The sequence below is a fragment of the Dermochelys coriacea genome, chromosome 1 (genome assembly GCF_009764565.3).
Source record: "Dermochelys coriacea isolate rDerCor1 chromosome 1, rDerCor1.pri.v4, whole genome shotgun sequence".
NCBI lineage: Eukaryota > Metazoa > Chordata > Testudines > Dermochelyidae > Dermochelys > Dermochelys coriacea.
The window spans coordinates 222,742,015-223,287,737 of record NC_050068.2 but is presented as its reverse complement, the minus strand read 5'-3'; the positions used below and the strand labels follow the sequence as shown (position 1 = coordinate 223,287,737).

At 41.0% G+C, this 545,723-nt stretch overlaps 2 protein-coding genes across 10 annotated transcripts; both read left to right on the top strand.

The window, feature by feature from the left end:
- The first annotated feature begins 63,083 nt into the window (after nt 1-63,083).
- On the top strand, nt 63,084-382,311 carry CCDC91 (coiled-coil domain containing 91). Of its 9 annotated transcripts, none has more exons than XM_043514931.1 (14): nt 63,084-63,157; nt 109,643-109,686; nt 110,543-110,621; nt 150,074-150,243; nt 151,214-151,414; nt 152,646-152,750; nt 216,884-216,961; nt 265,656-265,763; nt 291,671-291,763; nt 291,933-292,001; nt 299,596-299,772; nt 326,179-326,292; nt 327,671-327,782; nt 327,891-330,450. In XM_043514931.1, the coding sequence occupies exons 2-14, from the start codon at nt 109,657-109,659 to the stop codon at nt 327,968-327,970; spliced, it is 1,416 nt and encodes a 471-aa protein (XP_043370866.1). In that variant the 5' UTR covers nt 63,084-63,157; nt 109,643-109,656; the 3' UTR covers nt 327,971-330,450. The 9 variants fall into 9 exon arrangements, with proteins under 9 accessions (XP_043370866.1, XP_043370856.1, XP_038229226.1 ...); XM_043514921.1 differs by having other exon boundaries at nt 63,090-63,190; XM_043514923.1 differs by lacking the exon at nt 63,084-63,157 and adding an exon at nt 63,195-63,314.
- Nucleotides 382,312-394,469: 12,158 nt separating this feature from the next.
- LOC119855587 (claudin-4-like) lies at nt 394,470-411,508 on the top strand. Its single transcript, XM_038401948.1, is given in 6 exon segments — nt 394,470-394,515; nt 395,291-395,500; nt 410,755-410,871; nt 410,874-411,110; nt 411,113-411,251; nt 411,382-411,508. Coding segments are annotated over 6 exon segments (876 nt in total).
- Nucleotides 411,509-545,723: the final 134,215 nt, after the last annotated feature.

Below are 545,723 nucleotides of genomic sequence, written 5' to 3'. Positions count from 1 at the left end.
TTGGAAGTTGCTTGGATCAGGGACTATATATGTTTGGACAATGCTTCACAGAAAGGGACCTATCCTGACTGAGCCCTCTGGCAGCTACTATAATAGAAATATTCAAAAATAATAATAAATAATGCCCATTCCCGTATCTTTCAACTTCTTGCAAACAAAATCTGAGTGACCTTTAGCCCCATAGGAGGTTCAGTCTGGAAGGAGGTGTCATCCTATCTCAGTCCTGTTCAAAGGCAGTTGGGAAATCAAAACCAAAGCTCCTACCCTGAGTGGAGTTTTGACTCTGAAAAGAGAGAATTGCAAGAGACTCCATGAAGTCTACTTGGGACTTTGCTAACACTACTGATTTTTCTTGAAAGCACGCAGATACTATAGTGCTGGCTGACAGTGTAAAACCCTAAGATTGATAGAAAGGAAATTATTATGGGCTAGACACAGCCAAAACCACCTTTTAAATCCTACATTCAAAATAAGGTCTGCAGCATTCCTTCTTTAAATAACTTACTATGTCCACTTTGGTTTTGGTCCTCTTTCCCTTATCACTTCCTATATATTTTTTCCATTATGCTTGTTTTCCTTCAGACTAATTTTTCGATCAGATTACATCATTTTTTAAAATGTTCCCATGTAGTTTATTTTAAAGTCCTCCTCTTTATTTTAGATATTTTTCTGTTCCGATACAGCTTTTCTCCCCCATCTGTTTTAACCTCCAAAGTTCTCACCGTTTTACTACTTTGTCAGAGCTTTTCTCCTCCATTCTTTCTCTCCCCTCATCATCTATGGTACTTATTCATTTCTCACCACCATCTAGGTCTTTTTGGGTTAGAGTCCGAGGGGCATTTCCTGTTCGCTTGCTAACTGCAGGTGGTGATGAGCATCATGGAGGGAGAATAGCTACCAAGTGAAATTGAAGGTGCCATCTATAACAATAGATGCTGTCCCCTGTTGTGGCAGAAGTGGTGGGTAGGGTCAGATAAGGGTAGGGTCAGGAAATAAAGCTGAGTTTCTCACCAGCAGGCCTGTGCATCACACCATTATTACAGAAAAGTCTACAATGTAGTTCTTGGGCAGAAACTGAGCCTATAAAACCCCTAGAATCACTGGGTCTGGAAGGGAACCTAGCAGACTATTGGAGGAGGTGGGTACAGCTCCACTTTTGTGTGAATCCCACCTGTGCCTAGGGAGAAACCATGACCTAGGAAGGCAGGGAAGATCCTGCTACTGTGATTCCATTGGAGCCATGCTGATGTGGAGCAGGGAGGGTTGCTCAGGACTGGAGCTGAAGCAGGGATATGGCTAATGCATGTGGATAGCTCTATCTAACTTGGGTTTCCACTGGGTGGCATTTCTCTCTCCCCTGAAAGGGTGATGTGGTATGACCTGCACAAGGAAATCCTCACAGAGACTTCCTCCCAAAAAGCCCCTCACACAGCTGTTCATGTGGCAGAGAATAATCTGGTCCATTATGCTGAGTTGCATTCATGAGCATATGTAGTGTCAAACGGTGATTTCATTTGGAATGTGCCCTTATACCTCCCCCTTTGTGATGATGAGTCAGCCCTCTACAGGGAGGCAGACTGTCTGCTGTTTTTTCCTCACATAGGGAAATGATTGAATCTAAAGCTTCTTAAAATGTGGAGTGGGCTGAGTTTTTCCCTTTCTTCCTCACATTGTTTAAAAAAAAAACCAAAGTGAGAATCGGGATAAGTTTTAGCTCAATATGGATTTTTGGTTTTATTATTATGATTATTATTTATTTAAAATAATGATATTTTAGAATGTATGGTAGGCCAACCAACCTCCTTCCTAGTTATAGGAATAAGCCCCACACCTTTTGGTGGCATGTGAAAAAATGCACACCCTCCCACCCTGCATAGAAAAGGCAGTGGGTGACACACTAATTTATGTGGTTGTAGAGGAAGAGAGAAGTAATAAGTGGCTATCAAGTGACATACTAATGGAGTCCAGAGCCAATAAAACCTGATGGCAACAGTGAGTTGATCCCAGACTCCAAACATGTAAGAATCCTATAATGGACACCTGACTTGCATTATTTTGTAAATCTCTATGATAGGATTTGTTCGAAACACGTTAACCTATGTATTATTAACCTACTCTGAGTGACTTACTCCTGTGACATATGCAACACCAATCTGTCCTGTGCTATTGAGGGGATGTATGAACAAAATACAACAAATGGTAACATTCCTGGAAAACAGACTTACTGTTCAAAATACCTCATCCTCAAGAGATGGATAATGAAATGTTCTAGTGGCTGGACTCACTCCAGTTTACGGCTTCCTTTGGAGTAAAACAGGGTGCAAATGGTCTGTTAGTTGAAAACCTGGCAAAGGCAGAGGTTCCCATGGACAAAAGCAGCCACCGTGTCCCTTATGATGAAGGGACCTGCTAGAAGTTTTCAAGCCTGAGTGACACTAGAGAGATTGGCCAAGGCCATTGACATAGTTTATCCTCTCCGTAGCCTCCATTGTGAGAACTTCTGTAGATCCCCAATAGAAACTAAAGGTACTCTCCCCAACATCATGCCCTGAAGGAAGTGGGCAGTGGAAATACCATTTGCTCTTCTCTAGAGTAAATCCCTCAAAAATGCAGCTAGCCTCCTTGATAGAGTGAGGTACCATTTATATTCCTCTCAGCTAGGTAGGGTGAATGTAGCCTATTGATTAACTTGTTGCAAAGTAAAAGATGTAACTTCCTGGTCATTCAAATTTGTTAAAGTTTTGGCTGACAATTTCCATCTTATTTGATCATACTTTTGGGAAATCTAAAATACCTTTTTTTTGATGCAAGTGTCAATTTCTTTCTTTACAAACTAGTTAGGAAAAAATAATGACAACTTTCCTGTAACTGTTTCAGAATAATCTGACAAAGTGTAATATGTATATTTTGGATGAGCAATGGACTATTTCTTCCCAAATAAATGTAATGTACAATAATTATAGATATGCCACACCATTCTCGTTCATGAGGATATTTCCAGGTACAAAATTAAGTAGTAAAGATGTAATATGCCAGTTTCCTATAGTGTGGACAAATTTGTTGTGCAGTATTTTGCAGCTATGAGGAAAAGAGTTTTAAAACTGTATTAAAGCATTTTCTGGAGAAAACAAAATGTATGCGTTTATCAGAAAAGGGGGCAGAAATGCAGAATAAGATAAAGATCTAGCAACTCAGAATCCAATTTCACTGGGAAAAAAGTCAAGTGCTTGGAACATCTTGACTTGATTTATAAATACCATATTAGGTAATTAGCTTGTCTTCTTGCTGATAGACATTTGTAATGTGGATGGAGGGGATATATCTCTAACCAAGCTGGTTACATGAGAATATGAATAGTCTTGTACTGGAGAGGATCCTGATTCACCACTAATAGGAATAGAAATGATATTCCTTCCTTACAATGTAGAAGCTACTTTCATGCTAAAATAGCAAGCTTTTATTAAGTGATAGAATTAATTTCATTACATTCAATTACTAAAACAGATAAATCTCTTCTGGGCCACTCAGATTACGGAAAGTACTTTATTGCTTTTTTAATATTACCCTATTTGTTTGGGGGGGGAGAAGAGGGTAACTAGCAGGCAGTGGCTAGTTTTCCAAGATATTGCAGATATTTTATATGCTTCACAGTGATATATTTTATTAAATGACCTCTTTATAAATAAAATCAACTACAGCATAATTACAAAATGTTAAGGAAAGACCGGGATAACACTAGTGTCTACCTTTTGTTAAATCCCTAATATCCCATTAAGTCTCTACAGTTCTGCAAATGCAAAAAAGATATAACATAAGTAATAATACTTCTGTAACACCTTCTATGTGAGGATCTCAAAATGCTTTAAAAGACTGACAAATTAAGCCTTATAAAACTGCTATAAGATGGGTATGCATTATCCCCTTTTCAACAATGGAGAAACTATTATTCCTGTCCTGCAAACACCTATGTATGTGCTTAACTTTAAGCCTATCGGTAGCTCCATTGACATAAATAAATCAACCCACATGCTTAAAGTTAAGCACATGCATAAGTGCTTGCAAGGTCATGGCCTAAAAAACTAAGGGCTAGATTTTTACAGGGATTTACCTAAGGGTATAAATAAGCATCTAGTGGGATCTGAAAAGTATCTAAGTGCATAACTTCCTCTGAAATTGAGTGCATAAATACCTTTATAAAGTTGACCCTAAGAGACAGCTTCTGAATTCTTATTCACACGGAGTAGTACCTTAGTCTGCAAGAAGCTGTCCTGACTACGCAACATAAGGGCTTTATAATCTGGCCCAGAGAGGTATATGAGCTGCCCAATATCATGTAGGAAGAGTCAGGAATAGAATCCAGATCTCCTGATCCCAGTCCTGTGCCTTAGCCACAAAACTTCATATCCCAAAGCTGAATTTCTGTCCTGTATTATGATGGATAAATATCAAGTCTGGATACTTAGGCCGGATCCACAAAGGTACTGAGGTGCCTAAACTCCAGACCAAGGTGCTAAATCCCCATTTTAGGATCCACTGCAATCCAAAAAACTCCCGCTCAGCTGCTGCCTAACACTGTAGGCACCTAAACTTACTCAGTGCTTACGTTTTCAGGGTAAATGTTCCCTCAGCATCTAAATTTCTAGACATATGCACTGCTGCCTCCCTCTAGATATCTGAACGTCTATCTCCCACCTAAGCCCCCAAGCGATCCATGAACTGGGAGATGATGGACAGAAGACTGCCTATATTGTAGGCATACTCTGAGGCCAATAACTGGATCAGGCCCCATTCAAAATCTAGCTGGAGATGGAAGTGGCACCTGCCTTATAACTAAGGCCCTACCAAATTCATGGTCCATTTTGGTAAATTTCACAGTCATAAGATTTTAAGTATCTTAAATTTCATGGTTTCAGATATTTAAATCTGAAATTTCATGGTTTTGTAACCATGGGGATCCCGATCCAAAAGGAGGTTATGGTGGGGGGGGGTCGCAAGACTATTGTGGTTGCAGTATTGCCATCCTTACTTCTGTGCTGCTGCAGGCAGTGGTTCTGCCTTCAGAGCTGGGCAGCTGGAGGGGGCAGCTGCTGGCTGGAAGCCCAGCTCTGAAGGCAGCACCACTGCCAGCAGCAGCGCAGAAGTGAGGGTGGCATGGTCTGGGCACAGTGCTCGGGAGTGAAAGGCCTTGGACTGGGGGTGTGTGTGTAAGAGGAGGGGGTGACCCCAGTGTCCCTCTGACCATAGCGCCTCCCAACTCCGGTGCTGCCCTGGGCAGTCGCCCACATTGCACACCCATAAATTCGGCTGTACCCTACCAAAAATGATGATGCCCCCCATACCAGGCCATCTCACTTCTGCAGTGCAGCTGGCAGCCGTGCTGCCTTCAGAGCTTGGCACCTAGCCAGCAGCCATCGCTCTCCAGCTCTGACACCACAGAGCCTTTTCTCAGTGTCCTAATTCCCGCTTCTTTAGCAGGCATAATTATACCTGGAGTGCATGCCCTTGGTCCCACCCCTTGTAATTTATCATCATGTTCCATTTTGGAGGGTCTTTGGTCTGGGGGCTTTGGTACCACCTCTTTGATATCCCATGGGAAGGCTAAGGAGTGAGGTTGTGCTTTGGTCAGGAACAGGCCTTTCTTTGGCCTTTTAGTGTTTCTTATACCTTCCTCCCCTCACCCCTCCCAACTGACTGCTTGACCTTATCTTGGGAGAGGAATTGAAGCAGGCTTGTCCTTCAAGTGTGTGCTTGTATATTACACTCCCACTCTGACCAGCAACACTTTAGGTCTATCTCTTATCTCTTTCTCCCACCCCCCCATCTGCTTGTGGGCAGATGTAACACACAGTGTCTATTCTTTGTTCACCCATATTAGTAAGAATATAAAAATATCAAAAATCCAATGAGCCAACAAGACCCAGAATTCTATCTCAGGCAAATATACCATCCTGAATACTACATTCTCATCGCTAACACTTAGAGTCATGGGGCTAGAGAGAGAGAACGTGAGAATGGGTCTGCAGCCTCATGTTTAGGGCACCCACCTTGGAGATGGGAGACCCAGTGTCCAGTCCCTCTGCTTCAATAACTCTTTAATTATTTATCCAAAGTGGAAATAGCTTGAACAGGAGTGATTGAGGCCGACACACATTAGAATATCCCATAACTCAGTGATTAGAAACTCTTCTGTGAGGGGTAGGAAACCTCTAATACTTTCTCTCCCTTGGGAATAGGGGTAATTGAATCTGAGTCTCTCACATCCCAGGTGAGTTCTCTAACCACTGGGCTAACAAGTTACAGGGTGGGTGCCAGTACCACCATCACCTCCCCCTGCTCCAGCTGGATTGACAAGCACCTAACACCTTCTCATAAGAAATGATTCACATGTCTAAGCCACCTGACTTCAGGAGAGGGGCTCCTAGTTGTGGATTGTTAACAGAGATTGATGCTTCCCTGCAACCTGGACTTATGCACCTATCCACAGGCGCCAGCTTCCTCCGGGCCCCTGGGGTGCTCAACCCCCTGCTCTACCCTAAATCCCACCCCCACTGTACTCCTTTCCCAAGCCCCCACCCTGCCCTGCCCCTTCCCACCCCTGCTCTGCCCCAGGCCCCACTCCGTTACATCCCACCCCTTCTCCGAAGGCCCCACCCCACCTTTTCCCACCCCATCCCTGCTATTCTCCTCCCTCCAGTGCCTCCTGCACACTGCGGAACAGCTGATCACAGCGGCTGGGAGGTGCTGGGATGAAGGGTGGGGGTAATTGATTGGCAGGGCCACCAGTGGACAGGAGACGCTGGTTGGGGTGTGGGAGAATTGGCTGCCAGTGGGTGCTAAGAACCCACTAATTTTTTTCCATGGGTGCTTCAGCCCTGGAGCACCCACGGATTTGGCGCCTATGCACCTATCTCTGTGAGAGTGGTGGGCCTTAGGACAGCTTCTTCTTGTTGGCAGCTCCCAACCTAGTGTGTTGGCTTTTGTGGATCACATTCTAAGGTTCCTATCTCTCCCCATTCATTGTACAGGCTAGGCAACTAACTCAAGATTTGTGGATCCTAGTGTTATTCCTGTGATTTTCTAGGTTCCTAAAAGTTAGGCATTGCAATGCTCAGTGTCACAATGCCTAAGTCCCTTTGTGAATTTAGGCCTGAGTTCTGATAAATTCCTGAGCAATTAAAATGTTTTCCAAATCTCTTTGGCCTGCAAAAGCAGGCTAGGTATTTCATGAGAAAGTATTCTAGTGATATTTTCATACAGGCCTGAAAATGGCTTTCTTTACTAAGTTTTTCATTTCTGCTTCTGGTACTGGACACAACCAGGAAAATGGAAAGCAACAAGAAAAATGTTTAATTGAGTTCTTTGATGGTTAGAACATTTTTGGTATAAATTGCAAGCCAGGGTTCAGGTTGGTATTTATTTTACCCATTCTCAATCCAATAAATTACTTTCTCTACCTGCAGTCTGACATGATGTGCTTGTGTATGTGGTGATGTCCTTTAGTGGCTGTGCCATGCATTACATTATGGACCTTCTACTACTTATAGCTAAAAGAGATTTTTCCCCCATGCAAGTGGTAGAGGCTTGTGAATTGGAGCTCAAGTGAAGTCCTGGCTCCTTTAGGTGTGTGTAGTGGATGTCTGCAGCATATAGACTTGCTCAAGGTGGCACCCACCTGTTGGATTTGAACTCCTATGAGCCTCAGGATGTTCTTTGGTCTAAGTTGGGGAGGACGTAGGTAATGTACTGAATTTTGAGTGTGTGATGTCACCTTCTAGTGGTTGACCCACAAATTAGATGAGGAACCTCTAACTGTATGTGTTTTCTGCAGCACATAAGTTTGGTACAATATTATTTATTGTGCTTTTTATCTGAAATCCATCTGTGGAAAGCTGTGGGTTCAATAAATATGTAGTAAATATGTCATGAGTAAGACCCCCAAATATTGGTTCTGCAACTTATCTATTCTCAAAATCATTTTAAAAACACATTGAGTCTACTTCAGTAGGTAACTTCAGTTTCACTATACAATATTATATTTTTAATTTTTCTGCTGTTTTAATAAAATGACCCCAGAAGTTTGAGTACAGTGCATTTCCAATTAGAATGCAAAATGTCCCATCTATACATTGACACTAACAATATATTAAGGTTCTCATTTGCAATGTCTTCCTGATATATATGTGTATTAAGTTATAACTGTAATTTGGTACATACTGCAAATGTTACTAATTTGACTACAAGTATTAGGGAAAGAAGTATTCAAATAGATCTCTCACTTGTGACACAGAATGGTACAAAGAGGTTACAGATCCATGCCTTCTACCATAATACAAGTACGTTTAGAGAATGTACATGGCTTCGAGCAGGAAAATAGATTATTTCTGGAGGAAATCTAGTATATATGGAAGGTGCTGGATTTATAGCTCTAGAGAATAAAGTCTTCAGTTTTTCCATAGAACAGACGCAGCCTGGACAGCAACAGTGCAAGCTTCCCAACCTTGTTCTCCTCTCTCCTCCAATGCACTTCATGTCTGCCTTAGATAATCCACCAGAAGGAGTAGTTCATTCTTTTTGTTCATTCAGTCCTGAGGCTCTCTGCTGAGACTCCCATCAAGAAAACTCTTTAGTGGGAGGGTACATACAGTTGTGAGGGTAGCAGGCTGTGTTCGGGGCACTAATCCACCTCTCAGGGACTGATATCAGTAGCTCATTTCATATATACTCACTGAATGCTATAAACTTCATTAAAGAGTGAAGCCATTTTGGTTTTCTTACACTGAGTGAGAATAATTATTCTATGAAGTGGAGTAGCAAGAGGAGTCTTGCATTATCATTAAATACACACACAGCCTCTTTATTTTTATTATTTATTTATATTATAGAAGAGTTTAGAGGCTCTAGTCAAACCTGCAGCTCCACTGGGCTAGGCACTGTACAATCAGAAAATTTCAGACAGTCCCTGCCTCAAAGAGCTTACAACCTAAAGAGATAAAACCTCCAAACAGAGGAAGAGAATCAGGCTCAGGTGGGTTAAATGACATGGCCAACACCATCAACAGGTTAAAAGTAGAACCAGAATTAATCTAATCCCATTCTGAAGTCACAATACTTACATTACAGTTTGAACTGCAAGATACTTGTGAGTTAGAGTGCTTTTCTTTCCCTTTGACTCTACATTCAGGCATATTCTGAGACATTTTTAAACCGGGTGCCATATTTCTGAACAGATTTCAACCTAAATACATTTAATTTTTATTTTTGCATAAACAGTACTCAAAAATCATGCAGCTTGCACCCGCTGTGTAATTTACATAAAATTTACATTCATCACCACGACTTTCTTCACAGACATGCATCTAGTGTTTAGTCAGTTATGATTATGCCAGGTAGGAGAGGCATTGGTGAGCAGAGGCTGACATGGCCATGGGGAATGAAGGGAAAGAGACAATGCATGTCATAAGGGGAAAAAAGTAATGTTGAAATTTTATTAGAAACGTATTGAAGGGTGTGCAAGTTACAACAGACAGATCTAGGAAGATCTAACCTGCATGATTGACTCTTCCATGACAGATAACCCAAATAGACACTTAGCTTGCCATTTTTATTAAAAGGATATTACTTTCATGCTTGACTGCTTCTCGAATTTATTTGGTGCAAACATTCTTTCTTTCTACACCAGACACCTCTTATAGCCATCCATTTACTATTATAAAAAACAAATATGTTATGGCCAATGCAAACAATCCTATTCTCCACTTGAGATTGAGCCCCTGTGATGGGGTAAGATCCCCATACTAGCCCTGCACAGAGCAGAATTGGGCCCTGTAGGCCCAATCAACTAATTAGGCTGCAAACAGGGAGCTTGTGGCTGGAGGCAGCTAATTAGAGAGTGGCTCACCTGTGCAGGAACAGGCAGGGCCTATAAATCCAGAAAGCTGGCTGCAGACTGGGGCTACTGAGTGAAGGCAGTCACTGCCTGGGAAGCCAGAGGAGGGTTCTCAGAGCTAGTATACCCAGCAAAAGAAGGGGAAGCAGAGTGTAGGAAGCAGTCCAGGGAAGGAGCAATGCGTGCAGAGAGAGGATCCCAGAACGGCTTAACTGAGGGTCCCTGGACTGGAACCCAGACTAGAGTGCAGGCCTGGGTTCCCTTACCAGCAACTGAGGGTGGGGTTCCAGGGGAGTGAATAGGAAGACTGCTTAGGACTGTTCATGGACTGAACCCCAGAAGGGGGAACACTGAGTGACCTAGTCGGCAGGTAAGTCATGAAGAGGACATTGTGGGTCCTGGAGTGAGAGGAGCTGCAGATCAGAGTGATGGTGTGCAAACCACGGATGGGATCATTGGCCTCAAGAGCTAATCCCCAGAGTGACCCAGGAGGAGGCACCTGATGGGCAGTGAATGGTACACCCCATGACAGTCCCCTATGTCCCTCAGACAGTGCATGAGCGCATTTAATGATGAAGTGCACGATCTAGTTCCAAACCTATGTCTTATGTTGGTTTTGGATTCTTCCTTCAAAATTAACTTGTCAATGAGCAACTGCTAGTGTTCAGCAACTTCCTGCCACAATAGCTCTCTCCTTCTTGGTTTTTTAAGAGAAAAATCAATTTAACACATAAGAAGCCTGAGTGTGCAGGCTCCACCTCCTTATCATTGTTTGACTGTATTAATATCTGAATCCTGTTTGCTGTACTCTGTGAATAAGTTGAGTAGTCTCAGTTCCATTTCTAAAGGCCAGGTGTCCACATCACAGTTGGTTTTCTATCATCCTTGTTGGTATTGTCAGTAGAAAGACCAAACACTGAGCTGTGAACTGAACTACCTTTTATCACTAGAGAGAGTCGTCTCTCCCCAACCTCCCATTCTCACCCTGAACTGGTGGAGGTGTGTTGCAAATGGCAGGGAGCAATAAAGACAGATGCAGAATCTGGATTTTTGGCCAAATAGCAGCCACTTCATTAATCCCATAACAGGATAACATCTGTGGTGGAGGGCAAAGCTGGAAGGTGCCCTCTTTTGCCTTGCTTGCTACTGTCAACTGCTCTATGCTCCAGCAAGCCAAGTCAAGAACCTGTTTGGGGGACCATAGCTACTGCCCTCTTAGAGGAATGTCTCATTTGTTGACAATGTCTCGTTTGTTGCAATGGGGTAACATGGAGGGTGTGAACTGCTATGTAGGTCTTGAGCCATAATCCTATGCTGGCTGAGAAGGCAAGCACACCTTAGCAGGAGAGTGAGGGGAATTCTGTTCTTCCGCTGCCTGTGCTGCACCTTTCTGAAGATCAAGAGAGAATTTTTGTCCAGGACTGCCAATCTGCCATTTTCCACTAGTGCTAATCTTTCTTGAAAAGAAAATGCAACGTATATTATACATAAAAACTTGCAGTTATCTGATGCAATCTAAAGGAAAAATTCCCTTCACACTCCTTTATATGCTTAAATTAATGCTCTAGAGCAACTACAGGTTTCATGCTGGGATGCTAGACCAGAGAGAGAAGGGGAAGCAGAGTGTAGAAAGAGTCCAGGGAAGGAGCAATGTGTGCAGAGAGAGGATCCCTCTTTGATACTGGCTACCGTTCATTACATTCACTTGTCTGACTCCAGTTGAAAATCAGTCCAAAAACCCCCTCATTTTTAAAAATGAAGTATTTACTACATAGGGGCCTTAATATATTGTGATTTTGTAAAGATTTAGGGGCGGGTATCCACTAAAGCATCAGTCTGGCATTGCAAAGGAACCTTACAGTAGATGTAAATTCCCCACCTTTATGCCTCTTTTGCACTTCACAAGTGATATAAAGGGGATTTAGTGTAAATAAGAATCAATCCCTTAGTTTGGAGGCCAGATGAGAAGAATACAAAGACTTTGGTAAGTTAAAATAAAAATAAACCAATATGTTTAAGTATTTTAGTTTTTCTCTTTGAGATTTATTTTGTTTTAAATAGGAGACCGGATAAGGCAGGGTCTAAAATATGTGCAATGATGCATGGCTGTGCAGTGAAATATTTAAACATTCACTGACCTTCTTTGAATATGCTTATTAACAAGCTGAATTTCCCAGTGTTTCTGTCTGGAACCAGTACTTCAGTCTCTATTACATACAGCGACTTTAAAAAAAAAAAAAAAAAAAAAAAAAAAAAGGCAGCACTGAGTCAGGGAGACACAAAGAGGTAAAAAGTGTGTGTATGTGTGTTCATTACAATTATATTATCAAGCTCTTCTGTAATATTATTACAGGCTGCTCCAAGTTATCATGTATAAAAACAAACCACTCTGGTTTCAAGCCCAAAGAGTTAGAGAAGTAAGAGAAATATAATCAGTGCAGCTGTAGCAACAATGCTATTGTTAAAGAACAGGGAAATTTCATAAACAGTGAGTAAGAAAGTTCAGAAGGAAATAGTTGTAGAAGAAATCATTGCTCAAAAACTTGAAAGCAAATGTCCCCTTCCCTCCCCACCCTATGAAGACATTATCCATGCAAGGGGAAAAAAAGGATGAGGCTATGGGGTGGTGTCCTACATAAGGTCATAACACAAAACCATTCGTACTTGTGTATTTTTTTTCTCTTGGAAGTAGATGAGAAAAAGTAAGTCTGGAATCCATCTTGGAGCAGATACTGTATTTTATGTGCCATCTGTAGGCCATGCATGCTATGAAATGTCTACGCTAGCAGAGATTTGAGAGATGGAAGTCTAAGGCTATGTCTATACTACCACTTTTGTTGGTAAAACTTTTGTTGCTCAGGGGTGTGAAAAACACACACCCCTGACCAATATAAGTTTCACTGACAAAAGTGCTGGTATGGACATCGCTATTTGGGAAGGAGAGGCTCTCCTGCCAACACAGCTAGTGCCGCTTATGGGGGTGGTTTAATTATAGAGAGCTCTCTCCTGCCAGAAAGAGGAGCTACACGGGAGGCCTTAAAGTTGTGCCACTGTAAGGTCTGTAGTGTACACATAGCCTTAGTTTAAAAAGGAAGTGCCATCTCTGGCTCAACTGTGCTTTGAAGTGGTGTTATGCTGAGCACAGTGGATCTGATTAGTCTTTCAATTACATTGCAGTGTAACTCCGTGGAATTACTCCTGGTTTATATCAGTTTTAATGAGCTATGAATCAAGGGCTGCACTCCTTCTTAGGTAATATGTTTAACTATGCAAGTCCAAAGTTTTAATATGTAATGTAGTTGATATGCATTCAGCAGTGCAAAGGTGATATTTCAATGTATCTTGTAGGATTAAGCTATTAAATTTTTTAAAGCATTTTCAGTTGCCTGATCACTTTATGCAATGGACATAACTCTCCATAACACTTATTGCAATTGCTTGTCCATCCACAATTAACCACACTTTCTGCAGAAACAGGAAACAATTTTACACAAATATAGATTTCCATAAAATCTGAAATTTACAGTAGTTTGAACCACACACCCCTAAACTGAAGATTTGGGCCAATATATTGAAAACTAAAATTGGACTCATAAATCCATCAATAGAAACTGCTAGTATTTGAGCACTTTTGAAAACCAAGCCACTTATTATGATGTCTGTCTATAGATTTAGGCAGAGCTAATCAAAAAAGCTAAGTATACATTTTTTAAAGAAATATTTGTTTCCAATAAAAAAATTGGTGTAATTTTTTTCAGTTTTTCACCAAAAAATATTTCTGAACCAAAACTTAGGTTTAATTTCCATGGGGGAAAAAACACTTTCTCTCTCTCTCTTTTTTTTCTATGAAACATTTCTACTAAAATGAATTTTTAAATGGAAAATTCTCCATTTTGGTCAAACATTTTTAGTTAAAAATAACATTTGATTAGATTTTTTTAACAAGGTCTAAATTTAGGATTCTAACTTTAGGGTCTTGTTTTGAAAGGAAAATCTTGGCCTTGATTTCCAGTATCTTAAGGACACAACATTTAGACCAGATTTCTTTTCAGCTGGATTCTTGAAAGGTAACTTTTAAAGAAAAGCCTTTTGCATTGAAAGCTTTGCACCTTGTGTATACCATTTATACCTGTGCAAAGTGAGTGTCAAATGGGTGTCAGAGTAGCAGCCGTGTTAGTCTATATCCGCAAAAAGAACAGGAGTACTTGTGGTACCTTAGAGACTAACAAATCTATTGGAGCATAAGCTTTCGTGGGCTACAGCCCACTTCATCGGATGCACTGAATGGAACATATAGTAAGAAGATTATATATATATTTACACATACAGAGAAAGTGGAATTTGCCATACAAACTGTAAGAGGCTAATTAATTAAGATGAGCTATTATCAGCAGGAGGAAAAAAAACTTCTGTAGTGATAATCAAGATGGCCCATTTAGACAGTTGACAAGAAGGTGTGAGGATACTTAACTTTAGGGAAATAGATTCAATATGTGTAATGACCCAGCCACTCCCAGTCTCTATTCAAACCCAGGTTAATGGTATCTTGTTTGCATATTAATTCAAGCTCAGCAGTTTCTCATTGGAGTCTGTTTTTGAAGCTTTTCTGTTGCAGAACTGCCACCCTTAAGGTTTTTACTGAGTGGCCAGAGAGGTTGAAGTGTTCTCCTACCAGTTTTTGAATGTTATGATTCCTGATGTCAGATTTGTGTCCATTTATTCTTTTGCATGGAGACTGTCCGGTTTGGCCAATGTACATGGCATGTACTCAGCACTCGCTTTACACAGATGTAAATGACTATGGAGAGCATGAGGCAGTGGAGAATTAGATGCTATGGATAAAATCTAAAGTCCATTAAAGTCAATGGCAAAACTCTCCTGACATAATTGTACACAGGCTTTCACCCATATGTATATAATTACTTTCCTGACTCATTCATAGATAGTGAAGTTTTAGGTTAAAAAATAGAACTGGGTGCTCACCATTTCTTGACTGCAAGAAAACAAAATGTATTCTTTCACTAATGACCTATTCAAATACTGTTGTAATAGGTGATAAAAATTTAGGAATCCAAACTGAACAACTTGTTGAAATAAAAGATAATATATTAATACCATTTGAGGGGAGTTTGTTTGAGAATATGTGAGTAAATTTTGGTATCCATAAAAAGTTCCAGATAGTCTGGAAGTGTACACTCCTCTTGGAAGAGCATGCAATGCAAACTTTCTCATACTGTCCTGCCAGCTTGGTCCATGCTGCTCTAGAGGGACCATCTCTAAGGCTATGTCTACACTAGAGAGCTTATAGCGGCACAGCTGTACTGATGCAGCTGTCTTTCTGTAAGATCTCCCGTCAACATAATTAAACCTACCCCAACAAGTGGCGGTAGCTGTGTGGGTGGGAGAAGCTATCCTGCCAACGTAGTGCTGTACATACTACTGCTTATGCCAGTGAAAGTCTGTCACTCGGGGGGTGTTTTTTCAAACCCTGAAGCAACATACATTTTGCTAACATAAGTGCTAGTGTAGACAAGGCCTAAGAGTTGAGCTAGTTTAGTTACCATGGCCCAGTTAATGCTTGACCTTTCTTCTGTGACTGCCAACAAGGATCTCAGTTATTGCAAGGGCACCAGTTATGTTAAGGATTTCTGTCATGTGGTCACGTGTCCACATAAAATAGTGTTGAGATTTCCCATTTCTTTTTCATAGATTAGCCAACATCTGAAATCAGCTTCTTCTGTCAGTAAATACCTTTCTCTAAGCTTACAAGATAAAACTTTACCTGCGACACATGGACGGCATAGGGCAAATGTACTGTAGATGGATCTTTCTGACCTGTAATTACCTCAGATCATCATCTACTTATAATACAATAGAAAATAGCCACCATGGAAATGAGATGGAATCCAAAAGAACAAAGACTTGGCCGAGCAATGTAGATAATACCTATGAAATAAAGGATTACGATCCTTATTTAATGAAATACTTGATGTAAATTGCAAACCTCAAATGTTAGGAGAAGGCATATCTTTTTACATACCTCTGTGTTTGGTGACCTCTGGACATGCCCCATGTACTTATTGCATTTACATGTGTTTATTGTAACTCAGAAATATAGCATTGTTGATCTGAGACACAGCCAAGATAAAGATCCACTACTTTAACACTATCATGTCCTTCTACGATGAAAACTTTCTTAAGGAGAAATATAACACTCAAAGTTTGAAAATACTTGTGTATTAGCAGAAAGTATGACCTCCCTTAACTTGGACTGTTGCCGTTTACATTAATTTGTCCTCTTTCCAGGATTTGCTAAACCAAGTATAATCTGTGTAGCTAGGAATGTTGTTAAGCAAATGCAAGTATGTGTGTGCTGAAAATGTAGAATGACCGACTGAAATTCTGAAAGATACAAATAATAACCATTTGTGCAGATCACCTTGCTACTGATATTGCTGCTGCAGACATAGTTTTTAGTAGATGCCACAGTGAAGTGCAATGTCAATTAAAGATGAAAGGCTAAAGAGTAAATGAAAGTCAACTTAAACCTACCTCTCAGAAAATAAGATTCTGAAAACTGCATAATGCGCATATCGTACTCTCCCTTAATATCTAATCACTCCCCATAAACTTCCTCTTAACTGTGGTTCCATTTCTCCACAACACAGGAGACTTAACCTTTGCGTAGACCCTGTTTAGCAAAGCACTTAAGCATGTACTTAAAAGTTTTGCTAAATCAGGTCCATAGTTTTCTAATCCACTTCCAAATCCCAGCTATAGAGTTTCAGCCTCTTCTGTTGATGGTTCCTTTCTATTACTCTCAATATATTCACTGCCTTCCCACTGCCAAAAATATTCCAGGTCCCACAGACATACAGGAACTGGCAGTGGAGGGGTTGAGTCAGCTGTGAGAGTATGTACATGTGATCAATGAGATTTTTCTGACAAAGGGAAGGTAGGGGGGATGGGACAGGACAGGACTTTCTTCCCAAAGAGTTGACACCTCTTCCAATGGCCAGAAATGCCCTCTGACCAGTAGTCCAGCACTTCATATGTTACTATATTCCAAAACTTTTGAACACCCAGTTTCCAGACAGGCCAGGTGTGCAAAGAGCAATTTTTAACTTTCCTCAGACACACCATGTACTGGAAACCATTCAGTGTTACAACACTTGCAACACTTAATACTACTGATTTTACTGACATAAATGCCAGACATAGCATCAATTCTGTTTTTGCCAAACTACTAAAAACAAATAAATCAAATATAGTTTACTACTTTTCTTGACTTTTTCTCTGAATTAGATGAAGTGGGAATTCAGCTGGACTATAAAGGAAACAGGTTGGCATAATTTATTTGTACTTTCCATAAGCTTTTGACAACATAGAAGCTAGTAAGGAAACTAAGAAATCATTGGGTGAGCAGTAAAGTCATGTCTGGGATCACAAATTGGAAAGAGAGAGAGAGAGAACAGTGCATAGGAATTAAAAAAAAAAGTCTATTTTCAACATGGTAAAAGGTTAATAGTGGCGTGCTCTAAGGTTGTGTGCCAAGAGTGGGTGTTTGTGAGTGTATTCATTAATGATTTGAAAAAGAGGTTAAACAGCAAGGTGACAAAATTTGCTGCTGATACAATTATTTAGGTTAGTTGAGACTACTGAAGACTGAGGAACTCAAGGGGATGGTGGGGCCTCGGACAAACCTAAGTGATTACATAGTACAATGCAGATGAAATTCAGAGTTGGCTATTTCAGAATAAGAGTTGGAAGGAATATTACAAATATACTTTGCTGGGTCCTAAATTAACAGTAAACACTCAATAAAAAGACCCGGGTGTCATTATGGAAAGCTGAGTGACAACGTACAGGCATTCAAAAAGGCAAACAAAATGTTAGGATGAGTAAGGAATGCGGTAGGGATCTGAGGAACCCCACTAGTACAGGCTGCCTAGGGCAGGGAATCAGCACCTATTCTTAGCCAACAATGTACTGCACGCTTCTTGGGGCATGGTGGCTGTCTGGATCTCCACCCATCTGGAGAAGGGAAAGTACAGCTGTTTAACAATGCACAGCAAAACTACACAGCAATTCAGGACAAGAGTTGAATAACACCATATTCAGTTGAAACTGCATAGGGAATATAGGTAGATAGAATTAATTATTTTGTTTAGCTGAGTTGAAATTAGGCCATGATATAGAAGCTAACACTTCCTAATGACAAAAAAGATCCAAATTTTCTTATGTTTGAATTCTCTATTGAAGCTATAATTAAACACTATATAGGATCAAGAGCTAGGATGACTTCTTTTAATGATAGAGAAAGATCACTTTCCACAACAAGGAGGCGAGCTGCAGAGGGAGAGATTTCCCAGTTTCTCAAAGCCTTGGTTAAAATCATGCACACACAATATCCAATTAATCACTACAATTAATTAATTAATCACAATCACTATAATCACTGGATAATATAAAAATGGGAAGTGTAACATGATAGGAAAGTAATAATGGAATGTAAAAATAAAACTAAAGTTCTCTGTTAAATCTCTCATAGGAAAGGAAAATTAATGGCCAGATTCTCTGGGCTTGCTTTATGGCACAAAGCAGATCTGAACTGAGCTTTCCTAGTCACTTAAGGATTCCCCATGCATATTGGAATCCTTGGTTATGAGCCCCATTTCCCCAACCCTGGCCTATGGCCAGAAATTCTTGGCTCCTGGAACTACTTAAAGCCCTAAGACTTTTCTAATCTACATTGTGAACCAGGCAGGTGCTAAACCAGCCCTAGAACCTAGGAGAGCCAAATATGACTTATAGTCAACTTTACTTCTCTACTCCCCAAAGTCTCAGGACAAGCACAGATCAGCTACTCTAGAGAACTTGGCCCTAAACATATTTTCAAAGTTCAGAAAGGCTCAGTCAAGGTTCAGTTTGATTGATATGCTATGGTTTTGAATTGGATGTTTATCTAATCTAATTTGCCCAGTCCTAATTACTACCAACTTGTGCTAAACTTCAATCTGTCACACATTATAAAAGATTCCTCACTGCATTACCAGTTGCCTGGGCCATAAAATTGTCATACTATATTTTCTCTTAGAAATTCAGAATGAAAAAATTAATGTCACCACTAAAATAAAAACATACAAATAAAATATGAGAAGAATGGGCACACATGCTATTTCAATGAAACTGAATTAACAAGAAAATAAATTTAAAAAGCCGTCTTCAGATGAAGTCAACATAATAAAACACTTTAACTATAGAAAAAAAAACTCAAGAAAGAATAAAATAAAAGATGAATGCCAAGTAATGTGCATCTGAAGAACAAAATTAAAATACTCCTATACCTTATAGGGTTCTAAATGAACTGTATATCAGTTCAAGAAGGAACAGAGTGTCTGTGATGGGGCTTACTCAGATCACCTTTTAGACAAAGGTTGGTGAGCCAATGAGTGCAATTGTGACTGATTGTGATTGCCTCCTGGCCAGAGACGGTTAGAACTAGTTACATAAGAATGGCCATACTGGGTTAGACCGATGGTCCACCTCGCCCAATATCCTGTCTTCCAATAGGGGCCAATGCCAGGTGTTTCAGACGGAATGAACAGAACAGGTAATCATCAAGTGATCCATCCCTTATTGTCCATTCCCAGCTTCTGGCAAACAGGCTAAAGACATTATCCCTGCCCATCTTGGCTAATAGCCATCGATGGACCTATCCTCCATGAATTTATCGAGGTCTTTTTTGAACCCTGTTATAGTCTTGGCCTTCACAACATCCTCTGGCAAGGAGTTCCACAGGTTGATTGTGCGTTGTGTGAAGAAATACTTCATTTTGTTTGTTTTAGACTTGCTGCCTATTTTCATTTGGTGGCCCCTAGTTCTTGTGTTTATGGGAAGGAGTAAATAACACTTTATTTACTTTCTCCATACCAGTCACTCTATAATATCTTAGTTGTAGTAGTTATCTTAGTTATAATATCTCAACTAACCCTTAGTTGTCTCTTTTCCAAGCTGACAAGTCCCAGTCTTATTATTTCTCCTCATATGGAAGCTGTTCCATACCCTTAATCATTTTTGTTGCCCTTTTCTGAACCTTTTCCAAGTTCAATATATCATCTTTGAGATGGGGTGACCACATCTGCATGCAGAATTCAAGATGTGGAAGTACCATGGATTTATATAGAAACAATATATTTTCTGTTTTATTATCTATCCCTTTCCTAATGATTCTCAACATTCTGTTTACTTTTTTGACTGCTGCTGCACATTGAGTGGATGTTTTCAGAGAACTATCCACGACTCCAAGATCCCTTTCTTGAGAAGTAACAGCTAAATTAGACCCCATCATTTTATATGTATAGTTTGCATTAAATTTTCCAATGTTTATTATTTTGCATTTATCAACATTGAATTTAATCTGCCATTTTGTTGCCCAGTCACCCAGTTTTGTCTGCTTTGGAACTAACTATATTGAGTTCTTTTCTATCATCTACAAATTTTGCCACCTCACTGTTTACCCCTTTTTCCAGATCATTTATGAATATGTTGAATAAGACTGGTCCCAGTACAGATCCCTGGGCGGCAATACTATTTACCTCTCTCCATTTTGAAAACTGACCATTTATTCCTACCCTTTGTTTCCTATCTTTTATCCAGTTACCAGTCCATGAGAGGACCTTCCCTTTTATTCCAAGACAGCTTACTTTGCTTTAGTTAAGGATCATTAGGCACTTGGGCCTTATAAGAAAAAGCTGAGGGACTTGAGTAGGTGAGAGATTGTAGAAAGGGTGTGTGGCTTTGTTGTAGAGTACGACCCACAGAAAGCAGGTGAGGCTGCTGGGAGGGAGTGAAGCCCTGAGATATAGTGTAAACAGGTAAGAAGCCAGGTAGGAGGATTCATAGGTTAGGCTCCTGTGGAGGAGGTCCTGAGGTAGGGTCAGTAAAAACACTTCATGAGAGTCTAAGAGGGGTGGAAGAGTGGCTAGTACAGCACAGAAAAGGAGAAGCTATGAAGAGGCTTCTGAGAACTGAAGGGAACTTGTGTTAAGCACAGGCTGTAGGAAAGCAGTATAAGGGTGTGTAGATGTAGGAAGTGGCCCAGGGAAAGTACAGCATGTCTGAGAAGCAGACTTGGTTGCATGATACTCTTGAACCCAGAGTAGAGGGTGAGCCTGGGTTCTGCTACCAGCCCCTGAGGAAGGGGTATGCAAGCCCAATGGAGGGAATACTGAGTCCTGGATGTGGCTGAAGACTGACCCCATAGGATGAGCCATGGAATAACTTAGGGGGAGAAGGTTCTTTTGTGCTGGGATATCTTATGAATTTTCAGTTGTACTTTTTTGTTGCCCTGGAAGGGGACTGAACTTTATGTGACTTGCTAGAGGGCTGAGCCATGGAACACCTGGAACGCTTGTTTACATACTGTGGAATGCATTGTCTCATGAAGCTGTAGAGACAAAGAATTTAGCAAGATTGAACCAAGGATTGGATGTGTATATATAGAAAAAGCATATCCAGAGTTATCCTAATTAATAACAATTTCTGGATGGGATATTTGACCTTGTGCTTCAGGGCTTAAATTAATCTCTCACTATTAGAGAGTAGTATGAGATCTAATGTGAAGGGCAGATTGCCCTCCACCTGCCTACTGTGTGTTCTTTCATCTTCCTCTGTAGCAGCTGACAGTGGTCACTGTCAGGGATAGAATGCTGGACTAGATAGATCCCAGGTCTGCTCAAATATCACAGTACCTTTAATAGGAGACTGATAAGGGACAAAAATATTTGGGAGCTGTCTGATTTCCAAATGCAAACTACAAAGGAAGAGAAATAATTGCAACTTTTTTTTATAATTGTGGTATAAATGCTAGGCCAAATTCTGCAAATGGACAAAAAGGGCAACCAAACAGGGGCACACATACTCTGCTACAGCTGTGCTAATAAGTGCCTTTATAAATGTTTCTGAGGTCTGTAGAACTGCCTGCTATTCAGGTTTCCTGATATTGCCCATTTTAAGACCCTGCTTTCATTTGCTTATAACTTTGCCAAAATGTTGGTGGGGCACAGAAGTGAGACTAGGACTGGCTAAGCAAGGAGCCAGGGTCTGGGAGCCAGGAACGAACTGGGAGCCAGCACGTGGGGGAGGAAACTGAGATTGAATGAGAGGTGAGTGAGGGAGACTGGGTCTGGCTGAGCAAGGAGTCTGGGAGAGAATGATTGGGGAAGGAGGTGGGGATGGGGAAGGGGAACCAGAATGACAAGGAGCAAAGGTGCAGGGGGAAAAAACTGAGACTGGGTTGGCAAAGAGACTGGGACAAGGAGCTGAGGTCTGGGATTGGACACTGAGATTGGATGAGAAGGCTGGGGATGGAGATTGAGACTGGGAGCCAGTGGTGATGTGGACATGGAAGATGACTGTAGGCTATGGGGTGGGGGACTAATCAGATAAGGAGACTGAAGGTGGGGTGAGTGGGACTAGCTGGTCAAAGAAATGGGGTGGGGTGGAATTGGGAATGGCTGGGCAAGAAGACTAGGACTGGGAGTGAAGGGTGCCTGGGATTGAGAGTCCAGAGGGATGAGACTAGGATAAGGGACTTGGGATAAGGAGTCTGCGGAGTAGAGAGTGGAACTGGCTAAGTGAGCATAATGGAACTGAGATCAGGAGCTAGGGGTGTGGAAGAGGCAGGAATGGGACACGGAGGGGACTGGACAGAAGAATCTGTGCCTACTAGAGAACATTCCCCTCCAGAGCTCAGAATGGAACTCTAGATTCCCAAGTCTCACCACTTCTCTGCTGTCAGGAAATATTTGTGGAACCAACTGTCAAAGTGTATTTTATCCCCTCTGGTGCTGGTCCACAGAGAAGATGAGAACATACTATTGCCATCAATTACACCATTAGTTCAAGGAGCAGAGATATATTTCATGTCCACCTAAAGATTCTGTGATGAGATGGCCTGGCCTTTCAACCAGCTGGCTATGGCTACAAAGATGTGAAGGTAGTCTAAAGTGTTTGGTTCTGTCAAAGAAATAGGACAAGGCTCTGGAAATGTCCAAGGAATGTAGCTTCTTCTCTCCTGGTATTGTGTGTCTTTGGGGGAAAAGACTGATAGGTTAATTAACTGATTCAGGTGCAACTCTAAGACTGCTTTACAGATGAACTTTGGGTGTAGTCTCAAAACAACCTTGGTCCTGTGAAAGGAAGTGTAGGGAGGTCCAGCCATGTGGGCTTGGAGCTTGCTGAATCCTCCCCCAAAGTCATACCATTCAGACAGTCTTTCTGGTGGCTAAGCTGATGTATCAGAGTCCAACAGTGGCTCAGATTGAGAGTTCATGAGCTTTAGGAGGACCATATTGAGAATCCACATAGTAAGGTTCTTTAATAGGTGAGTGAGTGTGCAGGAGAACTTTGAAGATGTGATACCATTGGATGCGAGAAGACAAAGTATGACTGTATCAGAGCATGGCTTGCTGATATTACTACAAGGTACGTTTTGAGAGCTCTAAAGGTTAATTCAGTTGTTTAAGGTGCAGCATGTAGTTGTGGATCTGCAGTTTTGGATCATGCTGAGCTGTCCATACAGAGAATCATTCCCATTTGGAGGAGTCAGTCTTCCTAGTAGATAGGCTCCTGATCTGTATGAGGATTTCTGAACTCATTGAGAATAATCTGTCAGTGATACTCAACCAACTGGCACTCAAGACATCAGGTGCAATTGGCATCCAAGACATCAGGTGGGTCTGGGTGCAGTATCTGACTCTGGTTCTGGGATATCATGTCCGGGAAGACTGGGAGATGAATGGGGGTGCAGAATGGAGGCGTGCAAAAGATATGACAGCCAAAATTGCCTTGGCCACTACAGAGTTGTCAGGATCTGTGTATCCTAGTCTTGTCTGACTCTTTATCACTCTGGGGATTAGTAGAAAGGTGAATAGGAGCCCTGGAGACCTCTGTAGCAGAAAGACATCTAGGAAAGAACCTAGTCTCATACCCTCTCTGAAGCAAAGCAGAAGTTCAGGCACTTGATGGTGTCCTCTGTGGTGAACAGATCTATTGTGTGAGTCCCCCAGTGGTAAAATACTGGCTCTAGAATGGATGTCTGCAGTGACCATTTGTGGCTGAGTATCACATGTATGCTTAGGAAGTCTGCGAGGTTGCTGTTGATGCTTGGAAAGTGCAGAGCCAGTGGGGTTACCTGTGGTGATGACATTAAGTTCATAGCCTGATGGCTTCTTGGCAGAGAGGGATGCCTTTTTTGTTGCTTGCTTGCTATTGAGGGCATGTTGTCCATCACAGACTGCACTATGGAGCCCAGCAGGAATGCCATGCAAGGCCAGCTGGATGGCCCTCAGCTCCAGGACCTTTGTATGCAGCTTCAAATTGTCCTGGGACCAGGTGCCTTGCATCTGCAGATGGCCCTGGTGTGCACACCTACCTGTCCCTGAAGCATCAGTGATGAGGCCTCATTGAAAGCGGGGGGTTGAGAAGAGAACTCCCTTTTGTAAACCACCAGGTGAGTTCTTGCAGAACATGGGTGGAACGCTGACTTTTGGTCATGTGGCTATTTGGACAGGGAGTACAGAGATCTCAGCCACAGCTGAAAAGGCCTCAAGTTAAATCTGGCAAGCAGAGTCACCTAATGCAAGCAGATGTGTGTCCCAGCAGCCCCAGACGTGTGCACTGTTATCAGGTTTGATCTTAGGTCCCTTGTCAGTGAATGAAGGGGTGGAACCTGTCCTCTGGCAAATAAGCTCTCGCTGACTGAGAGTTGATCATTGCTCCTGTGAACTGCATTGTCTGATGGTCTGAGACACTATTTCTCATAGTTTACAAGGAGTCCTCGTTGGGAGAACAAAGAGAAGACATACTCCAGGGCCTTTGCAATCTCTTGCTGGAACCTGCCCCCGATCAGCCAAGTGTCCAGGCAGAGTAGACAGATTTCCTGCTTTCCTAAATGTGCTGCCAACCCTCCCATCCATTTTCTGAATACTCTTGGTGCCATGGAAAGTCCAAAGGGCAGCATTCTTTATTGGTAATGGCCAGGCTTCACTGTGAATCTTATGTCCTATGGGCTGGATGGATAGCTATATGGAAGTATATATCTGCCATGAACTGGTCTTGAGCTTGAAGAGATTGCATGATGGAGGCACCTGTTACCATCCTGAACCTGAGAGAGTGTATATAGCTGAGTCTTCTCAGGCCTAGGATGGGATGTAGGCTCCCCTTCTTTGGAATAAGGAAATAGAAGCCCCTTCTCTGGAAGTCTTGTGGCACTTCCTCTATGGCTCCTAGATGAAGTAATGAGGCCATTTCTGCCTGTAATAGGCTCTTGTGAGAAGAACCCCTGAAGTGGGATGGGGAATGGGGGTTAAGAGTGGAATTGGATAGTGTAGTCATGAGCAATGGCTCTCTACCATCCCTCTGATTATTTTGGCAGACCACAATTGGCAGAATGGGTGAGATGGCTTCCAAAGATCATGGTCTCTGGATTGGATCTTATGCAGCTCCTGACAGTCCTGTCAAATTTGCTGACCTGTCAAAGGAGTACTGTGTGTTGCTGTGGAGGAGGACAAACTTCTTTCTTGCTTGCTTGCTTTCTCAATCTCCCCACCCCACCCCGGGATGGTAGGACAGCATTGTGATCTGGACTGGGGTTGGGTATGGTATATTGCTAAGATGTAAATCCCTAAGAATCATGTGTTGGCCTTGGCCTCTCAAGGTGTGCACATTGCTGTCAGGTGGCTTGCTAAATTATTCCATGTCATGAAAAGGCAAGTCCTCAATCATGGCCTCTAGCTCCCTAGAATTGCTGAGAATCAAGACATTATATGCATTGTAACCACTGTAGCTTTGGTGTCACAGGTGTCCATAGCCACTTGCAAGGCTGCCTTGGCCACCAGTTGGCTTTCATTAATTATTTCTCTAAGCACATCTCTGTTGTGTTGGTGCTTTGAAAGAAAGGACTTCACCCTATCCCAGAGTAGGCCAGTAAGGCCAGGTCTTTTGCCACTTGCAGTTGTAGGGGGACAGAGGGATAAGACTTTATCCCAAAGAAGCGGAGCCTTTTGGAGTGGCCTTATTCAATTTGGATTTTTCTTGTACTGTTGACACACCCAAAGACCCCAGATGAGAGTATGCATAGAAGTACTAAAACCCTGTTTGAGACACCTGATATTCATTCCCTACCTGTTCCACCATGGTTGGCATACTGGCTTGGATCTGCCACAGGGCTTTAGCTGAATTGAGCAGTTCTTCAGAGCATGCTGAAAGGCACAGCTATTTAAGTTAGCTGCTGTTGAAATGGGCCTTGAAGGGAATCGGCTTGAGGGATGAGAAGTAGGGATTTCTGCTTACTGGCACTACTTGAGATTCCTACAGCAGTTGAAAATCCAAAAGCATCCCCAAGCTGCAAATCTTTTTAACAAAGGCTGAACCCCAGTGTGTCCACCTGGAGAGAACCTTGCAGTGTGTCCGACTGGAGAGAACCTGCACTTGAGAGTTAGCCATGCAAAAGCAATGCAAATCACTCCAAACTTATGCCAATTAAAACCTTTTACACCCCTTCATGCATTCCTTGTACATATGAAATGCAATCAACGGATTGGCATTTTTGCCAGTATTAAAATCCTTGTTTGAATATAAGATTTAGAATCTGTGGTAAAAGTTTGTACTATTCCAGTTATGTTTATCTGAGAATGTTGCCTCATTCTCAGAGGTGAGGAGGATCCATGAGTGTTTTTTTCTCCAGATTCATTAAAAAAACTTTTAATTGATGTACTTTCCATCTGCTACTTTTTCATGGCTCCCTTCTCTCTCACCTCCCTCCACCCTATTCCATCCCACCCCCATATCAGTATCACAAGATAAATTCTCTGTAGTTACAGCTCATATAAAACTATGAATAAGCTATGTCTGATTCCAAGTTAAACTAGTATGAAGATATAAGCAGATTTGTCACCTCTTGTAGAATTTTCACTGTAAACAATATGTTGCAGAAATAACTCCAAGCTGAATGATAGAAGGTAAATAGAACAGCTCTAGTCATGAAATTTTACTCAACTAAAAATATGCTGGCAGAATTTGAAAATAAAACTGAGTTTTACTTGTAACTTAAAAAATATTTTAAAAAATATAACTCGCATTAATAGAACCAGAGCTAATCTTGTCCAAGGAAAGCTCCTTCCTTCCTTCCTTCTTTCTGAGAGAAGCCTTCAGATGGCTTTTTATTGGCCAACAATTTCTTCTGTGATTATGCATGAGTGACATTTTGGTATTCACCCAGGCCTTGTAACTCTGGGTGTCTTCTGGCTGTGCAGCTATGGCCCAGAGCTCTGACCAGAACAGCCTGCCAGCGGCCCATAAGCCCCATCCTGGCATTGCCTAACCTGATTACTCTTTGCAGGTTGAACTTAGTGTCCTTCCAGCCCTGAATTTGCCCCCAAATCATCCTTCTGCAGGGACAAATCTCTCTCACTGGACTCTCAGAGAGAAACTGTTAGGTTTGCTGTCTTTGCAGAGACAGTAAAACACTCCAACCTGTTAGCTTTCCAGAAGGATACACTTTTACTGAACTTACACAGCACTGCTATTTAGAATGAAAGCAAAACAAGCTTATTAAAAAAAAAAGCATGGATCAAGTGATACCAAGTAAAAGAGATAATGGCAGAGATGGTCTCAAGCAAATAAGTGAAAACATCCATCTAAAAGTCTAGAACTTAATTGAGCAAGATACAGTCTTTGTTCAAGGTGGTTTCTCTCACCCCAGTCTCCTTTCTGGCCTCTATTGGCCAGGATCGATCACAGGGATCAAATTGTTTGGTTTCTTTGTCTCCTAAGGTGAAGGATAAAGATGGAGTCTTTCTGTTCCTTATTATCCCTAAAGAGATATTTTTGTCTTTGAAGTCGGGAAGGCCTCCTGGGGATTCTGTCTCTCTCTGGGGTGCAGGAGCCATGTTAATTCTGTCTCCCAAGTTCAAGATCTGGATAACCCCTGCCAGTTTAGCTTGATGGCTTTGTTTACTGCTAATATGTAAACTGAGATAAAACCAACATTCTTTTGTCTAGAACAGACCTGTTTAGCACTTTTACCTTGGCTAGGCTGTCTGGTCTTAAACATGTTGTAGTAACATCATACAACAGGAATTCATAACTTCACATAACAGTAACACATGCATTTTACAATATTAATATGAAAGCTAACATGCTGGTTATGATGCCTCACAAGGAATATTTTGTACAAATATTATTGCAATAGTGCATGAATACAGGGGTGCCTCGAGTCACGCTGTGTTCAGCATGTTAGCTGGGCTTGTGATATCAATAGAAGAAATAAGTAAAAGGAAAACAAAAGAAAGCAGGCCTTATCCTGCAGTCTCTGCTTCATTTGGAATTTTGCCTGAGACAGCAAGTTTAGGTCTCAGATAGATAAGGTAAGTTAAAACTTTATTGCAAAAATATTAATGGATGATGGCAGCACAAGAGAAAAGTAGAGAATTAATAAAAAAGGGGTAAGGCCTGTGTTGAATTCAAGATACTGATATGGTTACTGCTACATATGAGACAAACCCTAATGTCCTTACTTAGCTTTTACTCGTTTCTTACCAAGCAAAACTCCCACTGACCTCAATGCGAGTTTTCTCTGACTAAGGATTAAGTAAGTTTTCAGGATCTAGACATGTATGAATAGCACAGAATAACTCGTATTACTCATTTAACACAAGGCGACATTATGCTTGGTGTTTAAAATAAGGCCTTGGGGCTCCTGTGTTATATTCCAGTTTTGTGTGGCTGTGATTTGGCTAAAAGGGAAACTACATCTTCCTGCAGAAAAACCTGTGACAGGAATACAAGGAGGAAGTTTCCCTCCAATTGCTTCATTGGGATGTGTGTGTGGAATGAACAGGGGATTTGACCCTCAAAGTACAGGACCATCATTGAGGAGGCCCTTTGCTTGTGCGTTATTTCCAGTCCCCTGCCATCCTGTTACAAATTTCTGACAGAGCTGTTCCAGTCAAAATTTGAATTTAGATAAAAATCTGGTTCCATGCTCAGTGAGTCAGTACTTCCCTACTGTCCACATTGCACCCTCTTACCTTACAATATTCCTCTTTATGTGATATGCTGGTTTACTGAGACCATCCTGATATACAAAAACTATTTGTGATGGCAGCGCCATTCTCAATTAAACCTAAAGACTCTCACATACCCCGTATTGAAGATGTCTATGGAAGTAAACTGAGAATTACCTGAAGTCAGACTTCTGGAGCTCAATAATTTCAGTATGGTTATTGCAAGGTTCAAACTGAGGCTTCTACACAATTTGACTAAAAGCATTTTTAACAGTTACGTATAATTCTTAATATAAAGACTCCCTGGACATTTTTCTTGGCTATCTTTTCCTCATGAACAAAGAATACCACTTCTAACATCTAATCATTTAGTATCAAAATTCTTCCCTCATAGCTGTGTGGCAGTTCCCAGTGACTTCTGTGAGAATTATGCATGTGCCGTAGGAAGCAGAATTGTTCCTTAAATATTAGATGTACCTCATTCCGTACAGCACACGAGCTAGTTTCACAGAAAGTGTTACTACTTTCTTACCCTGCCAACTGAACCAGTGTACAAAAGTGTACAGTGTTAAAGCTTAAGAGATATTAGATGGGAAAACATACTGGAAATATTAACAGGAGACTTTACCGCCACCTCTTCTCTGAAATGTTTCTCATAGTAGATAAAGGTGGAAATCATAGTATGCACCAGAATGGATGGGGGTTGTGCGAACCTATACTGTGCATGGCTCAAGGCTTAAACGTAATCATGGACTTCCTGTACAACAGACACAGTCTTGCAAATGTAACAACATCCACCCAGATTTAAGTGTCTTTTATAGCTCCTCTCTGAAGGTTAAGTTAGAAAACTAATGCATTGCATATAAAACAACAACTACTTATCATTACATGAAGCAAGATTTTTTTTTTTTTTTGCTCAACTTACTAAATACTTCAGAGCTTCTGAAATAGCAGCAAGCTCTTTAGGATGGGTAGGGGATTTTTAGATTGAGTAAGCAAAGATAGTATTGATCTTCCCTGGGCAGCTAGAGAGCCAGCGGGAAGGCTTTTCTCTTACCTATTTGAAACTGACATACTGAAATTAGAGCCACAGCAGGACTTTTTGCCAGAAGTTTAGTGTTCAATATCTCGGTTGAATGAATCTGGATTCTTGTGTAGTAAAGGGAACAGTGCTGAAGTAAATAAGGGGAATAGACATGTCTCTAACTTCACACAGGCTATTTAATATTTCTAGGTTGAATTCAAAGAAGGGAGTCCAGCATCTAAAACTAGTGAAGGTTCCACCTAGTCTTAGAAGCACATCCATTTACATATGGTCTCAATGGCCCAAATTTAGAGAAAGGAGCTGATGTAGATCCTAAATTGAGAGGACAAATGCAAGTAATATAGCAAGGAAAACAACCAACAAGTAGCACCTACCCTACTTATCTTACCTTTGTACACATTCCTCCAAGTATTGTCTGCAAATTATACACACCAGAAAGTAGGTTTAAGGGAATGTAACAGTCTAATGAAATCTATCCAATTGCAAAGGAGCCAGTTTACACCACTTATACCTCACTTCTGGATTTGGTCCTCTAAGTGAAGGGTTAGACAAAGACTATCTTCTGACCTTACCAGCTAAGCCAACATTTTATACATGAGACAAACTATACTTTCACCTGGTTTGATTTCTGGTTATTGGAAACAGGCGTTTTAAAATCAATAGATTAAAAAGTCTGATCACAATTTCTTTCCCAAGGAGCCTAATCATATGTCTTAAGAAATAGCCTGGCATTAATTATTTTGGTATTGTGTATGAGACTGATAAAGACTAGATTGAAGGCATGTGAGGAAGGACAAGTGTCAGTTCATTCTGTTGCAAGTAGAATGTGAGCTGAGAGAAATCAGACACAACCTTTCTAAAGAATAGGGATTTTCACATCAGCTGGGGGTTGTGCTGACATTATCTGCTTTTATGACCATGAAACAATGCTTTCTTGATGAGCAGAACATAAAGCCTTAGAGGAAAACCTTGTGGTTTATTAGATTAAAAAACACTGCTGTGTCTGGTTTTTGACACACTTGCTGTTACGTACTTATCAGCCAATGAACATGGAGTGCATATTAATGCCAAAGGTTGTATGGCAATTGACCAAAGGACTTACTCAACTAAATGAATAAAGTTAAAATACTGAGGTTTTCTTGAAAAGAGAACAGAACTGGGTTTTATATTGTACCCTTCACATTCAAAGTATTTTTAAGCATTTTACAAAGTACGGTCTTAAGTATTGCTTGTGATGTGAATCTATAAGCAAACAGAGCATCCTTTATATTCAACAAGATTTCATGCACTGGCCTATACATTAAAAAGTGTCTGTCCTGGGCTCTATTATTTTCTCAGAGAATCAGTCTCTAAAGAGAAATGTGAAGTCTTTTTTTTAAACTTCTATTTAGATGTCCATAGCAGAATGGGCTTCACTCAGTTTAACCTCTTGTCCAAGTAAAGGTCCCTCTAAGGCCTCATCAACTCTCCAGTAATGCACTGGAGTAGCATCAACATGCCAGAGTCCTTGTTTTCATATTTCTCTGTAAAGCACCTTACACTGTGTATGAAATACAAATAATAAGTTGAGTTGTTTGACTTCAACTTGCAGACTCGAAGATCAAAAAGTCTACCAGCTGAGCCTTACAAGCATAAAATAAATACCCTTAAATGATAAATGATCCAGTGATTAAAGCACTAGAACATGACTCAGGAGCAATCTAGGTTCAATTCCCAGCTTTGCTAAAGACTACATGAGTGGCCTTAGATCAATCACTTATTTCTGTGCCTTGGTTTTCTATCTGGGAAAATATGGATTAATACTTTAACTGATCTTCTGAGGATAATTCCTTTACATGTGGGAAGTGCTCAGATGCTCTGGTGGTGATCTCACTAGAAATCTCTCTCCCGCTCTCTCTAAACAATTTCCTCCTATTGTTGTAGTCCCAATTTATTCACATGCCAAAGCCACCAGATAATTGGCATGAATGCCTGTCCGCTCAAGTAGCGTACTGGATAATGTTGTGGGTCAGAGTCAAATAAACTGGTAGAGTTGGTGGGTGCGGAACTTGACAGTGCTCACAATGTCTGGTTTTAGCCAATGCTGTTTCTCTCTGTAAGTACTTCTACATTCATTCTTTTTTTTTTTTTTTTAAAGCAAACCACCAACACCTCTCCACTCACCTTTGCTAACTATCCATTCAAAAATAGTGGACCTGATCCAGAGCCCATTAGAGTAAATGGAAAGACTCCCATTGGTTTCAGTGGGCTTTGGATCAGGCCCTATATGAAAGAGGTATAGATTTAAAAAGCCTCTTCTGGTATTGTCAGAACTAATGTGTCTGACGATGTGTATCTTTATTTTACCTGGGTGCTACCAAACTTTTATTTCCATCTGTAGTACGAGTTATTTTGTGCTTCCATTGTGTTCAAAGCCTTTCCTTTTGGTCTTGCCTTTCTTTCATTAGCATACGGCTATTAATTTTCACCATTTACCTCATAACTCCTTTGGAAATAACATTAATTCAAACAGTATTTCTTTGCATGAATTCTTTGATGGCTTACAGGTGATCAAACAGATACAAGATATCAGCCTGTCACTTTCTAGGTTAGAAGTAAAAGAATGATAGGCTTGTCAAGTTACAGCGTGAGTGCAATGACCTTGCCTCTACTTGCATATCTATAATCCTATATTACTTAGCAATAGTGCATCCACACAAGCCTCCATATAAAAACTCTCATCTGAATAATATTTTTAATGGATTTAATGCAAGTGAGAGGTGTTGGGTTGTCAGGGAGGCGTTAGCTCTCCAGGACTATCTATTGAACAGGTATACCATGGGCAGTGGCTGTACAACTTACACCTTATTGCAGAGATAGTTTTTTGGGGTGAGTAGTTTAGGCTACGTGCATATTAATTCTTGGTCTGGCCTGAGACTGCCAACAAGGCTGTTCATTAGTGTCCACTGATAAGGTGGGTTTTGTTTTAATAAGGAAACTTGAGCACTAGAAACTGGCTTGAGATCACTAAGTGGCTTTTACAGGCTACCAGATATCACAGTCACAACTTTCAATCACTTCTTCCCTGAACTGGATTTGAAGTATGGAGGCGAAAGATTCTGTAACTCGTTACCTTTGGGCTTCTCTAACTTAAACCTTGAGCACTTGACTAGTGTATGGATGGCCCAGGATCAGCAAAGCACAAGGATGGCTTCAAGCCACCTTTTCAGAACTTTCATCTTGAGTTGTGTGGTTTGCTACTCAGCTGGCCAATACTGTCCTCAATAAATAAGAAACCGAGAAAGCCAAGAAGTCTCTGGAAAACTTTTCCACAGACAATATCCTTTTCCTTTATCAGTGATTTCATCATCTTGTGCCAGTTCTTGTAGTCTTTCCTCAAGCAAAACACTTACATCCACAAGTCTTTTGCCTGAACACTGAATTTGACTATGTATTTTCATAAAAAGCTAAAGAAAAAAATATTTGCATATGAATGCTGTATTCCAAAAAATGTGGAAGAAGTAATATCCAGTATCTATGCAAATAACAAGATGAGGTGGGTAGGCTATTGTATAGCAACTATACTGCTTTCTCCTTTCAGAAAGAATGTCAGGCTTGTTTTTACACATACATTGTGAAACTGTAATGTGCTAACATACCCACTAAAAATATAAAACAGGCCCAAGAAAAGAAACTACAAATCAATGTTTAATTTTAAAATAATGAACTAATACCACAGGAGGAATTAGGAGCTACAAAAGAATGTATTAAAAATCTAATGGAGCGGATTATGCTACTAAAAGTCAATTTTAAGTCTTAGTCATTTAACATAAAGTGTTTTAAAAGAAGTTTGAGGTCTTATACAGGCCTTTTAGGGCCCTCACCAATTTTTGAATCTTAACAATATATTTCCTTGACAATTTTCTCTCCTATTGCTGTGTGAAAGACTGCACAATCAATAAAGGAAACTGTTATATACAAAGAATTTTAAATGCATTGAGTGAAATTCCATGCCTATCCACCTCTGAAGAAGGGTGGGCCAGAAAACATGAATTTTGTTTCACAAAGTTTGACATTTTTACATTTGTTCCATTATGGTTTGGAAATCAAGTCCTTTCAAAGTCTTGATAAGAAGCAACCTCCACCACCCTAGAATAACCAATAAGTTAGTGGCTGGGACACTCATCTGCGATGTGGGAGACTGAGGTTCAAATTCCTGGTCTGAATCAGAAAGAACAGGGTCTCTAATCTGGGTCTTCCACATCTTTGAATGTCTTAACCTATAGCCTGTTGGATATTCTGAAGTAAAATACACTCAGACCTATGGAAGTTGTGAAAACTGATACAATTCCACTATATCTTCTTGGTTCAACAATTAGGCATATTCTGTTGAAGTTTCTGACCTCTAGAGCAAAATTCAGTAAAATTCCATTTTAAGAAAGCAATAGTTTCTTGGGTAAGTTTACCAGAGAGATGAATTGTGGCATGGGTTTATGATTAGAAGAGAAAGCCAAAGCACCTAAAGGGGAAATGGTTCTCTCTCCATTTGGATGCACAATTTGTATCACAATGTTGAATTTTTAAGTATTGAAGTAATGAGTGAGAACATTAGACCAGAGAAATGCTCTCTCTATTAACTTCCTGTTCATTTTGACCTTAATACCTGTGCACAAAATGATCAAAATATCACAGTATTTGATTGTGTATCAAACTGTGGATAGTTTTCAATAGACAATTCAAAATCAAATCCATCCAACTTTTAACACTTTACTGATTTAACTCTGACAGTCAATGAGAGAATATCTGCATTGTAAACAGAAACTCATCTTTCAACTTTTGCACGAACACTATAAAGCCGATTGCAAAACTCCCCATATACACTGAATCAAGACTAATGTCATAGATGTATGAGGCCAGATCTGCAGCTGCTGTAAATTAATATAACTTCATGGAATTCAGCAGCACATGCTAATTTATATCTGGTGAGGATCTGTCCCATAGGCTGCAAAATAAAAGAAGTTAACTTAAAATAGCGTTATGCAACTGTGAATTGTAAAATAGGTAATCTTAAATGCTTAAAAATAAACATCTATATTACCTGCAGAAATTAAATAAAAATTGAATTTGCCAAATACTATATTAAAGCATAAAGCTAAAGGAATCTGAAGTTGTTGGTAATCTAATTCACAGAAAAGTATTTATGTAATTTTTTAATAAAATATTATTAAAGTTGAACAATGTACAGTCATGCTAATTAATCTGTTACATTTACCAGCATGGTATATATGAGGATGTAGAGTTTTCAGGAAGGGGATTTCTGCTCCTTTGTCAAGGAAAATAATAATGAATGACTAAACTTATGTAGAATGAGTTTGCAAACATTATCTGCAAATGAATGTTAAGAAATATGATACCCAAACACTGCTCAGTCTTGCCCTCAGTTGTTTGCATGTAGCTTACAAAATCAGCAAGTGTAGCAATGGATTTTGCAAGACAGATGACACACATCCATGTGTCTATGGGGCGGACACAACTATGAACTTGGTTGGCAGTCCTGGATATAATTCTATCACAGAGATGGTTTGAGCTCACTGATCAGTCTTCTTTCTTCATGGATACCATACCCGTTAAAAAAAAAAAAACAAACCAAAACCAAAAAAACCCAAACAGGTGACAGAGAGAAGTAACGACTGGTACTGAGAATACAGAACGAGTGTCAATAAGCTAAAGAGTCCTTCTAAATATGAGGTACTGAAGCAGCACTCAAAAAAAAAAAATCCAAAGCACTACCAAAATATGCCATAATATTTAACTGGAACATAGGGATATAGTTGTATGAAGTGCAATGTGAGGACACAGAGCCATGCTTTAAGCAGCAACTAGAGAATTCCCTAACCATGAAGTTCCTATGTTTAAGCTCCCCACTGCAACACATCTTGGTTCGTATGATAACTGTGGATGACCAGGAATTCCATAGCCACTCCACATTTCCCTTTCTTTATTATAAAGGATTAAAACTTTAATAAAACAACAATATATACACAATTCTAAAACCTCAAATTCCTATAAATTATTTACTATTTCCTCTTACCAATTGCTTTTAAATAGTTCTGAACAGTATTCTAAACATCAAGTCTTTTGGGGGTGAGGGGTGTCTGATCAATCTTCCCAATTGTATTCTCATTCATGTTTGTGCATGGAGTTTCCTGTGGAGGGAGCTCACTTCCCAACAGAATACCTGTAGGTCCCAGATCCTCTTTGTTGCGTTGGAAAATACTGAAGATGAATCTGATTCCTCTGGGGAAGTCCATAATGTAGGATCTGGGAGTTTCTGCCAAGTTCTGAACAGTTCCTAGTGTCTGGGAGCTTTTGAGCCAAACTTTGTTCTCTGGTCTCAGTTCAGGTAGTGCTTTTGTTCTGTGCTGCACAGTGAATTTTTGTTGCTGCTGAATTTTTATTTCAGCATCCTATTTTTCAAATTCCTCCAGGTTGGGTAACTTAGGTTTTAGCTGTATCAGCGCTGCAGATAAAAGTCTCTAGTCATCTTCCCATCAGAAGTTCTGCTAGAGATAATCCAGATGCAAGGGGTGTTGACCAATATACAGGAGTGCTCTATATGGGTCAGTGGTGTAACAGAGTTGTCAGTTTCTGACAAGTCTCACCCATTAGTTGTTCATTTCTAATTTGCTTGTCAGCTGGCTGATTCTGGAATTACTGCCAGAACAAGGTCAATGTAGACATTGACATCTTTCTTGAATGTCTTTTTTCTTTTTCCATTGGTGGCTGCTGAACTGGGGCTCTAGATAGTGTCTGTGGCTGAGTGCTTTCTCTACTGTGTGTTGAAAGAAAACTGCATCAGCTGTAGTCTTACTACACACTCTGTGGGTTAAGACAAAGAATTTGATACTGGTGGTCAATACTTCAAAAATATGTGCTATGCATGATTTTTGGAAAAATCTTTGGTACAGACTAGGAGTGGTAACAAGAAAGTCCTATGAGAATACTGCTTCTCAATTAGTGCCTGTAAACAGGCTTAGAGCTTAGCACAGCAGAGAAAGCATCTAGACTGCTGTGTGGAAGGGGAAACTGAGGCACACCACCTCATTGCATTGATGGCAAAATGCCAAAACACCTACACTTTAAAAGATATTGATATCTGCATTATGTTCGCAATGCTACACTCCAAAATGTTTTCAGGCAACCTGGAAATGGAAACCCAGAACTTTGCAAAACCACCTATGGATAACTTTACAGTGTTTGATAACACGTGGAGGCTGCATAACTAAAGCCAAAAAGGGATTTTAGGTATATTGCCTCTGCACTGGTCAGTGACCACCCCTCTGGCAGTAATCTCAGGGGGGAGGTATGACATTTCACTCCATATTCTTTATGAAAATATACTTATGATATGAATGACATAACTGAGATGTACTTTATGCAAGATAGGTCTTGTAAGGTATCATTGGAAAGATTATTATTTATTGAATGTGATTATCCAATTTGTATTCCTGTATCATTTCTGTAACTAAAGTTAGGAATATGGACTATTTAACAATTACAACTGGGTGTGTATTGGGAAGATACTCACCAGACGACAGGCCATCACATTTGATGAGCCATCAGGAAGAAACAACAAGACTGTGAAGATACTAATCTCTCTACCTCCTGGGAGGTATCCTGGGACATAACTGTAACACAGCTAGGTCAGGTGGTCTTGTCACCTGATACTAAACATTATCTTGGACTTCTTGTAACTTTCCACTGAAAGGGAAGGAGAGTCAAATTTGGGAAAGAGAGGATACGCACCTTACGTAAATCTTATTTAAGGATGGGGAGGAAGGCAAACGAGACTCTCCTCTTTGGCCTACCCAAGAAGAAAGATTGCTGAAAGTACCTGAAGGGACAAAGAAACCAACCTGAAATAAAAGGCAGGGATGAGTCCAGACTGAGACAGGGGTCCAGTCTGTAAGAAAATAACTGGAACTCTGAGCTACAGAAACTCTGCATCCTGCCTAAATTCAATATTTAGGGTGAGAAATTACATTTTGTATCCTGTTTCTTAAGTACATTGAGCTTAGCTTGCGTATTTTGTTTTATTTTCTTAGTAATCTGCTTTGTTCTGTTATCTCTTATATTATCTCATGGAGCAGGTCCTCAACGTCATGGAGTGGGTTCTCAAGGAATCAATTCTGAAGCACTTAGAGGAGAGGAAAGTGATCAGGAACAGTCAGCATGGATTCACCAAGGGCAAGTTAGTCATGCCTGACTAACCTAATTGCCTTCTATGATGGATAACAGCTCTGTGGATGAGGGGAAAGCAGTGGACGTGTTATTCCTTGATTTTAGCAAAGCTTTTGATATGGTCTCCCACAGTATTCTTGTCAGCAAGTTAAAGTAGTATGGGCTGGATGAATGGACTATAAGGTGGATAGAAACCTGGCTAGATCGCTGGGCTCAACGGGTACTGATCAATGGCTCCATGTCTATTTGGCAGCTAGTATCAAGCGGAGTACCCCAAGAGTCCGTCCTGGGGCCGGTTTTGTTCAATATCTTCATTCATGATCTGGAGGATGGTGTGGACTGCACCCTCTGCAAGTTTGTAGATGACACTAAACTGGGAGGAGTGGTACATATGCTGGAGGGTAGGAATAGGATATAGAGGGACCTAGACAAATTAGAGGATTGGGCCAAAAGAAATCTGATGAGGTTCAACAAGGACAAATGCAGAGTCCTGCACTTAGGATGGAAGAATCCCATGCACTGCTACAGACTAGGGACCAAATGGGTAGGGAGCAGTTCTGCAGAAAAGGACCTAGGGGTTACAAAGGACGAGAAGCTGGATATAAGTCAATAGTGTGCCGTTGTTGCCAAGAAGGCTAACGACATTTTGGGCTGTATTAGTAGGGGCATTGCCAGCAGATCGAGGGATGTGATCATTCTTCCTTATAAGATCTCCTTCCTTATAAGTTTTTAAGGTCAGGCTTGACAAAGCCCTGGCTGGGATGATTTAGTCGGGGATTGGCCCTGCTTTGAGCAGGGGGTTGGACTAGATGACCTCCTGAGGTCCCTTCCAATCCTGATATTCTATGATTCTATATTCACTTTTAATTCACCTTTTGTAGTTAATAAATATTTTTTTTATAATATAACCCAGTTTGTACAATTCATGATTGAAGGGAAGGGGATGGGGGGTGGAAATAAGAAGCTGTGAATACCTTCCTCCACACTGAGGGAGGAGGCAGATTTCATAATAGACCCTTGGGCCTCCACCCCAAGGGAGGTGGACACCTGAGTGCCGGGGCAAGTCCCTTAAGCTGAATCTTCCCAGAGCTGATCTCAGTGCCTGTGTCGTTCTGCAGTTGGGTATGGCTTTGCCTGTGTGTGTGTGCTGGAGGAGGCTTAATAACCTGGCTCAGCAAGACAGGTCAAAAGGGTGCCCAGGCTGGCAGAACAGGCGGGCTCAGTGGTATCCCAGTACATCAGGTGGCATTCTAAGGTGGGCAACCCATCACAATATCCGTGGCTATTGTTGTCAGATAGCTTACTGAATATTGTGCTGAAACAGGTGGAGATGTCAGTTGTTTTGTTGTGGGCTGCCCCAACTCCACACATTGTTACCCATTAAGGAGATCTCTAGAGAGCTTTGTTAAATGAGCTAAATTTGGTAAGAATTTCCCAGATTTGTTGTGCCCAGGAATCTTCTTATAACAGAAATATCTTTGGGTAATGCCTTCAGTTTGTCTGAATCTGGCTGAAATTACCTGTTTGCTAATAGTGTCCTATAAATTGTATTTGCTCTCTTCCAAATTCACATTTCTCACCTAGAGTGAAGCCAGCTTTTTGGAAGTGTGTCTCAGCTTCTTGTAGTTGCTCATGATGATCATTTTATATCTGCCATATCCCAACACATCATCCGCATAGCAAAAGATGCCAGGCAAACTTGACATGGTGAAGAGATTCTCTTTTTGGAAACATTCTGGTGCTGACGATATGCTAAATGGAAGACAAATTAAACAATAACTTCCAAATGGGGTGTTAAAGTTAATGGCATAGATTGCTAGCATAGCATAGCATTTATTTGGGCATAGATTTGCCGGGAGCATGCTGTAACTTTGAAAAGATTTGATAACTGAGCTAATGTCTGGTCAACTATGGGAAGCATGTGTCTTTCTCTGCACACACTTTCATTAGCTTGGGTAAGGTCTACACATCTGGATTTTGTCATTGGGCTTTGGTACTACAACCATCCCCCAACACCAGTCAGTGTGTTCTATCTAGAAAATAACTCCCATATCTTCCATTTTCTTTAATTCTCCTTTGATTTTTCCCTAGCAAGCACAGGCGCTGGCTTCCTCCTTGACCTGGGGGTGGTCAGTCCCTAGTACATCCCTTCCCCTAAGCCCCACTGCCGCCCCACTGCCACCCCACTTCTTACATCTGCCCTGCCTCTTCCTGCCCAGTTCTGCCCCCTATTCCAAGTACCCTGTCCCCACTCCTTCCCCTCTCTCCCAGTGCCTCCTGCATACTGTGGAACAGCTGATCGCAGTTTGTGGGAGGCTCTGGGAGAGAGGGGGAGGAGTTGATTGGCAGGCCACTGGCAGGTGCTTGTGGGGAGGGGGAAGAGCTGGTTGCCAGTGGGTGCTAAGCAGCCACAATTTTTTCTATGGGTGCTCCAGTTCTGAAGCACCTACAGAGTCAGCATCTAAGCTAGCAAGAATATACAGGGGTGGCACAGGCCTGACAGCGCAAAGGAAGTCACTGATAGCACCAAATAGTTTGTATTCTCCTGACAGCTTTCCTGGACCTGTGAAAATATATGGATACATCTCCTGTATAGTTTGCTTTTTTCCATTAACACATTCCAGTTTCTCTTCTAGGTATTGTCTTTGTATTCTGGCAACCCTAGTAAGGGAGTTGTCAGTACTTGTATTATGTATATTATTTGTTGAAGGACTTTCCCGTCTTTCTCCACTTTCCCAAGGAACTGGTGACAAACATCAAATGGATTCACAAAAAGAAAAGGAGTACTTGTGGCACCTTAGAGACTAACAAATTTATTTGAGCATAAGCTTTCGTGAGCTACACTGTAACCACAAGTACTCTTTCTTTTTGCGAATACAGACTAACATGGCTGCTACTCTGAAACCTGTCAAATGGATTGTTAGTAGCTTCTCATAAAATTGTATTTGGAGATCTCCGCCCCAGGGCTGATTTTTTTTCTAGTGACTGCTACCACAGTATCAATTTTTAATATAAGGTTTTGACTGTTTAGATTCATGCTTGTGTACCAAGGAGTTGCCTGTTCTATTGAGGATATAGTCCCTAGAAGTATGGACTCATTGTTATCTGATGACAACCCTCCCTCTTGGATTATTTGTACTAATCTTGATGACCTGCATACTATTGCAAAGTTTCCCATTTTTTGGCATCGCCCTCATTCTGCCTCTTTGCTGGACACTGTTACCAGCTCTGACTTGCTATTTTGCCATATTTTCCACAGCTTTTTCAAAATTCCCTCCTGTTAAGGTTCTTGAATCACCCATTTACTAGTCCTGTACTGTTCTTATGTTGTAAATTTGGTCTAATTGCTTCTTTCACGTTTGTATCTTTTTAATGTGTCAGTCTCCCCTATGCTGCTAGCATGCAAGTCACAATGCTGTTTTTCTTTTTATGGTTTTTTGCATTCTCACATTTGCTATTGTTTTTGCTGGTGTGAGAGCTGGGTCTCACTGAAGCTATACTGATAAACTGGTGTCTCTTCTGACAATAATTATCCTGTCTCATTAGTTCTCCTTTTCACATTCCATATCTGTAATGTACAGCAAGACTGAACTGCAATAAGTCTCACTTTGTCCCCTTGTTTCTAGGACCTCCTATTAAATTTGGCCCTCTTACATATTGTCTGTCTATGAAATGGGTATTAAGAACCTCTTTCACTTTAGATTTCAGAGTGGTAGCCATGTTAGTCAGTATCAGTAAAACAACGAGGAGTCCTCGTGAGACTAACAAATTTATTTGGGCATAATCTTTGTTGGGCTAAAACCCACTTCATCAGATGCATGGAGTGAAAAATACAGTAAGCAAAATATATATTATAGCACATATATTTATGTATATTTAGGTTTTAGTCCACGAAAGCTTATGGCCAAATACGTTTGTTAGTCTCTAAGATGCCACAAGGACTCCTCGTTGTTTTCACTTTAGAGTATTCTTTCTTTTCCTCATTGAGGGGTAATATGGTTTTCAAGTTCCTCGTCCTCCACGGTTACCAGAGAGAACCGGGATGTGTTACAGCAGGGAACTTGATAACTGCAGTAACTTCCTAGTTAGGGAATTCTCTAGTTGCTGCTTAAAGCACAGCTCTTTGTGTTTGTGATATATAGGAGATCATCATCACCACCACAGGCATATACCTGGTATACTTGTGCTTTCTTTGCTAAACTAGAAGCCATACAGAATTGTTCAAATCCACAGATTCAGCAAGGGTAGCTACCTGAGTTGCCAAAAATCACACTTCTCTAACACAACCACTTGTACTATTGGTCCCATTGCTGTGCTGAGACAAGGTTCTGCTTCTTCCCTGATGGTACTTTCACAGGACTTTTCCCTTATTTTACACTTTCCGCACTCACTGCTCTGACAGTCTGGGGCTCTCTTTCTCTCCTTTCCCTTTCTCTAAAGGAGGAGCACTCACTCACTTCTGACACCATGTAGTGTGAGGACACAAACATAATGAGCTGTGCTTTAAGCAGCAACCAGAGAACTCCCTAACCAGGAAGTTCCTATACTTATTAAGCTCCCTGTTGTAACACATCCTGGTTCTCACTGGTAACCCTGGAAGATGAGGAACTTTAAAACCATTTCATGTAAACGATGCCCAAAGTTCATATTGAGAGATAGCAATAGAGTTCTTTCATGAGCCATGGTCAAGCCAAACTGACTGGAATGTTCAGAGAGCAATATTTATCCCCAGCAGAGAATGGCATATAAAGGCTAGTAGGGTGTTCGGCTCATGCTTTTTCATTACTGCTGCCTTTAGGGGTCAAAATTATTTACCAGCGGAAGGAATTCTACTTTAAGGAACTAAAACCCAGGATTGAGAAAGCTGATAGATGGTATTTTTGGAGACCAAAATCAAAAAGTTAAACAGCAGCTACAATTTGTACATATATTTTTCCATTTTGTTCACTAACCACTTCATTTAATGGTTAGTCACATAAACTAATTAAATAACATGTGTGGCTTTTTAAAAAAAACTAAATATAAATTTAATGGACATTTTAAAAGATATATTAGAAGTGATGTGGTCTTGCTTAAGCCTAAAAAAACATGTAGGACCATAGACTCAATTAGCATGCACAAACCAACTGGCATTACTACAAATTGCACATGTAGATTAAGGGCAATATATGTTCTTTTAGAATTATGACTGCAACCGTCATCTTTAACAAATACCGTTGTGCCTAGATATTAGAGAGCTCTCAAAGTAGTGGGTGATCTTATACATGGTACTATACTCCTATAATATAAAACAAGATGGTAGGGACAGCAGTCAGATTAAGAACAATTTCAGCCTCCTCCACTCCTTACTTTTATGAGTTTAGGTCAGACACACTATGAAAACTATATAACAATTTATTTGTTGCTTAATCTCCTTTGTGATAAGTCATTTTATTAATGGTAGCATCAATAAAAGTTTCTGTTGCAATGACATAAAAATAGTGAAAGTAGCATTGTAGTTATTCAAAACATTTATAACAAAACCTAAATATCACCTGGTTAGGAACTTTGTTTCAAAAGATTATTTGAAATTTACAAATTTTTGGTGAGCCTGACTTAAATTTTGATCAGAGCTGTGCTGGTTTATAGTGTCATGTGGACAGTGTGTGAAGTTTTAATGTCTCTACCTGAATCTAGACCAAACTTCACGGTTTCAGCTAAGGTTCACCTTGATTTCTGGGTGCTTCATTTAAACCCCAAAGTAAAAAAAAACAAAACTGAGCAGTGCATGTTGGTTAATTATATTGCTTGTATTGCAGTAGCTCCTGGAACACCAGTTCCATCATGCTAAAGAAATACAACAAAAATAAAGTCCCTATCCTGAAAACCTTACTAATTTAACTATAAAATGAGACAGGTAAATACAAGAAACAAAAGTGGGGGTCGCACAAGGTAACACTGATGTATTTTACCATGACACTTCTTTTAAGCATTGCTGTATGTGTCATTGGCATTATCTAGTGAAACACCTTTTGGTAGAGCCATTCTTTCAGATCCTATGGCCCAGCCAAGGAACACTCATAAAAAGACTGGAGTGGAGCAAAGTTGACTTCAAGCCACCTTTATGTTTTTGCCTGATCCAGAAATTGATCCAATCTCCAGCATAAATTAAGGCATCTTGAAGGATATTCTGACTTAAATTGTGGTGTAAACTGTTATAGCCCAAGGATTCCCAGATCTTCCAGCTTTACAGCCACTTTACACTGATGGAGCCGCACAAAAGACCTGGAGCAGGACTAATCACTGGTCCATATTATATTAGCTCAATAACTAAAGAGGACTATCAAAATAAATATTAAAATAAGCTGCCATATATATATTTGACAAATTGTTTATTTTAAGTGTTAATAATCTTAATTTAAGTAATATATATATATATATATTATATATTATATATATATATATATATATATATATATACTTAAAGTTTATTTAAAACAGTTTTAAATAAACAATTTGTCACTACATGCTTTTATTTTTCTCTTCACTTAGTGTAGACCGTGGGACAATAGTGGTCTGTTTCTAGTCAATTTCATGTTCTTTCTCATTTAGCACAGTATTGTAGTGTTTGTATTACAAACTTTATAAGCAAGTGTATACTTTCAAAAGCCAGTTTCTACTGAAATTTTGTTTAAAATAATTTTCATATTTTAATTTATAAAATGTACCAGTTCCAAGATTTCTGGGCATGCAACTACAACCAACCCATTACACACATTTACCAAACTGTTTAAAAAAAAAAAATCCATACTGCCAATTTAAAAGAAGCCATGCTACTCCATAAGGAAGTGTTAATAATCTCAGGCAATCCCACTTCTCCAACACATCTACATTTTTAGAGATGGAATTTAACCAACGATTTTTGGTTTATTCCTTCCTGATATGACTCTATTGACATAAAGGCATCCAGTACTGATTTGATAGATCTTGTCCAAGAAGTAGATAGAAAACTCTTTAAAGCAAGAATTTATGGAGTGATTTCATTTCAATAACTTTTTTTTAAAGCAGGCAAGCAAATTTTGGATCTAAAGTACTTGACACTGTTCTCTTAAATGGACCTGTGTTACAGATTATCATATCATCTCCATGTGTTTAGATATACACATGGGAATATGCTGTGTAAAGTATCCCAGTCCAGGGCCTGTTCCGGTTTGCACTGAAGTCAACAGAAAGACACTAGTTGACTTTAAGTGAAGTTGCATAAGCATCAAGCAATATTTTCTTAACATCTACTCCATTTGATACACAAAGGACATAAAAAAAACCTAACACCTTAGAGAATGGAAGGCAAGGCAAACCCAACAGAAGGGTCTATTTGCTTTTCAGACAGAAAGTGAACTATGATTCAGTGATAGCTATCTTACAAGAACACAGCGAGTTTGAAATTAGTCCACTTTTTAAAAACGAATAAAAAAGTTCCATGTTCTGTACTTGCCAATGTTTATGGTCTTACAACAATGTTTCCGTATTTAAAAAGATCTTTCACCTGATGTATGAAAGACCTATGCAAATCAAAGGAGAAATTGATTATATTCAAGGAACAGTGAAACCAACCATATGCAAACTGAATACCCAGAAATTATTTCCCCCCTAATAATTTTCCCTCTTAATGATTGGCCTTCAGCTTCTGTTGCCGCTCTGCCTAAAGATTTTCCAAAATAATACCTTGAAAGAATACCTGTTCATAAATTAACAATATATGGAACATTAAGTTTTGGAAAAGAAGTTAACTTTAAAGTTTACTTACCATTTGAAACAATGAAAGTGTCCCTTCAAAAGCACTGGTTGCAGCAAGGAATCTAGAAGAGAAAAGTAAGCAAACTCTTTGGAAGAACACATATAGCCTCAATCACTTCATTTTAGAATGTACATTTTTGTGAAATTATCTAAAGGGTAAAATCTATAATTATTATATAAGCAGCCTATATAAAACAGGTTTCAGAGTAGCAGCCATGTTAGTCTGTATTCAAAAAGAACACGAGTACTTGTGGCACCTTAGAGACGAACACATTTATTTGAGCATAAGCTTTCGTGAGCTACAACTCACTTCATCAGATGCAAATAAATTTGTTAGTCTCTAAGGTGCCACAAGTACTCCTTTTCTTTTTGCTTATATAAACAGCATCTTTTCTCACTTTTTATATGTAATTCTGTTTTTTCTGCTCTTCATCCAAGAAGATAACTGTAGAGATTCTCTATGGTATGTAGTCTGTGTACAGCTAGTTTGTGTTTACAGTACATACAATATTCCAATGTACAGATCAGATTCAATTCAAAATTCTCATGAATGACCCTGCCAATTAATCTCATTTTTCCCATGTAGACTTTCCTTATTATATTTTCATAAGACAGATGTTCCACTACTTTAAAGGTTTGGTAAGAGTTTATGCAAATGAAAACTGTAAGTTTTCCATACATGCATAAGTTGTTCCAAACATCTAGTAACTAAAGTCTTAGAATTTGTTAGATGCCAAGCCAAACCAGGTGTTCAGTATAGTTTCTCTTGAATGCCATGATTACCTACAGTAATTCTCTGCAACTAATATTGGCATTTTAATGGTTATGATGATGCAAAAGGTCATGACATAACTTTCTGATGTTATGAATGTATACAGTGTGAAAGTTCCATCAGTGAGTGTTTAATAAAACTTGCCACATTGGTGGCCATCAAATTTGCCAACTGAAAATCTGACTAAACCTAAAAGGTGCACTTTTAAATACATGTTTTGGTAAAATTATTGCAAAACTTAAAGAATTTTGGGGGACAAGTGTTTTTATAAATTGCTTAATATATACTTACCATTTATTCCATATTACAAATACCATCTTTGAGGTGGGGATAGGACCTTGATTTGAGGGACATCCTATTACTGAACCAAACAACGAAAAAACAAACAAAAAACCCCACTGAGAAACAGGCTAAGCCCATATCCTGATGTCCTTACTTAGCCAGAACACTCCTTGAAATCAATAATTTGTGTATGCTTAGTATGTGCTCATCACCTTCCGACATTTGGTCCAATGAGAGTTTTGGAGTGGAGATATTAGGGTCTAACCTTATACAAATGGGAGGTTTGTTTATTGTGATTATTTCCACATTAGTAACTTTAAGATTGATTTTTTTATGAATGTGTAAAAAAAAAAAAATCTCCTTCACTGATGTGTGTTTTTATGCCTGGCAGCAGCAAATTCTACTAAACTGTCTATCATGTTAGCAAACATATAGGACTATAATTGTTTTCCCTAAAAATAATGAGCCATACGAATACTTAATATTTTAATGAAATTTGTGTACAGTAGTTGGACTGATATTTAAATGCATCTAATTAGAAAACAGGCTTCCCCACATGGATATGGAGTTTTCGCTATTTGTAAAAACAATAATTGAACAATTATTTTTAGCCATTCACAGCTACCAGGACTCATCACATGTTCATTGAGTGCATAAACATAATAATGCAATATTTGTGCTATGCAACAATAAATGTCATGATTTTTTCTGTCTTAAATGGTAATGTGGACATTTCAACTGTTCCTTTCCCTCTTCCATCAAATACAACCACCCACTTATAAAAAAAATACTCTTCACTAAACCACTTTAACCAGAAGCACCAAATGCACCCAAATCAATAAAAAATGGATTAACTTACCTCGGATTTGAGAGACATGGCTGACTATTACTACTTTTAGCTACTTATTTCTGGAAATAAATCTTACTGAACGCTAACATGGGATGAACTTTATTTTAACTCGATGTAGAGCTTTCTTTTCCAAATTATTTGTCACCAACAATGATTGCTCCCTTCTAGGTTATGAAGTGGGCAGGTCGCCTTGACTGCTAGCCCACTCCCAAGCTGCTGTGAGGGACTGGAGCAGTGTAGATCTCCATCCAAGACAGTGGGGTAGAGTGGGGTTCCCCGTTTCCTTCCAGTACTGGCTAGAGGGGTTTGCTGCAATGGTTGCAGGACTCCCACTTGGTGCAGCAGTGTAAGGCTGCTACTGTCTCTGCTGTTTGTGTGCTGCTGAAGAAATGAACAGTTGGCACTGTGTGCACCTAGAAGTGTTGGTGGGGGTACAGGAATGGAGTTCCTTTCTAGTAGTTGTCATGGCAATATTGAGCACACCCACAAGGCTCCAACATTCTCTATGAGCAGTGGCTGCCTTAGCCCCTGTCTCAGGAAAGGATGAAATTTGTAACAAGCAGAGTTACTCTTGGCATTTTTGATCAGGCCTACAAAACAAATGTTTTCTAATGTCCCCTTTCATAAACAATTCTTGTCTAATATTATTCCACTATTATATACAGTCTGGCCCAAAGATTATGGGAAGTGTTGGCAAAAAGATTCTTCAGATAGACACAAACTCACTTGTTAGGTCATCCGCTCAATCTTCTGCTGCAAATAGATCCCTATTGCAAGTTACTTTCAACAGTAGTCATTATATCATTTCCAACTTTCAAGACAATTTTTGCAAGGAAAAGGGCTAGAAAAGTTTTAATTAAAGAGCTGAAATTCCCTTGTGTAGAATCTGAACTCTAACCTCTAAGAAGGCTAATTGGTTGGTGCAACAAAACTTGTATTCGCAAAAAGAAAAGGAGTACTTGTGGCACCTTAGAGACTAACAAATTTATTAGAGCATAAGCTTTCGTGAGCTACAGCTCACTTCATCGGATGCATTTGGTGGAAAAAAAATTTTTTTTTTTTTTTTCACGAAAGCTTATGCTCTAATAAATTTGTTAGTCTCTAAGGTGCCACAAGTACTCCTTTTCTTTTTGCGAATACAGACTAACACGGCTGCTACTCTAAAACTTGTATTGTCTAGAAGAGTAGTCCGACTGATATGCATAAATGAAAATAGTTAATCCATTTTATTTGTTGTGCTGAGGTAATTTCTTAATGTTTTAAATTTAAGATTTATGGAATCAAAGGAGAAAAGTCACTGTCTTCTGACTGTATAGAATAAAAAAACAGTTAGCTGGCCAAAACTGTTCCATCCATAGCCCTTCTTGGCAAGACACATAATTTCTGTCAAGTCATGCCCCTTTCCACGTACAGGGTTGAACCTAAAAATGCTTCTGAGCTCTATCCCATACACTTCTCTTAACTGCTAGCAGAGGGCAGCAAGAGGCCAAATCTGGCCAATCTAAACCCAGCCAACGAAAACTAGGTGAATGGTAGCTTCTTGTAAGGTTTCTGTGGACAGGAAAGAATAAACATACAAAAATAAATAAATTCGTAAGTCCTCAAAGTCTCTGTATCTTAATCACTATTTCTGCCATGTGACGTGTGTGGTTTTCAAAATTGTATTTTCTATGCTTTTCACTACTGGAGACCAGAGTTCAAACCATGACTCCAATCACTAGTGAAACTGAGTTTGGCAGTCTTGTCATAGTATCTGAAGCCTTATCAGGTCTCCCCTCAGTTTTCTTTTCTCAAGACTAAAACATTCCTAGTTTTTTTTTAACTGTTCTTCAAAGGTCAGATTTTCTATTTTTTTTTTAATTTATCATTTTTGTTGCTCTTCTCTCGACTCTCTCCAATTTGTCCAAATCCTTCCTAATGTAGCATCCAGAACTGGACACACTACTCCAAAAGAGGTTTCACCAGTGCCAGTTAGAACAGCATATTTACCCCGCATATCTTATATATGACACTCCTGTTAACGTTCCCCAGAATTATATTATCCTTTTTTATAATGACATCACATTATTGACTCATTCTATTTCTGATCCACTATAACCCACAGCTCCTGTTCACCAGTACTACTACCACATAGTCAGTTATTCCCCATTTTATAGTTGTGCCTTTGATTTTTCCTTCCTAAGTGTAGTACTTTGCACTTATCTTTATTGAATTTCTTCTTGTATTCAGATCAATTCTCCAATTTTTCAAGGTTGTTTTGAATTTTAATCTTGTCCTCCAAAGTGCTTGCAGTCCTCCCAGATTGGTATCATCTGCAAATTCTATAAACATACGCGCCAGTCCATATCCAAGAGGATGAAAATATTGAATAGTACTGTACCCAGGACTGACCCCTTTGGCATGCCACCAGATGCACCCTCTCTGACAGCAAACCATTGATAACTACTCTTTGGGTGTGGTCTTTTAACTAGTTCTGCAACTGTTTTACAGTAATTTCATCTAGACCAGTGGTTCTCAAAGCCGGTCTTCCGCTTGTTCAGGGAAAGCCCCTGGCGCGCCGGACCAGTTTGTTTACGTGCAGCGTCCGCAGGTTCGGCCCATCGCAGCTCCCACTGGCTGCAGTTCGCCGCTGCAAACTGGGAAGTGGTGCGGGCCAAGGGACGTGCTGGCCACCCTTCCCGCAGCCCCCATTGGCCTGGAATGGCAAACTGCGGCCAGTGGGAGCCGTGATCGGCTGAACCTGCGGACGCGGCAGGTAAACAAACTGGTTCGGTGTGCCATGGGCTTTCCCTGAACAAACGGCGGACCGGCTTTGAGAACCACTGATCTAGACCACATTTCCCTGGTTTGCTTATGAGAATGACACAGTCCCACATGACAAAGCCTTACTAAAAATGTGATAAATCACATCTACTGCTTTCCCCTATCCATTAGGCCAATAACCCTGTCAAAGAAGGAAATTAGGTTTGGTTTGGCATGAATTGTTCTTGATTAAGCCGTACTGGGTATTCTCTCTTATACTCCAGGTACTTACAAATTGATTGTTTAATAATTTCTTCAAGTAAGGCTGACTGGTCTATAATTTTCCAGGTCCTCTTTGTCCCTTTTTTAAAGATAGGTACTATGTTTACCCTTCTCCAGTCTTCTGGGACCTCACCCATCCTAAAGGAGTTCTGAAAGATAATTATTAATGGTTTTAAGATTGCTTTAGCTACTTCCTTAAATGCCCTAGGATGAATTTAATCAGACCCTGCCAAATTGAATACATCTAACTTATTGAAGTTAATCTGTTCTTATCCTGTTTTGGCTTCCATTCCTTACTCCTTGTTGTTAATATAAATTGTGTTGAGTATCTGGTCACTATTCATCTTTTTCATAGAATATCAGGGTTGGAAGGGACCTCAGGAGATCATCTAGTCCAACCCCCTGCTCAAAGCGGGACCAATCCCCAATTTTTGCCCCAGATTCCTAAATGGCCCCCTCAAGGATTGAACTCACAACCCTGGGTTTCGCAGGCCAATGCTCAAATCACTGAGCTATCCCTCCCCAGGATATCCCTCCCATCCCTTTTTAGAGAAGACTGAAGCAAAATAGGCACAAACTCCTTAGCTTTCTTAATTAGTTCTTACCTTTCCTTCCCCGCTAAGTAGAGGACCTACATTTTCTTTCTCTCTTTTGCTCCTAATGTATTTAACGAATCTATGCCCCTTGCTAGGCGTAACTCATTTTGTGCCTTATTCTTTCTGATTTTGTTCATACATGCTCATTGCTATTCTTTTGTACTCCTCCTTAGTAATTAGTCGATGTTTTCACTTTTCATGGGATTCCTTTCTGATTTTCAGGTCATGAAAGAGCTCCTGATGGAGCCATATTTGCCTCTCACTATTCTTCATGTCAGGATATTTTGCAGTTGTGCCTTTCAATTCTGAATTTGTTAAAGTCTGCTCCCCCATCCCCCGATACAGCCGTAGTTCTTGTTGACTGGATTTGATTGATTTAAAGTACTTCAAGTATGCTTGTAATGGCTATAAACTGGAATAATTGTACATTTCCTTCACAGCTCAACCCAAGTCTCAGCATTTGTGCAGTTTTCCATGATTAACTAGGTGATTTCTTTGTACAATATTGTTTTTTCTAGAATTTCTATGAACTCAAGGATTTATTTATTTTAACATTAAATAAGGGAAACTAAAATACCGTAGGAAAATCAGTTTAACTACTATGAGCCATGTCCATAAATTGCTTCTGGAGATGCATGCAAAAGTTCATTTAAAAAGAATTGGTCTTGCAAATCAAAAAACTCTAAGCCTTAAACTTTTGATTTTCATCATGTTTTCACAAAGAAGCCTCCTGTACAGCATTACTGCTTACATGGATATTTACCAACATGCAGATTAATTGAAACTAAGAATAAACCCTTAGCTGACACACACAATATTTACAAATCCACGAATACTTTTTGTATTATTATACAGAAGTTTTACACCAAAGTCACCAAGTTGGTTTATCAGCAAGCTTAGTCCAGATAGAGGCATGAGAGCTCTAATGTCCACAGCAGTGTAACAAGAATTATTACTAATTTTTCATGGGTATGCAAGGGAATCCATGACACTCAATACCATGTACAGTATATCATTTAGAAGAATACCTACTTGATGAGCCGAGAGGCAACTTCATAGTTTGCCAACAGCTCCAAATGGAAAAATGTGACTCACACTTTGGCCTCTGGGTGTTGTGACTGCCATCCTAAAGGGGAAGAAAACATTACAATGTGTTGGAATAAATGGCACTCCAAGCAGTTTTTGGTTAACAAAAAGTTTAAAAGTTGGTTTATTTTTAATTAAAACTTTCCTGTAGTATTTCTAAATAATGAAATGCTTTTTTCTCATGAGAGAGGGAAAATGTCAATTAGTATGCTATTTAGAGCAATGGTTTGATCATGCGTGTGTAATTTTTTTTTTCTTTTCTGGTGTGTTCAGGGGAAAGGAAAGGGTTGTTTGGTTGTTTTTTTGCTAAGCAAGAAAATTGCAATTTGGCAACAGGTATGCATTTTGCACTATTGCAACCACAGCAAAGTGAAAAATGGGGGCTTCATAGGCGAGAAAAACAGAGGGTCCATAGAAATTTCTTAGAGGCCATAATTATTGCACTGCAGCATGGTTGCTTATACCCCAATAATAAAAGTGGGGGGAGATGGAGATGGCAGGACCAGTGCTCTAGTGAAGAGAAAAATGGTGGAGTAATGCTCTAAATATTAGCATGTACAAGCCAACTTCTATCCCAAAAAGCCCTCTTAGGGGAAGAAAAGAAGACTGAACAGAAACCACTTAAAACTAGGAAGTGCTCCTAATTCTATTTTGAAATCTTAAGACTCTAGAGGCTTTTACTTCACTTAATGTAATCTAAAGACCTTCTAGATCAGAGGTGGGCAACCTGCAGCTGCAGGTGGCCCATCAGGGTAATCTGATTAGGGCCGCGAGACATTTTGCTGACGTTGACTGTCCACAGGCACAGTCCCCTGCAGCTCCCAGTAGGCCGCAGTTCGTCGTTCCTGGCCAATGGGAAGAGGTTGGCATGTCCCTGCGGCCCGCCGCTTCCCGCAGCTCCCATTGGCCGGGAATGGTGAACCGCAGTCACTGGGAGCTGTTGGGGAAATGTCTCGTGGCGCACAATCAGATTATCCTGATGTGCTGCATGTGGCCCACGGGTTGCCCACCGCTGTTCTAGATCAATGGAATGATCCATGGACAGCATGGGGGACGGGGAGAGGCTTTTTAACTTAGTCGTTTTGGGCCAGGTTTTCAAAAGCAGCCTCTAAATTTTTGCCTTCAGTAAAAAAAAAAAAAAAAAAAAAGTTTTCAAACAAGAACCCTTCATGCTTTCTCTCATGCTGCCCCTTATACTTAGGAAGAGCTCCTCCCTGTAAACATCTGCAAAGCCACTTTATTGTTTTACACATTCCTCCTTAAAACTCTCCTTTGTTGTGATGTCTACAAAAAAACTAGACAACAGTAAAGCTGCTGGTATGCTGAGACCATAGTCTATTATGCTAATACTGTTTCATTGTTTCCTTATTCTATCCATGTCTGTGTCCATGTCACCACCCCTTGGGTGCTCTCTGAGAGGGTCTCAGCTTCTCCTGATTGACTCTCCTGAGTTTGCTCTCAGTCAAGTCAGTGCCTGGATCTTCACCTTCAATTAAGCCTGTCAGCCCTTCTCTTTTGGGCTTGCAGTCTCTTTTCAGTTTCCTGGCTGTTTCTTGGAGGCAGTCTGGTACACGGCTGTTACCACCTTGCTATTCCAGGTCTTTCTGCCTCCACTCTGTACTCGTTCCCTTAATAGCAAGTCTTGATTCCTCTCTTGGTTGCAGCTATGGGTTGCCTACCTCCATGCTTGGCAGCTCTAGGCATCTACATGGGGATGTGATCAAGCTGCTTTCTTGTAAACAGGAGAAACTTCCTCCCTCCATGTTCAGTATGGGGTTTGTAGACCCCATTATACCATCTGTTGTCTCTCTTCTGATAGATTGTAAGCTCTTTGGGACAGGGACTTTTTTAAGTCTCTGTTGGTTGAAGATACACACCCACAATTAGTCACTCTTCAGTCTGTATTCTAGAAATACTCTTGGATTCCTCCAGATACTAAGCATTACATAACAGCATCCATGAGTAATGCTTTCTCTCATCGTCCACTTGTCTAGGGGAATGCGTCCCATCCTGGCAGACAAAGGACCTAGCCTCAGTTATTCACACCATTGTCTACCCTTCAGATGGATTACAACAATGCAATATACCTGGGCATGAACTTTCCGCACTTAGAAAACTTCAAGAGCAGAATGATATAGCACATCTCCTCAGCAACACAGGCTACCAATTCTCAACAGAAAGAGTGAGGCTTGTCAGAGCAGAAACAGAACTTTCTCCTGGTGTAGTCAGAGACTGTGGAATAAACTCTCCCAGGAACTCAGGACCTCATAATCCTCACCACTTTTCCACATCAAGTACAAGGTTGCATTTCTTTGGACTGTGCCTTTATTAATATAGATACATAGCAATGTAGTATCCACTGCAGATACTTCTCCCTCTAAGGAAAGGATGAGAGAACAATCTATTAGAGATGTGAAGTAACATTGCTAATGCATTACTGGAAGGCACTTAGATATTAGGGTGATGAGTTTGGTATAAGACCCTATATAGAATATAATAGAACCAACTTTGTTCTGTGCTTTTACATTGTCTCACACAATGGGATTCTAGTGACTGACTAGGGCTCCTAGACGATATATATTTAAATAATTAAGTCTGAAGTCTGTGCTGTTAGTTTAGATGGGAACATAAGATCAGCCTAACTGAAGGGTATGAGGTAATAGACAAGCTATTTGTCAACCTAATTAAAAGGCTCTGAGGTGACAGACAGGCTATTTGTTGGCATGCTACCTCCTTGTCCTGAAGTGGCTTTTGAAATGGATTTAGATATTGCTGTGGATCTATAAAAGATTATTTTCTGGTCTCATCCCCAAAGACAGTACAAACTTACTAAAGTACTCTGAATATTGTTCTTTGTGCTTAATCGGGGTGCTGGAACTAGGCGTGTGGCAGCACCCTCTATCTTGAAGTGGTTTCCATCAGATTCAGGGTTTACAGTTTTGTCCAATGGCTTTCAGTACCCCCACTATAAATTTTTTTCCAATGCCACTGTGCTTAATAAAAGTGTACAAGAAGGAGATAACTAACATTTATTCAGAGAATATCTTGGCTCCCCTCCTCTAATTTTTCTCCTGTGGACCAGTTAAAATTCCATACCATTTATTTCTATACACCAACCCTGCAAATTCCTGCGAGGTTTTCAGGGGTGAGATGGTATTTCAGTCTTTGTCCATTAAATCTATATCTACTCATCTCTGCCTTGAAACTGACCTCAAGAGTACAAGATAATTCCAGTTATGTTTTTTGTGACACAGACACTTGCCTACCACAAAGTGGACTGTGTCCATCAATTTATTTCACATTGGTCACTGAAAAGAAATCATATAGTTAAACTTTCCATTGTTTTTGACCTGGACTGGTTTCAGAGATATTATGCGGAAGCAAAATGATCTGATCTTACATCTACTAAAAGTGTAGTAACCTTTAATAAAGAGGATTACCCTCATATCTCCCATTGTTTCCAGATACTTCAAAATATGGAATGGAAATACTTTCCACCTTATCAGTACAGCCACTTCTTTGTCAGTCTTAGGGAAATGATACTCTTTATTATGTTAGCATTTAGATGTGCTGAATTAACCTATAACAACATAAGCAAGTCATTGCTGATATTTATTCCATGGAGCATTCTCAATAATCTTAAAAAAGTCAAAACCCAAATATCAAGCAATCGCATAACATTAGAAGTACAGTTTTATTTGGAAGACCTGCATGTATGAGTGGCTACATACCTCACAAACAGTTATATTGCTGGGTGACATTACCCACATTCATAACCACCTGACTTAATACCATCTGTGGCTGAATCAGTAAAATGTAAAGTGCCAGAGCAGACATGGTCTGTAAATTTCGCTTCCTGAGAGAGACAGCAATAGCATTCAGATAAATTAAGTTCATTTGTTTCTACAATTAAATATCATTGACAAATACCTTTTTTGGGTAATTATTGGATGGTCTAGTTTTCATAAACCATGCATTATAAAAGTTACACTTTCATTTTTGTTGCTAAAATTCTACTTGAAGCACAAGTAATTTGCACCTGCAATATTGATGCCAAACAATAAAATTCATCCTTTACTAATTGTTTTGCCCAATCTTATTCCAAAAGGTATTTCTCTTAACATAAATTTCTTATCATAGTCAGCAAATAAGTTGTACAGTGCTTTCTTCGGCTGCTGCATTTCACAAATGGGCCTGATGTGGCCTTAGTGAGCCAGTCTAAGGAGAGGCAAATGAATTTTCATATTTCCTTTCTTTCCTCTAGTAACCCAGAATTGAGGCAGCAGCTAAGTACTGATGATTTCTGCTGATGGTCCATTAAGGATAGATGTAAGACATCCAGTAAAACCGCAATGGTGGAAATATTTGGGGGTGAATTTTTGTTCCCTCGTCTTTGCTTGGAATTCATTCTAATTGAAAATATTCTGAACATTATTGGGGATATTCCCAATGAAATTTTCAAGATTATTTAATCAGTATTTTGTGACAGGATTGCTAAACGAACTTTAAAGAAAAATTGCAATAGAAATGTCGTAGCAGAGTATTTTCAGATGAAGTAGAGCAAGTCAGCAAGGAAGAGAGGTGTCAAAGCAACACCACCTCATATACCAGATGGACTATCAACTACAGATCTTTTAAAAGGCATCAGATATAGAGACTTGACTTGACTTAATCAGAAGTAAAGGTTTGTATTACTAAAATCTAAATTTTGAAGGATTGATGTCGAAACTGAAACTTTCTGCCCAGCCAGGCTCTCAGGGTCATTCATGAAATGGTGAAGTATTAGATTTAAGTTAATAGCTTTTGGTTGCTGGAGTGAGACAATCCTTCTCTTCAGTATGTAGATATACAAAAATATCTTCAATTTCTAAAGAGGATGGTTGCTAAATATTGTATCTAAGAAGGTATTTGGGGGCACTTCAAGTTAAAGAAATATGGATTGCATGGTTTATGAAGTTGTTTTCTAGGTTAATCTATCATAGTTTAATGTACATAGAATGAATTTGCATGTCTTTGATTTCTTTGTACAGTCTACATTAGTCAATATAAAGTGACTATTTAGAATGTAATCTTTCATGACACTCCATTAATTACCAAGGTCTTAGTCTATCTAAAACTACCTATCAAATATTTTCTTCTACTTCCAGGGATGCTGCAACAATTTTTGTAGTGGGGGTGCTGAGAGACATTTAATCAAGCTGTAAAACCCTGTAAATAATGGAAACCACTTCAAGCCAGAGAGTGCGGCACCACCCTCAGCACCCCTAGTTCCAGCACCTGTGTCTACTTCTGTCAGGTATTTATCCCTGGTGTTAACTCTCTTTACATTCGGAATACAGAAGAATTGTACGCTGGCTTTTATTTGCATGTGTAAATTGTTTATGTTCTCAATATTCAACAAGGATTGACATACCCAAAATTTCCTATACCAACATGAATGGAATATTTCTAGCTCCGATAATGATGTAATATATAAAACAAAAATGATTGCATTATTCTCTGCTGTACCAAGTTCTGACATAGCCCCCTTCCCATAACATACAGCCTAAAACATCTTCACAATAAAAAGAAAAGGAGTACCTGTGACACCTTAGAGACTAACACAGCTGCTACTCTGAAACTTCACAATAAAGTTTTCATTTAGGTCTTGAACAGTCTGGAAAGTGTTTTTAAATTGTAATGAGCAGGACTTTTTTTTCAGATCTTCAAAATGATACAAATAGATTAAAGAAACAGAGTTCTGTAAAGTTTTCAGGTATGAAAAAAATAAATTTTTGAACTTGTTTATTCCATCTGCAAAAATAACATGGTAACTTCTAAAGAAATAAAACAACACATTTGTAAAGATGCAAAACTCAACACACTTTATACTTTTAAGTTTACTGTACTAACCTGAAACATTACTGCCTATCAGCCAATAATAGAACTTTACTTTTAATACCCCTGAAAATGTAGTTTCCAACATTAACCCAAACACTTTTTAAAGTGAATTTTTGATCCTTACAAAGAGGCCAGCTCGACAGTCCTAATTAATGTCTTCTTCAGTTTACCTAGAGAATAGTAACTGTGACACACCCAGGGTAAGATCCGGATTTATGAGTTAGTTGTATCTCCCGGCCCTCTAACCTGGATGCCTATTCACTGCTTTGCTGCTGTAGCCACCACTCCTGATCTGCTCACTCAGAGCCTGCAGGATGCAGTCACTCTCAGCTATATTATGAAAGTGCTGCAGCCAACCATTCTTGAATTACGCTGCAGGGTCACCCCAACACTCCCAGTCCCAGATTTCCCCCCAGAAATGTGTATCTTTTACTGCCCAGCCCTTCCATGCACAATACATGGTTATATAAAGTTTGTCATTTGATTAATAAAAATGATATGCAACCCTTGCTGATCCAAAATGGAGTTTCCCAAACACTTCAATTCAAACACACTGGATTAGATAAAACAATGAAACAAGTTTATTAACTACACAGATTTTAAGTGAACACAAGTAACGAGGCATACAAGTCAGAATTGGTTACAAGAAAAATAAAAGTAAAATGCAACTAATGCCCAACTTAACCAACTAGGGTAGCTTCAAAGCAAAGTTTCTCTCACCACATGTTTTAGCACTACTACTGGCTGAACTTCTTTCAGTGAGACTCCTTCCCCCAGTCCAACACTGCTTCTTTTGGCAGGTGTTGTGAATGCCATAAAGAGAAAGAAAAGAGAATATTTGGGGTATCTGCCCTTCCTTTTTAGAGTCCTTTTCCTCCTTTTGAGAGGTATCTTCAGACAGGCAACATGGTGACAGGCAGACTGTGTGGATGGGAACCCTGTGGTGTTTCCTTGCTAAAATGTAGATTTTTTTTTTTTTGCTTCTTTCCCTTTTATGCTGAATGGCCACATAGCAGGTGATGGCTCATTTGACCTTGTTTACACCTGGCTGAGGCTTCAGTTTGCCCTCTTTCTCTGAGGAACTGGTCTGGCAACTCCCCAGACTTGGAATATATCTTAATAACACCATACACTGGAATCTTATACTTTACACACAATGTTGGCACACGTGTTTTACCAGGACAATAATGATCAGCTAATTATGAGTTTTCAAATAATACCTCACAAGGCATACTTTGTAAAAAAGTTTATTATAATAGTGTGCAAGGGGTGAACACAGTTACAGGTGTTACTGTGCTGACCTGGAAGGGACCACCTTAAGGTCTCCATGTTGCAAAGTACTTATGGACAGAAAATACAGCTCACTTCCGAGGCCACATCACAACCATTATCTAGTAACTATTTTTGCTTATTACCATTCTGGGCCAGAGTTGAACTGGTCACCCAGGAGTGAATGGTTCTGTAAGTGGGATGGCTTCATTTAAATCATAGATTTTAATTTTGTTTTGCATTTGTACTTCAGTTAGTTTTCTAAAGAAGAGTTAATACTCATTGGCTGGTAAACATTAAAATATGTTGAATGGCAACTAAACAGTCTTTACCCTGAACTTGGTACTTTTGGGTTTCTAGAAGGATAGACTTGTACACAATGTTTTAAGCAATTATAGAGCTTAACATACATTTATTAAGGTTATAAAATTCTGAGTGATTCTGTGACAGGATGTACTAGGCTGTTCTTGCTTATGAGGCATTGCAACCCTGACACACCCAACTGAAAGAAGTGTCGTTTGGGAAGGGGGGAAGTGAATTTTGACCTCCAAGCACTGCCTAGAGAAGGCATCCAGGGCACATCTGCACTACACTGTAAATTTGGACTCAGACTCAGGTTTGAACCCAACACACCCTACCATCTACACACAAATATGACTTGGGTTAACAAGCCCTCAGGAATTGGGTTCTAGGACCCAACTTGGATGGGGGTGGGGGTAAGCCGAGTCCCCCTGGGACTTGGGTCAAGCCCTGTCATTTTGCAGTGTGCATGTGGCTCAAGCCTGGGTCCCCAGACTTGTATCTGAAGATTCCGCCAACATTACCCCAAAATCCCTTAGGCATGTGTTTCTTGGCCCCTCTACCCCAAAACTTCCCAATCAATTCTCAGAAACCAGATGCAACCTCACTTTTTTCAAATACAGCTCAAATGCAACTGCTTGGCATTTGCTTTCCACATTGACTGCTCATCTGGAAGCATATTTAACATTCTGTGTCAGCTATGGCCACCTATAGGAAGAACCCTTGCATCAAGCATTCTGGTAGCTGGCCAAAGGAACACAACTGAATTCTGATAAATATCTGGTGCAAGGTGAACAAGACATCCAACTTCAGTAAGAGTGCAAGAAATGATCATGTGTACAAAGACATTTTAAATAACACTGAGATGCCTAGGATCTTCCAGACTGCCTATCAGTGCAGAGAGCAAGTCAAATGGTTTAAAATTGACTACAAAGTGGTCAGGGGTAGTAATGGCACCTCTGGGAACTTATCTGCTACTTGCCACTTTTACTAGCAATTTGACTGGGTGCTGAGGGTTTCAGTGAGCACTGAGCGATGCATGACAATTTGCTAAGCAGGAACAGCACCCTCATAAATCTGGAGCAGAAAAGACTGAGGGGGGACTTGATAACAGTTTTCAAGTACGTAAAAGGTTGTTTCAACGAGGAGGGAGAAAAAACGTTCTCTTTAACCTCTGAGGCTAGGACGAGAAGCAATTGTCCTAAATTGCAGCAAGGGCAGTTTAGGTTGGACATCAGGAAAAACTGCCTAATTGCCAGGGCAGTTAAGCACTGGAATAAATTATCCAGGGAGGTTGTGGACTCTCTGTCATAGGAGATTTTTAAAAGCAGGTTAGACAAACACCTGTCAGGGATTGTCTAGATAATACTTAATCCTGTCTTGAGTGTAGGGGACTGAATTAGAAGACCTCTCAAGGTCCCTTCTTGTCATATGATAAGAAGAATTGCTTGCTTTTTCTAAAGGGGAGTGCTGAGTGAAGCTGGGGAAGGAGCGTCTCTCCCTTGTCTCAACCACAAATGCTCAGCTCTGGGTCAGAGCCTAACAATCCCATTTCACCTTCAGTTAAAGTGTGTGATATGAACTGTTTATTTTTGTTGTGGAGGGTAAAAGCACAGGTGGCCATTTTGAGATGAATTTCAATTAATTAACAAGGAGCTTGACGTATGAGACGCTTTGCTTCTTGGTGAGCTCGAACAAAGTCATTTCTTATTTGCTAGATCAATTTTCTACTTTTGATTTATGTCCAGATGTATCTGGACAGTAATTGGGATTAAATTAGAAACACACAAAACAGCATTTTAAAATAGGGGTTTTTGTTAGTTTGGTGCAATAAGGGAGAGGTCTCTGGGTCTAATGTGAGGGAGAGAGCACTGGGGTTCAGTGGGAGAGGTGGAATATTTAAGGCAGTAAGGAAGGGGTCTCTGGGACTAACGAGGGCTTTGGGGGGTGAAATACATCAGGACAGATGGGGGATCTTTGGGCTATAGAGGGGGGCTGGAGGGTAAAGGGGGAAGCTGGAAAAGGAAGCCCCATAGGGGTTGGGCACAGCTGGGATGTCCCATGGGATTTGTGTAACTAAGGGGGATGGAGAAGTGGGAGTTATTTGAGGGATGCAATATTGGGTTAATTTCAAGGGGAGAACCCTAAGGTACTGGTTGGGGTCTTCTGGGATGGTTCACTGTGGCAGGGAGTGGTAACTATCTCATGGAAAAATGAATAATGCTTAAGAAAACGTGGTGATAAAGTGGGATTTATACTTTTTTATTCATTTATTGTCAGCTGCTGTAATGTATTAAAGAAAATGTAATATAATGAAAGAAAACAATTTAAAAGGATAAAACAGTAAGAAGTTAATGGAGCTACATCTACGCCTCGCTTACCCCGAGGGCATCTCCGCTCCTCACGGCCACTATGTAAACTACATTGGCATGAGTCTTTAGATCATCCCTCTTCCAGGGTGGGGTGGTCCCCACCGTCTGTTGGCTCCTTGACCCCTTTCCTGCAACTGCCTACAGGCTTCCTGCCAAGAGTGCTGCTTGGCCGAGCTCAGGAGAGGCAGAAATGTGGACAACTTTGACTGCTACCTGAAGCCCCAGCCCTTGTTGTATCCCCAGCCAGTGGCCCCCTGCACCTCAGAACCAGGCCCTGCAAGAGAAGCTTGGTGCATCCTTGCTGCCCCCCTCTCCCCAGTTTCACTTTACTCACACCGCCATGACAGACGTTCCCAGGTACCCACTACAACTGTCCTGTGTCCCACAGCCCGGGCTGGGGGTGAAGGGACGTGTCAGGGGTGTTCATCCCAGCCACCTACCACGGCTGCGGGGGGCCCGGGTGACACGAGTGGCGCGGGCCTCACCCCAGCGCCCGCATCCCACCGACCTCGTGGGCGCCTCCTCGGAGGCGCCGAGGCGTCGCCTCAACCCCGCCTTCGCGGGCCCCGCAGGCGGCGCCTGGGGAAACCGGCGGGGAGGGGCTGTCCGCGCGCTCCAGGTACGGCCCGCCAGCTCCAACCGGCCGCAGAACGCGCGCGGGACCCCCAAGCCTCGCTCCCCACGCCACGTGACCGGCAGGAGGCGGAGCAACGTGAAAGCCACATCCGGGTGAGAGGCTGCTCTCCCTGAGCGTGCCTAAGGGTGAGAGCGGGTCGCCCGCGTGAGCGGGAGGGGAGGCATTTCCCGGGAAGGTGGCCGCTGCCGCTGCAGTAGCGTCACCTGGGGCAGCTGGACTGGGTAGTGACGCAGGCACGCACGCACGCAGGCAGACAGACACGTATGCCCGGCTCAGGACGGGGGAGGGAGGGGGAGGGCATCTGGAGTGAACCGTCCTCGGCGACAGGTAATAGAACGTTCGGAGCGTTCTAAATACCAACGGTTCCAGCGGCTCCGAAGGTGCGGGGGAGGGTGAGGCCAGTCCCTGCGCCTTGGCTGGGAACCTGTTCGCCCCTGGGCTGGCTCTGGTGAGTTCAGTTTGCCAGGCGCTTCGGTGGGGGAGTTCAACAGCTTCCCTGAGCAGCCTGGCTGAGCCTGAAGGGGGGTGTGAGATACCCCAGCTCACTGGCCCCCTCCCTCTCCCACAGCTGGGGCAGGGGTTGGGGAGGCACCTGCAGGGCACGAGCCTAGCTGCTGTTGCAGGTGATGGCTTCATAAGGGCTGCTCTCCTGTTCCTGTCCATTTCTACAAGAGGGTGCTGCACTCCCGCCTACTAGTGCTGCCAAGGACCCCACGCCAGGGCAGGCATGCCCCTGGTTCTCACAGACCACCTGGAGGAAGGGAGGTTACCCAATGAGGTTGACAGTATTTCACTGGAACTGCACAATCCTTCATCCCCCTGTGCCTTAAAATTAATATTCCTCAATGTGGTCGAGTGGTTACAGTGTTAGCCTGGGAGTCTGGAGACCTGGGTTTAATTTCCTGCTCTGCCACAGACTTCCCTGCGTGACCCGGTTTGTCTTTCTGTGCCTGTGTTCCCTCTCTGTAAAGTGCAGATAATTGTATGTACTTCACAGAGGTGTTGTGAGGATACTCATTAAAGGCTGTGAGGTGCTCAGACACTGTGGTAATTGGCCCTTCTTCTTCCCCACTCAGATTACTGATAGCTGGCAGTGTGTCTGTTTCCTTGAAATATTATTTTAGTGCAGAAGGTGATGATGGCCTTGAGGCATCATTTTCCCTGTTGGTGGAATGGGTGGGGCTAAAATGAGTGAAACATCTACTTTGGCAAATAGGGAACTTCCCCGCCATGTGGTGGGTAGGATGGTAGGTGCTAAATCCATCAATTTATGAAGACTTCGTGTGTGTTTAAAGAAGTAGATTTCTAGAACTTAAGGTAGAGAGCCATTACTCGCCAACGTGTCTGCTGACAGATGTTTATAATACCCCAGTCCATAGCAGCAAAGTGAAGCTATCAAGATCCTGGTCAGTTTTGCTCCTGTTCACAGTAGCTGTGAAACTGCCAATGATCATGTTAATTTCACTTTGTTGCTAGTTAGCACTGCTACCAGTAGCAGAGACCTTCCCTAAAACTTGCAAGCAGTGGCAAACGGGGCCTATGGGAGTGGCAGAATAATCAGGAGGTTCTGGTTGAGGAAGATGAAGTCAATTCTGTAATGCTTCAGCCAACCAGTATTGAGTGTTGGCTTCCTAGTGAAGTGAATCTCAACAGACTGGTGATGATTTTTGGTCTCTAAAAGCAGAATTTTCCAGTCCTTTACTTACATTTACATATCAATATCTGACCTTAACTGCTGCCCTTGGAACTTCCCTCTCACTTCTTTTTGACTCTGTCTTCAGTCATGGCTCTTCTCTCTGGACTACTTTGCTTGCCTTGTGGGTATTCTTTCCAATGTCTGTCTTCCAGTCTAGATTAGTAATATATTGTTTGGCAGTTTGCCTCAATGCTTCAGTGTGGTTTTGGTCGGCACCCGTATTTCAGTGCTTCTATGACCAGTTTTCAGCACTTCAGTTCTTGTCTTTGTGCTTCAGTGCCTGTTTTTGAGCACTTTGTTGTCTGTCTCCATGGTTATTTCAGAATATTTTGATGCCAATTTTTCCCCAGATGTTTTGCACTCAGGTGCCTGTATTGTTGATGTTTCCATGGTTGGCTTTATCACATCACTGCCTATGGGTAAGTACTTAAGCACCAGTTGGCACAAGTGGCTTTGGTATTTGGTTGCATTGTTTTTACTCAGTTTTCTCAACTATTAAGGCAGAAAGATGACTGTTTAGACACTTTAGCGGCTTCAAAGGCTATCTGAATGATAGAACCAGATCAGTAGTGTATAAGTATCTCTGCTGTGCTGCATTTACAGTCTAACAAGCAAGTACAGAGGTGTCCAGTGTGCAAGCATTTGCCACTTTGGTAATGAGGAAACATGGGGAACATCTTCTTTTCAAGGCATCCTAGGGAAACGCCCCAAAGTCTCGCACAAAGTCATCCTAGACTGCTTCAAAAGGGAAGCTGCTAAGTACAGTGTTTTTGTACCATCTGCATCAACACAAACCTAGCTTCCTCCTGATATGTCCTTGAGAGTAGGTTCACCAACAAAAAGCCCTGTGCTGTCACTCTGATAAGGGTATGTCTTCACTACCCACCGGATCGGCGGGCAGAGATCAATCCAGCAGGGATAGATTTATCGTAGTCTAGATGCGATAAATCGACCCCCGACCACTCTCCCGTCAACTCCTGTACTTCAGCGCCGTGAGTGGTGCAGGCGGAGTCGACAGGGGAGTGGCAGCAGTTGACTCACCGTGGTGAAGACACCACGGTAAGTTGATTTAAGTACATTGACCTAAGTACGTCGACTTCAGCTATGTTATTCAAGTAGCTGAAGTTGCGTAACTTAGATTGATCCCTCCCACAGTGTAGACCAGGGTTATATGCCAGAACTTTGAGACTTCAGGTCTCAATGTTGAAATCTTTGATGCCGAGTTCTCATGTACCTGATGAGGTGGATCCTTGACACAAGAGATTGAGGTAGGGGATATTGAGAGAGAATCCACTACTTTCTTTCCTTACACACTGCAGTCATATTCCAGTAATCCAGTCAGCTCTGCTTCTGGAATTCCTACTGATGCGTATTCCCACCTTGGGGCTAAAAACAGTGATTCATGATATTACTATATGCTACAAGGCTGATATTTTTCCAATAACAGCTTTGAGGCATTTCTCTTGTCCTTCACTTGTCTAGAGCTCTCAGATCTGTTTGAATCCTTTTTATATGAAAGTTGATACCTGGAGTTTCCTCCTTTGCACATAAAGCTCCGGCTTTGATGCCAGCCCCTTCGTGCCTCTTGTGTTGGGATTCCGGCACAATGACTGCTAGAACTTCATGAAACCTTTGTGATGTTCCAGGTCCTTCCATTGAGTAGACAATTTCAGATGCTTGTGTGGTGTAAGTTGAGGTTCAGGAGGAAAAATATAACTAGATGGAGTCATAAGTGCCAGAGGATTCCTCTGATGCTAAATGTAAACCAAGGCAGAAAAGCAACTGGATAACAACTTTCCGGGCAGGATCCAGCATTCTCCCAATTTTTACAGAAGCTGCTAAGGCATCTAAGTTTGATGTCTCTGAGGAGTTGGCTGATTCCTACAGCCTTTGTTAAAGTCATCTACCAGAAGGACTTAAAACAGCAACTGGAAAAAGTTTGTGGTGTGGTGCAGACCAACCCCCATTAACATCCAAACTTATATTGCATAAATATTTCTTGTCACATTCTTCAACTGAGTCTATCCAAATTTATTTGACAGCTATATCAGCATATTGTGCACTGGTAGATTAGTGTTTCTGTAGACCTTGATCGTCAGATTCATTCAGGACTTGATCCTTTTAAAATGCCTATATTAAAAAGCTACTTCCATCTTTGAGTATTAATGTGGTGCCGATGAAACTCATTTTGAACTTGTTTCTTACTTGAAGGGTCTTATTTCTGGTGCATGACCTCCATTTTATATAGTGAATGAGTTTAATCCACTTTGTCATTCATTTATTTCTTTTAGAATAGCAAAATTTATGGATGTTTTGTATTTGCTCGCATCTTTCAGGCATCCTGCATAACATCTAGAATTGTGAAGGAAGTATCTTCTCCCTCCACTGTGTTTGCAAAATAAATACAGAAAATCTTATTGGCATTGGCCCTATTATTTCTACCTGTCGGAGTTTTATTTTCATTTGGTTTTTCTCTTGGACATCACTCGAGCCACACACCTGATTCCCAGAATTGGAATTGGAGGGATGCTATTCTTATATTCTCTTAAGATATCATTCCAATAGGCTTTCTATTCACCTGCTCACTCCCCTCAGAATTTGGGAATAATTGCTCTAGAAAATTTTTTTTTTGTTTTTGTGTTCTTGTTTTTTTTAAATTTTAAGCAGTAGGGTTTTTTTTTGTTCCCCCTCCCCCCCTCCCCCAATGTTTTTAATTTAGTGGTTTATTAAGAGAGACACTGCCTCCAGCTCATTAAGAAAGTGACTTGGAAGATTTCAGAGTAGCAGCCGTGTTAGTCTGTATTCGCAAAAAGAAAAGGAGTACTTGTGGCACCTTAGAGACTAACAAATTTATTAGAGCATAAGCTTTCGTGAGCTACAGCTCACTTCATCGGATGAAGTGAGCTGTAGCTCACGAAAGCTTATGCTCTAATAAATTTGTTAGTCTCTAAGGTGCCACAAGTACTCCTTTTCTTTTGACTTGGAAGAGAAAAGGTTAAATTCGGAGAGTTGTGTGGGCAGGAGAGTTATCAGAAGTTGGGGGCTGGCTTAGATTCCATCCTGCTACTGCTTGTCTTAGGGACCAAAAGTTAAGATCTTGAGGCGTTCTGCTTGTCTCAGCCTAGGGAATTAAGATTTAGGAGTGTGAATCTTATTGGAATGGTATCTTCAGAGAAGCTGATTTAAATATCTGTAAGCTTCCCTTTCAGCAACCAGAGTGGGCATTTTGAATTTTGACTTCATAATTTATGTCTACTTGTTAGAAGCTTATTAAACAGATGATGTTCCTAGGCAATGTTTAGGGAAAGCCCCCTGGTAGAATTTCTAGCACTCTACACTTTCCCCTCAGCTGGGTGTGGGAGCTGTTTACCAGGACCTTGCCTGTAGATCTGAGAATAATCTGTCGTATTGGCCTCAGGCTAGTAGGTGTCATTTAGTAAATTTTTCAAGCCATGGAAACAGGGTTAATAACAATGACTTATGGAACTGATGAGCCCTAATATTAATAAATCTCTTTGGGAGAAAGTGGTATATAAAAATGAGAAGTATTATTTCGATTACTATTATCTATTTTTTTAGATGGGCTTTCAAATCATCATAATGGCACTATATATGCTAAGTGATATAAGTACCAACTTAATTCTAAAAGTCAGGCTGACATTACCTCAGAAAAAAGTCACGCCAAGCTTAAGAAACTATTTTTGTTCTTAGTCTATGAAAGTGATTAAAACCTATGAGGAAAATCAGCACAGGAAGGATAACATGCTTTCTTTCCTCCGGATGATTCAGTTGTCTCTATTGAGGGAGACAGCCTGGAAAAAATGGCTAATAGCAGTTAATTTCTTGACAGTACAAATACAGCTAACAGAAAACACATTGTAGATCTCCATTTTCAGGTCATATGTGACTTTTTTTTTTAAATATGAAAATCTTTTTTGTTTTAATCTGAGGTATCTTCAAGCATACCCACATTATTGTGACAATTGGGAATCTAAAATCCAAAATGTTATGACAGTCATGCAATACTAACTTTCCACTGATACTACACAACCTTTGATTTCTCAGTCTAGAAGGATTAAAAATCTGATTTTGAGGTCCTAAATAAAATCCAGAGGTTTTAAAACTATCGTTATAGAATGCTGATGATGTGTTTAGTGCTGAACAAGGAGATGGGGTTTGAGACCTTTTAGTCCACTGGCTCTCAACCAGGAGTACCCCCGAGTGTACTCGGAGGTCTTCCTGGGGATACTATCAACTCATCTAGATATTTGCCTGGTTTTACAACAAGCTACAAAAGCACCAACAAAGTCAGTACAAATTAAAATTTCATACAGACGATTACTTGTTCACAGGGTAGATTTAGTGTAAATCAAATTGATTTAAATCACTAGTCAGGAAGACTTGATTTAATCATGGATTTCTACATAAAAGTGCATTCTTGTTGGTTGTTATAACTGTAAAACATATTCTTCACAACTCAGATTGATGTAGGTTTCATATTTAGAAGGTACAAACTACATTTTTTAAGTGATTTATTTTGAAAACTTTTCTGATTAGTTTTACAGCTATATCAGAAAATGAATGATTTGTTTAGTTATTTCATTTACCAAAGGTAATTGAAGCAGATATTTATGAAGTCACTGGGAGGTGAACTATCTCCAATTCAACATGTTAGTCATTAATATTTGGAGGATTTTCTTGACATGCTGTATTAGGAGGAGAACATCACCAGACAGACATTTAAATTGTTTTATTTAACTAAAATAACAATGTTATGTATTCTGGATATTTTTCTTCAACAGCAAACATATAATATTATAACAAAACAAGCATTTGAATTTAGTTAAACATTCAAGTTTTTTTAAATCATGTTTTTGTTAAAATTGTTAACTAAAATAGTTAAACAAAATATTTAAAAAAAAATCGATCATCGATGTGAGCCAGGTCAACATGAGAAACTTTAAATATTGGCTTCTGCAGTTAACTCAGTCGTCTTCACCTTCATTTTCCTGTGTGTTCATAATCTGGAAAAGAAAAACAAGTTTTCCTGCTTTTTCAGGACCCAAACGACTTCTCAATTTGGAATGAATTAGTCCAAAGGTAGAAAATATTATTCTTTCTACACTGGCAGAAGAAACTACTGCTGTTAATAGTGAGATGATCACTTCAACAGTCTCTGAATCCAAGTGCTTAAGTGACTTCCATCAGTTCACTGGTGTGACTTTCTTCAAAACATCATCAACAAACATGTATTTCTTGAATGGTTCTTATTCCCAAACTGGGTCTCTCTTATGGCCTGCTGCCATTTTTGGTTTTCCCTTCTAGTGACAGAACGGTATGGTAGATCTCAAATCAATGAAGGCTTCACTCGAACCTCAAGACTTTTGGAATATGTTGCTCAAATAGTTTCACTTTTGTTTCTACTGCCTGTCCCTCCATTCTCACATTTATCTCCAGATTTCTCCTTGTCCAGATCTAATCTGCCCCCAACAATCTTCTATTCATTGAACTTTTTGAAACTTCTCACTTTTAGAGAGAGGTAAGGGATTGACTCTGTGTACACAAATTTGCAGAGGGACAATAGGGTTGAGGTCTGTTATTTTTCACCTCTATATATTATTTATTTAAAAACATTTTTGCTGTTAACAAGAATGTTATCTCTGGAGACAGATCCACAGATTGAGAACTGCAAAATTTAGTGTCTCTGATGGCATCTTTTAGACTGAGCACTGAGTCCCATTGGGTATATATAGATTATTTAAATTAATCTTTCTACAGGTGCCTCTGGAACCCATAAGATTGGGTCCGTGATCCATGAACTACTGGAACTCATTTACAAAACTTTTCTTAAACATTACATGAATGTATCATTTCATACTATAGAATTAGAATGTATAATCCCTAGTCCATGATGAGATGTCTTTGAGCTACAAGGTATCTTAATTAAAATTATCTTTTTAGATGGGTTTTTTCCTCAAAGCATTTTATCAAAAAAATCTGATTTAAATAAAAAAATCATTGATTTTTATCCACTCTGCTTGTTTATACAGCTCTATATACTGCATACTGAAATGTAAGTACAATATTAATATTCCAATTGATTTATTGTATAATTATATGGTAAAAAATGAGAAAGTAAGCAATTTTTCAGTAATAGTGACACTTTTTTGTATTTTTATAAGCATTTTGTAAGCAAGTAGCTTTTAAGTCAGGTGAAACTTGGTACACAAGACAAATCAGACTCCTGAAAATAGTCTGGAAAGGTTGATAGACACTGTTTTAGCCTATCCTTGTAAAAGTCGCTTTACACAGATATGTGGCTTGATGACCCTTAAATTACTAATAATGTAGTGTGATTTTTTAGGGCTAATCCATTCAGACTTTCAGGTGTAGTCAAATATAAGACAACACATCCATGTTGCAGCCCACATCTTAGTAGAGAACTTGTCACTAAGAACACTACCTTTCTGAATTGCAATTCCATAATGTCCCTGTGGCATAATATCAGCTGCTTATACATGAAAGTAATATTAGGAAATTATTTTTAGGTGTCTTTAATGCAATATTGTGTTGTCCTTTATGAGAGAATTAATCACATTGTGTACTCTTGCTCTTAATTTTGTTTCTTTCTGTCCCAAAATCTGTTTCTTCTTTCCTCTTCTCCCCTGCCCATTCCTTCTGCCACCTGGACTTCTCCCTCTGTATGTACTTCTCTGTTGCTCACCTTCTGTGACCATGCCTGGTTGCCTTGTTTCTTTTCCCCATGGCCCATGGATACTCTTTTACTGCTAGCTGGCATTTCCAGTTCCATAGGTGGCAATGGCTGCTATGGTGGCTTCTGTTTCCTCTCTTTTCCTTTTATACAACAGTAGCCCCAGTAGAAATGGAAAAGAGCCAGCATCATGTGATCAGCCAGTGAACGGCAGACCCTTAGTGGTCCATAAATCACAGTTTAGACAAAGGCAACAATATTAACAGCTTAATTCTCTTCTTTGGAAACAAAGCATGTGTGTATATTGAGGTGGGAAAGGATACCCTAAAAGCAAACTCTTAGGAAAAGCAGCAGGTCAGAAAAATACTATTTTTTGAGAGCTGTGACCTTTTACTGGGACCATTGCCTGTGCTTCCATTAGGCAGCCGTGGATTTATGTAGGGACTTCTCTTAATGTGTTGGGTGTGTTCATTTTGGGAAGCTGGACCTCTACCACATTGCAATAGGGAACATCTGTTTGAACATATTTATCCAAAGTTTAAAATACTGTATTTTACACTGATGCATCACATCTCTCATGGCCCACTTTTGTCATGATGTCTACAGGACGTTACCCAACTAATTTTGGCTAGGGTGAGAGTCTCTTAAGGATTATTTTCCTTATTTTTAAAAAATATATGTGATTGTATGTTTTATTCCTCTCTTTCTCCCTTTTGTATATTGCTTCTTTTCTTAGATTATGAACCGTACAGGTTAGATTGTGTAGATGGCACTTAATTCAAGGTGGATACTACTAGAATAGTAATGATTATGTCACCAGGACTGAAGATGGCGCTGTTGAGTTTATAGCTTCAACAACTATTCCACATTAAGCCCCTGAAAACACTTACGGGCATGGTAAAGTGTAACCAGGTAACCCCTTTGCCTTCAGTTAAGCAAGTCCGTAAGTATTTGTAGGTTCTGGACTAAACCCCCTTTTTTGGGGGCGGGGGGGGTTACTGGTCCATGGCAGTTTCTTCTGTCTGTTGCTTTCTATACTGGCTTAGCTTAATTTTTGTCACCATTAAATGACATTTACTGGTCTGGTCCTTTAAAATGCCCCAAATGCCTTTGAAATAGTCATCTTGGTTATATGTCCAATTTTTTGTATTTGATACCATTGTTTTTGTATTCTGATTAGAAAACAATGTATTCCAGAAAGCATTTATTCAGCTCTTCTAGTATTTAATAGCCAAGTCGTAACAAGCTGTTCACTCAGTAAAGTAGGTAAAAGGAGAATACTTAAATTTTCTGTCCTCCTCTATGCCTTCATGTATAGATAAATGTATGGAAAGTAATGCAATCAAACCTTCAGACAGTTAGGATATTTCATTTTGCTTTGTGGTCTCATTAACTCAACACTGTACGTTTTTTGAAATACACACATAGGGTTTATACATTTTCAAGTTTGTTTGTAGTTAAATATCTTTTAAGAAGTTTTGATCCTGCCTTTTACACAGTACTGTGTTACTTATATACTGACATGAACTGCTGTTCTTGAGGCTTGTCATCATTGCATTGTTAACTCAGCTATAAAGTTGAGTTTTGCTCCTAACCTGACTCCTGTCCCCACGCACGTTGCTAGCTCAAATTAAGTGGCATTGTAATCTTGAACTAGATAGGGGGATATGTAGTGCTGCTGATGCTAGAGCTAATAATGCAGTGGGGATATAGTAGCTTAAGTTGTGACTAGAGCTCAGTAATTAACTGGTTTTTCAGTTTGGTGGCCTAACTGAAAAATCAAAATCTTCAGTTTAAGATCGAACCAAAACCAGAAACTTTTCAGATTTCTCATTGAAACAAAAGTTGAAAAATTTGTTTAGGGTCGAACAAAATGTTTTATGGTGGTTTTAAAAAAACAAACAAACTACCTCCCCCTTTTTTTAAAGTAAAGGAATTCCAAAATGAAACTTCTTTCCAAAACAAAAAAAAATAAAAATGAACCATTTTGACGTTTTCAATTTTTTTTATTTGATGGAAATGATTTGCCAAAATCGACCTGAATTTGCAAATTGTTTGGTTGCCCAGAATCTGCATTTTTTTCGTGAAAAAACTATTTGCACTAAAAAATTCACCCGACTTTAGTTACATAGCCCCATTGTCTGCTAATCCAATCACTCTGTGCTGCTAATCCAATCATTCTGGGTAGCTCCAATGTTGTTTCACAATGTGGTCACTCTCACTTGAGCTAGGCTCAAGTGGAATAATTTGAGTGTACTAACTTGAGGTAACTGTTGCAGTGAAGATAAGTCCTTAGACATAAGTTTTTCATTTGTTGTATTAGGACTAATGGTTTTGTTACAGAGACTTCCTGCTCAGTAGGAGTCCAATTCTTGCACCAGTGTTATAGCACATATGGTCCTTAGGGATTTTATTTTTTTTGTTTCCTATCGTGCTGTTATTACCAGCATGGAAATGAAAGCTAATCTTAAAATTTTAGTTGGTGGTCTCAGAATCGGAAGCAGTCACTGTTGAATGATTCTACATATTATGTAGATGAACAGTTGGATAAAATGTGAATGCAATTACTTCTGTTGTTTGATTCAATGTCACTCTAGTAAAATTACCAAATTTTATAAATATGCCAAGTATGAACTATTAAAACAAAAAAGCAGCACTCAATCCAAAATAAAATAGATGAATCCTTTATATTTAAAACAGAACAGACAAATCCACAGTGATATTGTCAAAGGTATTGTTGACTGTAATCAGATGCTCTTAGATGTGGATCCTGCAAACATGTCTACATTTGTTTAAACTTACTATCATGAGTGGTCTCATTGAAGCCAGTGGACAGCTCATGGTGGTAAAGTGAAACATGCATACAAGTTTGTGTAGGATTCAGGCCTTGGTTTACATTTCACAAAATGGGGGGGAGTGAGAAGTCACCTGGTGCAGTTTCTATGTATGGGCAGGTCCTCTTGAATACAATAGTAATTTTTTTCTGTAAAAGAATGATCAGGCTCATAAGCCTTCATGTGCCATGTAAATATATTTTCTAAATTTTGTATTTTTTAGATTTAAAATATTAAGTGTTTGTTATTTGATATCAAAAACTGTATGAACATTGTTATAAAAGGTGTAAATATATAAAGGAATAGCTCTCTGAAGTTTTCAAATAATAACTTAACTGATTGATGTTCTAAAATGAAAACTACACAAAGCGATAGTCCTGTTACCTCCTGAAAAATTAAGAAACGATAAGTTGTTCAAGGATTGTGTGGAAGGATGAGGTCAGCTTAATAAAATATGGTGTATGTAATATGACAAACAACACATAGAACTGAAGAATCGTACTGGGTTATAAAGGATGTTGCACACGTTTTTGACTGTGTCTTAAAACAGCTGGATCATTAGGATAACATTGTAGAATTAAATACAACAGAACTGGCCCAGAGTGTAAAGCCTAGAAAAAGCCTAATTGAGCTATATATTAAAGGAAATAAACAGATGCATTTTATCCTGGATATTAGAATCTGGTATGGCATTTAGTTCAAAGGTTTTTCAAGGCATAGTGTATGGTCCCAAAAGGGTAGACCAGATCTGTATTACCAAGTTTTGCTAGCATAATTATGTCGGTCAGGGGTGTGATGAAGTTGATTTGTGACTAATATAGCTGTGCTGGCAAAAGCCCGTAGAGTAGATGCAGTTATGCTGGCAAAATTGCTCGTTGGTTGGTCTAGTTTATTTTGTTTGGGGGGACTAGAGTAAGCTATTGTAAGCTATCCCAGCAAAAGCCAAGTTTTGCCAGTATAATCTTTTCTGCACTAGGAATCCTTTGCCCATGCAATCTAGCTATGCTGTCAAAGCCTTCAAAGTGTAGGTATGGCTTTAGTGAAGATTCTCTTTAAGAGGAGGAGTCCACAAAGTGCATGGATTATTCCTGGTATGAATGTAAATACATTTTTTTGATTTTTTTAATATAAAAAATTTTCTGCCTCAGAAAATTTTGAGAGCTACAGGTCTCGATTATTTTTCAGAAAGCTTGTTTATAAGTGGGGGTTACCCAAAAAAACCCCTCATATAATAAAAGAAATTTTCAGTTTTTCAAGGAACATGGTGGATAATTCAATGTTCTTGTCTGTGTTTGCTTTCTTGCTTGGAGTTCTGTACATTAGTCCACATTACAGGTACAAGAGAGGAACAGATTCTAATGTTGTTTTTCTAACTGGTTTTCCTGATTTGGTTAGAACCTGTCTACAATTCAAATGTGTCATGCGTCTTTATGTAGATTTTTTTTTTTTCTTCAACAGTAGAGTGTCTGTCTATTTTGGAGTGCCAGGATTCCATTTGATTTTCAATTGTCCATAGATCTCATTGAAAAAGTTTATTTTGTCCCTTCTCCCATTAGATTTGTGTTTACGGTGCATGTAGTATTGATATTGTGGGAAGGATTTGAGCTCTGTCATAATAGAAACTTGTGTCAGTGCTGTGAATATATTGGTAGCAAAAGAGTAGCTTTGCTATAGAGGAAGAAGAAACTCTGCTTCATTGCTAGAGAAAATGAAGAACTATCATTTCTGCAGAAAGAAGTACTTGACATAATGACATCTCTGAGTCTACTTATCAAAGTTGTGATGGTTCCTGTTTTTAAGGCAAAAAATACTGAGAAATCGTAAATAGTTGAAATATAGCTAGGACAATGAAATAAAAATGACAAAGAATGGAGACCTGTTGCTTCTTACCATCTGTTTTTTATATGGTATCTCTGGCTAACATTTTCTAACTAGCAGTGATAGTGTTTGTAATTTTTTCATCGCAAATATTTTTAGTGAAAGTTTTTAAGGAGGGGACTTAAGTTATATAGATACAAAATCTTTCACTTCAAGGTCACTGACCTGAATTCAGCTCAGTTTGTTAGTGACCACGCGCTCATGTAAAATGAGTTGATGGTGAGATGACAGTATCACAGATATCACTACTATAATTGTCATTTGTGCTGACGTTCACATGAGGTAAGCCAGGGGGTTCAATGGCATGGCAAGTGAAAGTGGTCCTTCCTCACACTATTTCAGTGTTGACCTGGAAGCTAGTCCTACCACTTCCCACTCTGCACCGGTTCTGTGGATACAAGAAGAACTTCAGTCTTCAGGGCTGTCAGTCAAGCATCTTTCACCATCTACACAATTCCTTTTTAGGCAAAAAAAGTTCTTAATGTTGCTTAATAAAATAACTTTATTATTTAAATTAGATGATTTATTTACTGGTCTACTATCATATTTGAGCATGCTACTTGATAATACAGAAATATCTGCCCCAAAGAGTTTACTATCTAAGCCCTCTATTCTGAAGATAGATTGTGTGTGGTAGTTAGTGTGCCTGTATGAATTCCCTTTGCTAAACTGGACTTCTATTAGAACGAGAACAACTGAAGAAGGTTATAATACAGGAAGGGGAAGGGAGAGGACTCTCTGAGGATTTTTTTTTCAGTAAACTAGTACTCTTGTAAATATGGAATCATAGAAATGTAGTGCTGGATGGGCTTCAATAAGTCATCAAGTCCAGCCTGCTGTGCTGTGACAGGACTAAGTAAACATCCCAGGTAGGTATTTGTCCACCTTGTTTTTTAAAAGCTTCCAAAGATGGGGACTCCACACCCTGCCTTTAAAGCCAGAGCTTAACTAGCCTTATCGTTAGAAAATTTTTTCCTGATATCTAACCTAAATCTTCTTTACTGCAGAGTAAGCCCAATTACTTCTTGTCCTACCTTCAGTGGACATGGAGAACAATTAATCACCATCCTTTTTATAACAACCCTTAACATATTGGAAGACATATTAGTCCTCTCTGTCATCTTTATTCAGAATTAAACAGGAACTGTTTGGTTTTTTAAATCTTTCTTTAAAGGTCAAATTTTCTAATTTTTTTATCACTTTTGTTGCTCTGCTCTGGACTCCATCCCATTTGTGCACATCCTTCCTAAATTGTGGTGCCCAGAATTGGACACAGTACTCCAGTTGGGGCCTCACCAATTGTCCTTGTGCCTCAGTGAGTCACAGCTGAGAAGGCTAGATTCAAGACAAACTGCTGAGAAATAGGGCAGACTCACTGGTAATTATTCTATTTGTAAGATTATACCAAGCCAGTAACAAAAGTAAACTTCTGTTTCACCAAACTGGTTAACAAGAAGTCGGAAAAGCAGTCTCCTTAGGCATCCCAGCCCTTATCTCAGCACCCAGACACTGGACTCTATGATGAGTGGTTACTGACAACCAATTTAATCAAATATAAGGTCCTTCTAATATCAAGAGATCAGCCATTTAGCCAGGTCAATATATAACTCGGACCTTACCCAATAATCATGCTGCTGCCAATCCTTTAGTAACTAAAATTTAAAGGTTTATTAATAAAAGAAAAGAAGAGTTAAAAACGGTTAATAGATCATATATATACAATAATGGCAATGTTCTTATATCAGGTTTGTAGCAGTGATGTTATAGAGAATTCTGGCTTGTAAAGTCTTTTGTAACTTCCAAAAGATTGGAAGGTCTTTAGTCCAGTATTCTCCTTATAGTTGTAAATCCACAGTCCAGAGAATCGGATGAGGAAAGAGGCAAAGTGTAGTTATTCCAGGGGTCTTTTATGCCCTTTGCCATGTGCTTGGACATTTTTTGTTTCAAACAAACCTCACAGCCAAGTCTGTGATAAGTTACAAGCACAAGATGGAGTCCAGAGTCACATGAGCATATCGCGTGTCCTAACATGTCTTGATGCCTCACAGGGGGGTGGGGGGGCAGGTTAACCATTGTCCCCTTGGAGGCTGAGGCATCAGCAGGAAGAGATATCTGGGGGAAACGACTTGTCAAGCTCAAAGTCCATTCACAATGTGTGGCTAGACTGGATATAAACTAACTTGTGGCTGTTACCCAAGGAACAAACACAGTGGTGATACTGGTATATAGCCAATGAATATTTATAACTTCAGACACACAAAAATGATGCATGCATATAAACAGGGCAATCTTATTTAGCAAGTCAAAACTTTTCCATTAACACCTTACATTACATACTTTATACAAGATTTGTTGCAATTGTCTAATAGTGCAGTATCATTGCTATAAATGGTCATATTTCAATCCTACAGCATCACACCAGTACTGAGAAGAGCAGGACAACTATCTCCTGTCTTGCATACAACACTCCTGTTGTTAACCCAGAGTCATATTAGCCTTCCTTTGCAGCTGCATCACATTGATGACTCATATTCATAAGAATGGCCATACTGGGTGTGATACAGCATGGCCAGAGGGCAGCAGGAGAGTGTTAGAAGGGAGCCTTATTCCCTGTAGAGGGAAGAAAGTTTGCTGTAGATTAATTAGAGCACCTGAAGCCAGTCACCTGATAAAAACCCCCCTGCTTCAATCAGACAAGAGAAGGAGTTGAAGCAGAGTGGATTGGTGTTGGAGCAGAGAGCAGTTTGGAGGGAAGCAGAGGAGAGTTTGGAGAAGTGCTGCAGTGGGCTAAGAAGACCAAGACCCTAGGTAAAGGGACACCTGGTTTGTGCAGAGGGAGGACAGAAGCCCCACAAGCTGAAGGGCGGGAGAGAGTAGTAGCCCAGGGGAAGGAACTGCTAGTTCTAGTGGTTTAGCGCTATCCCTAGGGCCCCTGGGCTGGGACCCAGAGTAGAGGGCAGACCCGGGTCCCTCCCTCTCCACTCCACTCCTCTAGGACACTAGTGGGGCAATTAATACCCCAGTTCAGGGGCAAGAAACGGTGCCCTGAAAATCCACCCCCCAGCTAAGAAGAGAAAGCGCGAGACCCATCATAGTAGTGCCGGCAATTTGCCACATGGGTCGGACCAAAGGTCCATCAAGCCCAGTATCCTGTCCTCTGACAGCGGCCAATAGCAGATGCCCTAAAGGGAGTGATCAGACAGGTTATCATCAAGTGATTCATGCCCTGTCACCCAATCCTGGCTTCTGGCAAACAGAGGCTAATAGCCATTGATGGACCTATTTTCCATGAATCTGTTTAGCTCCCTTTTGAACCCCGTTATAGTACTGGCCTTCGCAACTCACTCCAGCAAGGAGTTCCGGAGGTTGAAGTGCATTGCTTGAAAAAATACTTTCTTGTGTTTGTTTTAAACCTGCTACCTATTCAATTTGTGGTCCACTGTAATGCACAGATCCTTTTTAGCAGTACTACCACCTAGCCAGTTATTTCTCATTTCCTAGTTTTGCTTTTGAATTTTTCCTTCCTAAGTGAAGTGTACTTTGCACTTGTCTTTACTGAATTTCATCTTGTAGAATTCACACTAATTTTCTCATTTGTCATTGTCATTTTGATTTTAAACCTGTCCTCCAAAGTGCTTGTGACCCCTCTCAGCTTGGTGTCATCTGAAGATTTTATAAGCATACTCTCTACTCCATTACCCAAGTCAGTAATGAAAATATTGAATAGTATCAGACCGAGAATTAATCCTGTGGGGCCCCTTTAGATAGATCCTCCCAATTTGACAGCAAACTATTGATAGCTACTATTTGAGGATGGTCCTTCAACCAGTTGTGCACTCACTTTTATAATTTCATCTAGACCACACTTCCCTTGTTTGCTTATGAAAGTGTCATGCAGAACTGTGTCAAAAGCCTTACTAAAACCAAGGTATATCACATCTACTACTTTCCCTCACATCCACTAGGTCAGTAATCCTATCAAAGAAGGAAATTAAGTTGGTTTGGCATGACTTATTCTTGACAAATTCATGCTGGTTATGCGTTATAACTGTATTTTCTTCCAGGTGCTTACAAATTGATTTTGTTAATTTTCTCAGGTATCTTTCCATGTATTGAAGTTAGGCTGATTGGTCTATAATTTCCCATGTCTGTCTTGTTTCCCTTTTTAAAGATAGGTACTATGATTGTCCTTCTCCAGTCTTCTGGGACCTCTCCTGTCCTCCAGGTGTTCTCAGATAATTACTAATTATTCTGAGATTGCTTCAGCTAGCTCTTTAAGTACCCTAGGATGAATTTCATCAGGCCCTGTTGTCTTGAATACATCTAATTTACCTAAATCTTCTTTAACCTGTTCTTTCCCTTTTTGGCTTGCATTCCTTTCCCCATTTGTCCATATTAATTGTGTTGAGTATCTATCTGTCATCATTAACCCTTTTAGTGAAGACTGAAGCGATATAGGCATTAATCAACTCAGCTTTTTTGGTGTCATCAGTGTTAGCTCTCCTTCCCTGCTAAATAGAGGACCTACACTTTTCTTCATCTTTTTTTCTTGCTCCGAATGTATTTAAAGAACCTCTTCTTATTCCCTTTATGTCACTTGCAAGGTGTAACTCATTTTGTGCCTTAGAATTTCTGATTTTGTCCCTACATACTTGTGCTGTTCTTTTTGTACTCCTCCTTAACAGTTGTCTGTTTTCACTTTTTGTAGGATTCCTTTCTGGTTTTCACGTAACTAAAAAGCTCCTGATGGTGGCCATATTGGTTTCTTATTATTCTTACTGTCTTGCGTTTGCATTGGAGCGGTTTACATTTTCCTTTTAATATTGTCTCCTTGAGGAACTGCCAGCTGTCGTGAACTCTTTTCCCTTAGATGTAACTGGATGTTTAAAATAAAAGGTAAGGCTGAAAGATATAACTTAGTTGCCCTTTTTAAATTTGAAAAATGAAAATGCCTTGTATGATGAATGAAAATTAAATGGACAGTGTTCCATTTTAATGTTTTCTAAGTCTTTTTAGCTTTTCATTGTGTAATCTTCTATTAGAAACTAAAAATAGTGAAAAGAACAAGGACTACTTGTGACATACTGGTATTGTGTTTCTGGAGGCTTTATCCAGACAAAATTATAGATGGTTTTGTGGATTCTGCAAAGCCTCATGTATACTACCAGACTTCATAGACCTAATTCTCCACTGGTGTAGAGCCACTTTTGTTACTATGGTGTGGATGACCCTTAGGATTAGGTGTCATGATGGTAAGAACACCCAAGTCTTATCTATGCTACAGCTTCCAGTATTACCACCACCAGTGGAGAACACTGATTATGAATTATACCTTTGGAAGTTGAGCAGAAGCTTGAAGATCAGCTGTATAATGGAGGGAGACATGAAATCTAGACTTATTTGGCTTGTGTGTATATATAAACAAAATATTTTTTGTAAATCTCAGTTGTTATTCTCCTTCCCTAACCTCTGTCTGTCCCAAACTGTGAGAACTTGGGACAGTCTCTCCTTAAACTGCCTAGCCCATCATAGATGTTACCATAATCAAATAGCAAATCTGATAGAGGATAATCTGTCAAAAGCTAAAGAAGATAAAGTTCAACCCTTTCTTTCCTCAGATAAGTTATCCAGACTTCCATCTTATCTAGGCAAGGGAAAAGCGCCTGCAAAGAAGCTAGCCTACACTTCTGTGTCTGTTTTCAGGAGTGCTCAATATAACATAAGGATTGGATCCAACTTGCATTTACTTCAGTTGGAGGTGATTGGGACTTGAGACTGCAGTCTAGTACTTCCTTCAAACAGAAATCCAATGGTTCTAAACCTGCTAGTGGCTATGCACCTGGCAGGAGAGGAAAATTATGATCATGGACAGCCAGAAATAAGCGAATGGTTCCTGGCACAGGGGATAATGGATTAAAGCTTCTAAGTAGTTACAAAATATTGAACTGAGTTTATGCTTCTGAACAGCAAGGTGTTGATGGCCTATGCAGGGAATTTTGAAGAACTTTCTCCACAAAGGAAGCTCATTTGTGCCTTTCCAGCAAAATTTCTGAACAACCTAAGAGAGTTTGTCCTAATAGCCATCTACTGAAGGAGGCTGATAAGGTTCTCAACTTTACTAGTACTTTGCTAGCTGGTGGTGGCAGTTTCTATCTGACTGAGAGAGACGCCTGATAGCTCCAGGTTGTGATGTAGATACGGGCCCTGGTTCTGGGTTATCTTCCTGTCAACATGATAAAAATCTAAAAGTTTAGTGTGTTTTAGAAGTTAGCTGAAGTCTGTTTTGTCTCAAAGTTTGCTGTAGTGCCCATTACTAACTGTTTCACCATACTATTTAGAAGTCACTAAAAGAGCATATAAACTTGTTTGGTTTTAAATAAGCAAACGTGTGTGTGGATGTGATGTGATGTATAGATGCCATTGCCGAGTCAGGGTTCAGAAAGCATTTGGGGCACTGTGAAGGCACGCCTCCGTGGTTCTGTTGCAGAGGGCCTGTAGTGTGGCTTATTTGTAGGTGTTTGAGCCAGAAAAACAGTAGATCATTAGAACATAAGAATGGCCATACTGGGTCAGACCAAAGGTCCATCTATCTCAGTATCCTGTCTTCCCACAGTGTCCAATGCCAGGTACCCCAGAGGGTATGAACAGAACAGGTAATCATCAAGTGATCCATTCCCAGCTTCTGGCAAACAGAGGCTAGGGATACCATCCTTGCCCAACCTGGCAAAGAGACATTGATGGACCTATCCTCCATGAATTTATCTAGTTCTTTTTTGTATCCTCTGCTTCCCTGTTGGCTTGGGATTTTTGTGCTTTGGCAGTGCTTTGCCACAATTTAGTCTCTTGTAAAGAATGTAAGTATAGTCTATTAAAGTCAGTTTAGGGATAGGAGAGTAATATGAGAATAACTAGGGAAAATACACCTCAAAACCTTAATTATAATTATGCTGATTTTGTTTTAAAATCTACCGTTTGATATAGTGAAGATTTTTTTCTGTAAAACTCTCTTAATTATCTGAAAAATCACACCTTTTTAACTATTCTTTGGTTTATCACAGAATTGTGATATTCAGATATTTTTAGATATTACTGGGAAAAAAGACAAAAATACTCCCATTGATTTGAACGGGCTCTGAATCACTGATTCTGAAGTGTAGCTGTGCTAGTAAATAAGTACTACATAATGGTAGATGACCATAAACCCAGTTCTTATTTTTTCCTTAGAATGTCTGAAAACAGAACAAACAAAGAAATATATCATCACATTCCAGGAAACAATACAAAATTCCATCTACTGTTCTTGAAACTTAGCCTCAGCATAATATTTTGTGGTGTTGAATTTTTCTCATGAAATATAGTACTAGTGATTGTTCCATTCAAAGGTTGGATACATTGCTAGAACTGATTTCATTCATTTTGGAAAAGAAAATTAGAATAGTATTACCTGTGGATTTGTTTTAATATAGATTAACTTTATATGGTAAATACTTAACTTCTGAGTTAAAATATCTGGTATTTACTGTAGGTTGCTGAACTGTGGGGGTTTTTAACTTATCAGGAACAGAGTGCGACATTAAATTTCTTTGCTCTAGGTTTACTTTGCTGCAAAACTTTTTAACAACGCTTTCCTGTGTTATAATTTTGGGTTTAGTACATTTGGTAGAGAAATAAATTGGAAATCCTGTCTCTGTGGGTTGGAATCTGGTGTAGTTTTTGAAGGAAAACAAAATATTTTAGTGTATACTTGCCAGTTAAGCTTTTAAATGGACTTTCCATAGGATGCAACTTCTAAAATGAAAATAATGCAGAGCTTCTAAAGTGGTTTCTGTGCTGATATACAGACCATGGTCTACTTGCATTTGGCTTTATAAGCTGCTGGTGATTAAAATAAGGATCCTGGCCCAGGATGTCCAACCCCCCCCCCCCAACAAAAAACCTAGTTTCTGGGCACTTCTGACAAATTGGTGCAGAAAGCACTGAATTTTAGTCTCAGCTATTGGTTTCTGTGAAGTCTCATGCTTTGTCAAATGTATTGCCAATCTATTTACGGTTTTCTCAGGTTTCTAACTGTTGTAGTGGAAACTTATTTTTTCTTTAGACAGTATGTTACGCTACTTTACAAGTATATTTTTGTTCTTTTTGGTTAAGATCAGGAATGTTACCCTGAATCAGAATTTAGAAGCACTTAGGCAGATTTAATTACCATTAATTTGCAGTAAGGCTACTCAGTTAATATGGACATGTTTTCAAAAGCTGTAAGAGTTGGTAAAGATCTTCATTTATGGGATATAATCACCTTAAGAATCAGTTATTGTTTTACCTACTTTCTTTCAGTGACACCCAAGACCCCACTCCTGCAAATGCTTATAAATCAATTGATTTCAGTGTAGTTTCAGGCAGGATCAAGGTTTAAGATTACTGTTAGAGGAAAAATATATATCTTTTGTGATGTTTGGCTTCTTGACAGCACTTTGTGTGTATTCATTGTCCCTGAATAGTTGCTTAGCCCCTGATGCTACAAAATCATGTAATCTTACTTATCTCAGAAGTCTCATAGTATTCGTTTGGGCTACTCGCATAAGTAAAACTCCACATATGCTTCAGGAACTGCAGGACTGGGCTTCATTTTCCTCTGTTGTTCATGTGAGTCTTTCAAGTAGCAATGGGGAAAGGGGTGAGGGGAGTCATAGCTCAGTGGTTTGAGCATTGGCCTGCTAAATCCAAGGCTGTGAGTTCAATCTTTTGATGGGGCCGTATAGGGATCTGGGGCAGACATTGGGGATTGGTCCTGCTTTGAGCAGGGGATTGGACTAGATGACCTCCTGAGGTCCCTTCCAACCCTGATATTCTATGAAAGAGAGACTTTTTAAAATGGGTTAATATGATTGTAAAATTAAATAGGTAGGTGTGCAGATTCATAGGCAAGTGAAGGAGCTGAATATTTTTAAAATTACTTTCAAGCTGACTGTTTCCCTTTTAGATTTTAGAATATGTAGATCACCTTTCTTTTACTATCTTACCATATCTATGCTATAAGACTTGTTTGTTGATTTTGCTGTAATAAGTTTTGTTTCCATGCTATAAAAAAACAGGTAAACAAAGAAAATAATCTTTTCATAATTAGCAACACTTACTAATGTCAGAATACAGAAAGTTCATGTAATGTACATGGTGAAATCTTGTTCAAATATATTTTTGAAAAAAAGAAATGCAGCTGAAAGATACCAGGTAGCGGGCAAAAGAAAATGAAATATTTTAATAGTTAAGAAGGGGTACAACATGTTCTACAGGCATCAAGATACTGCTATGCCTATATGTTTTAAAATATTCTGGAGGTACTAAATCTAGGGAGGATTTAGAAGGTTAATTCAGACTTTTGCCTCCCTTTTGAGATTGGCAAAGAGTTTGTGGATTGCAATTGTAGTTTTTGTTATGAGGATGTATTTTTATAATGTGAATACCTATTAGAGGAACTGAAAGGACAACACCAGCTTCATATTCAGAAGCCTGAGTGGTCAAAAAATAGGAAGTATTTTGATCACTACTGATCTACATGGGATATAAAACAGTGACCTAGAAATAAAGCATAATTTGTCCCATGCCTAATCTCCTTTTCTTAAAATTTTTTTTTAAAAAAAGCAAGAAATCTAAAAGATTGTGTTAGAAGTAAAACTCCATTTTTATATTCAAGACCTTTATCGTGTAATAGCAATCCAACAATCTACTTGACTTTTTCATAAACAGTAAGTTTGTTCATACCACAAAGTGAAATTACAGTTCCTGGTTCTAATTTCTTAGATAATTAATGACAGTTTTTATTTTAAAAAGCTTGAAAATATTTTTGATCTATGGAAGAACATTAGATCCTATGGAAGAACACACAAATCTATATTTAATCAGGTTAAACGGTAAATGATTATGAAACATCTAGAGTTAGTAAAACTGATGAAGGATAAAATGCTGGCATAACTTTATTGCAGTAGAGGTTACTGTGTAGTTCTTATTAATCAAATTCTTGTTCCCTCATTAGGTTTGAGTTACAGAACCACAATAATAATAAATAATAATAATTAATAGAGAGAAACCCAGTAATATGTATAGTTGAATTTAGCTTTAATCTTTTGATAGACAGCTCCCATTCAGTACCCTGGTGACAGATATCCAGACTACAGTATGAGCTGGTCTTTTTAAATGGGCTGTGCTTGAATTCCTTTTTCAAAAAGGGCAACATCTTAAAAAGAATTAACATACTTTGGGTATGGGGGAGAAGTGGTGTGTGTGTGTGTGTGTGTGTGTGTGTGTGGTTTTTTTGTTTTTGTTTGTTTGTTTTAATTCAGCAAGATGTTAATGACTTAGGTTATTTTTGCATGTAAGTTGTGTAGTCAGCAATATTTGTCCATGGAAAGTAGTGGTTTGCTTATGGAAACAGCTCATAATATTACATATGATGATTGAAGGAAAGCAGTTGCAATCTGTTCAAAAAGTTAATATAAATTCTGGTATTTTAGCAAATGAATGGATGTGTCAGTGCTGTCACTTTTAAAAATACATTTGTTGTTTAAACCCTGTACAGAAGAATCATATATTTCATTTATATATGGTAATTGTGTGCAACTGATGATTGTTGTGTGTAATGGCTTTTATTATTAGTATCAAGTGTAAATGAAGGGATATTAGTGCTTATTGTTGAAGAATTTAGGCTTTAATCTTGCAGTCTTTATTCAAGCAAAGCTTTCTTTGACTTCAGTGGGAAGTTTGCCGAGTAAAGCCTACAGAATTGCCGTACAATTAACTTAGTGAGGTTAGAAGATGTTGCTCTACTTGTAGTTATTCCCTGGACATTGAATGTTCTATCCGTTTTTCACTATTGCCAAGAGGGATTGCTTTCGCTCTATAATTTTAGTGTAATTTCCAGTGGTTCTCTTTAAACAAAGTCTGGCGGTTTCAAATCTGTAAAACCCTGTTAAAGGGAATGACTTGTTAATTTACTTGTGAATTTCTGTGTTGTTACATAACGTATATAAATCAACTTTTTTATATTACTGTTCATGCATTTTTTTTTCTGTGTGTATGAAGTTGGCTGCTGCCCCAAAATTCACCAGTGCCCACTGTGGAGGAATTCAGTACCACTTCTCTGGGATACCGAGGCAGATCCAGATCTGGGAGAATGTCTCAGTGAGGAGTGGGGCAGGGGCTTTACCTCGGCACTCATCCAGGCTAACCCCCTCTACCAACCTGGGTATGGTCCTTTCCCAAATTGGGTTGTGCTGGAGTTTGTCATTCTGAAGTTCATGATAGGCAACTGGCGACAGCATGGCTGGATCCTCCACAGTAGAGATAAGCTGTGCTCCTTTTCCTCAGTGGTGACGTTGTAGCAGGTATATCAATTGCATGGGTTTGTGTTCTGGGTCGGAGATGGGTACCTAAGACCAGTGGTCAGGTGGTGGCACAGCCCCCTTCCTTTCCTCATGTCGCCGTTGGAGCCTGTTGCTGAGGTTGACAAAAGCATCTAGGTTGGTTGGGGCCTCCACGTGAGCTATGTTGTTCTTAATGTCCTTGTGTAGGTCCCACTGGAACGGGTAGAGCTGGGCCGCTTCATTCCACTGGATGTCAGAGACTAGTTGCTGAAAGTGGGCAGCGGCAGAGAAGGCCATTCCCTGCCCCTACTGGAGTTTGCACAGGGCTGCCTCCACCGAGTGGGCATGGTGGGGGCCAATGAATATGGCGGAAAATGCCTGGATGAAGGTATTCCAATTAGATAGATAGTGTTGGGCTTCTCACTTGAGTGGGGAAGAGGTCCAATCCAACGTGTCTCCTGTCAGGAGACTAATAACGAGTATTACTTTTGCTTGATTGGTCAGATAGGACTGGGGACAGAGCAGAAACAGCAGGTGACACAGGTTAAGAAACTCCCTGAATTTTTGGTGGTCCCCATTAAAACATTCTGGAAGGTGGACTGGTGACCATGGGTTTGGGTTTGTGGCTTCAGTGCGTGCCCGGAGCACAGTGTTGTCATCTCATAGCCATGCCACTTGCTCTGGTTATCTGTGGTGTGCTATGCCAGTTGAGACAGCAGTGCCACATTTTAACCATGGAGCTGTGTGGATTGCCTCTGCAGAGCTTGGTTCTCTGTTGTGAGCTGCGATGCTTGAGCTCGCAGTGTAGGGAGCTCCTCATAGGACCTGTCAGCCCATTAAGTACTCTTTGGGGCATGCTGTTAGGGAGTGGCCTGCTGTCTCCTTGCTTCTACAGGGTAGGCCTTCCCCCTGGGCTAGGGTGGTCCAGGCAAACTGTCAGTTTACTGCCGAGTCAGAACCAGTGATCAGAGCAGGGTCAAACCTGAAACAGTGAGTAGCAGAGGAGTTTGTAGTAAACTTCCAGGCAGAGGTTGACACCAAGAATTGGAGTCCAAGTCAGGTTTTAGGGTTGAGGTAAGTCCAAATCGACATGAAGTCGAAGTCAGGAGCTCATGAGCAGAAAGTAGGAATGGCTCTGGCAACTACAGAAGATCAATGATGATGTCTGGATGCTTTTTGGAATACCCTTCATTTATGTAGGACAGGGAACCAATCAGGAGCCATGAAGCTACTGCCTGTTGAACCTTGTTGAGTGGCAGAGCATGGAGGTGTTAGCTGTCTAGCAGCTCTGCAGGACCCGGGTTTGAGACCTGCAGGGCCTTGCAGTTGAGGGCTATGTTGGCTAGAAATACTTTGTCTCTTATGAAAGAAATTTATAGTGATGGGATCTGGAGAAACCCTGTCTTCTAGACTCTGGAAGGTGTTTATTACTAAAGGTTTGGCAAGCCCCTATTAAATATATCAGTAGGATTTTGCAATTGCAACCCCCTCCTCTGCTGAGGGCAGTAAAGGGATCCTCTCCTTTCCAGCAAGGAGGCTCTGCAGACACCGTTCCTCACCCCCTCATACTCATCTGTCCACAAGATGGTGCTCTTGTGCCTGGAAATCCCAAGTGCAAGTTGACTCTGGACAGATGCTGGGAAGTACTAACAGTTTAAAGTGGAAGATCATCTCTCTTGTTCCGAATCCCCCAAAATAGATTTTGCTGTTGCAGCCTTGATAAAGTCTGCTTCCATTCTTCTGGAAGTCAGCATTTGTTATAAATAATGTCCTTTTGCAGAAAATTTAGGGGGCTGATTACTCTGATTTTATGAGCTTTAGACCACAAACTTCAATATGTCCACTTACAGCTTCAACATTTCTAGCTGAAGTCTGGATATTGGACCATAATAAACAGATGACAAGACACTGCATCCTCCAAAAAATTAGAAGAAACATACCCAAATGCTTCCTGGTCCCCTACACTAGCAATGACCTGCATCAGAACTTCATAAAACTGCAAACCAGTGCTGAATGTTGTTGAGACCAGGGGAGTGCAATCTGGTTATGCTTTGGAAGCAGAAATATTCCTTGAAGAATTGTATAATGCTTATTTTTAAGATGTGTAAGGTATTTGTACTATTTCATCCTCCTCATAGAACTTCGAGTAAATTGTTTGGGCCTTGATTTTAAAGTCCCCGTTTGACTTTAAAATCAGTTTTACCTTGGACTAGGGCAGGGGTTCTCAAACTGGTGGTCTTGACCCCGGAGGAAGTCAGGAGGCTATTATGTGGGGGTCACGAGCTGTCGGCCTCCACCCCCAAACCCCTCTTTGCCTCCAGCATTTATAATAGGGTTTAATACGAATTAAAAACACTTTTTTTATGGGGGGGGGTCACACTCAGAAGCTTGCTGTGTGAAAGGGGTCACCAATACAAAAGTTTGAGAACCACTAGACTAGGATGACTTTTTTTAAAAGCAACACTTGACCTCGGGGATGTGTGTCTCCATGTTTCAGTCACAAGCAACATATTGGTGATTCTATTGCTCTAAGTGGAAAAATTTAGCTTATCCTTCACTTTGGAACGGTGAGCAATGCTTCCAGAATATTGAGAAGTATTTCTAATTCATTGTTTCATCCATAGATGATTTTATCGGTATGATGGTGAGGACTGAGACACTTTGGAGAGAAGTTAACCCATGTCTACACTGGCTCATTCAGGTTCCTTTAGAGCAGAACACAGTGAGAGTTGTCTATAGATGTATGTAGACTGTTTAAGAACTGGGTCTAGTGATATTGTAGAAATGAACTCTCTACTGGAATAATGGATTCTCTCATTTTGGATCCTTTTATAGGTATAGAAAATAACAAAGTTACTGCCTTCTGAGAAGTGAATCTCTAAGAATGGACAGGCTGATGAGATCCAGGGGCAGGTGAAGGAAGTGCATGACTTTTGTGCTGTCATGTCAAGATGTAATCTTCTGGATTTAAATCCATCTCCACCCTTTTACAGTTGTTACTCCTGGCAACAGATATTCCAGCAATCTGAAAACTTGGCACTTCTCAAACCAATACAGACCTTTTTCTCTTCATGGCTGAACAGATGAAACGTTCATAAAACTGCCACTGTGGTAGCTCCAGAAGCTACTTTTATGCAGGATGTCAGCCTTTGAGTGTTAATGGTTACATGTGGAGTCCCACGTTGGCCAAGGTGTGTGGTCTACCATGGGGAGAAAAGTGATATGTGGTTGAGCTGAAGGTTGAGCAGGGGTTCTCAACCTTTTTCTTTCTGTCTCCCCTCCCCCCAAACATTCTATTAAAAACTTCACAGCTCACCTGTGCCATAACTGTTTTTCTGCATATCAAAGTTAGGGGTTAGCAAGCAGGGCAATTACTTGGGTCCCCATGAAGCTAAGTTGCTCGGGCTTTGGCTTCAGCGTTGGGTGGTGGGATTTGGGGCCCCGGACTACAGTTCTTCACAGCTGGGCTTCGGCTTTCTGCCCTGGGCCCTAGCAAATTTAATGCCAGCCATCCTTGGTGTACCCCCTGAAACCTGCTCGTGGCACCACAGGGGCCCCAGACACCTGGTTGAGAACCACTAGTTTAGACTGCTTTTCTCTACAAGTTACAACTCTGCCTCAGGAAACACACTCCAAAGTCAAGCACAGCTGTAGCTGCCTCTGTAAACTGCCAATGCAGCATGACAAGATATTGACCCAGGATCCTTTCTTGTCATTTTATGGGCCAGAAGAAAGATATATTCTCTCTCTCGGTTCTCCGTAGATTTTGATGAGAAAATGAAACATCTGCCTGGTTTACAGCAATGATATTTGGGGGGGCGGGGGAAGCAAGAAATACAATTCTACCCCTTCCTCATATCCTCCTTCATCTCTTCCTATGAGCTTTATCTCACAATATCCAATTTCCCTCTGCTCTCTTCTATCCCTCTCTCACAGACAAGTATGCAAAGTTGCTCCAATGCCTACACTAGTACTTGCCTCTTCAGTTACACCTCATGCACATGTTATTGCTTACCGATCGTGCACCACTCCAGTGGCTGCACAGCATGAAGGACACTAATCCCAATATGTATTGGTACTTCTTCCTCCAACAGTCTGATTTCCGTGTCTGTCATTGGCCAGTTAAGGCTCTCGCCAATGCGGACTTCTTCTCCAGGCTGAGTGGGGAGGAAAGGGAGACGGACCACTCACTGGTTTCTGACATTCCTTGTTTGTGAAGCTGATACAAATGCCAGCATCTAACGTCTTCTGCTTTTGCCACCGCTTCTTATCCCAGGGTACAGTGCTCCTCCTGAAATGGTCATTTTAAAATACTGATCTTGCTATTTGCTTTTACTTCCAGTTATGACTGAAGTCTCATTTGCTTACTGTAGAATCTGGGCTGTTTTTACGACAGCTCATGGGCGGCGTGGAAGAGTGGGAAACAATGTACTCAAGAAAGCCAGATTTCCTTTACATTAGAGTTCCTTTGGAATAGATGGATAAAAGTCTGTACTCTTGCTCAAGGTTCAAGCTTTAGTTATTAGCAACCTCAAATGTACAGCTTAAGAGATGCAGTTAAGTACCCATCCCTGTTTTGTAATTCCTCCATGCCATTGCTTATATTCCTCATTATTCACCTTCTATTCCAGTCCCTGTTCACTTCCCATTTTTGCCCCAGAACATCACAAAGCCTCTGGAAGCTCTCCTTTTAACTCTTTAGGGAGTAGGGCTGGATTGCCTTTCAGTGAAGTGTGTATTTGTATGGCTGTTCCATTCACCTAGTGGGTTAGGAAGTTGGTTATATTGACCACCATGTCTCTCTTGCATTGCTTTCCAGCAATGTAAGATAATCCTTAGGACATTAGTTTCTCTCGCCTATGTTTTTTTCCCTTTTTTATGTAAACTATGCCCTGAGAATAAGGGCTCTTCACCTCTTTTATGATAGTAAGAGCACTGTAAGAGGGCCAGAAGCAGGACTCTAGCCTCCAGGTATACTTTAGACCCTGCTGTCTTGTTAAATTCTGTATACAATCCTTAATTATCTTATCTATCTTCTCCCTCACTCCACTAACATCATGTAAATTATAGCTTATTTGACTACATCTCGTCTTATCTCCTGAGTGGTGCCTGATGAATCTTTTGTAGGAAATGTGCAAGGCAGCAACTTTATTTTAAAAAGGTGTTATGAAATTGTGTAATGAAAGTGATGTGTGGACTTCAGCTTTGGACTGCAGATTCCTCAAGGCACTTCTGTCTTACTGGCATCCCTGAGAATACCCTCTTTATGCTCAGAAACTAGCATCTTACCCATCTTGCTCTACCTGTTACTGAAGTGCTGTGTTTTGGAACCTTTGCATGTACCAGCAGTAACTAGACCATCTCTTAGGTATTTGCAGTGGCTGGCTAATCTGATGCAGGTGTGTCCCACCGTGGGAATTATGATAGCGTACAGGTCATGAGAGCAGATTTGTAATTCTGAACATCTTCATTCCTCCATTTAGCTAGAAGCTTCTCATTTGTTTGTTGGTTCCTCAGAAAAGGCTAATTATCCTCAGCTATATTCCCTTTAATTTTGTGTAATCAGTTGCGTTTTTCTGCTATAGCAGGGATAAACTGAATAGAAAGCCCATGGGAACAGATGAGCAAAACTATGAAAAGCTGCAAAATTCACTCATTTCCACTTCACTGGACAGAGGAGGTGAATTTATTATTTGTATTGTTGTAACTGGACCACAGAAGACAAGGACTAAGGGCTAGATTCTGATACCATCTCTCCCAATGAATAGTGATGCTGCTTGTGGAGTAAGTTAGGTGAGTAGGAGTATCTGAATGTGACCCTCAAAAGTTTTGTTTCTCTTTTCTTCTCCAAGAGTGGCAATGAATATAGCAAAATATTCCTGAAGTAAGAGAGAAAAATACAGCTGCTGCATTCTTATGGTTGCATCTTATAAAGGTCCACAGTCTCCTTCTACAAGAGTTGGCATGCACAGTCATAAAGCTGTGGGATTAAGGAGCTTCAGTCAAAAAAGAGCTTGTAGTTGAAGCTTTATATATACTCTCCCCACTTAAAATCCCAGTCGAAAGTTTATATCTGCCTTGTCAAAAAAGGAGTTCTAGACAGCTTCAGCTCACTTAGAGCAATGCTAATGCTACGCGCTATAGGCCACAGACCCCCAGAAGTGCCAATAGATAAAAAGCAATAGTGTCCAAAACAGCAATTAATTTTTTTTTTCCTCGCAAATTTTAATGTGCAGTATTTGAACAATACCCTTTTGTGTAATGATTAAAAAAGCACTCTGAAACTGGAAGAGTTTCCAGGTTTAAATCCCTTTTGAGTAAGTCTCCAAAATGATAAAAAGACTACGTTTATTCCTAAAGGGTTTTTACAATGTTTAGCTTTGGCTCTAGTCAGAAATGTTACAGGTATCTTACTCAAAAACTGTACCTTATCCAAGATTCATTAGTGAGGCACACTCAACTTTAAGTGCCATATTTCTGAATAGTAGAAGAGTTTAGACTATCTCTGAGGAAATAATTATCCCCATTTCCTACCTCATACGTTCTATTTTGGCACAAACTCATAAGTTGTTAATGGAGATTTTGCATAAATTCCTTGAAAGCAATTTTTGTAAAAGGTCACAAAGAAGTATTATAATTAGTAATGTAGTCTCATTTTTCAAATTGAAAACAATACTCATTTTCCCTCTTTCCCCTGCACCCCTGATTTTGTGGTGCTGACCTGTGGTGAAATTTATGCCTTCCTAGGTGATAAATACTGAATAGTTAAACTTGAATTTGAGAAATGCAAAGAAGTTTTACTTTGAAAATTGACGCAACACACTTTACTGTTCAAACAAGACTTTGAACCCTATTCCTTTTGTAAAAAGACAAAAAACACAGAAGAAAATCTTAAATATTCTCTTTATCATATCTTTTCATGTAAGTTTTACTGCAAACTTTACTTCTAGCATTTTTTTTATGAACTTTACATCACAAATATGAGACATGCATGCATATATATATAAACAAAATATTAGAGTTCAACTCTCCTGAAACTTCATGGGTTGAGAGTCTCTACAAAATATCATTGTACTCTTGTGGAGCTAAAATTAGTAGGTCTCCATATTTTATGCCTCATTACATCTACCATTTTTAGAAGAGGAACTCACAGATATGCCGCCAGGAATCTCTAAACTCACTCCTAAAGGGAAAATAGAAATTAGAAAGGAAAATATGCAGCAATACCTGTCTTGCTTTTAGCAGTTTCTTAGCTGTTGTTTTTTTAACTATAGATTTTTAATAACTAACTTTTATAAAGTGTCTTTTGTTCAATAGGATCCTAAATTGCTGTAAATGTAAATTTATATGTGAACTATTGCAAATTGAGAGATCACTCACAGCTCAACTGCAGACACCTTTGAGGTGCATCATAACAGTTGTTTAGGACTCTGTAAAAACTATACATATGCTTAACTTTACAGGCTATGAGTACTTCCGTTGAAATCAATGGGATTGAAGGTTAAGCATTTGTGTAAATCTTTGCAGGATCTGGGCCTAACAGTGCACAGCAATTCTGTGAAACAGTTTAGGACAGGGTTTCTCAAACTGGGGGTCATGACCCTAAGGGGGTCATGAGGCAGTTATGTGGGAGTCGTGAGCTGTCAGCCCCAGGCCCTGCAATGAGTGGGGGCTGGACAGCCCTGAACCCCCTTCAGATTAAAATTTAAATTAATTAAAATCCCCAATTTTTAATTTATAAAGGGGTTTGCACCCAGAGGCTTGCTATGTGAAAGCGGTCACCAATACAAAAAGTTTGGGAACAATTGGTTTAGGACAATTATTGAAGAGTAATCTCTACAGTGTTAAAACTTCATATTTTCCTTGGAGTACTTGTCCATATGCACATTTTGATAATGGTGCGCATGTGCCTCACGCCAGAGATTGGAATCTTTTGGCCGGCAGTATCCATAAAGTGCACATGTATTCTTCAGTCCTTGTGCTCTGCATTAAGGGCTTACAAGGACGAAGTGTGCTGACCACCATTCAGTTCCTCTCATTGTCTCCTTGATTGGTAACAGAGCCTGTCCAAGACACTGCCAGCTCTTTCTTAACTAGATGGTTTTTATTGTTAAGCTTTTCTACTTTTAATCAGTAGTTCTTAGTTAATGGTTTATAGTTGACTGCTTGCCTTTTGTAACCCTTAGCTTTAGATTTTGTTACTTATGTCTGGGATGGGGTTTGTGACACTGGCAAATCTGCTGCCAACTCATGCCAAGGTTCCTAGGCCTCAACAGAACGCTCACCAGTAGCTGGAAACCAGTCTAGCTCACCTGTGTATTAGCATTGTTAAAACAGATGGTAAGTTTAAATAATGTATTTAGACTTTATGAAATGCTTGTAGGATGTGGCATGTGGTAATCTCATGTATATCCTCTGTACCCCAATTTATTAGGTCATATTGAGTGTTTGTTTTGTAAACCTCTGTTGTTGTTTAAATAAACAAATGTAAAATGTTGGCTTCCTACAGAAGGTTTTAGGTCCTGCTGACCAAGAGGGCTTATTGAAACAAAATGAGTTACTGTGAAACATCCAAAAACAAAGACCTTAATTGCTCCCCCCTCCTCACCTTGAAGAGGAGACATACATGTGGACTCATCCCATTAGCTTGAACTGTGGGGGAAGGGAATACAAATTATTGACAAGAAGAAAATTGGATCTTTATGCTGCTTGGACTTGGAGAGCACAAGATTTCTAACCATAAGCAAGGGATTCTCAGTACTTGATCTGGGTTAACCCTAGAGGACTTATGAAGCTTTCATTCTACAGCAGCTTCTCTTAACCCTAGAGGACTTATGAAGCTTGCATTCTACAGCAGCTTCTCTTACCTTTTAGAATATGACCTTTTAGAATAGTAACTTTTGTGTATATTTACCTGCTTTAAACCTTGTAAATAACTCCTTTCTTTTTCTTTATAAATCTTTAGTTAATGTATTATAGGATTAGCTACAAGCATTGTCCTTTTGGATAGGACCTAAGGTGCCATTGATCTGGGGTAAGTGACTGACTGGTCCTTTGTAACTGAGAGTAACCTGAATATTGTTGTGATTTTTGGTGTTAGGGACCATCTATCACAAAGGCAAACTTACCTGGGTGGCAAGATAGATGGGAGAATCCGGGTGGGACTGTCTGTGACTCCATGTTAAGGTTGCTATGTAGTGCTTGAGGAGTTCCAAGTATAGAACTCGCAACCAATTTGGGGTTTGTGCCCTGCTTCTTAACAGTCTGCCCTGAGGTTGGTAATTGGGGTTCTGAGCTGCTCCGGACACCTTGACAGAATTGTCTGGCTCTCCAGGTCTCAGATGTTGCCCCTCTGGCGAGGGAGCAATCCCAGACTCAGATGGATACTCTGAAGGTGCCGCTGTTGTTTGAGAGAATGGCACATCCCCAGTAAATGTGCTATTTACAAGTCCTTCAACTCCTGAACTAGGAAGGACGGGAAATCCTGCCTTCAGGTTTTTCCTGATGACTTAATCTATGAGACCCACATCTGAACCAGGCTTACTGGACCTTCCCCTGTACAGGGACCCTTGGAGCCCAAAAGTGGTAAGTGCAGGCTCTCTACCCTCAAGAAATCTAGTGTTGGTTGCCAAAACTGCAACCATGAAGACTGCATTATCTTTGGCTGGATCTCAGGAAGCCAGAAGCCCTAGAGGTAGATTGCACACCAAAGCATCCTCTAAGAGGAAAGCATCTCCACAGGATGGAATATTTTCTGAGATTTTGTGGCCCTGAATGGTTTCTGCTGAAGCTCAGTCTCATGCCGATGCCAGTCTTCTGACACTGAAGTGTTTGACACTGAAAACTGGACCTCGGAAAAGAACTTGGCACCAACCCTAGCACCCTCTACCTCAGTGGCCCTGGCACTGGAGCCGAGCCAACCAGTGCCATGTTCCAAGGGGCCCTCTTTGACTCTAGTGGAATTTGTGATACCTCCGTCCAAAAATTTAATTCCGATCTGCCTGTCCTCACTAACTCATTTCATGGTACTTTTCAAGTATGCGGCACCGATGGACCTACAGATACATCCAGAGCTGCAGTCTCCCTTGCTGTCGACTTCAGTTCTCCATTTGGCACCGTCTCTCTCCACTGATGCAACACCATCCATCCCTACTGCACTGAAGACCTCAGTGCCCCCCATGTAACCAGGCTATGCTTCATCCTCTGCATCATCTTCAGAGTTGGAGGATGAGCAGGATCCATGGAAGCAACACCTATACTTACCACAACCCTCAACATCGTAGAGTATCCTGACACTCCTTATAGAGAGCTGTTGGGAACCAGAAAACCAGCATGTGGTTCCCTTCCCCCTGGCCTCTGGGCTCTTATCCATCAGTGTCCAGGTGACCCTGCTGAGGACCTGTTCAAAGCAACTTTAGCCAGAGAGAGAAACTGCTCCAACAGAAGGTTGTTCTATACAACAACTCTTCTTAACCCTACATCAAATACAGGAAGAGAAGGAGAAAATAGATGAACAGACACAAAAAGGGTGATCTTTCAATCCTGGTGATGTTGCCATTCTGAGGCTATAGTGCCTCTAACGGTCCCACAGTTGGATGCGCATACCACTGGAGTCCTCTGCAGGAAAGATGGTCTCATTAACTTAGAGGGCAATTATATACCCTTCCAAAACTTTGTGTCAGACAGGCCATGGTACCACTTGTCTTTTACAAGGTAGATGATAAAACAAACCAATGCCTTCCAAAAGAGTGGAATTATTTTACATGCACTGTGCCTCATCTTCTCTTGTGGCAATAGTGACAGATGAAATGGCAAAAGAGAGACTGCCAAAGAGTCTGGATTTATTTGGTCGAATAACCTACTCTTTGTTGAACCTACCATTCTGAATGGCCAATGACAAGGTCATATGGACCAGTCAAGGCTCATGAGGAATTTATGTTGCTAGTCATTGAGGGCCAGTTAGTGGCTAGAGTGAGACTAAAAGCAGCATTTGATGCAGTGAACACTGCTGCCAGATCACTGGCAATGGTGGCTGTTGTATGATATGCCTCTTGGCTTCAGGAATCAGGGTGTTGCAGAGAAGTCCAAATGATGGAGGGTTTTAGTTTCAAGTTGGATGAGACTTTCCATACTAAAAGTATAACTCTACTTGTAGTGAAAGGCAGTCTGCATTCATACTTGTCACTGCAGTGTGAAATATAAACACTGTAGTGAAAAGTTCCAGAATTAGGGAAAAGCTCTGGCAACTCCCTTCTGTAAGAGCCTTTCACTGCATTGAGGAATGGCTCTGTCACGGGGAGGCAACGGGGACACTACACTACTAAAATAGCAGTGTGGACATGGGAGGCGCTGCTTGGGCATACAGAGAGCTGAGTACGGTATATAACCTGGTGTTTAAGGCATTTATTTTAGTCTACTGTATCTGCCTAAGCTGTGCTTCACAATGTACACTGCGGTTTATACCCTTGCTAGCTGGGTGTGCAATGTCTGTACTCTGCACTCCACTGTAAGTGCAGATGTACTTTTAAGAGGAAATATATTAAACAGCCTTATTCTTCTCAGAGATCAGTTCCTCCACCCTTCTATTATTAAAGGTCAACCGAACCGCTTAGGGAAATACCAGCATTTCCACCTCCATCCCATACCACCCAGCCCTGCCTGTCCCAGAAACATGCATTGGGATGGGGCATTCGAGAGATGTTTTGTAGCTCCATTGACTTCAGAAATTCAAGACCTCCCTTTTAGGAAATCATTTAGCTCGCTTCAGGCAAGAATGGTCCCTTATCACCACTGACCACTGGACCACAGACATAATATCATATGAATATTCCATCCACTTTTCTCCAGTGCCTACACCCACCTCTCCTTCCGTTTCTCTCTTCAGGGACCCTTCTCATCAGGATCTCTTAAATCAAGAGGTCTTCTACTGCTCTGAGAGAAAGGAGCATGAAGTGGTAAGTCTGAAGTACAGTGGGAAGGTTTCTACAGCAACTATTTTTGTTCTGATGAAAAAGGGAGGCTTGTGACCCATCTTAGACTTGTGAGTATTCACCAAAAGTGTACACTAACATGCTGTCTATTGTGGAAGCATACCTGAGAAAGCGCAACATCAACATATAGCCTTACCTGGATGATTGGCTAGTACAGGGGAAATATCCTTAGTGTGCCCCCAAAGACAGCCGCAACACAGTCTATTCCAGAGATTAACCTGAAGAATCCACAAACAGAAATCAACTTTTGCCCCAGTTCAGAGGATTGAATTCATCAACTTGATCCCAGCCTCCTCCACGACCGTAATGTACTTTCCTCAGATTTGAGAACACGTTGACCCTGATTCTCCAACTGGAGGAAAATCCAGATACTGATCTAAGATCATGCCTCATCCTTTTAGCTCACATGGCCTCTTGGACCTTTGTGATGCTGTGTGCCAGGCTTCATATCAGATACTTGCAGTTTGGTTGAAACTTGTTTATGTACATTCTAAACATCACTTTGACATGTCTCATTATCCCATTCTTAATTGTATCTTCACTTAAGTGTTGGATCATTACAGGTTTCAGAGTAGCAACCATTTTAGTCTGTATTCTCAAAAAGAGTACTTGTGGCACCTTAGAGACTAACAAATTTATTTGAGCATAAGCTTTCGTGAGCTAAAATGCATCCGATGAAGTGAGCTGTAGCTCACAAAAGCTTATGCTCAAATAAATGTTAGTCTCTAAGGTGCCCCAGGTACTCTTTTTTTTTTTTTTTTTTTTTTTTAAAGTGGTGGAGTAACCTATCCAGTGAAAATGTGCAAGGGATCCCCTTGCAAGTATTCCTGCCATCCAAAACTATAATCACAGATATATCCTTACTGGAATGGGGCACCCACATAGACAAATTGACAATACAAGGCCTGTTGTCTCTAAGGGAGAAGAGAATGCACATCAATCTCCTAGTACTCGGAGCCGTACAGAAGGCATGCAAATACTTTCTCCACCTAAGAGGGTTATCAGTGCAGAATATGACCAACAATATGACTCAGTGGTTTATATCAACAAACAAGGTGATGCAGGCCTTTCTCACTCTGCTAAGAAGCTGTCAGGCTCTGGAATTGGTGCATCGAACATCAGATTTGCCTACAGCTTTACACTTTCCCAAGTTGCAGAACTTGCTGGTGAACAACCTCAGCAGACACTTCCTTTCAAATTGTTTGTAGTAAATCAAAGACGAGATTCTGTCGGACACCTTTGGGGACTAGAGCAATCCCAAGATGGACCTGTTTGCCACTCAGCACAAGAAGTGGTATCCGAAATTCTACTCAAGGGGAGGAATGAGTACCTAGCCCATAGCAGATGTGTTCTTGATATGTGGTCAGGAGACCTAATACATGCTTACCCCACAACCCTGGTGATTCCCAGGGTGTTCTGCAAACTCAATCAGGACTCAGCCATAGCTTCAGCATGACCAAGGCAGTTTTTTTTTTTTTGGTTCACAGACTTTCTGAACTTGGTCATATCCTCACCCCAAACCCTGCTTCTGTTTCCACATACAGGGACAAGGGACCGATTGTACATCAGAGCCCTGCATGGTGGTTGGATGGATATCATTGATAGAGAAGGCCTGCTCCTTTCTAGTTAGGGAAGCTGCAGAAAAGAATCAAGAAGATAAGTTTATCTGATGAAATGACCAAGATTTTCTTCTTCATGCTGCTGGAAGTCGGTGATCCCACATCAGTTCTTGATTCCTCAGATATTTGACTATTTACTTGAACTGACACAGAATAGCCTATTCCTCAGCTTGGTCAAGGTATTTGTGTCCTCAATCCCAGCTCATCAGCTGCTAGTAGAGGACTACATGCTTTTTTTTCTCATCTAAAGTTTCCTGGAAGGTCTAATCAAGATGTTCCTACCAATCAAGGAAACTTCCCCCGTGGGATTTGAACTTGATACTCTCAGCCCTCTTGGGGCCAACCTTGGAGCCCATTGCCTCTAGTTCTCTATTACATCTATCAATGCAACTGACATTTTTGATTGCTGTAACTTCTGCCAGTGGGGGAGATCCCAGCACCTGTGGTTGTCCCATCATACACTGTGTTCTACCCAGACAAGGTGTCCATGAAAACACACCTGAAATTTCTCTCCAAAGTAGTGACAGAATTCCACCTGAACCAGCAGATACCGCTACTGGTATTGTTCTGGAAACCTCCATGCAGCCAGAACTGAGGCCATAATTACAGACATTAGATATCAGGAGAGCCCTGGCTTGTTACTTAAACAGAACAAAACCTTTTAGACCAGCACCAAGGATGTTTGTCTCCATTGTGGAGAGAATGAAAATCTTTGCCATATCATCTCAAAGACTATCAAATTGGATTTCTGACTATTGGAACTTTCCATGAGGTAGTCAGCATAGATTTCATGACCATGCCTAAAGGTCATTCCATCAGAGCTCTAGCCATATCAGCATTTCTATGAAATGTACCAATATGACATTTGCAAAGTAGTCACCTGGGAATCCGTACATACATGCATTTGGTAAAGCGGTTCTTCATTCGTTACTTACCAACATGCTCTGAGCTCCCGCCTCCTTAACAGGACCACTCCTTGGGAGTCACCATTAGTGAAATGTGCATATGGACAAGCACTTGAAGGAGAGAGAAGTTTGTACACTCACTGGAGTTCAGGATGTGTTGTCCATACGCATATTTCATGATCCTTCCTTCCGTTGCCTCTATCTTGGAATCCTACAGGGAGTAGGAACGGAATGGCAGTAGGGGAAAGCGCACCTGAGTGCGGAGAACAAGGACTGACACGTACATTCACACTATATGTACACTGCTGGCCAAAAGACTGATCTCTGGCACATGAGATGTATGTGCATCCTTAGTGGAATGTGCATATGGACAACACATCTCAAAGAACTCTAGTTACAGTATATGGCAAGTAATTTCTCGTAGTATGAAAAAAATCTAGCCCAAGCATTTAGGTGCCAAAAAAGGAGCTAGTGCAGATAGGCATTAACATAAAAGTGAAACTTAACAAAAGTACAAGTCTTTGTCTCCAAATGTTTTTATTTAGTTCATCATTTTTCTTAACTTTAATAATTGTTACTTATATTTTGATTTGACACCATAGCTGCTTCCTTAGATCACAGTTGTGATTCTATAGGCAGGTGTGTGGCACCAGACAGTAGAACGTATGTTCTTATCTGACATAATAGGAGTAAATCCATTTTTGTGTGTGTGTGTAATTATCTATGGGTAGATGTAGGTGTCTTGTAGCAACTCAATACAATTTTTCATGAATATAAATTAGAAATATTTTTAAGGTTTCAGAGTAGCAGCCGTGTTAGTCTGTATCCGCAAAAAGAAAAGGAGTACTTGTGGCACCATAGAGACTAACCAATTTATTTGAGCATAAGCTTTTGTGAGCTTATGAAAGCTTATGCTCTAATAAATTTGTTAGTCTCTATGGTGCCACAAGTACTCCTTTTCTTTTTGAAAATATTTTAAAGTTTTTGTTTTTTTTTGTTTTTCTTCAGAAAATAGCTTGACAGCTTATAAAATACAATAACTTGTCAGTCTAGGACAGAATATTGTCCATCCTGAAATTGAGTGTAATTCTGGAAGAAAATTCCACATTTGAGAGTGGAAAAGAAACATTTTTGTAATAACTTTCCAGTTGTAATGGTTGCTCGAAGATTTGCAGTGTTTAAAAGTAGTCTGGATTAATGGACTTGAGGGCCGAAGTACAGGTGAGGTGGTCAGGGATGCATGATATTGAAGTTTATCAGAGGGATATCAGGACCACATAGGTGGTGGCATAAATAGATATTATTTTTGCTTGCTCATACCATATTTAGGGTAGGCTTTTTGGAGCCTGCAGTTTCAGCCAAAGATTTATTCTTTAAATAATGCGGTCTATGTTATGTCCGGTAAAGAAACAGCTAAGAATTCTGTCCTAGATTGAACAGATGGAGTGAGTCATTTAGTAAGCAAAAACACATAAGTAGAAACCCATACGTTGTCATAGGTAGGGGCTAACCACTACTGTATTTGCCAGAAATACAAATATGGCAGTCCCACCCACAGCCAGATCCACACATACAGTTCTGACAAAACAAACACAGCAATACACTGTGTAAGTTGTGCTTCTCTTAGAAGGCACACAATTCCACAACTAAGGTAGTTGCTTGTTAAAATTGATAGAACAAGGTTGCTATAAAGCATGTGCTAGTATGTCTCTGACAAAAAGTTGGCTGTAAAATGTGCCTTACTGCAGAAAACTTACAGTATTTGATTTTAAATCGTAGTAAGCTAATAGACCAGGGCTTGAAAAAAATGTAGTGAACATCTACTAGCCAGGGGTAAGATTAAAAAATGGATGAGGAGACCCCCAAAACAAGATTGGGTCAACATCAGATCAGAAGTTCAGTTCCCCTGATGTTCTGAACTGCTGGAAAAGTAAAGGATACTGAGCTTTGTAGCAGAGCTTTCACCCTGAACCTTGCCAGGATAGATGTTCCATGTTCTAGCTAAAATGAGTCTGATTAATCTGAATTTCCACCCCTGTATTCCCAAACTGCCGTAAGGAAGAAGGCACTTTCTCTCTTTCCTTTCCCCTTCATGGACTCCCAGTGGTTGCAGTGGGAAAGGGACTCCATAACTCTGTGCCTCCCCCACCCTTTGTACCTTTTTTCTCTTTGAATAGCTAGCTTCTAGTTACTCATTGAAGACCTGCCTCTGCCTTAACAATGTAAAATCGACAGATTATCATCACTGTCAGTATGCCCAGAAAGTTCTGTATAGTTTTGTTAAAGGTGACTGGACTCTTACTAATTTCATGCTGTTTGGCAAAGCTATAAGCATTTACAAAAACACTAAACTGTCTGTCTGAAGTCTCAAGAAGGCAGCACTGCCTTGGTTTACAGTTGGTATATACACTGGAAGACTATATTCTCAATCATAAGAGATAGAAACTTATTTTTTTATAATGAAAGCCTTGAAAATTGATGGCTTTGAGCCTCACGATCTGGGAAAATCTTCCTGCTTGACACTGAGATGTTGGAGGTGTGGACTTCTCAAGCCCTGTAAGAAGTCATTATTTAGAGAAGAATCATATTTTGCAGTTGGCTTGGACTAGATGAGATAAGAGATCTTTTCCATCCATAATTTCTATATTTTTATGAATCTATAATTTGAGGTCAACTACTTGTTGTTTAATTCTGTTACAATTATTTATTCTCGAGTAACAGACATGTTTAGCCCATATGTAGTCAGGGTGAGACAAGTCTCCTAGTTACTTTTGAAGACTGTAAGCAGTTAATTACTACTTCTGTCTGAGGAGCCACAAATAATGTTCTTGTTGTAAAGAGAGAAGAGCTTTTTGAGCCCTTTAGAATATGTGTTTAATAAAAACAAAAACCAAACCTGGAGAATATTGCTGGTTCAATGTAAAGGATGAGATTAATGATAGTATAAATGTATGCTGCACAAAGTCTTCCGTGTTATCAAAATATAAATCTGTTAGGACTTTTAAATCATTTTATATTGGGTTATTTTTTTCAGTGTTCATATTGAGTAATTGTGTAAAGATGTATTCAAATCTTTTTAAAACTAAATGCATGTAGCATTGTTTAGGTCTGAAAGTATTTTTCACTGGCAGCAGGCTCGATTTCCTTTTTCCTAAACAATTCTTGATAGGTGGGTGCCTAGTTAAAGTTTGAATATCTTAAGTGATGGTGCTTGTACATCTTCTCATGGTAGTTTGCTATATTGCCTATTGTTCTAAAATCTTCCTAATATTAAACATGCTTTTTTTGTACTGGAGTTTATGCCAATTACTGCTCGTTCTGTCCTTTGTGTTGAATGAAAATCCTTTTACATATTTTAGACAGTTATCGTGTTTCTTCTTAGTTTTTTCTTTAGAGAAATGGGCATGTCCAGTTTAAACTTTAGTTTCTTTTCTAAACCTGTTTTAGTTCCTGTTACCGTCTCTGAACTTGTTCCAATTTGTCTGCCTTGTTTAAAATCCTGTGCTCAAAACTGAGTGAATGCAGTTCTCCAGCTGAGATCTAACCAGTGCTGAGGAGAGGGGAATAAAAATTCCCTTTCTAGTTTTGGTGAATAAACTGCTTAATGCAGTGGTTCTCAAACTGTAGTCCGTGGACTGCCAGTGGTCCACGAATCACTTTTTGTTCATCTTTGGAACCACTGGCCACATGGTGCTGATGTTCCTTATTTCTAGTTGATGCATCATATTAGACAGCTAAACTACATTACTTGCTTTTCTGTTACTTTTCCACATAAGGAATTGCTATCGATGGCACACTGATGCTATGGGGTTGTGAATGTGTAGTCATGGTGGACTGTTTAATTATGAATGAGAGAGGAGGGTTGTCCACAAGGCTTTTAATAAGATGCGGTCCACACTATGGCGACATCTACACTTGGAGCTGGAGGTGTGATTCCCAGCTTGAGTAGACATGCTTGCATACTGTCATCCAGCTAGCATATAAAAATAGTAGTGGTAGGTGCCAAATACAAACCTGCCCGCACCCCAGGGGTGTACTCAGGGTAGCTACTGTGTGCCACTGCCTGTGTTATCATGGCTGTTTTCTGTGCTATCATAGCTATACCGCTGTCTTTAGTGTGTAGCTTGATCACAGCAAGAACAAATATGTCTCTCATGCCCAGGTCATGGGTGACCAGACCTAGTAGTTGGAGCCAGAGTCCACAGTCATGAGACAGGAGTCGAATTGACTGAGCCAGGATACCGGGCGGGGGCTCAGAGGCAGGAGACAAACTAGAGATCAGAACCAAAGTCTGACCTTATCAGGGAGTCAGAGGCAGGAGACAAACTGGAGGTTGGGAACTGCAAATCTGATACTAGGATGACATGATGGGAAAGCAGGAGCCAGGTAGTGGATTGCATTAACGGGAAGCACAAGGCATCCAGTCCAGAGCAAGGTGGAGTCCAGTTGTTCGGACAGCTTCCTGTTTTGGCTTCTGGCTTAAGTAGGACCAGTGGGACTCTGCTAATTGGACCATACAGTGCAGCCTCACACCGGTGCTGGGCTTCTTGGGTCTCGGGTAAGCCACTGTCAGCAGTCTGCTCGGTGGAGGGTTGTTGTGTGGTTGTTTGAGACGTGCGAGTCATGACATTATCTGCTTGAGCTGGGAATCGCACTCCCAGCTTCAAGTGTTAGTAGCCTGAGAGTGAGAATCCCCGATATCCTTTGCAGAAATCACTAAATTATTCTTATGCATCTGTTAGGCGTATATGCAAGAGTCTATGTATCAAATAGGTAAACTAAAAAAGGTACAATGGTTATTTCAATAGGGCTTACAACAAATGCTATCAAGTGACTAAAGAGTTAGTTTAAAAGTATATGAAAGTAAAATTTTTTATGGAGTAAATAGGTTAATTTAGGTACTACACTTAATTAAGCTGAAAATAATTTGATAATTGCTGGGTTTATTTTGTGTGTGTATGTATGAAGTTATAGTTTAATTATCAGTATCTTTATTGCTCTTTAACGTAACTTCATTTTATTAAAAAAAATTCCATTAACATATTGACTTCCATTTTCTTTCAAATATTCTTTATGGGCCTGTTCCAAAGCCTATAGTCGGTCAAAGACTTGCATTAACTTTTTAATGAGCATTGAATCAGGCCCTAAAATATTAACTTAGTTTGAACTTCTTTTCAAACTATTTTCTGAATTCTGGTTTATATTTTTGAAATCTTTATGTAGCTGGATAGTCGTCCTTATTTTTGATACATGCTAATGATGTGCAATGATGATAGTGTCGTCATATGACTTATTTTGATTCCCTTTCCTTCAGTAGTGGGTTCCTGTCTACATATTTTCTGTTTATCATTTCACATCACATTTCTGTGACAAGAAAACAACTCCTTATCACAATTTTTTAAAAAATGCTGTTTTTTTTGTTGTTTTGTTTTTTTTGGTGCAATGTGTTTAGGTTATTAATGTTAATTGAGCGTGCAAGCATGAAGGACTAGTGTTTTGGTCACTTAAGGATGGATTCATAGACCTGGCATCTGTGCTCTGAAAAATATCCATCTGGCATCTTCGCTGCAAAAAGCTGTGTGAACCCTGAGAATTTGATTTGTCTTTTTCAGTCCTATGTGGAAATTGGGCAACATTTTTTATTTAATTGAATTTATTTCTTATTGGGCATAACACTGCTGATTCAATTTAACTTTCAGTAATTAATAGCAATTTTGGTAAGCCCGGGAAGAGACAGTTTTCTGTGTCACCTAATGATTTTCAGCACTACATATCTGCCTCTAACTTTGGAGAAATTGCTCTTTTATAATGTCCTAATTCATTAGGATTTCTTGCAAACCACCTGCATGCTTTTATTTCTGCTCGTATGTTACTGAAATCTTCGTAGCCAGCCATTTAGTTTAACTGGAAAATAATAAATTTCTCATAGCTTTTTGTTACATTTATTGAGATTTGTTGGTTTATCCTTGCTCTTAGTCAAATATCAGGAGGAACTTTGGAGATATATTACTGGTTTAGCTGTACTCTTTCAGGAGCACCCATGCATAGCTTGATTTACCTTCATTAGCTGAGTAACTTACTCCACGTGTTTCAAGAGAAACAAGACAGTTTTAGCTAAAAATATATCAAAATGCCACAAATCATGGCTGCAACTCAAAAATGTTGATCAGTTTTGAAAATCTAAATCAACCCCTGCCGTGAAACCTAGGGAAGAACCTTTGTGGTGACAGAGAGACTTCCAGAAATTCACCACAGTCCTGTTCTAAGTTGGAGTTTGTGCTGATGTTGCCAGACAGCTAAGAGATGTGAAAAGCAGGAAATATTATTGAATTGAGCCACAGCCAATTTGGAAAAGAAACTTTAAAATGTAAAAATATTTTTTCCATTCCTGGCAGATGAACATAACTTCAGAATACATGGCAGATGAAGAAATACAGAAAATTTTAATTCTGCTAGAAAGTTCTACTGGAAAGTAAAACAAACAAAATCCTAGCTTTTTTTTAATGAAAAAATTGAACAGATCCTAGTTTTACTAGTAACAAGGAACCATTTTATTTTGGATCAGAAATAATATGGTGGTAGGTTATAAATCCAACCACTCAAATATCAAATGAAGATATGTTATAGAAATATCTGTTACTCTAGGTGATCTCAAGTCATTTAATCATGGCGTGCTGTCCAAGAGACTAGGTAATTCGGCAGCTTTTAATACCATTGGTTATGGGGTGCTGTGTGCTTTGCTGCTGTGTATGGTGATAGACAGAATCACTTTTAAAATGGCTACTTTTATTGACGAGATCTTGAACAATATTGTTCTTCCCCACCAGGGGAGCTCTGCTGTTGAGTCCCACATAGTTGTCTTGTAATTCTTCTAATCAACATAAAGGAAGCTCTAGAGAGATTTAGAAGCACTGTTTTGCTACAGTCTGGTGGGGGAGCTGTACGTCTCCAGTTCATCTGACCTGGATAGACACGTTTCCTGGCTTTCTCAAATATCTTGTGGAGAGAAGGACCATTATGGAAGCTCAGTGGGTTTATGCTCAGTCTGGATAAAAAAAATCAGTGATAATAGCTGGGGGTGGGAAAATAATTTGGATGAACTAGCAAAAAACTAATTTCACTTAATTGAGTGAATCTGCTTATCTGCAAAAAGAAAAGGAGTACTTGTGGTACCTTAGAGACTAACAAAGTTATTAGAGCATAAGCTTTCGTGAGCTACAGCTCACTTCATCGGATGTCCGATGAAGTGAGCTGTAGCTCACGAAAGCTTATGCTCTAATAAATTTGTTAGTCTCTAAGGTACCACAAGTACTCCTTTTCTTTTTGCGAATACAGGCTAACACAGCTGCTACTCTGAAATCTGCTTATCTGGTATCACTCATTGCTTTCAGATGCAGAGTCTGCTGTGGCTATCTATGCCTTTTGCCTCCTTGAGGCTTGCTCACTGTAATGTGTTCTACTTAAGGCTATCTTTGAAGGCTACTTGAAAGCTTTTGCTATACGGAATACATCTGCCCACCCTTGGGATACAGCAGACTGCCAAGAGCTTAGATTTTTGATCAATGTTGTTTTATACTGTCTTGTAGGTGCCAACTGGAAAATGGATGACGATGATTTTGGAGGCTTTGAGGTATGTCATGTTGCCGACCTTGAAAAATGGTTAGCTTTAGAAACTTTTGAAATTACATCATTTGGAAGGGCATGCTTTATTTTATGATTAGTAATTGTACAGATGTGAACATGAAAATTGTGCTTAGTTGTCAACGTTAAAGCAAAATTTACCAACCAATACATTTAATAATCAAGCAAAATTTATTTTTCTCTCTAGATAGAACATAAATTAGGGATGTTCAGCATCTTTGAAAATCAGGCCACTTAACTAAGTGTCTGCGTATTTAGATATCTAACATTAGGCATTAAAATGTAAAAATTTTGGCTTAGGTTTTAATATTTCTGGCAGGGTTTTTTTTTTTTTTTTGTTTGGTCAAGTAATAAATATAACACACACCTCTGCACGTCGCATAAAAGTTTTGTATTCAGTTTAACAATTGTGAAGTTAAATCAAAGATGTTAGTGTGTTTGCATAGTTGTGCCTGTGATTTGTATTTCATATCCAGTTTATTGAGGGCTTTTTCCTAAGTTTACCTGTGCGTTTTAGTCCCAACTAAGCAGCCAGTCCTAAGCAAGTGCTTAAGTGCTTTGTTGACTAGTGATGCACTTAAATGATTTCTGTACTGTGTGGTTTTTTGTTTTTTGTTTTTTGTTTTTTTTTGTAGTGCATGCTCATTGCAGTTGGACAAATACAGTAAAAAAAAAAATTGTGTTCTTCCACTTGCGCTAGTGCAGTGCAGTATAGATCACTATTAAAGGAATATATTTGAAATGCTTGACAAGTTGTCATTAATGTGATCTAAAAACTTATGCACAGATTTTCCAGGAGGCATTTCTAATGAAGTCTAACAAAACGGTATTTTCTATTTTTCTAGGCAGCAGTGACCTTTGAAGGTGAAGATGGTGAAACGCAAACTATTTCTCCTGCTATTCCTTGGGCAGCATTTCCTGCAGGTAATGGTTATCAATCACAGTTCTTCTCTTCAGCTTGTGGGCCTGTCTCTTCTCTTCCCTCCCTATGCAACAGTTCTCTGGCAGCTCCCAGATATTCCCAGTAAAGTAGTGGTTGCTTTCTTGGCAGCAGTATGAGCCTTGCTTTTAGAATGTTCTTGTGTTGAGGAACTGTTTTAGGATGCTCCAAAACTTTCTTGAGAAATGGATATTTTTTAATTGTTCAAGCTGAGTGGAATTTCATGAAACAGTGAAAAGGCTCTTCCCTTGTCTGGGTGTGTTCTTACTGATGAATATCAAAGGTGTGTTTCAAACAATAGAAAGGTGCTGAGAACTTCCCAAAGAAAAGATTACAAGAATCAGTTAAACAGTTTTTTTTTCTTGTGGCTATTTTTATATCCCTTCACTTGTAAAGCTAGAGTTCTTTTCCAACTTAAGTCCTATTCTGCAGAGTACAGAACAAAAAAAGAGTACTTGTGGCACGTTAGAGACTAATAGATTTCCACTCCATACGGCTAAATTCAGTGCCTTGCATAATGACAGGTTTCAGAGTAGCAGCCGTGTTAGTCTGTATTCGCAGTTAGTCTGTACTCCTTTTCTTTTTGCGAATACAGACTAACACGGCTGCTACTCTGAAACCAGGAAAAAAAAAAAAAAAAAACATTGGCAACTTTCATAGATACATAGAATATCAGGGTTGGAAGGGACCTCAGGAGGTCATCTAGTCCAAACTCTTGCTCAAAGCAGGACCAATCCCCAACTAAATCATCCCAGCCAGGGCTTTGTCAAGCCTGACCTTAAAAACTTCTAAGGAAAGAGATTCCACCACCTCCCTAGGTAACGCATTCCAGTGTTTCATCACCCTCCTAGTGGAAAAGTTTTCCTAATATCCAACCTAAACCTCCCCCATTGCAACTTGAGACCATTACTCCTCGTTCTGTCATCTGCTACCACTGAGAACAGTGTAGATCCATCCTCTTTGGAACCCCCTTTCAGGTAGTTGAAAGCAGCTATCAAATCCCCCCTCATTCTTCTCTTCTGCAGACTAAACAATCCCAGTTCCCTTAGCCTCTCCTCATAAGTCACGTGCTCAAGTTCCCTAATCATTTTTGTTGCCCTCTGCTGGACTTTTTCCACATCCTTCTTGTAGTGTGGGGCCCAAAACTGGACACAATACTCCAGATGAGTCCTCACCAATGTCAAATAGAGGGGAATGATCACATCCCTCTATCTGCTGGCAATGCCCCTACTTGTACATCCCAAAATGCCATTGGCCTTGGCAACAATGGCACAACTTTTAAAGTGACATTTATACAAAAAGTATTTTAGGAAATTTTTAAGTCTGATAGCTAATGATATTCTAGGGCCAGAAGCAATTGCTACCTGTCTCTTCAGAAAGCCTAAGTATCTTTCCTTTACAAAACTAGATAGCACCATTGTAGAGTACAAGTTATAGACCTTAAACTTGACATGGATACAGTACTGAATATTGCTTGATCTAACCCCAGAACAGTATAATTTAGGGGAAAATGCCACATTTTCGGCCCAAAGAAGGAAACCTTTCTCTAGCAATGTGATTTTTAAAAATGGTGGAAAGGAAAAGTGAATGAAGTTGTTCAAAGATATTCATGTCAGCAGTCCTTGTGGAAATGTATTAACTACAGAGTGCAGGAGACATGGACAAAAGTACATAATAAATGCAATGTATCAGAGTATAACAATAATCAAAGAATCCTACGCTCTGATATCTAATTTTGATAAATTACAAAAATCCATACCAAAGTCTTGATGGATGGTTTAGATCCAGCCTACTCATTTACACAATTTGAAGCAGAAAGTAAACTCAAAATTACTATGGTTTAGAAGTGTGTTAATGTGATTTAAGGAAGTGTGTATAATTTTTGTCTTGGTAAATGGTTGGGAATGAATGGAGGAAGCAGGTTACATCTTGCAGCTTTGCTTCCCAGGTCAAAGATTCACAAAACAGAAAGGACGAAGGAGCCAGGCCTGTGGGTCTTTGCTGTTTTTATAGGAAATCTGAGAAGAATGAAGCTGTAGGATACACTTTTCGAAAACGTGCAGGTGACTTACGTGCCCAAGTCCCACAAAGGTGAATGGGACTTGGGTGCCTAATCATTTAGGTGGTTTTGAAAATGTTACTTTTAGTTCTTTCTTTAGAGTTTTTTTGGGTACCTTCTATATGTGTAAGAGTGTGGACTGGATGAGATTTTTACCTTTTGGGGAGAGAAACTGACTGCACAGGAGATAAGCCTGGACCCCTATCATAACTACCTCTTTGCCTCTTCTGTGTCAGGGACAGGAGATTCAGAAGGATAGAGGTATAGATTAGAGGTATTTGTGTTGGAGGAGGAAATCTTGTGGTAGAGAAGTCTTGAAAACTCATTTGGTTTATGGTTGATCTTGTTTTGTTTTTTTGGTCCCTTTAATATTAAATTATGATCACTGTTTTATTTTTATTTGTTAACATCCTTTTTGTCAATGGAAAGTTGATCATCATAGTTTCTCTCTCCAAAACTGCGGCCAAGACCTCGTGTTGTCACTTACCTCAAATAGTTCCCCATGGGTACAGTATGTTGGCCGGAGCACTGCAGCAAGTAGTGTTCAAGTGATGGTCGAGGCCAATGATACTAAGACTGAGGCTTGGGAGCCACCAGTGCCTCTTCAATATGTCTCCTGTGGCTCTTTGCAGCATAGATATTAAAACACTGTGTGATTTAATTATTAACCAGTCAGGATGCTTTTATACTGTGAGTGATACACTATGGCCAGAGGGCAGCAGGAGAGTGTTAGAAGGAGCCTTATTCCCTGTAGAGGGAAGAAAGTTTGCTATAAATGAAAGCACCTGAAGCCAGTCACATGATAAAAACTCCTGCTTCAATCAGAGAAGAGGAGGAATTGAAGCAGAGTGGATTGGTGTTGGAGCAGAGAGCAGTTTGGAGGGAAGCAGAGGAGAGTTTGGAGAAGTGTTGCAGTGGGCTAAGAAGACCGAGACCCTAGGTAAAGGGACATCTGGTTTGTGCAGAGGGAGGGCAGGAAGCCCCACAAGCTGAAGGGCAGGAGAGGGAAGTAGCCCAGGGGAAGGAACCGCTAGTTCTAGTGGTTTACTGCTATCCCTAGGGCCCCTGGGCTGGGATCTGGAGTAGAGGGCAGGCCCGGGTCCCTTCCTGTCCCCTCTCCTCCTCTAGGACACTAGTGGGGCAATTTAATACCCCAGTTCAGGGGCAAGAAATGGTGTCCTGACACCCACCGCCCCCCTCAAGAAGAGAGAGTGCGAGACCCATCATAGTAGTGCTGGTGTCAGAAGTAGACAGCTAGACAGAAGTAGAAGCTGGTGTCACACGTTGTGTTAGAAGTGGGATCTACACGCTGGGGACTTAAACCAGGGTTAGCCAAAACCCTCCCATCCCTAAGATGGATGACATGGTCGAGGCCCTAATACAAGCCACTGCAGCCCAGCAGGAGGCTACCTGGGTCCAAGCAACCACCCAACAGGAGGCGACTTGGATGCAGCAGGAGACTAATAGTCTATTGATGAGTCAGGTGCCCAGGACCGAGTCCTGCTGCAAGAGCTGGTGAATCAGATGGAGGCCCTTATGGAGCTGAATCGTTACTGCGATGGGACCCGGACCATACGGGCCAGCCACTGCTTGCAGAAAATGAGATGGGAGGATGAAGTGGAGGCATACCTCCTGGCTTTTGAAAGAGCAGCCCTGCGGGAGGCCTGGCCCCGAGATCATTGGTCTGGTATCTTCACCCCGTTCCTGTGTAGGGAGGGCCAGAAGGTCTACTACGATATGGCCGCGGAGACTGCAGCAGATTACCCCCAGCTGGAGGCAGAGATCCTGGCCAGAGCCGGAATAACGACGGCATTGTGAGCCCAGAGGTTCCATGAGTGGAAGTATACAGAGGACAAGACACCCCGATCGCAATTGTTTGACCTGATCCACCTGACCCGGAAATGGCAGTGCCCTGAGGCCCTCAGCTCTGAGAAGATGATGGAGCTCCTGATACTGGACCGGTATATGAGGGGGCTGCCACCAAGCCTCCGGGCTTGGGTTGGCCAGAATAACCCCTCCACCTAATGATGAGTTGGTCTCCCTCGTAGAAAGACAGCTGGCAGCCCGCGAACTGTTCCAGACCCCAGGCGGTGAGACATGGCAAACCAGGAAGCCAGTCTCGAACCCAAGGCCCCAGACTGTCAAGAACTCTAGGACAATCATAACTAACCCGGGCCAAAAACACGGGTAACGTGCGTTCGTGGCACCGTAAATTTCTACCCCACAATCCCAGTACGGATTGAGATCCAGGGGAATGCTACCAGGGTGACTGCAGGGGTGGTCCCCAGGCTCCCCTACCCTGTCTTAATTGGTAGAGACTTCCCCGGGTTTGAGAGCTTACTCCCCACAATAGAGCCAGGGGAGGGTAGCAACCCCCGGGTTGAGACGGAGGCACCTACAGATAGCCTCACCCCAATGTTGGCCGAATTTGCCCCAGAGTTATTCTCATCCCTCGGAAAACCCCAAAAGTCTAGGCGGGAAAGGAGGGCAGATAAAAGATTGGGGACCAGGTTTCTAGCAGAGAACCAGAAAACCTCCCTGGTTGGTAGGCGAACCCATTTAGGAGGCCAGGAGATAATTGAGGCCAGTGAGGACTCTGAGGCAGTTCCTAGCTGAAGTAGGGGCAACCCAGGGGATGGAGTAGAAACAGGCCCCCTGGAATTAGGTCAGATTGGTACCGCACGTGAGAATTTCAGGTAGGACCAAGCCAATGACCCGCTATATGCGAATGTAAGGGAGGAGGTAGTGGAAGTAAATGGCGTACCTGTGGAAAGGAAAGGCCCAAAGCGATCTGTTGTCCAGGATAGCGCAAATACGATGGGAAGAAGTAGAGCAACGCTTAGTCCTACGGAAACACACAAAGGCAGTTCTAGAGTTAGCTCACAGTCATCTATTTCGGGGACATCTAGGAGTAGACAAGACACTGAATAGAGTCCTAACAAGGTTTTATTGGCCAGAAATATGTGCAGAGGTCCAGTGCTATTGTGCCTCCTTCTCTGAATGTCAGTTGCATAGCCCCCGACCTCACTTGCGGGCCCCATTAATACCTTTGCCTATTATTGAAGTCCCTTTTGAGAGGATAGTCATGGACATAGTGGGCCCATTGAAAAGATCGGCACGGGGCCACCAAAATGTACTAGTCATCCTTGACTATGCCGTGCGGTATCCAGAAGCTATTCCTTTAAGAAACCCCACATCAAAGGCAATAGCAAAAGAACTGCTCCAGGTTTTTGCCAGAGTGGACATTCCTAAGGAGATCCTGACAGACCAAGGAACCCCTTTCATGTCAAAATTAATGAAAGTTATGGACCCTACTCTGCATCCAGGCCATATGGACCTCAGTCTACCATCCACAAACAAATGGACTGGTTGAGCGGTTTAACCGTACTCTTAAAAGGATGATCCGGAAGGTGGTAGCTCAGGACGGAAAAGACTGGGATACCTTTCTACTGTATCTAATGTTTGCTATACGGGAAGTCCCGCAGGCATCCACTGGTTTCTCTCCCTTTGAACTACTATATGGACCCCACCCATTCAGAATATTGGATATTGCCAAGGAAGATTGGGAAGAACAACCCAACCCAGGAAAGAATGTAATTGAGCACGTAACACAGATAAGAGAGCGAATAACTCTAGTAACTCTATAGTACGAGAACATTTGGAAAAAGCACAAGCGGCCCAGCGGACATATTACAACCGTCAGGCGAAAGTACGAAGATTTCAGCCAGGGGAACGGGTGATGGTGCTAGTGCCGACAGCAGAAAGCAAACTCCTAGTCATCTGGCATGGACCATATGAGATAGTGGAAGCCATTGGGGAGGTGGACTATAAGTTCAGAGAACCAGACCGCCGAAGGCCAGAGCAAATCTATCACATCAACTTACTTAAGCCCTGGTGTGACCAAGAGACATGCCTGGTCATTCTGGGAGCTCCAGCCCAGACAGATGACCCACGGGGCAGGTGAACACATCTCCTGAGTTAACTCCAGAACAACGAACAGAGGTCATTGATATGGTCCAACAGAACCAGGATGTGTTCTGTACGCAGCCGGGCCGTATGACACTGGTTCAACATCATATTTTCACCGGGCCCGGAGTAAGGGTGACAATAAGACTGTACTGGATACTGGAAGCTAAAAGGGAAGAAATTAGGACAGAAGTGAGGAAGATGCTGGAACGCGGGGTTATTGAAGAATCCCACAGCCAGTGGTCCAGCCCTATCGTCCTCGTCCCCAAACCTGATGGCACCCTGAGGTTTTGCAACGACTTCTGGAAGTTGAATGAAGTATCCCAATTCGATGCCTATCTGATACCACGCATTGACGAGCTAGTTGATCAGTTAGGCAAGGCCTGATACCTAACCACCTGGACCTGACCAAAGGATATTGGCAAATTCCCCTGGCCGAGAATGCCAAGGAAAAGACTGGTTTCAGAGTAGCAGCCATGTTAGTCTGTATTCGCAAAAAGAAAAGGAGTACTTGTGGCACCTTAGAGACTAACAAATTTATTTGAGCATAAGCTTTCGTGAGCTACAGCTCACTTCATCGGATGCATTTGTCTCCCCTCTGTATTTTCCACCAAATGCATCCGATGAAGTGAGCTGTAGCTCACGAAAGCTTATGCTCTAATAAATTTGTTAGTCTCTAAGATGCCACAAGTACTCCTTTTTCTTTAAGGAAAAGACTGCCTTCTCTACACCCGATGGCCTGTTCCAATACACTGTCCTCCCTTTTGGACTCCATGGGGCCCCTGCAACATTCCAACGACTTATGGACAAATTGCTGCGACCCCATGCCAAGTATGCCGCTGCCTATCTAGACGACATAGTCATCCATAGCCCTGACTGGGAAATGTACCTAGGAAAAGTAGAAGCGGTGCTAAATGCCCTGCGGAAGGCCGGCCTTACTGCCAACCCTCTGAAGTGTGTGATAGGACTAGCTGAGGCCAGATACCTCGGGTATGTGGTAGGGAGAGGTTTGGTGAAACCCAAATGGAACGAAGTGGAGGCAATACAAGGTTGGCCTCAACCAGTCCACAAAAAGCAGGTCAGAGCATTTCTAGGGATAGTAGGATATTATTGGAGATTCATCCCTCATTTTGCCACAAGAGCAGGGCCATTGATGGATTTGGTAAGGGTCGGGGCCCTGAGATAGTAAAGTGGACTGATGCGGCAGAAGGAGCATTTGCAGATTTGAGGACAGCCCTTTGCTGCCATTCAGTACTCATAGCCCCAGACTTCGAGAAGGAATTCATCCTACAAACAGATGCCTTGGAGGTAGGGCTAGGAGCCATCTTTTCGCAGATGGTAGGGGAGGAGGAACGCCCGATCTTGTACCTCAGCTGGAAACTCCTCCCCAGAGAACAAAAGTACGCAGTCGTTGAAAAGGAATGTCTGGCGGTAAAATGGGCTATGGAGACTCTCCGCTACTATCTTCTGGGGCGGCGCTTTACTCTCGTGACAGACCACGCCTCACTCCAGTGAAACAAGGAGAAGAACGCAAGAGTGACTAGGTGGTTCCCTATCCCTGCAGCCTTTCCATTTCTGGGTACAGTATAGGGCTGGAAGACAACACGACAATGCTGATGGCCTATCATGACAGCACTGCCTCTAGTCCCAAGTAGCCCAATCCCATGGTGTTGAGCAAGGGGGGGTGGATATGTGATACAGTATGGCCAGAGGGCAGCAGGACAGTGTTAGAAGGGAGCCTTATTCTCTGTAGAGGGAAGACATTTTGCTATAAATTAAAGCACCTGAAGCCAGTCACATGGTTAAAAAACCCCTACTTCAATCAGAGAAGAGGAGGAATTGAAGCAGAGTGGATTGGTGTTGGAGCAGAGAGCAGTTTGGAGAAGTGCTGCAGTGGGCTAAGAAGACCAACACCCTGGTTTGTGCAGAGGGAGGGCAGGAGAGGGAAGTAATCGCTAGTTCTAGTGATTTACCGCTATCCCTAGGGCCCCTGGGTTGGGACCTGGAGTAGAGGGGAGGCCCGGGTCCTCCCACTCCACTCCACTCCTCTCGGACACTAGTGGGGCAATTAATACCCCAGTTCAGGGGCAAGAAACAGTGCCCTGAAAACCCGTCCCCCAGGTAAGAAGAGAGAGCGCGAGACCCATCATAGTAGTGCCGGCAGTTTGCGACACCTGTTCTTAACCAATTGTAGAATATTTGGTCAGTTGTATTGTGAGAGTAATACATTAATTATAGTAAATGAAACAATGCATTCACCCTACTGTTGCTCTTTCGGGTAATATTGATGTTGGCTCCTGAACCACTGAGGACTGAGTATCACTAGTCTAAGCTCTCCACGTTCCCATTTGGCATCATTCTCAGCTTCTACTTTGTCATATTGTCACCAGTCTTTTGTCGTTCCAGCTCTTGCTTGATTTAGAGTATACCAATATTTTTGTTTGAGGTCAGTGCCTGGGGCTTATTGTTCTGAAGGAACTAGGTTCTCCAGGATCGTCGGTATTTCTTGCCATTTTGTTACTCTGTAGCTTTCCACATTGATATTTTTGGGTAAGGGATTTTAAGAGGAAAGGCTCTTTCTGGACTCAGGTGGTGGAATCTGTTTGTGCAGTGGGTATCTTGGATCATGCACTTGTTTTTTCTCTGTTTTTACTGAAAGCATTTCACTTCACTGATGGTGGTGCAATCCCTATGAGATGGAATAGCAACAGTGTGGGGGATCAGGTTCAGAGACCCCGTGTTGATCCTACAGTTTTGCTTGAGTTCAGTATCAATTTTGTGATTTTTTTTTTTTTTGAATTTTCATTTAAACGTGACCATACTGGGGCACAATAGTCCTCAACTGAGTAACAATGTGAGACTGGTTGCTTGGAGTGTTTTGGGGTTAGCTCCCCATTTTGTATTGGCCAGTTTCTGTAGTACACAATTCCTGGAGTTCACTTTATTTTTCTGCTGCTTGATGTGCTCTTTGTATGTCAGTATTTAATTTGTTACCCCAAGGTACACTAGATATTCATAGTGCTCAAGAATTGTACCATCCCATGAAATCTGGAGATTTTGCTTGGCCTGATGAAGTTTCCAATGGAAGGTGTGCACTTATGTTTTGCTGGATTGACATTCAGGGACCTGTGGTAGTATTCTCCAAATACGCTTAGGAGTCCATTAGAATGCACTTGGTGTCCCCAGTTCTCTCCAGTTTGGTGGCAATGCAAAGGTCATTTGCAACAATGAATCTTCACATGGTGGGGAATTCTGATTGGTCATTTCTGTAGACATTATATTGCAAGGTGCTGACACTAAACTTTGAGGTAGCCCTTTTGGTTGAATTCTCCATCAAATTTTCTGGTGATAACCACTGATTCTTGAGCATGCGGGAGACTATCTGGACCATCGGATAATTTCTCAAAATTATTGACGGTTTCAGTAAAACTGCATGATGGTTCATTATGTTGTAAGCAGTTGACAGATCAACAAACACTGCTCCTGTAACTTTGAAGGTTTCAAAGCCATCTTTGATATATTGAGTTAGGTATGCAAGTTGGCCATAGCATGAATGTCCTGGATGGATGCTGGTTTGAACATCAGTCACTTGCCCTTCAGCTATTGACCTTATTCTATCCATTATCTGCTCATATAGCTTGTAGGTTGAGCATAGTAGGGATATTGGGTGATTTGCTCTTTGCAGAGTTGGGATCTTTATGTGGTTTGAGTAGTGAAACCACTTTGACCTGACTCTAAAGCCTAGCTGGCTGTATTGTCTCCAAGCAAGAGATGAAGTAAAGTAGTCACTTCAGTGCTCTCATCCTGAAATATAGTAATAGTTGGCATTAAATATGCCATTGAGTCTGGCTGCCTTTCCACATTTTAGTGTTTTCATAGCTGTTGTCAGCTCCTCAATATTGTGAAGTTTTCTGTCTCTGAGGAGCAAGCAAAATTTCCATTTTGTTTCTTTTGTTTTGTGCTCTGCTTTGTGGAATGAATTTGCATTGAGGATGAGTTGGCATGTGGTTTGGTTGGGGGAGAGTGTGGTTGTGGTGATTGGTTGGTCATCAGGGTTCAGCTTGCGAATGGTGGCCCGTGCTTTTTCGCTATTGTGGCATGGGTTTCTTGTTTGTCAGCTCCCTCCAGTGATCACACCCCTCCTTTCCAGTTTTTCTCATAAGTGTTTCCCTGAGCCCAGTGGTTTCTTCACTAAAAGGAGTCCAAGTCAAACAGCTCTGAATATCTATTATATTTTTGGTTGGTTTGTTCTGAAAGCCCAAGTACAAAGCAGGTATGTATACACTTCCAAAAAATAGATATAAAAATCCTACAACATGGAGTCTTACAACTTTTTGGTTAGTTACTGGCATAACTTAGCTTGCACAGTAGCCGGAAGATTTTTCCCCTAGCAGCAACTGCAGGGTCGGCCTGGGAACCACCTAGGGTCACCTTTCATGGCGCCCAGTATAGAGCCCTGCGAACCCTACACCCGCTCAGTTCCTTCTTACCGCCAGTGACAGTAGCTGGGACTTCCCATTTCTCTTCTGTTGCTTTGGCAAGTGGATTAAGCAGTACTTTATACGATGAACATAGTTAGTTTCCAGGAGTTGGAGAGCAGTGTCTCAAAATTCTCCTTATGAAGGCAGCTTTCCGATCTCAGTCGGACCCAGGTGTTGGGGATCCTGCACCCAGCATGTCTTCGGCGCAAAGTGTTCTGGCACCATCTTTGAATGATCCAGCGCCGAAGAAAGATGCTGGCAAGGAAGCTTGGCACCATCATGGAGCCTCTCATGGACATTGCAGTCTTTGGCATTGGTCCCAATCGCCAGTACAGAAGAAAAAGAAGTCAGAGAGAGGCCGATCTCCCATTGCAAGACCCAGGGACTAGCCACCAGTAGCACCTCAGTAGGGCCGTGGCTTGGGGACTCAGAGTGGGGCCACATTGGCTCCTGCACAAACGAGGCGGTCGAGTCCAGGCCCGTCTTGCTCACCACACCCATCGGAGCATCTACTGCTCCCGTCTACCTCGAGGCGGTGCAGGACCTATTGAGGCTCATGGCACCGTTCTTGCTGTCGAGACGAGAGCATCCTGGCACTGCAGGTTGTCACGGCACCCCATGTGGTCAAAGGGAAAGCTGGTGATGATGGCACACTGATCCCCATCATCCTGGCACCCTTCAACTCCAGCACCACCATTCAGGGAGCTCAGTCAGTCCCCTGCTTCTTGATGCTCGACCTCAAGAGGAGCAGGGCCACCCTGGTCCTCCTCCTATGAGTTGAACTCATGCTGCTCAACTATAGCAGGAGCAGAAGATCCTCCTCATGGCACCATAGGCGGTCCCACCCGATGCAGTGGGCTCCTCAATGGCAAAATCCACCATAGTAGCCCTTTTGGACTCCGTGGGCTTTCCATCAAGCCCAGGGTCAGAGTCAGGGGTTCTACTCAGGTGCAGCATCAGTGGTGTCCACAATGCTTGTTGCACCATGGTTGGCACTGAAGCCAGTACCTTGGTCATTGGCACCGACTCCGGCACTGACATTGACCGCTTTGGCACCGGAGGCATCAGTGGGCACAATTGTGGCTCCGGCACATGACACAGTACCAGCACTGACACCACCTCTGTCATTGGCGCTGGCTGTGACGGTGTCTACAGGAACCCCGGTGCACATGCTGCACCGGTACTGGCATGGGTCCCAGTGTCGGCACCGACACCCACGCCTTTCATAGCACTGGGACCTACCGCAGTTCCCATTGGGTCAGCAGATCCTTTGGGTGGGGACAGTAGGGAGCAACCATCTCTCCTGGTGGTCTCCTCTTCACCAGATGAGGCTTAGTGGGCACTTCAGTAGCCCCAGCTCCAGAAGACTCCAGGGTGTTGCAGCAGCTGCTGCACCAGGTCACCCAGGGTTTGGGCATTAAGGCGGAGGAAATTGTGGATGATGCAGACCCTATGGTCCTGCTCATATTGCCTTACTGCAGATAAAGACAATCACGGACATGACCAAGACGCTTTGGCAGACCCCGGCCTCTCTGCCACCTATGGCCAAACACAATAAGCGCTGGTACTTTGTGCCCTCCAAGAGCTATGAACACCTCTATTTCCACCCTCAGGCTGATTCCCTGGTCTTAGATGCCACCAACCAGCAAGAGAGGCAAGGATTTCAAGGGCCTTTGCCCAAGAATAGGGACGCCAAAAAATTAGACCTTTTTGGGCGAAAGGTTTACTCCACGGGGGGACTGCAACTCTGAATATCCAACCAACAGGCCATCCTCAGCAGGTGCTCGGTGATGACTACATTTATGGAGTTGTTCCTCTCGGACTCAATCACGGTCATCTTCAACATCCGAACCTTGCGTTGCTTCACCTCACAGCATGGAAGCTCCATGGTTGAAACTGATGGAGCTTTCCTCTTTAGACTAGTTAGACAGGTCCTCCTTGGCAGCAGAAAACCCTCTACAAGAACCACATGCCTTGCCAAGTGGAAGAAATTTTCAATCTGGTCAGCACAGCACCATTCGTCACTGACGCTAGCATCAGTGCTGCTTTATTATTGTTGTTCTTCTGGACTGCCTCCTCCATCTGAAGCAGCAGGGGCTTTTGTTATAGTCAGTAAGGGTGCACTTAGCTGCCATCTTGGCCTTTCACCCAGGTGAGGAGGGGCTGCTCTGTGTTTTGCTAACTCGATGGTCAGCCGGTTCTTAAAAGGGCTCTACAGGCTATACCCTAATGACAGTGAGCCTGTCCTGGTCTGGGACCTCAACCTGATCCTTTCTATAGTCCTGGACCACCTTTTGAGGCCTTGGCGATGTGCTCTTTGCTCTACCCCTCTTACAAGGTGGTGTTCCTGGTGGCGATAACCTCAGTCAGGAGAGTGTCTGAACTCAAGGCCCTAACCTCAGAGCCCCCTTACACCTTATTCTGTAATGACAAGGTGCAGCTCAGACCTCATCCTGCTTTCGTCCCGAAGGTTGTATTGCAATTTCACATTTACCAGGACATCTTTCTCCCGGTGTTCTACCCTAAGCCACATTCTGGTGGCAGGGAGCAGAGATTCTACTCATTAGATGTCCACCATGTGCTAGCTTTCTACATTGAGAGAACAAAACCCTTCAGAAAATCAGTCCAGCTGTTCGTGGCGGTGGTGGATAGAATGAAAGGCATACCTATGTCATCACAACACATTTTGTCATGGGTCACATCCTGCATCTGCGAGTGCTACAACCTGGTGGGGGTTCCTGCATCCCCAATCACCGTGCACTCCACCAGGGTGCAGGCTTCGTCAACAGCATTCCTGGTGCAGATCCCTACTCAGGAAATTGGCAGAGCGGTGATGCGGTCCTCCAGCCACACTTTTACCACGCACTATGCGATTACGCAACAGGCCAGAGACGATGCGGCCTTCGGATGAGCAGTGGTCCAATCAGTGGATGTCTCTGACTTTGCTTCCTGAACTTAGGCTTGTGAGTCACCTGATTTGGAATTGACATTAATAAGCACTCGAAGAAAAAAATGGTTACTCGCCTTCTCGTAACTGTTCTTCGAGATGTGATGTTCATGTCCATTCCAATACCCACCCTCTACCCCTCTGTCGGAGTAGCCAGCAAGAAGGAACTGAGGGGGTGTAGGGTCGGCAGGGCTCTATATTGGGTGCCATGAAAGGTGCGACTCCAGAGGGCACCCAGGCTGACCCTACGGTTGCTGCTAGGGGAGAAAAATCTGGCTACTGTGCATGTGTGCGCACACACCTGATTGGAATGGACATGAAGAATAACAGTTATGAGAAGGTAACTGTTTTTTTTTCCCTAGGTTCCTATCTTTTCCTGAGTTGCAGCTTCTGTTGTTGCTTGCGCTGGTGTATGTTGCAATCGGTGCCATGACTCCCTTCTGAAGTTGCCTTTCATTTTCAGAGATGAGACAGGCTAAGTCAGGACTATACTCCTTGTTCCATTTTGCACTATGGAAGGTATGTTGATCCTTGGTGGGGTGGGGGGAAGTTCATAGAGCAAGATCAGGTTGTTTTTTTGCCATCTACTTCTCAACTTCTTTCCCACTGTTTTCATTGTTGGGGAATCCCCAGATGGTGGCCTGACTGTTGAAGTTGCTAGTGTCCAGGCATGCTCTTTCTGGCAGTGGTAAGTTGGTTGGCCATGCAAGCTGTTGACCTTGTGGTTTGTAAACAGAGAGGACTGCTATCATGTTCAGCCATAAGTTCCATTGTACCATAGTGTTTCCCACTTGTCTTCTGTTGTATACAAGTGTCACACTGCCATAAATGTTGCTTTAGATGTTCGCAGCAATATGTGTACCAGGGATGTTTGGTGCTGTTGTCTCTGCCTCTTACACGCATGTGATGTCTACTTTCATGCCACACAGAACATCCGCCTTCTCTTCAGAGAATTCCTCTACATTGGAACTGATAATTTTAAGTGCCATCTTTGATTGAGGCCCTGGAAGGGCTACTTATGCTGCATCTATTGTCTCTGTCTTCTGTCCTGGTCTCTGTTGTCAACTTTGGATTCTCCCATGGTTTGTTGCAATGGGAGAATAACTGGTGATGACACGAACGCATCTGACTCAACCTCCACAGAGGATATTATTAAATAATAGAATTGGGCCTTATCTACACACAACTTGCATTGGTTTAATAAGTGTATGTATTTAAACCAATTTAGTTAACCAGTGCAAGTTTGTGTGAGTACTCTTAAAAATGTTAAGAATGCTTTATTTAATTATGTAATCTGTTTATAATCAATTATGCTAAATATGACATCTCTTAAACTGAAATAAGAAAAGCTATACACAAACTTGCACTAGTTTAACTAAACTGTTTTAAAAATGCACTTTTTTTAGTTAAATCTAGTGCAACTTTTGTGCAGATAAGATCCTTCTGACAGCAATTGAAAACTAGGGAGGATGGTTTGGTCAGTCTTTGTTTTTCCAAGCTCTTCCATCTTTTTTTTTTTCCCCCCAATTTCCTCCTCGCCAAATTAAAACCAAACAAATCCACCCACAGCAAACTCAGGGTTCCTCCAGGACCCTAATAGTAGTTGCAGTCATTATTTTTTGTATTTTATACATTGACAATATATGGGTAAAACTTTCAGTGATCTCTAAAAGTTCTAGAAACTACAAGTTGGCTATTGTGATGCAAAAAGAGAGAATCCAATAGCCAACTATGTCTTCAACAGTGACAGTAGCCTTTAGGGTACTGGGACTGTTCCTCATTTGGGAGTGTCAGGAAGGTCTGAGGAACTTGACAATAGAAAACGAAAGGAATTCTGATTCTGCATTTCTTATGCAAAACTTACGAGTGTGTTGCCTGAATGACTATTAAACTCATATTAAAACACTCTGTCCTCTTACACTTAACATTAATGATAAAACCTTTCTTAAATCTGAGCACAGCACACCACTGCAACCAAGGGTTTCTTTAGCTATTCCATGGAAAACACACTATACTGCTTAGTAGTTTTTCTTTAGAAAAAGTTCTTTAAGTCTCTGAGCACGTTACACCTCTTTTGTCACGGGTGGAAGCTGAAATGTACTGTGGAGTTACCCTTTATTTGTATTTGTGTTTGGCTGGTGACTGTTTGGATCCTTATTATTCCATATAAAATATGGAAAAACACACCAGTGGATCACAGGTAAAGATAAACTATCAGTATTACATTAGATTAAGGACACATTATGGTTTGGTGGTTATCTGGTTGTTGGGAGTGAGCTGGGCTTTCAGTGTAAGCCAAAATGTTTCTTTTTCTGTATTTTTAAGAAGATATAATCCTTATGTGAGGAACTGAAGATTTCCACCAATTATTATAGTATTTTACTGAATAAATCACATAAACTAATTATAACTATAAAATCCCACATAATGTTGGCATACTTTTGTGCCTATACAAAAGTTGCCCTCATTAAACTTGCTTCCAATGTTGTGTTTAATTGTGTTACTCTGTTGGATTCGATTCAGTGTATAAATTATTATTTGCTTTAGTTAAGTGTCACTGAAACCAAAATCAAATAATAAGGAAGATATATTTGACATGTTGTCTGGAGTGGCTCCCGACCGAGAGTGCCAACCTCAGAGCAGCTGTCAAAAGCAGGGTAGACACCCCAAACTGGTGGTATGGTCTATAATTAGATTTCAACAACTCAGTAACAAATGTGAACTCCTGGATCACTATAACAGTCTTACCATGGAGTCACAGTCTCGTTAGGCACTTCTCTATCTTACTCTAAGTTCAGCTTGCCTGGGTGGCATGTCTTCACTAGCAACGTTAAAGTGCTGCCGCGGCAGTGCCTTAACGTGGCTGTGTAGTTGTGGCACCAGTGCTGGGAGACAGCTCTTCCAGCGCTGTACAAAACCCCTCTCCACGGGGGGAGTAGCTACCAGCGCAGGGAGCATGGCTCTCAGCACTGGTGCACTGTATACAGGGCCACTTTGCAGCACTGAAACTAGCTGTGCTCAGAGGTATGTTTTTTCACACCCCAGAGTGAGAAAGTTGCAGCTCTGTAAAGTGGCAGTGTAGACAAGGACTTAATGATAAATGGTCACTGACACCAAAATATAACAAAATATTGAGGTGGCTCCCAGTCCCAAGAGGCCAGTCACTTACCCCAGATCAATATGAATCTTTGATCTCACACTAAAGACAATGCTGGTAGCCAATTCTTTCGTAATCTAATAAAGGATTTAACTAGGAAAAAAAGAGCCTTTTACAGGTTGGAGCAGGCAACATATATAGACTGTGAGTTTGGTCTATGGGTATAGTAATTTGTGAGCACTGAATGTCTTTTTAGGTCAACCCAGGTGGATCCTTGGGCTCTCTACCTTTTTGTTTCTTAGCTCCAGCCTTTGTAAGAGTTCAAACAGCAAAGAGGTGAAAAATCTTCGTTAGTTATCTTTATTTGCCTCTTCCAGAATTCAAGCTGATGGGATGTTCTTTCTTCACCTTCATGGATGTAAGGGGGCCATTAAACCAGGCTTTGTGTTGTGATGTTCCGCGATGGTCCATTTAAACTTGATAGTTCTTCTGGATGGGCAGGGAAATCACTTTTCCTGTCTAGGTTTACAGGTTTAGAGTAGGTTTCAGAGTAGCAGCCGTGTTAGTCTGTATTCGCAAAAAGAAAAGGAGTACTTGTGGCACCGTAGAGACTAACAAATTTATTAGAGCATAAGCTTTCGTGAGCTACAGCTCACTTCATCGGATGCATTTTTTAACAATTACAAAACAAAACTAACATTATTTTATAGAATGGGATGCAGACATCACAAGTAAGATTAATGCATGCAGCAACTTGCATGCATTTTATAGAGACTAAACACATTCTCACAATTTTAATACCCATATTGAACAATATTAACATACAGGTGAGCTGATCTGGTTTCCAGCTATGAATTTGTTAGTGATCACGCGTGACTCCTGTAGCCTTGGCAAAAGCTGGCACCTGGTTTACCATGTCACAGTATTTTCACAAATAATTTTAAATTCATCATGTTATTCGCAGAGTTCTTCGAATCTATTTACTTGAATGCAAATCAGATGTGCTAGTGACTTCACAAAATTAAAGCATTTTGGCTTACCTATATAGTATCTATTTTCTAAAGTCTAATTTAAGCCAAATGTTACATCCTTTAAAATTAAATATGTGGGTATTTAAAAGTTTTGTGTGATTTATAAGCAAGTCTGATTTTTTTTTTGCAGTGATAGTTTTAAAATTAAAAAAACAAAACAAACAAACCAAAAAAAACCCTCCCTATGTATTCAGGTATAATATAACAAGTTTAAACTTGTAATACCACTCTTTCAGTTACTATTTCACACAGTTCCAGTGCACTTAAATCCTTGCAAATATTTCATGAATAAAGTGGTTTATTGCAACAAACAAGATTTTTATAGGACTGATCCAAGGTTTTATGGACATTGCCTTGTAAGTTACCTTTGGTTTATTGGGAAATTGTGGCTTTGCCTGGTCAAGGTTTTTGGATAGAACTATTCTTACATCATCATCTTCACACTGAGCGATGGCAATCTAAAGTCTTCCTTTTGTTAAAGGAAAGCTTCCTGAGCTACACTGTTTTGTTAAAATAATTTTGGGGAGCATCATGTTCCCTTGAAAGAGTCCCAGCACATTTTCATCGTTAGTCTTATAGTGGACGAAGAACATGTAGTTAAAAGTCCCATCAATTTCTTGAAAGTGTTAAATTCATAAAAATTAAAGTTGACAAAGCAAAAAATTGGCCTATTCATTCTTCAATATTTAGGCTTAATACATTTAAATGAAAAGTTAAGATGTCAGGATTTGGTTTTACATTCTGTTATAAAACTTAAATTAAGGACTTTTGCTGTTGATGGTTCACTTGAACTTAAAACCAACTTTTGAATCTTGGATCTGCACCATTTTTTCCCCAGGTATTTACAACATGAAAGGATAGGCTTATGAATTACACAGTACTCTGTTAGAAGAATGAGTCCTCAAAATGGGGGTGTATGTCGATAGTAATGCTGTGTTCCACCTTTCACTGTAGGCTCAAATAAAGAGAAAATGCAAAATTTTTGTGGGGAGGATGGTATACCAACACTTCTCCCCCAAGCCTTTCAGACAGAGCTTTGGACTAATTTATCCATAATCTGGAAATGGACAAAAATATAAATAAGCATGATGGAGTTTTTTGCTGGTATAAGGGAAAAAGACAAAATACAGTAGTCAAAGTATACACACTATTTTTCCACAAAATCTTCCTCCAGCATCATGGCAAAGAAATAGTATTAGGAGGTAGAACTTTCTTTTTTAAATTACAGTAATGTGTTCCTATCAGAATTAGGGACCCATTGTGTTAGGTATTGTGTAAGCACCGAGTAAAAAGACAAAGAGCTGATGCTGCAAAGAGCTTGTACTCTTATTTAAGATTTAAGGGCAAGATGCAATAAAAGCAATATGAAGGAATGAATGAGGACAGACTAGGGAAAACAATAATAGTATGTATTTGCATAGGCCAGCAATGTACACAGCTGTTATCTGTCTTTGCTGATGCTACTGTTTATAATGTCTCAAAACTGCTGACTCCTCATACACTACTTTTTCTGACTATTTGTTTTTATTGATGGAGGCACAGGGAGTATTCTTTAATATGGTACCAGTATAAGAGTGATAGATTTCAGTTCCTTTCTCTGTTCCCTCCGTATTCATATGATGGAAATACTTACGTAAAAGCATCTGCTCTGTGCTATTTATTTATTTAAGTTTTTATAGGTACCTTTTGAGGGATATGGCGGAGCTACTTTAAACATTGATAAATGACGGACTTTACTATATATTCAGTAGATCTTTGTAAAAGAGAACAGGAAGGAATCCTGAAGGAAAAACCTATTTGTGCCTCAAGATTATTTAAGAAGAGTTCCTGTATGTGACAATATGATCCCTGTAATATTACCAAGGTCAGAGACCCCTCTGGTGAGCTATTACAGCTCAGTATATCCCTATTCCTTTGGTTAAGTCTCAGACTTACAAAAGTTGTGTTGTTTTTGCCTTTTAGCAGGATCTTGAAAAAATCTTACATCCTTAAGTGCCCTGTGCTTGTATGTTGGCGCATGACTGGTTTTTCCTGTGCTCTTCTAAGGCTCAGAATGACATTCATCCTGATGGAAGACTGAGAATGAGTGACTCAGATTGGCAGGAATTATATATGGTCTTCACCCTGGCACATGAATGCTTCATATTGGCAGGAGCTGCAATAGAGCTTTGGAAAGCAGGAGAATCTCACATGTTGGAGTAGCTGAAAGGGGAACTGTGTATGTCTGGGCTGGCCAGGAGAGGACTCCTTGGTGATGACTAAGAGGAGCTGTATGATTCTGGAGTACTGTAGGATTGCACTATCAGAGTAAAAACTGGATTTTTTGAGAAATGCTGACCAATAGATGCTTTCTCAATGAAATCCAAGCAGAAACTGCTGACTCTGGGATGTGAGAGTGGGGGTGCAGTTTGGGCAGGAATTGCTGATTCAAGATGCGTGGGTCAGGAACTGCTTTGTTTATAAGTGCTAGCCAAGACCAGATTCCTCCAGCATGTATCTGATGAATGCAGGGCCTTGAGATAAGCTGTGGGGTTCTAGTGTCCAAAGGCATACAACAGGAACCATTATGTAGATACTTTATACTGACTGCTTGTTGAACACATTGTTACTGCTCTTCATGCTGATGCATCAAGATTGAGACAGGTTTTTAACTTGCTTCTTTTCCCTCTGGACAAACTGCTGTGTTAAGGTTAGGATGGCATTCTCGCTCTTCCAATAAACCCTGGGAAAATGGGATAACTTAAGCCAGCTTCAAGGAGGAATTTGGGCTGACTCCTAGCATCTTAAGTCAGTTCTTTTTAGTGATGTTTGGCCTCTTCTTCTCCAGAATCTAACCTTTTAAAAACAAAGTCTCTAGTTGTAAAGAAAACCTTCAGTATGTGAACCGAGCATAAATTCATTCGTTAATGTCTGCCTCAATCTTCAAACAGACTGAAATGGTTGCTCTGGGAAGTGTGAACTGCTTTTGTTCATCTCAATGGGATGTTGACTCTGAAGCCTACTTAAGGCGCGCAGTTTAAATGTCAGTAATAATGATTGAAGAACAAAAAGGAAGAGGGACAATCATAAAGATCTGCACTCTTATTTTGGTGTTAGGAGTGACTGGAGCTTGATGAGTGGGTAGAGCTTGTGATGAGTCTTGATAGTTCCCTGGCATGCCCTCCCGCTGCCTGCTCCAAATTTGGTGCTTGAACACTTTACTCTTCTCCCCCAGATGGTGGGTGTGACACTCAAAGTAGAACCCCCATATTCACCACTATCATATGATTATTATATGTTTTGTACAAAGTATGTCTTGTGAAGTGGTATTTTAAAAGTCTTGATCTGTTGAACCTTAATATCCTGTTGGATTGTATGTACTATTATTGTACGTGAATTTATGAAGTATTACTATATGTATAACTGAAATATATTGTGAGGTTGGGAGATGCCAAGAGCTGGCTTTTCAGTAGGGAAAAGGAGCAACTATCGCTGGCCACACAGGTGTTAATTGCCCATCAAGAAGAATCCATTATCCTAGAGACGACTTAGAGAGGAGACGCACATGATGGGGACTGTCTGACCAATGGGGGCTGCCTGACGCCCCCCCCCCCGCCATGTCACAGCAAGGATCTTTCTAGCAGCGGGAAGAAAGTATAAAAGAGAGACAGTGACGACATCACTTGGTGTCTCTCTTTCTCCCATCTTAACACTTGGAAGACAAAGACTTTTTGAACTAGGGAGATTGGTCCCAGGCCGGAAAGGAGTTCAGTCTTAATCCTCTTAATCCTCTTCAGTATAGAGGACTGTAAGCTCCCTCTAACATCCAATGGAGTGAGACTGATTCAAATCTTGCTTAGTCTGTTAGTTAGAATTTAGACTGTTTCTATTTTTATTTCTTAGGTAACCAACTTTGATCTCTATGCCAACTACTTATAGTCACTTAGTATCTATCTTTCTGTAGTTAATAAATCTGTCTTGTACTTTATTTAAAACAGTGTATTTTTGGTTGAAGTGCTTGGGGAATCTCAGCTCAGATTACAAAGGCTGATGCATGTCCATTTTCCTTTAAAGAAAGTGGTCAACTAATTAAGGAACTAGCACTCTTCAAGGGAGTCTCAAGCAGTGTAAGATGGTATATTTCTAAGTGCAAGGCTGGGGTGGGCTGGGGTGATTGGTTGGTGCCTCTATCTGTATGATTCATGAGTGGCTCAGGGAGCATTCCTACAATTTAGCTGCTTGTGTGGCTCCAAATGTTGATGGCTGAGTGATCACAGCTCCTGGAGGGGTTTTGCTGCTTGTCACTGGTATAGCACTGTGTGAGAGAGCTTAGATTGGAGAGTTAAGGGAGCATAGTGGTCCCACAGCTCTAGGTTGTACTCTGAGGATCCCGTCACAGTGGTCTCACTTTTTTGCCACTCTGCCAGTATATCTACAGGATGTGGTACCTTGGTACACTCTCTAACATTTTCGGATCTCTTTGGCTTATATGAATTTTTGACACATGAATGTATTGAAGAATGAGATTCTCTTTGGTTTGTGTGATGTACAGTTGAGTTGGAGGTTTTTTTTAAGCTTCCACTTACTGGCATCCTTCCGACACATGGGTAGATCAAGGGATTCTCTCGCTGCATTTATCTTTCTCTGTAACCTTTCAGTCTTGACTGATCTGGGACTATTTTTTGTCTGACATATAGTTTCCGCACCTCTTGGAGCAAGGATATATCAGAGAAGCTCTTTGTTCATTTATTTTGATACTTTGAGAATCTTCCCTGTGCTGTCTTTGCTAATTTTAGTGCCCTTTCAGCATGCTATACATGAAGGCACTTGGGAACATATCTAGTGTGAATGCCCTTGGCATACCTGTAATGAGAATTTGGCAAAATTTTCTGATCAAGCCCGATACTGAGCATTTTCAATGCCTGCTCAAATTACAGAGCTCTTCAAGTGCCTAGAGAAGAGTATTCCCCTTGTTGTTAATTTATTTTCTTTCATGTTGTGGAATGCAGAACTACACTGTATATGGTAAGACACATTACTAGTAGATATTTCATAATTCTGTTAAGAATCCTGTATTTTTGATGTGCTCTGTTAGCTAGCACTGAAAGAGTAGATGTTCTGAAGCTGGTATGATTTGCAAATGACTGTTGCTTAACTTAAAAGGTGCTCTTCTCAGTTGACAAACACAACTTTTCCATATTTCAGGTGCTGATAAGCTCTGATATTATGGCTCAGTACAACATTTTTATTTTCTATCATTTTTTCAAAATGAAGTATTTTTGCAGAGATCTAAGAGAACAGTCTGAATTGCTTCCATCCCTTCTCTAGTTGCCATGATTTGACAGACTTTGTGTTTTGAAGAGTGTGTATAGCCCAATGGTGGTCAATCTATTCGTCATATGCATGTGCAGTTCTCTGTTGCATGGGCTGCATCCATACAATATGTACATACTTTTTGTGTGGGCCACAGCTGTGTGCTGATTGGACCACAAATCAGCTGTGGGTTGAGAACAACTGGTATAGTGTCTTGTAATTGGGGCATAGTCTTTATTTTCCATCTTAGTACTTTTTAAGTGTTTGGGTACTGTAATTCACAATTGGGGTATAAACAGTACTCTTTGCATTTGCTAGTGATCCAAAAGAGATGGCTAGTTACATGATGATGGCTCTTTTCATGGTTTGCACAAAGACAAGTAAAATGCACAAACTATTTGATTGATTTTCCATCTAATAATTGCTTTAGTTCTGTGATTTTTGAATGGAAGATCACATGACTTGAGTTATGAAGGACAGTGTAGGGTAGTTCATGAAACAAATCTCTATTGAGGTATGATGCACTCTAAGGAAAAAAATGAAGACTCAGGATTTGTATACATCATACATGTATCATGGAATTATGTGAGAAATTGCAGAGCCATGTGATAAATAAAATATATGCCATAGAAATGAGAGTATCTGTATAATAAATTTGAAAAGCATACCTGCCAATTCATGTTCCCGGGATTTTAACATTCTAACCCTTGAGCAATTTCAAACAGTTTGCATTTCTAGTTAAAAAGTTAACCTTCCACAGAAATGTTTAAGCTTCCAGACAAATGTAGAATAACTCTCCCACATCAGCATTACACCTACCTGAGGCCTAGGATGAGCATGATCTAGTCTTGGGCCAGGGACAGCTTTTCTATATGTAACACTGAAGGAAAAAAACACTTTAAAAAGCTAGGATTTGTATGGTTTGTAAGGGGGAGATTCCAAGCTTCTTATTTGAGTGCTGTCCCAGTGGGTGCTCCACGTCAGGTCTCGATGCGTCCTGATGCTGTCGATTTGGAGATTTATGGTAGCAGTGTCTGTGAGGGTCACATGTATGCAGTAGCCATCTTGCGGAGCCATTGGTGCCATGTGTAGCATGCGCATGACCCGAACCCTCCAGTTCCTTCTCAACCTTCCTCGTCTGAAGACTTATCTCTGGAGCAATGTTCACCACTCTTCCCATACCTTTAGAAATAATAGTTTAGATAGTTAGCCAGTTAGAAAGTTACATTTAGTGTTAGTTTAAAAAACTTCTCCCGTTTTACCCTCCCCATAGTTTCCCCGTAGCGGGGTTGGTTAACTGTTCAAGATGTCTGGCTCCCCAGGCTTTAAACAACGCGGCTTCTGGTGCGAAGCAATGCCCGTTTCTGATGGGAACTCCTTGTGTGATCAATGTCTTGGTGAGGCACATATTCCACAAAAATGCACCCACTGTAGCAACCTGAAGGTGAGAGCCCAGTATGACCGGCATCTCTGCCTCAAAATGATCTTGATGGCGAAATCTCTCCACTCAGAGATGGACCAACGGACCTCCTCTCTGGGCACCCCTGCCTTCAGGGGCAGGAGACAAGCCTTTCTCTAAAAGACCGAGGAAGAGGGCACAGCTGTCTCTGCAGAGAGCACCGCAGAAACATGGGTGGTCCCTTGCCAGGTTGCTTCCCCCGGTGCCGACACATGCTCAGGTGAGCACCTATAACACTCTGGGCACCTCTAGCACTGCTGAGTCCCGATGGAAAGAGGTGGAGTCAAAGCACAGACAGAGACATGTCTCCTCCACAGCACTGGACTAGCCTGTAAAGGACTCGGTACTGAATGTCTCCTCAGGTATCATGCCTCCATGTTGGCACCGGTAGAGAAAGCTAACATTCGCACCGATGGTACAGACATCAGAAACGCCACTGAATCGGCTGCAACAGAGACTTAGTTATCTCGTCCCCTTGCTTGGTCTCCTGAACATTGCAGCAGGGATCCCCCTTGCTTCTTAGACTGCTGTACATTTGTCCAGTGAAGAGGATGTGCAGGGATCATGCACCTTCTCAATGCACCACTCCTCACCGAAAGACCGAAGACCACCCTGGACCCATTTGGGGTCCAAACATCCTTATAATCAGATGAGTCAATCATGGTACGAACCACCGTGGATGTACCCACTGCTGGCCTTCCCAATGCAATGGGCACATTGGGAACCCTAGGCAGCTTACAGGAACCCTCACACTAAACCACCCACAGATCAGAGGAGAGATGAGATCTCATCCTTTGTTCCCCCACCCTGCAGCCAATGGAGGCTGAGGACATCGGGGAGGACACTGAGACAGGCACAAATCCGGAAGCAAATTCTCCGGCACACAACTCTTCCTCCTCATGGGACGAAGCAATTATGCTTCTGCTGCATACCTCGGCAGATGACTTCAGACAGTTCCAGGAACTGTTTAAGCGAGTCGCCCAGAGTCAAGACTGCCTCTTGTAGGAAGTTCAGATGAGCCAGCATAAACTGGTAAAAATTCTGCAGCCTTCCTCCACTTCCAAGATTGCTGTGCCCATTAATGATGCAATTCTGGAACTGGCAGAGACAGTCTGGCAGACACTGGCCTCAATACCACCGACATGCAAAAGGGCAGACAGGAAGTATTACGTCCCCACCAAAGGGGTAGACTTCCTCTTCTCCCACCTGCCTCTCAACTCTTTGGCGGTCAATGCCGTCAATCAACACGACAAACAACAACAGTTTAGGTTGACCCCTCCAAGATAAGGAACAAGATAAGAGGCTCGACCTCTTAGGATGAAAAGTTTACTCCTTGGCGACACTTCACCAATTATTCTTTTCTGTTAGCAAAATATGATTATGATAATTATGGTAAATTGAGCTCTTTCACTGAGGAGCTTCCAGAGGAGAAACGAGCATAATTCCAGACCTTTCTAAACAAAGGACAACTCATTGTGAAAACAGCCCTCCAGGCGCCTTTGGATGGTACGCATACTGCAGCCAGAACCATGGTCATGGCCACAGTGATGCACCAGGTGTCCTGGTTGCAATCCTTGGACATTCCTAAAGAACTCCAAACCAAGGTTGAGGACTTACCTTTTGACCGAGAGAAGTTTTTCTTGATAAAGATGGACCCAGGTGCTCCATTCGATGAAAGATTCCCAAGCCACTCTGTGCACTTTGGTGATCTACACCCTGCTTGCAAAGAGAAGGAGGTACCACCTTATCAGAGGCCCGGAGACAACAACTTTAATGGACAGTAGCAACGCCCATACGAGAGCCAAAAACAATGTCAATGTTTGCAGCGACGGAGAGCACCTCAATCTCAATCATTGACTTCTCAATCAGCTCCACCCATACCACAATTTTGAAGTTTTGATGAAGGGTGTGGATAACCTCCCTCACCAGGCAGTGCTTACACCCAATTTATCCCCATGCTTTGGGCACCGCCATCGCCCATTCTACCACCTCTGCCTCTGAACAGATTCACAACTCTGACAAACTTTATCGCAGAGTTAAGAGTCAGCCCCCAAACACCGGCTTGTACTGTTCTGCAGCTGCTAGGAGACATGTTCGTGGTATGACACGCAAACCTACATATGCATTGCCTACAGGGCTGGTTGAGCTCGGTATAAATACCCAGCAAGCACAGCCTGCACAAATGACTTGTAGTACCACCCCATGTCCTTGACTCTATGCTGGTGGACAAGACCAGAAAACATGTGCATGGGCATCCTATTCCAACAGGAACCCTCCCCCCACCATGAGTAGTAATCACGACAGATGCCTTGCTGATGGGCTGGGGCACCCACATGCATCAGCACACGGTTCAAGGAAAATGGTCTCTTGCGGAGACTCAGCTACAAATGCCTGCAGACACTTCCTACCTCACATAAAGAACAAATCAATTCACATAATGACCAAAAACATTGCATGCATGTTTTACATCAGTCACCTAGGGGGCGCTCAATCTCACTCACTATGCACTAAAGCCATGAAACTGTGGAACTGGTATATACACTACATAAATGTTTTGGCCGCCTACTTTCCAGGCTGTCAGAATGCGATGGCAGACACGCTAAGCAGGTACTTCTCTTGAGACCACGTATGGGAAATGAATGAGGGAGTCCTGCTATCCATATTCCACCGGCGGGGCACTCCACTCATCGACCTGTTCACATCCCCGATGAACCACAAATGTGCAATGTTCTTCTCGAGAGTGGGAATGGGACTATGGGCACTGGAGGACACCTTCCTTATCACATGGGATGCACAACTCATGTACATGTTCCCATCAAGTCCCCTGTTACAACCTGTTATACACAAGATATGCCTAGACAAAGCCAAGGTTATCCTCATATTCATGACCTGGCCCAGGCAAGCATGGTACTCTTAGTGCCCCTCAATCTCTCCTTTGCCGTCTGGACCTGCTGTCTCAGAAAACAGTCGCACTCTTTACCCCAATCAAATGTGGCTCTTCTGTGGTTCCAGTATGGAGAACTAGCCTGCTTGGAACAAGTCAAACGTGTATGTGACCAGAGTCTCAGTGGAAGCCAGCTGAGGTCACAGTGGAAGCCAGTGGAGTCTCAGTGCAAGCCAGCTGAGCTCAATTAGGGTGAGCTTCAAAGAATGGGGCAGGTAATCCTCAAAACTGGTGGATATTTTCAATACTCAGATTTACAAGCCATCATAAAACAGCTCTTTTATTACCTCACTGGTGGTTCAGAAATCAAAACCACAATTCCCTTAAAATAACCCAGCCTCAGGCCTCCATCCAGGTACCCAAGTCAAATATGATGAAGACTTCTGAAAATCTTATTTCATCATATAAAAGAAAAGGTTCTACCAATCCCAAAGTATTGGACACATTTTATCCAAATGCACACTCTCAGCCAATTCTTATTAAAATTATTTAAAAAGAAAAAGGGAGAGAGTATGGTTAAAAGATCAATATACATAGAGACATGAGTTCAGTTCTTGAGGTTCAAATACATAGCAGAGATGGTGAGTTTTGTATTTCCAAAGAGTGTTTCGAATTTAGTTCATAGGTTATAGTCCAATGTCCAATATCATATCCAGCGTGTACCAGCTTAACTGGGATTTCATTTTGCAACTCAAACTTCCCCTGATGAAGCTTAAGCAGATCTGAGATAAAAAGGATCAGAACCCAAGGATCTTTTATACAATGTCATGTCTTCTTTGACGAATTGGAATCCCTCGGGGAACAATAGGCCCTTATTTCCTAAGCATAGTCTTTAATTCACACAGATTAATATAAGGCAATTTATCCATTAAGCAGTCTATCACCAGTACTTAGCTATACAAATTAACATAGCACAATCGCCTGTTCCTCCACCATTCACCGATGATTTGCTATACATTTCAAAGAGCGTTGAATACAGAGAGATCCCGTTTACGCTTCATTGAAATGCTAGGATGTTGTTTTGATCTTTGAATTACCAGAACACAGCATAGACAGGTACTGTTGATTACATTGTTGACCACTACCCATACATATATAAATACACAAACATTATCTCCCCACGTCTTTGAGGATTGAATTTAAGTCATTCATCTTGCAGGATGTTTAACCCTTTCCGGGCATGCATCACAACATATTCCTAAACAGCAGGAAAGTGACCATGCGTAATACTTGTATTCAAAAATGGAAGAGATTCTCCTCCTGGTGTCAAGAAAAACATGTGACGGCCTCCACAACACTGCTACCATTAGTGCTGGAACCTACTAGAGCCGAAACTGTTGGGTTTAGCAGCAAACTCAAAGTCCACCTTGCGGCCATTACAGAATTCCATCATGAGACTGACGGGACCTCGAGCTTCACATACCCCATCATTTAACGCTTCCTCAGGGGTCTTCAGAACATTTACCCAGAGGTTCATCAACCTATGCCAGTTTGGGGCCTCAATCTGGTATTGAAATGCCTCACCAGAACGTCATTTGAACCCCCTAGCCACCTGTTCCCTACTACATTTATCCATGGAAGTGGTCTTTTTGGTTGCTATTACTTTCACCAGATGGGTGAGTGAGATGGGGCTCTCATGGCCGATCATCTCTAGACAATATTCTTCAAAGACAAGGTCACACTATGCCCACACCCAGCATTTTTACCGAAAGTGGCATTATTGTTTCATATGAACCAACGAATCCATCTTCCTACATTCTATCATAATCGTCATGAGACGCAAACAGAGACTGCATACATTGGACGTCAGGTGGATGTTAGCATTTTACCTGGAAAGGACCAAACCTTTCTGGAAATGTCCTAGACTTTTTTGTTTCTACTACTGAGCGTTCAAAAGGTGGTGCGATATCCACTCAGAGATTGTCTGAATGGATCGTCACATGCATTCAACATTGTTATCTTATCTGTAACGTGGACCCTCGTACACACATCAGAGCGCATTCCACACTATCAGCTTCAATCTCTATAGTGTTCCTAACAATATTCCGATATTAGAGATTTGCAAGGTGGCTACTTGGGCCTCTGTCTACACGTTTACTGAGCACTATGTTGTCACTCGACTCCAGGGCTAACGCCATAGTTGGCCTAACTGTACTTATCTCTATGACTCAGCTGAGCCCAAAGTCCCTCCTGCCTTCTGAGGGGCACTGCTCTACAGTCACCTGAAGTGGAACACCCACAGGGACAGCACTCGAAGAGGAGAAGGTTACTTTGGAGTTTGCCATTAGGACTCTGGTAGAGAAGGAATTGGAGGGCTCGGGTTGCGCATGCTAGATGCAGTACCAACAGCACTGCAAGAGGTCTACTGCCCATACGCGACCCGCGTGGACACTGTTAACATAAATCTCCATATGATGGTGCCAGAATGCACCGGTACCTGAAGTGGAGCGCCCACAGGGACACGCAACTCTAACCTCAGTTACTGCACAAGGTGAGTAACTTTCTCTTCCTGTTGGTCTTTTATTTTATGAAGAGCTCAAGAACAAAAAACCTAAATGTCTCCATTTTAAAGTTATGTTAAGATGTTTTTCATTACTCATTCTGAGCTCCATTGTAGTTGGACTCTGTTACTGTTAGGGAGCCTGGCTTTATTGGATGAAAAGTAGTCGCAGCATTCCTCCCGCCACACTCTCTTTTAAACACTCAGCCCGTATGTTGAAGCTGGCCTACCTCATGTTCATATGTGGCCAACATGACACATTCAGATTCTGCAGAATCTTGAGTTTTTTCATTTAAAAAAATATTTCTAATCTTTGTGGATTCAAAAATGTGCTTGGTTTATGTTCGGAAGGTTAACCTGATGTAGAGATTTCTTCCTGAATTTGCAGACAGCCTGAAACAAGGTTTCCATAGAAGTGCTGATGGAAAAGATCCAGATCTTCAGTTGAGAGTCCAAAGAGCTGTTACTCTTTTCACATGCACACATACTGTACTTTCTCTGGTACTTTAAGGGAAGCAAAATACACCTCATAGAACAATGTTAGTGAAACAAGTGGATTATATCAATGGTTTTTCTGTTCTCTGGAGTAGCAAGCTGAATTTTGAGTGGTATCTAATACTAGTGGCACATGCCCTGACAATTCGGGAAAACGACTATAGTCATCTTAAAACTCTACTGTTGCCACTTCCCTGTGCCTATGGGGAATGCTCTACACTTGAAGTGGTGCTACTAAGGAGCGGTACTAAGTTTTCAAACCATGCAAAACATCTTGGCTGCTGTGTAGGTGCAGGAAGAAATTGGGAGATAGATGCTCAGCAATTTGAAGAATTGGCCCCAGTATGGGCTAGGGCCCATATTTCAGATTAATGTGAAAGTTTTGATTTAATTAAATGTTAAGGTCCTGTGGATACTAATACGCTTTTCAGAAGTGGCTTTTGCAACCCATCAACTCTGTTTTCACTTGCAAATGAATAGTCTGTCTAACTTTCAGACAGTATTCCATAATTCTTTATAGTTGCTTTAAATAGTGTAATTTTTAATAGACTTATAGACTAATACATTTTAGGGCCAGAAGGGATCATCATGATCTTCTAGTTTGATCTGCTGCACATTGCAGGCCACAGAACCTCACCAGCCCACGCATATAATAGGCCCATAACCTCTACCTCAGTTACTGAAGTCCTCAAATCATGACTTAAAGACTTCGTTACAGAGAATCCACCATTTACTGTAGTTCAAACCTGCAAGTGACCCTGCCAGAGGCTGTAGAAGAAGGCGAAAACAATCTGACCTAGGGAAAAGTTCCTTTCTGACTCCAAATATGGCAGTTGGTAAGGACCCTTAGCATGTGGACAAGACCCACCTCCCAGAAACCGCAGAAAGAATTTTCTGTAATAACTCCGTGCCCTTCCCATCTAGTGTTCCATCTCTGATCTTTGGAGTTATCTCCATACACTTATCAAACTGAGTCTTTGAAAAAGTTATGTTTTTTGCCCCCACTACTTCCCTTGTTACAGAACTTCAATCCTATGATGGTTAGAAACATTTGTCCAATCTCAAGCCTAAACTTGTTGTTGCCCAGCTTATATCAATTTGTTCTTGTGCCAGCATTGGCCCTTAACTTAAATAACTCCTCTCCCTCCTTGTTGTTCATCCTTCTGATGTATTTATAGAGAACAATCAGATATTCCCCCAGCCTTCACTTTTTTAGGCTAAACAGTCCATGTTCCTTAAGTTTTCTCTCAAAGGTTTTCCATTCTTCTGATCATCCTAGTAGCCCTTCTCTGCACCTGTTTCAGTTTCTTTCTTCAACATGGGAGACCAGAATTGCACAGTGTTTCAGATGAGGTCTCACCAGTGCTTTTCACAGTGGTGGTAATGCTTCCCTATCTCTAAGGCAAATACCTCACCTGATGCATTGTAGGATTGTTAGCCTTTTTCACAGCTGCATCACAATGGTAGCTCATAGTCATCCTGTGATTGATCAGTACACCCAGATCTTTCTCCTTCTCTCTTGCTTCCAATTAATAAATCCTCAGCTTGTAGCAAAAAATCCTGCTTTAGTCCTGAAGTGCATGAGCTTGCACTTTGCACTAGTAAATTTCATCCCATTTCTATTATTGCAATCTTCAAGGTAATCCATGTTGTTTTGTCTGATTATTCCAATCCTCCTCTGTATTGGCAATACCTCCCAACATTGTGTCTGTCGCAGATTTTATTAGCACCCCCTCACTTTTTGAGCAAGATATTTAATGAAAATGTAAAGATTGGTCCTAATACCAACTCTTGAGGGACTCCACTAGTAACCTCCCTCCAGCCTGACATGTCATCTTTCAGTATGGCCCATTGTAGTTTCCCCTTTATCCAATTCTTTACTCACATTTCGATTCTCCCATTAATCCCCATCTTCTCCAGTTGAACCAAACATTTCTCATAATGAACTGTATCATATACAACAAGAAAAGGAGTACTTGTGGCACCTTAGAGACTAACAAATTTATTTGAGCATAAGCTTTTGTGAGCTACAGCTCACTTCATCGGATGCATTCAGTGGAAAATACGGTGGGGAGAGTTATATACATCGAAAACATGAAACAATGGGTGTTACCATACACACTGTAACGAGAGTGATCACTTAAGGTGAGCTATTACCAGCAAGAGAGCCGGGGGGGGGGACGGGACGGGACCTTTTGTAGTGATTATCAAGGTGGGCCATTTCTAGCAGTTGACAAGAACGTCTGAGGAACAGTGGGTGGGAATAAACAAGGAGAAATAGTTTTACTTTGTGTAATGACCCATCCACTCCCAGTCTCTATTCAAGCCTAAGTTAATTGTATCCAGTTTGCAAATTAATTCCAATTCAGCAGTCTCTCGTTGGAGTCTGTTTCTGAAATTTTTTTGTCGAAGAATTGCCACTTTTAGGTCTGTAATCGAGTGACCGGAGAGAATGAAGTGTTCTCCGACTGGTTTTTGAATGTTATAATTCTTGATGTCTGATTTGTGTCCATTTATTCCTTTACGTAGAGATTGTCCAGTTTGACCAATGTACGTGGCAGAGGGGCATTACTGGCACCTGATGGCATATATCACATTGGTAGATGTGCAGGTGAACGAGCCTCTGATAGTGTGGCTGATGTGATTAGGGCCCCCCTCACCCCCACTCTCGTGCTGGTAATAGCTCACCTTAAGTGATCACTCTCGTTACAGTGTGTATGGTAACACCCATTGTTTCATGTTCTCGATGTATATCAATCTCCCCACTGTATTTTCCACTGAATGCATCTGATGAAGTGAGCTATAGCTCACAAAAGCTTATGCTCAAATACATTTGTTAGTCTCTAAGGTGCCACAAGTCCTCCTTTTCTTTTTGCGAATATAGACTAACACGGCTGCTACTCTGAAACCTGTATCACATACTTTATTGAACTCCAGATAGATTAGCTCTACTGCATTTCCATTGTCTAGAAAATCATTTCTAGTCTCAGAGAAAGAGATCAAGTTGGTCTGTTGTGATCTACCTTTTGTAAAAAAAACACGTATTTTATCCCAGTTACTGTTTGTCCTTAATTACTCTGTCTTTCAAAATTTATTCTAAGACCTTGCATACAACTGTGGTCAAACTAACCAGCCTGTAGTTTCCCAGATCCCTTTTCTTTCCCTTTCTTAAATATAAGTACCATATCTGCAATTCTCCAGTCAGAGGATACAACCTCTAAGTTGACAGATTCATTAAAAATCCTTGCTGTTGGGCTTTCAATTTCATGTGCCAGGTCTTTTAATATTTTTGGATGGAGATTATTGCCCCCTAGTTTGGTCCCTTTAAGCTGTTTGAGTTTGGCTTCCACCTCAGATGTGGTAATTTCTATTTTCATATCCTTGTTTCCATTAGTTGTCTTGGTACTGTCCCGAGCTCCTTCTTATCCTTATCAAAAACGGAGGTGAAATATTCTTTAGGTGTTTGACAATACCTCCATCTGTTCTCAATGCTTGGTAGTCCCACGTCGTCTTTCTTTGTTTTCTATTTATATGGCTAAAAAGGAACCTTTTTACTATTGGGTTTAATTTCCTTCACAAGGTCCAGCTCTGCTTGGCTGTTGCCAATTCTCACTTTTCCCCTATATTTTCTGACCTCCGAAAGATAGATTTCCTTGCTGATCAATCCCTTCTTCTATTCCTTGTAGATTTTCTGCTCATTTTTAGTAACCCGTTTGAGATGGTTGTTCATCCACTTTGGTCTGCATCCCTTTCTTACAAATATTTTCCCATTTGCTTGGGATTCAGGTTCCAGATAGGTTCTGCAACTTTGACTTAAAGTAATTGCAAGCCTTCACCACATTCAGATCCTTCAGTTCTTCAGTTCAGTCAACTTCCCCAACTAATTCCCTTAATTTTTTAAAGTTTGCCCCTTTGAAATCACGGACCCTGGTTGCAGACCTATTTTTGTTTTTGTCCGTTTAGTTTAAGCTGAATTAATCGTGCTCACTCAATTGAAGGTTGTCTTCTACAACCAGCTCTTCTATGAGGCCCTCACTATTTGCTAATACTAAATCTAAAATGGTATTCCCTCTGATTACTTGGGTGACTACTTGGTGAAGAAAAATCTGTCAACCATCACATCCAAGAATAACTGGGACCTACTATTATTAATAGCATTTGTCCTCAAATCTGTATCTGGGAAATTCAAGTCTCCCATAATCTCACAATTTCTGGGTAGGATTTATTTGGTTTCAGTTCCTTTTACCAGTAGTTCTAGTTCCTTCATTTTGTCATGCAGGCTCCTTGCATTGGGGTACAGGCATGTAGTTTCTGCTTGGTCTCACCTAGATTTCTTGACAGATTAGATAGTCATTTTACTATCAGCATTGCCTGCATGACTGTTACTGTCATTGGTGCTGGCACTGTCCTTCCTCTTGTTGTCCATTCTTCTACCCTCTGCTGTTCCTTTCTCCATTGCTGTATCTTTTTATTTCATTTTCGTTCTGCTCAGTATTAGAATCAAATACGGAGATTACATGAGCATCCCCCAACTGTCTTCCCCAAATTCCAATTTAAAGCTCTTTTAATCAGTTGTGCCAACCTTCATCCCAGATATCTCTTACCATCTCTACTCAGGTGGAGTCTGTCCCATGAGACCAGTTCTCTGTCCAGGATTGCCTCCCAGTCGTTGAACATCCCAAAGCCCTCCTTATAGCACTACTGCCTGACCTATCTGTTGATCGTAATCCTGTCTTGCCTTCACTATCCTCCTCCAGGGACAGCTAGACTTCCACTGAAGATTTTCTGAGCCACCATTTCTTTAAGCATCTTCCCCAGCCTGGTGTCGTTTTCCTTGATGCACCCAGTGAGAATCTAGCAGTATCATTTGTTCCCACATGGACAGTCAGTGGATTCTTTCATGCTCCCATTAGGAGCCTCTTCAGCCTTTTGTCCACAATCTGTATCTTAGCATCTGGAAGACAACACATCCTTCTGTTCTCCAGATCACCTCTGGTGACAGGTCTGACTATTTTCAAAAGCAGGGGCTCCCCATTCACTGCCTCTTCCTGATGTTGGTGCAATTCTCAGGCCTTCCCTCTTCTGTTCTTTCTGGCTGCAAGCCATCTTGTCTTCTGTTCCCACTTGCAGTCTTCTGAGTGTCTTCCTCTGTCCTCCTCAGACACTGAAGTCTGGCTATCTCTGTTGCCTCTCACAACACACTGCCTCCCCTTCTAGACTTTGCAAACTGAAATCAGACAAATACTCTCCAAGAACTTATATACTGCCCCTAAGTGGCAGGGGCTTACCTCCCTTCTCCTCCAACAGATTTCCATTCAACTTCACCTGTTTTCAGCTCAAAAGAAGGGCCTTGTTTGCAAGAGAGATTCAGTTGTGGGATTTTATCTGTTGAACGGTGAAAGTGACTAACACGAGCCCTTCTAAACAGTTAAATGGCCAATATTTTGTAATGCAAGACAGAAAATAAGTTTATTTCAGGTTGCTACAGTGTTTGGGTTCAGAGGATTTTTAAAGGGGTTATCTTCTCTTGGGATCTCTGACTGGGTTGAACATTTACACTCAAACAAAATGGTGCCTTTTTTTGGCCATCTTATTTTGTAATGGTAATTTGCACTACCATCAAAGATGCAAGAATGCTGCTTTAATAGGCTTTGTCTGTTTCTAATGCCTCTGTCAAAGATATTTAAATAAAAATCTACTGAATCACACACAATGTAGCTTCCCTCGGTAGTCTTTTAGAGGACTTCTTTACAGCTTGGTGCTAAGCAAAATTCTATTCAGTAATTATGAAGTACAGTTCATAACACAAGCATTGTTCCATACACAAATATGGGTCATATTGTGACACCCTATGTGACCTGAGAATTATTTTATGACTAATTAATTGCAATGGATTTACTCCTGAAGTTGGGTACTCCTCAGTGGAAGTAGGATTTTGGAATTTTTGGGCATCTATTAGAAGTTTTAGGTTGTGCACTTAAACACGCTAAAGTCAAGAAATGGTAAAGTTAAGGTTGCACATGAAGTCTAGGTATTCAGATTGTTTACATAGTACATGTGAATATCCTAATCCTAGAACCGTTTGGCTAGATGCCATTGTAATGCACCTTAGGAGGTTTTACAGAAGAGATATTTTACTGTAACCTTTAAGACCTGCACAGCCCTTATGTTGCATTATAATGGAACTTCCTCTTGTACTTCTTACAAGCAACATTCCCTAACCTCTCTGTGTATTTTTCATGGTCCCCAGAGTCTGAATTAAGGGCTTCTGCTGATAGAGAGATTTTCTTGCTGTTGGATAAAATCCTGGCTCCATTGAAATTCGTTTGTTTTGTCGTTGACATCAATGGGGCCAGTATTTCACTTCTCAAGCTTAAGTTTTCCTTTTTAGTTTCATCCATTAATTTCAGCTATTCTCCTTAAAATCATCCCAACATTGTTCTTTGATCGTCTTGGTGTTCATTTCCTTCAAGTAATTGTAGGTATTTATCCTACCCCAGTGAATCAGTGATGATATTTACAATATGTAAAAACTGCAAGAAACCTCTGGGGTTTATTGCGGTGGGGAAATTGGTAAAAAATAGCCTTGCAGAACTGGAGTTACTTTTCATCTGAGCTTTGTGCAACGTCTACTATGGGTACAGTGGAAGTCATGTGCATGTCTATTAACATATCCATCAACACATACTTTGAACAATTTAAATATCTTATAGTAAGCGTCCTTTATATAGAGTTTCACTAAGCTGAAAACTGCAGTGAAGAGTTATAGGAAAAACTAACTCTATTTTGAATCACACATTAGCTGTTGCTATTTGTTTAGCTGGAAGAAAAGAGAATGGTCTTTGAATAGATTCCATTTTTCTCCAATAAATTTGAAAAGATTTTTCCACTGGCAGCGGTTGATAGAGTTCATTGAGTGCTGGTGATTTTTTTGTTTTTTATTTATCTTTGTTCTCTGTGTGCTAATTTTTTGTGTAGTTTATTCATTTGGGCCAATAACTGTAATAGTATTGTCTGTGCTTTCCTTTCTTTCTTTGTGAAAAGTCTTTCACAATCTTTCTGTGTCTATAAATACCTTTACAATTTTTAGGACTGTTTTTCCATGTCCTTCTTATTATTTTCTCCCCCCCTCCCCGACTATTCTTTTATTCCTCCTTCTTCATTCTGGGATTTTGCTGAGTGGAAGCACTTGTTGGTCAGTGTGGTTGACTGAATAGAAACAGTTAAGATGTAAACCTGTCTCTATATATCTCCATCTGTTCTGTGTTATACATTAGGCTCTTGAGTTGTGAAGGGTCATCCATTCGCTGGGCATGCTTCATTGATCAGTACTAACATGTTAAAGGAAAGAGTGAATTTGACTGCAACAAGCTACTGAAATAAAATTATACTGGAGAATTAATTGTTGATCTTGGTTCAAAGGATTATTCTAATGTCAATAATCCAGTGGCTGAAAGCTGAAGCTAAACAAATTCAGAGTGAAAATAAGGTCAATATTTAGTAGTGAGGGTAATTAACAATTAAAACAATTTACCACTGGTCATAGTGGATTCTCCATCACTGATCATTTTAAAATCAAGATTGGATCTTTTTTTCTAAAAGATAAGCTCTAGGAATTATTTTGGGGAAGTTCTATGACTTGTTTTATACAGGAGGTCAGACTAGCTGATCACAATGGTCCCTTTTGGCCTTAGAATCTATTAATCTGTGAATCCTGACAAAAAGTTTATGGTTCTAGGCAATGTCAAACTGGTAATACTGGATCCTGATTGTTTCTGTTGGTATTTACAAACCTATGGCATTGCTTCTGCAGCTCAAAACAAAGACTACTCATATGCAGTGTAGTGTCATTTCAGTTGTCAGTCTGACCCAAGTGGTTTTGTTTAAAAATATGTGTTCCCCTAGCAACTCTTAAATTATATTTTATTTGCATTTGGGAGTGAAAGAGCTGTTTTAAAGAAGAAGCCAAGATTGCACCCTGGGGTGTCAGTTTCTAATTCCATTAATAGTTTCTAATTCTATGAGTTCGATAAAACTAGTTAGTCTCTAATTCTTTTAAAAATGCATTTTAAATTAGCATGTTAACTTGTTTTGTGTGGCCCTCTGTAGACTATATGCTAGTAACCTGGCCTTTTCTTCCCTTTCCGGAAAATCATCTCTATGGCTGGTGCATCCTAGGGTACAGGCTTCCTAGGACCAATTTAAAAACTTTATTGATGCAATTTCACGGTTTTTTTCCCCATGTGGTTTCTTAATTTATTATTATTTATTTAGTGTACTTTTGTTTATTCCCTTAAAAACTACCTAGGTCACTGTAATGTAGAAATTATGATGACCCACAGACAGGATCATAGCTCAAAATAGGAAACTCCTTCCTCTGGAATGTAATGACTATTGAGGAGAACCATACATGCAACAATAATTATTATACTTGTGTATTGTTGGATATAGGGTCATTTTATTTATTTTCTTTCCTTTGTTCACCATGTAGATTTAATCTATAAAACGTTTAACACATGTAAAATTGCTTGTCGCCATGTTGCTTGGTGAGTTGTTTATCTAAATGTCCTTATATAAAAGCTGTCTTTTCTTTCTTTTTTTTAGATTTAAGTAACAAAAATTACCCATCCAAATTGCCCTAGGTGCCCTAACAATTGCATATCATTAGAAATGACTACCTAGTAGCAAAAAATAATCATATATAAATAAATAATTATCTAAGGCAGACAATAATTCAAAGAAGCAAAAGAGCCACTTTTAGTCCTCCCCCACCATCTCTGCCACAAAAGAGCATTTTCTCCTCTGTCCCTGAAAACCTTGTCAAATAAATGGCTTTTGCAGCGTGCCCCAAAGGTCCTCAAGTTCAGGCAATTTCAGAGGAAGGAGCATATAACTATCTGGTGATATCTTTGAGAGCAAAAGTAAATCATACAAGCAAGTCAATAACATTATTCAAAGATATAAAATCATGGTGTGCTTAACTTGGATAAAGTCAAGCCAAAGTTACACTAGTGTAATAACATATTTTTATCTACTTGTTTGTATTGTATGATGTTCCCTTAATAACAAAAATGATTTGTTAGGGTCACTAGATGTAGATTTCAGAAAAACATACATAATCTACTAAAATTGGAATTTTTTTTCATTTCTTCTTTCTTGCATTAGTGTCTGAAGTCCATGTACCACAAAATATTTCTTCAGATGTTCTACTGGAGCGTTCTCTGCCTTCTGCTTGCCTTGTCCCTTCTGATTCATTCATCTTATCAGGTGATGATGTACTGACAGCTGTTCAAACATCTGAAAGTATTTTAAACCCAGCTGTTCTTAAAGAACAGGTAAGCACATAATCTTACTTTTATTATAGGAAGTTGATGTATTTTATCCCTTGGCATTGTATTATCAAATTAGAGATTTTTTTTTCTCTTAAGGGACAAAAGTTGACTCTTGAGTAGTTTCTACAGGTGTAATTTCAGAGCAAAGATATCCGTTACCAGTCTCTAAATATTCATTGTGAAGATGAGTACCTTTGAATACTTTGAGATGGCAGAATATAATTAAGTTACAAAGCAATGTAGGTTTTAGCATGTTTGTATAATATTTGATAAAAATGTAGTTTATTGTCCACACTGAAATGCTTCTCAACCTCAAAACAGTAATTTCAGTATATAAGTACTCTTTCTTAAATGTTTTTTTTTTTTTTAAAGTAATTTGTGAGACATCACAATACTTTCGTATGGTCCCCAACTGAGCTACATACATTCAAATGTGCTCAATTTTAAGCATACGCTTAACTGCTTTGCTAAACTGGGACCATAATGCTGAAATACAGGAGGCATTGGCAGGAATGTTCTTTGGAAAAAGTATTGCTGTTAAAGCTACAAAAAATTCAGAAATAGTCACTGCTTAAAAATGTCTTTTCTAGCAGCTTTAGAATTAGACAGTTACCTTAAGATCTACAAGTCCCCTCACTCACAATTAATAGTATCTTACTCTTCAAGTATTCTCATTAACCTCAGTGAGGCTGCTCATCATGTAAAATACAATCCAAAGTGAATTAGGGGTAACCATTTGTCTGTTGGTAAACTGTTATTTTAATGGTATTTCAGATGCAAATGTTTTGATGGTAGTACTTGAGACACAGGTCTGCTAACCATCATGTAATGTATATGTTTTGGCAAACTGATATTTAAATCTTCTACTGAAAGTAAAGTTTTCATAGCTCTTATATGAAATATAATTTCAAAATATGGTCTGTCATATAATTTTTATGATGAAATAATATACTTTGTCTCCCTTATGAATTAGGTTCAGTTATCAGCCAATTCTTCCTTGGATATCTCAATTCCTTCTTTGAGTTTAACAGAAGGAAAGCCTTCAGAAAAATTAAATGTGGGTGACTCTGAGAAGCAGGTGATAAATGGATCAAAGAAGTATCTTCAACTAACAGTTGCAAGTCTAGAGATTAAACTCAAAGATGCTGAAGAAGAAAGATATAGAATTAAAAAGGTATTGCTGCTCTTAAATGTACGCAGAACTTAATGATAGCAGGAGCTGGCAGTGGCACCCATAGTTAAGGTGTTTAATATTTTCCGTTAACGAGACCTTGTTTTCAGTTACTTATAATTTTGCCAAACTTTAGCTGTTCAGACTTAAATTTGCCATGTGTGCGTCTGCCTCAGGCAGTGTTTTTTTGTTTTTGTTTTTTTTAATAAATTTAAGCAACAAATGGTTCAACTTATTCTAAGAGTTTGGTTAGGAAAAAGTATTGACTTTCCAGTGTGAAAACACACTTAGAACCATTTTGTTGAGACGTTCTATCACCTCCCTGCTCTGGAACAGGGACTTGACATTTTGATATTGGGGTTGCCCTGGCGTCAGACAGGTGCCTTTTGCTGTCTCTGGAAATCATGTTCAGTACAGCTTTGTAAGAGACTGGCAGTCAAATTCTTCAAATTACAGGTACAACGAATACACTATTGCCCAGGGCTGAGCAGTTCTTTCCTTGCAATTGCTTCTCCCAGCTATTGAGGGTTCTAGGGCACTGGATATTGGAACTGAGTGGGCACACTCTGGCTCCTGTGCTCTCAATGCCCTCCTGCCTGATGCCCAGGCAGTATGGACAAGGAGGAGGAATTTAATGTTATTGGAATGTAGAGGTGTTAAGGAACAGAAGCAAGGATAGTGACAGACTAGGGGTTGATAAGGGCTGAGGAGGACAGGAATAGGCAGGAAGGGCAATAGAAGCAGGTTGCATAGACTGAGATGGAGACAAGTTGGGCAACAGGTGCAGAAATACTGGGGATAATGCCAGCTTACCTGACTCTGTTTAATTTGAGGTAGGGGATATTTTGGTGTCAGTAAGACACCAGGATATGGGTGTGTGCTTTGGATTACCTGGAAATCTAGTGCACAATTTTTTTACATGGAAGGCAGAAATTATTACACGTGGTGTTTTGTTCATTTTTGGGAGATGCTTAGTGTGACCCAGAGGCCTCTGTGCCAACTGGCAGAGGGGTGTATAACAGTTACAGGGATCCCCTTGGTCTGTGATCTGCATGGTAGTTTGCCAGTGTGTGGCAGTGGGGGTCTCGTGAGACCCCCGATGCTGTCTATTTTTGCATAATAGCAGATGTCATAAAACCATCAGAAGTATAGCTAGTTTGGAACTTCTTTCTGAAGATTGTACTCACACAGATTTTTGTTTTTATTTTAAATATGAAACTTTTTCTATTGTTAGGAGTTAGAAGATTTGATGGAAAAGCATAGTATCCTACAAACAGATTTCTTGAAAGAAAAGGAAGGTGAATTCATCTCACACCAAGATCGCTACAAAAAGTTGCAGGTAATTCTGCTGCTTTTTCTCTGCTTGTCCTTCTGGCAAAGATTATGTGTAATATATATGTTTAATATTCCATAAGTCCTGTATCTAGGTATCCATGGGCTTGATCCTCAGCCTGTTAAAATCACTGAGAAAATTTCGGTTTATTTTTATGGCCTTTTTGGAGCAGGCTTGATATTCTTCACCAGTAGGGGCATGGATTTAATGACAAGACTTCTTTGATCTTAAATTGGTACACTTGTGCATGATTATGCTTAAAAGGTGTTAAGCTCACTTAAATAGGAAGTAGAATAGTTTGAGCGTCACATCAGAAACATGTGGATCAAAAATAAGTGTAACTAGGTAATTGTCGGATAACAGGATAAAAACCACTTTCATCACATCAATGTCAAGTCATTGTATTAGATACATGCCCAAATCCCTTGACACCAACAAGAAAAGTTATTTAATTTCTTTTATTTAAAAAAGTTTTCAGTATCATTTAGTTACCTTGGAAGGCACTTAAAAACCCAAAAACTCTCAAAGGTTGATCATGGGGCTCCAACAGTGCTTGACTCTTGACATTCCTAAATGGTAATTGTGGTGTTTTCCATTACATTTAAGGCTGGCTACAATAAAATATATCCTCCATCAGGTAGGAGTGAATTCTTGGCTGCTCTACCTTCAATGGTGTAGATTCTTCAATGCTCTACCTGTATGGTGCTATTTTTTTCTACCTCTCTATGCAACTAGCCTCTTGAAGTCAGGCTAATGACTAACGACAGAACTGGATATACTGGATGAGTTTGCTAATTACATTTTTAAAATAAAGTTTGCTTAAAATCCTTTCTTATTTACAAAGTCAGAGTATATATTGATTATAAGGTTAATCATCACATTGTTCATAAAGCCAGACATTTGAATTACCAGGTTTATTTTTTTAATACTTTGAGAGAGGCTTTCCTTTGGTGCATGAATAGAGCTTAAGAAAAGGGACTACTAATCAGGCTAACAAGAATTGGAGTGTCTGTATTGTACCTTTTCACTATGTCAGATTCTACGGCTTTCAAGAATGCCAAATGAAAGGGTCATAGCCTTTAACTTACTTTGAAGAAAGACTCATATAGTTCCTCCTTCCCTCTTCTGTTGTCTTCAGGGTATAGTCTGAATCAAACCAGAGAAGAGAAGTAGTCATACTTCTAGGAGCCGACAGCTAAAATTACTTTCATGTAACTCGAATATTGGATTCTTTCTGTTAGTACAGCTATTAATGCCAATTCCTTTTGTCTTCCTCCTTTGGCTTCATAGCACTTAGGTCAACACCTGTGGCCACACACTGAGTAAACTTGGCCTCTGCAGAGTATAGGTGTCCGGCTTGCCAACAAATCTTTTTCCAGCAGAAACAGCTGGTTATTAGGCTGTTGACTTGTGTAGCTTAAGAACGGGCTGTATTAGAGACTGGAATATCCTTGGGAGTTCTCAGAGTAAGCCTATGACTGATACTTCCCAAACAATAGTTTTCATTGATTTACCTCCTGTTTTAAGAAGTTTGTTTATTCTAATGTTTGAATATAATAGCCAGTACAAATATATCTCAGGATCCTTATACAAGGTCATTTATGTGAAAATGAATTGTTTCGGAAGACCTTATATATTTGTTTTATGAACCTATTCATGCTATCTATAATGACCACCCACATCTCAATGAGTAGATTCTTTTCATACCACTGAATAAATCATCCTCAAACTTATGTGCTGTTTATATAAAAAAATGAGTTTATCCAACGCTTGTAACATAAAGAATCCTCAAGATGACTCAACTTACTTTCAGGGGAGAACTAGTGATGGACAAAGTTGTTGGGAAGTAGTAGTAATCCAAACTACAGGCCAAAACTTGAAACAATGTAAAATTAATTTTTTTTAGGCTAGGAAATGTTCGGATAAGTAGACTGTTCCTTTAATGCCAGCAGCTACCTTTGTTGAGGCCTGAGAAGATGTCAGCAGTAAGTAGACACATACATAGACATTGACAGGTACAGCATATAAATCCAAACAATAAAATAAATGATAAATCTCTTGTTTTACAAGGCATGCAGGAAAAGCAAAGAAGTGCAATGGAGATTCCTCTGTCTTGACAGAGTAACTCATTTAAACAACCTTAATGATGGTACTCCTTTTGAACCAAAGGCAGTCACAAGTTTTAATCATTCCAGTTCCTTTTTCTGGTGGCAGTTGTATGCCCTCCAGGTTTCTGAGATGATACCCATACTTCTACAGTCTTCTGTTTTCAGTTTTCCCCCAAAACGAAATAGTTCTACATATGGTTCCATCCACTGCTAACAAGTACCCCACTAAATATCTGATTCAAGAAATTGTCCTAGTTTTTCTTACGCACATCTCCCTCCAACAAGGATGATTGTTGTTTCTGTGCCTTAGTTGTCATAAAATTCTATTTGAATACTATGTATATGCTTTTCAATTTTTTGTGAGTTTGTTCATTTAAATATATTGAAAGACTAAGGAAAGGGCATAAAGCAAATAAAATTGTGTTCTGTAAATGGATCAGTGTTTGTGTGTTACTGAGGTAAAAGCTGCTTAGGGCTGCCAGGACCCACAAAAAAGAACCCCCCCACAACTGCAAAGCTGACGTGTAGTCTTATGAACACAGACAGATGGAAAAGCTGAGACACAGAGGTTACAGTATTGAGCCAGAGAGATCATTATTGTTATAGCTGAGACTAGAATTCAGAGATTGTATGCTTTAATACCAGCACTTGACCTAACAGATGACAATACCGTGCTCTCTCTCATCTGTACTATCTATAAAAGAGGGAAATAAAAATTTCTCAGACTAGTGTTTCTCTAAAAATTCAAGTATAAAAAGTCAAGTGTGAATGTAGCATGTAGTATTCTCACATTCTTAATGTTCTCACATATTTCTGCAACAGCTATAAAAGGGCAGAGTAGAACATTCATAATTTGAATGGACAAATTGCTCTTTGATATTATATACTTTATCCAATATTTAATGCAAATGTATGGTTGAGATTTCACATACACAAGCTAGTAAATTGCGTTATGATTCCCACATTCTCACTTGAGTATTTGTAATATTTTAAAATACAGAGCAACATATTGTAACTTTTTAACTTCTTTGCATATGAAATGTGGCTATGTTACAACTGCTGTGGGAACCATAACTTTGAATTTCCTGACTTTTCTGTGTGCAACCTTTCAACCTTTCACAGACAGCTGCAGCGGCACAGGAGCTAGCAAACAGAGCTCTAAACAGGGGAGTTTGAGTGGGAGTTTGAAAGGGGAGTTTGTATTGTGGTGCTTGTTTGGGGTTTGCTTTTGCTGGGGGGGTGGTCTTTTTGGTGTGGCTTGTGTTTCCCAGATTAACAGGATTTAGGTGGGAAGGAGATGACAGATACAGAGGAAGCTGTGGGAGTGACTCCTGCAGTGAAAGACACATTGAGGATGACTGGATGTGGAAGCTGTGGTATGTACATGATCCTGGAGGGGGGAACCGGTAAGAGTTTTGTCTGCATGAAATGCCGTCTGATAGAGCTGATGGAGGAAAAGATCCGAGGTTTGGAGATGCAGGTGGAAAGTCTCGTTGAGTTTAGGAAGGGGTTTGAGCAGATGATGGAGCAAAGATATGAGGTATCTGAAGGGAAAAGCTCAGACTCTCGGATGGAAGCAGGGCTGGGGAATTTTGAGGAGAGACTGGATGAGGAAAGTGGTCAGTGGAAACATGTGACTCAAAGAACCAGGCAGAGAAAAAGACGGGCTAGTGAAGGAGAAATAGAGCTTAGGAACTGGTTTGCAGAGTTGGAAAATGAAGAAGGGGCTCAGCAGGTAGTCGCTGAAGGTGGAAGGGTAAGGAAGAAGAGAAGAGAGGCTAGCCCTATAGAAAAAGGGGAAGAGTCAAGGGAGACTACACCAAATATGAGCCCCAGGAGGATACAGGATGGGTTGAAGAGAATTGTAAGGGAAAATAGGAATGGAAAGAACTTGCAGCCAGAGGGAACTGGGGAGAGACTGGAGAATAGCACTGTCACCAGGAAAAGGCAGGTCTATGTGATCGGGGACTCTTTATTGAGAAGAATAGACAGGCCTGTAACTAGAGCTGATCCTGAGAATAGAAGGGTGTGCTGTCTTCCGGGTGCTAAGATAAGGGATGTAGACCTGAGGTTGAAAAGGATCCTCAAGGGAGCGGGAAAGAATCCCCTAATTATCCTTCATGTGGGAACAAATGATACAGCCAGATTCTCGCTGGAAAGTATCAAGGGAGACTATGCTAGGCTGGGGAAGACGCTTAAGGAATTGAGGCTCAGGTGATCTTTAGCGGGATCCTTCCTGTTCCTAGAGAAGGGCAACAAAGGTGTGACAAGATTATGACTGTCAACAGATGGCTTAGGCAGTGGTGCTATAAGGAGGGCTTTGGGATGTATGGCCACTGGGAGGCATTCACGGACAGAGGTCAGTTCTCTCGGGATGGACTTCATCTGAGTAGGGAAGGAAATAGACTTCTAGGATCGAGGCTGGCACAACTGATAGAGAGCTTTAAACTAGGAATTGGGGGGAGATGGATGGGAGATGTCCGGAAAATCTCCACGCCAGATTTTAGCATTGAGAGGGAAGAAGATGAAGTAAGAAAGGATACAGCCATGGGTAGGAGAATGTATATAAGGAGCGAGGGCGGTGTGGATACTAGTCTAATAGGTTATAATGGCTGTAGAATGACTGTGCCTAATAGGATACAAAATGTGAGCGAGGCCAAACAGCAAAAATTAAGATGTTTATACACCAATGCGAGGAGCCTAGGTAACAAAATGGAGGAACTAGAGCTACTGGTGCAGGAAGTGAAACCAGATATTATAGGGATAACAGAAACATGGTGGAATAGTAGTCATGACTGGACTACAGGTATTGAAGGGTATGTGCTGTTTAGGAAAGACAGAAACAAAGGTAAAGGGGGTGGAGTAGCATTGTATATCAACGATGAGTTAGAATGTAAAGAAATAAGAAGCGATGCAATGGATAAGACAGAGTCTGTCTGGGCAAAAATTACATTGGGGAAGAAAACTAGTAAAGCCTCTCCTATGATAGTGCTTGGGGTGTGCTATAGACCTCTGGGATCTAATTTGGTTATGGATAGAGCCCTTTTTGATGTCTTTAATAAAGTAAATACTAATGGAAACTGCGTGATCATGGGAGACTTTAACTTCCCAGATATAGACTGGAGGACCAGTGCTAGTAATAATAATAGGGCTCAGATTTTCCTAGATGCGATAGCTGATGGATTCCTTCAACAAGTAGTTGCTGAACCGACTAGAGGGGATGCCATTTTAGATTTAATTTTGGTGAGTAGCGAGGACCTCATGGAAGAAATGGTTGTAGGGGACAATCTTGGCTCAAGTGATCATGAGCTAATTCAGTTCAAACTAAATGGAAGGATTAACAAAAATAAATCTGCAACTAGGGTTTTTGATTTCAAAAGGGCTGACTTTCAAAAATTAAGGCAATTGGTTAGGGAAGTGGATTGGACTGAAGAACTTATGGATCTAAAGGCAGCTGAGGCCTGGGATTACTTTAAATCAAAACTGCAGAAGCTATCGGAAGCCTGTATCCCAAGAAAGGGGAAAAAATTCATAGGAAGGAGTTGTAGACCAAGCTGGATGAGCAAGCATCTTAGAGAGGTGATTATGAAGAAGCAGAAAGCATACAGGGAGTGGAAGATGGGAGGGATCAGCAAGGAAACCTACCTAATTGAGGTCAGAAGATGTAGGGATAAAGTCAGAGAGGCTAAAAGTCGAGTAGAGTTGGACCTTGCAAAGGGAATTAAAACCAATAGTAAAAGGTTCTATAGCCATATAAATAAGAAGAAAACTAAGAAGGAAGAAGTGGGGCCGCTTAACACTGAGGATGGAGCGGAGGTTAAAGATAATCTAGGCATGGCCCAATATCTAAACAAATACTTTGCCTCAGTCTTTAATAAGGCAAAGGGGATCTTGGGGATAATGGTAGCATGACAAATGGGAAGGAGGATATAGAGGTAGATATTACCATATCAGATGTAGAAGCGAAACTGAAACAGCTTAATGGGACTAAATCGGGGGGGCCCAGATAATCTTCATCCAAGAATATTAAAGGAATTGGCACCTGAAATTGCAAGCCCATTAGCAAGAATTTTTAATGAATCTGTAAACTCAGGAATAGTACCGAATGATTGGAGAATTGCTAATATATAGTTCCTATTTTTAAGAAAGGAAAAAAAAGTGATCCAGGTAACTACAGGCCAGTTAGTTTGACATCTGTAGTATGCAAGGTCCTGGAAAAAATTTTGAAGGAGAAATTAGTTAAGGACATTGAAGTCAATGGTAAATGGGACAAAATACAACATGGTTTTACAAAAGGTAGATCGTGCCAAACCAACCTAATCTCCTTTTTTGAAAAAGTAACAGATTTTTTAGATAAAGGAAATGCAGTGGATCTAATTTACCTAGATTTCAGTAAGGCATTTGATACCGTGCCACATGGGGAATTATTAGTTAAATTGGAGAAGATGGGGATCAATATGAACATCAGAAGGTGGATAAGGAATTGGTTAAAGGGGAGACTGCAACGGGTCCTACTGAAAGGCGAACTGTCAGGTTGGAGGGAGGTTACCAGTGGAGTTCCTCAGGGATCGGTTTTGGGACCAATCTTATTTAATCTTTTTGTTACTGACCTTGGCACAAAAAGTGGGAGTGTGCTAATAAAGTTTGCAGATGATACAAAGCTGGGAGGTATTGCCAATTTGGAGAAGGATCGGGATATTATACAGGAGGATCTGGATGACCTTGTAAACTGGAGTAATAGTAATAGGATGAAATTTAATAGTGAGAAGTGTAAGGTTATGCATTTAGGGATTAATAACAAGAATTTTAGTTATAAGCTGGGGACGCATCAATTAGAAGTAACGGAAGAGGAGAAGGACCTTGGAGTATTGGTTGATCATAGGATGACTATGAGCTGCCAATGTGATATGGCTGTGAAAAAAGCTAATGCGGTTTTGGGATGCATCAGGAGAGGCATTTCCAGTAGGGATAAGGAGGTTTTAGTACCGTTATACAAGGCACTGGTGAGACCTCACCTAGAATACTGTGTGCAGTTCTGGTCTCCCATGTTTAAAAAGGATGAATTCAAACTGGAGCAGGTACAGAGAAGGGCTACTAGGATGATCCGAGGAATGGAAAACTTGTCTTATGAAAGGAGACTTAAGGAGCTTGGCTTGTTTAGCCTAACTAAAAGAAGGTTGAGGGGAGATATGATTGCTCTCTATAAATATATCAGAGGGATAAATATAAGAGAGGGAGAGGAATTATTTAAGCTCAGCACCAATGTGGACACAAGAACAAATGGGTATAAACTGGCCACCAGGAAGTTTAGACTTGAAATCAGACGTAGGTTTTTAACCATCAGAGGAGTGAAGTTTTGGAATAACCTTCCAAGGGAAGCAGTGGGGGCAAAAGATCTATCTGGTTTTAAGATTCTACTCGATAAGTTTATGGAGGAGATGGTATGATGGGATAATGGGATTTTGGTAAGTAACTGATCTTTAAATATTCAGGGTAAATAGGCCAAATCCCCTGAGATGGGATATTAAATGGTTGGGATCTGAGTTACTATAGAAAATTCTTTCCTGGGTATCTGGCTGGTGAATCTTGCCCATATGCTCAGGGTTTAGCTGATTGCCATATTTGGGGTCGGGAAGGAATTTTCCTCCAGGGCAGATTGGAGAGGCCCTGGAGGTTTTTCGCCTTCCTCTGTAGCATGGGGCATGGTTGACTGGAGGGAGGCTTCTCTGCTCCTTGAAGTTTTGAACCATGATTTGAGGACTTCAATAGCTCAGACATGGGTGAGGTTTTTCATAGGAGTGGTGGGTGACATTCTGTGGCCTGCGCTGTGCAGGAGGTCGGACTAGATGATCAGAGTGGTCCCTTCTGACCTTAGTATCTATGAAAAACCGTAAAATTGCATTAATGCAGTTTTATCCATGTAACTTCCTTGGTTACTTAGAGAAAGAAAGGAAGCAGGTGCCAGTATTTGTGTCAGATTTTCTGATCAGTCAATGTATATTCATCTCAAATTTCTTATGCTCTGTGTTCCTATGCCCCTGAATGCCCTGCGCTGGACCTAATGCTTTTTTGTGGATACATATGTCTGCCTCTGCAAATGAAAGTTATCATTTTAAACTTGTGAAAATAAAACTGTTGGATATTTTGTAGAACTGAATATTATCTAAATTTTGCAGATCTACACTTAGTGATAAGGAGCTATTTCTAATAAAGATAGATATTACAATGATATTAAAGGCAATTGTCCCTTATTAATAGATGACATTCTCATATTAAAAGCAAAACAGACAGTTAACATTTAATTTGAGAAGGAGAAAACATTGCATTTCATGTGTTGCTGTAAAACTAGATTCCAAAACTATGAAGTGGAAACTAATTCTTTTGATACATTGTTTATCTGATATGATTTCTGATTTTCAGTCTGTTTGCAGACAACAGCATTAGATGGTTCACTAAACGTGGATAGTTATTTTCCTCCTCCTTTTATTTGATTTACCACACATTTATTTGAAGAGATGTAGTCTCACTATTGGGAAATTCTAATTGGAGGTATAAAAATTTACCCCATCATCAGCCATTGTAGAAGTTGAGTAGATTTTTTTTTTCCCCCCACAGAACAATGTAATTGATGTAGGGTGATCTTTCCTTTGAAACCCCTTTTCAAGATTTTTCTTTTGGCAGCCCTCTTTTGTTTTTAATTTAAAACAAAACAAGACAAGACATATAGTTGTTTTGGAAATATTTTTTAAATTTTTTAAAAATCCTTGTTCTCGTTGCTTTTCCTTTTTGTTTAGGGATTGTCTTTACAACTTATTTACTTCCAAAGTTGATTTCATTCTGCCTGTTTAAGTTAACAATATTCCAATTGTGGTAATAGTCATGAGGAAAAATGATTTCATTTTGATGACGTTTAGGCTGAAACATTTGTTTTTCTCTTTGTATTCATAACAATAGTGTAAACTGGAGGGTAATCAGCAGGTCAGGTAGACTCCATGATATCAAAATGTTTTATAGATATGAGAATAAAAGGAAACTGGTGCTTCAGAGGGACACGTTTTCAATGCAATACATGATGAATGTTTGAGTTACACAAGGTCCATTGTCTTTAATGGGATTTGTGTCTAAATTTCCTCTGTACTTTATCAAAGATTTAACGTAAATTGGGAGCCAACATTTCATGTAGGAATACTGTTCTTGTTGCTGTTAGATGACAAAATTCATATGTATTCTTACATTGCTGTGTTTGATATTATAGAGTATTCAAAGAGTACCCGTTAAACTCACAGTCAGGACATAGTGTGTAAAATTGTGAGAAGAGAAACTCAGAATTACTGTATTTGCATAAGTGCATTTGAAACAATATAACTGAAAATAATAAACTCTAAATTTTGTGGGTGCAGTTCATGCCCATATAATCTTTGAGGTAAGTTGATGTGGTTATGTTTCTATTATGTTCAGTATCTGCTTGTTTCTTTCTTTTTGGGAGGTTATTTTTGTGTATACATGATTGGGTTATGGGTTTTGTGGCAGACGTTCTAAATTTTATAATTTTTTGTTTTTAAAAAAAAATAAATAATGGAAACATTTTCTGGATTTGTTAAAAATCAGTCATGATTCTGATTTGACTTGCAGGGAATGGCATGCAAAGTACTAAAAACAGAATAGTTTTCAGTAATTCATAATTTAAATATGCAATTTGGGAATGCTTATCACACTCTTACTTCAGGCGAAAATTCACTTGTACTCTTAAATAGATGGCAAAGTTCCCCTGCTCTTTAAGCTTGTCCTGTTGTTGTTTTTTTTAATTGTCTTCTTGAACAAGAGGAAAAATAATAATCAGTTTTGTACCTACAAAAGTTACTTGTTTGCAGATTGAGTCTTCCAGAGGTTTTTTTTTTGGTGTACTCAAGTAATGTACATTCTTTTAACATTTAGCTCTAGAGAAGTGTCTTATCAAAAGAATGACACCTGTAGTGTAGTGTTCAACCTTTTCTTCTTTTATCTAAGGTTCTGGTCATCTTTAATTTCATATTTAATCTAGGGCATTAGAACCAGAAAAGTACATAAAGATTGCAATTAAGAGTGACTGATCATCATTTTAGCAAAATGTCATTCAGGGTATGGAATAAATATACTACTGTATGTAATGCCAAAATCCCATAAAACTTTAATATTTTGTTTATGAAACTAACCAATGGGGAGCAACCTGTACATTAGAGAAGTCTCTGTCATGCACATCTGGTTATATGGTAAGGCTATTCCTTAGAATATCCCAGTTCACATATTTAGTGATGGCTTTGATAGGTTCCCCCCCCCCAATAAACAGTTGTTCACTGGTATGTTTTGAAACTTTCTTATGGTAAAAAATGCCAGCAGAGTAAAACAGGTATGGTGTTGTGGTTATACTCTAATATCTTTTTATAGGTGTTTTTATCAGATACATATGAATTTTTATTTTCCTTGTGGATTCAAAATTTAGGAGTACAGAAATGCACTGGTCTTTGGTTACTGCCTGGCTTGTGTTGAATGAAGACCATTAAAAATGTCATGGTCACATGTCCAAGATATATGTCTTATAGTAACTGTATACACTTGAAACACCAGTGAGCTATAGCATATGAAACGTTAACAATGAAGCCAAGGAAAAACTAACATGAATTTTTTAGTATTCTCTTTTTTTTCCATATAATGTAAGTCAAATCAATCATGCATTCCTCAACACATTCACATTTTAAATCCGTGAAACATAGCCTTGAGTTGCTCTGGGAGGATTTTATTGTGGGTGTGCAAGAGTATCCAAGCAAAAAGGTCAAATCTCTGTAATGTAACATTCTCAGCACGTTGAAGAAAATAAAGTTTTGTTCAAATTCCAACATTAGGTCACCAATCTTATTTCTACCCTGCAAGGTCATATAGCATGACAATGGATCTTCATTCTGCTCCTTACAGCACTACCCAGAATGAACTCTTGCAAGAGATATTGTTATATTTCCTATCTGTTAGTAGCCAGAGGGAGACCTACTCTGATCTTCAATCAGATGAATTTATTTGAAGTTGGGAGATTTCTCTGACAAGGCCCAGTATTGTACTTTTAATTCACACTGTCACAGCATCCATTCCCTACATACATTCATGAAATATTCCTTTTTTGATTACCTATCAAAGTCCACTGCTTAAGAGCACAGATACTCTTAGGCCGGAGTAGTGATGTCTCCTGTATTGAGATCTGCCAGTTGGCCACATAGCCACCAGCGCATACATTCGCTGAATTCTGCATATTGGTCATGTAATCTTAGCCAGTACTATATCCTTTATTTTGGCAGGAGTCTTTCTCTATGCCTTAGTGCTGAGGGGAAGACAGAGGAGTTAGTTATGTATGATCTACCTTGTTTTAGATGTCCACATTTAAGGATGATCCAGCTTTCTACATTGGAAACACCTTGTTATGAAAATCTCATTGTAATGAATTTGTGGATCTCAGCACAAAATACAGTAGGAAAATATATCTGTGCTTACCTGAAAATTTCCTTTCTTTGTGTAGTAAAGTCCACAGATCCATTTCATCCTGGAGCCAAAAGAATCATCAAGAATGGAGATGGGAATGGACATCCAAGGATTTGGGTTATGGTGATTACATTGAATTTACCATGCTCTGCAGTAGGATAAATAATGCTTTTGTCTTCAAACTATATTTAACCGTCTGACATTTAGGAAAACAGATCTGAACTTCGTCAGCTAGGACAATTATCTCAACCGAAGGGAACTTAAGGAGGTAGGGCAGCCAGCCGTTTGAATCGGGCCTTTGAGCTCCCACTGGGGAGCAGGTTTGGGGGCCGCTCCGCATGGCTCCTGGAAGCAGTGGCATGTCCTCCCTCTGACTCCTACATGTAGGGGAAGCCAGGGGGCTCTTCTCCGCACGCTGACCCCACCCCAGGAGCAACCCCAACAGCTCCCATTGGCTGGGAACCACGGCCAATAGGAGCTGCAGGGGCAGCGCGCAGCAGTTGGCTGGCTGCATCTCAGCGTAGGAGCCGTAGTGGGGACATGCTGCTGCTTCTGTGAGCCGCTTGAGGTAAGTGCCACCCCAAGCCTGCACCCCTGAGCCACCCCCCTATGCCCTAGCCTAGATCCCCCCTCCCACCCTCGGAACCCCTCGGTCCCAGCCCAGAGCACCATCCTGCACCCCAAACCCCTCATCCCAACTGCACCCCAGAGGCTGTACCCCCAGCCAGAGCCCTCACTCACCCTGTGCCCAGCCCTGATCCCCCTCCCGCTCTCCAAACCTCTCGATCCCAGTCTGGAGCCCCTTCTATACTCCAAACCCCTCATCCCAAGCCCTACCCCAGAGCCTGCACCCCCAGCTGGAGCCTTCACCCCCCCTCTGCACCCCACTCCCCCGCCTCAGCCCCAAGCTCCCTCCTGCATCCAGAAATCCTCATTTCTGGCACCACCCCAGAGCCCGCACCTCCAGCCAGAGCCCTCACCTCCCCCTGTACCCCAATTACATGAGCATTCATGGCCCCCCATACAAGTTCGATACCCAGATGTGGCCTGCGGGCCAAAAAGTTTGTCTACCCCTGAGGTAGGGTATTCCCTTGTTCCTAGTGACTGACAGGTCTAGTTCTTCTCCCGAACTATAAGTAGACTGAAGTACCCATTGTTAATGTTTCTGTGGACTGTATTTCTCAAAGAAAGCAAATCTTTTGCAATGGATAACTTTTTCTTTTCTGTCAGTCTAATCTTCTTAGTGGAAGAGTGGCTCTTAACTGATTCTCTAAATAGATGCAGAAACTAATAACAGAAATAAAAGAATATTTGTAGTTTTATAATCCATTTAGCAAAAGCAGTTCAGGCCAGGGGAGCCTGGTCTATACTGTAGCTCCAGCTGGTTTTAAAGTTGATTCAGTTGAACTGTTTTTAAATTCGATATTATTAATATTATTTCTCATATTATAGACCGGGCTTAAGAGATCTGGTCAGAGAGACACCTGAGAAATACTGGTTCTTCTGATAACTAGAAATCGGAACCTGAACCACAACTCCTCTGCCTCATCTGTCAATGGGGACCTGGAGTTGAATGTCATTTTTGGGTCATAAACATGGGAAAGAAATGCTACGTCTCCCATCCTTTAAGGAGTCCAAAGATGAGTCTAGGTCTGTACTATAGAATTGAACTGTATGTATGCAAACTGGTTCAATAATAAATAGTTCTGTGTGTATACACTAGGGGTGTAGAATTGGTTTAAGAATTGCTACAAGTTTGCCCCACGTGCAATAGTAGACATGTTTTAAACGGGTCTAATATGTTTAAGCTGGGATATTCAATTGGGTCTTGGTGTCTAACTCCCATAAGCTCCTTTTGAAAATCCCAGCCTTTTTTGTTTCTATTCTCTTCTTACCAAAAGCTGGAGAGTTATAGTAGTGGTAGGTCCTGCACTGAGGTGAATTGTATTCAGTGTGGTACGACTGATACTGAGGTGAATCACTTTATAGTATCCCGGGTGAAGTGCTTGTCATGCAGAAGCGCAATACTACTATATCTCTACAGCTGCTGGATCCCATTGTAATGGGTATAACTGAAGGAAAAAGGTGTGTCCCAGAAGGTTGGGCTGGAGGTTGCAGTACTTTGTAATCCATTTATCACTTCCCTTTCATCCTAACTCTTAGTTTGAAAAATACTACTTTAAAAAAAAACAAGAACCCTGGAATAAAATAAGGTGAAATATTTTACTACTTTCAGTACTTGTTATGAATTTGAAAAAAGGTGTTTGAGGATTGGAAGCTGGTCCTGGAGGTAGGTGCTGTTTGTGGCTAGAATACTAGAAAATGTATGTTTTTTTTACAAAACTAATATATGACTTACATCCTGTTAAATACCGTCTTTTAACAAAATATTTAGGTTGGTTTTAGGTGCAGACATAGAGGAGACAGAATACTAATAATGAAAAATAGGTGTTTAAAAAAAAAAGTTACCTACTGTACCTGCAACTAAATTTATATACCAGATTCCAGGAACTTTCACAGGTCACAACACAGTGTGAAATTTGTACAGTGTGAAAATTGCAGAATCCCAAAAAGCACTTTCATAGTAGATACCAACCTGGCTTTTTGCTGAATGGTTAAACGTATTGAGATAGGTGACAACAATCCTATGCCCACCTCTCTTTCAAAATTGTGCCAGAGACCTCACATGTATTTCTTCACCTTTAATTATTTTTCATATTATTCTATGCACAGTTCCTCCTGACGCACATGTTTTGAAAGTCTTTATTTTATTATTCTTTTCACTCTTGTTTACCTTTTGGCCTTTATATTTTTTCACTTTTGATGTCCTGTATCCTTTCTTTAAAATAATTTGATCGTTATTATAAAACTAATTTTTTGTTTTAATTTTTACTTTTTTTTTCTGTTTCAAGATGATTTCTTAAATACCATTACTGCTGTGAGGTAGAAATACTTAGCATTTTTAAGTTAGAAACAGGTCAGCTCTATACAGATGTTAGCTGTAAACACAACTGCCTTGGGAAAAAGTTGGTTGATTAAATGATCAAGATAGACAAGACACAGTTGCAGCTAATTTGGCATCCCATCACAGTCCATGGATACCATGTGATTTCAAGAACCTGATGAAGGGCAAGAAGGGGGTATGCAGTGTGTGTGGAGGGCTGGGGAGATAAAAGGTGAAAGTCAGCCCACCTCCTGTTTACCCATCTCTAAAAGCTTTTCTTGAATTAGCTATTACATCGTATATGACTAAATTGTTTTACTGATTTGAATTTTTTGTATGAGAATCATTTTGATTCAGTTTATATATGACCAAAGTGGTGCTGTAATAACTTAGTCCATTTACCATTATTGTTTTTAAAAAAATATATTTTGTAGCTGAGATTTATAGAATTTTTTTCCTTGGTAAATGTTTGCAATCTCAAAAATGATTGATTTAGAAGATTTAAGTCAAGGTTTGCTTTTTTAAAACCAGGGGCTGTGTGACATTTAAAATCATATACTTAAATTATTAAGGACTATTTTTTAGTTTTCTTGGCTGAAGATAAGTTATGTCTGCATGCTGAGTTCATTTAGAGAAAACTGACACTAAACAAAACTAGAACATGTATTCTCAAATTTGAAGGATATTGAGATAAATGAACTTCCCTTTCAAACAGACTTCCCTTGTATTACAGTACTTTAAATAATATACCTACAATTAATAATACATGGAGTGTAGACTTAAATTACAAATTTAAGTATCTTACGCATAGTACATTACTTAGGGTGAGTAGCCTTCGTTGCCAGAGCTAAATACTATCATGATACTGTACTTAAAAACCTCCAAACAGTGCTCAAAATAATGTTTTTAAAACATCTCTGTTCAGGATTTGATGATGGGAGAGTGCGAAATAAATTTTTAATGTCATCGTGCTATAAATTTTTATTTAGCCTAAAGAATGAGTTCAATGTGATTGGCTGTAGCTATTGTAACTGCAGTTTATTTCATATCTGTTTGGGCAGAGAAATCAAATTCACTCTTCTTTGCTTTGTGAAGGCTGGGCATAGTGCATGTTATAAGCTTTTAAATTCTTAAAGAAAGGAATGACAGTATCATTCAAAAGCACTTTTTCCTCGTAGATACAGGGTAAGTCAAATTGATAACTAAAGAAAGGCTTAAAAAATAATGGTGGCTAAGAAGAAAGAATGGACTTTTTTCCCTCAACCCCTTAAGTTTAGCCAGTCTTACCCTTAAAAACAATTGAGGCACAACTGAAGGAAATAGAAGAGCCCTTCTAATCAATAGGATTAAAAATGAATGTTCTCTTCCTAATATCTTCATTAAGTAATAAAATGTATGTGAATGTTACACCTCAAGGGTTACTCACTTTTGTGGGGTTACTATTGTAAAGCATTTTGGTAGGAGAAATGTATAGTATTTTGTTGACTGCTCCTTTGTTTTGATGATTTCATAAATCTAGCTTACAGCTATTTCACATACCTCCATATTGTATGATGTCGTGCACCGTGATAGTTGAGCATCACTTCAAATTATAAAGCATACTTTTTTATTTTTACATAAGAATTGCCATACTGGATCATATTCGTGTCCTATTTCTGACAGTGGCCAGTATCAAATGTTTGTTTTCAGGAAAATTAAACAAAATTAGTGCTTGTGAATGTTGCCATATTCACAGAATCTGTCAATTGAAATCCTCTGTTTACCCACAGAAAAGAGAGAACATGGCAGTGACAGTGCAACCTTCCTCATAGTTCCCTGCCATTAAGCCATTGTCCTTTGCTGAGACTGTCCACAAAGATGCCTGTGGTGAAGGTATTTTTGTGTGATATGGACTCCTGTCTGCTTTGAGACCATTAAATGCTGGCTGGAAGTAGTAATTTTATGGTGATATTGACAGGGTAACATTTGAACCAGTGATTTGGAAGGGAAATGCTCTCTCTAATGAACAGAAAAAGCATATTTAAATCTGTCATCATCCCAAAACCCTGTTAAGGTAATGGCATACATTTATATGTGCATAGTATTCTTCAAGTAACATATCATGTAATTAATAAACCTGTCCACTTGTTAAAAGATACTAGGATTACATATCTTCACTGTAATAACCACACACAAATTAAAAACCAGCAGGAAAACCCCATAAAATTATAGTTTGTATTGACCAGCTGTGGCAAGATTCCAACTGACCCCCTAAATGGATATAGAAAAAGATGTCACTTTTTGCAAAGTTATGGTTACACAAAATGAAGCACATTCAAAACATAATTTCTCCTTCGAGTGATTGTATGCATATATATTTAACTTCAGGTATGCATGCATTCAATTCAAATCGCTCAAGTCAGAGACTTTTGCTAGCAATACCAGTGGGCAGCACATGTACCCCTGCTATCCTCATGCTTGAAGCCAAGGGTGTAATAAGGCCTGGCTGCCAACTTCCTTTGTTCCTTCTTACCACCCAGGGTGAAAGTTGGAGCACTCCACTGCTCTTTGAGCATAGATTTCCTTATCTTGTCTAGCCAGCATTGTCTCATTCTGTACATAATTCTTAGTTTAAGTGTTTGTTAGATTAGTGTAGTTTAGCTTAATTCTCCTAGGTTTCTCTCAAAATCAGGGATCTCCAGTGTTTTAAGCAGGGTTCAGCTTGCTGGACAGTGATTCCAGCAAGTGATAAATACTTCATTTGCCAATTTTATTTTGGAGACAGGCATTTTAGGGACAAGTACTCTGCTTGCATGTTTTCTCCTAAACGACAAAGAAACCTAGAGAGCCTCAGGGCCCCTTGCTAGAAAAAACTATTTGTCCCTTTTCAGAACCTGACCCAGCTCGTGAGACGGCAAAGAGCTCATTGAACAAAAGGCCTACCCTAGCTCCCTTGGCATCTAAATCAAAATGTTGGGAGGAAAAGTGCTCTTCTCCTCCTATGACTGTGTCGTCTTCAGGGATGGAGACGAGACCAATGAAGTCTGCATCCTTGACCCGCAAAGATGTTTGTCAAGTAAGACGCACGCATTTCCCCCCCATCCTGATTGGAGTACAAACACAAGTGTCAATATTTGCTAGTACTGTTAGAGGCAGCGCTTATGCTGGCACTTATGGGACCATCAAGACCAGTGCCTTTGATGTCCAAGACATTGGTGGTACTGTCTTCATCCATGATACCCAAGTAGATCCGCTCAACAATTTCTACTCTGGCACCATGGGGACTGTTATTGGGTGTTTTAACTACTGAGCTCTTACTTCCTATTTCGATACCGTCTACGTTTTTTAAAAGCATTTTTCACTACAAAGGATGTAATGCATCTTTTGGTACTAGATTCTCGCATTCTGCATCATCTGATATTGACACCTGGCAAGGTTTTAGCAATGGTACTGTCAGTGCAGTCAATGGAACAATCTGTTTCAGTTTGCTCTTTAGTCGTCTATAAGCAACTTCTACATCAGTACTGTCAGAGTTGCCATCAATGTAGAGGTTGGTATCACTGGTGCAACAGCATGCATCACTGTTACTGAGAACATCTTTAACTGCCATCAGAACTCCTCCACCCTTTCCTTAAGAAAGCTACCCTTTCTTCTGCTGATTCAGCTGGAAGCAGACCAGCTTCACAATCCAAATTATTTGGTATACTTACTGTTTACTACAGTCTCAATATGCTGCAAGAACCTGTGGTATTAAATATGGGCATTACTTGTCTAAGGACATGTCCGCCACTATGGGCATTACATAGGTCTGATTATTCACATTGGCCATGTTGGACCCCTTGGACTGGTTCAAGAGGCTGTAAATCTCATTCAGCATCTCACTCGAGGTGGAAATCTTAATCACCAATCACTGGTCTGCTCAAAGAAGAACCGTTCCCTTTACCTTAAGAACAGTTGCCACCTCTAGATGTTACATATGAGAACACATGGGAGGATGTCATGGCTCAACCTTCTCAAATATCCTCAATTTTGCTAAATGAGACTATTGCCTCTGAATCTTCCTCTCCTGCACACGAGGTCTTTACGATTTTCCAAGACCTAAAGAGGAGAGTAGCTGAACATTATGTATCCAGGCAAAAGTAGTTCAGTAGTTAACTTTTGGACGTTTTGTAGGCTGTGGCTCCAGAAAGGGTTGTCCTTCCAAGTAGTGAGGTCCTCCTGGACCCTCCTAAAACAGACTGTCTGACCCTGGCATCAATTCCTTCTAGTGTCTCAGCAGGAATCTTTTTTTCATTACTCATCCTGCTCTGAACTTGCTTGTAATCACAGTGGCCAATGACAGTTCAAGACTGTCTTGGTCCAAGGCTGTCTTAAAAGATCAGGAATACAAAAGACTCACTCTATGGTGGAAAGGCTTACACTACAGTAAGTCTACATATGAAAGTTGCAAATTATCAAGTTTTATTATCAATATATGTTTCTTAACTGGACATCCATTTCAGAGCTTGCAGATAAGCTGCAACCTTTATATGCTCCATAAAGAACATAAGAATTTATGGTTATCGGGCCTGAGGGTCATCTTACAGCGGTGTAACATCTCTTCGAGCTGCCATTGACTTCTCAGATACTGCTTCACATTTGATAACCAATGCAATCTCTATGAGGTTTTCCTTCTGGCTTCAGGCCTCAAGGATCCCAGAAGAACTGCAAAACATGACCTGAAGACCTTCCTTTTGAAAGATCAGAATTCTTTTCTGAAAAGACAAATGATGCTGTGCTCACATTGAAAGACTCTAGGATGACTCTGCACTCTTTAGGATCTGCCCAAAGAGAGAGCAGTTCAAACCTCAGTCACAAGTGAGATGCTTATGTTGTCAATCTATACTCCAGGCCATTACCAAAAGAAGGCTAAACCCCTGAGACCTTCAGCTTCATCAGCTGTGAGATCCATTCACCAGACATTACCTCAGGAAAACAAGTTTTTTTTTTTATGTTTTCATCAAGGACAGTGCACCAGTCCTGACAGTTCTTTGAGACTCTGTACTTTCCTTTGGGAATAGTTTGTCCCTTTTTCACAGTGATTTGTCCAATATATAACATCTGACAAGTAGGTTCTCAGCATTATGGAAGACAGATGCGTCTTCCAGTTCAAGTTCCCTTCCCTACCCTACCTACCTTTCCTTTCGCTATTCAGGTTTCAGAGTAGCAGCCGTGTTAGTCTGTATTCCCAAAAAGAAAAGGAGTACTTGGGGCACCTTAGAGACTACAAATTTATTTGAGCATAAGCTTTCATAAGCTGCAGCTCACTTCATCGGATGCATTCAGTATTTTCCACTGAATGCATCCGATGAGGTGAGCTGTAGCTCATGAAAGCTTATACTCAAATAAATTTGTTAGTCTCTAAGGTGCCACAAGTACTCCTTTTCTTATTGTCCCTATTCAGGGACTCATGGGATGAGAATGTTTTACTTCAGGAGACAGTTTCTTCTGGACTTGGGAACTACAGAGGAAGTTCTCTCTCAACACAAAGGGAAAAGGTTTTTATTCCTGATGCTTTGGGATTCTCCCCCCCCCCCCAAAGGTGGGTTATGACCCATTCCGAACTTGAGGAAACTAAACAAGTTTGTCAAGAAACTCAGATTCAGGATGGTTTCCCTTTCTTCAGTTATCCCTTCCTTGACGGTTGGAGGCTGGTATACTGCCCTTCACTTGTAGGACATTTACTTTCATGTGGCTATACATCCAGGCCACAGAAAATATTTGTGATTTGGAGTGTGCACTACCACTATATAGTACTGCCCTTTGGCCTATCTTCATCTCCAAGGATTTTTACCAAATGTATAGCAATGTAGCAGTCTAGCTATGTCATTCCAGCATTCAAATGTTTTCCTTACCTGCATGATTGCTTGGTCCAGGCGACTTCAGAAGAGCACATCCTGGACAGCATTATTCAAATCTTAGCATTGTTTGGTCATCTGGAACTGAAATTGCATATGGAAAAGGCAGTTTTGCTTCTGGTCCAACAAATAAACTCTATAGGTGCAGTTCTGAATGCCATGACAGCACTATCTACCTTCCACAAGATAATTTCCTGACCATAGTTAGCCTGTCTGAAAACCACGAAGCTAAGCCAAGAACTACAGTTTGTTCTTTCCTCCAGCTCCTGGGGCACATGATCTTATGCATATATGTGACTCAGCGTGCCAGACTTTGCCTCAGGTGTTTTCAGGCATTGCTCCCCTCTACCATCCAAGCAGACACTTGCTAGACATGCTCATTTGCATACCTGCATAAGTGTATGTGTCCCAAGATTGGTGGATGAGTCCACAGAATGTTTGGAATGTCTTTGTAACCTGCTTACCCAAAAGTAACTCTTGTAAATGATGCCTACATCAAGGGTGTGCATCTCCGACAGCTCCAGGCACTATGGACAAGTCAAGAGGCTTTGCTACATATAAACATCCTGAAGCTTCAGGCCGTTCATCATGCCTGTGAAGCATTTCTCAACATGATCAAGAATCAGGTTATTCAAGTATTTACTGACAACCACTGTCATATTTATTCTAAATAGTCAGGGTGGAATGAGCTTGACTCGGTTATCCCAGAAAGCAATTAATTTATGGAATTTTCCATAAAGAACAAAATCCCTCTAAAGGCATTTCATCTGCCAGGAGTCAGAAACACCATAGTAGACTCCCACAGCAGAAGCTTCATTGATGATCATGAGTGCTTTATGGAGTCTGAGTCTGCACCCAGTTTTTTTGCAAGTGAAGTACTCTCATAATATATCTTTTTGCAACAAAGCTGAACAACAAATGGTGGAAATTTTTGTTCCGGGGAAGATGTCAGTCCAGACAGTATAACAGGTACTCTTCTCTTCTCCTCCTGGTTGATCCAGCTCCTCTATGCTTTCCCCTCAGTTCCCTTAGTTCCAGGAGTAATCAGAAAACTGAAATAATGCAGAGCAACACTAATTGTCTTAGCACCAGCCTCTTTGAGACAGTTTTGGTGTGTGGACCTTCACCAACGCTTGATATAATGTACAACAGTAGTTCTCAAACTTTTGTACTGGTGACCCCTTTCACATCTCAAGCCTCTGAATGTGACCCCTGACCCCTGTAAATTTAAAAATACTTTTTAATATATTTAACACCATTATAAATCCTGGAGGCGAAGCAGGAGTTGGGGTGGAGGCTGACAGCTCATGACCCCCCATGTAATGACCTCATGATGCCCTCAGGGGTCCTGAACCCCAGTTTGAGAACTCCCATCTACAATAGTCTCTCAAAATCGAGGCAGAACTATGCATCCAAAGTTGCAAAGCTTTCATCTCACAGCTTGGATGATCGTAGGCTGCTCTTGAAATACACTGTTCGTAGGATGTTCAGGCCATCCTGGTTAACAGTAGAAAGGACTCCGCAAGAGCTAGGTATTCACAGAAATAAGACGTATATTAGATTATTTAATTCCTAAAATCTGTAGATCTTTCTATTAGTTTGTGAGTTCATTTGATGTGCATTTCAGCCATTGATCCACCCATTAATGGTTCCTTAATTTTCTCTCACCCTATGGTAGCAAGATTTCTCAAGGGCCTCCTAAGAGATTATCCTCCCATATTGGATCCATTTTCCCCTGGGAGCTGAAGTTGGTTCTGTCTTGCTTAATGGATTCATCCATTTGAGTTTACAATAGTTTCATCTTTATCTCTACTTGCAGTGGAAACCGCTTTTCTGGGGGCAGTTATTTCTGCTGCAAGTGTGCCAGAGCTGCAGGTGCTTTTAGTGGACCCATCTTTCACTGTATTTCAAAAGGACAAGGTTTTCGTGAGGGCCCCATCTGTAATTTATGTCCAAAGTTGTTTTGGTTTTTCATCTAAATCAGACTATTGAGCTACTTGTGTTCTTTCCTAAGCCTCATGCAAGCAAGCTGGAGAGAGAGAGAGACACGCTTCATTATTTGAACATCCAGAGGGCACTATCTTATTATTTAGATCAGACTAAACCTTTCTGAACATCTCCGGTACTGTTGGGATGTATGCTGAAAAGGGCTAAAGAACTATTTGTGTAACTCGGAGATGACCTCACTGGATTTCTGAGTCTACCAAATAGTATTATGGCCTTCTAAGATACCTCCTCCACTATAACAGCCCATCCCACACGGGCCCAAACTACCTCATCACGGTTTTTATGCAACATATCTATTGTGGACATCTGCAGCTATGCACACCTTCTCCAGGCATTATGCTGCTACCCATGCTTCCCATGCTGATGTGAATGTTGTCAAGTTGGTATTGTAGCCGTTATTCAAGTAGTTCTGTGTCCCACCACTTGCAAGGGAAATGCTGGGGAATCATGTAGAGTGGAATGTATATGTGCACAGTCTCTCAAAGGAGGAAAAAATGGTTACTTACCTGCTCAGTAACTGTTCTTCTAGAAATGTTGTATGCACATACACTTCAGGACTCTCCCACCTTCCTCATTTCTTCAAAAACTTACGTGTTGGTGATGCCTCTTTATACTCTTGGCTCTGAGCATGAAGATTGCCAGAGCGCATGTGCTGCCTATCAGTACTGCTGGCAGATGTCTCCAACTGAAGTTTATTGGTCACATACACACCAAGAGTGGAATGTATATGTGCACAACAGATCTCAAAGTACAACAGTTAGGGTACAAGTAAGTATCTGTCTTTTTAGATATGATAGTGACACTTCAGGATATCCTTTACCATTTCTATTTTTTTTAATAATCAAATAATTTGGGGCTAGATCCTGAACTGCTGTTGAGGAGTGCATAGAACAAGTTAGTAGTTGTCTAGAAGCAAATTGGCCTTTAAAGCCACTGGTGTTCTCTCCTGGGACTGGGGCAGTTGGGTGCCAGTCTATTCCCCAGTGTAAAGGCCACTCCCTTATTGGCCATGCATAATAACTGCAGGGAGAAAGGGGTGGTGTAGGAACTGCTACGGTAGTTCTGTGCCACCTGAGGATTCCACTGCAGTGATGGACTTTTCCAGTGGCCTGGCTTTAAAGCAGCCATGTGCAGTTGGAGTAATGCAGAGGTGCCCAGTATATAGTATTCAGGCCTACAAATTATAGACATGCATTTTTAACTCACAGTACTTTGCATTACATCATTACTGGGGTGCCGTAATCTTCCTTTTTTGGAAGGTAGTTTAAGAACACTTTAGGAGCATCTTGTACAGTCCTCAGCTGCCCAAAGGATGGTGGTCATAAATCTGGGGATGTCATTCAGAGATTTTTGGGGCACTGCCAAAGATGCAGAAGACATCCCATGGACAAGGAGAAAGAAAGGAGACTTTTGACTGTTACAAAAAAGCTTTCTCCATTGGGTCTAACAGCTCCTCATGTATTTTAGGAAGCTATTTTGCTTAAACTCTCACATGGGTGAGACTCCACTAGCATGTGTGCTGCCTTTACTTCAAGATTGTCTATCTTTAAATGCACACTTTCTTTAGGAGGAAACTGAATTGTTAACATATTTAATAAATAAAAATAGCAGCTTTTTACAGTGTGTTTTAGTCCCCTAGATAGTATTTTGCAAATTTTCAACACATTCCCATTCTGTCATCACTGCTTACATTATCTTCGCAGATACTAATCACTGTTAGATTACAGTGTAAAAGATGATTTGGCAGGAGTAACTGATTCATTTTCCAATATATCATAGAAACCCAGTGCTACTGTTTTGTTAAAAGAAAAAACATAGCATTCAGGTTTTGAAATTCCATATTCTCAGGCTCTATTGCGTTCCCCAGCTGCTTTTTAAATGTGACCTAGAACTTGTATATTACTGTGCAGCTGTTTACCAGATCTCAGACTACATCCACTTCAGGAAGGCTATATCCAGATGGTTTGGTGTTTCTTTTTGAGAATACCTTTAATTGAGTGCCTATCTGAAGCATAAATCTAAATATTATTATTAATTGTAATAACATAGCACTTAGGAGCTGCAGTCATGGACTAGAACCCAATTGTGTTAGGCACTCTATAAACACAGAACAAGAAGACATTCCCTTCCCTGTAAGAATTTACAGTCTAAGAAAACCTGAATCACCATTGTAGGTTGGCCATCTGATGGGGGGCCCAATGCAATGTAAAAATATCAAAAAGCATGAAAGAATTGGAAAGTTAAAATAAAACTTTTCAGCCTAAACCCATCTCTCTATTACGACCTTTTGAAACTATATACCGTTTGATTTATTTTTCTTTTACAACAGAGAGAAGTTGGTTCTGTGACTATTCCAGCTGGCTAAAGAGAGGAATTGGTGGGGGGGTGGCAAAATTATGCTCTTGGTTTGTGGAATATATGGTTTGAGGGAATTACATGCATCTCCAATCTGGAATTCTGTCATTGGCTCTCTGTACTTTTCTGCATCAAATTTAAACGCCTTCTTATTTTAGAAATGTTGTAATGGAAGAAATGACAAGATTTGGAGAGAATCTGAGTGTTAGAAGAGAGAGAGAGAACAGAAAGGGTCAACAATTACCTGAGGGTTGCATGTATATGAGATGGGGAGGAAAGTGGCGTTGTCAACAGTGACAGAGAATGAGAGGAAAGTCTGTGTAAGAGGAAAGATGAAAAGTTAAATGTTAGCTACGTACATTCTGTCTGTTTATGCCACTTAATCTCACTCCATGTCAGAAAAAGCATTTTCTATGCAGGTTCTTTCTCAGATCATTCTTTTTATGTCTACTTGGAAAACAGTTTACCAAGAAGGGAAAAAAATCATTCTTCAGATGTGCAGCTTCACTTCAAGTGAGTTGAAGTTGCGCTCATACACATCTGAAGTCAGTTTGGCCCTAAACGTTGGAGCTTTTTTGTAATATTGTTCTCAGTTTCCATGTTTTACCTTTCAATTACCATTTTTCTTGCTCTTAAGGCCTAGTGACTCTAAAATACATTGCAAAGCGAAGCGCTTGTCAACACAAACAATTAAATTATGGCAAGCTGGGGTGTGAATCTACCCTGTGCTACTAGCCTACTGAGGTCTAACTGGGTGCACCCTTGATGACGTGTTGAATCAGTTTGGTAGAACGCTTTGAGCTAGTTTTGTTAAAGTGCATCAACAGGGTGCACACAGACCACAGCAGGCTGTGTGATTCACACCCCAGCTTGATGCAATTTTATTTTCATATAGACAAGCCCTTAGTCATTTTTTCCTCAAAGTTTCACTTTTCTCATTTCCTGTTTATTTTTTGGAAGACTTTAGGTACTTTCCAGAAACAATATAAGGTGCTTTCCCTTCACTTCCTAGGCATGGACATCTATTTAATGTTAATTCACTCAAAGTATGAATCTTGACAAATATTAACTTATAATGGAAGCATGGATAAACTTAAGAATTACAGTATGGTTGAACACAAATATATTTTTGGTACTTTTGAAAGTAAATATTTAAAAGGACATTAACTTTGTGTTTTATTGTCATGTCTATCATTCTCTTCCTTTAGTATACTTTTAAATTGACATGAAATTATATGATATGAAATATTAAATATGAAGGAGTGAGTGAGGTGTCTTAATTTATTATACTATGAGAAGTCGTTGCATTTTATTACAACCATTGACTGTCTGGAATCTGACTCGTGTATTTGCATTTTTTTTATTGAAACTTTTGTATTTTGAAGATTAGCTTGTTTGAGTATCTTTGTCGTTACAACTCACAATTAGAACAGGATTACATTTTAAAACAGAGAAAAGTGCAAAGATTATTGATGATCTGTTTTTAAAAATGGTAGCAGATTTGTTTGTTTTAAAAAATTGCAACAAGTTAATAAGATTGTAAAAAAAACAAAACAGCCTTAATATTTTCTATTTGGCTACCAGTACTGGTGCAGAATCTTGTATCTGTTTGAAAATTGGTATGGACATTTTGACTTGACTTTAATAAAATGTGATAAATGGTGTCTTAGAATGCATTTAAATATATTAATTTCTCCCTTAATATTCCATAAATTTGTCATTTATATCTAACATGCTGTGGTGTAAATTAAAGATTGTCAACCTATTAGAACAAAATATTAAATATTTAGATTTTGCTGGGATAGATTTGTTGGCTAAACGTTGCTGCCTGTTCCAGATGCTTAAACAGATGCCTGTTTACAGAGAGAGAAGAAATTAAAGATTGTCTGCTATTCTGATCTTCACTTAATTGAGAGAGAAGAAATCACCTGAAATAAACTAGGGTGAAAATCCTGATTCCATTGAAGTTGGGGAGTTTTTCCATTAACTTCAGTGCGGCCAGGATTTCATTCTTAAAGTATTAGGAACAACTCCTTTTGTCAGGCTTATATCTGACTTATTTTATTTTCCTTACAGATTTTCATAATTTAAAAAAAAAATTAAAAAGCCAACATTGTCACACCTAGGTTTGGCTTCTAAATCCACATTTAGGCACCTAAATAAAAAAGGTGGTTTTTTTTTTCTTAGCACCTTTGAAAATCAAGTAATATTTATTTAATATAAATAAGGATTTAGGAGCTTTACTTTAGGCACATAATTTTGACTGATGTATGTAGTGGTTTACTAAGGCAGAAAGAGAATCTTCCTTCCCTCAGATCTAAGTGTCGGACCTCAGTTTATTATCAAATAGTGAAATTATAGCCACCTCAAGGGTCAATTGTGGTAAAACAACCAACCAAACCACAGACTCCGACCCACCAAAGGAGACACAAATTGGATAATTTAATCTAATATTTTGGCCATTAATGGAGAAAAATAAATAGTCAACTCCCAGTCACTAGGGTCATAACTCAATGCATGGGATACTCCCATGAACTAGTTGGAATATTTTACTCTTGTCTGGCCTGATTAGCTGTTAGCAGAAACATATTAGCAATTTAGGGTAGGGCAGGAAAGATGTGCTTGTACCAAAAATCTGATTCATACAGTATATGAAATATTATAATAATCAAAATATCAGTGATTTTAAATTAAAGTCACAGCTGTATTGAATTGCTAAAGTTTTAGTCTTTGAAATATATCTGCCCTGGAAGAATAAGAAGTCATGCTATGCAACATCTCTGTGTTCTGGATGAGTTTTAATCATAATTAAAATGTCATTTAGGTCACGTTACTTTTTCTCTGTTTTGCTATTACTGCTGCGTGCATTTCTAAGCTGTCTCTAGCAATAGAATGTTGGTGTATGTTATATAAATCAGCAATACATCAAACATTCACTCCTCCCACCCACACAAACTGGATGCTGAAGATTAGTTTTAATTCTCAGCATATTTTTTTCATATCAGGAAACAAAACTTAATTTGGGGCTTTTTCTCCTATGTAAACACAAAAAGATAAGGGCTTGAATTTAGAATATATGGCTTCACGCCAAGATAGGAACATGGCACAGTATTTAAAATTAAAACAAACGCACCATCATTATCGCCACTTTGGAATGACGCGTCAGCATGCTGAATAAGGATGGTATTGTCTGACCATGTACTCGAGAGTGAAGGTTGGAGTCAGTAACATTTTGCTTTAATATCAAATATATTATTCCCAAACAAAGAGACCGCGTGTACATTTACTGCTAAAGCACCAACAGAGGGAGAGGACTTCATCAGACAATAGTCTGTTTTGCGTTTATATCTTTTACTTTCACTTCTCATTCCCAAAAAGCTGCTGTTTTTGCCTCCTCTGTTGTTGGTCCCATGGAACACTCTGTACCTGCAGAAGCCATCCACTACAGATGTCTTCAATTTACTGTATTGGAAAGGTGTATTCAGAACCGCACTTGATATCCTGCTGGAGGATATATGCAGAGCCTTGCTACAGTTGGAGAGTGTAGGTTTGGCAAAAACGTGTCACAGTTAACCAATTCTGTTGCCCAACTGATCTTACAACCGTAAATGAACATGACAAACCCTTTACTTCCTGTGATGGCATCATCCAGAAGTTCTTCGTTAGACATACCACTACTGACCAGCTATTTTTGAAGTGGTGGGTCTGATTCTGGCTCTGTTTTATATTCCAAGTTATGAAATTTAAATTGAAATTTAAAGGCAGAGTTACTAGCAATGGAGACACTGAAGATTGTAACCATATTGATTTTAATATTTTAATATTTTAATACAAATAGTTCATTTGCTACTAGAACATTATAGCAAACCCCGCCCACCAAGGAAATAATTTGGAATTTAGATTTGGTTTCTGGAATTGAGAGGGAAGTTCAAGTATATATTTTCTGTGAAGTCCACAGGTCAAATAAGGAAGAAATGTAGTTTGTCCCTTATATATTGGGGAATATTTTTCAGAAACATGTTTCCTATCGAGAAGAGGTTATTTCTGTAATGATGCCATGATCTGTTAGCTAGAATCCTTCAAATTGAAATTGTTTGCGTGGAGATTTTATTTGTTTGCCATACTTTCTCAAACTTTTACTATATTTTTACATTTGTGAATTACTCTTTTTGTGCAAAGATTTTTTTCTTTCCCTCTTTTTGACATTGTTTTACTCCACCCTACTAGGACATAGTGGAAGAGTGTTCCATTGCACAAATGTCCAGTTCATGTGGATTTGGTGCAGTACATAATGTGGGAAAGATTTACTTCTGAATTCTTTTCAGAGTGGCAGCCGTGTTAGTCTGTATTCGCAAAAAGAAAAGGAGTACCCGTGGCACCTTAGAGACTAACAAATTTATTAGAGCATAAGCTTTCGTGAGCTACAGCTCACTTCATCGGATGCATTTGGTGGAAAAAGCAGAGGAGAGATTTTTACACACACACACACACACACACACACACAGAGAGAGAGAGAACATGAAACAATGGGTTTATCATACACACTGTAAGGAGAGTGATCACTTAAGATAAGCCATCACTAGCAGCAGAGGGGGGGGAAGGAGGAAAACCTTTCATGGTGACAAGCAAGGTAGGCTAATTCCATCAGTTAACAAGAATATCAGAGGAACAGTGGGGGGTGGGGTGGGAGGGAGAAATACCATGGGGAAATAGTTTTACTTTGTGTAATGACTTATCCATTCCCAGTCTCTATTCAAGCCTAAGTTAATTGTATCCAGTTTGCAAATTAATTCCAATTCAGCAGTCTCTCGTTGGAGTCTGTTTTTGAAGCTTTTTTGTTGAAGTATAGCCACTCTTAGGTCTGTGATCGAGTGACCAGAGAGACTGAAGTGTTCTCCAACTGGTTTTTGAATGTTATAATTCTTGACGTCTGATTTGTGTCCATTCATTCTTTTACGTAGAGACTGTCCAGTTTGGCCAATGTACAGGGCAGAGGGGCATTGCTGGCACATGATGGCATATATCACATTGGTAGATGCGCAGATGAACGAGCCTCTGATAGTGTGGCTGATGTGATTAGGCCCTATGATGGTATCCCCTGAATAGATATGTGGACAGAGTTGGCAACGGGCTTTGGCTGACTTAGAACAACGCTTCCTCAGCTCTCGTCCCCTAATGCCCCTACTCTACTTGAGCTACATTGATGACATCTTCATCATCTGGACCCATGGAAAAGAAGCTCTTGAGGAATTCCACCATGATTTCAACAATTTCCATCCCACCATCAACCTCAGCCTGGACCAGTCCACACAAGAGATCCACTTCCTGGACACTACGGTGCTAATAAGCGATGGTCACATAAACACCACCCTATATCGGAAAACTACTGACCGCTATTCCTACCTATATGCCTCTAGCTTTCATCCAGATCATACCACTCGATCCATTGTCTACAGCCAAGCGCTACGATATAACCGCATTTGCTCCAACCCCTCAGACAGAGACAAACACCTACAAGATCTCTATCATGCATTCCTACAACTACAATACCCACCTGCTGAAGTGAAGAAACAGATTGACAGAGCCATGCAGAACACAGTGCCATCCACAGCCTCAGAAACAACTCTGACATCATAATCTAAAAGGCTGACAAAGGAGGTGCTGTCGTCATCATGAATAGGTCGGAGTATGAACAAGAGGATACTAGGCAGCTCTCCAACACCACTTTCTACAAGCGATTACCCTCTGATCCCACTGAGAGTTACCAAAAGAAACTACAGCATTTGCTCAAGAAACTCCCTGAAAAAGCACAAGAACAAATCCGCACAGACACACCCCTGGAGCCCCGACCTGGGGTATTCTATCTGCTACCCAAGATCCATAAACCTGGAAATCCTGGACGCCCCATCATCTCAGGCATTGGCACCCTGACAGCAGGATTGTCTGGCTATGTAGACTCCCTCCTCAGGCCCTTCGTTACCAGCACTCCCAGCTGTCTTCGAGACACCACTGACTTCCTGAGGAAACTACAGTCCATTGGTGATCTTCCTAAAAACACCATCCTAGCCACTATGGATGTAGAAGCCCTCTACACCAACATTCCACACAAAGATGGACTACAAGCCATCAGGAACAGTATCCCTGATACTGTCACGGCTAACCTGGTGGCTGAACTTTGTGACTTTGTCCTGACCCATAACTATTTCCCATTTGGTGACAATGTATACCTTCAAATCAGCGGCACTGCGATGGGTGCCCGCATGGCCCCACAGTATGCCAACATTTTTATGGTTGACTTAGAACAACGCTTCCTCAGCTCTCGTCCCCTAATGCCCCTACTCTACTTGCGCTACATTGATGACATCTTCATCATCTGGACCCATGGAAAAGAAGCTCTTGAGGAATTCCACCATGATTTCAACAATTTCCATCCCACCATCAACCTCAGCCTGGCCCAGTCCACACAAAAGATCCACTTCCTGGACACTACGGTGCTAATAAGCGATGGTCACATAAACACCACCCTATATCGGAAACCTACTGACCGCTATTCCTACCTATATGCCTCTAGCTTTCATCCAGATCATACCACTCGATCCATTGTCTACAGCCAAGCGCTACGATATAACCACATTCGCTCCAACCTCTCAGACAGAGACAAACACCTACAAGATCTCTATCATGCATTCCTACAACTACAATACCGACCTACTGAAGTGAAGAAACAGATTGACAGAGCCAGAAGAGTACCCAGAAGTCACCTACTACAGGACAGGCCCAACAAAGAAAACAACAGAACGCCACTAGCCATCACCTTCAGCCCCCAACTAAAACCTCTCCAATGCATCATCAAGGATCTACAACCTATCCTGAAGGACGACCCATCACTCTCACAGATCTTGGGAGACAGACCAGTCCTTGCTTACAGACAGCCCCCCAATCTGAAGCAAATACTCACCAGCAACCACACAACAGAACCACTAACCCAGGAACCTATCCTTGCAACAAAGCCCGTTGCCAACTCTGTCCACATATCTATTCAGGGGATACCATCATAGGGCCTAATCACATCAGCCACACTATCAGAGGCTCGTTCACCTGCGCATCTACCAATGTGATATATGCCATCATGTGCCAGCAATGCCCCTCTGCCATGTACATTGGCCAAACTGGACAGTCTCTACGTAAAAGAATGAATGGACACAAATCAGACGTCAAGAATTATAACATTCAAAAACCAGTTGGAGAACACTTCCATCTCTCTGGTCACTCGATCACAGACCTAAGAGTGGCTATCCTTCAACAAAAAAGCTTCAAAAACAGACTCCAACGAGAGACTGCTGAATTGGAATTAATTTGCAAACTGGATACAATTAACTTAGGCTTGAATAGAGACTGGGAATGGATGAGTCATTACACAAAGTAAAACTCTTTCCCCATGGTATTTCTCCCTCCCACCCCACCCCCCACTGTTCCTCTGATATTCTTGTTAACTGCTGGAATTAGCCTACCTTGCTTGTCACCATGAAAGGTTTTCCTCCTTTCCCCCCCCGCTGCTGGTGATGGCTTATCTTAAGTGATCACTCTCCTTACAGGTTTCAGAGTAGCAGCCGTGTTAGTCTGTATTCGCAAAAAGAAAAGGAGTACTTGTGGCACCTTAGAGACTAACAAATTTATTAGAGCATAAGCTTTCGTGAGCTACATTTCATGATGCATCCGATGAAGTGAGCTGTAGCTCACGAAAGCTTATGCTCTAATAAATTTGTTAGTCTCTAAGGTGCCACGGGTACTCCTTTTCTTTTTGTGAATTCTTTGTGGAACTGTTTTTGTATTTCATGTTACAAAAACAGTTTTGGTAGGAAAAAACTGGACATGCATTTATCCCAACAAAAAAAGTGCTGAAAATCACCCTTGTCTTTCCTTCACTTCCTTTCTTTTCCCCTCCCTCTCCGGGGGGGAAGGGGGGGAGCCCATCATCTTTTTGTCAGAATAAACTGTTTTTCTGAAATGTTTGATATGACAAAATAGTGAGGAATTTAAATGTCTCATTTTATAATTGCTACATGTCTTTTGCCTTGTCATAAACAATTAGGAGTTTGAGGAAAGTATAGTGTTCTTTGTGCACAGTAATTACATTATCAACTCTCTGACCAAGTCTATCTCAATGTAGGTTTCAGAAAATCAGGGTTTGAGAGCCATCTCATGCCCTTCAAGATTCTCCACATCAAGTGCCCATACAAGGTCTCATTTGCTTGGGAGAGACTCAGTCTCCCAGACTGACACTTAGTATGCCAAGCCTGAGAGGATTGGCAGAGAACACTACAGGATTTCTCTGAGAACTTTCAAGGTGGCAGCTTCATGCAGGGCTATGATAAGGCATTCATTGGTTCCTAAGCGCTCTACTTCTGGCAAAATAAGCACTTTGGTTCAGTGTCACTATCACAGTCCAGCCTTGGATCTAGTCCTGGGTCGTCTCTGGCACAGAAAAAACTTTGAAATCTACATGCAACAGCACGGACTCACCACCACTGGCGTTTCCTACTGGTTGCGCTGGGAATTAGCTCAGTCCTGCATTGGAGCACCATCTGTAGGTGGTGTCTTGCCTGTTGTCTGCTCTACTTCACTGTTTTAGACCCGCGTTGCTCCCCCACTCGGCAGTGTCCTCTTCAGGACACTGCCCTCCGGCACTGCCCACTACTACGTTCTCACCCTCCTTCTGGGGGTCACTTTGGCTTGCACCCTCTGCAGGGGCCAACTAAAACCCAAAGTCTAGCTCAGGGATCGGCAACCTTTGGCACGCGGCCCATCATGGAAATCTGCTGGTGGGCTGGGACGGTTTGTTTACCTGCAGCATCCACAGGTTCGTCCGATCACAGCTCCCAATGGCCGCGGTTCACTGTACCAGGCCATTGGGGGCTGTGGGAAGCAGCGCGGGCCGAGGGACCAAAGGTTGCCGATCCCTGGTCTAGCCCCTCACTTCAGGGGCAAGTTGCAGTCTGTATTGGCCATGCTTCTCCGCGGCCAGGTGCAGTGCAAGGAGGAAGCGGGGGACCCAGGCCCACCCACTACTCTGGATCCTGACCCAGGAATCCTCTAGTGGCAGCCTCTCTGCCCTCCTTCTCTCCCCTTATCTGCCTATTGTCCCTGGGCCACTTCCCCTTGGCCCTTTCTGGCAAGGGCCTGCAGCCTAGCAGGTAACAGGCCAGAGCTCACCCTCTGTTCCCCTGAGCCTGCCCAGCACTGCTCTATCTCAGGTACTATTCCTGGGAACCAGTCCTCCTTCCTTGCTTGTCAGGGAGAGACTGCCCTCTGCTCTGCTGGGCAACTCCTCAGATCGGGGCTGCCCCAACTGCTGCTGCCTCCTGTCTGGCTCCTTATAAGCCTCACACTAATTAGCTGCAGGTTTCCACAGCCTCCTTGGCTGCTTCTGCCCCACTCCCTGCTGGAGTGTGCTACCTGCGCCGCTAAACTACAGTGAAGGCTAGTGATGCTATGAAGCGCTTGGTTCCAGAGCCTACTTCAGCTTTGACTGTGACTACAGTCTCAGGTCCTGTTCAGTGCTAAGTACACAAGAGGGCCATACTTATATAAAGGTCTTGGGTGCGCTTTCTTCCGTCTTTACGTACAAAGGCAGAGTTGCCAGCTTTCCCTAATTTTCTGCAATTCTCCTGATTTTTACATTCAATTACTAAATTACAAATTCAGGTCTTAAATCTAAAATTTTTGTATCACTCACTTCCACTCAAGTCTGACAAAATAAGCCATAGCGCCCAGTGTGGATGGGGGTGTTCTTCACTGTCTCTTTGGCACATGCATAGACTGTGTCATGATGATTTGAAATAGGCTTTGGGATCTTGGATTCACTGCCCAAGCCACAGGCTGTGTGTTCTTCTTTAACTGCCCTTTGTGGTCCCTACTGGACTATGTCTAATTTAGGTGGGAGGGATAGCTCAGTGGTTTGAGCATTAGCCTGCTAAACCCAGGGTTGCGAGTTCAATCCTTGAGGGCCATTTAGGGATCTGGGGCAAAAATTGGGGATTGGTCCTGCTTTGAGCAGGGAGTTGGACTAGATGACCTCCTGAGGTCCCTTCCAACCCTGATATTCTATGATTTTATGTTAATGTTGTCTAGGTACCTTTTATAGCATGCCAGCAGGGTCCACAGAGGGGTAGTTAGTACAACATGCAGCCTGTGGCTTGGGTGGTGAATCTAGCACCCCAAAACCAATTCAAAATTTCCTGTCAGACCCACACTGAGCTGTTTACAGGAGAGGAGAAGCCAGAGAGGCTGGAAGAGGTGGTGGTGGAAGAGAAGAGAGGGAACACAGTAGAAGAGGTAGTTGAGGAGGATCATCATCTTTGAAAGGAGATCCAGGCTCAGGATGGCAGTTTTCCTTTGGAGGATCCTCCCCTTCTCCCTGTTTGAGGGTGGGGGTGAGGGACGCAATGTATGTGTGTGTGTGTGTGGGAGGTGGGGTGGGGGGGATAGCCTCCCCTGAGCCATAGATCAAGATGGAGGAAGAGAGAGAGGTCATGGTTATGCAAAGGGGGAATACCATACACAAATACTTGCCTCTCTGGCTGCCTCCTTAGGAAAATGTGGTCGCATCCCTGGTGGGAGTAGTGTAAAGGGGCAAGCATGCATGATTTTTTTTACTTTGCCCCACTTGACCCAGTGTTTACTAGCTTTCACTGTTGATCAAAATGGCTGATGCTAGTGATAAAAATGAGCCAAATATTTAAAAAAAATACACAAAATGATCTCAGAAGTTCAAAATATACTATACAACCAAATGTAAAGTGATTAAACCATTGAGAGAGGTTGAAAATTAGGCATACTGTAAACTACCTCACATGGATGCATCTGTTGGGCATGGTGGTTGTAGTGGTGTGAATGTTCACATCAGCATGAAAAAGCATGTTGAGGTTGCAAAAACCAGCAACCAGGAGCATGCAAATAAAGCAGTTCTTCACCACAGACATCAAAAGTAACGTGATCCATGCTAAAGAGTTAGTAACATGATTAACCATTGAGCATAATTTGCCAATTGTGGCAAACGATCATATCTCGAAACTGCAGAAAACTACTATTCCTGATTTGGAAGTCACCAGGAAATACATATGTCCATGCACAAAGGTGACAGCCATTATAAAAAATGGCATATGAGAGCGCAAACCTTGTAGCAGAAAGCATGCGTCATTCATCATTTAGTCTAGCCACTGATTACAGCAGTGATGTGAGCAACATCAGGCTGTTCCAGATAGTCATTCTGATGACGGCAAAGATAAAGCGATCACCTTGTTGCTATCGGTCCCAGCGTGTACAGAAAGTGCCACGGGAGAGAATATTTTTCAGTTTCTGAATTAAAATATGGAGGCATGGAAAATTCCATGATCAAACTGGCTTTTGGAAGTGACCATGCTGCTGTCATGATGGACATTCACTCGTGTGGACTTTCAACATGCTTGCAGCATTCATTTGAGAGCTACATCCATCTAGTTTTGTTGTGGGCTGTGCGTGTCACCTTGTGCACCTTAGGGCTGCGAGAGGCCTGCAGTGATGTCAGTGGAATAAAGGTCAACTCACACTTTCTATTACTTGCAATAAGTAAACGAGGAGACACGGGCGTCCAGGTTGTCAGGGAGGACTTGGCCTCACCTCGCAGTAGTAGTGCTACCCCATATAAATGGTTGGGGCTGCCAGAATACAGAAATAAAGAATCTTCCATCTTGTGATGTCCATGATCTATCAGGCCTTGCTTCTGTTAATTCTATGATTGATACACCAAGATGGTCTATTTTGCATGAGACAGTGACCTGATGACCATGCCTGTGAAGAGTTGAAACATTTCAAATTGCAATTTTGGTGGAGTGTTGGAGATCCCAGATACAATTGGATACATTATCACAATGAGCTGGAGATGTGCCTTCCAACATCAGAGGACACACGTCCCCAGGGCGGCTTTGGCACTAACCTGTCATGTTTGCATCGAGGGGAGACGGCACCGACAAGGCATCTACAGCTGAAAGTAAGCTAGGGGCTTTAACCCTGGTGCCGAATACTAGGTTATTCATGGTAAAGAAAGAAAAAGAGCGAATGATTATTCTGGGAAATACCTCGTCCCACTGGGCTGAGATGGAGGTGCAGTAACGCGACCCTTTTCCTGGTCTGGCTTCACACTGTGTGACCCAAGCCATGGAGTCTCTCAGCAACTTCCTTCGCCTCAGGTAGCTGGGTGCGGATGCTGCCCTGTATCTTCGTCACTGGTGTTAGCCATCATTTTCAGGGTTCACATTGGATCTGTCACCTCGCATAATGCCCAAGGTGATATTTCGGACAAGCCTTCATCGCTGATGGCATAGTTCCAATGAGCAATCCCCTATTTCAGATGTTACACGCCATCCACCACGATGAGGTACAGGTCAGACTTGGATGGGGGTAATTCTGCTTGTTACTATAATTTCAACCATTTTGCCGGGTACTAAAGTTAGGTTTATTAGCCTGTGATTTCTAGGCTCACCTTTTGGCAGCTTTTCAAAAATTGGCGTTATATTAGCTGTCCCCCAGTAGTCTAATACAGAGGTTGATTTGAGTAGTACATACCACAACATCATATTTGAGTTCCTTCAGAACTTTGTGAATACAGTCTGATCCTGGTGACTTAATACTGTTTAATTGATCAGTTTATTGCAAAATCTTCTGTATTTTGATAGCTCATTCTGGGACAATTCCTCAGATTTGTCACCTAAAAAGAATGGCTCAGGTGTGGGAATCTCCCTCACATCGTCTGCAGTGAAAACCAATGCAAAGAATTAATTTAACTTCTCCACAAACAGCCTTGGCTTCCTTAAATGGTCCTTCAGCACCTCAATTGTCCACTGATTGTTTGGCAGGCTTCCTGCTTCTGATGTACTTTAAAAAAAAAAAAAAAGCGCTATTCGGTTTTGATTCATTTACTAGTTGCTCTTCAAATACTTTTTTTTGGCCTGCCTAATTATACTTTTACACTTGACTTGACAGTTTGTTCCTTTCTATTTTCCATAGTAGAATTTAACTGCCAGTTTTTAGAAGTTGTCTTTCTGTGTCTAATCGCCTCTTTTACTCGGTTGTTTAGCCGTGTTGGCATTTTTTGGTCCTCTTCCTGTGTTTTGTATTTGGGATATACATGTAGTTTGACCTCTATTATGGTATTTTTTAAAGAAAAGTTACCATGCAACTTGCAGGCATTTGACTCTTGTAACTGTTCCTTTTCATTTCTGTTTAACTAGCCTCCTCTCCCCAAAAGATGTTAAATTTAATTATTTTATGGTCCGTATTACTGAGTGGTTCAACTACATTCACCTATTGTTCTGGCTCCTGTGCATCGTTTAGGACTAACTCAAGGATTGCCTCCCCCCTTGTGGGTTCCAGGACTAGCTGCTCCAAGAAGCAGTTAACTGTGTCTAGAAATTTTATCTCTGTATCCAGGGCCATCCTTACGCATAGGCCGCTGCCTAGGGCATCTGAAAATTTTGGGCACCACTGGGTCTTAGTGTCCACCCGCCTAGCATTCCTATCCCTGTTCTGACCCTTCCTACAGGCTCCCACAGCTGGCTGCTGCAGCCTGGTGAGTCTTCCTCAGGAGGGGATCTAGTAGTTAAAAATGAAAAAGCCTTCCAGTGGGCCAGACCTATTAGCAGAACATTGAAACTGCTAAAGAGCCATTCAACGGGTGAATGCCATTTAACAGGCATTTGTCAAACCCCAGGTATATACTGTCAGTTTCTGAATTGACTGATAAAAATAGTTGTGCATTACTATAATATTTACTCAGAACATGTCAGTCTACAGGACCCTAGTTTAAAATTTGCTTTGAAAATATTTCATTAGTGTGTTAGTGAAGATTATAAAATCACATCTCTAAAAAATCCTTTCATAGATTTTTAGATGCACAATCACCTTTAACCTTAAATGCTTGGATCTTCAGACATATAGTTTTTTTTAAATAAATCCTTCAAAAGACCACCCTTATCTAAAATACACATTTTAATTACTATAGTAAACAAAACTTACTTCCAAAGTCTTTCTGTCGATCCCTTTCTCCCTTCACACCCCCCCCCCGCACCCTCATTAAAGAGAGCCTTAAAGGGACAAGTTTGAGTAGCAGCCGTGTTGGTCTGTATTCTCAAAAAAGAAAAGGAGTACTTGTGGCATCTTAGAGACTAACAAATTTATTTGAGCATAAGCTTTCGTGAGCTACAGCTCACTTCATCGGATGCATTCGGTGGAAAATACAATGGGGAGATTTATATACACACACGGAGAACATGAAACAATGGGTTTTATCATACACGCTGTAAGGAGAGTGATCACTTAAGATAAGCTATTACAAAAAGGAGGAAAGCCTTTTGTGGTGATAATCAAGGTGGGCCATTTCCAGCAGTTAATAAGAATGTCTGAGGAACAGTAGGGGATGGGGTGGGGGGAGAAATAACATGGAGAAATAGTTTTACTTTATGTAATGACCCATCCACTCCCGGTCTCTATTCAAGCCTAAGTTAATTGTATCCAGTTTGCAAATTAATTCCAATTCAGCAGCCTCTCGTTGGAGAGAAGTTTTTGAAGTTTTTTTTGTTGAAGGATAGCCACTCTCAGGTCTGTAATCATGTGACCGGAGAGATTGAAGTGTTCTCTGACTGGTTTTTGAATGTTATAATTCTTGATGTCTGATTTGTGTCCATTTATTCTTTTATGTAGAGACTGTCCAGTTTGACCAATGTACATGGCAGAGGGGCATTGCTGGCACATGATGGCATATATCACATTGGTAGATGCGCAGGTGAACGAGCCTCTGATAGTGTGGCTGATGTGATTAGGCCCTATGATGGTATCCCCTGAATAGATATGTGGACAGAGTTGGCAACGGGCTTTGTTGCAAGGACAGGTTCCTGGGTTAGTGGTTCTGTTGTGTGGTGTGTGGTTGCTGGTGAGTATTTGCTTCAGGTTAGAGGGCTGTCTGTAAGCAAGGACTGGCCTGTCTCCCAAGATCTGTGAGAGTGATGGGTCGTCCTTCAGGATAGGTTGTAGATCCTTGATGATGCATTGGAGAGGTTTTAGTTGGGGGCTGAAGATGATGGCTAGTGGCATTCTGTTCTTTTCTTTGTTGGGCCTGTCCTGTAATAGGTGACTTCTGGGTACTCTTCCGGCTCTGTCAATCTGTTTCTTCACTTTACCAGGTGTTTATTGTAGTTGTAAGAATGCATGATAGAGAACTTGTAGGTGTTTGTCTCTGTCTGAGGGGTTGGAGCAAATGCGGTTATATCGTAGAGCTTGGCTGTAGACAATGGATCATGTGGTGTGATCTGGATGAAAGCTAGAGGCATGTAGGTAGGAATAGTGGTCAGTGGGTTTCCGATATAGAGTGGTGTTTATGTGACCATCGCTTATTAGCACCGTAGTGTCCAGGAAGTGGATCTCTTGTGTGGACTGGTCCAGGCTGAGGTTGATGGTGGGATGGAAATTGTTGAAATCATGGTGGAATTCCTCAAGGGCTTCTTTTCCGGGGGTCCAGATGATGAAGATGTCATCAATGTAGCTCAAGTAGAGTAGGGGCATTAGGGGACGAGAGCTAAGGAAGTGTTGTTCTGAGTCAGCCATAAAACTGTTGGCATATTGTGGGGCCATGCGGGTACCCATCGCTGTGTCGCTGATTTAAAGGTATACATTGTCCCCAAATGTGAAATAGTTATGGGTGAGGACAAAGTCACAAAGTTCAGCCACCAGGTTAGCCGTGACATTATCGGGGATACTGTTCCTGACGGCTTGTAGTCCATCTTTGTGTGGAATGTTGGTGTAGAGGGCTTCTACATCCATAGTGGCTAGGATGGTGTTTTTAGGAAGATCACCAATGGATTGTAGTTTCCTCAGGAAGTCAGTGGTGTCTTGAAGATAACTGGGAGTGCTGGTAGCGTAGGGCCTGAGGAGGGAGTCTACATAGCCAGACAATCCTGCTGTCAGGGTGCCAATGCCTGAGATGATGGGGCATCCAGGATTTCCAGGTTTATGGATCTTGGGTAGCAGGTAGAATACCCCAGGTCGGGGCTCCAGGGGTGTGTCTGTGCGGATTTGTTCTTGTGTTTTTTCAGGGAGTTTCTTGAGCAAATGTTGTAGGTTTTTTTGGTAACTCTCAGTGGGATCAGAGGGTAATGGCTTGTAGAAAGTGGTGTTGGAGAGCTGCCTAGTAGCCTCTTGTTCATATTCCGACCTATTCATGATGACGACAGCACCTCCTTTGTCAGCCTTTTAGATTATGATGTCAGAGTTGTTTCTGAGGCTGTGGATGGCATTGTGTTCTGCACGGCTGAGGTTATGCGGCAAGTGATGCTGCTTTTCCACAATTTCAGCCCGTGCACGTCGGCGGAAGCACTCTATGTAGAAGTCCAGTCTGTTTCGAGCTTCAGGAGGAGTCCACCCAGAATCCTTCTTTTTGTAGTGTTGGTAGGAAGGTCCCTGTGGGTTAATACGTTGGTTAGAGGTGTGTTGGAAATATTCCTTGAGTCGGAGATACCAAAATAGGATTCTAGGTCACCACAGAACTGTATCATGTTCGTGGCGGTGGAGGGGCAAACCCCTTTCCTTCCAGATAGCTGGACAAAGTTTCCCTTTCTTTACTTCTGACTATCCGATTAACTAGTTTTAAGAGAACCCTCCAGAAAAATCAGTACCTTTTGTAAAATATAAAATCCCTCGTTATGCCTAAAATCTTTGGAAACATATTTTTTCAGGTTGGTGAAATTTCATAAACATGTCTATTGTTATGGAGATCACACAAAGTAAATTAGTGTTCCCTTTTTCTAAAAGCAATGAACGTTGCTTTGAACACACGAAACCTCTGTGACTGATTAATTTAAAACAATGTCTTTGTTTCAGTGAGTTAAATATGTAGTAATCTGGAATGATTATTTTATGAAGGCTTAAGAGTACATTTAAAATATAAAATCAGCTTAGAAATACTGATTAGGAAAATGAAAAACAGAGAAGAGCTGCATCACGTATTCCATAATATTTAATGTTGTATTCAGTAAGACAGCTGACTCGCACTTACTACAAAGTGTTTGCTAATAAATGTCTGACAAACTTCAGGGCATGTCAAAAAACCTGTGACTGACTTTTTTTTATTCCCAAATTTAGTGCTTTTAATTAGGTACCATCTGCATGTCCATTCTGCGTGAGGGAGAGGGTACAGGGGTCTCTGCGGGGAATTGTGACTCTCTGCCACCGTGAGGTGGGCTGGGCATCTTGTTATCCTTTGCTGCCTCGTCCCTCTCCCCTCCTCCCCCCTCCGACCCGTCAGGCAAAGGAGCACCAGTTTAATAATACTGCGTAGGGCCCTATAAATTCTAAGGATGGCCCTGTCTGTATGCCATCCTGAGGTGACATGTACCCAGCCAGTATGAGGATAGTTGAGATCCCTCATTATTGCTGTGTGTTCTGTTTTTGTAACCTCTTTAATCTCCCTGAGCATTTTGCAATCACCATCCCAATCCTGGTTAGGTGGTTGATAGTATATTCCTACTGATATAGGAATTAGTATATTCCTACTGGTTCTTAATATTCAACCATGCAATTTCTATCCATAGAGATTTTGTGGTACTGTTTGATTTATTTAAGATGTTTACTATATTTGACACTCTATGCATTCTTTCACATATAGTGCCACTTTCCCACCAGGCCGACCTACTCTGTCATTCCTATATATTTTGCACCCTACTATTTCTGTCCCATTGATTATTATTATTCTGCCAACTCTCTGTGATTCATAGATTCATAGATACTAAGGTCAGAAGGGACCACTCTGATCATCTAGTCCGACCTCCTGCACAGCGCAGGCCACAGAATGTCACCCACCACTCCTATGAAAAACCTCACCCATGTCTGAGCTATTGAAGTCCTCAAATCATGGTTCAAAACTTCAAGGAGCAGAGAAGCCTCCCTCCAGTCAACCATGCCCCATGCTACAGAGGAAGGCAAAAAAACCTCCAGGGCCTCTCCAATCTGCCCTGGAGGAAAACTCCCTCCCGACCCCAAACATGGCAATCAGCCAAACCCTGAGCACATGGGCAAGATTCACCAGCCAGATACCCAGGAAAGAGTTTTCTATAGTAAATCAGATCCCATCCATCTAATATCCCATCTCAGGGGATTTGGCCTATTTACCCTGAATATTTAAAGATCAATTACTTACCAAAATCCCATTATCCCATCATACCATCTCCTCCATAAACTTATCGAGTAGAATCTTAAAACCAGATAGATCTTTTGCCCCCACTGCTTCCCTTGGAAGGTTATTCCAAAACTTCACTCCTCTGATGGTTAAAAACCTTCGTCTGATTTCAAGTCTAAACTTCCTGGTGGCCAGTTTATACCCATTTGTTCTTGTGTCCACATTGGTGCTGAGCTGAAATAATTCCTCTCCCTCTCCTATATTTATCCCTCTGATATATTTATAGAGAGCAATCATATCTCCCCTCAACCTTCTTTTAGTTAGGCTAAACAAGCCAAGCTCCTTAAGTCTCCTTTCATAAGACAAGTTTTCCATTCCTCGGATCATCCTAGTAGTCCTTCGAATGCCTGTTATATCAATATCCTCATTTAATACCAGGCATACAAGTTCACCTTCTCTTAGTATTTTGATGTCTTGCATTTGTTAACAAGCATTTACAAAAAATTGTTCATATTAAGTTGTCTGCCTTCTTGTGATGTAATTGAATTGGGCTCTTTTTCGTTTGACTTTCTCTTCAGTTCCTATCTGTATTTTATCAACTTCTGTTCTCTCCTCTTTACTGGGATATAGAGTATCCCTATTAACAGATCCTCACCTAAGGGATGTGTTTGTCCAAACCGTGTGTTCCTCTGCACCTATCAGTTTTCCCCAACCCTTGGTTTAAAATATCTTCTTCTACCTTTTTAATTGTACATGCCAGCAATCTGGATCCATTTTGGTTTAGGACTGGTGGAGCGCATCCACTCTGTACAAGCTCCTCCTTTCCCAAAAGGTTTCCCAATTCCAAGTAAACTTAAATCCCTCCTCCGAACATCATTGACTCATCCACGCATTGAGACCCTTTAGTTCTGCTTGTCTAACTGGCCCTGCACATGGAATTGGAAGTATTTCAGAGAATGCTAGCATTGAGGTCCTGGACTTCAATCTCTTACCTAGCACCCTACATTTTGTCTACAGGATCTCTTTTCTACTTTATCATATGTCACTGTTACCTACATGTACCATGACCACTGGCTTCTCCCCAGCACTGTACATAAGTCTGTTTAGAGGGCTTGAGAAATCTGAAATCTTGACACCTGGCAGGCAATTTACCATGCAGTTCTCTCTCTCATCACAAACCCAATTATCTATATTTCTAATAATCAAATCCCAGATTACCATTACCTATTTCTTCCTAATAACAGGGGTCCAACCCTGGAGAGGTATCCTCAGTGTGGGAAGATAGCATGATATCATTTGGAAGGAGGGACCCAACTGGAATAATTTCCATCTGCTCCAGCTTGAAGTTTTCCTTCCCCAAGACTTTCATCCTCCTCAGCAGCACAAAGACTGATGGACAGGATGGGACCACTCAACTATGTCCCAGAAAGTCTTGTGTATGTACCTCTCTGTCTCCCTTAGCTCCTCCAATTCAGCCACTCTGGTCTCAAAAGCCCATACTTGTTCTCTTGAGAGCCATGAGCTGCTTGTACAAAATACACACACATGCTACCTACCCACAAGGCAGGTAATCATTCATGCTGCATTCAGTGCAATAAACTGGATAGGCCCCAGTCTGCTGCTGCACTTCTGGCTGCTTTAATTTTACTCTTGCAGTTTTTTGTTTTTGTGGTTTTGGGGGAGGAGGCCAAACTTTATTGGCCTAAGTTTAGAGAATGTTTATTCGGTGTATCTGGCTGTCATGCTCCATTGCAAAACTCCCCCATTTGCTGCTCCCATTCACTAGCTCCTGTGGTTGCTTCTGAGCTAGCTTTTTAAACCCCTGGTCTCCCAAAGTGAGCCTTGCTCCCTTGTTGAAGGGCTCCTAAAGGGACTTGAGGATTAAAGGATGGTAGGTTAGAGTTTTGTTAGGAATCTCTCAGCCAGGTCTAGCAGGCCTCTAGGCTCAGCACACAGCCCTTCAAAACAGACCACACTATAAGCTTCAACCAAACAAGCACATAACAAACAGACAACAAACGCCCCAAGGGTCACATAGTCGCTTCTTCATCTGGAGGACTTCCTTGCAAAACTCCCAGTCCTAAAACTCCTGCTTGCTGCTGCTGTTGGCTAGCTCAAATATAATAGCTTCTATATACTGTATTTCTTTTAAAATATAAATAAGGAAATTAAGATTGGCACCACTTAAAATATGGTAATTTAATGTCATTTTTGCTTAGTTAAAATGCAATCTTTGAAGTTGCCACTTTGACAGTTAAAAACAATCTTAACTAGATGCTTTTTAGGCTGTTAAACTGAAAGCCAAATTTCTTTGTGGATCTTTTTTGCCTTTTGAAAATGAATGCTCCTACCAGAGGAGCTATAATGTATATCAATACCAGGAACATTTTGTAAGCATCATAGTGCTTAATATAATTGAATATTATAGAATATAATTGTTACATGCAATGTAAATTATTCCATCCTGTTGCATAAAATTTACTGTGACACCACTGTAATAGGTCACTGAAATATGCAATTTTGGAAGGATAGTGGGTCTGCAGTTGGGAATGCCATTGCATTTTTGACTAACTGTTCAAAAGATTATTTTCAGATCAACTGTAAACTTTCATTAGTTTTAATCACCATGAGAGACCCAGAACATTTTGTACTAGGGAAGGTGAAGTTGGTTTCTGGACCAAATACTAAGAATAAGAAATAGGCTGTTCTGATCCTGTTGAGATGTCATGAGATGTGACTTTCAATGATGCATCTTCTCTTAAAAACAGGACAAATACTTTTTCAATATTGCATAGATGGAAGACTTTGAGGGAAGGAGGATAGCTTTGTAATTAAGTTCTGGTCCAGGACTCAGGAGACGCGAGTTCAGTTCCCAGGTGTCACAAGCTTCTTTTTTGGCTTTGGTTAAGTAAGGTAATCTGTGTGCCTCAGTTCCACCTGTGTAAAAAGGGGATAATATTACCTTACAAATCCAGTAGGCCACACTATGCTGCTAGCAAAATATAAAGTAGTAGTAATATTAAAATGTGTCCTTAGAGTTCTGTGGTGAATGACAGGAGATGAGTTAACTCATCTCTTGCCTTTCTCTTCTGTTCTCTGTTTTCTAGAGAAATATCTTTTCACCTTATTTTTCATGTTCTCTGTTGCATATTTTACTAATGTTGTGGTAACTTGAAAGTGAAAAATGCTACATACTATCTCAACTGTTGGGGGAACTTGATGGGCCTGGTAGCGAAGGGGGGACAGCCCCAGCAACGAGGGAGGGAGACACTTGCTGAGGGGGTACCAAGAAGCTCCTCCCTGCTCTTAGAGTCTCTGGCACCCATTGGGCAGTTGTGGGGGAGGGATGCTGATTAGCCTACATTCCCTGCTTTAGGGATTTAACCTGGAGCACAGGCAAGGAGGAGCCTGTTTCAGCTCTGTTCCAGCAGCACAAAATGTTTGCTGCTGCTTTGAGTGCTGTCCCTGTGGGTGCTCCACTCTAGGTGTTGGTGCGTCCCGGCGCTGTTGATCAGAGATTTTCAGTAGCAGTGCCTGGTCGGGATACTGGCGCTCAGTTGGTATCTCCTGTCTCTCTGGAATCTTTCTGAGTGCCTGCATCCCGCACCCACCTCAGTTCCTTCGCAACCATTCCCAGCTGAAGAAGTGACTCGGGGAGTGCTGCTTCTCTTCCCTGGTTTATGTAGGAAAAAAGTAACAAAGAATATAGAAATAGTTGTTAGTTACATCCCAGTTGTTTCCCTTCCTTTAGTGTAGTTGCATAGTTAGTGAGTTAGTTTAAAAAAAAACAAACAAACAAAAAACAAAACTTTTCGCTTCAGGCTTGTCTGAACACTCTCTCCCCTGCCATTTCTAATTCACAATGCCAGGGGCTTCAGGATTCTAAAAGTGTTTCCTGTCAGGACTCCATGCCATGGTGAGATGGGTATTCACACTGTGTGAAGTGCTTTGGGGAAACCCACATTCTTGCAAAGTGCCTCCACTGTACGAGCCTCAAGTCAAGGGCTCGGCGCAGCATGGACATGCTTCTGATGGAAAAATCCCTGCAACTGCTTTTGGAGATGGGGAAAGTTAAACCTGCTCCTACACGCTTCCCAGCCAGATCCAAACCAGTTGGGAGCATTGCTTCACCCTCTCTGGAGCAGAGGCAAGAAGCACAGCAGTCTCATAGGAGAGACTCCGACAAGGGTAAAGGGTCTCCTGCCAGATCCTTACCCTCTGTGCTGACAGTGCTGCAGGCAGGCGCCTCAGCTCTTTCTAAAGCCTCAGCTGTGGCTCCCGTAGACTGCAGAGACAGGAACCCGACCTCCCATACCAGGAAGGTTTCTGCGGCACCGAGCGCCTCAGCCCTAAAAATAGCTGCTGACAAGGATGTCAGCACTGACCTGCTCCGTGCTAAAAATAGCTGCAGTGCCAACTGCACGCTCTGCCCTGGTGCCAGGAAGAACGTCAGCACCGAGCCTGCTTCCTGCCCTGGCACCAGCAGCGGACCCCCTGCAGGGCACTTCCAACAGACCCACGGTACCGCTGACACTTTCGCTTTCCATTTGATAATGCCTAGAGCACAGTCCAGGCTCAGTGCAGCCCAGGAGCAGGACAAACAGTTCCTCACTCAATGTGACCTCAGTGCCACCTGAGCCTAACTCTTCGAACAGCCGCTCTCACTACCTGAACTGGCTACCTTCACTGACAGCAAACCCAGTATACAGCAGCAGGCAGAGTTCTCCCCATCTGCCTCTCCTCCTCCACCGGAACCTCTTCCACCTCAGGCTACGGTCCACAGCCACCAGCCTCAGTTTCCCTACTTCGCCTCCCTGTGGAAAGCACCTGCGTTCTCCTACCCTATGCCTTGTTCTCAGTCGTACCCTTGGCCACATCCTCCTACCAATCATCCTCAGACTTCTTCCACGAAACCACTACCTGCTTCTGTACCTCGATTTCCAGCTCTGTCCCCCTCTAGAGTACCTGAACCATATCCTGATTCATCGAACCCTAATTCTCCATCTACTCCAGACAGAGCCCCCCCCATCTCCACAGAACTTGGATGACTGTAAACAATTTCAAGAGCTTTTCAAGAGGGTGGCACTCAGTCAAGACGTCCCCCTAGAAGAGGTTCAGGAAATGCAACACAAACTCCTCAAATCCTTCAACCCTCTGCGCCCTCAAAGATTGTGCTCCCTATAAATGAAGCACTCCTGGAGTCAGCTGACACTCTCTGGCAAACTCCAGCTTCTTTATTACCAACCTGCAGAAAGGCTGAATGTAAATACTATGTTCCTGTTAAGGATGCTGACTTCCTATTTTCTCACCCACAAATGAACTCTCGTCATGGATGCAGTCTCACAAAGGACAAAACAGCCACAATATCGGCCCACCCTGCAAGACAAGGACATTAAACGCCTTGATGTCTTGGGACGCAAGGTTTACATGTCCTCAACTCTACAATTCAGGATTGCGAACTACTCTGCACTCCTTGCCAGCTTGCTCGATAACTACAATAAACTTTTTGAATTTGCCTTCTACATTCCAGAGGATAGGAGAGCGGACTTTAAATCAATTCTGAGTGAAGGCCAATTGATTTCCAGAATGGCCCTATAAGCCTCTTTAGACACAGCGGACACAACAGCCCATACTACTGCGACTGCTGTGGTAATGCCCAGATCTTCATGACTTTCTGCATCTGGCATCCCTAAAGATCTGCAGACCGAAGTGGAGGACCTCCCCTTTGATAAAGACAAACTGTTTTCCAAAAAAAACCCGATGAACTACTTCATACCATGAAAGATTCTAGAGCGACTCTGCGCACCCTGGGCATTCAGCCATCTCTTCCCAGGAGTCAATGAGACCAACACTACCAAAGACCGCGCACACAACATTAACGTCTTCAACCCAAACCGTATGACGTAAATAGGAATTGCACTAGACGCCCTAAGCGCAGACAAAATCAAGCTCAAGCAATCACCTCCCACATGTCTGGGAATAAACAACAATTTTGAAACTTTGGTAGAGAGTCTGTGCGACCACCCCTTGATTCCACAGCCTACTTGCCCATTTAGCCACCACCTCCAGAGTTTCCAACATGCCTGGCAGCGTATTACACAGGACCGCTGGGTCCTCGAAATAGTTCAGTCCGGTTACTCTATCCTATTCATATCCTATCCTCCTACCTTTCCCCCTTCCCGGTCCTCCTTCAGGGACCCTTCTCACGAGCACCTACTTCACATAGAAGTGGCTCACCTTCTCCAGCTAGGCATAGTAGAACTTGTGCCGATGCAACATCGAGGGAAAGGGTTCTACTCCCATTACTTCCTGACCCAGAAAAGACCGGGGGATGGAGGCCTATACTAGATCTACACTGACTGAACAAATTTGTGAGGGTACAAAAATTCAAGATGGTCACACTGGGCACAATAATTCCTGCACTGGATCAAGGGGACTAGTTCACAGCTTTTGACCTACAGGGTGCTTATTTTCACATATCAATTCATGCAGCTCACAGATGCTACCTACGAGTCACAATCGGTCACAACCATTTTCAAAACTCCGGCCGTGGTCGGGCCTCCACAAACATGGGATCACGCTTTTCCCCTACCTGGACGATTGCCTCATCAAGAGCAACTCCTATGGCAAGACACTTCAAACTACCCGTTTCGCCATCTTCCTCTTTCACAGTCTAGGCCTCCAAATAAACATCCAAAAATCCACCCTGATACCTACACAACAGGTCGAGTTCCCATATCAGAGATTCCTCATTATCATACTATCACACAGCTCATACGCACACTCTCTGTTCGTCCCAGGACAAAGGCAAGAATCTGTCTACAGCTCCTTGGTCACATGGCAACCAGTACCTTCGTGGTCCAGTACGCCAGGTTACACATGAGATGTCTTCAGGGCTGGCTCAATTCCAATTTCAAACCCAACAAACACACCTTAGGGATGCTGCTAACTCCTCCTCCCAATGTTCTAGCTTCCCTACATTGGTGGACAAGACCAGAAAACCTCTGCACGGGGGGTTTCCTTCCAGCAACTATCCCCAACGCTCATGTTCACCACGGACGCTTCCCTAATCGGTTGGGGAGTGTATCGAGGGGGACACAGGGCACAAGGCCGGTGGTCTGCATCACAGACGCACCTACACATAAATCTAGAGCTCAGAGCAGTGAGGCGAGCATGCCTTTGCTTTCTTCCCCTCAAAGAACAAATCTATTTGGGTCTTAACAGACAACATAGCATGTATGTACTACATCAACAAACAAGAGGGAGCCTGATCACATTCCCTTTGCATGGAAGTCATCTGACTATGGAATTGGTGCATACAACATCAAATGCAAATCATTGCTTCCTACTTACCAGGCTGCCACAACACTACTGGTGACACACTCAGCAGGAACTTCTCGACAGAACACGAATGGGAACTGCATCCCGCAATACTTAAACAGCTCTTCTCCCTCTGGGGCACCCCGTCAGTAGACCTCTTTTGCCACAAATCAGAAACGAAAATGTTGCCTGTTTCGCTCCTGAGCGGGACTCGGGACTGCATCTCTAGGAGACGCATTCCTCATCCCATGGAACAACTCTTTCCTCTACGCCTTCCCACCGATCCCTCTGCTACACAGGGTTCTTTGGAAGATTGTAGGTGACAAGGCCTGGGTCATCCTTATTGCCCCGGCTTGGCCAAGACAGACGTGGTATCCTTACCTACTCTGCATGTCCTCCCGTCATCCACGGGCTCTCCCCAACAGGCCAGATCTCCTTTCCCAGGACAACGGACAGGTTCTTCACCCCCAGTTCCAAAAGCAACACCTGACAGCACGGTTCCTTCATGGATCCAAACCCATGAACTAGCCTGTTCCGAGCAAGTCCGATACGTCCTTCTGCACAGTAGAAAAGACTCTATTCATAAAACTTACCTATGGAAGTGTTTTGCCCTCTGGTGCTCATGTAATCACTTAATGCCCAATACGGTGACTCTCCCTAACATTCTAGACTACCTACTGAAACTAAAACAGGGTGAACTTTTACTCAGCTCCATCAAAGTACACCTGGCGGTGCTTACCACCTTCCATGACCTGTTAGGTTATTCACTCTTTACCCACCCCACCATAAAACGATTTCTCACTGGCCTGCAAAATCTGTACCCTGAAATTTACCCAAAGGCAGCTACATGGAATCTTAACCTCATTCTTCACGTTCTCATGAAACCTCCATTCGAGCCCTTGGCTACCTCCTCTCTGCTCCATATGTCCATGAAGGTAGCTTTCTTAGTTGCAATAACATCAGCAAGGAGAGTAGGTGAAATAAGCACCCTGATGGCCCATCCTCTCTACACAATCTTCTCCAAAGACAAAGTCACTCTGAGACCACATTCTAAATTTCTCCCTAAGGTGGTATCCACGTTCCACCTTAACCAACGTATATACTTACCTACGTTCTATCCCAAACCTCACAAGACTCCACACAAGGCAACCCTGCATTCTCTTGACGTCAGGCGAGCAATCGCTTTTTACTTTGACAGGACTAAGCCATTTCGTAAATCTCAACGACTCTGTCTCCATCACTGAAAGATCGAAAGGTATGGCTATCTCTAAACAACGTCTGTCTCTGACTGCATCAGATCCTCTTACAAAAAGAAAAGGAGTACCGGTGGCACCTTAGAGACTAACAAATTTATTAGAGCATAAGCTTTCGTGAGCTACAGCTCACTTCATCGGACGATGAAGTGAGCTGTAGCTCACGAAAGCTTATGCTCTAATAAATTTGTTAGTCTCTAAGGTGCCACCGGTACTCCTTTTCTTTTTGCGAATACAGACTAACATGGCTGCTACTCTGAAACCTGAGATCCTCTTACTGTACTCAAAATATTCAACCGCCTGAAGGCATTAGATTCATAAATTCATAGATACTAAGGTCAGAAGGGACCATTCTGATCATCTAGTCCAACCTCCTGCACAGCGCAGGCCACAGAATCTCACCCACCCACTCCTATAAAAAACCTCACCCATGTCTGAGCTATTGAAGTCCTTAAATCATGGTTCAAAGACTTCAAGGAGCAGAGAAGCCTCCCTCAAGTCAACCATGCCCCATGCTACAGAGGAAGGCGAAAAACCTCCAGGGCCTCTCCAATCTGCCCTGGAGGAAAATTCCTTCCCGATCCCAAATATGGCAATCAGCTAAACCCTGAGCATATGGGCAAGATTCACCAGCCAGATACCCAGTAAAGAATTTTCTATAGTAACTCAGATCCCATCCATCTAATGTCCCATCTCAGGGGATTTGGCCTATTTACCCTGAACATTTAAAGATCAATTACTTACCAAAATCCCATTATCCCATCATACCATCTCCTCCTGTAGCTCACGAAAGCTTATGCTCAAATAAATTTGTTAGTCTCTAAGGTGCCACAAGTACTCCTTTTCTTTTTGCGAATACAGACTAAACACGGCTGCTACTCTGAAACCTGTAACTCTTTTTGTTTATCATAAAATGTATATTCTGTTATAAGAGCTATGGCACAAGAGTGTCTTCAGATCAACAAGTTGTAAGAAAAGGGGAAGTTACTCACCTTGCAGTAACTGAAGTTTTTCGAGATGCATGTTCCTGTGGGGTGCTCCACTCTAGGTGTCAGTGCGCCCTGGCGCCGTTGATCAGAGATTTTCGGTAGCAGTGCCTGGTCGGGACACAGGTGCTCAGTTGATATGTCCCATCTCCTTGGAATCTTCCCGAATGCCTGCGTCCCATACCCCTCTCAATTCCTCATCTACCGTGGAGCGATTATACTAGTACTCCAAAGCAGAGGGGAAGAGGATGGGGAGTGGAGCAACCACAGGGACACACACATCTTGAAGAACTTCGATTACTGCAAGGTGAGTAACTTCCCCTTTTTCAAGTGCTGTCCCTGTGAGTGCTCCACTCTAGGTGAATGTGTAGCAGTTCCCACTATGGTTAGTAGGACTTTGGAGATGCGGCAGTGAGTACTGTAGAGAGAGTACTGTATGGCCTACTATGGTGTCTGCTGTGGCATCTTGCCTGATAGCATAGTGTTTGCCAAACGTGTGTTCAGAGGACCATGTAGCTGCTTTACAAATGTCAGAAATGGGTAGGTTATGTAGGAAGGCGATGGATGTCGACATAGCTCGAGTGGAATGAGTTTAATGAACCGACTAGAGGGGATGCCATTTTAGATTTAATTTTGGTGAGTGGCGAGGACCTCATAGAAGAAATGGTTGTAGGGGACAATCTTGGCTCAAGTGATCATGAGCTAATTCAGTTCAAACTAAATGGAAGGATTAACAAAAATAAATCTGCAACTAGGGTTTTTGATTTCAAAAGGGCTGACTTTCAAAAATTAAGGAAATTAGTTAGGGAAGTGGATTGGACTGAAGAATTTATGGCTCTAAAGGTAGAGGAGGCCTGGGATTACTTTAAATCAAAACTGCAGAAGCTATCGGAAGCCTGTATCCCAAGAAAGGGGAAAAAATTCATAGGAAGGAGTTGTAGACCAAGCTGGATGAGCAAGCATCTTAGAGAGGTGATTAAGAAGAAGCAGAAAGCATACAGGGAGTGGAAGATGGGAGGGATCAGCAAGGAAAGCTACCTAATTGAGGTCAGAACATGTAGGGATAAAGTGAGACAGGCTAAAAGTCGAGTAGAGTTGGACCTTGCAAAGGGAATTAAAACCAGTAGTAAAAGGTTCTATAGCCATATAAATAAGAAGAAAACTAAGAAGGAAGAAGTGGGGCCGCTTAACACTGAGGATGGAGTGGAGGTTAAAGATAATCTAGGCATGGCCCAATATCTAAACAAATACTTTGTCTCAGTCTTTAATAAGGCTAAAGAGGATCTTGGGGATAATGGTAGCATGACAAATGGGAAGGAGGATATAGAGGTAGATATTACCATATCGGAGGTAGAAGCAAAACTGAAACAGCTTAATGGGACTAAATCGGGAGGCCCAGATAATCTTCATCCAAGAATATTAAAGGAATTGGCACCTGAAATTGCAAGCCCATTAGCAAGAATTTTTAATGAATCTGTAAACTCAGGAATAGTACCGAATGATTGGAGAATTGCTAATATAGTTCCTATTTTTAAGAAAGGGAAAAAAAGTGATCTGGGTGACTACAGGCCAGTTAGTTTGACATCTGTAGTATGCAAGGTCCTGGAAAAAATTTTGAAGGAGAAATTAGTTAAGGACATTGAAGTCAATGGTAAATGGGACAAAATACAACATGGTTTTCCAAAAGGTAGATCGTGCCAAACCAACCTAATCTCCTTTTTTGAAAAAGTAACAGATCTTTTAGATAAAGGAAATGCAGTGGATCTAATTTACCTAGATTTCAGTAAGGCATTTGATACCGTGCCACATGGGGAATTATTAGTTAAATTGGAGAAGATGGGGATTAATATAAACATCAAAAGGTGGATAAGGAATTGGTTAAAGGGGAGACTGCAACGGGTCCTATTGAAAGGCGAACTGTCAGGTTGGAGGGAGGTTACCAGTGGAGTTCCTCAGGGATCGGTTTTGGGACCAATCTTATTTAATCTTTTTGTTACTGACCTTGGCACAAAAAGTGGGAGTGTGCTAATAAAGTTTGCAGATGATACAAAGCTGGGAGGTATTGCCAATTCGGAGAAGGATCGGGATATTATACAGGAGGATCTGGATGACCTTGTAAACTGGAGTAATAGTAATAGGATGAAATTTAATAGTGAGAAGTGTAAGGTTATGCATTTAGGGATTAATAACAAGAATTTTAGTTATAAGCTGGGGACGCATCAATTAGAAGTAACGGAAGAGGAGAAGGACCTTGGAGTATTGGTTGATCATAGGATGACTATGAGCTGCCAATGTGATATGGCTGTGAAAAAAGCTAATGCGGTTTTGGGATGCATCAGGAGAGGCATTTCCAGTAGGGATAAGGAGGTTTTAGTACCGTTATACAAGGCACTGGTGAGACCTCACCTAGAATACTGTGTGCAGTTCTGGTCTCCCATGTTCAAAAAGGATGAATTCAAACTGTAGCAGGTACAGAGAAGGGCTACTAGGATGATCCGAGGAATGGAAAACTTGTCTTATGAAAGGAGACTTCAGGAGCTTGGCTTGTTTAGCCTAACTAAAAGAAGGTTGAGGGGAGATATGATTGCTCTCTATAAATATATCAGAGGAATAAATACAGGAGAGGGAGAGGAATTATTTCAGCTCAGCACCAATGTGGACACAAGAACAAATGGGTATAAACTGGCCACCAGGAAGTTTAGACTTGAAATCAGACGAAGGTTTTTAACCATCAGAGGAGTGAAGTTTTGGAATAACCTTCCAAGGGAAGCAGTGGGGGCAAAAGATCTATCTGGTTTTAAGATTCTACTTGATAAGTTCCGGCTTTACCCCTGTGGGAATGAGGGAGTCAAGTCCTAGTGTATCTTTTATATTGTTGAGACATTAAAGTACCAGAGTGTCAAAACACAACTGAGATATAATTATATGGACTGATACAGACCTTGGTGTGCATTTATTGAGCTTATAAAAAAAAAAGTTACTTGAATGTCTTGTGGAAAAAAGCTAATTTTTAGGGGGGTGGAAATCTTGACATATTGCACTTAATTGCTTAGATAAAAGGTGATACAGACAATTGTTTTTACTTGTAGTTGTGCTTGTGCCGCTGTGCGGTAACTGAGAAGGGTGAAAGCGTGTCACTTTCTAAAGTAGCTGCTTCCAACTCACTTTAACTCTGGAGTAGCACTGTCTTACAGATGGTATGCAGGGTCAGCACCAACATGTAGCTGCCATTCTATATGGTAACACTGATCTTTTCCCAGCCATTACAGAAGCATGTATTGAGCTTATTATGACATGTATTTGCTTTAACATATTACTGATATGTTTTTAATATGTTTCATGACTAGCTTTATGTAAACCACAAGGAATGTCACTTGCCCTGAGGGGGCCTAAGATGTGTCATTATGGATTATTATTACTCCAATATATATTTTAATAATGCCAGGCAATATTTTAAGGACTTTGTCCTAATCAGTATTTTCTCCATCTATTATATTATTTCTTCCTAATAAGTGCAGCCTCATACTAATTGCTGCTGCAGATTTCTAATCTTTGTCCATTCTAACCTTATTACCTTTCTGAATTCCTTTCCAAATGATGATTACTGATATTCTCATGAAAGATTTTTCCATCTTCCTTTAATTTGAATCGCCGGGCTGATCACAAGAACAAAATAGCTGGGAGACCAGGCCTCTTTCACCAACTTATTGGCAGTATTGTTAATTATTCCTTCATTTATGTAGTGCAGGGTGTACTGAGTGCTCAGGATTTGTTTGTGGTGTTTGCACAGCCTAAGAGCTGGGATTGTAATATTATTGATGCATTCATTTTGATGGGCTGATCATTGTTATATGAAGTCTATTTTGAAGTAAAATCTCATTTCCCTTTTGAATTGGTATGTCTGGTCCCTTCATTGGTTGTGACAGGAAGTAACTGAATCTGCAATTCAGAAGGGTGTCCATTGGATGACAGACATTCCCACAGGTTTCTATTCGGATGTGTCTGCGAGGCAGTTTAGGAAGTTCCCACTTGTTCATTCAGATGCCTTTTTTTCTTCAGATATGTTCATCAGTATCCTCCTTTCACTAAAATGTTCTTCTCCTGGTCCTTTCAGCTTTTCTTGCTTCTGTCTTTTTTCCATGTGGAGTGCAAACCTCAACAAAGACAACAGCAGCCCATTGGCTGCAAAACCAAGGAGCAGTAGTTTTCCCATACTTACTGTATGTTCAGGGCCTCCTACCCATAACCACTGAGTGCACTCTAGTTGCCTTTTCTGCTCTTGGGTACAATAAAAGAAGTCAGCTTGAACTATATGAAGAGGAAAAGTCCAGCTCAGTGGGTATTCTTTCTCCCTTGCCTACACACGGTTCTGCTGGCTGCAGTTACAAAGAACGCTTTCTGGCTGTATGCCACGGGGAAAAAAATCTCTTCAGCTCCAGTGGATTCCAGTACTCGAAGGAAAAGTCCAGAGAATCAGACTCATTGTAAGGAAGGAGGAAAAAAGTCACAGTTCAGATAAAAGCTTTTTAACACATATACATTAAATTCTACGTTCTCCCTACAGAACTCCAGAGATCCTCCCTATATGCAATCCTCCTGTGATGAAGTACACAAACGTAATACTGTGCCAGATCATGAAGGGGTTAGTACTTTTGTCTTAGAGGTGAGATTACTTTAAATCCCCATCTACAACACCTGCCCAGAGGAAGGGCCCTCCAACTTCAATATTGAGGAGGGAATAGAATAGAAAGGATAGGAGGCAAACTTCTGAGGCAGCTGTAGTAACTGGGGAACATACACTTCTAGACGCTTAGTGAGAAACTGGGTTCACAGGCTTTTATGGACTTCCCTAAGAAGAGAAGGCTCAGTCAAGAAACTGTTTGTTTGACTATTTGGGAGTGGTAGAGATTGTGCAGGTCTCCTTGAGGGAAGAGAGTATCTAGAAATGTGGACTGGAATTTTTCCCTGCATGGAACTGACCCCAGCCCATATGTTGGTTGGATGTATGGTACTACTTGTTTTGTTTTGAAGGGAAAAGCTATTTTTTGAATGTTACAGTGAAAAGGATCTTCCTTTTAGGCCTCAGCTGCAGCCAGTTGGCATTCTGTTGACATGGCAACTGCACACTGTGTCACTGAGGGTCAATATCTAGTTGCTAGGCATCTCTCTTTTCTAGCTAGCCTCCAGTCTGTAGGTCCTCACGTTAAAAAGAAAAGAACACACAACTTAATGGAAAAGAACACCATTAGACTGCTCTGTACGTTTAACTGTATCCTTACGTATTCAAAAGTGATACCCATGCCAAAACAAGAGAGATTAATATGTATCTGTTTGATGCTCTTTACAATTCTCAAGAGTGCATGAGGGGGTCAGAACAGTGCTCAACCTAATGGCCCTGAATAAGCACATGAGAGAGCATAAATTCAGCACTGTGGGGGAGACACTTTTTTTATACTTGCTTGAACGGGTATAACTTCAATAGATGTCTCAGAAGCTTGCTACACATTCTGAAAAGATACAATATTGTTTCTCAGCCAGTGGGTCAGAACCCACCCAGCCCCTTCTAGGCACTCATGAAAGGCAAGCAAGGAGGTCATAAGGTATTGAAAAAGTTATTGCGATCTAAAGCCAAAAAAAATAAAAAAAATCTTGTGCCTCACTGCCCACAAACACTTGGCCATCAAAGTCATGATTCTGTGTCAACTTCATGAAATACACACAAAATCTGTGTAGTTTTGTAATTGTTACTTTTTTAAATTACTTTTATAGTAAATATAAGGGGATTTTTTTTTTACTTTGAACAAGGTGTCACTAAACTGAAAGGGCTGAGAAATGCTGAGAAAGAGCCATTGTACAATAACTTCCTACAGTTTGCTTCTGTATGTTTTAACTTTCAGTACAAAATGCCTCCCCTTCAGGCTCTCAGTGGCACCCAGCACATTTACAAAAAGTTCTAGTTGGAACATCATAACAAGCCTATACCTTCAAAGACTGCATTTACTTATTTATGAACATTTTGGTAAAGGGCTCCTGCTGTGAGAGAGAGAGAGCAAAAAGACACATGAGAGCATGCAGAAGACAAGTTTTTGTTAGTGACATTCCAAATCTCAGTCTGTCTTTGATCATTCTCTCCATTGAAGTAGTGGTCAAATAAAGGAATGGAACAGCAAGAGTCTTGTCAGAGGTTTGCCCAAACTTACAGAAATTGCTCCCCAAAGTTGGGCTGAACACACACAAAGATCCTTTTAGAGGCAGAAAATATAAAATGACCTAAAATCCTCATATGCCTGAGATGAAACCTCAGAATTATTCTTGAGCCATTTTCAGAACCACTTTCCAATTTCCCTATATTTCCTTAAAACCAGATTGGTATTTCTGATACACATTGTGGGTCAACATAAGTGCTATCTTCCCTAGGGGCAAAGTCGTACTGAGGACTTTGGACAAATTCATATGAAAGAAAAACCCTGTATTCCATTATCACAGGATGTTTCCATTCCACCCTTCTGTCCATAACACAAAAAAACAAACTACTTTGGCATAACTTGTTTGTTAGATGATCAATCAAGATCTACACTTCCAAAACTCAAAAATTCAGGAAGTTTCATGTCCTATTCCTCTGTTTTTTGTCTGAAGTGGTGAGGTCAGAAGATACTAAAGAACACTGTATCCATGAGGATATTAAATTGTATTTAAGAAGCCTAAAAAATAAAAGGCCTACCACCATCAGAAGGAATTAAAGCACATTCTTAAATATTTGCAGCCCATGGTGTGAGCTAAATCTAAAGCATTGGTTGAAAAAATATGCGAGGTGGCACCCACAAACCAAGCATCACAAGCTTGACCTGCAGGAATGCGTGGGTACAGCTTTTGTCTAGGAGGCACTCAACTTTGTGGTTTCTACCTATTGTCCCCTACATACTTGTATTCATACTGTCCTTTCTTCTTCACTACTAGCAAATTAAGAGTATTAGATATACTAAATCCAAAGAGAGAAGCTGCTGGTTTATCCAGTTTTTCATTAAGAAAGGCATGTCCAGTGATCCATCTCGCCTTGATTTTTGCAAAAAAAATTATTCTTGATTTTTGCAAAAAAATTGTTCTTGATTTTTTAAGAGTACTCATCTGCTTAATCTGGCATTTTCATATTACTATTTATAATCTAGTCTGAATGTAATAATCCGATGGGCATGAATTATTAGTTTATACATACCCACATCTAAGCATTACATGCTATGAATAAGTTATTTTATATTAAAACTTGAAAGATTCACTATGAAGAGAAGTTTATGGGGTAACCTGGTAGTCATCCTTCTGTTTTGCATTTTTCAGATGCCTCCATTCGAGCCAAAGGGGGGACCTGATCTTATAAACTAAGATCAAATGTTGTTCTCACAGTGAAACTAACATTTTTGATCCCATCAATCTTGGTATTGCTCACTTATATTTGAGATGTATTTGAAATTATCTTTGAAAAAATATTTTCCTGTCTTGACTTTTTTGACTTGATTTTTCAATTCATAACATTTATTCTCCAATACTATTCTGCCAGAATTGTTACTGAAAGTGATCTTTACTCGTAATCCCCTTCTCCATATCTATGATCAAAGATACAGTGACATGGAAATGCCTGCTTTCTGCACTTTCCCATGTTCACTTCTTACAGCTAACTTAATTTGCTAATGACTTGTGAAGTTTTGGATATTAAGCTCTGGATCATATTTTTCCCATACAATAGATTCTATTCTTTTGTTCTTAAAAAAGTTGCTAGTTCTCAGCATATCAAGTGTGGGTTTTTTTTTACAATGTCTGAGTTAGCATGTAGTGTCATTGATATGTGTCACATGTGACCTGACTTATATAACCAGATGTTACAGTCCCAATGTGATGTTATCTAAACATAGTAGTGTATTTGCATATTAAAATCCCCTCTCTCCCCCACCCTCGGTTAAATCTTCTGCTTTGAGTCTGATATTCAATACTGCTCCTAAAATTCTTACAGGTGATTACCTTCAAGTATCCAAATACTTTTGCTGCATATAGGTCAGGAGGTATGCTAATGTGAAAAGCTGTGATTCAAACTCATTGTTTATTGAAAAATCTAGAGACGTAGCAAACAGTTAAAATGTTTAAGTTTAATTAAGTACTGCTTTCACTTACTATAATCTGTTATCACTTGGGTACAGGTTTCAGAGTAGCAGCCATGTTAGTCTGTATTCGCAAAAAAGAAAAGGAGTACTTGTGGCACCTTAGAGACTAACAAATTTATTTGAGCATAAGCTTTCGTGAGCTACAGCTCACTTCATCGGATGCACACGAAAGCTTATGCTCAAATAAATTTGTTAGTCTCTGAGGTGCCACAAGTACTCCTTTTCTCACTTGGGTACATAAACTATCTGTATTAAATTATATTTTAATTTCCATACTTAGTCCAGTTCTTTAATTTGAAAAATATTTTGTTGCATAGAACATTGTTCTGCAGTGGAAGAGGATAATGTGTGTTAGTCAGGCATTCATGATGTACTATCTAACTGATGAACTAAACATTTATTAGGCAATAAAATGTTTCATAAATTTAAAAACACATAAAATACATCCTATTCTAGAGTCTAGGGCCCAGGATTTCAAAGGTATTTATTCGTCTATATGACTTCAATGGGAATTAGGTGGCTAGGCTCATTTGAAAATCACACTAGACAACTATCTGCATCTTTAGGTACTTAAATATCTTTGAAAACTTAACCCTAGGTGCTTAAACAATATCTACAATTACAATCGAACTAGGAAATACAAAATCAACATAGTTTTCACATCCAAAAAAAGCTTCTAACTAATTAAAATGAGCAAAACATCCCCACTCATCTTTCCAAAAATCACAACCCCACCAAAACATTCTAAGAACGGAGATTCCAGAGTCAAGATGGCACTGGGGAGAGTGATTGGCCAGTAGACCCTTTCTCTTAATGTATCGGGCTTCCAATTAAATGCTTTTGCTAGTAGCAACTGTGGCATATTGCACACAAGAAGATTTGGCGTCTCAGGTAAATATATCTCAACAAATTTAAAACTTTATAAATTGAAGCCAACTCTTCAAATTCTGCCCAGAAAGCAATAGGTAGCAGTGCAGGTCATGTAGCACAGATTGTCATATACTCACTGCAAGATATCCTGCTTGAAGTATTCTTCTGCATTGGAGATCACGTTTTCCAATGGATTTAAAATGTGTCTCCAGATACAGCTGTGATGATTTGAAGAATCTGTACAATTTATATTCTGTGAGATTATGAACACTGTGTGTGTCAGACAGCAAACTCCATTTTGTGTGTAAGGCAGGTCTTTGCCTTTTTGCAGTCTTTTACTTCTGTGACGGATAGCAGTTCCAAAGGACAGTAGTACAGGGCTGACAATAGAAGGCTGTTAAACTTAAATGGCCACATATTCAAATTTAGCACCCTTAGAGAAAGAGATGGCTGCCACCCAGAGCACACCAGTTTTTCAAGTCTTGCTTCCAGGGGGAGATAAATAGGCAATGGATCATCTGGTCAGGGACTGTGGTCACATGTTGAGGGTGAATAGAGTCAGCTAACAGAGGGGACTGCATGGTTATAAAAAGGGAAGAAATCTCCTCTATTTGTTGTCCCTTCTCAGCTATTTTGATCAGCTGAGAGGAACTACATGTACAAATTTGGGGAGCTTTGCCTTCCAAAACACAGATTACCCCCCACTCCAGACTCCAGAGGCTTAAAACTCTAATGAGAGCCCAACTGGATCTGTGAAACTGCACATTGTAGTAGCTTAATCTCAAGAGTAGACCATTGTAGCAAGACCCACGTTTAGGGGTGGGGAGAAAGGGTTTCAACCTCCTTATCAGGCACAGATGGAGGGAAAAAAAAGTGTTGATCCTGGTTACTATCTCAAAAAGCAACAGAAGATCTAACAAGATGCCCAAATTGCAAACTCAGGTTACAGAGAGCTGACAGATGCTTTAGATACAGTGAACACTATATTGTTCCATTTATCTTCTAGTGCTTCCTCCAATTCACCAACATTTCTTTTTGTTAGAATTGTTAATGTATGAAGGGAATGCAGAAGATGTAATATTTCTATGTAAGTAAAGTATTTGGTATGGTCTCTAAATTTTAATTGCAAATTAATTCAAATTGGCTTGGAGAAGAACACTGTGCTGAAAACTGGCAAAATAAGAAAAATAACAAACAATGTATTGAGTTGGGGAGAGGTGTGTAGTAGGTGTTCAACATGGATTACAGATAGGTCTGTTTAACATTTTAATTAATGTTATAGGAGTAGTAGTAAATAGCATGACACTGAAATTCTTAAGTTATGAATTGTAATTTGAAAGTAATTGTGAACACCTGCCATTAGTGAGAAATAATGCAAAGTAACCTAGAGAATTAAGAACCATGTACAGAAAATAACAAAATAAGATTCAATTTAGAAAAATGCAAGCTAATGCAGTAATGTGATATAATACTGTGAAATGTATAATTATTTAAAGGAAGAAAATTGGGAAGCAGGAATAGTAAGAGTTTTAGGGGTGATAGTGGACTGTAAACTAAACATGAATTCACTGAACATTATGGCACTTTAAAAAAAGAATGTATTTTTGAGCCATATAATAGTCCTTTGTGACTAGGTGCCTAGATGTGCCACATTGAGAATGCCTTACTCAGGGCAGACTGCAAGAAATAGGGAAGACAATCCACAAAATTGGCGGTTTATTCTATATTTAGATTCACCAATCCATTAACAAAACAGCTCCTCTGTAATACCACACTGGTTACCAAGAAGTCAAACACAGTCTCCTTTAGGCATCCCATATAGTGAGGGGTTACTGAAAATCTGATTCACTGTATGTGAGGTTCACCAATCCCAAAGGACTAGACACTTATTGCCAGGTGAATATGAGTCTCAGATATTACCCAATAATCATGCTGATGCCAAACTAAAACTAACTAACTAAAACTAAAGGCATAATAATAAAAGGAAAAAAAGAGAGTTGCAAATGGTTAAAAGACCAATATACATACAAGTGACTTCCAGTGTTCATAGTTCAGGATTAAAATACCTTAGTCAAGAAACTGCAAAGGCATTAAGGTAATATATATATATATATATATATATATATATATATATATATATATATATATATATATATATATATATATATATATATATATAAGTAATAACAAAAAAATAGGTATTCAGATATTTAAAGGGTATAAATATAAAGAATGAAGAAGTATTTAGTATGGCACAAGGAGAAGTAATAGGAAGAAATTTAGAAATGGAAAATTTAAGCTGAATATTAGGAATTACTTTTTTGGACTGAATTGAGTTGGACAGGAAGTTAGTATTTTAAGAGAAGTGATGGAAACTCCATTGCTTGAGACTTTTAAATCTAGTTTGCACAAAATACCAGGCAATATGAGGAACAATCTTGTACTAGGAAAGAGGTGTACTTGGTTCACTGGATATTGCATCTCAATGTATATGATTCTATCAACCCTGTGTAGTTATTGTATAATGTTTGTTACATTTTATTTTATTTTATTTTATTTTACAGGAGAAACACAAGCTTGAGTTAGAAGACATGAGGAAAGCTGGACATGAAGCCCTAACTATTATTGTGGAAGAATTTAAGGTAAATTGCCCCATCAGTACAGTTAATTTAATATTGTTTTTAGTTTCATATTTATATTTAGATAATTAGGACCTCACCCAGTAATTCCTTATTATAGGAGGGGCTGGTAGCACTGCTAATTATTAAGGTTACATAACTCTTCTCATTATAAGACCCTGTTTCAATTGCTTATAACTTTACCAAATTTTGACCATTTGGACGAAATTTTCCATGTGTGCCCCAGGCTGATTTATTTTTTTAAACATTTCAGCTGAAATGGTTCAACCATTTCTGACCATGAGGCTAAAGAAAAATACCTTGTTTTGCTGATTGTTTAAAAAAAAAAAAATTCTGGAAACTTTTTTTTTTAATTGCTCTAGTGCACCTATGCTATGGGGCCGAGACTTGAAACTTGATATGGGTGTGGCCTTTGTATCAGGGATGCATGTGCCTTTTGCTGACTCATGAAAAATCTGCCCAAATTTGGCCAAGTTATAAACATTTTAAAAATTGTAGTTCTCACATGTTCAGTCTCACATTGTAGTTCTCAGATGCTTCATTTATAGCAGCTAAAATCTCTGAAGATTCTGCCCTCATTGACCAAGGTCAAGCTCTCAGCTCCTAGTGTTGACCAGACTGCATATGTGCCATCTCCACAGGGCGACTGAGCATGACCTCTGCAGCTAGGTGGAGCTGGGGTTTCCCTTTTAATGACTACTCCCAGTCAATGGGCACTCTAGGCCAGGGTGGATCCAGGCATTAGAACTAAGAGCCTGTCTCTTCTGTGTTGTCAACGACCCTGTGCTGGTAGCGAGAAGGAGCGTGTGGTCTTATTCAAATGCACAGAAGACAAAAGCTGTATAAGAGGGGCGGGAAAGGAGTAAATTGGAACAAGGAATCTGGTGAAGGTGGGGAAGAAACTGGGACAGGTTGGGCAAGAAGACTGGTACTTGGGGGTGGGGAGTCTGGGTCTGGGAGCCGTAATGAGGGAAATGAGATGGAGGGGCTGGCAGCCATTTGACTGAGAGTGGGAAACCCTTGGATTGGATGAGGAATTAGCAAAAAGAGGGGAAACTGGAACTGGTTGCACAAGGACACTGGGGCTAGGAACCAGTGTGGGGAAAAATGGAGGTGGAGAGACAGATCTGACAAGGAGCTGGGATACAGGGGGGAAAACTGGGACTGGCTGAGCAAAGGGCTTGTGACAGTAAATCATTGATGAGTGAGACTGAGGCAATGTCCCAATAGGGGGAGAAACTGAGTTTGGTTGAGGAGGCTGGGAAGGGAGACTGGGAATTGCTGTTGGTTGGGGGAGGAGCGAGACAGATTGGATGAGGAGCCAGGATTCAAGAACTGAGATTGGCTGGGCAAAGAGATTGAGATTGGATGTGGTGAGGGGGATAAAATAGGAATGGAGGAGAAATTGGGAGTTGGACAGTGAGCCCAGTAGGGTGACACTAGGACTTGCTGGGCAAAGAAACTGTGACAAGATACGAGGAGTGGGGAAGAAACAGGACTGGGACAATGCAGAAGGAGGTCAAGCTTGTGGGGAATGGGCAGAAGTCTTTATCCACTAGAGTACACTTCCCTCCAGAGCCTGGAGTAGAAGATTACTGAGTCACAACATTCCTCTGATGTCAGCAAATATATGTGAAACCCCCTGGCAAAGTGCATGTCTCACCCCCTCTAATGCTGCTCCACATAAAGGATGACAATCTAATACCATCAGTTGTTCTGTTAGCTCAACTGGTAGAGGAGGTCTGTGTGATGGAGCTAAAGTTTCCAACCCTGCTGATGAACCATGTGGATGTTACTCTGATGCCACAATAGAATTTGTTTTATCAGTTTTTTTTTCTAAAAACCTAGAAATATCTTTATACATATGGTGTTTTAAGTTGTTGAGAAGCAAGTAATTTTATTCTAAACATTTATAATTTAGAGAACAAAAAATGATAGTCCAAATCTTAATTTTCTCCCTTAATCCCAGTTCAGGGATGTGACTCCCACTGTTTTAGTCATGTGGGGTTTTTTGCCTGGCCTTAGGGAACACCACAGTTAAAAACAAGTAAAATGATCACATCTATTAACTTTGACTTTCTTTCTTCTTTAAAGAAAAAGAAAGAAAAAAAATATAAAACATGAAAGAAAAACTATAAACGGTGCTTACTACAGTTGTGTCCTCTTTGTATGTCTCTGTGGAGAGCTTTCAACAGAGATTACATCTCTGAGAGTGGGTCTGTTTTCAGAGGATGCTCTTCTGTAGGTAAACTAAAACCAAAGTACATTGTTCCCAAAATTAGTAATGAGTTCTGTCTCATTATTGTATTATTATTGATTATATTATTATTATATTATTATTATTGATTGTAGTGTATTATTATTGATTATTCTTATAGATTGGCATAATTTCATTTAGTTTTCATGTAGTAAATCCTGTTTGTTTGTTCTGGATATCTGAAAGAGTTTATAAATGGTCAGAGCTAAGTAATTATAAGTAAGTCTTACAAAACTGAAAAAAGTTTTAACTCAGTTACCTGAAAAAAAGCAATTTGGGGAATGGTCTTGAAATATGTACATTCATAACTATTAAGAATCTTAAATGCATTTTAATTCCCAATATTTTTCTGTTTAAAATGGTTATCTTAAGACTTCTTTCCAGGAATACAGAATCTGAACAATTTGGTGTTTAAGAGGCAAAACTGTTAGTACCTTAAATTACAGTAGCATTTCAATATCACATTAAAATTATTAGAAGAAAAAAATTAACTCTAGTCCCTTGCCAGTCCTTTTGCAAACACCATCTCATCAGTGATGCTGAAGTCTTAGTGACATCATCATGTTGGGGAGGAGTGTTGGGCTGGAGGTTACTTCTTGATGCTATGTTGTTGCTCCTTTGTTCTTCTTGATTGTCTGGTTGCTGCTGCTTCTTTGCTCGTAGAGATGCTGAGATTAGGAGACTATTGTGAGGAGAGTGTTACTGCTCATTTGTGCAATTCAGATAGATTTATTCTTTTTTCTTTCCATAATTTCACTAAAGAAGGAAGGCACGTCTCTTTCAGGGTTTGCTAGATTCAAATATCAGCCACTGCCTTTCATTGGCTCAACATCTTTGTGGAATTGTCTTGGTAGTATCTCTAGCTCATGATTATGCAGTCTCCTAACGTATATGCACCAGGGATTTAATTACTTTTATATTTGTGGCGGGAAATTCTCAGAACATCCTTAAAGTTAGTTTGAACTGTTGCTTTTATTTAGTCCATTTTCTGAAATATCCCTTTAGTTCCATCAGGGTTTAATAAGAGTTGAAATTCTGTTTCAAATGAGTCCAAAACCTCCTTATTTTGTCTGGTTTCAGAGTGGTAGCCATGTTAGTCTGTATCAGCAAAAAGAATGAGGAGTACTTGTGGCACCTTAGGCCTGGTCTACACTAGGCGTTGAAGTCTAATTTAGCAGCGTAAAATCGATGTAACCCTGCACCCGTCCTCATGACGAAGCCCTTTTTTTCGACTTAAAGAACTCTTAAAATCGATTTCCTTACTCCACCCCCGACAAGGGGATTAGCTCTGAAATCGGTTTTGCTGGGTCAAATTTGGGGTACTGTGGACGCAATTAGAGGGTATTGGCCTCCGGGAGCTATCCCAGAGTGCTCCAATGTGACTGCTCTGGACAGCACTCTCAACTCAGATGCACTGACCAGATAGACAGGAAAAGGCCCGCAAACTTTTGAATTTCAGTTTCCTGTTTGGCCAGTGTGACAAGCTGCAGGTGACCATGCAGACCTCATCAGCAGAGGTGACCATGATGGAGTCCCAGAATCGCAAAAGAGCTCCAGCATGGACCGAACGGGAGGTACCGGATCTGATCACTGTATGGGGAGAGGAATCCGTGCTATCAGAACTACGTTCCAGTTTTCAAAATGCCAAAACATTTGTGAAAATCTCCAGGGCATGAAGGACAGAGGCCATAACAGGGACCCGAAGCAGTACCATGTGAAACTTAAGGAGCTGAGGCAAGCCTACCAGAAAACGAGAGAGGCGAATGGCCGCTCCGGGTCAGAGCCCCAAACATGCTGCTTCTATGGTGAGCTGCATGCTATTTTAGGGGGTTCAGCCATCACTACCCCAGCCGTGTTGTTTGACTCCTTCAATGGAGATGGAGGCAACACGGAAGCAGATTTTGGAGACGAGGAGGTGGAGGTTGTAGATGGCTCACAGCAAACAAGCGGAGAAACCAGTTTTCCCGACAGCCAGGAACTGTTTCTCACCCTGGACCTGGAGCCAGTACTCCCCGAACCCACCCAAGGCTGCCTCCCGGATCCACCAGGCGGAGAAGGGACCTCTGGTGAGTGTACCTTTTAAAATACTATACAAGGTTTAAAAGCCAGCATGTTTAATGATTAATTTGCCCTGGCATTCGTGGCTCTCCTGGATATACTCTCAAAGCCTTTGCAAAAGGTACTGGGGAGGGCAGCCTTATTCCATCCATCATGGTAGGACACTTTACCACTCCAGGCCAGTAGCACGTACTTGGGAATCATTGTAGAACAAAGCATTGCAGTGTATGTTTGCTGGCTTTCAAACAACATCCGTTCTTTATCTCTCTGTGTTATCCTCAGGAGAGTGATATCATTCATGGTCATCTGGTTGAAATAGGGTGCTTTTCTTAAGGGACATTCAGAGGTACCCGTTCCTGCTGGGCTGTTTGCCTATGGCTGAACAGAAATGTTCCCCGCTGTTAGCCACGCGGTGGGGGGAGGCAAAATGTGACCTTGTAACGAAAGCACATGTGCTATGTATGTAATGTTAATAGCAAGGTTTACCATGAAAGAGTGTACCCATTGTTCTATAAAATGTGTCTTTTCAAATACCACTCTCCCTTTTTTTTCTCCACCAGCTGCATGTGTTTCAAGGATCACAGGATCTTCTCCTTTCCAGAGGCTAGCGAAGATTAGAAGGCGAAAAAAACGCACTCACGATGAAATGTTCTCTGAGCTTATGCTGTCCTCCCACACTGACAGAGCACAGATGAATGCATGGAGGCAAACAATGTCAGAGTGCAGGAAAGCACAAAATGACCAGAAGGAGAGGTGGCGGGCTGAAGAAAGGGCTGAAGCTGAAAGGTGGCGGCAGTGTGATGAGAGGAGGCAGGATTCAATGCTGAGGCTGCTGGAGGATCAAACTAATATGCTCCAGCATCTGGTTGAGCTGCAGGAAAGGCAGCAGGAGCACAGACCGCCACTACAGCCCCTGTGTAACCAACTGCCCTCCTCCCCAAGTTCCATAGCCTCCTCACCCAGATGCCCAAGAACGCGGTGGGAGGGCCTCCAGCCACTCAACCCCAGAGGATTGCCCAAGTAACAGAAGGCTGGCATTCAATAAGTTTTGAACTTTTAAAGTGCTGTGTGGCCTTGTCCTTCCCTCCTCCGCCACCCCTCCTGAGCTACCTTAGTAATTATCCCCCTATTTGTGTGATGAATTAATAAAGAATGCATGAATGTGAAGCAACAATGACTTCATTTCCTCTGCAAGCGGTGATCGAAGGGAGGTGGGGAGGGTGGTTAGCTTACAGGGAAATAGGGTGAACCAAGGGGTGGGGGGGTTTCATCAAGGAGAAACAAACGGAACTTTCACACTGTAGCCTGGCCAGTCATGAAACTGGTTTTCAAAGCTTCTCTGATGTGCATCGCACCCTCCTGTGCTCTTTTAACCACCCTGGTGTCTGGCTGTGCGTAACCAGCAGCCAGGTGATTTGCCTCAACCTCCCACCCCGCCATAAGCGTCTCCCCCTTACTCTCACAGATATTGTGGAGCGCACAGCAAGCAGTAATAACAGTGGGAATATTGGTTTTGCTGAGGTCTAACCAAGTCAGTAAACTGCGCCAGTGTGCTTTTAAACGTCCAAATGCATGTTCTATCACCATTCTGCACTTGGTCAGCCTGTAGTTGAACAGCTCCTGACTACTCTCCAGGCTGCCTATGTATGGCTTCATGAGCCATGGCATTAAGGGGTAGACTGGGTCCCCAAGGATAACTATAGGCATTTCAACATCCCCAGTGGTTATTTTCTGGTCTGGGAAGAAATTCCCTTCCTGCAGCTTTTGAAACAGACCAGAGTTCCTGAAGATGCGAGCATCAAGTACCTTTCCCGGCCATCCCATGTTGATGTTCGTGAAACGTCCCTTGTGATCCACCAGTGCTTGCAGCACTATTGAAAAGTACCCCTTGCGGTTTATGTACTCGCTGGCTTGGTGCTCCAGTGCCAAGATAGGGATATGGGTTCTATCTATGGGATATGGGCCCTACCACAGTTAGGGAATCCCATTGCAGCAAAGATATCCACTATGACTTGCACATTTCCCAGAGTCACAACCCTTGATATCAGCAGATCTTTTATTGCGTTGGCTGTTTACATCACAGCAGCCCCCACAGTAGATTTGCCCACTCCAAATTGATTCCCGACTGAAGGGTAGCTGTCTGGCGTTACAAGCTTCCACAGGGCTATTGCCACTCGCTTCTCAACTGTTAGGGCTGCTCTCATCTTGGTATTCTTGCGCCTCAGGGCAGGGGAAAGCAAGTCACAAAGTTCCATGAAAGTGTCCTTATGCATGCGAAAGTTTCGCAGCCACTGAGAATCGTCCCAGCCCTGCAACACTATGCGGACCCACCAGTCTGTGCTTGTTTCCTGGGCCCAGAATCGGTGTTCCACCGCATGAGCCTGCCCCATCAGCACCATGATGCCCACATTGCCAGGGCATGTGCTTTGAGAGAAGTCTGTGTCCATGTCCTCATCACTCTCGTTACCGTGCTGACATCGCCTACTTGCCCGGTATCGCTTTGCCAGGTTCTGGTGCTGCATATACTGCTGGATAATGCGTGTGATGTTTAATGTGCTCCTAATTGCCAAAGTGATCTGAGCAGGCTCCATGCTTGCTGTGGTATGGCGTCTGCACAGAAAAAAGGTGCGGAACGATTGTCTGCTGTTGCCCTGATGGAGGGAGGGGTGACTGACGACATGGCTTACAGGGTTAGCTTACAGGGAATTAAAATCAACAAAGGGGGTGGCTTTGCGAGAAACTGAATGGCCGCCTCAAGGATAGAACTCAAAACTGGGTTTAGCAGGCTGTTGATTTTACGGAGGGAGGGAGGGAGGAGAAAAAGAATACAAAACAAATCTGGTCTATTTCTTGTTTTGAGCCACTTCATCTATCTTTATACATCTTGCTGGCAGCAGACTGTGCAGTACGACCGCTAGCCATCGTCACCTCCTGGGTGCTCGGCAGAAGATGGTTTAGTATGACTGCTGGCCATGATTTTCTGCTGGCTGCAGATTAAAAGACAGTGCACTGCCGGTAGGACCCAAACGCCATGAGACGAAACAAGGGAAATGACCTGGCTGAGTCACTTCGATGTTTGCCCAGGCACCCGATTAAAAGAGCACCCAGGACTACGTCGACAACAGCTACCAGTCATACTGCACTGTCTGCTGCCAAAAGACAATAAGCTGCTGCTGTGTAGCAATACAGTACCACGTCCGCCAGCACCCAGGAGACATACAGTGACGGTTAGCTGAGCAGGCTCCATGCTTGCCATGGTATGGCATCTGCACAGGTAACTCAAGAAAAAAGGCGCAAAATGATTGTCTGCCCTTGCTTTTATGAAGGGAGGGAACAGGGGCCTGATGATATGTACCCAGAACCACCCGCGACAATGTTTTAGCCCCATCAGGCACTGGGATTTCTACCCAGAATTCAAATGGACGGTGGAGACTGCGGGAACTGTGGGATAGCTACCCACAGTGCAAAGCTCCGAAAGTCGACGGGTGCCTCGGTACTGTGGACACAGTCTGCCGACTGCATGCACTTAGAGCATTTGTGTGGGGACACACACAATTGACTGTATAAAAACGCTTTCTACAAAACTGACTTCTATAAATTTGACCTAATTTTGTAGTGTAGACATACCCTTAGAGACTAACAAATTTATCTGAGCATAAGCTTCCATGGGCTAAAGCCCACTTCATCAGATACATGCAGTGGAAATACTGTAGGGTGAGATATAGATAGATACAGAGAATATGAAAAAATGGGTGTTGCCATACCAACTCTAATGAGACTTCTCGGTTTAAGGTGGGCTATTATCAGTAAGAGGGGAAAAAAAACTTTTGTAGTGATAATCAGGATGGCCCATTTCAAACAGTGACAAGAAGGTGTGAGTAACAGTGGGGTAATAGCTCATCTTAAGTGATCACTCTCCTTACAGTATGTACGATAAAACCCATTGTTTCAGTGTGTGTGTGTGTGTGTGTGTGTGTGTGTGTATATATATGTATATAAATCTCCCCACTGTATTTTCCACTGAATGCATCCGATGAAGTGACCTGTAGCTCATGAAAGCTTATGCTCAAATAAATTTGTTAGTCTCTAAGGTGCCACAAGTCCTCCTTTTCTTTTTGCGAATACAGACTAACACGGCTGCTACTCTGAAACCTTTTATGGTGATAATCAAGGTGGGCCATTTCCAGCAGTTAACAAGAACGTTTGAGTAAGAGTGTCGGGGGGTGGGGATGGGGGAGGAGAAATAACATGGGGAAATAGTTTTACTTTGTGTAATGACCCATCCACTCCCAGTCTCTATTCAAGCCTAAGTTAATTGTATCCAGTTTGCAAATTAATTCCAATTCAGTAGTCTCTCATTGGGGTCTGTTTCTGAAGTTTTGTTGTTGAAGGATAGCCACTCTCAGGTCTGTAATCAAGTGACTGGAGTGATTGAAGTGTTACACTAATCACATCAGCCACACTATCAGAGGCTCGTTCACCTGCGCATCTACCAATGTGATATATGCCATCATGTGCCAGCAATGCCCCTCTGCCATGTACATTGGCCAAACTGGACAGTCTCTATGTAAAGGAATAATCAAATAATCAAAGGACACAAATCAAATGTCAAGAATTATAACATTCAAAAACCAGTTGGAGAACACTTCAATCTCTTTGGTCACTCGATTACAGACCTAAAAGTGGCAATTCTTCAACAAAAAAACTTCAGAAACAGACTCCAATGAGAGACTGCTGAATTGGAATTAATTTGCAAACAGGATGCAATTAACTTAGGCTTTAATAAAGACTGGGAGTGGATGTGTCAATACACAAAGTAAAACTATTTCCCCATGTTTATTCCCCCCCCCCACTGTTCCTCAGACTTTCTTGTCAACTGCTGGAAATGGCCCACCTTGATTATCACCACAAAAGGTGTCCCTCCCCCCCCCGCTCTCCTGCTGGTAATAGTTCACCTTACCTGATCACTCTTGTTACAGTGTGTATGGTAACACCCATTGTTTCATGTTCTCTTTGTATATAAATCTCCCCACTGTATTTTCCATTGAATGCATCATCCAATGAAGTGAGCTGTAGCTCACGAAAGCTTATGCTCAAATTTGTTAGTCTCTAAGGTGCCACATGTACTCCTTTTCTTTTTGCGGATACAGACTAACATGGCTGCTACTCTGAAACCTGTCATAAGGCATCTGGTCATTTTAATTTAAAATTATACTATGATTAAACACACTGAGATCTGCTTAGTTGATACAAGCGCACTGACTTGTTACAGGTAAATTTTATTCATTTTCATTTCTAAAAAAAAGTTCTTTTGCAAAAATAGAATTTTTTTTATATGGGTTGTAGGAGAAGTTTTGTAAACTATTGCCTTTGTTAATGTTCTGTATTTTGTATTTGATGATTGAAATTCCTTTGTGTGAACTACAGTGTGTTTCCTATGATGAAAAGTATAGATTTTTCCCCTAAAAGAATTTCTCAAAATATGCACTATAAACTTAAAATTGCATGAGAATATGTAATTTTGTGATTCTTTGAAACCATTCTACTAACAGCTGTTAATCCATCCTCCCGTTAATTGATGTTTCACTAGTTTGAATTTTTAGTTACTACTTCAGATCTATTTTAAAAGAGGATTCTAACGTCTGGTTTGGCACAAAAGATTAGGGATTCAATCAAATAGTCTGCCCCTGAGTAATATTTATATTTAACATATCATTTCTTGTAGACTGTTTATGTTCAAATTATATAAAGACATTCTTTTAGATCAGGGTGTCCTAGGATGAATACACCTCATACAAGTTTTCCTGTTGCCTCATTGGTTAGTTGCCACAGTTTGGTCAATGAGATCACAGTCCTCAGAGGAGGAATAACATCAGATATGCCAGTCTCCATTTAAAATACTGCAACAAACCTCTTCTACAAACATGCAGCGAGTCAATCTTCAAAGTAGCATGAGAAAATAAAAAAATATTTCAGATAGAAAAAAAAATCAGTCTTCTCCTTTCAGAGTAGCAGCCGTGTTAGTCTGTATTCGCAAAAAGAAAAGGAGTACTTGTGGCACCTTAGAGACTAACAAATTTATTTGAGCATAAGCTTTCGTGAGCTACAGCTCACTTCATCGGATGCATCCGATGAAGTGAGCTGTAGCTCACGAAAGCTTATGCTCAAATAAATTTGTTAGTCTCTAAGGTGCCACAAGTACTCCTAGTCTTCTCCTTATAGCTTTAATACCTTTTTAATCCCATGTGCAAAACAGGAGCAATTTTGGATGGCAGGGGATTCCAGTGAGGACAAGATCCTTCTTGTGTAAGGTTTTTTTTAAATTAATTTAATGTTAAAATATACATTAGTGGTTAATATTCCAGTATGGAACAAGTGTAAAGAATAACTTTCCCCTCAAGTAAATAAGACAAAAGTGCGTGTTATAATTGGTAAAGAATGTTTTACATTTTAAAGATAATTTTTTACTGCTCGTTCATGTCTTTGGGAACTTCCTTGATTATACTCGGCAGACATGTTAGCAGTTCTGCTCAGTTAATAGCCGCACAACCATGTAAGGAGCCAAAGTATAACATATTCGTTTAATGTAAAAAATGTAATGTACGTGTGATTTCACCTTTTGGTGAAATAGAGTTGTCAAAGCGATTGAATCTCTTAATTCATTAATGTTTAGCCACTCTTAATGCTGTGTTGAAATATGTCTTCTCTAGATTTAAGACTTTGTAACAATAAAGAAGTGTTTTCCATTTTCAGAGGACTTCACAAGCATTAACTAATTAATTCCTATATCTATGTGAGGTAGATAAGTATTTTTTCCTCTATTTTAGAGATTGGGAAACTGAATCAGAAAGCTTAAATGACTTGCTGAAAGCCGCAAAGAGAGGTTTCAGATGTGAAATTAGAATTGAGGCATCCCTGACCATTAGACCTGTATTGGAACCACTAGATTCTCTGAAATTGACTGGATGATGGCATGGGCAAGTTTATCCAGTATATGAGATTTAACCATAAATTCATTTCATGCTTGAAAATTGCACCTCCAGTTTTGTGGTGCAATTAATTACAGCCATTTATATATAGCATCTTGCATCGGGACATCTTTCTATTTTTGCAGTACAGATGTTCAAAAACTGGAGAAGGTTCAGAGAAGAAATCATTCCCTACAACGAGAGCTTCTGAGCTCAGTCTGTGGAGTTTAGAATAGCAAAGATTTAAGGGGTCATTTGATCACAGTGTATAAGTACTTATATGAGCAACAGAAAGTTGATAATAAAGGGATCTTCAGTCTAGCAGACAAAAGTATAACAAGAATCAGTATCTGGAAACTAAAGCTAGCTGAATTCAGACTAAACATAAAGGTGCACATTTTTAACAGGCAACGTAATTAGTCACTGGAAAAATTTACCAAGGATTATTGAGGATTCTCCATCACTGAAGATTTTTAAATCAAGATTGGATATTTTTTCCTGAAAGATATGCTCTAATTCATTCACAGCTATTAGACATGAAGCAGGAATTAATTCAGGGGCGACCTATGTCTTTTGTTATGCAGGACATCAGACTAGATAACCACAATTGTCCCACTGGCCTAAAATCTTTGAATCTATGAATTACCTTCATCACCTCTTATCTACACTGTTTTTACTGGCTTCACCCTTTTAACTGCAATATTGCATCTGTACTACAATAATTACAGGTGCAAGTATAACCATATTAGTTTAGTAATCCTAATCTGCAAAAACCTGTTAATATTCTGTTGTATTTTCTTGAAGACATGAAGATAATTACAGATTTTTAGGGAGTGACAGCAATTCTCTGATTTCTGATTAAGAATTCTACAGAATAATAAAAATAATACCTAGCTCTTATATAGCATTTTTCATACCTAGATCTCAAAGAGCTTAGTACTATTTTACAGACAGGGAAAGTGAGGCACAGAGAGGGAAGTCTGACTTGCTCATAGTTATCCAGCAGCCCAGTGACAAAACCAGGAATAGAACCTAGCCTTCTGAGTGCTATTCCAGTGCTCTAGCTGCTAGGCCATCTTCTTTCTCTCCCACTGCACACATTCAGCTTTAGAACATGTGTAAGTATTTAGTGTGTATAATGAACCTGTTAAAAAAAAATCTTTTCAGTAAGTACTGCATTATTTACAACTCTAAAGCTACTGTAACTTCATAGCTTTCTTATTTCAGTGTATTAAATGTGGAGGAGTAAGGACTGTATTTGAATTGGTCTAATCTAAATAAATAAGGATATTGAAAATATGAAAGCAGAATCATTGCTAACAATGATTCAAGGCCATTGAACTACTAAACGTACCTCATAACAGTAATTGGCTTAATAGCAATTTCAGACATGAATTTGACAAAACTAGTATACAACAGTGACTTATGCAGATGTCAAATCCTACTCCACAGATGACGTATTCCGTGTATTTCTATTTTTGGGTCCGTACTACCAGTGCAGAAGGAGCTTAGAGCCTTAGCTCTTAAATTTTGGGACTTTGAGGTTCCATATCGCTGTGCTTCGTGCATGCCTTAGTCAACTACTTAGGCTTTCCCATGTGTTCCTTACTTAGTTCCCTTCCTGTGCAGTTAACGTAAGATCTTCCTCAGGACTATTGTGCTTTTCTCCATTTAGCTGGCTCTTGATGACACTTGATTGCTTTGCTGTTTCAGCCTCTTTTTTCCTATATATTTATATAGTACTTTTGTGATTATTGTCCTAATAAAGCTCAAATTTTAAGATTTTTGGTTTCTTCATCAATGATCCCCTGGATTACATTTTGCTGAGATGCTATCTTTGCCTTTGATGCCTTGGGATGTTGTGCCTGCATTTTTACTTGCAGTATTACTTAACTTCAGCCATTGTGTCATGGACACATGCTGCTCTCTATTGCCTCTAAAGATACAACACTGGAGTTAACCCCATACCAGTTCCCACTATATATATATATTTTAATGGTTATTACAATTTAGTTTTTTCCAGAGCCGTTGGCCTGGCGTTTGTGTGCAGTCAGCTTTCTCTGATGCTAGATTGGTTGTTTCTTTTTCTATTCTTGCTTGTTGTAGGACTAGAGGAAGATGGTCAAATGACTTCTAGAAATGCTTGATTGTAACTCTATGAATGCCTTTTGCACAACGTGACATTCATGACTAATGTAGTACCTGTTTTGGAATGGACCACCATAGTTTGTGTGCTACCTATTCTTGGATGACATCCTGTGCCATTAGGCTCTGAAAAGAGCTCTGAAACCCCTGTTATTCTCTTCCAGAAATTGTAGTAGTCTGGCATAGTGTTTATCCAGGGGCTTGACCAAGTTGCGCTCTCAAATGGAATGCTAAAGTTATATTCTCAATGTCTGCTTTGGCACAGGTATGACAAAATTTCAGAGCATTGCTCAGTCCCTCAGTACCGACATACACTATATTTCATTGGTTCTGGACACCATCTTTTCCTCATCCAGTTAAGCGTTACCAATTCAGATAATGCTCTGTCCAATCTGCTCAAATATGAGAACAGTTGTCGCCTGACTTCCAGTGACTCTGGCCTTGGTGCTTGACAACTATTCCATGTGAAACTGCATAGTACCAGCATAGGTGCCTGAACCTGTGAACTCCAGGAGATAATGTCCGAGAATATTTCCTGCTCTCATGACCAAGTTCAAAAAGATCACTTGGATTGTTTGACTGTTTGTACCACACTGAATAACTGAAAGCTCTTTCCTGATGCTTGGCCTAGTCTGAATTCTTGGTGTTGTGGGGCCAAAGTCTGCACCTTGGCTGAGATGTAGGTCCTTGATCCCATCATGTTTGATGAATTTGGCTTCAGTTCAAAGGCCGTTATCTGTGGATGCTACCTCTGGTGGTAATTATGGCACAACTCATGTTGTATGCTTCAGTACCGCTGGGTTTCCATATTGAGGCAGCATTCTGACACATCTTATCTGGATCATGAGGACAGTGCTGGAATCAGCATGACACTTGGGACATGTGTCTGGAACAGAAGGATACTGTTGATCGGGGAATCAGTATGGGGGAGGTTGTATTTTGTACTCTGAAGAGACTGCTGATCCTTTGGAAGGCAAATATACATCCACAAGGTTAGATGACAAATTGATTCTTCCCTGGTGTGATGTGGTATATAAGCCTCACACCGGGGAACCAAGGGTTAACAAGCAGCTCTGGGCCCAAAAGGCCCTGCCCAGTCGCACCTGCTGTGCATGCTCACAATGGAGGCAGAGCTCAAAAGGGAATGGCCCAGCTCAGTCAAGGCGGTCAGAGCAGGGAGCAGTCCTTTGCTGGTATCTCTGGTGGAGAGGCCACAGGAGCACCACACCGCCTGGACCCAGACCCTATTGCAGAGCAGCCAATGGCCCCCATTTAGACCAGAAACAGACAGTTGCGATTGAAGGAGAAGAGCCTCCAGATCACTGTCAATGAGAAACACCCCCTGTGAGGTTATAAGCTATAAGCCAACCCTTGTGACTTTGGAGGGGACTGAGCCAGCCAGCCACAGGACCCTGAGTTGAAAGCCAATGGAGCAGGAAGGGCCCAGGTTCCCCTACCATTGGCCGTACACTCTCACCACTGGGCAGCACTGCCGGGCTTGGACACTGAAGTCTCCAATACCTTGAGAACCCAGTCTTTTCCCAGTTCTTAGAATGAATGACTAAAGTCACCAGCTTTTCTTTAGTCCCAGATTTGGAAACTTGAGTGACCCAAATTAGCAGGATCATGGACCAGATGAATATTTCTAATAGAGCTGCAGCAGCTCTATGCAATTTTCTGGACCATTTGGTGGAGATGTGACACCACCTTCATTCAACTTGTGTTGTTGATAAGGTGGTATAGTAGAAATACATTTTTTCCTAATGTGTAGCTAGTGATATTTTCTATCCTTTTCATAAGTGTAATACAGGAATCTCCTATCATCAGTGCTAAGACAAGAACAATGTGATACAGACCCACAAGCATGAATTGAGATGCTTGGTTGCACATAAAAAAAGACTTTCTAGTCTTCAGTTGTTGCTCCTTTTATTCATAATACTTGCTCTTCTCCTTTAACTGACTGTCCACATAGATTTCATTTCTCGTGCATGTGAGCCTTATGTCAAAGATCAGATTCTTTTGTCCAGCAGCATCCTTTGGGGCTATGTTTGCACCCTGGATGCTCTTCTCCCCCCGCATCTGAGGGCAAAAAGGGCACCTTGGGTTCCTCCTTACCACCCAGGGCAGTGAGATGGAACCTTTGGTAGTGTCCCCTTATTTGTGTGCTTTGCAGCTTGATTCCATGTGTGTCTGTCTGTGTCTCTGTGTGTGTAACTAGTTAATAAATTTTAGTGTAGATAATATAGCTTTTAGTTAAAATAGTATAGTGTAGTGGCTCTCAACTAGAGGGCTGGGACTCCATGGGTGGCCACGAGCAGGTTTCAGGGGGTCCGCCAAGCAGAGCCAGCATTAGACTCCCTGGGGCCCAGGGCAGAAAGCCGAAGCCCCATGTTATGGAGTTGAAGCCTGGGGCCCTGAGCCTCACCACCTGTGGCTGAAACTGAAGCCTGAGCAATGTAGCTTCGTAAGGGGGCCTTAGGGTTGTCAACTTTCTAATTGCACAAAAACGAACACCCTTTCCTCACCATTTCCCTGAGGCCCTACCACTGCCCAACTCCTTCTCTAAGGTTCTGCCCCTGTTCACTCTATTCCCCCATCCCTCTGTCACTCGCTCTCCCCCACCCTCACTCACTCACTCATTTTCACTGGGCTGGGGCAGCAGGTTGGAGTGCGATAGGAGGAGAGAGCATCAGCAGAGGGGTGTGGGCTCTTGGGTATAGGAGAGGGCTCTGGGCTGGGTGTGGGGCTGAGGAGTTCGGAGTGTGGGAGGGGGTTCCGGGCTGAGGCGGGGTTCGAATGTGGAAGGGAGTACGGATTCTGGGGGGGATGAGGGATTTGGGGTGCAGGAGGAGGCTCCAGGCTAGGGCCTGAGAGATTTGACATGTGAGGGCGGGGCTCTGGGTGAAGGCAGGTGTTGGAGTGTGGGAGGGGGCATGGGCTGTAGGCTGGGCTCCGTTGTGGAGCCAGAAATGAGGGGTTCCGGATGTGGGAGGGGGATCTGGGCTGGGCCAGAGGGTTGGGGTTCAGGGGGGTGAGGGTGCAGGCTCTGGGGTGGGGCTGGAATGAGGGGTTTCGGGTGCAGGAGGGGGACTCCAGATTGGGGATGAGGGGTTTGGAGTGTGGGAGGGGGTTCTGAGGTGAGGCAAGGGGTTGGGGCACAGGAGCGGGTTCGGGGTGTGGGCTCTGAGAGGGAGTTTAGGTGTGGGAGGGGGCTCAGGGCTTGGTGTTCGGGCACAGAAGGAGGCTCAGGGTGCAGGTTCTGTGAGGGAGTTTGCATGCAGGAGGGGGCTCAGGGCAGAAGGTTGGGGCATGGGAGGAGGTGCGGTCTCCAGGAAGGAGTGTGGGTGTGGGAGGGTGCTCAGGGTTGGGGCAGCGGGTTGGGGTGCAAGAGGGGTTTTGGGATGCAGGCTCTGGGTGGTGACCACCTCTGGCGGTTCCCCCCGAGCGGCGACATGTCCCTCGACTCCTAGGCAGAGGCATGGCCAGGTGGGTCTGCACGCTGCCTCTGCCCGCAGGTGCCACCCCTGCAGCTCCCACTGGTCATGGTTCCCAGCCAATTGGAGCTGTGGAGCTGGCACTTGAGGCAGGATGGGGGCAGCACATGGAGCCCCTGTGGCTATCCCTCCGCCTAGGAGCCAAGGGACATCACCATTTCCAGGGAGCTGCACGGAGCCAGGTAGGGAGCCTCTTGGCCCCGCTAATGACTCGGTCAGCGGTGCAGTGACTCAGTCAGTGGTTCTAGTGACTCGGTCAGTGGTGCAGACTGGAGCCGCCAGGGTCCCTTTTCGACTGGGCATTCTGGTTGAAAACTGGGCATCTGGCAACCCTAGGGTGCCTGTGGCCACTGGGAATTGCCCTGCTTGCTACCCCCTAATATTGGCCCTGGCTTTTATATGCAGAAAGCTAGTTATTGTAGCACAGGTGGGCTATGGAGTTTTATAGCATGTGGGGGGGGGGGAGCTCAGAAAGAAAAAGATTGTGAACTCCAAGTATAATATAGTATTATTTTACACCCTTTGCCTATTTTACTTAAACACACACAGAGAGATATCTCCCTGGCACTGGGATTTAGCTGAAATGCTGAATGAAAGTCCTCAGGATTCAAAACTTGCCCCTCTTATGATGCAGCTATTCTACTAAATGACAGGTACTTGAGGTGTCAATGACTGGGATGTGGGCAGTTGTGTCCAGTGGGTAGAGCTAAGTCATGCCTAATGGTTAGAGCAGGTGTTGGTAGTCAGGAATTGGAGTTCATGGTCATAACTGGCATCAGAATGCAGGAATCGGAGCCAAAGGTCAGGATCAGGTTACCTTGAATGAGGCAAGGCAGGGGCAAAGCTGTGGACAAGCAGGCACAACAGCTATCATAGCCATGGGCAAATGTTTTAAGCAGCCACTGAACTGCTGCTGCTGGGCTTAAGGGCTGCTCTGCTGACTCTTCCAACAAATCAGTGGCTGTAGCCAATTAGGTAATCTACCTCAGGCCAGCTGCACTTGTTAGGTTGCCCAGAGACTGGCTGTGCTGCAGGCCTTGCTTCCAGACTGGCTCTGTTGGTGGTCCAGATTCCTGACAGTACCCTCCCCCCAAGATGTCTTCTAGGGGCCCAGTTTCTCAGGATATTTCCAATGGAACTCTCCCAGTAGGTCCAGGCATGGATATTCTCTATTGGTACCGAAGACCGGTCATCTGGACCGTAACCTTCCCAGTCAACCAGAACTTGAGCCTTCATCTAATTTGCCAAGAAATTAGGATTTGATGGACCAAGTACTCCCCACTATCTCCAGACTGTTATGGGTGGTAGTGACCTGGAGAAGTATGGATATAGGGTTCTCGATGTATAGTTTTAAAAGTGAGTTGTGTAAGATGGGGTGCATCTTCAAGGACTCTGGCAGCTGTAATCTAAAAGCCATTGGGTTTACTGGTTCTATAATCTTGAAGGGGTCCAGGTATCAGTAGTCTAGTTTGGCAGATGGGCAGCTTGATTTAAGGTTTTGCTCAGAGTCACATCTTGTCACTTACAGCCAAATTAGTGGCAACCTGATGGTCTTGGTCCGCATGGTGTTCGTAGGCTTCTTTGGCAGAGGGCAAGTCATTTTTTGAGCTCCTGGTGTACACTTCGTGCAGTTGGGAGGCTAAATCCACCATGGCCAGTGCTGGCGAACTCATGAGTAAGTCTGGGCAGAAGAGAGGGTGAAAGCCATAGTGTTCACGAAAAATGGGCTATATTGTGTTAAGGCATGGATTGCATTGCTATGTATTAATTAGGTATAGCATAGCAAGGGAAGCCAGTTGTCTTGATGGTAATTCAAAAAGCAGTGAAGACACTGCTCCAAGATTTGATTGACTCTCTCTGTTTGCCTATTAGTCTGCAGGTGATAGGCAGATGAGGTGAGGGGCTCGATATCAAAGGGTCTGAAAAATTGCTTCCAGAATTGGGAGATCAACTGTGGACCCCAGCCTGATACAATGCCTGTCAATAACCTGTAGTAGCGGAAGATGTTTTTCCAGGAATAGCCGAGCCATTTCTCCTGTGGTAGGAACAGTAGAGCATGGAATGAAGTGCACCATCTTCGTTAGGCTGTTGATGACAACCAGGATTGCTGAGTGATCATGGGAGTATGGCAGTTCTACAATGAATTCCATTGATACAATAGACTGAGGCTTCAGAGGCAAGGGCAGAGGCTCAAGGAGACATAGGGGTTGTGATCATGGTGGGTTCTTGGTACAGGCACAGAGATCACAGGACTTTTATATAATCATTGATGTAAGCTTATAGGCCTGGCCACCAGCAGCTCCTCAAGACCAGATTCCAGAATTGGCCAGAATGGCTCACGGGTGGTGAATAGTGGCACGTTTCTGCCTTGTCCCTCGGCAACATAAACACAGCCCTTGCAAGAGATTAGGCCATTCTGTAGCTGGAACGCCGAGTCTGGTCGGATACCTGCATCATTCACGGTCTGGCAGATCTGGATTGCAAATGGGTCATTGGTGAGCAGATGGAGGACATCACATTGCTGTCTATTGTCCAGTTGACAAAACTGGACACCTTGAGCACGGTGGCAGAGGCTCTTCATCAGGCTCAAGATACTTGTCTTTCCAAAACAGGGCATCTGCCTTCCCGTTTTCCATCACTGGCTGATTGCTCGTTTTGATTTTGTTATGACCTAAGAAGAGGACCAGTGGGTCTAGCATTGATTAAGGCAGAAACTTGCAGGGCAGATACATGAGCATCAGTCCAAACTTTGACACAGCACTGTTTCCTCTTTGGAGGCTCAAGATCTGACACCTCTTTTGATGGAGCTGTTCGGCAGTTATTTAAATAAACTCTCCATATCTGCTGTCGGTGAGTTCACTGCTTGTTAGTTACCAGAAGTGGAATACATGTGAACAGTCATTTGAAGAAAGAACAGTTGTTTACCCTGTAAAGACTCCAATCTTGCCCACATGGGGTGCATGTGCATCAGAAGTAGAATACATGTGAACAAAGAACCACAGTTACTGTAGATTATGTAACCGTTCTTTCTTCATAGTTAAATGCTCAATCTGCATTGTTCTTTCACCAGAGAAATGTGAAGAAGTCAAACAGATCTTCTCTGTTGACTTGAAACTTTCCTTGTGGCATTGGATGTCACAAGTATGTAGCGGAAAAGGCATTGTAGATGCATATGCCTGTATTCATGTGCCTGTCATAATGGGGCACAGCAGATGCATGGGAATCTCATAATGGAGAGAACCTTTTGCGGGTAAATAGTCGAGGATAGCCTGACAAAGAAATCTTAAGGCAAACTTTATTCTCTTGGGTCAGTGGTACAGTCATCTTCCATAGAAGAAGGAAGGGGAAAGCACCAGCTAAGAAGCAAGCCAGCCTTCAGCAATAAGAACAGAATCAAGAGTATCCATTTTCAATAGTCAGTGCATGTAGCATACAGCTTGTATTACTCATCTCTCTGAAATTATCTTCCCATAATGTCCAGTTCCTCACTCATACATATATATACACACAATGTTGCAACAATGATTGCAGAACTCTAAATGGGTTCCTCTGGTTTTGATATGATCATTGAGGTGCATAAACATTATACACAAAATTACATGGCAAAAATTGACACTGTTTTATTATATTTTTCCCTTTATGACCTACAATGGTTACCACTGACGGTATCAACATTAGAAAGTCCACCTTTGGCACCATTTCCCCCCCCCCATGTTTACAGCAAGAAATAATGAGTATGAAGGATGTCACTGTAAGGGATTTTTATATTTTTTGAATCTCTAATGGCAGCTACTGTAAGTGTGTAACCTCTCTACTGTGGAGACTTAAATATGTTGTTAATTTACTGGTTAAGTGACAAAGAAACATATTAGCCAGTTTTCACCATTACAGAATCTGCCTCACTCATTTTGTCGTACAATGAGTATCTTTCTTGTGAGCAAACTGCTACATTTTCATTCCTGATATTTCCTGTTGCAATCTAATTGTTTTTATGAGAGTGTAAATATGGGTTAAATTATTTTCATTTTGAGGAATGATTCACTTAGGAAAGACCATATTTTTCCAGCCTCCACAAAATTTTCCATAGTATATCGGTCACAGGGAGGTCGGGAACTTAAACATAAGAGTTAATGCATTTTATCGTATTACATTCGAAATTTCAGTTCCTGGATTCATTGTTAATTTATCTTCTTTAAGGTGTCAACTCTGGAGAAATTGGAGTCTTTGTAAAATGTCAGAATATTACGTGAACTAATCTGGAGTATTTAAGTACATGTAATAAACCTTTAGTGGGATACCAGTTGTCTTGGAATATTAACTCACCAAGCAGGCTGGGAAATCTACTAGGGACAGACTGTTATGCATTTTGTAGCTCAAAATCTTAGAAGATTTTGGCCATTGTTAAGGATCTGACATTCTCATGTTCATTTCAAGAAATAAATAGTTGATAACACACTGGGGGGGAAATGTGATATTTCTTTTTTTTAAAAAATGAGAAAACAAATTAAAAATGAACCTGGTGTGCTATATAGGCCAAGTTTCCTTTCTTATGTTTATGTAATTTAGTTTAATTTCTGCCTTTCATGTCATATTTTTTTAAACTTTTATCCCTGATAATTAACTACAATAAAGAAAAGTAAATGTAGATCTTGGAAAGATTTTCATGGGATCATGCCACATTTTAAGATTATTTACTACAAACAACATATGGGGTTTTTCCTTTGCTTGTTTAATCAGGCTTTTGTTCTGATATTGTCATAGTTCAGTAAATAGACCAGCTAAGATTTCTTAAGCTTTTTATTTGTATTTCTCCCTGTCTAAAGTATCCTCTAATTTAAGCTTTAAAGAATATGAAATTACAAGCAGGTGTATTTATTTGATTGTTTGTTTGTCTGGATCATTTTATGCAATTATTAACTCTGAAAGAAAGTTTGCATAAATCAGATGGATTTTTTTCTTTCTATGGAGATCTGACCTTAAGATGGTAAAGCTTCTAGTCCTTTCTCCATTAAGGATCATGTCTGACCATCTTCACTATTGTGTATTTGAACTCCATCTTGTAACAGGAGACAGAACTGTAAGGTGAGGGATGTGAGGTGGCTGTAGCAATACCCAGTCATCTGTCTCTCAGAAATTTCTGCCTCTTAAAATAGATATATCAACAGAACAGCTACCTTTGTGGGACACAGTTCTGTGCATGCGAGGAGAAGAACTGAACTTGGATAAGATTTCACTTCTTCTCTGAGATGCATCACAGCATAGGTTATTCCATTTCCAAGATGATAGCCTCACTCAGAAAGGCCTCAACATATGTCTAGGAAATGTGAAGAATGCTACTTCAGGTTAGTGCCAGAAGAAAACTGAGATTTTTGCAAGTCTTCCCCTCATTCAGACAGCAAGATAGGTATTAAAAAACCATTGAGGAAAATTGCAATGATCAGTCTGCAGCTTCCTTCATGGCTTACCAAAACCATTCTGATACACGGTAAGAGAAAAATTCAGAGGTAAATCTCAGAGAGTCTGTGTTGATGTAATTTCCATCATCTTCTGTCTCCCTCAATGTGTAGATTACTCTAAGATTTGCACACACTGATATGCAGCTTGCCTGCTCTCTCGTTTATTATCTGTGGATTGAGCCAGTGAGTCTAAAGTAATATACATTTATGAAATGTAGATTCAGTGGGTCTCAAAGAGCAGCATGAACAGGAAAAGGCCTTGCTAAAGGAAGTCTGTGCTACAAAATCTGAGTCAGACCCCTGCAGAGTGAAAGCAAATAAAGAGCACCTCGACTCCCCACATCACTAATATCACTAACTCATCCCTCATGAAGGCCATCTACTAGTATCCCTGAAGCCTGTGATGATCAGATTACTTCTTAGCATATGCACAACATGCCTCAGATGGCATGTGACCAGGATTCATCACTGAATTTGATCAGCTGGTTGGATCATTAGCTTGCCTAGACCAGACCGGGGCCAGGTACTGACAGGCAATGCAACTTGAACACTGATCCATGCCTCCCATGATGCTCAGAAATCCATTGATGGACCCCCAACAACATCACTAATCTACTGTCTCGTCTTAAATCTTCTCATCCTGAACAAGCTGATCAAAAAGGTAATTACAAACCCCTTCCAGCAGCTCCCAACTTCTGTCAACATTCTGGCCCTCTCCCTGCTGGTTGGAACTTAGCAGTTGCAGTGGGTGAGAAGAAGTATTATCTCTTTGATTCTGCTATGACTAAAGAGTAAGATTTTTGGATATTCTTGAGTTGAAGTCTGTCTGCATCTGCCTTAAATTTTTGCCATCAGTGTGCCAGTTTCCTTCCCTCCTGCTTCATCAGTCAAAAGTTATCCAGATGCTGGAATCCAACCTTGAAGGCTCTGGTTTTCAGAGCTAATAAACATATAAACCAGAAGACCATGAAGGCTCCCAATCCAAAAATATTTATTGTCTTGGGTCCTAACCTCCTTTATATTTTTGGCTGACATCCTGGCTAATCAAATAAGATGAGAAAATAAATGATATATGGCTAAGTCTAAACACTAGTGCAGTTTACCATATGGTGTTCTACCATATGAAGTGGGTTTTTAATAGATAGTATTTTAAATACTGGTGTAGAGAGAAGAACACACAACCAAATGTTGCAAAAATTCCTGTTATGCTAGTGATGTTGTCAATGTGTCTAGAAGTTGGCATGCTTTCATAGTCCAAATACCATATTATGATAGTGGCATGTATCAAGATTTTTAAAAACAGCTGCTCACCTAAATCTACTGTACACCCACAGACCTCTCCACTAACAAACTTAATAGCCATAATTCACCAGTTGGGTAGCTGTGCCAGTAATAGCAATCATGGAGACTGGTGTAGACAGTACTCAAATGATTTTTCAACTGACATTTAACACTGAGTTTCTATAGTTGCTACCACTGGTTGATTGCACTGATAGTCAGTTATGACAATGCCACAGAAGTCCAACAAAAAACCTGAACACATAACTGACCAAAATCTGTCAGAATCATCATTTGAACTGTTACAATTAGTGAACTTGATTCACCCCGGGGTACAAAAAGGTGGAATTTCAACTACCTTGTGCCAGCAGACTGTTTTAGGAAAGGAGTTTGTAATGCTGCTTCTCTACTGCTCGGGGGAAGCAGCCTTAAACCACATCATCTGCTTTCTAGAAGCCTTGCTGACCAAAGCTTCTGAGAAGATGCACTGAATCAGTTATTTTCCAAAGCACCTTGGTTCTGTTGCCTCTTTGACCTGTCATAACCACATTTTGCTTTGGATGATAAGTTTTAGATGCAGAGTAGTGGGTCAGAATGGGGATAGAGTTATTGTGTATCCTGAAATCAGTTGAGGGGTGGTGTTCTGAAACTTACCTCAATCCTAACATTAAAATTTTATAACTCTTCCACCACTCTGGCCTTGTACCTAAAAAGAAAAGGAGTGGTAAAAGATGGTCATCAGGAGAGCAGTGAAGAACTATAGATAGAGGGCCAAATACTTTAGAAAATATTCAACTTTATTCATATTATTTTTTTCAAGCATCAGAGGAAGTAAAGTATTAAAAGCATCTGTGGTTAAGAAAGAGTTTGTTAGTATAAATAGTAAATGATATATCCTTCCCAGACTGTTGGAGAAATAGCTTGATTAGTTTATAGTGATTCCCCCTCCCCCACACACACTTTTTTTTTGTTGTGTGTGTTTTTGGCTGTGTGAAAGTGTATGTACATGTGAAGACATTATTGAGGTTAAAAATGAGTAGAACAAATGGAGCTTTGCATTTTGCTCTGTAAATGATGAGGTTTGTCATCATTCTTATCACTTGCAAAAGAGGGTTTCATAGTATAATCTGGGTTCAGTTCTGAGACTATTCTGTCTCCTGCACTCCTGACCTTCCTCTGTTTGTTGATATTTGCATTGTTCTGAAGGAAGAGTAGGTGCCATGTGAGATCACGGTCATGGAAGGAGAGGTGATCTCTCAGGTAGCTAGTGTTTGAATGGATGTTTTTCATTATCAGGATGGAGATCTTGAATTTGACTCTGAATTAAGTGAGGAGCAAAGCACTGTATTGCAAATGGGCAGCTGTGGTTTTGTACCAGTTGGAGCTCTTTCAGTGTGTGTGGCTCTTTTGTTGATATGGGTTTCAGTACTCAAGCCTGGAAGTCACAAATTCAAGAATCACCATGGCTCTGACAGTGTGTGATTAAAATGGTTAGAAATCTTCTGGCGGGTTGTAGACAGAAGTGGTCATTATTTCACACTGTGTCTATTTGGGCATTCAGTTACCCTGTGGAGTTACCAAAGGAGCCTAAGGGTGTGGGCCAACTTATCAATATGGGGCAGTTTTCTTCAATAGTGGGCACATGTTGTATAGGAGGCAAGTTCTTCAAAATACTTGACTCTTGCTGCCTGTATCACCTCAGCTTTTCCCAGTTTCAACTCTATCCAACTGCTCTTCATCCAGGTGCTGATTTTGGCTAGGCATTGGGAAAGCTGGGAGATAGTGCTGTTTATACTTACATCCTGCCTACAGTTTCTTTATATAATTCACTGTATAAGGAGCTAAATATGAAAACAATACAAAGACTCTAACTTGCACAAAGTGCAGCTTTCTACTTACACCATAGGCTAAGCTGCTGTAAGCACATCACACCTGTCATCTGGGTCCTCCACTCTCTTCCAGTCTGCTATTTCTGCCAGTTCATGGTTTTCAAAGTCACTAATGGATCAGGTTCCAGCACAGACAGAGATGTTGATGGAGAAACTGCCAGGATCTTTGTGTTCTTGTGGGTCAAAACAAAGCATATAGGAGATTAGATGAGGCATTTCCTGGTCAACAGTATGAAATGCTAGAGAGAGGTCTAGCAGGTGTATATGGATAAACTTCTTATTTCCTGTGGACAGGAGGAGAACATTCAACAGAAATATTAGTACTCTCTCTATACCAGGTCCTACACTGCAACCTAACTCGGAGATTTAACTACCAGGTGGCTTTAGAGGCTGTATTTTTTTTAAACTAGCTTTCTTAGTCCTGGTCTACACTATAAACTTATGTCAGTATAACTAAGTTGCTCAGGGATGTGGGAAATCCACACCCCTGTGCGACATAGTTATAACTATCTAACCTCTAGTGTGGACAGGCAGGGCTTATCCCATCGACATAAGTACTGCCTCTTGGGGAGGTGGAGTACCTAAAGCCGATGTGAGAAGCTCTCTTGTCAGTGTAGGTAGCATCTTCACTAAGTGCTACAGCAGTGCAGCTGCACTGGTCCAGGTGCAGCGCTGTAAGTGTACACAAATGCTGATTAAAGGCAGGGTGGACACCAGGGGTTAGGACTACAGCACCAGGAGAAAAGCATACTCTTTTCCAAGTCCGCCACCACTTCTTGGGCTCTAATCACAGGCATCTTGAAGTGATCTCTGCAAAGTTGCCACTTCCCTTAACACCAGTGTGCAATATTATGACACACTGCAATTTAGGCGTTGTCTTTATATTCAGTGTTCGGAAGATGGATTTTCCAAGCTGTGTACCACAGTAACAGTGCTAAGGTACACAATACACAGAATTTCTTTTTCATATTCATTATTCTTCCCTGGCTATCATTTGATACATCTCGATGAGTATTATTGATCATGAAGAAAGGAACATTTGTTTTACTGTTAACTTTGGGGCGGAGGAATAGCTCAGTGGGTTGCGCATTGGCCTGCTAAACCCAGGGTTGTGAGTTCAATCCTTGAAGGGGCCAATTAGGGATCTGGGGCAAAAATTGGGGGTTGGTCCTGCTTTGAGCAGGGGGTTGGACTAGATGACCTCCTGAGGTCCCTTCCAACCCTAACCTTCTATGATTCTATGATTCTCTTTTATGAGAAGTCGTACACAATTCTTTTTAAAAGCATACAGATTATTGGTTATGTATTTTTCTGTTACAGCGTCTTTTGAACTCATAACACACACAGGTTGTTTGCTTTACATGTGAACCAGTTTAAACTGGTTAGCAGTTCACGTTCTTCAGGTTGCTTTTTGTTTTTTATAATAATGGAAGGAGCAAGAATAGGATTTTCTATTTTGCATTTACTGCGATTCAGTTGAAAGTCCATCTGGATTCTTTTAATGGCATCAATAATTGTATTATCTGAGCACCTCTACAGAGTAGAAACTGGCAACAGTTATATTTCTTCCTTTGTTTGCCAGTAAGAAGTAGACTTTGGTATGAGTGTCGTTTAGCAATGAACATAGGTGTGAAAATAATTGAGGATACCATGATGGAAAAACTTGAGTAGAGTTGAATGTGACAGAGTGCTGGAAGTTAACAGATGATCATTTAGGCACAAATCAATTCCCCTAGAGAAGGTTGACTGGCTGTATGCAGTTAAATAACTGATCAGGCTGGTAGTGCTTATAAACCAATTAGTCCATCACCTAAGGGGTATAAAAGAAGACAGGAAGAAAGTGCGGGGGAGGACCTGGGCTAGCTGAGCCCTGTGTGCTCTGAGATCTCAAGGAAGGGAGACTTCTGTTCTTTCCAGGCCCTGTGGGAAAGGGCTAAAAGGCAAGAAACACTTAATACTTTGCTGCATGAGAGTGCATTGGTGTCAGTGATGGGAATGTAAATACGTTCACACAAAGTTGCAGCTTACTGGATGGAGTCTGAGAGGTTTCTGGGGCATGAGAGGATGGGGGCAGAGTGCACCTCATTACCATTGGGGGCTTGTCAAGGATTTTGTCTACCCCAGTCATGATGGTTGAGACAGACAGGGAAGCTGCTGCAAGGTTCTGGTGTCTGGGTGAGGGAGTAGACTCTGCAGTGGTTGGTGGAGCATCAACAAGAACTGCAACAGACCATGCAGTTCTTCCAATAATCACACCAACTGGAGAGACCATCTCTGCTGATGTGACAGGAGGAGCAGCAGGAGAGCCTGCAGGAATTTATCAGGGAACAAATGCAAGTGCAGCAGCAGTTGGTTCAGAAACTGGTGAAACCTTGTACAGGGAACAGCAGTCTGACCCTGGGTAAGATGGGGATTGTGATGCATTTCTAGTGACATTTAAAGGGGAAGCAATGGGAGCTGACTAGGACAGAGGAATGTGGACCCTCCGGTTAGTACCTAATTTGCTGGGGAGGCTCAAGCGGCCTACATGGCCTTCAGCAATCAACAGGCCAGAGACTGATGATGATAAGGTGGTCAAGGCAGACTGAATGGCCTGCCTATAGAGAAGTACCTGCAGAAGTTTAGGCCACTAGATGAGCTGTTGATGTGCTGCCAGGGTATTCACCCAAAGATGAATAGGTTGGGCTACCTGATGGTTAAAGCAGATACACAGAATGTGGCTGAAATTATGGATTCCATAATTCTAGAGCAATTTCTACAGGGCCTCCCTGAGAACATCTATGTCTGGGTTAGGAGGCATCAACTCAAAATTCTAGAGGAGGTGGTCAAATTCACAGAGGAGTTTGACGAAGCAGATTTTCCCCCAAAAGGGGATGCATCCTTTTAACAGACCCAAGCCAGGAAAGAAGGTTGGAGAATTGGCAGGGGTAAAGCCTGTAGAGAAGAAAAGGGAGGAAATCAGAGGAACTCCTACATTGAAATGGGAATTTCCCAATATGGGAATACAGGAATACATAAGAAGAGACTGCCTCTATATGGACTGTGGGATGCCTGAATTTTGTCATTGGTCTGGGATCTTGGTTGACATTTTTCTCCACCAATCCCCCATCTTGATAAAAGGTAAGGAGAAGATGGGAGAGCAACCTAGCACACTGTATCAGGGTGTTTCATGGCTAGGAAAGATGTGCTATTGGGACTGACAACATAGTTAGAAGTTCTCACAATGAGAAAGCAGAGATTTTAGCAGAAATTTTCCACAGGGTGAGTAATGATGAAAATCCAAATGAAGTTTTCTACTAGATTAAAAGACAGTTCATTCAAGAGAGTCATGCTCCATTATGCAGTTATCAGTAACGTGAAGATACTATATTGGATGAATCGTTTTGTATGCAGGAACTTGAGAAGCCTATTGAGAGCCGCAAGACTACATCCCCAGGTAAAGATAATATGTGAAACATAATGTTTAAATAGCTATCTGAAAGCAGTTTGAGGGTTCTCTTGGAATTATATAATGATGTGGTGGGGAAGGGGGAAGGTAAAGAAGCAATACTGGTAGAGTGGAAAGTGGCAGTAGTAATTTCAATATGAAAACCAGGCAAACTGTCCTTAAAAGTGGATGCCTATAGACCAATTGCCCTTACGTCCTGACTGGGTAAAATTATGGAATGAATGGTAAACAAAAGATTGGTTGCATATGTGGAAAACAATCGCATTGTAGGTAAGGTGCAAAAGGTTTTAGGAGAGGCAGATGCACCATTGATCACATTGTATTTCAGTTTCTAATTTAACAAAAAAAATTTGCAATGGCTGTCTTCATGGATATTCAAGAGACGTGACATGGAGAGAAGGCTGTTGTGTAAAGTAGGTGTACTGGATGGAAAGACACATGTCAATATGTGGATTTAGATATATTTTATAAATTTAAGGTGTGTGATGGGGGGGAGGGAAAAGACAGTAGATCTTAAAAAAGATGTGTACCAGTATATAGATGAAAAGTGGAGTCGCTTTTGTCAAATATATACAGATGGGTCCAAGAAGCAGGGTGGGGGGGGGGCGAAGAGGACAGGAAGAGCATGGATGGCATATTGCATATCAAAATTGGGAATGAGTACATCTGAAAGAATATCCATTTATGAAGCTGTCATGACAGCTGAACTAGTAGCAATCATGCTAGCATTAAATTGGATCTGGGATGTATGCCCAGAAATGGCAGTCATTTTTTCAGATACAGTTTCAGGCGTTATGGCAATAAAGGGTATTTCAGTATGTAAAAGTGATTTAATCAATGCAGTTATATTTCTAATAACAGAGTTAGTACAGATGGGGTATATGTAGCATTAACTTGGATCCAAGTGCATATTGGAATAAAAGAGAAAGGAAATGGCAAACAAAGCAATTAAAAACTCTTTAAGAAGTGGAAGGATTCATATAGTAATACCTTTTTGAGTAAACAGGAATTCAAAAGTTTAGTGCAGAAAACTTTGAGAGGAATGGCAAAAAAATTGGATTAATGAAAAAAGAGAAGATTTTTTTTGAATTGTTCCCTAGAGTTCAGAATAACGACATAATTCAGAGCCTGTATAGAACTAATGAAGTACTTTTGTTTCGAATACTAACTGGCCATTGTGGCTTAAACAAACATCTTTTTTCAAATATATAGACACAAAAATGTACTAAATGCTGCGTGAGCAATGTAAGGTGGAAGAAATAATTGATCACCTTTTTATGGGTATGTAAGGGCTTTGATAAAGAAAGGGAAAACCTTTTTGAGGAATTTAATATCTTAAGGTAACAAAAATTACGTATTTTTAGTAAAAACATCGAGGAAATGGGATATATTGAAAAGGCATTGTTGCATTACCTGAAAGACATGAGGGAGAGTGAGAGAATATAAGTACTTAAGTACTGAGGAATTATAATTGGCAGTGGCTATTCAGTTAAGTCTACTTCGGTGTAAAAAGGAGAAAGCCCAAGTTCCCGCCTCCCCCCTCACTTTTCTAACTGAGACCAACATGTGCTGAGATCTCAGGAAAGGGAGACCTCCATTCCTCCCTGGCCCTGTGAGAAAGAGCTAAAGGTCAAGAATATACTTTGCTGCATGAGACTGTATTGGTGCTTGTAACGATACTGATGACAGCTATAATATAAAACTGAAATTGTTTCATTAATGTGCAGTTTACAAAATAAACGAAGCTATTCTTGTGATCATCTCAATTATTTTTTGTTACAATTATATTCCTTTGAAACACCTGGCTGTACAATTTAGAGTTAAAAGACAATGTTTAGTTCTTGTTAGGTTGAAGCTGATAATATTTTTTATTCCCTGATGCAAATAAAAATGGCTTTTCTTTTTGTCGTGAACAACTTCAGAGAAGAATTTTCCAAAGGAAATACTGGTTGACTGAGCACGTGAAAGTTCAAAGCAGGAACTTTGCTAAAGCTTTAGTAACATGCTGTAGCTGAGTGGAAAAAGTTCCAGAAATTAACCTCAACATGTTGTTTCTATTTTATCTCATTTAGAGCCCACTTCATTAAAAATTCCAATGTGACCAAAATAGGAATTGAAAAGTTTTTTGGTTACAATTCTTGTTTAGTGGCACACAGAATCCCCTTTGTAATGGTACCTAAAAGGGACATCTCATTTGTATTTCACAGAAGGCTTCCCCAACAAGGAACTTAATCTGAAAGATAGGCAGCTTCAATATCTGAAATGCATAAAATATACACATTTGAAAAAAGACAGCTTTGAAATATTTTAATCTATATGGTGTTTAGTTTATTTATCAATAGTTAATTTATGATAGGAGGTTAGTCAAATGATGTGCTTCCTGTAGAGTTGGTCAACTTTTGAGGCTGGGGAGGGAATTTTGACCTCTCCCTGTTTTATTATTGAAGAATTGGCTAGACATGTTACTTAACACATTTGTTTTCATCTGAAGTAACAATAACTAGCTATTGATGGATATTGAATTAAATGGATCAGTCTACTTAGGTACCAGTATAGCAATTCTGTTGCTGAAATCAGCACTAAAATTTATTATAATTTGTACATTTCAATCATTATATACCGAGTTGGGTAGATCTTATTCCATTTCAAAAGGTTTCTTCTGGCTGCATTGGCTTATAGCAATTTTGAAGCAAGTAGAGTGTTTGATGAGCTAATTTGTATATAATTGCCCAGAATGCTCTTTTAGCTATTTAAATATAATATGATATCTGAGCTATGGAAATAAACTACAAATTTGGTGAGCTTTTGGAGTCACAACATTTTTTGTATGGTATATTTGTCAGTAACACCCATTAGTTAACATTCCAACTTGAGTATAATGTGGTATATACACTTGCTGATGTTTCATGTGAATGTGTTATTTTTAATGTTTTCAGGAAACCGAAATACTCACAATTAAGAGACTAGTTTTTCTCAAGGTTGAGAATTATTTTTGTAACATTTCTCAGAAGAGGAAGGAGGTTGATAAACAGTGTTCTGTTCTCTTCCTTTTGTCTTGTTCTCTGACTGCTAATTAATTTGCTTTCCAAAAAGGAGGTGTATGTGAAATCTCACAATGCTGCTGAATTGGAGTTCCACCATTTTTGCTCCTCCTAGGGAAGGAAAATTAAAAAAACAAAACACACAAAAAAACCCACTCCTTTTATTTAATTGAATGAGGGTTCTCATAAATTCCAGCTTTGGGGACATGGGATAAATCCTTTTCTAGGTAAACAGAACTGGTTCCCATTGTCAGTACAATTTAATCTGACTATGTGCTAGGCAAACTGGTTTGTATTAGTGATGTGCTTGGGTGGTTATGTTTTGGTTTTGGCAAATCCTTATTTATTATGTTTTGCCTTTCTAGAGACAAGATCAAACTTCAGAAAGCATAAAGTGCTCTATATTCATATACAAAAGAAATACAGGATAGGTTTCTTCTGCTTGCTTGTGGCATGGTTTTGACCAAAAGCACCCCTGTATTTACACCCTACAGATCTTTGTAATTTTGTGCAAAATATGACTTGTGTGCTTTTTAAATCTTTTTAAAACTAACCCGCCGGTCAATAATACCATGGTGAAATGTATGCAGCCACATTATATGTCAAGTTACAAAATCCCCCTGTATAATGATGATAGCACATGTTCAAAACCACACAGCCCTGCCTGGGCGAAAGTTGTTAAACATGTCTATCCTAAACGAAGGAATAGGTGTTTTCCTCAATTTGCATATAAGTAGTAAACCATATCCTTGAGACATAGACATAGAATATCAGGGTTGGAAGGGACCTCAGGAGATCATCTAGTCCAACCCCCTGCTCAAAGCAGGACCAATCCCCAATTTTTGCCCCAGATCCCTAAATGGCCCCCTCAAGGATTGAACTCACAACCCTGGGTTTAGCAGGCCAATGCTCAACCCACTGAGCTATCCCTCCCCCTATCAGGGAGAGGAAATGGCAGGAGACAAAGCAAATTTCCATTTCAGCAAACACAGATGAGGAAAAAGAGCATGGAACCTTCTTCACCACCAGACTTCTTCATTGTTTGAATAAACTTTACTTTGAAGAGTAACCCTCAGAAGAACAGGTTTCAGAGTAGCAGCCGTGTTAGTCTGTATTCGCAAAAAGAAAAGGAGTACTTGTGGCACCTTAGAGACTAACAAATTTATTAGAGCATAAGCTTTCGTGAGCTACAGCTCACTTCGTCTGATGCATTTGGTGGAAAAAACAGAGGAGAGATTTATATATACACACACACACACAGAGAACATGAAACAATGGGTTTATCATACACACTGTAAGGAGAGTGATCACTTAAGATAAGCCATCACCAGCAGCAGGGGGGGGGAAAGGAGGAAAACCTTTCATGGTGACAAGCAAGGTAGGCTAATTCCACCAGTTAACAAGAATATCAGAGGAACAGTGGGGGGTGGGGTGGGAGGGAGAAATACCATGGGGAAATAGTTTTACTTTGTGTAATGACTCATCCATTCCCAGTCTCTATTCAAGCCTAAGTTAATTGTATCCAGTTTGCAAATTAATTCCAATTCAGCAGTCTCTCGTTGGAGTCTGTTTTTGAAGCTTTTTTGTTAAAGTATAGCCACTCTTAGGTCTGTGATCGAGTGACCAGAGAGATTGAAGTGTTCTCCAACTGGTTTTTGAATGTTATAATTCTTGACGTCTGATTTGTGTCCATTCATTCTTTTGCGTACAGACTGTCCAGTTTGGCCAATGTACATGGCAGAGGGGCATTGCTGGCACATGATGGCATATATCACATTGGTAGATGCGCAGGTGAACGAGCCTCTGATAGTGTGGCTGATGTGATTAGGCCCTATGATGGTATCCCCTGAATAGATATGTGGACAGAGTTGGCAACGGGCTTTGTTGCAAGGATAGGTTCCTGGGTTAGTGGTTCTGTTGTGTGGTGTGTGGTTGCTGGTGAGTATTTGCTTCAGATTGGGGAGCTGTCTGTAAGCAAGGACTGGTCTGTCTCCCAAGATCTGTGAGAGTGATGGGTCGTCCTTCAGGATAGGTTGTAGATCCTTGATGATGCGTTGGAGAGGTTTTAGTTGGGGGCTGAAGGTGATGGCTAGTGGCGTTCTGTTGTTTTCTTTGTTGGGCCTGTCCTGTAGTAGGTGACTTCTGGGTACTCTTACAGTGCCATCCACAGCCTCAGAAACAACTCTGACATCATAATCAAAAAGGCTGACAAAGGAGGTGCTGTCGTCATCATGAATAGGTCGGAGTATGAACAAGAGGCTACTAGGCAGCTCTCCCAACACCACTTTCTACAAGCCATTACCCTCTGATCCCACTGAGAGTTACCAAAAGAAACTACAGCATTTGCTCAAGAAACTCCCTGAAAAAGCACAAGAACAAATCCGCACAGACACACCCCTGGAGCCCCGACCTGGGGTATTCTATCTGCTACCCAAGATCCATAAACCTGGAAATCCTGGACGCCCCATCATCTCCGGCATTGGCACCCTGACAGCAGGATTGTCTGGCTATGTAGACTCCCTCCTCAGGCCCTTCGTTACCAGCACTCCCAGCTATCTTCGAGACACCACTGACTTCCTGAGGAAACTACAGTCCATTGGTGATCTTCCTAAAAACACCATCCTAGCCACTATGGATGTAGAAGCCCTCTACACCAACATTCCACACAAAGGTGGACTACAAGCCGTCAGGAACAGTATCCCCGATACTGTCACGGCTAACCTGGTGGCTGAACTTTGTGACTTTGTCCTGACCCATAATTATTTCACATTTGGTGACAATGTTATACCTTCAAATCAGCGGCACTGCGATGGGTACCCGCATGGCCCCACAGTATGCCAACATTTTTATGGCTGACTTATACCAACGCTTCCTCAGCTCTCGTCCCTTAATGCCCCTACTCTACTTGCGCTACATTGATGACATCTTCATCATCTGGACCCATGGAAAAGAAGCTCTTGAGGAATTCCACCATGATTTCAACAATTTCCATCCCACCATCAACCTCAGCCTGGACCAGTCCACACAAGAGATCCACTTCCTGGACACCACGGTGCTAATAAGCGATGGTCACATAAACACCACCCTATATCGGAAACCTACTGACCGCTATTCCTACCTACATGCCTCTAGCTTTCATCCAGATCATACCACTCGATCCATTGTCTACAGCCAAGCGCTACGATATAACCGCATTTGCTCCAACCCCTCAGACAGAGACAAACACCTACAAGATCTCTATCATGCATTCCTACAACTACAATACCCACCTGCTGAAGTGAAGAAACAGATTGACAGAGCCAGAAGAGTACCCAGAAGTCACCTACTACAGGACAGGCCCAACAAAGAAAAGAACAGAATGCCACTAGCCATCACCTTCAGCCCCCAACTAAAACCTCTCCAACGCATCATCAAGGATCTACAACCTATCCTGAAGGACGACCCATCACTCTCACAGATCTTGGGAGACAGGCCAGTCTTTGCTTACAGACAGCTCCCCAATCTGAAGCAAATACTCACCAGCAACCACACACCACACAACAGAACCACTAACCCAGGAACCTATCCTTGCAACAAAGCCCGTTGCCAACTCTGTCCACATATCTATTCAGGGGATACCATCATAGGGCCTAATCACATCAGCCACACTATCAGAGGCTCGTTCACCTGCGCATCTACCAATGTGATATATGCCATCATGTGCCAGCAATGCCCCTCTGCCATGTACATTGGCCAAACTGGACAGTCTGTACGCAAAAGAATGAATGGACACAAATCAGACGTCAAGAATTATAACATTCAAAAACCAGTTGGAGAACACTTCAATCTCTCTGGTCACTCGATCACAGACCTAAGAGTGGCTATACTTCAACAAAAAAGCTTCAAAAACAGACTCCAATGAGAGACTGCTGAATTGGAATTAATTTGCAAACTGGATACAATTAACTTAGGCTTGAATAGAGACTGGGAATGGATGAGTCATTACACAAAGTAAAACTCTTTCCCCGTGGTATTTCTCCCTCCCACCCCACCCCCCACTGTTCCTCTGATATTCTTGTTAACTGCTGAAATTAGCCTACCTTGCTTGTCACCATGAAAGGTTTTCCTCCTTTCCCCCCCTGCTGCTGGTGATGGCTTATCTTAAGTGATCACTCTCCTTACAGTGTGTATGATAAACCCATTGTTTCATGTTCTCTGTGTGTGTGTATATAAATCTCTCCTCTGTTTTTTCCACCAAATGCATCCGATGAAGTGAGCTGTAGCTCACGAAAGCTTATGCTCTAATAAATTTGTTAGTCTCTAAGGTGCCACAAGTACTCCTTTTCTTTCCTCAGAAGAACCCACTTCAAAGGTTCACTGAAATATAAAAGAGTGAGGCAGAGAATCTCAAGTTTTCTCTTTCACCTAAGAAGACATAGGCACCATCATGTTTGGACCCATGAGAGAGATCCTGACTAAGGAAAGGGTCACATTTGCATATGTTAATTCAAAGTAAATTTTGCAGACACCAACATATAAAAAGGCTACATTTAAATTGACTCAGGACCTCCTTCTGATCCTGCAAATGGACAGGGCCATCTGTCCAAGGGGAGCCCCAACCTTTGCAGAAAGGTTGGAAAGACTTTGGCCTAGTAGGCTCCATAAGACTGGCGTGTGGCCTCTGATAAGCTTTTAGCATTCTCATAGGAACACGTGTGGTTTTTCCCCTCTGTAGTGCTTTTACCTGTAGAATAAACTTGCTTGTTTAGAAGGAGCTGTGTGGTAACTTGTAAATGTTGATAATACGCTAATCATGGTCCACTGAGAGAAAGCAAACCATAGTCTGAAAAGTTCACTGGCATTTTCAACATTAGAAAAAATAGAATTAATTGATAAACCACAGCTAAACAACAACAGCCCCCCTTTCCGCCCCCCCCCCCCCCCCCGCAATTTCCTATAGTTTCCCATCTCCTGCAACACATGGGACATGTTACTTTTTGAGTATGCATTCCCTTCTCCATTTTGTTTTCCTTAAACCATGATGATGGGTTGTATTTTTGTCAGTAACGGAGTGTGTAGTTTTGTTCTTTGTTTGCTTCCCCATTGGTTATTTGAATCTTTTTTTAACCAAAAACCTAATTTATTTAGTGTATGTGCCTAGAAACATGGCATATAAACAACACTTGAGGTGCATTTTTAAAAGACAAAAAGGAGGACGTTTCATGGTTTCGGTAGCACGAGTTTAAAATGGTTGCATTACTCCTAAGTGGCAAAACCACAAGTAAATTAGGGAAATCGTCTCAAATGAATGCCAGAATTTACAGAATGCTATCAGATGTTTATGCCACTTATTTTTATGAAACTATTTTACAAGTGTGTTAAGACATTCTAAAAACTTGCTACCTTTTTTCATAGCCCCCGCCCTGTAAAGACAGACTTCTTTAATCCCATGAATCCAATTATACAGCTCTTTGAAAGAGAAGAGTTCTAACTAGCAAATTTTAGAAATTTCTAAAGACTAAGTCTCAGTGTATCATGATCAAGAAGCAAATGCCCTATACCACTGAAAAGGGAGGTCAAGGGGAACTCCTAATTCTCCAATTGGATAAAGCTCTTGTTTTCAACACTGATTGCATGAGAGAGTTTGGAAAGCTATGTTTTGTTTTGTTGTTTTAAAGGCATCTAAAACCTCATGCATCCATCCATAATCCAACCACTAATTAGTAGGGTTTTGCTTACAAGTGAGTTATTCCACAATTGTTCATGACGCGTTTCTGTATGGGCAACAAGGCACCAGGATACTGAACTCAATAGACCAGTAGTCTTATCAGGTTCAACAATTACTGTATCTTTGACACTAGTCCATGACCAAACATGGCCTATTCTGTACCTCCAGTCAGTTTAAATTTGGGGAGCAATTAAATGTCTAAAGAAAACAAATATTTATGTGGCAAGCTACCTTTTAAAATAAAACACTTTGGTTTGAAGTTGTTTTGTGGTTTTGAATTGGTTTAGAAACCTCATTAGCAGGAGGAGACAGAGTAAGTAAGTCAGACTGTTTATAGTACATTACAAATACATTCATCACTTAGATATCTCCTCTATATCTGTGGTGTGTATGTATAATTTATAGAGAAAGTGTATTGTAAACTTAAATGGTGTTTGTGTATACTGCTCCAGTTCAATGCACTTTGACAATCAAGTGCTGTAGCTTCTGTGTAAGTTTATCTGAAATATGTTTGTCACCTAAAGATGTAGGAGTCAAGACAAAAAAAATGTAAACAGATTATTCTCTTATCAGTAGTGGAATTAAGTTTTGGAAGGATAATATGTGTAATGTGGCAAATTGCTGGTACGATTATGGGTCCCACGCTTCCTCTTCTTGGGGGGGGGGGGCGTTCAGGGCGCAGTTTCCTGCCCCTGAACTAGGGTATCTACTGTCCCCACGCAGTAACCCAGAAAAGGGTAGTGGAGAGGGAGGGACCCAGGCCCGCTCTCTACTCCAGGTTCCAGCCCGTGGGCCCTAAGGATAGTGGTAAACCACTTGAACTAGTGCTTCCTTCCCCTGGGCTACTTCCCTCTCTTGCTCTTCAGCTTGTGGGGCTTCCCACCCTCTCGCTCTCTCAACAAACCGGATGTCTCTTTACCTAGGGTCTTGGTCTTCTAGCCAGCCACGGCACTTCTCCAAACTCTCCTCTGCTCCAACTCCTTCAAACTGTTCTTTACTCCAACTCCTCCTGGTCTGATTGAAGCAGGGGTTTTTTTTCATGTGACTGGCTTCAGGTGCTTTAATTAGTCTATAGCAAACTTTCTTCCCTTTACAGGGAATAAGGCTCCCTTCTAGTACTCTCCTGCTGCCCTCTGGCCATGCTGTATGACAGTAAATGTGTAATATTGTTATCAGAAAAGCCACCCATACCACCCTAATTCAGCTCTTTATTATTCAAATCAGTTAACGTCTACTGTTACTGGTTCTAAAAAAGTTGCAAAATCTAAAATCTAATCTTCATCTTTTCCTCCTGAGTAGGTTTGGGCAAATACAGGAGGGGGTGACATATAACACACACTAACATTTGTGAGTTGCACATGTCCCCTGGACAGAGGAATCTCATCTTGAGCATCTGTTGCTCACAACGGTTGGAATCTTGGATGAGACTAGAAGACCCGTGAAGTCCCTTCTAACCTTATGATTCAATGAGCCTTGAGTTGTGTAACAGCCATCTTGACCACACTGTAGACCTCCAGCCCTTGAAAAAGTGAATGTCCGCAGTCTGGGCTGAAGAGAGCCAGGCTTTGTCGCTGGGCCCTGTGGACCAGAGGAGGATGCATAAGATACACTGTCCAGTGGATATATCTTACTTTTCTTGTCTTTCTGTTGTGTGGTGTTTAACTGGAGAGTATTTGGTAATCTTCCAGTACAGGAGTTCTCAACCTTTTTTTTTTCTTTTCTTTTTTTATAGTTCATACCACTTTATTATAAAGTGCGTCTTGTGGCTCACTTCCCTTCCCATTCCTGATTGCACAGACCCCCTACCCCCAACTGACAATCAATAGCTTTCCTGTAATAACTACAATAACACGGAAAAAAATTAGAAAAGTAGGCAATATATTTTTATGTTATTGTAATGCAATTTAGCAGCTGTAAGCAAGGAAGAGGACCAGCATCATAAGACAAGCCAACTTCCCATGGACAGCTTTTGGTGCCCCAACTGCAATTGTGGGACCATCGCTCAAATGTATTTTGGAGTACAGCATCGTGACTCATAAATAGAACAGAACATCCAGTTCTGGCAGACTAAACCGGTTTGGCATGAGCAATGAGGGATAGAGATTGTATACATTCTTAATTTATAAATGTACATGGCACAAAATATATTTTCACTGTGAGAAGGTTTTGGAGTTTGAGGTAAACTTATTACTAGAATCCTTTGACAAGAAAGCCAGCAGTAACTCTTATCACACTCCTACGTACTTTCTTTGACTTCTAGATCCTCCTCACTTAATACATTGTTACTGTAGGTTACATTTAATTTCCATTTTTCGGATATACACCATAGTTCACTGTATTTTCTTTTGAATTGGACTTCTGCACTGTAATTCAAACAGACTTTAAGGCAGAGGAACAGAATAACCTAAAATGAGTGAGACACATGAAGAAAATTTTCAGTGCTCTCTCATTTAAATTAAAATTAAATAAAATTCCAATTCTTGGACATTTGGATGAAAAGTCCACATCCTGGGACCTGAAGAGGATGGGATGAAAGGGCTGGCTCCCTTTGGAGTTCATCAGTGCAGGAAATTGCATGTTGAGAAATATGAAACCTTAGCGCTGTTGGAGCTTGTGTGTCTTGATCCATGCTATGTAGTACAAAGTATAGAAGGTGAGCCATAAGACTGAGTAATACCATAAAGGCCACCCATCTCTTAAATATTAAAGGAAATTTATTTCTACTTTTTAAAAATTTAAATAATATTTCAAAATTTATTATTTTGTTCTGAATCTTTTTCTTTCTGTTGTTTGTTCCCCCGTTTTCTCCCTTTTATAATTTTTTCCACTATAAAAAGGTGTGGGCAGGGAGAATTTTTAAAAAAAGTTCAGAAAATAAGGGACAAAGGTGGGGGAAAAGATTTTTTTAGTTAATAGAAATTTTGGCTGGAAATTTTGATTTTTGTCAAAGCCAATTTTTATGTTGGTTTTTATCAATTTTTTTTAACAAGTCTGGTAATGTGTAACACCTTGCGTACTGCATTCCAAATTTATCTTAATTCGTTGTCATTGTCCCCACCTCCTTCGTGGTTGACTGACTTTAAATTACAACTTTGTGTTCTATTTGAAATCCAACATAACAATCTTTCAATCCTTTTTTTCTAAGATAGACCAATGGAAAGGCATCTCAGACAACCAGTCTATTGTATTCTTTCCCAAATGCACCAAATTAACTGCATTTTCTACCTCCGTCCTAGCACTGGCATGTTGATCAGAGGGTTTGGGTTTTTGTTGTTTGTTTTTTTTGTTTAAATCAAACAACAAATCCAACTATCGCTTTCTTTTTCTGATCTATAAGCCAGTATTGCTATAGATTGAAGTATGAGACTTAAAACTTGGCGACATTGTATCTTTGATTAGCCAGCAAAGTTATTGAAGGTTATGCCAAGTTGGAAACTAAGAGCTGTCTCATGAGCCAAATCTAGTCAGTTAAAATCAGTTTGGACATTAATTCTTAGTTTTCTCTGTCCTTATTTTTTTTCCCAGTCTAGTCATGATAAAATGGAGCATATGAATACAGTGGAAGAAGTAAATGTTACAAAGCCAAGTGTATAGGATATAGTTTAAGGAAATATAGCTGATTGCCAATTAGTTGGTACTATGATTTAATAGTTATTGTTTTCGGGAATATGAGAATATACAAATAAAGGCTTATTTTCATTTAATGCTAAGAATGAATATACTTTACAGTGTCTCTACCCTAGAGAACCATACAGTTGCCTAATGAACTAGTGGGATTACACCAGCACAAATAGTGGTATATTTTGTCAATGCTAACGATTCTTTTCTGGGTCCGTTTCTACCCCATGTTCATGCATGGCTATGTATTTTAAATGCAGGCACACTACCCTTAATACGTAACCCACAGTCCTCCTCACAGTTCCCTGAAGCAGTGACTTGTGGGAGAGTTGGAAAAGATTTTGGGAGTCCAAGGAAATTATGAGAGAAAAAGAAAAGCTCTTATAACTCATTGAAAAGCTATTTCTGTGGCATATTCTCCTAATGAAGACCAGACTAAACAGCCAGAGTTCAGTTTTGGTTAAAAAAAAAAAAAACAAAAATTCTACTAAAGGCACTTGAAGATTAGTTTTCAGGATCTCATGCATCCTAGGAGAGGCACTAGAAGGTGGTCTGACAATACATGTGGAGACCCAGAAACTGAGACCAGTACTGCATGCTGCAGCTGTGTGGGGCTCCATTCTCCTCTACCCATGGCCTAACTGACTGTGACCTATTGGAAGACAAATATTACCAGTGGAGTGCCACTTTTACATCAAGACAGTTGCAACAGATTGATGAAACAGAGATGTCCATGAGACTTGAGATGAGTCAAAGTGGAGGGCTGTCCTCACCATCAGTGTCAGGCCACCAGGATGAGAGCTTCATGCATTGTGGAAAACGGGAGTTTAGACTATCGAAGTTTAGACTATTGGTCAATGGGGCACACATTTAAGGTTGGCACTGTTGTGCTGCAAGTATGCATTTAAATATATCAAGTAGGGCTTGGTATCAATTAATTGCAGTTAACTCATCCGACTCACTCAAAAAAAATTCATGATTAATCGCAGTTTTAATCACACTATTAAACAATAGAATACCAATTGAAATTTATTAAATATTTTTTAATTTTCTACATTTTCAAATGTATTGATTTTAATTACAGCACAGAATATAAAGTGTACAGTGCTCACTTTATATTTTTATATTTGCACTGTAAAAAATGATAAACAAAAGGAATAGTATTTTTCAGTTCACCTGTACAAGTACAAGAACTGTAGTGTGATCTCTTTATCGTGAAAGTGCAATTTACAAATGTAGAATTTTTGTTGTTGTTGTTACATAACTGCACTCAAAAACAAAACAATGTAAAACTTTAGAGCCTACAAGTCCACTCAGTCCTACTTCTTGGTCAGCCAGTGACTAAGACAAACAAGTTTTTTTTACATTTACAGGATACAATGCTGCCCAATTCTTATTTACAATGTCACCTGAAAGTTATAACAGCCTTTCACATGGCACTTTTGTATCAAGCTGTGACGAAGTGGGACTGTTCTTAATGTTTTCTCTGAATATTGTGGGGGTGCCTCAGTTTCCCCTATGCAGTTATGAAGTATCTAGGTGGTGGGATAAGGGTGTATGATCATTGCAGAGCCCTAGAGGACAGGTGTGTGCAGGGGTCTGGACACAAAGAATGGCCAACACCCTGTTTCCTGGCAACCGATGGCATGGCCCTTCCTCCCTGCAAGGCGATAGCTAAAGGGTTGAAGACAAAGAGATCAGGTGACCTCCTGGCCAGGGAAAGGGACAAAGCCCAGAGGAGGAGGGGCTGGAGAGAGTTTCAGTTTGGGGTGGCTGGGGACGAGGAGTGAAGTGCAGACATGGTTCTCTGGCTCACTGTCCCCCAAAACGGACCTGGCTGAGAGGTCCTGTTCTCTGTACCTACAAGCTCTGTTTTAGACCATGTTCCTGTCATCTAATAAACCTCTGTTTTACTGGCTGGCTAAGAGTCCTGTCTGACTGCGAAGTTGGGGTGCAAGACCCTCTGGCTTCCCCAGGACCCTGCCTGGGCGGACTCACTGTGGTAAGCACACGGAGGGGCAGAGGATGCTGAATGCTCCGAGGTCAGACCCAGGAAGGTGGAAGCTGTGTGAACTTTTTGCCCTGCAGACAGTCTACTCACAGAGAGGAGACTTCACCAGAGTCCTGACTGGCTTCGTAGGGAGCAGTTCCAGAGCATCTCCCGGGGACTCCATGGCAACTGGTGGCAGAGGTGGGATGTACAGCACCCCATGGATGGCGCTTCCTGCAGTAAGTGACTGGGGAGCAGTAAAACGAAGTGGGATTGACAAGGAACAGGCGTGCTGAAGGTTCAGAAAGGAGTGGTTTCAGGGGTCGGTTAACCCCTGGGAGTGTGTGATCAGCGAGAAGGACTGTGCAGTAATGGGGTCCCCCTGGGGACTGCGGCTTGGCCCTGGGAGAGAGAAGGACTTTTGCAGTAACAGGGTTCCTCTGGGGATTGCAGTGAGCGGTCCAAGGGGTGGAGGAGTCAGGAGCTCAACCCTTGCAAAGAGGTGGTGACCTAGAGAAGGACTGGCACACTAGGGGCTCTCCATGGAAACCATAGGGAGCCGAGAGCACACAGGCCTGTGAGTCCGCAACAACTTGAGAACAGCAAAAAGATGGCCTATCACCTTAAGAAGGACATTGTAATCCTGTGCAAAAAGAGACGGTTGCGCATTGGAAAGTTCACCAAAGCACAGTTAATCGTGCAGCTGGAGGAGGATGACCGCTCTAAGGAACATATTCCTGACCCAAATGGGGCTATAGCAGGATCTGGGAGCAGCTGGAGTGGTAGCCAGGCATCCCCAAGACTCCTGTCCCCGACCAGATGGAGGTCTTCATGATCGGGTTCCCCATCCGAGGATTGGAGACGGATGGAATTGGAGCTGAGTCCAAGAGAGCAAGAGGACTGTGAGATACAGCGAGAGTCCAAGAAAGAGCTGCAGAAGCAGCAGCAGCATGAACTGGCGATGGTGGAGCGGAGAGGTGTAGGGAACATCCCAGGGGTGAGTTGGGATAGTAGGGGATCCCGGGGTGCCAGTTCCTCAGGGAACCTCGATACTAAATTGCTGCCCCTGGTTAAGGAGGCGGGGGACGTGGATGCCCACCTCATTGCCTTTGAGCAGGCTGGTGATTTGAACGAGGGGGACCCTGCGGAAAAGCCCCGGTGTCTAGCTCCCTTGCTGGGTCCCAAGGTCTTAGACTCCGTTAGCCAGATGGGTGGGGAGGTGGACAGGCTCCCACTCCTAACCCCAACCTATATGTCTGTGTGGAGTTTACTGGGCTCAGGCCCCTCGGACCCCCAGTGGTAGCGGAAGGTGATGGTCAATGGGGAGACATTTCTGGGGTGACGAGATCCTGGGACAGAGAAAACATTAAGAACAGTCCCATTTCATCACACAAGCATTGCAAGATATTTATGTACAAGATATAATAAACGTTTGTATGCCCCTTCATGCTTCGGCCACCATTCTACAGGACCTGTTTCCATGCTGATGATGCTCGTTTAAAAAAGTGTTAATTAAATTTGTGACTGAACTCCTTGGGAGAGACTTGTATGTCTCCTGCTCTGTTTTATCCACATTCTGCCATATATTTCATGTTATAGCAGTCTTGGGTGATGACCCAGCACATGTTTGTTTTAAGAACACTTTCAGTGCAGATTTGACAAAATGCAAAGAATGTACCAATGTGAGATTTTTAAAGATAGCTATAGTGCTCAACCCAAGGTTTAAGAATCTGAAATGCCTTCCAAAATCTGAGAGGGACGAGATGTGGAGCAAGCTTTCAGAAGTCTTAAAAGAGCAACACTCTGATGCGGAAACTACAGAATCGAACCACCAAAAAAGAAAATCAACCTTCTGCTGGTGGCATCAGACTCGGATGATGAAAATGAACATGCATCGGTCAGTACTGCTTTGGATCATTATCGATCGGAACCAGTCATCAGCATGGATGCATGTCCCCTGGAATGGTGGTTTAAGCATGAAAGGACATATGAATCTTTAGCGAATCTAGCACGTAGATGTCTTGTGATGCTGGCTACAACAATGCCATGCCAATGCCTGTTCTCGCTTTCAGGTGACATTTTAAACAAGAAGTGGGCAGCATTATCTCCTGCAAATGTAAACAAACTTGTTTGTTTGAGTGATTGGCTAAACAGGAAGTAGGACTGAGTGGATTTGTAGGCTCAAAAGTTTTACATTATTGAATCGAGGTTTTTTTGTACATAATTCTACATTTGTAAGTTCAACTTTCAGAATAAAGAGATTGCACAACAGTACTTAGGTGAATTGAAAAATATTACTACTTTTTGTTTTTCACAGTGCAAATATTTTCAATAAAAATAAATATAAAGTGAACACTATATATTGTGTGTAATTTAAATCAATATATTTGAAAATGTAGAATACATCGAAAATTAAATAAATGGTATTCTGTGATTAACGATGTGATTAGTCGTGATAAAAAATTAATTGTGCGATGAATCGTGATTAATTTTTTCAATTACTTGACAGCTCTAATATCAAGTGTTACTGTGGTTTATGACTGAACTGTGCTTGAGTTTTTAGTGATTTCAGGAAGTATAGCTGCATTAATATGTTTGAGCTATAGATGTTTCTATATATCCACTCTATATTCATCTCACAAAGCCAATGAATACCTTTAGTAGAAAAGGCTACCATTCCAAGATGATGCAAGCCTTAAAGAATCATTGTGTCAAGTTTCTATATATTTACATTCGATGGTCAGGCAAAGAGTATGATGTCAAAATGTTTAAACTTTGGGCTTTTCAGGAGCATACAGAGGGGGCATATTCTTTCCACTTTATGACACTATAGACAGTGAACACTGTGTAGTATCTGAGTGCCTACTATATCTATCTGTTTATCTCTGTCTATAAACTAATTTACGATGGGAAACATCTAATTTTTATAAAGTTTTAAGTCTCCTCACAGAATTCGTAGTATTTCCTGATACCTTTTATCTTTATGCAACGTATTTAACGGAAATAAATTACAAAGAAGACTGCAATCTACATATTATGGGGAGGGATGTCTAAGAATAGCCTGTGTAATTTGTGGGCAGGGCAAGATGCAACTGTAGTGTGTGGTATAATACCATATTTCCATGCCATCTTTTAAATTTAAAGAAGAATAGAATTAATATTTTATTGAATAAACTTATCTACTGATACTGACAATTGTGATCATTCTCCACTAGGCTAAATTGAGTGTAATGCAATGCTAGTATATTCTATCATGAGTAGAACACATCCCGCAAAATCATTTCTCCAAATTATATTTAGAAATTATATTTTGACTCCCTGTATGTGTTTAAATTTTTTGGTTCTCATGTTTCCTATACATGCCTTTTTCATAAAAGAAGACAACTCACAGAAGAAGATAGAGAGGGTGAGTAGAAGATAGAGATTCTTGATAAAATCAGCCCTAAAAGAGGCCAAGTCACTTTATTATCAGAACATACAGTAACTTTCCATTATAAAAATAACTAAATAAAACATGGCAGGCTGTTACTTTTTCAATCTAATACTTCTGTTTTTGTTTTCATTGAAAGCTACCGAAAATAGACAGACCACTGGTTAAATAATTTACAGGGGAACTCTTTTAGTTCCTACATACTCAAGAGTATCAAGTGGTTCAGCTGAACCTGTAGTAGAAGGCGTGGTTTGGGGGTAAGGAAGAACCTTATTTAGGACCACATCCTGCACTTGTTGAAGTCAGCTGGGTCAAAATGTGACTTTTTATAATTCTTTGCTTTTATGCCTTTTATGTTTTAATGTACTTCTTAAATTAATTATAACAATTCTTTATACCATTAGTCCAGAGGATAAAAAGCAGAATGTTCAAACTGACATTCTGTTCCTGTAGTAAGCCCTTGAATAAGGTTTCTCATTGATTGATATCTATTTCAATATATTCATTATGGGATTTAACCCCAAATAAAGTAGACTTTTGAGAGCTTTTCAGGCAAAAATTGGAGTCTTTTGAGAATTAAGTTTTTGTGGTTGTCTGAATTTGTATCAGTGCAGAAGATGAACAATCTACAAAACAAGCTTCATATTTAAAGACAGGCATAAGCCAGTGGAAGAGCCACTAAACTTATTCTTGCATTTTGATTAAACCTCGTCAAGCACCATCTATCATTTTTCTGATTTACTAGTATTATTTTTCTTTTGCTTCAGTAAAACTGCTACTGAGTTATAGCAGTAGTCATCCTGAAGAACAGTAATGTTTGCAAAAGAAAAGTAATTATTGGAAAACGTTGGAAGATAGACCAAAAGCTGTACAAATATTTTTGTCCCATGTTTTTTTGCATTTATTCAACATCTTATTTAATGTGTATTGTTTCCCACCAAGCAAACTTATTTTCAAAACAAAAATGTTTTGCTTCTCTGCATGTGTGCCAAAAATCTGTTTTCTATAAATCTGAAGTCTATTTTAACTTACTTTATAATTGCAAGTAGTTTAATACACAGATTACTATTTAAAAATAGAATTTGCCGTTGTGACTACAAATTGTACAGTATATATTCTACAAAGAAGGGACATATAAATAGCATAAAACTATTGAAAACATGTATAGCACAGGAGTATGTGAAGTGAAGATAAAAATACCAGCATCATCTTAAAGGAAGTAGGTGGATGTAATTCCTACAAATGGTGATTTGGCTTTTCTTGTGATCTGTTTTAGTTTTTTTCCCTTTGCATACAGATTCTTTAACCTTTGCACAGCTAAGATCAAATATCTGTATAATGTCTCTAATTTTATTATCTTTTTAATATTGTCCTAGCACTTTGACTTTTCCACACTTTTGACTTCCACCTCTTCACATCAGTGTGTGAACTTCCTGGGGGGGTATTGCTTTTATGTTTTAAACTACTCAGAATTTCCATCTGCTTTTAGTTGACTTGTGGTTGTGAAGATCATGCTTGGCCCATGGGATCTTACAGTGTGCCGAGAGGATGTGGAGTTTTGTCAGCCAGTGAAATATGTCTGGCTTTTTTTTTCTCAGCAGTTTTCATATGCTTCTCATCTTGTGTGGTCCCACTAAACTGAGTATGTTTAACAGGACTGCTCACCCTCTCTATCTTCTTCTGTGAGTTGCCTTCTTTTATGCAACTTATGTGTGTAGGAAACATGAGAACCAAAAAATATCATCCTGGCTAAAGAAAGATGTATAGAAAAGCACTTCAGTAGTTGCACATTTCTGTTCTGTGGGTGCAGCTGAATATCAGATTTCAGTTGTATGCAAAAGTTAGTTAATTTACAGTGTGTCAAAAACACTCAAACGTGTCTTCTGTTTTGAAACTGGTCTGCTGTATTTGTTTCCAGGCACTACTGCAGTCTACAGTTCAGAAGCAAGAAGAAGCCATTGAAAAACAGTATGTAGCTGCAATTGAAAAACACTCATACAAGTGTGAGGAACTGCTGAATGCTCAGGTAATGCAAGCACTTGTCCACACAGATACACGTGTTCTAGACTATATGAATGGGTTTTGCACTACAAAAAGCATTATGATTTTCATTCGGTGTCAGAGCATATATTTTTCTGTTTTGTTTGTTTTGGAAAAAAAAATCACAAAACATCAGTCTTCACTATAATATCCTTGGGATAACAATAATTACGTTCAAAAAGAGAAGGGAACCTAACCATACCTCCTAACTCATTTGGGCCCAAATGTGCATTATGGCTTTCTAAACAATCTAACCAAGATCCCAGAGGGACACAGCACCAAAGAGAAGGAAGCTTGGAGTGTAAGATTTATTACTTTTTTAACTATAATTTTACATAGCTTCAGAGAAAAGATTCAATATTTCTTAAGCCTGAATTTTATTTACTATAATGGACTGCAAGCAAAGATCAGATTTCTATGGCACAGACGCAAATAAATGTGTGATGCAACTTATAAAATGGTCATTCTAACAGCTACTGTCCAAATCTATTTTTATTTTATTTCAGTGAAACCACTGCAATTAATATGACATCGATGATAAAAAAGTAGGTTATACAACAAGTATTTAAAGCTGCTGGTCCATGTTAATGGTCTAATGACTGTTTTAAACTTTTGGAACTTGTTTTATTATTGGCAAAGTCTCACCTGAGTTTATTTAAATACAATTTAAATTATTAACCAAATAAGCTCCGTACATAAACTATAAATATAAAATTTTCTGTTGGCTAATCTTGAAAAGGGTTTCTAAGCTTGTTTGTATTACAGTTACTTTTAAGTACTGCTAGGAACAATTCTTCTAAAATGACTAGTAGAAGTTTTTTGGTTTTTGTTTTTCATTTGTGTGTGATGGTAAATTAAAGACCTATATACAGCTAATGTACACTTGAAATATCATTTCACAGTATAATACAGAAAGGTAAAGATAATTGCATATTTAGTTGATTAATTTCAGCATTCTCTGAGGTATTTTACAACCATCTCTCTGTTATGACCTTATCAGCTGAAGAGTTTGCTACAAGCATATAGTCATCTATGTAAATAGTATAATGGAAAGGTACACAGCACTTTGGAAAAAGTAATTCATCCTTGGACAAGGAGCACATTACACAGAACTACAGCGCTATTTAATGCATGCCCTACAGCTATGCCTAAAAATATACTAAAATGGATTCAAACTTTTTATGAAATGTTTTGCCTTTTTCTGTCACAGTATCCACAACAGTTGCACTGCTGATTTAATATACTATTGTTGAGTATTAGGGCTAGATGAACCTCAGAAAAGCTGGAAATACTCTGAGAATTTTTTGTAACATTGTTGACACTTCCTGATTCTAGTTGGGTCAGAAATATTGCTATCATATCTGATGTTTCCATCTCAAAGCAGGAAGTGGAAAGAAGCGTCAAACCTTGGAGGACAGAAGTTTTTGCGTATCTGTGTGTTTTGAAACTTAGAAAAGGATCACCTCTAGTTTGTTGTGACAGTCTGCATCAGTTCTTATTTAATTCAAGCATGTTTTTACCATCCACAGCATGCAGAATAAGTACTAAAGTGAGGGGATGAAAGCAAACAAACACTGACATTCTGTGATGGAAATTAGAAAACTTGCCTTAGAGCACCATTTCTCAAATGTGGCCACCAGGGGGTTCCCCTGCAGCCATGACGGCTTCCTGTGCAGTGATGGGAGGGTGGCAGCAAAGCGTCAGCCCCCCTCCCCCCCTCCCCTGTGCTCCTGGATGCGCCACTCTGCCCGTCTCCAGAGACAGGTGGGGCACAATGCTGAAGGAGCAAGGTGAGTTCTCTATCGGGGATGAGGGGGCTCAGTGGGGCCCGGACTTCAGCCCTGGGGTGGTTGGGCAGAGGGAACTTAGGGAGCCTGGCTTCAGACTAGGTTTCCAGTCATAGGGCTTCAGACTCCAATCCTTGGCCACACAGCGGTGGGCTCCAATCCCCGTGTGGTGCCAATCCCACCAGAGGCCAGTGTCTTCAAGCACTGATCCCAGTCTGTGCACTCCGAACCCAAGCACCGACCCTGAGCTTCAGTGGCTGCCGGTTCTGGGTGCAGATACCCAGCACTGGTCTTGGGCTCCGGTGGGTGCTGGCTTTGGATGCCAACCCTTAGCTCTGACTGTGCAGCAGCAGGCGCAGACCCTCTAGTGCCAGCCCCAAACTCTGGTGGCAGCCAACCCCTCTCCGTACACTCCGACCATGAGCCATGGCCACTGACCTATCCTGGACACTGCTCCTGGATGTCGACCCTGGGTTCTGGAAGGTGCACCAGCCCTGGGTGCAGATCCCCACCCCACCCCCAGGTTCCGGTGGGTCCTGGCCCAGGACACTGACTCTTAGCCCTGGCTGTGCAGCAGTGGGCACAGACCCCAAGCATCAACTCTGGGTGTTGACCCCCGGCCCCAGTTGCATAGCAGCAGGTGCCAGCTCTGGGTGCTGATCCCCGGCTTCATGACAGTGTGTGCTGATCCCCTGCCCTAGGCACTGATCCCCGGCCCTGGCCACGCAACTTTAGGCACCAACCCTGAGCTCTTATGGGTACTGGCCCAGGGCACCGGCGCCAGCCCACATCTCTGATCATGCAGTGGCAGGGCCTCCCATCCATTTCCCCTGGCCTCTACTGCCACATCTCCCACCCCTCCATCCAGGTCTTAACTTGCCAGGACTTGCTGTGAAAAGTGATATTAACAAACATACAAATATTTCACAGCATTGTTTTTATTGAGTCTGCAGAAAAAGCCCTACATAAATAAATTACAATGATCTGGGAGTGTATACATGCATATTTATTTGTTTTTCCTAAAGTTAATTAAGTATTTTTGGGGAGAAAGTGTCAGTGCGGCCACCAGTAAGTGTTGGTGGCCACAATCTGAGGCCACCAAAAAATTTGTTGTAAGAACCCTTGCCTTATAGTGATAGTCTCAAAGAACTCACTCTATTTATCTTAACAAAGATGGGTTATTTGATTTGAGTCTGTAAGTATCTACATGGGGAACAAATATTTAATAATGCACTCTGCAATCTAGCAGAGAAAGATGCAACAGAATCCAATGGCTGGAACTTGAAGCTAGAATTCAAACTGAAAATAAGGCATACATTTTTTGATGAGAGTAATTAACCATTGGGATGACTGAACAAGAGTCATCATGGATTCTCCATCGCAGACAATTTTTAAATCAAGATTGGATGTTTTTCTAAAAGATAGGCTCTAGGAATTATTTTGGGAGAGTTCTATGGTCTGTGTTATGCAGGAGGACAGACTAGAGGATCATAATTGTCTTTTCTGCCTTGTTTCAGAGTAGCAGCCATGTTAGTCTGTATCCGCAAAAAGAAAAGGAGTACTTTGTGGCACCTTAGAGATTAACAAATTTATTTGAGCATAAGCTTTCGTGAGCTACAGCTCACTTCATCGGATGCATGCAGTGGAAAATACAGTGGGGAGATTTTATATACACAGAGAACATGAAACAATGGGTGTTACCATACACACTGTAATGAGAATGATCAGGTAAGGTGAACTATTACCAGCAGGAGGGGGGGGGAACCCCAAAAACCTTTTGTAGTGATAATCAAGGTGGGCCATTTCCAGCAGTTGAATGTGTGAGGAACAGTGGGGTGGGGAGGGGGAATAAACATGGGGAAATAGTTTTATTTTGTTTAATGACACATCCACTCCCAGTCTTTATTCAAGGCTAATTTAAGGGTGTCCGGTTTGCAAATTAATTCCAATTCAGCAGTCTCTCATTGGAGTCTGTTTTTGAAGTATTTTGTTGAAGAATTGCGACTTTTAGGTCTGTAATCGAGTGACCAGAGAGATTGAAGTGTTCTCAGACTGGTTTTTGAATGTTATAATTCTTGACGTCTGATTTGTGTCCATTTATTCTTTTACGTAGAGACTGTCCGGTTTGGCCAATGTACATGGCAGAGGGGCATTGCTGGCACATGATGGCATATATCACATTGGTAGATGCGCAGGTGAACGAGCCTCTGATAGTGTGGCTGATGTGATTAGGCCGTATGATGGTGTCCCCTGAATAGATATGTGGACACAGTTGGCAATGGGCTTTGTTGAACCCCGAGCAGGGGTATTCTGTCTGCTACCCAAGATCCATAAACCTGGAAATCCTGGACGCCCCATCATCTCAGGCATTGGTACCATAACTGCAGGATTGTCTGGCTATGTGGACTCTCTCCTCAGGACCTACGCTACCAGCACTCCTAGCTATCTTCGAGACACCACTGACTTCCAGAGAAGAAAATATCCATCGGTGATCTTCCAGAAAATACTATCCTGGCCACTATGGATGTAGAAGCCCTCTACACCAACATTCCACACAAAGATGGACTACAAGCCTTCAGGAACAGTATCCTCAATAATGTCATGGCACACCTGGTGGCTGAACTTTGTAACTTTGTCCTCACCCATAGCTATTTCAAATTTGGGGACAATGTATACCTTCAAATCAGCAGCATTGCTTTGGGTACCCACATGGCCCCACAGTATGCCAACATTTTTATGGCTGACTTAGAAGAACGCTTCCTCAGGTCTCGTCCCCTAATGCCCCTACTCTATTTGTGCTACGCTGATGGACTCTTCATCATCTGGACCCATGGAAAAGAAGCCCTTGAGGAATTCCACCATGATTTCAACAATTTCTATCCCACTATCAACCTCAGCCCGGACCAGTCCACACAAGAGATCCACTTCCTGGACACTACTGTGCTAATAAGCTATGGTCACATAAACACCACCCTATACTGGAAATGTACTGACCGCTATACTTAACTACATACCTCCAGCTTTCACCCAGAACACACCACATACTGGTAGTTACATATGTAAAGAGAGAGGCTTGAAAGAGCTCCAACTGAAGTCAATGGAAATTTTAACATCGACTTCAATAAGAGCAGGATTAGACTCTTAAAAAAAAAAAACCCAAAACACATCCCTTTTTTTTCCTTAACTCTTTCAATGATATTCTATGTATATATATATAAATATAATATAAAGTATTATGCTCTTGGGCAAGACACTTCACCTCCCTGTGTTTCATTTTTTCCATCTGGCTATCATAATGGCAATAATAATGCTTACCCCCTTTGTAAAGCACTTTGTGATCTACGGATCAAAAGTGCTATGTAAGATCTAATTATTTATTTATTTTATTTATTTATTTATTTTATTGTGTATATAGCAGCAACAGTGTGGCAGGAAGGTAGTGCCTCTGATAAATTGAAGGAACTAGATTGAGAACTGAATGTGAGATGGTTGTAACAAGTTTTATAGGCTGATACTTTTACACTGATATCACTTAAGATGTTAGTGTTGTGGGGACGTTGGGGAGGAAAACGTAGCTTTAGCTGGAATGTTCCTGAATTTGTAAATGAGAAAACAGATTGTATTATGTTCTTGTTTGGAGAAGAGTGAGTGAAGGAAAAATGAGAGAGTGAGGAACATGCATCATTACACAGAAATGAGAATTATCCTTATTGTTTGTTACATTTTTATTTTTATTGCTGGTACAGGATATGTAAAACTTCAGTGCATGATTCTGATCTTGCTGAAAGGATGGAATTATAAAAAAAAAAAAAGTGCTTTGCAGCATGCTAGTGGGCAAACTAAAAGTTCAGTCTGGTTTTAAAGAGCTTACTGGTTCCATTAGATTCTCAGTCTGTGAATGAAAATATTAAGTATTTAATAAAATTGAGAAGGAAAGTGATAGAACATTATTCTGATTTTTATGCCTGTTAAGAAACAAATATAAAACATTGTCAGGAAGCCTAGAAGGAAAGGGGAGTGGCTGGAATCCCTAATGACTGGTGAAAGTTGCATAGCTAGTGAGTAAAATCTACTGTCATTGTGAGTTGAAAAGACAAGAGAGAGTGGAGTTGAAAATCAGTTTGCTAGAGTCTGGAAATTTCTGGAAAGTGGGAAGGGTATCTGATAATATGGTCCTATTTAAAGCTGGCTAGCTCACCTTATTTCACAGTCTACAGTCTCCACTGTGTTAACGTTACTAGGTTTCTCATTCTCTGCTGTAGAAAATGTGAGAATTGCTCATCATTACTGCTAAATGGTGGTTACTGTTTAATGTTACCAAACATCAGTGTATGAATATATTTCACTCAAAATGCTTAAAATTGAAAGCAGTGATAGGAAATAAGCAATTGAATAAAGTGAAATACTGGAAAGAGAGAAACTTCTTTGAGCAAAAGAGCCCTATTGTTTGGTGTATTATGTGAAATGAATTTGTTAGTCTGACTCCTGGTTTATGCGTCTCCACAACACAACCCAGTCCTCTAATTGACACTGTTTTGTGGTGTTAAAATATGTAATATTAATTTTATTAATGGTAGGTAGTTATTCATATCTTTAACTTATAGGCCTGAAAACCTGGTAAAGTAAAAGAAAAAATAAGTGGCTGACACAGAAATTTCAACCTGAGAAGGATCTCTGTAAAGTTAACCAATGAGATTAACCAAAGTTAACCTTCAGCAAACCGAATCCTGCTTCTAAGCAACCAGAGGAGTTAGTGAACAGGAGCGGCAAACAGGAGTTTTGCGAGGGAGTTTACAGGGGGAGTGTGAGCAGGGGCTAGAACTCAACATTCTTTAAACTTAAAAGCCAAAACCACCCCCTTGATATAAACACAACAACAACAACAACAACAAAGGAACCAGCTGCATGAGGTTAAAAGAGAATGCAGGCAGAAGTTGAGCAACAGAATGGGGGCTACCCAGTTTATTGCACCCAATGCAGCATGTATGATTACCTGCCCTATGTGTGCATTCGGTGCAAGGAGCTCCTGGCCCGCAGAGACCATGGATGGGCTTTGAAGACCAGAGTGGCTGAACTGGAGGAGCTGAGGAGACGGAGAGGTACATAGATGAGAATTTCTGGGACACAGTAGAATGGTCCCACCCCTGGTCTGACAGCCTCTGTGCTGTTGAGGAGGATGAAAGCCCCAGGGAAGGAGAGTATCTAACTGGAGCACAGGGAAACAATCCCATAGTTGGGACCCTCCTTCCAGATGATGTTGTGGTATCCTCTCGCACTGAGAATACCTCCCCAGGGGAGGGAACTCCAGCTATTAGAAAGAGGCAGGCATTAGTAATGGGCGATTCGATCATTAGAAACATAGATAACTGGGTTTGCTATGACTGGGAGAACCTCATGGTGACTTGCCTGCCTGATGCAAAGGTTGCGGATCTCTCAAGACATCTAGATACACTTATGTGTAGTGCTGGGGAGGAGCCAGGGGTCGTGGTACATGTAGGTACCTATGAGGTAAGGAAGGATAGGAGAGAGGTCCTGGAGGCCAAATTTAGGCTTCGGTAAGAGATTGATGTCCAGGACCTCCATGGTAGCATTTTCTGAGATGCTCCCAGTTCCATGCGCAGGGACAGTTAGGCAGAACTGCAGAGTCTCAATGCATGGATGAAACAATTGTGTAGGGAGGAGGGGGTTAGATTTATTAGGAATTGGGGAAACTTTTGGGAAAGGGGGAGCCTATACAGGAAGGAAGGGCTCCACCTAAACCAAAATGGAATCAGATTTCTGGCACTTAACATTAAAAAGGTTGTAGAGCAGTTTTTAAACTAAGGGCTGGGGGAAAGCCGACAGGTGCAGAGGAGAACATGGTTCGGACATCCCTTAGGGGAGGATCTATATAGAGAGAATCTCTATGTCCTAGTGAGGATGAGAGGATGGAAAACGATAAAATACAGGCAGGGTCTGATCAGAAACAGTCATATAAAAAAGTCGCATTCGATTACATTGTGTAATGGCGGACAGCTAAAAGGAGACAGGTTTTTAAAGTGCTTACATACCAATGCTAGAAGTCTAAATAATAAAATGGGTGAACTAGAGTGCCTCGTATTAAGTGAGGATAGTGATATAATACACATCACAGAAACTTGGTGGAATTAGGATAATCAATGGGACACAGTAATACCAGGGTACAAAATATATTGGAAGGACAGAACAGGTCGTGCTGGTGGGGGAATGGCATTGTATGTGAAAGAAAGCGTAGAAGCAAATGAAGTAAAATGAATCAAACTATACCATAGAATCTCAATGGTAGAAATTCCATACTCTAATGATAAGAATATAGCGGTAGGGATATATTACTGACCACCTGACCAGGATGGTGATAGTGACTGTGAAATGCTCAGGGAGATTAGAGAGGCTATAAAAATAAAAAAACTCAATAATAATAAATAATAATGAATGGGGGATTTCAATTATCCCCATATTGATTGGGTTCATGTCACCTCAGGATGGGATGCAGAGATAAAGTTTCTTGACACCTTAAATGGCTGCTTCTTGGAGCAACTGCTCCAAGGAACCTACCAGAGGAGAGGCAGTTCTTGATTTAGTCATAAGTGGAGCACAGGATCTGGTCCAAGAGGTGAATATAGCTGAATTGCTTGGTAATAGTGACCATAATATAATTAAATTTAACATCCCTCTGGTGGGGAAAACACCACAGCAGCCTACCATGGTAGCATGTAATTTCAGAAAGGGGAACTACACAAAAATTAGGAAGTTAAACAGAAATTAAAAAGTACAGTGCCAAAAGTGAAATCCCTGCAACCTGCATGGAAACTTTTTAAAGACTCCATAATAGAGGCTTAACTTAAATGTATACCCCAAATGAAAAAACATTGTAAGAGAACCAAAAAAGTGCCACCATGGCTAAACAACAAAGTAAAAGAAGCAGTGTGAGACAAAAAGGCGTCCTTTAAAAAGTGGAAGTTAAATCCTAGTGAAGAAAATAGAATGGAGCATAAACACTGGCAAATGAAGTGTAAAAATACAATTAGGAAGGCCAAAAAAGAATTTGAGGAACAGTTAGCCAAAGATTCAAAAAGTAATAGCAATTTTTTTTTAAAGTACATCAGAAGCAGAAAGCCTGCTAAACAAGCATTGTGGTCACTGGACAATTGAAGTGCTAAAGGAGCACTCAAGGATAAGGCAATTGCGGAGAAACTAAATGAATTGTTTGCATCGGTCTTCATGGCTGAGGATGTGAGGGAGATTCACAAACCTGAGCCATTCTTTTTAGGTGACAGATCTGAGGAATCATTAGAGGAGGTTTTGGAACAAATTGATAAATTTAACAACAATAAATCACCAGGACCAGATGGTATTCACCCAAGAGTTCTGAAGGAACTCAAATGTGAAACTGCAAAACTATTAACTGTAGCAGCTTCTGTGCCAGATGACTGGAGGATAGCTAATGTGATGCCAATTTTTAAAAAAAGGCTCCAGAAGTGATCCCGACAATTACAGGCCTCTAACCCTGATTCCAGTGCTGGGCAAACTGGTTGAAATTATAATAAAGAACAATATTGTCAGACATATAGATGAACGTGATGTGTTGAGGAAGAGTCAACATGGTTTTAGTAAAGGGAAATCGTGCCTCACCAATCTACTAGAATTCTTTCAGGGGGTCAACAAGCATGTGGACAAGGGGGGATCCAGTGGATATTAGATTTTCAGAAAACCTTTGACAAGGTCCCTCACCAAAGGCTCTTAAGCAAAGTAAGCTGCCACAGGATGAGAGGGAAGGTGCTCTCATGGATTGGTAACTGGATAAAAGATAAGAAACAAAGGGTAGGTATAAATGGTCAGTTTTCAGAATGGAGAGAGGTAAATAGTGGTGTCCCCAGGGGTCTGTTCTGGGCTGAGTCCTATTCAACATATTCATAAATGATCTGGAAGAAAAGGGTGAACAGTGAGGTGGCAAAATTTGCAGATGATACAAAACTGTTCAAGATAGTTAAGTCCCAAGCAGACTGCGAAGAACTACAAAAGGATCTCTCAAAACTGGGTGATTGGGCAACAAAATGGCAGATGAAATTTAATGTTGATAAATGCCAAATAATACACATTGGAAAGCATAATTCCAACTATACATATAAAATGATGGGGTCTAAATTAGCTGTTACCTCTCAAGAAAGATCTTGGAGTCATTGTGGATAGTTCTCTGAAAACATCCACTCAATGTGCAGCAGCAGTCAAAAAAGCGAACAGAATGCTGGGAATAATTAAGAAAGAGATAGACGATAGGACAGAAAATATCATGTTGCCTCTATAAATCCATGGTACACCCACATCTTGAATACTGTGTGCAGCTGTGGTCGTCCCATCTCAAAAAAGATATATTGAAATTGGAAAAGGTTCAGAAAAGGGCAACAAATATGATTGGGGTATGGAATGGCTGCCATATGAGGAGAGATTAATAAGACTGGGATTTTTCAGCTTGGAAAAGAGACGGGTAAGGGGAGATGTACTTGAGGTCTATAAAATCATTACTGGTGTAGAGAAAGTAGATAAGGAAGTGTTTACTATTTCTCATAACACGAACTAGGAGTCACCAAATGAAATTAATAGGCAGCAGGTTTAAAACAAACAAAAGGAAGTATTTCTTCACACAACGCACAGTCAACCTGTGGAACTCCTTGCTAGAGGATGTTGTGAAGGCCAAAACCATAACAGGGTTCAAAAAAGAACTAGATACATTCATGGAGAATAGGTCCATCAACGGCTATTAGCTAGGATGGGCAGGAATGGTGTCCCTAGCCTCTGTTTGCCAGAAGCTGGAAATGAGTGACAGGGGGTGGATAAAGAAAAGGAGTACTTGTGGCACCTTAGAGACTAACAAATTTATTAGAGCATAAGCTTTCGTGAGCTACAGCTCACTTCATCGGATGCATTTGGTGGAAAAAACAGAGGGGAGATTGATATACACACAGAGAAAATGAAACAATGGGTTTATCATACACACTGTAAGGAGAGTGATCACTTAAGATAAGCCATTACCAGCAGCAGTGGGGGGGAAAGGAGGAAAACCTTTCATGGTAACAAGCAAGGTAGGCTATTTCCAGCAGTTAACAAGAATATCTGAGGAACAGTGGGGGGTGGGGTGGGGGGGAGAAATACCATGGGGAAATAGTTTTACTTTGTGTAATGACTCATCCATTCCCAGTCTCTATTCAAGCCCAAGTTAATTGTATCCAGTTTGCAAATTAATTCCAATTCAGCAGTCTCTCGTTGGAGTCTGTTTTTGAAGCTTTTTTGTTGAAGGATAGCCACTCTTAGGTCTGTGATCGAGTGACCAGAGAGATTGAAGTGTTCTCCAACTGGTTTTTGAATGTTACAATTCTTGACATCTGATTTGTGTCCATTCATTCTTTTACGTAGAGACTGTCCAGTTTGACCAATGTACATGGCAGAGGGGCATTGCTGGCACATGATGGCATATATCACATTGGTAGATTCGCAGGTGAACGAGCCTCTGATAGTGTGGCTGATGTGATTAGGCCCTATGATGGTATCCCCTGAATAGATATGTGGACAGAGTTGGCAACGGGCTTTGTTGCAAGGATAGGTTCCTGGGTCAGTGGTTCTGTTGTGTGGTGTGTGGTTGCTGGTGAGTATTTGCTTCAGATTGGGGGGCTGTCTGTAAGCAAGGACTGGCCTGTCTCCCAAGATCTGTGAGTGATGGGTCGTCCTTCAGGATAGGTTGTAGATCCTTGATGATGCGTTGGAGAGGTTTTAGGTGGAGGCTGAAGGTGATGGCTAGTGGCGTTCTGTTATTTTCTTTGTTGGGCCTGTCCTGTAGTAGGTGACTTCTGGGTACTCTTCTGGCTCTGTCAATCTGTTTCTTCACTTCAGCAGGTGGGTATTGTAGTTGTAGGAATGCATGATAGAGATCTTGTAGGTGTTTGTCTCTGTCTGAGGGGTTGGAGCAAATGCGCTTATATCGTAGAGCTTGGCTGTAGACAATGGATCGAGTGGTATGATCTGGATGAAAGCTAGAGGCATGTAGGTAGGAATAGCGGTCAGTAGGTTTCCGATATAGGGTGGTGTTTATGTGACCATCGCTTATTGGCACCGTAGTGTCCAGGAAGTGGATCTCTTGTGTGGACTGGTCCAGGCTGAGGTTGATGGTGGGATGGAAATTGTTGAAGTCATGGTGGAATTCCTCAAGGGCTTCTTTTCCATGGGTCCAGATGATGAAGATGTCATCAGTGTAGCGCAAGTAGAGTAGGGGCATTAGGGGACGAGAGCTGAGGAAGCGTTGTTCTAAGTCAGCCATAAAAATGTTGGCATACTGTGGGGCCATGCGGGTAACCATCGCAGTGCCGCTGATTTGAAGGTATACATTGTCCCCAAATGTGAAATAGTTATGGGTGAGGACAAAGTCACAAAGTTCAGCCACCAGGTTAGCCGTGACATTATCGGGGATACTGTTCCTGACTTGATGATTACCTGTTCTATTCATTCTCTCTGGGGAACCTAGCACTGGCCACTGTCGGAAGACAGGAAATCGGGCTAGGTGGATCTTTGGTCTGACCCAGTAGGGCCGTTCTTGTGAGATAACACAAATATGAAGGATAAACATTAGTCTAAGGATAACAACATAGATGGGAGTTCTTCATGTAATTGTAAAATGATCAGTCACATTTATCACTTTTGGAGATAAATTGTCTGAATATATATTATATGGACATGATGCCGTTGACTTCCCTTTTTGTAGTTCTCATTATAGTATAGCAATTGCAATTTGCATTTACTTATAAATTCAGAATACTCTCTTCCTTTCTGAGTGTTCTATTATGTCAAGGGTTTGCCTTTCCTGAGTTTTGAAGATTTTTCCCTTGCTGGAGAGAAAATTTAGGTCTCGGTTTAGGAATTGTATTTATGACTTTTTATGTGCTAGTTTTCAGTGCATTTCTCTTCTCCTAAAAAGTTGCATTTCTGCATGCTGGAAACATACATGCAAGTTTTCTTTGCTACTAAGAGTTCCCCAATCTTAGATCTTGGTCGTATGATTTTCCAGACCACTAATGCTTAGACAGTCCACAGCCACAAACTGGTTAAGAGATGGTGTTGCAGTTTCTTCACTTTTTAGCTTAAATGGGTTCAGCTAGGAATCTTTCAGAATCTTATCTGAGTATTCTTGGACACTCACATTATCTAAGTGAAATTAAACCTTTTCTGGATTTGCCAACCTCTGTTGGAAATCGCTCTTTGGATTCCAGAGGTTCTAGACAACCTTCTTCCTCCTTTTTATAACTTGTTATAAGTATATCTATATGATTTTACCTATCTAGTTATTCCTAATTTGCCCATCACAATAATATTATAATTTTCGTCTTCCCTATTCTTCTCTCACCCAACCCTCAAGAACTGTAGTACAAGTGGTGAGATTTTTTTCCTTTGTGTTTTATGTCGCATTACTGAACAGTAGGCTTTTTATACTGCCCTTACATTTCATTTTTTGTCTCACTGCTTTACTGGTAAGTGGAGCCATAAGAACTTGGTTGTAGGATGAGACACAAGGAAAAACATTGCAAACAGAACTGCCGGTAGGTATTTTTTCATTCTTTACTTAAGAATTCCTTAATTCATGTCAGCATCCATGAGTCCTGCAATCCTTCCTGTAAACTCTCCTACATTGTATGCATATATCTTTCTGAATTAGAATATAAGATCTGTGAAAACTGAGTCTGCCTTTGTGTATTCTGTAGAATATTGTATACAGCTGGTGCTCTGCATATAAGGCAACATTCAGCAAACTACTTTTAAGCATATGAGTAGTCTTATTAACATAGTTGGAACTACCATGATTCAAGTTACAGATATACCGAAGTAATTGCTGAATTGCAGTCTACATGAGTAGAAGTATTGTATGTTAATTATTTTGTTACTCCAGTTGTCATTTTACTATGAATTCTCTTCCATTTAAATTGAATGAAGTGAGCTTTTATCTTTCAAGAAAACTTCTACTGATGATTTTTATTTATTTATTTGGAGTTTTCTCTGAGGGACAAATCTTGCAGCCTTGGTTTAGAGGCCCCTCTGGCAATAGAGAAGGTGAACTTCAGCTGTGCAGCAAGGGGTCATCATTTGAGAAATTTGCATGGGGTGGAAATGCTTACTTTTTAATAGAAACTACACAAGAAGATTTTCTACCATGCCCAAGTAGAATTGAGGTATTGCAGATGGTGGGGGTGGAACAGGGAGTAAGTTGTAGTTCCTAGTTCCCTGCTCCTCAGTCACTTCATTCAGGCACATCTTGAAGTTGGCCAGGAATCACTGTAACATGTATCAGTGCAGGATTGGGCATATAGATACTGCTATAAGGGAAAACAATAATTTATTTTAAGGTAAGAAAATTCTCTTTCTCATAATAAGATTCTTTGAGTAGTGCTCAAAAAGAGACATATTTTCATAAATACAGTTCTACAATTGGTAAATTGCAATTAATTTGGTTTAGTATGTTTAGTATGACTGAAAAGTGAGTATCCTGAAATGACCTAATTTATAATTAACCAGAGGGAGTCATCAGACCTGTAACTGTGTATTTTTTTAAATCTCAGTCAGTTCTCTCTGTAATAGGAATAATGAGGCTTTTCCCAGGATTTATTTCCTCCTACAATTGGATTCTTCTATGAGAAACTGAAATGAAAAGGAGAATTTTGTTAAGACACAAGAACACATTTTAATTAAAGAATCTTGAAAAGCTGAGTCCAGTGGTATATTATTTCTGCTGTTGAATAAAAGACTGGATTGTTAAGTACTGTTGACAGATCCATAAAACGGTTTTCCTGAGTCTTGTCAGTGGAAAGTGTAGGGGGTGGTTATAACTTTATTTCCAGGAAAAGTAGAGAATCTTAATTATCCACAGGATAAAAAGAATAAATACTACTGTGACTGAGTTTTCCTGGTCAGTTATTGACTGAAACCTGGTCCTTGAGATGAAGACATTCAGCTGACTTCTTACAGGGAAGGTTTGGTGATTCCCTACTGAAATACCTAGTATTTAAATGTCTTTGATTGTTGTATACAGTATTGTTGTGGTTGTGTTGGTCCCAGAATATTAGAGAGAGAGAGAGAGAGAAGGTGGGTGAGGTAATACCTTTCTTGGATCAACTTCTGTTGGTGGGAGAAACAAGCTTTCAAGCTACACAGTCTCCTCTTCCGGTTTGGGAAAGGTACTAGAAATGTCACAACTAAATACAAGATTGAACAGATGATTTAGCATAAGTAATTGGTGCACATTCAAAGGACTATTCAAGGTGAAGTGGCCCGTTTAACACACCTGTAATCATAGGACAAAAAGGGGGGTTAGTGGATTACAGCTTGTCATAAACCGTAAATCCAGTGTCTTTATTAAGACCATGATTTTTTGTGTCTGGCATAGTTATGAATTTAAGCTCCCAGACTCATCTTTTGAAAGCGTTGTGTAGGTTTCCTTTGGGGTAAAAAGTCATTGCTTTGTGAAAAGTGTTCACCCACCTCTTCAAAATTAGGCTTTTACTACATGTCTACTATTCATGGGGATTGAGGCTTAATTCATGAGTGTTTGTAAAATGCTTCCTCAGATGGAATTGAAAAGTAGTCATTGATTAGTTACAATGAATCTATAAATAACTTAATACTTTGTTCTGTTGAGTTGGATAGCATGTGTATTAACTTTAGTGAATATTGCAATTTTCATTGCAATTTTGTTCTTGAATGGGTTCTCCCACAGTTTATTGTTCATACACCCCCACACATAGTCCAACATGGATGCATTGATTTTAATAGCTGTTATTCACTGATAATGTGAAGGTTAACTGTACTTAGACCAGGGGTGGACAAACTACGGCCCACGGGACTGCCACCCCCATGGCGCCACTTGCAAAAGTGACCAGCACCACGTCCCTGCGGCCCCGGGGGGAGGTGGGACAGATGGCTACATGGTCTGCCCTTGCCTGCAGGCACCTGCCCCCCACAGCTCTCATTGGCCAGGAACAGGGAATCTCAGCCAATGGAGCTTCGGGGGAGGTACCCGCAGGCGAGGGCAGCATGTGGAGCACTCTGCTGTCCCCTCCCCCAAGGGGCCACAGGTTCGTGGTGCCGGCCACTTCTGGGAGTGGTGCAGGGCCTGGACAGGTGCTGCTGCCACCCTGGAGCTGCTCCAGGTAAGCAGCACTGCGCCAGAGCCCGCACCCCGAACCACCCCTGTACCACAACCTCCTGCCCTGAGCCACCGCCACACTCCTCCTGCACCCCAACCCCTTCCCCTGAGCACCTTCCTGCACGCCGCACTCCCTCCTGCTCCCCAACCCCCTGCCCCACCCCTACATTCATGGTCCTGCATGCAGTTTACCCACCCAGGTGTGGCTCTTGGGCCAAAAAGTTTGTCCCCCCCAATTTAGACAAATTGTACCCCCAAACATCAGCACACAGGTGATCGTACCCCCAAACATCATCACACAGCAGCACCTGTAGCCAAATTATGGCAGATTCATTCATGGATCTGTTGAAGGAGGAGGGGAAAAAGGAGCTTTCTGCTCCTCCCCCTTATAATAAGTGTACACTGAGGTGAGGTCCAAGTTGTCGATATTTACAAAGCATTTCAGTTAACCTCGGACAGTTTATTCAATTTCTGATTTAAACTTGCATTTTAGGATTAATAGGCATATGTTTAATGTATTTGTTTGGAACATAACTGTACAGATTTGAACTGTTTGTTAGTACTTTATATATAGTGTTTGAGCTGTACAATAACTGAAAGGAAACATCTGAATTACTTCACTTATCTTGTAAATTATTTATACCATATACTTTTGCAAACCTTCTATGGTTATATATTTGCATACCTGAGAATAAACTGGAATGATTCTTCAGACACATTATTTAATATAAAAAATTCTAACTAGTTATGATTGTGATTAAATCTGTTTACAATATCTCCTGTGACTCTCATTTTAGGAAAAAAGATTTTTTTATTTCTTTTTTTTTTACAGGAATCAAGGAAAACCACAGGACCTCTGTATTTATATTTGAATCTGCAACAAATGTTCTCCATTTGGAACTGTTGCCCGAAGAACTTGTTGCAAGGGGAAAAATCATTACAACTTACTTCTGAATGCCTTTTGTCGACTCGTATAACTGGAGTAACGTCACTTAGGTTGCCTTATTGCAGTAGTGTAGACAAGGCCGAAGTGTGTAATTCACCATGTCTTCTCTCACTGCACTAGAAGGAAGAGATACTTGAGCCTCCAAGCTCATCTGGTGTCTCATTGTCTGCATCTTGGTACACCCGTGAGCCTGTCAAGGGTACCAAGACCAGCTTCAATCCTGCTGATCTCTGACACAGGACCCAAGAGGCATTTTGCCACCTTGGCTTCAGCACCACCATCTGTCATGAACCCAAGACTGGAAACTGGGGAGTGAATACCTTACCTGGCATCACCAACACTGGCCTAATAAAAAGCAGCACCAAAGTCCAAACTCACACTATATACTAAAGGACTGATGTGCTCACAGGTGCCCATTTCTCACATGGCACACATGTACTTTTCTTTGACTGCACCGATACTGACCAGATCACTCAGATTTACAGGAGGGTCTGCCTATAACTGAGGAATGACATGAGACTTTCAGAGAAAGTATCTGAGTCCTCTTGGGAGGAACATATGAGTGGCATCTCACTAGAACATGATATTGATGTTTCACCTCCTGAGGAACCTAGACAGTTTCAGGAGCTATTGTGCAAAATGTTCCTACTACTACTGACCAGCTACAAAATGGAGTCACAGCATCAGACACATCTGATCTTGTCTTCTCTATTACAGATGGAGACCACAAAGAAGCTGTACCTGTTAGCTCTGGCCTTCCCAACGTGGCCAAAGATATTTGGCTCTTTTTTCTCATCCCCACCTGTATCTAAGTGAGCTGATGGGATGTATCCCATACCACCTGAAGGATGTACATTTTTACTACAGCACCCTTTGACAAACTCCACGGTGGTATCTACAGCACAGAAGAGAGTAAGGGGAAACAAGTCTTTTCATTCCACCATTTCTCGCAGAGAGGGATATAAGCTGGATGCTTTTGGAAGGAGAGCTTACTTGTTCAGCCTTTTAAGTGAGCAAAAGTTGAGCTAGAATCCTTGATTGAGGAACAGAAGGAGGCAATCCTGACCTTGTTCACAAACTGTTGTATACTTGCTAAGCTGCTTACCGGTCAGGGCTGATATCCAGATCTTTTGCAACTGACCAAAAAGGTGCAGCAAGTATGTTGTTTATCTCCAGACCTCCTGTGTCAACAGGTAGGAACAGTTCTGCATTCCAACCTAGAGGCACTCCATCTTGCAGCAGGGAGGAGGATAACCTGCTAACTAATGTGGACTATTTCTGCTCTGAGTGTTCAGTCCATCTTCCACCAAACCAGCTGGAGCTCCATGCTGAACAAAAATGGAAAAGTGTAGTATCTGGGCCACTAGTAATGGACTCGCTCCATATCGACCTGGAGTCCTAACGTACCTTCTATATTTTGAGAGAGGGCTTAATCTTGGCCGGGCTAAAGAGTCATATGACAACAATATTTGCTTATCATAATTACATTAAGGGCAAACTCGTCATCTTTCACCCTATAGTCTTCAGGTTCCTGGAGGGACTGGCAATTGCATTCTGTCCATTAGGAAGCTGCTGACATGATGGAACCTAAGTCTTTTCTTAAAGCTGATGAGCCCTCTTTTATATAGATCTTGCACAGGCGTTTCCAAAATATTCATCAATTATAAAGGCTTTTGCCATAACAATTACATCTGCTTAATATTTGCTGGCCCCTCCACCTTTAAACTTTAGTCTCCAAGGTCAAAGTGACCATGGGGCCCAGTCCCAACTTGATACATAAGGTGGCTTGAGATTTCCACCTATCCCAGTATATTTCTCTCCCTGTTTGTTATTCCCCAGGCACCATTGCCACACAAGGGAAGCATGCCTCTGTAGCCTAGAGATAAAGAGGGCACCCATCCTGCTTTTATCTTCAAAAAAACAAAAACCCCAAGCTCTGTGTAGATGATCTAATAGGTTATTTGTAGCATATGGGAATAAGTGCCATGGAAAACTCATTAAACACAGAATTGCACCCTGGATTAGTAAATGTTTAAAACACTATTGCATCTTAGCTTGGAAAGCAGTATCCCCTGGTTTAAAAATTCATCTCTCAAGTGCCACCGCAGCATCAGTGACATGCCCAAGCCTCTGGTGGAGATTTGCAAAGCAGTAACTTGGATTTATATGCACCCTTTCAATAATCACTACTACTTATATTTAGCATTGCATTTTGATGCTCAGATTTGGACGGCCTTGCTACACTCTATATTTAGCTAAGAATTCCTTGCTCACTGTCCTTCTGGTAGAGCTCTTCTTACTATTCTCCTAAGGGTGGGAATGCAAAGAAGGAAAGAGAGGTTACTTACCAGGAACTGTTCTTTGAGCATCACTTCTATGTATTCACACCACCCACCCACCATCCCCTATATCTTTGAATTCTATATAGTATCAGGATGTTGTGTTTTGGGGGGAAAAAGAACCAAGGTGGTTGGGAGATGCACTCCCTTTTATAGAGTAGGGTAATGACGTCACCCTTGCATGACAACTTTCTTGCACCTCCCAGCAGTCACAGCTTTCAAAGTAGCTCCACAGTTTGATACCCATGCTGACATATTCCACTAAAGTGAAGACATGAAGGTGACCCTCAAAGAAGAATAGCTATTGTTTAGTAATCTCTCTCCTTAATTCCATTAAATCTGTTATATTGATCCTCTTTATTATATACACCCTCATTTTGAAATGTAAGGTCTGTGGCCTCAAGACCTACTTCAGAGAAAGAGAATATGCTGTATTTTATTCTGTAAAGCCTTTCCCAATTACTTATTTCTCTTCAAATAATGTATGTAATTTAATAGCTGAAAATTCTTTTTTCCCTGAAAAAGAAAACTAGTTGGCTGAGTGTAAACATTGAAGCCAAATAAACAGTTCTGCAAGGTATTTCTCTAGCTCTAATACAAGAGAATGTGCTTTTCTGGGTTGTATAGACAGCTGTTGCAACATTTGTGATGATCTATGAACTTCTGGAAGTTCAGATATGAAGGTAACCTTTTATGGAAGGATTATTTCACATGAATAAACATTTACAGTATAATAGGAAAGAACATTATAATAGGAAAGAAGGATGTGGAAAAAATGGAAAGAGTCCAGTGGAGGGCAACAAAAATTATAAGGGGGCTGGAGCACATGACTTATGAGGAGAGACTGAGGGAACTGGTATTATTTAGTCTGCAGAAGAGAAGAATGAGAGGGGGAATTGATAGCTGCTTTCAACTACCTGAAAGGGGGTTCCAAAGAGGATAAATCTAGACTGTTCTCAGTGGTAGCAGATGACAGAAGGAGGAGTAATGGTCTCAAGTTGCAGTGGGGGAGGTTTAGGAAAACCTAAACCCAGTGGGGGATGTTAGGAAAAACTTTTTCACTAGGAGGGTGGTGAAGCAATGGAATGGGTTGCCTAGGGAGGTGGTGGAATCTCCTTCCTTAGAGGTTTTTAAGGTCAGGCTTGAGAAAGCCTTGGCTGGGCTGATTTAGTTGGGGTTGGACTAGATGACTTCCTGAGGTCCCTTGCAACCCTGATATTCTATGATTCTGTGACGTGCTAAGTTATTCACAAGAAGTGTCTGGCCTTGGCAAAGTTATGATATATTTCTCATGTAAATATTTGGGGATTTTTTTAAAAATATTCTATTTATAATGTATTGGATAAAGTCTCAGTGAAATCTATCAGTCATTAATCTGCACATTGAAAGAATGCCAAGTACATACAGAAAAGTAATGTGTTTATTTCCAATATATAGACAAGTTTAATGTACAAAATGATCCCCACAGTGTTATATTCACAAAAGATTGATAATGATTTTTTTAAAAGTGTTTTATAAATGGAGAGAAAAATAATGTTCAACATAAGTCCCCAAAGTTTACCAACTTTACAGGAATTCCATAGAATTATAAGAATATAAGAATGGCCATACTGGGTCAGACCAATGGTCCATCTAGCCCAGTATCCTGTCTTCCAACAGTGGCCAATGCCAGATGCTTCAGAGGGAATGAACAGAATAGGACAAATATAGAATGATCCAAGCCTGTTGTCCAGTCCCAGCTACTGGCAGACCGTTACTGTAATCAAAGATTGTAAGTTGTATGAGCAATAGCTTTTTACATTCATGGTTCAATTTCTCTTACTTATTAGGTAGATTGGTTTTCTTTATTTACAAGAATTGGTGGAATTTTGTAAATTTGTGTGGGTATTTTTAAACCACATGTCACTGTAGTAGCCAATCACTAGCAATTCAGAGTAGTAACAAACTGAAAACTGTAAGGATTAACTGTGGCGGGGGTGGGGGGAGTTTTCAGAGATCATCTCAAGGATCAGCATCTTGCAAGTTGCCCTGATGATAGAGACCCATTCTTATTTTCTCTTTTGGTATCTTGCATGATTGTAATCCCAGAACTGTTTTCTGAACAATAAATTCCAATTCTCATACAGTGAATTGAATCAATGCATACTTCAGTATTATTTCAAAGGAATTTGAATAGAATTTTGTGAGTTTTCTTTTTAAAGTTCTATATATTTGGGTCCACTGTGATGCTGTTAGAAAAACCTGTGGTATTTCTGTATTTGAAACATGACAGTGCCAAAGAGTAATTAACTGTCTTAGATTTTAATGCTGCCATAGAGATTAACATCTAGAAGAATGAATTTTGCCGTTCTATATACAGTATATATTATATGAATCAGAGGTTGTTTCCTCAATTTTCCAAGAAAATCTTCCATATGGATCTGATCAGAAGCTCACTGAAGTCAATGAGGGTCTTTCCATTTGATTCATGCTCTATATTTGAGTCAGTATCTGCATGGGGGGCAAGGGATAGCTCAGTGGTTTGAGCTTTGGCCTGATAACCCCAGGGTTGTGAGTTCAATCCTTGAGGGGGCCATTTACGGATCTGGGGCAAAAATTGGTGTTGGTCCTGCTTTGAGCAGGGGGTTGGACTAGATGACCTTCTGAGGTCCCTTCCAACCCTGATATTCTATGATTCTATGATTCTATGTATATCTAGGTCCTTTTTGCACCAATAGATGTTCTTTTAAAAGAAATCAGACTGATAGATGTTCATCTTGGGCAGGGTAGGGGACCTAAAAAGACCTATTTTCAGTCCCACTGTAGCCAATTTACTAAGGAAGCATAAAGCAGATTGTCAAATGGTCTTCGCTTGTGGGGCAGGGTTTCCTAGTGGTCGGAGCATAGGCACTTGGACCTGCAGAAGGGGGCTTTTGGTAGAGGAGCCCAGGCCCCACCCCACTCCACTCGGCTCCGGCCCAGGGCCCTGTTAGAATGACAAAAGGGTCTGACACCTGACACTTAAGGCTGCCTTTGCTGTGCCACTTCCCACCACCATGCCATTGTCCAAAGCTTGCAATCTGTACCAGAAAAGAGTGGAGGGGATCAGCTCACCACTTGGCACTTCTTTGTGGCTGGGCATGCTGTGCTCTCTCTACCTAGGGGTGGGGGTTGCATCCTCTCAGGCCTTGGCCTTCCAGCCAGGTCAGTTCCAACTTTGTCCCTTTCAGGGGTAATCCATAAACAAAACGTGGAGAATCAACACAAATAAACTGGGTTAATATGTGGAAAGGGAAAATGCCTTCCTCTTTGGGTCTATCAGAAGCAGGTCCTACCTTCCTCCCAAGAGGGACCTTCAGATAGCTGCTGATGGGGAAGATCTTGCTCTCCCTCAGGCCTTTCCTCAGCAGTTGCAAGGTAAAGGTCCTATCTTTTCCCTGGCCTTCGCACTAGTGAGCTGTTCTACTCCCTGTTACTCCTCCTCTTATCCGTACATCTCTTGCAGATGTGGCAGGGTAGTGCTGGCTGAGCCTGAGCAGCTCCTTAACCCCTTGTCATCCAGGCTGGAATTTGTATACCCCATCACACTAATAAACAAAATCTACTTATTGTTTCATTTTGAATACTGAACATTTGTTGTTGGAAAAAATAAAAAGTGATATTTTAAGATAGCCTGACGATGAAGGCTAATATCTGAAAATATGACCCTGCAGTGAAAGTTAGAATACACACCATAAATCTATAAATTATATAGGGAGGTTGTGGAATCTCTGTAATTGGAGGTTTTAAATAACAGATTAGAAAAATATCTGTCAGGGATGGTCCAGATAGTATGTAATCCTGTCTCTGTTCAGGTGACTGGACTAGATGAGCATTTGAGTTCCTTCTGGTCCTACATTTTTATGATTCTATAAATTAAGTATAATCTTTATGTGAATTTCACTGCTGGGACAGGTGTTTTCCATTTAAATATGTCTGCTCCACTCAGAAAGAACTGTTTTAAGTAAGTTCACAAAGAAATGCCTTCTTGAATGTTTGTGGTGCAGAAATTGCATTTTATTTTGTTTTATAAAGCAGTCTACATTTTTGTATTCTCTTCTTCATATATAAAAATGTCTCATAATACCATTGCAGTTTGATAATAGATTTCATGCTGGTATTAGACAAACTCATAAATAAAACATTAGTAGATTTCATGCTGTAGAACAAAGGTGGGCAAACTACAGCCCGTGGGCCACATCCGGAACGTCCTGAGCTCCCAGCCGGGGAGGGTAGCCCCCGGCCCCTCCCCCGCTTTTCCCTCTTCCCCACAGCCACACCAGCAGCACAGCTTGCACCCACCCACCTCCCCTAAGCCTGTCCTGCTGCTCTGAGGGGCATGGAAAGGGGGTGGGGGGAAAAGGGGGTTGGATAAAGGGCAGGAGGTCCTGGGGCGGGTGGGGAGGCAGATGGGGCAGAAGTTTGGGGGGGGCTGTCAGGAGACAGGGAGCAAGGGGGGTTGGATGGGGGTGGGGTCCTGAGGAGGCGGTTAGGGATGGGGGTCCCGGGAGGGGGCGGTCATGGGATGTCATAAATATAAAGGGAAGGGTAACCACCTTTCTGTATACAGTGTTGTAAAATCCCTCCTGGCCAGAAGCAACATCCTGTTACTTGTAAAGGGTTAAGAAGCTCGGCTAACCTGGCTGGCACCTGACCCAAAGGACCAATAAGGGGACAAGATACTTTCAAATCTTGGGGAGGGAGAAGGCTTTTGTTTGTGCTCTTTGTTTACGTGGTTGATCTCTCTTGGGACAGAGAGAGGCCAGACAGAAATTCATCTTCTCCAACCCATCCTAATCTAAGTCTTCAATATTGCAACCAGTATAGGTAAACCAGGCAAGGCGGATTATTTTCTTTTGTTTTATGTGAATTTTCCCTGTATTAAGAGGGAGGTTTATTCCTGATTTGTAACTTTAAGGTTTTGCCCAGAGGGGAATCCTCTGTGTTTTGAATCTGAATACTCTGTAAAGTATTTTCCGTCCTGATTTTACAGAGATGATTTTTACCTTTCTTTTTTTTTTTTAAATAAAATCCTTCTTTTAAGAAACTGACTGATTTTTTTCCATTGTTCCAAGATCCAGGTGTTTGGGTCTTTGATGATTTTGTAACCAACTAGTTAGGATATTATTCTCAAGCCTCCACAGGAAAGTGGGTATGTAGGGCTTGGGGGGATATTTTGGGGGAAGATGTCTCCAAGTGGTCTCTTTCCCTGTTCTTTGTTTTAAATGCTTGGTGGTGGCAGCATACTGTTCAAGGACAAGGCAAAGTTTGTACTTTAGGGAAGTTTTTAACCTAAACTGGTAAGAATAAGCTTAGGGGGTCTTTCATGCGGGTCCCCACATCTGTACACTAGAGTTCAGGGAATGAACCCTGACAGGGGACAAGGAGTGGAGGGGGTTGGATGGATAGGGCGGACCTGTCAGGGAGCAGGGGTGTGGATAGGGGGCGGGGCAGTCAGGGAACAGGGAGATGGGGGGGCTCCCAGGAAGGGGCGGTCAGCGGTTATGAGGGGGGCAGTCAGGGGGCGGGAAGTGGATAGGCCCTCCATACTGTTTCACAACCCTGATGTGGCCTTCAGGCCAAAAAGTTTGCCCATCCCTTCTGTAGTAGTATATATTTAGGACTATTCATGCTTAAAGGTAAGCTTGTGCTTATGTGTTTGCAAGGTGAGGGATTTATAGTCAATATATTTTTAACTAGTATATTGTTATAAATTTATCTCATGTATTTGTTTTGGTCTTATGAAATGTTATTTTTTACTGATACTGTACATGTGATTTCAAGTTACTATAATAGTCACTTAAAAGCATGTGCTAAGGTTTACTGATTTGCTAGCCAGTTGTCTTGACAAATACACATGGCATCAATACTTTCCATTAATAACTTTTAGATTTTCATCACAGCTCAGACTTTTTAAAAGGCAAACCACATCTTGTGCATGCTTTACTTGGTTTCTTGAAAAACATAGATGAAAGGATTATAATAAACAATGATGACAGATTATATAAGCATACATAAAGTACTTGGTCACTTATTGTCAGCATTCACTGTCTCCTTGAAAAATGTTTTAAATTACAAGAAAATTGGAATAAAGCAGCAATTTTTGCTCTCATCTTCTGACCTTAAAACTGTATGGGGTCTAAATTGGTTGTATAGATATGAGTATTTATAGTTGCTCTCTTTCACATAGATTTATATTCAAATTAAAGTTAGTATATCCACACTTTTTGTTAAATTCCACATATGTATTTAAATGAATACTCATTAAGTAATTTTGCCATGGCTATGTTCATAGGTTTTGTAATAATTATTAATATCTGGGTGGCATAACCCAACTTATTAATATATTTTTTATTTTATTTTGTGTACATAAGTTTGAGGAAAAATAAAAAAAATTATTAATTTATCAGATATATTTCATGTTACTTGTAGTACTCTTCATTGCTGCTGGTATTAAGGAACTAATCTGTATGTAGTTTAACCAATTCTAGTTTTTCCACTGGTAATATACGCAAAATTTATGTCTAGTTAAGTGTTTCACCAGCTCCTTTTTCTTGTGGTACTACGAGGCTATGGTTGCAATAATACAATTATTTTCTCTTTTAGCATCAGAAACTTCTTGATATGCTGGATACAGAGAAAGAAGTGTTAACACAAAAAGTAGAAGAAGCTTTGATGCAACAATCACAGAAACATAAGGTAATGCTTTGGTAAATCAAGTGCTTGATCCTGTACTACAGAAGTCAACAGGAGCTTTGCCATTTACTTTAATGGGAGTGGGATCAGGTTCTAAATATTTTGAGTGTTTGAACCAATTTCTACCCACTCCTCATATGCAGTGTTACAACTTTATTTTACATATTGGCAGGAAGCACTGGAAAAATGTTTGGGGGAACAACAGAATAGAAGTAAAGAGGCTTTGGCAGCTGCTGCTAAGGTAATTCTAATTAAATAGTAGATATACAACATACCACGTGTTTCATTCAGGAGTGTCATGTTCAGGAATTGGGCTCTGATTCTAAGACTAGATCCATGAAAGTCCAGGTCCACTAAATATGTATGATTTCAACTACGTTTTTAAAAAGGGCCATAATTATACAAATCATCAGGACTCCTAAGAGATTAAGAGGCTATTCCGGAAATCTGCTAACTGCTGATGCAAAATATTATTTCTTATATTCTACTAATGAAAATAGCACCAGTATTTATTTGCCTTTTTCATGATGTTGAGTCATTGGGTTATTACAGTATAGTTGTTTGTGGTATCTAAACAAAACAATCTGTTTTCATAATGTCCAGCTGGCCAGACTGGTGTGTTTTATTTCAAGAACAGATCCCAGAGTCGTCATTGCATTTGTCAAGACACTTAACATTGTGTTTTAATATTTTACAACAGAAATGTCATTTCCAGAAGAAAAACCTAAGTATGTGTGAGTTAATAGTCTAATACATATCATATATCCTTAGTAGAAAATTGTAAAAGTATTGACAAAATATTTCATTCAATTAAATTCAATCAATTTAAACTGTCCTATGTGATTCAATGTATATTGTTTTTAATAAAAGTTTACATTTCACCTTTTCTGTCTGATTTGTTTAGTGCTTTTCATTCATGAATGCCTTGGACACAGTAAAATTATTAGATAAGGGAATTAGGTGATAATTTCTAGGCTATATTTGCATATCAAATCTTGGTATATAATCCAGCACAAAAGTCAGGTATCTTTATGGACAAAATAATTGCCTATCTTTTAAAACTCTGGGAAAATCTGTAACACCATATGTCAAGAAACAGACGCAATTGATTTGGCCCCATTCTATTACAGGATCAAAAACATCTGGTTTTCTCTGGTGATCCACATATGTAATTTGCCTGCTGGTTGATAGTGGTTACCTGTGGCTAGTTGTCAACTCTCTTGAATCTCAAGGCTGTGGAACTTAATATTTGGGTCTGGAGGGTTAATAAGACTCTCTTGAACACCTGTGCCTTTATTCCACTCTTAGGCCTCTTCTTTTTCTTCATACTTATTGGGAAAGATGTATTTATTTCATCTTTAAATTATTTTTAATTTAATAATTGGGAAAGAATGAAGTGCTATATTTAACCACAGAACAAAAGTGCATATGCAAGCTTCTTCCACATTGCCCTACTCATATGCCTCAACCCTGGCCTGGAGACACCGCCTCTGGGGTTGAGAGGCTCGTTTAGTCCCCCTTCTTCTTCGAGTAGTATCCCTATGGGTGTTCCACTGTAAGTGTCTCTATCCTTGCTCCACTATAGGTGTGTGTCCGTCCCTCTGCTGCTGATTGGAGAAGTTCGGTAGCAGAGTCCGTCCAGCCTATGCATGCACTGTTCCCCAGGCTCTGCCATAAAATTAGCCAGGGTTCATGGGCAAACCCTCCTCAGTCTCCATCGCTCCTGGCTAAAGACAATGCTTTAGCTGTTCATTAGCAGATTGGTAACCTCTTTAGAACTGTTAACTGTTAGCTACATTTGAAGCTTCTTTTTTCTTTTCTTCATTTATCTTTTATTTGGCTGTTGCCTTAAAAAAAATAAATAAATAAAAAAGGGGGGGAGGACTGGGTTCTTTTTTCAACCCCATGTCAGGGGACCCCCCCCCCCGGACAGAGCCTGGTTCTCTGGGCTTCAAGAAGTGTCTCGGTTGCAAGGAATCTATCCCAGTGACTGATGGACACTCAGTGTTACTGCTGCCTGGGAGAGAAACGCATCCAACAGAAACATGGTTTCATCCAGCAACTGAAGCCCAAATCCAGAAAAGAAAGAGAACTGAAGCTCAAAGTCCTACTCATGGAGGCAGCCCTTTAGCGGTCCCCCAGACATTGAGAAATCTCATTACAACCTTCTTCTTCAAAGGGAGGTGAGCCCAAGTAGATGTCCATGAGCCACTAACATAAGGCCTCTAAGAAAAGTGCCATCGGTTCCTACAGTGAGCCCTGATTGAGCCGAAAATTATCTCCGAGTCACACCACAAGCTAGTGGACATTTTACATTCTTCTGCCTCCTCCAGAGTAGGGTTTCCCCAGGGGTGCCCCTGGAACTGGGTACCACAGAGCCCCTCCTTGACCCACCAGACTTGGCTCCCTTTACACTGTACTTACTTTGACCAGCCTGCCAAGCCCTCTCCTAGGTTCCAGCATACGTACAGGTAGGGATACACCCAGTTGCAGTACATACAGACGGCTATGATCAGCTCTGCACGAGGAGGCTACAGCTAAGGAACTGCCCAGCTGCTCAAGTGCACCCCCACTCTGGAGTGTAAACCCAAAATTATATCGTCTTATGCTGCACAGAAATCTGTACACTGTAAGCTCATGAAATTTGCCCACTCCCTCAATGTAGAGAGGAAATGTACAACAGCTTTTTGCCTCAAGTTATGACTCCCACACAGTGGTTTGTGATGAAGCAAAAACAAATATGTTAACTACAAAAGATAAGCTTTTAAGTGATTTATAAGGGATACACAATCTCTGATTAATATACTAAAGAGATTGGATATGAGTAGCATATTCTCATCCTAAATGATGATTTAAGCACGCCCCAGAGATTCTTAAGGGGCCAGCTGCGCTTGCTTACAGCTTAAAAACCCCAAGTGTTCCTTTCACAGACTAAAAATCCTGTTTAGTCTGGGTCCAGCACTTCCACCCCCAGTTCAGTCTTTGTTCCTCAGATGTTTCCCAGAGTCTTTTTAGGTGGGGAGTTAGTGAAGAACCACAATGATGGCACTCTCGTGTCTTAAATAGCTTTTGCATATTGCGGGAGCCCTTTGTCTCCAAACTTCATTCTCACTCCAGTCAGTGGAAAAACATTGGTATTCCAAGATGGAGTCCAGTACCAGGTGACTTGGTCACATGACCCTATAGTGTCATGGCAGCCCTGAGTCAGAGGCTGTTTACTGTGTCCTCAGGAAGACCCGCAGGTGGGAGATAAGATCATTCTCAGGCCTATTGTTCTCCCTAATGGTTCATTGGCTTGAATGGGCCCTTCCCAGCCAGTCATCTAGACTGACAGTCTTTTGCCTAGTGGGCGTTCCCCAGGTGTAAACACATTTGTAATACAGATGCATTGTCAATATTCTTAACTTCAGACACAAAAAGTATACATGCATACAAATAGGATAATCATATTTACTAAATCATAACCCTTCCAATGATATCTCGCATGACCTATCTTGCATAAAATACATCAGAATTATGCCATAATCATATCTCATATTCTATCACTGTTAAGACTATGGGGTGCAGTGTCACACTCCCTATTAGCAAGACACTCTTGAACCCAGCCAAAATCATATGACAGATCCCCTCGTCAGTCCCACCAACACGTAAGCAGGCTGAGAAAAAGTATTGCGTGCTGGTGAAAGACATGGAGTTTCTCTTTTCCCACTCACCTCCCACTCGATCATAGTGGATGCAGTCAACTCAAAGGGCCGCCAACACCAATTTAAATCCACCCCCTATGACTGGAACTGGAAGTGACAGGATCTTTTTGACAGAAAAACATGCTCCTTAACTGCTCTCCAGTTCTGCATTGCAAACTGTCAAGCCTTACTGGCGAAATACAATTATCAGAATTACTTAAAACTGAACTCTTTTATTGAGCAGCTCCCAGATTCTCGTAAGGAACAATTGAAGGCCAATGTCCATGAAATCCAACTGGTGGCTAAAACATCTCTCCAGTCTGCACTTGATGCAGCTGATACAACGACATGTTTCATCTTGATTGCCATCATGATGAAACAAGATTCTTGGTTTCACCTATCCAGCTTCTCAAATGAGGTTCAAACAACTGTAGAGGCCCTTCCTTTTGAAGAGACAAAGCTGTTTATGGAAAAGATTGACACCTCTCTCCACACCTTAAAAGATTCCAGGACTATTCTTCAATCCCTCAGGATCTTCACATCTAGGTATAAGAGAAAGTATAGCCTTCAGCCATCATTTAAACCCCACTCATCACAATATCTTTCTCAGAGATCATATGAACCTCAGAGGAAGAAGTCCAGGTTCCCTAGGTGGAAATCATTGTGTTCGCAACCCACTCCCTCTCAACCTTCCACCTCAAAGCAACACTTTTGACGGATTGGTCAAAGTGCCCATAGAACATTCTCCTCAACATCACCTGATCCTGGAAAACCTCACCCCTCTCTTTGGATGCTGTCTCACCCCATTCCACAGCACCTGAGAATAGATAAACTTCGGCAAATGGTGGTTGTTGGAGATCATTTGAGATGGGTACTCCATCCATTTCACCCTCTCCAAACACCTTTCCCCGTCCTCCTTCAGAGACCCTTCTCATGAGAGCCTATTACGAGAGGAGCTGTAGAGCCAGTGCCCACATACCTAAGAGGCACATTTACTTTTGCTACTGCCTGATACCTAAGAAAAAAGGAGGTTGGAGACCCATACTAGATCTGAGTACTCGACAAATTTGTCAAGGCTCAGAAGTTCAAGATGGTCACATTAGCAATAATTAGTCCAGTGTTAGAAAAAGGAGATTGTTTCTCAGTCCTCGACCTTCAAGATGCATATTTCCACATCTCAATCATACTGAGTCACAGACGGTACCTCAGGTTTATGCTAGACCGAAGCCACTACTGGCACTCCCTTTTGGCCTCTCATTGGTCCCCAGAGTATTCTCCATGGTCCTTTCAATAGTGGTGGCCCATTTACACTCTCAGGGCATCATAATTTTTCTTGACATAACTGATTGTCTTCTCAAAGCACGTTCCTTTGCCAAAGCCCAACGAAACACCCATAGCGCACTGGATCTATTCCGGAAACTGGGCCTTCAAATCAATGCACAAAAATCAACGTTAATATTTGTACAGAGGCTAGAATTCATAGGAGCCGACCTTGACTCTTTCATGCGAGGCGCTTCTCCCATGTCACAGATTCCTCAGCCTCTCCGTGCTTTTAGAGAGAGTGCAATCCAGACCACAGATTTCGACCAGACACTGCCTCCAACTTTTGGGGCATATGGCCATGGGCACATTGGTTATCATTCATGCCAGACTGCACATGAGATACCTTCAAGCATGGTTCGGTTCCATTTACAGATCAGACAGAGACAACATAAACAAACTACTATTGATGCCCACCAAGGTCAAACAATCCTTGGATTGGTGGAAAGACCCAATAAACAACTGCATGGGAATCCTCTTTGTTGGGCTTTCCCCATCGTTACTCCTGACCATCAGTGCATCCGTCATAGGATGAGGCATACATCTCAACGATCTCACACTGCAGGACAAATGGTCTCCATCAGAGACGTGCCTTCACATCAATCTACTCAAACTCTGAATGGTCAGAAATGTGTATGTTCACTTCCTTCTGCTGATCAAAGGCTCACACACAAGTCATGGTGGACAATATGGTCTGCATATATTACATAAACAGACAAGGAGGCAACTGATCACCCTTTCCATGCTTGGAAGCACTAAAGCTATGGAACTGGTGCATTTCCCACAATGTCACAATATCAGCGGCCTACGTACCGGGAGCACACAACACGACAGTGGATAGTCTTAGCCACAAATTCCCACATGACCACCAATGGGAGATTTGTCGATGACTCTCCATGACATATTCTGACAATGGGGGCCACCAATAATAAACTTGTTAGCCAGTTACCAGAACAAAAAATGTCTACAGTACTGCTCGATAGCAGAAATTGGATGCACATCATGGAAGACACTCTTTTCCTCTCGTGGGACAAGGGCTTTCTTTACAGCTTTCCCCCATTCCCTTTATTACTGAAAGTTCTCTTGAAAATAGAGAAAAAGCAAACATCATACTGATCGCTCTCTCCTGTCCCAGACAGACATGGTATCCTTACCTGTCACAAATGGCACTATGTCCACCAATGACTCTTCCAAAATCACTCCTTATCATCTATCGCAGCACGAGAGGCGCACTCTCCATCCCAACCTGAGAATACTGAAGATCTGAGGACATTCAGAAAGTGTTACTACATAGTAGAAAAGTAGCTACCTGTTGTACCCACTTATAGACGGGGACTAGATTTTGAATCCGGTGCCAGCCCTAAGGTGTCACGCTAGATATAACCCCTCGACCTATAATCCTAGATTATCTGTTGACTCTCAAGAAATCAGGACACTCTATTTACTTGCTAAAAGTAGACTTAGCAGCAGTTGCAACCTTCTATCAGCAGATAGAAGGATACTCAGTTTTTCCCACCTGACTACAAAGAGGTTTCTCAAAGGCATAGTGAATGTGTTTCCTCAATCCAGACATCCTGCCCTCACAATGGAATCTCAACCTAGTGTTAAAAGGACTGACCAGACTTCCATTTGAACCCAGGGCCTCTTGTTCTTTAACTCACCTTTCCATGAAGACAGCATTCCTGATCGCCATCACCTCTGCAATAACGAAAGAGGAGATAGCGGCTCTGACAGAGCATTGCCCCTTCACAGTGTTCTTCCCTGACAAAGTCACACTTAGACTACATCCAAAGTTCACTACCAAGGTGACTTCCATATTTCACATAAATCAACTCATTCACCTTCTGACCGTTTATCCCAAACTTCATCAGGATAATAGGGAAGCCATCCTCCATACACTAGACGTGAGGAGAGGACAAAAATTTTTAGAAAATCTCTGAGACTCTTCCTCTCCATTGCGGATAGGTTAAAAGGCACATTGATTTCAGCTTAAAGACTCTCCAAATGGGTATCTAACTGTATCAAACGCCATTTTCCAATTCACAGCACAACACTCCCATCTCCAGTATGCACTCAATCTATAAGATTGGTCTCCTCAGCAGTTGCCTTCTCCAAGGGAAGCCCTATATCAGAAATCTACAGAGCAGCTGCCTAGGCATCTGCGCATACCTTCACAGAACACTGTGCCATTCTGGGGGACTCTACCATAGATGACAGTTTCAGAACTATCATCTATCACAGACTCAACTCCGAAGCTTCAACCTCCAGTGGGGGGCACTGCTCAGGAGTCGCCTATAACGGAACACCTATAGGGACACAACTCAAAGACGAGGAAGTTACTCACCTTGTGCAGTAATGATGGTTCTTCGAGATGTGTGTCACTATGGGTGCTCCTTCACTCCTCTGTTTAAGAGTTTCTTGTCATTGACTCTTCAGTAGAGAAAAGGAGTACTTGTGGCACCTTAGAGACTAACAAATTTATTAGAGCATAAGCTTTCGTGAGCTACAGCTCACTTCATCGGATGCAAGGAACTGAGGACTCTGGCCAGCGTCCTGGCCTAGCACGGGGAGCAGTGCATGTGCAGGCTGAACGGACACTGCTACCAAAGTTCTCCAATCAGCAATTCATTTTTTATTAACTAACAAATAGCCATGGTAATATTTTTGGGGGCATTACTGTCCTAGGCCCAGATATGCACTAGTGATATAGAAGTGAAAATGTCTGCTGTTCTTACATCACGTAAGCCTGCCAGTCCTTCTAAATGAAGTAATTCTAATGATTCAGGCATTCCGTATTTTTTGTCATTCACTTTTATTTTATTTGTTTCAAAGATTGAAAAAGAAGTAATGCAAGAGGCCATTTTAAAAGCAGTTGAAAAGGAAAGGAGAAACATGGAGAAAATTCATGCAGAAGAAAGAGAAATATGGCAGGCCGAATGTGCCAAAGACAAAGAAAAGATTGCTCAGGCTGTTCAGGAGGCTGTCCAAGAGCAAAGAAAAACCAGTCAAGTGAGTACATTTCACCTTTGCATAGAGCTGTTTGTGTTTTATGTTGTTTTTATAGTTTAAACTCCTCTGACTACATAATGTTTAGTTAGATCTTTAAAAATGTAAACATTCAGTTTTGATTAAAACATGTATATGGTTCTACGCACTTTAACAGCATATTAATTACCATAAATATGTGTCTCTTGTATTCTGAGGATATGAAATGTCTTGTATTTATACTTAGAATTCAACATCAGATTTGTCTTTCTTTTACAATTGGTTAGAATTCTAGTGTCTCATTATTTATACACTAATTATTCTAAGATACTATATAGAATGAAGGCAGAAAAAGCAATGGAGATTGGATTGATGAAAAAGCCAGGGACTAGTGAGACTTTTCTAGAGAAATTCTTAAGCGATGTTAATGCTCCAATGAGGGTTGAGTATGTGTTACTTATACAAGTTGAAACAGAATCTTCGCAAACATGCTTTAAAGGAGATAATAGCAACTACAAATTAAATATGTTGCAATGATGGTTATACATTCTTCCAAAAAGCATGTTGTCTCGTCCATTATATCATCCTGGATTGTTGGCATCCTATTTTGATATTGGTCCAAAATGTCCAAAGAATAGCTTTGAGCAAAATGAATTTAATTCAGATGTTGAATTTCTAACTTTTTACTATGATTTTGTAAACCCTACATAAGCAAAACCAAAAACATTATCATTTAAAGTGTAATAGACTTTAGCAAGTCACAGCAAGTCTACAGAACATCTGCTAAGAAACAGGATGCATTTTCCCTACATACATTCTCCTCTTTCGTTTAACTGGATACCGTATTCTTCTTTATTTCCTGCCCTAAAGCTGTGCAAAATTATGCATTATGCTATTAAATAAACTGGTAAATAAAGTGATTCCTGTATTGTGTCCATAATTTGTATATGTGTGGATAAACAACACTAGTAAATAAGATATCACTATAATAAAATTCTGGAAGTCAAACAGAAATGTTTTTCCTGCTGAACTAATCTGGGCGTGTCACATAGAAATTAACAGTTTATAATCGGTAGATGTTAGATGAAGCTTTAGTTTATCATATTGGTCAACTGAAAGTCAGGTGGTACATCTGGCACATCTTGCAGGTTACCTATTAGGACAGGCAGTTAGTTTGCTAACATTATGTGTCTGACCATAAGCTTACGAAGCAGAATCATATTTGGCACTTAAGTTATTCTATCATTGTGCTTTATTCTTTTGGCAGACACAAGCAAAATTTTATTTTCTTGCAATTGCTGTTTACAAAGGATAACCACACTTAAGTATTTATTTCCAAGATGGTAAAAAGTAAAATGTATAAACAATCTGTAAGCACCTAGATCAGAGGTGGGCAAACTATGGCCCGCGGGACCGTTCTGCCCAGCTCTGGGCTGGAGAGGCTAGCCCCTGGCCCCTCCCCCGCAGCTACGCTGCTGTGGAGGCAGCGTGGCTTGGGCCTGCCCACCTCCCAGGCTCTCCAATAAGCCTGTCCTGCCATTCTTAGCGGCATGGTGAGGGGGGAGCAGGAGTCCTGGGGGACGGGGGCGGTCAGATGGGGAGGAGTTTCGGGGAGGAGGGAGATCAGGAGATAGGAAGCAGTGGGAGTTGGATAGGGGTGGGGTCCCAGGGAGTCCTGGGAGGCGGGGACAGGGAGCGGGAGGGGGTTGGGTCCTGGGGGGGGCGGTCAGGGGATGGTGGATGGGTCGGGAGTCCCAGGGGCCCCGCCAGGGGGCAGAGGTGTGGATAGGTGTCGGAGCAGTCAGGAGACAGGGAGCAGGGGGGGTTGGATAGGGGATGGGGTCCCGGCGGGGGCAGTTGGAGGGGGTGGTCAGGGGACAAGGAGCGGGGGGGGTGTTGGATGGGTCGGGGGTTCTGAGGGGGGCAGTTAGGGTGTGAGAAGTGGGAGGGGGTGGATAGAGGGTGGGGGCCAGGCTGTTTGCGGAGGCACAGCCTTCCCTACCCGGTACTCTATAACGTTTCGCAACCCTGATGTGGCCCTCGGGCCAAAAAGTTTGCCAACCCCTGACCTAGATAAAGAAAAATAAAAATATGGTAACATGCAAAATGATAACTGCCATATGATTTAATTGTTTACACTCTGTTATAAAGTAAGGGCATCCTTTAAACCTTATCAATACAGAGAACATTTATGTTGAATGTTGCTTCACACACTTCAGTCCTCACTGATTCAGGATCATCACCTCCAAGCTTAATTTTATTATTATGCTTTGTATCATGGAAAGAAACTGCCGTGCTCAATAAAATAAACAAAAAACATCACATCTCTTTGGTTACAGGCCATTCAGAGTATTGTACCCAAGCACTCTGCCTCTTTTCATTCCTAATGAATACTGGGTCAAATTCAAAGTTTTAGTCCTTCTCTTCAAAGTCCACCAAGGATTCATCTGAGTTACCTTAGATACTGCCTCACTCAGTGTTGACTTCCCCCAGAAGCTACCTTCCTTTGGAACAATGGTACTGTCAAGAGTGAGACTTGTAAGTGCAGGAGACAGAAATTTCTCTGTGAGTGGCAAATATATCTAGAACTCAGTACTAGGAAAGATCAGCATGAATATCACTGACAAATCCACTTCTTTTGCTTAGCTTTCTGAAATTAACAGCAAGGGAAAGAAATAACATAACCTATATGCTGAGAAATACAAATATATTTGAGTACACTTTTTCATACATTTGGAAGGTGTTCAAATATCATGATGGTGAATGTGATGTGAAAAACCTAGATACGTATAACCATAGAGATTGTTATCGTGTTGTAATTTAATATGAAGAAATAGTCCAAACTGGAAACTACAACAAGGAAGAGAAATGAAGCATGTCAGTGTTAAGGACATGCAGCATTTCTGCCCTTGCACAATAATCTGCAAAAACAGAAGAAAAAGAGCCAATATAGACATCTCCTGTATTTAAGGTGAATAGCAATGAGACTCTATGGCATGGAAGCATGACCCTAGTAGTGATTGAAAACAATGCAAGAAGCTGAAGACATTTGTAAAACTCTCAAACTTCACGTGGGATGAAAATCCACCTAGAAGTAGAGGATAGCTGAAACAAATTTTGATGTCAGAAAGTCAACCCAGAGCAAGACAATAGAAGCAAAAACTCACAAAGATCCACAACTAGCCATGAAGATCAAGGAGATTGTGCAGGTGGGCGTAGACACACGGTTAACAAACTGAATTTCTGTTTTTCCATTATCTTAAAACTGCCCAGGACCAAGAAAAAGAACTTCAGTCAATGCCATGCAAGTTAAAAGCTGAGAAGATGTATACAAATGTGAAATGCTTAGAAGCAAATATGGATTAACTAGAATGTCTGGCAAAGGAAAAGAACTTTGTCATAAAATATTTCTGAAACATGTTTGAATGCTCCAAAAATCAATGGGGTATTGTAGTAGAAACTATATATAAGAAAGATGTATTAGATTTGTATATGAGGGGGAGTAGCTCTATGCAGTATCTGTAAAATTCCAGAAAATCTAATGAGAGAAAATTTGAGTGGTGAGGATCATACAGTATAGGTATAAACCCCAAGTCTTAAGAGTACAACTATGTTGATAAGGTTGTACTACTGGCTTCAAGAAAAAATATACCAGGGCCCTGGATCCTTGTATCTGTCTCTGTTTTGAATGGGGAACTGAAGATTAAATGGTTTATTACATAGGAAATCAAAAAGTTGTTGTTATGGAGTATTGTATTCAGAGAATTCGGAGGAAGTTGCAAAAGTTCAAGGAATTCATAGAAAACCTAAAATAAAGTCAGTCAGTTACAATATTTATTCAAACTGCAAATTTTCACTTAAAGAAGAGCTCTGTCTAGGTCGAAAGCTTGTCCCTTCCACCAACAGAAGTAGGTTCAATCAAAGATATTACTTCACCCCCTACCTTGTCTCTCTCATATCCTAAAACCAAACTCTGCTACAACGTCGCTGCAGTTTTCACATAGAAATAATAAAGCACTTAGGATTCCAGTTCTTCTGGACTCAAGATGGTTATATCCAAAGCTGACTGTGAAGAGTTACAAAGGGATCTCACAAAATGGGGTAAATTGTCAACAGAATGGCAGATGAAATTTAATGCTAATAAGTGCAAAGTAATGCACATTGGAAAACATAATCCCAACTATAGATACAAAATGTTGGGGTCTAAATTAGCTGTTACCAGTCAAGAAAGAGATCTTGGAGTCATCGTGGATAGTTCTCTGAAAGAAATCTACTCAATATACATTGGCAGTCAAAAAAAACTATCAATGTTAGAAACCATTAGAAAGGGGGTAGGTAATATAACAGAAAATATCATAATGCCATTATATAAATCCATGGTATGTCCACACCTTGAATACTGCATGTTGTTGTGGTGGCTCCATTTTTAAAAAGTTATATTAGAATTGGGAATAAAAAGTATAGAAAAAGGCAACAAAAATTATTAGGTGTATGGAACAGCTTCCATATTAGGACTGATTTAAAAAACTGGGTGTGATGGGTTGGATCACAGAAACCCATTGGGAGCTGCCACCTGATGTGCCAAGACTACTTGTGCCCCTGCTTTCTTGCCCTGGCAGCTTAGGACTTCAGTGCCCCGCCTGGTTTGAGCCAGACCCTCTAGCCTGCTGCAAACCCAGACCCAAGTCTGAACCACATCCCCTAACAGCTGTAGGTTTAACTGAAAGCAGCTTACAGAAGTGTTCCTGTCCTTGACACTCAGATGCCCAACTCCCAATGGGGTCCAAATCCTGAATAAATCTGTTTTACCCTGTATAAAGCTTTTACAGGGTAAAGTCATAAATTGTTCGCCGTCTATAACACGGTTAGAGAGAGAGATGCACAGCTGTTTGTCCCCCCCCCCCAAGTATTAATACATACTCTGGGTAAATTAGTAAGTAAAAAGTGATTTTATTAAATACAGAAAGTAGGATTTAAGTGGTTCCAAGTAGTAACAGACAGAACAAAGTGAATTACCAAGCAAAATAAAATAAAACATGCAAATCTATGTCTAATCAAACCGAATACAGAGATAATCCTCACCAGTTCCAGTAAGCTGTCTTTTACAGACTAGTCTCTTTCTAGTCTGGGTCCAGCAATCACTCTCACCCCTTGTAGTTACTGTCCTTTGTTCCAGTTTCTTTCAGGTATCCTTGGGGGTGGAGAGGCCAGCTGAAGACAAAATGGAGGCCTCTCCCACGGGCTTAAATAGACTTTTTCTTGTGGGTGGAGACCCCCTCCTCTCTCCTATGCAAAGTCCAGCTCCAAGATGGAGTTCTGGAGTCACCTGGGCAAGTCACATGTCCATGCATGACTCACAATTTTACAGGCAGAAGCCATTTCCCACATGGTATCTTGAATGTCTCCAGGAAGACTTCTTATGTGAATTGGAGCATTCCAAGATGCACTGTTCCTTAAGTGCTTCTTGGTTGGGCACTTAACTTTGTGAATTCCTTTCTCCAGAAACTGACCAAATGCTCTACTAAGGTTATTCAGAAATCAAGCCAGAACATGACCAATATTCATAACTTCGAATACAAAAATGATACATGCATACAAATAGAATTAATAGATTCAGTAGATCATAACCTTTACATAGATATGTTACATGGCATATGTACCATATAACATATTACAGTTATATCATATATATTCATAAGGCATATTTCCATAAAGCCTTATGGGGAGCACCGTCACACTGGGATTGTTCAGTTTAGAAAAGAGATGACGAAGTGGGGATTATAAAGAGGTCTGTAAAACCGTGAATGGTGTGGGGAAAGTGAATAGTGAAGTGTTTACCCTTTCACGCAACACATGAAGCAAGTTTAAAACAAACATAAAGTACTACTTACCACAAGCCCAGGCAACCTGTGGAACTTATTGCCATGGTATGTTGTGGAGGCCAAAAGTATAACTGGGTTCAAAAAAGAATTAACTAAATTTGTGGAGGATCGGTCCGTGAGTGGCTATTAGCCAGGATGGTCAGGTAGCTGACCCCATGCACTGGGTGTGTGTAAACCTCAGACTTCCAGAAGGTGGGCCTGAACAACGGGATGGATCATTCAATAGTTGCTCTGTTCTGTTTGTTCCCTCTGAAGGATCTGGAAACCAGTCCCTGTTAGAAGACAGGGTGGTGGTCTAAAAGGACCATTGATCTGACCGAGTGTGATCATTCTTATGTTCTTACGCTGAATCATATAATATGGATTCTTTCTTTAATTTATAAGCAGGTTACCTAAAAGAAAACAAACTGTATATTTATTGAATGGTAATGACAGAAAGGAATGTAGGATTGGCAGGGACCTCATCAAGCCTAGTCCTCTGCTATCACAGGCAACACTATCAAATGAGTAAATAAATAAAATTAATAAACCGTTAATAAAGTAATCTTTTTGTAGATTCATAAAATAAGTGTTGTGTGGATTTTTAAATAATTTTATGCAAATTGAACACCCATTGAATAAGAGCAAATGTATTTAACGCAACTCACTCATATTAAATTGTTACTCTCCATGTTTCAGACCTCAAGAGAGGTGTAGAATCTGTAGTTGAAAATAGAGTCTGCTTCTCAGTTTATATGGTGGGTTTTTTTATTTATGTATTCTTGTAAGCTAATAGCTCTGGCAACAGTCTCAGAAGCTGGTTGGGGATGACCAGAATCATTTGGTGTCCAATTAAAAAATAGTAAATTAAAGTAAAAGTTCTCCACAATTAAGTCAACTATTAAAATTTAACCTGGTTTCAGCATGCTAAAGGACCTTTTTGGGGAGGGTGTATACCATTAAAACATCATCAACACTCAATTTGTTTTCATGAACATATTGACTTGGGCAACTGAGATTTTTATATTAAACTAGAGATATTGTACCTTGAGGCCTCATAAGTCTGACAGGGATAAATGAGATATATTACATCACCAAGGGAATGTCAGGCTTGTTCTATAGCAGTATCTCAAGAGGATGTGAGGTATTAGTAAGTCCAAGAGACTGTTTGTTTCCTTTTAGTAAAGTATCCTGAGATTTTCAGTTTTCAAACATGTGTTATCCAGGTGGATAGTCAGATTTATAAAAGAGACCTGTTTTATTCAGGAGAGGGTTTCTCTGTATCCTTTTTATTTTTGAAATGCAGTATGGGGAGAAGACGCTCTACTTCCTAAAATAAGTAGAGTCTTGATTACAGAGATACTGTAGTGTTTGCACAGTGGCCTCATGGTCTTTGTACCACACATTGAAAAGTCATTATGGGTAAGGAAGTCATATGCTCAGTAAGCTAGATGTATGCTGGCATAACTACAGTATTTTTGTTCTATTTTAGGTACACTATATGCATCTTACAGTGGCAACTTCCATGCAAACAGGGTTTACTATATTTCTAGTAGATGTCAAAACAGAAAAGAATGCCTAAAGAAACAGGAAAACTATCCCACTGCTTTTTTTTTTTCAAAATTACATTTTTGAATTCAAAAGCAATGGGGATGTTATGGAGTCTATGGTAGTTGAAATGGATTGAAACTGGAGGGGGAGCTCTCACCACATAATTCAATGGTGTAATGAAGCTGTGGGGAGTGTGTTTCTCCCCCAAGCCAAGAAGAAGGTGGGGAGTATCCCTGTGTGTCTATCAGAGGTCTGCCTGCTCCCCTATCGTTGAACCTTTGGAAGGCCAGAAAAAATGATGGGGCATAGGATGATGCTGTCCAAAATATTTTGGATAAAGTACAGAGAGGGAGACAGTCTTTTAGCAGCGTAGTTGGTAATATAAGCAGAGTAGTGCCATGAATTTACAAATTTGCAAATCTAATTACAAGCAAGGTGGACATAGAAACCTCAGATATTCAGACTTGAAAAACACAAGAGAAATAGTTGAAACAGTTGAAACAATTGAGCAAAACTTTTCTTACACCAATAAAACAAACACTGGAATGCGTTACCTAGGGAGGTGGTAGAATCTCCTTCCTTAGAGGTTTTTAAGGTCAGGCTTGACAAAGCCCTGGCTAGGATGATTTAACTGGGACTTGGTCCTGCTTTGAGCAGGGGGTTTGGACTAGATGACCTTCTGGGGTCCCTTCCAACCCTGATATTCTATGATTCTATGATTCTAAAAGACAGTAGTGGAGAAATTAATAGAAATAAAATTGAAGTTGAAGCTTTGGAAAGTCAGGTCTAGGTTATAGGTTGAGTTTAGTAGCCCTCCCAGAGAGCTGAAGGCAAAGTATCTCCTCCTATCATTTTCTAAAATTTTAAGGTCAAATTTGCAGTACTGCATTGTGGATAGTTCACAGTAGTTTACCCTGAATATTAAGGGAAAGAACCTAAATCTGCCACAACCATATTCTTCATAGCAGGTAATTTAGGGATGAGAAGAGAGTTTTGATGTCTGCAAATAACTAAAAAAACCCTCCCATTTACTAAAAGAACCAACATAAAATCTACTTCCTCTTGGACATGAACAAAAGGACCAAAACGTAAAGATCATTGCACTGGGAAAGTATTTCAGGAAAATTGAGGCTGCAGTACTTCACTCAGCCAAGCCACAAGTGAGAGATACTGAGATATACAAAGAAAATGTATTTTGGAACACATGTCTAGCCAAATAACTTATGGAAAAAATGTGAACTTCTCTGTAGTGTCTCCCCAGTAAGCCTCTGAGCAATCAAGACAACTGAATATGTTCAGATTACTGAGGGTTCATGTAGCTCTTTGCAGAAATATGATTTATAATTTATTATTTTGGAAAGTCCCATGTAATTTTATTGGCAAACCAGTAAATGTCTTAATGGTTGAAACAATTTGATTAATTAGAAATTCTTAAGATGGTACTCCCTGTGCTTGAAAGTATTTCATCAGTTTATGAATACCAGTGTGGTGGTGTTGCTCAGAAGGTAAAACTAAATGGCTGGGACATACAGCACTTAGTCCTGAAAAATGAGTGGCTACCTCCCTGATGCTAAACGGGTGGTGGTGGTTGTTTTAAATTGGTATTTATACTTGTGCTTGCGGGAGTGCTTCTTTCAATGGACTTGGCAAGCCTGAATCAATTTTGGACTGAATCTCTGGAAAGACCTCTATACCCCTTCTCCCCTCCCCCTCCCCAACTCTCCATCCATATAAATGATGAAGGCTATGTAGCGAAATGCATAAGGAACTGAACATGGACTAAAAGAGCACTTCCCCTCACCCCTTTTTGTTTGTCTGCTGTAAATGTCTTGACTGAATGGTAAGATTAGTCTTGTCATATTTTTCCTCATTGTGGATAAGGTTGAAAACACAATAAATTAAAAGTTTGTCCAAAAATTATCATGGATTTATTAATCAAATTTCCAGTCTTGTTTATTACAAACACAATGGCCCTTTCTGATCCCTAGATTTAAAATAGCTCAGTTTCACCCATCTCTTCCCATTTTCTTTATTGCTCAGGATCAGTAGGTCTCTATAGGCGATTAAGGAAGGTAATCTAAGGAAGAAGAAAATGTGTGGGTGTCACTTTTTTCTTGCCAAATATAACTGCTCTAGCAGATAGTTCCCCATTGAGAATTGCTTCTGCACACCCCCCACTCTTGGGAGTTCATTCATTGGCACCACAGTTCCCAAAATCATTGAGAAATCAGCAACTATTGGGTCCAAGTGCACTCCCTCTCTCAGATCTTGACATCCAATGTGAATTTCACACTGTGAAATCATGGAAGTCTGCTCTCGCTTCCTTTTGTTTTGGTGCAGGCAGCAGTTTTTTGAGCCATCCTTGCATCTTTTGATACCCCTCTCCACAGTATTTGTTAGATGCAGTAGGTTTTGTTAGTTTTAAGCTTTTTTGAAAAAAATAGTCCAGTATATAACATTGTTTTATAATAGGCCTGTATCATTGTGGAGTCTTGTTGTTCAAGTCCACAATCATATGGATCCAGATAAGTAGTTCTGTTTTTTGGCAACATTTCCTAGCAAAATGGGATGTCAGTGATAGACCACTACTCACTTCATAAAGTGCTTGAGAGGAACTCACTCCTCAAGGGACCTCTTTACTTTCTACTGGCTTTAAACTTTAGCCCACTTTGACTGGGAGAGTTTACTGAAACGTTGACTAATAGAGGATGTCTTACAAATTCATCCAACTTCTATTACACTGGAGTCTTTGGTTCCATCCCGTCTGGACCTGAAGTACTCCAAATTGGTTCCCACACTGTATTTTTAATCTTTAACTATTCTAAGGTTTGTTAGAATAGAATAGAAAAGAATGTTGCCATTCTGCTTCCCAGGATTGGGCCGCTGCAGAGATGATTCCCAGTGGAGAAGGAAAAATTACTCACTTGTAACTGAAGTTGTCAAAGTACACTGCCGCTATATATCCATACTCAGTGCCTTCCTCCATTATTTGATTTGTTTTGTTCATGATTTGTGGATTGTATTTTTTAAAAACCATAAAAATTAACTGAGGGCTTTGACCTAAATATAGTTTTATAACAAATGTTCAGAGCCAGGAGGAAATTTGGACATGGCTGCAATAGATACTGCCTTCTAGATAGATCTAGAGCTTAAAACACCAGTGTGTGCGCAAAGGCAACATGCTATTTTCCGGTGAATAAGCTTCCCAGCCCAGCCTTCTTTCTTATTATCTTTTTGCAATCCATTATTCTTCTTCCTGTTTTCAGCAGCAAGAACCAAAGAGAGGAAAAGCAGATTAAATGGCATAGGCATTTAAACCGTATCCCAGATGAGGGGACAAATATGCTCTCCATCATATCAGTTGGACTTTTACTATAGGTTTCTAAGGACACAGAATTCGGCCCTTCATATGGTGTTCTTGGTAGACTTTTTGTGAACTTTTTGATCTTTATCTGTCAGGATAAAGAACGATTTGCACTGGATGGAAACAAAACTCCACTATTACAATGCTTTTCTTATTATAATTTTAGGCCAAATCCTGAGGTGGTTACACTTTATTTTCTACTTTTTCCTCTAGTCAAATTTTCATGGAGGTCAATGGGAGTTTGATGCGAGAAATAACTAAGTATAACTTGACCTACCACTTCAGAATAATTGCATGCAGAGATCGCTAATAGGAGAGTTTGGGAGTTCATAACTGCTGTGACAAAGTTCCTGCTCTACCTTGGTGGGTCTTGTGCTTATTGGAGGATTTGCTCGCCTTGGAGCTGCATAGCAGCCCTCAGCTTGGCCGTTTTTCTGAACCCACAGTCCAGGTCGACTCCTCCTGTGTCTGACCAGGAGTTGGGAGGATTTGGGGGGAACCCGGGCCCGCCCTCTACTCTGGGTTCCAGCCCAGGGCCCTGTGGAATGCAGCTGTCTAGAGTGCCTCCTGGAACAGCTGTGCAACAGCTACAACTCCCTGGGCTACTGGAAGTTGAGGAGTTCTTTGACAGCCAGGTTCAGGGAACACCAGTACCCTAGGTTAAAAGAAGAAAGGAGCTGACCAAGGAGACAGAGAGACAGGAAGTCAGAGAAGAGATCTAGCAGTTAATCACCACCAAAGGCAAGAAATCACACTGGCATTCTTCAAGGCTGAAGACACATGAGGTTGGGCAGGCTGTGGCCACCAGAGAAAAGAGGACCAGGAGGAATTACACACAGCTAGAATTTTCCAATTGATACCAGGTCTTCAACTCTGAAATTGTGGAAGATACTTCTAAAGCTCCAGCTGGTTCAAGTGAACAGAGAGATGTACAGGACGCATCTGTGAATGGCAGCTCAGTCCAACCTGTAAGAAAAGCAAGCTTGCACGTGGAGTTCTCCAGCCATCCAAGGAAAACACAGTCCTTGCAGGGGATTCATATTGACACTAATGACATTACATTGTTGGAGAGTTCAGAGATAATAGATGACTTCAGGGAAGTCAAAGCATGCAGAAGGGGAATGTCCAAGCTATCTTCTCTGAGATCCTTCCTGTCCTGCGAGCAAAGGAAAGGCAGAAGCTTCTGGAAGTCAACTGATGGCTAAGTAAGGGGTTAGGGTATTATGGAACATTGGTCCATCTTCTATGGGGAAAGAGAGTGGTAGAGTTTGGATGGCGCCTACACCTCAGTAGGAGGGGGACCAATCTCTTCTGGGACAGGCTGGCCAGAGTAATCAGGAGGACATTAAACTAATAACAAAAAGGAGGGCAAAAAGAGGAAAGATCTGAGCACTCATTTAGCATAGAATCAATATGCTGAGAACAAAATGAATCAAGGAAGCAAATGACATGAAGAGAAGATGGGAATCTTCAGTAGGAGTAGAGAGGTAATTTTTGTATTATATTTGGCACTGGTGCAATCCCTGTGGAATATTGTGTCTAGTTCTGGTGCCCAAAGTTCAGAAAGGATGCTGATAAATTGGAGACTGGTTAGAGAAGAGCCAAGAGAGTGAACAAAAGATTAGAAAATCTGCCTTAAGGATAAGGGGTGACTTGATTCAGCCTATAAATACCTACATGAGAAACAAATATTTGATGATGGGATCCTCAGTCTAGTAGAGAAAGGTATAACATGATCCAGTGGCTGGAAGTTGAAGCTAGACAAATTCAGACTGGCAATAAGGTATAAATTTTGAACAGTGATGGTAATTAACCAGTGGAACAGTTTATCAAGGGTTCTGGTGGATTCTTCTTCACTGGCAATTATTAAATCAAGACTGGATGTTTTTCTAAAATATATGCAGCAGAAATTATTTTGAAGAAATTCTATGGGCTGTATTATACAGGAGTCAGGCTAGATGATCACAGTGGTACTTTTTGGCCTTGGAATCTAGGAATTCTGCCCTAAATTATTCATTTATTTTAGGTGTTCAGATAAGATGACGACGAACACCATAGAAATGCTGATAAGTAAATAATTAAAGATAAATATTGATGGTATAATCACACTTCCAAACTTAGTTGCCAAGAGTTAGGGACCTAAATTTATATGTAGGTACCAAGTAACCTGATGAATAGATAACTATCCCTACTCAGGTACCTAAATACAATTTTGGGTGCTGAACTTTCGGCAACCAGATTTAAAAAATTGACCTAAGTTGTCATATAAAATGTAATAGTGGGGGAGTGATTCTTAGATTATTTTTAGTGATTAATTTGTCCTTTAGCTATGTAGATAATAAATAAACTTGTAATGTTTGGTGTGTGTGGAGAGGTGTGGGTGTGGGGAGGTGTCATACAGCACTAGAGGTTTAGTTCTACAGAATGCTTGGAATATCAGTAAGAAAATATAAAGAAAAAAAGTGGGAAAGAAACAGTACATATTTGAAAAAATATTAGGTTTAACTTTCTTCCAGAAACTTTATATTGCATATGATTAACAAGTGAGTCTTAGGAGTCCATAAGTATGTTGATGGGCATATTGCATTTATCTGATGTTCTCTGAATGACGACTGCATAAGAAAGAAAAGTGCAATCTTACTGGGTCAGAAGAGATGCCTGTCACTAGATGTCATAAATATAAAGGGAAGGCTAACCACCTTTAAATCCCTCCTGGCCAGAGGAAAAATCCTTTCACCTGTAAAGGGTTAAGAAGCTAAAGATAACATTGCTGACACCTGACCAAAATGACCAATGAGGAGAACAAGATACTTTCAAAGCTGGGGGGGGCGGGAAAGGGTTCTCTCTGTGTTGCTTTTGCCAGGACCAGAGCAGGAATGCAGGTCAGAAGTCCTGTAAAGGGTTAATAAGCAATCTAGTTAGATATGCGTAAGATTCTGTTTTGTTTAAATGGCTGATAAAATAAGTTGTGCTAAATGGAATGTATATTCCTGTTTTTGTGTCTTTTTGTAACTTAAGGTTTTGCCTAGAGGGATTCTCTGTGTTTTGAATCTGATTACCCTGTAAGGTATTTACCATCCTGATTTTACAGAGGTGATTCTTTTACTTTTTCTTCTATTAAAATTCTTCGTTTAAGAATCTGATTGCTTTTTCCTTGTTCTTAAGATCCAAGGGTTTGGGTCTGTGTTCACCTATGTAAATTGGTGAGGATTTTTATCAAGCCTTCCCCAGGAAAGGGCTTGTGGGGATTTGGGGGAGAAAGAAATTTCCAAGTGGGCTCTTTCCCTGTTATATTTTGTTAGATGCTTGGTGGTGGCAGCAATAAAGTCCAGGGACAAAAGGTAAAATAGTTTATACCTTGCGGAAGTTTTAACCTAAGCTGGTAAAAATAAGCTTAGGGAGTTTTTCATGCAGGTCCCCACATATGTACCCTAGAGTTCAGAGTGGGGAAGGAACCTTGACACTAGATAAGTTTATTTTTGCTGTACTGGCAAAGTCATGGAAAAGTAGTACTCCATTGCATACAGGCTTTAACCATGTCTGATCTTGGAAGCACTTTGTAGTAGTTTACCACCACAGATATTATAATTTGAGAATTACTTTTTCTGAATAACCACAAACATTACAGTCAGTGATTGTATTTTTTTTTTTAAGATAAAATTTACTATTGCCACCTGATCCTTTCAGGGAAACAAAGAATTTTCCTGTGAAGTTGCAAAGTATGGTATGGTTTGTTTTTCATTTTAGTTTATTAGCCAGAATGTTCCAATCAATAAAATACAGCATGTTTTGCCTTCTGTCCTGTGTGCGCGCGTGTATTTGTTTGTAATTTAATTATCCAGAATTCTCCTTATTTCTGTTTGAAAATGGCTTAATGCTTCACTGGAATTGGGTTTGTCAATCTTAGCCTTTTAAATGATGTCGAGTAAATGTTTTCTGAGATCGTAATGGTCAGAAATTTTCAGTAGCACTTCCCTATAAATGGGGCTACCTTCTGTTCATGGCTGAGTCTTTTTTTCCCCTCAACTGATATCCCTGATGATGACTGTAAGGAGAAATTGCTCCTTTCAGATGCAACCTGTGGCTCATTTCTTCCTCAGACTTTGTTTGCCTTGTCAATTTTCTCAAATAATAATTTTATTTTTATTACATCAAAACCTGGGGCCTCAGCAGAACTAGGTCCCTATTTAACTAGACACAGAAGAGGGGACAGGTCTTACAGCAGTGAGCTCACAATCTAATTTAGGACTAAGTCTAATAGAGAGTATAGCAAACATTAGCAAGGGGTAAAGAGGGAGATTTGTGGGGGGAAGATAAAAGCATGTTCTGACATAAGACATACACGCAGCTAAAGTTTGATTGATTTTTTTATACACAAGGATATAAACACCTTAATATCACAAGTCCCTTCCAGTCTTCATCCAAACCATTATCAGTTGGCAATTTACTGTAAACACTGTGGCTGAAGTTGGTCTTGAAGAGAGGATAGTGTTTTCATGAGTAATCAAAGGACATTGTTACATGCAGAATGGGCAGTTGACAAGAAGGTGTGAGGATACTTAACATAGGGAAATAGATTCAATATGTGTAATGACCCAGCCACTCCCAGTCTCCATTCAAACCCAAGTTAATGATATCTAGTTTGCGGATTAATTCAAGCTCAGCAGTTTCTCGTTGGAGTCTGTTTATGAAGCTTTCCCGTTGCAAAATTGCCACCCTTAAATCTTTTACTGAGTGGCCAGAGAGGTTGAAGTGTTCTCCTACCGGTTTTTGAATGTTATGATTCCTGATGTCAGATGTGTGTCCATTTATTCTTTTACGTAGAGACTGTCCAGTTTGACCAATGTACATAGCAGAGGGGCATTGCTGGCACATGATGGCATATATCACATTGGTAGATGTGCAGGTGAATGAGCCCCTGATGGCATGGCTAATGTGATTAGGTCCTATGATGGTGTCACTTGAATAAATATGTGGACAGAGTTGGCATTGGGCTTTCTTGCAAGGATAGGTTCCTGGGTTAGTGTTTTTGTTGTGTGGTGTGTGGTTGCTGGTGAGTATTTGCTTCAGACTGGGGGGCTGTCTGTAAGCGAGGACTGGTCTGTCTCCCAACATCTGTGAGAGTGAGGGATCATTTTTCAGGATAGGTTGTAAATTGCTGGAGAGGTTTTAGTTGGAGGCTGAAGGTGACAGCTAGTGGTGTTCTGTTATTTTCTTTGTTGGGCCTGTCCTGTAGAAGGTGACTTCTGGGTACTCTTCTGGCTCTGTCAGTCTGTTTTTTCACTTCAGCAGGTGGGAACTGTAGTTTTAAGAATGCTCGATAGAGATCTTGTAGGTGTTTGTCTCTGTCTGAGAGATTGGAGAAAATGTGGTTGTATCTTAGAGCTTGGCTGTAGACAGTGGATCGTGTGTTGTATCCTGGATGGAAGTTGGAGGCATGTAGGTAAGTATAGCGGTCAGTAGGTTTCTGGTATAGTGTGGTGTTTGTGACCATTGCTTATTAGCACAGTAGTGTCCAGGAAATGGATCGCTTGTGTGGATTGGTCTAGGCTGCGATTGATGCTGGGGTGGAAATTGTTGAAATCATGGTGGAATTCCTCAAGGGCTTCTTTTCCATGGGTACAGATGATGATGATGTCATCAATGTAGAGCAAGTAGAGTAGGGGCGTTAGGGGACAAGAGCTAAGGAAGCGTTGTTCTAAGTCAGCCATAAAAATGTTGGCATACTGTGGGGCCATGCGGGTACCCATTGCAGTGCCACTGACTTGAAGGTATATTTTGTCCCCAAATGTGAAATAGTTATGGGTGAGGACAAAGTCACAAAGGTCAGCCACCAGGGTTGCCATGACATTATCGGGGATACTGTTCCTGACGGCTTGTAGTCCATCTTTGTGTGAATGTTGGTGTAGAGGGCTTCTACATCCATAGTGGCCAGGATAGTATTTTCTGGAAGATCATCGATGGATTATTGTTTCCTCTGGAAGTCAGTGGTGTCTCAAGGATAGCTAGGAGTACTGGTAGCGTAGGTCCTGAGGAGAGAGTCCACATAGCCAGACAATCCTGCAGTTATGGTGCCAATGCCTGAGATGATGGGGCGTCCAGGATTTCCAGGTTTATGGATCTTGGGTAACAGATAGAATATCCCTGGTCGGGGTTCTAGGCATGTGTCTGCACAGATCTGTTCCTGTGCTTTTTCAGCAAGTTTCTTGAGCAGATGGTGTAGTTTCTTTTGGTAATCCACAGTGGGATCAGAGGATAATGGCCTGTAGAATGCGTAGTTAGAGAGCTGCCTAGCAGCCTCTTGTTCATATTCCAATTTATTCATGATGACGACAGCACCTCCTTTGTCAGCCTCTTTGATTATGATGTCAGAGGTGTACCTGAGGCTGTTTATGGCATTGTGTTCAGCATGGCTAAGGTTATAGGGGAAGTGATGCTGCTTTTCCATAATTTCAGCCCACGCATATTGACGGAAGCAATCTATGTAGAAGTCCAGTCTATTGTTTCAACCATCAGGAGGAGTCCACACAGAATGCTTCTTTTTGTAGTGTTGGTAGGAAGGATTCTGTGGGTTAGTATGTTGTTCAGAGGCGTATTGGAAATATTCTTTGAGTCAGAGACATCAAAAGTAGGATTCTAGGTCACCACAGAACTGTATCATGTCCATGGGCCTGGAGAGACAAAAGGAGAGGCCCTGAGATAGGACAGACTCTTCTGCCGGGCTAAGAGTATAGCTGCAAAGATTAACAATATTGTTGGATGGGTTAAGGGAACTACCGTTGTGGCTCCTTGTGGCATGCAGCAGTTTAGATAGTTTAGTGTCCTTTTTCCTTTATAGAGAAGCAAAGTTTGTGTTGTAAATGGCTTGTCTAGTTTTTGTAAAATCTATCCATAAGGAAGTTTGTGTGGAAGGTTGGGTTTTTTTTTGGTTTTTTTTTGGTTTTTTTTTAAAGAGTATCCAGTTTTGAGAGCTCATTCTTAATCTTTCCTTGTTTGCTGTATAGGATGTTGACCAGGTGGTTTCGCAGTTTCTTTGAGAGTGTGTGGCACAATCTCTCAGCATAGTCTGCGTGATATGTAGATTGTAATGGATTTTCAATTGAAATAGTAAAAAAAAATTCAGAGAGGTAGGTTTACTTCCTTACTGTTGGCACCTCAAAGTGAACCTTATTTTCAGGAAGCATTGTAATTCTCTGATATAAAGGCCTCAACTCCCAATGCCTATCCACTATTTTATTCTTTTCCTCCCCCTGTTACCTAGCATGGCACTTCCATCAAGCAGGACCTCACTAGCAGTGCAAGCTGTCTCATTGAAGCCTATTACTCTGGCATAGGTGTCTTTGGAGAACCTCTGACCTCTTGCAGTTTGCTGAAGAATGAATGGAGAGATGAAACAGGCTACATCTCTCACCTCTGACAGTACAGCAAAACTATCTCCTGACAATCTAGATTAGGCTACAAGAAGATTCACCTTTTCCAGTGCAAATCATGAGCATGTAGACTACCCAGATGAAATCAGTTATCTCTCTCTCCAAACTGCTAATGACAGTCTTCTGCAGCATAATACTGGTTAGGAAATTGAGTGTGTTCTGGTATTCCTTGTCTGGAGTGTCTCAGAACACTAAATTTAGAGGTAAAAAGAAAAGGAGTATTTGTGGCACCTTAGAGACTAACACATTTATTAGAGCATAAGCTTTCGTGAGCTACAGCTCACTTCATCGGATGCATTTGGTGGAAAATACAGAGGGGAGATTGATATACACACACAGAGAACATGAAACAATGGGTTTATCATACACACTGTAAGGAGAGTGATCACTAAAGATAAGCCATCACCAGCAGCAGGGGGAAAGGAGGTGAGATTCTTTAAGTTTAATTGAAAACTATAAATTCAAAATTTTGTGAAGTTAGGGCCATGTTTTAAGGACAGTTCTTTGGAAAGTACCTGATACAGTTGGTCTTCTGATAAGAAAGAAAAACTGTAAAACAGGACCATAAATCTGGTAAATGGGACTCACTGAATGAAACCCAATTAAGAATCAAAGTGCTGCCTGTAAGTCAAAGTACACAGAAGTGTGCCAAGGTATCACACTTGATGGCTAGATGACCACACTGTGACATTAGAGTCAGCGCAGAGCATGAAGGGTCGTGCTGTTTTCATGTCATTAAATTTTACCTTGGATAATTAACTCCATCGTAGTTAAGGTTCTAGCTAGAGTTCCATGAAGAGTCCTATCTTAGGTCCCTTTATAATTCTGTAAAGGAGAATGTTTATATTATTACTTTCAGTGTACACAAGTACTTTCATTGGATAACTGGAAGGCAGTTAACAAAACAAGTATAAATTATGGATGCTTACAAATTTAAATTTTTAAAATTTGTACTCAGGGTCCTCTGCCTTAAAAAGAAAAATTGTAAACTTTCATAATGTTAAAATCTATGGCAAAGGCTATTTTAAAAAGCTAAAAAAACACATGTACAAAATTGCTTTTATTATCATTTTGGTGTAACATTTTGTGTTTTATTAGAGTTTGTGTAGTCCATTGTGCACATTATTTGAAGTCTGTTTAGAGGCAAAAATAAACTTACGATGAATGGAAATGAATGAAAGACCTGTAGCTCTACAAGGTAGAAGTCTCTTGGAAGAACCAGCCACCTTTGAGTGCTGCAGAACATTGTGAGCCAGTGGGCTCCAGGGTGTCTGTAGAAAACCTAAGCTGTACATTGTAAGTTGAGGCAGAGGGGCCAGGTATACTTCTGACTTCCTAAGACTTACATTTCAGAAGTTGCTAGGACAGCTGAGGACCCTTTGGAATTGAAGAGCTACTATCGGGTCCCATTTAAAGACGCACATACAGATGGAAATTTACAAAAAACTTTACCTTGCTTCTATGTAACTACCATAGAGGATTAGAGGGGGGAAATTCATATTTAAAAATAAGGAAACTAAAGCCTTTAAAAGCATGTAAATGAACAGTGGAAAATAATTTGTAATTTTTTGTTTTGTTGGGGCATATCAGATATGAATATACAAAGCTAGGAAATAATGTTTGTTTTCAGGGCTTTGGAGCTGTGCTCCAGCTCCGCTCCAGCTCCAGGAAAAAACCTGCAGCTCTGCTGCTCCACACTCCAGCTCTGGGCTCTGCTCCAAAGCCCTGTTTGTTTTACCAGCAGCCCTTTGCTGGGGGGGGGAGGGGGGAATTGAGCAGTGTTCAAAGTCTTGTCAATGCAGAGTAAAACTCCAGCATGGCTATGCTATGGCATTAATTGAGTTACATACTTAAATCCTCCCCATATAAGTGGGATATTACACCACTTAACTTTGCCAATATTTATTCTTTCTTTCTTCCTTTCTTTCTTATACAAGGTAAAGAAAATTAATACAGTTCTTAATGTTTTTTTCAGTGACAGTGCAAAACGGTTCCTCACCCTACTTTTTTTTCTGTTGTGATCATAATTTTACAAAAATAGCTTTTCATAAATACAGTTCTCAGTTGTTTGTGTTAATGTGTGTGAACTCTATAGAAACATGATAGAATTTCATTGGTCTATGACTTCATCCTTTACTTGCCTAGCTTGCTTTTCAAAGTTTGCAATTACATGGCACCAAGATACTTAAGTTCATTCTTGAATGGAGTGTTCTGTACATCCTTTAGTGTTTGCAAACAATTGATCAATGCAACATTTTTTGCATCTTCAGGACAATGCTGCCTTGCCACATCTGTGTTCTGTTTTAAGGAATTTATTATGGAGTTTGATCAGCTTTCTTTCCATTATAATACCAAACATGGTATTTTGGTCTTTTTCACAAATTAAATTGGCATGTGAATATAGTTATGTGAGCAGCATATTTCTATAATGTGTAACTTTCTGCTACATCTGTGGTTAGCCTTGCCAGGGCTCTCTAGTCAAAGAGACCTTTGTCTCAGGGTTTGCTCCCTGGTAAACTAAATTAAAATAGAATAAAATAGTAATCAGCCTTCACAACTAAGATGTTCATATTTCCTAGGCTCCAGAACTGAGAAGATTGTGGAGGTAGGCTCTGTGATTATGAAGTTTTTCTGCTACTTCTGCTATGTGGAAAATAAAAATGGCATCATTTTGCAAAGCTTACTTGGTGGTGTTTAATGAGAAGTAACTAATTTGCTTACAGGAGAGAGGAAAAGAATATCCTGGGAAAACTCCCATTGATGTTTAATAGAATCAGGATTTGGCCCAAGAACACACAATTTTTTGCTTCGTCAATATTTTACATTATGGAGGCGTGCTAGTCCCACTATATTTGAGGATGCGGTATGATATAATTCTGTTTAATATCTTGTGCTCTTGGAGTCTTAAAATTCCACCTGTCCAACAGGGTGAACTCCATTTAAAAGCATGGAGTTCCCTTAAAAAATATTTCCTGCAGGACAGTTGGAATTTTAGGGCTTTGAGACTTTGTCAGAAAGTGTGAGATACTGTTCTTAAAGAAAAGATCACTGTATAGTTGAAAAATGTTAATAGCATTACAAAACACTTGCTTAAATTTATAGTCAAACAAAGCAAGCAAATGTTTAGAGCTGGCCATGAACAGAGCTCACAAAAAGCTTTAGAACTGGATTATCGCTCCTTATATTGATTCTTTTGTCTTCATTCGTATATGAATGACCAGTATGCTTTAAATGAACACATTTTAAGTACTACAATAAAGTGTTCTGTTTTTTTTCTTTTTTGCCTGACAATATTCAGCACACCAGTTAGTGGTGTTCCCTCTGGCCTTATTTGATTCTAATTTTAGAAACATAATTCTGTACAATTGTGAAAAGGGAAAAAATATTTACATCTTGAATGATTTCCAGAAGAAGGATGGAGTTTTTCTTAACTTTGAATAACTTAGATTGTCAGAACTTCTGGGATATAGATGCAACATTCCAGTATATCACCCATTCCATTTCAAAATAGATTTATTTTTCTGGAGGAAAGATCTATTGTTTAGTCTGTAATGAGATAATGGCCATATATCTCACCAAGACAAGAAATAAAGTTATATTTATTTCTCATATGCAATCGAGATGTTGGGTCTTATAAGCCACAGGCAAATGGTGGGTTGCTTCATATTTTTGTTTCTCATAAACAGTTTAGTTCAATAGCATGTTTATTCTATATTACAAAAAATAGGAGTGGTGAAACAATAACTAACTTTAGGTTCTTCAGTGGTTTTCTAGTCTTTCGATTAAAATACAACGTGAGTTTAGCAAATCGATTTAAGAGTCCTAATTTATCACTTTCAGAATTGGTGGTTTCCCATTGTTTCCATCTCCTTGATGCAGAGAAGCACTTAAACACGTTTAAAGCCCATTCAAGTCAAGATGGGATTTAAGTACGTGCCTCAGAGCTTTCCTCAGTAGAGATGAAGTTAAGCATGTGCTTAAAATACTTTTCTATATCGGGACCTATTTGAATGGCTTTCTGAATATATCTGCCATGAGTATTTTTCTACCTTGAATGGTATCAGAGATTTTACAGTGGAGAGAGGATTCAGACGAGACATCTCTCCGATACTTAAATCCAATTACAATAATAGAAGAGAAGCAAAGATATCTGAATTGCCCAGTCATCCTTTTAGTTGATCCTTCCAGAACAGGGTTCAGACACACTGACAAGACAGTGTGGGGATATTGTCACTACTACTGTGATACTGTGCCTGTTTTGTGGCTAAATAGAGAACTTTTGTCTCCAGCACACTCAATCTGGCACCTTTCACTATCATTACATTTGTATGAGGTTATAAAAAAAGTCTACTACAAATTAAGCATTACTGCAGGTGTGTCCAACTCATTTTGTGATGAAGGCTGAATTACATTTTTAATTAGTCTTCAAAATAAGAGGCCTCTGTTTACCGTGGACCTCCCATGTTCAGTGTAAAATATAGCCAAGTTCAAGGGTAGAGTATAGCCCTTGTGTAATGATTTTATGTTGTAGTTAGTAAGGTTAAACGGTTGCATTTATCATCACTCAGTGGAAAATATTGCGTGAATCACCATTAGGACCATCACTGTTTCTGCCTTCACGTTCCTTCTCTCTCAGCCTTTCTCTGCTTCTCTCTCCCAGATTCTCTGCTGCTTGGAGGTATTAATGCAGACCTCTCAGTAATTTCAGATTGCACTTATTTGGTCCTGCCAGCCACAGTAACTGAAACAGTGCTCCAGTGAGTCAGCTGCAAAGGGAAAACGACTAGAATGGTGTGATTCTAGTCGGTTTCCCTTTCAGCCAACTCTGTGCGTAAAGAGCTTCTGCACTTGCTGAAACTATAAACACAGAATATAGTTAGTTTTCCTTTGAATCTAGCTCTTTGTACATAGAGCCAACCAAAAAGGGAAACTGTCATTGATCTTAGGATCCTCCGAGTCAGTTTCCCTGAGTAGATGGCATGCTGAAATGTGTCTGTAGCTACAAATGAAGCCTAATTGCAAGTCAATCTTAAATTGATTTGAGAGCCAGGTGAATACATCCATTGTAACATGAGTCCAGAAACCATGGATAACTTCATCTGAAAAATAATTAGTTACCTATTTGTGATTCTTTTCTGATAGAAGTGACACATGGGTTCTTTACTTCTAGATTATTTTTGCTTGTGCAAGCAAATTGCACAATACATATTGAATCTGTTGAATGGGTGCCATGAATGCTCTGACTTTGTCGTTCATGATCAGAGTAGGAATGGCAAGAGAAGTAACAGAAAATAATTCATAACTTTTTAGTCTGAAAAACTAATTGGTTTGCTCCTCAGGTTTATATTTTAAAATAACAAATTTCTCAGATTATTTTAGAAGTAACTTTAAAATATAACGCTTATATATAAAGCATTACTGTAGCTACTTCAACAGCCTTGGGAAGTCCCCACAAAACTAAATATTATCCTAACGTTTTTTTGCATGCATGCCCTCAGCAACACTAAGTGATTGTGATTCTCCACCAAAATCAAGCACTGCCCCTTGCTATGCATTATCCAGTAACCTAAAATAAATGGGCACTATGAAGCTGTGTCTCAGGATACATTTTTTCATATTTTTTCTTCTCCCATAAGATTATTTTAAATAATTCACTGTTATATTTGCTAGCAGAATTTCAAGGCAAATACAACAGAGCAGCTAAAGGGATAATGTCCATATGGCAGTTAATATGAAATTGAGTTCACAGAATGAGGTAATTTCAAGGTCTCAAAATAACATTAATAGGTAGGTACAGAAATGACTTTTCAGCTTCCACTTAGAACTTCCGCACTTGTAACTTTACATTTGTCTTCAAATGCACTGCATGGATTATAATGGGGAAAATTTTCAAAGGAAGAAGTAGCAGTTAGATGCCTAACTCTGATTGACTTTCACTCTGTTGTGTCTGTGTCCATGTGCAGAGAGAGAGACCAGCCAAGATTTTCAAAAATAAATGCATAAAAGGCTCCTAAATTCATATTTAGGCACCTAATTAAGTGGTCTGTTTTTCAAAAGTGCAGGCACTTGCATTTTCCTTTGTTTTCATTGGGAGCTTCTGGGTGCTTAGCAGATTTGAATATCCAGACTTTTGTTTAGGTGCTTCATGGGAGATGTAGTCTGGCCAGGAAGGCTAGCCCATAGAAGAGAATGGAGGAATAAGGCACCCAAACTACAGCTCTCATTAGGTACTACAGTGGCATTTCTGACAGGTTTCAGAGTAGCAGCCGTGTTAGTCTATATTCGCAAAAAGAAAAGGAGTACTTGTGGCACCTTAGAGACTAACAAATTTATTTGAGCATAAACTTTCGTGAGCTACAGCTCACTTCATCGGATGCATCGGAAGAAAGCTTATGCTCAATTTGTTAGTGGCATTTCTGAATCAAAATTTTTGGTTTTCAACCCAAAAATTTTGGTGTGGGGGGTTTTTTTGTTTATTTTTATTTGAAGAGGGTGAAGGTGGGGGAGTAGTTTGGGGTTTTTTTCTTCTTTAGAAAAAGTCAACATTTTTCAGAGGAAAAGCAATATTTTCAACCAGCTGTCTTGTTAGTACACTCATTTTTGTATTCTCTTTTTTTAAGGGATGTCCTGTAAGAAGTTTGTGAAATAGTTTGCTCCTTACATTACTGGGTTCTTTAGAATAAAATACAAAATAGGGTCAGATTCACCAAGGTTGTTCTTAGGGATCAAATTACACCTTCCTGTTCCAACTAGCTCCCTTGTGCCTAAGTAGAAATTCACAGGAGCACAGGTGGTATTTCTGTTGCCCTTTGCTTTTGGGTTTTTGCCAGGAAGGACATAGGAGAGGATATCTTTAATTCATGGAGAGAGTCCTATGTCTCTCTCTTCCGAGACCTCCTTTTCACAGGGTGCGCTATCCAGTTTTTGAGCTGTGATGACATGTAAAGCTGCTTCTGACCAATGCACACTCCTCAAGATGGACTTCTGTCTTCAAGGGCCCTATACCCAGGCCTTACACTGCTTGAAGCTGGCTTAAAATCTGGTTGAACCTAGTCCATAATTTTTTATAACATGCTTGTGTTCAGTGGATAATATACTGTGAGTTTATCTGTAGCTTTGTCTGGCCAGTTGCTTAACAAATGCACAGTACTAGGTATTTAGTTTGTTCCAAATCCTAAAACATAGTTCAACATTACATCTAGTGAACCTTATTGTATAGTTTGGTAATTAGGTCGAAAAGTGTAAATTCAAAATTACTCTTTTTCTAGCATTTCTTTCTTCTCCATATACAAGCTACTATACAGTACATCCTTGTGCTCCTGAACTGCTGTCCGACTGAGTTTCACTATTAGAAATTTTATGATTGGCTCCATTGGGTTGGGATGTAGCCTGTGTGTTTTGAGTGGAGAGAGAGAAAACTTGGCCTAATGTACTGCTGCCTAAGCCTGTAATCTGTACACAGAAGATGTATTAGAAAGGAAAGATGTGTCTGAAAAGGCTGTCCATGGCTTTATCCAAAGTAGTATATTTGCAGTGGTGTATCAGAATTGATCCAGAGTCCTACAGTTTTCCCGCAAACCCAACTTCAGTTCTATTTCTTCTTCCTTTGCAATCTCCTCGAATACTCTAGGACACCACAGGTCTTGGAAGCTAGTTCCTGATTTTGGGGCTTATACACATGATTGTGTCGGAACATCCCTAGTTCTAAGTTCTGGGTACCAGAGCCCAGACTTCAGCCCAAGCCCAGATGTCTCCACTGCATCTTTATAGCCCTGCAGCCTGAGCCCCACAAGCGTGAGTCAGCTGACATGGGCCAGCTGACGGTGTTTAACTGCAATGTAGCCATACCTTAATTGACCTCAGTAGGAAGCAGTGTTATTCCTATCTGTTGTTGAAATTTAATGCTTGAAAATTGCTTCATTATACTTTCCTTCTGCTGACAGGTGAGAAACTTACTTCTACAAATGCAGCTTTAGATTAGTTCTAGCTCTCTCCTTTGCATAATGTAGGGATTAGAATATTGAAGGTATTGGTAGACATATGTATAGATATTTATATTGGAGATAACTATGATTGTAGGAAGAGTGCAGTCAGTTAACAAACTCTTTGGGAGAAAAAATGGGATGAATTCTGAGAGACTTTTCCCTATGACCCTAAAATACTTGAAATATAAAAATGTACATGTATACAATTTACAGTTATCAGATTTACTTTTCTGTTACAGGAAGTTGTTAAGGCAGCAATAATGGAAGAACAAAAACGAAGTGAAAAGGCTGTGGAAGAAGCTGTGAAAAAAACAAGAGAGGAATTGATGGAATATATCAAAGAACAGAAGAGGGTAAGTGTCACTCTTGCATAATAGTGGCTGAAGGTTTAAATTCATGTGGCTAGAACTATATTAATTAAATTTATTAAGCATGAAAATCAGTTTTAAATTGTAATGTTCTCAGTTCAATTTTTATACCTTTGATTTTGCACATCTACTTTGGGTAATTTGTCTAGCATAATACTATATCCAATTATGCACATCTGCAAAATTTCCAATAGGTGTAGCATATTCAATTTTATCTCTATACATAAAATTGTTTTGCAGACTGTGTATGCAACACACTCCCTAACTGTTGAGTTACTTATTCTCTTGTGTGCACACTAATACATGTCAGGTATTATGTTCACATTGTCGGACACCATTCTGAAAAGGTATTTTTATCTTGTTCAGAAAGTTGATGTACCAAGACTGCAAACATTTAAAGGTCTGCTCCTATTGAAGTCAGTGGGAGTTTGCCATTGATTTCAATAGGAGCAAAATTAGGACCCAACTGGACAGAAGTCCATTCTGGAATGGTATATACTCAATTCACTTCCGCGGCAGGCAAATATTTGCACCACCACTCTCCCCCAGGGGTACCAGTTAGGAAAGACAGTTTTGAGTTGTGGTGTTGGCTCAGAGGAACCATGCCAGCAGAAGCTAACTGTTGGATTTCCAGAGACAATATGTCCTCTGGCCACACCCCTTTCTACTCAGCACAGTCCAGTTTTAGGGTTTTGCTTGATATCTGCAAGCCATTTGGGGACCTAGCATAATCTGAGGCTCCACCTGAATCAAACCCTGTAATTTTAGAGCTCTGAAAATATAAATATAACCTTGTGCTTGAACATAACTGGTAACAAAGTCAAATTGTCTTGTGAAAGAGAGCATGTGTTTGGTCTCTTACTTCCCTGGCCAGCAGAGGCTGGGAATAGTGTGGGAATTCAGAGAGATTCATTTAACTTCAAGAGTATTACTTGCTGATCAGTCCAAGAGCAATACTGGATGAGTTCTCTGTCATTATCTTATGGCTGGAGGTTAGTTTTAGCAATATTGGGTTTGTTGACAGGGAAGGTGTGGACTGATGCCCGGGAAAAACATGATTGAGCCTATCTGTATCTTGACTAAGTTGATCAATCACTAAGGGCCAATTACGGAATAAAAGATACCACATAAAATATCAGTCTCTGTTAAAATAATTCACACCTCAGATAAACACACTACCTGGACCACCAACTAATCTGTCTAGTACAAAATCCTCACTGTCAGGTAGTGTAGAAAATATGGCCCTCTAAAACAAATGTTGTCAAAGCTGTATCCAGCAGAAAAATTCAGAAATTTGCATAAAATAGTTGAGTGTGGATCAAGAGTGAAAGTTTACTAAAGAGCTTACATATGTCTTCTATAGAGTTCTCATGATATTTCCCTGTTCTACATGAAGAGACTCAAGGGCTCCATTTCCATCTCATTTGCAGGTGTATTTTCCCACATCTTTTTCAAAAATAGTTATTTTTTCACAGGTACATTAGTTTATTTTAAAAGTATTGAGATAAGTATTTGGCTAGCAAAATAATCCTAATAATTGCCTAGACACCAAGAGTACCATGGCTTTCATTGTTCATCCACAGATCTTCATTTCCATCTGGAAAATACAAAAAGCAATAAAAAAATCAGACCGTTCCTCCATCCAGTCAAAACTTCAAGATGATGACTTGGCTGTTTAGAAGAAGATATTTAAAATAATAACTTTCCCCCGTAGTCATAAGCACCATCTCAGCTACCTGAATGGATTCCAAAAATTCTGTTCACTACATCTGTGCAAAAGATCTGCTACAGTACTTTTGCAAGAAGTAAACACTATGTAATTCTCATCAGCCATCATAGTGTTGTGCTCATTCAGAACTAAAATCTTTTTTTTACACTGAGGTTTACAAGTAAATAGTGTAAGAATCCATATAGTATCAGCAATTTTCCCACTTCACAAAAAACAGAATATTAATCAACTAACTACATCCTTTACAAAAGGCTCAAAAGATGTTGACCCAATAGTAAACCATTGTCAGTTTAGTATTTGTTGCTTGTGTTAACATTTACTGTGCACTCGCTATGAACAGTGAAGACATCAAACTTAAAATCTACCCTGAGAAAACAGCCTGTTAGCCATAACATTTGCAAAAGTCTGTGTACTCCAAACATCATTTATTACTCTTCCTTTCTTCACATTTTTAAGATCTAAACTGCCTTCTGAACTTTATTTTCCATAAGTCATTTAAAAGTTTCATGTGAAAAGTATTATTACATTTTTATTTGGAAGCTAGTCACTGCAAAATGGACATCATAAAAAGATATTTAGAATAAAGAGAAGGTTTTGGTAAACTAACATCCCTTGAATGTTTTTGTCTGGCAAATCTAGAGCAGCTCATCTCCATTTCTTTCCTTGATAGATGGATTTCCATTTGCATAAGAAGAATGGATTTCCCCCCCCCCCCAAAATGTATAGACATAGTTGCTTCATGGAGACCTCTTCCCATTGTTTTATTGTCTTACTACTATAAAGCTATCTCACCTCTTGTGAGACTTACAGTATAAAATTCATATTAAAATCTTGGCCCAAATTCTCCCTTATGTATACATTGTTTGTCCCCATTTAAGACAATGAGATTGCAAAGGCTGTAAATCAGGGCATAATTGTTTTTCTGTCTTTTCTTGTCCTTTTTGCATTCTTCTACTTATTTTCAGTTTCTTTGTTTGCTAGATCTTCCTAGGATCCCAGGTGATTGAGATAAATGGAGAGTCTTCTTATCTTCCCTTTGTCAGTGTACTCCTTCCTTCCATCAAAAAACATGCTTTCCTTGTATTTTTCAGTGCTTGAGAAAGTAGTCTATTGTAGAACAGAAACAAAGAAAGTTAATTCATCCATCCATCATTATTACAAAAAATCGAAAATCATTTTGTTGAAATATTTTTGACTTTAGGTTATCACTGATATTTAATTATATGTACTCTGAACACAGTTATGAACAACGGGTTCTCTTGTGCATTTTAGGAATTATTCAGCCTGATATATTGTCAGTTTACATTAGTTGTGATGCAACTATAGCTGATAATGATGCATTAGTAATTGTGTTACCATGTATATATAATGTACCATAGAGAATGCAGTCATTTTAAGTGCATAAAAGATATACACATAGTTTATAGATGGTAATGCGCATTTTGTATATAATTTCACATCATATTACATTTAGATGAAAAAAGAAGAAATCATGAGAGATGCCATTTATTATATAAACTAAAAGTAGCTGGACAATAGTGTCTCTGAATCAAAGCAGAGTTTTAAGTATAAGACAAGAAAATTCAAATGCGTCTAATCCTTGAAATACTTATGAAGGAGACAATGAAAATTATATCCTTGACAGAATCAATCTTTCCTTCAATTTATCTTGTAAGAGGAGTTTCCTCTTCATTCCATAATGAATTCCAGTCTTGAATGTTAAAATGCTGAATATAAGTGGGTTTTTTGTTTTACTTATTGATCAGTTGCCTCACATGCCTGTACAGAAAGGATACAGCTAAGGAGAGCTAGCTATTCCTGGTACAAGATTTATGAAGTCTGTCTGCATTGCCATTCAAATTGGAAAATGTGTGTAACCCCAAATCATTTGGCAAAAGTAGCTTTTGAGATGGCTATATCAGAGGCAGTGCGAACGGATCTCTGGTCAAAGCTGGAGCAACTGTCAGAATGAGAAATATAAACTATACTTAATGGCAATAACTTTGGGAGGGATTCTGAGAAGGACCCTCAGAGAAAGCACAGGTTTTACTTACATTTACTGGCTGAAGTTCAGAGAGATCATATTCCCATTTTTCTTTGAATATCAGAGGAAGATCCGGTTCCACCCACGAATGGGTAGCATACACTGTGTAAGAGTATACTTCCTTTCTATTTAAAAAAATGTTTAAAGTCCTTCGAAGCAGGGGACGTGGGCAGAGCAGTATTTCCACTTGGTTGGCAATGATTAAGTGCTTTAGGAAAAGATCCATAAACAGAATCTTGTTCAGAAGCATCAGTTTATTTTGAAATTGTATAAAATACATTTCTTTCCTTGCAATAAATGTTCTGTATAACCAATGTTCAAAGTAATTTATAACTCACTGCTGGACGTACTAATTAAATGATTTTTTTTATTTTTGTTTCAGTCTAATATCTGACAGGTTCAGAGTAGCAGCCGTGTTAGTCTGTATTCGCAAAAAGAAAAGGAGTACTTGTGGCACCTTAGAGACTAACAAATTTATTTGAGCATAAGCTTTCGTGAGCCACAGCTCACTTCCTCGGATGCAACCATAAGCAACGAAAGCTTATGCTCAAATAAATTTGTTAGTCTCGAATATCTATTTTATCAACTTGTGTAGTTTGTGATAAGCAGCTAAAAAATCTAATGTTTACAGATATCCTCATTCTTGGAAAAGTTTCTGTGTCGGTTCAAAAAGTGGTAGTAATAACAGCCCAGAATTGTGTGTCAACTTGAAGTTTGAATGTTCCAAAATAATTTTTGCTAGTAAGTAAAACTGAGGAAGGCTTAATTTACTCTGCACTTAATTCTCAGTGAGAACTTGTCTAGAGTTCTTGAAAATCCCAATATAATATTCATTACCAAAAAAGGAAAAGAAAGTAGGTATGACAGAAAAACCTGAAAGAAAAGTAGTCTTTTGTTATGATTTTCAAAATGTTACAACTTATTGAAGAGTCATAAATCTGGTTCTAATTTAGAATAATAATAAGAATCCTGTATATGTTAAATTTGTATAGTAATATACAATATTAGGAACTGTTACAACTCTCCTTGCTCACTTTCAGCTTACTCTATATAATCACCCTTTTTAAAAAGAGACCTTTCTCTTTTTAAAATTGTATCAGCTAGAATCTTTCCAAGTGCCTATAATACACCAAGTTTTAACTGCTTTAAAAATGAAAAAATAAAATCCTGAAAATAACTTCCTTTTCATATGTGTAGCCAGTGTAATATCACACATAACATGCTGAAATTAATAAGATACCACAAGCTTTGAGGCTTTCAGAAAGAGGAGACAGGAAAGACCACATCCCCTGACATATCCCTGAGGGAGGAAGAGTTTTTGGTTTATAAAGACCCTATGGCCTTGGATTAGAATAAAGTGTTCAAACCTATCCCGCAAATGAGACCATTACACATGAGCAGGCTATGAAGAAGGAAGGAAGCATCCAAGAAGCAACAAATGCTCACATCCAAGGAATTTATTTCTAAAACCAAGTGTAATAAGTTTTTTTTCTTAAATCTCAAGAATTAATCTTCTGCTTTGGGACCCAGATTCTAAAGAACCCTAACTTTTGTACATTAAAATGTAATGGGCTAGTGTGCTGGAAAGTTGTTTTCAAAGTTAAATTTTATAGAAAGAATCAGAATTACAAAAGGAAGCCACTTGCTGCAGAAGTCCCCCTTTTTTGTGGTTGAATTATAAATTATAATTTTAATCTAAGTAGTGACTTAAATTTAAACAATAATTACAATTTTTAAAAATGTCTTATTTGATGGCTCTAAGTTAGAATATCCTGATTATGAATGGGCCCATTCCTTTAAAAAGTAGATTAGCCTGGTAATATTTTATTAAAAATTCATATAGCACTAATCACATGTCAGTATAACAAGTAAACAATAAACAAATAATGCACAATAAAAACAATCCTAAAATTTAGTAGTAAAGAAGTACTCTTAGGTACAGCAAGCATATAGATGTTCTTTTTTACCTGTTAGACACAGATGTGGGTCCAAATAGCTAAAATAATTCATTTTTGTTTTATTCTTCCCTCTTGTAGCCTCCCTTCTCCCCATCCCTAAATCTGGCAGCCCCCTAAACCCCACCATCAGTTCAGACCCCACCTCACCTCTGCTCCTCCTAGGTTTCTTGACACACACCTCCCCAAACTTAGGGGGCTGCAGCAGGATCTCCTCTCCCACTTTCCCAGGCAGAGGGGAAGAGACAGCTCCAGGGGCTCTAGACTATTGGTGAAGTGTCTGTAACAAGACACTGATGGTTGGAGTCTTGAGAATGAGACTCCCTCGCACACCCTCAATGGTCTAGCCACCAATTGAGGAAGGCAATCACTGACAGGGGAACCATGATAACTGTGTCCAAATGGTGTCAGTTTCATGAGAATACAGATAGCAGCTGCGCCTGGAGAGGTCTGAGTCAGTCTCGCATGATGAACCTCATAGATGGATGAGGACACACATAGTGCAGGAGCTTCAAGCAGTTCCTTACTGTCGTGATGGGGTGATCTCTAATGTTCTCTATAAGCATCACTATTGCTTGGAATTGTGCTTCTGGAGGAGGGCTCTGGCTTGGATGCAGTTGAGGATTGCCCCGATAAACTCTATCCTTTGAACTGGGGAGAGGGCAGGGTTCTGCACGTTTATCAGCAGACCGAAGTCCTGGAATGTTGACTTGATTAGCTTTATATTGGACTCTACCTGGACCTTGTCCTACTTCTGACCAGCCAGTCGTCAAGGTAAGGGTAGATCTGAATCCCTTGCCTTCTCAACAAGGCTGTAATGACTACCATGCACTTTGTGAACACCCAAAGGGCTGCTGACAGGCTGAACAGGAGAACCACAAATTGGTAGTGTACATGGTTCACAATGAACCCAACCTTCTGTGTCCCTGAAAGATCGAGATATGGAAGAAAGCAACCTTCAAATTGAGGGCAGCATACCAGTCCCCTGGATCCAGGGAGGGGATGAATGAAGCCACGGACACCATGGGGAACTTGCTTCTTCATGTATCTGTTGTGCTTTCGCAGGTCCAGAATCAGTCTTAGACCACCGTTGGCTTTCGGGATTAGGAAATATTGGGAGTAGAACCTTTGTCCCCTTAACTCCAGTGGAACCTCTTCCAGAGCTCCCACCCTTAGGAACCACTGCACCTCTTGTGCTAGAAATTGCTCATGAGAAGAGTCCCTGAAGAGGGATGGGGGGAGGGTGGGAGGAAGGGGAAAAACTGAGCTGAAGGGTGTAGCCCACTGCTATTGTGCTTCGCACCCAATGGTCTGTTGTAATATGGGACCACGCCTGATAGAAATGAGATAAACGGTCTACAGAAACTGGAGAGGTTGGATCCAAAATCTGTTCTGGTACATTGTCTCCAAGCATCCTATCAAAAGGTCTGCTTGGATCCACCAGAGTGTCTGGGGGGGGCAGGCATGGACGCAGATGAGGATCGGGGCAGAGGTCTTCTCCTAAAGCCCCTGCTCCTTTTCCTGTGGTAGTTCTGCCAGGCAGACAGCATGAAGAATTGAGTAGCCGGCTGAGGCTTATAATGTGTCCTCATGGGTGTCGATGTAAAAAATCCTAGGGACTCCCAGTTGGCTCTTGAATCCTTCAGGCTGTGTAGTTTGGAGTCTGTCCGCTCTGAAAAAAACAGCGTACCCTCTAAAGGAATGTCTTGCAAGATCTGTTGGACCTCATGCAACAGGCGTAGGATTGAAGCCATGAACTTCTACACTTTGCCACTGTCGAGGCCATAGATTGAGCTGCAGAGTCCTCCACACCCAAGGCTAACTTCAGGGACACCTTCGCCACTGATTTGCCTTCCTCCATGAGAGCTGCAAATTATCTTCTGGATTCTTGGGGTAACAGCTCCTTAAATTTCAGCACGGAGTCCCCAGAATTAAAATCATACCTGCTCAGGAACACCTGCTGGTTCACAATCCTGAGTTAGAGGCCACCAATTGAGTATACCTTTCTACCAAAAAGGTCTAATTTTTTGGCATCCTTGGCCTTTTGGCCTTCGTAACCTCTGTCATTTCTGCTCATTGACTGCTGACACAATCAAAGATCCTGGTGGTGGATGTGTATAACACAATTCATAACCCTTAGCCAGGACAAAGTACTTCTTCTCAATTTTCTTTGTCGGCAGCTGAAGGGATGCTGGGGTTTGCCATAATTCATTGGTAGGATCCATAATGGCCTCATTCAGGGGCTATGCCCTTCTTGAAGGGCCTGTTGCCATTAGAATGTCTATTAAGGCATGGTAGGACTCCCTGATTTCCTCAACCTGGATCCTTAGGTTTTGAACTACTGTCTTGAGGCGCTCCTGATTCACTTTATCCTGAGACGGTGATCTCTCTGTTTCCGGGATAGCCTCAATAGAAGAAGAGGAGGAAGCCCGTATTGGTAGGGGGCACTGTTCTTCTTTCTCAGCACTGGATGGGTCTCAAAGTGAAGGCTCTTGATATTCGGCACCGGCCTCTGTACTAGAGCCTGCTCTGAGCTGAGCTATAGAAGTGCTGTGGACTCAGATGCCACAGAACATGAAGTTCTGGATTGCGGATGCTGCATTGTTGGAAAGGCCCAGGGGTTCCAAAATGACCATTGTACTGCCATCTGCCATTGTCCTAGGGTGGGATGGGATGCCTTGGCTTGGGTCCACGGCAGGATAAGGATAACTGGAGAGACAGTATCTGCTCGTGTAGGAGGTATATGATCTCTACCTCCATCTCTGAAGATTCCCCTCCTGGGAAACAGGGAGGAGCAGTGCCAACCAGTGTGTGTGATTGGTGCAAAGAGAGAGGAGACCAGGAGTGGGCCATCATGGCCAGTTTCCCCTTTGAAGGCAACCAGTAAATGTAACCCAATGTAAATGAGTCATCAGTTCTAATATGTTGGTTCTGGTTATTCAGTCAAAAGCACAATCCACTATCTTTGGAGTATGGGTGTATTTTATCAGTGCATGAGGAATTGTCTAGATTCTTTGTTCTGTGACCATTGAAGAGATTCTATTATCCTTTTTGTATATGGAGCCTGATCCATTGCCCAGTGAAGTCAATGGCAAAGCTCCCATTGACTCAGTGAGAATAAGATTGGCCCCATAATGTTGTTATACTGGAACAGAGAATTTGAATTAAATTTTCCTTGTTGTTTTACAGGAGTTATTAAAATCTTTAATTATATTCATCTGTGGTCTTTGAATGTGGGGACATTTGACATTTTAAATAACTTAATTACCTGTTTTATTTTCTTTTACATTTATGGATCCTTGTTCACACATGATTCTGTGTAAGACATTTATACACTAAGTGCTTTCCCTTTGTGCTTAATTTTTACTCCATTCCTGTGGTTCTGTTTTTACTTTTACATGTGGCCCATCATGTGTTTTAAAACAATTCTTTCCAGTACTATGGAGTAAATAATTGCAGTGGGATTTGAGAGGTTGATTTCATAATACTTAGCACAGAACAGTATTTCCACTTGTTGAAATTATTTCTTAGTGCAAAAACTTTTAGTCTTCTTTATGAAGGGGTCTTTTCCATTGTATCTGCTTATACAATATATATTATGATTTCTCTTTATCTTCTGTCAGAGCAATAGATCTTACTTATATGTGTTTTACATATAGCCAAAGCAGTGAAAAACTCAATGGGGGAAAAAAAAAATCAGTGCCTGAATTAAGACTCTGTAGGGTTGGATTCGTTGATCCCCTAAGTTTACCTTGTATGACTTATGAAGGCATAAAGTGAAACTAAAGCTGCCACGGATTTGCTTTGGAGAATTCCAATGCGTAGAGTGAATCTCTGCAGGTGCCCTTTTGTCTCGGGTGCTGCCCCTTTTGCAGCAACCCTTCAGTCTCGGAGTCTCCCCACCCAGGGGAACCCCCACACACCCACTATCCCCACTTCACCTTGGCCTTGGCTACTGCCAGTCCTCACTTAACCTGCAGTCTGCCCAGGGAGCAGGGCTATCAGCCACTCATCACAGGCGAAGGGGTTTGGACCTGCTGCCTCTGTCTACCTGGGGGCTGCCCCCTTGCAACTCCAGTACCTAATAGGTCCTAACCTAGGCCTTGCAGCCTGGGGGTTTCCAGGCTGGAGTTCTCCTGTTCCCCTGTCCTGTCCCCCTCAGGCCTGCTCCAATCTAGATATTCCCTCAGGTCCCTGCAGCCAGGCCCTTCCCTCTCTGAATGCAGAGAGAGACTCTGGCTGAGCTTCAGCCTAGCAGCCCTTTTATAGGCCCAGCTGCGGCCTGATTGGGGCATGGCCCAGCTGTGGCCATTTCCCCAATCAGCCTAGCTTTTCTTGCCCTCAGCCCTGGCTCTCTCCCAGGGCTGGCTTTTAAGCCCCACAGGGCAGGAGCGGGTAAGCACCCCGCTACCGTGTCTCTGTCATCGACCACACTGAACTGCATCTGAGCTCTGTTTGAGTAGTTGAGAATCAAACCAATAATTTTTATTTCTTCTTAGAACTGAGAAATCTTGATGATTTTTCTCCAGGTTTGTTACAAATAGATACATATGTTAGCAGAGAGGACATGTCTGACACTGTCATGTCTTCTGCTAAGGGTAATTCAGAGAAAATTATATTCATCCTCTTGTATTTTATGAAATATTCTTCCATTTTGAGTACTTTTGTATAGAAAGTTATTTTGTCATATTTCTAGTTTTCATTTGAAAAGAAAGAGACAACTAGGGATTATACCATTCTACAAACTGTTTTGGGTCACATGACCTGTTAAATGCTGAGAGTTCTAAATTCTTTCTGCTTGCTAGCCAGTTTCTGAATCTCTTACCTGAGGCTTAAAATGCAAGTATGTATATAATCCGCTTCTTAACCAAGAACTATTAGTAACTTTCTTGCTTTACAGGACTCGAACTATGTGCTAACATAACAATGAAAAGTATTCAGTATAGTCAAAATGAAGCTTAGAAATATCAGCAGACCCTACTCACTAAACTCCTATATCCCTACCAATCTTAGAGTCCAATTAAATGGACAAAGCTGCTTTTCAGAGAATGTACCTGAATAGAAAATTCTTTAAGCTACATTTTAGCAATAATGTTAATAAAGATAATCAATCAAGTGCAGGACTCAGATTCTGACCACCTATTCTCCTCACCCCCACATCAAGGTTATACTGATACACCTGAATAGTTTTTTCACTCCTGAAAAGGTAGGTTTGTTTGTTTCTTTGAATGTTGTTTCTATGTATCTTATCACTACTGGTGCAGGAATGTCTTGATTCAGCTGCGGAAGATATCTCACATATTCAGCCTCAATTTGCTTTCTTTTGGATGCCTGGGGTATCATTTGAGTTAATATGGCCAACAGCAAAGGAGTATAAGTGGAAGCAAGATGGGCTTGGAGGGGAACCACACAAGCTAGAGTTTGCTCCTTTTTTGCAAAGTGAAAGGTGTAAAGGGTTTTTTAAATGTTGGGCAAAGTACATAAGTAGTGAAAAATATTGTCTTAAGATATTTTTTAAAAACATCTAAGCTGATGTTTATTACAAAATCCAAATATTTTTATTAAATTACTTTTAACTTGACAGGTGAGTGGTGTAAACCTGTGTGTCGGGGTGACTGTCCATTGTGGAAGGGGGCTCTCCGTCTAAATTGGCACTTACAGAGGTTTGAGGCAGGGAGAGTACACAGGATGCACTACTACACGAGTCCAGTGGTCTGTAAAGGAGTACGGAGCATGTAGGGTGCCGCACAGTAGCATGGTTGCTACTTAACCTGTCTATAGTTTGGGGATATGAACTTCTACTTTGGCTTATTATCTCTGACAATCTCTGATCAGTTGGGCTTTGTGTATGTGAGAGGACTTTGCCCAGAAGGAAGAATAAATGTCTTCCCCAGGAGGAGCTGCAAATAGAAAATGTAATTGTAAAAGGAAGACTTAAGTTATCTTTAATTATGAGTTCTATTTACCCTTCTAAAGATAAACTGTTATGAACTGAATGCGCCTCAGGTTGGTATCTACCTGCTCTAGGACTCGGATCTCCTAGACAGATTTAAATTTGCTCCAGCTAATTAACTCACTAGGGTCCTCCAATAAACCTAGAGTAGCAGTGGTGAAACATGAATGTGTGCCTACTACTATAAATGGATATACTGATAGAAAGTCTCAGTAAAAGGGACCATGCATGGAATGAGTCCTGGAGACTAAACTATCCTCTTTCCCTTTAAGGTGATCTTCACAGTTCAGAGCTGAGACACAGTGATTGTGTTGTGTAATTTTATCTCGCATTGATGCTGCCAATGCTGTACTTGTTGCTGTATTAATTAGAAGGCTTCACTGAGTGTAATATTTTAAACCCAAAATAAAGATATGCATATGGAGTTTTTGTAAAACTTAATTTTAGTTGAGCAGAAAAAACATTCAGTTAGATAAATTGTGCACATGTTTTTACATGTAATTGATATATGTTGCATGCTGCTGCTGTTGGAGGGAAGAGGGATTAGTGTTCAGGGGACAGCTTGAGAATCAGAGGTGACTATTTAGTTGAACATCAAAAGTAACAATGTAGTGAATTAAAGAAACTAACTAACTAAAGAAAATGTATGCTGAGCTTTATGGGCAAATGCTTTCAATTCTGGTCTTGTGTTTAAGCCAGACACAGATCTGTGTGCAGTTTGGTTACAGGCTCTGCAACAAGAATGAATAAAACTGAGATTATACAAAAAATGTAATTCTCCTTTGACTGCATGCCTGGTGATCCCAATCTCTGGGATGCCCCTTCTCATTGGTTGATGGAAGCAGGATTGGCAAAAGCCCAAAAGGTAGTATTTTGTGGTCCTGAACAAGCTGGAGTAATAAGAGCGGTTTTATACAATAAGCTCCCCAACAAATTTATTAGATTTTGAAAGTTCAGGATGAATCCTCCCTATCCAGCATACACCAAGGGGATGTAGCTCTTAAAGAATTGTCTCACATTCCTGTCGTGCAAAGTAAATGGACATTTTTCATATTTAGTTTTGGACCCTCTTAGTATGGACAGATATTAGGTTCTCCTGTTAGGCTGTCAACAGTAGCCGGGGATATTAATAACTGTTCCTATCACCTTGATAGAGATAGTCTGCAACAGAGGAGTTGAGTTATAACTATTTTTGATAAATCTGGTTTGGAACATCAATTGCCAGAAATTCCAATAAAACTCTCTATGGAGATAACAGTAAAACTCCCAGAAACATGGTTTTATCATCAACTCTCAAAAGACCAAACTGGCAGCCTCACAAGAAAGGAATAAGACCAGGGGTACAAGCTTCAGGCAGCCATCAACAAGATATTTTCAAAGGGACCTGCCAAAATCAGGGACTTGCTAAGTTTTTTTTTTGGCAGAGATGTTGAGCAATAGATCCACTGTTGATCCAAGTGGCAACTGCAGGAAATTCAATGTTTCAACTTTACTGAGTTGCAAAGGAGTCAATATTCTATGGAGATACTGTATGGATACAGTCCTGGACTCCTGAAGCACACCTGTTGTTACTCCAGATCATTCACATAAATGATCATTCAATCTGGGAAATAGTCGATTGAACCCACTGATGTTCACACTGTTAACTTCCCAGTTAGGATAACCCTAGTTTGACTGGTTTGCATCAGTCGCAAATAACAAATTTCAGACATAATGTCCAAAGAAAACTACCAGATAGTAGCAAAGGTCCACATACTTGGTCAATCCATCCTTCACTGTTCTACATCCAGATATGGTCTTGACAACATTAGCTGTTGACTGGCAAAGTAACTTGTACTGTAATTGTTTCTTGTGGGTATATCCAATCCTTTTACATTAACAGGCTTAATAAGGGATTTGGAGAAAGTAGTAGGATGATATAAATTAAATGTTAATCTGTGATCTAATTCTAAAAGGTTCAGCTCTCATTGGCTTCAGTACACTTGGAGAATCAGACTCTTAATAAATGCAGTGCAATTTGATCGCAAAGTAATAAACAGATGAACTTCATTCCTTTAGTCCATTAATAAAGGATTCATTTTAATTATAGTTTATGAAATTACAACCTGATACTTAAAAGTAAAAAGCCATTTTAAAAGTGTATGCCTTCTACATGTCATATAGGCTGCCAAAATAGAATGTTATTTTTAAGCATTTCTATCAATGTTTTTGGATTAAAACAAACAACTTAAGTTTTTAATTTGTTGAACGCCTGCTTTTTAAATTGTTTTTCCTGAATTTATCATGAAGTAGAGAATATCGGGTCATGCAATCCATTATTAATGAGCTTTTCACAGAGGACATCATCTTCTGAACACCATTTTGAATCTGTATTCTGTGCCATTGCCCATACATCTTTATTGTAAGTTGAAATGTTAGTCTACCATCTTTATTTTTACAGTATAAGTAGCTGCCAGACATATAGTACCACACTTTCTTCACTTTCATTGGAAAATACTGAGGTGAATAATTTTTAATCCATAAACAACCATTTCAGAAATTAAACTCTTAGAAGGTCTATTCAGCAAAATGTCTACAGTTTTCTGGGATGCACAAAGGCCAGCCCTTCCAGTGAAAAGGGCAGGATGCTGTATAGACCCTTCTGGGGATAGAAAATCATTTGACAACTCTTTTATAAAGACCACAGTGGAGAGAAGACTGTCTCCCTATACAGAGTTGTATGCTCCGAATGAATATCTTCTATCTGGGGAGCACTCTCTTTCACCCAACCACCCCAAAAATTCATTGTGGAGTTTCAGTGAAGAATCTTTCAGTTTCAATGACTCTTCTTTTGAAAGAGAATAGCTTCAGGCTAGACTGCCCTCTGAATTTCTTCTCTAGCTAAGTGATATTGTTTAAAAGAACCCGTTCCTCCAGTTTCACATCTTAGAACGTCAGAAGAGATGCTAAATATTCACACATACCCAGATGCCGTATATAGCTATTAAACTTGTTGGAATTTGTGACCCTTGGAAAGGTGGCAATTTTGTATTAATGTGTAATGTTGACTTTGGCATTTGTGTCCACTTGTCAATGGGTGACACCCATTCAGGACAGTGCCACCAATGAAGGGTGTTTTGCTCTCAATAAAGCCTTAAAGAGACATTGTCAGCTTGAATATTTTTAATTGATTAGTTTTAAAAAAATCAAGTATAAATAGTATATGTGGAATTTAATATATATTGCTTATCTGCTGATGTTTATAAGTGTTTTTTTCAGTGATGAAAAATGGTTAGATCCAAGAGTGACACCATGCCTCCTACCTCTGTGTCCATGTCTATCTGTCTTCCGCTTGCTGTGACAGAATCAGCAGCATTGAGGATAAGGCCTCCCAACTTCTATACTCTCATTGTCTCAAGCTATATGTATGGGGCTGGGGAGGGAAAAGCAGGTACCAGGTTCTGCAGCTTTCTGTCACTCCCCTGCCCCATGCTGGATCCAGGAAATGAAGGAAAGTACGCACTTCCCAGACTCCCATTGTTCCCATCCTCATGTAGGGTTATAGAGAATGAAGAAAGGAAGCCTTCCTCTGTGCCTCATGCTCTCAGCTCTGAGCAGGGGTCCCCAAACTCGGAAACATAAATAGTGCTGCTGCTTTTATGAATAGTAAATGCCCTTTTCAAGAGTTTGGTGAAGAGGGTGCTCATCTGGTTGCCACAGACCAAGGAATGCTACTTCATTAAGAGACGAGTGCAAGTGACCAACAAAACAGTGAATTTTATGTAATGTGCTATCCGTATGCACAAAGTAAACAAACTGAGAGCAAAATGTGTTTCGCTAGCAACCTTCAATTTTAATAACATTAGGGGTTTCTTGTAACTACAATATGATTTTTCATGTTGACGGTGTCCTTGTAAATTGTCCAGAAACGGACTCAGACTAAACTCAATAAAAATAAAAACAAAATGTTTCCAAATGTCTTATAAAAACCCTAATTACCAAAGCAATTAATTGGTCATTAAAGCACTTGAAACTAAGAACTGCTTCCAGTTTTTTTGTCATTAATCAAGGTCAGTGCAATTCTGTTTTCTAGTTCATATTTTAAAGCTTGAAATCCACTATATTCAAGCCCTACTATACAAACTGTACATTTTTGTTGATTAAAATAAGTTTTGCCTTCTCTTAAAAATTAGACATTGTGAGCTCCTACGAGAACAAAGAGTGGGAAAGCTTCAGGAAATGAAGATGTGTACAATTTTTCTGCTGTCAAGTTCCAATCACTGTGTCATCAATAGAGCTAATTGTCTAAGAACCAGTCGGATGTCTAACTGCCTATTGTTATGAAAGCATGATAAAATATATATTCTACATAGAAGCAGTTTTTATAGCAAACAAAGAACCCAGTGCTAAACATTACATATAATATATTTTTCTAGCCATATATCATACAGTGCATGTTACACACTTTTTGAACTTCTGTGGGCATTAGCAGTGCATAGAAAAGGGGATTACTGGTGGGGAGAGCTGGCACATGCAGAAATAAAATAGAGCTACCAAAGATTCAATTTTCTACCAAATAAATCTTCTCATGCTGAGTAGGCTATTTAAACAAATCTTCTGAATGACAAATAATTTACTCTGTAAGGGAAATGCTCCACAGTAACCATTTCTTATGGTCTCATATTTCAGGACCCACAACATACAGCCAACAAACTTACGTTTTCCCTGTTGACTTTGACATTTGGCTTCCTTTAAAAAAAATTTACTGCCTGTTTCCTGACAATAAAATGAATTTCAATAAACAGAGTAAAATTCTCTTCTGATATTCATGTCAAATTCCCATTGACTTCAGAGGGCATAATTTGGCCTACAAAGTGAGAAACAGAATGCCTACTCAAGACTGAGTAATCATTAAATGGTATAAAAGTCTCTTACTTATTCTGTTCCCATTTCTCTGACAGACACACCCTTGTCATACATCCACACCATCTAGATTTAAACGACAAAAGCTGGGAACAAGGACGTGTCCATTATAAGCAGAATTCACTATACTAATTTGTATTCCCATATGATTTGTGCAGCTGTGCCTCATAACCTTTACTGGAGAACATAACCAAACATTGTCTCTATCTGACTAATATTTGCCAAAATAAAACTTCAAAAGCATGAATGTCCAGAGGACTTAATTTTTTATTTATTTATTTTTGGGTATTTAATAATTTTTTCCAGTATTATAGCAAGTGAAGGACACATTTTTTTTTAAAAAAAGTATTTATATGTTTATTTTTAAGAGTCTCTGTAATCTGGCATTAACCGTGTCTTTCATATTGTAAACTGAAGAACTTTGGCTCAAGATAAGAATTTCTTCCAGCCATAAGTAAAGGAATTACTCCTTTAGTTCTGTGACAAGGTGCTTTTTCTGGGAAATTAGAGGGTCTCATTCCGCCCTCATTTCAATAAATGTATGGCTTTATGCATGGTGCTATTTATCTAGAGAGGTGTGGTTAGGAATACATATTGATGTCTGGTATATGCTACTACAATAAGATTAATTTTATATTACGTAACTCTAAGAATTGTGATTATATCCCCTTACATTTTAAATTAGCACATTTGGAAAAATTCACAATTTGCCATCCTAACAAGCATCTCTTTAGGATACATTCTACCATCTTTACTCATATGGAGTAGTAACTTAGTGTACAAACAGTCCCATTACTGATTTCAGTGGAATTACTTGGAGAGGAAGTAAGGTACTGATTAATACGGACATGGGCAGCAGAATCACACCTTTAGCTCTTTACAAACATATCTTCCATAGTATTGTGATTATAAATGAATTCATGAGAACACAAAGATTGTGACTTGCTCAAGGCTACAGAGAGTATTGGCAAAATGCAGGTTTAGAACTCAGGATGTCATGGCTCCCAGTTCAGTGACCCCTCTCTCATATTAGTGTAACTTTTTCATAACTTAACTATTACCAGGTGTGTTTTTTTCCTTTGGGGTTGCAGAGAGTTAAAGCCATTTATCCATTACAGAAAGTGCTTTTTGTTCTTGTTTTTGGATCTGATATCATCTTACATTCCAATTTGCTTGAAAGCTCTTCCATCTATATTTACACAATTGAACCTTGCAATCTTAGCTTTGACTACCATTACCACAGTTCTAGTATTTATCATTTTCCTTGTGCCTTCGTTATTCTAGATCAAGTCCAGTTCATATAAAATATAACTTGTCTTTGAGATTCTGCTTGCCAAGAAATTTCTCTTGAGGCCCATATTATATTTTGTCATCTTTTTCCCCCTATCTAGACCTTTTCCTTTCTTTGGGAACAGGGTTTTTTTTTAATACAGTAGTCAGTAGAGAATATCTTTCTTTCAAAATCCAACCCTATGAGATGCTGATTATCCTGAAAAGTTCTGTGCATTCTCTGCTTCCATTCACACTTATAGTATATCAGTTGAATAACATTTTTATATTTAAAAGAAATATAGGTAGGCAATAGTTTTTTCAGTTGAACACTATTGTTTTGTGCTAGAGTACTTCTGTCATCAAAACCATTTGTTACTGGCAAATGGGAGAAATCTTAATGGTGCTCAGTTCTAGAGGAGTTTAATGTCTAATATTTTGCACAAAAAAAATTTAAAAATCGAACTGATTTTTGCATAGATTATTTGCCATTAGTAATGAGTCAAAAAAAAACACAAGACTAGTTGAAACTTAGCGAGTTTCATTGCAAACTCAATATTCAACCCACATTCTTTAATAATCAACTTGTGCTTAGAACTTCATACAGCAAGTATCTGTCCAAGTCTGATTCCAACATTCCTCAGACTCACTTTTTAACATGCACCTTTCTCCAGTAAGTAAGTGATGGACTAACAATGAGGAAGAGGAGAAGGAAAAACGAGAAGTAGGGTTTCTTTAAAGCAAACAAAAAAGGAAACCAACTATATAACAGTGGCCAAATCATAGAGTTGGGAAGGGAAGCTCAGTTCCTAAAGATAAGTTATGTATTTATTGCCTAGGCCAATTATTCAAAAGTGGTGATTTGGATGCCCAACTTCAGAGCCTTTTAAAGAGAGTGATTTTCATTAAGCTCTGAGTATGCAAAACAGAAAACCAGGCACCTTTAAAAAATGTCTCAAGTTCGACTCTTAAAAACTGAGTCACTCAGAACACTAGTCACTTCTGAAAAATTGGCCTACTATGATGAGGGATTCTCAAAAATTACCTAGATATAAAGATGAAAAAAGTTCAGAGCCAGGTTCTGATATCCTTACACTGACCATCACCTTACTCCACGCTTGTCCATTGACTTCAATGGGAGTACTCAAAATAACTTGGTGTGAGCAAGGATATCGGAACACAGTCCTTAATAAGTTTCACGAAGCTTTCAAACAAACCTGGACCAATTTGTATTTGTGTATCCAAACTATGTAAAGCTTGTGGATTTGAATATTTTAATGTGAAATAAGATTTAACTTAGTGTTTCCAAATGTGTTTATCTTTGCATTTTGGCCTTCATTTGAATCTAAACTGAGGAGTCTGAACTGTACAATCTGTTCTGCAATAGGTCTATTTGCATAGTAAAGATTCGTTTGCAGAATCAGTCCAGGGATTATAAACTCGCATGAACTCAGAGGGTAAAAAAAGAATTGGGATTGCCAGAAGTATGCAACCTGAAGCCACCAAGTTTTTCACAGCTGTCTTTTAAGTGTCCCTAAGTGAATTATTGAATGGATTGTGCATTAAGCATTTTTAAGAATTTTTAGTTTCACAACCTCCTCACCAGGGTGTATCCAGGTTTAGGATCTTGTTGTTTAGATATGGTCTCTCTCTCTCTCGACCTCTTCAGAATACCCTCTCCATGCTTATCGCTTTCTTTTACTTCCTAGGCCCATTCCCTCCCCCTCGTTTTCTGGCTTTATGGGAAAAGCTGGGAGATAGAACTTAGTGTTCTATCCATATCTTCCCGTTGACTCTGTTGTCTATTCTCTTGCCCAGTAGTTCTGTTGTAACCAGTGTGAGAATAGCATTGGAGATTATGCAAAGCCAGGATAGATGTCACTCTAGATGTTGAGCCTCTTTAGGGATATGAGGTTCATAGATTCATATACTAAGGTCAGAAGGGACCATTATGCTAATCTAGTCCAACCTCCTTCACAACGCAGGCCACGGAATCTCACCCACCCACTCCTGCGAAAAACCTCTCACCTATGTCTGAGCTAATGAAGTCCTCAAATCGTGGTTTAAAGACTTCAAGGAGCAGAGAATCCTCCATCAAGTGACCCGTGCCCCATGCTACAGAGGAAGGCGAAAAACCTCCAGGGCCTCTTCCAATCTGCCCTGGAGGAAAATTCCTTCCCGACCCCAGATATGGCGATCAGCTAAACCCTGAGCTTATGGGCAAGATTCACCAGCCAGATACCCAGGAAAGAATTTTCTTTAGTAACTCAAATCCTACCCCATCTAACATCTCATCACAGGCCATTAAGCCTATTTACCATGAATATTTAAAGATCAATTAATTACCAAAATCATGTTATGCCATCATACCATCTCCTCCATAAACTTATCGAGTTTAATCTTAAAGCCAGATAGATCTTTTGCCCCACTGCTTCCCTTGGAAGGCTATTCCAAAACTTCACTCCTCTGATGGTTAGAAACCTTCGTCTAATTTCAAGTCTAAACTTCCCAATGACCAGTTTATGTCCTTGTTTTGGACTTTACTTGAAGTAGTAGCATTAGAGTGTCCTAGAAAAATTCAGCTTTTTCTACTTATTCCAATTTATTGATCTATTCGTATTTATAGTGAAAATCTTATTGTAAAGCACGGCTGTCACACAGGCTAAAGCATTGTGGCAGACTTTTGGTTTTAATTCATATACAATACTTGTGAATTTATGGCATTTAGAGGATTATTTTCACATAATTCAGATGTGAATAGACCTGTTCCTTAAAAGCTACATATTCAACCTAGTGATTTTGTCAAGTCATTTTCTCACTGCTAAGCTTTATTTCTCAATCTCTTCCTTTTTGGGGTATCATATATATATATGGAGTGTTCAGCATTTTTGGTATACTGCATACTTAATATAATAAACAGGCAAACATGAGTTATGCATAATAGAAATACCCAGGAACCAACTATCATGAATTAGTTATTTTTTCCTAAGAATGAAGTGAAGTAATATATAAGAAAGAAAAGGAGGAGTTAATTATTGCAGGGCTGAAAATAAATTTTTGAAATAAAAGCGTTCATGCAATGCCTGTAATGTTAACCAAAAGATAACTTCTATATAAATAATTCCTAAAGGAAGCCCCAAGGGATAATGTTTGTTCATTCTTCATTCATAAATTAGATTTTCAGATTTAGTTATATCGTATCTCAGTACATGTTCCCTGGGGAGGAGTGGGTCTTCCTATCTGCACATTTTGATAATGTTAGCATAGAGCAAGATTGGTGACGAAGTATTTTTATGCTCTGAGAATTATAAGTCTTCTGGAATGATGCTCATCAGTGAAAGTGCCTCATCACAGTTAATGAAAATGTCAAAGTTTTCTGATATGATATCCAAAATCTTTCCTTAAAGAGATAATTTTGCTAGACAGGGGAGAGAGACTGTCACCACACTTATCTATATCATTCTTTAATATTTAGAGAGATTTTTTTTAATGGAGTATAGTGTCTTTGATTTTGAATAACTAAGAATGAAGATTGTGAGACTGCTTGAAAGAGAAACACAACTCAGAGAGTGTCTTTTTTTAATTCCATTTATCCACCTCTTGGGGAAAGGCAACAAATTCCATCTAGTTGCTGAAATTGTCTGAGGAACTGACTGTAATTCACTCATAAAGGTCGGCCAGATTAGAAGATAGCTGTACCCTTACATAGCTGCATTGCTGTTCTTCCTTCTAAATCATTAGAAAAGGAGGTCAATAAAGTCTCTTAAACAAATCTGACGACAAGTTCTCCCTTACTTATTATTATTATTATTATAATAGTAGGCATATTTTTTCAATTCTTTAATTTCTGATATTGGCAGGAGTATTGGGAAGTTCCTTAACATACAATAGATAGTCATCTTCATAAGAATATTCTACTTTGAAAACCCTTTTATGTTAGGCTTATACAAATTTATGGAGAAAAAATGGCTCAGGAAAAGAAAAACAAAAGATGTCTGTCTGCCAGCTAAGACTGGCTATAGCTATATAATGTACTTGTAAAACACGATAATGATCAAAAAACCTATTCAAACATCACCTTAATAGGAGTTGAAAGTTGCTTGTTGGCCCTAAATATCACTTAAATTTTTTTCTCCTTTTTTCCTTTTAGTAACACTCAGATTCTCTATTTCAGAAGTTATTTTATAATCCCTTTTTATCTTCCAAAAAAACCCCCTAGATTTCATGTTTGGTGAATCTCGTACATCGGGAAAGTTACTAGGTTGGAACCATATTTATCACACTCGTACTTAAGCCTTCAAATTTGTTATCCATAGTTTTGGCACATTGTGATTAGGTGATTTTTAAATCCCTACTGGCTCTCTAGCCAAATAAGGTTTGACATAAAGTTCAGCTGTTGCAAACCTGACTTGTGCAGAAATTATCTACATTTCATCTGTTCTGAAATCATGAAATTGGCTGCCCATTAGATAACTTACTGTACTTGAAATTTTTTACTTTTATCCTCATAGGCATTTCTTGACCGATTATCAACTGTACTTTTATTTTTCTTTATACTTTACTTTCTATGTTCCTGGCCATTACATATCTTTTGAGATAAATCTGTTTGTGCACAAATGTGTTGAAAAGCATCAAGTAAAATCTATTTCTTAAGTTCTAATGCTACTGTGTGTTTAATATTCATGGATTTAAAGTATGCAGGGCTCCAACTGTGGTGTGGGTGTGCTTAAATTTAGGTTGTACATTTTGCTGTTTAATTTTGACTTCTTGATAGACTTCTTGATCTACTTAATCTGTCTTTATTACTACTTAGTTAAACCTTGCAAAATTATTATAAAAATAACCAGCCCAAGCACAAAATTTGATTTAGTTCGGGATTGGTCCTGCTTTGAGCAGGGGGTTGGACTAGATTGACCTCCTGAGTCCCTTCCAACCCTGATATTCTATAATTCAATGATTCTATGAAAATCATCTTGGCTGCTCATTAGCATGAAGCTGATCAGATCATTGATGATGAAAAAAAAAGATATTTTGCTGACCTTTCAAAAAATTACTCTGTATAATGAGGAACTAGAATTTTGCAAGGCTGGTAAATATTTACTAATGTATTAGAATGAATAGTAAATTTCTGTTAGCATAGGGGCTACTAAAAGTTAGTAAAATAACTTTTTAAGGGCTAAACTGTGCATGTACAGTCTGCCCTGTGTAAGACCTGTAGCTGCACTGAGAGAGAAGTAAGAGAAGTACAGACATGATTCCTTCCCTACAACTTCTTTGCCCCAGGCTGGGCAAAAATTTGCTATGAGACCTGATCAGCTTTGCTGACCAGTGCAGTGTTGGGGTGTGCTCTGGATCCTATGCCCTCTGTTCATCTGTTTGCTTGAGGGAGGGAGTAGCAGGCATGCAGCACCTGTTTATCAATAGGCCCAGGCCAAAGTTCCAGGGAGTCAGCAAATCGGAGTGGAGGGCCACTCAATGACCATGTAGGCTGGGGTCACAATCTGGCCTTTATTTATTTGACAGCACTTACACTTACATATTCCAATGGTGCTTTTAAGGTTTACTCCTGGAATTAGAAAACTAGTGGTCAAGAGAAATTGTCAGTCACACAAAGTATGTAGGAATAAGCAGTATAGAGTATGTTATATTATCCTGTTCTTTGGGGGGTCTTTGTACCATAGGTGAATAGCCCTGATGGTGGAATATTTCAAAGCAATACCTGTTGGAGTGCTCTCTCACCGTCTCCTGTCTCTTCCCTCATGGTTGTTGGACACTCTGAGGGTGAGACTATAAAAGCGGGTGTGGTGAGTCAGCTGCGTCAGTTCCTCACACCTTTGGCAGCGGACAAACCAACCTCTTTGAAGACTCAGTGCTTTACGTAGATTTCTTAGGTTGGTGGGATTAGTGTTACAAATTTTCTTTATAGAAGTATTTTATTAGTTTTAATTCTTCTAGTTATTGGCCTTACGGGTGCTCCACGTTAGTGTATGCACCCACCCATGCTCCTTCATGCTTCTGCAGATTTTTCTTCCACAGTGTTGGAAAGTCCACCCTGCACCCTACACATCCTTATGCTCCAGACCAGGGGAATATAGGGAGAGGCAGACCTGCTGCCACTCTGGTTCCTTCTGAACTGCCTGCAACCAGAGAGTTGCAGTGCCCACTCTCTTATCTTCTAGCTATCAGTGCTGCTTTGTTCATGTATTTTTTTTCTTATTTTATCTTAGTATTCTTTAAAGTTTGTGCCTTTATTCCTTCATGTTCCTTCTTTTTTGGGTGGCTGCAGCTAGGGCCTCCATTACCTTTAGGCTTTCCTCAGCTGTAGACTTTCCTCTGCTGGTTATGCCCAAAATCCCAGGCTTCAAACCCTGCTAGACCTGCCACATGTCTTTTCCCCTCCAGCTGCCTTCTCTGCCTTGGAGAGTCCCACAAAGTGAAAAGTCTGCACTAAGTACCAGAGCAGATTGAAGAAGCTGAGGAAGGATAGCTTTAAGGTGGTCCTTATGGAGTGCTTTGAAACCTGCAGTGTCTGATTTCTGCCCACTCATTCCCTCCTCCCCCCGCCCTGCCTGTACATTGGCCTCAGCCTCTGAGTCTTCCAGTGTCTTCTGCTTTGGCTCAGTCTCCAGTGTGCAAAGACCAAGGGACAACTTCACAGGTCTCACAGCACTCTCAGAAGAAGAGATCTCAGTCACCTGAAAAAGAATCTAAGTGCTAGGATCAAATCTTCCCAGAGACCAGTGTCTAAGGAGACCTCATCTCCCACTCTGAGTACCAGTGAGGCTCCTAGTTCTTCCAGCACTGAGGACCCAGTACAGCCAAAAAGAGCTTCTAATACTCAGCATAGTGAGAAGTCTCTCAACAAACAACCCCATTTGCCACCGGCCTCAATACCTTTGGAGTCTTCTAGACACAGGGACTCCTCCAATAAACCACCTGCCCCAGCTTCAGCATCTTCTGAATGTCACAGGCATAAGATGTATACAGGCCACTCATCCACTATTCCCAGTATCTCATGACTCACCTTAGCTTGAGATTGCTGCACCAGATTGCTGGAACCAGCATCATTCCTCTCCCATGAGGACTTCCCCATGGCAGAGGAACCTGATTCCCCTCTTCTGAGCGGCTCAGAGGATGCCCTTTTGGGTGCCCACCTGCACCTACCTACTAGTAAATCCTACATCTCCCCAAAAAAACTGAGCAACTGGTACAAACTTGGAGACCAACTCCCACTTGGCTGCAGGCACCTATTTAACTGCCAGTACAGACATCTCTATCCCCTCCGTTGAGCACATATGATGATACATCTTTAGAGTTGGACATCCCTGTCCAGCATTCAGCTATCTTTACCTTCCAGTCTCCATCCTCTCAATGTACCCTGTTGAGGAGACTGCAGAAATTAATCATCACCCTCCCTGCCAACCTGGACAGGAACACCCCTTCGGTCCTGCTCTCTTTCCGTACGCCCCACCACATTGGAAGTTCTGAAACCCTGGGGTCTCCTGCAAAGACCAGTTTTAAAGAGTGCCTTCACATTAGAAAGACCCACTAAGATGAGCAGCCTCTAATATCCAGGGAACATCCTCCCCAGAAAGCTTCATCTTCTCAGGGAGACTTTGCAGAGTATCAGGAGCCAAGAACTGAGTGGTAATCACTCCCTTCCAATAAATCCTCATTGTCCCCAGATGACAGTCATGTACCCTCTACCATCCTGTTTGGATGACTAAAGTTTTCAAGATCTAATGAAGAGTGTGGCAGAGACTCTAAAAATTCCGCTTGAGGAGGTTCATGAGCTCCAGCATTCCCTTCTGTCTATTCTCCACACTTCATCTCAAGGCAAGCTAGCACTGCCTATTAATGGTGCCCTCTTGTCTCCACCCCATACCATCTGGCAGACATCTGGCACCATTCCACCCATGAGCAAAGAAACCAAATACCTTTTTCCACTCCCACTTTGTGGTCTATGCAATCAATTAAAATAATAGGCAATACTGGCAGATATCTACCCCTTATGACAAAGAGCTCAAGTGCCTAGATCTTTAGGCTCACAAGAGCTACTCCTTGGCCATGTTACAATTCAGAATATCCAGCTTTCATTCCCAGGCCAAAGTAGGCTTTTTACACCAACTTCTCAAGATTTTCACAATGTATTGAACATCTACCACAAAATTAGAAGAATTAATTTCACGATATTATCTCCAAGGAACAGACCAACACAATAGTATCTTTGAAAGCCTCTCTCATTGCAGCTGACATAGCAGCTTGCTCTGTGGCTATCCCCATAGTTATATGTTTACTTCATGGCTGCAGTCCTCCACTCTTCCCCAAGAAGTGGAAAATACCATAGAGGACTTCTCATTTGAAGGGCCTAAACTCTTCAGCAATGCAACAGAAAAGTCCCTGCACTCTCTCAAGGACTCCAGGGTGATCCTGCATTCCTTAGGTATTTATGTCCCAAGTAAATTGTTGTGTATAAATATAGTAAAAGTATAATATAGTACATAAATATAAATAAAAGAAAATCAATTATAGTATAGTACTATACATATAGTAAGTTGTAGATACCCTGCTCAATTTTTCACATCTTCTATTGCCACTACCCAGTCAGCAACGTCATCCAAGCAGCCAGTTTGACCCTTTGCTTGAGGGCCACGAATCATCTCATTCTTTGGATATTGGAAATCATTTCATCAAACTTCATCATTCCCTTCAGCTCTCTCACTCACCCTCCCTGTCCCTCTCCTCTTCAGTGACTCTTGTCAGGAAGGTCTCTTGAGGCAGGAAGTCCATTCTCTCCTGGTTCCTTCTAAATTCACTGGAAGAGGATTCTGCTCCAGGTACTTCCTGGTTCCCAAGAAAAAAGGGGAATGGAGGCTGATCCTGAATCTCAAGACTCTGAACATTCTCATCCTGATTCAGAGATTCAGGATCTCTTGAGTGATTATAAAACATTATTATATCCATGGGACTGTTTAGTATGCCTCGACTTCCAGGATGCATACTTGCATATAACTATGCATCCTGCTCACAAACACTTCTCATGCTTCATTGTTGGAGATTACCACTACCAGTATTTGGTCCTCCCCTTCAGTCTCTCAACCACACTGACAGTCTTTACAAAAGTTCTGTAGGTGGTTACCTCCCATCTCCACCGGATGGAAATAGTCATCTTCCCATACCTGGATGACTGGCTTCTAAGGGACAGCTCCCTTTCCAAGGCCTTGGCTCTTTTTCATTCCTTGGGCCTCCGCCTCAGTGCAGAGAAATCTAACCTTTTACCTGCTCAACTGATATACTTCATCAGAGCCACACTGGACTCCATAATTGACAGTGTATACCTACCCACAGAGAGGTTCAACATGATGTCTACAGTCTCGTCTGCTGTGCAGCAGTCCTGAGACTACAGTGAGGTCCTGCCTACAACTCCTCAACCATATGGTGGCTTGCACATTTGTAATACACCATATTAGGCTTCACTCAAGATGCCTCTAACTCTGTCTCAGAACTGTTTATAAACCCATCAGACACCTCTTGTCCAAATGAGTATCCATTCCCCAGAAGGTATTCAACTCTCAACTGATGGAAGAACCTCTTCAGGCTCTTCCTCAGGATATCTTATTTGCATCTACCGCCCACAAGAATTATCACCACAGAAGTATCCATATTAGGTTAGGGAGCTCACCTTCAGGACTTCACAGCACAGGGCAAGTGGACCCCCCAGGAATCATTGCTCCACATCAACATTCTTGAACTATGGGTAGTCCACTATGCATGCCATCAATTTTTACCCAAGATCAAGGGTCACTCTATAAGGATCCAGAGTAGCAGCCGTGTTAGTCTGTATTCGCAAAAAGAAAAGAAGTACTTGTGGCACCTTAGAGACTAACAAATTTATTAGAGCATAAGCTTTCGTGAGCTACAGCTCACGAAATGCATCCGATGAAGTGAGCTGTAGCTCACGAAAGCTTATGCTCTAATAAATTTGTTAATCTCTAAGGTGCCACAAGTACTCCTTTTCTCCATAAGGATCGTGACTGACAACAGGGCGGTAATGTACTAGATCAACAGTCAAGAGGGAGCAAAATCCCCATCCTTATGCACAGAAACAATTAAGCTCTGGAATTTGTGTTTAACCCACCAAAGTGACATCTCTCTGGCATTCCTACCAGCTATGCAGAACACCATGGCAGATGTTCTGATTGGGTATTTCCATCAGGATCATGAATGGGAACTGAAATCTTTTGGAAGATCTGCCTCACCTAGGGTCCCCCAAACATTTTTGACGACACCATCCAAAATGAAATGCCATCACTTCCACTTGAGGGGCAAGCTGCTAGATGCCTACCCTCCAATGCCTCTGTTTTTCAAAGTCCTAAACCTGCTGAAACAGGAAAAGGTAATGGTTTTCCTTATAGCTCCAACATGGTTGAGGCCAGTACGGTTTCAACAACTGATTCATCTAGCAATGAGATCATCTCTTCTTGTCTCTCTGGCAACAGACCTTCTGACCCAGGAGTCAGGCCATAGAACCCACCCCAATCTCTCATCGCTACACCTCCAGGCATGGTTCCTTGATGGTTCTTGAGCCTATAACAGGACTGTTGTCCTGAGATGTAGTATGTGCTGCTGAACCGTAGGAAGCCCGTCCTAAGAAAAAGCTACCTGCAGAAGTGGGAGCATTTCCAGCTTTGGTGCACACAGCAGTTGTTGTCTCCATCTGAGTCTTTTCTCTCTCTACTGTACTGGACTATCTGTTGAATTTAAAATTTGAATTTTTGATCCTCTCCCAGACTCTTGGCCTCCATTTCTAACTCCTCTTTCCTCACAAAGACTATCAAAATGAGTCTCAGGTTGCATCCTAATGTTATGAAACTTCTATGGTGCACCCTCCACCTTGTATGGCTGTTAACTCCACCAGAGCTCAGTCACCTTTGTAGTCCTGTTTAAGAATATACCTATTGCAGACATCTGCAAAGGTGTCACTTGGTCATTAGTGCACGTTTCAAACCATTAGATATTGTTACACCTTTGTCTTCTAGATTGAAGAGCCCTCCGATATCAACTTTCTGTTTCCAGTGTAAGGTACTTAAAGATTGTGATCGAGTCACCCCTTCACTTTGTCTTTGTTAAGCTAAACAGATGGAGCTCCATACCATGAGTCTTTCATTGTAAGACATGTTTTCTAATCCTTTAGTCATTCTTGTGGCTCTTTACTGAACCCTCTCCAATTTATCCTTCTTGAATTATGGACATCAGAACTGGACATGGATCATTAGCGGTTGCGCTAGTGCCAAACACAGAGATAATATAACCTCCATACTCCTACTTGATATTGGCCTGTTTATATAGCCAAGTATTGCATTGGCCCTTTTCGCCATAGCGTTGTGCTGGGAACTCGTGCAGCTATTATCTACTAAAACCCCCAAATCTCCTTTCAGAGTCACTGCTTTCCAAGATAGAGCCCTGCATCCTATGAGTATAGCACTGAGGATCAGTGAGGGGAGGGATGGCAGAAGGGGGTGCAAGCACCCCAATGCACTCTATGAAACATTCCACCATCAGAGCTGCTCTATTTCTACGTCCCATGAGGATGAATACACAGAGTACATCTCATAGAACTACAGTTACAGGTGAGTAACTTTCATGTATTGATCCACAGGTGGATCAGTTAATTATGTTTGCCCCTCCCCGAAATCCATGGTGGATATTGATCATGTCTTTGTACTATATACAAAATTAATCTCGTAAATGCAATCCTCATGAGTTACAGTATAATAGTTATTGTAAGATTTATATTCTTTAAGCAAAAATCATAACAGAAAAAACTATGTAAATTAAGTGATCTCAGTGCGCCTTGAGATATAATCCATACTGTTCAGTATCATTCATTGATCAGTTTCATTTGAAGCTAGAAACCCTTTATTTATAAGTGTTTTTGATTTCAAGAATTCAGTACTATTTTCTTTTGATAATTTATTATTTAAAGGGAAGTGAGAGAGGTGTAAAAAATCAGATTAATTATTTAAAAAACCCTCAAAATCAGTGTGTTCTTGTATTTTGTTTTGCTTTACTTTACAAGTTTTAATGTAACTTAGAACAAAATAGGGTGTCATTACCATTCTTGTTCCCAAATGTTTGGTTTGGCATTTGATCCAAGGCCTCAATTGCAGACTGAAGTGCCAGCAGCTGAAGCCGAAAACAAGACTGTGGTGGGCAAACTCAAGATTTAATTTCAGAAAGAGTGTTTATATTTTCCCAGGGGCCACATTAATGAGAGTCCAAGCCCTAAATGTTACCACCAACACATTTTAACGGACCAGTTTCCCGGTTTTTAAAGTGTGGTGTCACCTTGAGTATTTTTCTTAATTTTTTTTCTCTCTTCTGACTTTAAAAGAAAAGCAATAAAGCTGTATCATTTTTGGCTGAATACACTGCCGTATTTGGGGAAAACACTTTTCACAAAGATATGTGTAATCTGTCTGTGCCACAAAGATGCATTTAAGACTGCTCAATCACATCTATTATTTCTGTATCAGCAGTGTTTTGATCATTCAGCTTTGAGGTAACAATATGAAACATGGTGCTATGCAAAAAATTGCTATTGGCCAATATGTATACATGAGTGAAAAAGGCCCAGTAATTGGAAACTGGGCTGAAACTGGACTATGCTACATCACCCATGCCATGGTCAGGGTGAACTTCTGACCAATAGGTTAGTGCCAAGAGCGACAGTGGTGACGGGGTCACTGAGAGTTCTTTAGCTCAGTTTCCTGCTCATTCAGCTGGGCCTATTTTGTGGCTTTAATAGGATTAAAGAAACATTTATATTGAGGCTTTAGGAGCATTTTCACACTGCTCCTTTACCCAGCTCAAAGAGCAATATAAACCCAAAGCTTTAAGTAGGGGATTTATATAACATTGTAGTGTAAAATGAGTTGGTGCACCTGGCTCTCCCTGTTTTCTCCACATTGAACAAGGAATGCTGAAGCAGTGTGCTGTGTATGTATGTATGATAGAGAAATAAGCTTAAGATGTTCCATGCTTAGGAAATGCCTTCTAGTCCATAAAACTTTTGATATTATCATGATAATTTTCAAATATTAAATTGAAATCGATCGCTCTCATAATGTTGGGAGAGTACAGTATTCCAATTGCTAGGCCCTGCTAGGTGGAGACACATTTCAGCATATACAGCTGCTAACTTGAGCATCTGTTTGTGGGCTTCTCTTTCATTTCATTATTTGCCACAATTCCATACCGTATCATAAATCTCCAAGTTGTACTACTGGATCTTTATTTTTGTTTTTTAAATCAGAAAGAAAGGGAGCCTAAGTGCAAGCCTCGGGCAGACTTGGAATTTGCCCTCCCCCCTTGGCCTGATTGGAGCTGCCCCTCCCCCAAATATAGAAGTCAAACTATGCCTATGGGCAGGAAAAATACATTAATTTTGTACACTTTGTTTTTATTTATTATAAAACATGTCAGGAATGACTAAATGCACAATTATTTTAATTTTTAACTATATAATGTAGAAAATCGTGCCGACTTGAGTAATTTAGTTAACTATATGAGAAAACCTACGTTTGTGTGTGTATATAATATATTACAACTGACCTAGAATAAAGTTACAAGAATATGAAATTCTGTCCTTAAAATAAGTAAAAGCTGTTCCATTTATTCTTTTGTGTGTCTCTCCGCTGTATTCATCTACAAAGAATTAGTCGGATTTTGCACTCATTCAGGCTAAACTCTGATTGAAAGTGAGTTTTGCTGAGAAAAGACTGCAGAACCAATCAAAATGGGGGGGAAATGGCAGCCTAAATTACAACCTTCAGTAGTAAGATGACTGTTGGATATTATGGTGTGTCAAAGCTATGTTCATTGTGATGTAGCTGTGTTGTATTTGTAATCTTTACATGCATCAAGAAAATTACTGTGATACTGGAGCCTTGTTTCTTCTGGCTCCCTTCCTTCCCCTTCAACCAGAATGCACATGGAGACTGTGCCTCGGTTGAGAGGGGAGACATAAGAGAATGGAAGAGGTTACCTCACCACCACCCTGTTGTCCATTTACAAGGCCATGTGGGGAAGAGAGACCTAATGGGCTCTTCTGCCCTTCTCCACTTCTGTATGTAAAGCCATTATGGGCAAATAGCAGCCATTTTCCTGCTATTGTTTCCCCACCCTGCCTGCCCTTTGGCTGAAGTATACTTTGAACTATGTTTCTCATATGCTGTGGGTCTGACCAGTTTGATTTTTTTGGGAGATCAGGAAGGAATTTTTCCCTTGAGGCAGGATTGACATGGTGTCTGGTGGGGAAGAGGGCTTTCCCCCTCGCATCATCCTGGAAGCCCATTTTTAGGTTAATAAAGGAGTAGGCAAACATTTAAAGCTGTAAATTTAGTAAGAGGAATTAGTAATTTTCTCACAACTTTTGGCTGTTGTGCAATGCAGCTCTCAGAGGCATACATGAGTAAGCGATGTCAGGGTTGGTGGAGACTGTAAGTCTTTGCAAACTCAGGAACTTCTCATGAGTACCCTCATTCCCCCTTGCAGAATGAGGGCAAGAGCATTAAGAGGTGGGGGTTATATAGCATGAGGCAAGTTAGCACCGCACTGGACTCAAGTTAAATGCCTGGTATTGTGGGGTAGGGTGGGGAGAATTAGATGCTCCCCTCTGCTACTAAAGTAAACATTAGTAAAGTTGAAGGCTTCCACTTTAAATCTATCTCTGTCTTTTTTGTTCTCTTGCATATCCTGATCAGTAATGTATTCCAGCAATTCATATAATTCAAACTAAACCATTGACATTCCTTCACTCAGACTTTATTTTGAGTACATAAAATTAGATATATTGGCAGATATGACGGTAATTGTAAAATGTTTTATTTAATGTGATGTAATCCGCATTACTGTATAAATCATTGCAAATTTTAATCAGTCCAACATGATCAACTTGGCTTAATTACTTTTGCAAAAACCCTCTATAGTTTTCTCTTTTCTCAGTCATAAGGCAGATCCTCTTTTTAAGAAAAAAGAAAAGGAGTACTTTGTGGCACCTTAGAGACTAACAAATTTATAAATTTCTTAGTCTCTAAGGTGTCACAAGTACTCCTTTTCTTTTTGCGAATACAGACTAACACGGCTGCTACTCTGAAACCTCTTTTTAAGTTCTCTTTGCACCATCCAGTGGCACGGAGGGGATTTAAAAGTTGAGCTAAAGCTGCAGCTGAGGATTCCCTTAGCAGATGGGGAATCCTCCATCTGATTTTACCCACTCCACCCCACCCCCAGGACATAATGAGTGATTGGAGGCAGGGAGGGTATGTGTCAGACATAACTGGAGACCAACATAAAGTTACCTATGCATCACCCCCTCCTTCCCCCACCCCCTCCCCCCCCCCACACGTGCCACACATATCAAGCATACTCTGGCATATCTGGGGATCTGGTCCATTATGTGTAACTTTGTAACAGATGGTCTCTTTGTACTAACTTGTTTGCTGTATGACTCCAAATTGTATGATTTCTTCTACAGCAGAAAACATGAGACGTACAAGGATATTATAAAAAGTATATTCATCTGAATTTTACTGAAAGCTGTGCGAGTTACTCTTTCAAGAGCCAATTTCATGTACGTATTTAAAAAAAGAAAAGTTTCTAGTTACCAAAATAGTTAAAATAAATACTTCCACAACATGTCTGATTTATGCAATAAAATATCTCTATCCTTCACTTGAAGAGAATTGGGTTGGATGGCCTAGAGAAGGGATTATGGGTGGGTATTTAACTTTTTGAGGGTTGGACCGTTGAGTCTATGAATAAAATCCTCTCTTTCCTTAAACATCATACAAGCACACAAAAAGGTTGGAATTGGGTTCATTTTCATATATTTAAAAATGAAAAAAAGTTTTATTGTGTGTTTTTTTCCCCCTCTGCTCATTAGTGGTCCCTTCTGATTTATGAATCATAAGACTATCCCATTCCTATTAGAGTAGTCAGCTAATAAAAGGACTTCTGTACAGAACATAAATTGTATGACATCTGTACACCTTATACTAAAGATTCCTTATTTATTGGTTATATTTGCTGTAAAGGTAAAGTGCAATCCTTTTTCTATCTTTTTGAGTTCCTTGATTTTGTTTTCATATTTTTAATGTTTTATTGTTGATATTTAGTTATAAGTTATCAGTTACAGGGGATGGATCACTCAATAATTGCCTTGTTCTGTTCATACCCTCAGAAGCATCTGGCATTTGGTCACTGTCGGAAGATGGGCTAGATGGACCACTGGTCTGACCCAGCATGACCATTCTTGTGCTCTTAATTTATCATTCATGTCCAAAGTAGTTATGTTCACTTGTATCTAAAGCTATACTCAATTTACCAGCCGTAGATTTTTTTCTGTTTTAAGTTATTGTTTGCTTGCTAGGTATACTATAAAATTAGTTTTATAATTTCAATTGAGTCCAGAAGTAATCCATACTGCTGTATGTAGAACCATTGAACAGAAATAAATAGACATTTTCTGTGATCAGACGTGGGACTTCAGTACGAGTACATCCAGTAGTAAGTGCTTGCATGATTGGGCCTAAAGAGGCAAATCCAGTCACTTCCTCTACAGGTGCAGAGGAGCCCCTTATACGTGGAAATGCTACATTTCCACTGCTTGATGGGGGAATTGAATGTACCAAACCAGGCAGAAAGAAAAGGAGTACTTGTGGCACCTTAGAGACTAACAAATTTATTAGAGCATAAGCTTTTGTGAACTACAGCTCACTTCCAGGCAGGAGGTTCACCCTGCTGCACATCACAGAGCCCTGCTTTGTGGAGTTTCCCATAAACCAGGCTACAGGACAGAGTATGGATGGGCTAGGAGTGGGATCAGAAGATCCACTACTGTAGAGATCCTGCTCCTGCAGAGAAGGGGGTGTAAAGGTCACCGTGGCTACATAAGGTTGCCAACCCTCCAGGATTGTCCTGGAGTCCCCAGGAATTAAAGATTAATATTTAATTAAGGATTATGTCATGTGATGAAACTTCCAGGAATACATCCAATCCAAATTGGCAACCCTGTAGCTATGGCAACCTCAGGGTTCTAGCCTGGGGCTAAGGAAGGGGTTGTTTGTTTGTTTGTTTTTCATCTTCTCTCATCTGTTGCACAAGTACCTAGCACATAGCCCTATGCACAGGCTGCACACTGGAAGAGAGAATTTAGGCCAAAATCTATTGTTTTAGTGTTCTTCTACATTCAGACTCATGAACCTTATTCTCATGTACACAATGCCCCTTTACTCTGCCAGGGCCACATAACTTTCACCTCAGTATTGTCAACAACTTACATTGTTGTTGTTTTTTCAACTTTGACAGTTACAAAAATAGCTTACCTTTCACCTGCTTTTCCATGTTTGACAAAGCTTTGTTTGAGAGATATGCCCTACCTGATCAACTTTGAATAAGTGAAAGCAAAGAAGCATTTTATAACTTATTTGCAAATTTTGAAATACATTTCTAATCAAATCTTTTTGATTCATGGATGATATCTTCCAATTATTTTTATTCTTTACTCTTCCATTGCCCTGTTGTTTAAAAATGGAAAAGGAAAGTGTGGCCTCAGCCAGATATGTTCTAATTAATTTTCCTCCTTTTATTTCGTGCAATAGGATGCTGCTCATGTGAAGTCCATGGGAGCAGGAACAGAGGCTTTATGAAGCTTGCTTTAAAACTAAAGAGAGCTGTTGTATTTAAAAATGTATATACCTTTTTAAGAAGCAAATGTCTTTACCTGCGTCAATAATAGTATTAAACAGATGATTAAACTGAACATTTTTAAAAATCTTTTTTCTTTTCACTATTTATGCTGCTTATTTACTTTTTGTACTTGACTCTTCAAAAATAGTTGCTTTCTTTCGAATTAAGCACTTAGCTTAATGCTTGAATGTCTTAATATTATGATTCATTAAATCTTTTTTTTACACCATTTAATTTCTGACCTAAACTATCTGACAGAGCACTCTAAATTCCAAGTGTATTTTTTTCCTTAACTGGATTTTTTTTCCTATGGAAAACTACTTCAAACATGATACTTCATCCAGGTAAAGAACTGCCTTCCATATGAGGTTGAATGTCACCTGGTGGTGGTGTTTTGAGTCCAAGCTGATTCTTGGAAAGGTGCAGGTTTGATCAGTCTAGTAATACCAAGGGGAAGCTTTCTCTGAGAATATGCTATAGTTGCGTAGTTCAGGAGTCTCTGTTGGCTGGCATCCTCAGAAGCAATTTGGAGTTGATTAGAGTCCTTGAAGTCTAAAGCCTGTAGATTATTATTTTTTGCTTATGGATCTTTTCTCCTGCTCTGGAAACGTCTCCTGTGTTGTCATGAATGATGGCCTGCTGAGAGCCACAGGCACTCTATCTGTTTATGTTTTAAAACTAGGAGGTCTTTTCTTTGATGACATTGTTGCAGCTGCAGCTTTATAGAGTGCTTCCCCCACAGCTGCACTGAACTTTGTTTCACTTTGGCAAGAAACACTCCCAATCTTGCTTTTTCAATAAAAAGTAAATATTACAATAAAAATGGTGCTGCTTTTGCTTGTGGCTACAGTCTCACCAATGCTGAGAGAGGAATCCAAAGCTCAAAGTGATCTCAAAAATACAAATGTCTCATAGATGAATAATAGAATTTATTTCGCTGTTATCCAAATTTTAGGGCTCGGACATCTTGTTTTAATACACATGCAATTCCCCCTTTGCAAAGGCTGGCTGACCATAGATTCACTGCAGGAATGAGATTTTGTTTTTTTGGCTGAGCCTGGAACCTAATGTGAACCCAACCCACTTTTTATTCTTTGAAGGGATCTAATATGTAAAGAGATGGTTTAGGCATTTTCTGTGGTCTCATGCAATCTTATGCCTGCATGTATACTATCCTGTGCTATGATCCTGTCAGATCTTACAAGGTAAGCATGGTCATTCCAAAGCCCATAGGAAACACCCAACTGTCAAAGTGATGCTGTTGATTTAGGTATTCTTCCTTCTAAGTTGCATCAGTACTGAAATGATGCCCCAATATGGTGTTGGGGTCACTTTGCTGTTTGCTTTTTGGTACGACATAACATCTACTTGGCACTGGTGAGGCCTCAACTGGAATACTGTGCCCAGTTCTCGGCACCATACTTTAAGAAAGATGTGGACAAATTGGAGAGAGTCCAGAGGAGAGCCATACATATGATAAAAGCTTTGGGAAAATCTGCCCTGTGAATATGCCCTGGGCATATTTAGCATTGAGAAAACTGAAGGGGCACCCGATAAGTTTACAAATATAAGTGCTGTTATAAAGAGGACAGTAATCAGTTGTTCTCCATGTCCACTGAAGGTAAGACAAGAAGTAACAGGCTTAACCTGCAGCAAGGAAGATTTTGGTTAGATAGATATTAGAAAAAACTTTGAGTATAAGGACACTGGACTAGGCTTCTGAAGAAGGTTATGGAATCGCCATCATGGGAGGGTTTTAACTACCGGTTAGACAGTCACTGTCAGGGATGCTCTAGATATGCCTTAGCCCTGCGCTCTGGCCTAGATGAACTCTCAAGGGGCCTTCTACCCCTGTATTTCTATGATGATGTGGTCAAGCGAAGATGCCATGACACTTTTTGTGAAAGCAGGATGTTAACACCAATGTCATGGCTCTGTTCTGACTTGGGTAACTAAATTATGCCACCTAAAATCATCCTTACAGTTTCAGTTGAATATAACATTCTTCCTCACTTCACTTCCTAATCTGACCTGATGATGCTGTTTTGCTGTGAAACTGTTAACACCTGCCACATTTTATCTCCGAGTCAGGTGAACTGTGAGTACAATAAAAACCTTATGTATATTGGAGGGTTAATGTGATTTTTAGGTAATACTTGTAAACCACTTTGAGACCAGGTGATTAATGCAAAGGAGTAGTAGCATTGTACAATGATGATATGAATTATGTTGTGATTGCCAAATCCTGGATGATATTTCATGGTTCCTTTACTTAGTATACAGCTCCATTGCAAGTAAATAATAAAACTATAAAGTAACTTGTACCTTTTAGCTTAGTGCATTTCCTGATAACTCTCACTTACACAATAATAAAATAAATCATTATAAATTTATCTTTGCTATTTGTTTTCAGTCAGGAATAGTGATTCCTATTATTTAAATAAGATGATGTCATTATGCCAGTAGAATTATTGTAACACATCTGTGTGAGTATGACTCACTGTCAGCCAGTCAGATTACTCAATTTCTCCATTTCATTTGCTAATGTAATTTATTTGTTTAAATATACTCAAGGAAAATGCAGATGCTGTACCCTGAATGCATTATCCTCTTCTGACTGTATTTGGATTGTAAATTGATACTGATCAACAGAGCAATAAAAGCCTTCAGGGGCTTTTGCAGATTTAGCACCCAATCCTGCAAAGTGGTGAGAACACTCAAGTCCCATTAACTGCCTTAATAGTTCAGGGCCTTCAGTATTTTGTAGGAAGGATGCTCCAGAGACGTCCTTTGTGACTTAGGCCTTCCTAAGCCTCAGTTCCCTATCTGTACAATGGAGCTAATAGCACTGCCCTATCTCACGAGGTGCTGTGAGGATAAATACATTAGGCAGTGTGGGGAGCTCAGATACTATAGTGATTGGGGCTATGTAAGTACCTAAGATAGATAGATAAACAGGAGATGCTCATCCCCTTAATTTGTGTCTGTCACAATATAATGTGTAACATATAATGCAATTCCGAAATGGCAACGATGTTTTTTTTTATCCATTTCTGTTCATTTTGAAATTAATTTTACTGTGGTTGTAAATAACCATTGCAACTTTTGCATGTGTCCAAAAGAAAAAAAATAGGAATTAGTTTTATTAGGACTAAAGTGTGAGAAATATCAGGGGGTAGCTGTGTTAGTCTGTATCCACAAAAAGTGTGTTAGTCACTAGAGTAGATATGGGAACAGAGTATGCAACGAGGTTTGCTACAGGGATTGGTTCCTGGGTTAGTGTTTCTGTGGTGTGGTGTGTAATTGCTGGTGAGTATTTGCTCCAGGTTGGGGGGCTGTCTGTAAGCAAGGACTGGGCTGTCTCCCAAGGTCTGTGAGAGTGAGAGATTTTTTTCCAGGATAGGTTGTAGATCGTTGATGATGTGCTGTAGAGGTTTTAGCTGGGGGCTGTATGTGATGGCCAGTGGTGTTCTGTTGTTTTCCTTGTTGGGCCTGTCCTGTAGTAGGTGATTTCTGGGTACCCATCTCACTCTGTTGATCTGTTTCCTTCACTTCCCCAGGTGGGTATTGTAGTTTTAAGAATGCTTGATAAAAAACTTGTAGGTGTTTGTCCCTGTCTGAGGGATTTGAGAAAGTTCGGTTGTATCTTAGGACTTGGCTGTAGACAGTGGATCGTGTGATGTGTCCTGGATGGAAGCTGGAGGCATGTTGGTAAGCATAGTGGTCAGTAGGTTTCCGGTATAGGGTGGTGTTTGTGACCATCACTTATTTGCACTGTAGTGTCCAGGAAGTGGATCTCTTGTGTGGACTGGTCCAGAATGAGGTTGACGGTGGGGTGGAAATTGTAGAAATCCAGCCCCCAGCTAAAACCTCTCCAGCACATTATCAACGATCTTCAACCTATCCTGGAAAACGATCCCTCATTCTCTCAGACCTTGGGAGGCAGCCTGTCCTCGCTTACAAACAGCCCCCCAACCTGAAGCAAATACTCACCAGCAACTACACACCACACCACAGAAACACTAACGCAGGAACCAATCCCTGTAGCAAACCTTGTTGCCTACTCTGTCCCCATATCTACTCTAGCAACACCATCAGAGGACCCAACCACATCAGCCACGCCATCAGAGGCTCATTCACTTGCCTGTCTACTAATGTTGTATGTGCCATCATGTGCCTGCAATATCCCTCTGCCATGTACATTGGCCAAACCGGACAGTCCCTACCTAAAAGAATAAATGGACACAAATCGGACATCAGGATTGGTAACATACAAAAGCCGGTAGGAGAACACTTCAATTTTCCTGAACATTCTAGAACAGATTTAAAAGTCGCTATACTTGAACAAAAAAACTTCAGAAACAGACTTCAAAGAGAAACAGCAGAACTAAAATTCATTTGCAAATTTAACACCATTAATTTGGGCTTGAATAAGGACTGGGAGTGGCTGGCTTATTACAAAAGCAGCTTTGTCTCTCCTGGAATTGACACCTCCTCATCTATTATTGGGAGTGGACTACATCCACCCTGATCGAATTGGCCCTGTCAACACTGGTTCTCCACTCGTGAGGTAACTCCCTTCCCTTCATGTGTCATTATATAATGCCAGCATCTGTAATTTTCACTCATGCATCTGAAGTGGTGTTTTACCCACAAAAGTTTATGCCCAAATAAATCTGTTAGTCTTTAAGGTGCCACCAGACTCCTTGTTGAAATTTTTTTAAGTCATTTTTACTGGAACTTGTATAATCTAAATAGTGTTATTCTAAATAGTCTATTACTGGTATTTGTGTTTTTCTTCTTCTTGAAGTGGGAAGGAAGCCAGAAAAATTGAAATGACGCTGAAAGCAGGGAGGAGGGTGTTTTAAGGCTAGGATGATTGGTCCTGGTAGAAATCCAACGCTGCCAGTTCCAGCCCTGTTTTTGGAGTACCTATGAAGAAACCTGAACTTTTACCTTTCTAGTTCAGCAGCTTTTGTCAGTATATTTTTTAAATCTCATCTCATGTGCCAACTCAGAAAATCCCATGCTCTAAAAACACATCCTATGAGCATGGTTGACAGATCAGTTGCTGCACTTTCGGATCATAGTCACCATATACCAGAGAGAAGGGAAGGGCCAGCCAGTTCTCTGTGCAGTGTTCCCTTTCCTGCCACCCTTGCTCTAGGGATGGCCATATGGGGTAAAATTGTGGCATCATTGAAGCCAATGGCAAAATTCCCATTAACTTCAATGGGCCCAGGATTTCAGCTATAGAGTGTGGGTTGGGCTCTTACATGCTAACACTGCAACGTCATGATATAGAATCACAGTTGTCATTATATTGCAGTTACAGTCACCTGATCCAGAAATACTTCTGGTTTTCCAACTTTTAATAGATACGTGGCTGGATTGTGCTTTGCATGCATAGCTATAGATGGTGTGCAGTAGAGTATGAAATGTTACAACTCTCTTCATCAATACATTGTCACCCCACAAGTGTCTACATGCGTATTCATTACAGTAAAGGTGCACATCAGGACATACATGCCTCAATGCTGCCCTCCATTGCTGAGAATAAGCTGTTGTGTATCTTGGAAAGTTTGCTACTGTGTATACACATTACAGTAGCTAATTTTCCAGAATGTAGAATATTGGAGGGTTCAACTATACACACAGTATGAAATCCTGAATCCATTTAAGTTGATCAGAACTTTGCCATTGACTTAAATGGGGCCAGGACACACCCATAGTGTCTATTACAAACTGTTCAGAAGTTGTAAAATAATTGTGTGTTTATGCCTGCTCTGTGCATTTATTATATCACAAGAATATGGTGGATATTAGAATCATAGAACTGGAAGAGACCTTGAGAGGTGTAGTCCGGTCCCTTGCACTCAAGGCAGGACGAAGTATTATCTGGACCATCCCTGACCAGTGTTTGTCTAACCTGATCTTTAAAACCTCCAATGATAGAGATTCCACAACCTCACTAGAGAATTGTTTCCATTGTTTAACCACTGTGACAGTTAAGAAGTTTTTCCTAATGTCCAACCTAAATCTCCTTTGCTGCAATTTAAGCCCCTTTGCTTTTTGTTTTGTGCTATCTCAGAGTTTGATGAAAACAATTTTTCTCCCTCCTCCTTGCAGCTACCATTTATGTACTTGAAAACTGTTAAAATGTCCCCTCTCAGCCTTCTCTTCTCCAGAGTAAACAAACCGACTTCTTCCACTCTTCCCTCATAGGTCATGTTTTCTAGACCTTTAATAATTTTTGTTGCTCTCCTCTGGACTTTCTCCAATTTGTCCACATCTTTCCTGACTGGGGCACTCAGAACTGGACACAATACTGCAATTGAGGCCTAATCAGCACGGAGTAGAGCAAAAGTACTACTTGTGTCTTGCTTACAAGACTCCTGCTAATACATTCCAGCATGATGTTTGCTTTTTTTGCAGCAGTGTTACACTGTTGACTCATAATTAGCTTGTGATCCACTATGACCCCCAGATCCCTTTCCACAGTACTCCTTCCAGTTCCAGTCCAGTTCTGTTCAATATCTTCATCAGTGATTTAGATAATGGCATAGACAGTACTCTTATAAAGTTTGCAGACGATACCAAGCTGGGAGGGGTTGCAAGTGCTTTGGAGGATAGGATTACAATTCAAAATTATCTGGACAAACTGGAGAAATGGTCTGAAGTAAATAGGGTGAAATTCAATAAGGACAAATGTAAAGTACTCCACTTAGAAAGGAACAATCAGTTGCACACATACAAAATGGGAAATGACTGCCTAGGAAGGAGTACTGCGGAAAGGGATCTGGACATTATAGTAGATCACAAGCTAAATATAAATCAACAGTGTAACACTGTTGCAAAAAAAAGCAAACATCATTCTGGGATGTATTAGCAGGAGTATTGTAAGCAAGACACTAGAAGTAATTCTTGCACTCTATTCTGCGCTGATTAGGCCTCAACTGGAGTACTGTGTCCAGTTCTGGGCACCACATTTCAGGAAAGATGTGGACAAATTGGAGAAAATCCAGAGAAGAGTAAAAAAACATGATTAAAGATCTAGAAAACATGACCTTTAAGGGAAGATTGAAAAAATTGGGTTTTTTTAGTCTGGAGAAGCAAAGACTGAGAGGGGACATGATAACAGTTTTCAAGTAGATAAAAGGTTGTTACAAGGAGGAGGGAGAAAAACTGTTCTTATTAACCTCTGAGGATAGGACAAGAAGCAAGGGCTTAAATTGCAGCAAGGGCGGTTTAGATTGGACATTAGGAAAAACTTCCTAACTGTCAGGCTGGTTAAGCACTGGAATAAATTACCCTGGGAGGTGGTGGAATCTCCATCACTGGCAATTTTTAAGAGCAGATTGGATAAACACCTGTCGGGGATGGTCTAGATAATATTTTGTCCTCCCTTGAGTGCTGGGGATTGGACTAGATGACCTCTCAAGGTCCCTTACACTTCTACGAAACTCTGATAACTACTCTCTGGGAATGGCTTCCTGTCAGTTATGCACTCACTTTATAGTAGCTGCATATAAGCTGTATTTCCCTAGTTTATTTATGAGAAGGACATGCGATCTTTAGTATCAAAAGCCTTACTAAAGTCAAGATATACTACGTCTACAGCTTCCCCCATATCCACAAGGCTTGTTATCCTGTCAAACAAAACTATTGGGTTGATTTGACAGGATTTGTTCTTGACAAATCCATGCTGACCGTTACTTATCACCTTATTTCTTCTAGGTGTTTTCAAATTGATTAATTATTTGCTCCATTATCTTTCCAGGTATTGAAGTTAAGCTGAATGGTCTGTAATTCCCTGGGTGGTCCTCATTCCCCTTTTTGTAGATGGGCACTTTATTTACCATTTTCCAGCCCTCTGGAATCTCTTCCATCTCCCATGATTTTTGAAGATAATCGTTAATGGATCAGATATCTCCTCAGTCAGCTCCATGAGCATTCTAGGATGTGTGTCATCAGGTCATCATATTGTTCATATGTTTCCTTTTTGCTCCATTTACCTTACAGAAAATTTGTGTTCCACTGCAGCAATATCTTAAGATAATATTATAGAGTGAGTGTTCTCTATTTGTTGCTTTCCATCTTTACCTTATGTTTTATGACTAAAATAATTGAGGAGGCTGGGCTAATGGCTGGCAATCCTAGTGGTATGTTTCTAGCACTTGGTTTAGCTATTTTCAGTATAAATTACAATAATGAAGTCCCTCTCTTTCTTGTGCCATCCCCCAAAACACCTGAATATCCAAGGATGGTCTATCTCTCTGAAAGCTTGAGAAAACTGTAGATTGGTGTATGAACCCTGCTTTTTAGAAGTTACACAAATGTCTTGTATATACATCAAACAGAATTTCCCTATGTATATGTAAAAGCTACAGTATGTATAACTTCCTATGCACAGGAACTCTATCTTTGCAAATGCATGCTGGATCACATTTTCAAGGATTATGTAAGGCCTGATCTTGTCCCTTTGAAGTCAATGTCAAAGCTCCCATTGACTTCAGTGGTGTAGGATCAGGGCCCTAGAGAATAATATTTTCTCAGAACAGTAATAATCAAGCTAAATATTTTTGTTTATATATCGTAGGAGGCTGAAAAACACTTCAGTACAGTCATTTATTGTAGAGAAAATTGGCTGGATTTGCGACATTGATAAAGGAAAGGATAGATAAGAATTTGAATAATAACTGGAAAGGAAAGTACATTGACCAATTAGAAAACCAATGTGTTGCTTCTGATTTGTAGCAACAAAAACTCTTAAACTGCATGATCATTTCTTTCTTCTATGTTAATTTACCTCATTCAATCAGAGCTTTAATGTCTGATTTAAAATTCAGGCACTGTTTAGACTTGACATGAAAGAAAATTAATGTAAGATCATTCTACTTGTGGTCAACATTTTCATGTGTGGTAAGGTTGTCAATTTTCTAATTGCACAAAACCAAACGCCTTTGCCTCACCTCCTTCCCCAAGGCCCTGCCCGTACCCCGCTCCTTCTCCAAGGCCCCGCCCCCGCTCATGCCATCCCCTTTCCCTCCATCGCTCGTTCTCCCCCACCCACACTCATTTTCACCAGGCTGGGGCAAGGGGTTGGGGTGCAGGAGGGGGTGATGGCTCTGGCTGGGGGTGCAGGCTCTCGGGTGGGGCCGGGGAAGAGGGGTTTGGGGTGCAGCAGGGGGCTCAGGGCTGGGGTGGGGGGGGTTGGGCTTCGGGAGGGGCTGTGGGGTGCAGGCTCCAGGAGGGAGTTTGAGTTCAGGAGGGAGCTCAGGGCTGAGAGAGAGTTAAGGTGAGGAATGGGGTTTCGGCCTGGGGCAGCAGGTTTGGGTGCAGGCTCCATCTGGGCGGCGCTTACCTTGGGCAGTTCCCGGTCAGCGGCGCAGTGGGGCTAAGGCAGGCTCCCTGCCTGCCCTGGGACCGCGTGGCTGCTTGTCCCTGCACCTACTAGGCAAGGAGCCAGGGGCTCTGTGTGCTGTCCGCGGCCTCAGGCACTGTCCCTGCAGCTCCCATTGGCTGCGGTTCCTGGCCAATGGGGGTTGCAGAGCTGGCGTTTGGAGTGGGGGCACCTCACAGAGCCCCCATGGCCATCCCTGCATCTAGGAGCTGGACATGCTGGCCACTTCCAACAGCCAGACTTTTAACGGAGCCACCAGGGTCCTTTTCAACTGGGCGTTCCGGTTGAAAACCGGACACCTAGAAGCTCTATGTGTTGGACATTAGACCATGATCCTGTAAAAACCAACTGTGGGGCACACCCTGCAGTTCTATAATATAGGTATTACTGGTTCTAGTGGTATTTCCTGTTTTAAGGTATAGGGATTATCTCAAAAATCAGTGAACTTTTTAAGTGTTCACTGTACACATATTAGTAACTTTAATTAGGTGAATAGTCCCTTTTGATTGAGTGAATTTGCATGCATGTGTAAATGTTTGCAGGGTCAAGGCCTTAATTTGTAAGGAAATGCTTAGCACCTATGGGCTAACATTTTTTCACAAAGTGATTATTTCATATCTGATCTTTCAGTATTAGTCCTCAAAGGAAACCTGCTAAAAATCATGGACTCATCAGGAACACTGGTTTCTTGGCTCATTACAACATTTTGTAACATACACCTGCCTGCTAACCCTCAGTGGCCCACTTTAAACCCCTTTTGCATAACAGTCTAACTCTTATTGTCCATTTCATTTCAAGTGGACTCCTACAACATGCCTTAGCTCTTATGCTTAAGTCTGTCCCAAATCATTTAGCTCAGACACTGCTTCCATCCCCACACCTGAAGAAGAGCTCTGTGTAGTTCAAAAGCTTGTACCTTCCACCAACAGAAGTTGGTTCAGTAAAAGATATTACCTCACCTGCCTTGTTACTTTTATAAAAATAGAATGTCAGAGATGCCTAAATATTTGTTTGTTTCTCTTTATAACCAGATCAGTTACTAAAATAAACTATGGTAACTCTTCCAAATTGCACTGTACAAAAACTAAGTTGCTAAGTCAGAATTCCTGCTTCATCTGTAGCAGGAATGCCCATGTTCCTGAACTAGTGTCTAGAAAATAAAAGATAGTTGTGTCAGTTGAAGTATTATGCATGGAAAATAAAAAGGTTGGCCCAGAGCTGACTAATATGTTTCCCCGACTAGATTGCTTGGATATTTTTGTTTGTTTTTGTAAATCCTGTTCTTCTCTTTTTGCAATCTTCTGGGCAGGGCTGTTACCATTTTTAGTTCCTTTGTGCACCCAGTGTAGCTTCCTTAATTGAAAGCAAATTTTCCTCTTTGTATGAAGAAGGAAAATTAGTGTTTTCTTACATTCCTGTGTTCAACTGGGAGACAGAAAAGTTTCTAAGAGGGTTGACGCAGGGTGTTTTCCCACCACCTTCACAGTCTAGGCAAATCTGTTTTAAAGATGTCTCCAACATATGGTATTATTTTTAATGGCCTCCCTGATCAAGTGCAAAGCATAAAATCCTTAAGGTTTAGAAGTTGCAGCATTATTTATTTAAGGGGAAAGAAACATTTTCATATGGCAATATAATTTGTTAAACATAATTTTTTTCCAAGCGGTTCAGTCCTGAACACTGATGGTTTTCTAATGTGTAGCAGATACGGTATGAATTACAGCCATGAAGAACCTTGTTTTTATATACTTAGAAAGTGTTATCAATAGTGGAAATTCACAGGTGGACAGACAAAAATGTCCTGTTCTGGGATTAACTGCAAAGTAAACTCTGCTACACACATGTGCCATCTGGATCTATTTTCATTTTTGCACATTATAGAAAAGGGAGGAAGTAGTCCATTGTTTTCTCATCCAACTCATAGATTTGCAGGTTCCTCAAGGTAGTAATTTTTCATATGCTCTATTTAATATGCTAGGTTGTTGGGTTTTGTTTAAAAGCCCTTCTGTTGAATCAGTGGGGAGCAGTTCATATGTTAATGCAGTGGGAAAGCTTTCTGAGCCCACAATTTTAGTAGAGAATATAATTATATGGTTGAACTTTTCCAACTACAGGGCTTTTCAGCACCACAACAGACTCATTCACTAGTGTGGGATAGTGATGAAAAACCATACAATTATAAAAATTGTGCCAAGCTTCTCAACTATAATTGATTTTGTAGTTAAGGAATGATACCTCCAACTCAAAATATGAAAAGGTGCTTATAAATCCACAATTACAGTATAGTGTACTGCTGAACAGTTTGGCATCTATAACCAATTCACAGTACAGTACATGAAAAAATCTTAAGCAGTAAGATGCAGCAGACAGTGCATTTCCAAAGGATTACTGCACACTTCGTGAATTGTGAGGCACAATGCTGAAGGGCAAAGACTTCAACCACCCAAGAAGAATCATAATGTCTCAGAAATGCACTGCCTGGATTTTATTCCTGTTCAAATAATGGAAACTACAAAGCAAATAAGTAAAATTGATTAAAAATTGCAACTTTTAAAAAATTAAGAGCAGTGAGTAGGTATCAGAGAGGTTGAAAAATATATTTTAGATAAAAGGCAAATATTACTGCTAGGATGGATGAATTCATTCAAAACTGTACTATCAAAATATGGCATTACTTACAACAAAGAAGGCTTGTCCCTATTACAATAAAATAGATAAAATTCAATAAACAAAGATTATAATAGTTTAATAACACCATCCTGTGTGCAATCCAAAACCCACAGACCTCAAAGATTTCAGTGCCTATGTTTAAATAGTGCCTTTCGTCCCAAACTTTCTCCAAGCACTTTGCCAACATTACAAACAGCTATTACTCCACTCAGCACTGAAATGTAGACACTTCTGGGTAGTATGTCATCCGTTTTCACAGTGAAGAGTGACACTAGAACAGTTTAGCTCAAGATGTGAAAACTATTGTATACAATAGAAACTACAGGAGAAATTTAGGGAGGCAGAATGTGATTACCTAATTTGGAATTTGGTCAGCATATTAGTGGTGACATCCTTCCTGTTGCAAAAAGTCTGATGTGATCTCTAAAGACTACAAGCAATCAATTTTTCATTATATCTGAGCGATTGCACCTCAAGCTGCACATTGTCCTTTTAACACTATCCAATGGTGGGCCACAGAGATTGAATATTTGCTCAGAATGAAGAATGCCACTTACACCCCAGTTTAGCACCCCTTTATGCACATGTTGAACTTTAAGAATGATCTTAAATTAATCCATGCAGCAAAGCACTTGAGAAAATGCTTAACTTTAAGAATGTGCCTTCGTCCCACTGATTTCAGGGGAAATTAAGCACATGCTAAATGTTTTGTTGTATAGGGATGGATTTAAGCAAGCACTTAAGTATTTTGCTGAATCGAGGCTTTAATCCCCCCCACCCCCCACCCATTTCCAGTAGTACTCTGTTTTCCTTGAAGGTATGCCATCCAAGTATTGACCAATCTCTGAAAAGTTAAAACTAGTTGATAAATATGAAAAGTAATTCCTAAGTACTTTCACACATAAAAGTGGTAATTTAGCTTACTATTTCTTGTGGGGTTACAATAATTGTTTAAAAGAAATGGGGCAGCTGCTAAATATTCATGAAATGTTTTGAATTTATCTGAAAGTCCATATTGGAAGCGCATTATTAATTATCTTTTGCTAGTCACTTGGTATTTACTATATTAAAAATTCCATTAATCTAGTCAGGGAGCAAAACAATAGCATGTAACCAATCTCACATCACGAACAAATAGTTAATAGTTTAAAATTGAACAGTTTTGGACATCCAGTGTAGTGACATTTGTTCATATAAACTACTTGGATTTTTTTTCCAATAACAAACATTTGGAGAAATTGAGATTAGTTTGTAAAATGTGTGACCTGAAGGAGCTAAATTTGCACTGAGAATTATTCACAGCACAGATTCAACCAGCTGTAGCTATACTATTGAAATGTCTTTTTACCAATGAAAATAATTACTTGTAAAGAAGAAAGAAACAAGGCAAAATCTGCAAACATAAGAACTGCCATATGGGGTCAGACTAATGGTCCATCTAGCCCAGCATTTTGTGTTCTGAATATAGTTGGCTTTTCTGAGACCAATTTAAAAAAAAATCAATACTGGTGATGAGCATAAATTCATAAATAATTGTTTCTGGTTAATTAATGTTTGATTTAACAGAATTAAGTTGATAAGGAATGTGACTCAAAAGCTAATGAGAAGCCACCTGCAAATAGTAAATAAGATCTATACATGTTCCCCTCCATTTTCAACTTGTCTAGTTAAGGTTGGGAAACATTTTCATTTTCACATGCTCATAACGTTCATTGTGGGGGCTGAAATTTTCCATGCTTCATCTTTGCATGCATGTGACTACTACTTCTCCCTCCTCCCCCCAAGAGAAAGGGGATGTTTTATCCACATCTCTTAGGTTATGTTTGAAGACTGTCACAATGATTGTATGAAAAAAATAGAGTTGAGGATACACATGCTACCTTAACTTTGCATTTATTGACCATTGACGGTGAAATCCTTTCCCCATTGAAGTCTATTCCAAAATTGGTCCCATTGACTTCAGTGGGACCAGAATTTCACCTGTAATCTTTGGTTCAGGCTTAAAATTTTATTTTGCATTCAATATATATAACCTACTACAAACTAGTTACGCACAACACGTATGTACTATAATACTTGGTTCTTCCTGTTCTTTAGTAATTTGAACTTCTTAATCAGGTACGGAGGCCTTCAATAGAGAAAGCAATGGAGAATATTTCCTGTCAGAAACTCTATTAAAGGGGGAGGAGGATCGCAGCATTAAAAGTATGCATGTTCTGTGATATTTTTTTTTATGTAAAGCAGTAGAAAGTATTTTCATCCTGGGACATCAGCCATGTAGATTTTCACACAGTTTTATGGTAAATTTGAAATGAATGACAAGCAAATACACTAAGAAGAATTTTGTGCTAAGAATAACTTTAGAGTTTGGTTTAAGCTATGTATTTTAAGTGATGCAAAATAGTAAGATGGATCAACACCAAATAAAATAGAGCATCTGGAGCCAGAACAATCACTTAGTGGCAGTATTATATGCTGCCATCTGTGGGCCCCAGGTTTGATTTGCCGACTCAATCGCTTGATTCCAAGGCCAGGATTTCTGCCGAGGCATCATGCTCATCCTCTGGGCATGCCTTGCATTGCTCAAAAGCAAATCCTTGTGTGTGGTCAAAGAGTGATGTAGATGACTCCATAGGGAGTTCCATCCAGTCATTTTTGGCCAGCAGGATGTGGAATCATATTGGGGCCTCAAAGTTAGGGTGAAGGTTAAAACAGAAGAAAAAAACAGCAGCTGAATGTTTTTGGAATGTGCTGTTAGTCAGCTAATTTTTGGAAACTGAAGGGCTGTGGTTTGTTGTGGAAATTCCAATGGCAAATGGCACCTGATGAGTAGGAAACAATGTTGCTATGGCTGTTAATTACAGCCAAATTCTCAAAGAGTGCCACGTATGTACATCAGAGAGAAAAACTGAGCTCTTAAGTGATTGTCATATGGTCACAGAAGTTCAAGAAAAAAGGACTTGGTAAAATTTAAATGGTGTTGGTGAGTGTCAAAAGAAAAAAAAGTGCTCAGACAAAACGATAATGCAAGGCGTGTGAGAGAGATTTTGTGCAAACAGTACCTAATTAATAGCTCTATGTTCAAAGAAGGCAGCACTGTACAGAACCAGGAGACTTTATGCCTGATGGTTTTCAGTTGTAAGCAGAAGATAAAATGTTCCTCGGTATTAATCATGGTGGCAATCTCCCTCCATGCTGTTGTAATTCCAGATCATCAAGCTCGTGCATTTTTCAATGTCTGCAGAATTAGAACTCTGGGGTTTTCTTGGGTGGGTGAACGCTCAAGCCCAAATAGGTGTTATTTATATTGATCATATTTGCATACGAGTCACATTCAGTCTGTGAATTTGCCAAATGCCCATTTATTTTTATTTAAATAATGAGATCATTCCATGAAGTGAACATAATCTAAAAATATAGAGGAAAGACTATTTAGAAAAACATTCAAAATGATCTACTTACATATTTTCACATTTCATATATATTTCACTAGCAGAGGCTCAGTGATGTTGAAAGCACTATTTATTAAAATTTGTTTGAGTGTGGATAACATTTCATTAAGCAATATATTGCGTAACAAAGCTGCTTGATTTTTTTTCCCTTCCTGACCTGTTTCTACATTAAAGGAAATATTCTCCTCTTGAATGTACTTGAAATATATACCATTTTCAAAGCCAGCATCATTTCATTATGCTTCTCATGTTATAAAAGGAAGCTAAGTGTTCATACACAGTGCTTTGTCATTTACTGTATCATGAAAGAGTTTAAAAATGTAATGTTTAATGGGAAGGCAAAGCTAATACATAAACTGAGCAGACAGGAGACAACTGAGTTTCTGATCTCTTATTTTACTGAGTTTACATAAACTTTAAAACTTTTAACAAGCAATAAACTTTCCTTATGAAAAATGGTGACTGACTAACCCAACAAAAAAATCCCCAGACATATGGCTAATTCACCTGAGACTTTTAAAATCTAAAGCCTCTATATCAAAAGCCAAAGAATTCTGAGTTTGTTCAGATACACCCAAACCACGCCATGCAGGAAGTGTTTACATTAATGCTTCGTGAAATAAATACATTTTCAAGTACACAGTTTGAGATTGCTGCCTTGGATAAGAAAGGTAACACCATTGTGTCATAGATCACACATCTGGAGGGCTGCTTTGATTTACATGAAACAGAATCTGCACAATCGGGCTGAAAGAAAAGATGCGGGGTGGAGTTTAGCTGAATACCTTATTAAAGGATAGGCTATAAGTGTACACGCGGTAATGTAGAGTAAAGGAAAAACTGTTAAAAATGGGTTTCATACTTAGCGTATCCAACTGATATGTCTACCAGACAGAGCAGAATATGAGGACCTAGTGATCTTTCTAGAGAAATGGGTCCCAAATGTTCTTTGCTAGTCATACCAGATGATCCTATGTAAATTGAGCTATAGCTCCCCTTCCTATGGAGAAACCAAGGGAGAAGATAAGAGGCATAGAAAACTTCTGCAAGTTTCCCTATGAAGCGTGCTCTACAAAATATTTTCTTGAAGGCTTGGGGGAGACTTCAGAAGAGGGGGGAAACCAAGACATTCCAACTATACAGACTATCAAAAGGACTCCAGATCCAGGATACCTCCAGATCCACAGAGGTATGAGCGGTGAGAGTTCCTGCCTTCATATTGTTCCCTGGTTCACCCTGCCCCCACTAACCACTGCTGTTTTGAGGATTATGTTGCTCTGGGCTAGGCCCACCCACCTGTGCAGGTCTTGCACACCTCCAATGGCTTGTCTGTAACAGGTGTTATCAAACTATATCAGCAGATCTTTGAAATGCACTTGAACCTGATCTGTTTGAAAACCCCTTATAAAATACGAGCTAAATTCAGATCTGGCAGCATGTGGAGCAGTGAGATCTGCACTACCAATGAGAAGGACAAAAAGTTCCTTAGTAGCTGGAGATGTGCATGATGCAGCAGAATGAGAGGAATTACATAGAAGCTGATGTAAGATACTGATGGAGATATTGAGGAGGGCATAGCTTCTAGAAAAGAGGGATGTAATTTGGGTGTGGCTATAAGAGACATTGAGAGATGCTGAAAGATGACACTGTGTGAAACAGTATTTCAGCAAGTCTCGTTTGCATTGCAAGACGGTATATGGAATAGCAGTGAACAGATTCATAACAACTTGTACATCTATCATAGTTCATTCAGTCACAGCTGTAACTAAATCATAAAGGCTTTTTTCAAAGACAAGTGAGGCAGTACCATTTGGCTGACATAGCACTATGTATTAAAATAGAAAAGCTGTTATCTATTAGACTATCCCTCATGCAAACCTTTGTGATAGCATTATGGCAACTGATGGGTAGCAAACTGTCTAAATACATACTCTGAAACATACCACAGGATCTGAGGTTTTTGTTGAAAGCTATAATTAAATCCATGAGCGCTAGATGTGTGGTGCATATAATATATTTTCATAAACCGTGGCCGTTTGCAAATGCTAACCACTTAAGGTCTGCCAGGGCCACATGGCCTCATAATGGTATTTTGCTAGTATTACAGCTGTATGGGCAATTTGCATGACTGTTAGAAAGCTGATTATATTTCAAAATCTTGCTTACTCACTGGCGCACCACAGTTTGCCAGATGTGGTACAAAATTAGATTTCTTCTGAATTTCATTACCTACTTCTCTTGAATGGCATTACTTTACACATCTCATTAGACTTGTACCACTACTTCTCACTCTAGCCCCAGGAGTTTATCATACATAAATTCAATTGAAATATGGCTGCCCAAAAGAAGGTTGTGTAGAAAGCATTGCTCTGCTATTATATTATTTGCTTCATATTAAAAAAAATTAAGATTTAAATGATAGGGCCTCTGCTATTCATTTTGTTCACTAATAATATAACATTCAGAAGTTCCAAACATATTTTTGTACCGTGTCATTCATGTATGTCCTGGCAAATGCAACACTATGGGCAAATCCTGTCACTTTGCCCCACCCTCTTTATCACAGTGGACCCTGCCCTCAGTGGAATGAATTATTGAGTTCCCCACAGCCTGGATGGAAGGGAATCCAACAATACGCAGAAGAGAGACAGTGAGTGAATAAAAAATGTTTAGTTTACTGCTTTTGCTGTGTTAACCAACAAAAATACATTATCAAGCAAATTCAAAGTGAAGTGTTCGCTGTTGTTTTCAGTTGCATTTAGATGTAGTGTTCAATTTGTTGTAGAAGCGGTGTCTTTTATATCAAAACCAGTGGGAATTTTCAAAGACTCTGGGATCATTAGAACAAGTCTTTCATCTGCAATGGTAATTGGTTTATTCGTTATGGGGCCATACTTGTTGCTCTTTCCAAAAAAATCAATCTCCTAGCTGAAAATTATGAGTTTTGTCAATATACTCATTGTTATAAATAGATTTAACTTTACCTATCATTTTTAAAGTTTGTATTTTATCATTTTGAAATTAGCCAATTGTTTTTCTGTTTTACCTAGAAGGAAACACTGACTTCCAAATTGCAAGTAACAGTGAGCAATTGCCAGTGGGCCCAACTGTCTTTTAACATTTATGTAGAAAATGTTTCCCAAAGGAGGAGAAATCTTTAAGGAACTGTGTAGTTGTTGCTGGATCAGGTGGTTTTAACCATCAAATCCAGATCAGCAGTTTGGATGTTGTCTGGAATGTCCCTCACCTCTTTGCAATAACTATAAAGAAATGATTTTACACAAACAACACAAATAATAATTTTAGTGGATTCAGTAAATAGAATGGTTAAAACTGTATATTAGGGGGGAAATTATACAGTGATATAAATTGTGATGCTTTATTTCACATCTTTCTGTTAGTGCCTGCTCCTCCCACCCTTTTCTGCTCCTTTAAGTTGCACTGTTTTTGCACATCCACTGAGCACCAAACCAGTACAAGTATCGCTCTTCTACCATATACAATCTGTTAATAAACCTCTCTTCAGACTATGGAGTGAAATCCTGGTCTCATGGAAGTTTTGCAGTTGGTTTCAATTGACTTAAGTGGAGCCAAGATTTTTACCCATCAGGTTCTACCAGTTTACACTGGTTTTGGATTTTTTGCACAGGGGGTATCCAATAAAAGAATACATTTTAAAGAAAAGGTGGAAACTCAGAATGGAATTTTTAAGTGAAACATGTGAGTTCAGATTCCCAGCTGGCATAAACTGATATAGCCCCACTGAACTCAAAGAAGCTCCGCTGATAGATACCACTTGAGGATCTGGCACATTATTGTCAAGGAAGAGGTGTTTCAAGGAACCTAGAATACTACTTCAAGAACACATATATATTCTCAAATCAGGAAGGAGCAATGGAAGGAGTGGATGAGTTATCCACTATGCAGCTCTGGAAGGAGACAGGTGACTTGGAAACCAAATCCAGGCTGGAATATCACAACTATTTGGTTGTATTTTGGTAACCCCTGTTTCTTTCAGAATTCATTCAGGGTGCAATAAACTTTCATAACACTTACAGATTGTTTAAGCAGTATTTAATATTTTAAATGATCTGACTGTACTGTGTAAAAAAAAAAAAAAACCACCTTTACTATCATGTAATTTGGCTGGAATCTGATTGTTCTTTTGGAGGAAATACTGATTAGTCACTTCTGCGTCATTGATTATTATCTTTTTAGGAACTGCTAACAATGCGGGGGAAAGGGAATAAAGTGATGTGTTGGAGGTCCGTCAAAGACAGGATGTTCTATTACAAGGGACCAAACCCAGTAATAATGTTGTGTATACCCTGTGGGTAGGCTGACAACCTAAAAGTGCCCAGACCAAGACATTAACCGTCTAGCATTTACAGTACTATGTTTGTGTAAGTTTCCCCAAAGTATTTAATAAACTGGACAATTTAATATTTTCTAACAAACACCGACAGCTGTTGAATGACTATGGATAGCCATTTATTCATTTTAGCTAGAGGGAATTCATATATATGGGCATCTGATTAAATTTCATTGTATCATTAAAATCCTGCATGTACTCAATGCATTTAATTTCAAAATGGTTTTATTTACAATTTGGTATTTATTTCTAGGGTTTTTTTGCTAATTAATTTTTTCTTTTTTCCAACAGCTCGATCAAGTTGTCCGCCAACGTAGCCTATGTAGTTTGGAACTGTTCCTCTCATGTGCACAGAAGCAATTAAACACTTTATTAAAGGAAGAACCAGTCACTTCAGAGCAAAAGAGAGAAACTGAAAATCTAAACAGCAATAAAAACGTGTGACTCGTGATGCTACAAATCTGTATGCTGCAATTACAGATTACAAAATCAAATTACAAAAATTACAAAATCTCTCTTCTTTTTGAAACATGGAGCTCTATCATTTGTCAAGACTGATCTGAAACAATGTTTAGTAGAAACTATCCGCAGGTGACTTCATTTGATTTTTTTATTATTATTATGGGTTTACAATATTAGAAATAAGAAAACCATTGGAAGAAATTCTCAATATTAAAATGTGCACATGTCATCTTTAAAGCCGTCAGTGGCCTATTATTGATATCTTAGGCAAATGCAGTGGTGATAGTAACATTGCCTTGTTATGGCTGTTTACAAGAGATGTCAGAATGTCCATATAATTTACTGGTATTTTTGACACAGGAAAAGGCTGTGATTTGGCCCCCGATTCAGTAAGGCACTTAAGCGCATATGAAAGTCTATCTGTATCCCCCTGGTACATGATCAATGCATTGCTGCACTGAGGGCCTTAGAATCTTATCATCACATGTTTCTTATTTATCACCACTGTCAATACTGAGTCATAAGAATGCTGCTGAACATTTTAAAAAAAAATTGTTTCTGAAGATCAGGCTCCAGCAACGAAAGAGGAATTTTTAAAAATAAAAACAAACACTGCATCTTTTTACATTGAGACAAAAAAGTCTAGAAGTCACTTGTATTGTAAAAACTAATCTGTGGTGTATATTTTCTCATTTCTGTTCTTGAAAGATAGTTTGATTCCAAAAATCACTTTTTCTCATTAAAGTGGAACTTCTGTGATTGACTTCAATTATAGGAAATGATGCATTTAAAAATGTAGGGTCCAGTGCTGCACTTCTTACTCAGTCAGAATTCCCACTGACCCCAGTGGAAGCCCTACCTGAGTCAGGAATGCAAGATGGTGCCCTTAAAGTGCCTGATTCAAAGCCTATTTGAAGTCAATGAAAATTTGCCCATAGACTTCAGTGTGCTTTGGATCAGGCCTTTAGGCTCTGACCCTGCAGTGGAGTGCATGAAGGTGGACGCCTGTGCACTATTGATTGTAGAATTGGGGCCTTAGTTTGCAAGATTTCAGAATCAAGTAACGAAAAACGAGAATGTTGCTCATAATTATGAATGTAAATAAATGATGCGTGTTATCTCACATGACAAGTTAGTGCCGCGGTGGGGAATCATAGACATTTATTCAGTGCAATTTTAATTGTAAGTAGACTTATTTTGCCATTGAAATTAATGAACTTGATTTTATTATAAATAGAGCTGAGCGTGAACTGAAAAATCCAAAAATAATTTCATTTCAAGTTCACCCGAAGTGGAAAAATTTTGTTTGTTGAAACAAATAAAAAGGTGAAAAAACAAATGCTTCCGATTGAACAAAATATTTTGTTTGGTCCCAAATGATTTGTTTTCATTTTGCTTAGTTTTTGGGGTGTTTTTATCATATTTTTGTTTTTAAATAAATTTAGCTACATTTTATTTTATCTCTGTACTTGGCACTGGTGCAACTGCTCCTGGAATATTGTGTCCAGTTGTGGTGCCCATGAGTCAAGAAGGATGTTGATAAATTGGAGAGGATTCATAGAAGAGCCACAAGAATGATTAAAGGATTAGAAAACATGCCTTTGAACTCCATGAGTCTATCACTGTATCTATTTAGCTTAACAAAAAGAAAGTTAAGGGGTGACTTGATTACAGTTTGTAAGTATCTTATGGGGAACAAATATTTAATGATGGGCTTTTCTGTCTAGCAGAGCAAGGTGTAACTCGATCCAATGACTAGAAGTTGAAGCTAGACAAATTCAGACTGTAAATAAGGTGTACATTTTGAACAGTGAGAGTAATTAACTGTTGGAACTACTTACCAAGGGTCATTGTGGATTCTCTATCACTGAAAATTTCAAAATCAACATTGGATTTTTTTCTAAAAAAGATCTGCTCAAAGAATTATTTTGGGGAAGTTCTATGCTCTGTAATATACAGGAGGTCGGACGAGATTATCATAATGGTACTTTCTGACCTTGGAATTTATGAATTTCAAGCCAAAGCCTCATTCTGAAATGAAGTGGAAATGTTTTGTTTTGAAAATGTTGAATCAAAACATTTTGAGTTTAAAAAAAAAGTCATTTTTATTTTTCAGTCAAAACTATTTGCTGAATTAACAAGTCACTTTGGTCGACCTGAAATTGCATTTTTTGATGAAGAAACTATTCATCCAAAAACTTTCATGCAGTTCTAACTGAAAATGCTTCCTTTTTCATATATAATGGGCTTCCTTACTGCAATAAATAAAACCTTAAATGGTGGCACATAAAAAATACAAATCTGGTGAAGGAAGTTTTTTCTGTTACGTTTGACACATTTTTATTTAATTTTTCTGTGTTTTATTTTGTAACTAAACCCAAAATTGTTCATTTCCTTTACAGACATTAATGTCCCTTAAGAAGTATACATTGCTGATTTTATTGGTTGATGATCTCTACCTTCCAGTTAATGAAAATCCAGTGTCCATGCTGATTTCTTGAGATTTGTCTGTCCTTTTTGGTACTGAGTTACAGATCCTAGCGGGTGAAAATAATGCTGGTTAGCTAGTGGAAGTAGTCAAAAGGAATGGTGTAGATGAAACTGGCTCATTCAGTTTTGACTGTCTGACCACTTTTGTTATTCAGGTCACAATACTGGGGTTTTTTCTGAGTCATCAGAAGGATTCAGTAGCATCAGTGGTTGGAGCACATTTTACCACCTGTGCCAAGTCAACAGTCATCTTAGCATATTCACAACATGTCTTGCGACCAGGATTCATCACTCAGTTTGGTCCACTGGTTGGATTATTCGCTTGCCCAGGCCAGGCTGATGCTGATGGGGAAAGCTACATGAACACTGATCCCTGCCCCCCAGGTCAACAGTTTACAATCTTCATCTTTGCATATGGCTCCCCGGACACAGTAATTCATGTATTTGTTAGCTCCAACTTCGATTCCATGGGGCTACATCTTATTCATTTGGAAAGTACAGTTATACAAAGTACAGCTGCTTACTTTTTTAGTGCCATTTCTCACAGACAGCACATTTCACCTGTCCTTATGATCTGCATAGGCTCTTTCCAGGTGCACTTAACATATTAGTTTTACCCTACAGAGTTGTAAATGAATTATTATTTATTTGTACAATAGATGTTACAATGACTCCAATCAGGATCAGAGGCTCATTGCTTTAGAAACATGGTCCCGATCCCAAAGAGTTTACATTCTAATTAGAAGCAAGAAGCAAAAAGTGAGCATAACAAACAATAGGAGGGAAGAAGGGATGAAGGTAACTGTAAGAACATCAGGTGGTTACATAGACTGGTGATGTGCACAAATTACATTAATTCCTGACTTTATCCAAAGTAACATACCGTTAGTGGCATGGAGTCTTGTAGGTACTGCAGGTATTTCAGCAGAGGTGGGTCTTAATGAGGGATTTGAAAGGGTAGTGACGTTACTAATTAGTTCCAGGAGGGCACTTTTTCCATGCAGAAGGAGGCAGAATGGAAGAAAGTGATGAAGTGTTTGTTGGAGAAGTTTACAATGCAGAGATTTCACTGGCAACCACTGTATGCTCTTTCCATCAGTTGTAACCATCATCTGTTATTTAATCTCAACACTTGAATATTGTGATTATCTCAGACAGCTGCAGGTACTTTTACCTTTAACAGATTTAGTCCTTTTAATCTCCCTCTCCAGTCTCCAAGCAAAACTGCTGAATTAATGTCTGCTGCTGAAAGTGGTGACAAATACAAATCAGAATTAGACCACAGTCATGTAAAATCAGATTGAGGATTTGGATTGCATTCAAAACCCCAAGTCTTGGGGGAGAAACCACATTATCTTGCAGAAAAAGAGCCACCCAACATGCAAACTCTGCAGCATGTAACTATAGTAAACCCCGTCTGCTGTACGTTTTTTTTTAAATTATTATTTTTCATCACTTCTGTGTAACTGCAGTAGAACAGAGTGGTCTATAGGGGCATTTCATTTTTGTTTTTTTGCCAACTCTAGGCATGGGAGATCACAATCCTCTTTTTGTTCTGACATACTGAAGAATGGCAAATTCTGTGTAAATATAAAATAGATTAAAGGCCTGCTGGGTGGAACTTTGTCTGCCTCTTTGAGAAACTGCTGTCATCTTGATACAATGTACACTTATATGGTCAGGCCAAAACTCTAATATTTTTAATATTGCAGATGGTTATGCACAGGAATTTTGGCAATCAACCATTGAAAAACAGGATGTTAACCGCACTCTTGAGAGTGGCACAGGGAACTAAAATTTCCATGTCAGTGAGTTTCCAGCTTAAAACATTGATTTGTTTATCATTTTTATTGCTAATAATCTGTAATACTTGTTACACATTGTAAGTGTTAAGAACTCTCTCATGTGTAAAGAAAACTGGCTAAACGACCATAAACAAAGGGTAATGTTAAACTGCAGTGTGTCTAGTTGTGTACTGCAGGGGATCAGTGTTAGGCCAATTCTTATTTAACACCTTCATTCATGATATAAAAAGAGGAAGTAAACAGCACACTAATGAAATCGCAGTGCATTAATTTAATTAATCTTTCCATTAATTAGTCTTAGATATCATGCTGTGCTACTTAAACTCAGTTAATTTTCATAGCTCATTTACATAATGTTTATGTGCATCCTGCTACCCTCACCCTACCCAGGATCCCAATACAAGTTTCTAGATCAGCTACTGGATCTTACATATAGAAGCCTCTAGTGAAAGGTCACGTCCAAACAAGATTATATTTTATACAGGCATTCTGTCTATCTCTCAGTACAGTAACAATGAGAAAAAGTTTGAATATAGTTCTGCTCTGGGAGTTTAGCGTGGCATTTAGATTTCATCACTGTTTTTTGAAGCAATTCCAAACAGAGAGAACATGTTGGTTACTTTCAGAGGATGAAGATAATGTTAATTGTTTTGAGACTTTGATGTCCTGATTCTCACATACTTTACTGCTCCTTTGTACCACCCTAAGCTCCCCCTGGTGTTCAGTTTGACCTGCTAACATGAAAACTGTCAACCACTTTGTCCACACTAGCTAACACATGCTGAAAAATACACCTCTTTTACTAGGGTAGATGTACCATGAGACTATAAAGTGTCCTTAAAGTGGGCACAAGAAAAATTTACTCCCACTTTATGCTGCTAGAGCAGTGTCATGTGGCTTTAGTGTAAATGAGAAGTAGGCCTTTAAAGTCTGTAAGAAGAAAGAGGACAGCATGGCAGTGATGAAAATTGATCAGAAAATTATAATGACTTCAGCATTTTTTTCACCAGAAATTAATTATAGTCTGGGAGGCATTTTTTCCAATGTATGATTACAGGCCTTTAGTATTCAGTGCACTTATAGGAATAGGTTTAATGTTTCCTCTCCTTTGATTAGGATAGGAGTATTGGTCTAAGACTCCAAGAAAGAGGGGCCTGTACATTAATAAAGCTAGAGCACAGATTACAAGAAAATTGCCAGTACTATTGAATATCGATTTTAAGCCATAATCAGACATGGTATAACTTCATTCAAGTCAATGTAGTTGCACCCACATACACCAAGTCTGAGTTTGCCCTTAGATTGTGTATACTTCATTAGCTAAAGGAAGGGGGTGTGTAGACTTTTTGTTGTAGACATTACCGAACCAGTTCATTTGCCATGATGATGCAGTATCTAAAAGTAAATAAATAAAATGCCCTCACCATCTCACTAATATGTGGCGCTAAAGGTCAGTCTTGTTTCCTACCATTTGTCACATATACACATGATATGTTTTTATGATTACTACATTTCTATGGGAAGAATCACTAGCATTACTTTATAAAAGCGTACAGTAGCTTCCTGGGAGCACTGACGTTCAGCTGAAGGTGCTAGTGACGTGGTATTTGGCAACCCAAAATAGAGATGATTCATTTTTTCTTTTGATCTTGTCTGTTCCAGGATGGGTATTTTAAACTTGCTGCATAATTTTTCAGAAGACTCATTTCCTGTGATAGATGTGGTATCTGCATTTTTTTAATGTCTTACATAATGCCTGTAAAATTATAGCTATTTTAATATGCGTCAGAGATTCATATTCGTTTACATAGTCTATAATTTTTCACATTTCTGACTAACTTATAAAACCAGCATTTTTTAGATTCTTTCCATTGTCCTTCGTGATTAATCTGATACACAAAGGAAGCATGAAGGAATAAACACTTGTGCTATTCCATTTTTTTCCAATCGTATTTTTAAACAGTTTGACAGTTAATCCTAGTAAAAAGGTAAGAAAAATTTTTATAATGAACATTTCTTAGCATTTCATTGATATGTGTTTGCTATAATTTTTTCTCATATTTGTTCCAAGCTTCCAGTGTTACTTTATCTGTAGTTTGCCTTCAAATCCCAAGTCAGTGACTCTCCCTACCTTTTCCTAGAGTTATTAAAATATTTCCCCTTCTCCTCACACATATAAAGGGCCATATCGTACCCCTCTACACCTCCCTACAATAATAATGGCAGCAGAACTTCTGAACAAATGAAAAGCAAAGATTTGTGTTTTCTGATTTCACGCTCAGCCAGATTTCCAGAGTGCCATACCACGACCAAATAAGGCCAACTGTCAAGAAATTTTTTAAAAAAGCCTATCCGGCTGTCTGCCTATATAGCTTTTTGTAAGATTGTCATCACAGTGTCACTATCCCCTTTAAGGGGAGATGGGGCCAGGTACACCTGACAATAATTAATTAGTTGCTTCCCAGCCTGAGGTCACAGGACTAAAGAAGGTCAGGTGATACCTTAATGGACACCTGGACCTAATAAAAAAACTGAGAGTGAGTTCAGTCTGGACTTGGAACCACAGGGAGCAGGCAGCCTAGAGCAGAGAAAGAGAGTCTTAAAGGTAGCCCAGAAAGGGGCTGTGAACTGGGCTCAAAGGGTGGGCTGCAGAGAAATCCTGAAGGGCAGAAAAACCTGTTTGTTTGTTGGAGAAGTTTGCTACCCCAAGTTATGTTTGTCTGTAACTTGGCTGGAGGACTTAGCCACATCTCCAGCAAAGGCCAGTGTCTGGAAAGCTGAGAGAACCAACCTCAGGGAGGAAATCTGAGGCAGAGATTGCTGGCTATGTTATCCTCTACCAACAGGGGGCGCTGTGGGGCAGCCACACCCTATGACAGCTGCCTGTCACTGTGATATGAGAAGTTCTATTTTTGCAGACATAATTTCATAAATGCCAGCACATAGACCTTTTACCAGCTGATTATGCCCACAACTGGCATATTGAGACCTTTTACAGTGAAATCCAGGCATCAATGAAAGTTTTACCATTGAGTTTAGTGGATCCAGGATTTTACCCCTAAGTGCTTAGCACTTGAACCTACAGTTAAAGTGGAAAGTTTTTTGTGGATGTAAATATATTTGGAGGGGGGGAGGGAAAAGAGAGGCTAGGTTGACGTCCTTTGAAGATCAGGCCCTACGTTAAGCTCTTTGGAGCAGGAACTGTCATTTGTATCGTGGCTAGCATAATCAGGCCCCCACCTGGTTGAGGCCTCCAGGCACTACTGCAATATAAATGTTTCACTAACAATAATAATGGGGATATTCTTGCACTTTCTTGTTGAAATAAACTTCTGCTCCTCCAGTATGCTGTAACTGATGCCAGCTCTACAGCATTCCCTGCTAGAAGACTGGAAATCCCATTCATAACCTCAAAAACATTGACATCCAAAAGGAGCCAGTATCACAAGCCATATGAACATCTCCATCCTAGTAATGAGCATGATGATGATAGAAAGTGCATGTAGAAAAAACATAAAGTACGTCAGTTAGTTATTTATCTCATCCTGATTAACAGTCTCACCAGACAAATACTATTGTGAGGTTCTCTTACACATATGTCGTTTGTTACATATGACCAAATCTGTAAAGTTTGTAGATAGGCTGATTGAACATTGTCTGCAAACAACTTCTTGGATTAAACCTACCTCTTAGTTAAACCACAGTGTCCCCCATTGAGTTAATCAGTGTCACAGAGGTGTAAAAGAGAGCAGAAATGCTCTTGTGTATTCAATGGATTATGAGTCAGAATGGGTCAAATTGGCTTCAATGGGAGTTGTATCCTATTGCAGCAGGACTAAATTTGGTCCATTGACATTGAAAATGTTGGTGCTGGGAGCTTGTTTGGAGGAGTATTGCATGGACAGCTTGCTCATGATATATAAAAATAGTGTTATGTTATGATGATGGACACATTCTTCTTTTTTAGTAGTTAAATGTGATTTTAAAACCTTGATCTGCTTAAAAGAGAAATAGATACTGATGTCTGCCAGGTAAAGTGATCCTGATATTGTGTCACAGTTGATGCATGACTAGTTCATCTCCACAGGAACAAAAAAATCTAATGGCTAAGGACAGAATAACTTTCCATGTCACTATGTAACTGAAACTCTGCTATCAGCAATGACTAATGTGAGAGATAGCAGGTGAGAAAGTTTGCAAAGCACAAGTAATCATACAATCCTCTAGTGACACGTATAGCTTCTAAAGAGCACTAATAACTGCAGCTAGGATCAACATTAACTTGCATTCAGTGTGATTATATATGTAGGCATGTACATTTTTCTGAACATTGTAAAACCTTTCTTAAACAAATTCTCCCACAGTATCTCAAATGACACAATGTAAGTTAGGGGGACAGCTTAGCAATGTTACAGTACATCCAGTTTAGCAAGGACCCAAACAATGGTTGTTTTGTCTGTTGAAGATCTAAGGCCAAATTTTTGTTCCATTGATTTAACACGACCAGAATTTCTAATGTTATCTTTAAATTTACACAATCTTCATACAGAAGAGATGTAGCAAACCAGTTTCCAACCTGCTTAGTTTAACTGTTCAAAAAAATGTTTTTAAATGAGAATGTTTTGTTTAAATATTACTTTTCTTGATGGTTAACCATTATTAATACAAGTTGGAATCTGGTTTACAGTTTTTCATTTGGCTCTGCCAGTGTCATAAATGACTTCATTACAGCTGCCTGCAGCACTAGGCTCAGAAATGTCAATTAAAAACTTAAAAATAGATTTCATAGATTATTCATGATGAGAACTGATTCTGACTTTGTGGACTTTTCCTTGATGTGCTGAGCAAAATAGGTGCTGTTTTCCTTCAAATAAGACACAATTGGAGACCTAAACAGGTTTCTTTCTTATAATATGGTTGCTCTTCTATGAAAAATGACTCTTAATAAAATGGTTGCATCTAACCCAGCAGATCTGTTCCCTGCTGACTTTGAAGACATAAATATTTTACTGCTTTTTACTCCTGCAGAGCTCAGACAGAGTGAGCTGGATTCTATTCTGCTCATGCTCATCAACATAATTATTAACAAAGATCAACATCACCCTCTCATGTGGCAAATCCAAAGGAAGGGACTAAGGAGGAGAAAATCTATACAACATTCTCCTTGCAGTGATTTCTCTCTGTAAATATTGTTGGGAGAGGAGGGATTTCCCCTCCTGCACCCCATCAGTACAGTTTCTTGGCCTGGTTCCCAAACTGTACAGATCCCCAGGGTTCCACATGGATCCCAAGGCATCAGCAGGGGGCCAGGTCTATCCACAATGGGAGGCTCTGGGTGGAATGCTGGCTCTATTGAAATCATGTGAGTTTTTTTGTTAGTGACCTCAATGGGGCCAGAATGCCATCATGTGTTCAAGCCCTCCTACTACTGTGGCTGTAGTGGCGCTTCCCTGGCATAGCTCTCTCCAAAGAGAGTCTTTGGGCTGCGCCAGAGACTACCTTTTAAAGAAGAGCCCCATCACAAAGGGGGAACCAGAGAAAGACACTGCAGCCTGGAGTCAGAGTGAGGTTAATGTCCTTCCCACCACAAACGTCCATCCTGTTCGCTCCTCCAACCTCCCCTATTCAACAGCCTATTCAAGGATTGCATGGAGTTCCACCACACACACTCCAATCACAAGGATTAAGGCAGCGGTTCACAAACTGTGGGGTGGGACCCCAAAGTAGGTCGCAACCCCATTTTAATGGACTTGCCAGGGCCAGCATTAGACTTCCTGGGACTCAAGGCTGAAGCTGAAGCCCTAGTTCCACCACTACCCATGGCAGCGGGGCTTGGGCTCCGGCCCCCATCTCCCAACCTGGGGTGCAGGGCTGGGCTCCAGCTCCCTCTCTCCTAGGGATCATGTAGTAATTTGTTGCCCTAAGGGGACTGCACTGCAATGAAGTTTGAGAACCCCAGGGTTACTGGGATTGTTTGAACCATGAGCAAAATTTATCCTTTATACCCTAAAACATATTGCAAGCTTTTAGTCGTTTCTTAGCATATTTTATTTTTATCTTTGCCTATTAATATTGGATTTTCCATAACTATCCTTTTACATATTGTGTCAAAGTAGCTGCTCATATCATAATATTCTATTGAGAGGAAAATGCTATACCGAAAGACTTTAAATGATCACTTTTTATTTTGTTAGTGAAAACAACTGTTTTTATGATCCTGCCTGGGGGGAAATGGCTAATAAAATAGGACTTTCTGTATTTTTTTTAATCATACAGTTACTGTTGCTTCTCACTATGCACTTTTAAGAAAGAGATTGGTACCCTAAACATCTAGAGTTGGTTGATGAGTCTAAATTGTACAAAAGAATGACTTTCATCCTACCTCTCAATTTAGGGATTTTTTTTATTTCAAAACCTAGGTTAATTAGCTCTGTGGAATGCTAAGCAATTATTTATTAATAATTACAAATAGGAAATTCCAAAAACAACAGTTCAGGGTTCTCAGACGGAAGAACATGAAACAGACTCACATTCTTTGATGGATGTTCTAGGAGACAGGTTCTTCCAGGCCCATAGGGGAAAAGGAGCCATTCACCCATGTTTGTACAGTCCCTGTGCAATGGGCCTGCTTCTCCATTTGAGCTGGTTCAAACATGTGAGGGCAGGATACACCCCAAAAGCAAGCATGTAAAAAGTAGTGGGCAAGTTAGGGAGTCCAGGAAGATGCATCTCCCAGGGCTCCCTTCAAGGGGTGAGGCTCTGTATTGTCCCTGCAGGCTGTGTCTAATAGGCCTGTTCTAGTTCTTAATTTTGAGGAACCTGGCTGTTTTGAGACGACCTTCTTGAGCCTCGGGAATCTCTGCTCGTATGCGCTTGTGTGCCTTTTAGGGGGTCCCATCATTGCAGCTTAGTTTGATGGGTGAGCGATCTTTGCTGTGAGGGCCCCTATGGCATGGAAGTCCATTCTCTTGGGCCCACCCTTCCTCATTTTAAAAAGCTATTGGAAACATTTTTAGAACTATTCTCTACTGATATTGGTCTAGGCCTGTGAGGTCCCCCCTCCCTCCGCCCACACCACCTGCCTTTTTTAATGACCTTCTTTGCCTGATTAGCATTTTATTTAGTTTTATTTAGCTTAGGATGTCTTATCTGTATTTCTTCAAGACAATATGTGCAGGATCCATGTGACTTCAACAGGAGTTGATGGATGCTCAGCTCTCTTGAAAACCAGGACACTTGTATACAAATAGGTGCTTTAATATGGACTTAATAGTTCAATGTTAAACACCCATGGCTGAGTTTCCCTCAGCATGTTATCTTTGAGTTTCAGCACATTTCCCCACGGAATTGCTGAGCATGCTCTCTGCTCCATCCCTCTGCTGCAGCTTCTGAGCCGGACTTTCATAGCAGTCACTCCTTCCGTCTATCAGGAGTTCCTGTGGTGCCAGCTACAAGAACTGAGAGCAGGGAGACTCTCCTCTGTGCCCATATGCTTCTACTGCTGGCCCTGGGGCAGCATGAAGGTGGAGCAGCAGCCTGACTGGAATGCAGAGGTGTGAGAACTGAGGAGAGTGAGACTAGGAGCAGATGTGGCAGAGAATGTCAGGGCTGTCTCAGGGGGAACAGGGCGAAATGTCTTGGTTATGGCAGAGAGAGAGAGGGAGAAGGAGGTGAGGAAGGTAGCAGGCCTGTAGCATCTCAATGGGGTTTCTCTGGATTTCAAAAGGATCCAATGTCATCTGTGCTCTAGTCTGTGACCTGCTCCCCTACTTTGTTTCAGACTATCAGGCTCTGCTCTGTGTTGCAATTACTGATCTGAGAAACAATGGCAAAGTCAGAGACCCTAGGACTGTGCTGGGAAGCTCAGGCTGTACCTGGCATATTGCCATATGTAGCAGACTCCCAATGTTTCTCTTGTACCGGGAAGAGGAGCGCTTCACGGCAGTTGGGGGTAAGTCCCCCAATTCTTGTTATTTCACCAGTACCAAGGGAACTGTCTGGGTCTGGGGAGGGGTTTCTTGGAAAATGAAGAAACTGACCTCATCCTCCCTCCCTGAGATGTTTCCTTCTCAGAGCGGGAGACACAATACAGCTCCCCAGGCCTCACAGGTCAGCTTGTGTGATGAGTAAATTCTTGTGGCTTGCTTTCAAAGCAGTGAAGGGATGCTAGAAACCAGGCCCAAAGCTCCATGACCCTGCCTCCCCAAATGGAAGACCAGACTGGAGATACTCAGTGGCCCATCAAGGTTCTGCTTTCCCAGCCTGATCTGAGAGATGTTAACACTTAGGATTGGGCCTGCTGGTCTCTCTTTCTTCCTGACTGGAGATTGATCATATTTGGGCCATACATTTTCAACTGTGTCAGTTTGTGGGATCCCTATCTGGTATCTATGTAGGCACATCTGCACCTCAATCTGGGGGTGCAATTCCCAGCTCGAGGAGACAGACACACACGCTAGCTCTCATCGAGCTAGAGCACCAAAAATAGAATGTAGCCGCAGCAGCATGTGGGGTGGGAGGGGCTAGCCACCCCATGTATGTACTACTGAGACCACAAACACATACTCAGAGTGACTAGTCCCTCCCACCATGCACACTGCTGCAGTTATGCTCTATTTTCAGTGCCCTAGCTCAGTTGGAGCTAGCATGGGTGTGTCTCCTCAAGCTCGGAATCATGCCCCTAACTCAAAGTGTGCATACATGTCCTTTTTTTTGCATATTTGTAGGAAAATCGCAACAGAGGGTGAGCCACATCCTGAGGACTCCTGGCATCAACAGTGTCATTGTGTTGCAAATGTTGCACCTGGTAAATGGCCTGTGGAGGTTTCCTTCTTCATCAGGCTTGTGTGTTGATATTGAGCTGAACAGGAGGGAAGGTCGATACAGCGCAAAACAGTTTCCAGGGCTTGGGATCAGTCTTAGGGTTAACCTCAAGGGTAATTCGGTGTGTCCCCAGCCCCTGTTCTGGAGGATATTTGAGGTGTAATAGAATATCTTCCTTCCCAAGCACTGATATGATGGGCAATGGGAATATCCTTGTTTTCCTGCACTCTCCTAGGAAATGTTCTGTAGTAACAAGTAACTGTTGCATGGCTGCATGTACCCTGCAGAGGGGGAGGGTATGAAGGGTAAAGTAGGGCAGTTCCATTATCAAGTTCTGGGGTAACTTGAGAGAGAAGTCAATCCATCCCCATTAGCTGTACTGGATGGTGTTCGAGGTGCAGTACAGTAAAGCCCTCATCTCAAGCCCAGGGAATATAAAGCCCATACCTCATCCACACTTGCAGGTGATTTCACTATATAATGGCTTCATATCCACTGTAATCTCATCTGTCCTCTCCTTTTCCCTTTCCCCACACAGGATACATTTCTGTGGAGCTGCCTTAACTTGATCAAGCTGCATCAGGAAAGAACTTTGTTCTGGGATCCAAAGCTCATAATAATTCTGAGGCCCCCAAAGCACAGGAGTTCCTGCCAGAGCTCACACTTCCTGGTGGCTGGCAAGTATCCAGTGATGAAGGCTGTAGCCATTCCCACCAGTTAAGGAAACAGACTTTGATTTTCTTCCGCAAATTCCACTGAGGCCTTTCCTCAGCGTTCTGCCCTTCTCCATCCAGCATCACAAATGATCCCCTTACCTCTTTGAATTATGATATATAATTCTTATAAAGGGCTGGGTTCAAGGCGTCTACACAATACATAAGGGGAATCCCAGCAGCTGTTCCAATAGGAATCCCTCTCAAGCAATATCAGCATGGTGGCCTCTGGAAACCTGCCTGGTCAGTCGCTCTCTATTATGGAGCTTGTTAGCTGGTTCCATTCCCTCAGGGCTGTGGGGAAAGCTCCACTGTATAGGGGGACAGGCTGTAATTTTAGTAGTTCCCTCTGGCACATGACAGTCTCACTTTATCTTTTCTCTGCCTTGGATGGTTCTTGCAGCTCTGAGTGAAATCCAGTGGGAATGGCTGATGAGAGTCTGGGTGAATGCATTTCTCTGTGTCAGGCGAAGGCGGTGTGGTGGTTGGGGAGGATTCGGGTAGAAGAGGAAGGAGTAGCTGAGCCAGAGGGTCCAAGTGGTATCATAGACAGCTGGAGAAGCAGCCTGGAGGGTCTGTAGATAATCTCACAGTGATAATGCACTGATAAACTACAATCTAAATTATGCTCTGGTTTGTGACCTATCTTTCCTCTTGATTTCAGCATTTCAGGCGCTTTTCCAATTCTGAACACCTGTATCATACTCAGGAGACCAAGCAATGCACCTACAAGCATACACCAATAATGATTTCATTGGCTAAGTTTGATTGAGTAATTGCATAAGAACTCAGTGTATTTTCCTCCAATGCTGTTTGGATTAGAATATTTTCATTACTATGAAGACAGAACTAGCACTTATTTCCAGGCAAGTTAAGTGCTACACAACATAACTTCAAATCCCACAGAATAACTTCCAGACCACCAAATATTAACTGCAATCATTTTTATCTAGCATAGAGAAATCATATCAGATAGGCAAGGCACCATCTGTCATTCAGCCTTGAGCTGTCGGCGGTATAAAAATCATTCTCTCCATTCATTCTTGTGACATTTTTACAGTTGATTAGCAAGAAGAAGTGGGAAAATTCAGGTATAAAATCCCATTAAAATATGACAAATGTAACGCAATTCTGCAATAGAAAACACTGTGAATGTAAAAAGAAATTAAAAGGAAAGGGTTTTTTTCCAAGTTAAAACCTGAAAGAACTGCCACATTATTAGTTCCCTCCCCTTCTCTCATTCTGCATTAGTAGTGAATTCACTTCACCTCTTCCCTTTAATTACTATTGGTACTTCAAGTCTAAATAATACCTGTCTCCTTCCCTACTATGTTTTTGCCCATCTCTTCAGTCTGGGATGCCAGTGCTATCTTTTGATATGCCTCCATCATACTAATGCCCTCTCTATAAGGTTGGCAGTATTACCAACCCCAGGCATTCCAAAATAATGAAATTGGCCTAAAAATCATGAAATTTAATAATTGTGGGCTGCTTCTTTTTGCCTTCTGGTATTTGAACCTTTTGGATTCATGTTTTCCTGTGTAACAATGAAAGGAAACTTACTTTTTTTGTTAAAAGATTTTCATGAGATTCCAGGAGATGGAGCTTTAAGAAAAACACCAAAAAGCACAAGACTCTTGATAAAATCATCCTCGAAAGACTGGCTTGGATCAGTGGCTCATCTGACAGAGAATGGCACACTGCAGAAAGTTAGGGCTGTCTGCCTGTGTCACTATGCTATTAACTTCAGTGGAACAAGGAATTGGCCCACAGAGAATAAGAACTTGGTTCTGATCTCATGCCAGTTTTACCTTGGTATTGGCTTCCAGTGACTTACTTCTGATCTTACACTGATGTTACTAGCTGTGAAGTTACTTCTGATTAATGTGAGTGCAAAGTGAAGCTTGATGTGCAGATTTTCCTTCTTTCAGAGCTTTAACTTCTTGAAGAGATTGATGGGTTTTAGCATTATTCAGGAGTGTGAGATCTGAGCATTATTTTAGGGAGAAGAGTGTATAAAGGAGAGAAATCTTTTGAAATAAGAGAAACATCCCGCCCTTCTGTTTTTTTAAAATAATTTTCCCTTTCAGAAATTTCACAGACCCATTTTCATTTTTTCTTTCTCACACATGCACTCCACTGCACCATGATACAGCTGGGAAACAGAGGGATTTTAGTCCTGTTTCAAGTGTAAATCTCTGTAGTCTTAACTAGGAAGTGATTTACTGACACCTCTGGATTCACTGGGCAGCCCATGTATCAAGAAGTGCTGCCTTTGAACAGAGTGCACAATTCTCACCAGTTCCTGTAAAAACCAGGCAATCCTCTATTAATCATTTTTCCCCATCTTTCAGATAATTTGAAGACGCAGACCTCTTGAATAGTGAAGTAGCCAGTGATTAGACAGCTCAGACAGAGATAAGACAAAAATGTGGAAAACAAGTACTGCACACAGCGTGCCTAAATATTACTGACGATCCTGTTTATGGAAGGGATTCTTCACACTACGAAGTCCAAGCCTTACATATTTGTAGTTCACATCAAAACACAAGAGAAATGTCTAGAGATGATATGACCAAACAGAGAAGAAAATATTTGTGGTAACTGTCTTGTAAAATTTGGCAGGATTACTTAACATGAGATTTCTAATGACCTTAGCAAAGCACTTGGCATTTGGGTTCAATAGAGAAATGCCATTTTGCTATTTCTTTAGATTATGCAGACTGCAGATATACTTGCAAATCTAATAACGAACAAAGGTTAAACATCAAACACACATCATTAATTAACACTTAATAGTGGTCATTAACATGGTGAGTAGTTGATTAGGGTGATAGACAGCTGTGTTATGGAAAGATGGAGCCTATTCAGGGTTTCCTCTGGACTAAGGATGATGTGCTGAACTTCAGGGTCGCCCATGTGTTTTTGTGAAATGGAAACTATACTATAGGATCACTCACGAGGTTAATGTGGATGTGACATACATTAGTAGGGATGCCACTGTCTTTCAACAACCACTGTAGGCCCCCGTCCTACAAGTTGTTCCATGTGGACAGAACCCAGAGCCCCACTGACTTCAGATGTAGGAATCCACATGCATGGAGCAGCTTGCCTTATCAAGGCCAGAAACAGTGTTAATATGAAAACATGAGGATCCAGTCCTATTCACAGATTATAAATACACACAATAATCATCTTGCTGGGCTGTCAAACCACTGAAAGATAAATTGTTTATAAAAACAGCCTGTTTTGGCCCATTCTTTCCTCTCTTTCTGTCATCTCCCTTTCTTCTTTTCCACCATTTCATTCCATTCCTATCTGTTATACCTTTGCCTCCTCCCATTCCCTCTCTACAGGCCAGCAGGGCTAGTCTCCACAGAACAGTTGTAACATACTTGTGTTTACAATGGAGCAGTTCTGATTCACTGATCCACTCTTGTGGATTAAGGTGCTATTTGGTTTCATCAGAATTTGGTCAAAAGATCTGAGCATTATTTTAGGGAGAAGAGTGTATAAAGGAGAGATCTTTTGAAATAAGAGAAACATCCCACCCTTCTGTTTTTTTTTTTAAATAATTTTCTCTTTCAGAAATTTCACAGACCCACTTTCATTACTCCCTCGCTTTCTGTCTCATACATTTTCTTCTATCTCAGCTGAAGAGCTTGAGGCACTGAGGCAATATCTTGATTGCTGGCAAAATTCAAGGAACCAACCAGAGTAGAGTGACCAGAGTAAAAAGTTTTGCATACTCACAGTGTGATTACATAGATGTAACAGGTTTCAGAATAGCAGCCGTGTTAGTCTGTATTCGCAAAAAGAAAAGGAGTACTTGTGGCACCTTAGAGACTAACAAATTTATTTGAGCATAAGCTTTCGTGAGCTACAGCTCACTTCATCAGATGCAGTCGGTGGAAAATACAGTGGGGAGATTTATATACACACACAGAGAACATGAAACAATGGGTTTTATCATGCACACTGTAAGGAGAGCGATCACTTAAGATGAGCCATCACCAGCAGGAGCGGGGGGATAGGGGAAGGAAGAAAACCTTTTGTGGTGATAATCAAGGTGGGCCATTTCCAGCAGTTGACAAGAACCTCTGAGGAACAGTGGGAGGTTGGGGGGGAATAACATGGGGAAATAATTTTACTTTGTGTAATGACCCATCCACTCCCAGTCTCTATTCAAGCCTAAGTTAATTGTATCCAGTTTGCAAATTAATTCCAATTCAGCCGTCTCTCACTGGAGTCTGTTTTTGAAATTTTTTTGCTGTAGTCACCTACTACAGGACAGGCCCAACAAAGAAAATAACAGAACGCCACTAACCATCACCTTCAGCCCCCACCTAAAACCTCTCCAACGCATCATCAAGGATCTACAACCTATACTGAAGGACGACCCATCACTCTCACAGATCTTGGGAGACAGGCCAGTCCTTGCTTACAGACAGCCCCCCAACCTGAGGCAAATACTCACCAGCAACCACACAACAGAACCACTAACCCAGGAACCTATCCTTGCAACAAAGCCCGTTGCCAACTCTATCTACATATCTATTCAGGGGACACCATCCTAGGGCCTAATCACATCAGCCACACTATCAGAGGCTCGTTCACCTGCGCATCTACCAATGTGATATATGCCATCATGTGCTAGCAATGCCCCTCTGCCATGTACATTGGCTAAACTGGACAGTCTCTACGCAAAAGAATGAATGGACACAAATCAGACGTCAAGAATTATAACATTCAAAAACCAGTTGGAGAACACTTCAATCTCTCTGGTCACTCGATCACAGACCTAAGAGTGGCTATACTTCAACAAAAAAGCTTCAAAAACAGACTCCAATGAGAGACTGCTGAATTGGAATTAATTTGCAAACTGGATACAATTAACTTAGGCTTGAATAGAGACTGGGAGTGGATGGGTCATTACACAAAGTAAAACTATTTCCCCGTGTTATTTCTCCCCCCCACCCCACCCCCCACTGTTCCTCAGACATTTTTGTTAACTGCTGGAAATGGCCCACCTTGATTATCACCACAAAAGGTTTTCTTCCTTCCCCCCCAACCCCCGCTGGTAATAGCTCATCTTAAGTGATCACTCTCCTTACAGTTTTCAGAGTAGCAGCCGTGTTAGTCTGTATTCGCAAAAAGAAAAGGAGTACTTGTGGCACCTTAGAGACTAACAAATTTATTAGAGCATAAGTTTTCGTGAGCTACAGCTCACTTCATCGGATTGAGCTGTAGCTCACGAAAGCTTATGCTCTAATAAATTTGTTAGTCTCTAAGGTGCCACAAGTACTCCTTTTCTTTCTCCTTACAGTGTGTATGATAAAACCCATTGTTTCGTTTTCTCTGTGGGTATATAAATCTCCCCACTGTATTTTTCACTGAATGCATCTGATGAAGTGAGCTGTAGCTCACGAAAGCTTATGCTCAAATAAATTTGTTAGTCTCTAAGGTGCCACAAGTACTCCTTTTCTTTTTATAGATGTAACAATTTACTTGCATGGAAATGGATGCTACATCTAGATTGCTGTGCTTTTGTGGGCTGATGTTCAGTTTTAGCCAGAGTACAGGGATTCCCAGACTGTGCATCTAACAATAAATAACTATTTACTGATTATGCAAAACAGGCCCCTACAATCAAAAAAAGATCTGTGAGGAAATCAATGGAAAAGGGAAAAAAATCTATGCAGTTATGTATCAGTAACTATACAACTCTGCACTTTGGCTAGCTAAAATATTCCAAATTAAGAAATGCTGTTCAATGAAATATTGAAGCAAAATTGAGAATGTTGCTAACCATGGAGATCGTTTACTCCAACACCATGAATGTTATTCCTAATGGTAAAATAAAATACAATTTACAACACTAAAAAACCCCAAACATTTATCTTGCCCTTTGAGAGTCTGAAAGCTCAGCTCTGCTTTCAAATGTTCCCTTAAGCAAGTGTCACTGCAGAGAAACCATAAGTGGAGAAACCTTCCACAATGATACAAGTGGCAGGCCCAATGGTGTTGCATATCTACAATATATTCCAGTAGGAACACGACAGGGACTGCCAACTACTAGATCAATCCATTCAGAAAAGTCAAGAATACAGAGTGTCACAAAGACTTTCTCTTGGGAAAGGGACAATTTCTTCACATGCAACTAGCTGCCAGGTGAGACCATTGACCATTTGTTTCAGGCCTTTGCGATAAAGCTAAGCCATGTGAATTTGAACAGCTGTCAAATGGACTCCTGAATCATTTGTGTATGATGTAATTGGTAACCAAGACAAAAACCAGGTTGGTGCCTGGTATGGGCTTGACTTCACAGACAGCTGTAGATATTAGCAGGGCAAGTGAAAACTGTACTTCCCAAATGAAAGTGCTATCATGTAATGAAATAAATGAAGTGTATCCAATTAAAAATGTGCACTGGGGTACAAAAGTAGAATACAAAGGTAAACAAACTGCAGAGTCCAGATTTTGCAATAGAAGTGGAGGTAATACCAAGGCTATGCAAAAGGTGGCCAGCCCAAGATATGCACTGTCATGCTTTCAGGGAAAGCAACCATTTTGCAGTTGTATTGCTGTCATGACAAACTGCAAAGAAGTACATTTAATGAACATAGAGGTGGAGGGAAAAAACCACTGGTGATACAGAAACAAAGTGAATTTCCAGACAGATACTGGAGCTGGAAATGTCATCACTGTAAGTGCATATGAACTGATTAGTGACCTTTTACCATTGAAATTAGGGAGACAATGCCTGAGCATGTTTCAGTGGATACTGATCCCAGTCATGTGGGTTGGACCAGAAAATTAATGTCAGTTTCTTACTAGTAGTCCTTTGTGTCATAACTTTGTTCCAGTCAGCAGGCGTTAGAAGCATAAGACTAAATAAACAAAGAGAAATAAAGTTGTTTAGAAACTGAAAGAGAGAGAGCCAAGTGATAAAAGGATGCATTTAATATGGAGGAAGTGAGATTAGCTCATGGACTTCTGTGGTGGGGTTGCTCTACTCACCGCTGGACGGCACTACCTCCTGGCAGTTCTGGGGATTAGCTTGGTCAGGCCAATGCCCCTTCCAGTGGTTACATCCTCTCAGTTTCTTCTCTGCAGCCCTTCTCTCACTCCGGGAACTGCAGCGGCCTCTTTGTAACTCAGCTGGCTAGGTCACTGATGTAGTTTCCCCTTCTGGGGGAAGTGTATCAAGGTTCCTGCTTTCCAGCAGTCTGAGTTGATCTTCTGCTTCACTGCCTCACAGGGCCACTCCAGCACTGGCTGGCAGGAAAACCCAGATCCACCTTTACTCCAGGTTCTGGCTTAGGGACCCTCTACACAGCAGCCAAGGCCCATTCCCTGCACCTTGCTGCCTTTCCCTGAGCCACTTCCATACCTCCTGGCCTTCCCCACTTCTCTGGGGTTGCCAGTCTCTTCACTGCCTCCTCCCGGGGAGTAACTTTAGGCAACTCATCTTTGCAGCCACCCAAACACTTCTCCCTTCTCCCAGGGAGTGACTGCAGACTTCTGCCTGTCACCTTCTCTGCTTCCAATTTCCTGTGTTTTGGAAAAGCCACGCCTGTCCCCTGCAGGTGAGCTTCTCTCTAATTAGCTGCCTCCAGCCTAAAGCAGTGTGTGGCAGGGGCGAACTGATGAAGTAAGAAAGGTTGATTGAATGGAAATCACAAAAGGAGAGAGGAGTGAGAAAGTGGGATAAAAGACGACAAAATGGTGGTCATGGTCAGCAAGGGGAAATTGAGGCAGATCAGAAAGAGAACATAGTGGTCACTCAGGCGGAGAGGGAACAGAGAGACCAAAAAGATGAGCTTCTATGTAACAGTCACTTTCACCAGCAGAAGATGGTTCCATTTTATTAAACGTGAAGAGAGAAGTCATTCAAATAAGATTGAAAAGGAATTGATTTCCAAGGCTGCTTTTAATGATTCCATGATATTCTACATGCATCTGTCACCTCTATAATGTTAATTTATTAGAAATTGGCTGAGGAGGCAGGGTTTGGGTCTGTGTTCATCCAGTCTATTGTTCAGGATTTGGGTTAAGAGTAAGGCTGGTTAGAATTGCTTTTGGATCGAAAACTGAGGTGTCAATTAAATAAATTACTTTGTAAAAAGTGTGTGCCCTCCAGGGAAAATGTTGAGTTTTCATTGAAAACTTTTTGGCGGAAAACTTTTAGTTTTAGGTTGAAAATCTTTTTGAACAAATAGTTGAAATTTTCCATGGAAAGATGTATGGTTTCCTGACTAGTTCTGGCCCGAATCAAGTTTAAGATTCTAGTTCAGGATTGATGGGATTAAAATCTCACAAACTCCTCTCTAGGTATTCTGGCCCAGCTACTATTGCCATATTTCTGCCATTCAGAATTGCTTGTTGTTTTGAATCTCCCTCATAACCAATACCTGGAGGTGTATTTGGATCATGAGATTAAACTCTGCATTGTTGTTTTCCTCCTTCACATCCACCCAAAAAAACTCAGATTTCTGGCTTCCATTTTGATTGGTGTCTATATGTGATTAAAACCCTCCTGACTTTGCCTCAGTCTTTTGACCTGATGTCCCCTGGCATTGTGGTGGAGAAGAAGTTAGTGTGCTTATGTAGTCTCTTCAACAGAAGTTATATTTTTATTTTTATTTTCTTTTGCATCTGTTTCTGGCCTCTGTCAGACACAGGATATTGGACTAAATGGATCTTGGGTCTGATCCAGTATGGCAATTCTTATGTTCCTAAATATGCACTGCTAGCTTCTTTTTCCCTTTTTGGATTGCCATGGCGAAATCATCTCAACCATAAATAATATTGTTTGATTCTAATCCAGTGTCACAGCTACTCACAAGGTACCCATACGTTTACCAACAGGAAGAATGTGTATATTTACATCAGAGGCTTTATGGCATTCAGCTAACCATGCAATCTAACTGGGAGACTGTGCTGTCTAATGCAGGGGGATTAGAGTTCCAGGAGCCTGAGGTTTTGTTCCAGTGTCACTCTGCCAGTGAGTCAATGTGTGACTGCTTAAAACCGTTTTGTGACTCAGTTTATCTATCTATAAAAATGCATAAATTATCCACTGTACCTCACAAGAGTGTTTTGAGTTTGAAATGGTGTTTTGAGAACACACTGGGGTGCTTACTCAGTCAAATACTATTGATAAGCAGCATTTTCAGGCTGTCCGCCAGAGAAGTAAACAAAATGGAGTTTTTAAGGCTGCCACCCGCATGAATAGTATGCTTGCAACACTCCTCCTTCTCTATCATCTGTTTGGGTTTATTCATAGTCACACCAAATGAGTGTGGAGTGAAATAACTTGATAATGAGTATCATTAAGACAGGTATAAACACATGAACCTTTTAAGAAAACCTTTTCCCCCCATCAAAATTTTGGCAGGGGATGGGGGCGGCAGGATATTATTTTTTTGTACACCATATGTGGATGTAGTGAGTAAATGTTAGCTTTGTCCTTTTTTTTTTTTTTGGTCCATTAGGAGTTATGCGCCATAGCGATGTATAAACAAGAGGTGACCATTTATGCACGGCAAAAAGAGGTTTTGTGAATTATAGAAAAACAGTAAATTATGTGGAAAAACCCATTTCACACTCTGGTAGGGATAGAATCACTACCTGAGAAATCAGATTACAATGCACTGATTATTTTTAGGGAGCAGGTTGGGTATGGTGAGTGGTGAGATAGTATTCTGAAGAGTTGCAACAAAGCCCTCTAATATTTTCAAGAGAAAGAACACTTTAACAGCTTGCTCCAGTGTGGCTCATTGACGTGAGTGCCAAGTGTGTAAACAAAGCCCTGGAAGAACTGGCAAGCATACAGAAGGTCAAACCCCAAAGTGTGTGTTGTTTGTGAGTAGCAGCTCTATCAGAAGACTGGGCTGGGGTAGTCCAATAGTGCTGTGCACTTCAGGTGTTGAGCAAAGGATGCAATAACCATTTGCAGCCTAGTAGACTGATAGTAAGCAACGTGGCACATCTGTGGTGTAGGAATCGTGCTTTGGTGGTGCATTGCAATCAGATCTCTGTGGGCGAACCTGGCACCCATCTGGAGTCCCATTGACTTCAGTAGGGCTGAAAGGTCTGCCCACCACAGATGTGGTCATAGGATTGGCGGCGAATGCTTTTAGGGAGTACGTAAGCTTTTCTTTTCTTTTGTTTTCAAGAAATAGCTTTCAGGAACAACTGGAGCTTGCTGGTGTTGTACTCCAGTCTACATTGCCTAGCACCTGTGCAGATCCAATTGCTCTGTATTTGTATGAATAATTTCTAGTTCCTAATAGCACCTCAGTCCATGCAGTAGTGGAAGGTTATGGCACTCTCAAGTGGTTAAATTCACTTGGCTTTCAGATATCTTCCTGGTATAACACTAGGAGAGGCATGGTGATCACCAAGAATGAATGAAGCATAAATGTTCCAGTGACAGCCTGCAACAATGCTCATCAGTTAGCATATAGAATGGAATGGATTTGGAATATGGAAGTTTTGAGTCTCATCAGTTAACATGAAGTGAGCTGGAGAAATTGAATGATTTGATTTTTAATAAGAATTTCAAGAGACATCTCTGTAGTAAAACAAAAATCATTGAACTTGGAGGAACCTAGTAGTAAAATACTTACGTGAATGTGTCCAGGCATGCACAAAAGTAGGAGTGATAGCAAGAAAACTGCATATCTGTATGTTCTATGAACAAGTGCACAGAGCCTGGTTTCTCACCACCTCATATGCTAGTGAGCCATCTACAACTGTGTCAAGTGGATATTAAGTGAGACCTCCAGTGTGACTACACAAAGTGCAAGGCAGTGGAGAATCAGGCCTATGATGTAAATAATGTGCACTCCTTTGAGTTGGGAGTCAATGATGGAAAGAAGAAAGATGGGGGTTGGCTTATACTAGATAGGAGAAGTCCAGACTGCTAAAAATAGCCCTTACATTAGTGGTGCCAGTGGCTATACCATGTCACAATTTGGAAGAAAAGGAGCTGAGATGCCCATTTGCCCCCAGTATGCTTTTTGTTCATTATCATCATTCGTCAGGTGATGTCACATCTAACATTTTCCATCCCTTTTTGGCCATGTGGTCTGGTACTTCTCAACAGCAGCAATCTGTTGATTCTGGACCGCTGTCTACTACTGGCTGGCACACCAGGCTGCAGGGTGACTTAACTGTGGCAGACAGACAGAATTGTTTCCAATGTACACCTAAGGAGGCCCTCAGTAAAGCAAACATTGATTTTGGAGGGGTGGGGTTTTTTCTACCTACCTGCTGCCAGAAGGCTGTAAATAGGATCCCTATATTTTTTTCCCTATTAATATGAACCCATATTGAAACTCAGAGACCTGGCTGATGCATTGCTGGAAGTCTGCACAGTACTAAAAAAGCCAGTCCACACCAATTGTTATGGACCAGGTAGAATGAGCTACAGCATTGGAGGCAAAGCTGAAGTCCATGGGTGGCCTGTTACTCCTGGTTCACTGGGTTCATCCTGCCTTGATGGACTAACTCCCACTATTATAAATCATATAGATGTGATTTTCTTCCTGAACTAACTTGTTTGCTTTCTTTATTTGGAAAATGTCAGTAACTGCACTCTTGACAGCCTCTGCAGTTGAACTTGCCATAACTGAAGCTTACTCAAGAATGTTTAGTCTTAACAGTGTGTGGTTTTCTTTAGTGACTTCTGAACCACATTCTGAAGAGAGACGTGCTGGTCCTGAAGTATGGTAAATACACTTCCAGATAAGCCACTGATATCTCAGAAATAACCCTCTTTTCTCAAACAAAGGCAAGCAACACAGTTGAGGTGACCTATCTCCTGAAGACAGACAGACAGACACAGTTTCTTTCTTTCTTTCTTTCTTTCTTTCTTTCTTTCTTTCTTTCTTTCTTTCTTTCTTTCTTTCTTTCTTCTTTCTTTCTTTCTTTCTTTCTTTCTTTCTTTCTTTCTTTCTTTCTTTCTTTCTCTTTCTTTCTTTCTTTCTTTCTTTCTTTCTTTCTTTCTTTCTTTCTTTCTTTCTTTCTTTCTTTCTTTCTTTCTTTCTTCTTTCTTTCTTTTCTTTCTTTCTTTCTTTCTTCTTTCTTTCTTTCTTTCTTTCTTTCTTTCTTTCTTTCTCAATCCAGGGAATGGTTTAGAACAGAGAAACTATTTTTAGAATAATCAGACAGCTCATTCACAGTATATTTATATTTAAGCTAAAATATTATAATCACTGGACCAAAAAAAATCAATGTTACTGGGGGAAAACCGGTGCTTACAATAAATAAGACAGTTTATTTGAAGCTGGCACTAAACACCCATAGGAAAACAATGGCTCTTCCCCTTTAAAAACAGAGAAAAAAAAATAGCAAAAGATATCTATTCAAAAGTGGTTGCCTGTGAATGGCTCTCAGAAGTCAGCTATTTTCCTGTGTTGTACAGCAATAGCTAAGGGATTGCTTGGGTTGAGTGAAATGCCCAAAGGTGCCTATTTGGAACTTTTTTTCTTTGAATCATTTTATTTGCAATATGATAGATGGCTGTAACTGTGCTTACTCTCTAGCTAAATGCCTCTGTGGTATTCCAAACTGTATACTCTGTAGGGGTGGGTCCCAAGAGAGAGAGACCGACTGCTCACATCTCTAATTTTTAAGAAGGAGTAATTGTTACTATGTTTTATCATATGTAGCGATTGTCAGAATCAATATGGCGCTTCAATCAATCTAGATTTCAGTGCATGCTTTTCCACTATGTACTCAGGGCCCAAATCAAAACTCATTGAAGGTGAATGGAAAGACACTCATTAGCTTCAGTGGGCTTTGGATAAGCCCTAAGCTTGCTTTAACACTTCATAAGTATTCTAATATTTTGTTTGTAATGGATATGTGTATGGGAATGTTAGGGTTTTGTGCTTCATCTGTCCCTTTTCGGGCTGATTCCACTTTCCCAACTAAGCTGTAATCTCACAGAGACTAGTGGAGAGTGGAGGCTCATCGGAGCAGGAAAACTTCCAAAAATATTTTGCATCACCCTTATTTCAGTTCATAAAATCTATCAATCTAAAGCTAGAAGGGACCATTAGAACATCTAGTTTGATCTTCTATATAACACAGGCCGTTGCATTTCACCCAATTACCCCTGAATTGAGCCCAATAACTTGTCTTCCAGAAAGGCATCCAGTCTTGATTTGAAGACTCAGAGATGGATAATCACCACTTTCCTTGGTGGTTTGTTCCATGACCACTGTTAACCTCACTGTTAAAATTTGTGCCTTATTTCTAAATTGAATTTCTCTGGCTTTAATTCTAGCCATTGGTTCTTGGCATTTACTTCAGCCCTCAAATCATTTTTGTGACTCTTCTTGCATCCTCTCAGTTTTTTAACTTTCTTTTTAAAAATCTGGACAGCAGAACTGTACACAGTATTTCAGTATTAGTGTCACCGTGCCTGTCCGCCAGCAGTAAAATCACCTCCCATCTTCTACTCACTAATGGGCAAAAGCAGAATGCAGAACTGGCTACAGCATCAAGACCAAGATCAAGAAACATGTGAGGGGGAGGGGTAGTGGTGGATTATTATGAGAACAAGAGGAACTTCAAAAAAAACCAAAAGAACCAAAAAAACAAAAACCCACCCCACAAGGTATTTACAATAGCTATAAGGAGATTATTTTAGATGTAGACTATAATTACCTTTACATTGCCAAACAATATTAGACTAATACATCTGAAAAGAGATTTGCTCCCATGACTAACCAATGACACCTGTTGTACTAGTAGGATAAAATTGCAAGTGCATCAGCTGATCACCAGCAGGGGCAGAGAGAATTAGCATTATTAGGCCCATGCAGTAATAGTGGCTGATACATTGAGTTTTTCACCTTCCTCTGAAACACCAACTATAAGCCAAGCTATTGAACTATATTGACCTTGGTCTTTTTCAGTATGGCAAACCCTCATTGCATATTTTTAAAACTGGCTACTCCTGGTCTTTTTTCAGTACGGCAAGCCTCATTGCATAGTTTTAAAACTGGCTACTCTTTTGACCCCAAATGATTGCAATGTGATGCTAAAATAAACAAGGATGATCGGGCAGGAGACAAAAAGCTCCCCAGATAAGTCCAAAAACATGGGGACGTGGGTTGTAGAGTCAGAATCTGGGGGAGGGGAACATGGGAAAGCCAGCATGGACAAAGGAGAGACAACGAGGGAATATAGAGGGGAAATCTAATCAACATCTTAGGCGTTTGTATACAACGCAAGAAGTATGTGGAATAAACAGCAAGAACTAGAAATACTAGTGAATATTCACAAATATGGACATAGCTGGCATTACAGGAAATTTGGGGAATAATAAAGTGACCGGAATATTGGTATAGAAGGGTACAGCTTGTTCAGGAGCAACAGGCAGAGAAAAAAGGGGGAGCTGTTGCTTTGTATATCAAAGATGTATATGCTCGGACTGAGGTTGAGATGGAAGTGGGTGGCAGACCTGTAGAAAATCTCTGGTTAAGGATAAAAGGGGTAAAAAGCAAGGGTGATGTCATGATAAGGGTCTACTATAGACCATGCAATCAAGAAGAAGAGGTGGATGAGATTTTTTTAAAACAACTAACAAAATCATCCAAAACACAGGACTTGGTAGTGATGGGGGACTTGGGCAGGCTGCCTGTTATTGATCTTGGGCATGGTGCTCTCAGTGCTGGGATGGCTGGGCTCCATCATCTCCTGTACCCTGCCCATGTGGAAGGTGATGGCCTTCATCGGCAACAACATCATGGTGGCTGGGAGGGGCTGTGGATGAACTGCACTGTGCAGAGCACAGGCCAGATGCAGTGCAAGGTCGACAACTACAGGCTGGTGCTGCCCCAAGACCTGCAGGCCGCCCACGCCCTCATGGTTATCTCAGTGCTGCTGTGGGTGCTGGTGTTGCTGGTGAGTGTTATGGGCACCAAGTGCACCAACTGCATGGAGGACGAAGGCTCCAAGGTGCAGATCATGATTGTCTCCAGAGCCGTCTTTGCATCTCCAGCATCCCCTGCCTCATCCCCATCTGCTGGTCATCCAACACCATCATCCGGGACTTCTACAACCCGCTGGTGTCCGAAGCTCAGAAGAGGAAGCTGGGGGCCTCCCCCTACATCGGCTGGGCTGCCACTAGGGTGACCAGATAGTAAGTGTGAAAAATCAGGATGGGGTGGGGGGGTAATAGGTGCCATATAAGAAAAAGCCCCCAAAATCGGGACTGTCGCTATAAAATCGGGACATCTGGTCACCCTAGTTGCCGTGATCTTGCTGGTTCTGGGGTGTGGCCTCCTCTACTGCACCTGTCCCGAGAAGAGCACCAACTTCAGCACCCATTACACCGCCGCCATCTCCCAGTCCTGCAGTGACTACCCCAGCAAAAACTGCATCTGAAGGGCAAGTGGCCTGGGGTTTCTCAGTGGGGGCAGGTGGAGGATGGAGCCCTCTCTCCGCATGAGACTCCCTGTTGCAAAGCTGGCTGGTTTTGGGGGGGGACCAATGGTCCTGGCTCCTTTGACTCCTTTCATGCTGGACCAATGGTCCTGGCTCCTTTGTTGATACAGTTTAATGATGACCCCTTTTCAGAGAAAAGGGTGATGATTGCTTTAAAGGCAGGATGTGTCTGGCATCAATGCAAAAATCCATCTCTTGATACAAGCAGTCTATGCAACCATTGGCCTGTATTTAATCTGCCTTTGGTGGTTAAGAGTATTTAAAGGGTTGTGACAATTCTTTCCATATATGGATGCCTAGGACTTCCTTGGCCCTCAAAAATCAGGGTTATAACCATGGTATTGATGATCTCTTCCTGGTGATGGCTGATGATCGGGGTCCATATCTGATGATGTTATATCGATCAGCAGCTTTCATTACTGTGGGTCATGAGATATTGGTTCAGTTGTGGTCCCTGGTGAAAGTGAACAGAGCTGCCCACAGGAGGCGCCGTTCCTTTCTGGTGGAGAGATCCCAGAAGGCATTGTTGGGTATATATCTCTTATATCCTCTGAAAGCAAAGGGTTCTTTATTGTCATTCCCATTCCTCCGTGGGTATGTGACTCTCTTGGATGTAGCATCTGAAATGGTCTCATGTTGGAGGGACAACTTTAAAAGGTGAGGGGAAGTTAAATCTCCATGCTCAGTCAACCCTTGTCTTTTCAGTGTAAATGACTAGCAAGGATGGTGATGGTTTGTGTTGTTTTCCCTTTTGAATTTGAAATTGGGACAGAGCTCAATACCTAATTTGAGATAGACCCAATGAATTTCACCTGAGCTGAATTCAATCTAGTGATCTTCCTGTGAATATCTCCTTATCATATTAGCTCTCCCTCCCTACTTTCTCTTTATAAACAAACAAAAAAATCAATAAAAAGCTGTGTTGTCAAGTATCCTGCCAGTTTAGAAGTGTCTCTAACAGTTCATACTGAACTTGTATCCCTTGACAGCCTTGGGTATAATATATGTGTCTAAACTAGAGTTTAAAATGGCAACATGTAATTGCTAACTGCCAGGGAAGGACACACACAGACTATATTTAAGAATAACCTATTTTTCAGTGCAAAGGAATCTGGAGCTATTTGACATGTTGATGTCTTGTAATGGAATTATTAGAAGGGCAGTGAGAAGTCGTATTTTTTTCTTAAAAACTATGATTGTTGTTTACATACCCAGATGAAGTTTAGCATTGTGCAGTGTCCTACTCATCTTTTCCTTTCCACAATTTTGTCTCATTTCTGTGTTGCTTACATTCTGGTTAATTTCAACTAGCAGAATGTCCAAGACAATTACCTCATTGTCTCTTGTCTAGAAGTGAAGGTATGGAATAAATAATAGTTTTATTAATGAAAAGATGCTACTAAAGCTTTCAAGAGACATTAGCAGGTGTGATAAACTCAAGACAGATATCTGCAAGGGGGGTTGGGGGTAGAAAACAGTGTCAGAAGGTTTAAAAGGCCCTCCTCCCTATCACTGAGGAGGGGTAACTACAGGTCAATCAGGTTGAGCTGAGAAGGGATTACCAGATAATTAATTAGGATCACCCAAGAGGGAATTACCTGAGGTCAATTAGCATCAGCTGATTCCAACTAAGGGTTGCCTGAGTCTTTTTTAAATCCTCCCCTGTTGGGAGAAGAGGGGGGGGGGGAGGGAAGGGAGTAGGAGTAGGAGTAGGAGTAGTCAAGCTGCTAGTAGGTGAGGAGCAGCAAGACAGTGAGCCTCACCAGGAGGGGAGGCTGCATTCCCTCCCAGAAGGGAAGAAAACAAGCCCAAAAGACTGGCTGAGAGAAGGAGTGGACTGTGCATCCTAGAAGGACTGTTTTACCCAAGCCTGTCTCACCAAACCTAGAAACAGCTGAGGCTGGTGAGACGGAGAAGGTACCTTGCCACATAGGCAGGATGAAATGAGCAGCTACAGTGCACTTATCAGCTTGTGCATATTTTAAAATAATGAATATATATAAAAATTGCTTCAATCATTAAAACATAAATCTGATGTTTTGGAAGAATAAGATAGGGAGATAACAACCCTGGGTCTGGCTGAGCTTTGCTTGTGGCATGACTTGGATTGTTGGGGTGGGTGGAAGGTGGCTTTAAGCCACCTTTATGGTCCCCTGATCATTGGCCTGATTGGGGATCAAGTAGTCCCAAGGTGAAATTTAGAGTAGCCTAAAGGCTGCCCCAAGTTACTCTGGCTAATGTGGACCCCTTGGTATTGTTCAGTTGGCTGAGTATCACCAGGGTGCAATGTGCTTCGGCTGCCTTCTCCCACCTCTAGCCATGTTCTCTTCTTGCCTCTCCTCATCCACAAGACTCGTCCTATGCAGAGGGGAAAGCGTAAAATCACCTCTGCTGGCTTTACACCAGAGGACTCCCTGGCTTTCCTGCTAATACAGTTCTCTTGTATAAATATGTTTTCAACTTCTTTGATCAGGCTGCTAGCAGGAAACACAATTGTTAAGGCTGTAGAACACTTTCTGTTGTAACCCTCTATTTCACTGGATCTATGTCTGTAACTTTCTGGAAATTTCACTTGGAGCTAAATATTTTGTTCTTGGTCTGCTTGAAGCTGCAAATTTTTTTGGCAAGTGGGAGTAAAATCTCAGCTGCGATTGTTGAATAATGGCTGTGTGTTTAGAATCTCATTCCCCGCAATAACCATGGCTTTTTTATTTAACATGGCTGCAGAAAGAATGACAGAACTGTGAAGTTTGGCATTGTCCTCACTGAGGACTAACATCTTTGCTTAGTGTGATTAAAACTTGGTTGATTTAAGAAAGCTATGGCCCTGTGAAGACTGCAAGTATGTGCAATTAAAGCCATAGGTACTGGACATGTGTGCACATCCTGAAATTATATCACTGCAAACACTCAGGTCAAAAGTGCATAGATCATTAAGTGCACACTGGTTGGTTCAAAGAACTAAAGAGCTTACATTCAAAGAGATTACACAAGCCTTATTTTTATTTCTTCTAAAAAAATATAGGAAATCCCATGCAAAATAATAGTATAAATGCGGTGTTCAGTTTTCAAAGTTAAAACAAAAACAGGCAATGTAAAAGTTTTCAAATGGCAAGGTTAACTCACTTCAGATGGGCAAATGGAGCTAGATTCAACCAGGCAGCCACGGGGTGGTGTAAATTACACTGCCTCCCTAGCAATCCTGGATTCTTACCAGAAGGAGGTCAGGCATATTACCATGGCGCTTCCTTTTTCTTAGTTTATTTCAAGGGAAGCAGATGGGGTCTTTAGGAGCACTTACCAGGGGATGCTCTAGAGATCAGTATAGCCCCAGTTGCCTGGACAGACCTTGTTGCCAGAGGTAGAAAAAACCTGCAGTGCTCATTTCTCTTCCCGCTGAGGAAAGATTTCTCCCTAAAGTAGATTGTTCAGTGCCTTTTCCAATTCAGTTTTAAATCTCTCAAGCAATGGGGTTTCCCTGTCTGCCTTTAAACAGCTCAGTAACACAGTACCAGAAAGCAGAGTAATCTGCATGCTCACTCCTAGAGAGCTAGCTGCTTGAGAGAAGGAGGATCTGGCTTGGAAATAGAAAGCAAAAATCTGTGACTATGTATCAGTGAGGCAGGGGGCACTCCAGACAGGTCTTAGTTAGGGTCAGCTGTTAATCAAAAGTTTGGAGGGAAATCCAAGTCTCCAGAGTTTGTAAGAAAAATAGAAAAGAGTGTTTCATGTGATAAAAGCACAGAATGCTATTGTAAATGAGAACCCTACTGGGAAAGGGCTTTATCCCTTTACTACACATAGCTTTCTCTATAGCAATGGTGCACTGGGTACCAGCCTGGGGAAAGCCCACACTTTACCAAAAGGCATCTATCTAGGCACATGAATATTCTACCTGCCAATCCTGTCACATGACAATGACTTTCCAGTGATTTACTTGTCTGATTCAGGGTGATTGGAGGCCAGGATACTTCTAGATCAAAATTTCATAGGGCCTGATTTAAAAACCCATTCAAGTGACTGGAAAGGCTCCCATTGACTTTAATGGGGGTTGGATCCAGGCCCACAATCTCCCTGACATCTGTGGTCCATACCCAGGTAAACCCCATTTCTGCAGAGCTCTGGACAAAGATAAGAAAGCATAATCTTCAAGCCACTTGGATCCTCATTTGCTGTGTTAATTCAACTTCTCTTGCAAATCCTCCATCAGAAGTCAAATGCATTCCAGATCCTACTCTAATGCTGAAAAGCTAGGACAAATTGCACAAGAAAGGGGAAAGACTGGGGAGCAGGGAAATAAAGGGAGATGGCATGGTTATCTGCTTGTGGTTTATCTCTTTGTATATGTGAAAGAAAAGAGCAGGTACTGGATTAATCCACCTGACTCGCACGAAAGAGTTCAGCTGTTTTGCTTAACGTAACTGGGGTGAGTCACTGTGGGCTTTAGTCCTTTTGGTACTGTGCTTCCATGTTGAAATCAACTATGGAAATAGGAAACCACCGCTTTTTGCCCACAAAAGCCTGACCACACATGCTCACAGCTGGAAGTTACAGAGATTGTCTTTCAGGCGAAGTAGCAGACACTGCCTTTCTTGCAAAAGCAGCCACAGCTGTGGTGGCGACAGAAAAAGAATCTAATCACTACAGTGAGCCCTCAGATTGAAAACAGAGCCCTGCCCACTCAGTGGAGCATCCCCCCTCCCCATGTTAAGCATGAAGGCAGGTACTGACTGCAGAGTATGTTCCATGTGCCACCTCTGACGTACAAGCTGCTTTTAAGCCACCCAGAAACTGCACATTAGAGAGGGGTTGTTTAATGTCTGTCTCTCAGAAGTGGTGTACAGGGTTACATTGCCTGTTGTATGAAGCTACTGGTTCTTTTGGGACTGTTCTGAAGTGAGTAGTCAAGTAAAAGCAATAGAAGATTTCACGTCTAAACCATGAGGATAGGTTCGGTTCCCCCATGCTTTCCCCAGGATTTTACTATCCTTTAATTCACTCTATTGCAGAGCATCGGTATAAAGCCCCTCTATACAATCTGAATCTATAAGGTAGGATGTGAAAGGTTTGTAGGGTCTTGCTCTGGTTTCTTACACAGTGGGGTGAATTTCATCCTTCTTGATTTTGTTTCTGAAACTTTTCATAACATCTTCTCCCATGGGCAGCTAAGGCCAGTAGGTGGTAATATAAGTCTGTCTGAATAGAGGAGTCTGTGCATGCAAGCAGGGGGTATCACTTCTTAATGTGTTGGGCCTGTGCTTCTAGAACCAGTGGTTGTTGAACTGAGGAAGTTACGTGTATTATTATTTTGCCTCAGTGTACGTGTTCGATATCATCCTGCTTGACTATAAGGAGTTAAATCAAAGTTGCAGGGGGGAGGGAGGAAACGGGAAACAACAATGGCAAAGATAAGGTACAGTCCAAGAGAATTCTGGAGGTCCTTGAGGAAACAATGGGGAAGCTATTAATTAGAGAATGCCCCCTGCCTGGCTCTAGCAAGGCTGGCAAGGTTTATTCTTCCCAGGCCTGAACCTAGATCAAGGGGAAGTCTGAACCTTAAACGTGCGTGCCTATGGAAAAGGGGGAGTTAAGTGAGTGGTCAGCAGCTGCCCAGGGTGAGATATGGGCAGAGATAACACCACAGAGGAGAGAGAATGCAGCAGGATAGACTGCACCTCCCACCCCAGAGATGGAGGTAACTGGGTTGAAGGGAATTCACAAAAGCTTGCAGGGAAAGTCAAGGTATAGATAAGGGGAAATAGTTGTGCAGAGGCCTTTAGTGTGTTTTCTCTTTGTTCTGTGTACTTTGTACCTTTGGGGGCACAATGTTTTGTTTTGAAGAAACTGTTTCAAATCACCTTTAATCAGTCATTGTCACTCCTCCACTGAGGTAAACAGTTTACAGGTGAGAAACATGGTTAGGCCTGTCAGGTTAATATGGTGTGGTGTTTAGATGCTGCTTGTAATTATTAGAACTGGGAGCACTGGCTGTTGGAAGTCTGAAAGGATAGGAAACAGGAAGGAGGGGGCGGGAGTTGAGAAGGCTGAGTGAGAGCTACCAAGGGTGCAGCAGCAGCTTGGTAAAGAGGTTTTCACTTTAAAAATAAAGTCCTGTTGAAGTTTGTTAGTACCTTGCCTGGTTGCTACAACATTTTGGTGATGAGGATGGATCTTTTGCCTCTGAACCCACCTGCACCCTTTCTGCAAAGCCAGGGTGAATCTCCAATTTCTTTTACTGCCTGGATACATATGTTTGAGACTTATTTGCTTGCAATCACTGCTACAGAGATTTCTGAAGTAAAAAAGTGTGCTCTGTTAATCCACTGCCTTAGAGCAGAAGGGCAGTGTATATTTTACACTTTTCCCCTTGCAGATGATAAATATAAGACTGCACTCAAGAACTTTTTTGTGCCAAAAGTGAATGTAGTAGCTAATCGCTACAAATTTTGCGAGCATGAGCAGAAAACGGGAGACTATAATGCAGTGTATTGCTTCCCTGAGAAGTCTGATTGTAATTTGTGACTTTGGGAATATGGCAGACGAGATGATTAGAGACCAGCTCATTGAGAAAACAACCATGCTTTGTGTAAGAGAATGCTTACTTCTAGAACCACAACTTACACTAGAAAAAGCAATAACCATTGCTACTCAGATTGAGTCAGCTACAGCTGAAGCCAAAATAATGAGCATGGATACAGGAGGCACAGTCCAGGCTGTGACTCCTTTGCAGAAAAGTTCACTATCACTGCAGACAAATGATTACAAGAGGAAAACTAATGAAAAACCACCAAATCAGCAAATTCAAAATACAGTAAACGTATGCTTTCGCTGTAGATCCCCACAACACATTGCAAGCTACACAGGATGTCCAGCAAAAGTAGCTCAGTGCAATCATTGCAAAAAGGTTGGGCATTTTGCTAAAGTATGTCGCAACAGCCAGTTCAATCAACAGGTGCATGCAGTTACAATACCAGATGTTATTGTGCTGAGTGTGGACAAAATCATGACTGCACATATTCCAGAACAAATAAAGTGCACTGTAAACGTTTCTGCCATACCCTCAGGCAAATCACACTCTATTCAGCTAATATTGGACACTGAATCAGCAAAAAAGAAAAGGAGTACTTGTGGCACCTTAGAGACTAACAAATTTATTTGAGCATAAGCTTTCGTGAGCTACAGCTCACTTCTCAGCAAAAAAGAAAAGGAGTACTTGTGGCACCTTAGAGACTAACAAATTTATTTGAGCATAAGCTTTCGTGAGCTACAGCTCACTTCATCGGATGCTCACGAAAGCTTATGCTCAAATAAATTTGTTAGTCTCTAAGGTGCCACAAGTACTCCTTTTCTTTTTTGCAAATACAGTATAACACGGCTGCTACTCTGAAACTGACTCAGCAGTATCTATACTACCTGATTCCATCTATTTGCATTACTTTAAAGATGTGCCTCTTTCTGAACCCAAACTTCACTTGGTGTGCTATTTGAAAAACCGTATTCCAGTACATGGCTGCCTGCCAGCAATACTTACTTTTGGTGATTGCTGTGTAACTACAGAGTTCTACATGGTCCACAAAGGAACTCCTATTCTTGGCAGAGATTTATTGGCTGCTTTCAATCTCAGGTTAGTAATGGACAAATTGATCTTCCTCAGCAAAGCACTCTTGCAGTACACACACGAGTTTCAGCTGGGACCCAACACCAGGCTGAGGAGAAACTCAGCTGTGCTTATGGGTTTCTGCATAAAGTTAAAATGTGGAATAATGTGATGTCTGTATGACAGAAGTTATGGCGCTTATCATTTTCAGTCAGGGAAGCTGTTTCAGAGGAACTTAGAAAACTTGTTCAAAAGGACATTATTGAAGAGAGTGACTCCTCGGAATGGGTTTCACCTATAGTAGTGATGCAGAAGAAGAGTGGAGGCATTCACCTTTGTGTGGACTTAAGGGAGTCAAATAAAGCTATTGTGATTGACAGCCATCCTCTTCCTCACATAGAAGAAGTATTTTCAGAACTCTGTGGAGCAAAGATGTTTTCTACTCTTGATTTGCAGAGCGCATACCACCGGGTTATGTTGCATGAAGATAGCAGAGACCTCACAGCATTTATTACACATGAGGGACTATTTCATTTTAAATGTGTTCCATACCGTCTCGCATCCGCCCCAAGTGCTTTCCAAAAATGATGTCATTGATTCTGAAGAATCAACATGGAGTTCAGTGCTGTCTGGATGAGATCATCGTGTTCGGAAATACTTCTGAGGAGCATGACAATAACCTGCAGTCTGTACTAAACTACATCAGCAAAGCAGGTCTCAAGCTCAATAGGTCCAAATGCAAATTTAGACAAACTGAACTCTCCTTTCTGTAAAAAGAAAAGCAGTACTTGTGGCACCTTAGAGACTAACAAATTTATTACTCTAAGGTGCCACAAGTACTGCTTTTCTTTTTGCGAATACAGACTAACACGGCTGCTACTCTGAAACCTCTCCTTTCTGTGGCATACAGTTTCACAGGCTGGACTAAAACCTGATCCAGATCATATCCTGGCAATTTCAAATTCTCCTTCTCCAACAGATTTGCAAACCCTTACGTTCCTTCTTGGGTCTTACCTCCTGGTATGCAAAATTCATTTCCAGTTATGCTTCTGTCATTGAACCGTTAGTAGAATTACTATGGAGAAGTTCAACCTTAGTGTGGACAATGGATGCACAAGCTAATTTCGAAATGGTGAAAAACTTGATTGTACATAGTCCAGTACTTGCACAATTCAGTCCTGCATTGCCCACAGTTGTAACTACTGATGCTTCTGATTATGGACTTGGGGCTGTCCTCATGCAACTTCATGAGGACAACACAGAGAGGACTGTTGCATTTGCTTCAAGTATTGCTTGAGTAATTACACTAAGTAATGCTGAGAGGAAATATTCTGCAGTCAAAAAAGAAGCACTTGCTTGGGTCTGGGCTACTGAAAATGGAGAACTTACCTGTGGGGCCGCACGTTCAAGTTGTGCACAGACCACAGCCTTTTGACAACGTTGCTCACCATGAAAGGACTGGGAAGAGCAGGATATCGTATTGCTAGATGGTCTGAAAGACTACTCTTTCAATTATGAATTGGAATATAAGCCTGGAAACCAAAATGTGGTAGCTGATTGCCTTTCTCGCCTGCCTTTGCCTTCACCAGATGGTCCACCGGAGGATGAGAATGTAGTAGTTGCGCTTGTTACAAGCATTGTTACTGCAGTTACAAAAGAACAATTGCAAGCTGCTTGTTCAGCGTGTCCAATTCAACAAAAACTATGGGAATTTTTGACAAAGAGATCGCCCTGTATCCCTAAAAACCTTGACCCAATTTTGCTGCCTTATTTTAGAGTTCGGGATGAACTTTCTTTGCTTGATGGCTGTGTGCTACGAGGTACACACCGACTACTTCTGCCAGAAGAATTAATCAAAACTCATACACCTGCCACACAATACTCATCAAGGAATTCTCAGAACCAAACAGTGACTACGGGATCTGTATTGGTGGCCAGAGATGGACTCTCAAAGTGAAGCACTCGTAAAATCCTGTGTCACTTGCCAAATGCATGATAAGACAGCAGTGATGTACCCCTCCATTACAGCCTGTTTCTCTTCCTGAATCTGCATGGGGAAAAGTGGCGATTGACACTGTAGGGCCTTTTGATACTGCTCCAAGTGACTGCTGTTATGCCATCACTTTAATAGACTATTTCAGTAAATGGCCTGAGGTAGCGTTTACATCACAAATCTCTTCTGCTACAGTAATTAAGTTCCTCTCTTCAGTTTTTAGCAGAGAAGGTAACCCCAAAGAACTGGTTTCAGATAATGATAGTCAATTTACTTCCTTGGAGTTTGAAATTTTTCTAGCATAGAGGAACATGCATGTGTGGAATGCTTCTTATCTTGCACTTGCCTATGCACCAAGAGGAGATTATGCCAACACCCAGTCTGCCTTGGGTGACTTCACTGTAGTATCAACACAACAAGACATTGCACTGGAACCGGGGCTTGAGAGATGGCATGTCAGATCCAGAAGACCACCTGTCTGGACTAGAGACTATGTTATGTAGTATCTACAGTGTTTTCAGTGTAATATTTCTGCCAACAGTATAGTGTCTTGTTTCATATTTGGTCCTATGGTTAGAACAACAATGTTTATTTTAATTGGGAGAGTTTCTTAAGAGAGGAGGGAATGTGGTGCTGCTTGTAATTAGATGCTGCTTGTAATTTTTAGAACTGGGAGCACTGGCTGTTGAGAGTCTGAAAGGACAGGAAGGAGGGGGGAGGAGTTGAGGAGGCTGAGTGAAAGCTACCGAGGGTGCAGCAGCAGCTTGGTAAAGAGGGTTCCACTTTAAAAATAAAGTCCTGTTGAAGTTCGTTAGTACCTTGCTTGGTTGCTACAACATATGTTGGGAAACAGGGGGCTCCACCCATTGAGAGAGGTGCAGGAATCCACGCTTGTTGCCTCTGGGGTACACTCGAGAGGGACTAACAATGGTCTAAAGTGCAGCTCACCCTGTAACAGTGACATGACCTAAAACTCCATAATGCAGACCTCACATGCATGCAACAACTTCCCACTCCCGCAAACTCCTCACCTCTCTGCCCTTTCCCAGATACAGGGGGACCAGCCCTTGGCACTTATTGCTACACCACCCAGCTGGAATGTCCTCCCTGGTGATTCAGTGACTCATTCTCTTTAAGGACTTGATTTTGAAAGGGTCTCAACCTGGCCTTTGTTTTTGCAGATACAATTTTGAGACTATAATTAATTGTGCCTGCATATTTGCACTTACAATTAATTGCACATTTAAATCTTACCCTTTGGAAATCTTAATGCCTGATCTGTGGGTACTCGTGTGTCTTGGTGGTAGGATTTGTGTACAGAAAATTGTGTCTGCAATGAAGGAGGCCAGCACCAAAATTCTGCCCCTAAATATTTACTTAAGCAGAGATTTGCACACAGGCAAACCAGAATTAAGAGAACATTTTTCTAAAACCGGCAGGATTCTCCCATGTTTTACAGTTGATATTATTGAAAGGTTTTGTTGTTGCTTTTTAAACAAGTTCTCTGCTATTTGCTGCCTAGCTTCCCCTTCTGCTTCAGCCTGCAGGGAAATCATAGTGTTGTCTTTATAATGACATAGACTTGGTGCTGAGGAAAGGATTTCAGTGTCATGAATTCAGCATTGTGACCAGAGAAATGAATCTGAACTGAACTCCCACATCCAAACACTCCCAAATCACATGAAAGTTTGAATCCACACCTGAACTTCATGACTGGGTGCTTTTTCTGTAATGGGCGGAGCCAAAACCCTGCTTTCTAACCCCCCACCCCACAAAATTCTTGAAAAAATATGGATCTGGATTTCATGGCTCAAATCCATCTCTCAGCCCTTGCCTACAGTGGTCGTAGTGTGTAGAGTATGCATAGCTACATGCCACAGTGAAAAACAGGCTGTGTCCACACTGCAGTATGCAGCTACACAGAGCAGTGAAAAGTTCTGGGAGTGGGGAAAGGCTCCGGCAGTGGAGAGGCAGTTGGACACTATGCTGCTAAAAATAGCAGTGTAGACAAAGGGGCATTGCTTGGGCATGTATCTTAAGGTTCTGGTGTGTTTTACTCTACTCACCTGAGCAGTGCCTCACTGTTTACACTGCTGTTTATAACTGTGGCAGAGAGTCATGCAGTGTCTGTGTTGCACATGCCGCCATATGTGTAGACAACTCCTCTGTACGATTTCTCTGCCAGAGCAAATGGAGAGGAGAAGACAGCTATACAGAGATAAAGAATGCCAGAAATTGGCAAAAATGGTAAGAAAAATGATGAAACAAAGAATGAAAGTAAAGCACTTAGGCTTATTCTGCGTCACTTAAAATACTCCCACTGTGACCTTCTTTAAAGCCTTCCTTTTCTCTTTAGCTTATATCTGCTTATATGGTTCCCACAACCACTGTGTCTGAGCATCTCACAAATATGAATGAATTTATCCTCACAAGGCCCCTGTGAGGAAGGGAAGTGCTATAAACCCTCACTTTATAGATGGGGAAACTGAGGAACAGAATGATGATGTGACTGACCCAAGGTCACACTGGAAGTCTGTGGCAGAGGATGGGATTGAACCCAGGTCTCCTGAGTCTACGCAATGCCTTAACTAAAAAAACATCCTTTAGCTCCCATTTTTTTTCATTTTAACGAGACCAAATTTAATTCCAGTTAGGACAAGTTACTGCTTGGAGCCCTATAGTTTAGGGGGCCGTGTGTAGCCCCAGCAATGTGCATCTTCCAGTCACCCACGCCTTTTTTTTTTAGAAGAGAGATTAGATCCTGATTCAACTAATCATTTAAGCACATGCCTAAATCCATCCTTATTCATCAAAGCACTTAACCATGTGTATAAGTCCCATTCAATTCAATGGGACTTTCAAACAGCCTTAAAGTTAAACACATGTTCAAGTGTTTTACTGAATCAGGACTGTAGAGAGTACAGAGTTGGCATGATTTTTATTTCAGTTTTTTAAGGAAAATAGCAATTGCCATGTACCAGTCAGACCAGTGGGACCACCTAGCCCAATATCCTGTCTTTCACAATGATCTGTACCAGACGGATCTTAGAACAGTGCAGAAAATTCCATACTAGATAATTATGAAATAATCTGTCCGTGGGGGAAATTTCTTCCTACCCATAGGAAGTTAGAGGTTGGTTTATGACTTGAAGCTTTACTGTCGATATCCCAAATATTTATAGATGTACATTTATCTTACCTAATGCAACTGTGGATGTTCCCATTATTCATATGAATAATCTAATCCTTTTTTGACTCCGGCTAAGCTCTTGGCTTTGGTGATCTTGTGGCACTCAAGGTTAATTGTATTATTTTTAAAAAGATTGTATTTATTTTAATTATTTTATATTTATTATTTTATGCCTTTAAATTTCCTTGAATGCCTCCTTGTTCCTGTGTTATGAGAGAGGGTAAACAGGAGCACGTAATATAACTTCTCTAGACCATTCATTACTTTGTATAGCCGCACTCTTTTTAATCTCTCTTCATATAAAGGTCTTTCCATGCCTCTAATCAGTTACATTACCTATCTCTGGATCTGTTCTGTTTCTGCTGTATCTTTTTTGAGACAGCACTGAACACAGCCTTTCCCTCTGCCCCAGGAGACTGGCATCACGCAGATCATAAGCACCAAACTGAAAAGCATTTGTAATATATCCTGTGAATGAAGGGTGTTGCATGCTTATACAAATTGTTACATGTGCCTTTTGATCTGACTTTGGATCATGCTGGGTCCTCCCATGAAGCTTTTTCTTTCCAGCCAGGGTCCGTTGTAGTACAGGAGATCATCCTACCATCCTTAGCTAAACTAATGATTATTTGTGCTTAAGGAAGGTCATAATAGAGAGACTTTGTGTATTCCCTCCTCCACTACTTCTCTCTCAAACCCAAACGATTTCCCTCCAGCTGGGATGTTATCAGCAATGTTATCTTATGTCTATGAAGACATTGATCCCATCATGCTAATAGAGCTGGGACAGTGGGAACATCTATGCTGCCCTCACCAAGGTCACCTCTGAATCATACCTACTGCTTCAAGGCAAGGCTATAGAGTTTGACTCTTGTTTATACTAATGCCGCTTTACACCACTCTGTCAGTGAAAAGAGGTCTTAAAGTGGGTACAAATATAATTTGCTCCCACGTTAAGACCCTTTCACACTATCAAGGAGTATACAGTGGTCTTAATGTAAATAAGAATCAGATCCATACTCTTTGCACCGTGTCTCGCTTTCCCTATCACCACTGCTCTATGTAGGATTTTCTTAATTTGTGGATTTAGGGGAGGGTTAAGGCAGGGGTTGATTTAGCAAATAGCTCTATTCTAACAACTTTCATGTTGCTTCAGCTTTAAATTTCCCCCTTCCCCTCTCCCCAGCCCCCTTCTTATTTATTTAAAAGATGTAATCCACATAGGAAAGTGACTTTTTGTTTATTTGGGTTAATTTTTTCTGTAAAACATCACACACATTTCTGGTTTACTCAACTGTTGGTATAAAAGTAGGTGATATATTCTGGTGTCCCTGGCATGTTACATAAGTTCCAGATCTGAGCACAAAGACCCTATTTTGTGAAAATAAATGCATTCTCTCTCAACTCACGTCCGTAGGATATCCCAAATGTACTGTACTGTGTTTACCGTGCAATAATATAATGCATATCTGTGCAACTCATGGCCATATTAGAAAAGCATTCATGTTTAACACACGTCGTTGATGCATCAATTAACTTCATTAGAGTTGGCCTCTCGAACGATTGTGAGTGCTTCCTTGTACAGAATGTTCCATGCCTGCGTTTGGGAAGGGAGGCCAGCCAGAGGAACTTGCTGTTTATTTTTGAGCCAATGTAAAAGTAGACCGTGAGCAGACACCGCCTGCTGCAGGCTAGACCTGACAAAGAGGTCATCTTTGTTGCACATGGCTGACGAATCGCATCCCCTGCTGATGATCAGCGCTATTTTTAGCACAGGCTAAAACTCTTCATTCTTGACATTATTTTAATTTCATCAGAAGAGTCAAACTGCATGACTAGAGAAAGAAAAAGTATTAAAAATCCAGGAGGCAGTGGGGCTAATATGAGCCGTGGGTCTATGTAAAAAGAAACCTGATGAAATTGCTTCTCCTGGTGCTGACAACTTTGTCCTGGCAGCACCAACGTGCTAATAGCTATCAGTTGAAAAAGGACCATTTCCAAAGAGCAGTTCATAATGATAATGTAAATTTCACTTAAGTATATATGATTACAGTAAATTGCACAGAATTGCAACAGACACTGTGCTACACTGTTTATGGAGCAGTATAGGTTTTCCAGTTCCATTTTTCTACAGTAAATGGAACCCTGGAAGGGGGAAAGAGGGGGCCTTTTGGCGCAGCGGGTATGTAAATGTCTATGGGAGCATTTAATAACACACAAAAACTTTGTTTGAGTCTGCCACAGATACAGCAAGTGTAAACAATCCAGTGGGGGTACCCTCTCCCTCAGTTGGCCAATCTGCACCTCTTTTTTCTATCTGTGGTGACTCGCTGTTGCAAATAATGCTTTAGTGCATGAGCCTATCCCCTCTGAGGGGACACAGATAAAACCCCTTGTTTTAACCACAAGCAAAATGAATTTAATGAGTTTTTCATATATTCGTATATTTTGAGATTGGAAGGGATCATTGTGATCAACTAATCTGATCTCCTGTATAACACAAGCCACAGAACTTCACCCAGTAGTTCCTGCATCAAGCCATTACTTCTGATCAATAGCACACCTTTTAAAAAGACATGCAGGCTTGACTTCAAGACTTCACATGATAGAAAACCCATCACGCCCCTAGGTAAGTTGTTCCAATGGTTAATTTTCCTCAGTACTAAAATAATGTGTCTTATTTCTAGTCTGAATTTGTCTAGCATCACCTTCCAAACATTGGATCGCATTATCCCTTTTTCTGTTAGATTAAAGAGCCACCTACCATCATGTAGGTATGTGTAGCCTGTGAGTAAGTCACCTCTTAACTTTCTCTTGGATAAACTGAAGAGATTGTTGTCTCTTCATATAAGACGGGTTTTCCAGACGGCAAATAATTCTTTTCCAATTATCCACATCCTTTTTGAAGTTTATGTAATGGTCTAACCAATGCCATATACAGCAGTAATGCCATGTTCCCATTCCCATATGATAGTCTCCTGTTCATGCATCCAAGGATCACTTTCATTCTCTTAGCTACAGCATCACACACTGGGAGTTCATGTTCAACTGGTTATCCTACCATGACCCCTATGTCCTTTTCAGAGTCATTGCTTTCCAGGATACCCCCGCACATATTATAAATGTGACCTTCGTTCTTTGTTCCTAGATTTGTGACCTTGCATTTGGCTGTGTTATAAGGTATGTTGCTCAAACGAACCCACCTTATCGAGTGATTCAGGTTGAATCATAGAATCATAGAATATCAGGGTGGAAGGTTGGTCTATATAGCTGTTCTCTCTCCCTCACCCCCTGCCCCAGTCATGATTTATCACTGTAACAATTTTGTAACATCTGCAAATGTTAGTAGCAATCATGTTATGTTTTTCTTACAGAAAAAGATACTGAATAGCACTAGGTCAAATGCACTTCCCTGTGGGATTCTAGTAGAAACACCCCCATTGACTGACAATTCCCCATTCACAATTACTTTTTGTGGTCTGTCAGTTAACTAATTTATAATCCATTTAACTTGGCCTACGTTGATTTTGTGTAGTGCTAATTTTCTTTTCTTATCAGAACTTCATGTGGGACTAAATTAAATGTCAGACTGAAATACAAGTATGTTATGGTGAAATATTTACCTTTATCACCAAACTTGTGATCTCATTAAAAAAAAAAGTTTGAAGAAGCAGTATGACCTAGTGGATAGAGTACAGTACTGGCACTCTGGAATCCTGCACTGTATTCACTGCTCTGCCACTGACCATCTGGGTGACCTTGTCCAGAGTTCCCTATGCCTTAGCTTCCCTACCCGTAAAATGGGGATAATGTCACTGACTTCTTTTGTTAAATGCTTTGTGATCTGCTGATGAAAAGCTCTTTTTAAGAGCTGGGTATTATTATTATTTGTTTGACAAGACCTGTTTTCCATAAAATCATGTTGATTGTCTTAATTATGCTACCATCTTTTAATTCTTTACTAATTGCATCCCAAACCAGCCTACTGTGACAGACTGACAATATCCTGAATGCACTTTATTGAATTAAGTTTAACATCTTTGGGATCCATTGTATTAAGAATGCAATTGTGTACGTGTTACTGTGGAATTGTATCTATGCATCTTCTTTAGGAGTTTGAGTAATGCGATTTCTGAAAGAGACTAGGAACTTCAACGGACTTTTTGGAACAATACCCATGAAACAGATTTCCTAGAAAGTACCTGAGAAATGAAAATGACCCACTTTGAATCCACCCTTATTGAAGCTATGGCCTGGGGAGGTAAACTGATTGTTGGCTAATTACCTGCTCCTTGAAACCCCAGATCAAAGACCCCTGACCTCTATAAAGGGTGAACTAAACATACTATGAGGGTGCTAGTTCTGAGTTGAGGCTGTGATGAACTTGAGACCACAAAGGAAGTCCTGGGGAATGGGGATAGAAGGACTGCTCCTGCCAGAGCGCAGGATAGAATTAAGATGATATCTGGGAAGCTTATTAGCATAGATGTAGGTTCTGTTATTGTTTTTAATGTTTTCTTTGTAATGCTTTTTATCTTAGCAGGCTTGCATAGGAAGTGCTGTGTGGTAATTTATAACAGTAGCAGTACACTTAACTGTCTCTGAAGAGAAAGCAAGCAGGTGTGCTTGGGCAGTCTAACTCAGCTGAGAATAACACAGTGAAGGCTGGGGACTATGCAGCCTGGAAATACCCCAGTCAGGTTTCCACCCAGAAAGGCAATGGCTGGGGAGCTAGAAGCCTGAGAGTGGCTGCCTTATCTAGGCCACTAAGAGAAAATACAGGGGCAGTTGCCCCAAACTCTGACACCTTCCATGATTTTGCCTGGGATCAGTGTCAGGCTAACATGCCTGTAGTTAACCAGGCTGACATTGACCTTTTCAAATATTAACACAATATTAGCTTCTTTCCCAATCCTATGGAATGTCCCCTGTGTTCCCAGATATGCTAAAAATCAATATTAGTAGTTCAGAGAGCTTCTGGGCCAATTATTTTAAAACTCTTGAGAGCTAGTTAATCTGGTCTTGCAGATTTAAATGTCAATGGTTGCTGTTTAACATCTTCCATGGCTACTGATGGAATAGAAAGTGTGTTGTTGTTGTAAAATATGAAAACATGATTCTGCTTCTTTCTGAATACAGAAGAGAAATATTTATTGAATACTTTTGCCTTTTCTGCATCATGACTGATAATTTTACCATCCTTGTTTAGTATCAGAAGTATCTGAAGGCTTCAGTTTAATCTCTGAATGACTCTCCACACTGGAAAAACAAATAACTGGATGCAATTTGCTCAAGAATGGCCCAGTGATGGGATAGGAAATGCTCTGATAAAATTGCGTTGGGGCCCAAGACTGGACCAGCAGTAGGTGCCTGATAGAAATAAGTAGGGAGCCTGGTTCAGGACTGGTTCAAGGAAGTGCTGCAGGTCAGTTTGAAGTACATTGGTATAACTGTGTATCTATCCAAGGCCCCTGTAGTTGAAGATTCATGTGCATTGTGGAATTGAAAGAAGGCCCAAGACTGGAGTAGCAAAGGATTCTGCAGATCATGGGTGAGCTGCATTTTCACAGCTATGTGGAGGATCCACCCACAAACACCACATGACTCTAACCAATTATTTTATCCCCTCACTTTCCTGGACATCATGAACATTAAAAATAATATCCATACATTCTCAATGTGGCTCCTAATTTAAACAAGCTTTCTATTTTGGTTATGAGTCCTGCCCAATGGCACAGCTTCAGCTCTTGTACTGCCAACTGGGAAACCTGAGGCCAGAGCACATGCTGGGTCCAATGCCCTGCCAGAGGTTGAGCACATCAGAGAAAGTCTCTGACAGCTACTGCAGCTGATCAAACTCCAACATCCACATCAGCCCCATTGGGAGGTAAAGGAAGAGGTCAGAGGCTATAGGCAAGGTAAATGATGGGGGAAAGAAGTCTTAGTGGGCACAGGAATATTATGAAAAAAAGAACTGATAGGCAGAGAAGCCTTCACAAGTATGCATATAGTAGATAGTACATTATATTATGTGTGCCCAGGAATATAGTTATTCCTAATACCCATAAGCTTTTCTGTACTCTCTGGCAATTAGTCTTGGAGAGTCAAAGTCACCCTTATATATTTTCAGTGCAGCTACCCTGGGATGAATTTGACCTGGAGTTCCTATGAAAACCTGGGAACTTTCCAGGCAGTGTCCAAGCAGGGATGAGGTGATGGGTGCCCATGACCAAAATGGAATTCTGGTTTTGCAACACTTAAGCTTTTAGCATAACAAGTGTGGTCAATCAATTATGTTTGTTATATATTTGAATAATCATAGAATCGTAGAAGATTAGGGTTGGAAGAGACCTCAGGAGTCATCTAGTCCAACCCTCTGCTCAAAGCAGGACCAACCCCAACTAAATCATCCCACCCAGAGATTTGTCAAGCCAGGCCTTAAAAACCACTAAGAGTGGAGATTCCACCACCTCCCTAGGTAACCCATTCCAGTGCTTCACCACCCTCCTAGTGAAATAGTGTTTTCTAATATCCAACCTAGACCTCCCCTACTGCAACTTGAGACCATTGCACCCTGTTCTGTCATCTGCCACCACTGAGAACAGCTTAGCTCCATCCTCTTTGGAACCTCCCTTCAGGTAGTTGAATATCACTAATTCTATTGTTTCAGAGTAGCAGCCGTGTTAGTCTGTATTCGCAAAAAGAAAAGGAGTACCGGTGGCACCTTAGAGACTAACAAATTTATTAGAGCATAAGCTTTCGTGAGCTACAGCTCACTTCACTTCATGCATCCGATGAAGTGAGCTGTAGCTCAAGAAAGCTTATGCTCTAATAAATTTGTTAGTCTCTAAGGTGCCACCGGTACTCCTTTTCTTTTTACTAATTCTATTATACTGATTATCATACATAAGTGATTTTCAGTTCAGAAAACTTTTTTTCATAGTCACACACATTCAGAGCCTGATTCTTCCCTCATTTACACCACTTCTATACCAGTATAGTGCTTATGACTTGAGTGCAGTTAACCCTGATTTACACCAGCCAAATGAGAAAAGACTCCAGTCCTTTATTTCCATGTTGTTGTTGTTCATTATTTGTATTATGATCGCATGTAAGGACCCCAAGAAATATCAAGGCACAATTGTGCTAGGAACTGTATAAATATTCTCCTCTCTGATCTTACTATGGAAAAAGATCCTTAAGTGAAAGTTGCGCCAAATGAGCAATTAACAAGAGGTCAAGTCAGGTGAAGGTTCAAAAGATGTTATATAAAGTAAATGAAAACATTTAGTTATTTATCCTAACTCAATTCTTCTAAGCCAAGCACAGCCAATTGATGCCTCTTAATCTGGTACCTAGTTCTGTTCACTCCTGCTAGCTGGCTATCTCCCTGGAGCTCCCCATCCAGCAAACCTCTTGATGATAATGTTCTGATGGGCCATCAACATCCAGCTGTTTTTGCACAATGGCAAATCATAGCAACTATAGAAAAAAGACAGGCTGTATTGCCACAAAGCACAATTAGGAACAACTATGTCCCTCTCTTCTCAGATTGTCTGGCCTGAAAGAGGTCAGCTGCGTTTCTAAGCCAGTCAGCAAAAGCAGGTGGCCTTTGTTACTGTGATCAAAGGATACGCAAGGCTGGTCTTTTGTCAGTAAAGGAAGAAAGTGAAAAGCAGGAGCACCTGAGGGGCAGAGGCTTCACCAAACTCAGGCTTCTCAGGAAGGGGACTGGTCTGAGTGTAGATTGAACTGGTTTATTGTTTTATCTAATTTTGTTGGGCACTTGCCCATTGTATGAGAAAACTGAAGATGTCTCATCTTCATCTGAGTCACAGAAATCCTGATTAAATACTAGATCCAGGAAGAAGCATTTGTTTTACAAAACATTTTTAATCACCTGCTTGTTCTCTGCGCCCATTTGCAGAAGTCACCTTCTAGATGCAGTTGAATCGACAGCTTTGTGACTGGAGCGGCCAAAGGTGGAGGGAAAGGTCACTGGTGGTTGGAAGTTAAGGAGAAAATCATGCACCATAGTGCGTGTGTTCATTAGAACAGTAATGAAAATGAGAAATGTGAAAGCTGAGTAGAAAAATTTTACTATAATTACTATAATATGTAACCAGTGCTTATTCTGTATGGTACTTTGTCCCCTTCTAGTGGCTGACCCACAGGGAGTAGCTGATAAGCCTGCTATGCCTTCGGTCAACTGAGTAGTGTCTTTTAGGTCAGGGTCTAGGGGCTCATGGTTTTAGATCCAGAGGTCCTGTGTTTGATCCTCACTGTTGGTGCCATACCAGAGCATCATGTTGCAAATATAGTTCCTGGTCTTCGATAATGGTAAATAGGATCAGCCAGACATTTAGTTGGTGTAAATCAGTGTAAATACATTGACTGCAATGGGGCATATAGAGTAGGGCTTCCTGAGCAGTGCACAAGCTTGAAGAATGATGGTATCCCTTGTCTGGTGCACATCGCAGGATATGCACAAAATGCTTCTGTTTATACAGATTCTAAATTTTTTAAAGCTTGAAAATTCCCAAGGATCACAGAAGAAAGATGGAAAGAAATAATCTAGCCCTATAATCCATGCCCCACCTAGTGCTGCTTTTTACGTTATATGCTGTGGTGCTTTGTTCAGTGCAGTTCTAAATGGCCCAACACAATGCAAGAGTAATAAATCTTCGAGTTGGAAAAGAATTCCAGCTGTCAAGCCTAAATTATTCCTTTTCTGAATTCTAGTTACCCTCCCTCATAGCACCTTAAATAATTCCACTCCACCATGACTGTATGCTGCCTTCCAATAGCCTTAAGCAGTTATGTCCCCTCTTAGTCTTTATTTAGCCTTACTGCAAACAGTTTTTCTTCAAAAATCAGTCCTGCTAGTCCCTTAAAAATATTGAAGGTCTTCTTTGAATTTCCTCAAATGGTGCTGTATCTTAAAAGCCTTGATGTAGCAAAGCACCTAACTACATACTTACCTTAAGCATCCAGCAATTCCACTGGCTTCAATCAGACTATTTTCATACTTATAGTTAAGCATATGTTTTAAAGCTTTTTCTGATCAGGGCTCAAGGGATGAGGTGTTTCTAGTGTGGTCATATGAGAGCTAAATGAACAGGGACTAGAGCACGCTCCATGAACTAACAGTTCTGCGTATACAGCACAAAATTGCAATGGCCTTTTAGTCTGTGATGTCGTATTACAGGGGTGGCCAAACTTACAGACCCTCCGAGCCGCATACAACAATCTTCAGAAGTTTGAGAGCCAGGACCCACCTCAGCCTGTCTGAGCTCTGAAACCCTGAGCCCCAGTAGGTGTGCCCCGCAATGCAGAAGCCCTGAGACTCCCCCTCCCTGCTGGGCAGAAGCCCCTACCCCACCACCCAGCTGCAAAGCAGAGCTCCTGAGCTCCCTCCACTCCTCTTCGGTCTGGTAGATGGAGAATGGGGCGGGATGTAGGAGTCTCTGTGAGCTGCACTTTAACAGTAAAAAGGCCGCATGTGGCTCACAAGCCACAGTTTGGCCTCCCCTGTCATATTGCAATCCCATGTTAATGAATGCGCACCCTTGGGGTCTCTTAATATTTTTGCTTTCCAAATCTCTCTCTCCCCATTGGATTCTCCTCTCCAAAATGTACTGGTTTACAGTTTTCTAGTTGAATCTCATTTTGTTCTTTTCTCCCTTGACATCTTTAGGTTCCTATGTATGATGAGCACTATGTCTTCATTCCCTGGAACTAAGATTGGGAAAAGCCCTGATATGGATTTCAGGTTAAAATTTTCAAGGCAATACAGTGGAACCTCAGAGTTACAAACTGACCAGTTAATGACACACATCATTTGGAACTGGAGGTACACAATCAGGCACATCAGTATTGTGTTAAATGTCAACTACTAAAAAATAAAGGGAAAGTTTTTAAAAAAAGATTTGACAAGGTAAGAAAACTGTTTCTGTGCTTGGTTTCAGAGTAGCAGCCGAGTTAGTCTGTATTTGCAAAAAGAAAAGGAGTACTTGTGGCACCTTAGAGACTAACAAATTTATTTGAGCATAAGCTTTCGTGAGCTACAGCTCACTTCATTGGATGAAGTGAGCTGTAGCTCACAAAAGCTTATGCTCAAATAAATTTGTTAGTCTCTAAGGTGCCAGAAGTACTCCTTTTCTTGTTTCTGTGCTTGTTTAATTTAAATTAAGATCATTAAAAGCAGCATTTTTCTTCTGCATAATAAAGTTTCAAAGGCTGTATTAAGTCCATGTTCAGTTGTAAACTTTTGAAAGAACAACCATAACATTTTGTTCAGAATTACAAACATTTCAGAGATACGAACAATCTCCATTCCCGAGATGTTTGTAACTCTGAGGTTCTACTGTATTTAGAGCTGTAGATAAGTTAAAATGTGTTTGGAAAACAATCTGATTATTAAGGTAGTCAATGTTCTTTCATACCAATATGTTCAGGGTAAATTGAGCTGTTATCTAATAGGGGGATAGGATCCTCCCTCTACCACCAAATGGTAACAGGTAATGTAGTTTTTACCTCTGAAATGCTTGACCATATATACACCTCTCCATTATTCCCTTGGACATTAACTGTCCATAGTCATACTCAAGACAGTGAAGTCCAAAGCAGATTGTGAAAAGTTACAAAAGGATCTCACAAAATTGGGTGACTGGGCAACAAAAGAAGAGCTCTGTGTTGCTCAAAAGCTTGTCTCTCTCACCAACAGAAGTTGGTCCAATAAAAGATATTACCTTATCTAGCACCTATCAATGTGAGGAGCTCAGATACTATGGTAATGGGGCTAAGTACCTAAATAGAATTTTCTTTATAAACTCTTTCAAAATACATTTATTTCACTTTGACGTACAGACAAAAAAGATGCCTATCCCAAAGTGTAGGTGTCTTTGACAATTGTTTAAAAGCCCTGATGAACATAACTCCCCAGCAGCAATTTCCACCATATGCCATAGCAACCAGTCACTCCTTTTAGCAAAAGAAAAATGAGGGGGGAAAGTAGACTCCCCTAAAATGTATCCCTCAGGTAACATCTTTGTCCTCCTCCTCAAAAGCCTCACTAACAAGATGAGACTTTCAGTAAGTCCAGTAGGTCAAAGAGGCGTCATCCTGGAGAGCACTCTGACTCCAGCACCCTCTCTTCTAGGTGGAGGAAGCCCAGTTCGGTCATTTATGTGGGTCTCAACAGCAGCAGTATATCACAGGGAAAGGCAGTCTCTCAAGTGGCCAGATCCTAGGCCATTTAGGACTTAGTAAGTCACAACTAGCCTATTAAACCCTGCAAGAAGCCCTGGGATAGGGCCCGGGTGGCCAGCAGGACACAAAACCCAGTCCTATTTCCACTTTATCCCAAGACACACATACAAGTTGGGCATCCAGTGTATAGAGCGGAGGACAGGTTTGATGTGCTCACAGTAGGCCATGTTGCTGAGGAAACTCACTGTAGCATTCCGTAATAGTCATCAGGTCTATTAATTTGTAAAGAATTGGGATCCTTTGGGATGAAAAGTACTATTTTACCAAGATCACTCCCAGCAGAATCTAGATGTTCGTTGGCCAAGTAACAACCAAGCCCACCCTGGCTAAAAGTGGTCACAGCCCTATGTGGTACATATGAAACCAAAACAATTGTAAAAAGAATGAGGAGTACTTGTGGCACGTTAGGGACTAACAAATTAAGAGATTAACAAATTAACTAAGGTACTCCTCATTCTTTTTGCTGATACAGACTAACACGGCTGCCACTCCAAAAAGATTGTGTAGTTCCTAGCATCTCTCCCAAAGTGTTACCTCATTAGAGATCTAGGGAAAATTTCTTAGCTGTCCACTGACAAGGTAAAGAGATATGGTGCCCATCAATCTCAGGTCCTTCAGGTCTCCTATATTAGGAGTGAGAGATTCAAATGGATGTGTCAAGTCTTATGTTCAGAAGAGTTAACAGCCAGCATCCTTCAAAAAAGTGGTATTCTCATTAAGCTTTATTCCTGCTAGTTTTTCAAATGCACTTGTTCTGACTCTGCCAAAAATGAAACCTAAATCTCCCTGTTCCTGCTTCTTTTACCTGTTAGACCTCTGTATTCATCTGGGGTTGGGATTCAGGGCTGGTGCGGAGGGGCTTATTTCTACTGCAATGACTGGTTCTTCCTGTCTCTTTTTTGACATTGCTTGGTGCATTCTGTTTCCATGCACGAAGATCTACTTGCTAAGAAGATTGCTGCTGAGAGATGTATTTATTCATAATGACCAACACATGGCTTACACTGCCTCTGTGTTATATATCTGTACATTTCACAGGGACATATTTTTGGGGGCAAGTTTTGTCACTTCTTTACTTGAAGCAAGGAGAGTTTCCTGATTTGAATACCTTTGTTCGCTAGGGGATCTCAAGAGTGACAGGTGGCTCATGGTCATACCTCACGACACTGTTTGATCCAGGGGTTTGTGGTTTGATGGCTATGAGGCACTTTTTGTCATCTAGACCTTTATCCTAGAGAGGCTTTCAAGGGCTCACTGTTGTAAATCAGCACTTCCCCAGCTATGAGTCTATGGAGCATTTGTTGGTGCTCCATAGCATACTGGCTTTCGACATGCAGCTTGCTACTCTGCCTTGCTTCTGGCTGTATGAAAAGGGGCTGACATGCCTGGAATATTTCCCTAACATTAACTTTTCATGCAAGCTGCTGCTAAAATTGACACAAGATTGTCTTGCGAACAGGGGTGCAGGAACAAATTGTATAGCAGGGGTGCTGAGAGCCATTGAACCAAACTGTAAACCCTGTATATGATGGAAAGCACTTGAAGCCAGGGGGTGCTGCTGCATCTCCAGCACCCCTAGTTCCAGCACCTATGCTTACAAATGTCATCAGAACTGAAGGAGGTTGACATGTCCAAGGAAAGGCGAGCTGGTGTCTACAAGATTCTCTTTCTATTAAGATGTAGCCCAGACTATGACAAGTTCTGAGAATCCCTTTTCTAAATAAAAGCTACAGATTCTACATACATGTTACAAATAAGCAAACAAACAAATAAAAAAAGGAGCTGTCTTAAAATTAGTTGGTCTCCAGATGTTCCCTTGACTTAAAACACCTTACCCCACTCTTGTTTATCTGCTGTAATGCTTTGCATTGGTTGAAGAAAAATGTAGTTTTCAAAATAGCATGCAAAACAGGACAGCCAAGGGGTTTCAGCATTTGATTCATGTCAGAATAAAGTTATCTCCTTTTGGTCTTTGTATGTAAAGAAAAAGTCTTTCAATGTAAACAAAACATTTACAAGGAAGATCTAGAATGTGGGATAGTGATTTTGACCAATTCAGTAGATTACATGTGTTTTGCAGAACCCATTGACCATTGTGAAGGATCATTTCAAAAGGAAATGAAAATTGTCATGTCCTTTAAAACACTGAGCACTCTGTTAGGGAGTTATCAGCCAAGGTAGGTGGATTGGTGAGGTCAAAGGGGGAAAATGGAGAAGCGTTGTAAGTGGCAATGTGCATCCTGAACCAAAGTAAAGTGAAGTCCCTTCATAAATCTAGGAAGAAAAAACAGCATTTCAACTAAATGAATATTATTGGTAGAATTTAGCATGTATAGAATGGTTAAAAGTGGGGGAAGCTTTACTTCTCTGAGTTGTCAGGTCTGTTTTGAGAAGGTGTTAAGAAGGTATCGTTCTAAATTACTTGGCAGCTGTCAAAAGTATTCTCGAATAATTTGGACTGGCGTCTAAAAGGGAGTGTTTCATTCTGTGTAGGTAAGAGTGGAAAAATAAATGAAAAACTTAACAGTGATACCACAGAGTATATCTCCAATCCCACATCAGAGGGGAGAAAGAACTGCTAAGATGGGGGAAAAAATCCACTATGGATGTTGCTGACTGTGATTTTTGTAATGTGTTTGAATGGCTTAGAGGTATAGAACAAGGCTGCAGTTGTCAGGGTATGAGGTCCTGCTGCTTCAGAGGTGTCAAATTATTACTCCTCAGCTGGAAGAAACAGTGCTCCAGTGCCAGGAGCCTGTAGACTTTGGCACATGTCTTATCCACTGCTGGCACGTGTGGGCTGCATGGTGAGGGGATAATTTTTTGTTGTTCTAAATCTTTAAAAAAAATGATTTAAAGAGGGGAGCAAGTTGTTGATACTGCTCTTATCAAAAGGGTTTAAAACACCATCAGAATGAGACTGTACCTCTCTTAGCACTGATTGTGGAGTATGGAACCTCCCAGTTCAAACCCAGCCCAGATAGGGAGTGACATCAAGTTATTTCCATATAATGACCAATTTGTTGGCCAACTCTGTGTGAAATGACTTGGTCATTTCAGCTCATTTGCTAGTGTACCCTCCTCCACATGACAAAAGCTAACACAATGCTTGGGACTCATCGGTCCCTTTGGCCTAGTGACCAAGTGGATATGTAGACCTACCTTCTCCTTCTTCCAGTTAAAGATTTAAGGCATATACGGTGTGGGTGACCTTCAGCTGGTGCTATAAATGCAATGTCAGTTCTGTGGTTAAAAAAAGAGGATGTCACCCTCCAGGGTTTTAAAACTGAAACCTTTCACTAGCACTGGGTGTTCTGGAAAAAATAATGAAATATGAAAAACAAACAAAATAAATCTCATTTAGGAAATCTGAACTTAGGGACAATGTACCTGTTAACTGGCCTTAAAGCAATGCAATCCTGGACTTCCAAATGGCTCTGCATTTCATGCCTGTTAATTCCACTCCGTTCCATATATACTAGGCCTAACTCTGCTCTCAGTATTGTATCTCTGCAATCCAATTTACAGCAATAAGATGGCATGGGTGTGAATGATAGTAGAGTGTGGCCCAGGGTCTTTCATGTGCATAGTGTCTCTCAAGGCTTTACAAAGTAAAGAGTTAAATATTGGCAACATGGCACCAGTGGCTAAACAGCCCTGCTCTTTTGCTTTCCACAGTAGCTCGTATGCAGATTAGACGCTAGATTCTGTTTGATTGAGAGAGGGAATTGTTATCCTCTACTGTGTTTCAAAACGTTCCCTATGGTCAGCAACCAGAAATGGTACAAAAGCACTTGAATGTCTTACCGGAAGGCTGACGCCTTTAATAGTGCAGCATCATTTCTACGCTACGGTAGTCTTGGGCAAGAAATAGAGTCCCAGAACTTGATTTTCTTCCCCCTTGCACCAGTTTTACTCTGGTGCAATTCCAATGGAGTCGCTACTGATTTATACAGGTGAGTAGGAGAGGCGAATCATGGTCCTTAGTGTGGGAACAGAACACTGAGCCTTCTAACCCAGAGTTATGCAAATGAATGTCGCACTGATGCCTGTGATATGCAGGAAGACCGACTTTAAGAGATAAGCACACCTTGGGACACCTCATAAAAGGTAAGGCTCCCGAATTTGAATGAAAGTATTGCACCTTTTTGTCAGTGCAGAGTGGCGAACAGTCAAATGGAAAGCAGCTCTTTTCTCAGAGCAAAACTTGTCAGCATTGTCCCCAAATTGTTGTAAAATAAAGATATTTATATTGCAAATTGCTGTTTATGAGCCACCTCTTGATGCTGTCTCCATCCTGCTTAGCAGTGATAATACTTAGGGCACCAGTGCTGCACAAGACTCTGAAGCAGTTTCCAGCCTATTACTGGATTCACCAGCAGAAGAACCTCTGCCTAAGCTAATGTAGGTATTTATACAGCACTCATCACTAAGGTATCTGAGCAGCTTAACCTGATAGCTTAGTGTTGAAAGCTGTGAGGAGCAAGCCACCCAAGAGTTGAGGCCTGCTTCTGACGAGCACCCAACCACTGAGATGCTAAATCAAAAGCTTTTATGAACCTCCCAGGTCTAAGAATATGTCTGGAAACCCCACGAGAACTTCCTGTCTGGAGGGCAAATTTATGGTACTGTTTGTTTCTGGCTGGGTTGAAAATACTGTAAAGATCCTCTGGAGAAGGGCTTGCTCAGGGAGTTTTGGCACTTTGGCTTCCTGCTGGAGCCAGGAAATGCAGAGGCATCACAGAAATATTTAGTTTGAATATTAGGCAAAAGTTCAAGTCAATTCCTTCATTAACCAAACTACTTCACACGTCTCCAAATGAAACCAATCAATTAAGACTGTTGCACTGAGTAAAACAAAGCTGCTTTCTTTAAACCAAATCTTGGAGCCAATTGGCTGTCCCCTGTGTCAATCAGACTTTTATGGTGCCAACTCCATTAAGACTGTTCTGTCCTTGCAGCTGCAGTGAAGGGAAGGGAATTTTCCATTGCAACATGTGGGTTTTGCTGCAGGTACTGCAGCAAGGCAGATTAATTTAAGTTTCCTGAGTGGTACAGGTCTATTAGGTGTTACATAATCATGCTGCTGATGTCTCTGTCATGCTGCTATGAAATCTGTGTGTCAGCTTTACTTCTGGTGCCTTCTCCTCTCCCCACTACCATTGTTAAAGGCTTTGGAGGCAAAATTCCAACATTGAGTTTCTGCCTGAATGAAGGCAAAGGGGGTTTTATTGTGAATATCACAGGAGTCAGGATTTCACCCTGAGTGTTCCACGTTCTGAGCTTTGCACTCTAAACTGTTTTGCAGCTCAGAATTTTGTCCCTGTTTGCTTATTGCATCTCCTTCCTCTGGCTTCCATTCTTAACAGTATTTAGGTCTCCAAAACAGGTGCTCAGCCCTCCCCACTGCCAGATCCAAATTCTCAATTTCTGACACAGCCGTGAACTGCACCATTCGTCCCAACTCAGGAAATTCCTTACTGCTCCCATTCGTCTGTCTCTGTCTGAAAACCAGCTGGGGGACCCCTGATTGTTTTAGTTATTGGCATTCCACAAATAAATGGCAGACTAGCGTGTTAATAATAAAAGCAAAGGGCTTTCACATCCTGCCCTTTTCTTGTGGATTGCCTGTGCCAGCACCGTTTCATGCTCAGAATAAGCCATAAACTCAGAAGGGAAACCTTTTTTTAGATGATAACCAACTGTGTTTTGTATTTTCTTGGAAATACTTTATTACCTCGGAAACTGGAGTTGGAGAAATGCAGATAGTGGAGGCAGTGTTTTAATTGAAGTTACACAGAGCAGAGCTTCTAAAGCACCAGGTGATAGACTTATGGCCACTGAAGTGACATTAATAAATAAAACAACACGGGCAGGGTGAGGCTTATTAAAAATTACATCTTCCACTGTCTAAACATGAGTTTAATATGAGTCAAAGGTGTTTTCACAGCTTGGTTCATAGCTTGGCCATGGTGGTGGTCCATTAAGGAAAGATATAAATAATTAACATGTCCCTCTAGATTGCAAAAATAAGGTCTGCTTTGTGTCATGCCCTGACTTCATGGCCAAGAAAAGAGACCCGGTATACTGTGCACTGTGAACATCTAGCAATGTTCCCTCGTCTGCCTGCAGGGCTGGCTCCTTTGTCCATAACAAATGCCTAATTTAGGAAAACTCCAAAGAAATTCTATGTTGGATTTACAGCCAATGCATTAAAAAAAATCCATATACAACAAACAAAACACAGCACTAAACCAAAACTAGGTCTGAATTTGTTATTCACATTTGGACAAATTTGACTTTAAGTATGTATCTCACTGCCATATTGAATTGGCTAGTAGTTTGGCAAGGCAATGGGTCAGTTTTAAACCATTTTGTTTCTTGAGAGCAATTAAACTGAAAGTGGGATCAGGGGAGGATGGTTCCAGGAATAATCTGCATTTCTCCAAGTGCATAAATAAAATTCTTGGACAGAGTGCGGATGGCTCTAGATTGAGGGTGGGTTGCTCAAGGAAAGCATTAGTGACGAGTGAACCTGAGGGGCTGACTTCTGTCATCTAAACATCTAATTTGAGATACAGCGTTTCGCTGAACAAATCCGTGTGAATCCCAGCTGGGCTGACTCAGCCCTTCATCCTTTACACAGAGGGTAAAAAAATTAGTTCCATGCTGTTGGCTGCATGTTTTGAATAAAACTGAGGCCTCTTCTGCTCTGTATGGACAGTAAAGATCCCCAAATCACTGCGTACAGGCATTAAAGCTCCCAAGGCATTTGCTCCTGTGTCTGTTTCAAAAGCTTCCCTATGGATGTGTGCTATGCTTCACTATGTTGATTGTCTAGCTGGCTGCTGCCCTCCCACTCTGGAGGAGGCTGCATTTCAGTGGTCAAATAATTGTTGCATGTATATCATTTGGGATAAGGAGATGTCTTGTCTGAGAACTTTACAGTTTCTTTAAATTAGAACATCATTCATCAATATGACAGGTTTCAGAGTAGCAGCCGTGTTAGTCTGTATTCGCAAAAAGAAAAGGAGGACTTGTGGCATCTTAGAGACTAACAAATTTATTTGAGCATAAGCTTTCGTGAGCTACAGCTCACTTCATCGGATGCATTCAGTGGAAAATACAGTGGGGAGATTTATTCATTAATATGAGTACCAAGCCACCTGCAGGGGTTGGGAGTTCTGAAATGGCAAAGCACTGAGGCCCAGATCCTCAAAGGTATTTAAGTACCTAATACACATTGAAATCAATGGGAATTAGATGGATCTGGGCTTCAGTGCCTACGGGGAGGCATGCCCTGTGTTACTCAATAGGAGGCTGTCCAGCTGATTGAGGTATGGCACTGCCAGGATCAAGAGAAGAGTTAAGTCCAGCTCTCTTTTGCTGATGGGAGATATGCTTTAAGGACCCAAAAAGGGAGCAATGAGTGGAATTGTTTATCCCCTTGTTATTTTGTCCACCAATTAGATCTAATATCCTACACACTAATTTTGGTTAATTAATGTCCAGTACCATGTCTTCTGTTTTTATCAAGCATGATTTCAACAGTCCTTGAACCATATCAGTGAGCCCTTTTTATTTGGACTAATCCAGTTTTTCTGCTGATTTTCTTGCAACTATTTATATCATTAATTATTGAAAACAACTTCACCTATTTTCCATTAACATTTGTTGTTATAGGTTATTGTATCATCTTATCAACTTTCACATTTTTTTCAATTGAATTTAGAGTAAATGTGTTGGGTCAATTATCACATCAGTACTGTAACTGAGACAAAAACTAAGTGAAGAGAGAATCAAAATTGAGAGTACATATCAGTAATTTAGGGTAAAATACATTACACAGATATGTAATTATCCAAACCCAAAAATTACAAAACCAGGAAATTCACAGTTAAGGTTAAACTTAAAAGAAAGCCAAACTTGTCAAAATACAGAAATACCCAGTTAAGGAATTTAAACAAACTTAACTCTGCTTTATGGTGATACCACACAATAACCGGTCTCTTCCACCAGCAGAAGTTGATCAAATAAAAGATATTATGTCACTGACCTTGTCTCTCTCATATCTTAGGACCAACATGGTTACAACAACACTGCAAACTACTATTAATATTGAGACATTTTTAGTGTTTTAGTCCCAGATTTGATTAAATTAATTTTTAAAGACATCTTAGGTTTTTTCCTCCCTCATGATGACACTGCAGGACAGAGTTAAAGTTGTTTGCGTGCCCGAGCTGTGTTTCCAGACCTGAGCATGTTTAGATTTATTTTAAGTTTAATCTTAACTCTGAGTTTCCCAGGCCTGTAATGCTGGTTTTGGGGATAATTACATCCCCGTTTACCTGAATACCAGGGTTGATAGAGGGATGCAGAGAAGAGGAGGGCAAAGGCATACTAGTAGAGGGGGGCATGAAGGTAGGGGCAGGAGAAAGCAGGGAATGGAAGCAAGTGTCACAGAAATGAAAGGAGTGGTGCAGGGGGATGGAGGAGACATGGATGAGGGACACAGGGAACAGATAAATGGCAGACTCTTTTATCCATTATATATATATATAATTAAAATAAACATACACATATATATTAATATTTTCTAGTTAAAACTTAATGTGACGGGTTGGGTCACAGAAACCCCCTTGGGACTGCCACCTGATGTGCTGAGTCTACCTCTGAGCCCATTTTGCCTGCCAGCTTGGGACTTCAGAACCAGCCTTGTCAAGCCAGACACGCTCACCTGCTACAAACACAGACCCCGGGTCTGAATCACGTGCCACAAAAACTGCAGACTAAACTGAAAACAGCTTAAGAAGTGCTCCTGTCTCTAGCACCCAGACACCCAGCTCCCAATGGGATCAGAACCCCAAATAAATCCATTTTACTCTGTATAAAGCTTATACAGGGTAAACTCATAAATTGTCCACCCTCTATAGCACTGATAGAGAGATAGGCACAGCTGTTTGCTCCCCCAGGTATTAGTCACTAACTCTGGGTTCAATAATAAGCAAAAGTGATTTTATTAATTATAAAAAGTAGGATTTAAGTGGTTCCAAGTAATAACAGACAGAACAAAGTAAGTTACCAAGAAAAATAAAACAAAAACATGCAAGTCACAGCCTAATACATTAAGAAACTGATTACAGATAAATCTCACCTTCAGAGATGTTCCAATAAGCTTCTTTCACAGACTAGACTCCTTTCTAGTCGGGGCCCAATCCTTTCCCCTGATACAGTCCTTGTTTCAGCTCCGGTGATAGCTGGGGGATTCCTAATGACTGCAGCCCCTTTGTTCTGTTCCATCCCCTTATATAGTTTGGCACAAGGTAGGAATCTTTTGTCTCTCTGGGTCCCCACCCCTCCTTCTAAATGGAAAAGCACCAGGTTTAAGATGGATTTCAGTACCAGGTGACATCGTCACATGTCCTGGGAGACCCCCCCCCAAGCCTTCATTCTTCCTGGCCTGACTCACAGGAAGGCTTGCAAGTAAACAGAGCTATTTACAACCAATTGTCCTAGCTGATGGGAGACATCAAGATTCCAAACCACCATTAGTGTCCCACACTTTGTATAACTACAATAGGACCTCAGAGTTATATTTCATATTCCTAGTTTCAGATACAAGAATGAAACATTCATACAAATTGGATGAACACACTCAGTAGATTATAAACTTTGTAATGATACCTTACAAGAGACCTTTTACGTGAAGCATATTCCAGTTACATTATATTCACACCCATCAGCATATTTTCATAAAATCATATGGAGTGCAACGTCACGCTTAGGTTTAATATTATGTTTCTCAGATTGGATAAAACACTCTTTCTGTTCCCCTCCGCCACCTACATATCCTGCCAAGGATACCTAAACCCTCTCTGAGATTACTAACATCTGGAAGAGGGAAGTCATGCTTTGATGGACCTCATAAAATATGTTAGGTTCTGCAGGAGAGGAGCTCCATCTGCCAGTCTGTTTTAACTTTTTGGCACTAAAAGCATTGGGAAAGTTCTTCCTCCTCCTCTTCCTTTCCTGAGCTTCTAGGGAACTTGAGTCTCCCAGAGCTCTCCCTCCTCCTGGCTCTTCAGTGGCTGTTGGACTTATCAGGCAGCGCCCTGGAGCACTAGGAGCACCCATGGAGTCGGGGCCTAAGGCGCCACTTTTGGCCAGTTAAATTTAGAAGCCCTTTTAGAACCGGTTGTCCCTTGTGGAACAACCAGTTCTAAAAGGGCTTCTAAATTTAACAACCAGTTCTAGTGAACCGGTGCGAACCAGCTCCAGCTCACCACTGAACGTAAGTCCAGTGAGCAATAGCGAGACTGTCTCCTGTTTGTGTCCAGTCTCTTGCACAATGGGGCTCTGATTGTGTTCTACCATAATATAAATATTTACTACAACTACTAAGAAATTAAGAAGGAAACTATGTCTTGCTGGATCCCTTAATTGTTCATTTCCAGACTTTTTAACGTTCAGACGGGTTGGTTTTGTTTTTTTTAAAGTTGTAATTTTTTTCTGTTTAAACAAAATTAAAGTTGGGGGAATTATTTGCCGGACTCCAAGGTATCATAATAATTTTTCTGATAACTTGGCTGATCCTGGAGGTTCACATCTTTCTACTCTTTTTTTCCAATGCCAGCTGAGGCAGGGATAAGGGATGCAATGGAAACCCCAAATTGGATCCACTAGCATGGCCCCTGGAGGCCTATCACAGCTGGGAAGCTTGGCTGTGGATTACTTGGTGAAGTGTATAAAATATTTCCCCGCTTTTTACTCTCCCCTCCCTTTCCTATTACATCCTTCCCCACTTCTATCACCTTATTTTTTTTAAAATGGTTGGTATGACACTGCCCCTATCATTAGCTCATTCCCTTGACAGTAAATCAGATTTTTCACTCCCATTTCCTGGCTCTACTTCCTTCTTTTCCAAGGGTTATGGACTATATGCAGTTACATCATCCAAAGCAACAAGGAACTAGCCAATCAGCGAACCCTGTAACAGTGTTCACAGTCAGAAAGTTACAGGGTGCAATAGGGGTATGGCTAGAAAATGCCTTCATTCTAACCTGATTCTTGGTTCTTCCTGTATCAGCTCCACTGCTTCAAAGTGGGCAGGATCCTAGCTGGGAAATTAGTTCTCCCGGCTTCTTCTGGTTTTATTACAATTATAATTGATTTTAAAAAGTGATAAAATAATCAGTGACAGTTAAATAATCTGAATATTTGACTCACATTAAATGATGGCTGAGTGGTTAGGGCATGCACGTAGGACTTGGCAGACCTGGGTTCAAGTGCCTGCTCTGCCATAGACTTCCTCTGTGACCCTGGGCAAGTCACTTAAGCTCTCTGTACTCAGTTCCCACTCTGTAAAATGAGGATAATAGCACTTAGCTACCTCTGGGGGTATTGAGTGGATAAATACATTAAAGATTGTGAGGTGCAGTGATGGGAGCCCTATTAGTACTAAGAAAGGTAGAAATACAGTACAAGACTATTTTAAAAAGAAATAAGTAACTATATTAAACACCATCAAAAGCAGGGTGTATTTACAACACTTACAGATGTCCCTAGATTGATTCATTGATAAAAAGACCCTAGTGGCAATTAGGACCATGCATAAATAAAGCCCTTTGACTCTACATTTCGGAAATTAAAGCAGATGAAGACAAGGTAGGACATCACAGTGCCTTATGATATATGCTATATAAACTTGACTCATCAATTTGAAAATTAAGGCTGAGATTTCTGGGCATTGAAGGCTACCTCTACAGTATGAGCAAGGGTGTGAAGCCCAGCTTCCATGCACATACTCACACTAACAGTACTAGTACAAGTGTAACAATATGGTGGCATAGGCAACAGCGTGCATGTGGAATATTGTCTGTGAAGGGTAAGTTTGGAATGAGAAGTACACATTTTGTTCAGGTCAAAGCATTTTGTGGCTGTCTAGCAAATAGTTTTACATGATGCAGTTTCTGTTTCAGCATGTTTCTTCTTTAAAAACCTAGGAAATTCTATGCCAAATAACAATAATAATCAATTAATAGAAAAAAATTGCAAAGAAAAGCAATCGAAAGCTAAAAGTACCAATGTTAAGGTTGCCTGAACAACCTTAACTAAGCCCTCTTATGCATGTGCTTTACAATCAGCTTCTTTAATAGCATGATCAAATACTATATTCTTCTTTGAGTGCTTGTTCACATCGATTCCAATCAGGTGTGTACGCGCTGTGTGCACGGTCATTAGAAAGTTTTCCCTTAGCAGCTCCCGTCGGATTGGCTATGGAGCCCCTGGAGTGGCGCCTTCATGGTGATCAGTATATGACCCTGCCGACCTGATCCCCCTTCAGTTCCTTCTTACTGTCCGTGACAGCCATTGGAATAGTGCTCACTTGCTCAGCAAGTGATCCCTTAGTTTTCTTCTGTTAGTCATTACAGTTTATAGTTTGTTAATCTAGTATATATAGTTAGTTTAGATAGTAGGTTGGGAGCGGTGGTCTCTCCCCAGTCCCTAACCACCCTCGGGCTCCGGGGCATGCCGCAAGCCCAAGGCTTTAAGCCCTGCAGTGCTTGTAATAAACCTATGCCTATCAGTGACCCCCCATGACTCTTGTCTGAAGTGTCTACAGGAAACGCACCAAATGGAAAGGTACAAAATCTGCAGGGCTTTTTGGCCAAGAACCAAAAAGGAGTGTGATTTCTGACTAAAACAACTGTTAATGGAATCCGCTCTCCTCCCACAGCTGGCTGAGGACTACCAGGACCCCGCACCCAAGATGCATCCGTACAGAGCGTCCAGCATCCGTACGCAACACAATGCCAAGGAAGGACTCTACCCAAGAGACCCTCGACGCTGGCACTCCTCGGCGCTGCACCCAGGGAATGCGGCCCGGCACTGCTTGACTTCCCCTATGCTGCACAAGAAGGCTGAAAGAGGGTGCTCACTGGCCCCAATATTTGCGGGACCATCAGGGGATACACGGGTGCACCCCAGCAAGGACCTAGCGCCAAGTCAGCACAAGTCGGTGCCATTGACTTTGGTGCCCCACAGGGAACCGTTGAGTCCGGCACAAAGCGACTCTCTGGCAGGACAGTGCCAGATGGAGATGTTAGTGGCACCTTCTACCCTGGACACTTTTGAAGCCACCAGAGACCTTATTGAGGTGATGACTGCACAGTCCCTGGTACCATCTAGAGGCAAACACGCTATGATGCAGCGCTCTCAATCCCTGGCTCAGCACTATACCTGGCATCACTCTTGGTCGCCTTTGCCATGGCACCGCTTCCCAGCACCGAGCCCCACGACAGCACCTCAGGCATCGGGGACACAACACTTCCCCTCCCCGGCACTGAGGCCAGATGGGCACCGATCCCCGGCACCAGCAGAGGACCGGCACTGACCCGTGGTGACATCAGAGGACCGGCACTGACCCACAGCACAGGACTTTCATGCTTGATCGCTGGCACCAGATACCCGCTACCTGTCCCCAATGCCGGATCCTAGACACCAATCCCCAGCGAGATCATCCTGGCACCCACATCATTGTGGCAATGGTCATTGTGCTAGGGTCCTCAGCACCACCATGGTCCTCACGATCGGAATCTGCTTCCTCGGAATCTGATGCTGACTCATACTACTCGAGGCGCAGTCGACATAGGTCCGAGAAGCAACGAAAGAGGGCACTGCCGGCCTGGAAGCCATAGTGGCAGCCCCTTCTGCAGTGGCCATTTTGGACCCCATGGGCTTACCATCAGGCCCAGGGTACCTTTTCAAGGGGGTAGAGATCGGTAGCATTAGAACACCGGCCACCCCAGTCTCCTATGGACAGGCCTGCGCCTCGGGGATCCGAGACCACTCTGTCCCAACCGCCCCTTGAGGCTCCAGTCACGGCAGAGGCGGCCCCAACATGGGACCAGACTCTGAGTCAGGCTACAGCGTCCCAGGCTGTAACTGCCATAGGGATGTGCACTAACCAGGAGGAGGTTAGGGAGCCGGAGGGGCATAGAGGACCCGGTACCTCCTCTGGCCACTTTGTCCTCTTTCCCTGATGAAGCTGTGGCAGGGTGTCAGCTTTGGGCCCTCCTCCAATTGACCATATGGCACATTAGGACCTCCTTAGGTGAACTGCCCGCAACATGGGGTTTCAAGCGGAGGAGGTAGTCAAGGCCGAGGACCCCATGTTGGATGTTCTCACTCCTGAAGATCCATCAAGGGGAGCTCTGCCTTTGATCAAAACTGTTCAAAACAATATAAAGACACTACGGCAGACCAAGGCCCCAATTCCACTGACTGCCAGGGGTGTGGAGCGCAAATACTTTGTCCCTTCCAAGGATTATGAATACTTATTCTCACACCCGCAGCCATGCTCTCTGGTTGTGTCAGCAGTTAACGAGAAAGAGCATCAGGGACAGCAAGGACCAGCCCCAAAATCTAAGGAGGCAAGAAGGATGGACCTATTCGGTAGAAAGGTCTATGTCACTGGGGGCCTCCAGCTGAGGATAGCTAACCAGCAAACTATGACAGATGCATTTCTGCTACCTTGGGAGGCTGCCTCATGTATCCCTTCTCACTGGTCCCACTCGTACACAAGGTGCTGCTCAAGATCCACAGGGACAAGCGGAGGTGATTCTGCTGGCCCCAGCATGGCCCCATCAACATTGGTACACCATGCTTCTGGAGCTGTCTGTGGATACCCCAATCATGCTATCATTCTGCCCTGATTTGATCAGTCAGGATCACTGTTGCCTCCACCACCCAAACCTCCAGTCCTTCTAGTTCATGGCCTGGAAGCTTCACGGTTAAACCCCATGGAGCTCCTATGTTTGGAGCTGGTAAAGGAGGTTCTATGCGGCAGCAGATAACCTTCCATCAGGGCTACTTATCTAGCCAAATGGAAGAGATTCACTTACTGGTGTGCCCAGCAACACACACCTCCACTCCAGGCATCTATACCACTCGTCCTGGAGTACCTTCTGCATCTCAAACAGCAGGGCCTATCTTTGGCATCCGTCAAGGTGCACCTTGCTGCTATCTCAGCCTTCCACCCAGGAACGTCTAGACACTTTGTGTTTGCTAACCCCATGGTAGCACATTTCCTCAAGGGCTTGGAACGCCTATATCCACAGATTAGGTGACCAGTTCCCACATGGGAACCTACAAGAGATCTGCAGGGCAGCAACTTGGTCATCAGTGCATAGGTTTACCTCTCACTATGCTATCACCCAACACGCCAGAGATGATTCAGCATTTGGCAGGGCGGTGCTCCAATCAGTGATTCCTTGACTCTGACTCCACCTCTGGGGTAGAACGTGGGAGTCACCTGATTGGAATCAACGTGAACAAGCACTCAAAGAATAAAAACGGTTACTCACCTTCTCATAACTTTTGTTCTTCGAGATGTGTTGTTCATGTCCATTCCAATACCCATCCTCCTTCCCCTGTGTTGGAGTAGCCAGCAAGAAGGAATTGAAAGGGGGTCTGATCGGCAGGGTCATATGAGTGCCATGAAAGCACCACTCCAGGGGCTTCCACAGCAGACCCAATGGGAGCTGCTAAGGGAAAACTTTCCGACAACCATGCAAGTGGCATGTTTCTGGAAGGAGCAGAACATTGGGCACTTCTTGGTGCTTCGGGTGGTGAATAGGTTGACCTAGGGAAATTCCCACCGTTGGAAGATGGGATGATTGGAATGGACGTGAATAACACATCTCAAAGAACAACAGTTACGAAAAGGTGAGAAACCGTTTTTTTTCTGCAGAGCCTTTGTCTCACAGTGTATAGGATGGATGAGGCAGAATCTCTTGCCTCTTTCACTGTAGAAGTTAGTGTGCAATGAATCATGAAGGAAATCAGACTATTTTTATTTTGATTCCAAAGTATGAATAATAATATAATTGCCTAACTTCAAGCAGCCTGGCTTGAAAATGTTGTATTACCTAAATGCCTCCATAGGCTCTTCTTTACCCTATCTTGTATGGATGCTGTGATATTTAATGAATTAATGTTTATGAAGAACTTTGGAATCCTTGGATGAAATGAAGCAATGGACAAAAATGCAAAATGTTATTTATATGCTAGGCAACTCTTGGTATTGTGAACTGCCCAAAACAGGAGGTGCTGGAAATTTCATGAGAGCTTGTGTCTCACAAGATTTGCAACCAGTGTTGTAGATTATAGTACTTTGAATATGTTAGTTGAGGGATCGGGAAGGGTCAGAGAGGCTTCTGTAAGGATTGACAGTACTCAAAAGGGTTTTGAGTTTGAATTTGGTTTAGATATATCTCCAAAAATTCAGATGCTTATCAGAATATCTTGAGTCTGCAAAATTGGGCTGGAAATCATGGTGTCTAGACATTAAGGGCATTCTCCTGCTCCCGTTAACTTTCAGGGGCACAAAAATGCTTCATCTGTCTCCTTTACTGGTGCTTTTGGGTAGAGATGTAGTGAGATAAATCTTTTCTTGGCATTTCAGTACTTCTGGAAACTGGAAGTGAAAATACATTTATGCAAAAATTCCAGGCCCTCAGAAAAAGGAAGAGAGTTAGTTTGATTTTGAGAATTGGTGATGGTTCTGGGAGTTCTTCATCTAGCCCACCCCTAAGAATCATCTAAACTAAACGGAATCTCTAAAATCACTGTTTTAGAGGAGTGGTAGTAGTGCTTGCGGTTCACCCAGCACTACTACTATTCCTCTAAAACAGTGGACCCCAAACTTGTTCCGCCGCTTGTGCAGGGAAACCCCCCGCGGGCCGGGCTGGTTTGTTTACCTGCTGCGTCCGCAGGTTTGGCCGATTGCAGCTCCCAGGGGCCAATGGGAGCCACTGGAAGTGGCGGCCACTACATCTGTTGGCCTGCGCCGCTTCTAGCAGCTCCCATTGGCCTGGAGCGGTGAACCGCGGCCGCTGGGGAGCCGCGATCGGCCAAACCTGTGGACACAGCAGGTAAACAAACCGGCCCGGCCTGCCAGGGGGTTTCCCTGCACAAGCAGCAGAAAAAGTTTGGGAACCACTGCTCTAAAAGGAGGTGGCTTGTATTTCAAATAGGAATGTTAAGTGAAATCTGGCTAGTGTCAGTAGAAGCTACGTTGACCATAGCTGCTGACTTTTATTTTTTCCCGGGGGTGTTCTACCCCCGCTCCACCCTGAGACTCCACCCCCACTTCACGTCTTTCCCCGAGGCCCTGCCCTCGCTCCACCTCTTCCCACCCCAATCTGTCCCCTCTCTTAGGCCCCCGCCTTCTGTTCTCCACCCTCCCTCAAGCCTATGCCCCAGCTGCCAAACAGTTCATCGGTGGCCCTGCCGATCAGTTTTTCAGGCGGGACCCTGGCAATCAGCTGTGTCTGGTGGGTGCCTGGGGGCACTTATGGAGTTGGCACCTATGACATTCAGTACAGTGATGCCTTTCTATTCCTGAACATGATATATTGTTCTGTTGGGCAGTTTTTCACAATAATGGATTTCTGAGTATATTCAATTTCTCTTCTTGGTGAGACGTCTTTTCCCATAGTTCCATTCATCTGGTGCAGACAAGTAAATCTCAGTATGCTCTCTGTTTTGCCAGAAACAAAGAAAAGGAGTGACATTCCCCATGAATTCTTGGTAATTAATAGCTAGTGCTAAGGAAAGGCCAAGGAAGCTATTTTCTTTGCCCAACAGACAGGACTACAGAAAAGAAAAGCCAGACCAGCTGAACTGAACCTTCCTCTCTCTTCCGAGCTCTCAAAAGCTACCTCTGTGTAGAGTGGATAGTGCCTTGTGACATACATTCTTCAGCATCTTCATGTGAGCCTTTTGCTCCATTTTCAGTAAGGTCAACTTAATTTTTGTGTAAACACGATATGGCCCAGCTCCAGATCCAGCACTCTTTTAAAAAGTAAATACAAACACAAATGTAAAACTTAAATAAATAAAATTCTTCATCAAGAACAAGAGTCTCATTGTCTGGGCTGGCAAATTTACCTGAAGCTATTTTTTTTTATCCTTAATTGAAAAATTGAGCCTCCAGTGGCCAAAACATACACTGAAATACTAAAAGACATTTGGACATTGGCATCTTCAGGAACCTGGCAGTGGTGGCTCCAGCAGTGAGTTTTTTTTGCTGAAAGTCTGCTTTTGATTTATTTCCGTAATAAAGTGTGAATAGGTGTAGCATCACCAGGGTTTGAGATTTGTTCCCAGCTTACAGGCCTCTGGTGGCCTCATAAATTTATTACAGCAGCACATGTTAGGAAAATGGAACCTGCCTGACAGGATACTACTTTTCTCAGTCCCAGCATAGCTCTTGCAGGGGGTACAAAACATGCTCTCACCCCCTCCAAAAAATAAAGCACTCTGGCATGGCTCTCCCTCTCTCTATATCTACAATCTTATAACTTTCCATAGCCCTCGTTCCTTTTCCCTCCACTTACAACGACAAGCATAAGAGTTCCAGAAGTTTTCTTCTGGCAGCACCCTGCTAATACCAGTCAGAAAAGTCATGTTGGTCTGAGACAACTCTATGGGAGGCTGGATAGGGGAAGGTGGGCGGTGAGGGAAGACTCAACTGCCCTCCCAAGAAGCAACCAATCTAATGAGTAACTGTGAAAGACTCCCTGGCCTGGCATGTTAATGCTTAGAAATATACCATGGAAAATCAACACTCTCTGTCTCTCCCCAGAGCAGTAATATTTCAGCCCCGGGCTTGTGGAGTCGCTGTGCCAGCTCCCAGTTCAGAGGCATAAATGTATTTTATCTGTTTGAAATACATTTTTTTTACATATTAGTTCAGCTATTTCTGAGAACTGGTCATACTTGTCAAAAAAGAAACTGAAGTTACATAAGAGGCTTCATGCCTTACTCTGTGTCAGCACAACTAAGAACAGCAGGCTGAAACACATGCAGGACAGCTGAACTCTGCTTAGGTCGCAAGCATCTCTGAAAGGAACATCATCTGATAAAGTGGGTTTTAGCCCATGAAAGCTTATGCCCAAATAAATGTGTTAGTCTCTAAGGTGCCACAAGTACTCCTCGTTCTTTTCACTTAATCCATGTCACTCTTCCCCTTCTCCCTCCCCCCATCCCCACAACCTTATTCCATTCACTAGTTCATATGGATCAAGCTCCAGAAATGTAATTTCGGTCCTTTGCTCAATACACACCTGTTTACTAGTGCTTCCGATCTATCGAGGGAGGCAGCATGGTCAGGAGGAAAGCAACAGGTTAGGGAATCAGAACGTCAGGAGTTTCATATGCTATCTCAGCCACTGACTTGCAGTATAGAATGGGGGCAAGTCCCTTCACTTCTCTGCATTAGTTTCCCTACCTTTGAAATAGAGATAATACTTATTTTGTATCACATCTTCCTCAGAGGTGTGCTGTGAGGATGGATGGATTGATTGATTGATTGGCTGGTTGTACACCAATTTGAACATGTAGGGCTAGATGCTAAATTGGTGTAAAGCAGCATAGCTCTGTTGACATCAGGAGGAGAATCCAGCAGAGCACATGATTGTATTTTGAGCATCTGTATAATTTACTATGAGTTGTGATTTAAGTAGGTGGTGTTTGTTTGCGGGTGGAGCTTTGGAGAGTGCTTCCCTATCTTTGTTTTTTCCTACTCAAGCCTCGGCGCTTATATTTGTCTGAACCAGTTCGTTCAACCTGTGACTTGCTGCTGCTGTTACTAACTGTTCATATTTTATCAGGGCTGAATAAAAAATTCGTAACAAACTAATTTAGCTTCTTTTCTCGTTGCAACTTTTTATATACAATTCATGATTTTCTTGAATGTATTTGTTTAATTACTCATAGAATAATTCCCATGAAACACGGTTGATCTATAGATGATCTGCAAGCAGCTCTTTGTAAGCAACTGACAATTGAGTTGTACTTGTTGGTTATGGTTGGACACATGAGTCACATGATATTGTTTCTGACCCTGATGGGATTAATACCACCAACATTAAGAATCAGGTTTCTGTTGTGAATGTTTGCATTTCTGTATTCGTGTCTGTGAATATTCCACAATAGTCACTTAAAATTCACATGCAGGTGTTCCTGACAGCAAATGTGTTCTTAAAAATATTTGTGGAAAACGAACATGATCACATCCAAAACAATTTTTTTTTTTAGAAATTTGCCGGTCTCCAGTATTAAGAATTATTTATTTTATTACTATTTTATTATTATAATTTGAGTACCCACATGCCCATTTCTATGCAACTGTAAGTGATGATGTGATCCCTGCCCTATGTGCAATCTAAGGCCCTGGTTCTTCAGAGAAAGAGACATGGTCAAAGTCTACTTGTGCCGCTCTGTCTGTGTGCTCTTTATTTACAGGGCTATGCCTTTTATTAACTATTATTTATTACAACCATGAAGCTTTCAACTAGAAATTTCCCTGATGTCAAAAAAGCAATTGCATATTAACACTGTGGTGCGGTGTTAATATGCAATTGCTTTTTGACATCAGGGAAATTTCTGCAGCTTTTAAAATAAAGCCATGGGTCAGCCTATTTCTGGGGCTTACTTCATCTTTTAAAATCTCATCCAAACTATATAAGGAGCTTGCTGAAAAGTATGGAAGGGATTGTTAGTCTAAGGGTTGGATGGTCCCTCCTCTTATTAAGATTAAAGGTGTAGATTAGGTTTGGTATTTTTCATGTCTGAATGTTACAATTGATGATTGCACTGTGGGCATGGGAAGGAATCAGAGATACCTTGACACCCACCTGGAGGGACTCAGAACTGCTAGTGTTGCAAAAAGAAAGATGATTTAAGTGTTTTAGGCGGGAAAGTGGACATGACCTGGTGTATTATAACATCAGATAATTTTGCAGTAGGGGACAGAGGGCACAATCCAAGCCCCTGTTAATTTGGCACCCCTACTTTGTGGGCTTTTAAAGAAAAAAACAAAAAACAATAAAATCCATGACAGCCTGAAACTGGATACAATCAGGTTTCAGCCTAGCCAGAGAACTGTCCTGCCCCAGGGGAATCTCTAGGAGGAATTGTATCTCTGGGAGGTCCTATCGCCTCAAATATTCTTGAGAGCACTGGGGAAATGAGCATACTGTACTACCAATTCAGGTCACAAAGCACCTCCCAGGCATTTACCAAGTATCATGATTCACAACATCCCTGTGGGGTAGAGAATTATTTTTGCAGTTGTTTTAGAGGTGAGCAAATGAGGCCTGGAGATTTAACAGCCTGATTGTCAGAGGTGCTGAGCACCCAAACTTTCCCATTGATTTCAGTGAGTGTTGCTGGTGCTTAGCATCTCGGATAGTTGGAGTGTATGTGATCTATTTAAAAGTCAGTGTTAAGAATGGATCCCCCAGAAGTCCTGGTTTAGAACCCAGAGTCTTAAATCTCATCCTTTAAATTGCTGGACCCACCTTGCCCAAATAACTGTTTCTTTTGAAAAAATATTTAGAAAACAAGTAAATGTAATACCCCCAAACTTCATTTCACATTCAAGTTGTACCACAATCCTACAAAAAACAGGAAATTCAGAGTCAAGGCTGATATGCCACCCTTCAAATCATTCTGTTGTCCAAAAAAAAAAAAAGACACAAAGTTGTGATGGACAGAGGGTCGGTCGGCCTTAAAGGGAATTTCCTCTCTTTTGTTGCTTTGTGTCACAACCTTAATGTTGTTTAAATGTAAAGGTTTTGTGTTTTTTCCATATTGTACAGAACAGGGTTTTGATTGTCAGGCTTTCCATGTCAGGGTTCTGAACTTGGAAAAAAAAAATGTTCCTCATTCTGCCAGGCTAGTAAAGAAGAGGGATTAGGTGATGAGTACTATATATTTGTTGGCAACATATCTCCAGAATATTAAATGAAACTTTACCACTTTTTCTGACTTTTTTTGCCTTTAGCACATACAGCCGGTCTGTCCAAATGTAGGGATATTAGAAGGTGTGCCGTCGGGTTCAGCATGGCTGTTAAAAGTGGTATCATGCTACGACCAAATTTCTGTGTCAACTCCACTAATGAAATCAAACCACACAGCCCAAAGTGAGCACGTTTGTCAATCTTATGCACTGTAAGCATCATTTGTAACCAAATATTTTTGGTATCAGTACGTCAGGGTAATTAAGGTTAATTATTCTCAACTACAGACCTCCACTATTGGCACAACAATCTGCTTCCATGACAACTTGAAATGTGTTTGATCTTTTCATGTTTTGAAAGCATGCGTAATTTAGCTTTTCTTGTGCACAGATCCAGTGAAGGAAAAGGTTTTACAGTGTTTAATTTAAAAAAAATGTGAATACCTGATGGACTTATTTAAGAAATACTGCATGTGGACCACTGCTGCTCAAAAAACTTCCGTAGGTGGTAATATTATTATTATTGTTTCTCATTGTGAGAAATTCTGTGGGTTTCCTGTTATTCTGCAGACCCAGTAATTAACTGCACTCCACTCAGGGGAGGAATAACAGTGGATCTTTGGGATCTTGGCCAGGCATTCAGAAGGAGCCCGGTACCCAGCCAGGTGCAGTGACTAGCAGTGAGGCAGAGCAGAGCAGCCTTAAATTGCAAGGGTTGGCCACGCATATGTCGGTGCTCTAAGCAAAACACATTTGGCTCCTCTCGAGGTCAGAGGGGGAAATATAAAAGAAGGTCTATAATAAACCTGTTTTATAGAAAAAAAATCTATAAATCACCCATTAAGACCTTCACCTGAGATACTGGCCAAAATGTACTAAGGTTGACCAAGGGCTTGCCTACACTTAAAAGGCTGCAGTGGTGCAGTTGCAGTGCTTCAGTGAAGACGCTACCTACGCATCACCCATCAGCGTAGGTAATCCACTGTTGACAAAGCGCTGTCTACACCTGGAATTAGGTCAGTATAACTGTGTCGCTCAGGTGACATAGTGACGTTGTTATAGCAACATAAGTTGCTAGTATAGACCAAGTCTGAGAGAAATAGTTCACTCTAATGTTGAGTGTAGTTTATTGCTTTTTCTTTCCCTTTTACGTTTCATTATTCCCTCTTATTGCCCATGTTCACTCTTTTATCTGCACGGTTTCCTTATACTTTCTCCTATTGTTTCCCTGTGCCTGTCTTTCCCCACATCCCCCCTTCTCTTTGCATTTGGCTGCCATGCTTTCTTTCCCTCCTACAGTTTCCCCCTATATTTCTTCCCTCACCATCTGTATCCTTTCCCTGGATCTCCCTCCAGCGATCTCTTCCCTCCCTAGTTCATCTTCTTGTTATGTCTTTCTCCGTAGACTTCTCTCTTTGCTCTTCCTTTGCATATCCCCAGTACCATGACTGAGAGAGAACCATACAATGCCTCTGAAAATTGTACAAGGCCATCCACCAGCTGGATTGCAGGGAATTGCATATCTAGTGGTCTGGGGATGGGAATTATTGCATGATCAAATGTCGGTAACTGTATAGCATCTCTGCATTCTGACTGGCTGTATGACTTCCATTTCAGTATAATTGATGCTGTATTTTCTGATTCCTCTCCTGTGCATTGCTCAATAAAAATGTATTTTTGTTGAATATAGGCTGAATTTATGTAGACAATTCTATCCTGGGAGGAAATACTACTTGATTTGCTTGGAGGAAATGTATCTTTCTTACCTCAAGGGATGTATGCAGCATTGTTGTAGCTGTTTTCATCCCAGGATATTAGAGCTATTAGGCCCAGACTTGAAGAAGAGTTCTGTGTAGCTTGAAAGCGTGTCTCTCGCACCAGCAGAAGTTGGTCCAATAAAAGATATTACCTCACCCACCTTGTCCTCTCACCTCAAGGGAGGCAGTGACAGCCCTTGTACGGTTCAAGAACACAAAAGAGGCATCAATTTTTCCTCTGGAGCATTGCCACAGAAGGACCTGTGAGTACTATTGTATTGAATGACCTAAAGGCACGAGGCACATTGGCAGAATGTACTGTACTGTACAGCACAGCTCCCAAAGGTTGATTAGCTCTGACCACAGAACAATAAACATTCTAGGTGCCCATAGTTTCAACTGAAGTGACACAAACTTTGAACAGTTGCAAGTATTCCAAGAGCTCATTAGAGGAAATGATATTACGGTAATAAATAAAACATATCAATGCCATTCTCCTCATTATAACAGTAGCTACAGTACAGGACATGAGCCAAATCACCTCATAGTCCCATACCTACCCACCAGTTACAGTCACTTTAGAAATGGAGTCCTATCTTGCCATTTTGCATACACAGTTCCTACAGACAGAGAGCATGACAACATTTTTAAAATTTGAGTGCCCACAGCCATACAAAAGCATGTACATTTAGATACCTAACTTTAGGCACCTAAATTTGAACATGGTGGCCTCAGTTCTTAAGTGATGCTGTATTCATTGGAAACATCCAGATTTTAAGTGTAGAGAAGCCTGATGGTCTTGTTGACTGGAAATGGCCATGCTATCTTGTTTTTTGTAGAAAAATTTGGTTAAGCTCAAACAAGAAAGGTTAGAGTCCCGTGCCATTTGCCTCACAGATAAAACGTTAAGGGTCATAGGGCCAAATGTTATGCTTGGATGAATGTGTAAGTGCCACTGAAATCAATGTGAACTGCATGAATGTATCACGGGCAGGATTTCACCCATGACATATGGAGATGTATTTATATATAGTTACAGTCAAAAGCAAGATATTTGTTTTTTAAAAACAAACTCCCCAAGAAGGAGTAATAAGCATGCTCTAATCTCAGGTTTCAGAGTAGCAGCCGGGTTAGTCTGTATTCGGAAAAAAGAAAAGGAGTACTTGTGGCACCTTAGAGACTAATAAGTTTATTTGAGCATAAGCTTTCGTGAGTTACAGCTCACTTCATCGGATGCATTCGGTGGAAAATACCATGCTCTAATCTGTCTGTAAAACTGGTTGTTAGCTTGTAGTAAATTAAATCGAATAATATCTATTGAAAAATCCTTCCAAAAACATGGACCTCAGCACTGGTAATATTTTCTAGTTGTACAATACCCATATAAAACCAGCTCTCATTTATAATGTCACCCCCTGTCATTATAAGAGTATTGTGAGGTACTAGGGGCTAGGACTAGGGCTTAGTAATTTCCAAATGATATGATGAATATAGGTAAAGGAGACATGAAGTGTGAGAAAACCCAGAGGAGGTCACGTTTCTCTTAGTCACAAAGAAGCTTGGAAAATCTTGCTGTCTCCTGAAGCCTCGTGCTCTTGTTGGCTGGAAATGGCAAGGACTCTGAGACTGTGTGTGCCATGTGGGGGGGCGGGGGTTCCACAATGTGGGCTGTGCTAATATACTGTCTTCCACCAGTGGTATTCTGGAGGTAGATTCACAAATCGTCAAGTATTCTTGTCTGGCTCCACAGGAAAAAGATGGTTTTCTGAAGCCTGCATTCTGGGCGATGTGTCCCAGAAAGGAGGCCATTCTGGACTAACTATTTCCAAATGCAACCAGTCCTCTCCTGCCACCTTGGCTCTGGGGATGGGTTCCCTGGGTCTTGTGTGTTATGACATTGTGAAACTTATATTTCAGCATGAAATTATGTGGTAATTCAACAATGTAAGGTCAGAAACACCTCCTCTACTGAAACTGCACAATTTTGATTCACTCCAGCAGACTTAAATGTCTCTAGTTTGGCCAAGTTTGTATTTCCAAAAACATCAAACAAACATTTCAATAGCGTTCCACATGGAGGCAGGGGCCCAGTTGCATGGATTTGCTAGCAGGTTTAGGGCCTTGAATCCCAGTCATGTAAATCCTGACTCACATGAGGAGTACCATTTATTTGAGACTGGTTATGCGAGTAAGGGCTACTCACCTGAGCAAGAGTTTGCAGGATCTGTTCCTTCCAAGTAATAATCTAAAGGACAGGACTTCCCATTTTATTGGCCACTGATGTGTGATGCATAAAAATAATGCTGTATTAATAAGATAACACAGTTCCTTATCTCCAAGGGCTTCCCCAGACCTTCCCTTGACTCTTTGACTTTATCTGTGTCTCAGAAGGCATGACAGTCTGATGGATAATAAACTTCAATAAGAAATTCTTTGCCAATGAGGTCCCCATCATGTTCTCAATATGTATTATAGTGGTTCTGTCCTTGATGTAGATCTAAGGGTACTCCCTCTAATTCAGTAGTTTTCAACCTGTGGTCCACGGACCCCTGACGGTGTGCAGTCTATGCCTAAGGGATCCACAAAAGGTTGTCATTACCAGTGGTTTTAAACATGTGGTCTGCAGACTCCTGGAGGTCCGCAGACTGTGTCTAAGATTTCCAAAGGGGTCCGCACCTCCATTTGAAATTTTTTAGGGGTCCACAAATGAAAAAGGTTGAAAACCCCTGCTCTAATACAAATCCAAGTGAATCTCCAGGGCAGCTATTGTGGAAAATGACAAATTAACCACAGAACTGAAAGGGAAGTCCTGAAAATCCATTTTATGTAATAAAAAATGAACAGCTTATTGCTTTTATGCCCTTGAATCTAAAAAATAAGCCCTTTGTTCCATTGCTTACAGAAAATGTAGTAGTTACTCAGCAAGGATTATTGTTTTTGTTATTGATACATCTGGAACATGAGAAGTTTTTTATTCCAGATTGTGTAACAAAATCACTTTAAAACCTGCAAGGAACAATACACACAAACCAGGTGCATTTGCTTTGAGCTCTTAAGGCTTGGTATTTATTTTTTATCTTTATAAAGTACTAAGAGGTTTACCTGATCACATTGGCCTAATTTTCCAGAGTTGTTCAAAACCTGGAACCCCTTGAAACTCAAGTGCTTTCAGCACACACATTTCAAATGAGCCAGGTTTTGAGTGAACTATTTCCAGACCTGCAAGCATTATCTCAGACTTGAGAATGAAATTTCTCACACCCTCTGAAGCTTAGTTTTGCTGGCTTGTTTTAGGTTTGTATTGGGGGAAAGGCTCCCATACTGTTGTTTAGTGAAAGAGGTGGAAGAGAGCCTAGCAGACTGATGGAGCTCTGTTAATAAAGTTGTACCTTGTATCTATGGATTTACCAGCAATTAGGAGCATATAGGGATCTGTTCAGATTCATTGCAACTTAGTTGGTCTTACAGATCCTTTATGATGTACTGCTAAATGCATATGAGCATATGCCTGATGGTGGCTGGTCTTTCATATACTTTTAAAAACGTCATAGGCTAGATCCTCAGTTGGTGTAAATCAGTGCAACGTCATTGGAGTTATGCCAGTTTACACCAGCAGAGGATCTGACCCAACACAGGAAAGGTTTATCAGATGTCAGATGCAAAGAACGTCCTGGTAAAGGGTGCTGTGGAATCCCCTTCACAGGAGATACTGGCTGCTAGACTAGACACCCACCTGTCAGGGCTAATTTAGGAATTATGGGCCCAATTCAGCTTCATCCTGCACTTTGTGTAGTCTTAAACATCAGTGCAAAATTAGTGTCAAATATCACCAGATGAGAATTGTTGGCATTTTACACCTCCTTTGCACTGATGTAAATGATTGAAGAATGGACAGGGCAACAGTGAATCAGGTACTGTGAAATCAGTGCTGGCATGATGTAGAAGGATGGGGTAGATGACAAACAAGAAGGCTCATCCAATCAAAATGATTCATATATTTATTAGAGATGGGTGAACCAGTTCAGAAAAGTGTTTATAACCAGCTAAAATTCCCACACTGATATGAATTGACTACACAGACGTCCAAGCTTATCCTTTCCTGGGATTTGGCTTTGTTGACAGCTGCGGTGAGAAAACATAATCACCCAAAGTAAAACTATTTCCCCATGTTTATTCCACCCCCACCGTTCCTCAGACATTTTTGTCAACTGCCGGAAATGGCCCACCTTGATTATCACTACAAAAGGTTCTCTCCCCTCCCTCCCCGCTCTCCTGCTAGAAATATCTCACCTTAAGTGATCACTCTGGTTACAGTGTGTATTGTAACACCTATTGTTTCATGTTCTCTATGTGTATAAATCTCCCCACTGTATTTTCCACTGAATGCATCCAATGAAGTGAGTTGTAGCTCATGAAAGCTTATGCTCAAATAAATTTGTTAATCTCTAAGGTGCCAGAAGTACTCCTTTTCTTTTTGCGAATACAGACTAACACAGCAGCTACTCATAAACCCTATTATTTATTATTGCTATTTTTTCATGTGTTTCTATATTTCTGGGTTGAAAAAAGTGACAAAATTCTCATAGATCTGTTCTCATGCGATTCCCAATCTTCATCTCTGATCTCAAAGAATTCCCTTTCCAGTTTTGCATATTAAAGTGATTCAGATAGTTTGGATAAGAACACAGACTTTTGGGTGCTTATCCAAAACCAACTCCAAATCACTTGATATTCATCAATCCCTAGCATTTACAGTGTATATTTACTGGAATCAGGTGAATAATGCAAAATATACATATATCCCTTATAGATATTTATTCAAATTTGAAAACATATTTCAATTCAACCATACATGTGACTCTTCCTTGTTCACTTTCTATGAACATTTAAGCCTTTAAGCTTTGCTAGCATGAATACGCATGAAAAGCGTTTCTTTTTTTCCCATTGAATGCTCAACTATTTGCCAAAGGCAAAATCTTGAATTGCATATAGTGATTAACCTACAACAGTGTGAATTTAGAATATGACATTGAAATGTGTGATATGGAGTCTGTGCTGTTGCTACATAGGTTTTCCAGTTAGGGAACAGAAGCAATTCTGTATGTGCAATTTATGCAGCTCTGCAGAGCAATAATAATTTGCTGAAGAAATTCATGAATCATTTAGAATAAAATATGAATCTGAGAATTTTGTAATTTTGACCCAGTTCCCACTGAAATCAATGGCAAAGTTCCCATTGACTTTGACTTTAACAGAGAAGGAAGAGGCCTTGTGGTCACAAGTTCTCACCTCGTTGACCAGGGTCCACCAGCATCCTCTTATCTGTGCCTTGCCTGCAGAGTCATGAGTTAGATAGCTACCTCATCTAACAGATGATCCTTACTCAGGTCTCCAGAGAATAAGTGAAACTGACCCTAGGGCATATGCCAGCATGCTGTGGAGAGATGAGGTGGGAGGGAGGTTTTTTTTAATTCAAAATATTAACTGTGTGTGTATGAGAAGAAATCGCCCTGGTTAGGTATCCAATCCAACAGCCTCAGGGATCATTAATGTCTGAATAATTGTCCTTTGCCACTTGAATCTCATTAATGTTCATTCCTTCAGGGTCACAGAATTTCATACACTCTGGGGTGGTAAACAGCGGATGAGATAAAATACTCTGCAATGTGTTCATAGCAGTGTGGGCTAATTGAGTGGAATGGATTTGAAGTCGGAAGGCCTGAAGTCCTGGTGGTTGTCTATTGAGTCCATTGCAGCATTTTAAGTTTCTTAATGGAAAGTTGTGGGGGGCAGGGGGAAAGATTCTTAGGGGCTTCCTTAGCAATTTATGTTGGATTCTATGCCTTCCATGGTTAAAAACCAAGTGTCACTGATCTTGTAACGTTTTTCCATGTGAAAAGAATAAAGAAAATCATTCATCTCTCTCTCTCTCTCTCTCTCTCTCTCTCTCTCTCTCTCTCTCAAAGAAAGAGGGTGTAATCAGTGGGGAATGTGCCAGTTCCCCCATTGCAAGATATAACATTCCTGTTTGTGATGGCAGGAGAGAGACAAAAAATCTTCACAGACCCTGGCACACCTTCTGTGCGGGTCTGGCATCTGGGGCACTGCCATTTCACCCAGAAAACTGTCTTCTGTTTCAGCATGGTGACCATGTACACTAGCCAGGGATGATTTTGGAATAGATCCTTACTTTTAGAAAGAGAAACCCTTTTTTGTTTTGGTAAAATTAAAAAAAATAAAGGCTATCTACTGATTCACAGGGTAAATCCTTTCAGAAGCACAAAGTTCTAATTGTTGGGGTGGAAAATCAGCTATTTAATAAATGTTAAAAAACAATTTTTTTTTAATTTCAAGTTTGAAACATAGTGGCTCTCCAAGCCAGGACACACAAATTTTAGCTTACCTTCTAGGGTTTGGCACCTCACTTATCCTGGCAATTAGTTTGGCCCATACAGTAGAATTCTGAAGCGAGGGCCTGAGTTTGATTAACTGAGCATTTATGAATAACATCCTCAGAGAATTTAAGGCCATAGCCAGGATCAGGCCACAACGGCAGTGGAGTAATATGCTCTATGGCTAAGCTGTTCCATAAAACAGGAGATTCAGGCAGTTCATAACTCTTCAGACCTATGGCAGTCATCACCCTCCTTTCACTACTTGCTTAAGCCCAGACTGAAATTCCTGACATTTTCATTTTACTAATTCCTAAGTAGATTTGCCAGTTTCAGTGAAAACACCAGGCAGCTCTGACTTGGTGGTACATTTATGATAACGATGCTACTGACATGATGAACAGATCACAGGTTTTCACAGAGGGGTAGGTGAGATCAACCCATTTAATACCCAATTTTTAAAGGATATTTATCCACTTAGGACCAAATCCTGCAGGCCTTACTCCCACTAATGCCCGGCCCCCCAACTCCTAGTACTGTAAGCATTTGGACGTTATCAAATCTTGGTCCCAAAGCCAATGTGAATAACCAGTGCTGTTTTGTAGTCCCTCACAAACTGGTTGCTCAGAGGGGCTGCAGGCCACTGATGATCTGGTGAAATTGACAACAGGCTGGCTGAGCACACCTGTGCCTCAAGGATATCACCTTACCAGGCCTCTCACATGTTAACACCCTGCCAGAGTTTTCAATAAGACTCCTCCCCACTTCCCCCCCCCCCACATGCTGAACAAGCCCTTGAATCACAGGTTTCAGAGTAGCAGCTGTGTTAGTCTGTATTCGCAAAAAGAAAAGGAGTACTTGTGGCACCTTAGAGACTAACCAATTTATTAGAGCATAAGCTTTCGTGAGCTACAGCTCACTTCATCGGATGCATCCGATGAAGTGAGCTGTAGCTCACGAAAGAGTATGCTCTAATAAATTTGTTAGTCTCTAAGGTGCCACAAGTACTCCAAGCCCTTGAAAGAGTGCTACATAGTGCACAGCAGGAGACGAGAGCAGGGGAAGCAGGCTTGCTTAGCTTGGGAGAGAGAAGACCTTTTCTTTCATCCTGTCATTCACACAATCTGCTGATGCCCAGCAAAACCAGCATCACCACCCTGCATGTCTGAGCTCCACCCTCCTCCTGTGACAGGTGTCCTATGTTTTTGTTTAGAAATCCTGCTCACGTTGTGCACGGGCAATGGTTCTCAGAGAGGCGTTCACTGAGATGCCATTTATTCCCTTTCACTTCTCCCTTCCAGTAGGTGAATCTTGCCTGCCTCAGAGGTGAGTGAATACTTCTCAGGTACTAACTGTTGGCGGAGTTCTAGGCTACTGCTATTAATCTATGCACTATGCAACTGGTGTCCTTATACTCCTATGGGTCAGATTCATTCAGGGCCCGCACTGTCAAAAGGCAGAGCAGACCCTGATAATACCCCTTAACAGCAGAAAAGCCACTCTAAGAGGAGCTGAGGTCATGCAAGAGATCCACTGGGGCGAGGGGTGGTTTCAAATGGCTAATATAGCTAATGTAAGGGTCAGTCCATTTTCTCTCCACTGGGGCGAGGGGTGGAGCTTCACACGGCTAAATATAGGGCAGTCTGGGCTAAGGAAGGGATATGGGCAAGTCAGCCAGGGATGTGCTAATTCAGTGTATCCTTTCTGTAGCCTTTGCTGATTGGAGCCACCTGCAGAGATTAAAACTGCCTTTCTCTCTCTCAAAGGACACCACCTGCTCTCCCTGCAGTGAATCCAGCCCTTAATTTGTAATGAAAAAGGTGCCTGGGCTCAAGCAATTTTGTAACTTTCATAACTGACGTGGCAATCCCAGAGGTGCTGGGGCAAGCCCTGGTACAAATTAAGCACTGAGTGAATCCCCAGTTTGCACCTCCCTGTACCCCTAGGAATCAGTCTAGCCCAAGGCATTCTAATTTTCTAAGCTATCTTGTCTGCTGGTACTTAGTATGGGCTACGGCGGTCTGCCTAGCTGTACTGTCACATATCCTGTGCTTCAAGGCAAGTTGGCTTTTGTTGTTTTTAATTGTCTGTACAGATATGCATAGCAGTTTATTATTCTGAGGGATCTCTTATGTGCTTTATCTGGGGCAGGTTGCAGGGTTTTGTCTACAAGAAAGTGCACTTGTTTGCCCAAGGACATTGTCTCATTAGTTCAGTAGCATGAGTATGCTCCCTCCCCATCCTGCAGGTACTTTGTACATTTAAAGTAGTACAAAGGAGGGGATGTGGGAGGAGAATTAATAAAGTGACCTGATAAAAATAATAAGGATGTATAGAGATTTCTTTCTAGCATTCCTAGGTCAGTGGGGGGGAGGATAGACAGCATGTCAGACAGAACACTGTGTAATAATAAACAGTGTTCAAGTGCTGAAAGATCGCCATAATAATGTTTTATCATCTAACATGCAGATGGCTCACTTTAGTCTAATCAACAATATTAACCAATTGGTCAAAAATGATTCTCCAAGTCACTGGTGAGATTTTAAGCCTAATATATTCTTTTCCATTCTACAACTTGTGTTGTGGTTGCTGCCTTCCTTTTCACATCATTTTATACCCTTTTCCGTAGCCTAGCAGCACAAGAGATAGTTACAGATATGCAACTTGCATCCTGGCAGTTCCCACATGCTGGCTGGCCCAGTTTATAGCTGCCTTTCACCACTTTGCAGAACTGAAAGAACGCCTCTCCTGCAGCAAATGGGAGGAAGGGGGATTGTCCCTGAGTTTGCCAATGCCTTATAATATCATAGCAGCACCAAAAGTACTTCCCAGCTCTCTCCTAGCTGCTCCTTAGTTGTTCAGCAGCCACTGCAGTGTGACTCTTTCTAGCACACCCTATCAGTTATTACCATTCAGACAAGAAACCCTACAGCATTCTAGGAGCCACTAGAGAAAAGCAAGGAGAGGCTTTTTCTCTGCCCAACTGAAGATATGGCAGTCCAGGAAGGGGGCAAAGTTAGGATGGACATTATGGGTGGAATGTGCCAGAAGTGAGGGGCATTTTGAAGTTGTCTAGGGTCCCCACTCTGAGGTAGTGCTTGGTATGGGGCCCCCATTTGCAAGTCATTATTTGACTGACCATAGAAGAAGCAACATTTCCTAATCCCAGTGCTCAACAGGAAACAACAACACCCTTGTATTCTACAAAACTGGCTAGGCTGATTCTCCAAGAAAGTCCATCCCACGTTGCCTTGAAATCATAAGTGGGGAGAAGGGAGGAGAGATGGAGAACTCTTAGTACAAATGGTTTATTATATACAATGGGACAACACCCTTCCCAGACTGCATAATACACAGCTCTGTGTATCACAAAAGGAATGTTCCAAATACAGAGGGAATGGCTGAAACATGCGAGAATGAAGTCTGTGTGGCTGACACTGTCATTCGTATTCTTTCATCTCCTATTTAGCTTTGGCTCCCATCTAATTCATTGCATTACTAGATATGAAATCATGTGCCAGTAAAAAGCTGCCCTAAGCAGTCTAGCTAAAAGAACTGTATCCTTTTTAGGAGACACACAATATACATAGTCAGTTAAATCAGCCTGGCAAATAGTGGGCTTAATTATTTCCCCCTCTTCAGTTTACGGAAGAGCTTTAATGTAAACACTTAAAGAAAAAAATCACATATCTGTATCCTAGTTCTGTCTAGTCAAATGTCCTCTAAAATACTGATTGTTCTGTGTGACGTGCTTCCCTCTGATTATTATTATCTTCTGTCTTGTCTTCCACATCCAATCAGGCTATAATAGTGTTCCATTTATTAGAGACCTTTTTCTATACCCGAAAGGTGAAGGTAGGACAATCGCTATTCCCAAATAACTCCCTGTGTGGACACTTTTATTTCAGAATAAGTGTGTCTGCATGCGGATTTATTCAGGAATAGTTATTCTGGAATATCTCCATGTGTAAACAAGCCCTAAACATACAGATATCCACAACTTGCAATATCCCACACACAACACAAGGAGCTGTGCCTGCAGAGATAACCATGATCAGAGTAAGATTTCAGTTTGAGTCTTTCAAAGCCACTTTATTTAGATGCACAACTTTCATTAATATTAATGTGAATTGTGTGCCTAAACTTCCCAGGCAGCTTTGAAAAACTCAGCCTATGTTTTACATGCATATTTGTTCACAATACTTAAGTTGTAAAAGATTTTCCAGAAATATTGTAGGTTTCCCTGCATTCTTTTATGACTTCTTTTCCTCTAAGGAGGCTGTTCAATGTTGAAAACCTTTGGAAGGTCATAGGTATACTTGTTACCATCCATAAAACCTGGGACTGATTTGAAAACAAATCTGTCATTTCAATTGAAGAAGAAAATTCCTCTTATTGTTAAACCCAATCATAGAATCATAGAACTGGAAGGGACCTCAAGAGGCCATCTAGTTCAGTCCCCTGCACTCATGGCAGGACTAAGTATTATCTAGACCATTCCTGACAGGTGTTGGTCTAACCTGCTCTTAAAAATCCCCAATGACAATTTATTCCAGTGCTTAACCACCTTGACAGTTAGGAAGTTTTCCCTAATGTCCAACCTAAACCTCCCTTGGTGCAATTTTAGCCCCTTGCTTCTTGTCTTATCCTCAGAGGTTAAGAAAAATTATTTTTCTCCCTCCCCTTGTAACAACCTTTTACGTACTTGAAAACTGTTATCATGTCCCCCCTCATTCTTCTCTTTTCCAGACTAAACAAAACCAATTTTTTCAATCTTCCTTCATAGGTCATGTTTTCTAGACCTTTAATAATTTTTGTTGCTCTTCTCTGGATGCTCTCCAATTTGTCCACATTCTTCCTGAAATGTGGTGCCCAGAACTGGAGACAATACTCCAGCTGAGACCTAATCAGCGTAGGGTAGAGCGGAATAATTACTTCTTGTGTCTTGTTTACAACACTCCTGTTAATACGTCCCAGAATGATGTGCCCTTTTTTTTGGCAACAGCATTACACAGTAGACTCATATTTAGCTTGTGGTCCACTATGACCCCCAGATCCCTTTCCACAATACTCCTTCCTAGGCAGTCATTTCCCATTTTGTATGTGTGCAACAGATTGTTCCTTCCTAAATGGAGTACTTTGCATTTGTCCTTATTGAATTTCTTCCTATTTACATCAGGCCATTTCTCCAGTATGTCCAGCCACTTGCAACCTCTGCCAGCTTGGTATCGTCTGCAAACTTTATAAGTGTAATCTCTGTGCCATTATCTAAATTATTGATGAAGCTATTGAAAAGAACCGGATGCAGAACTAATCCTTGTGGGACCCCACTCGTTATGCCCTTCCAGCATGACTGTGAACCACTGATAATTACTTTCTGGGAATGGTTTTCCAACCAGTTTTGCACCCACCTGATAGTAGATCCATCTAGGTTGCATTTCCCTAGTTTGTTTATGAGAAGGTCATACGAGACGGTTATCAAAAGCTTTACTAAAGTCAAGATATACCATGTCTACCGCTTCCACCCTATCCATAAGGCTTGTTACCCAGTCAAAGAAAGCTATCAGATTGGTTTGACGTGATTTCTTCTTGACAAATCCATGTGACTGTTACATATCACCTTATTCTAGATGTTTGCAAATTGATTGCTTAATTATTTGCTACATTATCTTTCTGGTATACAGAAGTTAAGCTGACTGGTCTGTAATTCCCGGGGTTGTCCTTATTTCCCTTTTTATAGGTTGGCATTATATTTGCCCTTTTCTCATCTTCTGGAATCTTTCCCATCTTCCATGACTTTTCAAAGATAATTGCTAATGGCTCAGATATCTCCTCAGTCAGCTTCTTGGGTATTCTAGGATGCATTTAATAAGGCCCTGGTGACTTGAAGACATCTAATTTGTCTAAGTAATATATAACTTGTTCATTCCCTATTTTAGCCTCTTCTGATCCTACTTCATTTTCACTGGTATTCACTATGTTAGATGTCCAATCACCACCAACCTTCTTGGTGAAAACTGAAACAAAGTCATTAATCACTTCTGCCATTTCCACATTTTCTGTTATTGTTTCTCTTCCCCCCCCCCTTCATTGAGTAACAGGCCTACCCTGTTCTTGGTCTTCCTCTTGCTTCTAATGTATTTGTAGAATGTTTTCTGGTTACCTTTTATGTCTCTAGTTAGTTTGATCTCATTTTGTGCCTTGGCCTTTCTAATTTTGTCCCTACATACTCGTGTTATTTGTTAATATTCATCCCTTGTTTTTTAAAAAGCCTCATCCACCTCTTTTTCCTGGTTAAGTTGTCTGTAGTAGACCCTTACCATGACATCATCCCTGTTTTTACCCCATTTATCCCTTACCCAGAGACTTTCAACAAGTCTGTCTCCTATTTCCATCTCAACCTCAGCTCATGTGTATACATTTTTAATATACAAGGCAACACCTCTTCCCTTTTTTCCCCTGCCAGTCCTTCTTGAGCAAGCTGTACCTTTCTGTACCAATATTCCAGTCATGCGTATTATCCTACCAGGTCTCTGTGATGCCAACTATGTCATAGTTGTGTTATTTACTAGCATTTTGAGTTCTTTCTGCTTCTTCCCCATACTTCTTGCATTAGTATACAGACATCTAAGATACTAATTTGATTCCCCTCCGCAGTTCTATCTTGTCTCTCCTTTATTCCTGCTATAACAGCCCATGTTCCCTCCAAATTCCAACCCTTCTCCTAGGTCTCCATGTTCTTGACTTACCTGTGGGCTCTGGTCACCTGCCCCCTTCGAACCTAGTTTAAAGCCCTCCTCACGAGGTTAGCCAGTCTATATCCAAATATGCTCTTCCCTTCCTCAATAGATGGACCCCATCTCTGCTGAGCAGTCCTTCTTCATGGAACAGCATCCCCCGGTCAAGGAAGCCAAAGCCCTCCTGGCGACACCGTCTTTGCAGCCAGGCATTCACCTCATACAGCAAGATACAAGTTGTTCTGTACATAACCAGGGTCACACCTATGTCTTTTAGCCCTTAAAACTAGAGCAGATTAAAAAAATTTCATCTGCACATTTATTTGATGAAAAAGACTTTTCAGTGGGAATTTTTTATTTTGGTTGAAATTTCCTGGGTTTTGATTAAAAAAAACAAGTAATGTTTTTGTTTTGTTTTCAGTATTTTTTAAAATGCAGCCTGTGTTCTAAAACTTAATTTGGGGAGTGGGGGTGGGCTGATGGATTTCAATGAAGTCTTTAAACCATGATTTGAGGACTTCAATAGCTCAGACATAGGTTAGGGGTTTGTTACAGGAGTGGGTGGGTGAGATTCTGTGGCCTACATTGTGCAGGAGGTCAGACTAGATGATCATAATGGTCCCTTCTGACCTTAAAGTCTATGATTCTATGAAACAAATGTGGAAAAAGATTCTTTAAAATTTCCCATGAAAAATAATTGGTATTTTTGACCAGTCCTAGTGGAGAGTGTCTTAAAGGCCGACACCTGGAAACTAGCTGGTTGTGTTTATATGTTTTGGAAGAGTTAGGGAGAAGCATTAATCATTATTTGTGGTAGCTAGGGAGGATACTCCATCTCTCCTTTACCTCCCGGTATGTACTTTCTATGTGACCCCCTCCCCAGGTGTTGAATCTGGAATTTGCAGCTGAGAGCACAGAGGGGAGGAAGAATAATAGCAAATGTGAGGAGGCATGGTAGGAGCAGTGGTTTGTCAGAGAGTTTTATGCAGATAATTTACAATAGAGAAGTGTGTGAAGAAGAAGACTACCTGACACACACACCATCAATGACAGGTTTCAGAGTAGCAGCCGTGTTAGTCTGTATTCGCAAAAAGAAAAGGAGTACTTGTGGCACCTTAGAGACTAACCAATTTATTAGAGCATAAGCTTTCGTGAGCTATAGCTCACTTCATCGGATGCATCGGATGTAGCTCACGAAAGCTTATGCTCTAATAAATTGGTTAGTCTCTAAGGTGCCACAAGTACTCCTTTTCTTTTTACAAACCATCAAGTTGTTCATGTTGCTAGCCTAGGTAACCATGTGATAGCATTGTTACTATTATCTTTCCTCCACCATTCCCTCTGTGTGTTACTCTCATTTTGTTCACCTTGTCATTAGATTGCAAACTCTTCAAGGGAAGGGAATGAATATTGCCAGTTCTTGCAAGAGTATCACTAGTCTCATGATATTGTGGTGCTCTTAAAGTCCCAGCTCCTGAAGTCATGTGATTTTATGAGAATCTTGGCTTTCCTTTTTTTAAAAAAAGAATAAGTTCTAGTCCTTATGAGTAAGGCTCTGTGTTTGTCATGGAAGCTACAGATTCTGTGACTTTCTGTGACCTCCGTGACTTCTGCAGTGACCCATGTGACTAGCCCAGGAGCCACCTGAGAAGCTCGGGCAGCCCCTGGGCCAGTCAAACTGGCTGCTGCCAGGGAATTCTGCCCCCCACTCCCCCCAGCAGCAGGCATTTGGTGTGGGGGAATCAGGGCTGGGGATTGGGGTGCAGGGCAGTGCTTACCTGCAGTGGGGGGCTCCCCAGAAGGGTGACAGGAACTCTCCTCCCTCAGCTCCGAGCTCCATGTGCTGCCTCCACCCCCGCAGCTCCCATTGGCCATGGTTCCCAGCCAATGGGAGCTGCGGAACTGGGGCTTGGGACGGAGCAGAGGCAACATGTGGAGCTAGGAGCTGAAGATTGCCACTTCCCAGAAGCCAGGGGATTGTTATAGTGGAAAAAACCCCGCCACTGCCAGGGAAGGGTGATGGAGAGCATGGTGGACAACTTCTGCTCCACGGGACTTGAGGTGGGATCCAGGGATCGGGTTCATAATAGCTGAAGGTTCGTTATTATGAAGGGTCTTACAGTGAGGGTGTACTGTAATAAATAAATAATTAATAGTCATAAATAACAAATAATATTACTGAAACATTATTTTAAAACAAATGCACAGCATATGAGTGGTGACTAATCATTGATCACCATGTGAAAACAATGCAAGGGGTGAAATAGATAAGATAGTTTTCTTTAAAGGGACACCCTCAAAATCAAAAGCAGAGCTGGTGAAAAGTTTTCCAATAAAACGGTTTTCCATAGGAAAATGCTGATTTAACAACATTTGAACAGAGCTGTAAACAGGGGAGTTTGATTGGGAGTCTGTAAAGGGAGTTTATAATGTGGTGCTTGTTTGGGGTTTGTTTTTGCTGTGGGGCGTGGTCTTTTGATGTGGCTTGCATTTCCCAGATTAACAGGATTTAGGTGGGATACAGATACAGAGGCAGCTGTGGAAGTGACTCGTGTAGTGGAAGACACAATGAGGATGACTGGAAGTGGAAGCTGTGGTATGTACATGATCCTGGAGTGGGGGACCTGGTAAGAGGTTTTTCTACATGAAATGCCTTCTGATGGAGCTGATGGAGGAAGAGATCCAAGGTTTGGAGATGCAGGTGGAAAGTCTGGTTGAGTTTAGGAAGGGGTTTGAGCAGATGATGAAGCAAAGACATGAGGTATCTGAAGGGAAAAGCTCAGACTTGCAGATGGAAGCAGGGCTGGGGAATTTTGAGGGGAGACTGGGTGAGGAAAGTGGTCAGTGGAAGCATGTGACTAAAAGAACCAGGCAGAGGAAAAGATGGGCTGGTGAAGGAGAAATAGAGCTTAGGAACAGGTTTGCAGAGTTGGAAAACGAAGAAGGGGCTCAGCAGGTAGTCGCAGGGCAAGGAAGAAGAGAAGAGCGGCTAGTCCTATAGGAAAAGGGGAAGAGTCAATGGAGACTACACCAAATATGAGCCCCAGGAGGATACAAGGGGAGGATTATAAGGGAGAATAGGAATGGAAAGAACTTGCAGCCAGAGGGAACAGGGGAGAGACTGGAGAATAGCACTGTCACCAGGAAAAGGCAGGTCTATGTGATCGGGGACTCTTTATTGAGAAGAATAGACAGGCCTGTAACCAGAGCTGATCCAGAGAATAGAAGGGTGTGCTGTCTTCCAGGTGCTAAGATACGGGATGTAGACCTGAGGTTGAAAAGGATCCTAAAGGGAGCAGGAAAGAATCCCCTAATTATCCTTCATGTGGGAACAAATGATACGGCTAGATTCTCGATGGAAAGTATTAAGGGAGACTATGCTAGGCTGGGGAAGATGCTTAAGGAAATCGAGGCTCAGGTGATCTTTAGTGGGATTCTGCCTGTTTCTAGAGAAGGGCAACAAAGGTGTGGCACAACTGATTAGGAAAGCTTTAAACTAGGAATTTGGGGGAGATGGTTGGGAGATGTCCAGGTAATCTCCACGCTGGATTTTAGCATTGAGAGGGAAGAAGACGAAGTAAGAAAGGATACAGCTGTGGGTAGGACAAAGTATATAAGGAGGAAGGGCAGTGTGGATACCAGTCTAATAGGTTATACTGGCTGTAGAATGACTGTGCCTAATAGGGTACAAAATGTGAGCGTGGCCAAACAGCAAAAATTAAGATATTTGTACACCAATGCGAGGAGCCTAGGTAACAAAATGGAGGAACTAGAGCTACTGGTGCAGGAAGTGAAACCTGATATTATAGGGATAACAGAAACATGGTGGAATAGTAGTCATGACTGGACTACAGGTATTGAAGGATATGTGCTGTTTAGGAAAGACAGAAATAAAGGTAAAGGTGGTGGAGTAGCATTGTATATCAATGATGAGGTAGAATGTAAAGAAATAAGAAGCGATGCAATGGATAAGACAGAGTCCGTCTGGGCAAAAATTACATTGGGGAAGAAAACTATTAGAGCCTCCCCTACGATAGTGCTTGGGGTGTGTTATAGACCTCCGGGATCTAATTTGGATATGGATAGAGCCCTTTTTAATGGTTTTAATAAAGTAAATACTAATGGAAACTGCGTGATCATGGGAGACTTTAACTTCCCAGATATAGACTGGAGGACCAGTGCTAGTAATAATAATAGGGCTCAGATTTTCCTAAATGCGATAGCTGATGGATTCCTTCATCAAGTAGTTGCTGAACCGACTAGAGGGGATGCCATTTTAGATTTGGTTTTGGTGAGTAGCGAGGACCTCATAGAAGAAATGGTTGTAGGGGATAATCGTGGTTCAAGTGATCATGAGCTAATTCAGTTCAAACTGAATGGAAGGATTAACAAAAATAAATCTGCAACTAGGGTTTTTGATTTCAAATGAGCTGACTTTCAAAAATTAAGGAAATTAGTTAGGGAAGTGGATTGGACTGAAGAATTTATGGATCTAAAGGTAGAGGAGGCCTGGGATTACTTTAAATCAAAGCTGCAGAAGCTATCGGAAGCCTGTATCCCAAGAGAGGGGAAAAAGTTCATAGGCAGGAGTTGTAGACCAAGCTGGATGAGCAAGCATCTTAGAAAGGTGATTAAGAAGAAGCAGAAAGCATACAGGGAGTGGAAGATGGGAGGGATCAGCAAGGAAAGCTACCTTATTGAGGTCAGAACACGTAGGGATAAAATGAGACAGCTAAAATTCAAGTAGAGTTGGACCTTGCAAAGGGAATTAAAACCAATAGTAAAAGGTTCTATAGCCATATAAATAAGAAGAAAACTAAGAAAGAAGTGGGGCCGCTAAACACTGAGGATGGAGTGGAGGTTAAGGATAATCTAGGTATGGTCCAATATCTAAACAAATACTTTGCCACAGTCTTTAATAAGGCTAAGGAGGATCTTAGGGATAATGGTAGCATGACAAATGGGAATGAGGATATGGAGGTAGATATTACCATATCTGAGGTAGAAGTGAAACTCAAACAACTTAATGGGACTAAATCAGGGGGCCCAGATAATCTTCATCCAAGAATATTAAAGGAATTGGAACCTGAAATTGCAAGCCCATTAGCAAGAATTTTTAATGAATCTGTAAACTCAGGAGTTGTACCGTACAATTGGAGAATTGCTAATATAGTTCCTATTTTTAAGAAAGGAAAAAAAAGTGATCCGGGTAACTACAGGCCTGTTAGTTTGACATCTCTAGTATGCAATGTCCTGGAAAAAATTTTGAAGGAGAAAATAGTTAAGGACATTGAAGTCAATGGTAAATGGGACCAAAATACAACATGGTTTTACAAAAGGTAGATCGTGCCAAACCAACCTGATCTCCTTTTTTGAGAAAGTAACAGATTTTTTTAGACAAAGGAAACGCAGTGGATCTTATTTACCTAGATTTCAGTAAGGCGTTTGATACTGTGCCACATGGGGAATTATTAGTTAAATTGGAAAAGATGGGGATCAATATGAACATCAAAAGGTGGATAAGGAATTGGTTAAAGGGGAGACTACAACGGGTCCTACTGAAAGGTGAACTGTCAGGCTGGAGGGAGGTTACTAGTGGAGTTCCTCGGGGATCAGGTTTGGGACCAATCTTATTTAATCTTTTTATTACTGACCTTGGCACAAAAAGTGGGAGTGTGCTAATAAAGTTTGCAGATGATACAAAGCTGGGAGGTATTGCCAATTCAGAGAAGGATCAGGACATCATACAGGAGGATCTGGATGACCTTGTAAACTGGAATAATAGTAATAGGATGAAATTTAATAGTGAGAAGTGTAAGTTTATGCATTTAGGGATTAATAACAAGAATTTTAGTTATAAGCTGGGGACACATCAATTAGAAGTAATGGAGGAGGAGAAGGACCTTGGAGTATTGGTTGATCATAGGATGACTATGAGCTGCCAATGTGATATGGCTGTGAAAAAAGCTAATGCGGTTTTGGGATGCACCAGGAGAGGTATTTCCAGTAGGGATAAGGAGGTTTTAGTACCATTATACAAGGCACTAGTGAGACCTCACCTGGAATACTGTGTGCAGTTCTGGTCTCCCATGTGTAAAAAGGATGAATTCAAACTGGAACAGGTACAGAGAAGGGCTACTAGGATGATCCGAGGAACGGAAAACTTGTCTTATGAAAGGAGACTCAAGGAGCTTGGCTTGTTTAGCCTAACTAAAAGAAGGTTGAGGGGAGATATGATTGCTCTCTATAAATATATCAGAGGGATAAATACCGGAGAGGAAGAGGAATTATTTAAGCTCAGTACCAATGTGGACACAAGAATAAATGGGTATAAACTGACCACCAGGAAGTTTAGACTTGAAATTGGATGACGGTTTCTAACTATCAGAGGAGTGAAGTTTTGGAATAGCCTTCCAAGGGAAGCAGTGGGGGCAAAAGATCTATCTGGCTTTAAGATTAAACTCGATAAGTTTATGGAGGAGATGGTATGATGGGATAATGTGATTTTGGTAATTAATTGATCTTTAAATATTCATGGTAAATAGGCCTAATCCCCTGATATAGGATATTAGATTGGTGGGATCTGAGTTACTCAGGAAAGAATTTTCTGTAGTATCTGGCTGGTGAATCTTGCCCATATGCTCAGGGTTTAGCTGATCGCCATATTTGGGGTCGGGAAGGAATTTTCCTCCAGATTGGAGGAAAGATTGGAAGATTGGAAGAGGCCCTGGAGGTTTTTTGCCTTCCTCTGTAGCATGGGGCACGGATCACTTGAGGGAGGATTCTCTGCTCCTTGAAGTCTTTAAACCGCGATTTGAGGACTTCAATTGTTCAGACATAGGTGAGGTTTTTCGTAGGAGTGGGTGGGTGAGATTCTGTGGCCTGCATTGTGCAGGAGGTCAGACTAGATGATCAGAGTGGTCCCTTCTGACCTTAGTATCTATGAATCTATGAAATGTTGTGCGGGAGCATACCAGTTTTGTTGAAAATTATCAAAACGCTTTGTTTCATCTTTATAGTTTTAATATAATATAATTGTCAAAACAATAAAGTCAAAACAAAACAGCTGGATGCAGTCAAAATGAAATGTTTCAGAATCTTCTGTATCACAAAAAATCCAGTATTTTCAACTTTTTGTCCTGATTTGGGACTAAACCAAATTTTAAAATCTCAGAATTTCCTAAGGGATGGAAATTCCATTTTTTTGGCCCACTCTAATCAAAAGCATACAGGATACTCAGTGACTTAGTGGTAGTGGAATATGGAACTTATCACTTGTACTTGAATTTGTACCATTAAAATCCAGTCCAGGTTACCGGTAATTGAAAAAGAAATATCTTCATTGTTATAATTTCGTTGTTACTTGAGAGGCACGCACCCTTTATGGGACCTTGGTGTGCATGTGTCTGTGATACAAAACTGCCCCACAACTGGCATTTTTGTTAACAGTCTTAGCACTCAGGTCACAGATTGAATAGTCGCACAAAATGGACTCCCGATATTGCCAATCCCAAATGTTCAAAAAATGGGCCAGGTCCCATGGAAACCATGAAATTATCTTAAAATCATTAGATTTTAACACATGATATATTTTGGGTTCTTTTTATTTGTCTTCTGAGTTTTGACCCTTAGGGGTTTACATTTTCAGCTCTCTTTGCAACCCAGAGGGCTGGAAATCTTGTTTTTTTAAAAATCAAAGCTGATATTCTTATGTAGACACATATCTCCATAAACTGGGGCTTTAAGAAAAACACCAAATACCATGAGACCCATGATAGAATTGTGAGAGCTGGCAAAGCCAGGAATAGAACTAGGCTTCCCGGCTTTGAAACATAGGAACGGCCAAAATGGATCAGACCCAATCATAGAATTATAGAATATCAGGGTTGGAAGGGACCTCAGGAGGTCATCTAGTCGAACCCTCTGCTCAAAGCAGGACCAATCCCTGACTAAATCATCCCAGCCAGGGCTTTGTCAAGCCTGACCTTAAAAACTTCTAAGGAAGGAAATTCCACCACCTCCCTAGGTAACGCATTCCAGTGTTTCATCACCCTCCTAGTGAAAAAGTTTTCCTAATATCCAACCTAAACCTCCTCCTCTGCAACTTGAGACCATTGCTCCTCATTCTGTCATCTGCTACCACTGAGAACAGTGTAGATCCATCCTCTTTGGAACCCCCTTTCAGGTAGTTGAAAGCAGCTATCAAATCCCCCCTCATTGATCTCTTCTGCAGACTAAACAATCCCAGTTCCCTCAGCCTCTCCTCGTAAGTCATGTGTTCCAGTCCCCTAATCATTTTTGTTGTCCTCAGCTGGACGTTTTCAAATTTTTTCACATCCTTCTTGTAATATGGGGCCCAAAACTGGACACAGTACTCCCGATGAGGCTTCACCAAGGTTGAATAGATGGGAATGATCACGTTCATCGATCTGCTGGCAATGCCCCTACTTATACATCCCAAAATGCCATTGGCCTTCTTGGCAACAACGTACATCTAGTCTTGTATCTTGTCTCTGACAGGGGTCAGCATCAGATGACTCAGTGGAAGATGCAAGAATCCTGCATGTGGTTTACTATCTCTTCCAAAATTTTGTTAGTATTAACTATTATACTCATAAATATTATTGGTATCCATATATGTCTAATCCCTATTTAAATCTCGCTAAATTGTTGGTCTCCAGTACATTCTGTGGTAAGGAGTTCTGTAGTGTAATTACACATTGTGAGAAAAAATACTTCCTTTTATCAGATTTGAATAGCCTACATTTTAATTTCATTAAATGTCCCCTTGTTCTTGTGTTATGAGGCGGGGAGAACAGAAGCTCCCAATCTACCTTCTCTAGACCATTTGTTATTGTGTAGATTTTTAACTTGTCTCCTTTTATTTGTGTTCTTTCTAAGGTAACAATCCCAGTCTTTTCATTCTCTCTTCAAATAAGAGTTTTTACATGCCCATGATCATTCTTCTCAGTCTTCTCTGAACCCCCTTCTAACGAAGTAATATCATTTTTGAAATGGGGCTACGCACACATTCTAGATGATTTGAACCATCAGTTTATGAAGGCATTATAATATTTTCTGCATTATACTCCATCCCATTCAAAACATCACCCAGTTTTGTTGTCTAACACCTAGACAACATCCCCTCTTCCCTGAAGAAAAACCAATCCGCATCCACCCTTTTAAAAACTGACTGAACAGACAGGATATTTACATAATCCTGATATGCTTCTAGTGTCAGAACTTTTGGCCATTATTCCATGAGGTACGTTGATGGCCTAAGTACCCCACAGCAATTATCCTGAAGATTCAAACTAACCCATAAAGTAAGTGAAGCTGTGCTTCTAAAAAATATTAATTTACCTTAATTCCATTTTAAAAGAAACCTTTGTTCCCTAACTTCAAGCAGACCCTGAATGTCTGCTGCTGCCACACTTACAGCTCTATGATTTCCCTCCAGAATATACTGGTATAGCAAAATCCTGTCCCACTTCAGTTGTGTTAAACGGTTGTTCGAGTTATAGGATCTGATTCTCATTTATGCTAAGGCCCCTTTATGCCACTCTGGCAGTGTAATGAGAACCTTAAATTGAGCATAAAATACATCTACACCTTCTTTAAGGCCTCTTTGTACTGCCAGTGCAGTGTAGAGGGCCTTAATGTAAATGAGAATGGGACCCATAAAGTGTTCAAATGCAAGGCTCCAAACCTCTGTAAGAATCTACAGGATATATAAAATGAAAATCTTTCCCTCTTTTTCCCATACATATTTTGCTGTAACCTTGCTTGCTCTTGTCCTGAGTTATAAGCTAAATTCATAGCATCCTAAGAGGAAGGATGGTCCAGTGGTTAGGGCGCTAGCTTAGGATTTGGGAGATTCATGACCAATTCCCTGCTTTACCTCAGACTTCCTGTGTGACCTTGGGCAAGTCACTTTGGTCTCTTTGCGCTTCTGTTCCCCAACTATGAAATGGGGATATTAGCACTACCCTGCCTCACAGAGGTGTTGTGAGAATAAATCACTGGTGCAAGTGGAATCCATTTCTTACTGGTATGTCCCCCCCATGGGGCATGTGACCTCTTCACATGACCCTCCACGCGACTCCTCCCCACCCTGCCTCCATCCTGGGACCCCCCACACTCTCCCAGTCCCCTCCCCATGATCCACCCCCCTTACCTGGGGAGGGGGGTGCTCTGTCTTCCTCCCAGCATGGCTCCTGTACTGCCCCAGCCCTTCCATGTGGGGTCTCCTCCGTCTGTACAGCCACCAGTCTTGCCAGACGTCAGAGCTGGGGACAGTACAGCAGCCGCGCTGGAGGAGCTGCCGGCGTGGAGCTGCCCGGTGGTGCCACGTTCTGCACCTTTCCCCGCTGCAGTTCCCGGGACAGCTGGTGGGGTATGGGGGGCATGTCTCACTTAAACCCATTAATGCTGGGAAACAGTCTAGGATGGCACTGCTTTCTTGCTCCTCTCTTGGTAGCTAAGTATGAGAGAGTTCACCAAACAGCAGCTGATGGTATGAATTTACTGCACGCTTTTTCTGAGGGGTGCATTAAGGTCAGAGTTTGTCAGATTTAACTGTGGCTCCAGGCGTCTGTGGATTTCAGTCAGACCCTTATCATTTATTGGAGTTTTTTTCATTGTGGTTTAAAAGCTTAAGGTATGTTCCATAACATACCCTTGTAATTTCAACTGGTCCACATGTTAGCCTGAGTATGTAAATCCCTTGTTTTTCCTTCTAAATGCAAGGAAGTCATTTACGAAGCATGTAAGATTCACCCCGTTGGTCTTGCAGCTCTGGGGGTGGAGTGGGGGGGGGAACAGCTATTGTGCAAGGAAGATTCTCCATGAAACAGAGTGATGTAAGTCACATTGTTGGAGGGACACAATGAGAGCCTGTTCTAAAGCCTGTTAAAAAACAAATCTTTGGATCAGTCCCTGAGCCCTTTATATTGGTGACTCAGAAGCCGGTGGTGCTTTGGATGGTAGGTGGTTTTGTTTTAGGAGATGGTTGATGGACCAGATCTTCAGCTGATGTATATCAGCACAACTCCACTGAAGTCAATAGAGCTACACCAGTTTGAATTAGGGTCTCAATTCTGTGAGGTTCTCAGCACCTGGGCCCAATGCAGCAAAACAATTAAGAACATGTTTAACTTTAAGTTTGTAAGCAGTCCTACTGAATTCTCTGAGATTACTCACATCCTTAAATGTTAAGCACATACTGAAGTGCTTTGTTGGGCCAGGCCTCTTTTGACTTCAGTGGAGTTGTGCTGAAATACATCAGCTGAAGATCTGCTCCAACATCCTCTTCTTTCACTACTTCTTCATTCCATCAACCATCTCCTAAAACAAAAGCACCTACCCTACAAAGCCCAGTTTTTTTTATGTGAGAAGGATGCACTCCTCTAGGTCCCTTCCTTCCATTACAAACTAAAATTTTCCCTGTTCCTTGTTTCATTACACTGGCATTTACTTTTTCTGTGGGAGCTGGAGGGGAAAAGAGCTTTGCCAAATATATACTGCTTTTCTGAATGCATGTCATCTTGAATCAATGAGAGATGACCTATGCCCAAACACGATTAAAATCCCTCTACGTTAAGTCATTTTGAGCTGACTGCATGTTATAAAAGCCACTCTGAGTCAATGACAAATTTACAGTCTTAGTTTTGTGTGGTCCTCGCTTGGAGAGCGTTAGGCACAAAGTTGTCTGACTGGAGTCCTAGTGGGTGTGATTTATGGAACTTACTGCTTAGTGAGAATGAAGTCATGTAGTGTATCAGGATTGCCCTGCAAATGAAGCAATTAAACTTTGCCATCTTTCCTCCAAAGGTATCTTTTGAAAAAAACAAGGTGCAGGGGAAAGTAAAATAAGAGAGATTGGAGTAATTTATACAATATATTGATAAATGCTTACAACACTATATTTTTTTAAAAAAATCTCTAATTGAATTTCATTTGCTGAAGCCTAGTGCTATGAATGGAGGCTACAGCATATCTGTTACTTGCCAGTTCTATTTATAAGCCTGTGAAGTAGATCATTGTAATGAATACAGATGGGCAATAACTACAAAGTTATTGCATAATTTTTCAAAATTTTATGATTGCCTTTCCTACTTCCTCTTAAAATAATGACTCCTCTGTGCAGTCTGCAGACCATTCACTATATCTTTCGTATGTTTTACCACTTCAGCAAATTTTAATTTATTGGAGACACACTAGAAGTGGTGGGTAAACAATCCACAGAACGAAACCGATTTATAAGACATGGAAGACTTGAACCGGTATTAAGTTGCTTTGAAGATCACTTGGTAAATGTGAGCATACACGATTTTTCTTCCCTCTGACTTGGCAGTGAAGGGGAGTGTGAGTGTATGTGGGGAGGAAGTAAACTGAAAGCCACCCACCACCAGCCCTTAGAATATAGAACAGGTTTGTGATAGGATGCCTAGCAAGATGGAAAGTTTTCTGCACAATTTGTGGGTTTAAACCTGGTTTAGGAAAAATTTCAGACCTGCTGTAAGAAACCCAATCCTCTTTCACAGGATGAAGTGGGCTAACTTGTACCACCCTGACACTAGCTGGATTAGCCTTTGCTTGGTGACCCTCTTTCTGTCTTCTCCTCCATCCAGTCCCATCCCTTCTCTTCCGCATCTGAACTAATGATAACTAGTGCTTTTTCTAGTGGATGAACATGAATGCTGACATCCAGTGCTGTGAATATGAGAAAACAAATCTCTCTCTCGGGATATGATCCAGCTCCCACTAAATTCAGTGGGAGTCTTTTCATTGACTTGAGATTTGATCTAGCCCTAAAACTGCTGGGCTGAAATCCTGTCCACATTGGAGTCAATGGCAAAACTCTCATAGTGGAGCTAGGATGTCTTCCATCAGCTGATGCTGGCAAAGGATAGCCCAAAGGCCACTTCCACTTGGACACAGAGCTAATTGCTTTTAAGACACTTGTGGACTGCCTCAAGACAGCTTTCAAATAATTTCTTCTCTCTAGTGTGTAATCCTTGGGGCCATCAGAATCTATGAATATCAGTTAGTCTGACCTTTGAACTGTTGTTTGAGATTGGGTCAGGTTTACACAATTCATTATCAGAAAACAAAGACTTTGGCCTCAGTATTCAAAAGTGACTAGTATTTTTGGGTGCCCCTCTGGAGACATCTTCAAGATAATGCAAGCCTGTACCAATATTTCTCACCTCTGACCTGGCGGAACATGCTCTAGGGATGATGGAATTGCTGAGATTCCATTGATCATTCATTGCTTGACCTCCTAACTGAAAGTTCCAGAAACAGTGATAACTGTTGTGTTGGCTTCAGGAACTAAGGTAACCAGTACACAGGCCACCAAACACCCATCAAACAGTAATTAATTTTGATTAATGTTTATCTGCATTGGATTTAAACTAGTGAGATGAAAGACTGTTTCCCATTGCCTGTCCTGTAACTTTGTAATACTTCACGTATTCACTAACACTATAACAAGTCTGACCCTTGTTTACTGCTTATATTATGGGGGTTTGTGTTTTTGTTTTGTTTTACCTTCCTCTGAAGCACGAGGATACTAGACTTGGTGGGCAAATGGTCTGAGCATGAGCCATAACCCTTCCTTATTACATCTCTCCATCTACTTTATAATGCCATAGAAAAAAACGCATCAAGTAAAAGACTTTTACATGGTTCTATAACTCTAAGCCAGTTGTTAAAATTAGAAGCACAACTGACACCCGCTCCTTTCTAACATGTCAGAGACCTCCTATCCCTAAGCAGAACTCTGCCTGCAGCGTTCAACCTGCATCTCTTTCAGAATGGACGCTAGAGAATTTTTGTACATGCATTTCCTATCCTCATTCACCGCAAACATTGAAACCTTTATTATTAATATTTCAAATCACACTCTCCTTTAACACATAAAGGAACATTTCCTAAATATAAGACAGCCTACAACAGGTTCTCAATCATCTCAAAAACTGAACTCTTTTTCTTTTTTTATACTTTGGCACACTAACCTCTTTCACCATATGGAACCACTTCTACCTCCTTATCCCCTGCACACACTTTCCCACTCAACATGATGACATGTGACCACTCAACTCATAAATAGGAGTTAGGGAAACAGAGGTTAAACCACGGCACCAAGAGTGGTTTTGAGTATGCAAATGTGGAAAAAGTGGGATAATCCACAAGCATGTGGTTTGTTACCATCTGCCTCATGCTCTGAATGTATAAGCGCATTCACCCAGTGTTTACAATTGAAGGGATACAATGTTTTTTTTCCTGGTAAAATACTGTACATTTTGGCTTGGAAAGCATGCCTGCTTCCAATCCAGTGGTCAGATTACAGGTGCTACACACTGCTATTATGGTTGATTTTTTTTTTTTAAATAAAGATTCCACATAGGCCAGGATACTAAACAAGCAAATCTGTCTTATTGTGGTGAATTCCCTGTGTTCCCTACTGCAGTATCCTCCTCCTATAGCCCCATCTAGTGGCTCAGCGGTACCTCTCTCCTGTGTGTGTGTGTATGTATATATATATATATATATATATATATATATATATATATATGTGTGTGTGTGTGACTAATATGTAAATTATATATGAAACATGCAAATAAAAATATGTCTCCACAGAAAGAGAGAGAAATAGTATGAGCTAGTTTTTCAAAAGCATTCTACGTAATCTGGCCCTTATTTAGGCTGACCTCTTGAGGTGTGGCACCCAATATGTTGTGAGTGCCTAAATAGTTAAACTTGTGTTGAGATGTGAAATTGTAACAGGGATTAAGTCCTAAAGTATGAAAGTCAGTATGAATCCTCACTAAATTTGTCACCTATGCCAGTGCAAAAACAAACCAACCAACCAAATGAACACACCACACTAATGAATGAGTGGTAAAAATTTACCCTCTCCCTAGCTCCCCACGATCCCAGCTAGGCCCTGGTCTCTGGCTTCAGCTCTTTCAATCAACTCCTGCTCTTCTGATTCAGGCCTCTAGCCAGCCCTTGATTTCTAGGTAAACTCGAGCTCTAAATCCTGGGCCTCAGTCTCACTATCCAGTTTTGATGTGCCTTGTTCCTTTCCCTGGCTCCCCTGGTCTTTGCATTGAGTCAGTTCAAAGCAGCTGTTAGAATCAAGACTGGAGATGGGGCGGTGAAGGGTAACAAGACTGGGTAAACCAGAGAAAGGAGATGGGGTCTGGTGTGGAGTGGGATTGGTTCTTGTAATCTGGAGCTCTTGAATATGGTTGGGGCCTGGGGGCTTGGAGCAGGTTCTGAAGACTTGCTGAAGGGCAGAGGCATGAAGCTGATGGGGAAGCTGGTAACATAATCATGCTATATGAGTTCCCTTTTAAAAACTTCACTCCCCTGGCAGAAGGCATTTTAACCAGCACAGTAGATATTCAGATTCCTTTCATACCACCATGGCTCCTGCTGCCTTAAGTGAAAAGTTTTCTCTGCTAACTGTATAACATTTTAAATGGGGGTGTATAAAGATATAGGAGCAGCTCTCTATGGTAATCCACAGCGCTTGGATCACAGCGAACCCTTTGATTAAGAGCAGTTCTGATGTATCAGTTTAATGGCTCAAGGGTTACTAGAGAGACAAGGTGGGTGAGGTAATATCTTTCATTGAACCAACTTCTGTTGGAGAGAAAGACAAGCTTTTGAGCCACATGGGACCAACCTGGCTACAACTACACTGTACACAAGGAGTTAGCAGGAAGACAGAAAAGGAAATGGAAAGTGAGAATCATGTGAGAGAGCTGAAACAGGCAGAGCAATTTCAGAGACAAATTAAAACAAACAGATTGCTACTGGGAGTGGAAAATAAGAACAGATGTAACTGTCGTGCTCAATTATTAAATTTCTTACCCAGGATGTTAGCAAGAGTCCAGTCATGGAGAACTCACTGCAGAATCAGAGCCAGAGTTTACCATTTTAGAGGCTATTTCTCCAACCCACTTGCCTGGAGCTGCTCCAGGTGTGGGGGAAGCATAACAAGAGAACTCTCCTATAGCACAATGGGGTGAGTTGCTTCTCTTGTTGCCTCAATGCTGCATTTGGATTTTGCATGTAACACAAAAAACAGTTTCTGTGTTTGAAGTGTAAGATTTCACATACTCATCCCATTTCCCCCCCAAACCCACCCCCATTCACCATCACTTTTGAGAATTTCATCGTTAATGAAACAAGGAAATAGTGAGCTAAGATTCCTGGGTTTTGCTCACAGGTCTGACAGTGACCAAGTCATGTAACTTCTTTGGGCCACGGTTTCACCATCTGTAAAACTGTGTAAATAATACTGAACTGTCTCTCAGAGATATCAACTTGTAATTAATAGCTTGCAAAACACTTTAAAATGCTCAAAGGAAATATACAAAGGACAGTTAACATCATGTATTTATTTTGCAGCCTTTTGTTGCCAAGCACAATCCTTCTTAAATTCTCCCTGCAATATCTGTTTACATTGCTCTGTTAAAAAACAAAGCTGTTCAGCCAGTGTGTTTTCTGTGGGGGGATTTTAGCGGTATGAATCAGATGGCTGAAACCTTACTAATGAGACTGCGAAGTCTCCTTTTATCATGGGGTTGGCTCTACTGGACATGCGAATCCAGTGGTCAGTGGGATAGCAGGATCTTTAGAATCAGTCTGCCTCCATGTAGGTTTTTATACTTGCCCATCCTGATAGTACCTGAGCACCAGTGTGTGATGGAGGTGCAGATGAGACTAGGAAAGCAAGAACCTTCGAGCTGGTGCTGATTGCCTCTTGCCATTGTGAACCTTTGGCCAGCAAGAAGCATAGGGAATTCAGTTATATGTTGCAAGCTTATCCCAATGGTCTCATTACTAGGTTGCAATCTTCATTTATGCAATACTCACGGTACAAGCAAAACAAGGTGAGGTACATCCTTAAGACAAGCATAAACCTCAACAACAAATAAGCTAGTGATTGGGAAAAACCTGTATTAGCTGGGAGTGCAAGTCAGTTTCTGATTTGCTGGCATCCCTGACATGTTGGAGAAAATGCTAAGCATGAAGTTGGGAATGAATCATTTGAAATAAAAAGATGCATAATCTTAGAGAGGGCTGCACAAACTAGAGAAAGCTGCTTGCTGGCCACATGTTGTTCTAACTCGGATCTTTAAAAGAAAGTACTTTATTGTGAGGGTGAACAGCCGACATCCGAAAAGCCAGCATGAGCCATCCCTGCTGCTCCCTCTGTATTGTTTAGCTCTTCATTGCTGCTGTGAGACTAGGAGGGAATTCGCGAACTGTCCCTATAACCATTTTCCGGTGTCATACGTGAGTAATGGAGGAGCAGGAGAAAGGCAATTTGAGACATAAGCCAGACAGGTAGTGTAGTGATAGTCTTGGAATAAAGAGGAGTATCTTCTTAATACTGAAGATTGCAATCCAGGTGCAGGTTAAGATTCTGTTGCACAACTCAAAGAGGAAGTGGGGGGCAAAAGTGGATTTAAACCAGATTTGTACCCCTGGGATTTGGAGCTGCTCTGGGAGCTGAAATGGACCTCTCCATAAATTATTGCAGTCCTGGAGCACTGTAACTTATGGAAGCCTCCTGAAATTTGCCTACAGGCTGCCACATGGTCTGGAGCAACTCATCATCTCTGTAGCACTGTGAACTATAGAGACCCTCCTCCCCTTCTTGCCTGTAACTTCAGCCTTGTTCCCCCCAATATTTCCTTTGCATGGGGGCTTATGAGGGGGGAGAGTGTAGGATCTGTGCTATGCTGCACATGCCAGGAGAATTCTTTCCCACCTAACTGTGGCACATTTATAGCCCCTATAGACCAAAGTGGCCCATCATGTACAATGTAACAGACATTCTGACTCTTGCCCAGGCTTATACCATCTCTTAACATAACCAAAGCCATGTAGGAAGGCCTGCAGGGCTGGTCAGGGAAATGACTAAGGATTCCCTTTCCTCTACCTTACATGGCTTGCATTAGGGCAACTGACAAAGCAGCTTCATGCACTTATGGGAGAATAAGGGCAGCTCCTGAGGTGTCATCCCAAGACCAACTAGATATGGAAAGAGAGAAAGGAGGGGCAGGCTATAGGTGGAGCCATGGCTTTACTCCCAGCTCCACATATACACACTCAAGCTATTGTAGCTGCTTGCACCCCATAAAGGGCTATTACAGTTTCAACCCTTTCCGGTACAATGGGGAGTGCTGGGAGGCATTTGGGACCCACCGTGTGATTGCATGTCTCTGGGCACAATGCCTCCTGGTGCTTTGCCCCTTATTATCGGCAGTGTGCAAATAGCACAGTCTAGCCCTTACGGGTGTAACAAGATCAAAGTAGAGAAGGGCACAAACCAAAACCTTGGGTCCAGACACCTTAGACTTTGGGAAAGTTTAGATTTGGCGCTAAAATTCATGGATTGGGCCCATCTGTCCTTGAAACATGAGTTAATGAAGGAGCTGGTGGTGTACTTCAGGAGCACAAGCACTGGATGCATGTTGAAATATTATTGCATGATCTGTAGAAGTGAGCAAAGCTATTTGGATGGTTCATAGAAATGGTAAGATGTTTAGAAGAGGTCACTTTTTTAAATAAAACTACATACTTAGAGGCTTTGGTATAAACTGAGCCTATAGCCATGTTCGTTGTCTTTTTCCTGACGTCAGTATTTCTAACCTGCAACATTCAAAAATCATGAGTCAAGCCCTTCAGAATCATGAAATTGGCCTAAAAATCATGAGATTTTTTAAAAAAAGAAAATTATGAATTTTAGGTTATTTTTATTGGCCCACTGGTTTCTGAGTCTTTAGAGTCCACTCAGAGTATATTTTCAAGCTCTCCTCTGCAATCATGAGGGCTAGAAACTTATTTTTTTTAAATGAAAACTGAGATTCTCCTCTCATCGCATCCCTCTGGGTGGTGGCGCTTTAAGAAAATCACCAAGTGTTGTGAGATTCACAATAAAATCCAAGATTTGGCAACACTGTGACATTAATCTGTTGCATCTCTACTACCATAGCATATGAGCAAGTCACAAACTTTAAATGCATAATCCTCACAATGTGCCTTGGTAGTGAAATGCGAGTAGACCCATTTTACAGATGAGGAACTGAGGCACAGAGGGTGAGATCCACAAAGGGACTGAGGGATTGCAATTCTGAGCATCATGTTGCCTAACTTTTACGTGCTGAGAAAATCACAGGAACAACACTGTGATGCACAAAGCCAAGTTAGGTGCCTAGGCAACCTATACAATAACTGGGGAGAGAGAGGTGCCTTAGATGGCAAGTCACAAAAGCCAGTATGCTAGGCAGAGAGCCTAAACTAGCCAATGGGAGATGCCAAGGCAAGGGATATGTCCTAAGCCCCAACCCTCTCTCAGAGATTGGCACATAGGTCCAGGTTGTGGGGCAATTTAGGTGCCTGAGGTGATTCTTGCAGGAATAAGTTAAGTGCCTGTTTCGCTCCACAGAAAACAGAGGAGGGAGTGCTCAGATTGTAGCTTATGTTCCAGTGGTTAGAGCACTCAGCTGGGCTGTGGGAGACTCAGGCTCAATTCCCCTGCCTCCCTCCACCCCTGAGGGAGAGAAAAGAGGTCTCCCCCTTCAACCACTGAGCTATGGGATATTCTGGTATGGTGCAAGTTTTCCTCCATCTCTCCTGTTGAATTTGTTACACTGTGGCTAAATAATGAAAGAGTGACTGGAATAGGGGGATTGGATGCAGGGTCTCCTACCTCTCACTGGGTGTCCTGACTACAGGGTCATTCTCCCATGCTCTCTCTTTCTGGCCTGATGACCATTTAAGTATTTATCCACAGAGGAACAGTCATTGGGCCAGAAGAAAGAGCCAGCGTGAGAGAGAATGACCTGTAGACCAATGATTAGAGCACCCACTTGGGAGGTGGGAGACTGTGCTTCCAGTATCCCTGCTCCAATCACTCTTTTGTTATTTACCCCATAGTGGAACAGTTTCAACAGGAAAGACTGAGGGACCCTTCATCCATGCCAGAAGACCACTGGTTAGAGCACTCTCCTGAGAGGTGGGAGACTCCTGTTCAAATCCTTTCTCCTCATCAAGCAGAGGGGGAACTGAACCTGGGGTTCCGACATCCCAGGTGAGTGGACTAACCACTGTGCTAAAAGTTGTAAAGTGGGCACTACCATCTCCTCCAGCCAGATTTTGAATGGGTCCCAATTGGGTAGGCTTGCTCAGGGGTTGCCTACAGGACTGGGCCCTGCACATAAATGAATACCTATCTGCCCCCAATTTATGAATCACTCTGGGGCTTAGGCGGGGAAATAGGGGTCCTGATGCCTAGAGCGAGGTGGCAGTGCCCAGAGGCAAAAACCTATGGAACTTTTATCATGAAAACTTAGGTGCCAAATAAGATTGTTGTTGCCTACAGGGTTCAGCAGGAAATTTTGTGGATCACAGTGGAGCCAAAACTGGGACCTAGGTACCTATCTGGATATTGCCTAGAGAGACTCAGTGATTCACTTTAGGAAGTCTTTATGGGAGCCAGGACTTAAATGCAGGTTTCCTGGGGTCTGTGGCTAGCACCCTAACCACTAGATCAGTCTGCTTCAGGAGACTTGAGCTGCCACCCTTACTTACAATGAGTAACACCTTACTCCATGGTCAGTCCCAGTGAAACCAAAGGGGCTAACTGCAGGATGAAGTACCAATCAATATAAGGTTGGGAGAATTGCACTCAGAATGTCTCAAAAAGAAAAGCAATTCGAATGGTTTACAAGCCCTCTGTCTCCTTCTCCACATTAAACTTGTCACAATGCAGAAGTGCCCTCTAATGTTACTTGTCAAAAGGAAAGGCTGCACATTCAAGCAAAACTCCTGATAGCTGCAGGTGTATTTTTCTTGGGAAGCAAGATTGCTAGAGAAACAAAAGTTTTGGTTAGTTTAGGTTGGCAAGTCAAAAATGCAGTCCTAGGGGAAGACTTTATTTAGAAACTTTATTTTTCCCCTGTTAACTTGGATATTTCGTGGAAAAAAAAGTTTAAAGGTTCAAAAGTTCACAATTTTTTTGGATGTATTTTAAAAAATGATAATTAAAAAAACCCAATTCCCTGGCTGGGCAGGCCATTCTGTAGATTAATTTGATGCAACGGAACTCACTGAACATAAAAGCAACATTTCTTCAGTTTTAGTGATATGGTTTTAAATCATTTTCTGCATAGCTCACTTGTCTCATATAAGATCCTGTAGTCATGGTGCATATGGGGTTTAGGTTCTAATAGAAACTGTGAGTTAATTCTACCAGTGATGCAAGTGTTTGCTCTTTTTCTTTCAGAAATGAGGCCTTGAGATTTTAATTACAGACATTTCCTTGTTCTCATAAGGAAACACTCCTGGCTATTAGAGGCTTAATCACGACATGACTTGTATCTCTCCAGACAAAGGCAGGAATGTACAGCGAGCCTCAAGGTCAGTTACCTGGTTACAGTCAGCTCTCACAACAAAGAGGCAAAAATAGTCTAGATTCTTCATACATGCTGATGGGCATTTGTAGAATGCTTTTGGGGGAGAAGATGTGGGAGTCATTGTGGAGAGAGATTAATCTGGCTGCCTTTTGTGCACAGCTTCAATTCACAAAAGCAAACGGGATGTTTGTGTGCATTTAAAAATACAAATGTATAATATCCTGAAAACAGGATGCCCCCATCTGAAGCAATATGTCCCATTTTGCTCACCCCACCTTATGAAAGATACAGTAGAGACTGTGGTCCTTCAGAGGATGCTAATGAATGTATGGCCCATCTGATCTCCAGCATCAGGATAGTATCAGAGGGGTAGTCTGTGTTAGTCTGGATCTGTAAAAGTGAAAAAAGATTCCTGTGGCACCTTATAGACTAACAGACGTATTGGAGCTTTCATGGGTGAATACCCACTTTGTCGGATGCATGTCATGGGTATTCACCCACGAAAGCTTATGCTCCAATACATCTGTTAGTCTATAAGGTGCCACAGGACTCTTTGCAACATAAGGATAGAAGAGCTCATCTCAGAGAAATGAGACTAGCTGCATTTTCAGGAAGGTACTGTGGTCATCTGACTACAGGGGATGAATCAAAAGGGCAGAGATGGGGAGTAGTACGATAGATATAAAGGTGTGTCAGTAGAGGTCACTGAGCAGAGAACTCCAGTGTGTGCCTGATACTCCAAGAAGAAAGCCAGGGAGTAGGTGGACATTGCACTGGCCTGGATGGATGCACATATGAAGCAAAGGAAAACAGCCCCACACAGGCCCCACCCCCATAGTTGAGCTTCTTCCTCCGGGACCTTACAATGACCAATGGCTATGCCCAGGTTTACAAGGAAGTCCCTGAACACAGTGAGTTGTGGACAGGGTAGTCAAAAATAAATAGGCATGGGGAAAGGTGCAGTCAGAACCTCAGTAGGAGGTTCTTGAAGAAGCAGAACAGGAGCTCCAAAATGGCACATTGGTGACAGGATGTGCCAAGGGGCAATTGTTAGGGGAATTGGTGAAGGACATCAATAAGATGCTGGAGCTCATGGCTTTATGGGGGGAACTACCAACTTACGTCTCCAGCAAGTAACAGAACCCAGGTGGAGTATAGGGTCTTTCACGGGGATCTGTTTCCCTTGGATTGCTATCGGGTGGTCCAATGATAATATTTCATCTGAGGATACTGAAGAACTTCAAGCAGCTAAAGTGAAATTAAACTACCAGTCAGGCCCTTACAGCTTGCAATTCCCACTTTGCAGCAAGTGAAACAATAACAAATCTTAAGTAAAGACATTAAATTCATATCCAGAGCACTTTAATAAATTACAACTAAATAAACCTGCTCCAGTCCTTTGGTTTGCCAGCAGGTGATTAGCATTTTTAAGAGCAATACTCACTGCAAAGTAATGAGGTATTACAAAAAACCTGAACAGGAATTTCAAATGAGATGGGGATGCAATTGTAAGTGAGAAAAGTTTGATTAAAGGTCAGTAGACACTTGGCTTCTCACTGCTGGTGCAGTATTTCCTCTTCAGGGAAGAATGGTGGGTTACGGAATGAGGTAGCCATGCCATAATTATCAGTGAAACTAGCTTCCCATTTCAAACCTGATTTTCACGCAATTCCTTCAACAGAAAATCAATGTTCCAGAAATTCCACGACACTTCTCACTCAAAGGTAGACTTTTCCTGGGCAGTTTGGTTAAATAAAGAAAGACTTTTAAAGTTAGTTCGGGTTTGAAAATTTACCTGAGGTTCACTTTTGAACATTTTTAGATTTTGGGGGGGTATCGGGTGGGGGTGGGGTGGGTGAAGGACTCACAATATTTCTTAAATAGTTTGGTCCCAAAACTCCCAATTTGTTTTAGTTTGTTGGCTTCATTGAGTATGTTGCCTTTTAGTACCTTTGGGAGAGTTAAGAGGGGAAATTACCAAAATATATAATAAAAACATAGGTTTCAGAGTAGCAGCCGTGATAGTCTGTATTCGCAAAAAGAAAAGGAGTACTTGTGGCACCTTACAGACTAACAAATTTATTTGAGCATAAGCTTTCGTGAGCTACAGCTCACTTCATCGGATGCAGCATGTTTATTTGCATCCGATGAAGTGAGCTGTAGCTCACGAAAGCTTATGCTCAAATAAATTTGTTAGTCTCTAAGGTGCCACAAGTCCTCCTTTTCTTTTTTTAATAAAAACATAGAAGTCCATGTTGTGAGAGATGTCTGTATACAGGTAATTAATTCATAGATCAGTGCCAATGGAAGGTACTCAGGAATATGGAACATTGTTCCCAAATGTAACAATAAAACTTCTTGTTATGCACTGCAAACAGTTTCTAGTGTGTAGCGCTTGAAATAGACCTTTTAGCAGTCCATAGTAAGGGAGGCAGGGAAGGGGTTAACTTGGGAGGGCATAAAAGCAGTGCTATAAAAGTTGCCGGTGCAAAGCTGAGGGAGAGGCTGTGAGGTCAAAGGAGAAGAGCTTGTTCAGCTATACTATGGGTTCAGGAAGGAAGTAAGGTGGGACTGAGAAACAGGAAACAGATGTTTCAAAGGGACTTTATACATTAAATTGTGATCTTGATTCTCTACATTCTCTGAACTCTGCCTAGATGGAATGGAGAAAAGAGGGCTACCTTGGGCTGTTCAGAGCAAAGTGGCTTAGTAAATTTGCCCATATATATCTTTTCCTCCTGTTTTTTTGTTTGGGTTTTTTTGCACCAGGCTGAAGAAACTCCTTCCCCGATTCATTGTACATTAGGCTGTAGTGTAATAATGTCTGTGCAAAGGTATATGTTTCCTAATGTAGCAGGATGTGGCATTTTATTTCTTATTTCCTTGTTTTTTCCTCTTTTCTGTTGCCTGCAGTTACAGCTTTGGCCACACTTATACAGCATTGTCTTCGTGTGTAGACAGAGCAAGGTATAAATCAGGTGGGGTGAGAGTGAGTGATGAAGGGTTATGTAACAGTGGGGAAAAAGGGTGGATTGCTTAAATGTTTATTTGCAGTCTTTCTAAAGAGTGCTTTTGTTTTGTTTTTTAAAGGTGTAGAACGTTTGTAAAAAGTGCAGTATTTTTTGTGCTTGTTATCTGGATTCCAGTGAAACACATTTTCATCTTGAACTCTTTATTAACAAAGTTAATTTTGATTGTTTCTTTGGGGGCTGGGCAATGCTATTGCTTAGGGAATAATGGGTGGTACCAGTTCCAGGTAGCTATTTTTCCTGACTCCTTTTCAGAAGTTTATTTTTCTTTGACCAGGAAGCTTTAATGACTTGCGGTGAATGGTCCAAAGAAGAGCAGTGTCTTTGTATACTTTCTTAACAGTCACGTGGCTAGGGCAGTTCTAGAACCCAGTAGGTCCCTCTTGGGGACTCTGAAACTCAGATTTTCTGTATACTTAATAGACATTTTGAGCAGGTGACAAACTCCTCATTTTCCCTCAAAATCTTCCCTTCCTCCTCCTTTTTCCATTAGAGTTGACAGCTCCTGTTGCAACAGTTCACAACCTTGCTGGTTTTTTCACTCCTTCTCCATATTGAAGTTGTCATATTGCCAGTTTTCTTATTAAAACATCTCTCAAATCTGTCCTCTCCTCTCATCACCAAAACTCTTGCCCAAGCCTTGAGAAATTCACAGTACAAATACTGCATCTTTCTCCTATGCAGCCTCCATGACTCTTACCTCTTCCTCTAACCTATCAGAAACTCAGCTGCCAAAATGATCAACCAATGGTCAGACCGTGTTTATCCCTTCAAATCTCTTCACTGCCTCCCACACCAAATTAAGATCCTAGTCCTCGCCTTCAAGGCCCTGAGCAACTTAGCTCCTTCCCTCTGGGTGAAGCAGCTATCACTGTTGTGTAAAGATATGAGGTGTAGCTGCAGAGACCAAAGGTCATCCTCCATTTTGGGCTGCAGGGACAGATCAGCCTGAACAGCAGGGACTGGTTACTATGTTCTACTGTGTTTAAATGAAAATAATAGAATTGTTAAAGCTCTCCCTACCTTAATGCAAAGAACAATGTACTTTGCACTATGCTCTCATCTCCTTCTAATATAAGTATTGCCAAACATCATCCTCCATCCCTCCCACTCCCCGCTCTTTCCCCACTCGGTAAATGTTAGGATTTAGGCCCTCCCCAAAGTTTTGAGATTATCTTAAAAATCATGATTTTTTTTTTTAACAAAAACCACACACATTGTGAGTTGTTGTCGTTCAATTTTGGGGCCTTTATGAGAACACACAGGTTATATTTTCCACGTTTTCTCTGCAACCATGAGGTCTAGAAAGTTACTTTTTTAATTAAATTGCAATTATCGTATCATCCGAGGTCTCCAGGAGCTGGGGATTCAAGTAAAACACCAGCTACCGTGACACCTGCAATAAAATTGTAAGAGATGGCAACATTACAGTGGTTGCTTTGCTCAGCCCAAGCTACTCACCTGGTCACTTCCTTCATCCATGCTCCCCAATACATCCCCTCTGAGACTAACCCTCAGCCTGACCCAATCAGCCATACCTCCACGCTCTATTTTGAATCCTTCCTCAAAATACACTTCTCCAGAGAGGGCTTGTAAACCATAGCTTTCTCCTTTTATAATAACAACTAGACATAAAAACAATTTAATGCCCCCCATAAATCTCTTCAAACCCATATGTCATATACCAAAATGACCATAGTTTTAATACTGTCATTCAGGCTCTCCTCCTTCAACCCCATCTGCTGTGTTTACCACCTCCTGTCTTCACTCTAGATGGTAACCTCTTCTGGGCAAAGATTAATATGAGCTGGACACAATTGCAAACACAGCCTGATAGGTGGGGTGGGAAGCAACCTATGACAGGGAAAGGATACGGATCAGTTTAAGCATAGCTGACAAAAGTTAAATATGTATATTCAAGAGGGAATTATCTTCTCTCTGCAAATTATTCTAATGCAGATGTGTGGGAATACTAAAGCAGTATCTGGTGAAGATAAAGATTTACTTTGGCTGAACTGACGTACCAGTAGATAGAGATCCAGCTTTGAACTAGATCTCAGTTTGTAGCCTGCTGCTGCCTTGGGATTAATTTCAGAGTTTCTGTTTGTTTTTAATATTGAGAAATTACTTCCAGCTGATTTTTAAAGGCCTTCATATTCTCCAAACAAGCAACATACTAAAAAGGGGAGAGGAGCAGAAAATGACAGTAATTTTAGATGACATCCACTGCTCCTTAATCCTTCCTAGAAACACTGGGTGAACCTCTGACCTGAATGTAGTTAACAGGAATTTCACTATTGACTTCACTGGGTGAGGGGTTTCACCATCATTCCAGTGGTAGCAATGCCACCTGTCATCATGCAAAGATATTGGCACTGCAAAATGTGAGATTACCTCCTGCCTGTGTGATTGCTATGAGACTATACAGAACAGATATATTTTCATTCTGCTTGCCACTATTGCTGTGGTTTTGCAGCTGCCCTCCGCTTCTGATTGTAAGTCCTTCGGGATGCTGAGTCTGTCTGCCTGGCATGCTCTAACAAGCAGTACCAAGTACATGCACAGGGCAGTATGAACACACAATGCTCAGCGGTAGCTGTAGAGTTCTGTCATGCTGTGCTACCTTGGATCTTTGGAGTTGTTGGTTTCCAACAGTGACATGCAAAGGGAAGGGAAGGCGACAGGGGAAACACCATGATAGAATGAAAGATGGTCAGAGAAGGGGAGTAACTGAACTTTGCTATCACAGGCAGAACATCCAAATGCAGGCAGTGGTAGCTTAACAAAGAATCAAATGGATCAGTGTATTTTGCTTAAATACCTCAAAAGGGCTCTGGGAAAGGCTGATCCAAATCCTGTACTTCCAAACTTCTACCCCCACCCCCAGCTGCTCTCTCAACTCCTCTGCTCTGATGTATACAACATAATTTGAGCTAGCAGCAAATGATGATGAACTACTGTACACAGGGGATGGGAGGAAGTGATATCTCCGTATCTTTACTGCATATATAGTACTTCCAACTTCAAGGTATTTTGCTTTTGTGAACCTAAACCAAAGTTTCCCAAGTGGCTCATTATGGACAATCTTTTTTATGTGCATATGCCATTCCACTTTACACTGGGTGAATGTCAGAAGTAGGTCATGTGATATACTTTATAGAGCAGTGTGGGAGCCTTCAGAAGGCAAGCCATTACATGAAAGATGTCATAGAAATGTAGGACTGGAAGGGACATTGATAGGTCATCTAGTCTGGTCCCCTGCACTGAGGCAGAACTAAATATTACCTAGACCATCCCTGTGTTTGTCTGCCCTGCTCTTAAAAACCTCCACTGACAGATTTCAGAGTGGTAGCTGTGTCAGTCTGTATCAGCAAAAACAACGAGGAGTCCTTGTGGCACCTTAGAGACTAACGCATTAATTTGGGCATAAGCTTTCGTGGGCTATAACCCACTTCATCAGATGCATGTAGTGGAAAATACAGAGGCAGGTATAAATGCACAGCACATGAAAAGATGGGAGTTGTCTTACCAAGTGGGGGTCAGTGCTAATGAGCCAATTCAATTAATGTGGAAGTGGGCTAGTCTCAATAGTTGACAAGAAGGGGTGAATACCAAGGGAGGGGAAAAAACACTTTTGCGGTAGTAATGAGGCCAATGTAATCAAGGTGGCCCATTTCAAACAGTTGTCAATCAATTTGCAAACTGGAAACCATCAGATTAGGCCTGATTAAAGACTGGGAGTGGATGGGTCACTACAAAAACTAATTTCCCCTTGCTGATACTCACACCTTCTTGTCAACTGTCTTATCCTATCCTCAGTGGTTAAGGAGAACAATTGATCGCCCTTCTCTTTATAACAACCTTTTATGTCCTTGAAGACTGTTATTGTGTCTCCCCTCAGTCTTCTCTTCTCCAGAGTAAGCAAGCCCAATTTTTTTCAATCATCCCTCATAGGTCATGTTTTCTAGACCTTTAATCATTTTTGTTGCTGTCCTCTGAACTTTCTCCAGTTTGTCTGCATCTTTCCTGAGGTGTGGTACCCAGAACTGGACACAATACTCCAGTTGCGGCCTTATCTGTACTGAGTAGAATGGAAGAATTACGTCTTGTGTCTTGCTTACAACTGATAATACATCCCAGAAAAATGTTCATTTTTTTGCAACAGTCTTACATAATTGACCCATATTTAGTTTGTGATCCACTATAACCCCCAGATCCTTTTCTGATTTACTCCTTTCTAGGCAGTCATTTCCCAATATGCATGTGTGTCACTGATTGTTCCTTCCTAAGTGTAGCCCTTTGCATTTCTCCTTATTGAATTTTTTCCTGTTTAATTCAAACCACTTCTCCAGTTTGTCCAGATCATTTTCAGTTTTAATCCTGTCTTCCAAAGCACTTGCAACCACTCCCAGCTTGGTATCATCTGCAAACTTTATGAGTGTACTCTCTATGCTATTAGCTAAATCATTGATGAAGATATTGAATAGAACCAGACCCAGGACACATCCCTGCAGGACCCCACTTGATATGTCCTTCCAGCTCAATTGTGAGCCATTGATAACTACTCTCTGAGTATGGTTTTCCAGCCAGTTGTGCTAAGTTCATCTAGGCTATATTTCTCTAGTCTGTTTATGAGAAAGTCATGTGAAATAGTATCAAAAGCCTTATTAAACTTGAGATATGTGACATCTACTGCTTTCCCCCATCCACAAGGCTTGTTACCCTGACAAAGAAGGATATTAGGTTGATTTGACATGATTTGTTCTTGACAAATCCATGTTGTCTGTAACTCATCACCTTATTTTCTTCTGGGTGCTAACAAATTTATTGTTTGATTATTTGCTCCATAGTTAAGCTGACTGGTCTAAAATTTCCTGGGTTGTCCTTTTGGTCAGATGTTTGGCTATATGGGTGTATTTTCCCTGTATGCTGTTCCAGCTCTGCACAGACAGTCGGCACAGCAGACCTCGAGCGAACCGCCTAATGACCACAAGATCAGTTAAGGTACGAAGGCACCCAGCCAAGTTTACTGTCGACGAAGCATGGAAATAGCACCTGGCAGATTCTACGAGGATACTAAGACGTGTATGCCCGTGACAATGGACACAGCTCAGTCAGCGGCGGGACTTTCCACTACCCCCTAGCCTGGCCAAAGATACTCCCTCTGAGATGCATCTTTATACCTTGATATAAACAAGTTATGTATTGTCATCCTGACCTTATCTTTTAGGAGTGGTCAGTATTTCTGTTATCCTTCGGGAATGTTTTTGTACCATCCTTGATATTGTGATGTTTTAGTACCACTTCAATTTCGGGATGTGTTTGCGTGAGTATTCTATACTTAGCACTTCTTAGAAATGTGTATTTCTGCAATATCAGCCCTGTTCTTGCCAGATTCTGTGAGCAGGTCCTGCCTCATACCAGGCCTCTGGTGCAAGGGCTTATGTCTCAGGCTCTCTTCCTACTACAGTCCTTATTCATCTTTTCATAGATAGATTCTACATTTGCTCTTTTCCAGTCCTCAGATATCTCTCCCATCCTCCAGAAGTTCTCAAAGATAATCACTAATGACTCAGAGATTTCTTCAGCCAGTTTCTTAAGTATTCCAGGATGTAATTCATCAGGGCCTGTCAACTTGAAGACATCTAACTGTCTAAGTAATTCTAAACTTGTTCTTTTCCTATTTTAGCCTCAGATCCTACCTCACTTACACTGATGTTCTCTATATTAGTCATCCAATCACTGCTACTTTTTTTGGTGAAAACTGTTAAATGTCTTTTTTGTTTCACTTCAGCCATTGCTGCGTTTTCTGTTATTGTCTTTCCCTCCTCATTTAGTAATAGGCCTACCCTGTCCCTGGTTTTCCTCTTGCTACTCATGTATTTTTAAAATGCTTTCTTGTTATCCTATATATTCCTAGCTAGTTTACTCTTATTTTGTGCCTTGAACTTTCTAATTTTGTCCCTACATGCTTGTGTTGTTTGTTTATATTTATCCTAGTTTCTACTTTTTGTAGGACTCTTTTTTGAGTTTCAGATCATTGAAGATCTCCTGGTTAAGCCAGGGTGGTCTCTTACCATATTACCTATCTTTCCTATGCAGTAGAATAGTTTGCTCTTGTGCCCTTAATGATGTCTTCTTGAAAAACTGCTAACTCTCTTGAACTGTTTTTCCCCTTAGACTTGCTTCCCATATGTCAAGGGTCCTTCCCCACTCTGATCTCTAGGGTACAGATATGGGGACCTGCATGAAAATCCCCCTAAGCTTATTTTTACCAGCTTAGGTTAAAACTTCCTCAAGGTACAAATTATTTTACCTTTTGCCCCTGGACTTTATTGCTGCCACCACCAAGCATCTAACAAATATATAACGGGGAAAGAGCCCACTTGGAAACGTCCTTCCCCCCCAAAATCCTTCCAAACCCTACACCCCCTTTCCCTGGGGAAGGCTTGATAAAAATCCTCAATTTGATAAAAATCCTCAATCCTCAATCCACCAATTTGCACAAGTGAACACAGACCCAAACCCTTGGATCTTAAGAACAAGGAAAAAGAAATCAGGTTCTTAAAAGAAGAATTTTAATTGAAGAAAAAATAAAAGAATCACCTCTGCAAAATAAGGATGGTAAATACCTTACAGGGTAATCAGATTCAAAACATAGAGAATCCCTCTAGGCAAAACCTTAAGTTACAAAAAGACACAAAAACAGGAATATACATTCTATTCAGCACAATTTATTTTATCAGCCATTTAAATAAAACAGAATCTAACGCATATCTAACTAGATTGCTTATTTGCCCTTTACAGGAGTTCTGACTTGCATTCCTGCCCTGGTCCCGGCAAAGGCAACACACAGACAGAGAGAGCCTTTGTTTCTCCCCCATTCCAGCTCTGAAAGTATCTTGTCTCCTCATTGGTCATTTTGGTCAGGTGCCAGCGAGGTTATCCTAGCTTCTTAACCCTTTACAGGTGAAAGGGTTTTTGCTCTGGCCAGGAGGGATTTAAAGCTGTTTACCTTTCCCTTTATATTTATGACACCATGGTATCTTACCTATCAACTCCCTGAGTTTGCTAAAGTTTGCCTTTTTGAAATTAATTATGTTTACTGTGCTGTTTTCCCTCCTACCATTCCTTAGAACCGTGAAGTCTATCATTCCATGATCACTTTCACCCAAGCTGCTTTCCACTTTCAGGTTCTCAAATAGTTCCTCCCTGTCTGACAGAATCGAATCCAGCATAGCCTCTTTCCTAGTCGCTTTCTCCACCTTCTGTAATAAAAAGTTGTCTCCAATGCATTCCAAGAATTGTTGGATAATCTGGGCCCTGCTGTGTTATTTTCCTAACAGATGTCTGGGTAGTCCCGCATCACCACCAAGTTCTGTGCTTTGGATGATTTTGTTAGTTGTTTAAAAAAAAAAGTCTCATCCCCCTCTTCTTTCTAGCTAGTTGGTCTACAGGTTCTTCCCTATGAAGGAGCAGTTTCCTTCTCTCCTGGAGGTGCCACAGCAGTCCTCTTGAGCTGGATTTCTTCCTCAAACGTGGAAGTCTCCTTATGCACGCTTTCAATTAATTCCTCTTGTGCATGGATATGCCTCAGCCTAGCCACCTTCTCATGTAGCTCTCCCATCTGCCTCCTGAGAGATTCTACCAGCAGGCACCTCTCACACTGGATGGTTCCCGGAGCCTGTTTTTCTATGACAAAGAAATGCAGGCCATAGTCTTTGCAAACCCACATCAGGACCTGCGATGAGGCACCCATGATCAAGGTCTCTGTCTGGACACAGATGTGGATGGAAGAGACAGGAGCAATGTTGGTATTGACAACTCACCCTTTCTGAACCATGCTGATTTTATTCTTTCTCCTTCCTGCAATCTCCCTCTTAAATTCTCGTATGCTGCCTCCTGTTCACTTGGTCTCCTTGGTTGCTTAGCATCTGCCTTTTAAGCCCTTCTATCCTAGTACAGCCCTGCCACCTCTTTAATGCACAGGGGAAGAGCATGATCACAAGGTCAAAGGAGCAATGGATAGAGGGCTAGAGCCTCACTAGCACCCACTCAACTGGTAATTAGGCTTCTGGACTCCAGTCCCAAACAGTCCCCAAACAAACACACCGTCCCCAACAGGCCACACATGTAAACTTTAAGAAAACTAAAAGGAACTAAAACAAAGATACAAACAAGCTTGCCCACTCACCACAAGAGTTAGTGCTTTCTCCTTCTTACACATGGGAGTTCCCTCTCAAACTCCCATTTACTGCCCTCTGTGTGCTCGCCAGAGTTGTGAGGTGTGGCTTTTTTCAACCTTTTTCACTCATTCCCCACAATTCCCTATTCAAAGATTAATTAAGTGATCTGTGAAGCCAGCATATTCATTGGAATATTTAAAGGAACAAACATAATTATGTTTTCCTCCTGAAAAATGCATCAATCATCCTACATTTCTACAAGGAACATAGAATAGACTTGTAATGCCTTTTGCTACCTCCTGATGGTCTTCTGATTGCTGAATTTCTGTGAGCCAAAGCTGACTTGTATGACATTGCTTATTTGAAATACTCACAAGGAGGGCGGTACATAGTTTCTACTCCAGATGTCATAGTGCTTGGAGAGAACAAATGAGAAGTGGATAGTTCGCTTAAACCTTCCTATTCAGAGTTGTATCAGCTTCAGATAACAGAAACAGTGAAGACTCTGTACTGTTCCAGTCCAACATAGCCTCCTCACCTATAATCCAACCCACAGGACTCAAACATTGTATACAAGCTGCAGCACATTGCAGTCAGATTAATCAGTGGCATAAAGGAGACCAGCAGACTACCAGAGTGTTGCAGAGATTTTCACTCTGGCTGCCTGCTTCAAATCCAGTCTAGATTGGTAGTGGCCAAAGTCATTGCCAATCTGAAGACTGTTTGGCCTATGTGAAATTAATTGATGATCTCAGTCTGGTTGCAAATGGACAAATGCACATGTCCTAAAACCACCATTGTGGCTGGCATTAATTGGCATGCTAATCAGAAGACTCAGAAAAGTGACCAAAGACTGAATGAGCAGAGACTAAAGTCCCCTCTCACCCTTGAAGAGCTCTTGGCAGATCAGGGTTGAGGCACATTGATGGGGGTGCATGTGCAAAGCCCGCTTTTGGAATTTGCACAACCAGTGGCTGAGGGGATCCCTAATTTGTGTGATAGGCCCAAATATAATGGCGGTGTCTGCAATCTACTACTATCTGAGCACACTTGCTCAGGGGACAGGGAAAGGAAATTAAGAGATTAAGGTGATTCATTAAGCGGACATGAGAGAGAGCCCCCTCAAAATCATAAAGTTAGCTCGAGGTGAGAGAGAACTGCCTCAGGCTGTCCTGTGTCTGTTCGGTGGATGAATTGCGGTGCCCAGTGCTCTTAGTCTGGCACCTTTAATCAGCAGTAAAGAAACACCAAAGAAATAATCTTGTCAATAATAAAAATAATAGATGTTATATTATGTATTGAATTTATACAGCATCATCGATCTGCTCATAGCACTGTATAGACAAGCAAGAAAATGGCTGAGGTTATGGAATTTAGGGTGGGGGAGGGATTGTTCTGCTGCTTTGAATTCTTGGTTGCTGTGTTGCTCAGGGATTATTCCTATATGGACTCCGACTCTAATTTATTGTCAGGGAGTCTAGAGCTGAGGATAGGGGTCTTATTTAATCTTTTTATTTAAATCTAAATTACTGTAGACAAGGGCTCTGCCCTTGTCTATAACCTTTCAAAAGAAAATCTCTCTGGCAAATATCCAAAGTGACTGAGTGGTTAAAGCAGCCTCATCTTGAACTTAAAAATCACAGTAGTTTATCATTTAAAAAACAAAACAAAAAACACCCAAGGGCACTAATATTCATTTTCATTTTCACTCCTAAAGTGTTGAATCCATTTCAATCACATTTGAGGATAAGGGCAGCCAATAACAACACTCCTTCTGGTGTGAGACCTTTTTATGTCTTCTTTTGGGCTGTAGCAAATGTTTATGACCAAATTATGACCCCTTTGAAAATGTCAGACTTTTGCCTGTAGACATTGGCCAAGACTTTCAAAAGTAGGGATTGGTCTACACTGGAAACTTACATTGACATAGCTATGTCTCTCAGGGGTGTGAAAAATCCACTGATGCTGACCTAATCCTGGGTGTAGACAACAGTAGGTCAATGGAAGAATTCATCCATTGACCCTAGCTACTACCTCTAAGGGAAGAGGGATAACTCAAACAATGGGAGAACCCCTCCTGTTGCTGTAGGTAGTGTCTACATTGAAACCCTACAGTGGAGCAGCTGCAATGCTACAGCTGTGCTGCTGTAGTATTTTAAGTGTAGACAGAGTTTAGGAGCCTAGAATTAGATTTGAAAGTCCTTCCCAAAACACCTGCCTGACTTACCAATGTGCTGAGCACCCAACCACACCCATTGAACTCACTCAGAGCAACTGGGTGCTTGGCACTTTTGAAAAACAGAGAGGTGGCAGATACCTAGATTTAGGAGCTTAACTTTAACCTCCTGTTCTTTGAAAATGTTGGCCTAGGAGCCCTAAAATTCCACCTGTCTTACTGGAAGGGCAGCCTGGATCCACAAAAAGACTTGTGTGGCACAACACCCAACTTTTAGGTGCCTTGAAAATCACTGGAATCCACAAACCTTGGGTTAGGTGCCTAGGCTCCCTGTACAATACATGGAGTGAGAGAAGTGCCTAAGAATGGGATCCACAAACGTCAACACAGAAAACAGGCGGCCAGTGAGACATGCTGATGAGAAGGGTGCATCTTCAGCACTGCTCCTCTCATAGAGTTGGGTGACCAAGTCGAGACAGCAGGGAGACACCTATTTCTGCTTTCAGTTCCCCACAGGGAACCCCTCTTGAAGGGGTGGCAGTTTAGGCACCCAAGCCATTTCTTGCAAGTACGGCTTAGGTGCCTGCCTAACACCACAGAAAAGGGCTGGAGAAGAGGATTGGGTGGAGGAGGAGGTGGCTTTCCTTATAACCTTTAGACTTGTTGGGGCACTCACGCAGGATTTGGGAGACCCAGTTTCTATTTCCCCCTCCAGTCAATGAGGAGAAAGAATTAGAATTTGAGCAGGGATTTCCCACCACTCAGGTGAGAGCCCTAACACTGAGCTATGGGATAGTCTGATGTCTCTCTGTGTCTCTCATTGAAGCTCTTCCACTCTGTATACATAATTAAATATGAATTTGGCCAGAGAAAGAGTGAGACTGTCTCTGTGACTAGGGTACTCATCTGAGAGGTGGGGAAATTCTGTTCAAATCAGTTTGCCTCATCAGGCAGAGGGGGAAGTTAAAGTGGGATCTCTCACATCCCAGGTGAGTACTCTGACCACTAAGCTGAAAGTTACAAGGGACTAGTCATCTTCCCCCGCTCTCCTCCTCCCTCATTTTGTGTGGAGTTAGGCATGCTGGAGCTTAGGTGTGAGGTTGATGCCCAGCTGCCTAGAGGTCCTTGAGCCACATTCCCAGAAATAGAAACTTTGAATCCTAGGAGATGTTTACAAAAAAAAAAAAATTAGGTGCCGGGTTTAGGCCCTTACAGGGTTACATGATAGCTGAGTGAGGGTCTTGTGGGTCACAGTAGCACCTAAATATAGGGTTTAGATGTCTAAGACCCTTGATAGATCTGGCCCAGAGTGCCTTTTTTATAAGCACTCCGCTGTTTTCAATGGAATTCACCACGCAGAACAGGTGGAATTTTAAGACAGAAAGACTCTACATAGGGTGCTTCATATTAATGGGCTCTAGCTCTTCTGTGCACTTTCTCAATACCTGTCCTACAAAAGGCTTGTGTGTTGTGCAAATAATACATGAAATCATCTCAAAAGGAAAGTGTTTTGTACCACAGAAGCTCAAGGGGAAATGCCTTCCTCCTTGCTGAGTTTGTATTCTATTGTTTTCCATTGAGCCATTCGGATCCATTTCCTTCTAATCTGATACGTAGGTAGGGAATAGTTATGGGTGAGCTAGAAATGGTTGTGAGGCATAGTTGAAATGGGCACTAAAACTCTTGTTCAAACTATCTAGCCTTCCTGGTTCTGCAAAAGTGGGCTGGATGGCGTATGAGAATAAGCTCTCTATAACTTCCCTGTTTTGCAAAAAGAAAAGGAGTACTTGTGGCACCTTAGAGACTAACAAATTTATTTGAGCATAAGCTTTCGGGAGCTACAGCTCACTTCATCGGCTGCTGTAGCTCATGAAAGCTTATGCTCAAATAAATTTGTTAGTCTCTAAGGTGCCACAAGTACTCCTTTTCTTTTTGCAAATACAGACTAACACGGCTGCTACTCTGTTCCCTGTTTTGGTTATGCCCAAAACATCTTCAGAATGGCTCTTCTCTTTTATGTCACCATTTCCTATTCAGAACCAGGATGTTCAGAGGAACAAGAAAGTGGGCAGGAGGAGGGAATTTACTGAAACCACATCAAAATTCAAGAAATATTTAGTTTAGTTTTGATTCAGTTTTTCTTTGATTGATAGTGTGTATAACTATGTATCTATTACAGTCAGTTATGAGGGTGCTTCTGTACAACCAGAAACTGAATTATATTTCCAAAAATGCACACTTAAATCTGAAAAATACACACTTAACTATAAAGAAAAGGAGTACTTGTGGCACCTTAGAGACTAACAAATTTATTAGAGCATAAGCTTTCGTGAGCTACAGCTCACTTCAGAATGCATCCGATGAAGTGAGCTGTAGCTCACGAAAGCTTATGCTCTAATAAATTTGTTAGTCTCTAAGGTGCCACAAGTACTCCTTTTCTTTTTGCGAATACAGACTAACACGGCTGCTACTCTGAAACACTTAACTATGAAACTGAAAAGCTGTGCCCTATGTAAACTGTTTTTATTTTGACTAGGATTGCACGTTAGTCTGTCACTGAAAGATGAGTGGTTCACAGCTGATATGCTGCTGAAGGGTTGCATACCGGTTGGCTCTTGTGAGCTTGTTCATGGGTGTTGCGGTTTGAACACTGGTTCGTTTTAGGGGCTGGTTATGAGTGTTGTGCCATGCACCATAATTCTTAACAGGGCTTTAAAAAAAAACTTCTAGCAAAAAGAACGAGGAGTCCTTGTGGCACCTTAGAGACTAACAAATTTATTTGAGCATAAGCTTTCATGGGCTAAAGCCCACTTCATCAGATGCATATAGTGGAAAATACAGTAGGAAGATACATAAATACAGAGAACATGAAAAAATGGGGGTTGCCATACCAACTCTAAAGAGAGTAATCAATAAAGATGGGCTATTATCAGCAGGAGAAAAAAAAACTTTTGTAGTGATAATCAGGATGGCCCATTCCAAACAGTTCACAAGAAGGTGTGAGTAACAGTAGAGGGAAATTTAGCACGGGGAAATTGTTTTTAGTTTGTGTAATGACTCATCCACTCCCAGTCTTTATTCAAGCCTAATTTAATGGTGTCCAGTTTGCAAATTAATTCCAGTTCTGCAGTTTCTCATTGGAGTCTGTTTTTTAATTTTTTTTATTGAATAATAACGACTTCTAGGACTGTAATTGAGAGTCCAGGGAGGTTGAAGTGTTCTCTGACTGGTTTTTGAATTTTAAAATTCTTGATGTCTGATTTGTGTCCAGTTATTCTGTTGTGTAGAGACTGTCTGGTTTGGCCAATGTACATGGCAGAGGGGCATTGCTGGCACATGATGGCATATATCACACCGGTAGATGTGCAGGTGAACGAGCCTCTGATAGTGTGGCTGATGTGATTAGGCCCTATGATAGTGTCCCTTGAATAGATGTGTGGACAGAGTTGGCAGTGGGCTTTGTTGCAAGGATAGGTTCCTGGGTTAGTGTTTTTGTTGTGTGGTGTGTGGTTGCTGGTGAGTATTTGCTTCTGTAAGCGAGGACTGGCCTGTCTCCCAAGATCTGTGAGAGTGAGGGATCATCCTTCAGTATAGGTTGTAGATCCTTGCTGATGCGCTGGAGAGGTTTTAGTTGGGGGCTGAAGGTGATGGTTAGTGGCGTTCTGTTATTTTCTTTGTTGGGCCTGTCCTGTAGTAGGTGACTTCTGGGTACTCTTCTGGCTCTGTCAATCTGTTTCTTCATTTCACCAGGTGGGTATTGTAGTAAGAATGCTTGATAGAGATCTTGTAGGTGTTTGTCTCTGTCTGAGAGGTTGGAGCAAATGCAGTTGTATCGTAGAGCTTGACTGTGGACAATGGATCATGTGGTGTGGTCTAGATGAAAGCTGGAGGCATGTAGGTAAGTATAGCGGTCAGTAGGTTTCCGGTATAGGGTGATGGTTATGTGACCATCGCTTATTAGAATGAGGAATGCTAATTAGTATGTTCCTCGGACGTTCTTGTTAACTGATGGAAATGGCCCAAATTGATTATCACCACAAAAGGTTTTCCTCCTCCTCCCCCACCCCCCGCTCCTGCTGGTAATAGCTCATCTTAAATGATCACTCTCCTTACAGTGTGTATGATAAAACCTGTTATTTCGTGTTCTCTGTGTGTGTATATAAATCTCCCCACTGTATTTTCCACTGAATGCATCCAATGAAGTGAGCTATAGCTCATGAAAGCTTATGCTCAAATAAATTTGTTAGTCTCTAAGGTGTCACAAGTACTCCCTTTCTTTTTGGAAATACAGACTAACACGGCTGCTACTCTGAAACCTGTCATTGGCTAAATAGAACATCTGATTCTGGGGCCATCCATCCAATATCTTTCACAAGTGCTCAATTCACTTCTTAAAAAGTTATATAAATAAAATTGAGGTCACTCAGCTCTGACAATGTCCCTTCCTTGAATGTGAATTGCATTTCTCTGCATTTTCTGTCTCTTCTTTGCAGCTGCATACACGTCCCTATTCGTTTCACCTGTAGGATGCCATCAACTTTTGGTCACTTTGGTCACAGTGATATGGATAGGATAAGCAAAAGTGTTGTTGAAATGTTACCATTATCTCCAACACAGTTACAGAGCAGCCACAACATTGTACAGCAAGGTTACTATACTATATGTTGTAGTTCAAGGGAAACATCCTGCATCCTTACAGCAGTGTAATGAAATCCCAGCAAAGCAAAATGCAACACAGGTAGAACTGTAGGAAGCGCACAGCTGAAACACCATGGCTGACATACCACCTTCCTGGGTCTATCAGCGAGCACACACACTCAGTAAATACCTTGTAGGAAATACTTCTGAATACTTGGGCACAGCTCGTTAAGGGAACCCTTTTTATTATTTCCATCCCACCCCAACATTTTTAATTCCTGTTCTCAAAATGGCATTCTGAGCCTCCTTCTAATATTAAAAGCTAGTTCTGGTTGAAAACAAACATGAATAAACAAGCTCCCTTCATGATAGAATCAGAATCACTTGTAGATTATTCAAGGACTTTTGTTGCCAGCTATACTTTCGTTCATAAAGTGATACAAGAACTCATCAACTCTTCACCAGTTGAAAATGGGAGTAAAACCTACATTCACTCACTCTTTGGTTGGCACAACTTTACAGCTTCATGCTAGACTGAGTCATCCCAGTCTAAAATCAATGCATGTGCTGAAGGGAAGCTACAGACATACAAGTACTCTGGGCTAAAAATCCCACCAACAGTGAGTGCAGGTTGATTAGTTCAAAGCTCTTCTATCTTTCTCCCCCTAGAATCTAGTATGAACAAACAGGTGGCCTATGGGCTAGAATAGAGGGTCTTACAGTAAGGAGAGCTGTTGAGCACTCATCAGTGGGAGCTGTTGGCTTATGCGTCTTTCCCGAGAAATTCCTGGCTCACAGTACCCTGCCCTAATGCTAGTTCAAAGTAACTCTTAACAAATATTTTCTACTTTAATACTCAGGCCCCTATTTTTGGGTTGAGCCAAGTTATGCCACCTTTGTGTTTCTCGGATCCCCTGGCTTCCAGGGACTGAACAGTCCCTAATTTAAATTACAGCCACCTCAGACTCCCAGAGGCCATTTGACAGCTGGAATTTGCTGGAGCTCTGTGACCAAACCACAATCCCTCTGCTAACTTCCCTTTAGCAAACCCATGAACTGCAGGCGGTGAGGGGCATGACATAAGGTCAGTGAGGGTTACAGGAAATGTATTCCATGCTGGACCTAATTGTAGGATTGGGGCCTTAGTTTGTTACTTGTAAAATCCTTCATCTAAACCAAAATTCAGTAGTCAACTTCCTTTTCTCCTAATCTGTAGCTGATTCACTGAGCATTCATCATCCTTTTTATGACATATTTCTGTATGTCATTCTCTTATATTAATTAGGATCATGTCAAGTGGGAAGGAAAATAGCACTTCAGGGAAAAAGTCTGTCACTCTAAATGATAGGTTTCAGAGTAGCAGCCGTGTTAGTCTGTATTCGCAAAAAGAAAAGGAGTACTTGTGGCACCTTAGAGACTAACAAATTTATTAGAGCATAAGCTTTCGTGAGCTACCGTGCATTTCGTGATGCATCCGATGAAGTGAGCTGTAGCTCACGAAAGCTTATGCTCTAATAAATTTGTTAGTCTCTAAGGTGCCACAAGTACTCTAAATGATGTATCAAATAACAGTGGTATCCAGTGCAAGATGCACTGTGCCTGTCTACAAGTGTTCAGCTGTTACTAGGCTTTATATGGTACACTGTAGCTCTACATGACACCAAATTTTATTCAGCTTTAGGCCATGATCCAGCAATGCCACTCCTCTAAGGTATAGCCAAGGCCATCAGCAAAGGGAAGGAGTACTGGGAATGATCTTTAACCTTTGCTGCCTTTCCAAAAAACAACTACCCCCAAACAAATTCATTGCAAAACAAACAAAAGCTTCAGTTCTTTGTCACTGGATTCGAAGAATATCCCTGACTTAGACAGCAGAGGGATCCACATAATACATTCCAGTTCCACTCAGCATGCAGTGGACATCTTGATGTAGAATGCGAAGAGGGTGTATGTCTCGGAATATCAAGCGCCGACTTCTTGCCATTAGCCATCTAAAACCTGCTGGAGAAATATGATTCTGCTAAAAACTCCGAAGAATTTACCCAGAACTGAAGACCCCTCTCCTTCACATTTTTCCAGATGAATTCAGGACTGGTGAAAGGCATGTCATAGTTTATGAATTAAATAGAGGTTGTTTTGTTTGGAAGCCATGGTCATTGCCAAACTATTTAAGGGCCTTTTCTCATGGTTACAGGGTTTGTCTATAAGGGAAGTTAGTGCTCAGCAAGCTGGGGTGTGAATTTACAGTGCACTGGCTACTCCTCACTAACTACCTATGTGGGAACTGTGGGGCTACGTCTATACTTGGAGCTAGGAGTGTGATAAAAGAGAAGACAGCAGAAGGGAAAAGGAGAGGATTAAAAAAAAGTGTTACTTCTTTGATGTTTTGGTAAGTGGGTGATCATTGTTGTCAGCTTCAGATGTTGGCCCATCTGAGGTCAGGTTGGAAGGCTGGATCAATTGCCGAGTGGCTGATGAAGGTTTCCTCTCTCTTCCATTAAAAGGAATCAGGAGAAGTAGCGTTAGATAGGCGAAGACCTAATCTAGGCCTCTCATAGGCTATGTTATTAAACCTGAGAAATACCATGGCCTGAGGCTCAATAGTCTTGACACCCATTAGACCTGTCTCTTTCAGCAGAAAGTAAAGAAACATGACAGATACAGAGAAAAAAAACACACCCAACCAAAAACAAAGCTAGGCATCTCCTCCCTCCACCTTTACCAGGCTATAGGATTATTCTGGGTATTATACTTCTTAGTCCATAGAAAAATACCTGGCTGTCCATGGTGGTCTTTTTTTTTTTTTTTTTTTAAAAAGAGTTTTTCAGCACTCCTTTAAAGCCAAATGATTTCAACTCACAAACAAGGCAAGAACATCTTCAGTGTTAACAGTCCTGGAATACAAATTGTTCCAAAAGCTACACTTTTGTTGATATGGTTTCAGACTTTTTTAGCAAAATTCAACAAAGTTCCCAGCATGTCTCAGACTCTCATTAGAATTACTTTGGTCATGGGATTTTTGTCATCCCCCCCCACCAAGTTACAGGGCAACAGTACATAGCTAAAGGCCTCACATCTATTACAGGTTCCCTCCTAGTAGTAGATTAATTCAGGTGGGCCCACTGTCCCAACAGGAGCCAGACTAACAGCTCTAAAGGCTTTAAGTCCTTTAGAACAAATACTGCCTGAACAGCAGCAGGGAAACTTTCCTCACATTGTCCCCCCATCCCCAAATAGGAATAGTCCCTCCAAGCCTAAGTAGGTGAGGGGGCAGTTCAGTGCTTTTGCGACAAGGATGCAAGCTGTGCCTCTTGATGATGATGATGATGTCATCTTCTTGCACAATAAACTTATCAGGCCATGAAGTCTGGTGTTAAAGCCTGTTCTCGACACGCCTTGCAGAATGGATATATCTTGATCCCATCTCTATTGATTGTCATTCCTGCAGTGTGCTCTCTCCACCATCTCACAATAGTGGATGTTATTTTCTGAGATGCTTTTGATAGCTATAGGAGGATTTTTAATCTTTTGACCATTTCAGCTAATATTTCCTTTCATAGGGCATTCATATCCTTGACTGTTGTCATTCCTTCATGAGTTTCTGATCTTCCAACTTTGGCCAGAATATCAATTATCAATCTCCTGTACATATCAACATCTGGTGGAATCCACTGAAAAGTCAATGTATTGCCTTGCTGTCTGATCCTCTGAGCTGTCTTATGAACTGTATTCATGATAGTGATCTGGTTTCTTCTAAAGGCGCCAAAGATCACCACCCATGAGGCAAATATCTCAACATCCACCTCTACTTCTGCCTTACAGTGCAATCAGAATAACTTTAATTTCAGCCATATAATTTGAGTTGATAGAGAATTATGTAACGGTCTGTACCTCAGGGGAACACCCTACACCCCCATGTTCATTTTTATAAAAAAATTGTGTGGTATCCAATGCAAAGTTTGTCATGTTGGGTGTCTTCGGAAGGCTTATAATGCACTGAGCATGGTTGTTATAATGATGTTATATTAATTGTTACAGTAATGTTATAGTAAGGTTATAGGTTATAATTTCATGTATATAGTTATAAAGCTGAAAATGTATCCTCATGGCTTAAAGCAAGCCCTCCAAAAACTCTCCAAGAACAGAGAGGTAGTTCACGCCTCGTCAGGGCATGGATGGCACAAACCCAGCCCAGCCTCACAGGAACAATGGACACTGTCTTAGGCAGCAACAAAATAATCTGTTAGACCCTCGAGGGAGTCACCCCCTTTCCTTTGGTCAGTTTGGGACTGCGATGAGGTAATGCTCACCTGACTCTGAAGTGGGGGCGGGGGGCAAAGCCAAGAGGAAAGAAAGGACATGATAAAAGGGAGAGAGATTTTGCAATGCTCTCTCTCTTCCACCTACATCTGCAGACACCACCACCACCAAGCAACTGAAGCTCTGATCAAAGGGGAGAGCCTGACTAAAAAGTAACCAGCCAGCCTGTGGTGAGAAACATCTAAGTTTGTAAGGACACTGAAAGTGTTAAGATTATCTTAGACTGTGTTTTGCTTTTATTTCATTCAACCAAATCTGACTTGTTATGCTTTGATTTATAATCACTTAAACTCTATCTTTATAGCTAATAAATCTGTTTGTTTATTCTACCTGAAGCAGTGTGTTTGGTTTGAAGTGTGTCAGAGGCTCCCCTTGGGATAACAAGCCTGGTACATATCAATTTCTTTGTTAAATTGACAAACTTATGTAAGCTTGTGGAGTCCAGTGGGCATAACTGGACACTGCAAGATGGAAGTTCCTAGGGTTGTTTCTGGGACCAGAGATATTGGCTAGTGTCATTCGCTTGCAAGTAGTTGGGAGCAGCTTACATGCCAGAGGCTGTGCGTGAACAGCCTGGGGTGGGTGGTTCTCACAGCAGAGCAGGGTAAGGCTGGCTCCCAGAGTCAAGGATTGAAGTGGCCTAGCAGATCACTGGTCCAGACAACGCCAGAGGGGAACGTCACACAAAGTAAAACTATTTCCCCATGTTATTTCTCCCCCCCACCCCACCCCCCACTGTTCCTCAGATGTTCTTGTTAACTGCTGGAAATAGCCTACCTTGCTTGTCACCATGAAAGGTTTTCCTCCTTTCCCCTTCCTGCTGCTGGTGATGGCTCATCTGAAGTGATCACTCTCCTTACAGTGTGTATGATAAAACCCATTGTTTCATGTTCTCTGTGTGTGTATATAAATCTCCCCTCTGTATTTTCCACCAAACGCATCCAATGAAGTGAGCTGTAGCTCATGAAAGCTTATGCTCAAATAAATTTGTTAGTCTCTAAGGTGCCACAAGTACTCCTTTTTTTTTTTGCGAATACAGACTAACACGGCTGCTACTCTGAAACCTGTCATTATGCAAAGCACTGAATTTAGCCGTATAGAGTGGAAATCTGTCAACTTCATGAAAAAACTCGTACAGATACAGACAGAAATCATCTTCCTCTCCAAATGCAAACAGATGGACATCATACCAAAAGGACTGAAGGTAAAAAATCCATTACAATCTACATACCACACAGACTATGCTGACAGCTTGTGCCACACACTCTCAAAGAAACTGTGGAACCACCTGATCAACATCCTATACAGCAAACAGGGAAAGATTAAGAATGAGCTCTCAAAACTGGATACTCTCATAAAGAACCAAACTTCCACACAAACTTCCTCGTGGCTGGACTTTACAAAAACTAGACAAGCCATTTACAACACACACTTTGCTTCTCTACAAAAGAAAAAGGACACTAAGCTATCTAAACTACTACATGTCACAAGGGGCCACAAGAGTGGTTCCCGTAACGCACCCAGCAATATTGTTAATCTATCCAACTATACTCTTAACCCAGCAGAAGAATCTGTCCTATCTCGGGGCCTCTCCTTTTGCCCCTCCACCCCCACGAACATGATACAGTTCTGTGGTGAGCTAGAATCCTATTTTCGATGTCTCCGACTCAAGGAATATTTCCAACACACCTCTGACCAACATATTAACCCACAGAGACCTTCCTACCAACACTACAAAAAGAAGGATTCTGGGTGGACTCCTCCTGAAGGTCGAAACAGCAGCCTGTACTTCTACATAGAGTGCTTCCGCCTACGTGCACAAGCTGAAATTGTGAAAAAGCAGCATCACTTGTCCCATAACCTCAGCCGTGCAGAACACAATGCCATCCACAGCCTCAGAAACAACTCTGACATCATAATCAAAAAGGCTGACAAAGGAGGTGCTGTCGTCATCATGAATAGGTCGGAGTATGAACAAGAGGCTACTAGGCAGCTCTCCAACATCACTTTCTACAAGCCATTACCCTCTGATCCCGCTGAGAGTTACCAAAAGAAACTACAGCATTTGCTCAAGAAACTCCCTGAAAAAGCACAAGAACAAATCCGCACAGACACACCCCTAGAACCCCGACCTGGGGTATTCTATCTACTACCTAAGATCCATAACCTGGAAATCCTGGACACCGCATCATCTCAGGCATTGGCACCCTGACAGCAGGATTGTCTGGCATCCGATGAAGTGAGCTGTAGCTCACGAAAGCTTATGCTCTAATAAATTTGTTAGTCTCTAAGGTCCCACAAGTACTCCTTTTCTTTTTGCGAATACAGACTAACATGGCTGCTACTCTGAAATCTGGCTATGTAGACTCCCTCCTCAGGCCCTACGTTACCTGCACTCCCAGCTATCTTTGAGACACCACTGACTTCCTGAGGAAACTACAATCCATTGGTGATCTTCCTAAAAACACCATCCTAGCCACTATGGATGTAGAAGCCCTCTACACCAACATTCCACACAAAGATGGACTACAAGCCGTCAGGAACAGTATCCCCGATAATGTCACGGCTAACCTGATGGCTGAACTTTGTGACTTTGTCCTCACCCATAACTATTTCACATTTGGGGACAATGTATACCTTCAAATCAGCGGCACTGCGATGGGTACCCGCATGGCCCCACAGTATGCCAACATTTTTATGGCTGACTTAGAACAACGCTTCCTCAGCTCTCGTCTCCTAATGCCCCTACTCTACTTGCACTACACTGATGACATCTTCATCATCTGGACCCATGGAAAAGAAGCCCTTGAGGAATTCCACCATGATTTCAACAATTTCCATCCCACCATCAACCTCAGCCTGGACCAGTCCACACAAGAGATCCACTTCCTGGACACTACGGTGCTAATAAGCGATGGTCACATAAACACCACCCTATATCAGAAACCTACTGACTGCTATTCCTACCTACATGCCTCTAGCTTTCATCGAGATCATACCACACGATCCATTGTCTACAGCCAAGCTCTACGATATAACCGCATTTGCTCCAACCCCTCAGACGGAGACAAACACCTACAAGATCTCTATCATGCATTCCTACAACTACAATACCCACCTGCTGAAGTGAAGAAACAGATTGACAGAGCCAGAAGAGTACCCAGAAGTCACCTACTACAGGACAGGCCCAACAAAGAAAACAACAGAACGCCACTAGCCATCACCTTCAGCCCCCAACTAAAACCTCTCCAACGCATCATCAAGGATCTACAACCTATCCTGAAGGACGACCCATCACTCTCACAGATCTTGGGAGACAGACCAGTCCTTGCTTACAGACAGCCCCCCAATCTGAAGCAAATACTTACCAGCAACCACACACCACACAACAGAACCACTAACCCAGGAACCTATCCTTGCAACAAAGTCCGTTGCCAACTCTGTTCACATATCTATTCAGGGGACACCATCATAGGGCCTAATCACATCAGCCACACTATCAGAGGCTCGTTCACCTGCGCATCTACCAATGTGATATATGCCATCATGTGCCAGCAATGCCAATGTACATTGGTCAAACTGGACAGTCTCTACGTAAAAGAATAAATGGACACACATCAGACGTCAAGAATTATAACATTCAAAAACCAGTTGGAGAACACTTCCATCTCTCCGGTCACTCGATTACAGACCTGAGGGTGGCTATCCTTCAACAAAAAAGCTTCAAAAACAGACTCCAACGAGAGACTGCTGAATTGGAATTAATTTGCAAACTGGATACAATTAACTTAGGCTTGAATAGAGACTGGGAATGGATGAGTCATTACACAAAGTAAAACTATTTCCCCATGTTATTTCTCCCCTCCCCCCCCACTGTTCCTCAAATGTTCTTGTTAACTGCTGGAAATAGCCTACCTTGCTTGTCACCATGAAAGGTTTTCCTCCTCTCCCCCCCCCCCGCTGCTGGTGATGGCTCATCTTAAGTGATCACTCTCCTTACAGTGTGTATGATAAAACCCATTGTTTCATGTTCTCTGTGTGTGTATATAAATCTCCCCTCTGTATTTTCCACCAAAGGCATCCGATGAAGTGAGCTGTAGCTCACAAAAGCTTATGCTCAAATAAATTTGTTAGTCTCTAAGGTGCCACAAGTACTCCTTTTTTTTTTTTTGCGAATACAGACTAACACGGCTGCTACTCTGAAACCTGTCATTATGCAAAGCACTGAATTTAGCCGTATAGATGGAAATCTGTCAACTTCATGAAAAAACTCGTACAGATACAGACAGAAATCATCAGACTAACACGGCTGCTACTCTGAAAAGTGTTAGTTTGGGATATTTCATTTAAGTTGTCCATTAGGCCACTGGATGAAGACACCTTAATCACCATTCTTGAAGTGTCTGTCTGATATGCCATCAGTGTACCCATTAATTTGTTTATCTTGTGACTGATACTGTTGGATGGTCGTTTCTGCAGTTTGCCTTATTATAGACAAGTCTGTATATTCCTTCGAGCAAGGTTCCAAAAGGGAGAGAGATTTGCTAAAGTACATATGTTCATGCCAGGGTATTACTGGGCATACAAGCTTCTTCACATACACTACCTTCTAACATCATCAAATGCTTTCAGTTTCTCAGTAACCTTCACACATTTTTTGAAACAAGATGATCATTTTGATCTTGATCTCCTTTTCCAATTCCTGAACAGACCAAACAGTGATGACATTCAGATAGGAAACAAAGACAATTTCCACACCTAATTAGCTGTTGTTTTCTACAATACTCAAAAGGTTGAACATCAGGCTGTTGTACATACATTGCTGTTTGAGAGGATCTTACAGCCCTAGTTATGATGAGAACTGAGACTGACAGCACAACATTGGTCTTGGCAAGATTAATGGGAGCAGTATGTGACCAGACAAGTGAGATATAGTCAAGTCTTGGGTGAGCTATTGAACAGCATGTTTTCAGTGTCCTACACATGAACCCCATATGGCACCGGCAATACATCATAGGTGATTCAGTCTCTTCTTTGCTTTGGCTGCCATCTTTCTCTTGTGATCCAAGTTCTTAGCTCTTTATCCAATGTCACTCTACGATATACCTGGTTCCTCTTAGAAGCAATACCTTCTCCATCCAATGTCAATTTCAGACTGTAGTTGAACCTCATACAGTTTGTGGTAAAGTAGGTTGGCTCTGTTTTTGCTGGATTCAGATGAAATTTATGTTCCTTTGCCCATCTTGTTACAATTTCCAAGTCCTTAGTCAATTCATTCTCCAATACATCTGTTTCACATGATACAAAATACATCATCATGTGCATGTGAATATACAGATAGATGACTTAAGATGCCCTGACAGTACAGAGGAGTACAGCAGGAAAAGAAGAGGACTTAAACCTGATCCCTGAGGAACTCCTTCCCTGAATGACATTATCTTTGAAAAAAGTACCATTTAGTCTTGCTGTTATTTTCCTGCAGGAAATCTCTTGTCCAGGGATATATTTTGCCACAGATTCCCACGTCACTGAGTTTCAATAATGGCCTACTATGTCAGATTCTATCAAATTCTGAGATCCAAAACCATTCTTACTGATGATAATGGTGACTTTTGTTAGAATCCATCAATAATAGGCTGACACAAGGGCATCAGCATGTGCAAGGGCCTGTCTGCCATTTTCGGTAGGTTCTATCTTCTTCTAGAAGACATCATAGGAACCTTGATTGTACTGTTCTTCCCATTATCTTACAAAGGTTACTGGTTAAAGATACAGGCTGATAGCTGCCCAGAAAAGAGGGTCCTTACCAGTCTTAAGAAGAGGAACAATAAATGCTGACTTCCACAATTTAGGTACCTTTCATGTTGTCCATGATTCTTTTATGGTGTCCAACAATCTGGCTTTAGCCTTCTTCCCAAAGTGCTTTATCAGATGGTCATAAATGAGGTCCAGTCTAGGTGATGTATTTTGTTCAGACTTCTCTATTGCACCTTCTAGATTATGTACGAGAAAAAGCTTTCTGAAGCCAGAGTACTCAGTGCACGTTTTTAGATATTCTTTGTCTTTCCTCTTGAATAGTCTGTTTTGTGTTTTTTATAAAGACTGTAGCCTCATCATTATATGTGAGCATGCTAGTTTTGGCATAATGTTCGACCTGCATATTTGCAGACTCTGTCATCCAGTGCCTCTCTACCTTCATTTTTCAGGATATTGGTGTTCTGTAGATTGCAAGCCTTACTCTGTTTATTCTTGATTCGCTTCAATATCATCCATAATTTTTTTCCCCTTCTGAGGATCCATAGTTGGGGTTGTGGTTTCTGTGATATGGGCACTAAGCCACTAGGAACTGGGCTGAGACCACCAACTATTCCACACAGGCCACCTGATGATAACGTTCAGTCATTCATTTTCCTTTTAATGTGGGTGTTTGAAAGGTCACATTTCTTCCATGTTATTGGGTTTTTACCTGCTGCCAGATAGACAGCATGGGATAGGAATATTTTTCGTGCCAGACATAATTCTAAATTTATTAACTTGCCATTCTTTTTGCTCTTGATGGGATTTGACAGACCGGCAGACAAGCACCTAAATTAAGTTAATTTTAACCAGTCTCAAGACAGGCCAAGAAAAACAAAGATAAATGGGGGAGGGGAAAGGGCACGCAAGAGGGAGAAAAAAATGCACTTTGGATTGGAGACATTAAAAAAATTATTCTAAGTATAACAACATGAGATGAGACTGCCAAAAGAGTCTCGTCTGACAGAGGAGGGTTAGTGTATGTGCAGTGAGAAAATCCCAGACGCTGTTGCACTAGGATAACATGGATTTAAATGTAAACTGACTTCATAAAGGAAAATGCATGTAGTGACCTCAGCTCAGGTCACTAGAGAGTAGTAGCCCACCGCATTACAAAACCACCACTTGAATTAGGCACATTTGGCAGCATGAGCATTTGGGAGAGGCCCAAGGATGAGCAAGTATGAGGATTTGATTTCATTTCTTAAGAGGGTGGTCTTTCCAGTTCAGGGTCACCAACAGGACAGTGCAGTGGGTGTAGAGGTGGAAAGGGAAGCACATGATTTGGCTGACTGTCATGACCTCTGAATAATTGGAGATTTAATTTTCCATGTCTCGACAATCCCTTAATCTTCCAATATAAGCTTAGTCACACACACACACACACACACACACACACACACACACACACACACACACACAGCTTTGATGCAGGAAGGTACGTAATAGCTGGTCTGCATTATGACATTTCTTTTCATGAGCTACCCTGTCATAACAGACATCAGTTAATAAAGTCTATAATATAAACACTTTTTGTTTTTGCTTTTTAGAACTGAAGCTATAATAGATGACATGTCAGACTGGAAGTACTTGGAATGTGTGGGAAGAGAAGGTAGTGAATATTGGTTCAACTTTTAAAACAGTGAGTTATGTCTGCACCAGAGAGATGTGCATATACACAAGTACCCGATGATACAAGTTATGTTTCAGATAAGTCCCATTTTCATTTGCAATGCAATTATTGTGATTTCATTCTTTGCCCTTTTATGAGACACCGTAAGACAAAATTAATTGCCTATGAATAACTGTAGTGTACACGACTAACATGTTTCTAAAGGTTGATAGAATGAATCACATGAGATGAGAAACTCCCCAACCCTCACAAATGTTAAACAACTAAGTTCAAACCTGGGATGAAATGTAGTGCTTCATACTGTTTTGTTTGCAATACAAAATTATATTCTGGTAAAGCACCTAGAAAAAGAAATAGACTTAAAAATATACAGTAGATATAAAATGGAGGGAAAGGAGCTGATTTTTACAAAGGATCAAGAAAAAAAAGTCCCACCCAAGACTTATAATGTTGTGATGTTTGCAGGAATCTTATAAAGTACTGCCACTTTAAATGTTTTCTCAGGAGAAGTAAATATTTAACATTAGACTTAAATATTCTAAGTAATTACCCAGCTTCCTTTAAAAAGAACCCCAGTAGGGGGTCTTGAGACTGTCTTTCTGATAGACAGTAGTGCTGCATAGAGGCACCACATGCTGACATTCTGTTTCTGACTCTGCCAGTGAACTGACAGGCGGGGTGAGATTGGTACAGTAACAGCATGTCCAGCTGCAGATGTGCGTGCTACCGTAGGTTTAAACAGGGGACATGTAGGTAGATAGAAATACCTGTTGTGGTAAATTATGCATGAAAAAATAAGTGACCTCCTTCCTGTGGATGCTGCCAAACCTAGTTAATCTATTCCAGTAGCATATCTGGGATGTAATACGTAGGGTGGCAGAGAATTTGCCGGTAGAGGGCAAGGTACTTGGTCTTGTTTAAACCTGCACCCATGGAGGAAATTCTAAGATAGTTTGGTGTGTTTTGTCCATGTGAAGTGCTCTAGAACTATGAATACTGATGCTAGCATAAAAATGAAGCTGGCTGAAAATTGGAATTTCTCGTGGAGAAAATTTCCGTTTTGCAGAAACTGAATTTTCTGTGGAAATTTAAAAAAAAAATTCTTCAGGAAATTTTTGACCCTCTTTACACAAAACTGATTGCAAACTGATGCAGCATGTTCTGACCCTAAAAAGCTACCAGTGATAGCACAGCTGGAGTGGCAGAACTTAATTAATATGTGGCATATCCTCTATCCTATCCCAATATGGACATACCTCTGAATTTTGATGCCAACCAATATTATAATGTTTGCATGAATAGATATTTCCTATTCTAAGTATAAAGTTCTGGAGATATCACATAATTTGCGACTGGGACCTTGAAACAGCCAAATAAGTGTTTGCATCCCAAAATAGTACTTGTGGCACCTTAGAGAGTAACAAATTTATTAGAGCATAAGCTTTCGTGAGCTACAGCTCACTTCCGATGAAGTGAGCTGTAGCTCACAAAAGCTTACGCTCTAATAAATTTGTTAGTCTCTAAGGTGCCACAAGTACTCCTTTTCTTTTTGGAAATACAGACTAACCGGGCTGCTACTCTGAAACCCATCCCAAAATAATTCATCTTGGGTTTATTGTTAATTAAGTTCAATGCATGCTGGGATAGGACTTTGGAAGTTTAGTCAGTGTTACATGAATATTGATAAAAAGAAGAAGAGTACTTGTGGCACCTTAGAGACTAACAAATTTATTTGAGCATAAGCTTTCGTGAGCTACAGCTCACTTCGTCGACCATGGATATCGATGCAGTGCATGTGTGATTACTGATACTCATAATGATGTACCCACTATTGAATGTCTGAGCTTTGATTTAAGAATCTCTGAATAATTTGGGACATATAACTATGGGGGAATGGTGGTATCTTGGATACCATTGTGTAGTAATTGTTGGCTAACATTGACTTGTAATGGCAATAATTTTAGTTAATGCATCTGGGTATGGAGGTAGGACACCAATAAATTATATTTGTTTTGGAAGTTTAACCAACAAATACCAAGGCCAAGATGCAATGACTGGTAACTCCTCTTTGACTATTATAGAGGAGACTTTAATAAGGGCGCTACTTCATTTGGTATACTTTACTGTTTTTGCTTCTGTAAAGACAGTGTCTTGTATAATGGTGGCTTACTCCGCTCATGAAATAGGAGCCCTGATAAAGTGGTAAATGTGGCTTTATGACACACTTGTATTCCAGGAAGGAAGCCTTACTAATCCACTCAGCTATCTCTTACTTGCTCAACTTTCCCCATTGAGAGAGATTTAAGCGGGTGATCACCCTCTGTCTCACTCAGAAAACTATCCCCCCCCCCACCTCCCACTGTTCCTCAGACGTTCTTGTCAACTGCTGGAAATGGCCCACCTTGATTATCACTACTAAAGGTTTTCTTCCTCCCCCGCCCCCCTTGCTGGTAATAGCTCATCTTAAGTGATCACTCTCCTTACAGTGTGTATGATAACACCCATTGTTTCATGTTCTCTATGTGTGTATATAAATCTCCCCACTATATTTTCCACTGAATGCATCTGATGAAGTGAGCTGTAGCTCATGAAAGCTTATGCTCAAATAAATTTGTTAGTCTCTAAGTACTACACAAGTACTCCTTTTGTTTTTGAGAAAACTACTAGTGAGTCATACATGTCTACACAACACAGTGCAATGGGAAGATGTTGGGTCAGATTCTTGGCTGTATCTGAGCTCTGCTTGGATGGGATGGGGTTAATAAAGGAGCCAGTAGCTGCTGTCTGATCCTAAGTGCAAAGTGGACTTGGCTGACCAGATTGTCCAACCCTAGATTTCTTATCAGGGAGAGCCACCGGTATAGTTCAGCAGCAGTGTTTTGCATGGGTTGAATTTTTCCACAAGTGTTTTGTCAGGAAGTCTTAGGCCCTGATTGATATTACCTGTATCATGGTATCACCCAAAATATGTGTGGCACTGTACAAATAGGAAGACAGTCCCTTTCCCTACAGAGCATCCAGTCTGAATCCATTTATGCTCAGAACAGAGCTGTGTTAGAAAATGATTCAACCTGGTTTTCAAACAGATTTTGAGCAGCCAGTGTAGACAGAGCCAGCCCATATTAGTTTTAACCATTGCTTTAATTTGCATTGGCCCTCTCTGTAGTAGCTGTATGGATGGTCTAATAAATGTTTTAACAGGAATATGTTTGCATGAGCAGATAAGTGCACAGACTGCATACTGCTTCCTCAGCTTTACAGTAGGAGTAGCAGGAGAAGCAACAGCACAATTGCCCTGTATCAAACTATGGGGATGGGAAGGATTCCTCCCTTACCCTTCGTCTTGATCATCTGCCAAGTCTTTTTTTTTGTGTGCAGGGGGGAAGGGCCAGCCCTTAGCCCAGAAATAAGAGAGGGCCAGTGTCTCTGGGGTTCAAAACAACAGTCCACTATAACAATGAAATATGCATCAGGTGATGTCTGAGTCTGCTCAGGCTATGTGTCCAAGTTGTTCCCTATTGTACACTTGCTAGTGCTTTGTCCAGAGCAGTTTGTTAATGTCACTCTACTGACAAAAACATTTTTCCTGATTCCTCCTAAATGTTTCCCTTCTTAAAGTAATCCTATTACACCTCATTAAAACCCCTGGAAATAATTTCTGTCCGTTCTTTTTCTTGTTTACACCTTTCCAGCATTTGTAGACGGTTACCTTGTTCCCTATTAGTAATTGCATAGCCATGCTGTAGACAAATAGTTGGTTGAATCCCTGAAGCAAGTTATGGCAGACGTGCATAAAAATAATACACGTACACACACCCACAACCGCCCAGAGCATAGACAGGATGCAGTCAGGGCTCAGCAATTACTGCTTCAGATCTGGCACATAATAACTTGTTCTGACCTAGTTGGGAGCACCTGATAATCCTAGAAGTTTCAAGTCTTAAAAAAACCCACCACAAACAGAATACGATGACACATATCCAGATCATATGAAATCACGCAAAAGGCTTTTAAAAATACAATACATTTTTGAAGTTTATTAGGTCAAATTCACTTCTAGTGTAAATCTTTGAATTCAGGGAGTTATGACAGGGACAGATTTGCTCCAATATATCCTGAGAGAGTTTTTATACATTGATTTATTTTGCCTCTTAGGCAGGCTGTGTCTACACTATGGGTGAGGGATGTGATTCCCCTGCTCATGTACATTTACTCCTGCTGGCTCTCCTTGAGCTAGCTCAAATATAAATAGCAGCATAGCCATGGTAGCACTGGTTGCGGATGCACTGTTTAGCTGTGCTGAGGACGTTCCCATCCGTTTTAAGCAGGTTTGTACTCGGCATGGCTCAGCCATGCCTCTGCTGCCACTACCAGTGCTACTACAGCCATGCTGCTATTTATACTTGCACTAGCTGGATGAGTCTGTGTACACAAGCAGGGGACTCACACTGCTCATAGTGTAGACATCGCCTCAAAGGCAATATGAAACAAATGCCAACAGAAAGGAAGGTGTTCCAATGATTGGGGGATGCTGGAGACCTGCATTCAATTCGTGCTCTTCCCCAGACTTTCTGTGTGACCTTAAGTGAGTCACATAAGGCTAGATTTTTAAAAGTATTTTTATGCCTAAAGATGCAGATTATCACTACTTAGATTTTCAAAAGCACCTAGGCACCTAACTCCCAAGGCATCTAAAGACTAGATGCTTTTGAAAATCCCATTAGGTGACAATCTGCCTCTTCAGATGGCTAAATACGTTTAAAAATGTGGACCTTAGTCTCTTGGGAACTCTGTCCTGGAAAATGGCAATACTAGTGTTTCCTTGCTTCGTTGGGGTGTTGTATTTAATAAATGCATTAAATATTGTTAGGCTTGGCAAAATTCAGTTATTACTTTTTATAATTTTGATGGGTAATATATATTTTAAAGCATTTTAAAAGATATTTATCCATTTACATTTTCATAGTTGCGGGAAATTATGCAGTGGGCAGATCATTATTTAATGATAGTAGAGGCTGAAATTGAAAAAGTTAAAACTTTGTAAAATACAAAACTGTCTACATCACATGTCAAAATATACAAATGTTGTATGCAATGTAGTTTATGTACGCACACACAAAGTAAATATCATTAAATAAACAAATCATACCTGTTTTTACTCTTCATTCAGTAATCCATTTGCAACAAGCTTAATTCAAAAGTCTAAATCACTGGATTTTAACTCTAATAAATTCTCAGGCAGCACATTTATTACTTTGCCTATCTGTAAATTTCAATGGAAATATTATTTCATTGGTTTGGCGTGTATGGAGAAAACAACATTTGCTGATAAAAATCTAAATCCAAGCCGAAAGCTTGTGAAGTACTCAGACACTATGGTAAGGGGGCCATGTAAGTATTGAAGATGGACAGTTAGCACTGAGAAATCACAGAGAGCTTGCATCAAAGGAGGAGCAGCTTCTGAGGATGGAGAGGTAAGGAAAGCTTTTACATAAAGTGAAACACCTCTAGGTTCTTTCTGAGTTGGGTGATCCCAATCATTCTTCCAGGCAGAGAGGCGGGATGTGTGGAGACAACCACCTACATGTTGTGAAGGGGGTGGGAATGAGTCTCCATAAAGTTGTTTGTTTCTGAACCTAGTTCAGCTCAACTCCACACAGACAGGAGTTCCCTGTCAACCCTCTCTCTGGTGTCTCAGACTTTTTGCTGTAGGTTAGTTTAGCCACCTTCCTTTCCTCCTTCAAACAGGATTTTCCCCTCAGCTCTCTTCCTCAAGCCTCTTGCTTTGGAATAGCAAGGCAGTTGACTTCTCCTGTCAGTGTCTGCCCAGCCTCAGAGGGAGGAGGCAGCCTTTATGTTGATCTCCTTCTCCCATTTCATCCTCCAGCTGGGTGGGAAAGAGGAGCCTTGCCCTGCCCACTCTGCCAAGCCCCAGAACCCAGGCCTTTACAGAAATAGTGCCTATTTTTCTCCCAACCACTACTTATTCCCGGAAGCACTTCTTCTCTATCCCGTTCCTTCTTGGATCCTTGTATATCTTTGCTGGGCCTTTCAAAATCCAGATGGTGGGGTCCGGTGACCTCTAGGCACTGATTCCTTTAAGAACAGGCCATCCCATCACACCATCCTCTCCATTTCAGGTAGGAGTCTCCAAACTGAAGCACATTACGCTCAGTTCTATTACTGAGAACATCTCTTCTTCTTGTGCTTTGCTGGAGTCCTATCTACACTGTGTGGGAAATGCATGTTAACTGACCCTGTTTATGTACAATCAGGTTCAGCTCAGATGGCTAAAGCACACTGTCCCAGACTTCTGTTTGCAGAACCCCAGCACATTAAAATGGCTGGATTATGGTCTTAGTTAGGATAGCACCTCTAACTTTAGACTAGAAAACAGCTTTCTGAAATGGAATTAATTAGTTTTGGACACCTCCGTGCTGCACATGGAAAATGTCTTTAATTCATTTCAGTATAAAGCCATTTTTAATAAGATGGATTCAGCTAACTTTTATTTTCTCCTGGTAAAGGTAAGCCCAATGGTAAAGACATTGCTACAAATCCATACAACCAACAAGAGCAAAAACTCTAGGCAGCCTGAATCACAACTGTGGTTAAATTAATCCTGTTTTGGAAAACTCGAAAGGTCTGTACAGAGGAGCTGTATATACAGAAGGGTGTGAATTCCTTCCCTGCAGCAATCTTTAAACAATTTTTAGTATCTCCTTTGAAAAGATTTCAGCTCCTTTGCCATGAACAGAGATCACTTTATATTGTCATTACCTATTTGTTTTTCTTTTCATTGCACATCTTTTTCATAAGGATCTGGACAAACTGGTTTCAACAATCCAGGTAGGACACTACAGTCAAGAAAGATGGGAGGTGATGTGATAAATTCAGGCCAAAGGAAACCTAGTTTAAACTATGGCAATTTATACTGGTGTAACTAAATTCATTTAGTTACCCTGGTGCAAACACACTGCACCAGTGGAATTTACCAGTACAAGCATGTAGCTATATCAGTGCAAAAAAGAAAAAAAATCTCAGTGGTAGAGGGGCTCTTGGGAAGTGATTTATTTTCTTGTGAAAAAAAAGTTGATGGAAAATTAAATTATTTTCATTTCCATCTACATTTTTGGGTCTTCATCAAAACCTTACAAAGCTTTCAGTTTTTGATTGCCATTTCAACAAAAACCCAAACATTTTTTAGAAAAATTGAATTTTTGGTGAAAATTTTCATTTAGCTGAAAAGCCCTAATAAGAAATTTGCATCCTTCCTGCTCTCCACAACACACTGTAAATCTTGTGTGTTTAACATCACCCCCCTCCATCCTTGTTTTCTGCATCGGGGCCAGCGAGTGTCCCACATACTTCCCAGAAAAATAATTCTATGTAAAAATAATTCTTTCATATTCTGTATTGTCTGGGCTTTTCCTCATTTCTCAAGGACATCTGCATGAAAAAAGGATCTTTGTTCCTTGGAACTTAGTTGATCCCATTGCTTATTCCCATCTGAAGTTTGCCTGTGTCTTTGCATCCATCTCTACAACCGTTAGTTGTAAGATCACAAAAAGGGAATTATGACTTCAAGGTTGGAATAAGAAGCAGATTTTCTAAGCATCAATGATCTCATCTTTATTCAACTCTCCTTAGAAATCACCAGCCCCAAAGAAGTCAAGAGTGACACTGAAAATATGAGACATGGACAGATTGTCTAAACAGTGAAATCCTTATGTCATTGAAGTTGGTGGGAATTTTGCCATTGACTTCAGGCAAGATTTCACTTGATGTATTTATAATTTTCCATGAGGCTTCAGTGGGTTATTGTAGATGTTGTTTTATTCAAAGCACAAGAAATGCCTTGAGCTATGAAGTCCCCTTCTGACTTCCATTGGCTATGCCAGTATTTAGTACCTCCCTGATTTCTATTCCATCCAAATGCCTTACAGGCACAGAATAGCCTGTGCATGGAGCCAACAAGTAAATACGCCTAACAAAACAAAACTCATTTTAAAAAATAAAATATTGTAGCCAGTGAGGGGAATGTCTGCTGTAGTTAACTTTAAAACCTAAATTCCCTTCTAACACCCTTTTTCACTTGCCAAATTTGAAAAAAACTAATTTCAGTTGTTTTCAAGTTATGAGCATTTAAAGACAGCATTTTTATCCATTTTTTAAAATGGGTTTGGTAGGGATACACTTCTTGAGGACACAACAAGCATCATATGGGTGAAGTCTGGTTGACTTTATTTTTTTCATAATTATAAAGCTACTAAGCCTATCTTCATCAAATTCTGTGATTTCTAAGGCTATGTCTAAACTTAAACTGCTACAGGGACACAGCTGCAGTGCTGCTGTAGCAGTTCGGTGTAGACACTCCCTACAGAGACAGGAGGGGCTCCCCGTCGCTGTAGTTAACCTATCTCCCTGCGAGGCGATAGTTAGCGTGATAGGGTCAGGCCAGATGGCTATAGGAGAGTAATAGAAGGCAGATAAATTAGCCCCAGGCTAAGTAGGTCCCTTTTCCCAGGGTAAGGTAAAGGGAAGGTTCCAGAACAATCAGGAACCTTCTGGAGACAATTAAGACAGACTGATTAGAACACCTGCAGACAATCAAGAAGCTGCTAGAATCAATTAAGGCAGGCTAATAAGGGCACCTGGGTTTTAAAAAGGAACTCACTTCAGTTTGTGGGATGTGTGTGAGGCGCTGGGAGCAAGAGGCACTAGGACCTGAGAGTGAGAACGCAGACTGTTGGAGGACTGAGGTGTACAAGCATTATCAGACACCAGGAGGAAGGTCCTATGGTGAGGATAAAGAAGGTGTTGGGAGGAGGCCATGGGGAAGTAGCCCAGGGAGTTGTAGCTGTCGCACAGCTGTTCCAGGAGGCACTCTAGACAGCTGCATTCCACAGGATCCTGGGCTGGAACCCTGAGTAGAGGGCGGGCCCGGGTTTCCCCCAAATCCTCCCAACTCCTGGTCAGACACAGGAGGAGTTGACCTGGACTGTGAATTCAGAAAAACGGCCAAGCTGAGGGCTGCCGTGAAGCTCCAAGGTGAGCAAATCCACCAATAAGCACAAGGTAGAACAGGAACTTTGTCACACTAGGTTAACAGAAGAATTATTTCATCGACTTAGCACTGTCTGCACCAGGAGTTAGGTTGGAATAGCTCCGTCTTTCAGGGGTGTGGATTTTTCATGCCCGAGCAACGTAGCTGGGTCAATCTATCTTTTTAGTGTAGACCTGCCCTAAGTCTCAATTACATCTATAAAATAGCCACATTGTAAGTTTCTAGATTCAGCTGGTTTTGAGTTTACCACTGTGTGTTAAGGAAGCCAGGGTTCAGGAGCCGACCATAAGACAGACCCAACTATAGTCATTGCCCGAACCCATGATTCTACTCCAGTGCTTTGGTGTATGAACTGGCTCCAAAACCTCATTCTATCCCAACCGCACTAATTATCACAAATCCAAGCCCAGGCCTATATTCTGTCTCTCACAAAACTGGGTGACTAGGCAACAAAATGACAGATGAAATTCAATGTTGATAAATATAAAGTAATGCACATTGGAAAACGTAATCTGAACTATACATAAATTTGCTGTTACCACTCAGGAAAGAGCTCTTGTAGTCATCGTGGATAGATATCTGTATTTAAAAAGGAATTAGATAAGTTCAGGGGGGATAGGTCCCTCAATGGCTATTAGCCAAGATGGTCATGCATACAGCCTTATGCTCTGTGTGTCCCTAAGCCTCTAACTGACAGATGGTGTGACTGAATGACAGGGATCACTTGATTATTGCCCTGTTCATTCCCTTTGAAGCATCTGGCATTGGCCATGGCTGGAAGACAGGGTGCTGGGTGATCAGGTATGGCCATTCTTATGTTCTTATGCCTCTAGCACTAACACTGGACCAACTGGTACCAATCCTAATCTGAACCCATGAACTAGATCATTTGAATGCTTGCACTCAATGTACCCCTCTCATTCTCTCTCTCTCTCTCTCTCTCTGTCTGTGTAAATATTACACACAAAAAGATTACATTAAGGTTGAGAAGTCAAGCACTCCAAAGTTAGGAAATGACAGAATTAAGGTTGCCTGTGCAACATTAATTCAGACTCCTTGTGTGTATGCATTATGATACAGTCTCTAATTACATGATCACATAATATTTTTCCCACAGGACCCCTGCCTCATTCAGTGCACAGGATGGACAGTGCTCAGTTAAGGAGCAGCCTTTCAATGTTTTATATTATCCTCATTATTCAATTTGTGGCTGCAGGCCTTACTGACTTCACTCTGTTCAAACCCTGCTCTGAAGATAGAATTATTAATTTCCTCATGGGCTTTTCTATGGTGTTCATCACTATGGTATCTGTGTACTACACAAACATTAATTTATCTTCACAAAATCTCTGTGAGGTAAGAGGTGACATTATGCTCATGTTACATATGGGGAGCTAAGGTGCAGAGAAATTAAGGCCAAGGTGCCCTATCATGATACAGCACCTTATATATTCAAGCATAGCTCCCACTGGTTGCAGCTGTGAGTGCTCAGAATTTCTGGAAATGAGTCCCCAAGGTCTTAAGTCGGGCACCCAGGAAATGAGGAACACAACAATTAATGACCACCGCTGAAAAGTTTGGCTTAGTGACTTGCTTAACATCATATAGGAACTTTATGGCAGATTCAGGGATCAATCCAATTCTCTAGGGCAGCATTCAACTGCATTAATGATGAGACTCTCCTTTCTCTTTCTGCAGCCCCATGCCTGATTCATGACATACCCTCAAACTTCTGCAAGAAATAAGGCAAGAGTCTTAGAAACAATATCCTCCTGATTCATCTCCAGAGCGGGTCCATTCTGTGCACTAAATGAGGCAGGTGTCCTATATAAATATTAGCATGTAATTAAAGCTTATATCATAAAGGATATTCTCATAAGGGTGCCAAATTAAGGTTGCATAGGCTCCCAATTTATCTTTGGATTTCACAGATATTTGCTGACAGCAGAAGAATGGTAAGACTCTGGAATCTCGGGTTCCATTCCAGGCTCCTGAGGGGAGTTCACACTAGTCAGGAAAGCCTCTTCTGGTCATTCTTTCCATGCTTGGCCTCTTCTGCCCTATCCATTCCAGCATGACCCTTGTCTGAGTTATGTCCCAGTCCCCACTCCTCAGGCTTCTGCTCCCAGTCCAATTTTATTAATCCAGCCATTCCTAGTCTCCTCCTCCAAGCTCACTGTCCAAATCCCCATCTCCCTTTCCTCACACCCAGTCCCATTCTCCTAGCCTGCCCAGTCCCAGTTCCCTTCTCCCACCCCAACTCCTTGTCTACAGTCTACTTGTCCAGCCAGTTCAAGTTCTCCCATCCTGGCTCCTCCTCTGATCTGTCTCTCCCCTCCCACTCAGTCTCAATTCTTGTGTCCTGCCCCAGGTTCTTCATCTAATTTCAGTTTCTCCTCAACAGCTCTCCCTGGGCTCCTTGCCCCAGTCTCCCTCTTCTTTGGCTCCTTGTCCTAGTCTCTTTATGCAGCCATTCCCAGTTCACTCCCTCACAGCCTAGATCCTTGTCAGATCTGTCTACCCTTCCCATCTGATCTTCCCCACTGGTTTCTAGTCCCAGTGTCCTTGTCTAATTAATCCCAGTCTCCCTTCTTAGCCACAGCTCTCAACCAATCTGGTGTTCCCCCCTGCCCCCGAGCCAGCTGGCTCTCAGTCTTCCCTCTCCCACCTTCACCAGCTTCCAATACCAGCCTCCCCTTCCCCCAGTTCCCAGTCCCAACCTCTTTGCCCTGTCACATTTTATCTCCCCCTACTCCATTCCTAGCCTCACCAGACTGTGTCTAAATCTGCTTCTTTCCCTTCCCCCTTGACCAGCTTCTATCCTCTCTGCATTTGAATCAGACAGCTTCCTCCTCCATGCTGCTTGGGAGGCAGGGGTGTCTTTGAGAGCACAGGAGACAGGCTCCCTGACCTCAGCTCTGGTGCCTGACGGGAGTAGCCATTACAGGAAAAGTCCGGCTTCACCCCAGTAGCCCTGGTCTGGAGGGTGCATGCTCAGTCAATCTGTGGCGATAGCACATGCACCATCTAGTGAGCACTTGGACCTGTGAGAGACTCGAGCATGCTCAGAGAGGATGGAATTTTCAGAGATTTTAGCTGCTAAAATCAAAGAAGCCTCTGCTGAGCATATGTGAACTGTGATATTTGAAATGCTCATAACTTGGCCAAAATTGTCACAGGAAAAGCAAAAGGCACATCCCTGACACACAAAGTAAGTCCCGCGGTCCCCGATTCCTGCCAAATATCAAGTTCCTGCTCCAAAGCATGGGGGCATTAGAGCTCTTCAAAGAAAAGGTCACCAGAATTTTTTAATATGGGCAAAACGTTGTATTGTTCCCTACCCTTGTTCTCAGGTGCAGCTGAACTGTGTTGGCTGAAAATTTCCAACTAAATTCAGCCTGAGGCAGGCACCTGACAAGGAAATTTTCATCCCAGCTGGTTAAAGATTGACAAAGTTACGAGCAACTGAAAACAGGGTTATATTGTGGGAAAGCTTGGGTAACCTTATAATACCACCAGCACTGCCTAATACAGATAGATCTGTTTCAGAGTAGCAGCCGTGTTAGTCTGTATTCGCAAAAAGAAAAGGAGCACTTGTGTCACCTTAGAGACTAACACATTTATTTGAGCATAAGCTTTCATGAGTTACAGCTCACTTCATCGGATGCATTCAGTGGAAATATAAATATATATAAATCTCCCCACTGTATTTTCCACTGAATGCATCTGATGACGTGAGCTGTAGCTCACAAAAGCTTATGTCAAATAAATGTGTTAGTCTCTAAGTTGCCACAAGTACTCCTTTTCTTTTTACAGATAGATCTGTTTGCAAGGGACTACCAATGAGGGGATAAATATAGGTCATTCTTCATACCATTCATTCGAGGGCTGTGTGGTTTCATCTTCCAGGAAAGGAGCTGATTAGGGTCAAGTGAAATGACCATTTTTAGTAGTGTGCTTGCTGTGCAAGAAAGTGATTCTGATCATCATGATGTAGTTGGGGATTGGTCCTGCTTTGAGCAGGGGGTGGGACGAGATGACCTCCTGAGGTCCCTTCCAACCCTGATATTCTATGATTCTATATTCTATGAGCAAGGGAATGATCCACAGCTGATTGAAGTCAATCTAAAGATTCCCATTGACTTTAGTTAGCTTCAAATCAGGGCCTAGTTCTCACTGTAGAGAAATCACTGAGACACAGCTATCAGCTGACAATGATTTAGGATTGGATCCACAAAGGGACATAGATAGTTAAATCCCTGATTTAGGGAAGTCCCAGTGTGAGGCACCACTGTACTCCACAAAACTCCCATTTAGCTACAGACCAACCTTGTAAGCACCAAAAATTTTGCTGTAACAGTCCCCCAGGGCACCAGAGTTTCTGTCTCTGGGCATGTGCTCCGTTCCCTGAGACAGGTTTCTGGATATCTGTCTCCTGCCTAAGCCCCAGAGCAACCCTCAAACCTGGGCAAGATAGATACCTTTCTCACCTCTGGGACCCAATCCGGTAGGCATGCTCAGAGCAATACGTAAGTCCCTTTGTGACCTGAGTCACTGTCAAGTTGAGCTGGATTTCAACCAGGGAAAGTCTCCTGTTACACTTTTAAAACTGTCTGAACTGGTTTATTGAAGGGATGGGTAATGCAACATAGGGTCTCCTTGATGAACCTATCAATGTATGAAGAGCAGTCAACATTTTTAATAAGCAATAGGGTGGTAATACATTCCTTAGTCTAATTGGCTTTCTTTCACATGGAGAAAAAATGAGAGATAGTAAATGTTTTTAGAGTGCATTGTGAGGGCTTATTTTGTTTTGTTAGTTTGGTTTTGATTTTAATGTTAAGAAAAAGAGAAGGGTTTCAATATGTAATTTAAACAACTTCCAGGATGAAGTGGAATCTTCCAATGATGTCTGAAATGGCAATTCTTTCTTCATGCAGTAGCGGCCTGGTGGTAATGGAAAATCTGCCTCATCAGGAAAAGAAAGAAAGAGGCTTGTCGTTAAAGGTGTGGCAAAAAGTTTAGTAAATTAAAGCATAAATCAGTCAACTTTTACTTTAATTAGCTCAGCCAAAACTACTTATATGAATATTTAAAAAGTTTTTTCAGAGCTTAAGCCTTAAGGTAAGTCATAAATCATTACCTAATCACAAATTATAGTACCTTGGATGAGATTTCCTCTGCCAGTAATGCCCACTATACTGGCATGTCTGTGGAGGTAATAGGGAAATAGGTTTTTTTTGTATTTTGCAGGGAAAGCTGTGGGGATCTTCACCCTGGTCTACAGTGCAGAGTTAGGGTGATGTAAGGCAGCTTACGTTGACCTAACTCTGTAAGTGTATACTACAATGTTGCTCCCACCAACGTAAATCACCCACTACATTGGCTTAATAACTCCACCTCCATGAGAGGCATAGTACTTAGGTTGATGTAGTTAGGTGAACACTGTATTGACTGTCCTGGCTGTCAGCCGCCCACTGCTGACAGCCAGATCCCCACCACCCGGGCTGATGGCCAGAGCCCCAGAGCCTCACTGTCCCGGGGCTGACAGCTGGAGCCCTGCTAGGGCAGGAGCCCCATCGTCCACCTCCATCTGTCAACCCCAGGCAGCAGGACTCGGGGTATCAGTGCCCCTCAATGTCCCACACTGGTGAGGATGGGCACCACCAACAGAAGGTGCTAGAATGGACATACAAAACCGATTTAATTACTGTGGTGGCTGTACATGCATGTAACTTAAGTTGATTAAATTTTGTAGTATGGACATGCCCTTCCTGTTTAATTTAAGTGGCATTAGAGACCTGGATTATAAATCTTACCCATGACCTCTAGCAACAGTTAACCAATGTATTTTATGGAGGTTCTTTCCCTCAGGGGAGATACTGTTTGTATTAGCCTGTGGTCCCTATGTGGGCATGCCCAGTAGAATCTGTTACCTCAATGACAAGTGTAACTACTAATTACTGAACAAATCTGATCTAGTGCTTTAATTAAGGCAGTAGGTCTGGTTTTAGTACTTGACACTATGTCATGTTACACAGGGCTCTAACATATACTGTAGGGCAGTGGTTCTCAAGCTTTTTTTTTAATCGCAGACCACTTGAAAATTGCCGAGGGTCTTGGTGGACCACTTAATGATCTTTCCAAATATTGTTTGTACCGTTAGCTAACTATTGTAAAGTGCTTTGGATAAAAGCGCTATATAACCCCCCCCCCCCATAATTAACATTTTTCTGTTCTACAAATAAAAGCACACAACTCGTATTTTTATATCAGTAGTCTTACTTTTCTAATGCAATGGATGTGCCCTCTCTTCCCTGCCATGGCAGTCCTCGAGCTGGGGCTGGGAAGGAGGGCTATCTCTCCCCAGCAGCCACAGTCCTGGAGCTGGGGAAAGTCATCTCTTTCTCTGGAAGCCGCACATCCCAAATTTACCCCACCCCCTCTTCTCACCCCACTGCCCCCTCCCACCTACCCCCCTTTTTTCCCCCCAAGGCCACCACCTCACCTTCTCCAGGGTCCAGGTACCTAATTAGTGGAGCCATGCCTGCGCAGCTCCACTAATTAGGGGGGTGGTCCTTCATTCTCTTGTGTGTGACTTGTGTGTGACTGCCCAGGTGCACAACTTAGAGGGAACTATCCACGGACCACCTGAGTGGAGCTCACGGACCACTGGTGGTCCATGGACCACAGTTTGAGAACCTCTGCTGTAGGAGATTTATAGAACAAGTCAAGATATTGTGGCATCCAGCAGACTGAAATGTCATTGCACATTATGTACCTAAAATGAAGAAATAAGAATTTGATTTCCTCTCCAGGTTGTGGCATTGTTGTGGATAGCAGGCACCAGACTTGTGCATTTGTTTCAGAATAAAATTGACAGCCCACTTCTCAAAGAAAATCACCCACATTTGAGATGGCCTGTTGGAAACCCAGGAGCCATACAACAGGTGTATGCCCAATAACCTTCCCTTTCTGAATTCAGCCAGTACACCTGACAGGAAACTTTAGAAGTACTGCAGAAAAACTGACTCTGATTCATGTTCTTGGCTAGTGACAGAGAGCAACTGGGACCCATGCTAACTGTGAGTGTGAACATCTCCTTAGAGGGAAACCTACTACAAATCCCCAGAACAACAATCATATGGCTTTCCCAAGCCACTGCTAAATGCAAATGATCTTTCTACCATCTAGTATCTGATCTGCCATTCCTGAGCAAATTATTGAGATGCTTGACAAAGAATGCCTCCAACCACAACCTAATATAGCTGGTATCCTAGCTGGTTTAGGATGGCAACCCATCCTCCATTCAGGGTTCTGCAGAGATGGCACAAAGAGGTGACCTCCTCTTAGCAATGGTCAAGAGCATCACATCTATATCCATGCTGCTGAATCTCTCTTCAGTGGCTGATGCAGTTGATCTGCTGTCCTGCCTCTGAGAAGTAGCAGGGTTTAATTTATCATGCTGAAAAATGGCTTCAGTTTTTCCTGTATGGCTTCACTCAGAGTTGTGATAGGCTCCTCTGCCCCCAAGGGCCTCATCTGATGAGTCCCACAGGGATCCATTTTGTCCTTCATTGCGTTCTAAAGTTACATGGAATCACTAGAAGATACTGTAAAACAGCATGGACTTGAAAATGCCACTACTATACAGAAGACACTCAGGTCTATATCACCTTCAGACCAGGCCTAAACAGCACGATCTCCCAGCTGTTTAAGAATTTAGCTCAGACCAACAACTGGATAAAGACAGCTGATTGAACCTAAAGCTTGGAAAGGCTGAGGTGAATCAGATGGGGAGAAGGAAGTATTTCAAAGAACTCACCTCCCTATAATATTATCCTCCACTGAAGGCATCTGGTCTCAGCATGTTAAGACAGCCTGCCACCCTGATAGTCTGCTGGACTGATAGTTATGACCACAAAAAATATCCCTTTCCATCTACAGCTGGGAAAAAAGACTGTCAATCCTGTCTAGATTCAGGCTTACCCATTGTGATTTACTTATTCATGAGTTGATTATCATAACTTTCTATAGTGGTTATGAAACTCGACCTTAAAAAAAGCTATGGTTGGTTGAGAATATAGCAAATCTGAGGTTTCAATCTTCAAGTTATGGGCATGATGCAGGAATTACTGGGTGGGATCCCATGGCCTGTGTTACACAGAGATCAGCCAAGATAACCATAATGGTCCCTTCTGGCCTTAAAAAAATCTATGAATCTTTAAAACCCTCTATGGTGCTTCTCCCTGTTTAGCCTCGCTGTGCATCTGTAACACTGACAGACCCTGGTCATTGGTGGGTGGGATCGAACCTGGGACCTCTAGAACTTAAAGCATAAGCCTCTATAACATGAGCTAACAGCCAACTGGCTCTTAGCTAAAGCTGTAGAGGCTTATGCTTTAAATTCTAGAGGTCCCAGGTTCAATCCCACCTGCTGATAACCATGGTCGGTCAATGTTACAAGTGGGGGCTCGTCCGGGATTTCAACTCGGAAGTCTCTGAAGCTTGGGATGTGCCCACTCAGCTAGGGAAGTATGTAACCCATGCACCTGTTGGGTGTGGTGTTCTGTCCCATCTAGTAGCACAGAGACAGAGATTAATGAGTTTGCTCTACAGCCTTAGCTAGCAGCCAGTTGGCTTTTAGCTCATGCGGTAGAGGCTCATGCACTAAGCTCCAGAGGTCCCATGATTGATCCTGCCCGCAACTGGGGTCTGTCTGCGTTACAAGTTGGGGCTTGTCTGGGATTTCAACTGGGAAGTCTCTGAAGCTTAGTGCATGAGCTAAAAGCCAACTGGCTGTTAGCTAAGGCTATAGAGCAGGCTCATTTTCTCTCTCTCTGAATGGTCTCGGTGCCACTACATGGGACAGAACGCCACAGTCAGAAGGTGTATGAGTTACACATCCACACAAGGAATGGAACTTCCATTGTGGTCACTGCAAGTTCTGTGCTGGGGGTGGGAGAAAGATTGCAGGATCAGGCCATGTTTTTTCATCTGGATTTTGTTTTTCTTTCCCTTGCTCTTTGTTTTCTTTTGAATATGGACAGTTTGCCTCATTCCATCCCCTTTTTGTTTTAACTTAGGTTTTTTGTTGTTAATTACTCGGCCTAGCTGTCTACAGCTTTCTTTTCCTTTCCCCCTCTTATAGTGTTTGTGGCCCATTTCAAAAGGAACATCAAAATTAAAATGTATGGATTCTCTTTTCCCTTGCAAATCTTTTCTGTTGCTGTTGCAGCTGCAAGTCCAGCTAACCCCAGCATTGTTTTCTCTCAGACAGCTGGCTTTCTTTAATAGTGTGTTTCTAAAATTTTTATAGGCTTTAACATTTTATTCTTTATGATGACTTGAAAGTGAATGTGGTGCTAATGAAAGGTACTAGACCATGATAGAACTGGAGACTGAAGTTTTCTCTATCCACTGCCCATGCTGAACCTGTTCTAATAATACAGCACTTAGCACCTATATAATGCATTCTATCTTCAAAGAATGCTACAAAGATTAACTAATCTTTCCACACTGACAAAAGGGAAAACCTTTTAATCAAGGTTTAATGTAAGGATTGTGCAAAGATCGTGCCTATAATTAAGGATTATCGTACATATTACATGCATGGCCCTTAAAATTTTGCTGATATGTGGCTCAGTATCCTTTTGAGGGTAGCATTATTATCCCCTTACTTTTGCAGATGGAAGGAAATGAGGCAGGGAAGTAAAGGAACTTGTCCAACATAACCCAGGGGGAGTCGGTGTCATAGCTCAGATATGCAGTCAGGAGAGTCCTTCCCCCGCCCTATTCCTGTGCTGTGACCGCAATTCTCTCTCTCTTGGGAATAAATGGAGGGCTCCATTCTTTAGAGCTGTCAGTGAAGTACCTTTCACCAACAATAAATTGACTGAGACCTTCTTTTCTTTTAAAATGAACTTAATATTGTGGGCAAGTGGGGGTAACTGTCCCTGCTCTGCAATATACTAACTGGTAGGGAGCACATACAAGGATGGTACTGAGCCCTGCCGGCACAAAACCAGGCTGTTCATTGTTTTGTATGTCCAGTGAGATCCCATGGCAAATTTGAAGTGGTTCTTCCCCTTCTGAGGAAGGATTCTAAGTTCTCCGGGTAGTGTTTTGACACCAAACCATGGGGATTTGTGTGAGTGTGTGTAGGTACTCGGATATTATAGTGATCAGCGCAGTATAAGACCTTATACAGAACAGAACAACTTGTAAAGAGAAACTCCTCCCCTCTCCGTACCCGCACCATGTGAAAATGCATATCCAAGAGTGAGGTTAAAGCAAGAGAGATTAAGGAAGTGAACAAACTTTCCTTCTGATTATGCTCAACATCTAAAAAGAACTGCATCACAGCTGCCAGTAAGTATTACTCTCTCAAAAGCTAACTGCTCATATGCATGTAGTTGAACAGAGCTTTCAAAAGCATTTGAAAAAGTGCCATCTGATGAATTACAATAATGTTACAGGTGTTGCTGGTCAGCAGCAAAATCTTGTTTTCCTGGATATTTGAAATAGTTTCATTTCACTGGCAAAAAAGAAGTATTTTCACAGGCAGAGACAGGCTATATTATTTACAAAAAGCTGTTTTATTTTATTTTATTAAATGGTACATTTCTGTAGGGGGAACATTTGGAGTTTATCACTGGATGGGGACTAAAGTTTGTTGTTTTCATTACAAAAGGCAAATATGACTTTATTGGTACAGATGGTGAAATTGCACCACACAGGACTAAGTGAAACAGTATAATTTCAGCCAACTCTTCTAACTGCTGATTTGTAGAGCTGAAGAAAGTTTCTGCTCCAATATGACCTTAAAAGCCTGATTTAAAGAGTTATGAAAAATGGAGAGGGGAGCTGGAGGAGAAAACAACAGAGAGAAAAGAGCTGTGATCAGGTTAACTTAATGTGTTAGTTTGTGGGGGGAACTTCAAAGTATTATACTCACCCGTATACATTCTGTTTATCTTGTGTGTCATTTCTGAGCAGAAAGACACTTGCATTCAGAGGCCTGAGACCACCCAAGTTAAGGTGAAAATGTCCTGGAATGGGTGGTCCCTCAGGTGGGCCTGCTGAGCATGAGTTTCCCTGCTTCTCATGGGCATTGGATTCATATGCATAAAAGGGTCCCATGACATCTGACCTGGACACCCAAAATGGAGAAACACCTTTTACAAAAGCTTCTTAGGACTCAGTTGCATAGTTCAAGTTCTTGCTTATATATTGCTGGCTAGAGTAAAGAGTTTTTGTTAGATTTCCCCTGTGTGGGTTTAGGTAATAAAAACTACTGGCCGACCTTGAAGGCCTTCTAATTGGTTTGCTAATCCTCCCAGTGAGTCCCTATAATCCTGTGCTCTGCCTACTTGAAAGTCTGCAGTGGATCTGAGCGTCACAGAGCTTTCCAAGTCTGTGCGGTCGCCCCATTCATTGCTCATGAAAGAGACAGCAAGACCCAAATCTCAGTGGACTCTCTCTTCTTGACTTTACTCTGTTTGTTTGTTTGTTTATTTGGCCACAGCTCATGATGCAGACCAGGGAGTTTCAGACAAGACCACTGCGCTCATGACCAGGCTTTTCTAGAAAGAGCATTCATCTCTCAGATTGCCACTGGGCTAGTTTTTTGAACTGGCTCAGCCAAGATTCCTCCACCCCTCGCTGCCTTCTTACCACGGTCGGAGCAAAGTAAAAGTCTTTCTGTTTATTTAACACACAAAAATAACAATAATACTATATAAGGAAAGGTACTTCCTGTAAATTTCTGAAGGCTTCTGAAAATAGTCCCAAGTCTCAGCCAAAGTTAATACAGATATATAGCCAGAATTTCCATGAAAGCATCTGTACCTGGGTGTCTGTACCAGTAAAATAGTGCAGATAGCTACAGCCCCTTTCTTAGCCAAAGTTCTGCTGCCTCACAACTGGTGGACACATTTTTTCTTATTGGAAAGGGTGGTAGCATGCTTCAGTTCCCGAGCTATTTTAGAATTAGTACCCTATAAAGAAAAGCATGTTGTTTACTTAAAAGGTGTCCTGTATCATAGTCACAGCCTGTTGAGCACTGTAGCTAGCATGCTGCCCTTTGTTATCCAGTGTACAATAAGCTCTCAGAGCAACAAAACTATCTTTTCTTTTGTTACACAACATGTATCTTTCCTCATTATTAAGTATTTGTATTATAGGAGCACCTATAATGTAAGTAATGTAAATTGAGTCTATCAGCCCTAAAACTCCAGGATTTACTGTCTGCTTTTGTCTCCTTGTTCGTTTCTCAGAGGCAGCCTAGCATGGGGCTGTTGTCCCTCTGCTATCCCAGGCCTTTCTGCCCCCTTTCCCACTCTGTTCTCCCTCCTTCTTTTCTTTCTTGGTCACAGCTGTGGGTATATGTCTCCACGATTGGCAGTTCTGGCAGCTGCATGGGGACGTGATCAGCCTGACTGCCTGTAAGCAGGGAAGACTCTCCTCTCCCTTCTGCCTGTGCTCATTATGGGGTTTGTAAAACCCAGTACCTATCCCCCACCCCAACCCCCAAGGCTGAGGTATGGCCTGGGCTGGCAAAGGTTACTTCTCTTGAAAAACTATCAGCATTGCAATGCAAACTTCCTATGTCTGGTGGGGTGTCTGGAAGGCATATGATTGTAGTGACAGGTACAATCTCATGATCCTTGGAATTGTCTCTTTCATTACATTCACCCAGCCCAATGAGGCATAATCGGTAACTAATGTGAATTCATCCCCGAGGAGGTAGTATCATAGGCTCTCTATTGCCTAGTTGGCAGCCAAGCATTCCTTCTCTGTCATCGAGTAAACCCTCTTGAGAGGAAAAGAGTTTCTGGCTGATGTCTACTATCGGATGCTCTTCTCCATTTTCTTCTTGAGAAAGGACTGTCCCTAGCCCTACCTCTGATGTATCTGTTTGCAATATGAATTCCTTCTTGAAGTTTGGACTATACAACACTGGGTGTCTGCAGAGTATACACTTGAGCTCTTGAGAGGCCCTTTCGCAGGTGGCCATCCACAACATTCATCTTAGGGCTGTCTCTCTAGTTAGGTCAGTTCGCAGGGCTACTATGGTGGCAAAATGTGGTATGAACCAGTGATAGTAGCTGGCTAGGC

Coding starts and splice junctions, on each gene's coding strand:
- CCDC91 (XM_038373267.2), top strand. CDS start 63,329: ATGCCCGGCTCAGGACGGGGGAGGGAGGGGGAGGGCATCTGGAGTGAA. Junction 110,622..150,073: donor TTGGGCAGCATTTCCTGCAG/GTAATGGTTATC, acceptor TTCTTGCATTAG/TGTCTGAAGTCCATGTACCA. Junction 291,764..291,932: donor AACAATCACAGAAACATAAG/GTAATGCTTTGG, acceptor ACATATTGGCAG/GAAGCACTGGAAAAATGTTT.